This window comes from Podarcis bocagei, assembly GCF_964188305.1.
Source record: "Podarcis bocagei genome assembly, chromosome: 2".
In the NCBI taxonomy this organism is placed as follows: domain Eukaryota; kingdom Metazoa; phylum Chordata; class Lepidosauria; order Squamata; family Lacertidae; genus Podarcis; species Podarcis bocagei.
Window position 1 is genome coordinate 88,105,150 of NC_138126.1, and position 568,348 is coordinate 88,673,497.

The following is a 568,348-nucleotide window of genomic DNA, read 5'->3' on the forward strand; positions in this document are numbered from 1 at the left end:
TCTTCCTACCATGTGCCACATTAGAGCACGCCTTGGGGGTGAAGCTCCCCCAGGAATACCTGCATGTGACAAAAAAAACCCTCCAGAATGGATGATCAGGAGTTTAGATTACTCTGCCCATTGTTAATAGTTGTTCAGTGTGTAGAATCACCTTTTCAGTATAAGCTTCCTTTGTGGGGAGCAGTTGTCCTCTGTCAGTGGCCATAGGAAACAATCAGTTCTCTTCCCTCAGCAATCCTTTTTTTCCAAGTTATATTTGAGGAGCTAGGAAATGTTAATCAAGTCCTGGAGAGCCAACTTGAACCTAGATACCAGGTGGAGCCAAGGTCTGCACACTAGATGGATCTTGAAGTCTAGAGCTGACATCATTATTAACATTCCACTTATGCTGTTGATAATGAGATGCTGGTGTGTGCTTGCTAACCTGGCCCTATGTGTAATTTAAATTGGCTTCCAACATGGAAATATGTGAAGCTTAAGTGATTAGAAGCCGGCTAGAGTTTCAGCACTATTTGCCTCCGTGTGCCAATGCTGTGCTCAGCTTAGTTAATGAGCTGCCCATTTTGCCTACGGTGATAAAATCCTTTGCATGGCTTGTTGTTGTTTTCTCTGCAAGTGAATTTTGCCTGAAATCCTTCCTGTGCTGAATTCCATAAAGCAGGCAAAGTTTTGCAAATAGTGAAGTGCCTCTGGACATTACTCCATCAGACAGCTCTAAATCTCACTCTTAAGAATCTACAGCTGAACAAAGACACAGCTGGAACAGAAGTCAGAAAGATATGTTTAGTGCTGAAGGATGGCACAACTCATCTTGCATGCCAAGGTCCCGTGACCCGCAGTTCCCTAGTGGATAATAAACACAGAGACATGAGTATTTGGGTTTCTGGGTTCAAATAGGCCACAACTTTACTAGTTACAGATGTGAGTGGCTTGGCTTAGGCACTGGGTGAAGCCAGGCTATATCTCGCCTCCCACCCATCTGCAGGGAGTCCATCTAATGGTAAACCACCAATAGGGGAAGCCCTATGACTTACATGAAATAGGGGCACCCCGAGGGATCCCTGTTAGGGTTATGGCATGGCCCTAGCCCACATCCGGGCATCAGACAGGATCCACACCCCTGGATCCCTTTAACAGGATACCCTCAATGAGGAGGGGCAGGCGGGGGCTACAACATCCCCTCCATCCAAACAAAGGCTTACCCAATGCCTAACCCAGGCTTCCTCCAACTCTGCCCTCCAGATGTTTTTGGCCTACAACTCCCATGATCCCTAGCTAGCAGAACCAGTGGTCAGGGATGATGGGAATTGTAGTCTCAAAACATCTGGAGGGCCGAGTTTGAGGAAGCCTGGCCTAACCTCACCAAGTTGTGGTGGTTGCTACAAGGTAGGCAAAAACCAAACGGCTGGTGCCGATTTTCCAAGTGGAAAAAGTCCCTACCCGGCCCCAACAATATGGCAGCCTACGTTTGTCGATAGCAAGGTTGGGTCAACGCGGCCAGGATGGCAATGAGGGCAGCGTCAATCCCCGTACCCTACCAGATCACTTCAGAAGACCGGATGCCTGGCCGCAACACCACCCACCAGAAATGTGAGCAGATGTAGTCTCGACTCATGGGTTGTCTTTGCAGTGGAGGTGGGGATCAGAATATAAGGTCGATGCTATGCTCCTCAGCTCTCTGCTGGTGGCACACAATAATTTGGTTTGAACTAATTTTAGGGGTATATACGACTGCTTCCAATTCAGTTCATGATTCAGCCTTTTTTACTTTTCCATTTTTTGGTTCACTATTGCTTTTATCTTTTGTTATCTTTTTGTTTTTTACTATAAAATTGCTTCTGAGACTTTGAATAATGTGCTAATAATAAATCATGTCAATAGTTGCTAAGTTTGTGTTGTTAGTATTATTTTGGAAGAATGCAAAGGGATGGGCCATGAAAACCAAGGCTTTGTGTGTACATAGGAAAGGAATACAACAAGAGAAATGAAAAACACCAGTACAAGCATCAATGTTTTTCTCTTTTCCTTTCCTTTCATTTTTTAATATTTCCTGCTCTCTTCCTCTCAACATGGATGCTAGTAATGTTGAATTTCATTGGGTGCTCCATATGAATGCCAAATTCTTGCAGTGCTTTCTCCTCAAAAAAGGGAGGAAAGCTCATACAATAAGTGCACCCAATGGGGTACCTGAGTAATATGTAATATTATCTTTGTAATGGAGGTGAGGCATAAACACACATTTCCACCACCACATGGTCAGTCATTGTCACTGAAGGCATCTGAAGCAGGCCTGTTTCCTCACAAGCTGAACTCACTCTGATCTGCACTCTGAATGATTATGAACAATTGGCCTGGAGGGGTTTTTGTCACAGTGTAGGTTTTCCTCCATTGGGGAGCTGCTCTAATGTGCTTGTCCACATGGCAGGGAGCTACTGCTGCTGGTATTCCTGCCAGAGCAGGCAGAGGGAAACGCCAAAATGTTTCATAGGGGAAAGGGAGTTGGATTGGCACAGGATCTGCTAATAGCATTTGTAGCTATTTTGTCATAGGGAATAAACAGGGGCAATTGTGCTGGAAAGTAGACATTCACTCTTGCCTTCTTTGAAGAAAGTGGGTGGGAATGCCAGTGCTGGGGTATTTTTGCAACCTAGGCAAGGCAAACTACTTGCGTGCGTGCACACACACACACAAATTGCCATCTTCAATTTTCAAAATAAGATGTCTTGTAGAAATGGTGAAATTATTCAAGATATAAAATGATAGTTAAATATTATCAGAAATGTATCTGGTACAGTGGTGCCCCGCAAGACGAATGCCTCGCAAGATGAAAAACTCGCTAGACAAAAGGGTTTTGTGGTTTTTGAGCTGCTTCGCAAGACGAATTTCCCTATGGGCTTGCTTCGCAAGACGAAAACGTCTTGCGTTTTTTGCAAGTTTGTTTCCTTTTTCTTAACACCGTTAATACAGTTGCGACTTGACTTTGAGGAGCAACTCATAGAACGTGGTGTGGCAGCCTTTTTTGAGGTTTTTGGTGATTTTTGAAGCTTTTCCAAAACTTTTCCGACACCGTGCTTCGCAAGACGAAAAATTCGCTAGACGAAAAAACTCGCGGAACGAATTAATTTCTTCTTGCGAGGCACCACTGTATAACAAAAGCTAATCTGTATAAAATGGTGCTTCTCAAAGGTCAGTACAGTGCTCCTCTGAAGTCTGCACTGTAGGTGGTTGCTAGCTGGTCTCATGATAGCACTGGACCTGTGCAGTTAGCAGCTGAAAGTGCCGTTTCAGACTGCCTGGGAAAAGAAAATATATGATAAAATATCAAGTGGAAGAAGGAGATGGGAAACTTCTCTTGGAATTGTGAACTGTGTACTCTAGGGTTGGATGTGTGTTGGGGGAGAGTTCCCCTTGTCTTGCTCAAGAATATGTCAGATAAGTTTTATTTCCTTCTGTGGTAAAGCAAAGTTAACTTTTTTTCCCCCACCCACCAGTGTTCTGTCTTGATAGACAGGCTTCTGAGGAGCGAGCCAGTGCTTTCCAATACTAACAGTGCTTTTTTCAACAGAATTGTGAAGATTACAGCTACCCTGTTAGAACCATGTGAAAATAATTAACCCTAATATACGTGTGAAAAATGGCAATATGGACATGGTTGAGCGAAAATCACTTTGAAACCTTTTTGTTTTCAAATAAAAGGAGTTTTGAAATTCCATTTAAATATTGAATTTAGATATGCTGAAAACTGGAAATTGCAATTGCCCTCTACTGCCACCGTTATTATTTCCTCCCTAACTGTTTCTCCTTTGTCAGAGGTACTGATTTTATGAGCTCATTAATTTTGCTGTGCTAATGCACTTTCCTTATCTTCTAATTAGCCACGACTCTCCTTCTGGCATATTTATGATGTTCTCACCTCTTCACATTTTTGTCTTGCCATATTCAGAAAGATGCCCACCGCAGTAATCAGTACAGTTGGGCACCCTCATATTCCTTCAGCTGTCCCCACTGTGCCTCCTAACATTCACAATTCTTTTTATTTATCTTTTTTTAAAAAGATTGGGACTCTGGATCACGTAAAGTAAGTAATAGGTTTTCATATCTGGAATAAAGAGAGCAAAATTGAATCTGTGTTGTGGATTGTAATTCATTGCTTAAACACTAATTCTGGTTTGGTTACTGTGTGTGTGTGTGTGTGTGTGTGTGTGTGTGTGTGTGTGTAAAGCTTCACAAGTTTGCACAAGCCTGACCCTTAACATTCTCAGCACAAACTTGAGTGAAGGAAAATGAGGCTGGCTAGTGATGCACCCATCATTATGACAGCCTGTCTCTCCCACACAAATTATGAAGCAGTAACTGTTCTGGGTATAGTCAGGCAGCAACACAAACACCCCTCCTGCCCTGGGCTGGATTTAAGTATTTATGAGAGCCCCCAGGCTAAGCCAGCACACTGCAAGTCACAAGACACTCATTCTGCCTGGTGTATGTTACAAGGAATTTCCAAAATGCAAAGGCTGTTGGCAGTCACAAGGGAATGTTGACAGTCCTGCAACCGTTCTGGTGAATGTCCAGAATTATGACATTACATTTGTGAATGGCAACCACTGCTGACAACTGCAGTGCTCATTAGCCTACCTCCACATTTTCAAATATTCTCTGGACATGGGAGGGCTTGCCAACATTCTTCTGAAAGAACAATGGCCAATGCAAAAGATAGGATTTCTGGTGAGGAAGTGATTGAGGACTGCCATGATGAACATTCTTCATTACGTACTCACCAATTTCTTTTAGGAAACTTGTCCTTGCTCTATTTAATTTATTTACCTGTTCTCTTGATTGATCCAGCACATCAAGCCTGCGGGTTTGTTTTGCTTAAATTGGTTAAACAGGTGAAAGAAGCCAAGGGGTGAGAAACACTTTTAGCCCATGGCAACCTAGTGAGGAGGATCAGGGCACGGCTGCTGCCTGTGGTGAAGAAGCAAATAGGATCTCTGCTCCTCAGCCCATGTGCATGGTAATGTTATTCCCCTTCTGTTTGCTTGCTTGTTTATAAAAGTATTTATATACTGCCAACTCATGTACAATGTTAAGGCAGTGTACAACATACAGTAGAAAACTCCATAAAAACAATGCAAAATAATAATTACAATTACTGACATCTTTGGTGTCTGGGTCCAAAAATTCCCATTAGTGTCTCTCCCCCTCCCTGGGAGTAAAACACAACAAGAATTTATTAAATAACTAATTTGCTGCCCTTTATGGCACTTATAATCAGCTGCCTGAGGCAGCCTCCTCATTCTAACTAATGTTAGAACCAACCCTGCTATGAGCAGTATTTAAAAAGAATAAGCAGAAGGGAGAATTATGGTGGGTTGCAAGACAAAGAGGAAGCCATGGTTATGTATGTATGTATGTATGTATGTATGTATGTATTCATTCATTCATGGTTCTTATATCTTGTCTCTTCCTCCAATCTAGAGCTGAGGGTAGCTAACTATCAATACATTAACAAACATAACACATCGTTTAAACCAAAAGGCATAATAGCAACAATTCATCAGTAAATAATATCAATAAAACCACAACCCAAAAGTGTTTATCCCATTATAGGTAAAGGTAAAGGACCCCTGGATGGTGAAGTCCGGTCAAAGGTGACTATGGGGTTGCGGCGCTCATCTCGCTTTTCAGGCCAAGGTAGCTGGTGTTTGTCCACAGACAATTTTCCAGGTCATGTGGCCAGCATGACTAAACTGCTACTGGTGCACGGAAGACTGTGACAAGTGCCAGAGCACATGGAAATGCCGTTTACCTTTCCACCACAGCGGTACCTATTTATCTACTTGCACTGGCATGCTTTCGAACTGCTAGGTTGGCAGGAGCTGGGACAGAGCAATGGGAGCTCACCCCGTCGCGGGGATTCAAACCGTCAACCTTCCAATTAGCAAGCCCAAGAGGCTCATTGGTTTAGACCACAGCGCCACCCAAGTTATCCCATTATACAAATACCTGGCTGTGGTATAAAAAACATCTACAGCCTCCTCGTAAAAACAGTATTCCTTACCGCCATCTCCATCCCTCAGCCCAGACACATTGTCTCAAGCAAACAGCTGGGACTTCAAAGTGTAGTACTTGATAAACAACAGTTTAACTAATCTGTAATGCTAGACCAATGAGAATACAACAAATAGAATAATCAGCTAATGGTAGAGCAGTAAAAATGCAATAGATATAAAAATGATTGTCAACTAATAGAAAACAAAAATGAGCAACATTCCACTTTACCCTTCCCCTTCCATCTACCTCAGATGGTCATCTTTAAATACAGATAAGCCAAACACAGTACTAGCATCATAATTATTTTGATGGGTACCAACATAATAAAGATCTAATTATAGAATTATGGAATTGTTGAGTTGGGACCACAAGGATCATCTAGTCCAACCCACTGCAATCCTGGAATCTTTCACACAATGTGGCTCTCAAACCCACGACCCTGAGATTAAAAGTATTCTATTCTATTCTTTTCATAAAGTCAGCTTAAAATGGAACTTCTGCTGGATTTGTGGAAACTAAACCACTATGTCTACCCACTAGTGCACAATTTGGTTGTTCTGTAATGTGACTGGAATTTCAAAGTTGTAAATTCACACAATTCACTCTTAAATGGTAAAGGAACGTCTATTCAATAAAGACAACACATTATTTCTGCATCATTATGTATCACGCATGTGTGCTGGCAGTCACTAATGTGGCACCCACAGACGCCAGTGTGTCAGGCAGTATCTCCTTTGGCACCAATGAAAGGTCTCAGTAAATATACCCTCAAAAATCTAGGTGTGACCTAGATGAAAGTTGAGTTTCTTAAAAAGATACATTTTGCTCCTGCTCCTGCTTAGATTAAAACCATGTAGAGTTTTGCCATTGTAGATTGCATCCTGTGTCCTTTTATGAGCAGGTGAACTGGTAACATCTTTCTGTTACATACTTTCTATAGTTTGTCCTCTCTGGGATCTTATTTAATTCTTTATTATTATTATTTTCCCTTTTGTACTGAAGAACATGTAATTTTGAAGTTTAAAGAAAACTTGATTGTTGTTATTTCTGCCCCTGGAAATGTTAACAGTTAAAAACTTTCTCCCCAATGGATCCATACGAAGTTGCTTGTTTCAGACCGAACTCTTGCTGTCTCTAAGCCATTTTTATTTACCCAGCATTAATTCCAGTCATCTTTTAGGCCCTAATAGCATTTTCCAGAGCTCTGTTACCTGGGCAGGCAGGAATTGTATTTTAACAGGTTATAAATTGGAATCAATATGCTTCTGACTGGAGTTTATCTGAGTTGACTTTATTCTACAAGCAACTATAATTGCCTGCAAAGTAATTTCTAGCTTTCTTGTTCATTTATGTGTATTGGCTGGGCCATAAGGGCCAGGTAAGCATTCAGGCTGTGTGCGGAAGTCACATTAATCAGATACTTTACTGAGTTGTTCTTTATAGTCAGATGTTTTCACTTACAAATGTTACCTTCACAATAAGCTCCATACAATCACTAGGGATGCAATCATTTCATACAATCATCAAGGCTCAGAAAGGCAACTCAACACGGATCCTTTTGTGTGGAGGAAAAAGTAGGAAAGATAAGTATGGTTCCTGAAATAAAGCCATCTTCCATTATTAGAGTGGGTGGGTGTACACAAAGCAGAATTTGTTGTCTCTAGAGTGGGTTGTAGGTATAGATGTTGGCATCCCATCCTACACCAAAGCACTTTTCTTTCCCCTTTTCTAGACACTGAACATCCTGCCAAAATATTTATGAAACATTTCACACAGGGGGCCACCATGTGCTATTTGGACAGGTGGTTGTGTGGGAATAGAAGGTCAGCAATGAGCTGACATTGTGTGTTCTGTGCATGCATGTACACACGTGAGCATCAGAATCAAAATGCACCTGCCTACTCTCTGCCCTACGGAGAGCTTATTTCTGGAAACTGGAAGTCCCTGTGATGTGCATTTGGTCACATCCACACGATACATGTAAAGCATATTTCTACCAATTTAACAATCCTGGCTCCCTACCTGAGAGCCATGGGGACTGATGTTTATCCCCTCACAGAGCTACAATTCCCAGAACGCTTAACAAATTATAGTTCCCATGATTATTTGGAGGAAGGCATGTGCTTTAAACGCGTGAACGGTTTTAATTTCTGCAACAGATAATTTTATGTTGTTTTTTATTATTTTATGACAACTGCATTTTAACTATTTATTGCTGTAAGCCACACTGAAAACACCGTAAGCAAACAAGCAAGCAGCTAATTGATTGAGGATATGGCTGCAATAGCTACTAATATGGCTGCAATAGCTACTAGCCATGAAGGCTATGCACAGCCTCCTGTGACAGAGGCCATCTGAATTCCACAACATGAGCAGAGGAGTGTTATTGTGCCCATGTCCTGCTCTTGGGTTTCCTATAAGTTTATGGTTGACCCCTGTGAGAATGGGCCTTTGGTCTGAACTCGCAAAGCTCTTTTTATGTTATTCTAAAAAATTAAAAAAATTAGCTCACTGCTTTATGAAGCAGTGTTTGCTCTGGGACAAAAACTGACTCCTGCTGAAATTGGAAAAAAAATGCTAGCATAGCAGGGGAAGAAGACAAAGGGATGTATTTTAAAAGTATAAGCATGGTAGGATTTTTCTTTTAAAGAATTCTGAAGAAAGGGAGATGGAAACATATTGTCGCATGGAACCCCAGTCTCCAAGTGGTGTGAGATTCTAAGAGTTCCAGACACTTATCCAATGTCCATGTTTCCTTTTGGGAATGAGGCACAGCGGCGACCATGGTGTCTTTATGACATATAGTTTATTCACACATATATACAACCTGAGGCTACAGTGGAGGAGTCTTGTTCCTCCCATAGCTGCAGCCTTGGATTCAAACAGAATCTACCATCGTGCTTGACCCTCTCTCCAGCTTTCTGCCTTTAGCAGCCTGCAACCATTTTTCCTCTAAGTCACATCACAGGCAACCCAAAAACTCTCCCTCAGACTTTGCTTTTGTCTTCTAAATAACTCTGAGTTGAGGGAGGGGGCCCTCCCATTTGCCATCTAGCACAGAGCCCCCCCCCCCCTTTGGCTTTCCTAATGGCTCATCACCTTCCTTTTGTTGTCCTAATTTCCTCATCAGGAAACTGGCCTGGCTTATATTTTAACATTTGCTGAATCCAGAGGTTCAGTGTCTGGAACCCAGAAACCCCTACCACCACAGGGGACTCTGAAACTCACAAGGGAGATTGGCACCCACAAACTCAACCACAAATCAGGAGGCTGGGATTTTAAAGCCCACCAACGGAGTGCCAAATACGTTGCTGCAGGTCAAGCAGAGGAGCAAGGAGGAGAAGAGCTCATTTTGGGGTCGCTTGCTGCTCAGGGCTGGAAAGATGAGAGATGTAAAAACTTGGAAGCTGCAGCCTATTCATCTTCTCCCCAAGACAGCTCATGGGCACTCTGCCATTTATAGCATGTGTAGTAGCCCAGAACTTTGTGAAGCAGCAACAAACTGAAAAACAAACCGCTCAACCACTCTAGAAAATGTCAGAGCAGCTACATCATGGCTGCATTCCCAGTCTTTGTTTCCATCAGGTTTATTGTCACAATGGCCAAATTGGCAAATAGAAGATGTGGTCCTGTGTGGATAAATGTAGAATTTGGCACCAAGTGGACTGGTCTCTTCAGCATGGGGCTAGCTCACAATTGTGCCACTCAGGCTTTGTGAGCCATGTCAGAGTCACAACAGTAAATTGTCCTATAGCCAGGTTCCCCCAGCACACTGTGTATCCATTTTGCCTTCCCCATCCTCTAAATGTGGGCTGGCTTTCATAGAGAGAACACCGCATCAGGCAATGCAATAGTAACATAAGCTCCTCATGCCTCAAGCTTGGCTGCCTTTGGCTTCCACGTGTGTCAGCTGAGCCCAGCAGTTCTGAAATTCATGGGGCTGGCTAACTGCATTGTGTGAAATCGTGAAGCTGGCTTGTTGAACTGTGAGTTTATGGGGGCTTCCAGGTAGGGGCTCAGTACTGCAAACAGGTCATTCAGTGATCACAAATGGGTCATTGGCAACAGTTAAAAAGTAAATAAACCGTCCTGTCAGAATTGTTTCCAAAAAGGGTAAATTCAGCTACAATGAGGGTAGGGTGACAGAATATGGGCTGGCCTTCTGGTGCCAATGACATCACGTGGACTCTGTGGGAAATTTGCATGTTGGAGCAGCTCCTGCCCTACAAAAAGCCCCCTTCTGGAAGCACCCCAAGGCACATCCAGACAGCAGTCTTCTCACATTCCATTTTCTTTATCTGCTGTCTTCATACATTCCCTATGTACAAGTACTTCTTTCTTTAAGGCTTTTACTTTTTAATGAATGCTACATTTCTTCAATTCATGAAGAAATGAATATGCTACAGTTCAAACCCCAATACAGATCATGTGTGTGTGTGCTTAAAAATAAAGAAAGGGGGGTCGAGAACCTAGCTGGGATCATGAAATAGCTTTTGATAAAAGGACATTAGCTCAGCTCACACAACAGCTGTATGGACGAGGGCCAGGCTGCGCCAGGCTGTGCAATGTGGAGAAGTGGTAACCATTTCCTTGATCACAGCTGCATTTTGCCCACTTACTTAGAAGTCACTTGGTGGATCTGGAAATGTTCCATTTAGATATTCCTTTAACATATTCAAGCATTCACAAAGGCAAACATTCTTTATCTGTACCACAAAAATGTGATATTGCATTCCTATATGTAAAGCAAGTCTTTATCTCCTAACGTTCTTTTTAGCGTCAAGTTCCCTCCACTCTCAAGAAATGTGCCAAAGGACAGGGTGGGGCACATGGTCACTTTATCTCTCTGGCAATTCCAGTTTGTCCAGCTACTAGGGGAATAAACTCCATTACGTATCTTCTGACTTTGCCAATACACTGATTTTTTCCCCCCTTTGTCAATCAGTAAGCTGGGGCTTTGGTGCTGGAAGCCGGGCTGCCTGGTTCATATTCAACCTTTTGGAAAATCTATGTTGTGATCAACACAGAGATATGACACTGGGAAACTTCCGGTATATGAGATTGCCAGAGAAGAGATTGGTCAATTGGGTAAGTAATTCTTTTCCAGCTCTAGCCTCACAATTATAATAAACATATTTTTGTTCTTTTCTGTTTGGATTCTGAACTCTCCAGTACTTAGGTTCGAGTTAAACTCTTGTCTTTGCATGTAAAGTTCAGTAGATTGTCTTACATAGCTGTGGGCTATTGAGTCAAAGCCTGGGGTGGGGTGGGGTTGCTAATAGCCCAGAATGATTGATTCATGTTTTCTCAATGAAAGCTAATAATTAGGAGATATTTGGAAATTTTCTAAATGCTAGCCATTAGAGCATTGAGAAGGTGATCTTCCTTCCCTTTTACAACTGAGGGTAAGGGCTGATGTAAACTCTGTGTGTGTAGAAATGGCAGTTTTAAGACAGAGAGAGAAAGAGAAGCGAAAAAGAGAAGGAATAAGTAAAAAAAAATCTGGAAGAACCATGCCTCTCTGGGTTCGAGAAGCAGTGACTTGTGAAGAGTATGTCTCCTGCATGCCTCCTTTACCTGTGTCCTAGATGTGTTTGTGAATGGACTACAGAAACTTGTCACAGGAAGTTAGATCCCAAGTAGTGGTGACCCAAAGCTTCTCTCCACTTGGGGGAGTGCAGAGCATGTAACAATTTGTATTTTTCCACCTGTTGACTTTCATTGCGGATTGGAAGAACTTGACAGTTTGTGGAATTATTTAAAAAATAGATTCAGAAGACCATCTTGTATCCAAAATCATTGATTAATTGCTCCTAGAACATATCAGTTCTGTGACCCATGCTAAGGCTGTGAGAAGATTAAAGAAGTGTTTTGGTGTGGTACCATCGAAGAGAAAGTGATAGCAATATTGACTCATATACTTACTCTGTGATGTTTGCTTTTCTCATGGCTTTTCCCCACTTGCTGGCAAACTAGATGTGCCAGAGGCACCCCTGCCAGCCAGCAAAAGTAAAGGAGCACTGAGACAGACTGCAAAGCGGAGCATCTGTTTGTGTTGTTGTCCAGTACAGAGAGCACACTGTCCCTTTATACATACACAGGAAGTGATGTGCATTCAATTTCTCTTCCCCAATTAGTCCCTCTATGCTTTGGTCTCTGATCAAATTATATTCCTGGTTTCTTTTCTGGAAATCTGGATGGTGTGAAATGCAGAACCTTATGTCTCTTGGCCCCTGACATTTTCACAGACAAAGGCCACCAACGAGCATTTCTGCAAATTTAAGTTTTCATCACTCTTAGAAAGGAAGGCACCTTGCAGAACACACACAGTAGATGGAAAGAAACAGCCCCTTCAGCTTCTTATTCTGAGCATGCAATCCAGAAAGTTCAGAGAGGCCATATTGCTGCTTTCCTTTTATGAGGTTTGGGGAGACAATGCTCTTGGAGCCTTTCCCCTCCCTCCCCCCCCCCCTTCCCATAGCTTTCTTATACCCTTTCACACAATTGACCTTAAACTCTCTATGCCCATGGGTATCCTTGCCAAAAGTGAGAGACTAATACGAGAGAATATGAAGCCATTAATTGGGGTGGGGGTTAATAGGAACCCTCACTTTCCCTGCCTTCTCCCAATGGTCTCAATCAAATTTTCCATCTTTTGACCTTTAGGACTTGCTCCTTATTTGAGATTCCTGAATGTATTTAAAGGGAACTTTAGCAAATCCTCTGCACAGTCAAAACACCCAGTAGCTGTACTGCCTCTAACAGTGGAGGGTAGCCATCAGGGTTAAAATATCCTTATATCCTTCCTTGTCCTCCATGAATTTGTCTATCCCCTTTTAAAGCCATCTAAACATCCTTTGGCAGTGACTTGAATAAATTAACTATGCAGAAAAATTCCGCAACAGAATCCTAGCTCCTGGGGAGCAACAGCAGGAGACAGCTATTGCCTTCATGCCTGGCTTGTGGGTTTCCTGGATGCATCTGGCTGATTACTAAATTGCTCACATTTAACTACAGAAGGACAAACGGGAGCCTCTGCTAATGGGAGCCTTTTGTTTTTATTTATATTTTCACTTGTGCTTGCGCTCCTTGTCCAAGGTTGCCCACGCACTGACACTTAACAAGAAAAGACAATGAGGAACTGGGTCTTGAATCTTAATTCTGACCTTACTGATTGTGCAGCAGGATACAATTTGTTAAAAATATAAATTAGCTCTCACTGTGTAAATTTCACCACTTTCTAATCTTTCTCTCTAATTTCTGTATTGATTGGAATTAATTGCTATTCATGGAGTCACAAGCTCTTGCCTATGACCTTCTAATGATGCTCTCTACTACTTGATGTGAATTTTAACTGCGAGCTGCTTTTCAGCTTTAATTTGCAGCCTAGAAGTGAAGTTTCCATTATCAAAAGCAGTGCGGTTCAAAGCTTCGTTTTACATGGCTCAAAAATATAGCATGGCTTGTATTCATGTTTAAATCAATGGCAAAGCTTGCTAGGTTTTCCCTGTTCTGTGATATGGCAGGTTATGATGTACGAGATATAGTTCCTGGGGGGGGGGGGTCTTACTTTCCTGTATAGTCCACACTTAGCTATCATGGTTAGTAGCCACTGAAGCGTCAGGAGTACAATCCTATACTATCTGCCTTGCATGCAGAAGGTCCCTAGTTCAATCCCTGGCATTTCCAGGTAGGGCTAGGAATGCCCCTTGTCTGAAATCTTGGAAAGCCACTGCTAGGCAGTATATAATACAGTATATATACTAGGCAGTATATAATACTGAATCAGGAGAACCAATGGTCTGATTTGGCACCTGGGTTCCTGTGTATATTCACTGGGTATAGCATGGCAGCCTCATCCTCCATGAATTTATCGAGCCCTTTTTAAAGCTGTTTCAATGAGAGGCCCTCAACATATATTGCATCTAAGTTAACTACCACCCTCGATGACTTTAAAAGAGGCTTGGACAAATTCATGGAGGAGAAAACTATCAATGACCATGAGTCCTGATGGCTATTTTTACTTCCAGTGTTGCTGTGCTCATGTCTTGCTTGCAGGCTTCCCATAGGGATCTGGTTGGTCACTGTGAAAATAGGATGCTGGACTAGATGGGTTGTTCTTATGTTCTCAACAGTGCATTCCATATCCAGTATATATTGTGCAAAATCTTTCTTTTGTATATACCTCGCCATGCAGGGGCTAGCAAGATAAGAGAGAAAGCTCTGTCTGCTATCTCCACACCATTAGTAACTTCATCTGTCTTTATCATGTCACCACAAACTACCCTTCCTCCAAAAGGAGTATAGGAACCACCTAACCTGAAACGACAGGTTAGGTTTGCTTTCATTATGTGGAGTTGAAGTATTTTTAGCCAGCTGAATCCATATGGGTGAAATCCACTGCTGCCATTCCACAAGCCATCTGCTACCACCAGAGAAGGGGAGGTAACTTTTTATTATTTCCCCTACCCCTGGCAGCCTCCTGCACTTCCTCCCCAAAATCCACTTCTGCACGTTGAGGGAATGCTTCAAAAGAATGTGGAAGGTGGTAGAGGAGAAAGACAAAATCTACAACCTTCCTTTTATTTATTTTCTTTCTTCTGTTATGCAACCAAGGTGGCATATATGAGGTTCCCAGGGGGTCTCCACTTCAGGAGCTTACCACACTCAGACCTTCTTGCTTTCACCAAAGTGGTAGCCTCATTTGCCTTCAGACAATAGTCTAGGTCTAAGACAACTGTTTTCTTAGCACATGCCTCTGCTGAATCAACACTGGATTTCACCTTATGAGACTTTGCTGCGACACGTTTCTTAGTTAGTTTGACTTTTAATGTTCATTGAGGGATGCCTGTTAACTTTCTAGCCTTCGTTTCTTGGATGCATCCATTTTCATGAGTTATAGGAAATTAGCTGGTGAGATGATAACTATTTAAGCGGAGCAGCAGAACAAATCACACCTGGTTTTTTCTACTCATCTACTTTAACAGTAAATGCAAATGTATAGTTATGCATCATTCATTTCTCTACCCATCCATATCATTGGAATGGAAGCTCCTTTTTGTCAGCGTTGTTGATTTGTGCTTTTCTGCTGTGAACAGGTATATTAAGATCTTGCTGAAATAAAACCAAATTTTGCAAGTATGTGCATATTCTCATCTGCCCAGCTACTGAATCTTTGAAATAAATCAGAAAAAAGATAAAAGCATCAACAAGATTTCAAGAATTTTAATTTATAACACAGATATCTAAAAGATAATGAGTGCAATTCATGCAACACTTCCTTCTGGCAATGTTCATTAGCCAAGTGAAGTGAGAGTCTCGATTTAATTTGACCATGTGGCATTCTTTTTCTGCTTGTTAGTAGCATGTTAACATCATTGAACATTCAGAAACTGGGTGAAGTTTTGTGCATCTGAAGTTTGAATGTCAGCTCAACTCCTGCATCTGCCACAAGCCTCAAACACAGCAGAAGCTAGGAAGGAAAATCAGCATTCTGCCCAAAAGTTTTGTTCCTCCCTCCTTCTTTTTCATTCTTAAATCCTGTTGGGTATTAATAGAATAAACTCAACCTGTGCTCTAGTTAGCTGGAAAACAAGAAAACCCATCTCTCATATTTCCTTAGCGTGCTTTTCATAGCTAATTTTCTGTGTAAGGAAGCAAACAGCTGTGAAACCTAAGGGCATAGGGCAGCTTCACACGCTATGCATTAAGCACTATATTGCTAAGCCAGATGCATGAGAAATGGAAGGAGATGCCCATCAGGAAAGTCCCCTTGCTCTCCCCTGCCCTGTCCCCCTTTAAACACTGAAGCCAATTCTTCAGCCTATACTACAGTGGTACCTCGGGTTACAGACACTTCAGGTTACAGACGCTTCAGGTTACAGACTCTGCTAACCCAGAAATAGTACCTCGGGTTAAGAACTTTGCTTCAGGATGAGAACAGAAATTGGGCGGAGGCATTGGGAGGCCCTATTAGTTAAAGTGGTACCTCAGGTTAAGAACTGTTTCAGGTTAAGAACAGACCTCCAGAATGAATTAAGTTCTTAACCTGAGGTACCACTGTATTCCTGAATAATATCTAAAACAAGCCCTGTACTGAGATGCAATAGAAAAATTATTTCATTCCCATGGCAATATATCACCAGAGTTATTGCCTTGACATCTGCTGGGAGGGCATTCCACAGGGCAGGTGCCACTACCAAGAAGGCCCTCTGCCTGGTTGCCTGTAACTTGGCTTCTCACAGTGAGGGAACCGCCAGAAGACCCTCAGCTCAGGACCTCAGTGTCCCGGCTGGACAATGGGGGTGGAGATTCTGTTCAGGTATACAGGACCAAAGCCATTTAGGGCTTTAAAGCTCAGCACCAACACTTTGAATTGTGCTTGGAAGTGTACAGTCTAATATGCATCAGGTCCAGCAACCACAAACTCATAACAATACATTGCTGGAAACCACAGAAGTGGGAAGTGCAGTTGACCTCAGATCCTGCTTCTAGACTTCCCTTTAGGCATCTGGTTGACTACTGTGAGAAAAAGGTTCTGGGCTAGCTGAGTGCCTGGCCTGATCCAGCAGGGCTCTTCGTGGGTGCTTCCTGAGTAAAAACAGAAAACCAGAACTCCTCCTCTTCCCCCCTCCCCAACATTTGGTTTCATTTGCTAATATGAGCCAAACAACAGCCAGTGCTGACAAGCACAACAAACAGCAGACAAAGATATTTAATTAAAGGGATTCCAGATGCAATGAAACACTGAGTTGCTCCTTTGTTCTCTGAATACATTTTGAATGCCTGTGGTGATGTTCCCTATTCGACAAAACCTTCGCCCTGCCCAGTTCCACGGAATGCTTGCTTTTGGCATAGTAACCAGAGAGATTTTATGGGAGATAAATGTGTCTAAGTCCCTTTGCAACCTGCATTTGTCTACATGGTAGAGAACAGTGAGCAGACAAAGATAATGCTCAAGGTGTATTATTACGACGACAACAACAACAACAACAACACTTAGCCTTTTTATGGTGCTTTACATCACATTCATTATCTAGTTGTGATTTTCACAAGCTTGCAAAGTAAATGAGTATTTTTATCCCCCATATTGCAGAGGAGAGAACTGAGGCTGGGAAATTTCAGCCACTTGGTGAATTCATATCAGAAGCAAAATTTGAACCAGGGTCTTCTGTATTCCTAGCTCAAACTACAGTCCCACTTTCACTTACAGGGCCAACATCACACTTCATGGGCTCTGGGCATAGTGCCACTGATGTCCCCTCCAACCAGGGCAGGGCTCCTGCTTGCCACCATGCACAGGAGCAGAAGCAAGCCCCTCTCTCTAGGCCACCCCATCCGAAATGCACTCCAACCTGCTTACTACTGTGCAAAGGGACAGCATCACTGCCATTTCTCCTCCCCTTGGCCACCACTCATCACCCTGCCCACCAGAGTTCTTTCGGTGCTGGTTGGGTGATGCTGCCAATGGGAGCTTGGCTCCCATCCATGGTGGCTGCCCACCATATTTAGTTACTAGTAGGACCATAGAGCTAGTGAAACTGTAGCTGGGACCAGGATTATAGTGTGTGTGTGTGTGTGTGTGTGTACACACACACACACACACAGTGGTACCTCAGGTTAAGAACTTAATTCATTCCGTAGGTCTGTTCTTAACCTAAAGCACCACTTTAGCTAATGGGGCCTCCTGCTGCCACTGCGCTGCCGGAGCACAATTTCTGTTCTCATCCTGAAGCAAAGTTCTTAACCCGAGGTACTATTTCGAGGTTAGTGGAGTCTGTAACCTGAAGCGTATGTAACCTGAAGTGTATGTAACCACAGGTACCACTGTGGGTGGGTGGGTGTAAGTTTTACATTGCAAATTTAAATTCAAACATTAATCATCATCATCATCATTTAGCATTCCCTGAATCCTTTGACTCCCCTCCACCCTTCCATGGTTACCATTTTCAATCTTTTCCCACTGCTTCACTTATTTGCTATATTTTTCTTAAATAATCCAGTTTTACCTTAGTTTTTAATACACTACAAGTTCCTCTCTTCCTGGTTTCTGATTTTCCCAGTCAATTTTGCCATTTTGTCCATCATCTTCATCAGCCATTCGTCTCTGGTTGAGACTTTATCTTCTTTCCATCTCTGGGCCATTCTATAGAAGGTCTGTAGGCCAGGAAAGTGCATTTTGGATAATCAAGCAAGGTGAGTGGCCACCACAGATAGAATCTGAAAAGAAACAGGCTGGCAGGGGGAGTGGTTCTGAACCCCTGAGACCCTCTGCCAGTGCCTGAACTAGCCAAACACTGTTGCAAGGCCTGGCCACTTCAAGTATCCTCCGATTCAGAGGGACTTGCTTCTGACTGAGGAGGCATGAATAGGTTTGTACAGTCAGTTTGTCTGAGGGTGCCTTTAAATTTGCCTTCCAAAGTAGCAAACAAAGCATGGTGCTGAAAGTTTCATTGTTGAAGGATGTTTTACTTCTGCTTGGAAATGTTTGCTTGTTGCCACTGAAACTAACCCTTGCTAGTCATAAATATTAGCTCTTAAAGTTATGTGTTCTGCCTTGTGATGGGGGGGGAGGTCTGGAATTGTTGATGTAAGTTATTAAAAATGTCCACAGATGGAAGGCTTCATGAATAGATGGGATCTTAACCTTAAGACATTGAATTAATGCAGTCAGGTTTGCTATAAGATCCCTGATCATTAACAAATGAACTGTTCTATTACCTTTCTAATCAAGCAAGCCAGAGATTTTGTTTTCTCTGTAGATGTTAGTATAATTACCCTTAATGACATCTACTAAATTTTCATTAATTTGAATAGGCTTTTTCTTTTCCACCACAAATGCAGAAGTTCATGTGCATTTTCTCTGCCCTACTGTAAACTGTTTCTATCTAAATTTGGTGCATATTAGAATTGACAATTGCCTGGATCCAGCAATAAAGATCCAAGTCCAAGAAAGATCTTTCTTTCATTTCATTTCCTCCTTTCTTCCTTTCTTCCTTTCTTTCTGTCTGTCCGTCCTTCTGTCTTTCTTTCTTTCACATTCTCTGATCAACCATTTTATAGATGTCAGTGCTGTTGTTTATGTTCCACTGACAGCAATGCTGTTTATCTTTACTCAGAAGTGGAGTTTACACCATACAAAAATTATTTAGGATTACAGCCTAAACTGTCATCTTAGTGGCTGGAAACAAGGAGCAGTTCCCCTCAGATTCTTATAGACCAGCTGCTCAACTGTACTGAATCCCACTGATCTGTTTGGATTGAATCTTTTGATACAAATGAGGATGTTCATATAGGGCCACTGGCTGTTGTGCATGACTAGCTGCCCACAACAAAACTGGATCAAATGCCCCTTTCTCCTTTTTTAATTAAATACCAACGGTCTAGATGCCTCTTAAAAGGCATATTCTCATAAAATGACCCTCAGTTTTGTTTACTCCCCTTTACATTTAGATCTACACCATAGTTTTCACAGCACATGTGCAGTTTCTAAAGAACTCACCTCCAAATTTAGCAACAAGTGAAGAATTGTCCGTGATTCTTTGAGGAAAGGATTGTGCTTTGAATGTGCTTTGTAGGTATATTGTGTAAAGGTAAAGGGTAAAGGGACCCCTGACCATTATGTCCAGTCGTGGCCAACTCTGGGGTTGCGGTGCTCATCTCGCTTTATTGGCCGAGGGAGCCGGCGTACAGCTTCCAAGTCATGTGGCCAGGATGACTAAGCTGCTTCTGGAGAACCAGAGCACTGCACGGAAACACCGTTTACCTTGCAGCCAGAGCAGTACCTATTTATCTACTTGCACTGGTGTGCTTTCGAACTGCTAGGTTGGCAGGAGCTAGTTGATTAGACAGCCGTAAATTGAACTCAGCTTGGGTTGGATCCAGAGGAACTTCCTCCATCAAAGGATCCACACTGTTGCTAGTCTGATGAGATTTGCATAAGAATTTGCCATTTCATTCTCAATCCATTCTGGCCAGATTGAAAAGAGATCAGGGGAGACTGTGTTTCAAATTGGGGTTGTTGTTTTTTTAAGCCTGTTTAAAGTGGGTCTGAATGCATCTTGCTGTGTGACAACAATAGTTTTTAAAATGGTACCTTGCTCTCGCAGCCACTAGGCAAAAGAGCAAGTTCTGCCAGTTTGAATTAAGGCAATTGTACTTTAAGGAGTGGCAGGGACAGAGGCATCTGTGACTGACTGCCCCAGGAGTCCTTCAAAGAGAACAAGGGAAGTATATTGTTTGGACCAAGCACAGCAACATCCTAAAAGCAAAACCAAGCACAAAGCCCAACTTGGTAGCCAAATTAATCTCAAGAAGGAATCCCGAAAGCAAAATTGCCAGTGTGTCAATTCAAAAGGGTGTGTCAGACTAGTCTTGGGGGGGGGGGTTGCTGTCCAGCAGATGACTTTTTGTTTCATAGTCATTCTTTTGATCATGCATTTGTTATAACAGCTTCTGTCATCTGTGGTTCTGAATCCATCAGTGTAGCACAGGGAAATCTGTCTCTTGCCAAGTCCTATGAACACACCATGTTTCTTGGCTACCTTGAGGGTTGAGATGGGGAGGGCAAGGGGAACGGATCTTGCATTAAATCACTCTCTCTAGTCGTTAGCATCTGTCAACACTTGCCCATAGCTGGTAATAAATAACCTGCTAACATAGTGCTTCCTTTGTCAAGGATTTGTCTTAGTTAGCTTCTAGGCTGTGCTTATGCCAGCTGTCACTGAATTAAGAAGCAATAGCTTGGCCTAAATAGACTGGCAATTGGTACATGCCAGGGAAACAATATTTAGAAAGTTGCATTTATTTATTTTTCTTTTGCACAACTGCTAACCTCTTGTAACTTACTGGCAGTGCTTCTCAAAGTCACAAGAGGGCAAGGGCCGCAAGCCAAAGACCACCTTAGACTAGACAATCCAACAAGAGCAGAGCAGGTTACAGGCAGACTTCATGGGGCATAGTCCCACATTTTGGATTATTTTGAAGTGTAGTGCAAGCCATTTAAATCCAAGATTTATGAGAATAATCTGCACAGGAAGGTTGGGCAGTGAGGTTCTGCTCCATGCTTGGAAGAGAACAACAAATGTAGAGGCCTCTAGGCCAGGCATAGGCAAACTTGGCCCTCCAGATGTTTTGGGACTACAACTCCCATCATCCCTGACCACTGGTCCTGTTAGCTAGGGATGGTGGGAGTTGTAGTCCCAAAACATCTGGAGAGCCGAGTTTGCCTATGCCTGCTCTAGGCCATGTGGCATGCCTAATATATCTCAGCCTCCAGACTCATTCAAGTTAAGAATGTATATTGGGGAGGGGAGAGAGAGAGAGAGAGAGAGAGAGAGAGAGAGAGAGAGAGAGAAAGGTTGATAGGCCAATTTAATTCCAACTTTTACAGCAGGTTTGGGAAACCTTTGACCCTCCAGATGTTGCTGAACAACAGTTCCCATCATCTCTGGCCACTGGGCCATATTTGTTGGGGCTGAGAGAAGTTGTAGTTCAACAACCTCTGGAGGGGCAAAGGTCCCTTGCTTCAGGGACAGTCTACCTTCAGGTCATGTCAGAGCTGCTTCCTATCAATATGAGCTGGCCACTCCAGAAGGTTTTACCCTGGAAATTTTTGAGGGAGCCCAAAAGATATTCAGAAAAGGTTGAGAGAGTGTTGATTATTTTAGGTACTCCAGTAGCTGCTCCGATACCATAAATATTGCTTTCTCTGCATTAATGAAGTCCATATCTTGTCAAAAAGAGCATAACAGCTGCAAGTCATGAGTTCTATTAGTGAAGCTGGTCAAATAATATAGAAAAATCATTGGGTGTTTGTATATAGCATATGGCTGTTTTGAAAGGGAATAATGGGATTCTTGAAAATGTTATCAGGTTTTTATTAGTATAGTGCAAGCGCAAGAGAATATTTATTCATTCTCCATGTATTTATAAGTGACATTTAACTACTCCTTGGTGATTCCTTTCCTGAGGGAACAAAATACAGTTTCATGCATACTGTGGCTTTGTCTGTCCTTGCTGAAATACCAACACTCTAATGGCTCATTGTCAATAATGCTGTTGAGAGAATCGCACAATATATCTTCCTAGCAGCATATTTCCTGTATTGTTGGAGAATCCGGTGGTGACCCAGGTGTTGTTGCCTGCCCTCCTAAAATGTAAAACTGGAACTGAAAGAAATGGAAAGGCATAGACGTGTTGAAAAGGTCAATTCGAATTTGGAAACTGATGCATGCTTTGGGGGGTTTTCATGTTATTACATTCAGCTCAGGGGTAAATTCATTGCACTATAGTATAATCTTTCAAAGTTAGGACTGTGCTGTTTTTATTAAACAGTGTGTCACTTGAAAATTTCTGGAGGACTTATATTTGGTGCAGATAAATCCACCAGACAGTCTTGTTTAATCTTGCTCCTTTCTTGAACCGCTGGCATATTACTTTTATAGCATGTGAAAGACAGTTTGTCCTCTACTGTCAAGTGAGCTTGATATAATAACACAGAATTGTGAAAAAATTCAATAAAATATGGCACTTTCCTTTGAGAATATCTATGCTCGTGTGCAAACTGGTTTTTCTATCCTTCTTGAAAACAGTGTCGAGTTTTTAACCAGCTTCTCAGCATGAGCGTTACTCTAATTTTGTGAGATGGGATACTCAGCTGGCTGAACTACTTTTTAATTATAGCATTGTTTTACGTGGTGAAACTACCATTCTACCATGTTGTTTGCATTATATTCCATTGTAGCTATTTAAACATGGTTTTAGTGGTGGCAGGGTTGGGCTGTATAGCCAAAATGAGGCTGCTAACCTGTACCCACTTATATGGGAATAAGCTTATGGAATGCACTGGTGTCACTTGAGTAAATATGGATAATATTAATATGGATAATATAAATCAATAGGCACAGTTCTACAGATCTTTATTGCCATGCATTGCAAAATCTGTTTTTGTCTTTACAGCTTCCTAGCAGCTTCTGGCATTTGTGTGTATCCTTATCTACTATTAATATATCACTGATAAGAATATAAGATAAGAACTTGCTGAATCAGACCCAATGGCCCATCTCATACAGCAGGCATATCCAACTTTCAAGAGTCTGAGATCTACTCCCACTATAAAAAAACTGGCAGTGATCTAACAAAGTTCTTGAGCTTTTTTTGGAGGGGGTTGGGGGAGGGTCCCGCGATCTACCATGGACACCTCACCTAACAATAGATCACAATATACCTGTTGGACATCCTTTTCTCAATAGATGCCAAAAAAAACAGAATCTGAGCACAAAAGCTGGGAATCCCCATGTGATTCCAAGCAAGTGGAATATTGCCTTTGACAGCAGAAGTGGAACATAGCCTTCGTAGCTAGTAGCCATCAATAGCCTCCTTGGAAAGCCCTTTAGACTTGATGGGGATTATTTCTGTTGACAGCTGAGACCAGGCAAACTGTAGTAGGTTTGTCTGTTAATGCTTCTGTCACTCAAGATGAGATCTACCATCCATTGCTAACCATAATTCTAATCAGGTAAGTTGATTGAAAGGGAGCTGCAGAACCTACTCTTAAACCTGAAATACTGGAGGAAACTTTTAAAAAACCAGTTTCTTTTCTTTTTTCAAAAATAAGAATGTATTGGGGGAGAAATACTATTTAGAACCAGCATTCAAATACTGTTGTGGGTTTGCGGAGGGTGAGATCCCCCTAAATACCTGGCTGCCAGATCTTCTCCATAATTCCTTGATTTAGTAAAAGTTTGACTTAATCAAGGTTTGATTACAGTTTGATTACACTTTGCCAAACATGGAAACCCCCTGGATTTAACTATGCTAATGAGCCAACCCAGCTCAGCAGAGGACAAAGGCTGATGATGGCTCATCAAGGAAACCATCAGAGGGCAAGACTGCCAGGCTAGGGGGAGTGGCGACCCCAGAGGTGAAAGCCAGGTTTAGAGTTTCAACGTTGAATGACGTAGGCTAGTGGGAGGTCCTTGGAGTCGGTAAGCAGTGAGAACAAGAAGAAAGGGCAGAACTCCATGTGAATGGGGATGACAGGCTGGAACTAAGAGGCACAGAGGGTGGCTTTTTGCTGTCCACTGAATCCAATGCTGCCCTTAAGGGAGAAGCCAGACCCTCATAAGAGCTGAATGCAATCCCGCCGTCTAAGTGCAGGTTCTATATATGTGTAAATAAAGCCATATATCATAAAGACACCACAGTCTCCACTGTGCCTCATTGTCTCAAAAGGGAACATAGACCATGGCAAGTGTGCCTGCAGCTCCTGGAATCTCGCACCACCTGTGGAGATTGGGGAAGTCTGGAGCACTACCAATTGCCCTGCCAGCAGAAAGAGAACATGGAGAGAGTCCATCTAGCCTCTCTCAGGAGGGAGGGGATTCCTCAATATGGGAGCAGCCATAGAAAGGGCTCACACGCAAGCATCACATTTACAATAAACCAAAGGCTTTGCACAGATAAGTGTTTGAAGTGCTTGCCTGTTCAGAGTCATGTGTTCCTGCTGCTGCTGCTGCAGTATATTTGAAGCAGAGAAAACACAGACTTCCCCCTGCCCCGCAACAAACAAAAAATGCTTTTGAGAAATATTGAACTGAACTACCAGAGCAAAAGGACAGAAGAGTTTATTAAATTGTTAGCTTCCCTGGAGCATAAAAAACACATTTTTGGTCCCATTTTTAGGTGTTTCATTTTTAGTTTGGTACTGTTAGATATATTCTTCCTTCATATATATGTTTTAAGTACTTGATGCCATATTTTTAAATAAAAAGCAACCTGATAATTTTGTTTCATATTCTTTCAGTACTGCTTATCAGTATGTGACGTGAGAAAGTGTTACACTTTATAGTCACTATCCAATTTCTTATGTGTGTCCTTCATATACCGTATTTTTAGTGCCCCCCAAAAAGGATTTTTTCCCCCAAAATGTATTGGGCCTGGAATGAATTTCATTTCAAGCACCTGGAGTTGTTGGGTTTGGCAGGGAGGGAGCAGTCGCTTTCCCATATAAACCCTTTGAATATTGTAATGCTAAAAATGCTACATGTATCACACACACAAAAAGAGAACAGAGAGTTGCATCAAGTATGAATATGTGCTAGTTTTCATCTATAAATACCAGTAATTATTTTAATTTAAATAGGGGGGGGAGGAATCTCGCCGTAGTGGGGAAGGCTATTGACAGACAGCTTCAAGGCAACCAGGGTGCCAACTCATGAGAGCTGAGCCCTTTGGGGGGGGCAATTTTTGGGAGAGGGAACCCCCCCCCCCAAGTCCCAAAAATTCAGAGGGCAAAGGAGGTCGAGCATGGAGCTGAGTGTAGCTTGGCTTCAGTGGCCAGCTCCTTCTCCTCCTCCTCCTCCTGCCACAGAGGGGGTCAAAGCAGCCCCCTGCCAGTAGCAGTGGCAGGACAAGGAGCCACCGGTCATTGAAGCTGTGCAGCTGCTGCACTTGGCTCCATTCCAGCTCCTTCCAACGTCCTAACATCACACACAGCATCACACGTGCAAGTTGTCGTCATTGTCCCCATCACCATTACTAGATAACGCTTCTGAAGGCAGCTGATTTGCCCTCTTAGGACTGGACTGGAGCGTCTCCTCCCCCATCGTTCTGCCCGGACACTGAGGTCCAGCTCCGAGGGACTTCTGGCGGTTCCCTCACTGTGAGAGGCCAAGTTACAGGGAACCAGGCAGAGGGCCTTCTTGGTAGTGGCACCCGCCCTGTGGAACGCCCTCCCATCAGATGTCAAAGCGATAAACATCTACCTGACATTCAGAAGACATCTGAAGGCAGCCCTGTTCAGGGAAGTTTTTAATATGTGACATTTTAGTGTATCTTCATCTTTGTTGGAAGCCGCCCAGAGTGGCTGGGGAAACCCAGCCAGATGGGCGGGGTACAAATAATAAATTATTATTATTATAACTAGTCTGCAGTCTTTATTCAAAATGGCATCCAATTACATCTAAACACAGATGAAACCCTGCTCCTTGATCTCAAGAACCACTGTGCAAAATTTGGTTGTGATATTTTAAAAGGCATCTGAATGCATAGCAAACAGCTTTCCAAAATGCATATACAGTGGTACACTTCAGGTTACATACGCTCCAGATTACAGACTCCGCTAACCCAGAAATATTACCTTGGGTTAAGAACTTTGCTTCAGGATGAGAAGAGAAATCCTGTGGCGGTGGTGCAGCGGGAGCAGCAGGAGGCCCCATTAGCTCAAGTGGTGCTTCAGGTTAAGAACAGTTTCAGGTTAAGAATGGACCTCCGGAACGAATTAAGTACGTAACCAGAGGTACCACTGTATAGTGTGTGCAAACATTTTTGCTCATCTGTTTTGTTGCCTGTCATGTTACAAAATTGCATGTGGTTGGCATGGCTCCAACTCTTCATATATCTTAAGTAATTAATGTCCATTAAATTAAATTATATGGTTCCTACAGGTTAGCGTTCCAATCTCACACCTACAAAATTAAAAAGAAAACATATCTAGGTAGGAGGAAGCCCCACCCCCCACCCCCGTTATCTCAGGATCACTGATGTGGGCACAGCCTTTGGTGCTCTTATATTTGTGTTTTTGCTTTGCACTCACAACTGCAGTCTTCCTAAAGCAGTCTGCAGTTTAAATGCTGGATATTTGAAAATAATATTTGCTCAAATTCTGCTTCATAGATTCCTGCTTAAACTGAAGCCCAGTGCTAACCACAAGAGGACAGAGCAGTGGATAGCAAGGGTAAAGAAAATAGTTTTTTTAAAAAAATTAGACAGATTTTTGCTTGTCAGAAAAACTCTCTTAAAAAGGAGAGAAGCTGTAAGCAGTGTCCCAAAGGGGTAGCCCTTGGACATCAGAAATGTCTAATATATGTGCATGTCTGGCAGGAAGACCAAATTGGTTAGTTGCTGAAGAAACTACATCTGAGAATGCAGAGATCACAAAACAAACAAGAAAGGAGATGTGAAATGAAGAGTAGGTGAGATGTGGTATTCCCAGGGAATTTAAGGAAAACAATGTTGCATAGACAAAAAAGAGTTATCCAGTTAAAGTTAAATGGAATTGTGAGATGCCAGGCTGTGAGCATTACGGTTTAGCCACGTAAAGAAACAATGAACAGAAACGTCACATAGAAATCAGATTGATTGTTTTGTTTATTGTTTAGAAAAGGTTTTGTGTAATACCGTACCATAGAATATCAGGGTGGTATATTTATAAAGCATAAAGCACTGGGGGGGGGATTACAAATAATCATTAAGGGGCAGGAATACTAAGACTGTATATGGAACAGCAAAATGAACAGTGTTGTATAATGGTTAGAGTGTCAGAGTGGGACCTGAGAGACCAGGGGTCAAATCCCCACTCAGCTATGAAAGCTCACTGAGTGACCCTGGGCCAGTCACTGCCCCTAATCCCAATTTCTCTCATGGGGGTTGTAGCAGGGATTAATTTTGAGTGGGGGGTGGGGGAGACCAGTTATGCCACCTTGAGCTCCCTGTGGGAAAAGGTGGGGTATAAATGCAGGAAATAAATAAGAACTTAAGAGCGCCCTGCTATATCAAGCCAGTGTCCCACTGAGTTCAGCATCCTGTTACCACAATGGCCAGCCTTGGGATGTCCATGGGAAGCTTGCAAGCAGACCCTGAGCACTTCCCAGAAGCAATGCTGCCTCTGACTGGGGAGGCAAACGTGGAGGAAATTGTCCTTGAGGGTTCAAGTACAGAGGTTCACACCAAATTCCCAGTCACTCAGACTTTATTCAGTAATGCATGGTGGGGCAGAGCCCAAAGAGTCCATGAGCCAAATATTATAGAAGGGAAAGTGTTGTCTGTGCTGTTTCACTGAGCTCTTCTTTACACTGGGTCACCTCCAGCCAACATGCATTCCTGTCCAGTGTCATCTCAGGCTAGTTGCTTCCAAATGAAAAAATACGGCAGTCAGTGCACAGGAGGCTCCATTGCAGAGCCTACTATTACTCAGGGGCCTTGTTATGCTTCTCACAATCATAAAGCAGCACACTGCCAGGTGAGGACTCCCAGGAAATCATTCTTTGTTAAAAGCAAGTATTTTGTTTTCACTGTTAGTAAAGTTATGTTTCATTGCCCCACTGAGAAGCCAACTGTCTTGCAAAGCAGGCTTCTTGCTTTGGGATGTTTGGGTTGACTGGCCAATAATAATAATAAAGTCTTTTCTCCAGATTGAAACATTGTGTGTTGGACTGGGACATCCCCAGGGTCCTTTCCAACTTAGTCATTCTGGGTAAGTGTCTGCTAAAGTGGTAAACTAGTTGGGCAGGAACTTACCTTTAAAGCCCTGGGTCAAGACCTGGCCAGTCTTTTAAGATGTGAGAAAAGACCATTGAGTAACCCTGATGCTCTGGTGATATATTGCCATGGGAAAGAAATAATTTTTCTATTGCTTCTCAGTACAGGACTTGTTTTAGACATTACCCAGGAATACAGTGGTACCTCAGGTTAAGAACTTAATTCGTTCTGGAAGTCAGTTCTTAACCTGAAACTGTTCTTAACCTGAGGTACCACTTTAACTAATGGGGCCTCCTGCTGCCGCCGCACGATTTCTGTTCTCATCCTGAAGCAAAGTTCTTAACCCGAGGTACTATTTCTGGGACAGTGGAGTCTGTAACCTGAAGCGTCTGTAACCTGAAGCGTCTGTAACCCGAGGTACCACTGTACTGGCTGAATGATGCTGATGTCATGTGGCAACATGCCAATAAATCCTATAAAATCAGCAACTGTTCAACTGTAAATGCTCAGTGTGGAAAGCCTCAAAGGAGCCCAGCCTGTTCCTGCCATTTTCTACTCTGACAGCATGGTGGGGTGGACTCACCCCTCACTGGGGGCCACTGCAGTAGGCTCCTCTGGGTTTGAGGATGGCAATGTAACATTATCAGGCCGGAAGGCCACTGGCATTGTAGGCTTGTCTTGTGGGAACACTTCTGGGGCTGGCCTTGTGTTCCCTTCTCCCTCAGAGTTCTAGATCTCATCCTCTGAAGAAGAGGAATCTGACTTCAGGGTCATGGCACTGAGGTAGTAAATCTGTGTCATTTCAGACAGCAGCTTTTTTATGCTTTTCCATATGGAAAAGTTCCCTCCACATTCAAAATTATACCGTGAGGAGAAGAATTCTAGCCCAGACTTTACCCTAACCTGCTAGATTTCAAAATTGTTTTAACTGATGTTAACATTGCATTTTCACATGGTTGTAACCTGCCTTGGGACCTAATGTTGAAGGACAAGTAAGAAATTAACAACATATGCAGAGATTATTTATTTATTATTATTATTATTATTATTATTATTATTATTATTATTATTATTATTATTATTATTATTAAGAGGGTCCAATCATATATGTAGTGTGGAGCAGGTTAGCCAAATACAGGCTTATACCTCGGAGAGAAGAAGGCAGTGGTGGCTGCTGCTCAAGGCAACCAACCGGCAGAGCCAGGCTCAGTGACAGAGTTAGTCATTCTAGTTTTCTCCTCATCCTCCTCCCTGCTGAGTACTAGGATGGCAACACTGAGACTGAAGGAGGAGGAAGCTTTCAACCATTGCCAGTGCCTGGGTTGGTTGTAAGAAGGCAGGCAGTTGGGCCTGGCTAATGCTGGTGAGGCAGTGCTCCTAACAGGCTAGCCCAGGGGTCTGCAACCTTTAAGACAAAAAGAGCCACTTGGACCCGTTTCTGAAGGGAAAAAAACCTGGGAGCCGCAAAACCATTGTGACATTTAAAACAAATATATCTCCGGAGCCGCGATCTGACAGCGGGCGGGAAGGTGACGTCGGGACGGTGCGTGACTAACGCACGCACCACCCCCATGCGACGTCACAGCCAGTACAGCGCCCGCCACAGTGGGGAGTGTCGGGGCGCACAATGCGCCTCCTCCCCTCGCTAGTATCCGCCCCGGAGCCGCGGCAAAGGTGTAAAAGAGCCACATGCGGCTCCGGAGCCGCGGGTTGCAGACCCCTGGGCTAGCCTCTGCATGTCAACATGCAGACCTCCTAAAGGACAGCACTAGAGAAATCTCTTTCTTTCCCTCAGTACATCCAGTTACAATAAATATGATGAAAATGAATGTCCACAGGTACTCCCCAAATGGAAAGTGTTGTGTAAGTGGAGTAAAATGAAGCCCCATCCCCTAACCAGAGATAGAGAAAGCAAGAGAAAGGCTTAGATTTGAATATACATATATATAATTTGTAAATAGGCTATATGCCATGGAGGACAATGGGGATATATATGGGGAACATTGCATACAAAGTATGAATATAAAAGGGGTTAATAGGTTGTTTTTATTTTGATTGTGTATTTTGTGGTTTTATATTTTGATTTTATTCTGTGAACTGCCCTGAGACATCCAGGTATAGAGAGATATATAAATTCAAATAATAATAATAATCTTTGTAAGCAATCTGTTAATAACAAAAACTGAAGTAATTCTGTCAGAACCACTCTAGTCCATCAACCCATGAAGAAAAGATAATAATAAAACAGCCTTGCATTCCTTTTAGAGCTGAACAGAACACTTTGATCCCTGTAGTTCCCCCCCCCCTTTGAACTTTTCTTTTTTTTGAAAAAGCAGTGATTTTGTAATATTATTGATGTCTGGTTTGAAGAGAAACTTAAATGTGGCCTTTTTAGCATGACACAGCTAGAAATGGGGGTGGGTAGGGGAGTCCAAAGCAAAACACTACAAAAACACTTACAGGTAAGCCACAACCCCAAGCATGAAACCAAACTGCCCCCTACTGTACATTTCATACTCTGGCTCTTCACGTTGTCGAGAACAGTCTCTGAAGTGCAGTGAGAGAAAGACTAGCAAAGAGAAAACCTGAAGCCGCAATTCTGGAGCAAAGAATAAATGTGTAAGGTGCCTTATATAGCTGTGACTGCTGTCTTGAAGGAGGCACTTTAGAATAACCCCTATCTTACATTCAGGATAGCAAAAAGATTTAAATAAATACAGTCACTCTATTCCCCTCCCTATATGTTATGAACCCCAAAGAACAAAAAATATTTCCTTAAAGCAGTGATCTTTCTGCAGTTTGTCTATGGAGTGTCCCGGGTGCATATAAATGACTATTTTTGCTATTGCTCTGCAAGACTTTTTCTGTCATTGCTTCTTGAGGGACAGGTGTTCAGCTGGTCAAAATGGATGTACCTTGTTATAAAGGCTGTAGCAAAAGATATGGCTGTGGATTTACAGGTATCCTGTGTGTGTAGTCTGTGATCAGTTTAAACATTGACTGATGTCGGATGTGTAAGGTAGAGTGGAAGGAAAGTTCACAGTGAGAGAAAAATAAATTTGACAAAATATGATTCATCCCTATTCACTTTCTGGAGTAAATTCTCGTGGCCTTCAAGGTGAGAATTGGGCTCCCAGATCCATGTAATTAGTTAACGAAAAACAAGATACTGTCTGTTATGTATTTAAGCCCCGGTCTAGTTTGGTGTTTATATAACCTGGTGGAGTGCCATGATTGGCTGCAGCACTGATGGAAATGCTAATTTCCACTGAGGCTCCCTTTATTAATTAATTTGCCTTACAGCTAATGATATTGCTGAGTTTTGGAACAGGGAAAGGGGAGGTTTCACACCCTCCCACCTAACTTCAGAAATAAGCAGCTTTTTATGAACCGTCAAAATCATTTGAATTTTGGCTCAGCTCATGAATAAGCTCGTTATTCTAAACTATATCTTCCCCCAATTCTGTTTGCTTAGAATATATGCTCGAGAGGCAGGGGACATGAAGGGAAAGGCTGAGTTTGCATTAGACTAAAGGGATTACAGGAATATTACAGTAACTGATCCCTGAGAATTGTCATTGGCCAGCGTCTCTAGGTCCCTGATGAAGGTACAAGGAGTAGCCCAGAGAGAGAGAGAGAGAGAGAGAGAGAGAGAGAGAGAGAGAGAGAGAGAGAGCGCTACTGGAAGGTACCTTTGGCCAGAAGGAATGGGGGTTGGGTGAGAAGGCTTCCAGACTATGTTGAAAAAAGTGAAGGGAGGTCTTGCAAACAGGAGAGACTTCTGCACACCCAGCTTTTCTTCTCTCCCCATAAGTTTAGGAAAGAGGAAAACTTTTTCTGCAAGGAAGGCTAAGGACGCAGAGAATTGACAGGGAAGCATTTGCCCCAGGCCAGGTCATCCTGAGGTGTTGGAGAACTTTCAGCAAAAGTCCTTGAGATATTTCTACCTTGTACCAGGCAGTGTTGAAATGCATTTGCCTAAGGAAACTTATGAGGTTGCTTTCTCCTCTTGTAATGTTTTTGACAGCTCAGATGTATTTTCTTCCTTTACATTTAAATGCCATGTAAACTGTGATTTCCTTCTATATTCAATTCTATTTTTCCTTTGCATATTGTGCCTTGGGTTTTTTAAGCACTGCTTACCATAGCTGTGCATTTAAATCTAGATGCTTTGGCAGCTTCCTGCATTTTTTGTAGGCTTTTGAACCTTTAGTTTTGGGAACTGCTGAAGAAGCCGCCACCACATGCTACCCTACCCTGACCCCAAAGTATTCTGTTGATCACTGGAACTTACTTTGAAGGGCTCAATTTAATTCTGCGTGAGCAGCCTTCTCCTCACATATCCCTAGTTTGTATATTGGAGGGCAGGGGATTCATTTCAGCCCTTGATGCAGAGTGTTTTGTTTTTCTTTCCAGCAAGAGTTGGGTGAATTTAGTTTGTAACTTGCCAAAGTCTAATTAAATGAGGATGCTCATCCCTGTTTGGATGTTGCATCATTTGCCCTGGAAATCTTCAGATTAATCCCCTCCGTGTTCAAGGTTCACTCAGCTGTAAACAAAGGCCCCATGAGCTATATTCAGAAGCACTCTCATCTTTATGATTTCACATCTTCCAGAGCTGAGTCCAACAAGTTTTGGGGGACAGCCTTGAGATGCCCAGAATTAAATTAAGCCCTAAGGAAAACCACCACTGCATATATTAGAAGTTACTGTTTATCTTTCTCCTCCACGGTTCAGAAAAATTAGCCTTGATAACTGGATTGTTAGGGTCCTTAGAGAACAGTTCTCCATCTTAAAATTTTGGATCTTCACTACAGTGAAACTTATGGATGTAGGCAAAGCATTTAGATTTTGTCTGACTCTCAACTGGGGGGGAAATCACTTTGGATGGATCTGTGCCCTGCCTTTGAACTGTTTCCTTCTAATTATTTGTGAAATCAAAATTAAAATTTATTGTTTTGAATAAAAAAGGAACCCAATTAATAAAAATTACAATTAGGACTGTATCCAGTGCAAGGCCAGAGGATACCAATGAGATCAATAAACATCACTAACTTACATCCTTTAATTTTATTCTGAGTAGAAGTTTGTTGGATACAACCCACTGATAATTTACTGCGATATTCCTTGTGCCTGCAAGTGAGCATATGGGTCTGCCTCTCTCTTATATCTTTGGAAAGCTGATGCATGTGTTTTGGAAACCAGAAAACTGGAAGGGACCCACTCAAAAGCCCCTTCTTGTCATACACATCATAATCTAATGTATTTCATAATCTATTGTATCTTCATATATTTTAGTACACTCTTAGCAAAATGGTTATAGTTCAGTCACAGAGCGTATGCTTTTTGTGCAAAAGGTCCTGGGCTCAAACTCTGGTCTTTGCAGCCAGGACTGAGAGAGACCTTGTCTGAAGCCCTGGGGATTCACTGCCAAACAGTATAGACAATACTGAACTAGATGGACTGGCCCAGCTTACTATGTTCCTAATGCTTGACTTTCTTCAGTCTCCAAGAGAAGGTTACATCTATGTAAGATAGGTTCTAAAAGTGCCTAATTTTCCTTTGTAAATCCTTTGCTTCACTCTCTGTGTATGGTGTCATGAGTGGTGGCCAACCATACTAAAAGTTGGAGGAGGGGCCTGTGGAGCATTTAAGCACTCACTTTGACCAACTGGCAACATACATTGAGGATAAAGCCACTTGACTTTGGAGTGATATTGACTCTGCAGTTGTTGTGATTCCAGGTTAATTATCCAATGCTGGAGACATGGATGTGTTATGGGACAGGCTTCAGCTTGTACAGTCAGCTGATGTGGGCAAGGGGCTGGTAGTTATATACTTTTCCACGTGGCCACCTTGATCTGTATCTCTCCTGGCTTATTAAATTTAGCAGAGAGGGATTGACTGCTTCCTCACTGTGTGAGTGTGTGAGAGAGAGGGAGGAGTATTGGTCAGAAGTCATGACAAAAGACCCATCAAATAAGTGCATAATGTTAGCATTTCAGCATCCACGTCATTCAATTACCCACCTGTTATGAATGGGGGTGGTAATTTTGTAATGTTGGAAAGGATTTGTGTTTTCAAAACTCTTTCTCTTTTGATACTGCAGTTAGGGAAATGGCACTAAATTTGACTCATAATTGAGCTCTTGGAAAAAGGGTTTGCTGATGAATCTAGCAGAGGCATCTTTTTAAAAAGCCCATCTGCATTTGGTTTTAATAATGCAGTCATATTGCCGCTACTCTCTTTTTAACCGTACTGCCTAAAGTGGTTGCACAAGATAATTAGATTAACAGGCTGATGTTTGCATCCCTGTGGCTTTGAAAAGGCATCAGCACAGTTTCCCACAAGACAGGATTTGGTTAGTACATTTCGGTTAGAGAACATGAGACCTGTAATCAAGAGAGAGTGTTTGTCATAGGATTTTCACTAAATATTGTCCTACTTGTAGTGCTGGCAGAACCTTGAACTTTATCTTAATATTACACGGAGTCAAAACATAATGAGATTTGATGTCTTAAATTACCAAAGTTATCATTTCGTCATTTGTATCAAAGACCAAGACATTACTGTTTAAACAGCACCTTTCCACTGTAGCCACTGAACCAAAAAGTTGTAAATTAAAAGGCTTCTGTGCTGACAATCTAGAAGGACATAGGCTTCAACAATCTAAGGATTTGGCAACAAAGAGGCTGGCCCAAAGACTTATCCTTAACTTTAGAGCCCTTCCTGCAAGGACACTACATAACAGAGGGTATATAACAAAAGTAGCAGAAGAAGAAATAATCCTGATGAATAAATTGCTATACTAAAGTGGCCTTCTGTTGCACAACTCTAAATGATGCCACTTTGTTTCATGCATTATGTGGTACATTAAGAGAAGAAACCTGGGAGCAATTCTGAGGAGCTGTACCAAGAGAATGGAGCCCATCTGGCAGTCCTTCCTCTTGACCCCGACTCACTTGACTTTGACTGAGTACTGCCCCAGGAGTAGCAGTCTGCAACAGTTCAACAGAGCTGGGGCTACAAGCATACATCAATCACTGAGTCCAAATGGAAAAAAACCCCAATAAAATCCAAGTTTAAAACCATCAGATTTACCAAAAACATCCAAGTATCAATGGCTATTAACCACTATGGCTATGTTCTACCTCCTTCCACTGTCAGAGGCAGTATGAATACTGATTGTTGGGAATCACAGGTGAGGAAAGTGCTGCTGCACTCAGGTCTTGCCTGCAAGCTTCCCATGAGCATCAGGTTGGCCACTGTGAGGACAGAATGCTAGACTAGACTTTGGCCTGACCCAGCAGGGTTAATCTGATGTTCTTCTCCATAAGCCAATAAAATCACAATGACGGTATGTTTTGGGTAATAATAATCATGGGTTGTGGTTGCAGTTGTGAAACTTCTCAAAAGCTTTCACAGGCTTCCTAAATTTTGGAAGGGTTCTAAGTAGCTGCAGCCCCCCAGGAAGAGAATCGTAAAAGCATAGTGCCACAATAATAGCACTTCCTTGTCAGATGTTCGTCTGGGTAACGTGGCATTATCTGTGCCCACTTCTTCCCACAAGCTTTAGTTTCCAAACAATTTAAGAGCAGCTCCATTTTGAAATAACTGATCCAAGTGGTTACAAAGTACAAGTTACACTTAAGGTTCTCAGTCTGTCATTTAACTCTGAGCTGATAGTTGACCTATCTGTTGGGAGGGACAGAGCTGAGGATATCAAAAGTAGTTCCTACCAAAATGAAACGTCTAAGAAACATGTATACTGTGTCACTGGGAGAGGAAAATACTCCAAGCATCTGTTGAGGAGAAGATAGAAGCACTCTCCAGCAGTACAGAAGAAGGAAGAAACTGCAAGCCCAGTAACTTGAAGAACAGATAAACATCAAAAACAAACAAGTTTTCAAACAAGGGAGTTTCAAACAAGGAAGAGTATAAAGGGTATTTTTAAGAGCCAGAGAGATAATTTAAGAGTCAGTTTAGAATAAACAGGGAGAGAAGGAAGTGTAGTGATGGAAGGAGAGGGAAGACAGGCAAAAGCAAGTCAGCATTCATATCTGTTACTTGTAATGTAAATATGGGAGGAAGCCAGATTTTCCCCATAGTTGAAATATATGTTACAACTCCAGTCTTTTCACACCATGTTTGTGTGCAGCCATAAACAATTTGAATAACAAAAGACTATTGGACCATGGGGTATTTTAAAAAGTAGCTATCAAGATAATTACAGGTGTTGCTTAGGGCTTCCTCCACCCTTTGCTGGAACGGCCCGTGCTTTAAAGCTCCATGTCCATTTTTGTTTGTTTTGTTTTTGTTACAGAGCTTTCCCTGTGAAAACCTGCTCTTTAAAGCTGGATAGGAGCAAATAGCAGTCTGCAGAAAGCTTGAATTGCTGTTGGTTGCTCTTCAGCTTTAAAGAGTAGGTTTTTGTGGGGAAAGCTTGAGGGCAAAGAGAGAGAGAGAGCTTGGACTTAGAGCTTTAAATTGCAGACCTGTGCCTGGAAAAAGCAGGGAAACAGGTAAATGTGGTTGAGCCCTTAGTATCTCTGGCTCTCATTTTAAACAGTGGATTGGGTGCCCTGCATGTTGCACACAATATCTTTTAAGTGGAAGAAGAAGAGAGATTATACAGATTACCCTAACTCTCACACTCTCTAAATTAAAGCTTCATAGCAATGAATTGTCTTCATCTATTCCTGGTTTGTGCATTTGCTTCCATTTTGTTTCAGAACTTACATTGTTTCATACTTAGCATTCTACGGCAATCTGTAGAGAGCTGAAGAAATGTTGTGTAACATTTCAAAATCAGTATTCCAGCCAGGTATCCAGGAACACTGAAATATAATTTTCTGAATTCTGACCAGCTAGGAATTTCTGAGTGCAAAACTACTATCATAAGCATACAGATTACAAGCCTGTCTAGTCCTTTTATCCTGCATCAAATGATACTGAGAAAATGGCATGGGGACTCTTGAAAAGCATATAGCAAAGGGGAAACCATGTCAAAAGGTTGCAATAGAAAGAGCTTGCCATTTTAATTCATTTTAAATGGAACACTGAATAGACTTTGCTTTCTGATAGCCTATAGATCTGCCTCAAAGACTTTTCTTACTCCAAGGCATTGTATGCAGTACCTTTTAACACAGCATTGCAAGTATTTTTGCAAAGTCATTCCAATGTTTCTCTCCAACTTCCCATTCTCCTTTCTCCCCTTCCCCCTCCCATGTTTCAGAATTTGGAAGTTCCGGGAGCCTAGGCCTGATAAAAATTAGGTCCAGTCATGGCCAACTCTGGGGTTGCGGTGCTCATCTCACTTTATTGGCCAAGGGAGCCGGCATACAGCTTCCTAAGCCACTTCTGGCGAACCAGAGCAGTGCACGGAAACACTGTTTATCTTCCCGCCGGAGCGGTACCTATTTATCTACTTGCACTTTGACGTGCTTTCGAACTGCTAGGTTGGCATGAGCAGGGACCAAGCAACGGGAGCTCACCCCCGTCGCTGGGATTTGAACCACCGACCTTCTGATCGGCAAGTCCTAGGCTCTGTGGTTTAACCCACAGCGCCACCTGCGTCCCTAAAAATTACAGATATGCAAAATAAAGACTTTTCCTAACCAAATACCTATGATAAGCCCACACGCAGGACTGTAATCCAACTTGTTATTCCAGGCAACTGGTATTCAGAGACCTACAGTCTCCAACAGCGAGGGTAGAACATAGTCTTTGTGACTGGTAGCCACTGGTAGCCTTTTTCTCCACCAAAGTGAGCAGATGTGCAGCAACAGCTGCTCTCATTCTCCAACCCTACCCTCTTTTGACTCTTTAAAGCCAGCAGGGGCTGTTGGGATAGCCTGTGGGCGCTGCTTACAGCCATAATACACTCCATTTGTCTCTGTAGTGATGCTTTTAACGTTTGGTGATTCGTGACCTGTATGATTTTATACAGGAACTGTAGAATTAGAAAGTCAAATCAGCAGTGCATCTTAACGTTGCTTTTTTGCATTAGGGACATCGAAAGCAAAGTTTGCCATTTCAAGAAGAGTGTGTAATGATGTAAATTGTTGAGCGATCTGCATAATATACATTATGTTCAGGTTCACTGGCAAAAGGCAATATGTGGTTCTTTAGGACTGCATGCTATCTTGGAGATCCAGTTTTTGTACCATTTGTACACAGTTAGGTGACTTATCTATACCAAGACAAGACTAGACTAGGGCTGTTTCCGAGTTCACATCCACACCCACACCCGAACCAATTCAATTATTTTTCTTCACTAAGGGTTATCTACTGGCTAGCAAGCACTAAACCTCCCTTCTTCTGCCTGCCCTAGACTTTGATACATCCAACAAGCACCAGCAATTGGTGCACAGAATAAATATATGTTGTAGCCATTTTAGGACTGCCAGGGCTTAATTAAGTACAATTTGGGATTTGCAGAGCTCATACTGTCCAACATTTCTATGATTAAAATAGGGGCATCCCATTTCATAATGATAATTTTACTATTTGTACCCCACATATATTACTGGGTTGCCCCAGCCACTCTATATATATATATAATTTAAAAAAACTTCCCCATACAGGATTTCCTTCAGACGGCTCAGGAGTCGGATAACCCCCATACCCTCCAACATTTCTCCAATAAAAATAGGAAAGTCCTAAGGAAAAACAGGACATTCCAGGATCAAATCAGAAACCAGAACAGCATCTCTAAATCAGGTACATCCCTGGAAAATATGGACACTTGGAGGGTCTGAGAGCTCAGTGTTTCACCTGAAGTTTCACAGTCTCAGATTCTTCTTAGGAGAAGAAGTCTCAAAGTGAAGGGCAAGAATTAAGGGGGGCAGCTTTTTTGCCTTTCACTGTGCCAGGCAGTTTTTCATATTCATCAGGCTGCAGCCAGAGTTACCAGGCACAGCCATGCTCCCTCTCAGCCAGGTCTTGGATCAGCTCCATCCCAAGAGGTTCCACTCCTTTGGTTTCCAGGCATGAATCAGTAGCTCCCTGCTTCACACAGCATCCCCGGGTCTGAGCCTCAGGTGATGACCTGACAACCCTAATACTGCTGGAGGGTACAGGGATACGTTAACTTGTGTTGGCTTATAAAGCATTTCCACAACCCACTGAGCTTGTTGTCACACCAATGCCATTAGCTTGTTCAGCTTCAGTACAGTTATTTCCACTGGTAGGAGCAAATAAATAACTCTTCAGAGTGTCCCGTAGGAACTGCATGGATTTCTGCGGTGAGGCAGAGAAAATATTGCTGTGGGCATAAAGAACACAAGAGAGTCACTTACAGTAAAAGTGAAAGAGTATAATAAAGTTTTGCAGGCTGTGTTACAAGGCCAAAAGATAAAGAAAAGTAATAAACTTCAAATTAAACAATGAGCTGTAATGGTTACACACAGGAGTAGCTGCTCTGATGGAAAAGGAAGCTGCCTAGCAGACATCTTGCATGCAGCGGTGTTCCTGGTTCTCATTTCCTTCTCTATTAAATTAAGCCAACAAAAAAACTTCTGTACAGCTTGATGTGCAGTTGTAGTTCATCTTTTCACCATTAACAATATTGGCTAAGATACAATCAACAATGATTATGAGTAACTAGATTAGAGGTACCATTGATCTAATTCAGAATGCGGGACCTGCTTTAATTCTATTTGTGTTTACTGTTGGATAATTTCAAACTTATTTGATGCTGAAATGTTTTGTTTGAATGAGTTCTGAACCACAAGTGTGTGTGTGTGTGTGTGTGTGTGTGTGAGAGAGAGAGAGAGAGAGAGAGAGAGAGAGAGAGAGAGAGAGAGAGAGAGAGATGTGACCATCACCACAACACAGAATTAAAAGTGCATATTCATTTGTGATCATCCTAAATCAATTTATAGAAATGTGATACTGAAGGCAAACCACAAATCTGTGCCTAGTAAAGGACAGAGATGGACATAATGCATCAGATCTGGAATCTGAATATGAAGGCAATATCTGGTTATAATTTAATGAAAGTAAACACAAGCGTGTGTAGCTATACATTTATAAGCTTACCATGTAATTTTACCTTCCAAATGTTGGTTCCTGTTGTTTTATCTTCGGCTGAAGCACTTCTCCAGATACAACTCTAGGGGAAGCTGATTTGGTGTTGGTGACCTGCCTGTGCAATGCTATCTGTAAAGAGATGCACTCAGTTACCTACAGTTCCCAGACATTTGAATTTCTATAATGCCGAAGACTGCAATCCTAACTCCACTTACCTGAGAACAAGCCCCTTTGAATTTAACTGGACTTATTTCTGAATAAGTACCCAAGCCTGGACCTGGAAGTGTCTCCGGACAGCACTGGCCCCCGGCCTCTTAAGTGAGATGGGCGCACAACCCTAGAGTCAGACACGACTGGCCCATATGGGCAGGGGTACCTTTACCATATTTCTGAATAAACATGGTCAAGATTCCATTGTGAGACTACTGTGCATTTTTAGCTGGAGACTAATATATTTTTTAATACTATGGATTTATTGTGTATTTTAGTGTTATGTTGTTCATTCCTCTGGAATCTATTGGATGAAGGGCTGTATAAAAATGATTGATTGATGATAGAGATGATAGATAGATAGATAGATGATAGATAGATAGATAGATGATAGATAGATAGATAGATGATAGATAGATAGATAGATAGATAGATAGATAGATAGATAGATAGATAGATGATAGAGATAGATAGATGATAGATAGATAGATAGATAGATAGATAGATAGATAGATAGATATAGATAGATAGATAGATAGATAGACAGATATTAAGAGCAACCATCACCATTCCAACTGCAGTAGGGCGAGACGCAGGAGCTTATAAAGTAATAGCAGGTAAAGAGGAAAATAATGGTTGCATTGTTTATCAAATGTTTGTAAATGTAGGCAATGACTACATGGAGAAGCAGAAAGAAAGGAGGGGGGAATGTGGTCCAGAATAGTCCACTCCTTAACCCCCTTTTCTTCAGTGATCCACTGGTTCCACAGTGAATCTTCAGTTCCACAAATTCTCTCGATTGGAGGATTGTAATATAAACGCTACACACATTTTCAAGACAGGCACAGCCTATATTTAAACAAACTATAAAGCAGTGTAATTTTTGCAGCTAGTTTATCCCATCTTTGATGTAAAAATAATTAATTTCTCTTTTTATGGATCTTTTTAATGTATCTTTGCACTTGGAAAATAACTGCTTCCACTTTTGTGTACTTCAAAAAGTACCCATTCTTAGAATAACATTCTTTTTTTAAAAAACAAAAACCCTCCACAAATTTTTAATCTGATATTGACATCTGGCATAGCCTGACATGGTGCATTTCCTCATCTGTGGACTGTTTGGTGTAGATGTAGCCCATGGTATCTAGAGACTACTGCAGATGGAGTATGAAATCATTTAATTTCAGGTTCTGGTTCTGCAGAATTTGTCAAGGGTAAAACTACTGGAGAAATCTTAACACCATGCACATTTCCAGGTTTTTCAAGCTGTTCACTCTATAAATTACATTTCACCCCTTTTAAAGGTTCCAGTTAATTGACTTAAGAAAGATGGAGAAAACAAACTTGACAATATTATTTGAAGCTTTGAGTAGGCAGTTATGGAAAATTACATTAAAAGCATAATTGATTTTTTCCAGGAATATCCAGGGCTGCAATCCTATACACACCTGGGAGCACTGAATTGAAGTTGCACTGAATTCAGTGTGTCTTACAGTACTTCTGAATAGATATGCATAGGATTGTAGATTACTTTGAAGGGCTCCATTAGCATATCATAAGATGATCTAGTCTTTGCTAGAATATGATTTGTACATGAATCATGCATCTACCTAGTACTTTTGAGTAGGAGAAGACATTAATTGGATGTTCAGTCATTTGAATAACCTTGTTTACGTAGCCATTCCTTTGGTATTTTTCACTCTGTAATTTTAATAATGTTAGAAGCTGGTTTCCTTTCACACTTTCTCTTTCAATACAAGCAGCTCTGGCACAAAATTCTAAAGTTTTGTGTCAACTTGAACTTTAAAATTAGAAACTTTTCAAATGTTCTTTCTATGATTAAGGTATACACTGGTGATTATCAGATGAGGTTCTTTTCATTCCCTGTGAAATATGATACCTACATTGCACGGCACATAAATTTGAAATGTCTGTCTTTGCTTTTTTGACCATATTACTGGTAGGCAAAACTGCAAACAAGTACAGTGGTACCTTGGGTTAAGTACTTAATTCGTTCCGGATGTCCGTTCTTAACCTGAAACTGTTCTTAACCTGAAACTGTTCTTAACCTGAAGCACCACTTTAGAAAATGGGGCCTCCTGCTGCCGCCACACCGCCGGAGCCCAATTTCTGTTCTTATCCTGAAGCAAAGTTCTTAACCTGAAGCACTATTTCTGGGTTAGCGGAGTGTGTAACCTGAAGCGTATGTAACCTGAAGCGTATGTAACCTGAGGTACCACTGTAATATGAGTGGTTCAAAGATGTTTCCAGTGCCATGTGTGAAAATGCATGTAGGCTACAATTCTAAGGACACCTATCTGGAAGTAAAGTCCATTGAACACATTGGGATTTCAGAATAAACACTCTTAGTATTGCTTTGCAGATCTCATTAAGTAAGGGTGGTCACATGCCTATATTTTCAGGCCATTCTTAAGTGTGGTCAGATCTACTGAAATCCAGGCTTGGGTCCCATGAAAACAACAAAACACCCTTAAGCATGCTTGACTCTGTATTGGATTGTGGCCATACCTACGGTAGTCTGCCTTCTGCCCTCAAACCTCCCTCAAACTATGAGAGTTATAAGTGAGTCTTAGTGAAGTTTAAAGGGCAGAAGGTAGGAGGTAGGGCTCAGCGATATCTGGTTTTCAACATAGTGATATCAGCAGCTAAACGCCGTAATACTGTATGCCGATATATCCCGATGTCCAGAATGTATCTTGACTGCAAGACTTGGTGGCTATGTTAATTACCCAGGTTCAGAGGTAGAATGGCACTGAATACTAGCTTCTTGGAGCAACAAGAGAAGTGGACTGCTGCCATCACATCCTGTTTGTGGGCTTCACGGAGGAATCTGATTGGCCGCTGTAGGAAACGGGATGTTAGACTACTAGATGGACTGTTTCACTGATCCAGAAAAGCTCTTCTGAAAGTAGACACTGCATAGTCCTGGATCTATCTATCTGCAATGGAAGAGAAGTGCAGGTGTTAGAAATTGTTCTCAATTTCTTATTACACAAACCTGAACATCATTTTTAAGTGTTATGAAATAAAGATCTCTGGCCTTCTTTAGCACCTATAAATAAAACTGTATCAGAGGCCACCAGTCCAAGTCACCCTCATTTATCTTACAAATCCCAGAAGGTCTCCACAGCACAGTGTTAAAGTGAAGTGATAATTAATGCAAAGAAAAATGTCAGTTCCGTGGATTAGGCAATGAATGTGCAATTGTCAAAACATTATGTTGTGCAACGGAGGACAATCAGTTCCTCTGTTGCCTCAGGCTAGTCCAAGCTCAAGTAAACAGCACACTGTAACAAGCAGACATTAATAAATGATAAAATGCATGGGATCTCTCTTGAAAGTGCAGAGCACACATAGCAACTCAATGCAGTGCTCTCTTCCTCCGCCCTGGTTTTCACAGATTCTCTGTCTCTGTTGATACCAATGGTCAGTTCATTGAACTTTTTATCAACTATCTATTCAAGAGCCAGGAATGGCTAAAAGCATACAGAAAAGGGAAATTAGTCTGATTAGTCTGAGAAAATTCACAAGGAATATCTCAGAGAACTTAATGTTTTGATTGGTTGGCTTTGTTTCTGACCCTTCTTGACTTCCCTAAACAATTTTAAAACCACCCTATAAGTCACAGGACTGAGAATTGTTTTAAGATGTTACATTTCAGTTGAATTCCCAAACTAAAATACTAATACAGTGGTACCTTGGGTTACATATGCTTCAGGTTACATACACTTCAGGTTACAGACTCCGCTAACCTAGAAATATTACCTCGGGTTAAGAACTTTGCTTCAGGATGAGAACAGAAATTGTGCTCCGGTGGCACCACAGCAGCAGGAGGCCCCATTAGCTAAAGTAGTGCTTCAGGTTAAGAACAGTTTCAGGTTAAGAACGGACCTCCGGAACGAATTAAGTACTTAACCGGAGGTACCACTGTAGTTAAAATAAATGTATTTCAGGTATTAAATATCACTTTATTGCTCAAAAGTATATTGCAAAAAATATATGTGTAGACAAATTTTCCACGTCTCTGATAATAAAGAGCTGGATGCTAAAACAGAACACTAGGCAGAAATAAGAGGTGTGTACTATAGCCAAACAGACATATGGTATGCTGCAATGAATTGACATAGGCACGCTATCCAAGGCAAAAGGAAACACTGTGAAAGAGTGGAAGTGATAAACATAAAGTATCCAGCCACCTCCACTAATAGTCCAGTTCTTTGAACCTGGGGCAACATACAACATTAAAAACTTCTAATATAATGTAATCTAGTCTAAAATTACTAAAATCCAGTGAAATCTCATCTAAGGAGCTGCAGCAATCACAAGTGTACTATATAAGAAAGGACAATGCCCCAACAATAAAAAGTCATGGCCTATAAAACTGCTCAATAAAACAGTACACCAAATTCTCAGGTCCCTTAATACAGGGCCAGCTCTGCAGTGCAATAGCACAAAGCAATTTGCTTCAGGCAGCACCATGAAGAGGTGATAGATGAAGGAGGAATTTGTGTCAGGCACAGCAAGATGTTTTAATGTCCTGGTCCTAGCAGGGTTCCACTTCAGGCAGCAAAATGCCTTGGGCCAGGATTGCATTAATGTCACTGAATGCCCCCTCTCCCAGTTGCCAACCTGCCAACTAGTCTGCAGTAGTTACCAACTGGTGGCTAATACACTTTTTCTTGAGTTGTAGGGGAGCAGCGGCATCCATTCTTGGATGAAACTGGTTATCTAGACCCATTTCAGTCTGGACCCAAACTTGGCTTTGGGGCTGAATAATCCTTCGTCGCCCTGATACACCATTATCAGGTGAGGGCAAGGAGAGTGAGACCCTATTTCTCCTACTTGACTTCTATGTGGCTTTCAATACCATTGGCCATGGTATCATCCTTGACCAGCTCTGAGGGATGGGAACCAGGGACACTGCTTTACTGTAGTGCCAGTCCTGCCTGCAGAGTCAGTTCCAGAGCTTGGAATTAGGAGAATGTTCTTTGGGCCTCTGGCGATTGTGTTATGGGGTGCCACATGGAGGTGTTTGTTGCCAGTGCTATTTAAGATCTACATGAAGCAGTTGGGACCAGTTGTAAAGTGTCATCAGTCTGCTGCCTTCTTTGTTATAGTACATTGTTATAGTACATTTTGAGGAAAACAGTTGATTTTGGACCTAAATTGTGTAACATTTAGATATCTGTTGTAGTGGAGTTTTAGGTATTCAATGTTAGGTTTCTTTAACACTCCTACAGAATAGTAATGAATTCAGGAACTGCAGTCGTGGCTGATGTTGCTTAGCAGGAAAAAAAGAATGATGGATATAGGTTGTTCTAGGTCATACTGTAAAGCTTCCTATCTTTGTTCTTGTAAAGTGTATTAAATTGAAGTTAGAGCAAAGGTTGTTAGCCCCTTTCAGCACTAAATAAAAATTAAGAAAGACGTTATGTTTGTTAATCACCATTTAAGATTTGATTCTTGTTTTCTCTACAAATAATCAGCCGATAAATGATGTAATGTTGATATAATAATATGAACACCTTGATAAGTTACACTGCTCCCTTTTCTAATGAATTGAAAACGGATTGCATTATTTCATTGTGTGGGGAAATTAGTACTTCATAGAAAAGCTGTCTATAAATATTCCTTCCAGCAGCAGAACTTCCAGTAGTGATGAATTCAGGTAAAAGCTTAATGTAGATGAATGGTTTCCTTAGAATTAGCCAGGTGAGTCTGCATGAAAGCAGATGCACATCATTCATGCTAATTACTTGCCAGGGTTTCTTTCCTTTCACATCAGCATTCTCAGCCAGGCCTAGTGGCACCAGCTATGCATTTAAAAAAAGAAAGAAAGAAAGAAAGAAAAACCCTTATTGTACACTAATTCGATTTGCTAGGTAGAACTCTCGAAAAAGACAAAGGGTTTATCTCTACGAAAGATGAGCTAAGCAGTACCTGAACAAACTGCGGCATGTGTGCACATTTGTCTTTCTCACATCCAGGCCTGCTGCCTACTTCCTATCGTCCACACATACTCAGTGTGTTGCATCATGAGGTAAACTTCCAGAAAATGTTGTTCTAGAGAGGTTATGTGGCCTAGGTTTTTCCAGTGTAGGACTTTGTCTAACAGAAGTAAGGGCCAAACTTCACAGGAGGCTCTGTCGTATGCAGTACGTCTTTGTTTTACAAAAATGCAGCCTTGGGGCTTGCAAACTGGAGCAGCTCATTGGAGGCCAAAGATTTTGCAGCCCTTTCCCCCTTGTGCCATTATTCCGCTAACTTCACTGTTCAGCTGCTTTTTTTTGCCAGACAGTGGAAATTGCACAACTACCCATTGATTTTCCCTTTAAGGGGCGAAAAGCAACAGGGTGTCTGTGTAATTTTTAGCAGGAAAAAATAGCATGCAGGGAAGGGGTTAGACTTTCTTTGCCATCCTGGTTTTCTGTGCAGTCTTTGCAGCTGTATTTTGTGAGACCATCTCCAACAATAAGGGCAAATTTTGTACCACTTGAGTCTCACATATAGTTTGGCCATAAGTGCCTGTCAGCTCATTGTTCACATGCATGTTCCATGAATGGCACAGAGGGGAGGGGAGATGTGTTTCTATGAGGAGCTTTTCATCACCTAACAGCAGGTATCTGGGTGGCCTCTGCTGGTTGCAAAATTCTGGTACCTGGTTTGATCCATCAAAGCAGTTCCTGTCTTTTCTGTTTTCAAAACATTTAGGATACTTTTCCTTCCAAAAGCTTCCAAACATTAAAGGAAAAGTACTTTCCAAACAAAAAAGCAAAATTACTTGTGTGTGTGTACATTGGGTGAATAAGCTGTGTCATTTGCTGTTGCCATGGTGACAGGAATCATAGCTTTACCTATCTGATTCCATAACCATTAGTAAAGCACAAATTACTTCTGTCTTTGGATCCAATAGCAATGCATTTGCCATATTGGCCAAAAATCCATTTGAGATCTTAATGTTCTGTGATCCAGAACAAAACAAGCTGGGTGCTTAAACCAGAAATACACCACCTAACCAGCCTTCATTCAAATATGGAATTAAAAGTGTTATCTCCTAGTTGCTATTCAGATGAGAATCTGATTATATCCCAGATGCTCCTTTCATTAGAAATGATGTCAAGTGCTTCTATTTCAGAGCTATCGGAAGCATAAAAAATGGAGATCAGATTTAGATTTGTCAAACTCACGATGCCAAGATTCTTTCTTAACACTGTGAAAGTCACATTCAAAATTTGCAGGAGGCTGTGCCCCTTTTTCTTGCTTTTATGCTATGATTCCTGGTTCACATGCCATTTCTTATAATTTTTATACATTGTGGGGGGAGAGGGGAGAAAGAGAATCTTTTTTGCAGAAAACAAGGGGGGAGTATCTGTGAAAACTCCTGTGATTTGTATCTTTGGCCTCTGAAACAATTGTAAGGGCTGTTTGCTACCTTAGCATTTAGGAAAATGGATGAAAGAGGTAAAGGATCAGTTCAGACATAACAATCTGGCTCTAATAAGCAATAGTTTTTACTAGGGATGGCTGAATCTATTATTTTTCGGTTTCTCTGGGTCTCTTATTTTTCCTGGTTTGTGGTCAATATCTTAAATTAGTTTCCCAGTTTGAATGGCAAAGGGCGGTTTAAGAAACCCTTAGCAGGAGAGGAAGGGAGGAAGGAGCATACAAGCCCAACACTTGTTCTTATTTTATCAGACCAAAATCTTTATTTCTTGAACTGGGCCTAAGTAAAATTAAGTAGAATTGATGGAGCCATAAGAATACTTGCATGTGCTAGATGCCAACAGCTCTTGTAGCAAATTCTAACTCACATCGCTCTTACTAATGACTCTTACCACAGAGTTGGTTGGTTGTACTGCAGGAATATGATGGTCTCATTGTGTGCCCAGGTGGAGACCCCCCAACCCCGAGAGACCACCAGAAGGAATAACAACTCATGACAATGTGTTATGGGATTAAAACTGGCCACAACTTTATTAAACCTTTCAGATGTAGGAAGACCTTGGCTTAGGCATTGGGCATGTATCCCTCCCAGCCCCCCAGTCGGGGAACTGGGGCTCCTCAGGCTGAATGGGATAGGGGAGGGTGCACTGCAAGATGCTTGTGTACGCAGGCAGCCCACCTCATATCCCCGCAACGCAGGGGAGTTCACTGACAACCTTTCAGTGCATGGCCAGGGACTCCCTTTTCACCAACCCCTTTAAGAGGGAACCCTGGAATCGCCGCCACGGGGGGGGGGGGTGAGTCACCACTTCACACACACACCCATTTAGGGAAGATAGACTAAAGGATTCCACCCAAGGCCTAAAACCATCAAAGTTGTGACAATTGCTACGGGGAAGGTAAAACCTGCAGAGCAGGGAAATTCCTTCCCTACTCTTCAACAGCAACCATCAAAAGACTGCAACAATGCCCACTGAAAAGGAAGGAAAATGGTTAACCTGCAATGAAGCATTAGACAAAGGGAGGGTGGGTGGGTGAAGCTCCAGAGCCGACTGCATGCTTGCTGCCAGCTCCGCCTCCTATTTAAGCATCTCGAGCGGACCAATGGGAAGCCTGCCCATTCGCAGTCCACTTGGCTGGCCCCACCTCCAACAAGACACTGATAGATTAAACTGGGGTTTGGCGGGAACCCCAACAGCTGGTGACAGGGAGGTGGGCCAGCCCAACCAGCTGGTGAGTCCCACGTGGCCCAGGGGGGTGCTGCATGCAGTTCTGCAAAGGGCACCCACAATGGGAGGCATGAGAACTCATACTTACAGGAGCATCAAGGCATATCAAAATACTCATCAAAACTCATGCATCAAAACTCATGACATGGTTTCATTGTGCTTTGCATCCCTCCCACAAGAAGCAATGTATGAGATGGCAGAGTAGAGAAATGTGAATCTAAATGACTTCACAACACACTTTTTACTGCATACACATTGTGGGGAAGAGAAGGTTGCAGTAGGATGACAAAATCCTGTATCCCATGGCTTACAAGTTTTCAAGTTGCATCAAACTGACAGGTATGGTCATGGCAGATTGGAGCTGGTGAGCTTTCTGATAAAATCAAAGACTCTAGCAAGACAAGCCCTTTTAAATAAAGCTACCAGCCCCATGGGCAGCATTCAGCTATGTTTTACTCAGAGTAAACCTAATGAAATTAATGGACCTAACTTAATCGTGCTCATTAATTTTAGTTGGTCTGCCACCCAAAATTTCTAGAGACTAGTCTACAAATGAATGTTCTGTCCACAGTTTTGAAGGTAAACAAAGCATAAGCTCCTGAAAATATTTTCTGACAAATGTTCCTGAATGATATCCTGTTGAAATCTCAAACTGAACACAGCAAAGACAGAGTTCTTAAGCTTTCCTTTCAGACTGTTGTCTTTTTTCACATCTCTTGTCACTGCTGGAAATTCTGTTATCTCTCCAGGCTACCAGCATGGAGTCGATCATATTGACCACTCCCTTTCCCAAAAGGATAAGAAGGCAACTAGAAAACTTAAAAAAAACAAAACTTGCAAAGATACATACAAAATAGAGAATAAAAAGCTTAAGGAAACAAGAGTGACAGCAGAGAAGCTGAACTTTATTCCTGCATACCCATATATTTTCTCAGATGGAGGGCCATGTTCCTATCTGGGAAATCGTCAAGAGACCACACGTCAATAGTGGGTGGAGGAAGAATCAAAAGTGGCCAGAGCAACAAATATAAATTTTACCTTCGTTCATTAGCCTAGTTTCTACAGAGACTTACACACTTCTCTCTATCCTTCACCGAAGCAGTCAACAGCCATGATCAGAGTTCAAGAACACATCCTAGCAAGGCAAATCCATGTGAGAGGAGCAGGAGCAGGGAGGAGTATGGCCTGACAGAGCCTCAGTGACTGGATAAAAAGGCTCAGAGGACCACATTTGGCCCCCAGGTATTAATTTCCCCACCCATGAGATATACACTTAATCTAGGAGCTTCAGTGAACTCAGTGGGGCTTACTTCTGAGTAGGCATAGACTTGCACTGGCATTTTAAAAACTTTTATTGGCATTGTTGTTAGCTGCAGAAAATGGTTATGAATCCCAGTCTAAAGAGCTATTAGAAATCATCAGTAGAAGGTACTTCAGAGACAAATGGAAACTTAATGCTGATATATTGCTAAGACTGCATGGACACTTTGCTGAAACAATCAGAATGAAACAATCTACCTCGGGCAGCACCAGGTGGGTGGGGAGGTTAATGAAGACAGGAATTGGTGTCCGAATGGTGCCACTGGGCTTTTCAAAAGTGCCACTCCTAGATGGGTACAGAGGACAATTTGGCCTTCCCTGCAAACAGTATTCTCCTGAGAATTAACTTTCTCTGGCAACAATTGTACCTCTAACTACTGCAGCCAATTAGGCGTAAAGAAGAGTCCTGAGGCAGAAATGCCATATATGCTCACACCAATCTTAGGTGCATGACTCCTCTTGCTAAGGAAGCTAGCGTCTTCATACTAATCCAACAGGCAGTAACCCTCCAAGATCACAGGCAGAAGTCCATTCCATTTTTCTGATCTGAAGTCCTTTCACTGGAGATTAGACTTGGGACTTTGCATATATAAAGCCAATTCTTTACTACAAAGCTATGAAGAGTACTACACCTCCCCTTGCTGCTTCTCTTCCTCTGGCTTCCCCCTAAATAGAGATGGAGAAGACCTCAGTTCAGTTCACATTTAAATATGAATTTACCTAATATGTGAACCAAAACACAGCCATCCTTTGAAAGTTGCACTTCTCTGAATGTTGAGATGCAGTACTCCTGTAAAGTAATGTGTAAAAAAACTAGGGTAAAGTGCTCATAGGAGGACTTACCATAGTTGAATACAACCCTTGGGGCAGCAAGAAATCTGGCCTATCATTCTTTTAATTTCATACCACTGGAGTAACCAGGTATAGTGAGGTTCAACAAATCCTATAACTTTGAAATTCTGGCCTCTAATATCAAGTTTCTCCAAGCCCCAGACAAACCCAGTGCTGCTTTCAGACATAATAAAAAATGTCAGTTAACAATTCTCATTTTCAGTTACAAGGACTAAAAGAACAGAGTGTCTCTAGTTCATGATAGAAGTTGGTTTACAACACACAGTGAATTATCAAGTGACCCAAATTGTGACATCTTGATTGGAAAATGCTTCTATTTTAAGATATCTGTATGAAATGCTATGGAGTGGGGGGGAAGGACTCAGCCAGGGACTTTGAACAGGCATCTCCTACAACAAAGGAGACCCATAACACCCCCTCCCCATAGCAAGGTAGTCAGAGTATGCATCTCACTATAGACCATATATCTATTCCCTTCAGATGAGATCCAGAAAAGGGAACCCCCCCCAAAAAAATAATAATAATCATTTGTGCTTTCTTCTTTGTCCCTGATAGAATTTCTGAAGCCACATGCTTCTGGCAATTTCATAACTTCCTTCGGTGCTTCCCTATTAATAGTTCCATTTCATACATCATTAGTCTGAAGCCTTTAAAATAACAAAAAGTTATTTCCAAGGCTCCTCACTGTTCAGCTTTTTCTCACTGCCTGTATTTTCTCTGTAGATCTAAGCAGAGCTTTATTTCAGCCAATAAGCATTGCAGCCCATTTATTTAACCACGGTCAGCCTGGGATATGTAAAGAGACAATAAGCACCTGTAAAATATGCTTCCTTCACTGCTGAACAGCCTTCATTCATACATCTGAAATTAGAAGATGAGATGCCAAGATCTAAATATTTGTATTTACACTGTACTTAAGCTGCAACTAGATCTAAGCAGTGATTGTCCCCTAGACCAGCCTTCTTCAACCTTGGGTCTCTAGGTGTTGTTGGAATAAAAAATTCCTTCCAGTAGCACCTTAAAGACCAACTAAGTTAGTTCTTGGTATGAGCTTTCGTGTGCATGCACACTTCTTCAGATACACAGATACAAGTTGTTGGACTACAACTTCCATCATCTCTGCCCACTGGTAAGCTGGATGGATATTATAGGAGTTGTAGTCCAGCAACAATAGCTCTGCCCTGGGCTACCAGACAGTGGCAGTAGTAGTATAACCAGTTGTTGCTGCCGAGCAGCAACTGAAGAGGACCAATCCCATCCTGGTGGGTTTGGAAGCAGACCCTGGTGAGGTCAGCTCCATTCCATGCAAGCACACATCCTTGCCTTCAGTAGCTGCTAAACAGCAAAAGCCATTTATTGCAGTCACATCACCTTTCTAGCAGCTGTTGCGACTGCACAGTTCAAATCTCCTCCCCCCCCCCTTTAAAAAGGCTCAAAAACCAAAATTATTTCAAGGTTTTGGTCTCTGTCCCAAGTTCACAGCTCTTGGTTTTGCAATTAGCGTTTATTCATTATGAAATTCACTGCTTGCTGGCTGGTGTTCCCTTAACGTTAAGAATCGGCAGCGCATTGAGAAAGACTGCCATATCTTATTTGTTTTGACATCCTTGGCAGCCCAGGAAGTGCTGTGTGGGGCACATTCCTAGGAATGAAAAGGAGCTGCTGTTCTATTTCCATGGTGAAACATAACCATGAAACAGACGCACAGAGAGCTGAAGACACCGGGCTGATGCTTACAAGCTTACCTACGGTGACGAGGCCTCTTTGTAGCCAAGCCGCAAGAATTATGTTGCAGATCCTTGTTCTCTGCCCCTAATTTAAGCCAGGTTTGCAAGGCTTATGCAACTTTCCTTAATACCTTCCCACACAAAGCTCTCTTGTAAATAATGTATTTCAAGCAGAGATGCCCTGGAAATTAGTAAGTGGAGTGTTGAAGATTTGGAAATGGTGTTCTCTGGCAGGTAATCTCCTAGATGGGATTTACCAATGACCAGAGGGGAAAGGTTTCTGCCTGGAAAATGACAAACAGTGTGACTTGAATAATTCATTCCCGCAGTCCTGCAAAATAGTGTCTGTCCCTTGCTCACTGCCAGCCAAGCAGCGGCTATCTGTTTATACTGTTGCTATACCTACATGGACTTCTGTTGACATATAAACATTTTCTCCCTATTTCCCTCACCCTTCCTTGTGTTTACTAAAGGGATAGGTCCCTGAACAACAGGTGGTGGCCAGCACACACATGCAGCAACTCTGAAAGCAGAGCTCTGTGCTTTTATGTCAAATATTAGTGCTCTTGTAGAAACAGCTCAAGAGATCAAGAGTCATTAATCATTAGCAGAACCCGTCTCCATGGGGATGTATTGTAATTGGAACTGTGTCAGCTTCCAAAGCAGTTGTGTAACAACATATGGCCTGGCTTCACTGACATCTGTTGTTGCTAAGCCTCGTTTGTTGACAATCGAGGTCACACCATCCACCAGTTACCTGTCTTCAACAACACCTGACCACAGGTTGTGCTTTTATTTTCTTTCTTTCTTTCTTGGCCATAGAAGATGCACTAGCAGCTCTTAACCCCTGCTTACTTCTTTGCCCTGTTTCCTGGAGTGTGCTACTAGCAACAGGCAACAGAAGCAGACAAATTACAGCCAGCAGGAGGTATAGCAGTGACACAGCTCTGGTGTTAGACATGGGCATCAGATTACAGGATTCTGTGTCAACAGCAGAGGCAGCAAGCTTTGGGAATATAATCATGTTCTGAGGAGAAAGGTGACAGGATAGCAGGGTTTCACAGCAGCCAAGCAGATATGGGCCACTTAGCTAAACAGAAGCTTAAACTGAAAACCAGGCCTGGCCTCAGCAAACATATGCTCCCTTTACATCTTCCCAAGAAGCTCACTGTTGCAACGTTTCCTTGTCTCATTCCACTTTTTCAATAAGGAAGCAAACTCACCTATTTGGCCTTTGCACTTCTTGCAAAGTCTACCATTAACTCTAAGTGATGTAAGCATCAAGGCTACCAAGTGGCAAATCAAGGAAGCAGCATTCTCCCAGAGAAAGGGTGCTCCCATGCAAAAGAGGATAGGCCTCCCATGCCTTTAATGGTCTTCTAGATAAGGAAATTTCAGCAGCTATAACTTGACAAACTACACCTGCTGAAATTCCCACTTTGACACAGCTATTGAAGGTGCACCAGCCCTGTGCTTTTCAGCATCTGTCCGTCCTATCAGAGACTATACTTTTGTGTCTCTTATTCTCTTTCAGTTTTACTACAGATTATGCATGTAATTAGCACCTTAACATCTTTGTTTCTTAATAATCATTTTTTAATTAAACGTTTTCAGCATAAAATACAACAAAAGCCCATTTCTATAGACCCCAGATGACATCTGATTTCCAGACTTATTGCCATCACAAAATGCTTGTCCTGGAGACATGGGTGCTCATGAATTCACAGGCAATACTGTACAATGCAAAATATTGCCATTACTCTGACAATGCTGAGCTCTGTATGTCTTTCCCCATAAATCCTGACATCTCTGCAATTGCCCTGCTGAAATGTCTGAAGGTGCATCAGTAATATTCAGTAGGCCATTCCAGGATGTTTGACTTGATAAGGGTAAAGAACTGGCAAGAAGGAGGTCCACTTTATCCTTCCTTGTATCCCTGGAAGAAGAGGAGGTACAAGTGCAGGTAAAAGCCCAGGAAAGAACACAGGTCTAGTCTACAGCCATGTGTTAAAACCATCTAGGTAATGAACATGGTTTCAGGATGTGTTCTCCAGCTGCACAGTTTCCACGGTTTCCCAATGCCAAACCTGGTATAATCCATATATGGTACTTGATTCATTTATATGGCTATCTAAATAGGTCTCTCCATCTTTTGCAGCATGTTCATTATACAGCAGTGTGCTGAATAGAGCAGAAACAGTGGAGTGTCTAAGCAAACAGATTCAGATCTGGAAGAATGATCTACTTGGGGACTTGGTTTTTTTGCACACATAGTCTACTGTTACTAGACTGATGCAAATGAATTATAAAAAGATGCTAAGAACAGTTCCCTCCACACACACATTATCTTCTAAATAGTAATGAAAATGGAGTCCCCATCTCAACATAAACAGATAATTAAAAGAATGTTGTCAAGGCTGACAAGTTCAAAATGTGTGTAACCCTAAAACCCTGATAAAAGAAAGTAACATTTTCTGGGATGAAGGCTACAGCCATGTTAATACATTGTTCTCTTTTCCAGGCTAGCAGTATTGTTATTTTAGGGGGAAATCATGTACATGGGATATGATTATGCACGTACAAGAAGTCAGGATTCTGTTACCATACAGACATACAGAACAGATCCCTTTCCCCCTTCATACTATATGTTTTAATGCTTTCTTTATCAATTGTGTGTGTGTGTGTGTGTGTGTGTGTGTGTGTTTTTTCTAAACTATGGTGCCAGCAGTAATTCTCTACAAACTACCATAACCGTGGAAACCCAATGAACCAACTATTTGTGTCATATTTTCTGGTGCAAAAGTAAAAAATATATTAAAAAATCCTATGTGCTCCAGGTGCTGCAATAAAAACCCAAGTAACTAGGCTGATTACGTGTCTCTGCATTTCATCACTCTGTACAATGCGCCTCTGCCCTCTTTTGGTCAAATATTTTTTACATCCTCCTTCCCCAGCGTTCTCTCAACTAAATTTGTCAGGACAACAGAGTCGAAGTCATTTGCCACAGTGAACTCATCAAGCTTTTGAAAACATTATTGCAATATAATTGCCTTTATCTTACGTATATTGTTACAATTGCTATACCAAACACACTGCAAAACCGGAAAACGGAGGTTTTAAGTGATAAAACCATGAGTGATCTTCATTCCCTGTAATAGCAAAATGAGCAGCTCTAGTCCTGTGCTGGTTGCTTTGGGAGCAAAGCAGAGCCGTCCACAAACAGCATGAAAGATAATGAATATCTAGGAGACCCCGAGTTAGGCTGGAAAGATTTCGGTTCCTTTTGGAAAGGAAGAATTACAGTTCACAAGGTTTGGCACTCAATGGTATTCTTCTCTCTCTCTCTCTCTCTCTCTCTCCTCCACCAGCTGCATTCTTCCCCTGATGAATGCATATGATTCTTCATATGATGGGAAGAGTGGAGAGATGCTGTCTTTCTCTGCCTCCTCTGTCAACATCCCTGTCAGCCAGCCCCACCAGCCTCCACAAATTGGTAGGCAAATGTCTGCAGCAGGAAGCCTGTTGTACATTGAGAACCCACCGCAATGTGATTTACATAGAATCATGTGTGATCAGGAGCCTAAATTGCATAAAGCCTCCATTGCAGACATTAGCCCTTCAAGACAAGGGAGAGCTGGAAGGGGTGGGACTGGGCAGCACATCTGCACTCTTCCTCATGCTGGTCTAACCTCATGGGGAAATTGCATGTTACCTATTCATAGATGGACAGCATTTGAACCATATCCTTATACTGGAGGAAAGCATTCAGGTTCAAACAAGGAACAGAAGCCTCTGTCCCTGCAACGGCTTTCTCATTCATTTCGCTGGGGGTGGGAGATCTACAATAACATTGCTTTGCACCCATGGGTGAATCTGCTACCTCAACTGAAAGAATGAGGTGGCCTGCACATGCAACACCTCCACTTGTACGTGTCTTAGATTGAAAGTTTGCCACCTGGTTATCACAAATTATGCAGGATTATGATGTCTGGCTGGCACGCAGGCCATGAAGCTATCCAAACAGTAGAGAAGCCTGCCAGAAGTATAGCCACAAGCCAAGCATATAATTCAAGCATTAACACCACTTTGAAAGTTTGTGAATATGCCATTTGCAAAGAGCAAAACAGAAATGTATCGAGGAGGGGACAAAGTAAAACTGACCGCATTTAAACTCTCTTCCAAAAGCTGCCAGATTTGAATCCTGCCTGCAACATTTGGATGTTAAGAGTTTTCCTTGGTCATAATGTGCAGCAGTTACACAACCTGCCCCTAACCCTTAGTCCTGCCTCATTTCTGTTTATAGACACTTGGTTTCCCACCTTGCTGCTACTCTGGTGCCATTGCCTCCTACCCCTATTTCATTTCCAGCCAATCCAGGCCCACATGGTTGATGTGATGACAATACAGTGCCACATAGCCAATCAGATTTGGATGCAGAGTAACATCATGCAGAGGGAAATCATATGGGAGGGAGGGACGAGAAATGGCCCTGGCCCTGTTCTAAAAGGTCAGCCCTCTCTGTTTTGGAGCAGCTGACCCAAAGGTGCTTTGTGTCTTAGAGCGGCTCACTTGCACTCCCTTTTGCAATGGGACATAAAAGTTTTACACATTAGGAACTCTTCAAAACCAAAAGCACCCCCTCCATCCTCATTTCAGATCAACTCTAACTGAAATTGACTTTTCATCTGTAATGGAAACTGCTTTTCACTTTCAGAAGCTACCACTGTGTGTAATCTCAAGAACATCTCAATATAATGGAGTGAACTGAAGAAGAAGGAAAAACAATTCTGACCCCAGAGTTGATAGGAAAAGGTAATCATTTGGTTTACATTTTCTGCGGATTTCATGACTCCTGTCCCCCCTAAAGGTGACCAGGAAAAATTACCTTAGGTGGGAGCAGAGGCTTGGCTATGGCTTTATTTGATCCTTTTCTTACCCAGTTTGTAGCTGCAGCCTGCAAATTCTTTAGTCAGGAACCTTCCACTTAAGCTGGTTCCACAAGCAGCCTTTAGATCCAGTGTCAAACCAGCAGCAGCATCCCAAGGGACCAGGAGACAACTCAGGCTGACTTGCATCCTCATTTGGTCCTGGTCTGGTCACTCAAGTGGGGAGGATGCTTATTCCAGGCCAGGTAGACAGTTGCCAGATGACCCACACCTTCCATTCTCAAATTTTAGTGCTGTTTTACTATTGAATGTGCCCACAATACACCCCCCCCAAAAAAAATAACCCCAACTAAAGCAAGCAACAATATTTTTTAATCGAATTTTGTAGCATATCCTTAGAAGCAGGCTCTCTGGATATGCCAAAATATGCTTCTTGGATGAGCATGCATTATTTAATATAAGCCTGGCAAAGAGAACAGCCCATGGCTGCTTCTCCTCCTATATTATTGCCCGTGTTCTTGTTCTCCGTGAGCATGGGATGTGGTAGCTGCAGCGAAACAGCATGAGCAGAAGGTTTCAGATGGCCTGTGATGTGTGAAGAGTACTGATTCCAAGCGTCTCTGGTTGAAAGGTCTAATTCAGTTGGCACAAATGCTCATCTTTAGCTGTGTATCTGGAAGCAGAAGCCTGTCTATTAGCCAAAAGCACTGATGTGAATGCTGATGAGAAATGAGAGGGGAAAGTACTCTGTCAGCCTGCTGGAGCCCTTACAGCTGCATGAGCATCCCTCGGGGTCTTCTTACTGAGAGGCGTGTGCATGGGAGAATCATGGAAAGTCAACCTATTGGCATCTTTATTGTTGATGCTACGGGGCTTTTTGTATTTAGTGGTGGTAAAGGTTAGTGCCTTCCTTAATGAATAAACTTCAGCAGGAATATTGTTTAGAAATGCATATTTACATTTATCAAATCCAGGATTGAAAATAAAAGAAGAGCTATCAAGTCAGGTCAAGTCAAGGACCATTGGTTTGCCAACTGTAGACAGTCAGTGTGGAAACAGACTATCTCTTGTTGTGCGTTCCTTCCCACCATCTGTTACTCTGATCAGGGAGTTCACAGCTGATAGTCATTGACATGCACATCCTTCTTCTTTTATTCAGTTTTTTAAAATCTGAAGTATTTTTTTAAACAATACAATACAATAAAAAAAAACTCATGTTCTGAAACATTTTGTCAGGGGTGAATGCAAGTGTTCACTTCCTCTGCTCATCTAACCCTTCCCCACACAACTGCAGCTCCCACCCTTGAATATCTTTCCATTGTCCCAAGACCCCAAACTTCAAGATGCCCAAATCATATAAGACTTTCTTAACTACATTAACAAATAGATTAAAAGAGCATAACGAAATAAAAAGCAGTGAGGGGAGGGAGACAGGGAGGAGTTCTTTTCTTAAAGTCATTGACAACTTTCCCAGCTAATCAGATATTCCACATGCCTTTTCAATCCCCAGACAGGTCAAGAAAGCATTACCACATAGATTTTCTCTTTTTATATGTCACTTTCTCATTGGCTGCAGGGGTCAATAGGTCATGAGATCAGCAATCTCTATCTGGTTGCATCCAGGCCTTCCACTTTTGTGGGGTCATCCTCTTGACAACAGCACTCCATTTGAAACCAGGCTACTTTATTCTTGCTAAGTCCTTATATCTGAGGGATGATGTAGCTCATAATATTGCAGTAGAATTGAAGACTGCACATATATGAAGATAGACCTATCCTTGACTTTCTTTACTGTAGTTATGAGTGCGATCACTGATGCCTGAACCCACAACAGATGAGGCGAACCCAGGCACATACTGGGACTAAGGTCAGTTTGAGGCCATCATGCACCCATGACTAGTTGTACACCTCAGCTGCAGCCCTCTCTGGTCACCCCAGGTCTCCACAATTAGAGTTTACAATGAGTTCAAACTGAGTCCTGTTTAGAAGAATGAATTATGAACTTTATGATACTTGGAACAAGGATCCCACTGGCGTTCAAGAAACTGGTGAGACAGGGCAGATATAAAATCTTGGTCCCCGGATGTTGCTAGTGAAACACCCCCTTCAGTCCAGCTCCTAGTCTTGTGCTCTACTTCTGACTCCCTGGCTGGATAGTTCCCCTCCTCCTTCAATAACCCTGCCTTTGATCTTCTCATTGCTGTGCTGGACAGCTCCCAGGCCACACTGGCAAGACAGAAAATCTCAGGTTGCTTCCAGACAACCTGCTTTTGAGCATTCATCATGATTTGTTTGCACAATTCTGTGGACAGATTATCTGCAACACTAGTTGTTTACTGAACATCTATGCTGATTTCTTTTCAGGGAGGCTACACAATGTTGCATCAAGCAGTTGTTATCTCACATTTTCCAGTACATTTTCCCCATCATTTTCCTTACTGCAAAATGTCCAAGAGCGGTTGAAGTGATTGTGTTGCACAAATTTAATTGTGCAAACTGAATTTGCTGGAATATGATTCAATCTCACACACAAAATAGCAACAGTCGAGAAGCACCCTCGGTCAAGCAGCTCTGTGTTGGCAGGAATGAAACATCTGTCTTGGAAAAAACCATCTAGGTTAGTGGCCTACAGCATATGTCACATCACAGCATTTTTATAATTTCTTCTCTTGGGTGCTTCTTTTTCATACTCAGTTATGAAACTCAGAAACAGACTGGATGATAATGGCAAGATGTGTTCCCAATATTCAGTTCCAGCTGCTAGCCTATAAGCTATGATGTGAACTAATTACAATCTTCAAAGGAAGCTCCATGTGCAGTGCATTGCAGTAGTCTAACCTGGAGGTTAGCAGGACATGGATGACTGCAGTCTGGTTAACCATATTAATTGCTCCTTTCAGTTATTTATGAGGGTTAATCTACCCAACCATTTTTTGAAAAGCACCTTTTTGAAATGTCTGCAGTAACAGCCCTAGATCAGATCCCATAGAGTCATACATACCAATCTGTTGATATATATGCTTTGTCTCTTTCTTGAGGTTTGGGTAAGGGTTTTTTTTGGGGGGGATGTGAAAAGTAAAATAAAAAGCACACCCCTCATCTTTTGAAGGAGACAGAGATAAGAAGGGAAATGCAAGGGATATAGCAGGCCCTATCTATAGAGAATAGTCTTGATATCCCATGTGAAAAGCTTTTGCAATCCTTTGTAAAGTACATTATTTCATTATTTAATGGGAGTAAGTGCCATTAAACACTTCTGAATAATCATGGACAGGGTTGCTCTGCATTTTATGGAAAGTTACAGTGAATTAAAAATAGAAATTCATACACTCTTCAAACTAGGACAGCCTTACAACACCATAACAAAATGCACATAGTTGGATTCTTGAAGCATGTAAAAACAGAATGGAGGCCCATAGAATGAGTAGTGCATATGGTCCAACTAGATTGGCAGAATGACTATTTCACAATTTATTTAAATTCCAGCATCTGTGACCAAATATCCATATTGACTTTTATTCCAGTTACATGTAAAGCTTGTAGGCATGGATAAAAGGGGGCATAATTTGTATGTTGGGAAGGTTCTCTGTTGTCTAAGATGTCCTTTTTGGTATGGGTTGCTATGTTTTTTGGATCCAGAGCACCATCTTCCGTTATGTTACACACTGAAACAAGGAACACCCTGTAGCATCCCCTGCAGCGAACTTTGAAGTTCAGTGGTTTACAAACATGGAAATGCTTACCACAGCAAAAGCAGAAATATACAGAGGTGACTTTGGATTGGTATGAATTATTCTCACAACCTTATGGCCATGTTTTCTTTAGCCCTGCTATATCTGTCTGCAGTGAGGGAACTAGTTATTTCAACTGAGGCAAAATGGCCCCAAACAATGCTGTTTGCAGGCTGCAAGCCACCAACTTCTGTTATCTGTGGCAATTCTTTGGGGGCATTCTTGTGGTGGGGAAGTAGCAATATCTTGAGTAAGCTTCTTCATAACCCCAACCATGGTGCTTTCATTAAAAAAATCAAACCATCGGCCATATGTCCCCAACTTTTCAGAGCCATGGATACAGCTGGAATTTTCAAAAGTGCCATGAGCACTACCACAAAATGGCTGCCATGGGAGACACCCCCAGTCACAATTACTTGGGAGTATCCGCTGCTTACTTACACTCTGTGTATGTGTGTTTCTTGAACACTAAAAGGAAGGGAGGCAAGCCAGAAGGAAGAAAAACAAACACATAGGACTGGGAAAACAAATACTGACTCCCCAGGAAAAGTGGGAAAAGCCAACACCCCCAAGAGAAGGGGGGGAAACATTAGAGAAGGATGATGAACATAAACAGAAGAGAGTGGGGAACTGACCGATCCACCCCTTGAGAGCAGGGAAAAACAAAAACATATAAAGAAACCCAGAGAGAAGGGTAGGAAACAAAGCAAGCAAAGGCTTCACAGGGGCTGGGGGAGGCTTTCATATGAGTACTTCATTGGGGACATCAGCCCTAGGCCTTCTCTCTTCACCAGCCCACATGCTATAGGCCCAACCTGCACTATGTATTTAAAACAGTATCATAGCACTTGAAACAGAATCAGACCAGAATCCTGGGAACTGCAGTTTGTTAAGGATGCTGAGAGTTGTTAGGCAACTCCTATTCCCCTCACAGAGCTACGATTCTCAAAGTTCCCTGGAAAGAGGGATTGATTGTTAAGGCACTCTGGCACCTTCCATGCCGGCAAGACTGAGCTACTAAATGTGCTTTACTGTGTTAGGATACAGGTATAAAGAGAATAAAAGACACTTCTCCGCTTGACACGCTGCTCTCATAAGCATCTCACCAAGCTGATATCTGGCAATTTCTATCAGTACATTATATGACCGTGGGAGGCCCATTTGCATCTTCGTCTAAGGTGTGTGCAGCTGGCCCATCCTTGTTATGCTATTGACAGTCCGCCCTGCTCTGTTGTAATTACTGCAACAGTAACAATGGAAGTGGCATGGATTTTCCTTTTTGTCTTCATTTATCTGTATGAATTAAATGTATTACACAGTCTTGGAAAGCCCACCTTGCATTTCTATCTAGTTGTGTGCCCAACTGACCCAACCTAGTTCTGCTGATAACTTGCCCTACTCTGTTGTAATTTATGCGCTGTGGTCTAAACCACTGAGCCCAGGGCTTGCCGATCAGAAGGTTGGCGTTCCCTGGAAACGATGCCTTATGAGGAACGGCTAAGGGAGCTGGGCATGTTTAGCCTGGAGAAGAGGAGGTTAAGGCGTGATATGATAGCCATGTTCAAATATATAAAAGGATGTCATATAGAGGAGGGAGAAAGGTTGTTTTCTGCTGCTCCAGAGAAGCGGACACGGAGCAATGGATCCAAACTACAAGAAAGAAGATTCCACCTAAACATTAGGAAGAACTTCCTGACAGTAAGAGCTGTTCGACAGTGGAATTTGCTGCCAAGGAGTGTGGTGGAGTCTCCTTCTTTGGAGGTCTTTAAGCAGAGGCTTGACAACCATATGTCAGGAGTGCTCTGATGGTGTTTCCTGCTTGGCAGGGGGTTGGACTCGATGGCCCTTGTGGTCTCTTCCAACTCTAGGATTCTATGATTCTATGAATCCCCGCAACAAGGTGAGCTCCCATTGCTCGGTCCCTGCTCCTGCCAACCTAGCAGTTTGAAAGCATGTCAAAGTGCCAGTAGATAAATAGGTACCACTCCAGCGGGAAGGTAAAAAGCGTTTCCGTGCACTGCTCTGGTTCACCAGAAGCAGCTTAGTCATGCTGGCCACATGACCCAGAAGCTGTCTGCAGACAAACACCGGCTCCCTCGGCCTATAGAGCAAGATGAGCACCGCAACCCCAGAGTCGTCCGCAACTGGACCTAACGGTCGGGGTACCTTTACCTTTACCTTTAACTGTGAAAATGGGCATGGGTTTACATAATCATCCATTTATTCATGTGCCACTTTCTCCCCAGATTGTGCCCAAGGCAGCTTATAACATGCCAAACTTAAAACCACACACACACACACCTGGCAATAGTACTTTAAATCGAATCCTAGGGAAAATATGCAAGTTTGTTGTGCAGTGATGTACTGTGAGAAATGGGGAGAGGAATGTGTCCTATTTCTGACCTGAAAACAAGACTTGGGTGAATTTCAAGCCTTGGAGCCTTGGGGAAACTGTTTATGGATGTTTAGAATAAATAAAATCCCTCCTAGATCAGGATCTGTTTGCACCACAGCCTCACTGCCACAGTTTCTAAAGCTACCCCTGAGGGTACATTTTCTTTATGTCTGTCATCAAATAAAACTAGGGAAGTTATGTATTTAGGAACAAAGCTGGGGAGTCATTAATAAGGCTCTAGGTTACAAGGAACTCTTTATGGTTCTTTCTCTATTTGGATTGATGGGGACATTGCTTGAGAGCCATTTTTCTTCCGCATCAATTTCCTTCCCTTGGTGTGAATGATTGTTTGTCTGCTGACAGCTGGCAGTGTGATCAGCACACAAACTGTTCATAAATGTAACTGCTTTCAAGAGAGCTATTTGTACAGGCGGGAAAGCTTGATGTCTAATAGAAGAAACTAGTAGGCAGGGTATTTAGATTGTAAAATAAATCCGTAGCTGGTTAGAGATTGGCTGTAGCTTAGAATGGCTCACTCCCCTATTAGAAGCAGAAACTGCGTGTGTTGTTTTGGCTTGGTTTGATGGTGAAGAGCTTCTTCCTTGATACATTGGTAGTCTGTGCACCATCTCCCACTTCAGGTTCCAGATAATATTCCATGATAGTTATACTCAGAGAGGACCCATTGAAATTTATGGGCATTAATTTCAGTGGATCTATTTTTGTTAAGTTGTGGGTGAACATATCAGACGACACAGCAGTTCTTCAAATAGCTCTTGTTTATTGACAGGCCAGAACAGAACTGAACTGAAGGGTTCAGCCAGCCTGCTTATATAGAGCTCCACTAGAACGCAACAGTAACCATTTTCTGTAACTATCCAATCACTGAACGTCACTTTCAATCCCTTATTTGCATATGTGGACCTCAGTGAAAACTATCTACAGTATCCCCCTGCTGGCCCAGTGTGAGAACTTCAGTACATAACAATTTTGACTATGCTTAACACTGAAGATCAACATAGGAAAGCAAAACTCCAAATTCTGTTTCTGGGCAATCCATTTTCTGTGCATGCGCACATGTGTGTGCGCACACACAAAGTGAAATTCCATGGCTCACAATAATTATGCAAACTGAGCCTATAATGAACCCTTTTGTTTTCTTTAGCTGTTAGTGGGAAAGAGAAAGGGGCTGTATGGAGCAATAAAGTATTTTCTTCAGAGCCACACGCTGCATATAGACAAGCTACAGGTCTGTATAAGTGTTTGCAAGCAATATTCCCTGTTGAGTATGACTAGAATCGTAACACCTAAAAATGGCCCATTTAATAGGTGGCTACAATAATTCCCAATTGAGTGTTGTGTATGTTGGGCAGGCTATAATGAATAGGTGTGCGAGTTTCAGTCATGTGACAACAAGTGCAGCAAAAGTCATAAATGAAACACGATTGGTGAAACGCACCTTTGACTGCTGGAGAGGATGGGACATTTTAAAACTCTTTATTTGAGAAGCACGTTCTTACCGAGGCATGTTTGTTGAGGCAGTTTATCTCAGCCAAATATCATATAAAGGCAGCTTTGCACTTTATATGGTGTACGCTCAAGCTTTTAAAGTGTGCTCCTAAAATGTAAAAACATGTCCTTCCAAGGACATGTATCATAATGGCAGGCAATAGCACTGCTTTTCTTACCTCCCATGGTGAGGGTGGTGCTCTGACTGGAGAGTTACCTCAGCTTTGTGACAGGTGAGAGAAAGGTTAAGCCTCTCTTCCTCGTGTGCTGTGTTCCCAATGAAAATTGCCGCTACATCCTTAGTATTATGGCAGTTGGTTTAAGTTTTTCTATTGTGCTTGTAAGTCTCTTTGAGTGAATTGCCATAATAATGATAACAATCAGTGCTTTTCTTCTAGAAAAAGAACAGTGCAGTCAAACCTCAGTTCCCAAACACTTCCGTTATCATACGTTTCGGCTCCCGAACGCCAAAAACCCAGAAGTAAATGTTCCGGTTTTTGAACATTCTTCGGAAGCTGAACATCCGATGCAGCTTCTGCTTGAGTGAGGGAAGCTCTTGCCAGTGGCGTAGCGTGGTTGGTGCAGGGGGGGCCAGCCGCACCGGGCGCAACATCTGGGGTTAGGGTTAGGGGGCGCAAATCCACGGGTTAGGGGGCGCAAATCCACGGGTTAGGGGGCGCAAATTACTTGCCTTGCCCCGGGTGCTGACAACCCACGCTACGCCACTGGCTCTTGCAACCAATCAGAAGCTGTGCCTCAGTTGTTGAACATTTTGGAAGCCAAACGGGCTTCCGGAACAGATTACGTTTGACAACCAAGGTTTGACTATACATTGGGTACCCCCCAGAAAAAAGCACTGAGAATAATAACATTAAAGGGAACAAACACTTCCTGAGACACATTTAACATAACATACAGTTAGACCCCTAGCTGTATCAGAGACACCAATAATAGTTCACCAATGGTTTTGCAAATCCCAGTTTATATTTTACACACGGCAGACACAGGCAACTTAACAGCCTGGAAATCATACCTGTTACAATGGATGTGCCACCCACTTCTCCACACTAGTCTGCTTATTTCCACCCCATCTTATAACGCACCCTTCATTATAATTTGTGACCTAAATTAAAGCAGTTACTCTAACAGAGGCTTTTCCAGGGCCTTGGACCATTAATATTTCCTCAGGCCTCTGAAAATGCCTTGCATAAAACATTCTGATCTCAGTTGTCTCCTTTGCATCACTTTAGCTGGAAGCTTTGTGATGATACCTACCGTACTTGTGAAAGGTCTCTTCCGACTGAACACTTTGGGATGCAAGTAATTTTGTCAGGATGAAAATTCACTGAAAACAATTTCAGAACAAGGTGAGTTAAGACTGTAATAACATTATCTAATTGAAAATCCCTTTAAGGCCTTTGAGACCATATTATAATAACCTGGCTGATTAATTTATAGGCAGCAGAGATTTGGAACATAGAGCACAGCTGGACACTGGCCAGTCTGATGTGGTCAAAATCAACTAATGAGAGAGTTTCAGTCTGGTAACTGAGATACTTAATGAAAGTGGGATGTGAAAATGGAAATTAATTACTTCTTGTAGTTAAAAGGACGATCTTTGAAGCTAGTATACCTATGGCAGGCAACTTAGTGTGACACTTCACAAATCAAACAACCCAGAAGAGGAATTTTAGAAAACTAAAATTCATTAACACTTTAAACCAGCACTTTAAAAAAAAAAGTAAGTTTTTTAACTATTTTAAACTGTGTGCTAAATTACTGTCCTGGGACCTTAGGATGAAGGGCAGGTAATAAAACATCATCATCAACAACAACAACAACAACAACAACAACAACATAACGAACAAGTGTTTTTATTTTTCCTTGTGGTCTTCTTTTAGGTATATATAACATCCAACAAGGAGGTACTTCTTGAATCCTCTGAAGAGTTATTGTTCAGCTCTTGCTTTGCTTGTTTGCTATCTAAATAAAATTGTAGGGAATGTATATGAAGGCTGGCTAATTATTTCATTGGAATTTGACTCCAAGGTGCCAAGGTTAACTCCAGTGCCAAGGTTAACACCCTCTTCTTACAAAACCCGTTGCAAGTACCAGTGGCGTAGCGTGGGTTGTCAGCACCCGGGGCAAGGCAAGTAATTTGCGCCCCCTAACCCGTGGATTTGCGCCCCCTAACCCGTGGATATGCGCCCCCTAACCCTAACCCCCAGATGTTGCGCCCGGTGTGGCCGGCCCCCCCTGCACCCCCCACGCTACGCCACTGGCAAGTACTCCTGAGTACAGGTAGAGCTGGATTTCATCAGAGAAGCAGATTGGTATCTGGTCTTCAAAACTTGTCGACTATTTATAGCCCTTGTTTCCTTTGGGGCTCTTCTACAGCTCCATTGGCCCTGCCGCTTTTCCCTAGGGAAACTGGCAGTTTACCACTGAACATATCAAACAGCAATCGGGTTTTCTGTGCATTGCCGTTTGTTCCAATTTAGTGACCAAGAGCGTGCTTTTCGGGGGAAAGCTGTGCGGCAAATGCAATGCTACTCGGACTCATGACTAGAAAGCATAGGACAAGCAGAAAAGACCCCTACTTTCTAGCCATGGGAGAAGCGAAAGTATGGATGAACCAGGGCTGGATTTAGGTTTGATGAAGCCCTAAGCTACTGAAGGTAATGGGACCCGTTATATGTCCTTTGTCAACAACAAATTGTCACTGTTTTTGTGTTGAATATATGCCATATGGTAATTTATGGCCCAAATAGGTATCTAAAGCCATTTGCACATAAAAAAATAAGTATTTTATCAAAGTAATTGTTGAACTGAAATACAGTTAAGATGAAGTATATTGGGGGGGGGCAAGAGAGTGGGGCCCTAGGCTATAAGCTTGTTTAGCTTATACGTAAATCCAGCACTGGGATGACCCCTACGTCAGAGCTACCTCCAAAGTTGCAGTTCTTCCAGCCAGGGGTCTAGGAAGGGGGGTGCAGGGGATGCTGTCTGTCCCGGGTGTCATCCTTGAGGGAGGGTGACAAAATGGCACTTACTGCGGGGCTTGGCCTGTAGCGCGCCTGAGCCACGCATCTCTCCTGGGAGAGACATGGTGGCTCGGGCCCCCACACTACCCAAAACAGCAGGTTTCGGATTGCTCACTGGTTTGATTTTTTAATGATAAGTAATATACAGATTTGTATAAATAAATAATTTGTATGTATGAATGAATTTGTATAAGTAAATAAAAAAACGCAGTGCTCTGTTGAACATCTATCATGCCAATCATCCATCCTTGGTCAATACACATCTGCACAACCGTATTTGACAAGACTAGGTTTATCACATGATTATCTGAACTTGTTGCTGCTCTGTTTGTTTCAGGTGAACGAAAACCACAGAATTACAATTAGTCCATGCTTTCTCACTTTTTTGCTTAGGGACTTTTAACGAAGACACCAGGGCCTGGAGGCAGAAGTGGAAACAAATGGGAAGAATACAAATGTCATTAATAGGTCAAACCAAGAACCCATATAATCCAGAATTCTTATTTTCAACAGTGACCATTCACAAACAAGGATAGTTTGTTGTTGCTGTTTACTCATTTAGTCGTGTCCGACTCTTCATGAACCCATGGACCAGAACACGCCAGGCACTCTTGTCTTCCACTGCCTCCCGCAGTTTGGTCAAATTCATGTTGGTAGCTTCAAGAACACTGTCCCACCATCTCGTCCTCTGTCGTCCCCTTCTCCTTGTGCCCTCAATCTTTCCCAACATCAGGGTCTTTTCCAGGGAGTCTTCTCTTCTCATGAGGTGGCCAAAGTATTAGAGCCTCAGCTTCACGAGGGATGGTTGGTGCCTCTAAATTATAAGGACCAATCCACCCTTTTACCTCCTTACCAATTAATTTCTCCTTTAATTACATTTGCTTCAGAAGTTCATTCCTCCCCCTCCCTCTCCCCCTGGGAAAAAAAGCATAAATTCTCTCGAACTCTCAGCTACTTAATTACCATCTCAACAAGATGAGACAACAAGAGAGACAAGTCCAGGTTTTCATGATCATTTCAGCTTCCTCTCACTCCCCTTCTTTCAGTTTTATTTATTTAACTAGAAATATTTATTAAACACTTAATAAAAATTCTAACTTGTGTACAGAAAACAATATAATGCAATTATCAGTAAGACAGATAAAATCAACAAAAATTTAAAGACAAGCATAAATAACTATGACTGGGGAGGCTTGCTGAAGTAAAAAAGGAAGTCTTTAGCAAGATTCTAAAACAGTTTGATGAGAGGTCCTGCCTAATGTTATTATTCCACATAAATGAACCATCTCAATTTTTCACTCAGTTCAATGGCACGCCTAGCCAGCTTTTCCTGTCTTCCTTTGCCATTATTATTATTATTATTAGTAGTAGTAGTAGTAGTAGTAGTACACTGCTCATCTGACTGGGTTGCCCTTCAGTTCAGACACATCTCAGTATTTTTGGCCAGCTCTGCCTCCAGCTTAAGGAGGTGGGGAAACAAGAATGTGTAATTTAAAATGCAAAACACTGATTTATTTCGCTTGGATGTGCATCCTGATATTTTCACTGCTTTTATTGGTCTTTCTCAAGACAGCAGGCTGCCTGTGCTTTGTGCAGCCTGACTAAGCACCTCAAACTGCTCATAGGGAGAGCATGAAGGTGATGCCTATCCTCTCTGATTCAGTTTCCCACTTCCAGTACTACCTCCCCAAACATGAATGTTCCATTGGGTTATAATGAGTAGTAGCCACTCCTGGCAATAACATAATAGCAGGGAGCAATGAAACAGCACCACGTCTTCAGAATTGGTGGTACTGGTGATTTCAGACCCTTTCATTTCCACATTCAGCGTAGCAGTTTTTTAAGGAGCAGACTACAATTTCTCAGGGGAGAAAAACATAACCTCCGCCACCACTTTGTGACCAAGGGGGCAGTGTGTTGGGAGGCTCAGACACTTCACAGTGACCAGAGGAAGACCTCGAGCACACCACGGCCCCCATGGGCACCAGGTTGGCAACCTCTGGCTTACATGATGAAGAGGTTAAAGGACATGCATTTGCTTGCAGTTTCAATGCTTTTTTGGCACATAAGTCATTTTGTAAGTGACTTCAGTGCTTAAACTGAAGTAGATATTTAAATTATTATTTTAGAATTAGACCTAGCTGGATTCTAGAATTGCTTGCTGCGTTGCACTTTCTTCTAGGTTTTTTTCCATTCCACAAGTTGTGATCACTTCCAGTACTGAGGAAGCATGCAGTTTATTAGACTTTGATCTAATAAACAACTATATGCATATTTCATTCCACAGCATGCCAGATATCCTTTCCCCTGGTTTTCATATTGTAACATTTCGACATCTGCTGTGACTCAGTTTACTGTATGTTGGCATCACCTTCCCACTCTGTTTGTATGAAATGATCTCTGTATGAATACTGCAAAAACCCCTGTATGCATTTTAACAACAAAACTGTGGTTTATTCCAAACAGTTAAATAGTTTGTTCTTTCTCTTCTCAAAGTATTTTTATTGTACTTGTTAGCCTATGCAATTTGTTCTGGAAACACAATATTTGAAATTCAGGCAGCCAGTACATTAACTTGAGATGTTCATTTGCTGCCCTTAAGCTTCACTAGCAAGAAATGCATTTGCTCCCAAACTGGAATTGGTTTTCAGCCCTTGTTATGTGTTTTTCTTTCAGGCAATTCCATAGGTGAAAATGGCTCTGTCAGTAGACTCTGCTTGGTATCGCTGGCAGTCTCGGTGGTCCGTAGAAGAGGTCTCCCAGACTCAGTTGGAATCAGCACCTCTGTTGTCAGCTGACAAAGAGAGGCAGAAATACGTCTTGGACAAATGGAGAGTTGTATTTCCCAGTAATGAGAGATTTCAAAAGGAATCAGAGAAAGTCTGTCGTGTTTATTCTGGAAATGGGATACGGACCACCAAGTACACTTTGCTGACTTTTATACCTCGAAATCTCTTCGAGCAGTTTCACAGGTATTTCTATACACACCACAACTATATAGATAAAAAGAAAAAAATTCCTTCCAGTAGCACCTTAAAGACCAACTAAGTTAGTTCTTGGTATGAGCTTTCGTGTGCATGCACACTTCTTCAGATGCATGCACACGAAAGCTCATACCAAGAACTAACTTAGTTGGTCTTTAAGGTGCTACTGGAAGGAATTTTTTTATTTTGACTATGGCAGACCAACACGGCTACCTATCTGTAAATAGATAAAAAGGTTTTGCATATATTTTCAGGGATGGAAAGGCATTCAGAAGAAATGCTAGAACGGTAAAGCAAAGCAAAAAGTGTTAGATGGGGTAGTTTGATTTAAAAAGTCTAACCTACAGTAGTTAAATCTGAAAACTCAATCAGTGTAGTGTACTGTAGAATTTAACAGAAAACATTCCAATTTTCATAGGGTACAGCCAGGTTAGCTTGGGGAAAAATACACAAAATATACCATATTCGATACGGCCAAACACCTACAACATTAAAAACAATAGCGTCCCATGGCAACTTAAAACCCCATGTTTCATATGGGTAAAACCCCATATTTCATGGCTGCCATGATAACTAAGAGACTAACCCAATACATTAAGGTAAAGGGACCCCTGACTGTTAGGTCCAGTCGTGGACGACTCTGGGGTTGTGGCACTCATCTCGCTTTAGTGGCCGAGGGAGCTGGCGTATAGCTTTCAGGTCATGTGGCCAGGATGACTAAGCTGCTATTGGAAAACCAGAGCAGCGCACGGAAACGCTGTTTACCTTCCTGCCAGAGTAGTATCTATTTATCTACTTGCACTGTGTGCTTTCGAACTGCTAGGTTGGCAGGAGCAGGGACCGAGCAACGGGAGCTCACCCCATCATGGGGATTCAAACATCTGACCTTCTGATCGGCAAGCCCTAGGCTCTGTGGTTTAACCCACAGCACCACCTATACTAGCCCACATATACTTCAGATCATGGTCTCAACTTGATTTTCTATTTCGATTGAACAAGGAGTGGCCTCGTATGAGGCGATTAAGTATCTCCTTTGTCCTTGGCAGAGCATTCTTTAGTGAAGCCCAGCGGCTTGCAACCCTTGAGGGGGTGAGCATCTCAAGAAGCTGATTGATCCAAGTAGTGCAGGGGTCAACAAACTTTTTCAGCAGGGGGCTGGTCCACTGTCCCTCAAACCTTGTGGGGAGCTGGACAATTTTTTTTTGGGGGGGGGGGGAATGAACCAATTCCTATGCCCCACAAATAACCCAGAGATGCATTTTAAATAAAAGCACACATTCTACTCATGTAAAAACACCAGGCAGGCCCCACAAATAACTCAGAGATGCATTATAAATAAAAGGACACATTCTACTCATGTAAAAACACGCTGATTCCCAGACCATCTGTGGGCCGGAATTAGAAGGCAATTGGGCGAGATCCGTCCTCCAAGCCTTAGTTTGCCTACCCATGAATTAGGGTTTCATACTTTTCCTGTTGTTGTTAACTACCCAAAAAGAACCAAATTAAGAAGTGGAAATCAAGTGTAAAATTATCAATCTCTTTTAATAGGATACAATTTTTTTTAGGCTGGCCAATGTCTATTTCCTGTTCTTGGTGATCATCAACTGGTTCCCACAGCTAGAAGTCTTCCACAGGGAGATTACAATGCTACCTTTGGTTGCTGTGCTTTTAGTTATCGCAATTAAAGATGGTGCTGAAGATTTTAAGAGATACAGGTTTGATCAGCAAATCAATTCTTCCAAGACTAAAGCATACAATAGGTAAGCCTTCTTCTGCTTCATTAACTAATACTCCAGATCTCCATTCCAGTGCTCCGTTCCAGCCTTTTCAGTACTGGCCCTGACTTGGTGGAACGCTCTGTCACAAGAGACTAGGGACTTGACACAAGAGACAGGGTCTGCAAGACAAAGCTGTTCTGCCTGGCCTTTGGTTTGAACTCAGTCTGACCCTTATGTTTTCCCTCCCCTTACGGTTTTGATCCATGGGCTACTTTTAAAATGAGGCTGCATTTTAAATTGCATTTTAACCTGTATTTTAAATTGGTGTGGTTTTTTTCCTATTATGATTTTACTGTAATTTTACTGGTGTTAGTTGCCCTGAGCCCGGCTCTGGCTGGGGAGGGCAGGGTATAAATAAAAAATTTTATTATTATTATTAATATTATTATTATTACAATTAAATAACCGGCAATCATATTCTGTAGTAGGTGATTTCTGCTTTAAAATTCATGCTGAAATCCTCTTCTGGCTCTAGATGGCATCTTAAATATTTATTTTGGCAAACATATTAGAAAACCATTCTTGTGTTATGCTGGGATTACTTGAATTCCTGCCAGACTGCAACGACCAGTCTGCATGCTTCTGCAGGAGACACATATCTCTACATAGTTGTGTGTTTTTGTTGCTGTTGACAAAAGGGATATGTAACTTCCAACGCACCTAGTGCCCACCATGAATGTTCTTGTGCTCCTGCTTGCAGGAGGAATCTGCTTGGCCACTGTGAGAACAGGGGATGCTGGACTAGATGAACCACCATTCTGTTTGTTTGTTTTTAATAATCTTTTATTAGGTTTTATCAATAGAAAAGTTCAGAAAAATACAAAAACAGAAAAATACAAAATTACAAAATACAAAGATACAAACATTAAACACAAAAAAGAAAAAGAAAAAACACATATAAAAGAAAACAAAACTCCCTCTTTTTTTGATTTCTCATCTTTAGTTAACTTATTTTCCTGACTTCCTCACGCCTCCCTTTTTTGTATCCCTTTTAAAAATTGGTTCAGCAAATTCATATCCAATTTAGCTTATCTATTATCAATCCCATCTTACATTTTACCTTGTTGCTAGAACCCCTTCAGTTCATTTCAACGTCATCAACATTCAGAAATTTTACAATGTTTCTGTAAATAAATTTTAAATTTCCTCCAATCTTCTTCCACAAGCTCTTCTCCCTGGTCTCGGATTCTGCCAGTCATTTCCGCCATCTCCATATAGTCTATTAGTTGCATTTGGATGAACCATCATTCTGATCCAACAGGCTCTTCTTATGTTCTTATGGCCATACAAAACACTTAGGCACCAGGGAGGAATGCTATTTCCTAGGGTCTCTGATGCCTGTAACATCATCCCAACATTCCAGCAAGTGGCACTTTGCATTTTAATGAGACATTACCTAATTCGCACTTTGTGAACCAAAATGCAAACAGAAATGCTGCTATCCTTCAAAATTAATACTTTTTTCTGAATTTTGTGATGAAGTTATCCAGACAAAGAATGGGTGGTAGTCAACTATGTTTTACTCAGAATAAACCCACTGAAATTAATGGATGTAACGTAACCTTTCTCATTAATTTCAATGGATCTAATTCAAGTAAATCTGCACTGAGTACCACCCATTGTGCATCTGTTAGAAGAAAATGTGCATAAAAGCACACATATTAGTGAAAGTAGCACGCACAAAAATGCTTTTTATTAGGGGAAATGGCTTGCAAAACTGTATCTTAGGCAAAATTGCATATGGAAATCTGTTTATTAGGAGAAAATTGCAATGAAAGGCTGGTGAATTTTCATGAGGATCTCTTTTAAAACCACAAATTGCTATGGAAATGTGGTAAACTGAATTTAAGATTGGAAAAAATGAGAAACTTAACTGAGACCCAAACTTGACAGTTTCGTCCATCCCTCCTCACAGTGTGGGGTTAGAAGACTTTCAGGAGGGTATTTGGCTTTTGCTGCAATTACATACAAATATGTAATTGAGACTTGGGCTCAGAATTAACCAAGCTACTATATTTTGTTTTAAATGGATTTTCTGATCCCAATTCAAATCAAGCCATGTGGTATTTGCTTGTCACTAGATCTGTATATGTTTTTACAACTGCCAATGGGCACTGAGGAAGTGGAAACCTCTTTGTGGGGACTCCTTAAGAAGTTTTGGGCTGTAACTGGAACAGTCCTGTAACTGGAAGTGTGCCTCAATAACTAAGGAAGGAGGCATCAAGTTGCATTGTTCTATGTCTTGGGGGGGGGGGTTACAAGTGCTACAGTGCTTTGGTCCCTGCCCTCCTAACACCACACCACAGAAAGTTATTCACAAAATAAAGATGCAACCTGTTTTCAGCAGGTTTCTCCTTTCTACTTCCTGGTCCAGGCCCAACTGGACTATTTCATTTTTGGCTACAAGAAGGAAGCAGAATGCAAAGGAATAACATTTCCAGAGGCTGGGAATCCTCATGGTGACAAGAAATACAATATATTAAGAAAAGTAAACACAAATATGCAAATGTTCTTTTTTTGTGCAAATAATGCAGGCTGTGGAATTCATCTTTGGTCTGTGTGTAGTTTAGTTTTGTTGCATCGAATTTCTTTGTGCAGAAATTTGATTGATTTTGAGCCCTGTATGCATGTGCACACACACACACAGCATTTAATATATATTAAACCTGTGATATCAAGAATATGTCCCAAATATTCAAATAAGAGACAAATAGGCTGAAACATTGTCTGCTGTTCACAGTGAGATTCAGGAAGTTTCTATACAAGTGTATATCTGAGGAACAAAGTCCTCATTCATCACTACAAAGGGCAAGCACTAGGACCTAGGATCACTCACTTGGATGACTGGAAAACCGGTTTATAGGAGGCTGATACCTGTGTGCATTTGTGACGTAGGTGTTCCAGCAGGTGTTGACTAAAAGCAAGTGAAAGCAATCACTTTAGTTAAACTCAAACCGGCACTTTGCCGTACAGCGAACCTACTTAAAGACTGAAGCTTAAATTTTCAGAAACCTGTGCAAGAAAGTGTGGCTTTTAAGGGGCAGGAAGATGTCAAGGAAATGTGCCCTATAAAATTCCTGAGGGACATCTTTCGGTTCAGAAGACCATGCTGCCAGAATGCTGCTTCTGATTCTGAGAATGAGGAGCCTGAAGAGAGAAGGACGAGGAGAAAAAAGAAAGAAGAAGCAAAAAGAGTCGTCATTTCTAACTTGCCCTTTGAAGACACGTGGAAAGAAAACCCAAACAGACATTATGTGGGCAACAGGATCAAGACCACAAGATACACCCTTCTGTCCTTCATCCCTAAAAACCTGTATGAACAATTTCATCGATTTGCTAATTTATATTTTGTGGGCATTGCAGTACTCAATTTTGTGCCAGTGGTCAATGCATTTGAACCTGGCGTATCTGTGATCCCAGTCTGTGTTATCATGGCCATCACAGCTATCAAAGACGCTTGGGAGGACTTTCGGAGATTCAAACTGGACAGAGAGATCAATAGCATGGGCTGTCTGGTATACAAAAGGTAAATAAGTCATTGGATTCAATTTGGGGAATGCTTCAGAAACATGCATTGAAATATTAGATTAAAAGGCGGGTCCTTATTGTGGGTGGATTCTGTAACACAATAATAGTGTGTTAGTGATGTGTTTATTCTGCTTAATTAGTTCAACAATGCTTTACCAATAATATAGTAAAAGTGGGACAAAAAATGCCCAGAATGTTTGTGGTATCAAAAGTTATGGAATTTCAGCAGGAAGTTATAGGTTATGTACACTGACTGGAAATGAAGCAGTATGACCCAATACCTTTGCTGGTACAAACAGTATTGAAATTGGGACCACTCCAATAGCATGATCAGCATAATTTACCATGAATGCACAATAGAAACTATATCTGGAGGGGACTGAAATGTCCCCCTGCACACTCAGACTTTTGCCGGAGAATTGTTGGCTAAAAATTGACCTGTGATTCAGAAACACAAACACCATTTCTAGTTTCAAAATAACTTGGAAGGAAAGTGTTCTTCTTAAGTATTTCTAGTGTTAGTAAAAGCAGTGCATTCAGTGAAAGGGGGCAAATTCAGAGACTGCCTGACAACAACGTGTTTCCTGGTTTCTGTGCATGATTGCTTTGTAAAATTCTAGTAATCTCATCTCTTACTTTAGGTAAAAGGGGAGAATTGTTGTTTTCATAGGGTGCTACAACCTTACACCTCAACCTTTTGAAAAATAATATTGTTAATGGTGTAGGACGTATTGGCAAAATCTGAGTTGCTGAAATTGTTGTCAACCACATCAGAGCAGGGATTTTTTTGTAGTTCATTTCCTGGTTTCTTGGTCTCTTCATTTCTTTTATTGTACTATTCCAAAGATAACATGAGTGGAAGCTAAGCCATGCTTAGGCCAGGAAGGCCTTATGCTCAAATGTATGCTTCTCTACCTCCCCTTATGTGCTCCGGTTTTCTCCCTCACTTCCTGGTGCTTTATAACCATAGCAAGGGCAGTATCCAACCAATGCATTCTGTCATTGCAATGATTTCTGCATTGTAGCTTCCTTCCTTCTCCTTTCCTGCTCCAGGGATTTAGGGTACACACAATGGGAGGAGAGAGGGGAAAGTTCCATTGTACGAGTAGAAATCCTTGCAATGACGGAATGTGCTGCCTACCCTTAAATTGGATACAATCCTTTTTCAATACATCCAAATAGGGCAAATGATATTTAATGCCCAAAACAATTTGCCTCCATACAGAACTGGAAACCACACTGTGAACTGGGTTTCCCATTCTGGCTTTGAAGTGAACAATGGTTTACAGTAACCTAATTTGCCAACTTCAGACCAAATAACAAACCATGCTTATTGCAAATCAAGAAGTGAGTGAGAGAAGTGTCTCTTTTATGCCAGAGATCTACATTATCCATCACCACATTAGAACTCCATCAGAAATATGAAAACAGAACTGTCTTCCAATTTCTGTAAGAAATTCTGTTCTCTCGCATCTTCAAGTTACTAAAAGATTAAGGAAGATTGCATCTCAAATTTGTCCCACCTACAAGGATAGTACAACTTCAGTTTAGATTGGCTCAAAACAAGCATGAATGATCTCGAGCTATTTGCCCTGCAATAATTTTCTGCTGTGTATCCAGTGTCTGATTGTGGCACAGTGTGGTCAGGATTAAGTGGGAAGATCTGTCTTTAGAACTGGTCAGTCTGATATCTTGTGAATGGTAGGAGGCAATGCTCCCTGTCAAACATGAGGGCAAAAAGAAAACGATAAAATTAAACACTTTCCATGTGCATTAGAAATTTGAGCATAGTTTCTATGGTAAGGTATAAAACTTAAGGTAAAGGGACCCCTGACCATTAGGTCCAGTTGTGACCGACTCTGGGGTTGCGGCGCTCATCTTGCTTTATTAGCCAAGGGAGCCAGCGTACAGCTTCCGGGTCATGTGGCCAGCATGACTAAGCCACTTCTGGTGAACCAGAGCAGCGCATGGAAATGCCGTTTACCTTCCCGCCGGAGCGGTACCTATTTATCTACTTGCACTTTGACGTGCTTTCAAACTGCTAGGTTGGCAGGAGAAGGGACCAAGCAACGGGCGCTCACCCCGTTGCGGGGTTCCGAACCACCGCCCTTCTGATCAGCAAGTCCTAGGCTCTGTGGTTTAACCCACAGCACCACCCGCATCCCTCGTATGAAACTTAAGAGGCCTTTATTTGATGTGCTGTGTGATTCTTAGTGACTGAGGAGTATCATTCTCCTCTGGAAAACTCCACTGAAGCATTTATTGCACATGTCTGGATTGATTGCCCTGCAATTACCTCTTTTTTATAAAAAAAATATCTAGGCCTACCTGCATAACAATAGAAGAGGACTATAGTCTTCTATAGGGCTATGCACTGGGTTGAGGCAAGGGCTAATGCCTGGGCAGAATCGAGGTGATTCTAGGGAGTCTGGGCGTTGCTCAGGTTGGGTTGAGACACCCAGAGAAATGCAAAATTCCATCTTGTCCCCCTTGCTACTTAACATCTGTCTGAAGATGCTGGGAGCTGCCATCATGAGATTTGGAGTAAAGAGACATCAGTATGCAGGTGACCCCCAGCTCTGTCTCTCTGTTCCATTGGAATTGGGAAATGTGGTTGAGCTATTAGACCAGTACTCAGAGGCAGTGAAAAGACAGAAGTGTTATGCATCCCAAATTCTCATGTTCAGGAGGTGGGGAGATGGCCTTTTCTGAATGGGGTAGCAGTTCCCTGGAAGGAAGAAGATGCAGCTTGAATTCAACACTGTTACAGGAGACTCAGATTGCTTCAGGGGCTAGAAGTTCTTTTTCCCCCCACCTCTGGTTGGTTCACCACCTACAGCCCCATTTGGACAGAAATGACTTAACCACTGGACTCCATACTTGAGTAACTTCCACATTGGGTTGTTGCAGTGTCCACTATGTGGTGCTACCCTTCTTCACTATACAGTTTTCATTGAATGTTGAAGACACACCTTTTTATTCCGGATGTTCACACCTAAGATGTATATTTTAAGACCCACTCGATTTTTGTAATTGTAAACTGCTGTTAAACCATTTTTTAATATTGTATTTTATATTGTGGCAATCCACCTTGGGACCTCAGAGTGAAGCACAGCTAAATAACAAAAACACTATTTTGGAGGCAGAAACGGAGTCCCTTTAAAGTTAACCTAGCCACATGGGAGCCATTTTCCCGTTACTGTGGTTTGGGTAACATTTGAATAACTCATCCTGGGTGGACAAGGGCCAATAGTGTGCTTCTTCTACCCTAAATGAATTGATAGCTCCCCTCTCCTAGCACCGCACACAAATCTTATGTTTAGGACTCTGTTTTTGGCCCCTGCTGTGCATGTGGTTGGGTCATGGAGAGCAATTCCGCTCAGCTAGGGTAGCTTTTAGGGGGCCTGATAGCCATACAAAGGAAATGGGGGCTTATTGTGTGGTATATCAGCCTCAGCAATTTCAGTACATAAGAGGCGATTGGGCTTCTGTGTAACTAGTTAACACGCCTTCCTTCTATAACCCCTCTTCCTTTCATTCCCAATTTCTTTATTTGTATTCTACTCAAGAATTTTCTACTGACTCCCCCAATTTTTCAGACATAGCATTTCCCTTTTCTCTTCTAAACTCTTGTTCCTTTCAACCATTTCTTGCAAGGGGGAAATACAGTGGTACCTCGGGTTAAGTACTTAATTCGTTCCGCAGGTCCGTTCTTAACCTGAAACTGTTCTTAACCTGAAGCACCACTTTAGCTAATGGGGCCTCCTGCTGCCGCGGCACCACCGGAGCACGATTTCTGTTCTTATCCTGAAGCAAAGTTCTTAACCTGAAGCACTATTTCTGGGTTAGCGGAGTCTGTAACCTGAAGCGTATGTAACCTGAAGCATATGTAACCCGAGGTACCACTGTAAAGGTCTGGATCTTTCCCTTTGCGGAAATCACACCGCTTATTTTATAGCATAAATTGGTTTGCATTTTATTTGTTCTTCCTTATATCTATATTCCTTTTGTTTGAATAACAAAGAAGGCTAAGAAATATGCTGACCTTTGCTCACCGAACACCAAAGTGGCACTGGTGCTTGAAAAAGAAAGAAGGAACAGGGGAGGGCAACTTCCGTGTATGATCCTGACGGCACTTAGTGACCTTGCAGCTTCGGTAGGTCACTGTAGGATGCTTTTCTGCAAGACACCCTCTCCTTGAAGACCCTAGTGCATCAAAAGCCCACTCCACAGCAACTTGGGCCAGGGCTTTCAGTGTGGCTGCCCCTGTTTTTGTGGGACAGCGTTCCTGTTGAGATGCAGCAAGTGTTCACTGTTTTTAATTTCTGGAAATAATTAAAGGCATCTTTGGTTCAACAGCCTTTTTCTAGCTGGAGGACAGGGAGGGAGGGAGTAGGTCTCTGCCTTGGTTGTTTATATGTGTACGGTGGGATTTAGCATCACGCTATGACAAACACTTCGAATGTACAAGCATTTTAACTTGCCATGTGAAATGATACCACCTCTCTTTCTCCCACACACTGTTCCAGGGATTCTCCTGCCCCACCCAAGCCAATTTCAGGGTGTGCACGGGGGAAGGACAGGGAAGAAAGTCTCATTGCACAAGCAGCTGTTTTTCTGCAGGGTTTCTGCTAATGAGTCTCTCTGGTGAATCATAGAATCATAGAGTTGGAAGGGCCCTTGTGGATTATTTAGTCCCACCAATGCTTTTTAAATCTATCTTGATTTTTATGTTGCTTTAAAACCTATTTTAGTTGTTTTTATTGCATTGCTATAAATGCCTTGAGACTTCAGTGAAAGTTGGTTCATAGATTGATATTAATAAGAGAACAGGAGTATATCAGAAAGGCCTCTTTTGTCTTTCATCAGCTAACACGGCTCTACAAAATCCTCCCTCCCCCCAGAAAAAATAATAATATTGAGACTTTGTCCTCAAGAAAGCTATTTGCCTTCCCAGCTGAACTGTATCCTGGGATTATCGTTTAAGCAATAGTCATTTTTATGTGGTGCAGTTTTCCTGGTTTTCTTGAAAAACAGCTACTTCAGGGCTATGCCCCTGTACCACTTTTCAAACGAACTTAATATAAATTGCAGATTGAATGGTATCAATATATACTGAGGCAGTTTTATGAATGCACACTGTGTATCTTATGGGGCATATTTGTAATGCTGTGCGTTGTACCGATTTGCAGCTGTAGCCTGAGGATAAGTTGCTGCAAGTTGTCTGGACTTGCTTTTAAAATCTCTCAGTGCTTTAGGTTCTCTCTCTCTCTCTCTCTCTCTCTCTCTCTCTGTGTGTGTGTGTGTGTGTATCTGTGATCATAAATAGAGATGAGTGCTTTCTGTGCAGCACACTGACTTGGGTGAAGAAGTGATCTTTCATTGGGTTTTGTTTTTTTCTTTCCAACAGTGAGGTGAGTTAGGCTGACATGATGTGTTAACCTGAAGCCAATATGTGCAGTCAATGGAAGCAGGGAGTGATTGTGTGCTTGAGAGAAACAGAAATGAATGTGTACTTGAAGCTCATTTGGTGGTCTAGAGCAAGTCGCTGACCCAGCTCAGACATGGCATACTAATAAACCATCCTCTTTTAAACCAAAAATAAGTGATGTTTTGCACACTTCTTTCCTTCTTGTACACACCATAATAGAACACTTCTAGGCTGTGTTAAAGTACTGTATAGGGAACTACACAAATGTGGTTGTACTGTTTTATTGTTGTTAGCCGCCCTGAGCCCGGCTTCGGCTGGGGAGGGCGGGATATAAATAAAAATTATTATTATTAATATTATTATTAATTTCTGACTACAAACAAGGATATTAAGCAAGGTTCTGAGCCATGTTTTTTATCCTGGGGTAGCATGAGTTAGATTCTGGCTCAGGATTCCCCAAGGACATGCTCTACGGGGAGCTGGCTTCCAGCACCTGGCCAGTTGGCAAACCAACTCTGTGTTACAAAGATGTCGGCAAACATGACATGAAAGTTGGCAACATCATGTGGGAATCCCTTGCAGACAACCACAGTGCCTGGAGTCAGGCAGTCAAGTCATGTATCCATAACAGTGTCCAGAGGAGGAATGACTACTGGGAGGAGTGAAGAGAGAAGAAATGTCATGGTGCATCTGCAGCAACACATCTGGATGCTTTCATCTGCCCCAGATGCAACAAAACATGTCTCACCTGCATCAGTCTCTACAGCCACAGCAGGCACTGCAACCTTCCAACAGCTTGACCTCACCCACAAAGGTGCATTCCTCCATTGACTCCCAAGACGGATGCCAGCACCTATTCACAGAAAGTCAATTTACCCAGCTCCGTATTTGCATGCCTTTTAATCTCTTGGGAGGGCATGAGGCTCCCTCACAGCACCACCGAACGGTGGCTTCTGCGTCACAGAATGAAACAGCTGTGAGTCACCAAAGCCTCCACTCCTAACCCATTCCCAACAGATGCCCATCCGTTCTGGAAACATCTCATGAAGTTTCACCCTGTCAGACATTATGCTGGAGGCACAAGGCTATGCACCCCAACCCATCTGTTCCTGACTTCGCTGCATTAAATGGCAAGGTCTGAAGGGGCCTTGAAAGCACATTCACTTGAAACTGCTGACAAGCCTTGGTGAGCTCTGGAAAGCTCTGTGATCAGGGTTCCTGAACGCAGGAAGGAACCCTGTAAGCAAGTTCAGTGGTGGAGGGGCAGAGACAGAACGCACAGGCCCTTGCATCTGGCATGCTCTTGGACAAATGAACGGCTCGTCTGTTTCATTGCAGAGCTGCTCTGACGGGATTTATTCTAATGTTTAACCTCAAGCATTGGCTTGTCAGCAGGAAGCATCTCCAGCATGGTGAGCTATTTTGGCTCACGCTCCAAGCTTGTAGCTAGTTTTTACAGCACTGCCACTCCAAGTGTGAGGCAAGTCGTCACAGGGCACTAGGAGTTGCTTTGGAGAAGAGTGTCTCGCTCTCCTGATCTCTTGATCATCTTCACTGGTCTGAGCGACTTGCACAGCACGGCTTCCATTGAGCAATGGCTAACCAGAGCTGAGTCCTAAAGGGAGCAGGTACTTCACATAATGATAATAACAGACACGCTGTGACATTCAAATCACTCCAGGCGATGAATTAATTTAGCTGTTTTCATTTATCAGCAAGAGAGCCTCATACTTTTTCTTTCCCTGGCAGAAAAGCAGGTGGAAATAATGCACTGGTTCCCCAGACAGAGGCAGCAGGTGCCTCTTTCATCAAGAACTGTGACACACCCTCTGTTTCTATTGCTGTGCCTAAAGTGGGTCAGAGAAAATCCTCCCTCCCCACAACCAACTCTCGACAGACAATGTTTAAACATGCTTCTGTATAAGATATTCCCCTCCCTATTTTCATGATTAAAATACTTTTGAAAACCTCATTTTGAACGTCTGACATTGCTCTCAGCACAGCAGGAAAGAACCGTATTGGCACAACAGCACAATGTAGGAGTTGTGCATTGGTGCTGGCAGACGGGTGCAGCCAGTGTATGGAGTCCAGATCTCAAGGCAGCCTACTTGGCCCTGTAGTTTCCACCTATTGTGTTTATTACCCACCTGGAATAAGGTGACAGTGAGTTCAGGAGACCACATTCACATGCCCACAAGGTCTATTGTAATGGGCTGGAGCTTCTAAGGGATCCAACCTTTTTCTTTTTTTTTTTCTTTTTTTGAGAGAGAGAGAGAGGAGAGAGAGAGAGAGAGAGAGAGAGAGAGAGAGAGAGAGAGAGAGAGAGAGAGAGAGAGGTGAATACATGGCTCTGTGTTGTGAATCTAATTGGGTTCTGGAGCAAAATTGGAGTTCCCTTTATTCTTAAACCCAGGTTTATTTATTTATTATTTGTGGTGCGGTGTAGTGTTTAAGAGCGGTAGTCTCGTAATCTGGTGAACCGGGTTTGCGTCTCCGCTCCTCCACATGCAGCTGCTGGGTGACCTTGGGCTAGTCACACTTCTTTGAAGTCTCTCAGCCCCACCCACTTCACAGGGTGTCTGTTGTGGGGGGGGGGAGGGAAAGGAGAATGTTAGCCACTTAGAGACTCCTTAGGGTAGTGATAAAGCAGGATATCAAATCCAAACTCTTTTTCTTCTTCTTTATTTATTTATACGTACCCCGCCCATCTGGCTGGGTTTCCCCAGCCACTCTGGGCGGCTCCCAACAGAATATTAAAAACACAGTAAAACATCAAACATTAAAAACTTCCCTAAACAGGGCTGCCTTCAGATTTCTTCTAAAAGTCAGATAGTTGTTTATTTCCTTGACATCTGGCGGAAGGGCATTCCACAGGGCAGGCACCACTACCAAGAAGGCCCCCTGCCTGGATCCCTGTAACCTCGCAGTGAGGGAACCACCAGAAGGCCCTCAGAGCTGGTCTCTAGGATAAGATCTGAGAAATCCCTGCTGTGCAAAATTACTCACAGCCAGTGGAGACTAGAAGTGGAAGACAAGATCTGGCCAGCAGACCAGATGTGAAACTCCCCTGTGCTCTGCAGACCACTTTTTGATTGTTGTTAGCCGCCCTGAGCCCGGCTTTGGCTGGGGAGGGCGGGATATAAATAAATTTATTATTATTATTATTATTATTATTATTATTATTATTATTATTATTATTTTGCAGATGGGCACATCCACCCACTTGTCAGTTCCCTGATATCACCATGATCTCAGGTGCTGGAGATTCCTCACTTGTGTGAATTCAAGCTACATCTGTGAAGGAAGACACTGTACAGCTCAAGCCGTGGCTGTCAAAGAGCAGGGAGCACACTTAACAGTTCTTCCTTTTAGTCACAGATTGACATTTCAACCCATGGTTTGGACTTTCCCACACCAGGTGAAGGTGTGTGGGTTTGTTCCTTTGGTGGAGGGGAAGAGCAGGATAGAAATGTAATCATAAATAAAATGACAGTAAATAGATTGGGTCTGGCAAGTCTAATTAGGAGATTCCCCACCCCTGGTGTGGAGAGAACATTGAGTTAGATGGACCAATCATCTGACTTGATACAAGGCAGCTTCCTATATTCCTGTGTTCCTCTGCCTCTATGGGAGGAATTTAACACTACATAAGCAAACTCTCATTCAACAGGATGTCGCCTTCCTCTTCTCCTTGCTGCAGCCCCCATGCACCCCAAAAATCTGCCCTTGAACCAGATTTTGAGGGCACACGGGGAGGCTGCAGGGGGGAAGAAGGGAAAGTAGAGTCCCGTTCAGTCAGTTCCTTTGCACCCAGGCAACTTGCTTGGAATGCAACACTTTGCTGTCATTACTGTATCCAGGACTTTCAAGTAAGCCAAGCAAAGTGGAAACATTTTTCTTCCCGAAGTGCAATACTTCACATTTGTCTTCATTGTATCGATTGCAGGCTAACTCTCCTATTTATCAAGATCATTTGAGTCTCTAATCCTATCTTTTAAAGCATTTACGATCCTTCATCACAGTTCTGTTTTCCAAACAAATACGCATTTTGTTCTCTGTCCATGTTCTTGATGGAAATATTGATTCAGTGCAATCTATTCCCTTTTCAGCGGACGTCAGAGTCATAACCACTATGTCTGTGATCACCAACTTTAATTTATTTCCTGTTACAAATTCCCAGCTTAGGGACATAGATTGTGAACAAGTTCTGAACACAAAATGGAAGATTAAAGAAAGAGACCAGGCAGCGGAGAAAGATACCTGCCACAGTACCTCTAAAATACCTCAGAATTGTTTGAAAACTTGGTGGCTTTTAGGCAGTACTAAGTAGCTGTTCCAATCACCCCATAGCTGTTTGGGTAACCAAGGGAGAGGCTCTGCAGAAGCCTTTTTCACATGAATCAATTCCTAGCAGGTAGCAGATAACCTATCCATTCTTAAGGAAAGCAGCCCTGAGTGCTCACTGGAAGGACAGAGCCTGAAGCTGAGGCTCCAATACTTTGGCCACCTCATGAGAAGACAAGACTCCCTGGAAAAGACCTTGATGTTGGGAAAGATTGAGGGCACAAGGAGAAGGGGACAACAGAGGATGAGATAGTTGGACAGTGTTCTCGAAGCTACCAACATGAGTTTGACCAAACTGCAGGAGGCAGTAGAAGACAGGATGCTTGGCGTGCTCTGGTCCATGGGGTCACGAAGAGCTGGACACGACTAAACAATTAAACAACAACAATTGCGAATCTACAAAGACTTCTACAGTGCATCTTTGTTGGGGGTGCCTTTGAAGGCTACTCAGAAGCTTCACTTGCTTGAAAACACAACAGCCAAATAATTGACTAGGATTAAACATATGGAATCTACCGGTATCTTGTTGGTATTAAACATCATCCATGGTTTCTTATATGCTTCCAAGTACAATTGAAAGTGCTGGCATTGACCTGTAAAGTTATCTAAAGCTGAATATCAGAATATCCCAAAGGCTGGTGTACCCATACAAATCTGCCCATTCATTAAAATAATCATCAACGGCCCTTCAGGGATTAGTCAAGTAGTGACAGGAAAGAGAGATTTTTCTGTTGCACTTATGGAACAATTATGGAACACCCTCTTCAGAGGTGCTCATCTATCACCTGCTATCATGAATTTTGGCCAAATAATTCAAGAGTTTTAAAAACAAATATACATTATTGTACTTATTATATGTCTGTGATCAATAAGTAAAACATTTGGCTTCAGCTAGGGATGGGTGGATATGCCAATTTCAGTTTCCCTCAGTTTGTCATTTTCCTAATGTTAAATTCAGTTCTCATTTCTGCAGCAATTAAAAAAAAAATCTTAATGAAAATTCATCACCCTTCACCATAAAGTTCCAGGACAAAAAGGACATAAAATTACAGCAATTTTAAAACACAATATTAAAAGGTGTTCATAAAATCACAGTCACAAGGAGGTACACACAATTTTTTTGTATGTAATTTTAACTAACATGCACATTTTTGCACTCAATTTCCCCTAACAAAGTGAATTGTTGCATGTTAGTTTCACTAGTATATGTAAAGATATGCACACTTTCCCCTAGGAGGTGCGTTTTGGTACATACCGGAGGCCTGCATCATAAAATTCAGAGATATGCAAATTTCAAGGGATATTTATACTTCAGTTCACATACTGTTCTGAGAAATGTCAGTTACAAAATTTCTCATAAAAATGCAAATAAAAATAAAAATGAATTTGTTCCTCATCCCGTTTGAACCACTTCACCAGCCACTCCTGTGCCACAAAGAAAAGAGATGCTCTGTGACTTTGATGGACCTGTCACAGGCCATTCAGCTGTGGTGTCTTTTCTCATAACAGGAAGAAAAAAGCCTACATTGAGACGTGCTGGGAAGAGGTACGAGTGGGAGACTTTGTGCAGCTGCAATGTAATGAGACCGTCCCTGCGGACATCCTGCTGCTCCACACCTCTGATCAGAAGGGGATCTGTCACTTAGAGACATCAAATCTTGATGGCGAGACGAACCTTAAGCAAAGACAAGTTGTGAAAGGATTCTTTAATCAGGTATGCCTGGAAGCTACTTTTGCAACTTGTCTTCCCTCTGTTCTTTTAGTAGTACCTCGGTATGCAAAGAAATTTAAGACAGAAGCACACAACTGTCCAGCTGGAGGGAACCTTTAGCAGGATAACTTCTGGCAAACCCATTTGGCAAAATGTGCTTTGATTAGCTTGCACAAGACCATTTCCACAACTGCCACCATGTTGGCTTCAGGTGCAAGATCAAATGTGACTCGGAGCTCCTGTGTGGCAAAGTGGTCTGAAGAGATGTCGTGTGAACCAGCCTCAAGCCTTTGGTACTGAATTACTGTGTCTGGAAGGCAGGGCAGAGAGATGACACTATTCTAACACTATAGTAATCCTATATATAATATACACTGGTAGGTGCCTCTCCAAAACTATATAACTACAGCAGTGAGAGTGCCTTAATCCAGGCTGGCACAGCCAGTGGAATGCCAGCCATTTTGTGTGGCTTTTAACAAATCCCTCATTGATGCAGACAAGAAGCATGGCAGAGCAGTGAAACAAAGGTGGGCCAAGCAGATATAAAATCAGCAGGTTTACACTGTAATGCAAAAAGAAATGGTCTTCTATTTCGGGAGATCAGAATCACATAGTAACTCGAAGAGATAAAGGAAAGAGGCTTTCAAAATCTGAGAGGGGGACAACATTTGATTGTTCTGAAAATGAAATTTAGACATGCTGGGGAATGGAAACTCAAGCTGGTAAAGTTAAGGTGTCCAAATCTTAGAAATCTGGCCCAATTCAATGTGCTAGTAAAAAGGTAAAGGTAAAGGGACCCCTAACCATTAGGTCCAGTCGCGGACGACTCTGGGGTTGCAGCACTCATCTTGCTTTATTGGCCGAGGGAGCCGGTGTACAGCTTCCGGGTCATGTGGCCAGCATGACTAAGCCGCTTCTGGCGAACCAGAGCAGCGCATGGAAACGCCGTTTACCTTCCTGCCAGAGCGGTACCTATTTATCTACTTGCACTTTGACGTGCTTTCGAACTGCTAGGTTGGCAGGAGCAGGGACCGAGCAATGGGAGCTCACCCCGTCGCAGCGATTCGAACCGCCGACCTTCTGATCGGCAAGTCCTAGGCTCTGTGGTTTAACCCACAATGCCACCCACATCCCTAATGTGCTAGTACTAGCATATAAAGTGCTAAATAGTTTGGTGAGGCCTTGTTGGTGGTGTTCATGCATTCAGAATCACATTATTTTCTTTGCTACTCATTCTTTAAGGAAGATAGTTGTGTGTGCAGCCACAAATACATTTGATGCTACTTTTTACAACACTGTATAATTGATGTCTAAGCAATGTTTTTATATAGAAATACACACACTTAAATACATAGGCCTGAAAACACACATACATTATAACTGGGTTCAAAATTAGAACACATTTCAACCTGACAGGTTAATAACAAATATTGGGCTCACTGTAAATTACAGTGTTGAGTGGCAGTTGTTTCTGATGTAAATTTAAATGCTTGATGTTCCTTTTTCACTACGCAGCTTGTTATTCTTTCAGAAATAGTGCACTGATTTGCTCCTGACATAACAGGAACTCACTGTGGGCTTGGTTTTGTTGCAGAATGCTGAATTTGAACCAGAACTTTTCCAAAGCACAATTGTTTGCGAAAAACCCAACAACCATCTCAACCGATTTAAAGGCTATGTGTAAGTACTGCAATGTTTATCCCTACATTCATAGATGTCTCAGACAAACTTCATTTGTACCTACCTATCTATAACCCGGAAGTATCTGCGGACAGCGCTGGCTCCCGGCCTATAGAGTGAGATGAGCACACAACCCTAGAGTCTGGCAAGACTGGCCCGTACGGGCAGGGGTACCTTTACCTTTATCTATAACCTGCACAGCTGGCACTGTTGCACAACAGAAAGCAGAAGGAACCTCCCAAGATCTTCATACACTGAGCATAAAGAGTGCTCTGCAGAACCGCTCTTTGGTGACTCTGATGTGGACCTTGGGCAGAGTATCTGTAATGTAGATACTCTGCCCTTGGGCTCTGGTTTGAAGCCACAGCATGGCCTTGAAACAGGGTGGCTAACTTGAGGTCACATGTTTGGGGATTCTGTTAACCTTGACCAGCATACCAATGGTCCAGGAATGATGGGAGCTGGGGGTCCAGCAACATATGATGGGCCACAGGTTAGTCACCCCTGGTTTAGAAATGTGATATATTTGTGTGTAAGACTGAAGTCCAGTACATGGTTACCTAGAAATAAGTCTTGTTGAACTCACCAGGGCTTATTTTTTTAGTAGATATGTGTGGGATTGCACTGTAAGAGCCAAGAAATAAATGGAAAATCCTTTTCTTCCTTGTAGGGAACAGCCTGACCTCACACGAATTGGTTTTAACAATGAAAGTCTCCTTCTTCGTGGATGCACAGTGAGGAACACAGAGGTTACAATAGGAATTGTTGTCTATGCAGGTAATGTTTTTCCCCACGTAGTTGCTGAGAGAGTGCTTTTAAGTCTATTCAGCCCAGAAATATGATTTGTTCCTTTGTCCCAACAGTCATCCATGCAACCTGAAATTTGTTTTGCACTCGCAGAGTCTCATCTAATCAAGGTAGCAATGCTAGATAAACTAACTTAGGAGTAAGTCTGACTGCATTTCATGGAACTTGCTTCTGAGTAGACATGTAGGAATGCACTATAAGTATGCCCAACAACAACAACTGCGTATATAAACTGTTATAAACTTCATATTTGAAGGATCTACCTTTTTTAATCAGTGGGATTAATGATTTGATATGCCATGCAGTAGAGTCGTAGATTTGGCATTCCCAGTCCTCCCTTAGACCTATGTCTATATAGCATATTAGTGTTAACACTCATTTGTTTGCCATTGGGGTTTACCATTGTAAATGGTAGGGAGGTCAAGAGTGGCTTTGGCTAAACTTGTTGCTTTATGAAAGGTCAGTTTATGGGGATAAAATGTGCATCAGTGAAACCATTTGGCTGCCATACCCGTGAGTATGCTTAGATACAGATTTGTGCTCTAATTGTGTTTTGTATTTTCTTCTTACACAAAGACACCCTGGGAACTTTTATAAAAGAGAGGGGAATTAAATAAAAAAGTTATACAGTATTTGAGCAATACCTAACCAGGAACAGCCACAAACAGTCAGAAGGGAGACAAACATGTCTTGTCCCACTTGGTAATCCAGAATGCGTACCCAGAGAAGCTACTTACAAAGAGAACTGAATCCACTGTGAAGAAAGCACTTTTATAATAGAGAGCAAGAACCTGGTTCCCTCCAGATGTTGATGGACAACAACTGGTCATTGACTGTACTGGCTGCAGCTGTTGAGTGAGAGTTGGAATCAAACAACATCTGGAAGGCTTCAGGTTGCCTTTCCCTTTTTTAGGTTTTCCAGGGCTCCAAGACTTTTCAATCTACTGCTCTGTCCTGTGCCCTCTTGTCTGGAAGTATTGCTGAAAACAATGCAACTTGCTCTGAGTAAACATTTTCATGACTGGGAATGTCAGCATGTTACCCAACTGCATGCCCTTGGACATCCATGAAAAAAGAAAGTTGCAGCTGTGGTTGTGATCCTGATCAAGACTGTCATTCCAAAAAAGAGAGCATTTTGAACTAACTTCCTTCCCCTGCTATGCCTGTTTCAATGACAGCTCCTGACTTTAGGACTGTGCCTTTAGGAATACTGGGGAGGACCTAAAGGCACATTTTAGGAATATTCATTCCTAATAAATCCCTCTGCAAAACTGTCTATTTGCATCGGAGACCTTTGATGCTGGGACTGTCACTTGATATCTTGTTCACACACAGCTCCACAGTGGCCATGCTCAGAGCAAGGGAAAGCAGGGAACTCAGAAATCACCATGAGGGGTACAGAATAAAGTCTGGTTTCCCTTTCATGTTTCGTGGTTAGAACTTCAAATACCCGTCCACTGAAATTGGAGCGATTTGATTCTAATTTAGTACACATTTTCTTTTTGGGCCTGCTGTTTTGTTGGTACTTCAGATTCACTTCAAGAAGAGCTAAGTAACATTAAAATTACTCACTGCTGGATCTGACATATTGGGCTTTCTTTATGTTCACACAGAAAGTGCACTAGCAGCTTCTCATTAAGTCAATTTGGTTGCTGTGAAATAGTCAAACATACTTAAAAATCAGTCGGCCATCTAATTAGATTCTAACACTTTTAAGTACTTTGTCTCTTCTAACCTCAAGTAGCTGTTCATTGTGAATACAGTGTATGTTTCTACAGTGTTCAGACACTCACACAAAATCCCTTTCTTTGCTGACTTCAGTCATATTTTGGGTTACAGACGCTTCAGGTTGCGTTTTTTTGGGTTATGGACTGCCAAAACCTGGAAGTACCAGAATGGGTTACTTCCAGGTTTCAGTGGTCGCGCATGTGCAAAAGCACTGAATCGCAACCCGCATGTGCGCAGACACGCTGCTGCGGGTTGCGGACGCTGCGGGTTGCGAACATGCATCCCGCACAGATCACATTTGCAACCCGAGCGTCCACCATATAAGGAAGTGACTCAAAAGGAAATATCCTACACTAATAACGGTAATAGTTATAGCAGGTTATAGTAATAGTAATGGTTGCACAAGCTTACCACTCCCCCAAACAGTGTATTCAAGTAATACTTCCAGGAGGTGGATTGTTGTCAAATGTATTTCACTGAGTAACATGCTCAAGGGAGCTCTATATGAACACCCACATCATATTGTAGTATTAGGAAACTGTGCTGACTTTAAAGTAAGGTATCTCTAGACTTTAGTGTAGAACTGGGTAGAACATAACAGTTGTCTTGCTGGATCAGATCCCACAGCAACCAGATGGGCCTCAGGAGCTCACAAGCAGAGCATGATGGAGAAAAGCATCATCTGTGGCATGTTCCCTGCACCTGTTAAACAGAGATTTACTGCTTCAAAGTGCAGAGTTTCCTTTTAACTGTTATGGATAATAGCAATTGATAGATTGATCCTATATGTGTCTAATCCCTTACAGCTAGGTAAGGTGGTGAGCATCATAACATATTCTGGCAATGAATCGCATAAGTTAATGATATAATGTGTGAGGAGCGACTTCCTTTTAATGCACAGAACCTCTGGGAATGACAGTGGGGAGAAAGAGAATTCCTCTCTGTTCATTATAAAGGGTTGCTGGGATAAAGCTCTGCTTTCCCCTGGTGGATTCTTCCTCAGCAAGGCATCTACCCTAGAAACAATATTAGCCTTAGGTTGTGTACAAACATATTCATGCCCATCCCAGGGTTTTTTTCCTTCAGCTGTTCTACAGCAGCTTCTCCACACAGGTGGACATCTTACCCTTTTTTATTCTTAGATAGCTGAATGTACATTTATTCAATCAACAGCCCAGCCCTATGCATGTTTACTTGAAGATTAGTCCTGCTGTTTTCTATGGGACTGCTTCCCTGGTAAGTGGGTTTAGGACTACTGCCTAAATATTTTTAAAACATTGAAAAGGGGCTTCAGGGAGGAGTGTGTAGGTGAGTTTCTTGACACTGGTTTCCTCTGGCTTCTCTTGTAAATGGCAGAACTGGTCAACATGCAGTGTGTGCTTCAATGGTGAGAATGCCACTCAAACTATGTACAACTCAAAATACACTTAGTGATGTTTTACACCAATTTACCTAGGGCAGGCACTAGACTAAGATTCTTGTAAGTTCACCAAACCCCCTCAATCCTTTTTTAAAGATTTGTATTTTGTTGGTTACTTTCCAAGTACTAATTTGTTCTAATAAGGAGGACAGTTTTAATGGTAAGTGAATATATTGTTCCACGCCTCCCCAGCTGAGTAGCTGCACAAGATTCCAGGGGTTGCAGGCATGCTGCTCGGGGTTAATACTTCCTTTGGGAATGAGGCACAATAGATGCTACAGTGTCATTTTGTTATATGCTTTATTTACACATATATGCAACCTGAGCCTATGTGCCAGCTTATAGCAGCAACAATGAGCCCAGCGCCATGCTTTCTCTGATGCCTATTTTGCACTGCAGGGCACAACCCAGCTAATGCTTCCTGATTACACCATTCCCAACTCTAACCCCATAGCCTCTCAGTTTTCATTTTCTATCTGGGAGGAGAGGGAAGTCTCACATTTGCATTCTCACACCTATTTCCTTTGATCCTGTGTTGTGCCAACACCTAATCCTTTGATGCCTGAACTTTCTAAGTGTTTATGCCCACCAGGCAGTCACCTCACAAAGAGGTGACTTTATTACCTGTCTGACAATTTATTATTGTCTATCTTTATTAACCATTGTTCCTTTGGCTAAGATTACAATGTCCAATACACAATACAGGAAGTGTGCCTAGGTTCATTAACTCTTCACATATGCTCATTCCAGGGGATTAACAGTGGCTAACTCACATTTTAAATACACATGAGCCTGGTTATTACCAGTCCTAACATACCAGTTTTAATTAAATCATTAAACCCAAGCATTTAGCACCCACAGATCTATAGCAATATTGTTGCAGCACCTAGACAAGGTTTCCTTTTATTAGGTAGATTGCTGCTTTATTGCCCAGAATAGCGAGCTAATGGGAGCCAATGGCCGTTAGCATCCCCTCACTTGCTGTGCCTGCATGCAATATGCACCAGAAATTTGGGGAGGTAACACAGAGACCCCAGCTACAGGGAGGGGATGCTATAACCAAGTATGAATGTAAAGAATGTTATAAGAAAAAAAGCTGCTCCTTTATCCCTTATGGGTATCCAAGAGCCCATACAGAGTCCTTATGTAGGTTTCTATCGGTAGGAGAAAATAGCAGAGCCAACCAGAGAGTATTGAGAAGCAAAGCAGCTATCTTTATTAAACTGTTGCAACTCCCCCCACGCAGGGATGGAGGAGAGGAACCCAAAACCCAGAACACTGGTGTGCAAGCTCTTATATAGACTTTTGAAACTGCCTACCCTTTAGCTCTAAGGGACGCAGGTGGTGCTTTGGGTTAAACCACAGAGCCTAGAACTTGCTGATCAGAAGGTCAGCGATTCGAATCCCCGCGACGGGGTGAGCTCCCGTTGCTCGGTCCCAGCTCCTGCCAACCTAGCAGTTCGAAAGCACGTCAAAGTGCAAGTAGATAAACAGGTACCGCTCCAGCTAGAAGGTAAACAGCATTTCCGTGTGCTGCTCTGGTTTGCCAGAAGCAGCTTAGTCATGCCGGCACATGACCCGGAAGCTGTACGCCGGCTCCCTCGGCCAGTAAAGCGAGATGAGCGCTGCAACCCCAGAGTCAGCCACGACTGGACCTAATGGTCAGGGGTCCCTTTACCTTTCACCCTATAGCTCAAGACCACCCCCCAAAACATCATACATACATCACAGAAAGAGGTGGTCCCCAGCAGAAATTTAAGTGTGTTGCTTCTCTCCTGTCTGCCAGGATACCTGATAATGCCTTATCTGATTGCCTTTTCTGGGTAGCCTGGCCATTCCTTTGAGATGGTAAATATTTAGTTCCTGAATCTCTTACGCATATTGATAGTGTGCTCAGCTTAACAAATACTTGCCAGACTGTATTTACAGGGAGGTGTAAACCCTACAGTCCAAAGACAATTGGAAAGCTTTTCCCATTTCCTTCCTCCTTGCAGAGAAATATTTGAGGTCAATTTGGGAGAGTCAAAATGGCTTCAGGATTGTTACTATTTCAGACACGTGGTTTATATACTTATGTATGTGTTTGCCTTGTACATTTATGAACATTTATTTTTTATATATAAGACCTTAGAATTCCTATAACAAGAAAAAGAAGGTTTCAGTTTACAACTTCAGATCATAAAGTCCTTTTTACAGATCATTTATATTTGATGTGAGACTTAATGTTGTGTACATGAATTTATCTAAAGTCTAGCATTCAACCATTCTTAAGATAATAAAGTCATATGACTGTTCCTTCCTCCTCTTCTTTTTCTTGAAGGCCCTGAAACAAAAGCCATGTTAAACAACAGAGGTCCTCGTTATAAACGCAGCAAAATAGAACAACGTCTGAATATTGATATATTCTTTTGCGTGGGGCTGCTCTTCATCATGTGTCTCACTGGAGCGCTAGGTATGGAGTAATGATGGAAACTTTGTTCCTGCATTTCAAGAAGCCTTTGCAATAGGGATGTGCTTCACTGCTAAAATTAATAGCTTATTTTTGGTGGGCTTCCTAGATTGCTGCTGAGAGAACCAATTGCTTTCAATATGTAGCAGGGAAAAGGATTGCTTTGTAGCAATTTTACGATAATCCTGTCCTACTGCGACCACGATTTGCTGGGGTGTCAAACTCTGATGAAAACAAGACTATTGAGCCTTCCACAAATAAATATTTGGCAGGGCATGTAAAGGTTCCTGTAATTGTATCCTGGTTTCTAAGTGGCAATACACAAGTGAGTTGCAAAACACAGCACTATGCGTTGCAAGGTTTCATAGTGAGTTTCTTTTTCCCAGCATAGAGTGCCCTGGAGAAATCTGGCATGACATGGCAGTAAGCCAGTCAATTAACCAGACTACTACTGAAGGACCCAGAAGTGAAGAATCCTCTTCAGCTGAACAACAGCACAGATTTAATTATTATATTTTACTGTTGGTACTTCAGCTCAAAATGAGTTTCTTGACTTAACTGACATTGCAACTTGATCGGTTTTCCGGGTGGATGGTGGATGTTCATCAGAAAAAGGAAAGGGGTTCAGGCCAGGTGGGATGAAAACGCAGGTGTCTTACAGCACAAACCTTTACAAGCCTATTCAGAAACAGGGACAGCTCAAGTTATGCTGGAGCCCTAAGCTACGTTGAATTTAAGAGGCCCCATAGCATTACCAAAAGATGTGTATTATTCTAACAGAAAGGGAAATGAAAATAGAAATAATATTTTTTTTATATTTGCAAATATCCTGGTACCTAGTCAAGGATGCAGCTAAAAATTGACACTAACAAAAGCACTGATCTTGCAATAGGCCTGGTTTTTCAACCAATTGTGTGCAACGTGAAATAAAGTGACTCTTTCTATTTAGAGGCCCTTCATAAGATGAAGGCCCTAAACTGTAACTTTGTTAGCTTGCATATAAATAAATCCAGGCATGCTCAGAAGTACAATGCATTGCATGCAATGAGGCTCACTCCCAGTTAAATGGGCATTGGATTGCACCCTTGCTTGTCAAAGATATTAACATGAATTAGCATTGCTCTCTGAAGCTTCATCCCACCAGAAGTTCACCAGATCTTCTTGCTCAGCTTTGCTCAGCTTTTCAGACGTACCTTTTGGTTACCAGAGAACAAGAGCAGCTTTGCCTTCTTTTTTCATTTTTTTAAAATCAAAATGTTGATAATGTTCAATTTTGGGGGTTTTAATATTGCATTTTAATACAAAGATATTTACTACATTTTGACCTGTTATGAAGACTTTGGTCAAAAAGCAAGCTGTAGGTCTATTAAAAAAAGTAAACATATGAATCACCTATTAATTTCAGACAAAATCTAGTTTCCCAACATTTATTTTCTGAATATTTTAAAATCAGAAAGAATACCTTGTTCGATGCTGGCATTGGAAGGGACCTTAAAGGCTGACTAGTCCAGTCCCCTGCTCCATGCAGGAAATACACTGCTACATCATCCCTGATAGTTTGTCTGACAGCACTCATAATAATAATAATAATTTATTATTTATACCCCATCCATCTGGCTGGGTTTCCCCAGTAAAAATGTCAAAGTTCCCTAGAGTGTAAATCCTTGTTTGAGCCATGAAATAAAGATAGTATGAACGATTCTAGGGAGTGAACAATAGTTTCTATAATTATTGCAGAAAGTTACTTAGGGCAGAATATTTCCACCATAAGAGGAAGTAAGTGCCTTTTGTAGCAGAAGTTCTCCAACAGTTGGGACTGTAGGTTGTTAAGTTGTGTGGCAGTTCTATACCATCTATGTATTGCCTTAAGAGAAGTCTCACTAACTGGTACAGAGACAGATTTAAATTATTTCTGAGACCATAACCCAGACCACACAGAATCCACTATGATTATCCATAAGTCTTCCTCCCAGTTACTTTTCAAACCTGACAAAGACCCCAACTGTGTATTTAGAAGAATTGCAAATAGCCCAAGGTGGTATCTAGAGGATGATCTACAAAGCAATGCAAATCTCCACACACACAAAGCAACCCAGCCACACCCACATTAAACTACTGTACTGCAGATTTAAATGGTCCAGCTTCTTATATGCATTCTTATTTTACTTCTGTGTGATTGCTGCTAAAGTTTGTGTTCCTACTTAATAGGTAGTATGTGAATTGAGTAATCGCCGTTGTTCCCAGTGTGCACTTTTCCAGGTATATTCTTCTAAAGTAGTTTGTATTTTTATGCAGGTCATGGCATTTGGAATGGGCACTTCTTAGAATACCCCTTATTTGTCATTCCTGATATAAATGGCAGCTATCTCGCTCCAGCTCTTGCGGGTTTCTACATGTTCCTGACAATGATAATCCTCTTACAGGTGGGAAAATATTTATTGCTAATGAGGAAATAGGTTTAAGACTGAGGATTAAGTCTGATTGAAATTGGGTTGGAGGCAAGGGTGCTTTCTTCCAAGTAATTGATAAGCTTATGCTGTAAACTGTGTAAATTGAGCAATGATAGTGGCTATGAGTCTGAGTGTCATCTGTGAGTCAAAGTTCTCAGATGGGCGGGGTATAACTAATAAATTAATAAAAATTAATATATTTCCTCATCTCAGCCATGAACTCAACAGCCTTGGACAAACCTGTCCCTCTCTTTCTTTCTCTCTCTGTCTCTCACTCCCAGCCTCCCCCTCCCACCTTGGGGAGAGGGGAGTGAAATACCAGGGGTCAGCAGACTTTTCCAGCAGGGGGCCGGTCCACTGTCCCTCAGACCTTGTGGGGGACAGGACTATATTTTGAAAAAATAATAACCCAGAGATGGATTTTAAATAAAAGCACACATTCTACTCATGTAAAAACACCAGGCAGGCCCCACAAATAACCCAGAGATGCATATTAAATAAAAGGACACATTCTACTCATGTAAAAACACGTTGATTCCCAGACCGTCCGCGGGCCAGATTTAGAAGGCGATTGGGCCGGATCCAGCCCCCAGGCCTTAATTTGCCTACCCATGTACCAGCCCATCTCACTGTAAGCATCGCTGAAGTAATCATATGAAGCACGTTGAGCATGCAAAAGTACTATATACATTCTCTGTTACTTTTCCAGCGGACAGAACATTATTAGGGACTGAGAGGAATGTTTCGGTGTTAGGATTAATCCTCCCAGCCGCATCCTACAAAATTACTGCAGGATTTTAGAACATTGCTGTAGACTATTTGGCTTCTCCTTGTTTATAGGAAATATTCTTCCTGTCTCCCTTTATATACTAGAAACCTAATATATAAAACAAATGACCCAACCAGACATTGCTTTGGGAGCCCCATGATCAGGTATCCTGTGTTGCTACTTTTTCAAAAGGCTGAAGTAGTGTACGCGGGTGGGGAGAATCAGATCACAGCTGCCCCGCCAAAAGAGGAGGGTGTTGTTTTTACCTTTTCTACTATAGCCTTTTCTCCGTTCAGATCACACCATCACTGAGCTGCTGTTTGCTTTGTGGAGCAAAACATGCAGGTTTATGTGGGTAACGTTGTAAACAAAATCTGCCCTTTTTCTCTTATGAGGTATCCAAGAGCCCGTATAGAGTCCTTACATAGGTTTCCTATTGGTAGGAGAAAATAACAGAGGTCACCCAGAGAATATTGAGAAACAAAGAAGCTAGTAAGCCTGATCATTATTGATCTGCTGCAACAACGTGCTCCCCTCACACACAGGAAAGGAGGACGACCCAGAACCAAGGTGTGCCTGCCCTTATATAGACATTTTAAATTCCCTGCCCTGGAGCTCCAGACCACCCCTCCATACATCATACATACATCACAGAAGGGGTGTAACCCAAGACCACCCCCCACAAACATCATACCTACATCACAGAAAAGGTGGTCTACAACAGAAATTTGAATGTTGTTGCTTTTCCTGTCTGCCAGGTTTTCTGATAATGCCTTACCTGATTGCCTTTCCTGGTAGTCTGCCCATTCCTTTGAAAAGGTGATTACTAAATTCCTGTAACAAGGAAGGTTTTTTTCACCTCCTCCTTCCTTGCAGAGAAGCATTTGGTCAGCTTGGGAGTCGAAATGGTTTTAGGACTGTCTACCTGTGCTGCTTCAGACATGTGGTTTATATTTATTTGCTTGGTTTATTTATGAACATTTATTATATATCTAAGAACTTAAAATTCTTATTTCAGTAGCAGTAGCTTCTGCCCTTTGGAGAAGATACAGCTCCAGGGACCAAATCTGGACTGGAGAGAAAGCATAAAAGGAAAGGCCAGATGTCCCATTTACACTAGGACTTATCAGGTCTCTCACCACAGCTCCTCTCAGCCCATTTAAAGCTTTTAGATAAATACAACACTGGTCCTGAAGGTTGGAGGATTTTCCATAGTGGCATTTGATATGGTGCTGGGGCAGAAACCAGAAAGAGGAAATGTAGGGTTGCCATATTCCCCAAATGAAAATCAGGAAATATTCTTTTTTTAAAAAAAATAGCCCTACTTGCCATACGTCCAGGTTTCCCCAGACATTTTGTTGATTTAGCGAAAATCCGCCTGGATCCCATCCCGATTTCTAGGATGGCAGCCCTAAAGGTTAGGGTTAGGGTGCTCACACACAAATGTAGAGGAGCCCATTTAATCCATTATGCTAATAGTCTTCTTTTGGTTTTCAGTAGCAAGTTAACTCACCTCAGCTGTTAAAGGTGCAGGAGCCCTGTCCTCCATTTTATCTTTTCAACTAATTGATACTTCAACCAACAAAGTTCAACAAAACCGGCTAACAAAAAGAATAAATAATTCTCATGACACTAAATAATAACACTGAATATCAGTATTGGTGTAGGGATAAAAAGATAAATTGGGATTGAGATGTGTCCAGGTAGTGATATTTGAGGCCCATGTGAGAGATAAGAAAAAGACATTTATTTTCCATTTTATTGTAGTAGCTGATGGAATGTAAATAAATAAATAAATAAATATGGTTATGAATGACAAACAACCTTCTGAGCTGTTTTTAAAACTCCAAAGGGAAGTTATATTTTACATTAGAAATGTAACTGAGCCCATTCAGCAAGGGCGGGGAGGGAGAGAGGACATATTTTGTTTTTCATAACAAATACGAGCAATGTAAGCTTGTCCTTACAGACTGTATTTAAGATGATTATTAGCTTTCCAGAAGATACCTCTGGGAGTTTGACCTTATATACAGTTAATATGTCTGTGTATTATTACCACATGAATACTGCATGTCTATTTCCTATATTTATAGGTCACCCCATAGCAAAAAGCTCTCCAAATTAGAAAGATGTAAAGGCTGTAGCAAAATTTGAAACATCTAGAAAAACAAACATGTACTTTCCTGGTGTTCAAGGGCATGAAAGTAGGCACCAAGTAGGCACCAAGTAGGTTTCCCAGAGGAGGGCATTCTACCACTGGGTAGCCACTCCTGAAAAGCCTCTTTCACTCATTACCAGGTGCCACACCTCACATGTTCCTCTGACAAGTCAATAGGTTTATTGTTCTAGTTGACGGTCATGACACATTCCTCTCATGACAATCTCTGGGCACATGTCGAAAGAGGCAATCCTTCAGATGTTGTGGTCCCAAACTGTGAAGGGTTCTGAAGGCCGAAGCCAGGCTTTTGGAGTGGGCCTGGAAACAGACTGAAGACTAATCCACACTTCTTGTCCCGTACCTAGAAAGAACAAGTCTGAGCAGTTGTCTCCTTCTCCCACTCCTTTCCAAGGAAAAGCCAACTCCTTGTCCCACTCCTTTCCAAGGAAAAGCCAACTGCTACACTCTTGTATGAAAAAAAATTATGGCTGTGGCTGACTTCTGTTGCATAGTCATGCATCCTTGTCCTGTAGTATGAATCTCTTGGCAGTACATCACTCCTCTATAAAGGTGGAAAGTTATTTGGTTCTCAGTAGCAGTTCATTTCAATGTCCAAATCTCTTTTGTTCTGTTTAGCTAGCGTCTGGTGATCCAAATGCTTTAGGAGCACAACCAATGCATTCACTGTGGAGTCTAGACAGCAATGAGAAAATGTGCAGGCATTTTTGCTGTCAACTTTTATCTACTGGGTTTTTTAGTTAGTTCCCTCCAGGAAGTCTTGTTAGAGCAGCCAGCATGAAATCTTGCTTCCAACGAATTTCTAACATTCTGGGCAATGTTCTCTTTCAGATTTTGATCCCCATTTCCCTCTATGTATCCATTGAACTAGTCAAGCTAGGTCAAGTCTTCTTGATTCATAATGATATCGACCTGTACAATGAAGAGCTAGACTTACCCATACAGTGTCGAGCACTAAATATCACTGAAGACCTGGGGCAAATTCAGTACATATTCTCTGACAAAACAGGGACCCTGACGGAGAATAAGATGGTGTTTCGACGTTGTACAATTGATGGGAGAGAATTCTCACATCAGGAAAATGGTAAGACGTGTACTGTCTCTATAACCCTGGGCTACATTGAATGTGAAACATGGTCTTTCTGCCATATAATCTGGAAGTTGCTTTGGAAGACAGATGATCTTAGCTTCCTTCCCTCTTTAAAAGCCATGTTTAGCACACACAGATGTAAAGAAAGTTTATGAGATCCAGTGTGGTGTAGTGGTTAAGAGCAGTAGACTCGTAATCTGGTGAACCAGGTTTGCGTCTCCGCTCTTCCACATGCAGCTGCTGGGTGACCTTGGGCTAGTCACACTTCTCTGAAGTCTCTCAGCCCCGCTCACCTCACAGAGTGTTTGTTGTGGGGGAGGAAGGGAAAGGAGAATGTTAGCCGCTTTGAGATTCCTTCGGGTAGTGATAAAGCGGGATATCAAATCCAAACTCCTCCTCCTCCTGAGCAGCTTTACCTGTATCCCCCAGCAGTCACTGAGGAGGTGGGAGATGTAGACTGCACAACCAGGCCATTTGAAGGGGATTTGTGCCCCCCCTGTCTGCAGGTAGGGAGGCTGGGTCACATAGTACAGCCATCTGGCAGCAGAGGAGCCTCCGGCAATTGGAACCTTTGTGACCCATTTCTTCAACTCCCACCTTCCCCTTTGCCCACTCTCCAGCTATATGCAGGGCTATGTAGGGGTACGAGTACTAGATAGCCCTGTTCCCAACCTGAATTTTATGCATGAAATAAGTGGGTGAAGCAAGCCCAGGATGCCAGAGACAAAGGTGCTTAGGCTGTTGTGTGTCTCCTTGTTTCATTGAGATCCTTGCTTTATTTATTATATATCCTGCTTTTATTCCAAGCAGCTCAAGATGGCATACATTCTTCTCCCCCTCACCTTTTTCTCCTTTCAACAATCCTGTGAGGGAGGTGAGGCTTGGAGCTGGCGATGGGTCCAAGGTTCACATCTGAGTGGGGATTTGCATCCTCGTCTACCAGATCCAAGTCCAACTCTTCAACCACTACACTACATTGACCTGGGCTAAGAGCTCTGCTTGTGCACTGCTCCTACACATTATGCTCACGCACATGCTGAAACTCTGCACTTTGTCCTCCATTGGTGAGGACAGAATCATGGCCTTGCAACCTTCAGGGGGTCTGGTTTGAGGAGGTCTGCATGAAGTTGGACAGAAGTATTGTCTGAGAGTCCCTTCAAATAATGATGGTGGTAATGCAGCACATTTATTTTATCTCTTATAGCCAAGAGACTAGAAACGTACAAGGAGTTGGATTCAGATGCTGAAGAATGGGCGAAACATTTGAGTCTACCTCCAAACAATAGTGGAGAAATTCTCAGGCGGAACAGCACTGCTAAGCCCTTGAGGAGGTGGCAGAGTGCTCGGGCTCGGTTTCAGGGACACACAAGGCAGAGATCTCTGGGTGGCATCTCTCAGTCTCAAGTGGCATTTAGCAGTACCATTGTAAGTAAGACTTTTTGCTTCTTTTAATTATAAAGTCTTTAGGAATAGATCAGAACAAATGGCAATCTGGAGAAAACTGGTATTGCCTTTTGTTCCAATTGAGCGCCTAAAGAGCAGTTTCCCCAGCGGAGAAGCAGCAAGACAAAAGGAAGTGTGAATAAGCCCTAAGCTCCAGCTAAAATACACACACGACAACAACAGACTAAATATTTTTAAAGCATAACAGCAGTAACAAGTTTTCCTTTGTAGTGTGTGGTTCTTTTTTTTAAAAAAATGCACACTAGCAGGCTGCGTTCAAATGTTCGTCATGGTTTCTATAAATACTAAGCAAAACATTGATTCATGCTAAAAGACACCATGTTCATACCCCCCCCCCCAAAGGTTCGTGCAGTACAGTTTATGGGTTTTGCTTACGAAATGTCAGGTTTCCTAGCGCTATGTGCAAGGCATAAAAAGTGGTAGCCTCAGGTAGAATGACAATGGAAGAATTTAACACTGCTGAGAAGATTCAGTAGTTCCTGACTAAAGGTCAGTACAACATCTCCTGCAAACACCTGCCTCTTAAGCCTATTGCCAAGAAATCTGATAAGCGGCAAAAGAGCACATCTGATGTTGAGGTTTTAATAGAAAGCGTTTGCACTAGCAGCTGTCAAAGGAATCACCAAAATTAAATCCAGACTTTTTAAAAGAAAAACTTTGAGGCAACAGTCCTGATCCAGATGCTTGTGGGCAGATCTGCACAGGCAATTGTGGCCCCTTCTTTCTCACTTAGCCATAAGAGATTTTCAAAGCTCCCTTGTGTTGGGGATTGAAAAAGTGAGAGAAATTACCCTTGCATGCATTCAAACTGAACTCTCCCTTGCCTGCTCAAAGGAGCTTCCCAAATTGGCCACAATCCACAAGTCAAGTCCTGCTTATGTTCACCTTGGTTGACAGGGATGCCAGTCTCCACTGCTGTAGTTCCCCTTCTGGCCCTAGTACTTATAAGGTCTTCTGCCAGGCCAGGGGTCAGTGTCATCAGACATCTGCTAACGTTTTGGCACACCAAGGCTGACAGGACCTTCTAGCTGTCACAGCCAGATGAGTGGCAGTGAGGCACCAGTGATGCTGCCAGCAACCCTAACCAGAGGGAGGCACCAGCGTCAGGCAGCAAAGGCTGGGATACGGTAAAGAGAAGCAAATTTTTGACTTTATATGCTTCATTCAAGCCTGTGCTGCCCTCAGGTGTGGTGGAGGATGCCATGAGACTGAAAGCTGGTCTGGACATCCTCTGTAGGGAATTGGGGAGGGGGCATCTTATCCTTTGCCTCAGGTGGCAAAAAGCCTTGGGTGGGCCATGGGCCTAACTTCCTTCTCACAATCCCTGCCATTTCTCTGACTCTTTAGTACCCGCTGGTTTTGAAGCTGATAATAACACTGTGATTCTGTACGCGCAATGTTCTTTGAAACTCTAGAACACCCAGCAGAAGGTTGTTTTTCGCACAATCCTAACAATGTGAAGATTTTTTAAAAAACTGAGTAACATGTATTCCAGGAGAAGGACGTGACCCCAGATAACAGGCTGCTGATGAAAGTGAGAAATGCATCGTGCCAGATTGAACCTTTGACACCATTTATGTTTGCAAAGACCACCTCCTCCATCACAGACTTTTTTCTTGCTCTGACCCTCTGCAACACTGTTGTGGTCTCCACAGCAACCGATCCAAGACAAAGGGTAATCTCTCACTTTAACGTCTCTTTTAGGAAATGAGTTGAATTTAATAAAAGACTTGAGAGCTTTATGATGACAACTTACTTGGGGAGGTAAAAAAAAAGTCTGCTTTTGGGGGAAAGGTAAAAAAAAAAGTCTGCTTAAGGGTAGAGGGGTTTCCCCTTTAGTCTGCAATAATTCTGCAGAATCCTCACTCTGTCTCCCTTCGTATTTCCTGCCTAACAACTTATCCTCATGTCCCTAAGGAATATGCTAATTTGAAAGTGAAATAGTATTCCCCTATATTTCTTGATTATGGCTGCAAACATCAATTGATTAATTGGCATGATTAAATGATTAAAGCCTTAATTGCAGCTTCTAAATGCATTCCAGTTCATCAGGGTAGTTGCTTCCTTTGTAAAACAGATTTTATTTTTTGTTATGAGCTTCTGAAAAAAACACTCTTGCTTGAGCCAAGGCGTATGGAGCTCAACCTCCTCCTCCTCCATATGACCCCAGTGCCACCCACTTGTTTCCATGCCTTGCAAAAGGAGGTTCTGAATGTTATGAATAAGCCATAGATACCCATTAGAAGGGTATGTTATGTTTTAAATTATGCCTGAAAGGCACAGGGTGGGTGGGTGGATAAACATAACTCAGAAATCACTAGTTTAAACACACATCCCTAGGACTTTCAGCAGGGTCCCCTAAGCCTCAGTGTAGCCTTTGGAGACTGGGGGCTGCCATGAGGATAACAGGAAGGGAACGTCAGCTTCCTCCAGCCTCATCACACACCCCAAACTCAGAATCCAGCCCAATGAATGGGAGCCTTTTGCCTCTTTTCTTTTCTTAAATTCTTTGTGAACACATAATGGAAGAATAGCTGTCGCCTTCATTTAGGATCACCAGAAAAAGCACTATTAATATATGCAAATTGATTAATTAACTGAGTAACTAGTTAAAAGTGAGGCAAATGACTGATTTGAAATAGCTTGGTTGACAGCCTTGTTTTTGTATATGGCAGGGTTCTCAAAGGTACATGTTGCTGTTTAATTATCTCTGTACCTTTGCTCATTGTAAGTTGTTTCAATCTTCATCTCCTTCTCTGATACTAAGAATATAAACCAAACAAACAAACAAAACCCCTCTTAAATCTAGATGCTCCCTTAAGGAGCCCCTCATTGTACCTAGAGACATCACCTGATGCATACATCTTTGTCGTATGGTGATAGCAGTGTTCTACTGGTTAGAAAATGCCCCCCTTGTGTTGTAGTACATAATTTCAGCTATTATTAATCCTGATTCCCTCTTTTCTTTCAAGGTTACCATTCCATCACCGATGAAACCATCAGCACTATCCCTGGAGAAAATTCACCAGCTGTTCCAGCGTCTAAAGCTGGCAAGCCTCAGCCAGTCTCTTTCATCAGCTCAGTCAAATTCAGACTTAGGAGAGAGTTTGACTACAGAAACCACCAGAGTCTGTGCTGACTCCGAAACAAAAGATTATTTTTCTTCTCAGAGTTGTTCCACTTTAGCAGATGATTACAGTTTTAGAAGAGATTCAGTCACTGAGAAAGACACCTTTGGAGACAGCGATCCCATTCCAGCGGAGATCTGTGGGGCGGCTTACCAGGGAGCTTCCCAAGTAGAGTTTTGTTATGAGGCTGAAAGCCCAGATGAAGCTGCTCTTGTCCATGCAGCCCGGGCTTACCAGTTTACATTAGTGTCCAGGACTGCTGAACAAGTGACTGTGAGGCTGCCAGAGGGCACCCTCCTGACCTTTGACCTCTTGTTCACTTTGGGATTTGACTCCAACAGAAAAAGAATGTCAGTGGTGGTGAGGCATCCCCATACTGGCGAGATAATTGTCTACACCAAAGGGGCTGACTCTGTCATAATGGACTTATTGGAAGAACCTTCCAGAGGTAATTTTTTGCATTTGCCAAGAAACTATCTATTGAGAATGTGTAGCCTAGGTTGCATGAAATATAGTTCCTGTCTACAAAACTACAATGGAAGTAAAGGTGTTAACCATACAAGCCATAGTGCAGAGAGAGCATGAGTAGGCAAACTAAGGCCCGGGGACCGGATCTGGCCCAATCGCCTTCTAAATCTGGCCCGCAGACGGTCCGAGAATCAGCTTGTTTTTACACACGTAGAATGTGTCCTTTTATTTAAAATGCATCTCTGGGTTATTTGTGGGGCATAGGAATTCGTTCATTATTATTTTTTCAAAATACAGTCCAGCCCCCCTCAATGTCTGAGGGACAGTGGACTGGCCCCCTGCTGAAAAAGTTTGCTGACCCCTGTATAACATGTAGAGCAGCCTAATTGGGAAGCCAAAATGAATAGGCTTTATGAGATCTGCAATAATACCACAATTATCTTGCACACTGTGATGCTCTAACTATTGGGCCAGATAGGCAGTGACATCCAGACTTGCCGTTGCCTTGCAGCTCCCCCCTGGAGAAACCAGTTCTTTACTGCTGCACTGGAACAAATGTCAATCGGGTTTTCTTCAGATTGACTTTCACTCCAGATTGGGTTTTCTCCATATTGACTTATTAGTAAACAGCGGGTTTTCCTGGGGAAAGCAGTGGGGCAAGAGCAGAGCTGCTTGGATCCATGCCTAGAAAGCATGGACAAGTGGAAAACTACTCAGACCCATGCTTTCTAGTGATGGGACAAGCAGAAGTTTGGACAAGTCCTATGTAGCAGTGAGATGTCAACTATAGTGGTCCCAGGCTAGAGAAAAGCAAGTGCACTAAAGTCCCCCTACAATTAAGTGCTGAAAGGGTGATTTCAATAGGACTTAATGCTGCATTATATGGAATCATAGAATTGTAGTGTGGGAAGGATCCTGAGGGATCTCCCTGGAGCCTGCTCCAGCTCTTAGCCTTACCTTTCCCCCTATGATTCATGCGGGTTGTAAGATAGAAATTGGGTGCTTGGGTCCTCCAGGTTTTCGTGGACTACAACTCCCATCGTCCCTGACCATTGGCCATGCTGACTGGGGCTGATGGGATTTGGAGTCTGACAACATATGGAGTGTTACATCCCTGCTGTAATACTTGCTTATTTTAAAGTTTCACAAGTTCTGTGTACCTGCTTATCCAGTCATTCATTGCTTTTTTTATTTACAAAAACAGGAAAAGAGTTTTTGTTATATTGTTCCAGGAGTTGAGGTGAAAAAAGCTTCTTTTTAGCATTATGGATGCCAGCAAATCAGTGTCAATCAATGACCATTTCTGCTGTGATAGATAGATAGATGATAGATAGATGATAGATAGATAGATAGATAGATAGATAGATAGATAGATAGATAGATAGATGATAGATAGATAGATAGATAGATAGATAGATAGATGATAGATAGATAGATGATAGATAGATAGATAGATAGATAGATAGATAGATAGATAGATAGATGATAGATAGATGATAGATGATAGATAGATAGATATAGATAGATAGATGATGATAGATAGATAGATAGATAGATAGATAGATAGATGATAGATAGATGATAGATAGATAGATAGATGATAGATAGATGATAGATGATAGATGATAGATAGATAGATAGATAGATAGATAGATAGATAGATAGATGATAGATAGATAGATAGATAGATGATAGATAGATAGATAGATAGATAGATAGATAGATAGATAGATAGATAGAGAGATGATAGATAGATGATAGATGATAGATGATAGATAGATAGATAGATAGATAGATAGATAGATGATAGATAGATAGATAGATAGATAGATAGATAGATGATAGATAGATAGATAGATAGATAGATAGATAGATAGATAGATGTCTTCTAAGAACTCGGTCCTAAAAGGAAAGTGATATCTGGTTGAGCACAGTAGGGGGGCTTCTAAAGCAGCTCTGCTGCTCTGACAGTACATGACATTTATGCACCAGAGACAACACACTTCACATTTATGGGCTTGGAAGAGATCCTTGTAATATTAACATGCTTTTACAGGTGTGAGATGGTGATTTGGCATAATCTGTAACTGGAATAAGCATCAATCTGCTTGTGTTTCACAGCTAACCTAGCCATGGAAAAGAAAATAAGAAAAGTCAGAGATCAAACACAGAAACATTTAGATTTCTATGCACAAGATGGCCTGAGAACTCTATGCATCGCTAAGAAGGTAAGCAAAAGATTTTTTTTTTTATTTCCTTCGTCTGAACAATCTTACTAAAAGGGGCAATACTCTAAAGAACCAATGCTCTTCTTCTGCTCTTCTTATGACTCTTTCCAGACTGCTTTTAGAAATCCCTAATCAAATAAATATTCTCTTTCATGTAGCTTTCTGTACTCCTCCTATGCTGATTAATCATGATATAAATGGCCTGAAACCTGCAGCTTCTTTCTGCTTTATTAGAGTAGCAGTGAAGAATTCCCATCACCGCTTGTGTAAGCATTCCAAGGCTGCTCCAAAGATCATCATTTGTGGATTATGGTCTGGAGCCAATGAGCTGGAAGAAGGGAAGGGTTGTTTAGGTTTTAATGTTCCTATTAACATTTCACATTATCTTGAAATGGGTGTTTGGTGGGGGGAGGAGAAGCTGCTCATCATGACACAGAAGTCAGTTTGCATCTCATTCTTAGAATTATTTCAGGCATTGCGTTAAACCATGATTTGCAGTAACTATAGTTCAGACTTGAAACCATTATTTGCATTCCCAACATAGTCCCACAAGTCTGTACAGCTTCCTCTTTCTCCCACACTGTCTAGATGCCAGAACAACATCCCAAGCCACAGTGGCGTAGCGTGGGGGGTGCAGGGGGGCGGCCACACCAGGCGCAACATCTGGGGGTTAGGGGTAGGGGCGCAAATCCACGGGTTAGGGGGCACAAATTACTTGCCTTGCCCCGGGTGCTGACAACCCACGCTACGCCACTGCCAAGCCAAATAAGTCTCATTGTGTTCAGTGGGGCCAACATCCAGATGGATATAGGATTGCAATTTACTCACTGAGGCACACTTCTTAGTAAACATGCTGAGTTTAATGAGATTTACTCCCAAGGAAATGTGCTTGAACCTTAAACTGCAATCCTATATCATGTTGCTTGTGGTGCTTTGTGGCACTGCACCCTGGTTCAGCCAATCCAGAACACTCCGGTCTATTGACTAAGCTAAATGTCAGATAGAAACATTTGTGTTTGAAACATTTACTTCAAACAATCCAACACACTGCAGGAACCTAATGTCTTTGCCATCTGTAATTGTGAGCATGTGTTGTACTAGGTCCTGAGTGAAGATGACTTTCAGATATGGGCCAACTTTCGTCGTGAGGCAGAAACAGCTATTGACAACAGAGATGAGCTACTCATGCAGACAGCGCAACATCTGGAGACGAAACTCACATTACTAGGTAACTTTTAAGACAATTCATTACACAGTAAAGTGTAATGATATATCCTTGGCAACTTAAAGGGATGAATTGCCTGTATCCAATCATAAGCACATTTACTTGGAAGTGAGTCACAATTTAAAAACTAGCCTCAGCCTTTGAAATGATGTTAACATTGCAGTCTATGACAAATTTCATCTTTAATATCTTCCTGCATAGTTTTGCAAATTAAACAAGGCAGGTGTGGAAAACCTGTTGCCCTCACGATGTTACTGGATGCCAACTCCCATCAGCCCAACCAGTGTAGCCAATGGTACACTGATGATAGGAGTTATAACCAAGCAACACAGTGGTACCTCGGGTTACATACGCTTCAGGTTACATACGCTTCAGGTTACAGACTCCGCTAACCCAGAAATAGTGCCTCAGGTTAAGAACTTTGCTTCAGGATGAGAACAAAAATCGCACGGCGGCAGCAGCGGGAGGCCCCATTAGCTAAAGTAGTGCTTCGGGTTAAGAACAGTTTCAGGTTAAGAACAGATCTCTGGAACGAATTAAGTACGTAACCAGAGGTACCACTGTATCTGGAAGGCCACTGGTTCCCCAACCCAGATATAACAACATACAAAGCACACCTATACTTATGTATGTAGATAGAAACAGTATCTACAAGCTTAACAGTGAGTTCATGATGTGAAATATATGCTTGATCCATGAATACATTATCTTGCCTATAAGCAAAACCGCAATCATCTTCGGTGAAACTTCTGTCCTATTTCAATCACCGTTCTGCTGTTTTGAGCTAGAGTTTTGAAAGGATGCAATAGCATTTCCTACAAACTCAGTTAAGATCATCTTATCTGATCCATTTCCACTGTATATGTATGCATGTTGTATACATTTAAACACATACAGTTGCAGAGTCTTAACTTACATTGTAAGTTTTTTCCTCAGTTATGCATTGTAAAATTAGAACATTTTGTGTGCTTTGCAGAAGTAATTTATTACTTTAAGTGTAATGTACAAAGTGAGGTTCACAGAACTTACCTGCCTACAGTTCTAAGTGATGTTGCTGGTCAGAGCCAGCCCTATCATTAGGCAGAGCAAAGCAGCTACTTCAGGCAGCAGGGGATAGGGATGGGGAGCAGCAGCAATATGTTGGAGAACAGAGCAGTGTGAGCCATGTGGCCTGCACTACAACACACACCCCAGCCTGTTGTCCACAGGTGCAGTAGAGGATGTCGTCCCAACTACCAGTCCCATCAGTTTCTCTGCATAGGTTTGGAGAAAGGTGTCCACTTGTCATCTGCCTCAGGTAGCAAAATGTCTTGGACTGACCCTGCTGCTGGAGCTTCTTCCTTCTCCACTTCTATGCGATGTATGAACTACAAAATGTAGTCTATGTGCCACTGGAACAGAGAGTATTCTAAGCAGAGCTTTAGAGTTATAAATAACCACATCCTTTAGAAGTACAGTTAATGATGTAGTTTAACTACCAAAAATTTGTTAGTTTGCTTTAAGTCAGCAGTAGCCAGTCTTCTGGGTCATTGTGCCCCAAATGCCCACAGCATGAAACAGTGTCATTTGAGTGCATGCTACAGTGCATATGTGCTGCACACCATGCCTTGATGCCTTGAAGCCAGTGTGGTGTAGTGGTTAAGAGCGGTAGACTCGTAATCTGGGGAACCAGGTTCTATTCCCTGTTCCTCCACATGCAGCTGCTGGGTGAAGTCTCTCAGCCCCACTCACCTCACAGAGTGTTGTGGGGGAGGAAGGCAAAGGAGAATGTTAGCCGCTTTGAGACTCCTTTGGGTAGTGATAAAGCGGGATATCAAATCCAAACTCTTCTTTGTCTCTGTACTACAGAAACAAGAATTTAGGAAGCATTACATTATCAGAAAAACAAGTAGTAGTACAGACCAGACAATGCAAGGCCCTTGCGCCTGTATAAATCTCTACTGCCTCTGCCACCTTTTAGCCATCCATGCTCTAAGCAATAATTTGCTTTTTAATATTCAATATTTATTGTATTGATTTCCATTCCTGACCTCAGGCAAACATACAAATTGTGGCAATATTCACTCAGATTTCTATCTCCAGAAGAACTCTCAGATTTCCCTGGCTAGATGATGTCTTCAGGAAAGGGCAGCTTCATTTGGAGTTAAGTTAGTTGTAATAAAGCACATGAAAAAGTCAGACCTATCTCAGCTCTCATTTATCACTGCAAATAATCTAATACTGACCTCTGGCAGAAGAGATGCTATTACTCTCTCAGTCATTAATTACCTTTAGCATTCATTTGGCCTCTTACCTTAGTTTTTGAGCATCTCAAACAAAGAAATGTAATATAACTTCCCTACTTTCTTTAATGTGACAAGGAGCTGATCTGTTTAGTGAATTAAAAGGGTCAATGTTCAGTTCAGTTTTGTATCTTTCTTGTGATGCTATGGCATCTTTGAAGACATAGGTTATGATCTGGTGATTATGAGCAGGTGAAAAAACCAAAAAGATTACTACCTGCACAGTACTGTGCACTGATGCCTAAGTGCTGGCACAAATTATGAGTATAATGAGTGAATCTAAACTTAGTTCTGCACACAGAGAAGATTCTCTATTTTCCTCGCATGCAAAGGCTATTGTAGGAACAAATGAACTAACTCTGCATGCTAAAACCTGTTCCCAGAAACAGAGAAGGATCACTGCTCCCAATTGGCTCAACAATGCCAACCTCTTGAAGAAGGTCCTGGGAACCACTCAGTCCTGAGACCAGGGTTGCCCTGCTCTGGTCAGTTCCAATACCAACTGTTGTAGGCTACAGTCTTCTAGGGTTTCTCAAAATTTTACCTCTTTGTCATGGCTAGAACACATACGTTGACATTCTGTGTGAGGGTAGTTGATGTCCCCCATTTCTACAATGTCTCCTCTTTTGGATGCTTTCTTGATTTTGTTCTTCATCTCAAGATCTCCCTGAGCATTTTGATCAGGGGGGTGATAGCACATCCCCAGTACTGAATTACTCTTGGGGCCTGGTATCACCACCCACAGTGATTCTGTGACAGAGTCTGCCCCTTTGAGGATTTCTAGCCCTGAAGAACCTTTGAGGGAAAATGCAGCAGAAAAACTGCACAAACTTACTTTCCTACGTCTTTTCAGTTACTTTTCCTTTATCTTTTATAGCAACTGTTGCAATAGGTGAATAAACGGACAGGTTTGTAACAGTGCCATGTACAGTGGTACCTCGGGTTACATATGCTTCAGGTTACATACGCTTCAGGTTACAGACTCCACTAACCCAGAAATAGTGCTTCAGGTTAAGAACTTTGTTTCAGAATAAGAACAGAAATCGTGCTCCGGTGGCGCGGCAGCAGCAGGAGGCCCCATTAGCTAAAGTGGTGCTTCAGGTTAAGAACAGTTTCAGGTTAAGAACAGATCTCCAGAACAAATTAAGTACTTAACCCGAGGTACCACTGTAGTTTGTATGCAAAGTACACTCTGCACGCTCAGTCAAAGCTTGGTTCCCCATTCTTCCTTTTCGCCAGGAGCAACTGGTATTGAAGATCGGCTGCAAGATGGAGTGCCTGATACCATTGCTGCTTTCAGAGAGGCAGGGATCCAGACTTGGGTGCTGACTGGAGATAAGCAGGAAACAGCAGTCAACATTGCATATTCTTGCAAACTTCTGGACCAAAGAGACACAGTCTTTACCATTAATACTGAAAGTAAGGTGAGTCCAAATGGCCTGCAAGGGACTCTGTGACGACTTCTTTAATGATCTGCCATGCAAGCTTCCTTCATCTTCAGTGCAGCATTAAAGTGAAAAACATGGGTCAAACTGTTATTTGGGGAAAACATGATCCTTTTTGAAGCTGCACTATGCTGTGTTATCAGAATTCAGGAAGACAAACATTTGGCTTTAATATCTCACACTTATTTGGCAGTTTTCAAAAAGCCTTGTCTCCAAATAGCATTGAGGTTTTGCTAGCTAGAAGGCTTGCTGTCTGTCCCTTAATAGATTTGTATACAAAATAAGTAACTGTCCTATGAAATAAGAGCGTGTGGCAAGCCTACTTGCTAGATAACATTTCACTGGCAACAATTAAACTGGAAATGTTGCCTTTACCCTGTTCAAATCAATTCATTCCTGCAGGGGATGCGTATGGCAAGCCTGCACAACTAGGGACCCACCAAGTCACATGTAGCCCAGCAGCCAAATCTGATGGACCAACAACAACCCAGTAAACCACAGGTTTGTGCTGTCTGCCTTTTACTGCAGAAATCTGGGGATGGGGGTATCAAGCACCTCTGGGCTTGACATCCCCCATGTGACCGGCACCTGTTGCTTGGCTGGTCACATGTTGTATAGTTCAGGGGAGAGCTATCATTGGTCCTGAAAATTCAATTTCTGACTTGATCAAAGTTCCCAGACTAATTTGCAGACCAAAACATGCTTACCCTTCAGATTTTACTCTTATCCAGTAGGTGCAGTACACTTCTCAACTTTAAAAGCATACCAAATGTATTTAAAATGTAGTTTGTGATAAAATACATTTAGAAATGTGAGGTGAAATGTTTATTTAAATACCATGTAGGGATAAAATGCATATTGAAATGTGTGTTTACTAGCTTTTAGGGAGATTTAAAACACAGAGAAAGGCAGATGAATGTGGAAGCAGAACAGAGCAGACATGAATGAATGAATTCATCCAAAGTTAACCCAGACCAGAATTAGAGTGATCCATCTATTTCTAGTACTGGGATTGGGCCCCTAAACAAGGAATGTACTGATATGGGATCTTTATCACCTAATACTTGAGCACCAATTCCAGCGACTCAGTTTAATCATCAGACCGTAAAGCAGCTATGCTACTACATTTATATACAGTAGAATGGTCTATTCAGATACATGCAATGATATCGGTTTGAATGCATTTGCTATCAACTTACTAAAATTACTTCTATGTATTCCCTGAGGATAGCATATCCTATGAACAATAAATGAACAAGGCAATTCTCAAATTGTAAAACAAGGGCCTTTGCAGCTGTTTAATTTATATTTTTGATTAGAGAGTCACCTTAATGGAAATCTGTATTTTTCATTATTATTTTTAAATGGTGCTTTATGTTTTATGGAAGTAGATAAATATTTAAATAAATAAATAAGCTAATAATTTGTATAATACAAATTAGATACAAATTATGGTTGCATTGATAAGTCATGACTTAGTTAAGTTCAAAAAGGGAATTAGAAGTAAATTGAAATTATCATTACCAAATGTTTAATAAAGTGACGTTGGAAGGCTTTGGTAAGTCAACACTTGGTTTAGATTCACCAGTCTTTGGGATACGCAAACAAAATGAAAGGCTGTGGGCTTTTTTAAAAAAAAAAAAGGTTAGCACAAAACTTTCTAATAATGGAACAAGTCCTGCTTATAGTGCAATGGAGAATACAACTTAACACAACTCTCTTTTCATAGGAAACCTGTGAATCACTGTTGGATATTACATTGGAAGAAGTGAAGAAGGCACAAAGCATTGAAGGGATATCTTGGACTGTTTTTGGCATCAAGCTGCCATTTTCTATGTCCACCACTGTGACTGCAGATCCTGCAATTGGTCTGGTGGTTGATGGAAGAACTCTGAATACCATTTTCCAGGGACAACTTGAGCATAAGTTTCTGGAACTAGCCAAGTACAGCCGTTCAGTTTTATGCTGCCGGTGTACCCCCTTGCAGAAGAGCATGGTGGTCAAACTTGTACGGGGTCAGCTGAAAGTTATGACGTTGGCAATAGGTGAGTAGTTGCCATTTGAGCATCATGATCTCATGACTTGGCTGCTATTTAGCTTGAAATGTGAATGCTAAAGCCATCTCGTATCCTACACCAGAGGGGCAAATATGTCCATTTACTCAGAGGAACCAGTGGCACATTATGTACTAACTTGCATCCATCACAGATCTAACACCATTACAGATCTAACACCAACTGTTAAATATCGCCTCATCTACCATCATGCACATTTATTGTCAATAGCAGCTGTTTGCATGTCTAAGCGCAAGTTGTCAAGTGATGTGCATGTGTAAATCAGCCTTCAGCAATACCAGATTGTTTGAAATGTGATGTCAGGTGTGAGTGTAAAGTGGCTTACTCATAATATTTAACTGATCACAGCTCTGAGGTATTGCTGTAACACAACAACTTTATAGAGGCATTTTAGTCAAGTTCCAAAGAATTGAGGAACTCGACTCATGAGCTCAAGAGGCTTTATATGGTTAATTTACTCAGGCAGTAGACCCCAAGCCATTTGACAAGGTGCATTTGAAGCCAAACAGAGTTTTAAAAGCAGCTAGTGACATGCCTTTGCAGTGAGGGCGGCACCCAGCTGTTCAAAAGGGGATGAGTCAATAATTCCACCAGGCTGAAACAAGCCTCTTGCGTGAACCCAAGTTGCCTTCTTAACCATTTGACATCAAGGGTGGTATTCAACACAAGTATTACCACTTGTGCAATGGGGTGCCCTCCCCTTCTCCTCACCTTGAACCCAGAACAAATTTAGCAGAAGAACATGCATTTATGCAAGAATAAATCCTTGCAGATGGAACCTGCAACTCTATGCTATGTTGAATATAGCCCTTTGCATTAACTTACAATTTGTTTCAACTATTGCTGTTTCCCACTTTTTTAGGTGATGGTGCCAATGATGTAAGTATGATTCAGGCAGCTAATGTTGGAATCGGTATTTCAGGACAAGAAGGGATGCAGGTATACATAATAACTGAAGTGTATTCCTTTGTCTTTGGCAGCTACTGCTGGGGCATTTGTCATCAGCGTTCAGAATTTATAGACGGGTGTATTCTGTGTATAACATGAACGTAAGCTATCATTATGGCTATCTGACATAATATGCTAATAAACCAAGGTGAAATGTCCTGTCTTCACAATTAATCAAAGCGCTTATGTGCTTGCCTTGACTTAAAATATCACTGTTCTTCATGCTAATGTCCAGGGCTAGAAACAGTTCCCTGCCTCGCTTCTTATCCCAATAATGCAGAGAAGTGATGCTGAGTCACTGGAAACCCAGAGGCAGGTTGCGATTTAAACCTCACCATGTCCGGCAGCCTCCACACAGGATTCCACTGCCTGTAGAAAACTGCTGAATTAAATAGTAATCCTTGAGCACTTTCCCCAAGTGTCTAGTACTTCAGGCTATCTCATCCAAAATTGCTCCTATCCTCTTACTGGAATAGGATCATCTTCTATGTGATTACGTTCTTGTGACAGACTTGGAAAGGCAAGCGCTTGCAGTTTCATAATGAAACCATAGCCAGTTTTGAAATCAAGCCAAACTTGAAACATTTTGCACTTCCTCCCAGTCATTGCTTTTGCCCAGCTGGTTGGTGTTTGCCTGTCTTTGGTTTGTTTTGGGGTCAGATAAAGCAGAGGAAATAAATCTCTTCTTTTCATTTCTGTTTCAGGCTGTCATGGCCAGTGATTTTGCCATATCTCAATTCAAGCACTTGAAGAAGTTGCTTCTAGTTCACGGACATTGGTGCTATTCCCGCTTAGGCAAGCTGGTGATATACTTTTTCTATAAAAATGTGGTAAGTTTCAGACATCTTCCGTTGCCTCTGTGCCAGCTGCAAATGCTTTCTTCTCATAGCCACAGATGATGATGACAATGAAGGTTCATATTTGTACTGATTAAGGATCCATGCCAGGCAGCTTACAAGCTCCAAAAATACCATACAGAACATTCCATTTAAAAATCACATTCAGAGCCTGAAATGATGAATAACCATCCAATAAAAAGGCACAATAAAAACAGATTGGCCCTTAAGTTGACTACAGAGACTTGTTCCCATTTTTTCCTCAAAAGCTGAGAAGGAGACACTTCTAAGTCATAATCCCCTATCTTAAATAATAATGATTTAAGGAAAAAAATGTTCTTACAACCATAGGTATCATCCTGGCTGTGTTTCTGCATGCAGAATAGTAAATTATAACTACTCGGAATGGGACTTGGCTCTGTATTAGGCTGAAAAGCCTGCCAATACACTTAATTTGATGAGAGCCACATGCTAGCAATTAGCAACAACAGTAATCAGCTTTACCAACATAATGGGAAAGCACTGTTGAATACACATACACACACTACACACCTCCATTTTCAAGTCATGTATTTCCATTAGGGAGGTAACATGAAACATCACACTTTTTAGAGATTCAAAGCTCAGGTTTGAGAAGGAATGGAAGAGAAGCAAGTCTTCCATGGGAACTATCAGAGCTGTATCACCTTAATAAACTCCTTTCACGAGTTTTCCCTTCCCATCATTTTCTTTTCAAAAGCCCGCATTCCCCCTCCTCTCATCCACCGTGGATTCCATTTTCCCTTTTGATACTATTTTTCTATGTATTGTTTTTCTGTGCTGTCTTGAAGATACAGTGAAGATTGTGTCTAATGCAGTCCTACCCACCTTATTCAAATGACCTGGTGGTAGGTATTACATGAACTCACCCTTCTCTACTAGATATCCCATTCCTGTGAACAGGGATATGTCGGCTGGAACAGCAATATTTGGGTTGTAGTTTGCCTACTTTGCCAACAAGATCCATAAGGGTTGTTTCTTTTGCGCTGGGATCTTTCCACCTGCAGTTTGGTCTCTCACACACTATATATTCTCTCTTTTTTCCGTTTTCTCACTTCTGTATTCTATTCAAAAAGGTGTTGAACATGTTTAAACTGAAGAGCTGTTCCAAGAGCAGAGTTTAAATTTGTGAAAACAACCTTTGAATAGCAAATAAATGGTTCCTGGCCATCAGCACATAAGGCTAACTGCATACAGTGGTACCTGGGGTTAAGAACTTAATTTGTTCTGAAGGTCCATTCTTAACCTGAAACTGTTCTAAACCTGAGGTGCCACTTTGGCTAATGGGGCCCCCCGCTGCCACCACGCCGCTGCCGTGTGATTTCTGTTCTCACCCTGAAGCTAAGTTCTTAACCCAAGCTACTATTTCTGGGTTAGCGGAGTCTGTAACCTGAAGCATCTGTAACATGAGGTACCACTGTACAGATGTTTGCTACTAAGAAAACAACCCACCCCAAGACCCACTTGCTGGAGGCCGTTAGGTTGGTGCAGGGGGTGCATTGTCCCTGGAGCTTCAGGAGAAAGTGGGCGTGCTAGTGCAAAAGGTTCTCAAACCTTTTACCCACCAGCTGCTTCCCCGTTCTAAATTTCCCCAGCAGCAATTTCTGTCTATGGTAGTCCAAAACCTAGCGCAAACACACTTTTAGAAGTTCATGGTAGGAATAGCAACTTGGGGACGATTTAGAGAGAAGAAAAAGGAGGCAATAATATCATACAGAAATATCAGTCAAGCACCCTTTCCCTCACTTTTATTTAAATTCCCCACTCCCAATGCTGCATTTCTCTTTTAAAAATAATTTCAGAGCTCAGTTGTAGTTAGCTTCTCAGACTGATCAAAAACCTGATTAAGATCAAATACTTGGATTTTTTGAAGTCATTTGGACTGAATTGCCTTAAATCAAAGTACTTAAGCATTAACTGAGTCACAGCGCAGGCTGTAACGTGTTCTAGGAGCTTATCATCTGTACACATGTAAGAAAGTGTGCGTGGAAATATCTTGACTAACACAAACAGCTAATGTATTTTGCCTTTTAAACATTTTCCCACCAGACCTACGTCAACCTGCTGTTCTGGTACCAGTTCTTCTGTGCATTCTCTGGAGCCGCCATGATAGACTACTGGCAAATGATCTTCTTCAACTTGTTTTTCACTTCTGTGCCACCAATACTTTCCGGAGTCCTGGATAAAGATGTTTCCGCAGGAACTCTGCTGAGCTTGCCTGGTCTTTATAAGAGCGGACAAAACTCAGAGGTACACCTTTCTTGCTCAAGGAAGCCTCACAAGTCCCTGTAGTTTTTCACATATCCTTCAACACAGTGGGTGAAAAAGCAGTTTGGGGAGGGCAGTTTTAAGGTGGGGAGGGTTAAGCAGCCTCCCTCTGTGCAGTCTTACTCCGCCTAAACTGTAATGCACAACTGGAACTTTGGCTACAGTCTACAGTCACTTCAGGTGACTTCTCTTGCACTGGGAAAAGAAATGCAATGAGATCTAAATATGTGAAGAATAAGAATTTTCAGAAGCATTTTAGAAAACATAATGTTCTGTACCCTATTCTCTGGTTTTATAAAGTATCTCAATAGGATTCTGTTTTATTCTGAACCTTTAGGTTATTTATTATTTTTCATGTACATGGTACTATTTGTATTGAAAGTTATTTACCATCCATATCTCATTTATCCTCACAATTGCCCCTTTGTACATAAATTGGGGGATTGTGACTTGCTGAAGGCCATCCCACGCAGTTTATGCCTGAATGGGTGCTTTTACGGCCCAGTGCTGTAAAAGGAAAGCTTTCAGTTATTCTCCTCCATGATGGCTTCCCCAAGGAGGGGGAAACTGGAGAGTATTGACTCTCTCTTTTCACAGAGGACTCAACTGCCACATTAAATACAAAACAAACAACAACCTCTGACTGAAAATCAAGTGTTTCTCTTTGTGTTATGATTTGCTGCAGGTTTACAAGCCTCTGACGTTCTGGGTTGCCATTTTGGAATCTTTTTATCAGAGCCTTATCTGCTTCTTTGTCCCTTATCTGGTAAGTATTTAAGGCACTCTCTAAGCGGCTCTTAATGAAACAAAAATTGTGTCAGTCAATAAGCCTACAACTATTTCTGTTTTCCAGGCATATCTTGATTCCGATATTGACATTTTCCGCTTTGGAACAACAATCAATACAGTCGCTCTCCTTACTATTCTGTTTCACCAAGCTTTAGAAATTCAAACATGGGTATGTAGATAAACCCTTCAGTAACTATTATAGCTTCCTGATTGCCTGCTTTTAGAAATGATTATCATAACTTATGTACCCTGTGCTAGCTTGTTCTGCATCCCTTTTAAGATTTGGCTAGTCTCCAAAATAATAAACATGCTATTGTGATTAACAAAACAGAGAGCAGGATTCAGCTAAGGAGTCCCATCAATGGAACTTGCACAATGGAGTTGTCCACTTGCACAATGGAGTTGTCCTTGTTTTGGAAGCTGAAATGTTTTGCTGCCACATAAATGAAATGATAAATGAATGAAATAAATGAAATGAAATGAAAAATATTCTAGTTTGTTAATTATATATATATATATATATATATATATATATATATATATATATGCGCGCACATCTATACCTGGCTGCTTCTGCATGAACATCCTGTTTCTGCATGAACATCCTGCTGACCAAACTTGCTGCCATAATGGTTCCTTTCCTCACATCTTGTCCACAGACTCTGTCCCATGGAATTACAATCACTGTGAGCATTCTTCTGTACTTCATTTTCTCAACCATCTACAATGCCACATGTGTTGTCTGCAACCCTCCCACCAATCCCTACTGGATTATGGAGTCTGAGATGTCGCAGGCGAGCTTTTATTTCATATGCATCATTACTCCAGTCATAGCACTTCTTCCAAGGTTTGAACATATGCTTCTTTTTGTACCTGTTGGGTAGAATACCATGTCCTGGTCAGCAACAACCTAGTCCCTGGGTAATGGTGGGAAGGGGCTTTAAGAATGGATTCCAACAGACTTAGTGTGCTGTTTCTTGTCTCCCCATCACCTGCTGTGCCTCTGATCAGCTACTTTCTTCTGATTTCTGATGGTCTCTGGAAGGGAGGCTTAAAATCCTTGACAGCCTGTTACCTTTCATGCTGTCACAACCTCTTTCTGGAGTTCGGGAGGCATCAAGTCTGTGTACCTTGGCTGGAACATAAAGGCTTTGTGGTTGTGCTGTGTAATGGAGTTCTTTGAGAGGCAACCTTTGAGCATTTCAAAGCAGAGGGGGAAACTGCTTTTCTGGTGCTTTCCTCTTCAGCACTCGAATATGGATCTAGTTAACTGTCAGGTCTCAAAACTTTTTCCCAGCTGTCAACAAGGCCTTGGAACAACTACAAATTTACAGTGTTTGCTTCACCACCACTGCTATACAGAGAGAGAAAAGGAGACAGAGAAAGCAAAGCATGTAGAAGCAGAATCTTCTGCTCATTTGATTTGGAAATCTTGTTCTTCATCTATCCTACTTTATTCACTCACTATAAACACATATTGATTTGAGGGCAGATTCAGAAGGAGAACATTAAAGCTTGTTTCCATAGCATTCTGCTCCTTTGGTTTTGGTTTTCTCTTAAAAAAGAAATCGGCTCCTCTGTTGTGAAATAATTATTCAGGCTGGAGTTTCACAAGGGTCCCTGCAGTCTGAAGGTTAAAAAGCTGCCATACATTAACCGTGTGAGCCCTGCCACAGTTGTATGTCAGTGATGCACTCCCAAGTGCCACCTGTATGAGGATGGAATTTAGAGCAAGTGGCTGCATTCAGACATACATAATCATAAACATTGGTACATTCTTACTTGAATGAGCTTGAGCAAGCCTTGGACTGCCATACTCCAGCAGACCATGAGGAGATCGGAAGTTTTTAATTTTTAAAAAAACAACTAACCACAGTTTGTCATTATGTTTAAATCTGAACAAACAGTGGTTTATGGAATTGACTTATTTCAGTAAACTATATATAAATCTATGATTGACTGCAGTTTAGGGTTCACTAAGTCCAGGTCCCCATTTATGTTAGGAAGCTCTCTTTGTCCCTACCATAGGAGCAGGGGTGAAAACATGCTGGTAGCCACAGCAACAGAGGTTTCCTGGTGTGGTGCATGTCATCTTCTCTCTTGGGAGAGGAGCTAGATTCAGGCAGCCCATAGCACTAAACTGCAGTTAACAAAAATTGGAAGTGAAGACTTCTAACCTCCTCTTCACGGCTGCACCAAAGAGGGTAAGGACTGTGTCACTAAAGGACGAGGCTCATTAATGCAATAATGAACCATAGGTTATCACCAGATCCAACTTCAGTCAATGAATGTATACAAAGATCTTACCAGGGACTTTGGCATGATCCATCTTTGCAACCTGTCATGTCCCCATGTAATGAGGAAATGTGATGTTACCACATACCACCCTGATCTTGAGCAGGAACTAGATAGCAACCCCTGACCTGGGAGTCCCTCCTTTTATTTGATTCTCACTACAGCAGACTAGGGGTTGTAAGGGATCAGAACTCTATGATCACTTCCCGAGGGGAAAATAGGAGGAAGAAGGTCAGGCATGGTGGGCTTTTCTCACATTCAAATCTCCTATGAAGTGGAGCAGGGAGAGATGAGAACTGAACTCTAGTTCTCAGGAGCTTGGCAGGATGGAGTTATTCTACTCCCTCTGTGTAGAGCTGGACTGTGTCCCACTTTGGCTTTGAACTTTCTGTACCTAGTTATTCTTACACTAGTGGCTATCAGGCAAACCAAGAAGGGATTGCAATAAGGCTAGAAGCCATGTGAGCAGAGGGTGCTAAATTCTCTCCCATGGGGAGTTTACAATCTAAACAAGCCAAGTCAAGGCAGAATCTGAGAACTATTTTAGGAATTGATTTTTACACAGATCAGCCAGCCACATGCGTGTAAGCAAATAATGTTATATTCCTAAAAGGATTTAGCTCTGCCCACAGGCCTGGTCAATCTGTGCTGAAAACTAGTTCATAAGGCTGTTAGCACCATACGATGATTTACAAATATGACCCAGAGCTGCAAAACTAATAAGCATTGTCACTTTCTGCTTAGCTTGCTGGTGTTGAACGACGGTGCCAAAACAAGATACAACCTGTATTTTTTCCTGCTGCTCACTACACGGAAAGGAAAGAAAAAAGATATTCCCACTCAAATAATTACCTCTACCCAAAAATGGCCCCCTGGAATCAGTCACCAGTTTGTTTATTTCTTTTGACATATTTATAGCCCACTTGCTTCCTAAGATCTCATGGTAGGGAACCACAACACTTCATTTAAAACTAGAATCAATTAATCAAAAATAAAAATAACATCAAATAACATTTCAGTTACAGCCAATACTAAAGCAACAGAAATGTCTCTAAAAAGCCCAAGCTGGACCTCAATATTTTCTAAAGGCTTGAATGTTTTACGCTGGCACTGATTTTTTTTTTGGGGGGGGAGAGTAGATGTCAGCTGAATTTCAGAGGGGAAGGCGCCCCACAACCTGGGCACTACCACACAGAAGTCCCTTTCTCACATCCCCTTATACTGTGTGAGGTGAGACACTGTTGTAAAATTTTAACATCCAAGTGGGATTACATAGGGAGAGGTCTCCTTCAGATATTTAGGTTCAAAGCATAATCTTATTGGCAGCCAGTGCAGTTCTTTCAGAACCAATGGGATGTGCCTGGCTGTTCTGCTCATTTTGCTGCAGCCGCCATTTTGAGTCATTCAAAGAGTCAACCTACACAGAGCACAATTCAATATTCAGAATGGAAGGTTATCAGAGTATGAGTTTGTGCCCAGGCTGTCTCTGTCCCAACACAGCCACCGCAGGTGGCAAAAGCCGGCCTAAGGTACTTCACACCAATGAGGACACTTGAATCTCCCGTGACAAAGATGGATCTCAGAATATTCCCAGACTATGTACTTGTTCTTTCAAGGGGAGTGTAGCCCCATCAAAAGCAGTGGTTTACTGACACTCTTTGCCCTAAGAAACACCGCTTCCAGGAGGCTTTTGGATGAGGGGGAACTATAACTGCAGTATTTAATGAATAATTGGGTGTTGCCATTTTTATTGTGCATTGTACTGATATAATTGTTTCTTAATGTTTTGTGTTGCTTATGTTATTTTTATGTTGCAAACCACCCTGCGGCCTTTTGACAAAGGACAGTAGATCCATTTCTTAATGACTAATTAAATAAATTGTTTCCAAACCGTAGCACTCTGCCTTGTCAGGATTCAGTCTCAATTCCTGGGCCCTCATCCAGCCCATCAAAGCTACCTTAGTGCACACCATTTCTAGCTAGACCACAGAGACCCATAGAGAAATGCAGCAGGTGTACTAGCTCCTGAACCTTGCCCCACAGCCCTCTTCCATGCAATATGCACAGGGCAGCCCCACAGTATCCTTGCCCCCTTCTCTCCTTTGCAACCCCCTCCCTCCAACAAAAGGACTTTCCTATCTTCAAACTGTCTCTAACAACTCTCTATATATATATTATTTGTCACTCATATAGCCAGCCTTTCCTCCAAAGTCTATAAAGCAGTGTACATGGTTTCTCCTCCCCTGCAATCAAGTGAGATGGGTCAGGCTGAAAGAAAGTGACTGGCCTAAAAGCACATCATGGCTGATATGACCCTCCTACAAATTCCAAGCCCTCGGCTGGCCTATCAGTGTTATAAGGTCACTGTAACAAGCAGATTGTCTTCATAAATGATTACCCAAGAGCATTACAGTGGTACCTCAGGTTACATACGCTTCAGGTTACATACGCTTCAGGTTACACACTCCGCTAACCCAGAAATAGTGCTTCAGGTTAAGAACTTTGCTTCAGGATGAGAACAGAAATCGGGCTCTGGCGGCGCGGCGGCAGCAGAAGGCCCCATTAGCTAAAGTGGTGCTTCAGGTTAAGAACAGTTTCAGGTTAAGTACGGACCTCCAGAACAAATTAAGTACTTAACCTGAGGTACCACTATATACTACCTCATCAGATATCTACAGAATAGGAGAACCAGGAAGAGTGAAAGCTTGTTTTTATGAGGCTACAACTAAAGTTGCTTGTTTGTTTGTTTGTTTGTTTGTTTGTTTAGGTATCTTACCTTGGCTCTTCAGGGAACTTTTGAGGTATCGCCCATTGTGAAAGCACAACACTTGGATAAGCTCCCTAAAGAACAACAGGACTGGGAAATAAAGAAATGGAAATTGAGGGAACAAGGCCAAGGTGTCTGCAATGATGAGCCTGAAGGACCTATTGCAAACATGGGTGTGTCCTTGCCTGACATTGCAGCAGAGCGCACATTTCAAGGTCTCTGTCCTCCAGAACAAGAAGCCCTCAGGAACCAGGCATCGAACAGAGGAGGCAATGACTACACCAAATGGTGGGGTGGGGAAGAGGATGTGGCTGCCGGTTTCCTGTCAGCAGATGCATCACCTGGGCAAAGTATACCAGCAAAGCCCTTTTCTGGCCTCCTGACCAATGGCGCTGAAAATTCCAGTCAAAGGAGCCACCGGCGGTCTGTGAGTGCAGTGACTCTATGAAAGAGCTTGAGTTTTTGATTAAAAGAAATTGAAATTGCTTCTCTGCACATCCTCCACCTCCCACATGGTGAGCAAAGGTAGCAGAGGGAAGATAGAATTTCTATTTATATTAAATGGCAATGCCTTGTGGAAAGAGAGACCTAAAGTATAATTTCACCAGCCTGGCGGAACAGTGTGTTTTATCTTCACAATGTGCTGTTCCTCCGGTATGTGCAAGTGAACTTACTGTGAGGAAGAGAAGTTCCAAACAACTTGGAGAAATATTATGCAAGAATCCCTTCGTCAATGTGAAATGCACTATTTCCTTGGAAACGGACAGTATAACCTGAGGAGAACTATTTTGCTTTATCCAATAATGAGCCCCTTCTGACTTCTGAATCTGACCCTGAACATGTCACTCTGAGCCTCCTGCTGATTGGCAGCTACATGGCTGCAATACAGTTTTGATCCATTTTGCCACTACTATAGAATTGTTTCCTAGGAATTTCTCCAGATTACAGCACTTTATGGTAAAACAATCAGTTTTAAAGACCAGAAAGAGATAAGTCAACAGTGCTGAATTCATCAACCTGGGCATTTTGCAATTCAACATTTAAAACCATGTGTAAAAGTATTTTATAAAATGTTTTTATAAGTGTGTGTGTGTGGTGCATTACTAATTGAACAGATATATGTTTGGTTATTTGTGTAACCAACCCCCTAATCCCTAGCACACTTACTTTGATGTAAGCAGTGGCGTAGCGTGGGTTGTCAGCACCCGGGGCAAGGCAAGTAATTTGCGCCCCATAACCCATGGATTTTAGCACTCGAGTGCGAGCGCGCCCCCCCCAGATGTTGCGCCCGGCCCCCCTGCACCCCCCACGCTACGCCACTGGGGCTGCGGGCGAGCGAAGGAGCCAAGGACCCCCCCCAAAGGCTCAGCATGAATTTATTAAATTTATTATTTGCGGAGCCCCCGCGGGCCAAGGCAGCCGAAGCCCCCTCCCCTCGGGCGCCTCCCCGCCCCCTCCTCTCCTTGGGTTGTACGTGGAGCTCCAGATCCGGGCTTGGCGAGCGCCTCTCCTCCTCCCGGCCGGGTCCGGAAGCTTCCAGCCGTGCTCCGTCCTCGCCCCCCCCCTCGTGGCTGAGACTTGCGCTGAGAGCCGGAGCCAGCAGTGCCCCCTTCTGCCGGGAGACCCTTGCCCGCCCGCCGGCTTCCTCTCGGAGGGTTTTGGGGAGCGCAGGGCACGGCGAGGCCCCTCGGAGCTCTCCTCCCTCCCAGTCGGCAGAAGCAGCCGCCGCCTGTGGCTGGGCCGAGGGGATGGTGGAGGTGGCGGGGTGCGGAGGCTGCCCGTGCCCGGCCAGGCGTCGGTGGCAGCGTCGGCGCTGCTGCAGCGGCTGCTCCTCCTGCGAGCAGTGAGTGGAGCGCAGCCGCAGCGGTGGCGGGTGGCGCGCGCGCTAGGGCGCAAGGCTGGCGGTGGCGGCGGGGAGCCCGGCAGAGGAAGGAACTTGTCCCTTCCCTCTGGACTCGCGCCCCCCCCCCAGATGTTGCGCCCAGTGCGGCCGGCACCCCTGGCACCCCCCACGCTACGCCACTGGATGTAAGGTCCATTGGTTTCAAATGAATTATTTCCCAAAAGAGACCACATCAGACCACGTGAGGGTTGGCACTAGGAATGAGTGTGTTTATTCCACTCATCTTCAATTGCAGTTTTCAGTATCTTCCAAATATGGACACACCACATTTCTTGTCTTCAGATGTTGTAGGGAGGAGAGAGGATCCAATGAGGATATGTGTGCTAGCTCCACCCCCTTCTGCAGCCATTTTTCTCATCTTCCAACTTGAGAAAAGTACCGTACTTTTCCGTCTATAAGACGCCTCCATGTATAAGATGCCCCCTATTTTGGGGGACTCAGATTTAAGAGAATGTAGGGAGATGGCCCAGAGTTCTTGAGCTTTTTGGGGAGAGGCTTACCCAGGGTTATTGAGCTTTTTTTAGGGGGGATTGCCTAAAATTGCTCACCCACATGCATCGCTAAATCCACCTCCCATCTGTCCCATCGCTGGCAGAAGCTACCAATCGCCCGCCCAACTGCTGGAGTGTCAGCCAATCAACACCATCCATTGATGCAGCAACCAATAACACGCACAATAGCCACTGACAACCTCGGCAGCAACCAATCAAACATCCACCCTATGCACTGCCCATGTATAAGACAACTCCCACTTTTTGGCATGATTTTTAAAGAAAAGAACATAGTCATATACATGGAAAAGTACAGTAGCTACCTGCATCAGGGAGCCTTTTGTGTCTGTGTGGGCTCCCCATGCGTTTTAGAACCCTGGGAAATACAAGTTCTATAATGTGTGGGCAGCCTCTGCAGATACAAAAAGCTCCCTGCTACAGACAGGTACCTTCCATGCATTGGAAGGTGACAAAAATGGCAAAAGAAGGATTGGCGGTAGCATGCTTACCCTCCCATATTGATTGTCACCACTTTGGAATGCCTGAAGGAGAGCTAAGGCATTCTAAGGAGTGCCAACAAAACACTGCAACCTCCCCAGAAACTGACTGACATTATTGGGATAATGATTTCTAAAGCACTGCTTGCACTTAAAATGCTATGGAAATGTATTGTTTTCAACAGAGGCATCATCGGCGTCCAACTTGCCTGCATTCCTTTAGCATCTCCCTAATTCAGAAACTCAATTCATTCAATTAAGAGGCACAAAATAAACCCGTTGGCTTTATTTATTTACAAAGAGAAGATGCAAAAGTAAAATGGAGCCACAGCCTTTAAGTGCCCCCCTTTGTCACTGGTGTAAGATCTGTTTAGTTCAGGCACCGGCTATTCCGTAACTGGGCCACCCAATGAAATTGCTGCTCACCTTTTGCCTAGATTTTCTCAAAGCATAATGCCTTTAAAATTAACAGCGCATCGCACCACAGAGAGTTGAAAACCTGCAGGTTTGCTAAGCCGGAAAACATGAAGGCAACATCTCCTGAAAGAAGAGATGAGCTCAACAGCTCATTAACTCTCGGGACCAGAAGCAGTAGCTGTCCTAAGTTAAATAAGAAGACAAGAACCACCCAGCATCTTTGGAGGGGGATTTGAGATAAAGTTGGCCAAATATTAACATGGGAGCATATTACATATGGTAAATGAATGCATGTGTCACCTATTGCTGGACAGTTGTGCTAACCGATCTCCTGCATAGTTTGCATTTATTGGGTTATAGCACCAGATCACTCCACACAGTTTCGAGCTATGACGATAGCATGTAAGACACAATGTGACTAGATGCTTGCAAGCATGATAATGGTAACCGGTTTAAATGGAACAGCAACACCTTGCTTCAAACAGTGTGACAGGCAAGAACACCAAAATGCTGACCATTTGAGGTTACTTTCATACTGCTTAGGAATGGAATTCACTGCCTTTGTCAGCTTCTCAGCATCTCAAGTGTTACCTTAGAGTTCCTCAAGTAATGCTTGAGGAGGGAGGGATACAGGAAAATTCAGTTTGGTTCCTGTGTTGATTCAAACCAGCTAACTGGCAGGTCCCAAAACTGCAGATGATCAGAAATATAGGTGTGCTTTGCAATTCATGCTTCTCCAAATTTTGTGATGGACTTCTGCAAAAAATATTTAAAAAAACCCTAAACGTGCACAGAAATGCATATATTTTTAATAATGCATAATTTGTGAAAAGAGCAAACCAAAATGCATTATAATGAGGAAAACTGCTTTACATGCATAAATGTTAAAATCCAATTCATATATACATATTAGGAGAAAATAACATAAAATGCTAATTTTTCATGTTTTTTTTAATTTAAAAATTGTATCTGCTTCCCTTGGAGCAGAATTTGAGGGTGCATTGGGGGCCGGTATGTCCTAATCTGACACTCTAGTCCAGGGGTCAGGAACCTCGGATCAGAGGGGGTCAGATATGACCCTTCTTGTTTCTCTTGACACCGCACTGGCTTCTGCATAAATTATAGCATTTGCTTTGAATCTGCAGCTTTAGGAAGTCTTTTTTTTATTAAAAAAAACCACCACTAAGCATGTACAATACAGTCGTGGAAATACCCAGAAACTTGGCTATCAAGCATAAATATGTAATGCTGGCACTGAGCAATGCATACATATTTAATGCTAGCACGGAGCAATTTAGCTATTTTCTGTCCTGTATGGTCCTGAAAGCGAGAATAAAAGTTGGTGGTTTCTTATTAGTTGAAACATCTTTTTCAAGCTGTGATAACATGAATACGGGCATGAAATTTTTGGCTACTAATTTTTCACTTTTGTTAACAGGCTCAAAAGCAGAGACGTGAAATAATGCCGTAAACAGTAGCATACATTGAGGCTTCGATCCTAGACAGACATACCTGAGAATAAGTCACATTGGATTCAGTTGGACTAACTTTTGAGTAGACATATCTAAGACTCCAATGCCATTGTCAGTTTTCCAAGTCTAGCTACCTTTTGTAGTACTTAAGCAGAAAACAAACATCCCACTTGAAAAAGAAGCTTAGATGTTGGAGAGTTAAAATGTGCAGTTATGAGCGAGCAAAGTTTGGGCTTTGCCTAGCTTACAGTATGCTCCATCTTTTCACTTTCAAGTATGCAGCTTTCCCTAAAACTTAAAAGACTCCAGAATGATGGGGCTCAGCATTTTCCACAATGAAACGGGAGTGGGGAGTGCTTGCTTTTGTAGGAGCATTCCCTACTGTGCTGAATGAGCTCAAAGAAAAATGTTCTGTGCTGCCAGTAAGGGATATGGACCTGGCGTTTTGGGACATCGAGCAACTATCCACCTTTTTCCAGTCCATGTCTCCATCACATCCATTCTTCCATGTATCTAACAAAGGCAAAAAGCCCTGGTAATTCTGTTAGCAGTCATGCTAATTAATGAATCAACCTAATGACAACAGGAAAGGATCCAAGTAGCACTTTTGTGCTTCTAAAGGACCCTGTTTATTTAAAATAGAGCAATTGTGTCTGTGGTTGTAAAAGCTAGCAAGTCATCTTTGTTTAAACCTTTGCCACTAGTTCTTTTGAAGTTCCCTTTTAAAGCAAGGGGGGAGTGTATAATAGCAGACAATACTAAAGTATTCGCTGTTAGCCATGTTCCACCCCTAGGCCAAGTCCTGGACATTTAATCCACTTCTTGGGAAATGGACTCCTCACAAAGTTATACTTAGATTTGAAAAGATTTGAGGAAGAAAGAGCACTGGTCTCATTTAAGGCACTTCACAAATGTATGGGAAAGATAATCTCCACTTTGGCCTGATGTCAAATGTGGCATAGTGGTTGGACAGCATTCAGTAAAACAGTGCCCAGGAACCACAATTCCCCAAGACTACCTGGTCCAAATGTACCTTTTGTTTTCAGATAGTATAAGGTGGGCAGATGGGTACAAAAGTCCTAAAACTACTCCATGCTAATCTGAAGCCTGCAGTTCTATATGCATTTACATGGAGGTAAGCCACATTGAACCCAATCGACTTACTTCTGAGTAAACAATAGCAGTGTGCTGCACATTACTCCTCTCCTGACTTGCAGGAGATCCTGAAGGCAACATAAGTCATCTTGGGGGGGCAGAGGGGGTGAAGAGAACTGCACTGTGAAATTCAGAGAAGTGTGGATTTCAAAGGATAGCTGTGTTTTGGTTCTTGTATCATTTTGGTAAGTGGGAATTCTGTAGGTTTGCCTTTAAATGTCATCTGAATTGAATTTCTCCCCCATTCCTAGGGGGAGGGGTGAAAAAGAGGTCACTCCTGCACCTTTAACAGTTGGGCATAACATATAATTACAGCAGGCGTAGCTAGTCACATAAGCCACATCTGATGAAATCCCCTCTTCTACAGATATGGTGGCCTCTTTTTCACCTGGCCCTCCTGTTTCCCAGAGAGAACAGAGAAGGAAATAATAAAATTGTAGAGTTGGAGGGGACCCCAAGGGTCATCTAGTCCAACCACCTACAATGCAGGAATCTCTTCTCCCATCCAATTTGAAACCAGACCAGACCCTGCTTAGCTTTGCAGATGTGCTAGCAGTTTTATTGCTGCACCACTAGATCAAAGCCCGTGTCAGCAACTGGTCCATAACACAGCTTCGTTCGGACACCCTACGTTGACCACAGTGCTCATTTGCATTCCATATATCACAGGTCCTTAGCAAGTAACCTTTATCATGCCACACACCTCACTCCAGAGCACCCCCAGACGCAATCCAGTATTCATGTAGTTTGTGCATGGGCTGCACCACCAACATCAGCACCATGAGTACATCAAATCCATCTTGGGCTGCCCTCAAGAGATTGCTAGTCCAGGCCAATGGACACTGAGCTTCAGAAAACCACTTCTGCCCCTGGTAGATCAGCATATTGTCGGAATTAAAGACCAGGAAATACTATGCACACTATATTTTTTTATTAAAAAAAAAATACAACAGACACTTTCGATCATAATTTGATAATTCAGAGGAGGAGAAAATGTAGGTTTTGGAAATTTCTACCCAACAGAGAATAGTTCTGCCTCAAGAGCTGCCTATAATCAGACACCAAGACAGAAATCATAATGATTCACCTTCTGCCACATTGCTCCTCTTAAGAGATCTAATGAAACCTTCCTCCCCCCAAAAAACTAAAGATGAAGGTGGCTATATGTAACAGTGCCACCTAGTGGCATCACTATTTCTGAGAAGGCTCACACAGTGAACAAGATCAAATACCAGCAGCCGCTCTGGACAACTACCACAAAAACCTCACAACAAGGAGAATAGCAGCTCTCTTTTTTTCAGACTGGTATTCAAAATGTAATGTGCAGGCTTTTGAGTTATATTTTACTATTCCTCAGGCTGGATGCTCAGCAAAAGAACAACAAGGAGTAAACACAGATGTTTCTGAGAGCTAGGGCTTCTAAAAGCCGGTTTATCTAGTGAGCAGAGTTGCAAAGCCTTGGAGTGCAAGCCAAAGACTTGCAGTTTTGGGGTGCTTTCAGATGTGAGGCTTAAAGTGCTTCTTGCTTCAAACTGGTCTATAACACAACTTCGTTCACACACCCTACGTTGACCACAGTGCTCATTTGCATTCCATATATCACAGCTCCTTTCCTTCCACATTAATACTGATCAAGCATTCGCATAAATAACGTGAGCAAAGTCCAAAGGCAATTTACAGATACAAAACATAGCATTCTAAGCCCCCCTTTGCACATGCCTCTTGTATAGGAGCAGCTTGCCAATGGCCGCCTAGACACTGCTGGACTTAAAGCTCACATCTTCCCTGTCCACTGGCCCTGCTGGCTAGGTTGATGAGAACTATGGTCCAGCAACATTTAGAGGACCAGAGGAAAGCCACTGCTGCCCTAATAATATGGCTGTTGCCACGTCTAGAGCTGCTCCTAGCCAATGGTGTGCACACAAAGCCATCTACCTGTAGGCTATGCTTCCTGCAGCATTGTGATGGACCAGGCAATTGCAGATATGCAGCTTCTGGGAGCAGTAGGAATGACACACACCGGATAATACTGTGTTGAGTGAAATCAAGCTGCAGCTTCATTGATGATGATAATGATGATGATGATGATGATGATGATGATGATGATTTAATATTTATACCCCACCCATCTGGCTGGGTTTCCCCAGCCACTCTGGGCAGCTTCCAACAGAAGCTGTATCATTAAAATACAATAGTCTATTAAGCATTAAAAGCACTAAAATACAATAGTCTATTAAGCATTAAAAGCTTCCCTAAACAGGGCTGCCTTCAGATGTCTTCTAAAAGTCTGGTAGTTGTTTTTCTCTTTGAACATCTGGTGGGAGGACATTCCACAGGGCGGGTGCCACTACCAAGAAGGCCCTCTGCCTGGTTCCCTGTAATTTGGCTTCTAGCAGCAAGGGAACCTCCAGAAGGCCCTTGGCGCTGGACCTCAGTGTCCGGGCAAAACGATGGGGGTGGAGACACTCCTTCAGGTATACTGGAACAAGGCTGTTTAGGGCTTTAAAGGTCAGCACCAACACTTTGAATTGTGCTTGGAAACGTACTGGTAGCCAGTGTAGGTCTTTCAAGACCGGTGTTATGAGGTCTCAGCGGCCGCTCCCAGTCACCAGTCTAGCTGCTGCTAGTAAGTGGCTTTGGCATGGCAATAGGGTGGAAGACTTCTACGTGCACCTGTAGCAGCATGGGAGTTGCCATGGAGAAAGCCAGAAGTGAGGCATGCAGAGAGGAGGACTAAGACAGCATTGCTAAGCAGGCTTAACAGGATGCAATAATTCTGTAGGACATACTCCCAAGTAAACATCTTTCAGAATAAGCCGGTGGCAATTAGGTCCGTGCAAAGCCGTGTGCTCAGATTTCGAGCAGTTGAACAAAACAAAACCCCGACACAAAGCCATTGCGGAGAATCTCTTCCCTGTGAAAACACAAACAACAGCAGCAAGGCATGTCTAGAATACCCAATTTGCCTTTTGTCAATGTTTGCATTCTGCTTGTGCAGTCTCCTTCAAGAAAACAATTTGAATCTAAGGTGTTGCCACTTTCAACCCAATTAATACAAATGTGTTGCTCTCCGAGTAATGACATGGTTGTTGACCTCTGCCGCTGTATCCCCACCGTGGTTTCCCCCTTCTGCTCACATTTTGCACAGCCATCATTTACCATCTCATAGGTTTTCCTTCTGAGCCTCCTACTAACGGGGTTGTTTCTAAACCAGAACCGACAGCTGCCAGCCCACTTTGCAAGTGCTCAGTGCAAGGCTATAATCAAGATATCTTCAGCAAAGAGTTGTTTAAAGATGTTTATCATTGTTCTAAAGAGTGTTAAGACAATAAACCAGTCAATTCAGACTAATGGCCAGGTGTACTCTAAGCATTCAAAGGCTCATAAATATTGATTTGTAGATCCAAGTGTCATGGCTGCCAGCTGCTATGCCGACAGTAATTGAAACACTGTAAATATTTATGCTCAGACTTTTTCCTTTTTGAGATATTGGATAAATAGTAACATGAATAATTCTGTATTCCACTGTAAATGCTTCCTAACCTATTGATTTGGCAATCTGGTGATAGACAGCGAAATGTAGAGAACCAGTTCAAGAAAGCCACGTATGGTTTTTACAGCTTTTGCTAGCACCACTGCAAGAACCCACCACAAAGTCTGACAAATCCCCCTTAAATCCCACTACATCTGCTACCATATTCTGTTTTGCACGGAATCTGGCAGCAGCCCTTATGACGATTAGTAAAAGCTTGTGCACGAAATTACACAGCTGGATGCACCCTAATACATCAGTTACCAATAGCATGCTCAAGTTCTGTGAGCCTGACCCAAGCCATGGGTCAGATGTTGAGCATCCCAGCCACACAAAGGCATGATCCAAGACCAGGAAAATGTACTGGTTATTTCCCATTTAGTATTCAAAGCAGAGATGGTTTGTTTTCTTCATAGCTCAAATCTGCTTATCCCTTCTTCTTTTTCTTCCCCCTTAAATATCCCCATGGTAAGAAAGAACTTATTTGCTATTAGATTCTCTGTGCGAAATTTACTGTGAAATTGTCAGTGTCCAATTTCACATAAACATTTCCACTACAAAATGTCATGAAACTGTAAAGGAAGAGTTGTCACAGAACATGGCTTAGGGTGCCTCTAGGCACTGTAGTCTTTGCAGGATTGTCCTGCATGTTCCCATGCAAAGGCATGATGTTCAGTCCACACACAATGGAGATGGGGATAGCTTTGGTGTAAACGGGATAATCTGGTCTGCATGATCTGTGCTCCAGGCACAAACTGGAAGTTCTCAGCAGGGACGGACAAATTCATCCAATCCTTGCCCATGTCCCTTTTGCACATTTTTACTCCTATAATTCCATTCCAACATTCATTTGTGAAATAATTTTCATTCTCCCGAAACAACATATTTTAAAACGTGTATTTTGATACATATAAACTGCTGGGAATTGCATTGCAGCATTAGAAGTGCAAAAATCCAGTGGACAGCCAAGTTCTAATTTGCACTTTAACATGAGAAGTGCAACTCAGGTCATTTCTTATTGAGCATAAGAAGACGTGATGTTTTTGAAACAACAGATTTTAACCAATCTCTGGGGCAATTGAAACACTATCAATGCTACCTTTTGGAGGTAATAACCTACTTCATCAGATGCAAGTCATCAGTATTAGAAGAGCCCTGCTGGATCAGGCCCAAGGTCCATGTAGATCAGCATCCTGTTACCCACAGTGACTAACCAAGTAAGTGCCTAAGGGAAATTCAAAAGCAGGGCTAGAGAGCAGCAGCTGTCTCCCACAAGTTAAACATGAGAGAGAACTTTGCTAAGCGTTAGAATATTCAGTAGATGAAAGCTTCTTCCTTGAAAGTTTTCAAAAGCAAGTTGTCTAGCACCTTCTTTGAAGCACCTATGTCACTTGCTTCAAACCATAGGACCCCTTGCCCTAAGGGCGGGGAATTAATCATATGAGTGAATGGGAAGGTCACTTCCATTTCTATGATGCCCGTGTGAAATCTGATGCTGCATAAGGGTCCTAGGGTCATAGTGTGTGCATAGAAGAGAGGAAATTTGTTTGGAAGGCTAAAAAATGGTGAGTAAAGGGAGAAAGGACAGAAATGGATAGAGAGACTTTTTCTCCTCTTCTCAAAATTCCAAAACCCAGAGTCATCCATTGAAACCAAAGGTTGGAAAAGTCAAGACAGGACCACTTCACACAGCACATTGTTAAATATGGGATTTGCTGAAACAAGACGCAGTAATGGTCAGGTTTATAAGTATGTGAAGGATAAGGCTATCAGTGGCTATTCTCCATGTTGACTGTGGTTTGCCTGCACTGTGGTTGGAGGCCCAGTTGCTGGGAATCACCAGTGGCAATCACCAGGTTCTCGTTGCAAACTTCCCAAAGGCACCTGGTTGGCTACTGTGAATGCAGGAGGCTGAAGCAGATGGGCCTGTGGACCGATTCAGTTGGACTGTTTCTAGGTTTATGCATATGCATGTCTTGTGTTTATATTCATCAGTGATGCTGTGAGCAGTGCTCAGTAAGTGTCTCTGACACTCAAACAACCGTATTCCAGACAGCAGCCCACGTCACCGTGGCCCACCTGCACTTGTGCCAGGCCTAGATATGTGGATAAATAATAGGATTAACAATTATGTCTTGATGTTCAAATTGCTGAGAAGAGACTACATCCTAAACCAGAAAGGCTTCTCAAAGGTGCTGGATCTTGTGCAACTCATGTGCTACAGCAGCTGCACACCTGCCAGGCAGATAATATTTTTGAGTGGTGAACTTTGACCTGCTGAGTCTGTGTCTCTGTTACATCGTGTTGTGTTTTATTTGTTTGTTTGTTTGTTTTATTGAATTTATATACCACCCTATACCCAGAGGTCTCAGGGCCATTCACAGATGGTTGTTTTTATTGCAAGATTGTAAATTTCAACTATTGTAAACTTCCCTGAGTAATATATAGACATTAGAAGGACATGCTATAAGTATAGGAACAAATTAAAATACTTTCTCCTATAAACAGACCTCATGGAAATCACCCACTTTAGCTTTTATTAAAGCAAATGTATTAACTTCACTTTTTAAAAATTAGCACTGCTTCGTAATTAATAATTTGGGTAAGGATTTTAGCCAAGCACGCAGGTGCAATGTGTTGGAGAAAGCTCTGTTAAGAATAGACCACAGGTCACAGTGTCACTTCCCGCATGGAGCAGTATTCCCTCTGGGACTGTCTACCTAAATGATGCAGACCATTTATTAAAACAACTATCATAAGCCCTCAGCCCTTTGGAAGTGCTCCACTGCACCTGCTCCGAGGTTTACAAACTGTGTGTTTCTGGGAAGCTTGAAATGTATACTTTTGAAACTCCCACTCTTCCCGCCCTCCACCAACACACCCCATTAGAGTTGTCCCACATCTCACATTACAATGGCCTCTCACTGTGTGCTGATAATATATTGGTTTATGGGTACTTAAGGTGCTAAAGGGTTTTGCTATTAAGCCGCCAACCTCCTTAAGATGGATAAAATGTTTGCATTAGTAAATAACCTTGCTCTGTGTACTGCGGTAGAAGGAGCTGTCTTTCTGTTACATAATTTGCTGTCATTCAAAAAGCTTGCAGTCAGTGTCATCTGCAAAATTGGTCCCCTAAAAAGCATCACTTTCCACACTTTGGATCTCTTCCTATTTAGTCTAGCAATCCAGGAAATATAGCTTCTCCCTTCAAACTGTAAAACAAAGTATCTTGCCATCATTGAGTGACTTCATTTTCCTCCCCTTTCTTCCACAATAAACCACAGTTTACCACAGAGCTTTTTATCTGCACACCCAGAAGGATATGCCTCTGTTCAGATTGCAGATTTAGGCAGACAATCATTTTTGATAGGAAAGGAATTTGATTTACTCTGTAAATATGTTTTAGGAGGTTCTGAAACCTGGCTGGGGAGGGGTTTGCGTTTCAGCCTTTTGTTTTAATTCATGCAACGATATGATTTGATTTTTGTATTCCATGTGTTTGGGAAATCAAATGTAAGATGAGAGAATGGAAGGTGGATGAAATTTGCATGAATGCATTTAACTAATTGCTAAAATCAGGGGAACAAAAAGGGTACATGAAGATTTCCCCCCAGAGTTAGAGCATAATCTCATTTTTATCCACCTTATTACTCTGAAATACTGGGCTCTAAAGGGACACTCTCTAAGTCTGAAGTGATATTAAATCATTATGCAGTGTTGCTGCACTATGTATGAATTTTTAAACTGCATTTCTGATGCTAGGTGGCTGAAAGCTGGTGTACTTTACTAACCAATCAGTGCAGTGCAAATGTTGTGGTTATCAGATCAGCAGAAACCATGCACGTCTTGTCTATTTTTGAGGTTCTTCAGTCAACTGGGCCAGGCCAGGGGGAGAGGGCCATACCTGTTTCAGTAACGAATGAGTCATTCAGAACTATCAATGAGCCAAAGGCTTGGAAAAACCAACAATCTCTGGAAAATCACTAAGGAGGTTGCTTATGCATGCTTATGCATGCCAGCTGCTGGAAGCCACAGGAGGGGACAGGGCTCCTGTCCTCATGTCCTGCTTGCAAGTGTCCCACAGGCTGGCCAAAGTGAGAAGAGGATGCTGAACCAGATGGCATAACCACCGATTATTCAGGGCCAAAGAACAGGTTTGTGTCAAGGGAACTGTGCTGTATTTATCAAAGGCTGTAAGATGCATTGAGCACGTCTTTTGAGGCATGTAAAAAAATTAATAAATCCATAAATGCAGGTAACAAAATTCCAACAGTCACTTTAATTGACTGTTTCAGCAACAGGTGATTTGGAGAAGGGTGGTTGCTGCTTACTGCTTACTGCTTACCTCAGAAACTTTTTTTTTCCTCTTAAAGCCCCCATGCCACTCCAAGTTGCTCAGAGCTCCAACTGTGTGTTTGTGAGGGCCTATCTGAAGCATGACGGGGAGGGACAGGCTGAAACTATATTCTCTTTGCTAGTACACATTTGCCATCTCAGCTGCAAAATTGGGATTAAGCCAAGCTCAAACCACAACGGAGGGACTGCAGCAAGCCTCCTTTTTATATTACATCTTGACTTCCCTGGTAGACGAATATATGTCAGTCAAGATAGCTCCTATTTTCTCCCATTATATGACTGCTGCAGTGGTTAAGCGACAACTGGATAAACAGAAACCATCTCCAGGAACCAGAGAGATTGGGTTACATAACCTTTTTATTTATTTAGAATGATATCAAAGTTGTTTCTTATCATTCCTCAGGTACATTGTGCTCAGGAATAAATTAAACTGACAATCCAACAAAGAGGAATCGGGAGTTTTTTTCCTCCCTTGGCTAATTTTCTCCCTATATATTCTCACTCTATTATTAGGGAAAATAACAAGCTTAGGAAAGTCAGGATAATTCTGCATTCTGCAGCCGCTGTTGCTAGGAAGCACAGTCCAAGTGGTCCATCTATCGGTCTCTCAAGGCTATGACAAGACAAAGTCAAAAGTACAATTAGGCTTTCTTTACATAATCACTCGCTGATGTTGACAAATATAGTGACAGCTGTGCCCTTTTAGGGTAAGATTTGTGCAGAAATCAAAATCATGTAAATGAATTTCCCCGCTTCTGTTTCTCTGCTGTTGCATTACTAGGCATGAAGCACTGATGAGAAGACGGCAGCCCTAGGCCTGGGCAATTAGTATGTTCTGAGACTGACTGGTAAGCAGCTCTTGAGATTACAGCTGCAGATGGCCCTGCTGTAGCTGATGCATGGGCCATAAAATCTGCCAACATTTCTATCACTGGCCGCTCTCTACAGATTCCCAAACATGCAAATTGTGAATTGTGGCATGCCACAGTTTCACTCCTCTTCAATCAAGTGCATGTCAAACAAATATCAGTAAGGCTGATGGGTGCAAAGGGAAAGGAAGGTATTTCACCCAGTTCACACAGCACACTATGTCAATGAGATCTGTATTTGACATGGGGAGCCACTTAGATCCTGTTAAGTATAATTGTTTAATTGACACTGAAATGGGGAACGCCTAAATGTGTTAGTACTGAAGGCTTTAATGTGGGGAAATTCCACTGAAGTACTAAGTGGTCTCTGAACTTGATGGGTTGATAATTAACTATTGTTGTTCTGCTAGCTAACACATGAGTGTTTAACCTAATATCTGGTAACAAATGTATTTGGTTGCAAAACTCTTTGTTCCCAGGTCCACTACTTCCTTTTCTGGTTGTACTTGTAACTACTTCCAGTCCCCACACCCATTGTATGCACATAGCCTTGATGCGGAAGAAATCCCCAGCAATATTAGCAGTACTTACTTGCAAGTAAATGTGCTTAAGACTGGAATCAAGGACATTGAAAGCTGCAGAGTTAATTCTCATGGCAACTAAAAGGCACTAAGGCTGCCTTAACATTTAATGTTTATTATTATAAATTTCCCATTCCCTACACATTAATTGCCTAATGAAAAATTTAAAAGTGTGCCAATGTTTGTTCTGCATGTGTTAAGGTCCAGGAGTAAGACAAATGGAGCATTAAGACAATGCTGATGTAAAAGCAATATGGGAAATTGCTATTTCAAATAGCCTTTTTCCTCCCCAAGAGGGACATTAGATTCCTGGCTCTGAAGACAGTCCCATTGTATTTGCAATTAACAGTTTAACACAAAGTTATGTAGTGATTGGCTAAAGAAACGTATAGACCTGAGATGTTCAGTTGATTTCTCATGGACTTATTCAATTCGGGCTGTAAGCCAGAGGGAAGTGTGGTTTGTCGCCTTGTACAACGCTGGCTCACTTCCGTGTATCCCCTTGTGAGTTTGAGATGAACGAGCCCTTTCCCTCCAGTGATGTGTTTCTCTCACATGTGAACCATGGCTCCTTCTTTAACACCTCATAATGCATTTCTTTATCATGTGTTCAAGCTCTACAATACACGCACAAACCATAGCTGTCAACGTTTCCCTTTTTTTAAGGAAATTCCCTTATTCCAAATAGGATTCCTTCCAAGAAAAGGGGAAAGTTGACAGCTATGACACAAACATGGGACGCGGGTGGCGCTGTGGGTAAAACCTCAGCGCCTAGGGCTTGCCGATCGCATGGTCGGTGGTTCGAATCCCCGCGGCGGGGTGAGCTCCCGTCTTTCAGTCCCAGCTCCTGCCCACCTAGCAGTTCGAAAGCACCCCTAAGTGCAAGTAGATAAATAGGTACCGCTCCAGCGGGAAGGTAAACAGTGTTTCCGTGTGCTGCACTGGTGCTGGCTCGCCAGAGCAGCTTTGTCACGCTGGCCACGTGACCCAGAATTGTCTCCGGACAGCGCTGGCCCCCGGCCTCATAAGTGAGATGGGCGCACAACCCTAGAGTCGGACACGACTGGCCCGTACGGGCAGGGGTACCTTTACCTTTTTATGACACAAACACTCTCTCTTCCCTTGTGTCACTGCTTGTATAATGTATATTGGCTTTTTACTGTGACCTGAAGTAATTTCACTGCACTGAAGTTGCCTATAATAAGAGGGGAAAGTCAGGGCCAACCTAGGACAATTTACTGCCAAAGATGCATTCCACTGACAGAAGCCAACCAGATCAGCCATTGAATCTCACTTTAATGACTGTGGTGAGGCAGTACCCTCCAACACACCCAGCTTTGGGAGGTCCTGATGACACACAACGCCTTACCACTGTTCTCTGCCACCCCACCCCACCCCTCAGTAGCCACCTGACTCTGCCTAACGGTAGGACCGGCCCTATGAAGAATTCACAATTTTTGTAGGGTTTCAAGGTAATGCTCTCTGCCTGCTGCGCCTTCAACATCTCTCTACATTTTGGTGGATTTGTGCTCTCCTCAGAAGCTGCCTTGCTTTCCTTGTGTCTAACCATCCCCTTCTAAAGCGATCTATGGCAGCGGACAATCATTCCAACTTGAGGCAGTGAGCTCCTTTAGTGAATTCTGTGAAGTTCCTTCCTTCTTTTTTCTCCCCAGAATCTATGGCTGCCCAGTTTCAGCTAATGACCCAGAGTTCTTAATAAGATCAGAATCTGAAGTACTGGAAGCTAGCAACTTATTCAGGCATTATGTGCCAGAGATTGAACCTAAAGCCCAAATCGTGTGTAGTCAACCCAACATATTGGGTTCAATAGCAGGTGGGATTGCCAAAGCCATTTTCCCCGGAACCTCATACCTTTTCTGTCCCCTTTTTATTCATTAAAAAAAAAATACAAATGCCACTTGCCTAAAATTCACACAAATTAAATGTGTGTAAGTTGCAGATTTACAATACCACAAAAATATTAATGGTAATTTCAGGGGAAAAACAATGTGATCCACTTTCAGCTCTGCCTTCCCATGACTGAGGGAGAAAGTTTTAATTGCAGAACAGGATACACTTCTACGTTCATTATGTCCCCTACTCAGTGGAGCTTCATGCCTCTTTCAGGTGCTAAGCCTGTTCTACTAATGCAATAGATACTCCCATAGTAAACATATTTGTCTGGAAGGAAGCCCTGTCTTTCAGATCATTTTCTTTGGGTTTTTAATCCTTGTCTGCTTGTGGGGTTATTTTTTTCCCTTTCAGTTCAACTAACTGAGGAGAAATTTTAAATTTGCATGTATTTAAATGAAGACGTTTCAATTAATTCCCCTTTACAAATTTAAAACAGCCATCTTTTTGTCTCCTTGGGAAGAATGGCATCCTTAGGACAGCATCTTTCTCAGATTCCTACTTCATAAAATTTATTTGAGGCTTTAATTTCAAATGGGAAATACTTTTGTTCAACAAAATACTTGTTGAAAGTATAAATGTCAGATAAGAATCTATTCTCGTTATTCTTCATTAAGTGAAATACATGCTTATTTCTCTTCCTTTTGCTTACTGCCACATATTATAAGGATTAATAGTCCAGTGATATTTCTTTTGTGCCACAAATTAGTTAACTGGGTTCAGCAGAAGAAAAATAATGTTCAAATACTGGCAATGACATGCACTTCAGCTTTTGCATTCGTTCAATTATCTGAGCATGGAACAAAATGTCTATGAAAACACTCTTTTTTCTTTCAATATGTGCTTAGGAAATTGAGGAAAACAAAAGGGTAACTCATTAGACATGATTTGTGGTTCTAAGCAATTTTTCTTAGAAATGTTTCATTGATTTCAGTGAGACTTGCTCCTGAGTTCATGCACACAGGATCACAATTTTGGCATTCAAAATGACAAATGAAGAACATAGGATGTCTGGCCAAGCATGCTAAAGTTCAACTGAAACCAGAAGTGTTTAACAATCTGTAGCTTTGTACTTTACAGGAAGTGTTGAAAATAGGGGCACAAGTGACTTATACAACATCCCATAAGAGAATCATACAACTATGCCATGGGGAGATGTCAACTAGCTTGTCTCTAGCTGCCATACCAGATGTGTGAACTATGCGCACACTTAATTTGTGCAACTCCCCCCAGTGGAGATCCATAAGCTGCTGTTTCGGTTGTTTACCATTGCAAACACAGATAGAGGTACATGTCATAAAAACATAAAGGTAAAGGGACCGCTGACCATTAGGTCCAGTCGTGGCCGACTCCGGGGCTGCGGCGCTCATCTTGCTTTATTGGCCATGGGAGCCAGCGTACAGCTTCCAGGTCATGTGGCCAGCATGACTAAGCCGCTTCTGGCAAACCAGAGCAGCACATGGAAACACCATTTACCTTCCCACCAGAGTGGTACCTATTTATCTACTTGCACTTTGACGTGCTTTTGAACTGCTAGGTTGGCAAGAGCAGGGACCGAGCAATGGGAGCTCACCCTGTCGCAGGGATTCGAACCGCCGACCTTCTGATTGGCAAGCCCTAGGCTCTGTGGTTTAACCCACAGCACCACCTGTGTCCCCATAAAAACATAGGAAGAGCCTAACTCCAAAAGCCTATCTAGTCCAGTATTCTCTGACAACTGCAGTATGCAACTACATCTGGATAAAGCCATTACTCTATAAGCAAAATCCATCCACCATTTTCAAAGGAAAACATTTTAGCCCTCTAGGGTAGCACATATTCACACAATCCAGTAGCCCCTTCTCCAGTTGTTGACAACGAAGAGGCTTTAGAAGAAAAACAAAACAAAAATCTTTAGCAAAGAAGGGAGGGGCAGGAAAAGCTTCCTGACCCTGATGGATCATTACTGAGGACTAAGAGTAAAACTCATTATATTTTATCCTTCATAAAACTTATCCAGCTTGGTTGAAAATTAATTAAATTAGATTGCCTCTGGTGAGTTTACCTCAGCTAATATTACACTAATTCAAGAGAAGATATATTTAAGGAGAAAATATGAAGCAGTCATCCTAGGATTATTTTCATTTGCTTAAATTCCTATCAAATAGTAGTTTGCAGCCTGCACTGTGGAAATTAAATACTCTGTGTTGAATAAGTCTCTGAAACCAAATTGATGCTCCTTACTGCACTCCTGAAACAGGGTTCCTCCACTCCTCCCTTCCTTATTCTTACCTCTTAGTTACATGAATTCCACTGTCATCTCCAGGACAAAGAACTTGTACGGACACTTATAGCCCCCAAACTTCTCATGGATGAGTTAGAAATTCCTTAAGTAATGGTTTCTAGCGGAAGTGCTGACGCAGGCATGGATTACTCTGCAAAGGTAAAGTAAAGGGCCTTGAGAAAGCCTGGCTCTGCATGACTGATCAGTCTCTTTAGGGACCACCTGCCCACGTATCTGACAATACTCATCCAGGAAAGCACTTGGCTTGCCTTGGTGCTGTGCATGTCAATGAATTCAGAAGTAAACAAATCGGTGCCTCAAAGTAGCATCCTATTATGCATTGGCACATCATTTTGCATTGGAACAAGACCTGCATTTTATAATAGGTATCAATATCGCCTTTGGGCTTGCGCTGTGAGAGGGAAAGCTCCAGCAAAAATTAAAGAAACTGTCATTGTTTTTTAAGGATTTGAGCAAAAGGCCTTTCCTACTGTGCTATGCTACCAGAAAACATTTGCTGCTAAAACTAAATAATTATGACAGAAATCAATTTGTGGTGAGGGTAGAGTGAATAAAATATTAAGCCACAATTATTCACCACAGTTGCCGTAAAAGTACATCACTTTGTTATTTAATTTTGCAAAATATTTCTTACCCAAGCATCCTTAGAGCATTGCCAATATGCCTTTGAAGTCGCTGCAGTATCACAGAATAACAGGAAGCCTAGCAGGAAGGAGGAGAAATCATTTGCCCTCTGGGCAAGCTGAAGGAATGCTGAAGTGGACTGCACCACTTCAAACTGTTGAAGGGGCCTACATCTTTTTTATTGCTTCCCTACACTGAAAACTCCCTGCAAATAAAAGGTACGTCATCCTCCTTCTGAGGTTGTTTGTTGACCTCTGGTCCCCACCCTGCACTCAGCTCTTACCTGTGGCTCCTATAAGCTGTCAGCATGCAACAACAGCCACACCCTGAGAACAACTTCATTGGCCAGCTAAACCAGGTGAAGGTAGCCAATGGGTCTCAAACACTCAGTAAGAACTTGTCCAGCGTGTGAAGGCAAGCTCCAGTGGATTGTGCAGACGAGACCAATAGTGGAGCCAAAGGTCAATAAGGCGGTTTCTGCACGTGCTGTAGAGGGAAGTGAGGGGCAGATGAGATTTGTCAACCTGTGAAGGTAGCCCATCTAGGAGAATGAAAACTCTGGTCTTAAACCTCTACTACCTTGCAGGATATCTTATGGAGAATAAAAGGTTAAGGAGTAAACCCTTCACAAATCCAGAGTGGAGTCCCTCGGGCACCTTCTGGCAACTCCTGCAGCCAAGTTGGTGCTAAACATATTGCTCTGGTTTCCTTTGGACCATATCAGTGAGGCCAAGAGGGAGGTCTTGTCATCAGGGCAGCCTAGGACCTCCATACACACTGGCCAGGCTTACACTCCGGGGAGGTTACTTCAATGCTGCTAACATAGTGGTTTGACTTCTCCCCCAGAGGTAAACTCCATTATCTCTCAAGACAGATGGATGCCAACAAGAAGGCTTTGGGGGCCTTTGAAGGGTGTAGAAACTTTTTACATTTTTTTGGAAAAACTGCTCTGCAAGTCGGTGGATGCTTCTTTCCAGCAGCATTTTGTTGGGCAGCTGCGGTACAAAAACTTAAATTGAATGCTGGTCTGAAATGTACCAGGAGGAGGAGTGGTTTTACCAGAACTACAGCGTTCTACAGGCAACCTGCAACCAGAAAGGAAGGGCAACGGGACAACTTCAAAACATATGGAAGGCAGCACTGGCTGCCGTTTTTGAGAAGCAAACATATTGTAACAAGATTAATTGAGTCATGTATTCGGAAGCCAAAAGGGACAAATTTCATTATCTGACCTCCTGCAAAACACAAGCCAAAGAATTTAATCCTATACAAAGCAATATGTTCCTTTCCCCCAGGTGGATCATTTCCATTCCGTTGCCAAATTACACGGGTCTGAACTGTATACCTCTACAACCTCTCTTCCCCCACAACACTGGCGCTCACTGCGGCGCTAACAGCACACTAGTATTTGCAAAGGGAACTTGGGGGTCGAGGAAGGATGAACACTGCATTTCTTCCAGCTCTTAATTAAAATGGGGATATAGGAAACGGAGCAAGAAAATTGGGGTCAGAGGAGGTAGCAAGGATTGCAGGTGCAAGTAGAATGCAAAAGGGGATTTGAATGTAGAGCTGGAGGGAAGAGCCTGAGGCTGCAAAATTGGTGGTGAACAACGTATTTGAAAACATGCATAGCCTAATGTCAAATGTTTAACTGTTTGGTGAGAAATTCTATAGTACTGGCAGTACTAAGTATTGTAATACACTGAATAATTAAATTACTTTTATTTTAGAGAGGGAGAAGTATTTCATGTCAGCTCATTAATTATGGGTTTCATTTTACTTAACTGTCCAGCTGTGTTTTAATTGTTCATTCTGTTAACTTCAGCATTTTTCTCCATCCCTTCATCCTTCTAGCAAAATATATGAATTACTAGTTTTTTAGAGTAGTTGTAATATTGCTGGCATACATGTCCTATAGTGAATTTCCCCTCAGAAGGGCATGTGATCATAGAGAAGAGGAATTACTAACAACTATAGAAATGGCCACTGATATTGACCTCATCCTGCTTCATATCATAACCTGGTGCTGGTACCACCAACTGAAGGAATAGTGGGTCTTGTTGTCTAGTGTTGGCATTCCCTAGGGTTGAGTTGATGCAGAATGTGATGTCAGCCTTCCATCAAAGGCTTGTGCATCAACATGTGAACTATCTCCACTAAAATGTGTTTGGTGTAAGACAATGGGTTGCATCCAATTTTAGTCCTACCCAGAGGAGATTCATTGAAAATAATGGACATGAGTAACTTAGGTCCATTAATTTCAGTGGGGCTACTCTGAGTATAACTTAGTTGGCAACAACCCAATGTGACTGCGGCATTTCACACAGGCTGTCATTTGATGTTGTGGTTTTTAAAGGGTGGTTTTCCATGACAGCACCTTTTGATTCCAAAGAATCAATTCTTTCATTTCAAATCAAAACCTTTCCTTAATCAGCCCACACAACATGGCTAGAGACAGCTCTACAATCAAGGAATTCTTGTTTATCTGTTGCACCAAGTTCTCTATTTTCAGTTGGTTCCAGTTCAAAATCAGCCCCTTGGCACCCTCATTTATCTCCTGCGTTTGAGCATCATGTAGAAAGGCATCATGGTTACCTTTCTTTGCTTTTTGCCTTTTTCATTCAACATCATTGTTACACAATAACTGCTGTCACATTTCCTTAATAAAATCTGTATTAAAGATCAAAGATTTCCATGGGGCAAGTCTAAATCTAAGTATAATTTTATGGTCATATATTGCTCTAATTCAGCTCCAACATAAAAAGACTTTCCCTTTTGAACTTGGCAGGAAACAAGCAGCTAAACCAGTGAGTACTCTGCACTGAAAATATTAAAGAGATTATGAAACTGAACGGAGTGAAATCCAAATTGGGCCAATCTTTTAATCAAGATAAGACATTCAAAGTCCAGCAGTTGCCCTCATTCCATAATTTTATTGGGGTGCCACAGATGCCACAGATGACAGCAGCCCTGGAACATAAGAGGCACACAAAAATTATGAGAGTACAACCAATATCTACTAATTTCTTGGATCAAAAATGCCTGCGTATTACAGTCAGGCTGCCCATAATACCCATCATGGGAATGTTGACAAAAACAGCAAGGCCATGAGGAACTCTTCTACCCCTCTCTGCTGTAATATCTAGGATAGCCTTTCTCAAGCTTGGGTCCCCAGGTGTTGTTGGACTACAACTCCCATCATCCCTAGCTAGCAGGACCAGTGGTCAGGGATGATAGGAGTTGTAGTCCAACAACATCTATGGGCCCAAGGCTGAGAAAGGCTGGTCTAGGAGGAGCACCTGACATAGCATCATCACATGGCTATCTCAGTGAGGATGAAGCAGAGGCCGCAACATATGCTCCATGATGGGTATGGTATGTGTGGCCTGGCTCATAAAAGTTTATAATGATGAGAAGTGTGGCACTTATTCTACACAGGGCTTCTCAAAAGACTAAAATAAGCATGCCTGAATTTATTCTTTGTGAATTCTGGTACAAATGAACCCGATCAAGTTACAGTACTAGATATAACCCATGAAACATTAAATTACTTAGGAGATCTCTAAACAATGGGAGGAATTCAGCATAGTTCTATGGCAATCATTCTGTCATCACAAGCATTTCTGATCCTACTGAGTCCAACAATAACTATCCATCTTGTGTGTAACTTTTCATATTTAATATTTATGCTGCAATCTGAACCCCACTTACTTGGGAGTAAGCCCCAGTGAATTCAATTGCAATTCTTCTGGGTAGACATGGTGAAGACCACACTCAATATATATTTTTACATCATTGTATTCCTGCTTTTTAAATTTCTTTATCCCTTCCCTTCATTTCCATCCCTGCCTTTTTGTATTCCCTTCCTGCCTTCTGAATTTCTCTGGGTCTCCTTTCCTCTGTCTTTCTCTCATCCTACCCTTTTCCCCATCCCTCCTCTTCTTGCCCTCTCTCCTTCCTTCCCCCACTTGTCTCTGCTTCCTACAAGAATGATTATCGATGACCTTGACACTACTGCTGGAGACAACTTGTAATTAATTGCTTCTGACTGGGGATGAACTGTGGTGATTGCTATTGAATGACTGTGGAGATTCATCCGAATTAATCCTGACCAGAAATGAACTATCATGATTGGTCCAGACTTCCTGAAGAAGTAAATGTATTTGTTCTGAATTGCTGCTGATTGCGGATTTCATACCATGTGGGGATGCTGGAGGAAAATGTTATTTCCTTTACCTTCTTTTTCCTTCCCCCACCCTCAGCCCTACCTTCTTCTCCCTCTATCCTACACAAAAGGGCATAATCCAAAATTAAATACACAGTTTCACAAACGGAGTTGGCTATGACTGGTCCATACCTCTGTGAATTCAGCATCAATCCTTGAAGTTCTTACTTACCAAAGAATTGCTTTGCATGGGCATTCCAAAGGTCCAATGTAATTTGCCCTCTGTTTCTTTGCCCCACCTTCCCATCACTGGCATCCCTCCCCTCCATTGGAAATGAACATCACAGAACAGCCAGAGGAGCAGGGGACATGGATGGGGAGGAACTTTTAATTAAGTAGGAGAAGCAACCAGAAGGAGCACAATTGAGAATCAAGAGAGGATTGGTATTCCAGGCTCCTGCATATCAGAATTCACTCTTTGAAAGGCAAAGTGAGAGAGTGTCAGGAGCTGGAGTCAGGTTTAGGTCAGCAATAAAACAATAAAAACCCAATGTCAGTGAAGGCAATTTTTCATTCAAAGAAACAAAACAGCTTAGTCCTAGTGGTCACACCAACGCTTCCCAGTAGGTCTTGCCCCACTGAAGTAGTAGCAAGGACTATAAGTTCCTGTCTTCCCATCACTCTCTAAGGCTCTTCTCCTGGTTCCTTCCCCAGCAACCTAAGGTGTCATCTCCTGCCTCTTGTTGCTCCACCCTCTCCATTTCTCAGCATGTATGGAGAGATGCTTGTTGCAGTGGAGAGGGAAACTGCCTTGACTCTTCAGCAGCCTGCCTCATCCCTGCCTCTTGGCCTCCAGCCTCCTCTTTGGCCTCTGAGCCTGGACTGACTCTGCCCCAGCCTCTTTCTGCTCACTAAATCCAGTTCCCTCTTCAGCTTCTGACACATCCTTCTCCCAGTCTGATCCCTCTTCTCCCTCTGACCATTCATTGTCACCCCACCACCAGTCCCCTGGCTCTGAGTCTCCTTCCCCTGGGGGTTCTTTTGGGGGATCCCCAGCTGGTGCCTCCTCAGCATCCAGCCAGTCCATGACAGATGGTTGCTACTAATGTACGCCGTGTGGATGGTTCCCTGGAAAATTTGACTTGAACAGCCTCCAACTCACATTGAAGCTTGGTGTGGCGTGGATAAGGCCTCTCTCCCACTCTTTTCCTTTAAACTGAATAGTCTTATATGGGGTGGTATCCAATGGATGTCCCTTCACTGGCAGATGGGGGAGACACATTTCAGCTGTTCCCCTTCCCTCCCAAATCTCCTCCAAAAGATTGGGAGACCCAGCACGTCAGATTTGAGAGCATTGGGGACTGCAGGGTGTTGTTGTTTAGTCATTTAGTCATGTCTCTTCGTGACCCCATGGACCAGAGCACGCCAGGCACTCCAGGCACTCCTGTCTTCCACGGCCTCCCGCAGTTTGGTCAAAGACTGCAGGGTAGAAGAGGAATTGTCCAAAATTGCCTCTTTCCCTGTTCTACTGACAGATCCCTTTCATCACAGGATGGAACCAACTGGTAGCTACACACTAAATGTGTAACAAAATGTGGGGGCCGGGGTCACCTTAAAGTGCTACAGTACAATTCACTGGTACAGTTTAGAAGAAAATAAAACAAGTGAATATCAATATACTTCATGTAATCATATAACTAAACATTCATGCCTTCTACATCATTTATATCCAGTTACATTGTCAGTTATTTCTATATGATCTAGTAGTTGGGGACAAATATTCCCATTTCTAACCTCTTATTCTGCTTTCTCTGTATGTAATAATGGTTTTAAAGGACTTATAATTCCTTTCAATTTATTCTCTCAGATATGATTTATTACATACCTTTCTTTTTCCATTACTGAAGTACAAGGCTGTTTGCTCTGATTAATAAATGTGCTGTTATTTTCAGTTTCTGGCTTGGTACCAATAGTTATTGAATTATCTAAGAATCAATCATTTCAGATCCATTGATACTATGATGCCCTTTATCTCTGGGATTTTAACTGCAGCTTGTCTCCAGTACTGGGGAATCACCAGGAAAATTTCAACACCTACTTCATAGAAAATCAATCTTTTAAAAGTTAAAAAGGAACCATTTGTTATTGAGTACTTTAACCCATGCTGCAGAAAGCTCTTTGAAAGAAAGAGGCATGCAATATTCACAAAGCATCTCTTGCTGGAAGTGATTCTAAATCCAGAAAAAACCCAAATGGTAACTTTTTGATCATCATCAAAGAGCTTATTGTATTAACCAAAGGCCATAACAGTTTCATTACAATGTGCCAAACTGCAAACCATAACATACAGCATACAACAATTACATAATACAAAGCATCAACTGTTTAAAGAAAGGGCAGCAGAGTTCAAAAGTATCCACTGCTAACTCATATCCAGCATAATTTCCTCTGAATCTCCAGTGCAACTTGTTGCGATTTTGTCCATCTCTCTCTTTCTTATCGTTCTTGCAGCAAGACCATAAAGCCCCACTCTATGTGTTCTCTGTTAGCATCACTCTAAAGGAGTATTGGAGTTTTGAGAGCTTTGGGTGCGGCTCTTCGTGCCTCAGGTCCTGTGGTGACCATGTTGGAGCTGAAGGAATCTCTTACAAGTCTCAAAATATATTAGCATTTGGTCCTCGACTTGTAAGACCTGAAACCCTTGGTGCATAATGCAAAAGAAAGTAACTGACATCAAGTCTCCCAACTCCTGGACTCATTTTCTTCTGGCTGGGAGCTGTCTCAAAATAAAGATGAGAGGAAGAAAAACACAGGTCTTCCATCTTCACCATATTCTCTGGGTTGCCTCTTACAATTAATTCTCCTGTTGAACTTCAAGCAAGGGGGGGCAGTGAGACACTCCTTTCGGCTTGGCTCCAGGCAAAGCAGCAGCTGTCTCCCTTTAAAACTGATTAACGATTTTTGGCTCTGTGGAGAATAAAACAACACTAAAATGGTCCTTGCCCCCAATAAATTTGGTAGCTGCTGAGCCAGCAACAGTATTAAATATCAAGGGTCTAGACACTAAAAAAAAGAAAAACAAACAAACCTCAATTAAAACCATTAAAAGAGACTGCGGAGCTCAGCCAAGAAGAAGAAGAAGAAGAAGAAGAAGAAGAGTTTGGACTTGATATCCCGCCTTTCACTCCCCTTCAGGAGTCTCAAAGCGGCTAACATTCTCCTTTCCCTTCCTCCCCGCCATCTTAACAGGAAGTCACTTTTTACTCTTCTTCCTCCACTATTACTTGTTTTATCTATGCAAGTTTTTTTATCAGAGTATTTGTCAGAGTATTGTGAGGGATGATGGGAGTTGTAGTCCAAAACATTTGGAAGGTACGGTATTGGCTTCCCCAGGACTAAAGGGAATGGATTATTTCCTTACTGAACTTGTTTACTGAATCAGTTACCATGTTATGGAAAGCCACCACAAAGTCCTTCCCTCCTACACAAAATATTGCTAACAAATTAATACAGGTGTTCCAGTTGTTGATTACTGCCCTACTTACCACCTCATAGAACAGAAAAAAGTGTAGTTTTTCATTCATGTTACTGAGGCATCAGGCATAAGCCTGCATTTTATTAATGTTTGATCAGGACTTGTATATTAAAGAGGGCTTAATTTTCAAACGTTTCATGCCAGGCAGAGAAAACCTTGGCCATTCTCCTAAGACAAGGGGCCCCTTTTGATTTATAGCAGAAAACAATTCTCAAAGTCGTAAAAGCTGAAAATACAGACTAAGAGCAGGACATTGACCCTACATGTTACAGAAGATAACAAAGGCAGAGATAAATATAATTAGGAATGGGCAAATAGTAAAATGATACCATGGGCCTCTCTTAAACCTTGAGCTGTATTTTCTAAGGCCAGAGGCAAATGGGAGAAAAAACATCTAGCTGGCAGAAAGAGAGGCTTTTTGGGAAGTCTTTTTAAAGCATCTAGCTGGGAAGTCTTTTTAAAGCTGTTTCTTCCTTAAACAGATAATGGGAAAAGCAGCTTGCTGAAGGGGGGGGATGTAAACTGAAGAGCCTTCTTCTGAAACTGTTTTAAACTGAGTTCTTCTTTTTTTTTCTTTCTCTCTCTACTTTAAAAAGGCCTTATTCCTTTTAAAAGGTTACCTATGATAATGTATGAAATATATTAGCTTAAATATATTGGCTTAAATGTAACTATGCAAAGGATTTAGAAAGTAACAGATTTAGATGTTAGATTCTTATTTCATAGAATCATAGAGTCCTAGAGTTGGAATAGACTACAGGGGCCATTGAGCCCAGCCTCTTGCCAGACAAGAAGACGCCATCAAATGCTGTCCTGATATATGGCTGTCAGACATTTGTTTAGAAACCTTCAAATGAAGGATATCTTTCAATGTTGATGTGAAACTCAAGATCCTTGACATATGTTTAAGATAAAATTTAAGATTAACCATTTGTTTTAAAAGGCAATAGGGCAGGGAGGGCAAGAGGTGAGCTGGTAATTAAGATTCCTTGTTGAGACACATGTAAGATATATTACTACTTATTTGTCATTTATAGATGTAACAATATATAGCTCTTTGTGTTCCTTATAAGGACAGGAGGATGTGGGTGTATCTTTTAGGATTGGATATAGCAATCAGCCAATAGGAAATCCAACCAGGCTGATTGGACAGAGGCAGCCCAAGGAGGAGCAAAGGGGGCTGGATTAAGGGAATATAAGGGCTGGCCATAATGGCAGGAGCCAGGCCAGAGCTTGGTAACCATATACCACTGTGCCTCTCATTTATTTGTCTGACAAATAAATAATTATTTTAATTTCTCTATTGCTGCGTTGAATATTTCATTCCAGCTAAGCGTTAACCACAAGCAGGGTGCTACATTACGTGTGTGTGTGCATGTGCGTGTGTGCGCATAAAGGGGTCAAGACAGGTAATCGTCAATAAAAATAAAACAGCTTCAATTCAGAATAAATGAGAAGCCATACTGAGATCAAGTTTTGGCAAGATTAGATGCCTTTCTAAGCCGAAGGAGAAAAGGCCAAGTGTTTGATTTTCTCAAGCAAATCTGTTGATGCTGCATTGAGAAAGCACAGGCAAAAGCTTCAATTCATTGCCTGTCACTTCAACTTTTTATAGTGCTTCCAAGACAAATAAATGGATCAACTGGACCTTGAGAAATTCAAAAAGGTAAATAGACCATTTTAGAATGTGTTCATATAAATCACCAATTAAATTGAATCAGCTGAAACTTGCTGCATCTGTCAAGATTAAAAACGTGTTGGCAAGGGAAAGAAGAAACTCACTCATTCGTGAGAAGGGCATTATCTGTGATACAATTCAGAAGTACATACATAGCAATATGTGGCTTTCTTGTAGATGGTTTCCCCCCCCCCCCTCTGCAGAGGCCCCGCTTCAGTGAATATTGATGTGATCAACATGTTTCGTGGAGTGGGGCAAGTACATGGGGTGGGGCAGTGGAGATAGTAGGGTAATTTTAAAAAAAAATTATTTATCAAATTTGACTCCTCCCCTTTCTGCTAAAGGAACCCAGGCTGGTTACAGGTTAGTACTTTTGTCTTGAAATACAGTTCCTTTTCCTTATTAATTCAGCTTAATAAAATAGAAAAATGGAAATAAAGAAGGTGAAGGATTTGTACATCTGCTTTTTAAGGAAGGAGAACCGGAAGGCTACATCCGATTGAGGGAAAGAACCACCAACCAGCAGACTCTTTTCACCATAACAATTAGCCATTTTAGTTCAGCATCTCTACTTCTGACAAATAGCCTTTTAATTGTGTGTGGGCAGTTGTAGCTTTTATTTCCCCCAAATGTGTGCATGTAAAAAACAAACAAACCACTTATTGGTTTACAGTGGTACCTTGGGTTAAGTACTTAATTTGTTCCGGAGGTCCGTTCTTAATCTGAAACTGTTCTTAACCTGAAGCACCACTTTAGCTAATGGGGCCTCCTGCTGCCGCTGCACCGCTGGACACAATTTCTGTTCTCATCCTGAAGCAAAGTTGTTAACCTGAGGTACTATTTCAGGTCTGTAACCTGAAGCGTATGTAACCCGAGGTACCACTGTATTTAAAATACGACCAAAGTACTAGCTTGTTAGGTAGGTTTGTGACAGGGCTGTAGTCTTTGAGAGGGGGGAGTAACATGTCCTCCATGTACCAGGTAATGTTCTTGTTTGACTTCTAATGGCTCTTTTTACCTTGTACACTTTCTAAAATTAGCTTTGCTAATGAAAAGTGTTGCCCTTTATTTCTGCTCTCCACCTCACAAGAGGAGATGGTTATAAAAACAGCTAGATTTTATACCTTTCCAAATGTTGTTGGACTACATCTCCCAACATCCCTGACCATGCTGGCTGCGACATGGCCAACAACATACTGAGGGCCTCAGACTCCTCATCTGTGTTGCAGAACATTGAGGGGGAAGGGATAATCCCTGCTGACACTGTAGTACATCCCACATAAATCTTAGCCCTTAAATATTCTTCCCACACCATTCCTGAAGTGTCTCAGAGAAACAGATGACACCACAGGACTTTCACAACTCCAGACCAGAAACTGAGTCTATTCCACAGCTAGAGAGCAGATTTGTTTTTTTGAAACAGCAGGCATATTCCAATCCATTTTTTCAGGAACCTAAGGCCTGCTTCATGCAGGATGCTTTTCCTACCCAGGTGTGCACAGGTATAGGGGTTAAAAACCACCAAGTGCACCATTGCCATTTATAAGGATCACATGCATATATGCATGTGCTGAGAATCCACTGTCAGTTGTGGCTTTCCCATACATGATGAACCTATATCAAAATAAATAACTGACTTTTCTCTGTCCTTGGAGTGGGGTGGGGGGATCTTGTGTGCTGTAACTCCTACTGTTAACAACATGCTACAAAATATCTACATTTTGTAAGATAGTTCTATCCCAGGGCGGAAAAGCAGTGAATGATGTGATTCATTTTCAACTTGCTTAATAGACTCCTTGCCATGTGCGTCTCAGTATTCTCATCCTCCTCTATTATTCTCTTCCCCCCCCCCTTAAATTAATATTAAGGAACTGGACAGGCAGCCCTGAATACTAAAATGCTCTAATTATCTACTGACAGCAGAAAGGGAGAGAGAGATAGAGACAGAGAAAGAAACTACCACTTCTCTTCCATTTCCCTTCAGGAAAGAACCCCTCGGCATGTCCATCTTTCTCCGTATCTGTCCAGTGCGGCAGTAACATCGCTGCCAGAATTAAAATGGTTGCCTTTGTATGTTTTGTTTTGTTTCCTTGGGGTCAGTATCTAATCGCTACAGCTTCTGCTGCAAGCTCTCCAGCCACCAAATGATAATGAATTCCTGCTAATCCATCTCATGAGGGCTGCGCTGGCACCAGCACCCTAGAGGCAAGTGGTCCTGCATCTTATTACTGAGCTGAAAAGCCCCCCTATGTCTCTGGATAGATTGCTGCCAGTGACTTGCTTTTGCTTTTGCAATCTACCGCAGTATTCCTCCATTCCTTTCTGTTAAAGTGAAGCCCCGGCAACAGGGGCTGCTACAACCACAACAAAATGTGTGTGTGTGTGTGTGTGTGTGTGTGTGTGTGTGTGTGTGTGTTTCTGTATGGGGAGGGAAGGAGGAAATCCCATGACTGCTTCTTGTTTTTACAGCTTTGGTATTTGTTCTGTTATACCTGAATATCAGCAGTTCAAAAAGAGAGACGGAGGTTATGAATTTTAATTACCTCAGAATCCTGTGCTTGGCTACCTAGGTCATTTTACATTTAGGTGCAAGTAAGTGAGGGTCTCAGCCTCTCACACGACGGTCTCTGGTTAGGGCTTGAGGCATTCCAGAATAGAAATGTTCTTTCAGATTTGCAGCCGGGACAATTGGCTCTTTCCCCCGTCTCCACCCCCCCTCCCCTCAAAACATAATGTGAAGTTTGAGCTAAAAAGCTAGTCTGAGGGCTGGGTTTTCTAGGATCCTATAAGCAGTTAGGGCAGGCTTCCTCAAACTCGGCCCTCCAGATTTTTTTTGGCCTACAACTCCCATGATCCCTAGCCAGCAGCACCAGTGGTCAGGGATGATGGGAATTGTAGTCTCAAAACATCTAGAGGGCCGAGTTTGAGGAAGCCTGAGTTAGGGGGTTCCATCAGGCCAATTTCCTCCCAACTATTTTGACATTCCATGGTTCAACTGTGCTCACATTTGCTAGACTGACACAGTGTGCCCAAACCCCACTTCCATTTCTCACAGTCCAGCCTCTGACCATCAGTAACCAAGTGGATTATATTGCAAAGCTAATTGCAAGCCACCCTCTCAGTCTTCCCTGGCTGCAATATGGGGATAATGAACTGTATTGACTTTGGAGGGGGGAAATCACATGAAATAATACCAGAGTTAGAAAATGATGGATTGATGGTAATAAAATATTGGATTTCTCCATTGTTTTCTATGGGCATTTTCAAATAGGAAAAACCTATAGAAAAGTCCAAGAACATCCTTCTGGAATTCTTCAGCTCTCAGTTCCACACCAGGGAAGACTAAAAATTACAGTACTTGTGAATCCAGAATCTCCCTCTAAAGATAATGAAATGAGTTACTCTAGGGGTTTTTTTTCCCCTTGTGTATTCCATAGGTCCTGAAAAGCTTCAGAAATTCAGACAGTCAGGGGAGTGGGGACATATTTTTATTTGTACAAGTGCATTGTTCTGTGCACCTAGGGAATCCTAAGCATGTCTAAATCTTAGGTCAGTGTCCAAGAACGCCTGACATGCTTCCACATGGATGTAGACACTCGACTACCTGAGTTTGCTATTAAAGGGAATCACTATAATATTTTTGCACGTTTCTTTTGAAACGCAGTGCCAGAGGATTCAAAACTATAAATCAGTGACTCTTGGCACTGTTGTGATTTCACCCCCATTTATATTAAATCACATTAAGGTGTCAGGAAATCTTGCTGCCTCTGGCTCAGTCTACAATACTTGGTGCTTTGGGACCTCATCTAGAAAGATCCTTAGATTGTCCACTATCTAGAATTTAAAACAAGACTGGTGACAATCCAAGCAAATGAGCACATCTAGTGGCTATCACAACTGTATCTCTAGAAAGCAGCCCATCTTAACCTAAAAGACATAAAGCCAGAGAGTGGCAGCTTCTTAGAATATATATTTGTCAAAGCATTTACTTCACAGTAATGGCATTTACCTCTGAGTAGGCATGTTTAGGAGCCTATCCTACTAAGAAGCTCTCTGTCCCTGCCCCCCAACAGTGCTAGGCCTCTCTTTAAGCCCCTGCAGGGATGAGGCACATCTGCCAGGGCCAATAGCTCTGCTGCTTCTCATCTTGTACAGTGGGACCTCGGGCTAAAAACTTAATTCGTTCTGGAGGTCCATTCTTAACCTGAAACTGTTCTTAACCTGAAGCACCACTTTAGCTAATGGGTCCTCCCACTGCTGCCACACCACCACCACACGATTTCTGTTCTCATCCTGAAGCAAAGTTCTTAACCTGAGGTACTATTTCTGGGTTAGCAGAGTCTGTAACCTGAAGCATCTGTAACCTGAAGTGTCTGTAACCCGAGGTATCACTGTATTGGGATTGCAAGGACTTTGCGCTGTCCAAACCGCTCCTGAGGTTGGGACTTACTTTTGTGTAAACATACACTGACGAAGGCTGTAATCATAATCCCACTTATCTGGGAGTGACCCCCCATTATTTCGATGGGACTTTTCTCTGAGTATACAAGTTCAGGATTGTGCTGCACACATCATACACATTAATTAGACAATAGTTATTCATCGTGATCAGGGGCAGACCCACATTTGGGGGGCCTTGAAACTGGAACTGTCAAGGGGAGGGGAGGCTTTGCAACCAGCAATGAGGTCTGGGTAACCAGTGTTATCTTCTTCAACATTGGGGTTGTTCCATGACAGATCACCACACCCAAAGTTTGACAGCCAGTAGCACAGATGCTGTAAAGACCCCAAAATTTTCAGCAATTTTAAAGTCACTCAGCTATACAAAGATCTCAGTGCCAAAATCTCCAACTACATATAATTCTGCTCCAAAATGCATGTCCTCTTAATTCACTCTGGGTTGGTTGGTTGGTTGGTTGCTTGCTTGCTTGCTTGCTTGCTTGCTTGCTTGCTTGCTTGCTTCACAACTACTAAGCTCTGTGAGAGCCATATTTTAAAAACAGGTGCCTTCAATGAGGGTTTGTATCCAGGATATACAGTTTATGATTTTGAAGCACTGGCCTATATGATCTATTCTGAAAAGGCTGCTATCCGGCTTTCTGCCTGTCCATCATTACTTGTCTTTACTTGAAGTAGATCCCGGTGATAAACTGCAGGCTGTTTTCTGTTACATGTCTGCTCTCTAGAGCAGTGTTTCCCAACCACTGTTCCGCGGCACACTAGTGTGCCGCGAGATGTTGCCTGGTGTGCCGCGAGATGTTGCCTGGAGGGAGGCGGGCGAGTCGGGCGGCGAGAGGCGGGGCGGCGGCAGCAAGGAGAGGCCGCCCAGCGCGGGGCTCTCGCCGTCTGCCTGCCTGGCTGCCTGCGAGCTCGGCGGGCAGCGCCTCCGTCCGCAGCACCCGCCTCGCGGCTCTCATTCCCTGCCCCTGCCAAAGCTCACCCAGCCAAGCCGCGCTCTCCTTCCTGCCTCGCTTTGCTGCCTCCTCCCCCCCCCCACCCGCAAAGCTTGGAGGTTCCCCAGCAAGGGGGAGGGAAAAAAATTGAAACTTACACTTTCGTGCGTCCCTCCCGGCGTGACGCTGCGCGCTGACGTCACGGGGCTGTAATGGTGGTGTGCCTCGAGATTTTTTTCATCAAACAAGTGTGCCTTTGCCCAAAAAAGGTTGGGAAACACTGCTCTAGAGGATTAAAATGTCACTGCCTTCCACGGCAGTCAAAAAGCTATACAGTGGTACCTTGGGTTACATACACTTCAGGTTACATACGCTTCAGGTTACAGACTCCGCTAACCCAGAAATAGTGCTTCAGGTTAAGAACTTTGCTTCAGGATGAGAACAGAAATCGTGCTCTGGTGGCGCGGCAACAGCAGGAGGCCCCATTAGCTAAAGTGGTGCTTCAGGTTAAGAACAGTTTCAGGTTAAGAACAGACCTCCGGAACGAATTAAGTACTTAACCTGAGGTACCACTGTATTATGGAAAACATATGGTTACATATAACTTAGGAAATGCTTCAAAGATGGTATCATATAATGAAATCATTAACAAGATGCAACAACAACCATCCTCATCTTTTTTTCAATATTTGCAACTCAGTACTATTGTTTATCCCTTAATTATCAAATACAGTTCTTTAAGAGGACTTACCAAATTTGAACTGTCAATGTTGAAGGAATACCCAACACACATGTGAAGCAAAATTCATAACATTATTGTGAATCAAGAGAATTTGCCCAATTTCTATCAGTCCAAATGGGGAAAAGAACAAGGTCAGAAAGTATCAATAAATATACATAGATGGACATGGCTGAATGTACCACAGAATATGTCTAGTGTAAACCTTGATTTTTAAATGGTATCTAATGCCAAAACTTTTTAATCGTACTATACACAAAATGGCAAATACTTTTGTTGGAGATGTGAGGTGTCTAATGCCAGTCTCTAACATATATTTTAGAACTGTCCTAAAATAAGAAATCTTATTAAAAAAATTAAAAACATCACAGATCCTACTTTGCTAACATATTCATTGATCCTTTTATTGGTTGTAACAGATGCAGTGCCAACAGGAGATAAAGTGATAGTACTTAATAACTGCAGTCCATATAACCATCCTTTATAACTGGAATAAAAGTTGTCCTCCAACCATGGAAGACTCCCAAATTAATGTTTGGGACATGGCCTGTATGGGTAAGACAGATCTATGAATCTTTTACTGAAAAGCGGGTACTGGTGCAATAAGACTTGAGAAATCTCAGGTGCAAGTGTTTTGTTAGGAAGATTTACAATTTTTAATTTTGAACTATGGCTGGTGAAATATTAGGAATTCTTACCTCTTCAACTAGATGTATCAAATTTTTCAAGTTTCTTTTCTTCTTCTTTCCTTAAAATGGTTGGCATAAAACTAAATACAGTGGTGCCTCGGGTTAAGAACTTAATTCGTTCTGGAGGTCTGTTCTTAACCTGAAGCACCACTTTAGCTAATGGAGCCTCTCGCTGCCCCCACGCTGCCGGAGCACGATTTCTGTTCTCATCCTGAAGCAAAGTTCTTAACCTGAGGTACTATTTCTGGGTTAGCGGAGTCTGTAACCTGAAGCGTATGTAACCTGAAGCATATGTAACCCGAGGTACCACTGTAAATGCTTTGAAATAAATAAATAATCTTTTCTGAGCCCTTCAACAAGCTTCACCTTCACCAAGGATGAAAAGGACTGCAGGGTTGGAGAGGAGGGAGATCATTGATTTAATCAAGCAAGCACAACCTGAACACCAGAGCACTTCTCCTGGCATTCAGAAGCGTTACTTTGACTATGGAGGTAGAACATAGCCATCGTGACTAACAGCCATTGCTGGCCCTCTTGTCCATTAATTTGTCTAATCCTCTTTGGAAGCCATCTTCCAAAGTTGGTTGGCCATCCCTGCCTCCTGTGGGAGCAAATTTCATCGTTTAACCATGAAGAAGGGCTTTCTCCTACCTGTCCTGAATCTTCCAACATTCAGCTTCATTGAAAGACCATGAGTTCCAGTGTTAGGAGAGTGTGACAAACGTCTAGCGAAGACAAGCGCTTGCGTTGTTTGACTTTATAATTTAAGAAACTTGATTTGAGGGTTACTACTGTACAAGCTGAACCCTAACACAGCTTCAGTGATATTCGAAACAGCTTTTCTAATCACCCTTAAAATGTACGGGGGCCAAGACATTTCTTATTTTACTTGCGTTACAAATTGAAAATGCAGAATTCTGTTGCCACTTGCATTGTTTTCACAAAGAGCTCGGGGAACAGGCTAGGACAAAGTTTGAAACTTTTCAATCAAGTGATCGACAAATAACTTCAGGAGGACTATGAATGCATTTTTGAGAAAATAATAGTTTTTGCTGCTGAGCAATGACCCAGAATATGCTCTCACCGCACAACGACTAAGCAAAGAGAAGGCATTTGGTATTCATGAGACAGAAGGTAAAACCTCCATCTGCGGCAACTTATGAAAACTTCATTCTCTAAAATACGTTTCAGCATTCAAGGACACCCTTTGTCCTTGGCACTCTACCTCTTTAGTGTCTTATACAAATAGGCTTCCTATAACGGATCCAAAAATACCATAAGCACACTCCTTGTACTTGTCCTTGGGAATAGTTTTCTCCTCACTCCGACCCCCACTCTGCATGAGCAGAAAAAAGGGGGTGAATTAAGAAGCCTTGCTGTCTCCAGTCTAAATGTGCATCTAGAGTAGGATAGATGCTTGTTGATGTCTCTTCCACCTCTGAGCACATTCCTCTTCTCCTCTGTCCTTTCAATAGTTTCTTTACCAAAAGATTGTTCTGCTTCATTTGCTAACATGAAGAAAACCAATACAATACCACCTCGCTTTTACAGGAGTCTGGTGGCAGCACAGCTCACTCAACAGGGTGTGAAATTATAATCTACCTTCCTAAAGACATTTCCCTACCTGCCACACCATCCTATTTTCCACCAGTTATTTAGAATTTACAGCTTTGAGGTGTTATTGTACTGGAAATAAGAATCCCGGAGGGACAACTGCCTTCATAAGCAAATCATCATATACAATGGAATGGTTTTACATATCAATATATTAAAAGGAAAGCATTGCAGAGCAGGTAAGTCAAGGGTCTGGAGGCTGTTCATTCATCCTCAAGTTTTCTTTGATAATACATTGTATAGTAAGTTAACTTAATGGCCCCAAAGCTAAGTTAATGATGTGTTAAATTTTAAGCACTTTCTTTGTCATTGTACATCTGAACACTTAACAAAGTTATCATTATGAACTTAATTTCCAGATTTCCAAAGAAACTAACCCCACACTTCTAGTGAACACAGCATATGAGATGTTTTAATTGAAATTAATTTTAACTAATCAGCATTAAAATGGCTCTTTTATAACATCATTTGAAGTTCAGACACTATTCAATGAATTCAGATTTGGAGTCATCAGTTAGCAAATTACAGTGACCTTGAAATGGCGTCATGACAGTTAGTACAGAATAAGTTCTCGTTACAAAGGTATGCATTTTTTGCATAGGGCAATGCAATTCAGATTTTTTTGTATCATATCGGGACCGAAAGCCCAGGCTCAAGCCCATAATCTATTACAGTACCTGATACCTTCAAGTTCAAAGCAAAGCAGCATAATGTTGCAGAGCAAATCTCCTATCTCCTAGCCATACTTTATTTCACTTCTGTTCTATACTGTATGTATCCACATATCATTAACCCAAGCACTGAGACAAGTTAGGATACTTTAAAAAGCCTTTGCACCTGCAGTTAAAAACCTGTGGGTCAAAAGCACTCCATTAACACTGAGCATTATTACCATATTTTGTGCTATTAAAGTGACAGATTCCGGCTGCAATCCTACGCATGCCCACTTACCAAAGAGAAAGCCCTCCCCCCCCCCCGATAAACAGATGGAATTTGCTTCTTAGTAAACATGTTTAGGACTATACTGTTAGTGTGCCTCATAACATGCTCTCAAAAATGTACTTTGTCATCATGTTATAAACTGTCACGGCAATAATTACCTGTTTGGCTCTGTTCTAGAACCTAGAGATGAAACCTATAGAAAATTGTGGTTTAACTACCGGTACTTTGGGTAAGAAGTTTCAGGTATCTTCGCTCGATATCAGAATATGCTTTGGGGAAATGCACAAGGGTTTTTAAGGAAAAAACGAGTTCACTCTAACTAGCACATTATTGCCACCTGGCTGCACAGCTTAAAAGTTTATTACCTAGATCACGTTAAGTACATTCAATTATGGTGCACATTTCTGAATACAGTAACAGAAGTATGTGACCTTATAATAATAATAATTTATTATTTGTACCCCGCCCATCTGGCTGGGTTTCCCCAGCCACTCTGAGCGGCTTCCAACAAAGATGAAAAATACACTAAAATGTCACATATTAAAAACTTCCCTGATGTCTTCTGAATGTCAGGTGGTTGTTTATCGCTTTGACATCTGATGGGAGGGCGTTCCACAGCACGGGTGCCACCACCGAGAAGGCCCTCTGCCTGGTTCCCTGTAACTTGGCCTCTTGCAGTGAGGGAACCGCCAGAAGGCCCTCGGAGCTGGACCTCAGTGTCCGGGCAGAACGATGGGGGTGGAGACGCTCCTTCAGGTATACTGGACCGAGGCCGTTTAGGGCTCTAAAGGTCAGCACCAACACTTTGAATTGTGCTCGGAAACATACTGGGAGCCAATGTAGGTCTTTCAAGACCGGTGTTATATGGTCTCGGCGGCCGCTCCCAGTCACCAGTCTAGCTGCCGCTTGACTATTTGATAAGCTTTGCATAAGATTTGGATGTGTGCATGAGCTCTCAACCCAGGTGATGAATGTATTTGAAACCATCTTTTCTGTGATTCCTACAAGACCTGCTCCCTGCTTTGCAGGCCCAGGCCCTGACTCACACTACCAAAGCTGCTACTGTTTCAAGGAACAGAGACTATCTTACCTGCAGGACCAGCTGCCTAGAGACTACTGATGTGGGCGTTTAGTTTCTGTTGGGGTCAAGACTGAATTTTGGAGGTGATTAATTTTTGCTGTTATTGGTATTGTTTCTGTATCTTTATTGTTAGACTTTGCTATGATCATTTTCTGAATTATTTGAGGATAGTTTAATTTTTTGGTATATTTATTGAGATGTTTTCATTTATTGTTTATGACCACTTAACTTTTGTTATATTTTTGTAATTATCTACATCTGCACAGACAGCATGGTTTAACTATGGAAAGGGAGCATACAAATGAACAATGATGACATTAACTTATCCCATTTCCACAATACATATTTTTGATCACCATCAGAAACAGGCAGAACTGGGGTGCTTGTTTTACTCTGATGTTAGCTAAATGAAACCAGTGACCTCAAGTTTTCAGTACAGACAAGGAAAATAGCCCCTGTACAACCCAACTCAGCTAAGATTAACTTCATCCCATTAACATTAAAAACACACAGCCCTTTGAAATATGTGGTACATCAAGATAGCCACACGATGGTACTGTGTAGCTGTCAGAGGAGCTACTGAAACCATTTGTAAAACAGATTGCAGCTTGCTGTAAAAAATAATAAGTGACCTGAATTGCGAATGCTGGGAGTGCTTGTTCCAATTCTGCCTTCTGCGAATACTTCATTTGACATCTTGGCCAGCCACATATTCACAAAGTGAGATACCTGAGGAATGCTAAACCAGCGACAGGAAACCTGGGGCCCTCCAGACATCGGGCTCCGATTGCCATCAGCTCAGCCTACAATCAGAAATGCTAGCTTTGGTCTAGCAATATCTAGAAGGCCATAGATTCCCCAACATAAGCAGCCACCATTTTCCTGTCAAGACTGTGAGAGATTCCTTTTCCCAAGGCACTTGCAACAAAACTTCCCACCCATATCCTGAGGGGAAGTTACCATAATTGCTAGCTCTTTTATAGTTTAGCCACCCATTTTGCAGTGAAGCTGACCCAACAATTGCTCTGGGTGCAAGTGTCATCCCAGCCTTCTTAAGCCTATTCCTTTGCACTGTGGATGGAGTTGGGTTTGTGAGGAAATTCCTTTGCACCGACTATATGCTACAGAAAATGTTTGACCAAAGGAGAGAGCAGTGTAGAAGTCCCTATGTGAAATGGGGGCGGGGGGAGGAATAATTGTCATTAGCTCTGCTTGGCTAGTTCCAAGACTTAAAGAGGTCTCCTATGATAGCACTTCCATGCAAATAAATGAGCCAATGCTTTAACAAGCTTTCTTTAGGCAGAGAATCTTCCTGCGCCCCATCCTAGGGTGGGAGAGGGAAAGGACAACAAAGCAGAAGAGAAATAAGCCTGGTGCAGAAACCTACCCATACGTACTAGGAAGACCTATGGATTAAAATAGCTTACTTACAAGTAGACCCAGGATTGTAACTTGATAGAGCCTTTCTCAACCTTGGATCCCAAGATGATGTTGGACTACAACTCCTCTCATCTCTAGCAGGACCAGTGGTCAGGGATGGTGGGAACTATAGGCCAAGAACATTTGAGGAACAAAGGTTGAGAAAGGCTGCCCTAAAATTTTCAGCCTGTTAACCAGACTTGATTCAAGTGCACCAAGAACTTTCCTGAAACTAGCTTTCACTTAACATGCTACAAAGGTTATTCGACTGCCGTTCCTTATTTTAAAAAAGAGAAAACCTCTTCATCATTTCAATGGGTTGTTGAAGGAAGGTCATATTGCTATCCTTGAAAAGTTTCCTGGCTGAAATTTCCAGATGATAAGTGGTTAATTATTTAAACAGACATTTCCCAGGAGATGCTGGTTATGCTGTTCTATCCCCCTGCCTGAATGGAGATAAATATGGTGTTGGAAGGCTTCTGTAAAATCAAGGTAGGAGGATCCAAAATTGCTTTTGCTTCCCATAGCACCTGAGCACTTGTCAAATCACAGAAGTAGTGTGTACATGATTCAGTCATTCTACAGTGACCAACATCAACACTCCTTTAGAACGAAGTCTAGGCCACACCGCTGATCAGAATTGCAAGTCCCGCCTCATTGGCAGCCTCCTTCCAGTCTGGGTACATCACCATGTCTGAACTTCAGAGTTGTCCATTTCACTGAACTGGACTACCAAACTCAGATTCACAGATCCACATTCAGGTGAGCAAAAGGGATGAAGCAGACATAGCAACAAGCCACCAAATGACTGAGACTGCAAGACCAACCATGTTTAGGAGCCTCCTTCACAACCCTATTTGTAATTTTCTCCTTTTGTCAAGGAAAGCAGTCTGGAGTCCTAATCTTAACTGCATTGACGAGCTTTGCCCAATCTTCTGGTTTCTGGCAAGTTTTACTTTGTTTTGTTAAGTCAGTTCATTCAAAGTCATCTTGCGATTTTAATCCAAGTCCTTTATTATGAAAATTAATACAGCTTGCTCAAAATTCAGCTTAAAAAGAGATAAGCCTGTTTACATATTATAAGGGAGGGGGAAGATCAATTACTATTTCATCCAAAGTTGCCAGAAAGTCTTGAGTGGACTGCCGGGTATCTGAAAGATTTAAAAAGCCAGTTAACATCAAGTCAGATACATTCAAATTTTAATATTTTCATTTCTAATGTTCATGGTTACATTTCTAATCTCCATTTTTTTTTCAGTGCCCCTTTTACCCTAGTCACCCAAATGTTAGACAGTTGTTGCTGGACAACCACCAAGTTGCTTCTCAATTCTTTCTGTGTTTGCTCTGTTCCAACCAAGTATTGCCCCTTACAATGTAGCATTACAGCCACTCATTTTACTGGATGCAAATCACTTTTTTTTTTTTTTTACTTACCATAGCCCCATGAAATGGAAGGCTCTTTTGCAGGTACAGAGATTGTGCTTGCAAATCTGTCAGAGGCATTTTCAAATACCATCAGAGGAACTCCAGTCAGGGGCATGTGGCTCAACCTGTGCTCTTCAGGAACTTCAAAACTCTCAAAGTCTGTTTGGAAAGAACAACCGTGGTTAGCACTGCCCCTGAGCATCACTCTCCATTACTTGTTAGAGGAGTGGGGCAGTGACATAATTCACTCAGCTAGCAGGGCTTACACTGCTATTGAGTAGCACACAAAGAGCATAAATAAAATACAGTGGTGCCTCACAAGACGAAAGTAATCCGTTCCGCGAGTCTCTTCGTCTAGCGGTTTTTTCGTCTTGCGAAGCAACCCTATTAGCGGATTAGCGGATTAGCGCTATTAGCAGTTTAGCGGCTATTAAAGGCTTAGCGGCTTAGCGGCTAAAAGGCTATTAGCGGCTTAGCGGCTTAGAAAAAGGGGGGAAAGCGGGGGAAAATCGGAACACTCGCAAGACGTTTTCGTCTTGCGAAGCAAGCCCATAGGGAAATTCGTCTTGCGAAGCAGCTCAAAAACGGAAAACCCTTTCGTCTAGCGGGTTTTCCGTCTTGCGAGGCATTCGTCTTGCGGGGCACCACTGTACCTAAGACTGATTTTTCAATTCAGTTTTCCTCAACCTATTTATCCGTTATGCCTGGCAACTTCTAGAACAGTAATCCTGCAACTTACATGTATTTAATGTGTGACCATTCAGTTTAACATGCTTGACTGATGTTGATGATGATAATAATAATAATGATGATGATGATAGTTACAGATAGGTAGCCGTGTTGGTCTGCCATAGTCAAAATAAAAAAATTCCTTCCAGTAGCACCTTAAAGACCAACTAGGTTAGGTCTTTAACTTAGTTGGTCTTTAAGGTGCTACTGGAAGGAATTTTTTTATTTTAATGATGATGATGATGATGATGATGATGATGATGATATTAAAAATAATAATGATGATGATGATGATAGGACAGGCACCTGAGGGGAAAGTCTTTGGCAATCCCACCTACCAATGAACCCAATACATTTTGACATTACACAATTTTGCCTTTAGGTGCGATCCCCAGAACATAACCCCAGCATGCGTTGCAGCTTACGGTATAGAAGCTCAGTCAATCAATCACCCCCACTATCCCAAGGAAACCAAAATAATCCTTGGCCGGCATTACCTAAAGGATCATAGGAAAAGAGGTTCTCCTTTTCTGGATAGTCTTCAGTAACCATGCTGCTGCTTTCAACTCTGTTTGCAGTTTCAGTAGCCTTAAATGAGGATAACCAGAAAAAGTGGTTACAACAAAGTCATACAACAGCCAGACTAGAGATTTCTCCCGTTAATATGCTGAATCTTTGCTTCCCACTGGTGAACCATGGACCACAGCTTGGGAATCACCTAAATCATGTTTATTATAACACCATGACTTCTTGTTCCCAACTCCTTAACCAAGGAGGAATTAGAAAATAGGCTGCCTCCACATTTCTTCCCTTTCCCAGAGGCTTCCCTTATCTTCACTTAGAAATCCCCTTTAAGGTGCCACCCTGGTTTTTGTTGTGACCAGATTTTCCAGTGTTCTTAGCTTTAATCATCCTTGTGAATGGATTCTTCCTTCATGAGCTAGAGAGAAAACTGGTCTCTATGTACACACAACTCTCTTATTCCTGCTATGTGCCAGTCATCCCCCTATTTCATACCCACCAATGTACTACTTTTCTGGAATAAAAGTTTTACACAAGATGAAAGCTTTAGTTACTCAAGAGGCTAGTTTAAGGAGAGCTGATCATTATCACTTGCTGAAATTTTGACAGATTGGCACACATCTATGACCTTTTCTATTCAGCTTGCCTAAGCTGCAGCTCTGATTGTTTTGCTTATATCTGGGACAGTTCTCCAGCCTAGGAATAATTCTGTTTTGAGAATCAAATGTAGTCCTGTGGAGTATTAGCTCTACTAACCTTTTTCGTAGAAGACTTTTTTCCTTTTGGGAAGTTACTCTTTGTTGTTGTTAAAGGCCTATTCAAATTTCCTAGAACCTTCCTGACAGACTGGGATGTTGCTGGATTTACGTTAGCTGTCCTTCCAACAAGTGGAGTCTTGGGGCAAGACCTTTCAGCAAAACTCTTTGCTATGGAAGAAAATCAAGTCAGCCAACATGCTTGAGACCCAAAGTACCAAAACTTCTTCATTCAAGGGCACCACAGACAAAACAAGCCAGAACGTACATTTATCATGTTATATGAACCCAAGATTGTTGTTTGTCTCTCTCCAAACAAGCCAAGAGCAGTAAACCAAGGTTTGTTCTTAGCTTATAACTCTTGGTTCATTTGGAGATAAACAAGTGCAGGTTCAGGTGACATGACAAACCAGGCCCTCGTTTGTTTCATCCAAAATGCAGCAGGAATGCCCCAGGAGATTCTGAGTGTGCTGCTTGTTCACATTAAACCATGGTTAATGTGACAGGCAAGACAAGCAAATCAAGCCAGGGCAGCTAAGAATACTCCATGAGGCAGAATAAAGGAGAAGCCACTTAGTTCTCATTTTTCCTTCCTCCTGGCATCCTGTCCTTCCACAAAGATTCATCATCCGGTACCTCTAAGCTGAGCTGACCTGTTATCATTGCTGCCTCCAAAAAAAGGAGGAGAAAGCTATAAAAAGTTGATATTAAGCATTCTGAATTATTAATTCAAGTTCATCAGCATCTTTAATGTAGCTTTGGTTTAAAATAGGTATTTCCGTTCATTTATACCAGTTTAAATTCACATGGATACAAACTTACATGGTGCAGATACCAACTGCATCCGACCCTTAGAAGAAGCAACCGTGCCAATTTCATCATTCTCTTTTTCTATGTAAATTTGTGTCGCCATCACTTTGACATCCAAGGATTGCTAGAACAGATATATACATTATTATTTCGTGTTTTCTTGCATCCTTAGCCTTCTGTCATCATCATAGGAGTCCAAGTATGTCACTAGTAGTGCTTCAATCACTTGGGGAAACTCCTCCAGAACCTTCTGGAGCAAAGGCGGCCACTGGTTTAATGCACTTCTTTCAAGTGTTTGTCTTGACTAGGTACAGTGCACTGGGATGTGCAGATAACTGTTAAACACTAGACAGAACTCAAATTGCAAACAAAAACTACTCACTAAAGCAGTTTAGAAAAATACATGGTGGTGGTGACAAAACAGTCTTTTTTAAAAAAAAAACTTTTTCAAAGTGTCTATTTACAGAGGACTACATTCTGAAATTAAGAACAACAGCGAACTATTGCTGCCTACTCAGAAGTAGGTCCCACCGAGTTCAATTGGTCTTATTCTCAGATAAATGCTTAAAAGAATTGTAGCCTAAAATTGCAGGTTTTGACACATATACTAAAGCAATACTTTCCATGCTACCACATACTCTTGAGTGCCAGTGTTGAATGCCAGACATTAGCATTATAGCAGTGTAACCCAAAAAGTAACAGCAAAAAAGGGAGGGGGACCCTACAAAGTGTATTCCCACCCACATTGTTCTCCATCATTTTAATGCAGTCTCACTAACTTGCCTGACCATGTGCAGGAGTACTCAGCAATAAGGCACACAGAACTCCAGGAAACCTACTGACTGTCCATCTTAAGTACAGTCAGGACTGGAGTCTTAGGTTGCCCTAGACCTGATTGATTTAACTTGTGTTTCTAACTCTTAGGAAAAAAACACCAAAAAGCCAACTTCTCTTTTAGCATTACTTACCTGCCTATAGAATGGACCAAAGGAAACAAAGAACCTGACAGCAATAAGAAAAAAATTAATTTAGTCCAAGCAAAAAGGATACAGAATTTTAGAAAAGCAACACAACTTGTTACTAAACATAAAACCAGCACACTTGAATTAGAATCGATAGAGACGAGACATTAGGAAGCAATGACAAAAAAAGGAAACAAAATTTTAGGGCAAACAAGCTTTTAAACCTCGCATCCACCCATTGCCAAACAATTGATAACACGCACACTAACAGCGATACACCACTAACGAGCTCCGCTTTCCTCACGGGTCACTTTTAAATCATCACCCTCCTTCCCCATTGGTCGTTCCTCGCCGCGTGAGCCGCTGCTGATTGCTACCTCGGTAAACCAATGGCGGAGGAGAGGAGGCGGGGTTTCACGCTTTCCCGGCTCGTTAAAGAACCCACGACGAGGCAAAGGGACAGCAGATGAAGTGTGCTAGGTGAAGGTGCGCGTAACTGTATTTCCTATGGGAGCAGTGCACAGTGGGAGTTCATTCCCAGCTACGTATGCGTGGGATCAGACTGCAAAGCCCTAAAGTCACCCTTGCTCGCTGCACTCGGCGGAGTCAGACAGGAGGTCTCGGAGTGCAACACTTTCGGAGTATAAATAATAAATTGTTGTTGTTACTATCACCATTATTACTATTTATTATTATTATTATTATTGGCGGCGGAGAAGGCAGCCCTGTCGATCTGCTGCAACAAAAACAAAGAGGGCGTCCCCCGCCCGGGCTTCCAATGCTAGTCCTAATCCTTTTCCGGAGTCTCATTGTACTGGGATTTACTCACAAATCAGTGGGTAGCCATATAAAGATTGAAGCCAGCCACAATGCTTAAGGCATGAGTCCCATCTAGTGCAAGGAAGCTCATGCATACAGCCACTGAAACAGTCCTGCCCAGGAGGACTGCTTTGCTCTAGATGGGGTTCCTCCTTCTGCCCTTACAGGACGGCAGCCTTTAGCTCAGTGTTTACTAAGCTTGGTTCTGCAGCTGTTTTGGGACTACAATTCCCATCATCCCTAGCTAGCAAGACCAGTGGTCAGGTGTGATGGGAATTGGTAGTCCGAAAACAGGTTGAGCCCCAAGGTTGGGAAACACTGTATGATTTAGCTGCTCCAGAGGAGGTTGCCGGACCAAAACCCCTCGTTGGCTGGCTTTCGACCCTCGGGGCTCTAATTAAGACGCGCACCGAAAACAAAGCGCCCTGGAGTCATAGTGGGACTGAACCCCGAGTAAATGCACGTGGGAATCGGGCTGCCATGGTAGGACCGGGCGGGGGACGCCGAGAGGCCTTGGGAATCAGGGCGGTGCTCCTTTAAGAGGAAGGCGGGTGGAGCGGCGCGCTGCATTGTGGGAAGCGGAAGCAAAGCGGAAGTGAGGCCTGCTCGGTGCCGAGAATCCTGTGGCGTAGAAACGGCAGCTGTCGGGGCTGGCAGCTGTCGGTAAGGCTGGATTTTGTGGCTGCCCTGGGAGTGTTACCCGGCGGAGGAGACTTTACTTCCCCCATAGGACAGCAGAGACCGGCTCCACTTTCTTGACAGGAGTGCTTATTTATACGGAGCGCGTATTCGGGATACGGTGTCTCCCTGGGCGTTTAAAATCCCGGGAGCCTCCGTGGTGGCTGCTGTGTCTCCTCGTTCCTTTGGGTTTCGGTGCATTGTTTTCACACAGAGGAGTAAACGAAGGCCCGCTAAGGCCTCACGTCAGCACCTTCTCTGGAGGTTTATTTGGTTTACCTGTTTCAGCTACGTATTCGTCGCGGGAAACACAAGAGGGACTTTTTGTGCTTCTTTTCGGCTTCTTGAAGTCCTTGTGGTTGGGGGCGGGGGTTAAAACTGGGGCCGACCGTATAGCGAGCTCCTGCTCTAGCCTACCGCCCTTCTCCCCCACTTACAGCACCTCTCCGTTAAACGCACAATTCCAGTTGCCAGGCTGATTGATCAGTACATTAACTGTGCTTGAAATTATTTGCTTGCTTCCAGTTGCTTAGATCAGATAGATGTTCTTTTGCTATGATGCAGAGCTGTCAACTTTTCCCTTTTCTTGCGAGGAATCCTATTCGGAATAAGGGAATTTCCCTTTAAAAAAGGGGGAAACGTTGACAGCTGTGTATGATGGCTAAGCAGGTCATAGCTGAGGTGTTCTCATTAAACTGTTACTAATGAGAGGGAGGCGAACCCACATAAACATAGTTACGTACTGCTATGACTAATAATGCTAACTCGTTGAGAATGGTTCATAAAGAAATAAACATTGGTGGCTAAATCCTGTTAGAGGAGTCTTCTAGGGCAGTGTTTCCCTAACGTTTTTGGGCAACGGCACACCTGCTTACCGGAAAAAAATCTCGCGGCACACCACCATTAAAGCCCCGCCCCGTGACGTCAGCGCGCAGCGTCACGCCGGGAGGGACGCACAAAAGTGAACGTTTTTTCCCTCCCCCTTGCCGGGGTGGGAGGAGGCAGCAGAGCGAGGGCAGCTGAGGCGGCGGCGGCTGCGATAGCGGGCGGAGGAGGAGCCGTCGCCGGGAGTTGCTGCTGCTGCTGTTGCTGCTGCTGCCCGGACATGCCGGCCTCCTCCTCCTCCGCTGTCTCGCGCGCCTCCCTTTTGCGCGCGCTGCCCCGCCGCTCGGCACGACCACCGCGGAGCCGCCCCGGCTCGACGCGGATCCTCGCCGCCGCCGCCTCTCGCCGCCGCCTCTCGCCCGCCTCCCTCCCACGGCACACCAGCCGGTGTCTCACGGCACAGTAGTGTGCCGCGGAACACCGGTTGGGAAACACTGTTCTAGGGATCTATGCAGCCACAGAAGGAATGGAGAAAATAGCTGGGAGGCTTATAACTCACAAAACATCAGATAGGCTAGCTAGCTTTTGGTTTCACGTTCGCCTAATTTATAGGAGGTGGTAACTTATCTCTGCATGTTACGGTTTTTGAATCATTTCTTGGATTCATGGCGAGCTTGTTCATTATCCCACTAATCCCAGCTGCTTCTGTTTCTGTTATCATCTCTCAGAGAGAGAATGGTGTTATATTTCATATAGTAGCTACTTTTTCTGATGGCTGTGGCCTGGCTCCAAATGCTACAAGCACATCAGTGAAGGGTCAGTGGGAGAATTATTACATGCAAAATACTGATTATAGTTAACAGTTTGAGATTATTCATAAGGACATGTATTAAAACAGTGTTTGATCTGTTTCTGTGGCTGATAAACCTACATTCTTATTTGTAGGTAAAAGATCATGGAATCTGGTAGTATGGAAACGATAGCTGCTAACCCTCCTGGAGGGTCAAATGGCTTAGAAGAGCCTAAGAAGATGACCAGGGAGGACTGGAGGAAGAAAAAGGAATTGGAAGAACAGAGAAAACTGGGCAATGCACCAGCAGAAGTAGATGAAGAGGGAAAGTAAGTCTTGTGTATCCCTTCATATCTGCTAGCAGTTCCCTTGTATTTCCTTCAAAGTTGCACTTCTTTTATGACTTTTTGTTGTTTTATTTTTTTGAAGTTAGAAGGTATGTACCTTGAAGGAATTTCTTTCATCTTGCTTGAATTTCTATAGCCAGTGGGTAATGAAATGAATGAACTGAAATGTATGGTTTATTCCTGCCTTCAGCCTGTCTAGTCTTTTCCTAACCTTTCCAGAGTGGGGCAGGCAATTGGAAGGGATTGAAATCTTGAAATGTGAGGTTTTAAAAAGCTCAGTGCTCGGAATATTGATCTGGGAGGGGAAAAGACTCGTACTTCCTATATAACACGGTATCCTTTTACAGTACAGTGGTACCTCTGGATGCGAACGGGATCCATTCCGGAGCCCCGTTCACATCCTGAGTAGAATGTATGCTTGTGACGTCATTTTGAGTGTCTGCGCATGCATAAGTGGCAAAACCCAGAGGTAACACTGAGCATAACCTGAAAACGCTCAACCTGAAGCATATTTAACCCGAGGTATGACTGTATTGTTAAGACAATCGAACATGGTTTTGACCCTCCATTGACTCATGGACCCTTATGGAGAAACACTTTGATTGCCTTTATTGGAACATCTAAAACATGCTACCATCTGCCGCTATTTTCTCTCTTATCTGCACAGTGGCTAAGCTCTGTTTACCTTGTGTGGGTATGTTTTGATACAGTGGTACCTCGGGTTACAAACACTTCGGGTTACGGACTCCGCTAATCTGGAAGTAGTGCCTCGGGTTAAGAACTTTGCCCCCGGATGAGAACAGAAATCGTGCAGCGGCAGCAGCGGGAGGCTCCATTAGCTAAAGTGGTGACCTCCGGAATGAATTAAGTTTGTAACCAGAGGTACCACTGTACTTGAAATTAACAATCTATTTTTTGACTTAAGGTTATATTACGAAGCAGCAGCCTTCTGCTGGCTGAAAGATTGGTTTTTACTAGAGAATACAGATGTCCTAGACCTGGAAGGTTTTAATAACTCGTTAGGATGGCATGCGTATTTGTGGTACGGCAAGGCAAAAGCACATGGAATGTTTAAAAACCATATTGTCAGGAAAGCAATTTTTACGGTCTGGATGAAATACAAAGACTTACTGGAAAGTAAGACTCCGAGGTGGCTATCACCAATAGAGGCCAAGGCACGTAAAAAACCCAATATGGAGGCCGGCTGGCCGAAATATTGGGAAATAATAGAAAATATTGGAGATAATTGGAGGTTGCAGAGCTTTGAAAAATTAAAGGACAAGGTGCAAGATTGGTTTCATTATGCCCAAATTAATGAGGTTGTTAAGTTGGATAAAAAAATAGGATTCCAGGTGGAAAAATCGAAACTTGAGACAGAGTTGTTAGAACCAAAGACCAAGGTATTATCGAGAATGTATAACTTGCTGCTTAAATGGAATACACAGGATGAGACAGTTAAATCAGCCATGATAAAGTGGGCTCAAGACATTGGGTACAATATCATGTTTGAAGACTGGGAAAGGTTATGGACCACCGATATGAAATTTACGGCATGTAATGCCTTGAAAGAAAACATTATGAAAATGATATACAGGTGGTACATGACCCCAGTCAAGCTTGCTAAGATATACCATTTGTCTGATAACAAATGTTGGAAGTGTAAGGAGGCTGAAGGAACATTCTTTCACCTTTGGTGGACCTGTCCAAGAGTGAAGGCCTTCTGGGAAATGATTTACAATGAGTTAAAAAAGGTGTTTAAGTACACCTTTCCTAAGAAACCGGAGGCCTTCCTCTTGGGCATTATGGGCCAAAAGGTGTTAAAGAAGGACAGAACGTTTTTTATGTATGCAACTACAGCAGCAAGAATTCTTATCGCTAAATATTGGAAGAATCAAGATTTGCCCACACTGGAAGAGTGGCAAACGCAACTGATAGACTACATGGAGTTGGCCGAGATGACTGCCAGGATCCGAGATCTGGGAGAAGAAGCAATGGAGGAGGGCTGGAAGAAATTTAAGGACTATTTGCAAAAACATTATAAGTTATATGAACTATAGGATTTCGTACGATTTGGAAGGATAGCCCCAGCAATGAGAGTGGAATGTATATGAAATTAGATAATAATAATGAAAGAACCAATGTTTAAATGTTTAAAAAAGGACAATATATGTGTTTATTGAATAATTAGGACAATAAGTAATTTAAACCTAATATGTAACTGAAAGTACAAAAGAAACATATGAAACAAGGTTATAATTTGCTGAAAAAATTTATTATTTGAGAATGCACTGTGCGGGAGATGTGGGGAAGTCCGATGATGGATTGAAACAAGCTTTGGTAACAATCTGTCTTTTTTTCTTTTCTTTTCTTGTTTTCTTCGTTTTTCTGTGCTGTTCAAATTTATCTGGAAAAAATGTAATAAAAATATTTTTTTTTAAAATGAAGTATTTTTAAAAGCACTGAATTGGGGATTCTGTTGTCATCCCTTCTGTGGGTCTGATTCTATGTACTTGGAGGCATGTCTCAGTTGAGTTCAGCTGGGTGTCAGGTTCCATGGTAGGGAAAAGGCAGCATATAAATGTCAGAGCAGAATATAAATAAATAATGAAATGATCCTAACAGTTTCCACTTAGATGTCTTCTTGATCTCTATCTCTACATGGGAACCCTTATAGACTTAAGGTCCATCTTACCTGGTCACAAAGCATTCACAACATTATTTTGTGGATATCTGTAACATTTAGATGTTCAACAATGCAACCATAACACAACCATATTTATTCAGAAGTAATTCCAAGTATGTTCAATGGGGCTTACTCCCACTTCAATGTGTGTTTTTTCTATTTATTACAGAGACATCAACCCTCATATTCCTCAGTACATTTCCTCAGTCCCATGGTATATAGATCCTTCAAAAAGGCCTACACTAAAGCATCAGAGACCTCAGCCAGAGAAGCAACAAGAATTTACATTTCTAGGGGAATGGTATAAGCGAGGAGTCAAAGAGGTAGGTCGCCATGATGGGAATGCTGGCGCTCTAGAATGTGAATAAATCCAAATCAGTTTGCGGTCCTTTATTTCTTATTACTGGCATCCAAAAGATTGAGTTCAGTGATAGTTTGTCATCTTTCTGAGTATCAGATGTTGTGGGATAGTTTTACATTACTTGACTTGCAGGGGTACACTTCAAGCTAAGGATCAAGTTCTCTGCAATTATCATTACAGATAAAATTAATTGTATTGTAGATCTGTTTCTTTTGCAGTCAAATGGGGCCAACTATATTCTGATCAAGGCTGAGCGGAGGGAAGTAGGTGTGCTGTTGATAGGAAGTTTTCATTTGTTTTTGTTTTTTGCTCAGAATTCTCATGCAACCAAGTACCGCAAAGGAGCATGTGAGAACTGTGGTGCCCTTACACACAAGAAGAAAGATTGCTTAGAGGTAAGCACTATTATTATTTTTACATGAAATTGGATAAAATTAACTGTGAATCTTGCTAACATCCTGAAAAATTAATTTCCCCAAGCTCTCTGATACAAAAAAATGAATAATAATGTGGCCAGTTCCTTTCTGAAGAACAGGAGCAATGCTAAGGTTGTGATCTAATTCCTTCCCTGCAGAGACCTAGAAAGGTTGGAGCCAAATTCACAGGAACCAACATTGCACCAGATGAGCACATGCAACCACAGCTGATGTTTGACTATGATGGAAAAAGAGACCGTTGGAATGGCTATAATCCAGAGGAGCATATGAAGATTGTAGAAGAATACGCCAAGGTTGATTTAGTAAGTAGGGTGGTGTGTTTTTTTCTTTTTAAAAGATTCTGACAGTCTCTTGGGAAGTTGTGGCATATATCAATGTTAAAATAGGTCACTTTTTAATCTAGAGGAGAATTAACTTGCACACTAACTTAAATACCAGTAGAAATGTTTAAGGTAAGGTGCATGAAAAGCTGCCTTTTACTCAGCCAGACGATTGAGCCAAGAGTGACTTTCGAACAATGCATTTTGTCCAGTGCTGCTGTTTCGCTCATGCAGCGTATGTCAGCTTGTGCAAGAAAACGTCCACTTCCTCTTCTTCCTGCAGACCGCTGTAGCTCTTCAAAATCTTTCCAAATTGTTGGGGGGCTCTGTGGAACAGATTTTGGGGGTACACGAGGGGAAGAGGAAGTTCTGTTGAGCATGCAGAACACCACTCACAAAACAATGGATAATTCCCACTTGTCTAGTGAAAGTTGTCCTCTGGTGAGAAGAACTTCTGCTTCCTAAGGGTTAGTAAGGGGATTGTTCATACTGAATTTTAGTACCAAACTAGACAGATTTAATTTTAATTAAACAACATCGATGTTTGCATGATGAATGAAGTGGTTGTGGAAACTTTCAGACCAATGTGAGAAGTAATCCTGCTTTCATTTTAACAGGCTAAACGCTCACTGAAAGTGCAGAAGCTCCAGGAGGAGCTGGCTTCAGGAAAGCTGACGGAGCAAGTGGTAAGTGAACTGAAAACAGTTGTTGTTGTTGTTGTTGTTTAGTCGTGTCCAACTCTTTGTGACACCATGGACCAGAGCATGCCAGGCACTCCTGTCTTCCACTGCTTCCCGCAGTTTGGTCAAACTCATGCTGGTAGCAAAACATTAGTACCCTGGTGTTTTATCACAAGGGATGTGTGTCCCCCTTTCTCACATGTCACCTCTGCTATTAAAGTTAAAGGTATAGGATGATGCTGAGGGCACAAATAAGCACTAAGGATAAAGGGACCCCTGACCATTAGGTCCAGTCGTGGCCGACTCTGGGGTTGCGGCACTCATCTCGCTTTATTGGCCGAGGGAGCCAGCGTACAGCTTCCGGGTCATGTGGCCAGCATGACAGCTGCTTCTGTCGAACCAGAGCAGCGCATGGAAACGCCGTTTACCTTCCCCCCGGAGTGATACCTATTTATCTACTTGCACTTTTGACATGCTTTTGAACTGCTAGGTTGGCAGGAGCAGGGACCGAGCAACAGAAGCTCACCCGTCGCGCTAGATCAGGCTTAAATCTACCTTAAGTGTAAAGCTTTTGCTATGAACAAACCAACAGGAGTGCTTACTCATTTGGGCGTGCCCTTCATTTTGCAGAAGATACTGAATTTCTTCACTAGGTGGCAGTATAAACCCTACTTTTAATACTAAAGCTTCTTTTGAACTGGGAGGAAACCAGAGCCATTTCAGGGTATTTTCTTTCAACTTCCTCAATAAAGTTAATTTCAGTATTACACTTTTTTAAAAAATATTTTGACATTTAAAACTAAAATACAAAATTGAGCTTATATACTGTGCTAATGCTACTTTTCCTTGCCGCAGAACTCCCCGCGACATAGATGGGGAGAAGAGGAACCAAATTCACAAACGGTAAAGAATATTTCAAAAAACTCACAAGATACAGGAGAGAGAATTGTTTTTTCACAGAAAATGGCTTGGTGTACTATGAGATGGGCAACTGGATCACGCTAAAGGACCAAATCTAGAACTGAACCTGCCTCTGTGGGCCATTTTGATAGGTGCTTGGAACCACCCACCTATTAATCACCTTCTATCATATATGATGGACCAGAACCTATTACTGTTAAAAGGAAAAGTGAAAAATTGGGGGAGGGGTCTACCTCTTTTCTCACCCCAACCAGGTACCTCTAATAATCAGCATCACTTTATGAAAATAAGGGAGGTTGTTGTTTTATTTAAGCATTTTTGCATAGAGACAACAAAATTAATCAGCTGCCCTTTCAGCTCTGTGCTGCTTGAGTAGCATGGACCAACTAGAGGGATGTTTTGCATCTATTTCTGGATCTAAGTGACCTGTCCTGCAAGGATGAAATAGACTTTGGCAAATCTAACCTCACTTAGATCCTAATAAATTAAAACATATATGACTCTTATAAAATTGTTTTTTTTATTTTATTTACAGAGCACTAATAAAATTGTGTGAATTTTTTAAATAGTTTAAAGGTCTTTGCATTTCAGATTAATTGTGCAAATGAGTTCTACACCTATTGCTCTTTTGAATAATAGATCTTGCTATGTTTTCAGGAAAGAGATCATAACAGTGAAGATGAAGATGAAGACAAATATGCAGATGACATTGATATGCCTGGACAGAATTTTGACTCCAAAAGGCGTATTACAGTCCGAAACCTGCGTATTCGGGAGGATATCGCTAAAGTAAGCAGATTCACATTAAGCCTTGTCATTGTGTAGCTGCTGTCTGTGTTTTACTGGTGGATTAAGAAAAGTACACAACATTCTTCTTGCCTTCATCAAGCTTTATTAATTAATATATGCAACCAATAGTCTCTTTTCGATTTCTCATCCTTAACTGAAAATTAATTGCTTAGTGACATTAAGAAATCCATTTAACTTAAAATAAAATGAGGATTTGATTAGCTGCATAGATGAGTTGGCATTAAGAGTTCTTCAAGGGGTGGTTGGCTCTGTTACCTGCACTGAAGCTTCAAGTCTGTATTCTCGTGTCTTTTCAGTACTTGCGGAATCTTGATCCCAATTCTGCATACTATGATCCTAAAACCAGAGCAATGAGAGAGAATCCATATGCCAATGCTGGAAAGAATCCAGATGAGTAAGTTTGAAACTAACTTGCTTGGATAATTTACATGTCTTGTGCATCCTTTCAAACAATAATATTTGGGTACCGGTGAAACCCATACATGACAGTAGAAAAGCATTCATTAGTACTAATTTGATACTGGGGGTTTCGTGGGTGGCATCCAAAACCTCATGAATGGACCTCCCTTTTCCCTATCTGCCAGAAGCTTCCCAAACTAGGTTTTAGGGCATGCAAGTGGGGGGGGGGGTGGATCTGTTCTACCAACAATATCCATTCCACTGGTTAAGAAACACTTGGATTTCACCCATGGAAAGAAATTAGATTTGACATCTCCATTGCGCCTAATCATTTGGTTGAAATTAATTATTCTGTTGAAGAAAGATTAGTCCCCCTTTATTTAGTAGAATAACTAAATGCTGCACAGACATTCACATATCCATGTGCTATCCCACTAGGGGCAAGGGCTCTTGAGCTTCTGGGGGGACTGATACCCAAAAGCTTATCTCTCTTTCATCCAAGCTTTACTTTGTGCTGGAGTAAGGAGTAAATAAAAAATTATCTGAGTCTCTGAAGCTGCTTGTTATCGTAGCCAAGCTTGAGATGAGACCATGCTTTCCTTTCAAGCCTTCTGTATACAGCCAGAGGGTTCAGTGATAGACATGGTTTTCTCTTTTGAGTTGCAGTTTGGGGAAAGTAAAAGATCTGAAATCTCTTGTGTGGTTTGTTATCTACAGCTCAGGACTGGTGACAGAAACCCCTGCCTCTAAGACCCACAGCACAGTTGGGATGACTTTCATGGGGATGGGAGAGGTTTGGTGGTGAGCATAAATAGAGGCTGGCTTGTAAGTCACCAACAAATGTGGGCCCCAGATGCTGTGTAAGAAAGCTCTGTTGCAGGAGGGTAGCAGTACATTCCTTTCTTGTGTGTGGTTTTAATCTGAAAGCTGTTTCTCATACTGCATTTTGATAATGGATAATTGCTCTGATTACAAGCATATTGCCTGAAAAGCTGATGCATGCAGTTGAGTCTCCTCAGAGACGCAAGAAGCAGGCTGGATTTTACAGATCTATGGCAGAACTCATCACTTGTGTTGCTTTTGGGGGTGGTGCAGGGACTTGTGTTGCTTATTGAAGCACATCTTTGCAAACATGGGAATGGCTCCTTTCAATGAAAGTGTCCTAACAAAGAAGAAAGAACTCATATTGTAATGTAAAACCACTCATACTTCCTGTGCATCCTGGTTACTTACAAGGTCTTTCCTTCCAGGGTCAGTTACGCAGGTGACAACTTCGTTCGTTACACGGGGGCTACCATTTCTATGGCGCAAACTCAGCGTAAGTACTGAATCTGCCAGTCATGTTTTCTTCAGTTGTACCATCTACTACTACTTAATGAAACCTGCTTTTGGCAGTGGAAGGAACTATTCTCAGTTTAATCTTCAGGGGAGTTTCAATTTTGGGCAAATAGAGGGAAAGGGTCCTTATTCAGAGGAAACCGTCCCCCCCAAAAAAATTTTTAGAGAAATATTGGGGTTTTTCAATGTTCCCCCTTGCATACCTCCCCTTGCCCTCAAATAAAGGAAAACAAACTGCTACGGGGTGCATTTGTGCCTCCATACTGCCAAAGGAACACTGGCTGCAGAGAGCATCATGCAGTTGTGAGTTCTCTTAGGCTTCTGAGGCCAGGAGTTAGGCTGAAAGGAAGTAGGTGGTTGTTTGTTTGTTTGTTTGTTTGTTTGCTTGCTTGCTTGCTTGCTTGCTCACTCACTTCCCTTCAGCATGGGGTATAAAATGGGGGAGGGCCTGCAGTCCCCTTTGTATCCTTAGATAATTCTCCAAGGCAGCTCTCTTTCCTCTGCCCCTTGGAAACCATGAACCCTCTGCTCAAAGCAAGTGGGTTCCAGGCTAACTTAAGCAGATGGACAGTGATGTTGTGGGCTGTTCTTGAAGCTGGCTCAGTAGAGCCAAGTCTAGAGAGTTCATGGCAGCTGTTCCTAGAACTGGCTCTGTGAAGCTGAGAATAATTCATGGGAGTAGAAGGGAGTAAAAACAGAAAGAACCTTACCCTTTGCCTTGTCTTCCTTTACCCCCACTTCCTCAAATATGAACCAAAATTATTTGGTTCATATTGAGAGCAAAACCAGTTTATACCATGAAGTTAGTATGTATGTATGTATGTATGTATATATAAGCAAATATATATATATATATATATATATATATATATATATATATATATATATATGCAAATAGTTATTGCAAACATTCTCTCTCCTTAATTCCTTAAAAGTGTTTGCCTGGGAAGCCTATGAAAAAGGCTCTGAAGTTCATCTTCAGGCAGATCCTACAAAACTTGAACTCTTGTATAAGTCCTTCAAAGTGAAAAAAGAAGACTTCAAGGAGCAACAGAAAGAAACCATCCTGGAGAAGGTAAATCAGCCTCATATATAAGCACCAGACTAGTAGCTGTAGACAATCAGAAATGCAGCAAGCAAGATTTACTGAATTACATATTTTGAACAGAACCTTGGGCCAATTTGTAAGGTTTTATAAATTTGTAAGGTTTTATAAATAAAAAAACCCCTTCATTTAAGCCCCTTAAAAGAATACAACACACAACAAGGAGTAAATAGGTTCACAAACCAATTGATTTTTGAGGTGGAAATAGATTTATAGTCTAACCTTGCTGTGCATTTGCTTTAAAAAAATTACTGCTAGAATTTTATGCAGTTTTGCTTGTGTTGGTGTGTTCTATTCTACTGAAGAGAAATTTGAAAATGCTTTCAATACACATGCACCTGAACTCTTTTAAAAGAGCACAGTGGACAGGCGATGACCATTTTGCGCACGTACAATTGATGCACAACCGCCGACACGCGGGTCATTTTAATGGCAGGACAGGCTTCTGTGTGCTCTACTGACCAGAAACACAACCCCGTGCAAATTGGGTTGCCTGTATATAAGTATAGTGTTTCCTGTAATATCCAGATAGGGATTCTTGATTAGTAAAATACTGTATAGTTAAACTGTAGATAATCCTTTGCTAAAGATTTTTCCAAACTTTATTTCTTAACAGTACGGGGGAGAAGAACATCTGGATGCCCCACCGCCTGAGTTGCTGCTTGCTCAGACGGAAGATTACGTGGAATATTCTAGACATGGAACAGTTATTAAAGGCCAAGAGAAGGCTGTTGCTCGTTCTAAATATGAGGAAGATGTAACTATCAACAACCACACAGTAAGTAACCAAGAACAGGAAACCTTACTAAAAATAAGGCTACACTTTATATTTTTGAATAAGGGTTCTACTGCTCAGAATTAATTCTGAGCTGTGCTCCCCTTCAGCTGCAAGCAGCCAAATTCTGGCCTGCATGCAGTTCATAGGTATGAGTTGAGTTCTCCTGTGCTTACATAGTCACTACTCCACTGTAAAGCAGTTGGTTTTAAAAGTTACTTATTACAATGATTCCTTTGCAGGGAGAAGCAATAAAAGCTGCCTTCCCTCCTTCCGCTTATTGTGGGCAGAAGGAACCTTCCTTGAACATAGGGTGACATCTAGATCCAGCCCCATCGTTTCACTTTGCAAATATTTGACTTGGAAACTTAAAATATCAGTTTTCAAAATCTGCAGATACTGTACATCTGTTCAGGGCGCAGTTCAGCAAAAATGAAGCCCTTTATGTCCCATTTTGGCAGCAGAATTATGCATATGTTCAGAAACTCAGTCAAGTAAACTAAAACATCCAAAGGGCTGAACTCTGGGTTGCCCCAGATGTTGCAACCTTTCCTCATAGGGCAGTTGCTCTAACCCTTGGTCCAGCAGCCTTTTCTCACAGTGGCTAACCAGGTGCCTCTGGGAAGCCAACAAGCAGGACACGAGTACAACAAATCCTTCCTAAGTTGAAGATTTGACTTTAATAGACGTTTAATAAATCCTCTGTAAGTAGATTTCATGATTTCAGGGAAAGTAATATTTCTCAAAAGTTTAGTTGTATCCTGAACAACATTTATATAATTCTGTAACTTTACATCAGCACAAGCAATGGTGGTAAAAGTAACTGATTTTACTTTTCTTTTTATTCCCCCTGCAGTGCATTTGGGGTTCCTATTGGAAAGAAGGCAAATGGGGATACAAATGCTGCTACTCATTTGTAAAGTATTCATATTGCACCGGAGAAGCTGGAAGAGAAATTGCTGTAAGAACTGGCCTAAGAAATAAATTTTCCACTTCTAAGTTTTAAAAAACCAGGCTAATACATGCTTCTCCTGTTGAATTTTATTTTCTCTCCTATTTTCTCTCTCTACAGAACGCTGATGAGGAATTGCCCATTGAAGTGCCTGAGGAAGAGTACGTGACCAAACAAAGAACTCTAGTGGAGGTAGGTTGCCTTTTTCTCCTGCCTGCTTTCCTTTACAAAAGAAAAGAAAACCCTATTGGTGTGTCAAGAGGAAGAGAGATAATTTTAGTTTGTAGCACAGAAATGGGGAATTGCATCCAGCCAGCAGGCCAGATCTCCATGCCCACTGCAGGTCACCTGCCATCACTAGGTGAAGTTGTTTTTCTTTGCAGACAAACTTGAACTCAAGTCAGGCTGCAAAGAAAGGTCACTGCAGCCAATACCAGCTGGGGTTGTAGTCAATGCCAATCAGCCAAGTGACGCTGATTAAAACCTCTGCTTTTGGCAGGAATCAGTTGCGCTTGGGAGCTCAAATCAGGAGTTCTTTAATGACACTAATCTCAGCAGAGCTTGTATTTGGCATCAAATTTTAAAGGTGCCGAATGCAAGTCCTGCTTAGCAAGAAACAATTGGCAGCGCCCTAATCGTTCCTTTGCAGCTGTGTCTTTACTTGCTCCACACCTGGTGTTACATACATCTGGTGTGCAGCAGATGGATGTGGTTTAAGGGAAACTGCCCCATGGGCCCAATTAAACCCCCGCCAGGCCTAATTTGGCTTGTGGGCCGGAAGTTCCCCACTACTGATATAGAGGAATAGTTCTCTTTAACTGCAAGATCCGCCTAGTGGTTATTCAAAATAAGAAAGCACAGCCCATGTAACGTTTCATCCTTCAAAGTCTCAAAAAGTCCCTAGGTTCTTTTACTGCAAGTTGTTATACGTGGGGCTGCCTCCGAATACTATTGCTTTTTTCCACCCTCTGCAGATGCATCAGGAGAAACAAAAAGAGGAGAAGAAGAAAAAGAAGAAAAAGCACAAGAAGAGTACAGGTTCTGATAGTGAAGAAGATAGAAAGAAACAGGAAAAATTAAAGAAGGTATGCTTGAAATAAGAATAATCTGCCAGCTGCATTTTTCTTGCTTATTAGTAATTTTAAAACCGATGGATTCCTTTTGTTAGCAGATGTAAAGTGCTGAATACAACTTGGTGACTTTTAGGCATACTCTTTTGGGTGAATACTTGTGACGGTGTTTAGACCAGTAGCCAACAGCTGGAATCCCATGGGCTAAACCTACATTATGCCACATGACCATCTTAATGCTGCAGACAATTTCTCTCCATCCCTGCCTATCATTAAAGAAACCTCACTCCCTGTATTGGATCTTGCTGACTTCTGTAAACTCATATTGTCACACAGTTATGGATTGTGTTTTGTTTTCCTTTAGGCACTGAATGCTGAAGAAGCCCGTCTCCTTCACGTGAAAGAAATAATGCAGTTAGATGAGAGAAAGAGGCCGTATAACAGCATGTATGAAAGCCGAGAACCAACAGAGGAAGAAATGGAAGCTTATCGAATGAAGCGCCAGCGGCCAGATGATCCTATGGCCTCGTTTCTGGGGCAGTAACTTTTATGAAAGAACTTGCAAGCCCACAGGACTTGGGTGTTGTTTTTATATTTGATCACCAAGTAGAACACCTGCCAGTTTTCTGTATTGTATTGTGTATGTGTATATAAATATGGCATATAAATATGGCAATGTTACAACTGAAAAAAGAGAGTGTACAGTTTACATCTTGAGTTTCCTTTGTAAATGGAAATGTTTTGTCAGCCATAACCTCCTGGTTGCAGTTATGATGCCCAGCGGGTTTATTAATTCAAAAAGGCAACGTTCTTCTCTCTCAGAATGTGTCATATCCCCAAACCAAAAATAGCAGGAGTCACTTATTTCTTCTGTTTGAAGGGAACAAGAGTTTGGTACTTTCCGCTTGGCAAATACACAGTTGTAACCTACTTTTATGTATAAATTAACTCAGTAAAGTTGGGGGGGAGGGTATTCTTATCAGAAGTTAACAGAATTCTACTCTTGTGAAGCCATTTGTCTGGTTAAAATCTCAGACAGCTTCTCGGCAGAATTGGCTGAAATTTCCAAGTATCTCGTGTGTCTTAAAAGTGTTGCTCTGGGAGTTAGCTATCAGAACATCTTCCCCAATTGCTCTGCATTCATCATCTAAAGTACCAGATCCTTTTCTTTCCTCCCACTCTCTGTGCTTGCATGCTGGAAGCACTGGATTGTGCTCACAGTTGTCAGCAATAGCTGTGGCATATAATGTTAAATGCTCATTTTTTAGTACAGGTGAGTTGGATTCTAAGTGTAATAGATAATGAACCAGATATCTTCTTCCTTTTCTGGCATCCTTGGGAATACCCTATCCCAAACCATTAGGATAGAGGCATAACTTCATGAACCAGAGTCTGCTTCTTCAGATGCATGAAGTATTGCCCTCAGTTGGAAGATAAATGTACCCCTGTAGGCATGGAGGTAGACCATCTTGAAGGAGGGTGCAGTCTGTGTCTGTTCTTCATAGCACTCAGATTAAGAGAGTAGCAACTTCCCCTCACAATGTCACACATTAATGTAATAGTGGGACAGAAATCCCCAGTGAATAGAATCCCTAAATGAATAGAATCATATTTGCTGATAAACTAGAATTTAACATAGAACTGTAGTTTTGGAAGGGACCCAAACCCCTACAATGCAGGAATCTCAACTGAAGCATCCATGTCAGATGGCCATCCAACCTCTGCTTAAAAACCTGCTTCTATAACCTAAGGGGAACCATTCCATAACTTCATACTCAAGTATCCTCCTGAAGTTATTTGTTGTCCAATAATAGTTATTGTTCTGGTCAATAGTCGGGTGTCCTGGAAGATTTAAGTGTCCCCTAGTAACCTGGCATTTTAATGAGGCACTTAGACAATCTCTATGGTTTAGGCAGAAGAATGGCTATGTTTTTCCTATGATGATAGCAGAGGGGCATTGTTGGCAGGTGCTAGATACATTTCATTGGCAAATATGCCCTAGTGATGTAGTTGTTGGGTCTTGGAAAAGGGAAACAATTCAGTTTCCAACCTTGTGGTTTTGAAGTGCTCCTTTGCTTTTTCCATTTTGAATTGGCATTTCTAAGACTTGGTTCCTCCCAAGGCCTGAGAATACTGGACATACTTCCTAAAATGTCAGTAGTTTCTTTTATTGAAATTAGATGCGAATCACCCCTGATAACTCAGGGAGGAAAAAATTGAAGGAAAATTGTCATTTACATGAAAGCTAACAGCACTAATTCTCACGAGGTTTGAAGGGGAATCAAACTTTGATCTAGAGTTCTTTTGTATCCCAAAATGACAGCCGTTCACAATGAAAAGCAGGCTGGCCTTAATCATACTTGCTTAGTTTGTGCATTTCTGTGTCCAGTAGAATTTGCATTTTGATGCAGTTAATGTGCAACACTGTTATTGCCTTCATACTGCCAGTCTGCTCACTGGAGGGCCAGTCCCCCAACCACCAAAACCCCATCTCCAGTTCCTCCCGATGTTTCTGCCTTTCCCTTGCAGCTCAAGCAGCAGCCCTTTTCCATCTTTTCTGTACTCATTCTCTAGAACTGGACATCCAACCCGCTCTATCCCCAAACTCAGTCCCTTGTGCAATCATTCCTCATGGTTTGCCATGCTATTGAAGTCTGCTGTCATTTCCACTGCCACTGTCAAAACATTGACTCACATAGTATTATTTCATCTTCTGTTGCCCTTATTACTGTAAGCCCCCTTTAATGTCCCTGTCCAACAGGAGAATTACTTTAAGGTTCAGCTGTTTTGTGCAACCTTAAAGAAGACACAGTAGCCACAGGGCGAGAACCCATGTTGTCTTACGGGAAAACCCTCTCCCTCCTTTACACACAATTCTGCCTCTTGCAGTTCTGTTCATAAATGTAAATTTATTTAGTTAAAATTGCCTTGCCCGTTGTGCTCCAGTGAAGCTTGCTAAAATTTTGCAATGTCAAAATGAGACTGCAAGCTTTAAAAAGCAGATTCTATTTTTTTGGCTATGAAACAAGTGTCTGTGGAAGACTCACATTGCCTAAAGTGTTGTTTTAATACATACTAAATAGGTCACAATATAATTTCCTTCTCGTGATTCTATGGTTTTAGAACATCTTGTTCTAAATCTATGCACAACATCTTGGTGCATGATGTTATCTGCAAAAGTGAACTAGCATTAGGTAGAAAACGTGAGCCAAGCCTCTTCAAATGTTGGACTCTGCACAACCTGAATTATTTTGATAGGCTTGGTTGGTTGATGCTTCTTTTAGTTCCTGGTATTGCTGCTTTTCGTTTATTTGATGTCTGGGGGGAAATTTCTTTAAAAGGCTTTTGGCTGTACTAATAGGCAATCTCAATAGACCAGCTAAAATCTATCCTGATGAAAGCAAATGTAGTCTAAGCTTAGCATTTTGTTTTTCTAATAAGACATGGTTTATAGTATATTCTCTCTAGGGATGTTGCACAAACACTCCCAGACTTCACAAGAGGGATGGGCCAGCACAATATGTACAGTTTTCCAGTAACTAACAAATATAGCCTGGATTTTATGGACATTGGAGCAAAGGGGACTTTGAGACAGGGCCAGTTGGATCACACAAAAAAGGTGGAAACCTTATTCCCAGGATCAGAAAGGATCAATTCAATACCCTTTGCATCATCTGCACAAAGCAGTTGCTGGTACCTGGATAAAAGGCATCACTAGTCTAAGGTGGGAGAGGATGCAACTGCAACCAGGTTGCACAAACTACAAAGACGCATGCATGTGCAAAACCAAGGGTGGGACGATGTCATTCACATTCACCATTAGAATTTAAAACGTAACAGAAAAAGCAGGCAAGATAGCATGTGTGGATGGTACATGGAGTTCAATCTATTACCTACAGAAGAAAGTTCTGTCCCCAAGGGACATAAACTTCCTTTACCAAAGAATGTGTCTTATGCTGTTACTTTGCATACTACATGCAGCTGCTGGGTGACCTTGGGCCAGTCACACTTCTTTGAAGTCTCTCAGCCCCACTCACCTCACAGAGTGTTTGTTGTGGGGGAGGAAGGGAAAGGAGATTGTTAGCCGCTTTGAGACTCCTGAAGGGGAGTGAAAGACGGGATATCAAATCCAAACTCTTCTTCTTCTTCTTCTATTTCCAGACTGGTAGGTCAAATTTAAAGATGCAGTGAGCAAAGCACAACTTATTAAAAGCAACAGCTGCAAGAATCCTTTTAGCCCAAAAATGGAAACAGCAAGAAGTACCAACGAAAGAAGAGTGGCAGATGAAAATGATGGACTTTGCGGAATTGGCGAAGCTGACAGGAAAAATCCAAAACCAGCATGATCAAGTATTCCAAAAGGACTGAAGTAAATATATACGATATTTGAAAGATTACTGTAAGCAATTAACATCACTAGCAGGGTTGTCTGAAGACTTGTAATGAAAATTTTTCTCCCTTTTTATATTTACTTAAAGCTTTTCACAATTGGAAAACGCAGGAAATGCAATGATATATTATAAAGGTTAACTTTGAAAGCCATGAAGCAGTCACCGGGCTCTAAAGAGCCAAAGGGACATAAAGTGGATAACAATGATGTGTGTTAAAAGGTGGGTTGACATAGCAGCCGGCACAGCGATTTCTTCAAGTAGCTCTTTATTAAGATAAGCTGGAATAGAACTGACCGCGAACAGCTCAGCCGGCCTGTATTTATAGGCAGCCGGCTGTCACATTGTAACCATAACAGCTCAGAGTTCCCGCCTAAACTAACTGCCGCGGACCTGAGTGAAAACTATCTACAGACCTGAGTGAAAACTATATACAGTATCCCCCTGTTGGCCCAGGGTGAAACTACACTACATAACACCCCTCCCCACCGAGATAAGGCGTTAGTTACAATCGTAATGGTTTCCTTATATACAGCACTACGCGTAATGGTTCAATTAGGCACAAAAGCATATCGGTTACATTTCCCATACTTAGACCAACAGTGATACCTGTCCAACAACGTAGTCCTTTAAATGAGTTGGGCGCTTGGAAACTCTGCCAGACCGCCGGGGACTGGTAGCCAAGTCCGGAGGGCCACACAGTTCTCGCTGAGGCTGTGGTGCGACCCTAGGTGGCGTTGGAACCAACTCCCCTGGATCCGCTGCTGTGGGTGGAGCCTCCGCAAGTGGAGTGGTCTGAGTCTGTTCTGAGACGGCTTGGTTCGGCTCCACGCTGGCAGTTTGCGAGGGAGGTGTAGGTGGGGCCTTGCCATCTGCACGTGTCTCTTCTGGAGCCGCAAGCGCAGTTGGGGGCGCCTCGGTAGTGTCTAAGTCGCCAACCCTGCGCCTAAGCTGGTCTATGTGCCGTCGCCACAAACGTCCGTCTTCGAGTGCCACCTGGTACGAGCGAGGTCCAGTGACTCCCACTACTGTGGCTGGCACCCAAGGAATGTCCCCCACATAGTTCCGGGCAAAGACCTGGTTTCCTGGGACAAATGACCGTGGTGCGTTGGCACAGCCTGGGGGTTCAGCCACGGCAAAGTCTGGGTGTAGCCGGTCGAGCGGTGACCTGAGGCGGCGGCCCATAAGCAGTTCAGCAGGACTCCTCCCTGTGGCCGCATGAGGAGTGATGTGCTGCACGAACAAGTATTCGGCGACCCGCTCATGCCAGTCTCCCCGGTCCAGGCGCGCCAGTGCCTCTTTTGTCGAGCGCACCATTCTTTCCGCTTGCCCGTTGCTGGATGGATGAAAAGGTGCCGTTAGGGCATGGCGGATGCCCAGTCCCAAAAGATACCGCTCAAACATGCCTGACGTGAACTGCGGTCCGTTGTCAGAGACAAGGACATCAGGACACCCATGCGTTGCAAACAGGCCTCGCAGCACCCGGATGACAGCTTCGGTAGTGGTGGAGGGCATCAGGGCGACCTCCAGCCATTTGGAATAGGCGTCCACCACTACCATAAAGGTCCGGCCGTGAAAGGGGCCAGCCAGATCGATGTGCACCCTCGACCAGGGTGTCTTTGGCGTCTCCCAGGTGTGTCCCTTTGCTGCCGGTGGTGCAGGCCTCGACTCTTGGCACGCCTGACAGGCGGATACCCAGGCAGTGATGGCATCGTCCATATTAGGCCACCAGACGTAACACCGAGCCAACGCCTTCATTTTGACAATTCCCGGGTGGCCAGCGTGCAGAGCCTCCAGGACGCGCTGACGGAGTCCCTGGGGAATCACGACGCGGTCTCCCCACAGCAGACAGCCGCGATGAGCTGAGAGTTCATGTTGTCTGGTTGCGAAGGGCTGGAACTCCGATGCAAAAGGCCCTTGTGGCCACCCCCTCCACACCCAGTTGAGCACCCGGCTGATGGTGCGATCCTGGGCAGACGCGGAGGCCACAGTGGCAGCCGATACAGGCGCCGCCGGAAGATCCTCAATCAGAAGGAGCGATGAAGCTGGAGCCGGGTCTTCCACAAATGCTGGAAGAGGGCAACGGCTGAGGGCGTCGGCATGGCCCATCGATTTCCCCGGGCGATGGATGAGCCGGTAGTGGTAGGCAGCCAGGAAAACAGTCCATCGCAGCATGCGTGGTGAGAGGACCGGTGGAGTTGGACGATCACCGGCGAGGAGGCCCAGGAGTGGCTTGTGGTCAGTGATGAGGTCAAAAGTCCTGCCATAGAGGTATTCATGGAACCTCTTCACTCCAGCCACAAGTGCCAATGCCTCCTTGTCGAGCTGGCTGTAATTCCGTTCCGTCGGAGATAGTGTCCTGGAAAAGTAGGCGAGCGGTGCTTCTCTTCCATCTGGGAAACGGTGACTAAGGACAGCACCGATGCCAAAAGGTGAGGCGTCGCAGGCAAGGACCAGCGGCCTGGATTCACTGTACTGTACCAGCACACTGTCTGAAGAAAGGAGAGCCTTGACCGCGTTGAAGGCCACCGTCTCTCGATGACCCCAGGCCCAAGGCGTCTTAGTGCTAAGGAGTCGGTGAAGAGGCTCAGCCACAGTGGCTTTGTGGGGCAGGAACATGTTATAAAAGTTCAGCAGCCCCAGGAATGCCTGCAACTCCGTTTTGTCCTTTGGGGTGGGGGCCTGCTGGATAGCGCGGATCTTGGATGTGGTTGGATGAAGGCCGGAGGCATCGATAAGATAGCCCAGGAACTCTACCTGTGGAACGGCAATCAGGCACTTCTCCCTCTTTACCTTGAGCCCGGCCTCCTGGAACCTGGTCAGCACGGCACGGAGGCGCTCGAACAGCTGCTGGTGTGATTCTGCAGACACCAAGACGTCATCAAAATATGGTACCACGCCTGGAAGCCCTTGCAGGAGACGCTCCATGAAGCTTTGGAAGATGCCAGGAGCCACACTCACCCCGAACTGCAACCGGCGGCAACGGAATGCCCCCCGGTGGGTGACGATCGTCTGGGCTTCAGCAGTGGCATCATCGACTGGCAGTTGTTGATAGGCTTGGGCAAGGTCCAGCTTAGCGAAGACCTTACCCTCACCCAGGGAATGCAGCAGGTGTTGGACAACAGGAACCGGATAAGCGTGCTGCTGAAGTGCCTTGTTGATTGTGCACTTGTAGTCAGCGCAGATTCTCACCGACCCATCTGGCTTGACAGGCGTGACGATGGGGGTTTCCCACTTTGCGTGGTCAACGGGCTCCAAAACTCCTTGAGCGATCAGTTTGTCCAGTTCTTCATCCACCTTAGCCTTGAGAGCAAAGGGAACCCGGCGTGGCTTTAGCTTGATGGGGGCGACTTGTGGATCAAGGCTAAAGGAGATGGGCGTACCAGTATATTGTCCCAAGGTGCCGTCAAAAACCTCGGCAAAGTCTTTGACCAGACCCTCAGTCTCTGCGTTAGAGATGCAGTTGATGCCGGTGACTTCCAGGCCGAGGGCATCAAACCAGTCTAGCCCTAGGAGGCTTGGCCGCTGACCTTCGACCACCACCAACCGGAGCAGGCCTGAAAAATCCTTGAAGGCGATCCGGAACCGGCCAACGCCTACCACGGGAATGTCGTTTCCCTGGTAGTCTCTCAGGTGTACGCGGTGAGAGTCGAGTTGCCTTTTGGATACTCTGGGTACCAGTCTTTTGATGGTGCTCCATGACACGACGGACAGGGCAGACCCGGTGTCGATCTCCATGTCACATGGAGCTCCTTCAATGAGCACCGTGACGTTCAGCTTGCGTCGCGTAGACGAGTCGGTTTGGCCAATCGTGGTTCCAGACGAGCAGCGGCAGTTGGTGAGAGCGAAACAACTTTCCTTGGCAGACTGGAGTGAAGACTTGAACTTGCGAGTCGATGAAGGGGGGGTGTCAGACGGAGCCGATCGGCAGACCTTAGCGATGTGGCCCCTTCTGGAACACCTCCTACAGATGGCGTCTCTGAATCGACACTTGGCACGGGAATGGTCGCCTCCGCAGCCAGCACATTCCGGTTGGACCTTGGACTTCTGTTGGAGCTTCCTGCGCTCCCGCTTTGTCTGGTGCACGTCATCGTCTTCACTGGAGGATGCCTCATCACTGCTGGCCTCTTCATGATGCACCGGAACTGGCCCCCTAGCAAGACGCGGGCTGCTGGACTTGCGGATCTCCTGGGCGGAGCGTTCAGCAGCTTCTGAGGCCACAGCCTCCTCAATGGCTTTCTGTAGCGTGAGGTCTGGCTTGGCTAGGAGACGCCGTTGCAGATGGATGTCCCGGACCCCGCAGACGATTCGATCCATCAGGGCATCGTCTAAGTCTCGGAACTCACAGTGCATTGCAGCCTGTCGCAGGGCGGTGGCGTAGTTGTTGATTGACTCCCCCTCTGCCTGGTTCCGGTGGTAGAACGCATGGCGGGCAGCAATCTTGGACGGCTTTGGTGCATAGTGGTTGCGGAGCTTCTCTTGGATCGTGTCCCATGGTGTTGCCTGGACTGCTTCAGGCGCAACCAATGCTCGGGCCGTCTCAAACACCTCAGGCCCACAGAGGCTGAGGAATAGGCCCCGCTTCCGATCCACTGATACTGCTGTCAGCTCGTTGGCTTGGAGGTAGCAGTCGAACCGAGCGAGGTAGGAGTCCCATGACTCAGAGGCTGGCGCAAACGGCGGTAAGAGGCACAAATGAAGCCATGATCCCGATGCCGGCGTGAAGGGCGATGGATGGAACACAGTGCTCTAGCCAGAACAGTCAGCTCTGAGTTGGTTCTGCCCAGTGATTTCGCTCAGTGATTTCGCTCAGTGATTCAGCTCAGTTCAGAGGCTGGCCGCATCTGGCTGTGCTCTAATGTCCATCCAATCCCATCCTCGTCGCCAGTGTTAAAAGGTGGGTTGACATAGCAGCCGGCACAGCGATTTCTTCAAGTAGCTCTTTATTAAGATAAGCTGGAATAGAACTGACCGCGAACAGCTCAGCCGGCCTGTATTTATAGGCAGCCGGCTGTCACATTGTAACCATAACAGCTCAGAGTTCCCGCCTAAACTAACTGCCGCGGACCTGAGTGAAAACTATCTACAGACCTGAGTGAAAACTATATACAGTATCCCCCTGTTGGCCCAGGGTGAAACTACACTACATAACAATGTGATTGTATATTATTGTGTCCATATGGAGGATTTTTAGCAGCGCCCACTCATTGTTCTCCCACTGCCAGCTAAATCGCCTTGCCTGCTTCAGAAGGTGTATCATCGGTTAGGTCAATTTTCACTCACTTTTCACAGGAGGAAGAATGGGAATTCCATTTTAAAACTCCCTGTGTGGACGCACCCATGTACATGCCATATGAGAGGAACTGTAAGCAGACTCTTGGCCAAAGCCTGGCTGAGATTTGATTGGACTGCTGCCTGAAGCCAGATAAAATAGCTGTCGGCCGCCAGATTCTGCCTGCCAGCCAAGCATGTTCTGGAGAGTCTCGTGTTGCTTTTAGGTGACCTTACACAAGCCACTCTTGTGTCTGTAGGTGATAACACACAACTCCTGGCCTCCTTTAGAGTTTCTGAGCTTCCGCAGAGCAGAGCTTTTTCCTTTTTCCTTTCTTCTTCTCAAGTATCCGGAGCCTTCCAAGCATTTAGCCACATGTGTGCAACGTTTTCTCCCCTGTCTCACGTGACACGAGGCAGAAGCTCAAACATTACACAATAATCAAAATATGCCTCTGGCAAAGCTGAGCCAAAAAGCTGAAGCCGCTGCAAGAAAGTGGGAATGCAAATGAAAGAAACCCATTTTTCCTAAGTCGAGCAAGGCATTTGAGAATGTAAAATTGCGAGCCCTTCGTTTAAAGGAAAGGTTTTGCAAGAATAGCTAGGAATCCCACGAAGCTGGACAACTATGCTCTGTGGTGAAACATCTGTTTGAGATTCTTCAGCTTTCCTACTGGATGTCAGGATCTTTTTCTGGAAGACATTTGTGCTCGTGAGTACTATTTTTATTTATTAATATGTTTTCTAAAGAAGACATAACAGTTTGATCCAGGGCTGCAATCCTAATCCCAGTTTCCTGGGAGTAAACCACAATGAATTCAGTACGACTTACTTCTCAGTAGGTATGGTTAGGCTTGCACTGTGAATCCTACTTGCACACTTATTCTCAGGAAAGTGTGCACAGGATTGCAGCCCTGCAGCCCCCATACATGTTTACTCAAAAGTCAATCCCCTCGGGTTTCATGAGGGCACTGTCACAGGTTTAACAGTGCGTAGGATGGCAGTCTTCAAACGGTTAATTCCTTGCAGACTGGACGGAACTCCTTAATCGAGCCAATTGCAAGTTAAAAAGAAGAATGCACTGGGGAAAACGCTGTGTTTAATTTATGAGAGTTGTCTGTCTGTTCAACCCCTGTAAAACTTTCCTCTTTTGCACAGAAACTTTGCAATAGGACGAGTCCCAGGGAATCATTATGCTGGTTCAATAACAGTTAAGCTCCAACTTCTGAAACTGGGGGGGGGGGGGCAGAGAGAGGAGCCAAGTTCATTCCTGGTATCATTCTCTTCCTAATTGTTGAACTCCACACCAGACAATTACTACCCTTTTAGACTTGAAGACTCCACGCTACCTTAACGTGTTGTGTCAGGAGTGCCAACCTGAATAAAATATTGTAGGGGCCCAGGTAAGACCCGCCCCACATAACTGATCACATAATGTGGTGCATGCACACCATTTAAATGGCAATGCCCATCAACTTGGGGGGACAGCCCCCTAAAATAGTTTATTGGGGGGCCAAAGCCCCCGCAGCCGCTAGGATATGGCTCCTATGTGTCATGTCACTGGGTTCTGATCAGAGGATGTGCTGTTTTTATACTAACCTCCTAGCCCTGTTTCTCCTGGAGACCCCCCACTATTTTACCCCCCCCCCCAAATTCCAACAGTTTAGAAGCTGTAGCCTCACAGATTTGGCCTGAAGTGGCAATTGCCACGTAACCTTCAAGCATGACTTTGGGACATAGGCCTTTTGCCTTTGGAGGTCAAATTAAAGTTTCTAATGGGATCATACTGCTCCCCTTATCTACCAAACAAAAGCTCAGGTGAAGGCAAAAAAACCCCCCTCCCATCTTTCCAAATAGCTTCAAATCAATAATAGCAATTCAATTTCTTAGTACCCCTTCACCATTAGGTTCCGTTGTGGGTTACAACATTAGAAAGATACAAGATTAAAATGAGTTTAAACTATTTAATGTCAAGAAATAGCTGGATTCATATTCAGTTGTCAAAGGATAGAATAAAGATGGGCATCAAATCCTACAGTCTACAACGGAATCCAGCTTTTCCCCCCGAATACAGTATCGCAGGGTGAGATTTCACCAACACCTTCCTTTCAACAAACAGGACTTGAGAAAATCAAAATACAATAACAACAACAATAACTAATGGGACTTGTTACGTTTCACAAGTCAATTCCTGTTCTTAGATCCTGCAGATTACCCCTCCCTCAGACAACTCTCCATTGGCAAGCTAGCTGGAACCTAACAAAAATGTAGACTTGAGCCGCAGTGCCATACCTACTTGCTGCCACTTTTGGGGTTTTTTTTGTTGTTGTTGTTTTTTAATATATATTTTATTCAGAATTTTTTTTTGTTTTACAGAAGTGTAGTGCCTCGTATTTTTTTTTTCCATGTAACATTTTTACAAATCCGTTTCATTTGTTGAGGCATTAGGGGGAGAAGAAAAGAAAAAAGGAAAAAGGAAAAAGAGAGGGGGTGGAGGGAGGGAGGATGGATAGGGGTGGGGTCGGGTGGCGGTGTTTCTATTATGTTTAATTTGTTGAACTCAGGCTATTTACACATTAGTGGCTGAAAACACAGTGAGGTGGTTTCCCACTGCTGCGTTTCAAGTTTCATTTGCACATTGCAAATGGGGATGGAGATGGATGTCTCCACTCAACTCCCATTACCTGCTTGGTTTCCCCATGCCTGCAACCCCCCTGAAAGTGGCTTTGTGTTTTCAAATCAGATGGAAGGTGGTTTGAAGGAAAAACGACCTACATATAGCAGCATTTCTCAAGAAACATTTTGCCTCACAACAACCTGTAAAGTAGGCTAGGCTGAGAGATAGTGACTGGTGCAGAGGCTCATGCCTCAGTAGGATTCCCTGTGCCTTGTCCGGCACTCTAAGCACAACACTGATGAGTCAACAAATAAATTATATCTGCGCTACTTTTGTTTTCGTGGTTTTTATTTCTTTGGAGGGTGGCTTTTATGGTTCATGTCGCAAATGTAGTTGGACGGAGCTTTGTTTTCTTTTTATTGTCAGCTGCCTTGAGCAACTTTACATTGTAAAAGACAGGATATAAATATTTATAGGGCAACAGTGTCTGAAAAGGGAACTATAAAATAGCCCTTTTTAGTAAGAAAGATGGCAAATGTAGATGAATATCCCTATACAGGTTCCAGGGCTGAATCACCCCTGTCCCCTGCTGTTACCCAAATTCAGTCCTGGAGATCCTAGGCTGAAAATTAAACCTTGGGAAGTTATCCAAAGAGCTGCATAGTTTTTGTTGGGTGGTCTGTTATTGGAAGGGGTGTCTCAGATGTGGGTGAGTCTCTGTACAGTATTTAATTTCTTCAGCAATCAAGGATCCATTTTAGCTCTGCTGATTGTAAACACTCTACAGAGTAGAAGGAGTTATGGTCTCCACACAGATGATGGGAACCCACACAATGGGGGGAAAATACGACTCCCCCCCTCCCCATCCAATATGATTTATTCCCACCCCCTCAGTGACTTCCTGTATTTCTAGTTCTTTGCTTGAGGCATCATATGGATGTGATGTTAGCCTGTTCAAAGATTCAGCTGCCTTCTGCTGAGCCAGGACACTGGTTAAACTTCCTCTGTATTTCCCCCTCCCAAAAAAATAAAACCCTATTCAGTTAAGGGGATCCTTCTCAGGGGCCTAGCCTAGGTCCTGGGATCTTCATGATATGGTGCTAGTTTTGGCAACAAAAAAAGTTTATTACACGGTCCCTCAAAAAACTGCAGTTTTCAAGTGATCGATAGAGGGGCATGGGGAGGTTAGAAAGTTGTTGGATTACAGTGTTAGAGCTCAGATATATAAACTAGGTGTCAAATGGCTCCTTAAACCAAGGTTACAATTGCCAAAAGGGAATGTCTAGTTGCTATTTTGGGGCAAAGATTTTTAAAATGATTCTCAGTTAAACCTCTGGCTAATTCAGATAACAACCTTGAGCTCATTTAAGAGCCTTGAGAATTTAAAGAAGAAAAGTCACTTGATCCAGGGACAGTCCACAAATATACTGGCCTGTTCTGACCCCTTTTGCTTAATGGTGACTGCTCCTGCTTAGGCTGCACAGAAAAACCATTTGGGTTCCAGAAATTCATTTCAATTGTACAGATAAAACATAACTGATAGAATTCTACAGGGTGGGGTATTAGTGTGCGAAAACAGCCCAGATCCAACAATCCCCAGGCATTCACCTCCAGATGGTGGGGTTAACAGGCGCCATCCTAGCACCCAGGCATCTTCACTTGGTTGCAAGCAGTCAAAAGCCAGGTACAAAATGTGCCTGATGCCTGGCTAATTTCAAACACCACTGGATTAGACCCTTCTTGCTTTGGAAAGAAAGAGTGTCTTATATGTAAGCTGGAAATCACACTGTGCATGAGAATTAAACATCTTACAAGTCTGTATCTCAAAGGCTGATGAGCTCCAGAGGCGACTGGATCAAAAGCCAGTCCTTTTCTTGGACAGAACCCCTCTGCAGCAAAAAATAAAATAAAATAGGAAGGAAGAAGGAAGTGCATTCTTCCCACTGTTGTAAGAAAAAACTGCTCCCTTTCCCTTATGGGGTATTCCAGAGCCCGTATAGAGTCCTTAAGTAGGTTCCCTATCGGTAGGAGAAAATAACAGAGGCCAACCAGAGTATATTGAGAAGCAAAGCAGCTAGTAAGCCTGATCTTTATTCAAGGAACTGTTGCAACACGGTCCCCACTCCCCACACGCAGGAGGGAGGAGAACCCTGAACGATGGTCCGCAAGCCCTTATCTAGACTTTTGAAATTGCCCACCCTGTAGCCCAAGACCACCCCCTAAAACATCATACATACATCACATTTCTGTGTGCTCTGGTTTCCGTCACGCCAGAAGCGGTTTAGTCATGCTGGCCACATGACCCAGAAAGCTGTCTGTGGACAAACGCCGGCTCCCTCAGCCTGAAAGCGAGATGAGAGCCGCTACCCCATAGTCGCCTTTGATTGGACATTACCATCTGGAGTCCTTTACCTTTACCTTTTACCACATATATCAAAGAAGGAGGCGATCTACAGCACAAATCCTGCCTGCCAGGATACCTGATAAAGGTCACTGATTACATTACCTGGGCAGTCTGGCAATTCTTTTGCGATGGTTAATACTTTTGTTCCTGAATCCAGGTCACAGGCTCACCCTATGCATACACAAATATGCCCTTAAGGCAGGATTTGCAAGCAAAAAAGACAATGGGAAGGCTTTCCCCATTTGCCTCCCTTCCTGCAGGGGAATATTTGAGGTCGTTGGGAGAGTCAAAATGGTTTCAGGGTTGCTCTCCCATACTATTTCAGACACATGGCTCATATATTTAGATATGTGTGCATTTATGAATATTTATTCTATATTTGAGACCTTAATATTCTTATAACACCACCTTCCGTGCTTTCCATTCTATCCAGCAAAAGTGACTGGCCTTTAGATTCAGTGATGGCTCCTTGACTCCCTTCTGCTCTGCTGTTTCTCAACTGCTGGATTTCTCCGCCTAAGAAGCAAAGTTATAAATGCTGATATTGCCACTGGTGGAGTGGAAACAACATATATTTATTCTGGCTTCTCAGTGCTTTAAAAATTAAGTCTGCCTGGAGGCTACAGTCCTTGACCTGGAAATTCTGACTGTAAAACTCAGATGTGTGTGTGGATTGGCTGTCATTGCTTAATGCTGTCATTCCCCGTGACGGGGAAATACTTTGCAGATGTCCAGACCCATTCACTTCTCATTACTCTCCTTTTTTTTACGGATCGAGCTCTGGCAGGTTTTATGTCTGAGGCCCCGGTTGTGACCCCTCCATCCCTCTGGCTAACAAAAGGGGCATGAGAATTTGATGAAGTTTATACATCTGGTTTTGAAAAGGTACAAGGGGAGATGGTATTCAATAGGCACCAGCTTGTGTATTTCAGACATCAAGTATTACAGTACAGTGGTACCTAAGGTTAAGTACTTAATTCGTTCCGGAGGTCCATTCTTAACCTGAAACTGTTCTTAACCTGAGGCACCACTTTAGCTAATGGGGCCTCCTGCTGCTGCCGCGCCGCCGGAGCCCGATTTCTGTTCTCATCCTGAAGCAAAGTTCTTAACCTGAGGTAATATTTCTGGATTAGCGGAGTCTGTAACCTGAAGCGTATGTAACCTGAAGAGTATGTAACCTGAGGTACCACTGTATTACAATAATTGTGCAGTATTAATGGAGCAATATACCAGTAACTGCTCAGTATGTGCAAAGCAGTTGGAAAAAGAGGGAAATGGGGGGGGGCTTTTCAGAAATTAGCCCCACCCCCAGCCTGCTTTTGCATGCTCTTAATCCCTAAATAACATTAATTTGTAACACATTTCTCCAGCAAGTGATTTGAAATGAGAAGATCCATGGCAAAGGATTCAGTGTGTGTTTTATTCCCGCCCCCCCAATAAGCCACGCACACACAATTTCTTCCCTACCAACCCAGATCTAAGGATAGGCTTGGGAAGTGATGACAGTCTTATTTTTTATGTTCTGTTACTGGAATTTATACTCCTCCCATCTCTACAGCTCAGAGCAGGAAATGACACCGATTCATATACAGTGGTACCTCGGGTTAAGTACTTAATTCGTTCTGGAGGTCTATTCTTAACCTGAAACGGTTCTTAACCTGAAGCACCACTTTAGCTAATGGGGCCTCTTGCTGCTGCTGCGCCGCCGCAGCACTATTTCTGTTCTCATCCTGAAGCAAAGTTCTTAACCCGAGGTACTATTTCTGGGTTAGCGGAGTCTGTAACCTGAAGCGTATGTAACCTGAAGCGTACATAACCCGAGGTACCACTGTATATCACACAAATACTCTTACATACAGTCAGGATAAAAAGAAAGTACACCCTGTTTGAATTCTGTGGCTTTACATATCAGGACATAATAACAATCATCCATCTCTTAGCAGGTCTTAAAATTAGGTAAATGCAATCTCAGATAATTGACAACACATGGCATATTACACTGTGTCGTGGTTTATTTAACAGAAATAAAGCCAAAATCACATAGTACCCTGTTCCATGACTTAACCCCGTTTAAGAGCAGAGTTTTATTAATGAATTGCCTTTACCTTTCAAATGCATCTAAGATGCTGCAGAGTCATTGTTTTATCTTCATTCCCCGTGAAGGCAAGTCACTTATTTCTCCTATTTTGTAGTTTATGTCTGTTTCCTGAAGCTGAGATTATGATGATAGCAGTCTTAATGGTAATTTCAGTAATGCAATAATGCTTAGCGTTTACATCACAGTCAAGAGTCCTCAAAGGACTCCATATTAATTATCTCCAGTAATCCCCTTACAGCAAATGGGAACTGATGCTTGCCTAAAGCAACCTATGTAGTTCATATGTCTAAGGAGGACTTGACATAGCTGTCAACCTTCCCTTTTTTTGTGGGAAATTTCCTTATTCCAGCGCCGTTTCCTGCTGCTTCCCACTGCTATTCCCAGTCTGTCCCTGGGACTGGTGAGGCTGCTGATCCCTTATTTTTGAGGCTACTGATCCCTTATTTTCAAATCTGAAAGTTGACAGCTATGGGACTTGATTGGCAGTTAGCATCATGGCAGTAGTTAAGAGCTGCCCAGGAATTTGGCAGTGAAGGAAGGAAACAGATAAAAAGAGCTGAACGTCAGCTTCCTGGCTCGCACCAGCTTCCTCTACTTCAGGTGTGACCTGTTTAAAGCTATTTATTTTGCCCATGGCCGTGCTACAAATTCAAAAGGACGATCCCACACAAATTCAAAAGCGCTTCTAGTTAACTTCATCTTCCTCATGCTGCAAACTCTCAAAATCCAAACAGCATCGGAAGGGCAACGTGACACCAGAAAGAACTAGGCGGGGATTTTGGCAGTCTGGGGAGAGGATGAATAAAAAGCTAAATGACAAGTTTCTCATTAAACCAGAGAGAATTTGCACACAAGGCTTCACAAAGGCTTTGGCGTGTTAGGGCAGGCCACGTGTTGACTGGATATTGCTAACCCAGCCTTGGGTCTTTATTCCAGTGTGGCTGGCTCCCAGCACGACATCAGCCTCTGTGGCATTGCAGAAGATTCTAGAATCCTCTTGAGAGAGATCAGGTTCATGTGCTGTGCCTGGCAGAACTGTGGCACTCAAGCAACTCCGCCATCATCTGATTGCATGCTCAAGTCAGCCCTTTCCCATCAAGAGCTCTTTGGACATGGACCCTGGGATGCATATGGATTTGAACTCTGTCTGCTCTGAACCTTGTGTCGCTTACGTGTTCCTGCTGCAATACAAGCCCATAACTGTCTGCCTTTAATTTCTTACAGGCGTCACCATGATCTCCCTGGTTCTGTTTGTCTGGATTGTGCCCTGCGTGGCCAGTCAGCTCGTCAGCAGCTTTGTGAAAGCAGAAAGCCAGAAAGGTTCCAAGCAGGTCATCTGCAGCGTGCCAGGACCACAAGGCCCTCCTGGTGTGCCTGGAGCTCCAGGTTCCCCCGGGACGATGGGAAGGATGGGTTTCCCAGGAAAAGATGGACAAGATGGAAAGGACGGGGAGAAAGGGGAGACAGGGGAGGAAGGTAAGAGACTACTGCTCCCTTTTAAAGCTCAGTCTGTCGCAATAGGAAATGACACAAAGCAGGAGCATCCAAATGGGTCAGACCCAACGCAGTCCCAGTTGGGTGTCTACCTGCCCTTATTAATGGTGCACTGTTAAATTTTGAAGTGCAGGTACTTTTCATGACACTCCTAATAGCCACGTCCCTTCTAAACCAAATGGTGCAACAAACAAAACTGGGCTTTTTACCAGTGCAGCAGACATTACGCCTGCATGTTTGGATTTTGGGAGATGTTATTGTTTGAAAACTATGATGGGTCTCTTTTCTTTAGTCATGAGGCTTGAGTTTCTCACGAGACTCTTGGAGAAACCAGGCACCCAAATGACACAGGTGCTAATATCTCGCATAGTCTGAGCAAGGATGACGCTATAAGATGTGTCATTGTCTCTGAAAAATGGAACAACAGCATTATTATTATTATTATTATTATTATTATTATTATTAGCCAAGTGATTAGCCACAGTATTAAAACTGCGAAAGGGAATTGTGGGGCAAAGAATTACGGGAATTATGTTTCTGCCTTCAAACAGGAGTCAGCGCTCCATCTTTTTCTGTTAAAAATAGTGGCGTGTTTCCAACATTTCTGCTCAACTCACACAGCAGACTTCCACATATGCGACAGATTCCCCCTCCTCTCCCCTGTAGCCCCTCACCTGCCCTCAAAATCTGCTACAGAGGGTTGAAGGACACCCCCACACACACACACACAGCAGATTGGGGGTGGCACAGGGAGAGGAAGGAGAAATTGAACTTGGTGAGCATGAGCGGAACTTGTTTTGTGCAGGGTTGGATTCAAACCATGTTTTTAAAAGTCCAGAACCTATTTTGTGTGTGTGTGTTATCATGTATACTAATATTCCAGGCTCAGATACTGACACTTTAAAGCAGTGAAAGTAGCTAAATGCTGCCCTGCCCCCACACCCAATACAGACAGAATCTGTTATTGAAAGGAATTCCTATTGCACATCCTGGACCGCAGCTATTGCACCTGCACGTAGCAATATCTTGGAAACACCCTAAAACTCCAGTGGCAGCTAAGTGTCCAGTTACTTACGGAAGTCCATTTCTCTCCTAGGTCCACAAGGCAAGACAGGAAATCCCGGCAAGGCAGGGCCAAAGGGAAAGGTGGGAGCCATCGGCAAAGCTGGTCCTCGTGGTCCAAAGGGCCTGAAGGGGAACCCCGGGAAAAGCGGAGGTGTGGGGAAGAAAGGCCCCAAAGGAGCCCTCGGGGACCCTGGGATGCCAGGCCCCTGCAGCTGTGGGGCAAACAAAGCCAAATCCGCCTTCTCTGTTGCAGTGACCAAAAGCTACCCGAGAGAGAGGCTGCCCATCAAATTTGACAAGATCCTCATGAACGAAGGTGCAAACTACAACAGTTCCAGCGGGAAATTTGTGTGCAGCATCCCCGGCATCTACTACTTCACTTACGACATCACTTTGGCCAATAAACACTTGGCCATTGGGCTGGTGCACAACGGGCAGTACAGAATAAAAACGTTCGATGCCAATACCGGGAACCATGACATAGCTTCTGGATCGACTATCCTGTCCTTGAAGCAGGATGATGAGGTCTGGCTGCAGATATTCTACTCGGAACAGAACGGACTCTTTTATGACCCTTACTGGACAGACAGCCTTTTCACTGGCTTTCTGATCTATCCTGACCAGGAATATCTCAATGAAATATAAATGGAAGACTGTCGACAACAGCAACACCAGCCAACTCTAACAGGGAGTTGGACATGGAAAATGAGAGCTGCAATAATGTACATTCATCTTTGAAATAGTCCCATCTTTGCAGAAACAGTCTTAACCTGGACTGTGTCCCATAGGCACTGCTATCATGTTTATAGATGATAAGCCCAGGGTAGCCAACATGGTGAGCACATGTTGATGAACTACAACTCCACACATCTCTAAACATTGGCTAAATTGACCAGGGCTGATGGGAGTTGGAGTCCAACAGAGTCTGGTAGGCACCATGTTGCCTACCTCAATCTAAGCCTTGGTGTTTCTTTGTGTCAGTCTGTGGGTCCCCTTAAAGAATCAGCCTAGCTTATAAATTCTGAGCAGTCAGATTTTTCATCATTCGTGGCCAGTCGCCATTGCAATATAATTCCCCCCAAACCCAGTAAGGCAATCCAAGTACCGGTATATGTTGAAACATATCCATTTACAAAATGACAAATTATAAAAACTTTAAAATTGTAATGCCCCCTCCCCAAATCATTTAGATCAGTGTTTCCCAAACTTTTTCAAAAACAAAAGACCCAATTTTGCTTATCTGTCCCAATAATTTGCATGTATCCTGAAACCTGTCAGGCACAGCCCCTCCTTTGGCTAATCTAATCAAGTCTCTTGTTCTCCATCTTAAATCAATGCAAACTCAGATGATAACATCACTGGGTTTTTCTAAAACACCTTTTGTTTTGCTCAGAATCTATCCTGATGAAGTGTTCTGGAGAACTCCCAAAAGGTTGCCCACAACTGTGACATTTGAGAATGATCACAGTTCTCCGCCTAATGAGACACTAAGAAACCCCCAAAGGTAAAAGAAAAAGGAATAATTTATAAAGATATAGATGACCACATTATTTTAACAGCAGAAAAAAGATTATGATATTCAAAATCAGGAGCTCAACACTGAAGTGTCTTCAAGAGATCACAACACAGAATGATCAGAATATTATTTTCCCTGAATCTTTTTGTGTCCCATAATTTTGCCCTCACAGCTACTTCAAATCTCAGCTGAAGTTAGTTAGGTATGGTGGAGTGTTGGATTAAGGCCAAGGAAACTCGGGTTCAAATCCCCCCCTTAGCTCACTTGGTAACTTTGAGCCCATCACTATCCCTCAGCCAAACCTACCTCGCAGGGTTGTTGTGAGGATAAAATGGAGGAAGGGCAGAAGCATGTGTGCTGCTTTGAAATCCTTGGAGAGGAGGCAATGTTGTTAATGAATAATAAATAATTGGTAAAGGAAAGAAGATATAGAAACCGACATGTATCAGCCACTTGAGGCTTTAATGTTGTATGTATACTGCCACCTAGTGACTACCATCTTCATTGCAAAAGGTGCTGCATGGACAATACAATGTTGCAACCAAGCACTGGTGTTTTCACAAGTAAATAAAAGTGCCTTTTAACATGCTCACTGCACATACAAGCAAACGATGCCATGCAGTTTTAAATGTACAGAAATCCAGGTATGTTTTTTCCAATCAGCTGAGGGTGGGTGGCTTTCTATTTGCATTTTCAACCCTTAGGAACGTTTTGTCGGTGCTTCCCGATACGGACCTTACATAACAAATGAATAATAAAAATCCATTTTTTTTGGTGTGCACTTCAGGAGGTGAACAAGAAATGTTGCCATATGTTTTTCCAGTTGTCAATATTCACTGCTCTTCCACACCATTGATCAGTTTATCAGAATGTAGCAGAGCTACACCTCAGTCAATTTCCCCCCAACCTTTTCTGTACTGGGCATATTCATTTCTGTACCCGTACCTGCAAGTGCGCAAGAGAAAACATTTACCAGCCTTAGATACCATGTTTCACCATGGGCAAAATGGGGACTTATTTTCTTGACAGGAAGCAGTATCTATTTCCATTTGTTTTTTGGGTTGTGTTTTAATACTAAGCTCTTCTACAAGACTTGTTAGAGAACTGTGCAAGGAGAGGTTCTTGTGCTAGACTTCCACATTAGAATACTTCTTTAAAAAATCCATTGTATGCACTGATCCTACAACAGACTGCAAAAAGTGACACCCAATATTGTTTTTGTACTACTTCATTGGTGGTCTGTTCCACTGAATTGGGGAGGGACAGGGACATCCTCTTCCACACAGCTAGAGGGGTCGTGATTATCTTTACAATGGAAGAAATATCACATGCAATCAAGTGAGAATCAGCTTGAGCAGTGGTGACATTGTAGATATTTATGGGTGATAATGTGGCCTGGACTGCTTTAACAAATGCTTCTTCCAAACAGAACAGTGAATCTTCTTCAATGCACTGCTTCCAGTTTAGATTATGCACCACTGAATTCACTAGGATTCATTTCTGAGGACATACGGTTAGGATTGCAGCTTTACATCCCAAAATAAGGAATTCTGTGCTCATGATGCATATTCATATGCCCTGACTAAGCTTAGCAAGCGAGGAGCGCGTGTTAAATTTTATTCTCTTCCTCCTATATCCTTCAAGTATGTTGGACAGCCTTAACACTTGGGGAAAAGCTGAGTAGTCATAGCACATCCATACTTGGAGTGAAGACTCCGCTGCTGGTGCCATACCTTTAAGCTATGGTAAAGACTTCCACTGGGTATTCCGAGATTCTGATGTTTTGACAGTTGGGCAGCTGTTAAAGAGAGTTCTCAGAGATCCACTCAGAAGGAAGTTCATCCTTTTTTTACAGATCTCATATACCTGGTAATTATTTTAAGACTTTTATCTTCTCCAATAAATTCATGTGAGGTGGCTCTCTTACAATATAGTTACAACCAATGACTACGCTAAGAAAGATCACCTCTGTAAACTAGCTACTTCTAGGGACACCACTGGAGCTTGTTATGCCAGGAGTCAACCTTGCAGGTGAATTTGCCTCTGGGAGGGGGGTACCTTAGTGAGGCTCTAGAAATGGGGAAGGCAATCTGCAGCCCTTGGATTAATTTCACAAAGGTGGAGGAAACCCAGTAAGAAAGAAACTCTTTTAGGTCCTCCCCCCCCCAAAAAAATGCTGCTCTTCTGTCTATTTAAATCAGGGATGGGGAAACCTGTGGCCTTTCAGAGGTCACTATGCTCCAACTCCCATGAGTCCCAGGCAGCATAGCCAATGGTTAAGAATGATGGGTGTTGTAGTCTGGCAACATCTGGAAGGACACAGGTCCCCCACCCCTGACTTAAACTGTTTTAGGGTATTGCGATTTATAAAATTAATATTATTATATAGTAGTAAGGTTGAACACAAGGGACGCGGGTGGCACTGTGGGTTAAACCACAGAGCCTAGGACTTGCCGATCAGAAGGTCAGCAGTTTGAATCCCCCTGACAGGGTAAGCTGCCATTGCTCAGTCCCAGCTCCTGCCAACCTAGCAGTTTGAAAGCACATCAAAGTGCAAGTAGATAAATAGGTACCGCTCCAGCGGGAAGGTAAACGGCGTTTCCGTGTGCTGCTCTGGTTTGCCAGAAGCTACTTAGTCATGCTGGCCACATGACCCGGAAGCTGTACACCGGCTCCTTCAGCCAATAAAGCGAGATGAGCGCCGCAATCCCAGAGTCGGCCACGACTGGACCTAATGGTCAGGGGTCCCTTTACCTTTAAGGTTGAACACGCCTAGCAATATGCTGATTATTTCTTAAATTAAGCATCTGCTGGTAGGCGGTAAGAAAAAATAAGAATAGAAAGCTTTAATAAGAATAAAAAGTGAGTTTTTAAATGTTTTAATTTTGTAAACTGTTGCCTTTCCCATGTTGTGAGCCCCAAAATCAGATTTCCTGCAGCCAGGATACTTACTGCCAGTTCCTGCCCACATGTCTCAGAGTGACATAACATAGCCATTATGTGCCTTCCGCAGGTCAAAGAAATCAAAGTACTTTTAAATCTCCACTTCCATGTCACCAGATATGGGAGCTGAAGTTTGCAAGACTCTGGAACGTGTCTATAGCTGAATACGATAATAAACCAAGGGTGAGTGGCCATGGAGGTTTGTATCTCATTATCTTGCTGGGTTTGTAAACACGTTACAAGGATGCTTCACTTTTCAGCCTTTCCACCATTCATCTCAACTCTTGGTTCAGCATGACTCTACCCAAAGATGTGCCTTACACTCTGGAAACTAATAACGTGATTTCAGAAATAATTTGTTTTCATCTGTGTGTATATGGCATTGGAATTGTGGAAAGGCAGACATAAACTTCTAGCTCTGCATTTTATAAGTGACAAGCAATGCATTACTCCAGTTTCAGTATAAATGTAAAGTTTGATGTTGCTGTGAACACTAGAAGCACCACCAGATTCTGCGTTCCACTCAGCTGGCACTTTTGTTTACTTGGCAACGAGGTCTTGGATAAGTAAACGCTACTCTCCAGATTCTGATTCTAGAATTCTAGGATTACCATCGTGGCCTGTTCTCTAATTTGTTATATTTTCTTCTCAAGCATGACACCTAGGTAGGCTCTTAAGAAACATGAGAAATTCCCTAAGTGTTGATTGGTGTGCAGTTTTATTCCAAATTGCTCTAGCTTTTACGTGGCTAATCTGCCAGGAAGTAAACTAGAAGGCAAGGAAGTAAACTAGAAGGCTGGTCTCAAAATTTGTAATCCCCTGAGCTATTGCATCTCATCCTTCTTAACTCCCTAATCCCACCCACTTCTGTGAGCCAGGACAGCTATCAGTGCCCAAATCCTTCTAGTATTCCTCACCAAGAGAGATATCACACATTCGGTTTCATTCCTCTCAATCTTTCCCCATCCTTGCTTCAGCTATGCAATATCCCACCTGTTCAGGGTCCTCAGTTCCTCGGCAGCTGGAAAGCAGGTGGGAGTTTGCCACATGATGGCTGTCCCTTCAGGCAGAGAAGTACGGCATTATGATTCTTCCCTGCAGACTCTTATCCATCACCAGGATCAGCAAACATTCTTTCCCCCCTTTTACACCTTAAGTCTGGGTTACTTCCTCCCAGCAGGTACTCTCTTCACAAGTAACTTAATACTGGTCCTATTTACTATATCAGGAACTGTCTGCTCTGCCCTTGCTACAGCTGGCCTGGAAACAAGAATTTAGCAGCATTTGTATAATGGCATCCTCATTCTGGGGGAAAGCTTTCCTTTCTGCAACCTTTGCTGCTCACATTGAAAGCAAAACGAGGCCTGCCACCAAGAAAAGAAACGTTGGCAAAGGTTGATCAGGGCCAGTGTGTGTGTGCACGCACATTCATCACGACAGTTTTTTAAATAAAAAATGCAATTATTTCTCAAGTAACCATATTTCTGCCACTAAATATAATTAAATCAGAAAAGGTGTTGCTTTGGGCAAACGACCCCCCCCCACCTCATTTATTCCATATGTAAAGAAGCAAAAAAACTGATTTGCTGCACAAAATGTATGTGAGGGCAAATCAGTTTGCAAAACTCAGTGCTTTATAAACTAGGATAGGATTCACAGCAGAAACACTCTTTCTGTGCTTGGTTTTCAGACACCCAAAACAACCTTGTTACATCTTTAGGGGCAGTAAGGTCAAACAGTAATGAATTGAAAAGAGGTACCAGTCAATGAAGCAACTGCTCGCATCATTGTATCAATTGCTGATGAATTCCATCATCTGAGCATGCAAATTATGAATAGGACAGAGAACTTTTTGTTGTCCCTTGTGCCAGTGGCGTAGCTAGGGATTTTGCTGCCCAAGGCAGCCACTGAGTTTGCTGTCCCTCTTCTTTGCTTTACTTGCAATACCCCTTTAATGTTCTTTTTTCTCTTGTTTCAACCACAAACAAATACTACAAAAAGTCAAAACAGCGCGACATATAGGGAAATAAAACACTGTTTATTTTTTAAGTAAAACCTTAATTCCAACATTTCTAAAATGTTTAGTATGGCAAGATTTCTTAAATACAACATACTCATTGTAGATCTTAGGTAATTTTTAATCAATTTTAATTTAGAAAAACTCCTCTCACAACTAGCAACACTTACAGCAACAGTGAGGAAAATTTGCAACAGTATTACTCTATTTGGAACTAAATTCCCAAGACTGTATTTTAGAATAAACTGCAAAAGTTCAAGGGGTCCGTCACTGACCTTCCACATCTCTGTTTTGTCTCGTGAGGCAACAAGAGAAACAAAACTCTTAAGTCTTTTTCTCTCAGCGAGGAACTCTTCCCTATTAATGTCATAGTCATGATCATTATTTAGTTGACATTCATATCATTCAAAAAATTCAATGGAGTAAGAAAGGCATATTTTTCAGCAAGTTCATGAAGCTGTTGAGATCTTTTGATGACTTCTTAGATCACTCTGTTCAGTGAAAGAAACAGTTCTGTCTTCAACTCAGTTTCATATGACAATTTAGCATAATCTTGTGGCCAACAGTTTCTTCCTTCTACACTGACAATCCATGACTATCCCCAGATCATCACAAATTTATTTTGCATAAGCTACTGAATTGTTAACTAATTTGTCTCTATTTTTAGTTTAAAATGCTTTTAAAGCCTTGAGCTTCATGCCACGTTGTTGTACTGTATATTCAGTCCTTTGGTTTGGAGGTAGACCTGTGTGTTGTTAGGTTCTAGAAGGATGGATTCCCAAAGGCCAAGAAAGCACAGGAAGGAAAACAATTGAAAAGTATCAGGCAGCATGCCACCATCTGACCTGGTACTTTCTTCTTCACCAGTTGAATGCACTTCTACAGCATTTAATATTTGTGAGTAGTTCTTTTTTACAACACTCACAGCATCTCCCTGTGCACTCCACTGCGTTTCTACTACACGCATGACACTTTTGACCGGTGACTGAAGTCTTGGTGTGGCTTTGCCTTTTCCTATTTTTGTCTTAGAAGGAGGGGCCATCTCTCTATGGTAGAATATCTGCTTTACATGCAGAAGGACCAAATTTAAATCTGGCATTTTCTCTGGATACGGCTTGGAAGCCTCTCACCTAAAACCTGGCACAGCAGCTTTTAAAATGATAAGTGATTACATTGGGCTCAGTGCTTTCACATCCAAGTCCAGCTTTCCCAACATCTGATAACAGATAAATTGCTATTGTTATTACCTGCCCTTGGCCCTAAGGTCCTAGGATGGGTTTCGTGAATTAAAACACTATGTAAAAACAGTTTAAAAGGACCTGTTGCATGGATCGACAGTGCAAACTTAAACCGTGTCTACTCAGAAATAAGTCCTGTTGAATTAAAATGAGGACTAGAATTTGCTTTCTTAATACGGCAAGTAAATGTGTTGGGGCCAGCATTACATTCTCCTTTAAATGCATCTTATCATTATTACGTATTGGGGAAGGAAGGAATCGCGCAAGCCCAGCTGAGCTTTGAACTAGGCCAGTTTTGGAGGGTTGGGGCACGATCCCACTTACAGCGGTGGGAGACGAGCACCTATTACGGCAAGAGCCTCTTCCCTCGGACTACAACCGAGTCGGTCCTACACCCGTTAGTGCCTCCAATGTGATCGGACCCCTTGCCTGGATTAGTTCGCTTTGAATGAAGCTGCGGTTTGGGCGCCTCTTGAAATTGCCCCGCAGGAGAAGCGGAGCAGCAGCAGCAGCAGTGCCGAGAGGGCCGGGACAGGGGAGATGGGCTCGGGCGGCGGTAGCCTTGGCGTTGGTTTCAGAGGAAGTCCACGGGCGGACAGACGAATGAATGAATGAGCGAGCGAGCGGGTCTCCCCCGCGCGAAAAGGAGCGCGGGAAGGCTGCTATACGCAAAGAAGCGATAGGGCTCCGAGGTGTGCGCGCGCGTGCGCAGTGCGGCGCCGGCGTGTAATCTCCCCCTCCTCCTCCTCCTGGGATCTTCCATCCAGAGCAGGATCTGCGGGGGGAGGGAGGGAGGGAGGGAGGAGGAGAGAAGCGGCTAAAGGGCGGGGAGATCACCTTCTCGCCCTCCACCAGCTACACCGCGGGGAGCGAGAGGGGGGCGGATATGCATCTCACCTCCGCCCTTCCCGCCAGACTCTAAGTTCAACACTGGGGAACTGGCGGCGGGGCGGGGGGCGCGCAGAGAGATAAGTTTAAATGCTCCCCCTTCTGCCTGGGCTGCAGTATTTTTCCAGCAAGAAATAGCTGGATGCCGAGTAGGACAAAGGCTGGGGATCCCGGTTTGGAGGGCGAAGAGAGGCAAAAAGGTAAGCGCTGCGTGGGCGGGCGCCGTCTTCGCAGTTTGTGGGGAGTTGCGGACTGCGGGGGGGGGGGAGGAGTGTCGTGCAACTTGCAGTTATGGCTCTTTTTAATTAAAGGTAGCCTGCCTTTAAACAAAGAAGTTGTGCAGTTATGAGTGCTCTAGCAGACCGGGAGTGGGGGTGGCCGAGAGGGAAAAGAGAGAGAGGCTTGTTCCCAAATCTTCGGAGGTAGTCAAGGTAACAGCCTTGGCGAGATCTCTGCAAAGAAGTGATCGCGGCGAGGAGGTAGTAGATCTCTCAGGTACTCTGCCTTCCGATGGGCTGGTGCACATGGAAGCGTCCTTGGCGGCTTTTCTGCAAAAGGAAAGGGCGCGGGGAGGGGGAGGGACCCGTCTTGCAGGTAAGGCAGACCTGTGGCCGCCGAGATTTCTTGGGCGACTGTGGCCGCATGGAAATCTGCAGTTGTGGGGACGCTTTAATAAAGTGGGGAGAAAACCCGGGTGTTTGATAGAAGTTCGGTGGACAGAATTGGACACCGGTAGAAAACGTGGATGTAATTTCCCTTTCCCCTTGCCCTCTCTCTTTGGGCGGGGGGGGGGGGAGGCGAAGAAGGTGAAGGATGTTACAACTAAAAGGTCTCAGCCAAAAGAACTTAGTAACAGCCAGATCCCATGCAGGGACATGTGCCCTGAAGCCTGTTGATTTCCGTAGGATGGGGCTGTTGGGCTACAACGCATAAACAACTTGACTAGGTAGAAAATGTTGGTTAATCTGGTTCACTGTTTATTTCTCCCTACCTAGGTATTGCCTTTCCCCCCAGACCAGGTTTTGGATGGGAAGTCTAAAGATGGAAGAGCCATGGTGGAAAGGAGACCTTGCAGCAGAGATTCATCAGACTTTAAGGTTGAAGGTCAGTTAGCCTCCCTGGCTCTGCACGCTTACCTGCTCTGCCCTTGCTGTGTCTAAAACTTTTTTCCGTGGTGGTTGATTTTTACAGTGAAAGACTGCTGTCCTCAATGCACTTTGAATGGGAGCAAGTTAGAAGTACATTGCACCTTACACAGTGTAAGGAAATGTGTATAGGTTGCTTTGTATGGAAGAAATATACTGAATAGGTTCCCCACCCTCCCTTCTAGAGTCTAGAAGAAAGCAATATGTAATTACTCTGGACTCCATGATGGTGTTGATTCATATCCTGCTGCCATGTAGTGTGCTGTTGGAAAACAAAACAAAACAAATCTTAAATTGATACATTCAACCAAATTAATTATCAAGGTGGATGAGAGCCTGTATTGCATACTAAAAAAGTTGGCTCATTGTCTTCAACTCTCTTGCAAAAGCTGATAAGAAGTCACTGTAGATTGAAGAGGGAGTGAATAGATAGTTTAAAGCAGGAGACCAGTCCTAAAGGCAGTTATTTGGATGCAAATCTCGTTGGAGTCTATGGGAATTGTTTGCAAGAAAATGTGTGGTTAGGATCAGCAGCTTTTATGGAAAAGTTCATGCTAAGAGGGATATGTGTGAAAGGGATATTGCCTTGCAAATGGGTCAGGGAGTTGAGATAAAGCTGACAGTATAGGTTTGTCCTGAATGAACCCCTTCCCTGAGCGTATTCAGTGATGCACCTTTCTGAGCTCCTAGAGCATGAAATATATACATTTACAAGGAAATGTCTCTCAACTGTGTTAAATTCCTTATTAGTTCTGGTGAAAATCCTTGCTTTAATATTGCGGGTGCTGTGCACCTGTGCTGGTCTGAAGTGGTTACTGCGGTGCTGTTCCTTGCAAGCCTTCTCAGGTTCCTGTCCTCCACTATACCTAGCTTTTTGTCCTGTCCCTCCTCCATGAGAGATGTTTCCTCTGTCCGGGGGTTTGTTCCCATGTCTTGGCAAAGGCAGTGTTTTTGGAGGGAGGACCTTGAACAGGTGTCAAGCATGACTTGGGAGAAATGTGTCTTACTTAGGTTCATGTTCCTGCTATTTGCAAGTATGGAGGGGGTGTCTGCATGTCGAGTGTTGCATCTCAAATTAACCAAAAGCCTTGTGGCACTTGAAAGACTTAACAAAATTTATTATGGCGTTAGCTTTTGTCAGCTACAGCCTGCTTCACTAGATGTATGATGCATCATCCTGAGTTGACTGGTGTATATGCACATGGAAAGAAAGAAAGGGGGGGGGGAGAGAAAGGGGTTAGCCATGAAGTTAGAGGGAAATGGAGATGCTGGAAATACAGGTGGTGATAATTATGTTAAAGTGTGGACATATGTAATTTTTTTAGTGATCTTTCACAAAGCATGGTTGAGGATAACATACACATTCTGGTATGGGTAAGCCTTGAAGCATGAGAGTAATCTAAGAAATTGTCATGGACACAATGGAAGATCTTTTCACAAAATGAAAACTAGTAATTCTCAGAACCCTCCACCAGCCCACACAAAGCAGGCAATAGCAATAGGCTGCAGGGCATATATTTCTCACCCCCTCTTACACCTTTCTTTGGCTTGTATTTTTCCATTGTTCATTGTGTTCTTTGGTTACAATTGGAATATGTCAAAGTGAATATACTTGTTCAAGGTGAAATTTACACAGGAAAAGTAACTTGAATTGTTGTGTGTTTTCTTTGGAAAGAAAATTATGTATAGCTTTGTCTTTGTGTGTGATTTATATATATAGCTAAATGAAATGCCACAATAGATGGTTGCCCTGGGTCCTTTTAAATCCTGGGAAATAATGAGCAAATGTCACGATTTCATTATAATTTGATATTGTTATCATTTGGCACACCTGTCCCTTCTCAACAGTAGATAGTTTGGATGGTTTGCCAAGAGCAGGAGTCAGCAACCTTTTTCAGCCATGGGCAGGTCTTCCGTCCCTCAGACCATGTGGTGGGCTGGAGTATATTTTTTGGGGGGGAAATGAACGAATTCTTGTGCCTCACAAATAACCCAGAGATGCACTTTAAATAAAAGGACACATTCTACTCATGTAAAAACACGCTGCTTCCTGGACCGGATTGAGAAGGTGATTGGGCCATATCTGGCCCACAGGCCTTAGGTTGCCTACCCCTCTCCAGTAGCAACAAAAGCCCTTGAGTGTCTCAGCTAGCCAGAGAAAAATTCTTATCCAAGGGTTGGTTCACTTGTGTTTCCCACATGGTATACACACACGGCAGAGAGCTGCCAGCCCATCGAAAGAGAGTATCCTGCACTAGGAGTTGGTACTGTATGTGTATTTTAAGACACAAACACATTCTAATTTTTAACCTGTACACAACAAAAATACCACTTGTGAATTTGCCCCAAGGCTTGAAGGAGAGAGTTATGTAATACTTGATTGTCTTTAAGCTGCTACTTTTTATATATACCTTACTTTTCCATGTATGACGAGGTTTTTTTACTCTAAAATAATGTAAAAAACAACAAGTGGGGGTTGTCTTATACATGGATAGTGGGTAGGAGTGACGGGTGATTGGTTGCAGCCACGAGCTGCAGATTGTCTTTGGTGTGTGATTGGTTGTTGTTTCAAGGGCTGCTTTGGATTGGCTGCCGCCGCGGCACTTGTGCTTGCGATTTCCTTCCGCTGTTGGCGATCAGGCAGCCGCTTGTTGCAGATTTGAGCAATTGTCAGCGAGCGACATGAGCGATTGTAACCGTTGGGTTATTTACTGCACTCCCCCCCCCCAAAAAAACCCACAACAACTTTGTGCCATTTTCTTATACACGGGGGCGTGTTATACATGGAAAAATACGGTATATGAAGGATATATCATATTAGTTTTGTATATGTAACCCTTTCTGACACCAAACAAGAGGATGGAGGCATATGTTACTGGGGGAGAAATCTGTTTGTTTTTCAAAAAACAGTAACAACCACACACTTATTTACAATAATGAATGAGATACAGTAAAATAACGGAGTCCAGCAGCTCTTCTGGATTTTGAAAAAAGAATCCCATCTCCATTATTCTTCAACTCTAGCCTTGTTCAAGCATTAAGTTTCCGTCACATAAGGAGGGCAGTGGTTCTCTCCCCCCCCCCATGGACCACTTGAAAATTGCTGAAGGCCTCTCTTAATGATATTTCTGTTTGTTGTAGCAATTGTAATGAGCTTTGCTAGGTGCTGGAGGATTTCTAATGGTCTTTTTCTTGCCACTTGTGTTATATATCAATTGTATTCCATGGGTTCAAAATGCAATACGAAAATATACAGTGCAAGTAAGAAAAGAAGCAAGAAAACGGCATCAGTGACAGACTAGGGGTTGGAGACAGGCAACTCTTCCTCCTGTCATCGCAGGAGGGAGAGGGACTCCACGCCTGTTTCAGGGTCTATCAAGGCATGGCAACAGCCTGGGCTGAGTTTCACAAAACTTTGAAGCAAGTAGGGATTGGTAAGGTTGACATTGGAACTTAATCCTTCAAAAGCCACCAGGTAAGTGGACTGATGACTGGAGACATCAGAAGGCAAACAAAACAATGTTTTCAAGTGGCAGCAGTCTGGGGGATCAAAACTTGTTCATATACACATGCAATGCGTAGGGCATTCGGTTCATTTGTATGTGCTTTTAAGCCTGCTTTTGTGCCTTATGCTTTATTGTACAGTAAACACAAATCTTTTTCCAGTAACCCACAAGCAGCGTCGGCTTTAAATAACGCAATATATTTATGTAGGATGCCTTCTTTTACCATGCCCCACTACCGCCCAAGATTTTTCTGAAAAAAGTTGTACCCAACCCTACTCCACATCGTACAATTTGGAACAAATTGTAGGCCATACACCATTTGACATATGGCTCCTTGCTTGCATTTGCAAAATTAAGTTCACATCCTCAAATAGAAAGGAACACAAATGGATTGCTGGCTCCCCAAATGTACTGTGCTTCTGAATGTAACTTTAGAGAGGGATCGAGTCCTTGGAAATTTTGGAAGTGGGAAAGACAGTATTGTTGCTGTTGTTTAATATCCCAAGCAAACGTTCCAAGACACACTTCTGACTAGAAATATTGCTCTGAAATTGATTCTTAGGCATATTTCACTGTATTTGGCAAAGGATGATGTCCTTCCGTGTCAGCTTGTTGTGCAACAAACTTACTCTTGCGCTGCTGGGCTTTTCCTCCTCCCCTTCACTCAGCACCAGATCTCTTCTTGAAGATTTGGCAGCCCTTCAGAGCAGATGTGGGCAGCAGAGGGAGGGAAATCTGTGTTGTGTTCCCTGGCGCAGTCGGTGTTGGATAGTGCAGTGTTTCCCAACCTTTTTTGGGCAAAGGCACACTTGTTTGATGAAAAAAATCTCGAGGCACACCACCATTACAGCCCCGTGACGTCAGCGCGCAGCGGCACGCCGGGAGTGACGCACGAAAGTGTAAGTTTCAATTTTTTCCCCTCCCCCTTGCCGGGGAACCTCCAAGCTTTGGGGGTGGGGGGGGGAGGAGGCAGCAAAGCGAGGCATGAAGGAGAGCGCGGCTTGGCTGGGTGAGCTTTGGCAGGGGCAGGGAATGAGAGCCGCGAGGCGGGCGCCGCGGACGGAGGCGCTGCCCGCCGAGCTCGCAGGCAGCCAGGCAGGCAGACAGCGAGAGCCCCGCGCTGGGCGGCCTCTCCTCGCCGCCGCCGCCCCGCCTCTTGCCGCCCGACTCGCCCGCCTCCCTCCAGGCAACATCTCGCGGCACACCAGGCAACATCTCGCGGCACACTAGTGTGCCGCGGAACAGTGGTTGGGAAACACTGGGATAGTGCCTACAGTATTTATTGAGTGCCCAGCAGATGATGTGATGGTGTCCATTCTGCTGAGATGAGAAACCTGTGGCCCTCCTGATGTTGGACTACACATCCCATCATCAGCTCCCATCATCCCTGACTGCTAGTCATGCTGGCTGGGGCTGCTGGGAGTTGGTTGTCCAACATAATCTGGAGGACTTCCCCAACCCTGCCCTACTGGCTTCACATGACATTGGTTCTCATTTAGAAATTCCAAATGTGTGTGGAGGAGTGATGGCAGAATGATGCCCAGTCCTGTACCAAATGGCGTGTCAGTACAGGTGGTGGCCATTTTGTGTGCGTTCAGTTGATGTGTGATCTCGGATGCACAGGTCATTTTGGAAAGAGAATGTATGCACATGGCTTCTATGTTGTGGTGCATTGTCGGCCTACGTACCTAAGCTGCTTACAAAGCCATCAGGTGCAGCATGCCTCTTGTTGAATCTACTGTAATTATACTCTTATACGGTAAATATTTATTGTAAATGAAGAGTTGTGTCCATGGGGTGGGGTGTAAAGGTGGTGTTTTGAGCTGTACAGTGAGCATTGTAGAATTCCTTGCTAGCTAGAAGACAGGGTGTTTTGGTTTTAGGCAACTTTTCTGGAAAGCTGGTTCTCCATCCCTGCCTGGGATGTTTTTAAAACCTTCATCTGGAATCTGCTGAGGTCAAATGAGATGTTGCCTCTTGGAACAAGACATCTGATAATTGTTATGTTAGCTTGTGAATGGGCCTTGTGTCTAAACAGACAGATAAGCATGTTTGCCTGAGGAAATGGGTCCTCTTCACCTTCACATAAATATTTACAGTGCCGTACTTTTATGCAAGAGGTCTTATCTTGCAGTTGGTTAAGAAGTAATTCATGAACTGGCTTAACCTTTTAAAAACTAATTTCGTCCCATTTTCATACTTTTAATACAGTGGACCTGTAAGTGGGCTTCAACTTTAAATTTCTTGTCTGGGCTGCAATTTCATTTTATGCAGTTTGATTAAATAGTGCCCAAAAATGACTGTGTAAGTCATTGAAAAGTTACTGACTTGTTCTGAACCCGTAAATGGGTGATTTCTAAATTCTTTACTTGGGAGAGCCAACAATGGAAGATAAACTTTTCTTTTGAATTTGCCTTTGGATTCCAACCTTCTGCTGAATTTGCCTCTAGGCCAAACAAGACCTGAAGCCAACTCCTTGAGTGCCTAAATTAACATGTCTTAAGTTTTCTAGTGTAAGTAGCAGCTGTTGGGGCCCTTAGCAGGATTGATATGTTTAATCCAAAACACACACGGGGGGGGGGGGGGGAGATCGCTTTTCCCAGGTCTAATAGGTGTAACACAGTTGTTAATGAAAAATTAATTGTACACCTGTATGATTGGTTTTAACTATGCTTTGAATATTGTATTTTTTGTATTTTATCTTTGTATTGAACACTGCTTTGGTGACCTCAGGCTGTCAAGCAGTTTATACAGTTGTACAATAAATAAAATAATAGCTCCCCTTAAAAACTAACAATTATTGTGGCAGTCCATGAAAGGTTATACCATCATAAATGCGTTGGTCTTCAATGGGCGCAGCAGTCTGTTTGTTTCTTTATAAATAATGTTGGTTCCTGGTCTTGAACCCTGTGGGAGGGGATTGCTAGCTGATGGTGGATTGTTGTTGTTGTTGTTTAGTGTGGCTCTCCCCCTGCCCATTGCCTGATTCTCAGGAGTATGAATAGTTGTCGCAAGTTGCATTGTCTTTCAAAAACAGGTTGGATATTCATCCAGAACAAGAGCTGGGTTGCTTTTTATTGCGTTAGTTGCTAAGCACTTGCCAGAACAGGTGGTGGATGGTGATCTGTGGATTTTGGCTTCTGAAATGGATATTCATGTTAATACCCCTTCTCTCTCTCTGTCTCTCTTTCTTTCCTCCCCCTCCTTTGTGTTGCCGTAGGAGCTGAAGCTGCCTGTGTACAAGGCCCATTCTCCGCAAATCGGGATGCGGCGCTATTTTGCTGACCTCTTGGCCATCCTCAGCAGCCGCTGCCAGCTCTGCCCCACAGCCCGACACCTTGCTGTGTACTTGCTGGATCTCTTTATGGACCGCTATGATGTTGCTGTCAAACAGCTCTATGTCATCTCGATTGCCTGCCTCCTCCTTGCAAGTGAGTAAGCTTGCCTGTTAATGCACACATGCTATTGCGGTTATTACTTGTCCGTGGGGGGGAGGACAAGTAAGCTGTTTATCGGTTAAATGCCCTAAGCTGATGAAAACATTTTTATTTCAATTCATTAATTTTAGGTTGTTTATTTTGAGCAGGTACCATCTAAAGCATTTTTGAAACCATGGAACAGGAAAAGACTATTGGTCCCTTCCCAGAGGAGTATGATATAGTTGACTATTGCTCTTTGCAGTTTCTGTTGCTTTTAGAACAGAATATCAACAACTTTGCCTAGAATTTCCTGCAATGATGTACTTCCTTTTTGCTCGTATGGGGAGGAGCCTTAAGTTTCAAGCTGTGCTTAAGGGAAAAGGGATTCTCAGCTGTTACAGAGAGTAACAGGTTCATTTTTATGCCCTTTAAATGAGGCCGTGGGTGATGCTTTTCCTTCAGATCACCCCTTGCATTACTGTATTATTCAGAGCCTGTGGGGCCCATCACATTGACATTTAAACATTACTCGATAATTGTGGATTGAGCCCATGGAAAGGGGTTCCTGTTACATTTAGAGGGCACCTTTGACCCCTGCCATATTATATTCATGGAGAGCAGATACTGTGCAGGTTCATTCTCAAACTGCAGCCCTTTCTATGTACTTACCTAGTGATCCATCCTGAGCTATATCCTCCTAGAATCCCTTTAGTTTTTGGCCACTTTAGAAAAACATAGTTGTCAGCCTTGCAGAGAGACACGTGTCCTAATAACCCAAAGCTTTATACAAGGGAGGAAGTGCAGGTGGGTAACTTCGGAACCAACCCTTAGAGTAGCCTTCCACGATGTGGTGCCCTGTGCATGGTCCTCTCTGACTACTGGCCATGCTAGTTGAGGCTGATGGTGGATTGGTGTCCAACTTTGACAGAGGGTCCAAGAGCAAGTTAGAGAAGGCTTGTTTAGAGCCTCTCAAGTCTCTTTTTAAAGATAGACAGGATCTACTTTTTGCCAACCTCATGCTTGCATAGCTTGTCCTTTTAGCATGTTGTATATATGACCTTGAGCCAGACATCCTGGAGAGTGAAGTCAAATGGGCCTTAGAAAGCACTGCTAATAACAAGGCCAGTGGAAGTGATGATATTCCAGCTGAACTATTTAAAATTTTAAACGATGATGCTGTCAAGGTGCTACACTCAATATGCCAGCAAATTTGGAAAACTCAGCAGTGGCCAGAGGATTGGAGAAGATCAGTCTACATCCCAATCCCAAAGAAGGGCAGTGCCAAAGAATGCTTCAACTACCACACAATTGCACTCATTTCACACACTAGCAAGGTTATGCTTAAAATTCTACAAGGCAGGCTTAAGCAGTATGTGGACCGAGAACTCCCAGAAGTGCAAGCTGGATTTCGAAGGGGCTGAGGAACCAGAGACCAAATTGCAAACATGCGCTGGATTATGGAGAAAGCTAGAGAGTTCCAGAAAGACATCTATTTCTGCTTCATTGACTATGCAAAAGCCTTTGACTGTGTCGATCACAGCAAACTGTGGCAAGTTCTTAAAGAAATGGGAGTGCCTGATCACCTCATCTGTCTCCTGAGAAATCTCTATGTGGGACAAGAAGCTACAGTTAGAACTAGATATGGAACAACTGATTGGTTCAAAAATGGGAAAGGAGTACGGCAAGGCTGTATATTGTCTCCCTGCTTATTTAACTTATATGCAGAATTCATCATGCGAAAGGCTGGGCTGGATGAATCCCAAGCCGGAATTAAGATCACCGGAAGAAATATCAACCACCTCAGATATGCAGATGACACAACCTTGATGGCAGAAAGTGAAGAGGAATTAAAGAACCTTTTAATGAGGGTGAAAGAGGAGAGCGCAAAATATGGTCTGAAGCTCAACATCAAAAAAACGAAGATCATGGCCACTGGGCCCATCACCTCCTGGCAAATAGAAGGGGAAGAAATGGAGGCAGTGAGAGATTTTACTTTCTTGGGCTCCATGATCACTGCAGATGGTGACAGCAGTCACAAAATTAAAAGACGCCTGCTCCTTGGGAGAAAGGCAATGGCAAACCTAGACAGTATCTTAAAAAGCAGAGACATCACCTTGCCAACAAAGCTTCGTATAGTTAAAGCCATGGTTTTCCCAGTAGTGATGTATGGAAGTGAGAGCTGGACCATAAAGAAGGCTGATCGCCGAAGAATTGATGCTTTTGAATTATGGTGCTGGAGGAGACTCTTGAGAGTCCCATGGACTGCAAGAAGATCAAACGCATCCATTCTTAAGGAAATCAGCCCTGAGTGCTCACTGGAAGGACAGATCGTAAAGCTAAGGCTCCAATACTTTGGCCACCTCATGAGAAGAGAAGACTTGACATGAGCCAACAGTGTGACGCGGCAGCTAAAAAAGCCAATGCAATTCTGGGCTGCACTCGATGGCCCTTGTGGTCTCTTCCAACTCTATGATTCTATGACTCCCTGGAAAAGACCCTGATGTTGGGAAAGATTGAGGGCACAAGGAGAAGGGGATGACAGAGGACAAGATGGTTGGACAGTGTTCTCAAAGCTACAAACATGAGTCTGACCAAACTGCGGGAGTCAGTGGAAGACAGGAGTGCCTGGCGTGCTCTGGTCCATGGGGTCACAAAGAGTCTGACACGACTAAACAACAACAACAATATATTCCTGTCTAAAGCTGCTATACAGTGGTGCCTCGCAAGACGAAAAGAATCTGTTCTGTGATTCTCTTCGTCTAGTGGTTTTGACGCAAGCCATTGAAGGATTAGCGGATTAGCGCTATTAGCGGCTTTTAGCAGCTTATCTGCTGATCGGATCAGCTGATTAGCAGCTTAGGAAAAAAAACCAGCAGGAACTCGCAAGACATTGTCGTCTTGCGAAGCAAGCCCATAGGAAATTTGTTTTGCGAAGCACCTCCAAAACGGAAAACTCTTTCGTCTAGCGAGTTTTCTGTCTTGCGAGGCATTCGTCTTGCGGGGCACCACTGTACTGACATAATATTTTGTCTGTTTAATGATAATAATAATTGTTCCTCGGCCAGAGCCAGGCTCAGGGCAGCTAACATCATAAAAGTAACACAGTATACAAAGAACATAAAAACAGGCAATCAATTAATTAAAATACATCTTAAAATTAGTTCAGAACAAATTAAAATCTGGACAGATGGCAGTCCACAGGTAAAATTGAGAGTGGTTAATATTCTCCAGGGCCAAATGTTACCACTAGTCTTATAAAGGACCTGTGAGCAGGCTAGGAGGCCTCTTTAATGCTTGTTCTTATACAGAAAGAAAAGAATCACACTGAACCCTGACCAAAGGCCTGGCGGAACAGCTCCATCTTGCAGGCCCTGCGGAAAGATGTCAAATCCCGCAGGGTCCTGGTCTCTTGTGAGAGAGTGTTCCACCAGGCCGGGGCCACAGCTAAAAAGGCCCTGGCTCTGGTCGAGGCCAGTCTAATCTCCCTGGGGCCTGGGATCTTCAGAGTGTTATTATTTGCAGACCTTAAGGTCCTCCGTGGGGCATACCAGGAGAGGCGGTCCCGTAGGTACGAGGGTCCTAGGCCATATAGGCCTTTGTGTTACAGTAGTTTGTGTTTTTTTTTAAAAAAAAAAAAGTTAGGCCAGTCCTTGATGAGGGTGGCCACAGTGTTTTCAGAAGCATCCAGATTCCAAGGGAGCAATCTAGAAAGGAGATAAGGAAGTGGTTGTAAAACTACAAAAGCAGCAGAAGCTGTTCAGTGTCTTACGGCTGCTACCCTTCCTCAGTCCATTGTCTGGCCTTTGTATTCCACTCTGGCAAAAAGGCGGGGCAGGGGAGAAAACTTTTCTACTGCATGTTATCTTAAATCCTGCTAGGCTGGGATTGATGGCAAATAAAAGAAACTAGTCAAACTGGAGGAAAAAGGATTCTTGGAATTTGTTAAAGTAGAGACTGGACTGGGTTCTTCCAAGGCCTATAAATTTAAATATTGAGCGGCGCCTGTTGGAAGGGTTGGGATAGTTGTTTAAATCGCACTTTCCTATTAGTAATAGTTGACATAAGATAAAAGTGTATAATCAGATAACCGGATTGAACATAATGTGTATTTTCCTCCTTTTTCTTTGAAGTGTGGGCCAACATTTTTCCATATGTGCTGGTCTTGGTTATGTACTATATTTCATCTTTATGTAAAATAATACATTGCTTTCACACATTGTGAGCAGCTCTAGTTGACTCATCAGTGAAAGTGGACTGCATGCTTTTCCAAGGCTCCCATAATTTTATACTCTGTACTATTTGTGTTTGACTAGAGCAGGCATAGGCAAACTTGTCCCTCCAGATGTTTTTGGACTACAGTTCCCATCATCCCTAGCTAACAGGACCAGTGGTCAGGGATGATGGGAGTTGTAGTCCCAAAACATCTGGAGGGACAAGTTTGCCTATGCCTGGACTAGGGTTTATCTCATGTGGTGGCAACGGCTGGCTGGTGAATCCCTGAATTCTGGGTTTTTCAGCATTGGCTTCTAGCTGAGTTCAGGAGAATCTAGATGGAGAGAATGCCTTGATCTCAAGTGGCTTGTTCTTTATTTTCCAATAGGCAAGTTTGAAGAGAAGGAGGACAAGGTGCCCAAACTGGACCAGCTGAACAGCTTTGCTTACATGTGTAGCCTTAACCTGGCGCTAACCAAGAAAGACCTGCTGAAGATGGAACTTCTGCTCCTGGAAACTTTTAACTGGAATCTCTGTCTGCCAACCCCGGCGCATTACATCGATTACTACCTCTTTGCCTCCGTTAGCGAGAGCGATCTGCACAATGGCTGGCCTATCACGTCCGTGACCAAAGTCAGAGCTTTCATGGAGAAATATTCTCACTATTTCCTAGAAGTCTCGCTGCAAGGTAATTTCTTGGTCCAGAAGCCCAAAACTCATGTCTGCCTTGCAGTAGCCTTTATCAGGATTATAGCAGTCCTCGGATATGGAGAAACATTGTGTTTAATGCAAATGCCACCAAAATATTTGCCTCACCTTAGAAAAGGCATGAAATCAAAGCTCAGGCTTTGGCAAAGGGAATTCTTGCTCCTTGAGGCCTTGTTTTGGGGTTAGGCATACTCTGGACCAAGCTAACCCACAACTTGTTTTAATATATGGGGGCTGGGTAGAGGCTGTCACAAGTAGAATTCCACTCTCAGGATTCTCCTGTTGAAGGAAAGGTGGAAATGTGATTTTCATCCATTTTCCCTTTACCCCGCAGCTCCATAGGAGTTGGTTGTTTTCTTTTTGTGGAAGAAGTGTGACTTCAACCCTATGTTTGCCACTGCTTACCTCAGAGCAAAGACGCCAACCTTTGCTTCTTGAACTTGGGATGGTAAGCTTTTGCCACCCCACGAGGAAGAAGCAAGTTTGAGAACCAGTAAATGCCACATTTCCTCAATTTTGCCCCTAAGCCAATGCAAAATATAAAAACGAAATATGCAATATTTGGATCTTAAAGCCAGGCAGTACTTGGCATGTAGTACTGCATGTTTGTCTGGAAGTAAAGCCCACAGAGTTTAATGGCGTTTTCTTTCCAGTATGATTGCAGTCTTAAACGGTCTATAAAGTCTGAGATCAGATGGCAACGATCTGTCAGATGCTGGGTTAAGAGCGCCCTTCGAAGCCTGAGTTACTGCCCATAATAAAAGTTGCACTGTGCACACAAAGAGACTACAGTAGATTTAGTGGCATTGCTTGCAAGAAATGCTGACCTAAGTTGACTTGCTCTCTCTTGAGCCAAAGCCGTCATTGTGGTGTCTTAGTCTCCAGCCAGAAGGCTTATACATCACATTAGCCTGCTGCCAGACTTGCTGGAAGAAGTTGACAAAGTCTTGCCATTTATGGATGGAGGGGCTTGGGCCTAATTTTGAAATTCCTTTTCTTCCAGATCATGCTTTTCTCTCATTTCGGCCTTCTCTGGTTGCTGCTGCTTGTGTGGGAGCCTCGCGCATCTGTCTTGAGGTTTCTCCTTCTTGGACTGCACAGCTCCAGCTGTTAACTTGTTATTCCTGGGAGCATCTTGCTCCATGTATCGAACTCATGCTTATGTAAGTTTTGAATAAAAACAGCCACCTGATGAACATTGTTTTATTTATGTGTTAGTTTTTTCAGGCAACTAATACGTCAAATTATCTATGCGGACAGAATTTCAAACATTAACATCTACCTGGTGTGACTCTTGACACCATGTTGATTGCAAACATGTAGCGTCCCCAGTGCCCTAGCTATTTACAGTTGACATAGCTGCCTGCCTTATTAATAATACTCAGGCAAAGATCCAAAAAGCCTCAGTGGTAGAGCTGGTAAGCCCACTGGGAAACCTTGTTCCCTTTCTGTACAGATGAGCGCAGTTATTTATGACATGGCTAAATTTGGTGGCCCATTCCTTTTCTTTAAAAGGTCTGGTACACACATCCAGACCCTGGTCTACAAATTTCTCATTGCTGGTCTAGGACATAAGATGGCAAATGGTATTTTGGTGTCTGTAACTTTATTGTAAATACTATAATTTTCAGTGCGGCTTTTGTAAACATGATTCTAAAACATTCCATGCCTGCCAAATGGCCTGGAGCATTCCCAGACATAGGTGTAGAGCAGTGTTTCCCAAACTTGGGTCTCCAGCTGTTTTTGAACTACAACTCCCATCATTCCTGACAACTGGTCCTGCTAGCTAGGGATGATGAGAGTTGTAGTCCCCAAAAAACCCCAGCAATTGCTAGTTACTTACCTGTCACATTTTATTTTTCTGTTTCAAAACCCTGTCCTTTAAGCTTGTGTGTGATTTTATTTTTATCTAACAGAGCTCATGATAAGGACATCAAAGAAGCCAACAAGGAAAAGGATCGTGTGAAGCTGTTGCAGCAGCAGCAGCAGCAAGTTGTGGAAAGCCTCACCCTTCAAACCCCGACTCAAGTTCTCTTTCAGCAATCGCGTTATCATCCCCTGGCTCAGCATTCGGCTGTCGTTCCGCAGTTCCACTCCCCAATACAGGATCTGTGCTCGGCTTACCGGGACTCTTTACAAGCTCCTCGACTGAGTGGCCTTGCCTCGGGCCACCATAGCGATTCCCTGCATTCCTACTCCACCCTGCAGGCCAGCTTTCAGCCTGTTTTGCAAACAGTGTCCATTCAAGGGCCTATCACCATGCAGGTAGCCATTTCAACGGAGCCCAGGCACTGCCTCGCGCTGACCTATGGCAGTAGCTATTTTAGCGGGCATCATTCTTACACAGCAGGTTGTTTTGATGGATGAGCACCTGCAAAGGAAGGGGGTGAGACAGGACCAGTACATCTTGGAAGGAAAACATTGGTGATATGTAAACTGAATTGCACCTGCCACCATAGAAAGGAGCTCAATGGAGCAACTACTTGCCAATAGCTTGGACAAAAACAAATCCCTCATTGATTTTTCTTTTTTCTTTTTAACATTTAAAACATGGGTGCCTTTCCTGCAGAAGCAAGATTTTTCTGAGAAGAAATGCAAAAATATACCTCGAAATTCATGATGCTACTTTTGCAAGAGTGACTTACTGAAATTGGGGTGCCTCCATAGAAGGGGTGCCAACGAACTTGAAATAAATAACACTGTAATTAAAAACAGTACTCTGAAAAGCAGAAACCTGGAGAAACTTCTGGCCATCAGATATACTTGTATGATGGCTCTCCCGTGAACACAGTTTGTAGTGGCAGCTCATAACACTGGAGCCTTTTGTTGACACTAACAAGGCTTATATTTCCTTGATACATCTGAAACTGTCACTGGAATTTTTTTAATGAATGTTCCTTGCTGTGCTTTGACTGGAATTTTCACAGAACAAGACTTTAAACTTGGAACACAAGTCAAATCACTTTTGCCTTAATTTGTCTGGTGAGGCATCAGTAGACAAAACACCACTTGGGCCTCAAGTTTATCGTATTTTTCTTAAAATGTAATCTTAACTTTACCTCTAAAATATTTAAGATGCTGCTGCCTTAAGTAACTAAAAGATCATTTTGTGGGAAAACATGGTTTACAACTTATGTCAGGGATTAATGTTTACTTGAAAACAATTCATTGTCAAAATGTTCTTAATATTGCAGGAATCGCTGCCTTTTAGTGTGGTATGTTTGGTCTTGCCGTTTGAGTTAATTATCTAAATATGGACAAATGTGTGTGGAAGGAGTTGATTTTCTTTTTAAAGGGATCCATGAGTAAGGGAACCTGAGGTAACCTTGGAAACTGGTCAGTCTTAAAAGCTGCAGTCCTTGAACCAGAGTTGAGGCTGTTCCTTTACAGCCTGCGAAGACATTAGGCTACCGTTTACTTTAAGCAAAGGCCTACTGATAATTTTTTAAAAATCACAATGTCACTTAATAGAGACACCATTTTAGCTCTTGTACATCCAAAGGCTTATTCTCTCTCCCCCTCCCTTCCCCCATTACTTGAGAGTGGAGCCACACGTGGTGGAGAAAGCAAAGGATTCTGAAGCCTGTGTTTTACTGTGTAAACCAAATCCTGAGCTGTAAGTGAGGCACTTGCGGGGACATAAAACAGCGAGCTGCTGCATACCCCACCTACCAGTTCCCCCATGCAAATGCTACTCCAAAGCCATTTAAATTTCTTCCCCATTTCCTAAGAGGTACCAAAATCAAAAGTGAAGCCTGTCTGATGGGAAAACAGCTGATGTCGAGGCAGGTGTAGAGGGAAAACTCAATTGATATGTGACAAGTACTCAACCCAGCCACTTAAATTTTATTCCTGTTCCCACACTCCACATTTGCAGTACCTCTGCAAATGCAGATTTGGGAACGGAGGGTTTGCCAGATTAACATGATGTTTTGCCTTAAGTCCCATTGATTCATTGCAGTTTAGTTCCACTTAGCTGTACTTCAGGATCATGAACTTAACTATACTGGTGCGATTAAGCTTCCCGCAGGATTTCTGTGGGTTTGGTTTTTCGAAGATTCCTGGTAGAATATGAAGTGCTCACTTGATATTCAGCTGTTTGTCCTGTTAGTCACTGAAAGCCAGTATTGTTTGTGAAAAGGGTTCTCAGGATTGCAATACAGACTATGTGCAATATATTGCTTTTATTCTGTCTAGAGTCCAGTATGTGTGTGTGTGTGTGCTATGGTAGGATGTTCGTCATTCTGCTTTTTAAGTTATATAATTTTTAGAAAAATAGTTCGTGAGAGGGTTGAGTTGGATTTTAGAGTGCAAAATTGTGTTTCCCCTTTTCAGAGGAAGTATGTTGGTTGGGGACTGATGTCTCTAAAGTATACTGTAGTCTGGGCATGTCACACTTTAAGCAAAATGAAAGTAGATGTTGTGTTCCCTTTTTGTTACAGATTTAAATGAAAAGGGTTTATGCAAAAAATTAGAATAGTATCCGGAAGTTTTCTTTTTGTATTTATATACGACTTGGTATCTACAATATTTTGTGTGTTGTAAGCAAATTTTAACCACCTAATTGTGTAAATACTACTGAGGGAGCTCTGGTTGTAGAATCCAATGTGTTCATTTTATTAGCCTTGCAGAGAAGCCTCCCCCGCCCCCATTTGACATTTGTAAGTATCTCCATCTTACAGTAGGTTATTCAATAAACACAGTGCGAAATACTGATGTGCATGTCCGCTTCTTGTATACTCCTACGAAGAAGGGTCTACCCACACTATTTGTGCCCTCGGGTCATTCGTTTTACTAATGGAACTGTGAAATACTTCAATAATCATTAAAGTTCTTCTCAGTATTTGCAGGTGAACGTGATGTTTTCCTAGTATATGATGCTTTACTATTTCATTGGCTCTTAATATGCTTAGAACTGCAGCAGTGGATCACACACATTTATCCTAACTCGTTTCAGCCTCCCGTTAGCTCAGCATTGCAGTTAGATCTAGAGTTGCCGGATTTCATTCAAGTCATTTATGAAAGAAGTAACAAGGAAATGGGACTTGCTGCAATATGGTACAAGGCTTTGGAAGAAAAACCTTGGGAAACCATGTCTGCCGCTGCTTCCCTTTCGGACGTGTACATTTCCCGCCCCCCTTGTAAAAACCCATCATGCTGCTATTGGCATGATGATTATCGTATGATAAACTCATTTCTTGGTTCGCTGCAATTTGTGATGGCAAACCTAAATTCATGATAGCATAGTGGTTTCATTTAACTATAGTTGCACATGGCAGTTACGTATGACTTGAGAAACCTGTTTGTGGAATGATTGCTCTGAGTTCTGCATACATCCTTTGCATAGACTGATGGCAGCAGGATTCCTCAAGGGCCTCTTCCGATGAAGCTCCCGCCTATTAATTGTTGAAGTGTGTGAGAGCCTTGGATCTGTGTGCATGTTCCTAGCCCCTGTCAACTCTACTGCCAATGTTAACCAAATGGTTGGCAAGGTACCGTAATGTAGAATTTCACACTGGGCAGCCAACTCATTACAGAAGGTGATTATATATGTAGTGTTAGGGGAGACTGTTCAAATATTGGTGGGATCAGCTGGCATAGGTCTTGCGGTCTATATGCAATGTGCCCTTTGTCATGACAGGAAGTCAGAACAGCCTATATTTTTTACGACAGCTTAAGACACTTAAAGTGGAGCTCAGCTCAGCAACTTGGGAAACATGAATGGGAAGGGCAATGTGTCTCATTTACTGACTACTTTTAGCTTGCCACATGTGCAGAAGGCACTTGGAGTGGCACTTGTTGATCATCCCCTCTGTGTCCCTGAAAATGTAACTCCAGAGGATTTGGGGTTCCCCAAAGTGGGCTTGTGGCAGAGCAGGAAGCAGGGAATACACTACTCTTCTCTTGCCTTCCATTTGCAAGCTGTTTGGCTCTAAGCCCTCTTCTGTGCTATGTCTAAAAAGAGCCCCTGAATGAGCAACTGCTTTCTCGGTGGCTTGTGACAAACTAAATTCAAAGCTGTGTGACTTCTAGAGCGATGGACACTTGGAAGTTGAACATAATTCAGTATCTTGGGACACTCGGCTGTCATGGATTTTAAAATCAGTTACTCTTAATATTGCAATTGTCTACCTTGCAAAGTTGCAAATGCGATTTGAAAGTGTGATGATACATGATGAATTATCACATGCTGGCCATCTTTTATTGCATGCACACAAATATAAAATGCACTGTTTAAAGACTCAGAAATGGGACTCTGAGATATTTTTAACTGAATGAATAGCTACACATAAGAAAATCTAGTGATGTGAAGTATTTATTTTTAAACCACCCATTCTAAAATTAATGCTGAAGTGAGTTGCGAATACCATTGTTTGGGGAAGTTTTTAATGTTTAATGCTGTATTGCGTTTTTAATATTCAGTTGGGAGCCACCCAGAGTGGCTGGGGAAATCCAGCTGATGAGCGGGGTATAAATAAATAAATTATTATCATCATCAGAGTGGATACTTGATGTAAAAAGATGGGACCTTCTTTCCAATAGAGAAAATATCACTGCTGACTTTTTCTGGCATAGAAGTTGAAGGCTTCTAGGCAAATGCTAACCAAACTCCTTTTTGGCTTTCAAGTTACTCGTATTGAATTGGTGAAGTCCTAGGAAAAGAAGTTCAAATAATATTTTCATCCTCGGTTTCTTTATAATGCCAGGCAGTAGAGATAGTAGATCCAAATTAAATAAAGTGTGCCTTAAACCTTAGTCTTTTTGGCTCAGTTGGCCTCAAATTCTGAATAAATTTGTCTCGGTGCCCTTCTGCAGACTGTTTTTCTATTGTACTCATTAGGAAGCTTCCCTTTGGCTGGATGGTGTCTAGACAGTGAGAGCCAGACAAAGGTACTTATTTCTTGTCTGAAATTCAGTGCCATTTCCAAGGAAGGGTAAATTGGTGTGGGTGGGAGGAGGGGTAGCAGCTGTGTAAAGGTGCAGCAGAGCAAACATCTGTGCTTAAGTTTGGGGGGGATGAAAGTTCAACCCTTGATTTCAGATGGAAATGTGGCATCATCTCCCATCAGTCAGCAAGCAGGAGCCTTAAAGGATTTGTGCATTGTGAGCTCTGACTTTGGAACACATGCTCGGGCCTGGTTGCTAAGTGACTGGGCAAGATCGAGCCCCAACACATGGCTTCCCTGTAATGGAGAGCGCAGCATTTGAACATGTGTTCTCTTGTTTTTTCCTCCCTGAGAGCTTAAAGAACAGTAGAATATTGTTGCCTGATCCTTCTAACTAATGAGCTTATCTCTTGTTCAAGGAATTGTGTTTGCCATTTGGGAAGAAACAAGCCAAATAAATTCAGCACATGCAAAATGCAAACATTTGTGAGTGCTCCAAGGAGCCAGGAGCCCAGTAACAAAAATATGTAGTTGTCCTTGCAATAATTGAGGGAGGTTTTGCATCACATGGAAGGCTGGATCATAGGGTATCAACATACTACTTTTTTCTTGAGGTTGCAACCATTACCCAGTGTGGAAATGTGCCCTGTTTGGTGGTGTTGCCCTGGATAGCAACACTGAGAGTTGCTTTGCATGTCATAGAATTATAAATAATATCTTCTTTAACACATTATAAAAAATAAGACACGTAATGCTATCAGGTGAAAGTGGCAATTGGCCCTACGCTATGCACTGTTGGAAAGTTTAAAATTCTAGCAAAGTAGGAACATAGGAAGTTGCTGTATATTTAGACCCATTCTGCCTATTGCACTTGTTTCCAATCAATAAACAAATGCAGAAATAAACAAAGTTCTTAAGTTCGTTACTTTATATTGGGGTTTTTTATTGCTCACTTTTCAATTATCAGTAAGGCCACAATTATTCCTCCTCCAACGGCTTCTTAGACCAGTCTCTTGCTGATTCTTTTGAAAGTTTCATCGCCAATTGTAGAAATCTGCAGTAAAGGATAAAGCAAACATTGCTAATGAAGCTGGAAGCTGGGATTGAAAATATAGCTGTTAACATCCTGGAATGCTTTGTGAATTCCCTTCTATACAGTTGCTAATGATTCAGGAGTACTGTGCCATGAATTTAAGGGAGGAGGGGAGACACAAAAGAGGAAACTTCCAATTCACAATTTAAAAAAATCATTAATGTAGCCCAAAGAGTTTTTTTTTTCTTCTAGAGGACACTATTGAACAACAATTTCAACCTAGTGTGTCTCTGCAACACTGCTTGCAAAGTATTGTGTTTCCTCCTCCCCTGTTATACTTTCAAATGCTTCATAGTAGTGAGTTAGTTTTAGAATTATTTTGTATTTTGAATTGATCAATTCACGTACCCAGTACGTACGTGGGTATTGGTGGCCATTAAAATCATCATGCCTTCCGTCCATTCTTCGGCTAACATTTTGCTTTAAGGCTGTAAACACCATTTTACAAAATTGGGGGGGAGGGCATCACACATTTGATCTTCAAGGAAAGTTTTTAGGAAATTACCTCAACTAGTTTGCCCCCAGCAATCTCTGCAGTATGATGATAATTGGGGAAGTCAGCAACCACTTTTCCACCTTCCATTTTAACAGTTGTCTGCAACAGATTTACATACATTAGTTGCCGCCTTGGCTGAATACAATTAAGGATTTCATTTCAATAAAGTGTTGCTGGTGTGCCAATGCAGCCACACCACTTTGAATCCCGGCTAGTCCTTTGAAAGCAGTAGCTACAATCATTTACCTTGAATTTTTTACCACCCATTGTCTCCATTTCGGATTCCTTGCCAATAACAAACTTATTAGTCATGGAATGCCCGCTTGGGTAAATCTGGGACCAGGTGAATTCATCTCCATTCTGTACCACTTCAGTAACAATCTTGAAATTTTTCCCTTTTTCAATTGTGTCGGCAGGAAAACCTAGCCCAATGAAAAGACAACGTTAATGTAAACCACCTCCAATGTATTTGTTTAAAAGCATTTCTAAATTGCTGTGGTATACAGATTTTCTAAGAGGCGTACAAAAATACAAACACAAAAAGAGTGATATAAAAACCAAAAGATTAATAAAAGAATGCAGGAATCTGAGTTGCAATGTCATTCTATCAAGCAGAATACCACTGCACGGCAATCTGCCATAATGCAGTGGTTTTTATTCTGCTTGCCAAATAATGCTGTGTAACTCTGAAAGACTGCAGAGTTTCACCAGGAGATCCCAACTGAAGATGCCATCATTGAGGCTCTCTTTTCTGAAACCAGCAGCTGACAATCCAAGCAATTCTCTATGTCAGCTTTCCATAACCTCCAAATGATTTGGATTGCATCTCCCATTGCCTCTGACTACTGGCTGTGCCACCAGGAGAACTGATGGAAGCTAAAATCCAAAACAACTGCAGGGCAGCCAGTTGGGGAATACTGATCTGAGTGCAGCAAACGAAAAGTCTTAATAGATACATACCCATGCGCTTCATAAAACTCTCATAGTTTTCCTCACTTTCCACTTCGTATTTGCCGGAGAAAGCCATGCTGTAGTCTGTGGCACAGGAAGGAGGCTTGCAGAGGAGGGTGTTTGTGGTTTGGCTTGGTAGGTTCGGGGACTGAAAACCCCTGCCTTATAAAGCTTTCTTAGCTCAGGTTATCCACCCTAAATGCAGTGCACTTCTCCATCATACCATCTAATGAGGAAGTTTGTTTTTTTACAACAGGAGGGTAATTTTGTATGAATCACTTAACACTGGTGTCATTGACCCTTACGAAAGGCCCTATTCCAATTCTGGCATGTCTCTCTTTACCAAAGACTTTTTCCAAAGTAAGTTCAGGGTGATAGATAGATGAAATAGATATAGATATAGATTAGATAGATATATAGATATAGATATAGATATAGATATATTGTTACCCTACAAAGGGGGTCTGGTTAATATACCGGTCCACTTTAGCCAAATAAAGACAGCCGAGTCGTGGAAAAGGTTCATATTTGTTGCAGGCTGCAGCAAGAATAAATGATCCAGAGGAGTTTTCCAAATTCTGGACCCCAAAGACAACATTCAAGACACTTGTATAACAATTACGTGCGTGATCACCTCATACACGATCCTTTCCAGTAATATGATGGGATAACTGAATGCATGGACAGCTTGTGGGCCCCTGAAACCTATTTCATTGGTCAGAACAACCTGCTCCTAATTGCTATGGCAACAGGTATCTTTAAGCAAAGTTCATACAAAATGTTGCTATTTTTGCTATCTGCTACATGAAGACTTGTCTGGGTCAGGAAAATTTATTGTTCTCCTGGCTTTGATGCCAGCCCTCCGTCTGCTGCTGAAGGCCAGCGAGCTCTTGGCATGCTTTACTAACCTGATAAGATGAAGCGAGAGGCCCATAGTGGGTGCTATCCCAACAAAAGACAAGAATGCAGCTTCTTTCATAGGTGTGGGGGTGTGTCTCTATAGGCCTCTATAGGAAGGTGGGAAACAATCTCCCCTCCCCGCCATAGCTGAATTCCTTTTAGTGAAAGTGGTTGAGGCCCAAGATGCCCAATGAAGAGGACCAAAACACACCCACACACAAATGCATTACACACATACTCATTTTCAATATCAATCTCTCCCCTTGCACTTCTCAATTTGGCTTTTTCACTGTGGAAAAGGACACAAAGTGAGCTGGCCATGTAGGAAGATTAAACTCCCACTTCCAAGAGCTGACAGAGGAGGTGAATGAACTCGAAGCGTGCTCTTTCCCGGTTTGTGCTGAACTTGCAACCTTGCTTTTCTAGCAATAATGCCAACGGCCTTGAAAAACTTCATCTCATCCAGCAGGTGAAGAAAAGCTACAGAACTGCAGGGAACCAGGTGGCGGTGCATCTGGGCTCTCATGTTTATGTATGGCTCGACTCGCTCTGCAGAAATCGTATTACAGCATTCCACTTCTCCATCATTCCATGTACAGAAGCCATGGCAACTGAATCTTATTTCAATGCAGGCACTGGGAAAGTATCCTGTACCGCACCTGAAGGCAAGAGATTAGTTAGGAGGCTGCAGGTCAGTTTGTATTACACAACTCTGCTTTTCCACCAAACAGTACAGTCAAGAGCTGCTGCTTCTACAGTTGCTGCCCAAGATGGCGGCTTCCTTCTGACTAATGGTAGGGTTGGCCTTTTCTACCAGCACTGGTCTTCACACTGAGAAGCCTCTGATAATTTCAAACCTAGGAACCCCAGTGTTCCTCAGGTCGCAGTCTGAAAGCCACTGCCTCGTAGCGCCATTTGCCTGACTTCTAAATTTCAGTTCAGATGTGTGAAAGACTTGTGCAACTAGCTACCAGCTCAAAATAGTCAGAAGGAGTCTTCAAAATATGCTGTTAAAACTCCATGAGAAAAGAATGTAGACTTCTTTGGGTTTCATTAATCATCCTTAATGAGAACATGGAACATTTCATATACAGTGGTACCTCGGGTTAAGAACTTAATTCATTCTTAACCTGAAATTGTTCTTAACCTGAAGCACCACTTTAGCTAATGGGGCCTCCTGCTGCCACTACGCAGCCGCTGCACAATTTCTGTTCTCATCCTGAAGCAAAGTTCTTAACCCGAGGTAATATTTCTGGGTTAGCGGAGTCTGTAACCTGAAGCGTATGTAACCTGAGGTACCACTGTAATTGTTAAAGATTAACAGAAGTGGAAAAGGCTTGAGTAAGGTTCTTTTCACTAAAGGGCTGTACATTCTTGTTCTGTCATAAATAAGAAATGGCAGTTATCTCTCCTCCTCTTTGTTATCAAGGTTATTATTTTATGACTTGATTATCTCTTTACACTTTTATTTTCTCATGCATATAGATGGGAATTTAATCTCCACTGTAATCTTACCCATATTCAACTATTTATGAGAGAAGGCTTTAGGATTCTCAGGGAGTTTTTGCCATCTTTAGAAGGACAGATAATTTATGGCAAGAAAATAGTCTATTATTATATATAGCTGGGTAACATCTGCTAATTGAAGCGGCCTTGAAAGGTAGGGGGACTAGGCAAAAGAATTGTGTGTGAAACTTAAACGCCTTGATAGATGGTATTGGAAAGACACTCTGGAGTCTTTTTGAAGACACTGATTCCTTCTGCTTCAACTTTCAAGGCTGCCTAGCTGGCTCAGTCTTTTCCCTGCGGCCTTCGAGTGCAGGCATGGATGTTTTCATGTGGCTTATGTTTTCAAATTGAATCAAAGCTGTTTTGGGGAAAAACACATCAAAATGCAGTACTTCTTAAGATTAATGTGGCTAACGCGGCTTACGGCTAATGCCATGTCTGCACAGAGTCACAAACTGGCAGTGGAAGTGCACTCGGCGCAGAGCAAATGGGTGTACCTCTGTAAAACTGTTTTCCACCACTGTGCTCATATAGATTTTTAGGTCGCTCAATACTTTTCAATATGAGCAATACTGTGCTCATATAGATTTTTAGGTCGCTCAATACGCTCAATACCGTACCACAGTAGCATTTTAAGAACTACTGTACAAGACTCTGCCATTTTATTCTATCTTTAGAGGGCCTTACTTCTTTGCAGTTTGTGCCCCCAGCCCCCTAACCACTGGTGTGCACAGACAGCAGGTGACTTAGATACACATCCAACTCTATTGGTATGCAAATGCCTTTCTAGGCCTGGCTCAGAATATTCCACACAGTGTTTTGCTTTCCACTTGTCCACTGTAGACCTGGCTGATGGGAGATGTAGCAGGCTGATCTCAGTCACTCTGACACTCGCACCCAGGAGCTCCCTCTTGCACAGAGCCTGGCCGCTTACTGACCTATCTCTAACCTACTACAGTGGTACCTCGGGTTAAGTACTTAATTTGTTCCGGAGGTCTGTACTTAACCTGAAACTGTTCTTAACCTGAAGCACCACTTTAGCTAATGGGGCCTCCTCCTGCTGCCGCGCCGCCGGAGCACGATTTCTGTTCTCATCCTGAAGCAAAGTTCTTAACCTGAAGCACTATTTCTGGGTTAGCGGAGTCTGTAACCTGAAGCGTATGTGTTAAGTTGCAGGTGAACATATCAGACGACACAGCGATTCTTCAAACAGCTCTTGTTTATTCACAGGCCAGGACAGAACTGAACTGAAGGGTTCAGTCAGCTTGCTTATATAGAGCTCCAGTACAATGTAACTGTAACAATTTTCTAAAACTATCCAATCACTGAACGTCACTTTTGATCCCTTATTTGCATAACTATCGACAGTATCCCCCTGCTGACCCAGGGTGAGAACTTCAGTACATAACAGCATGTAACCTGAAGCGTCTGTAACCCAAGGTACCACTGTATTTCTAGAAAAGGTTGTTGAATGAGCACTCACTCTGCATCTTCAGGCGCATCTGGATTCTGTCAGCTTTCTAAGCCCTGTCCAGGCATTTTCAATTTAGAGTAAACCAAACACATGAAAGGGGCAGGGGAGCAAGTGCACTAGCTCTGTTGCCATTCCTGTCACCATCCAACACTTAAATTGTAATGCCTGAAGAAGACTGAAGTCCTTTCCAATCAGGCTTTCACTCAGTGTACGGCACTGACATTGCAATTGGCCTCAGTCGCTGCTCTTTGCCAAGAAGTTGACAAAGGAAGTTGTACTCTGTTGTCCCTACTAGATTTTGCAGGAGTCATTGACAGCATTGACCATAAAGCGCTAGCGTCACATGTGTAGCGACTGATGTTCCTGGGTTAGCCTTTGAGAAGTTTTTACAGGGTATCCCAGGAGATAGCTAATGTGAGTTTGCTCAGTGTTCTCCCTCCACAATCACCCTGGCAAGGACTTCTCTGTGGTATTTTGCAGGATTCCACCACCATTCCTCTCTTGATAACTTATAATTCCTGTAAGGCAAAACAGTACTAATGGAGGAACCAATGATCCTTCCACTTGGCCTCTTATGGTGGGCTCTTAGTGCTGTACATGCACACAAGTTTTGCTCAGCATATGCACAACGTCAACCTCATCAAAATATTATTTTTCCTTTCAATTTGGATTTGGTGTTTCTGCAGAAAGCGTGATACGTTAGAAAAGCAAACATTCAAATGGTAAATCCAGATTGGGGGTGGGAGGGAGATGTCAAGTGGACACTGCAAAACCTGCATGTGTGAGCGGTATTGAATCCACCAGGAGATGCTTTGTGGAAGCACTCCAAGACGCAGAGCTAGCAGAGACAACAGCTGAAAGCTGCTTATTCATCCTGCTTCATCCTGAGATTACCAAAGTGTCCAGATGTTTTCCATATGGCTTTCTGCAAATGGCATTCAACATCCTTCTGATGAGGCAAAGATACGTCACAGAAAGCTAATATGAATCCTAAAAGAAACAGTTTTGTAGAGCTTAAAAGTGCTACCACATAAATGACATGGATGCTCTATTCCACAACAATACTGCGCTCAGGATGCAATCTTAGCTACACATACCTGCGAGTAAGTCCCATTGAACTTAAAGGGGCTAGCTTGTGAGTAACATATACAGTGGTACCTCGGGTTAAGTACGTAATTCGTTCCGGAGGTCCGTTCTTAACCTGAAACTGTTCTTAACCTGAAGCACCACTTTAGCTAATGGGGCCTCCTGCTGCCGCTGTGCCGCCGGAGCCCGATTTCTGTTCTTATCCCGAAGCAAAGTTCTTAACCTGAAGCACTATTTCTGGGTTAGCGGAGTGTGTAACCTGAAGCGTCTGTAACCCGAGGTACCACTGTATAGGAGTGTGCTATTAATAGAATAACAGAGCAGTACTCTAAGTACTGAGTTGTTATTGTTGTTGTATCTTGTCTACCCTGTTTCATCTTATGAGCAAGCAGGAGAAACAGGAACACAACTCAGAAACCCAAGTCACAGGTACTTGCTGTTCTAACCCCACAGGTGTTTTTATTTCATAGATACAGCTCCATGTCCATTTCAAGTCCATTGTATGGTTTAGTATCTTTCAGAAGTGAAATGTCACTTCCAACTATGATGCAATGCAGGTTTTGAGGATGCTGTCTCCCCCAGCCCACTTTATTGCACCATCTTTAAGGATGGCAATTACATGTAGATAGCGAAGCCTTTCTAAGACAAACCTTGATTGCTGCTTTGGGGTTAGTTACTCTGCCTATAAAAGCTTCTGTTGTTCCCCCTCTAGTTTGGATTGCACTTCCCAAAGACACTTCCTCTCCTCCCTTCTGAATGGTTCACTACCCTTAACCCCTGTAATTCACTCGAAGGAGGGGTCATCCAGGGCAGACAACTGTCTTAATGGAGCAGACTGGTCTTTTTCTGCCAAGAAAAGTCAGGATAAAAGGAGAACTGTGTCAAAACAACAGCAGTTTGCACAGCAGAATAAATATGTGCTTACAGACCTAAATACAATGTGCCAAGTGCTAAAACACTCAGGTGAATTATTACTCTCAGTAGGTCAAAATGTATTTTTACAAAGCCCATGTTGCTTTTTCTTCCTCTAGTTGAACAATGCTTGTTTTCCCTCCTGCTAATGGATATCTATCTGTTTCAAGGAACTGTGTGTTTGCACATATGTTACAAGCATGGATGCATGTCATAAATCCCTATGCAATGATGCCATTTCATGTTCCTTTCTCTGTTACCAGTTCTTATTTTATGTAGCTCTACTGCCCAACCTACTCTTTACAGTGACATCTGTTTGAGAAAAGGAAATGCTTCTTCACACTACATGGTGACAGCAGTGTTTGGTGCATTAACATGCAAGGATGCTGTTGCAGTGAATCAGCATTCGTTGCTCTTTGATGTCGTAGTTTATTTGTTAGAGCAGCTCCTGATGGAACTTTGTTTAGACTGGCAAGAACCCCAAGAGAAAAGTATGGCTCCCTTTAACATTAGTTCAGTATATGTTGATTGATCATAGAATCATAAAATTGCAGTGCTGGAAGGGAACTCAAGATTCAACCCCCTGCAATGTGGTGTTATCAATTGTGGGAGGAAAAAAGAAGAAGTAGTAGTAGAAGTGGAAGGAAGGACTGCCCTAAATCCTAAAAATTAATAAATGCTACGTTTTAGTCCAGTTCTCCTATATGTTAAGGTCCCATTGAATCATGATTCTATCTTTGGTGGTATTAGCTGCCCCTCCCAGCTTGGTGTCATCTGCAAATCTGTCCAGCAGACCCTCAATTCCTTCATCCGAGATATTTATAAAGATGTTGAACAACACAAGGCCCAGGACAGAACCCCCCCAGGTCCCACTTGTAACTATTTTCCAGGATGACAGGGAACCGTTTGTAAGCACTGTTTGGGTTTTTTCAGCAAGTGAACCCAAAGCAGCCTGCTGTGTAAATAAAAGGGTGTAGTATTAGAGCATTTCTGCATGATCTTTTTTGAAAAGAAAGAATTTTTAATTGATGGCCTGCATGTGTTTTGCCCAGATAGTGCCCCTCTCATGGGCCTACTGTATTTTCTGGAAAGTCAAAGCACTATGCTTTGTACTGTGGAAATGCAAAATTTATTTTTAAAAATTCATTTATAGCCTTTATAACAGCTTGTGACACTGGGGAGAAGTTAACCTTTCTGCAAAATCCCAGTCAGACATATATTTGCTCCAACAGCTGTGCCATTTTGAGAATTTAAATGAGACATGGATGGTGGGAACTGGGAAACCTTACTTGGAAAGTTAGATTTTGTGTTGTAGCTGTTCAGTCTACAAATCACTAATATAAATGACAACAGCTATACTGTATCTCTATTTCCAGCAGAGGGCATAGTGGTATACCGTATTTACTAGAGTCTAATGCGCCATCAAATCTAATGCACACATCAGTTTTCAGAACCTTGAAACCAAAAAAAGTATTTGCTGGCAAATGTAAACGTGCCATCAAATCTAACACCTTAATTTTCGCAACGTAATTTGGCCAAAAAAAGGTGAGCATTAGAGTTGAGTAAATACGGTTATAGACGAAGTTTTTCTTTTTCTTTTTTGGGATTTTAAAAAAAGTTTAATTACTCTCATTTATTAAGTTAAAAAACACCAATTGAAACCAATGATCAGACATTTCATCAAGGATGACGCATTTCCTCCATCACAAACTCAAATTTGGTAGCAATTTTTTAAAAGGATCTTGACTTTCTTTTTTTAAAAAGGGATCTGGCAGTTAGGGAATTGCAAGACGTGGAAGAAAGACACTGTTATAAGAATTCAAAGGTCTCAAAAATAAATTAAATGTTCATAAATGTACAAAGCAAACACATACATAAGTAAGGTATATAAACCAGGAGTCTGAAATAGTGTGGGAGAGCAATCCTGAAACCATTTTGACTCTCGCAAATTGACCTCAAATATTTCTCTGCAAAGAAGAAGGAAATGGGAAAGCCTTCCCATTGCCTTGTTGCTTGCAAATCCTGTCTTAAGGACATATTTGTGTATGAATAGGGTGACCCTGCAACCTGGATTCAGGAACTAAAGTATTAACCAACACCCACACCCACACCCAAAATGCCCAGACTGCCCAGGTAATGAAATCAGTGACCATTGTCAGGTATCCTGGCAGGCAGGATTTCTGCTCAAGACCGCCTCCTTCTGTGATGTATGTATGATGTTTTAAGGAGTGGTCTTGGGCTACAGGGTGGGCAATTTCAAAAGTCTAGATGAGGGCTTGCGGACCATTGTTCAGGGTTCTCCTCCCTCCTGTGTGGGGGGAGTGGGAACCCTGTTGCAACAGTTCCTTGAATAAAGATCAGGCTTACTAGCTGCTTTGCTTCTCAATATACTCTGGTTGGCCTGTTTTCTCCTACCGATAGGGAACCCACTTAAGGACTCTATATGGGCTCCGGAATACCCCATAAAGGGAAAGGGAGCAGTTTTTCTTATAACAATATATAAGTACAGTATATAGTGGTGGCCGGTGCCCATTGGGACTGGTGGGGCAGTGGGCAGCAAGTCTAACGGTAGGTGGAGCCAGAGCCAATGACAAGCAGAGCCAAGCGATTCTGGATTTTGGCTCCATCTTCCTGCCTGCTGAGGACTAAGGAGGAAAGTGAGAAGCAGTGCCATCCCCTTGACTGGTTGTAAGTAGGAAATAATGTAGGCAGACAGATGCTGGCTGAGGGCACACTGAGGTTGGTGGGGCAGCAGCCCATCAATATTCTCTGGTTGGCTTATGTTATATTCTCCTACCGATAGGAGACCCACTTAAGGACTCTTGGGTAAGGGGAAAGGAGCAGTTTTTTCTTATAACAACACATTCAGAGTGGGCCAAAGACCCCCAAGAGATCCCACTCTGACATTTGGTAGATCTGCTCTCTCTCCTAGGGTTTCTTGCTAGCCTAAGAGGGGGAATGAGGTGCAGGGGTGGCAGCCCCAGCACAGGGAGAGAAGGTGCAACTGAGGATGGGCTGGGCGTGTCAGGGGATCCAGCCGAGGATGAGGAGGGAACCACCGTAGGGCACTGCCCTGTTCAGGACCGGGTCCCCTGTCACCGCGGGGTAATACAGGGTGCCAGAGATCAGCCACAGGGACAGGTTGCTGCCAGCCATCATGGGATAGCGCCAGTGGGGCACAGCCAAGAGTGCCAGTCTGTGGAGGAAGTGGTATTTGTTGGCCATCTCATTAAGAAATCATCTCAGTCACTTTGACAGAAACCATGAGGCCATGGCGCTGTGGTCTAAACCACTGAGCCTCTCGGGCTTGCCAATCAGGAGGTCGGCGGTTCGAATCCCCACGAGGGGGTGAGTTCCCGTTGCTTGGTCCTAGCTCCTGCCCACCTAGCAGTTCGAAAGCATGTCAAAGTGCACGTAGATAAATAGGTACCGCTCCGGCGGGAAGGTAAACGGCATTTCCGTGCGCTGCTCTGGTTTCACCAGAAGCAGCATAGTCTTGCTGGCCACATGACCCGGAAGCTGTCTGCGGACAAATGCCGGCTCCCTCGGCCTGTAGAGCGAGATGAGTGCCGCAACCCCAGAGTTGTCCGCAACTGGACCTAATAGTCAGGAGTACCTTTACTTTTACCTATGAGGCCAGTAGGTGGTTGCCCCGACTCAGAGCCATTGGAAAAAGACCCTGGCACCCGCTGGGTCCAGCTGCTGCTTGGGAACTGAGGCTCACTGCTGGGTCCAGAAGAACCTTCAAACTGTGAGCCTGATCTTTGCAGTGAAGCGCAACCCCAGCAAGATTTCTCCAGCTAACTGGCCCAACAAGTACCCTGCTAATATCAGCTTTCTTATCAAGATTAATTTTCTGTTTATTTGCCACCATCCAGTGCATTGTTATGGCTGCCACTTAGGGACATCCGCGTTTCGCCCAGATTTAAAGAAGATAGGGATGATGCTGTAAGAAATATGTCACGACTACTGTACCAGTGATTTCATGCAGAGGTTAAAAACAGCAATAACAAACATGTGGAAGGCAAAATGGAACCCTGAGATAGCTCCCAGGGCAGACTCTGTGAGGAGGAAGAGAACCCTCTCAGCACTGTACCATAGAGCAGAGGACCATAGAGCCTTACACTGAGTCAAACATCTAGCTCACTATGGTCTAGACTAGCAGTGGCTTTCCAGGGTTTCAGGGAGGGAGTCTCCCCCATACCTGCCTGGAGATGCCATGAATTTGAAGCTTTGGGCACTTTCAAAGCTCATGTATGCATTCAGCAATTAAAATAAGTGTGTGCTATGTGAAATGGTGCCACCTGGTGGGAAAGCACAAAAACTGAATGGCAAGCTTTAAAAGCAGGCTTTCTTTCCCCCATTCTATCTAAATTTCGAAGTAACTGTTTGGGATCACTGCTTCAGTGTGATTACTCTGGCTTCCTGTGCATGCTCTTGGCTCTGAGAACCAATAGTGAACTACAAAGCTGAAGGCCTTTATGTGCATTTTCATACAATTTAGAAGCTTAGGCTGCAGTTCTCCACATAGTAAACCCTACACATAAATGCACTTTAATCAATGACACACACTTGTTATGTGGTGCAGGATTTCAGATGAGACTCAGTCCACACAACAGGCAATTTTAAGAGTACCATGCATAGGGTGGTAGGAGCCTGCATGTCTAGATTGCCATTTTGGCCATGGTTAATGCCCTTTGGTAGATCCCTTGCCTCCAGTCCTAACTAAAAATAGGACACACTTTACTAATTTCTTTTTATGCTTGCTTCATGTCCCCATCTCTCTGATGAAATTAAGTAAATGGTTAGCTAGGATTGGACGGTTCTTTACCCCTGGCCTCAGTTTGGCTCTTGAGACAAATGTCCAGCTTTCTAACTACATTGATCCAGATTGATAAGGACTTAGGAAGATAGATAAGGGCTTATGAAGACAGGTGGTGGGGAACTTTTGGCCCTCCAGTTGTTGTTGAATTACAGCTCCCACCATCCCCGGCCATCGGCCCTACTTGCTAGGGCTGATAGGCTGTAGCTCAGAAACATCTGGAGGGTCAAATGTTCCCCACACCTGCCTTAAGAGATATATGAGCACAGATCTGTGTGCCGCAATCTGCCTTTATTTTATTCTTTTTTTAAAAAAAGGAAGGAAGGAAGGAAGGAAGGAAGGAAGGAAGGAAGGAAGGAAGGAAGGAAGGAAGGAAGGAAGGTCTGAATAAACCACAAGAGTTGCAAGTACTGGCTCCTGCTCTCTTGTTATAGGAGCCAGAGAGGATGGCTTCTCCGTGGTATCCAGAGTCGAATAGAAGATGGGTAATTAAATAATAAAAAGGAATGGATGATAATGATGGCGCTATAATGAGTGCCTGGTGAAATGAACAGCTGAAGCTGGCTCTGAGATGAGTTCTTTCTACCCACACAGAGAGGAGTCTGAGCTGGGGTTTGGTAGTGTGGAGGGCAGCCAACGCTGGGAAGCCAGGAAGAGGAGCCTTTTGTGTACAACGTCAGGCTCCCTCTGCATTTGATGAATGAGGGTATTTTGTGATGTAGGCGGCTGGGCTGAGCCAGAAACTGCAAAGTCCTGAGGACTAACCCGTCTTCCTGAAATCCACAACAAAGAACTTCCAGCAGTCATGATTTCATCATCAATCTTCCAACCGTTTTCAGTTGCTAACCAAACTCATTCTCCTCTCTCACACAGGGCGGTGGACTGTTTTACTATTGTACGCCGCAAGTGGGGCTGGATAATGGGTTTGGCTTTTTGAGACTGAAGAAAAATGTTTGCAAGGGCAAAGCGGGCACATGTTTGTAGAGATTCACTGGCTATTTCTTTCTTGACCATTTTGTTTCCTGTGACTGGCATATAGGAAAAGGAATGCATTGTTTCCGGCACTAAGTTTGCCCGTCTCTTTACGTTAAAACAAACACCTGCACTTTGTACCTGGCCTGTTTCAAAAGGTTTACTTTTGCTTGGGCATTGCCAGTGCTGCATTGCTTTGAGTCACTGTGACCTACATACAGAGATAATCCAAGCTAACCTCTCCCTCTCTCTCTCTCTCCCTCTCTCTCTCTCTCTCTTTTGCTCTTACTTTTTCATACCAGCACTGGTGCTTAAGCTAATTTCAGCCCTTTGGTGGCCTCCATTTTAGCTCTTCCTGTGGGGATTCAGGAGATTATATTTGGGTTTTTAACCTGAGGAAATAAAATGAGAACAATTTTTAAAAATCAGTTGATGCTTTGCTTGGAAAATTAGAATACGGGATTTTTTTTGTGAGCTGCTGTTGCTCTCATACAAACAGAGAAAAATGAAGAGCACACTTTTTCCCCGTCATAAAAATACAACATACAGGGACTGAAAAGACTCAGGTGGAAAAGGAGATTATTTACAAAATCATTTTTCAATAAGGGCCAACATGTTCTTTTGACTTGACTTTTATGGAACAGCAAAAGGAGATGCAATAAGAAATAGCATCAGAGGACTCAAAGCTTTGGGGGAAATGGGCTCTACCTTCCCCTTCCTCTTCGCAGCTGTACAAAAAGTCAGCTTGAAAACTAGGGCCACATGATGCATGTTTGGTGGCCTGGCCTGGCTGGAACTACAACGAAAGATCAGTTTGAGAACTATAAAGAGTTTCAGCACTTATTGGGCGGAATTCAGTATTGCTCTATGTTGAACATCCCACCAGCACAAGGACGATCCCCCCTCTCCTCACCTGTATGCTGTTCTGGGAGATTCTTCCAAACCCACACAAAATCATTTTGGGGGGACCAGAGAGAAAGTCATGATGCACTGGCAGAAGTCTTTGTGAGGGCTTCTGCTGATGGGACTTATTGGTTAAAATCCCTCCCACTGTCCATAGGGATTTCACTTTGCAATTTTCTCAATTGGGAAGGGCCATATTATTATTGGAAAGGGCCATATTATTTCAGCTCTGGTTCCAATATAATAGGCCACTCAGGTACAATCAGATCCTGATTTGTAGGTAGCCCTTGAACCAGTTTCCAGACTTGGATGGCACTGGAAACTGATTAAAAAGTCATAAAGTCTCATCCACAACCAAGCATGTACGAGGAGGAAGAGACAGGGAGAAGTAGAGTAAACTGGACTTTCTCATTCAATCATGGGGAGGGGGGACCTGTGGTTTGTTGAAATGGTCCTGCTGTACCTGAATGAGGCCTTTGTCTGCTTTGTGTTCATTTTACGAGGGATATAATCTGCTGTATTGTATCTGCTATATTTACCTTTCTGCTATATTCAACTTTGAAAGAGAAAAGGCAGGATATGTGTTCTCAGTAAAATGAATTACACTTGGGTCTAGGTAATGCATTAATTAATTTTGATTAAATTGACCATCCATTTGCCTAGACCAGCCATAACCTGTTGAACAAGAGGATCCTCATTAAAACTGGCAATTCCTCTAATATTCTTTGACATCTTCATTCCCATACACTTAAGCTACACTGACTGCAATTTAAATGACCAATTCGAAACCTGCTGCTGAGAGATCAATTGGTCTAATCCCAGGAATTCTAGTTTTGACCAACTGATCCTGTTTTTTAGCAGCATGTATACCCCAAAAGCTTTAATTACTATGAGCTTTGAGATGGATTGTATACTATGAAGAAGACACTGCCCACACACAACTGAATTTTACATTCTTAGACTTTTGTCTTTATACCCAAAATCTCAGGATCCTGCATAGGTATACAAATACAGGGCTCCAAAATGATGCCAGTCAAAACTGGGAATAACAGACAACCTTGCCTGTACCTCTTTGTATGTTAAGCACTGAGTTTTTGCAGATCAAGCAGTCGTGAAAGGCAAAGCACCTGCACCAAGAAGAAACAAAAGTTTTGTCTTTCTGGCCCTTCAACTCAGACCCCAATGCAGGAGATGAATCCGCAAACAAGGTGCAAGAAGGCTCCGAGAGGCACTGCTGGCATATAGAACTGTTCCATAATAGGATCATAGGACTGTAGAGTTGGAAGGGACCACAAGGGTCATCTAGTCTGTTATGTATTGAAGTTCTCACCCTGGCCACCAGGGGGTATTGTGTATATAGTTTTCACTCAGGTCCACCGTCAGTTAATTTAGGCGGGAAACCCTGGGTTGTTGTTTTTACAATGTTGACAGCCGGCTGCCTATAAAAGCAGGCCGGCTGAGCTGTTCAGTTCAGTTCAGTTCCAGCTTACTATAAAGAACCACTTGGAGAAATATCTGTGTAGTCTGCTATGTCCACTCACAACTTAATATGGTGCAACCACCCGCCATGCAGGAATCTATTGCCCAACATGACCCTGAGATTCAGAGTCTCATGCTTTAGCAATCCCAGGTCCAGTATGGACTGGCTATGAGAGAGTGGAAGAAAAGTCTCTTGAAGAAGCTTTGTGTACATCCAACAGGTTCTAGAAATTACGGTGGTGCGTGGTTGCCTGCCGTTTAAAAAGAAGTGATGGGGAAACTGTTGCCTTCCAGATGTTGTTGGACTACAGCTCCCACTGTCCTCAATAATTTGCCACTCTGGATGGGGTTGAGGGAAATACGAGGCCTACAATATCTTCTGGAGCATCACCAGTTCCCCATCTCTGACTTATGGTTGCCAGGTGGTAAGCTCAACCCTGAGTATCAAAGGGGGTTGGGTTCCAGTTTAAAAAAACTTCCTGTGTGTCTGACTCTTGCTTATGCAGTGGTACCTCCGGTTAAGTACTTAATTCGTTCCGGAGGTCCGTTCTTAACCTGAAACTGTTCTTAAACTGAAGCACTTTAGCTAATGGGGCCTCCCGCTGCCGCCTGAGCACGATTTCTGTTCTCATCCTGAAGCAAAGTTCTTAACCTGAGGTAATATTTCTGGGTTAGCAGAGTCTGTAACCTGAAGCGTATGTAACTTGAAGCGTATGTAACCCCAGGTACCACTGTAGTGGCTTGTCACCTTTTCTCAATACAACATCTTACACAGAAGTATACTCCACACCCCCACATTCAAAAGTGGTCCCTGAAGTTGTGGAGGGGGAGAGACTTGCTGAAGCTGCCATGTGCTCATAGGGCTCTGAGGCTTCCTCTCTGCTTGCTTTGTGAATTTAACTAGAGAGGCTCCTTTCCCACTGTCAGTCTGACACCTCTTGCCAACAATACATTACTCAGCAATTAGCAGAGAGGAAACAGCAAACATTTCAGCACTACAACTGAGAAGCGGATATTTGCAAAATAAAAGGGAAGGCCAGGGAGTGGTTAACATCACTATGGTAACCATGCTGGCTCACATCCTTCTTTTTTTGTGCTGGGGGAAAGCTGTATCCCTGTATCCTTTTGCAAATGATCACGCTTTGTGCCCTTCAGAATTGTTCCTCTATCAGAAAATTCCCCTAAACTGTAATATGATTGTGCTTTATTATTTTCTCTCTTATTTTTTTAGCCCTGAACAGGATGTCCTCTACGTCAGAAATGAAAATGTAAGCTGGCAGCAGTGTTTCTTCAAACTGCAGCACCTAGAAAAAGAGGGGGTGACTGAAGTACCATAAAGTAAAACAGATATCAAAAGCATGTTTGTTTGTTTGTTTGTTTGTTTGTTTGTTTGTTTGTTTTAAGGAAAACAACTCTTCGCACTTCATTTTTTACCACACAAAAATCAAGAGTTTAAAATGACTGAAATCCTGCTGGGAAGGATAAGAGCTGCCTTGTTGTATCTGACTCATCCCAGTACTTGTGTAGAAAGATGTTTCAAAGTACACAGTGTAACATGAAAGACAGCCCGCCAGTCTACTGCTTGACAAGTACAGGACGTGAACTCATATTTCTCCGTGAGGCACAGACCAGAATGAGGCATCCTCTAAACAATCTGATCTCCTGCCAACCCCTCCCCTTAGCACCCACAATTCAGGTTTCAGCTCTGTATCGGGGCTGCACATTGACTCTGCTGTACTTTGCACTCATCTCTCAAACGTGGCAGCTGTTTACACATTGTACTTATTAAAACGCAAAACTTCCAATCCAGGGAAGGCACTAGACTAAGTCATCTCTAATCCTTCACTGCTGTACAGCCGCTTTGACATTTTTATGAAGTCAATAGTTCTTGAAATACTGTTTTGTTGGCACGTGTAAGGCATAGGAAAATGCCTTGCGCTGAGTTAGGCCATTGGTCCATTGAGCTCAGTATTGTCTACACTGAGTGGCAGCAGCTGGACAGACTTCCAAGCAAGGGACTTTCACAGTCCTACCTGGAGATGCCAAAGATTGAACCTGGAGCCTTTTGCATGCACAGAACATGTTCTGCCACTGCTACAGCCATCCAGATGCAGAGGCAAAAGGCAAGTGAAATTTCCTTAAATGTTGGTATGGGAGGTACCAACATTCTGACATTCAATTATCATGGTGAACATATACACGGGAGGTTTGCCTCTCTTTTTTTTGCAAATCTGCTTTGCCTTTAACAGCTGTGTGGTTTGCAAAACAGAAAGAACAAGTGAACTTTTTTTCTGTTGTTTTTTATTGGTTTTCAGAACACAGAACAGGTCCCCTTCCCAAATGCAGATGAAGTATTTTTTACTACTGCATCTCCATGCTATTGAAATCTCCACCTGTTGAACTTCTTTGCCCCTGGCGCGTGGTTAGAGGCACACAGCTCTGCTTAAAAACTTCAGATACACTTCTTCAGGCTCTGCCTGTCATTGCCTATGGCTCCATCTACCATTGGGCTTGCTGCCTATTGCCCCACCAGTCCCAATGGGCACAAGCCACCACTATATACTGTACTTATATATTGTTATAAGAAAAACTGCTCCCTTTCCCTTATGGGGTATTCCAGAGCCCGTATAGAGTCCTTAAGTGGGTTCCCTATCGGTAGGAGAAAATAACAGAGGCCAACCAGAGTATAATGAGAAGCAAAGCACCTAGTAAGCCTGATCTTTATTCAAGGAACTGTTGCAACACAGTCCCCACTCCCCACACGCAGGAGGGAGGAGAACCCTGAACAATGGTCCACAAGCCCTCATCTAGACTTTTGAAATTGCCCACCCTGTAGCCCAAAACCACCCCCCTAAAACATACATACATCACAGAAGGAGGCAGTCTTGAGTAGAAATCCTGCCTGCCAGGATACCTGACAATGGTCACTGATTGCATTACCTGGGCAGTCTGGGCATTGTGTCTGTCTGTGTGTGTGTGTGTGTGTGTGTGTGTGTGTGTGTGTGTGTGTGTTGGGTAATACTTTAGTTCCTGAATCCAGGTTACAGGCTCATCCTATTCATATACAAATACGCCCTTAAGGCAGAATTTGCAAACAAAAAGACAATAGGAAGGCTTTCCCCATTTACCTCCCTTCCTGCAGGGGAATATTTGACATTATTGGGAGTGTCAAAATGGCTTCAGAATTGCTCTCCCATACTATTTCAGACACATGGTTCATATATTTAGATATGTGTGCATTTATTCTATATATGAGATCTTAACATTCTTATAACAATATATATTGTAACCAATTTTAATCTATGACTAAAATATATGCTCCTGAAATAGAGAGATGCATGGTGAGCTCCCAACAGACATTGGAGGAGGTATCCAATGCACTCATTCTGTCAGCAGAATGGAATAGAATTCCTGCCTCTTCTTCCCGAATCTGCTACGGAAGTTTGGGGGATTCTAAGAGGCATGTGGAGAGAGAGGAGGGGACGTTTCATTGCCCAGCCTTGTCCTGACAGAACAAATATGTTGTATACTGCACAAGGATTCTAATGCCCACTTTCCAGAAACAGCACCCCCTCTGCCGCAATCTTGAGACAGAAGAATAGTGTCAACGCATGAGCCTCTGAAGATGCATAAAGGACTCTTTGGCTCACACCTGTGGCTGTAATCTTATCTTGAACAGAATATTAGCCAAGTTTTTTCTTCTTATTTAACTCAAATGCAGTGATCTAAAATTTGTATCAGAAAACCTTGGGTCCAACAATATCTTTGAGCTATAACTCACATCTTCCCTGACCAAAGGCTAAACTGGCGGGGGATTATGGGAGCTGTAGTAATCTGCACACCCAGTAAGGATGCTGATTGGGAAAAATAAGCCTAAACAGACATGTTGTGCATATATAACATTCCCCTCCGTTAAAACACTTAGTGGAAGAAATGGAGAAACTTTGCAGTACATCTTACAACCCATCAACCTGAGTTCAGCTCCATAGGTGTGTGAGACCCTATTTTCCGCCAGTCACAGACAGGCAGCAAAAGCAGGGGACAAATTGAGTCCCCAGTGGTGAACTACCTCACATAGCTGGCAATGTGTGTCTAGGACTACATTAAAAGAATTGGTGTTCTATGGGGTCTCTGGTACTGGTATCCTAGATGTGTTATTTTGTATGGATCAATGTGATCATTTTTGCGCTTATAACTGACATGTTCTCTGCCTTCTTGGTTTACAGAATGTTCTCACTCCCACGTTAAGAGAGTTTTTCCAGATTTTTAATGTGGATCAGTTGTTCTGCCCCATACTGCTATCAGCTGACAAAGGTGGGTGGTGGGGATAGCCCCCTAATCAAACCTGGCCAACTCTTTTACAGAAATGTGCAAGGGAAACTCTTCACTGCATGGAGATAATAAACATCACCTGCCAACATGTGCACATCAAGCTTCTGTTAAAAGCACAGCTATGTTGGCTGCCTAGGTGAAAAGTTGGCCTGTGCCGTTTGCATCCTATTAGGCCGGAGAAGCATCCAATGCCATCAGGCATTCAGGTAATTTACATGTCTGAAAGTACTTGTCAGCCATTAGCTGCAAAATTACACCAGAGACAGGAGGGCGCATTCCATTTGTTATCCTTCTTGAATGATCAATGAGGCCTTTCTAGGTAAAGTATAAGAGGGATATGGCTCCAGGCTCTGTCACTGTCATACAGCAGAGTAAAGGTCTTTTGAAAAGAGGAGTCAGACTACATAACACACTCCATCTCTCATTCTCTGTCTGTCAGCCATCTGGCTGCCCACCCACCTACTCCTGAATCCTTACAGTGCAAAGCAGGGTTCTCATTAAGCTGTGTAAATACGATGTACATTAAGATATGCAAATATATACTAACAACACTTTGAGACTGTGTGCCCACCCTCCTGCAAATGATACATGACTAGCTTCTCCACACTGAACAAAAATACCTCTGGAGATGCTGAGAGATTATGGTGTGAGTGAATTAGCTTTGCTAGCCACACAGTATCTTTTGCACAGCAAAATTGGTTGGGCTTTCAGTGATATATGAGTGGATCTATAGAGCTGTCAATGAAAATTCACAGAACATTCTGGAATGCTGACAGATAAAATGTTTGGGTAATAGCATTGGAGGGCTGAAGGTGCTATACCAGGCATAGGCAAACTCGGCCCTCCAGATGTTTTGGGACTACAACTCCCATGATCCCTAGCTAACAGGACCAGTGGTCAGGGATGATGGGAATTGTAGTCCCAAAACATCTGGAGGGCCGAGTTTGCCTATGCCTGTGCTATACAGTCAAACAGTGAGATACTAACTAAGGCAGTCTTCGCCAACATGGTGATGTTCTGATGTTCTTGGACTCCATCAGCTCTAATTGGAGATATTTTAGGTGACCAGAGGTATGGAAATATGCCTACAGTCTCTGCTCCTGTTTACTATCTGACACTTTATTATGTTACAAGTGAGGCTGAGAAACATTGGTCCCATTTATATGCCACATTCTAGGGCTTTTCCCCTTTCTCTTCCCTGCCATGAACCTCCTGAAATTGGTTTGGAGGGTTTCAGGAGAACCCCCAGAACAGTGTGAGGGTGGGGGGAGACATGGAGGTGTCATTCCATTAGCACAAGCTGAAATGTTTGAGCTGATGGAACTGGAAGAGCACGATGTTGAATTTCTCCCTACCCAATCTAGTCTGAGTAGAACTTAGTTGGATACAACCCTTTATTTCTAATTTTGCATATAAACTAGCCTATACAAATTGTATGTAATTCTATCCCTGCTTCCTCTTTTTGGGCAATGTAGAAGTGGCCAGCCTGTGTGAAGCCCACATCACAGCACCCTTTCATGCACTACAGGAATATAGGTCAGAATCCAAAGAACACTTTTAGGCAAGGCCGTGTTTTTGGCATACTCAGTAGGATTGCTGACCTTTTCTCTTCTTCTCTGAACCACAAGCCCATATCCATATGGCTATGCTATATGTCAAGATGCTTTTGAATCAGCTTCAAAAACATGGCTTGCCATATGGCATGGAGGGCTGTGGTTTGAGAAACGGGAACTCAAAGCTGCCTTGAATGTGTGGAGCCAATTGCAGACTTTGTTACAACCTGGCCATCACACATCCGTTTAACCTTACAATTTTTCAAATTCATTTAGAGATTCTGGCATATGTGAGGCTAAATTTTACAGATAGTTTCATGAATAACGTGCAACCTTAGCAAAACAACGAAGGGAAACTGAACGCAACACAGGCCTGGGGTTATCAGCAGGTGCCATGGCACACTTGAAGACTTTGCCTGGCACCCGTGAAGCCTCTGAGCCTTTTCCCCTCACCTTGCCCGCTTATTATCAGGTGGAAAGAGCCATTCCCTTCCCCAACTCCTGAAAAGCTCATAAAGGTGAAAGAGGAAGTGGAAAAAGCATCTCTCTCTCTCTCCACCACTTCCTCTTTCAGCTCGGTGTGCTATTCAAGACACATCAGCACCTGAGAAGCTAAACAGAAAATGGAGCAACAGTAGGAAGGAAAGAGGGGAGGAAGGGAAAGGGGGAGGAGGGAAAGGCAAGTGGTCTCAGTGAGTGGAGGGAGGGAAACAGAATTGCCAGAGGAGAACCAGTGGGATGCCACAAAGCTCAGGGGGGAGGGAGAGAGAGAGAGAGAGAGAGAGAGAGAGAATGGACTAATTCAGGCTTCCTCAAACTCGGCCAGATGTTTTGAGACTACAATTTCCATCATACCTGACCACTGGTCCTGCTAGCTAGAGACCATGGGAGTTGTAGGCCAAAAACATCTGGAGGGCCAAGGTTGAGGAAGCCTGTACTAACTCCATCAGGTGTATCTCTGTGAATGCAATAAATATTACTGTAAAGGGCAGCCACACTGCTTATTCATCTGATTTTTGTAAATAAGAGAAGGTGTTCAAGAGAGGGAAAGAGATAATAACAGATTACTAAATTAAAAAAAACCTCTGTGTGTGTGAGAGAGAGAGAGAGAAAGAGAAAGAGAGAGAACTAGAGGGAAGAGAAACAGCCTTGCAGATGTTTGCCACTTTAAAAAATAAGTGTGACTTCATCAGTCCCACAGGTGCACCTTAGTGGGGGATCACTCAGGCTACAAAGATGAAAAAGATGTGAGGCACCTTGAGCAAACAAAGAAGCGGGATAAAAGGACTTAAATAAATATAATTTTATAAAATGTAACATTTTTTGAAAGTTTTTAACATAATGGCACAATCATGAAATGGGAAGGATTTGTGTCGTTCATCAACAGTGGTGAGAAAGGCATTGTCCAGTAAATGCCTTCCACTCGCACAGTCACATTCCAAAGTGCACTCAGGCTTGCTATAAACTCACACCTTAACAGGGAGGAAAGCATTTTGCCAGCGATAAAATTAGTGATGTCCTCATAACTGAAGTACAGCCTTGGGGAAAGGCATTGAGAGCCCATGTAAAGCTGATTAACAACTGCATAGTTATTAAACAAGGGAACGAGATACATTGCAGGGGGTTGAACTAGACTAGATGAACCTTGGGGTCCCTTCCAATTCTACAATTCTATGATTCTAACTCCATCGTCTGGAAGAACTTTAGTATGTATTGACCCCTGCTCTGTCATGGCACTACAATCTTGTTTTTCTTTGGCTTTCAAATTACACAGATACTCTTTCCTGAACACAAAAACATCTTGCCTGCCTTAAACTACCAAAATGTAGAATATAATCCCTTAATTCCTCAATGAAGAACAGCAAAAGAGGCTTGAGCCCAGGAGTCAGCCTCTTTTCTTTTGGCCTTAGGCCCACCCCCCCACCCCGGCCGGCCGGCCATTGTCCTCCCTGGCCGAGGGCGGGTCAAAGACCAGCTCAAGCAGGTGGGTGGCACCCGCCCAGGTGAGCCCCGCTCCATGCTGCAAACCCTGCCCACCTGTGCTGAAGGGAGGGTGGATATTGTTATGCTAAACACAAGTGTTACATCTGGGTCTATGGGCCATTGACAGTCAATTAGGATCTTTTGATTATAACAGTCAGCATTCTGAAAAGAATTAGTCCTTTATCAATCATGATTTAAAGGACCACAGGCAAAGTATAATCTGAAATTTTTGAAAAGCTTGCAATACTTTTTTGACAAAATGTAAACAAAATAAATACGATCCCTTAATAGTCATAGGAAAGCAAAAGCTTTATAAACTTTGTAGAGATTAATAGTTTTGTTTTAATAGTTGTCTATTGCAAATAAGTAAAGATTAAAAGAAAGGGAGCCACAGGAATGCCACATCCAGTAGCCAGTGGAGTGCAGTGGCTCTTTCTACTCAGACAGCTTCTTGTATACTCAAAATGAATGGTCTTCCCTGGCAAGCTATGAGAGCAATCCACCAAGCACTACTGCCATGAACCCCACCTTCATGTCTGTGGTACTAAAAACAGCATTTTATGGATATATACAATAAGGCCTTGTCTACACAAAGATGAATTTTAATACCAGTGAAATATCTCCAAGGCACTGTTATACAGTACCTACTTGGCACTGGTCCACAACAACACACTTGTGATCAGATTTGTGACCAGAAGGAACCCAACAGGAAACAGTTATTATAGAACAACAGACTTATCACCTTTGTGTTGCAGTATGCTTATATCTTCCACATTTCTAACACTTATGGAGAAGCAAAAGAAAATGGGGGAAAGGGCGTTATGAAACATGCAAATTAATGTCCACCAAGGAGTGGACAAAACAGTCTGCAATCCAGTAAATGCTGTTAGACCAAGACACATCACTGCAGCTGAAAATTTAAAATCGCTCACTGAACAAATCTGTCTCCTAAAACAATTTAAATCAAAAATCCCAACTACTTATCCCATGGCCAAGATAACAGCATATCTTCCCCATATATATGGTCCAAAACAAGGAAGGGTATATTTCTTAGTATACAAAAGTGGTCTTAAATTCAGTCTGCAGTTCAGTCAGGAATCTCACATAAGGTGATATATACCTACCATATGGTTCCTAGCCAAAGGGCAGAACAGTTGGATAAATAAGGGTACAGCAGCTGCAAAAAAAGACAGGTACTCCATTGGAAATATTTAATCACTCCTTTGCTCCATGTATCAAATAGCTGATCTGATGATTTAAAAAAAAATACAAGCAAAAATTATGATAGTCATTAGAGGCACATATCTTGACATCTAGTACTTATTTCTTGATTGACCCAGAGATTAAGCAATGTAACAAATGTTCTCTCTGATGTTTGTTTGTTTACTTTTGTCATGAAAGATGCATCAGTGATGCATATATAAGCTCTTGCAGGTGCTGTCTTCAAGGGGGATGGGATAATAGCAAAAACTTTGCAGGTTGGAAGCTATGAGACTGTTATTGTATTGTAGCTCTATTACAACTGGAGTACTTAGATAGTATTAAGAAATATGGCATTGAGTTGATATTATGCTTCCTGAACATTTTAATATGTTATATTAAACTGTCACCAACCATTACATGGCAACAACCATTCCATCAGGCTGTCGCAGACGAGAGAAGATAAGAAATGCAGTCAGAGCCACCATCTGCTCTGCTGAGAAGCCAGGCTCTTCCCCTCCATTAACTGTCATCTAGTAGCAACCATTACAGAAGGCTGCAGTTGGGAGAGGGAAGAGAAGGGATAAATGAGCCCTCCATGGAGACACAGCTGAGAGACCAGCAACATTTGGTGCCTCCTCTCCTTGAACCTTTCCACTGCAACTGGTCATTTGAAGAATTTGTAACTCAGAAGTATCCAAGTTTGTTCCCCGACTTCCTGCCTCCTGAGCCCTCCCACCCCCATCATAATCTTCCAAGCAAGTCTTATAAAGTGTATCCACCATCTGATTAGCTTGCCATTATGTAGGGTGGTGTTGGTAGCTGCTTGTCCATCTTATCTATGCAATGTCATCAGGTAATGCTGTTTTGCAAATGCCATGATGTGTAAGAACAATAATCTTAAAGGGCAACATCTCTGATGTCTTCATCTATTTCTAGACAGCTAAGTAACCTGGATCAGCAGGGGCTCCTTATAGGCTGAACACAGTGAGACCACAGTATTCTCTCCCTCTGTTTAACACACAAGCCTATGTCATTTTGATTCCAGTTGTCTGAATTCATTTTCTTTGGTTCATACAAGTTCTTTCAGTGAAACTTGTGAAAGCATTTCATGTGTTAATTTTGTTGTGGGTTAGTGAGGGCCCTTTGATGTGTGCTATTGGGGGTACAGTATATGTGCCTTTTATTTCATACTTGTGTCCCCCTAGAAGTTACTGTTGCTGTTTTATGTAGCACAACTAGCATATACAGGTGCTGTCGAAAGGAGCATAAATAAAACATAAAAGGGCAAAGGAAGTTCTGTTGGTCCAAAATAAAATTAAAAAGCCCAGGTTCCCATTTATTAGGCTGACCAAAATGTCATAAAATAGTGTGCACATATAGCTAGATCACGAGTAGCCAGGATGGTGCCCTCCAGACATTGTTGGACTACAACTCTCATCGGCCTCAGCCTAGCATGGCCCTTTGTGAGGGCCAATGGGTGTTATAGATTGGGACACATTGGCTGCCCCAACCTAGATGTTAAAAAGGATGGGGAGACTGTTGGTGTTAAAGTCTGTATATTGTTGTAAGCTGAAGCATGTGAGGAGCTAGCAGACACCTAAAAAGGAATCTTTTGGATAGCTTACTATCTACGTTTCTCCTTAGTGGGTGAGGGGAAACAAAAGGGAAAGAGGAAGGGAAGAGGAGGAGCTGATAAAACAATTACATAAGAGTGATCAGAGTAACAAAGGAAGAATGTAAGCAAATGCAGCATCAAAATGCCATGCTGCTACAAGAGGATTAGCAGGAACAGTTTGGTTTCTAGTATATCACATGGAGATTCTTTTAGAAATGGAGAATCAGGGCATTGTTGTGCAAAGTATCCTCATCATCTTCAGCTTCTTTCAGACAGAAGGGGGACATGTTATGAGCAAATTGCTCCCAAAATTTTGGTAGTAGGGCAGGAATATTTGTGTTAACTTTTCCCTCATCTGTCTCACTCCACCTCTTTAAACATTTTTATGAACATGAACAGACAACCCACTTACTGTACCTACCTGCAAATACTGATGTGACCTAAAAGGCTTTTATTTTAACTAACCCCCATCCCACCCCAGTTCCTGTAGCCAAACTTTCACAATGCAGATTCTAGGAAAAGCTTGAAAGCTGGCCCCTACCAAATGACATTTTGAAGGGGGCAAGAAAAGGAACACTGCTTGCGTTTTATGCTTAAAACTTAAAATTTTAGAACATGATTTTTTTAAAAAAAGGATTTTATTATTGACAGGTTGCCTTCTTTCTGCATAAATACCACAGAATTTAGAGTAAGATCTTTCCGTTTCCACCTTCTCCCAGAACCAGCTTTCCCCAGTTCCAGGCAGCCTTCCTCGAGGAGGCATGGGCAATTTCTGAAGTCCCAAGATTTTATCTCACTTTTCTTTCTTTTGCTATACTGGTTGCTGGGAAGCTGACGCTACATAGCAAGCCCCTTTCCAATTAACTGGTTGGTTTTTGCCAGCACCGAGGATAGATAAGATAGCACAAATTCCTGATTTTTTTTTTATGGTTTCGGGGTTTCTCTGCTCCCCTTTCAGTCTCAAGTCACGTTGCGTGTTCCCTTTCCCTATTGCGCTGTACTTTTGTTAAAAATAAAAAATAAAAAAGACCAGAAAAATCCTGCCTGCTCCAGGGACAAAAATAGGCACCGTCAACTGAGCGAGTGGATGGGAGACTCACCTCTATTACCTCCCCCGAGCTCCTTAAGAAGCCCCACCAAACCCCTAAACCCACGGCTTCTGCCTTGCTCCTAAACAGCATTTCACCAGACATTCTCCAGGACCAATGAGCAACTTCAGCGAAGTGGGAGGGCCTATATTCTACCCCCCGCCCCCACGAATAGGCGAAGAGCTGCTTATTAACCTGCCCCTTTTGATCTTTGTCGACACAGATACCACCCCTAATTCCTCTTCCTGCCCTCGAGATCAACGTCCCCTTCTCGCGGCCAATGGGAAGTTCCTCCTGCCCTTGATTGACACCCCCTGCTTCCAATAAGCGCTTTCGAGCGGCAAGGTCCTCGCCCCCCGGTAGGCGGCGTCCCCCTCCCTTGCCAGGCGGGCGAAGAAGGCCGCGGTTATCGATCCCGCTGCTGACTAGAGGGAGGAGGAAGCATCAGCAGAGAAAATGGCGGCCGTGGCTGCGACTGCGGCGGTGCCGGGTGATGGTGGAGCCGGCGAGGCCGAGCCCATCCCGGGCAGCGAGGCCGGCGCAGACCCGCTCCCGGCTGGCACTCAGGCCGCCGTGGAGTCGGCGGTGCTCGACGCCCGGGAGGAGCCCGAGCCAGCCCCGGGGGGAGAGGCCGAGGAGCCGCCGCCGCCGCCGCCGCCCGGGAGCCCAGCGGGGACCCGAGACCTGCCGCAGGCCCAGCCCAGCCCGGAGCCCGTCGGAGGGTCGCCTCAGCCGCCCTGCCCGCTCACCGCGGAGCTCTCCGAGCTCCCCCCCGGCGAGGAGGCGGAGGGACAAGGCGGAGGGGAGCAGCCGCCCTGCTTGCCCCTGTCGCCGCCGCCGCCGCCTGCAGCTGGGGGCCCCGCGGGGCCGGAGCCCGGAGAGGAACCGCCCCGGCCGGAGGAGGAGGAGCCGGATGCTGCCGCCACCGCCGTTGCGAAGCAGCCGGAGCTCTCTGCGCCCGCGGAGCAGGCGGTGGCCGCTGGAGGAGAGGAAGATGAGGAGGAGGAAGCGGCGGCGGCGGTGCTGCTGCCCGGCTCGGAGGTGCTGGTCACCCTGGATCACATCATCGAGGACGCGCTGGTGGTGTCTTTCCGATTCGGGAAGAAGCTTTTTTCCGGGGTCCTCATGGATCTTTCCAAGAGGTGAGAGAGAGCCTGCCCCGTGTTTTACAGGAGGGAGACCCACCCTCCGCCGCCCTTCTCACTCTCTCCTCCCAACTTTCTTTCTGGAGGTGCTGCCCTCTCGGCATCTGGGGGGTGGCTGCGTTAGATGAGGTGGGTGAGCCACGAGGTGTTTGGTTTTATGGCTCCGCCAAGAGGGCGAAAGTGCCCTGTTGCAAATGGCCTCGTGGTCTGCTTCAGAGCCCTGCCTTCCTCCCTCTGATCCATGCAAGCAGGGAAGCTGTTTTCCCTCGCCCTCGTATTCCAACGTGATCTATAGCCTACCACTACAATATTCTTTGTCTTTATTTAGGTGGTCCCCCCCCCCCATTTTGATTCCTCACGAAGTTTAGAAGGTGGGTTGGGAGGGGAACAGGCTGACCCGTCTGGACAGGGATCAGAAATTGGGGAGACTTCTTGGTAGCAAAAAGTTGGACCATAGTTCCTACTAGTTTGCTACTGATGCATAAATATGCAGTGATTTTATTTATACAGTAATGTATTATGAAAATTTCAAGACAATGTGGTCCTATCCATAATGCTTGGGGGTCATATTTGTTTTCCAGTGACTTAAGATATTTGAATTCACCTTCACCTTATTCTTCTAACTTCAGAAGCAGTCAGCCTTCGTGCTGGAAAAAAAGTTGTGTGACAAGGTTGTATCTTGCTACAGCTTCACATATTGGGAAGTCACAGTGAGAATTGGCTAAATGCTGCATGGTCCAAGGCTGAAAAATAGTCACCCTATTCATAAGTTAAAAGGCACACTGTTTTCCACTACATACTGTGTATTGATTTTCCTTCTGGGCATGGAGGGAGGCCATGTCGAACAGGCTTTATGTAGAGGTTGTATTATAGTTTACAATCTTTTAGTGAATTTCTAGACACATCTTCATTATGGCTTTCCTGAGGGTGAATTAGGACAGGGGAAATGAATGTCCAGCCTATAGATGGTGTACATGCTTGTAGAGAATGTGCTAAAAGTAAACCTAAGTAAACCTCAGCATACAAAGGGGGGGGGGTTTGTAATTCTTCATATTCTACTTCTGTGAGAGGCTATTTGGGTGTGGCCTGGCCAGGGTATTCTGTGGGCTGACCTGCTGAACTGGGACTTTAACTTGGTTCCAAATCTAGCTTTGCCCATTCAAATGCGTGTCCTTAACTTAAAACAGAAACTCTTGAACTGCCTTACCCAACATTATGCTCCTCAGGTGTTCTGAACTACAAGTCCCATCAACTCCAGCCATCATGTTTAATGGTCAGAGATAATAGCAGTTGTAGACCAAAGCATTTGGAGAGTAGGTTGCAGGAGGCTGTTCTAGAGCAGTGTTCCTAACCTTGGGTCTCCAGCTATTTTTGGACTACAACTCCCATCATCCCTAGCTAGCAAGACCAGTGGCCAGGAATGATGGGAATTGTAGCCTGAAAACAGCTGGAGACCCAAGGTTGGGAAACACTGTTCTAGAGTGTATGTTTTAAAGTAAGGATAAGCATATGAAAACGTTGTGAAACATGAAGTAACTAACTACCTGTACAGAATTTCATATATAGGCTAGATAAAACTTTCTTTGATTTCATAGAATTTTTTGCTGCTGGTTAGTAGGCTGTTTTGGTGTAGAACATACCCGTTTTTATCATCTTCGTATAAATAATGATACAGTGTGTGCACTTAACTGCTTCTTGAGTAGATAAAGGAGGCAGTTTACAGTAGCTGTAGCTCAAAACATGAGGAGGGCACCATTTGGCAAAGGCATGGTGGCTGCTTGTACACCAGTTATGTGATACATGCAGCCATATGGAGGACTAGTTGCACGTAGTGTTTGGCTGTTGGGTATAATCTCCTCTCCACTGTGCACCTTGCCAATAGTTTACAGGGTGTCTTTAAAAACATATTTGCTATGGAAAATGTGCCATGCCTTGCTACAGATAACCAGGTTGCCATATGGCTTTATGTGTTTCATGATGAATTTGCTGCATGGTGTTTGCTTGTAAACAGTCTGTTTTATCCAGTCTACCTTGGTAGAGGTGATGCATTTGCTCATAGTGAATAAGCTAAAGGTATCAGTTCTCTAATGCTTTAATTTGTTTATTCTTGGACTTTGAATATGTGGTTGGGTGTCTTACCATACATTTTCTTTTTCAGGTATGGAGTCCTGATATGCTGAAAGAGTCAAGTAGGGGTGGAAAACAAAGCAACATCTATGTTGGCTTAGTTTAGATGGAAAGAGCAAAACACAAACCTATAAAAGCAAGAAGCTGAAATTGTCAGCAGGTTATTTCACAGTAATTGTATATTGTTTACGTAGTATTTTGATTGCCAGCTTGTTTACTCTGGTATATTTCTTCAAGTACTATTGACATTTTGTTTATTATTTTAACAACGAAATAGAATAGTCTGCTCTTTGTTGTGGAGAGCAAACAAAAGTGCTATGTTGGGTGGGTTATAATAAAGAGTAGAGGTTCAGAATAGATTTGGCAGGGGTGATTAGTTCATTCGGCCCTTTCTAAAATTTATTCTCTTACAAGTTAAAAAGACCTATAATAGTTAGAATTGTAATGAAACTTTGACCCAGTTTGCATGTGACACTAGAACAAAGTTGTAACAGTACTGTACATTAGTGTTACATAAGAAGCAGGGGTCCTGGGTTATTATTTTTTACAAACAATGGTTAGTTTCTAAACAAGCAAACTTCAAACCATAGGTTAAGAATATAGTTTGTTAGTTTGTTTAATTAACTATCCATTTTTTGTTGTAAACTAGCATCCCTGGTTCTTTGAAAGAGTATTTGAAAGTAAAACTAAACTTAGCAGATGCCTGCCAACCATATCCCAGGCTTCATCAGTGGAATATATGAGTACTGCACTCACTTGGTTTAGCGTTATCTGTGAATGCAGCCATTAACTCTGCATACAGTTATGGAAGATGGTGTAATGAAACTCAAGCTTTATTCATAGTACATCTTTCAAAGCTAACATACATCACTTATCGGTACATTTATTTATTTTTATTCCACTTTTTGACTGTTGTCTTCTAAAACCACTCACATGGTTATTTAAAAAAAAAAATGGGTTCATCTATCAGGCTTATAAACTAAAAACACAAGATACAGAAGGAAAGGGGAGTAGAAGAAAAAGGTAAAGGAGAGATCAGTCTTCAAGGCCAGAACAAAGTGCAGAGCTATGAGCATTTATATGTAATCCAGGGCAGGCTGATCTTCTCTTGCTGGTGTTCTTGCTTGAAAGCAGCTGGTGGATCTTGTTCCTTTGACCAGAGGATGGGAGAGAGTCCTTTTCCCTTACTCTGCATTCCATTAACAGCAGGCAGTTGAAGCAAAGTGTTCTTTCTGAGAGGAGGAAGCAAGCAAGCAAGCTCCCTGCAGCTGCTCCTTCTCTGGTTAATGGATGAGGCCATACTGCCTAAGAATTGACGAGGTATATTTGGTTATCTTGATCTGGCACTTTACTGTTTTTGTGGGTTTGAGATACAAAAAACAAAACAAAAACTGCCCAGCAACTAAAACAGTTGAATATTCTGGACTTATTCAAATCTCTCTGTATTTAGTGTTGCCTCCTAGAATTAATAGATTTAGAGTTGCCCTCCCTTCTTTCCTATGTATGGTTCAGCAGTTTAGAATAATGCAGATAAATCATTTTCCATCATAACTTTGTTAAGGGTGCATAAAACCATTGTGTGGGGGAATCAAAATGGGTAATAAGAGACAACCTTGCCCTCAAAAAATACTGTGGTATCTACTTGATCAGGGTGAGACCTGAACATAATTTGAATTTAAGAAATAATGTTCCAAAGTACAATTAACTCAGAATTTACATGTGTTTGTTGAAATCACACAAATTAAATGCATGGAAGGTTAAAAGTTCTTTTTGTACAGGATTTTTCTGGCACAGAAAGAGCTTTTAAGCTGTCTGCCTTGGTTACCAGGCTCTGCGAGGCTCTTTCGAGATCTCAGACAGTCCAGCAAGATCTGTGCAGGGGGTAGCAGCCGAGTACACTTGCACCGAGCCTCAGAGAGCTAAGCTGGCTAATGTGCCCCGCCAGGGTCCAGCTGCCTTTTTGTTTATAACTTCATTCTAACAAGACTCCCACCCCAGGCCTCAAACAAGCTCTGCACAGGTCTGGGGGTAAGACCTGTTTGGCATGCTGACTTTGGAAGGTAAGATTGCTCGCGCAGTGGCGGTTTCAAGGGATGGTTCAAGTATAAAAGTCTCTGCGTATTCACACCATCCCTGAAACATAACCTCCACGAAAGATGGGAGTTACTTGTATATAATTTACATATAATCATGCAGATTAAATAATTCTGATTTGCAGGGAACGCGGGTGGCGCTGTGGTCTAAACCATAGAGCCTAGGGCTTGCTGATCGGAAGGTTGGTGGTTTGAATCCCTGCGACGGGGTGAGCTCCTGTTGCTCAGTCCCAGCTCCTGCCAACCTAGCAGTTCGAAAGCACATCAAAGTGCAAGTAGATAAATAGGTACCGTTCTGGCAGGAAGGTAAACGGCATTTTCGTGCGCTGCTCTGATTTCACCAGAAGCGACTTAGTCATGCTGGCCACATGACCCGGAAAAACTGTCTCCAGACCAACATCGGCTCCCTCGGCCAATAAGGCAAGATGAGCGCCGCAGCCCCAGAGTCGTTCGTGACTAGACTTAACTGTCAGGGGTCCTTTACCTTTACCTTTTTTTAGCTGCATGCAGAGTTAGCTTGTGATGGGCATTCTCAATTTTAATGGTGTATCTATTGCTTTATAATCATAGATGACATCAAACGGATTAGGTAAAGGTAAAGGGGCCCCTGACCATTAGGTCCAGTCGTGTCCGACTCTGGGGTTGCGGCGCTCATCTCGCTTTATTGGCCAAGGGAGCCGGCGTACAGCTTCCAGGTCATGTGGCCAGCATGACTAAGCCGCTTCTGGCGAACCAGAGCAGCGCACGGAAACGCCGTTTACCTTCCCGCCGGAGCGGTACCTATTTATCTACTTGCACTTTGATGTGCTTTCAAACTGCTAGGTTGGCAGGAGCTCACCCCGTCGCGGGGATTCAAACCGCTGACCTTCTGATCAGCAAGTCCTAGGCTCTGTGGATCAGACCTTCTGATCAGCAAGTCCTAGGCTCTGTGGCCCAAATATGTTGTTAGTCACCATCCATGGTCATTAGTCATGCTGGCTGAAGCTGATGGGAGCTGTACTCTCAGCAACATCTGGAGGGCCACAGGTTCACCTTTCGTGCTGCACTTCATAATTTTCTTCAACAATAACTTATCTAGATACACCATTCATAAGCTTACACTTAGCTGTGTTCATTATGTCTGAACAAAGAATCACAGCACAAGTGGGGAGCATGGGGCATTGCTTCATTCCCTCCCACTTCAGTCCCAATCTGACTTCTTTTTGAGTGGGAAAGCTTAAAGGGGAATTTTAAGCATGTTTGGTTGAAAGTGTTTAGAAACTTCTTGGCTACTGGGAACCCTAAGGGGGTTCAGGATGCCTCGACTGAAAGCTTTCAGAGCTCCCTTCAGACCCAGCTGCTCAGTGGGGCAGCATAGAGACTGGAGCAGGGAGTCTGGTATATGTAGGAGCATTAGGGTGTGGGGCTGTCATGCACAACTCCATTTTCTGTGTTTATGGTGTTTTCCTTTTCAAGAGTAATGCCTCGATGGTACTAAAATGGATGCACCTTGTGACAGCAATATGGAGCTGTTCCAATATTGCTATCTCCTTGAGCTATTACGAAACTAAGGGATTCGTGTTGGCGCTTATCTCTCAATAGTGATTAATACCTGCTTGACCGCCCCTGGTCTTTAGCACCCTTCACTTTTACTTCTTCCTTTCTTTCATATGTTGCTTCTTTGCGGTTGTCTGAGGCTTTTAAGCTGGGGTGGTCAATTTGTGACGTTCCACATGTTGGCCTACACTCCCACCCGCATGGCCTGTAGTCAGGGCTGATATCTGCATGGCCATAGGTTAGCCCACCCCATCTTTAAGCCTTAAGTAGAGCAACTAGGGCATGAGATTTACATAGGACGGGAACTGAAAGCAGGCTACAGATTAGCAACAACCCTACAAGCTTATGGCTTACTTTCCTGTGTGTTATATTTCCTAAAGCATCCAGTTTCTAGCATTGCTGGAACATTGGTTCTGGTTGTCATGGCTCCTAGCTTGAGAAGCTTAATTCATTTTACGTAAATTGAAGGATAGAGGAAAAGATTGGATATTTAAAAAAACCAGACTGCATTTGACAAAGTTTGCTTCTGTCAAAGCACAGAACTGCATAGTAAAGCTGAAAGGTATGTCAAATATAATTTAGTCTGGTTGCTGGCAACCAATGTTTCCCATAACTAAATCATTGCAAATGGATGCTTATTGTTTCCCATATTTATTAACCAAAAATAAAAATCAACTTGCTAAACAGCCTGTTCAGATCCTCTTAATTTGGAGTGGCTTCCATTGTATCTGGCTTAAGTCTGCTATGATACAGCTGAAGTGCTGCTTCCTGCCTTTTGGTGATCCTGGTGAAGGGTTATTTATTAAAACAAAAAGCTGACATTTAGATGCTTCCTTATTCTCAGACCTTTCTGCTAGGCCAAAATGTTAACTTCCTTTAGTTATATATGTGTATTTCAAATACATTTATTAGATCTCTGAAACCTTTCTTTAAAAGTATGTTTGCCCTTCAAACATGATGAGACACATAATACAATTCAGGAAGTTGTAAAAATCAAGAGTTAGAATTTAACCCACATTCAGTCTTTGGCTAGTGATTTCCAGGCATCAGGTCCTGCTGCTGCTGCTAACCCTGCCCTGTGCAACAAATGTGCTGGTGCCTAGTGTAAGCCATTATCCTTAGCTTCTCTTATTGGAGAAGTTGGGAGTTCCCTACTAGATTTTTACAGTATGCATTCCTGTCAGAAGCTGTGGAGGAGAAATAGTCATGTCGGAATTGGCTGACAAGTACAAATCTGATTAAAGGTTGGGTGTGTACATTTTACCTTCCTGAACTTAAAAAACCTGCATATCTGCTGAAGGGGCTGTTGGCACCATTACACTTATGTGGCCATACAAGAATGCCACCAGGGCCACATGGGACCAATAGAGAATTCTACAAGGAAAAAACTGAGTTCTTCTGCATCATTTGGTCCAGCAAACCTGTGTTCTGCAGTGGCAGGTAGATTCTTCTGAGAAGTCCATGAGTAGAGCGTAAAGGCAGTGATAGCCATCAGTAGACTTGTTTCTTCAGAGCTTCTCTCGGTTCCCTTTAAAAGCTATCAGTCATCATCACATATTATACAGTGAATTTATAAGCTAAGAATATGAAGTAATTTTTGGTCTAAACAGTATTGACAGCCACCCTGGATTGGTTACTTGCTGGAAAGAGAGGAAAAACTTCCCTCCATACGATCCATAATTTTATAAACATTAATCACCATCACCATTTATTACTTAAAAAGACTAAAATATAATTACCGTATTTTTTGCTCTATAGGACGCACTTTTTCCCCTTCAAAAATGAAGGGGAAATGTGTGTGCGTCCTATGGAGCGAAGACGCCGTAGCCCCGCGACCCTCTCCCGGCTGGAGAGGAGAAGCGCGGCTATGGCAGGAGCCTCTACAGCCCCATGTCACCTCTCCAGCCGGGAGAGCGCGCGCGGGGCTAAAGAAGCACCCCGTGACCCTGTCCTGGCTGGAGAGGTGACGCGCAGCTTTAGAGGCTCCTGCCATAGCCGCGCGTCACCTCTCCAGCCGGGAGAGCGCTCGCAGGGCTAAAGCAACCCCCGCGACCCTCTCCTGGCTGGAGAGGTGACGTGTGGCTATGGCAGGAGCCTCTCCGCTGCGCCTTTCCACTGCTCCCTGACCTGCTCTTTGGGGCTGGTGGTGGGCTTCCCCCCGCCAGCCCCAAAGAGCAGGTCGAAAGGAACCTGAAGCCTGGAGAGCGAGAGGGGTCAGTGCACACCGACCCCTCTCGCTCTCCAGGCTTCCAAGGTAGCCGCCTGAACGCACCTTAAACGACACCTTGTTTTAGAGCAGGAAAACAAGAGGGGGAAAGTTCTCCCCCTCTCTGTGCAGCGCCTCCTGGCGCTTCACTGAAGGGGCGCTGGGCAGAGAGGGGGAGATTTTTTTCCCCTTGTTCTCCCCCCTCTAAAACAAAGTGCGTCCTATTGTCCGGTGCGTCCAATGGTGCGAAAAATACGGTACTCTCACCCTGTTGAGGTAAAGTGCTGCAATCCTTGGATTTTGTAAATGTAGCTCCATTTCTGCACCTATTATTGTATGTTGGTAAATGGAGGCCTCAAGGCCACTGTTTGAATATTCAGGGGAAATGTGTTGCTTCCTCCCCCCCCCCAATAGAAAGCCACAAGGGTTCACTGTACTGCAGACCAGTATGATGCAATCTGTCAAATCACAGTGTGTTATATGTGGTTGAGAACTGATGTGTCGGCCTTGAACAAGTCGTTCTCAGGTAGTTGCTTCTGTACCCTAGAACAGTGTTCCCTGAGACGGTATATAGTAGGGTATTGTGTGTTTGTGTAGGCTTAACTGTAGGGAGGTTATGAAGCCAAAATGTCTGTCTTGAACTCCTAGGTGACAGTTGAAGGACATGACTAGAGTGAATTCTCTTAATATGTTCGTGAAATTTGGATTTGCCCTGGGCTTTTCGTTAATGGTGCTTAACAACCAGTTTGCGTTGCAGCCAACAAAGTTGTCCTGTTAGTACAAAGACTTCTTCCTGTGCAACAGGACTTCCTCTCCCTCATGCCTCCCAAATCCATTATGGGGGTTCCCTCAACCTTCTGGAGCATACCACTCATTCTTAAAACCGTGTTTATACAAGACAATCTTTCTCGGCTACGAGTGATCGCCAAAGAAGAAGAAGATGGAAAAGGAAGAACCTTTGCACAAAAATAAGACATTGTGTTGATTGGACGACTTTGTTGGATACAACCATCTGTCTGTTTGCAACATACTCTTTGACTTGTAGCATGCATGTACAAGAATCTTGTTTTTGGTCCTTGCATGACCCACTGGTGGTCCTGATCCACAGTCTCAAGATCTGTGACATAAGCCACAGATACCCAGGATATGCCTTAAGAGTAGATTTGGTACCTTCATGGTGATTTTGCAGAAGTGGCCACTTAAATAGCACACATGCCACGATTTTTAGTTTTCTTACTGAATACCATATTGGTGTACAGTGGTGCCTCGGGTTACAGACGCTTCAGGTTACAGACTCTGCTAACCCAGAAACAGTACCTCGGGTTAAGAACTTTTCTTCAGGAGAACAGAAATCACACGGCGGCAGTGGGAGGCCCCATTAGGTTAAGAACAGACCTCCAGAACGAATTACCGTATTTTTTGCTCTATAAGACTCACTTTTTCCCTCCTAAAAAGTAAGGGGGAATGTGTGTGCGTCTTATGGAGTGAATGCAGGCTGCACAGCTATCCCAGAAGCCAGAACAGCAAGAGGGATCGCTGCTTTCACTGCGCAGCGATCCCTCTTGCTGTTCTGGCTTCTGAGATTCAGAATATTTTTTTTCTTGTTTTCCTCCTCCAAAAACTAGGTGCGTCTTGTGGTCTGGTGCGTCTTATAGAGCGAAAAATACGGTAAGTTCTTAACCCGAGGTACCACATTGCTGTTAAATAGAAAGTAAGTAAGGTATGCCCATTTTGTGTTTAGCTTCTCTGAAACAGACCTTGGTCAGAGCTAGATCATTCCTGTTTTGACTGCAAGAGTAGGACTCCCAAGGAAATGGAGTCTATTGAAAGTCTGTTCTTAAACCGAAACTGTTCTTAAACTGAGGGGCACTCCGTTCTTAGACCGAGGTAAAGTTCTAAAACCAAGAGACTATTTCTGGTTTTGCGGAGTTTGTAAACCAAATCGTTCTTAAACTGGACTGTTCTTAAACCGAGGTACCACTGTACTATGTTTGTTGCATAATCTCTCCAGGTATATAATAAATTGTAAAGTCTGTGAAGATGTTCTAAATAAAGCACTGCTGAGGGTTCAGAGCTCAGTAAGGCACATCTAGTATATTGATTTAAGTTTTTATATATTTCTGTTGCAGGTTAAAATTTCAATGGTCTGGTTAGCATAAAGTCATGTCAGAAGTGGGTGTTACACATAGGCTTCCATTTTACCTTCATATTTTGTTTCATTTAAGATAAGAGTTGAGCTAATATTACTGCTTTCTTGCTAGTCGCATTGTGTAGGTGTGCCTCATGAACGCTCCCCAAGCTCCTCCCTAGGTTGGAAAAGGGTTAGTTTAACCCCCGGTTTGCTAGTAAAACTGATTTACTGTGTCACGAAATGATACATATCTAAAAAGTGTGTCACCGAAATGAAAAGTTTGGAAAGCTCTGGTATAATATCTTTACTTTGTTTGAGTCATCTTTCGTGCAACACAGTGGTCCACCATTGGGAATTGTGCAGCTGTTCATAAGCTAAAATTCAATACTCTTGTAAATATGGTGAGATCATACTGAAGCACGTGAATGTAAGCCGGTACTTGCTTGGCGTTAAATAAGGATCAGGCAGACGCAGCAATGGAGAATTAGAAGGTGAAGTTTATTGCCAGGCAATAAGGACCCAGTTTGGAACTGGGACCTGTTGTTCCTTTTTATGCTGTTCAGTTAAGCCCAAACCTTCCTCCAAACTCACAGTGAATTATGGCTTGAGTGCATTGCATATTTTATCTTGCCCAAACTAACATGGCAGTATTGCAAATGTAACATTGTTTTATAGAAACCACTGTAGCCAGTTTATATTTACCGTATTTTTCGCACCATAGGACGCACTTTTCCCGTCTTAAAAACTAAGGGGAAAAGTCTGTGCGTCCTATGGAGCGAATGCAGGGGGGGAGGCAGGCAGGAAAAGCCCTCAAGAGCCCCACACAAGCGTCGCGCGGCTCTTGCGGGCTTTTCCCCGAGAGGGAGAAGGGACTGACATCGCCAGTCAGTCCCTTCTCCCTCCTCTAGAAAAGCCTTGCACAACCTCTCCAGCGGGGGGGGGGGGGAGGCTTCGCAACGCTAAAGAGGAAGCCAGCGCAGCGAACGGGATGGATCCCGTTCGCTGCCCCGGCTTCCTCTTTAGACTTGCGCGCCTCGGGGGGGGGGGGGAGGCTTCGCAAGGCTAAAGAGGAAGCCAGCGCAGCGAACGGGATCCATCCCGTTCGCTGCCCCGGCTTCCTCGTTAGACTTGCGCGCCTGGGGGGGGGGAGGGAGGCTTCGCAAGGCTAAAGAGGAAGCCAGCGCAGCGAACGGGATCCATCCCGTTCGCTGCCCCGGCTTCCTCTTTAGACTTGCGCGCCTCTGGGGGGGGGAGGCTTCGCAAGGCTAAAGAGGAAGCCAGCGCAGCGAACGGGATCCATCCCGTTCGCTGCCCCCGGCTTCCTCTTTAGACTTGCGCGCCTGGGGGGGGGGAGGGAGGCTTCGCAAAGCCTCCTTCGCAAATCCTTTGCCTCACCTGGGAGCTTCTCTGGGCAGGAATTCCCTCAGCTTAAGTGAGGTGGGGGAAGTGTGGCAGGTAGGGGGGTACCTGCCTAGACACTGAAGCCACATGTCTCTCAGATGAAAATTGGGAGTGGGCATTGTGTGAAGTGCTCTGATGGTGTGGGCATTGTGTGAAGTGCTCTGATGGTGTTTCCTGCTTGGCAGGGGGTTGGACTCGATGGCCCTTGTGGTCTATTCCAACTCTATGATTCTATGATTCTAAGTGGCTGTGGATCTCCTGCTGCAGAACTGTAGGACTGTATAGAGTTGGGAGGGCCACCCGAGGGTCATCTAGCCCAGCCCCCTCACAATGTAGGAATCACAGCTAAAAAACGCCAGGCAGATGGTCCCCCAACCGCTGCTTAAAAGCCTCCAGTGGTGGAGACCCCAAACACCTTCCGAGGTCATAGAATTGCAGGGTTGGAAGGGAACCCCAGGAGTCATCTAGTCCAGCCCCGGTGGACAGCGGGCGCAATCCATCCCATTGCGCAAGACTAAAGATGCTGCTCAAGGCTAAAGAGGAAGCCAGGGCAGTGAGTGCCTGCCCTGGACTGCCTTGTCTTCTTCTTTAAACCTGGAGAGGTTTAGCTCCTGGCTGGAGAGGTTGCGCGGCTATGGATCCCGTGCGCTGTCTTGGCTTCTTTGCTCTTTGGGGCTGGTAGGGGAACCCGGGCTTCCCCCGCAGCCCCGAGAAGCTCTGGGAGAAGCAGACAGGCTGTGCGCAGCCTGTCCGTTGCTCTTTGGGGCTGGGGGGAGGGATAATATTTTTTTCCTTGATTTCCCCCTGTAAAAACTAGGTGCGTCCTGTGGTCCGGTGCGTCCAATAGAGCGAAAAATACGGTGCTGGATGAGCATTGTTTATATGTGAAGTCTGAGTCAGTACTTAATTGTTGGCAAATGTGATTATAGTTCAGTCTGATTTATGAAAAACATGATTAAATTTGCAAAGTGAATTTAAGACTATTAGGGATATGGGGGATAAGTTGCTGGAATTTAAATATTAAATTGGTGGGGTATGTCATCTAGAAATCTGAATTTCTACCCTTGGAAGGCTGCTGAGTTTCTGATTTTAGATGGCACAAAGCTAAGCAAAATGAAGCACTGCTAAGTGGTTCACTTCAGTGGGAGTGGGAAGCACATACCTGCATATCTTTCCTTTGAATCATTGGGACTTGATGTGCTGAACTTTGTTTGGATTGTTTCCAGAGTTTTTGGTGTAATTTCTAAAGATTAGTTTTGAGATACTCTCTGTCAGCAGAACAGTGTTATTGTTGAAGGAAGTATACTTTGTTAAAATAAAAAAAGATAAAAGTTGGGCCTGGTTTATTGTGCTTTGGGCTAAGGATTTGATAGTAGGTATAAACTTTGATAGTGTTTTGGAGTTGTTAAAATCAGGAACTGGGGAGTATTGGAAGCAAGAGTCCATGAACAGTGTCAGTAGAAACATTTGCCAGGAGGCAAAGCTGTGCTAAATACTTTTAAGTAGCCATAACCAGGCTGCCTAAAATTTTGCAAAATTGCAACAAAATCCCCTACTGAATAGGGAGTTTAAAAGGGAAAGCTGTGCAAGTTGTGTGGAGCTCAGGAACTGGAAGGTGTCTTGATCTCTCATTGTGCAGTTAGAAAGCTCCAGAATCTGAAACCCCAGGACTTGACAATAATTCACATTATGCATAATGAAGTTATTTGGAGGTCCGTGCAAGCTAGAATGGAACAAGCTGGCTCACTGTAGAACAATAACATGTTTCTGTAGATGCTTGGTGAAGCAAGAGGTGCTGCTAAGTGTACAGCCATCCTTTAAGTATTTCATTCATTCATGCCCACGATTGTATGCCTAAGTAGGCAGTAAATAAGCTTGCCTACTCATCCTTAATAATGTGATCCTCATCTTTGTTTAATTCTAAGGACTTACTGTACAGATTAAGAAAAATAGATCAGCCTACGTTCATTTTATTTGCAAAACAACACCCACCCACACCCCATGTCTTATAGTTGAGGGTAGCCAGAAAAATGCGGGGGCAGGGTGGATCTGGTGGACTCTTTCCTTACCTTACCCCCAGCAGTAGAAGCATACAGTTTACCCTGATCCATGGGCACCTTCAGGCAGAAGTTTAAAGTCTGTTTAATGAAGTGGAAGGGATTGGGGAGGAGGAATGATTTGGTGTATGTTCCATTTCTTACACATACAGTGGTACATCGGGTTAAGTACTTAATTCATTCCGGAGGTCCGTTCTTAACCTGAAACTGTTCTTAACCTGAAGCACCACTTTAGCTAATGGGGCTCCGCGCCACCAGAGCACAATTTCTGTTCTTATCCTGAAGCAAAGTTCTTAACCCGAGGTAATATTTCTGGGTTAGCGGAGTCTGTAACCTGAAGCGTATGTAACCCGAGGTACCACTGTAACTGATGTCTGTGTAGAAAAACACCTTTATATGTGGCATGAAGTTACTCTATAGGAAACAGGAGGAATGACAACAGTGTGAATCCAAGCTTTTTGAATTGAGCACCCTGGTCCCACACTTAGACTTATGTTTGTAATATATAGTGGGGTATATTTAGTGTAGAAGCACGTAACATGCCACCCATTTGAGCCCTTGCTTTCACCTAGTTGCAGCCATGCTGAATGATGCAAGGCCTATGATTCAGGGCATCATGGGCAGTACTTACTTATGCTGAAATGCTGGCTGCTGAATGTGTACAATTTGTGTAAGATTGCCCACTCTAGGCAATAAGGCCCTCTCACATTACCTCTTCAGACTGTTTAAATAGGAAATGCTAGCCAAAGACTGCACTGACTGTTAATCACATGTATCTTCAGCGATACAGTTAACAGAATTGACTGTGATAAAGATGTTTGTACTCTGGACCTGAGCTAGCTAGCTGGGAGGATTTGAAAGTTCTAAAGGTGACCTGTTCATACAAGGTCTTGATTTCCCTGACTAGTTGGAGCTAGCCAATACTTAAAAGATTATAAGATTAACCCAGTCTAAACATTATGGGGACATGCACAGATGAAGGGTGGCCTGCACAATTTGGCTGGCTGTGCACTCTTTTTGGTCACCTCGGCCATCTGGCACGCCAGAAAATTTTGCAGAGGGGAAGGCAACGGGCCTTTCAATTTGGACAAAGCCTTGTTCAGATGCAGCTGAGTCTTTCTCATACCTTCTGACTTGGCCTGGGAGACTGACTCCTCCTCTGTACATGTCAGGTGATGGGTGGGTATGCTTGGTCTCTTCTCCCCAAATGGCGAGGCCCTTCCAAGTTCTCTGTGCAGAGAGCTCCAGGAGAAGGGGGGGTTAATGTGTCATGCTGGAATTAGGAAGACAGTTGCCAGGGAGAGATTCATGGTTGCAATTCATGAAACCCTGGCACCAAGCTCCCCTAAAACCAGAACAGCTAGGCGATTACAGTTCTCTACCTTCCGATAGTCAGGCATGCACTGTACCTTCTACAAGATTAGCCTCCCTAGACCATTTGTTTCTAGAACATTTCTGGAGAAACATGGGGTTCCTCAAGGGAAAGAGGGGTAATAGGAGGCACGACAGCCTGCCCATTTCCAGTGCACTGTCAGCTTACATGGCTATAATAAAGCCCAACAGACTTATGAAGTATCCTCTGCCAACTGAGTATTTGCCTCCAGAATCTTTTAGGAATTCCATGGTCACTGTGGACAAAGTCTTGAAACCACTCCACTGCCATAGAGGAGATTCTAAATGTGAGAACAGCAATGAAAGGGAAAGAAACCATTTTGCTGCTGGCACACAATTCTTGTGACCCTTGGTAGATTGCTTTTCTAGTCAGTGCTGAAATTTTCTAATTCACATGATTGTGTATTCTGAAATGATAAGCTTGTTTTCTTGTGGTGTGAAATGCTAGCTACTTATGATACTGAGAAATGTCCATTAAGTAAAGATTTGCAGTTAACTCTGTGTTTTTCTCTCTCATTAAGGTTTGGACCGCACGGAATCCCTGTGACCATATTTCCCAAAAGGGAGTACAAGGATAATCCTGAAGCGATGGAGCTCCAAAGTAAATCATTCCAAGATGAGACCCAAGTGAAGTGTGAAGCTAATGGTGTAGTCACAGACTCTTCTCCCATCCCGCCATCAGAGCCTAGCCTGGCTAAAAGCCTATGGACTTCCAAGCCACCTCCCCTTTTTCACGAGGGAGCACCATATCCTCCTCCTTTGTTTATCAGGGACACATATAACCAGTCAATACCTCAGCCTCCGCCTCGGAAAATTAAACGGCCCAAGCGGAAAATGTACAGGGAGGAACCCACTTCTATTATGAATGCTATCAAACTACGACCCAGACAGGTCTTGTGTGACAAGTGTAAGAACAGTATTGTTGCAGAAAAGAAAGAAATTAAGAAGGGCAGCAGTACAAGTGATTCCTCAAGGTATGAGGATAATAGAAAACGACGACATGAGAGCGTAACTACTGTGAATAAAAAAATTAAAACTGATCATAAAGTTGATGGGAAAAGCCAAAATGAAAGCCAGAAAAGGAATTCCGTGGTCAAAGTTGCAAATATTGCTCATAGCAGAAGTAGAGTAGTCAAAGTTACCACTCAAGCAAATACTTCAAAAACGCAGTTAAATACTAAAAAGGTTCTCCAGAGCAAAAACATGGATCATGCAAAAGCTCGGGAAGTTTTGAAAATAGCCAAAGAGAAGGCACAAAAGAAACAGAGTGCAACCTCTACTTCCAAAAATGCACATTCAAAGGTCCACTTCACACGGCGTCTTCAAAACACCAGCTCAGGTTCCCTGCCCCCACGATTGCGTCTCAAGCCACAAAGGTACCGAAATGAAGAAAACGACTCCTCTCTCAAGACAGGGCTTGAGAAATTGCAGAGTGGTAAGATGGCAGCTAAGCCTCAGTCTCGCTGCTCCTCTACCCGCTCAGCAGGTGAGGCCCCTTCAGAAAACCAGAGCCCCTCAGAAGGCCCTGAAGAGGCCAGCAGTGAGGCTCAGGACACAAATGAAGTGCATGTACCTGTTGATCAGGATGAACAGCAGACACTGGGCAAGAGAGGCAGCAAAAGCAATATAACGGTTTACATGACCCTTAATAAAAAGAAATCTGACTCTTCCAGTGCATCAGTGTGTAGTAGTGATAGCACAGATGACTTGAAGTCCACCAACTCTGAGTGTAGCACTACTGAAAGCTTTGATTTTCCTCCAGGCAGCATGCATGCACCTTCCTCCTCCTCCTCCTCGTCCTCTTCAAAGGAAGAGAAAAAGCTCAGTAATTCCTTGAAAATGAAAGTCTTTTCAAAAAATGTCACTAAATGTGTCACACCAGATGGCAGGACCATATGTGTAGGAGACATTGTTTGGGCCAAGATATATGGCTTCCCATGGTGGCCAGCCCGTATTCTTTCTATAACTGTGAGCCGAAAAGATAACGGCCTCTTAGTCCGACAGGAAGCTCGTATTTCATGGTTTGGGTCCCCAACAACATCTTTCCTTGCTCTTTCACAGCTCTCCCCTTTTTTAGAAAACTTTCAGTCGCGATTTAATAAGAAGAGAAAAGGTCTTTACCGCAAGGCCATTACAGAAGCAGCCAAGGCTGCTAAGCAGCTAACTCCTGAAGTTCGGGCCCTGCTGACACAGTTTGAAACATGAACATGAGAAGTAAGGTAGGCAAGAAATGTGGAGGCTCCTTGAAATGTCTAGCCTAGTTAAATGCTATGAAGGACTTAGCCAATTAAACACAAAAATTGCACTCAGTTGGCTGCTTTTTTATATACTGAAATTTCCATTTGTAGCAATGTCTTGACTGAAAGTTATACTTAACAAATTGTACATGCAATCAAATTAACCTAAAGCGAGATCTCAGTATTTTTCAAGAGGACTCTTACATTTTTTTGGTAAAAGTAAAAAATTCCTCTGACCACCCCATGCACAGGAGCCATAACCTCAGCTGAAGAGCAGTTTATTTGCAGGGAATTTTTACTAGTTTCTACCCACTATATATACCATTTCAGTGTCTGTGGGGGGAGGGGGGAGGGAACAAATGAAATGGAAGTTTTAAACATGACTTGTATGGTCCAACTTAAATGCAGAACCCTAGGCCCTCTCTGAGCCTCAAACTTTATTTCAGTGTTTCCCCTTCCCCGTCCCCTGCCCAGAAAACCTAATTTACAATAGTGTGATGGGCCCAAAGAGTTCAGCCTTTGCCTAAAAACACTTTCTCACTGGCCACTTTAAATCCTTTTAGAAACCAATTTTAATCTGAATTCAGTTAGAAAGGTTTTATCATTTGTTAGATAGGTCTTGTTGGTCACCTTTTCCCAAATGCTTAGTTATGCTATGTACACCCAGGGACAGCAGCATGAACTTCAGGTTTTGGCAAGTTAAGAGGAAGCCAGTTGCTCACAGGCGGGTCTGGATAGTACCCCAGCATTTGGGATCAGAGGCTGTTAATGCTACATAGGTGTGAATCATAACTTCTAAGGAGGGTGGGGTGGGATGCTCCTAGGACAATTGTCTTGAGGGTTTAGCTTGAGAGAGTTTGTGTTGTATAAATAATTGGTCAGATTTCTCCCCCCTGACTACTTGTTCTTAAATTCTTAGGCTACGTCCTAGTAAATTACACTTTGTGAACTGTCAGATGTGTAATTATTGCATTTGGATGTACTGAGCGGCATATTTTTTTTAAACTATTTCCATTTAAGGTATCTGTTTGCAGGTCAGAAAATATGGAAAATGTAATTGTGTAATGCTCTGAAATGTACAAAAAAACTGTAAATAAAATTGACTAAATCTAATTATTTGTGTGTGTTTCTCAAAAAGCTTTGAAATAAAATCAGGAAACAGGACTGTTTTCTGTTTACACAATATTTAGGGAATAATTTTCTCGCTCTCGACACACTCTAAATTAGTATCACTAACTGCGTATCAAAATAACATTGGTGTTGAAAATATAAATAAGGTTCTAATTTTGGTAAATTATTCAGCTATTTATTTCCCCATAGCAAATCCTTATCAGTGCTTTAAAAAACCACACGCCTTTCCAGTGTAATTATTCCCCCCCACCATTTTATGTTACTTTATCCCTGATGTCCATTTGCTCCTAGATCTTCTGCAAGTCTGATGCTCTGCATTGGACTTTTGTATGCAGTTGATTCGCTTAGACATTACACTTTCTAATGGACTCATATAATTTGTACTTGGTTTAAGTTTGCAATGTCGTAAAAGGTGCCTAATTTCATTCTCCCCCAAAACACATTACAATTTTAGGAGTAGGCATTTAGGAAAAAGGGAAAAAAGCTAAATTAATTGTGTGTATCAAATCTCAAAGAATTAATGGCCAAAGGCTCTGTTGTGACAGTTTGATTCTAAGGTATGCTTTTTCATAAAACTCAAACTTCATTTTATTTCCAAACATTTTACTTTAAATCTGGTATCTCTGATGCTGTGTACATGGGCTTGAAATCGGCTCCAAATAGTTTTCATCCTTCCTTGATGTAACACTAGATAAGCATAAATTTCTAAACGTGTAGAGAAATAAACTTGCATTCAGTCTGTCAATGCTTTTTGAAATTACAAAACACACAACATTAATAGCATGCAATTTTGTTTCACTCCTGTGCTGTGTACAGTATTCTCTTTCCTGCAAACAGAAACAAATGCAGTGTTGAACTATTTTGTTTTGTTTTTTTCAGGCAGGCTGTGCCTAAGGTTTTTAAAAACAAAAATTTGCAATGAAACAGACAATTTTTAGTGCTTTCAGCAAAGTTAAAAATGCAGCTCAGCTTGGGGCCAGTGTACACATTATGAGATTGATAGGTATACCGGAGCGTACCTGCTGATTTCCTAATTCATGACCCTATCTTCAAGGGAGCCTGTGATGAGTGCTTGATTGGGCACGTCTTCTAGGGTTTTGCCATTTTGAATAGATAGTCTTCTACATTTGAATTCTACCAAGAGTATAATTTGATTCTGGAGCCTTTGTTCCAGTTTGAAATAAATATAATTGAGTCTGGTCTTCAAAATCATGCTTTTTACAACACCGTGGAACAGTTCTGTTCCCTGCTCAGGCCATAGTTTGCAATCGGGCATGCCATACATGACATTCATAGTGTTGAGTAGAAATTACTCTCACTTTAAATTTAATTACTGCTTTTCTCTGCTTGCCTTGATAAGAAATTTCTTTGCTTCCCTTTTGAAAATACTTGTTTGATTTTTTTTTTAATCTCTTTAATTTTGGAGTTCCTTAGTGACATTTTGATGTCACAGGCAATGACTTAATGTCGTTCATTTCTGTGTAGAGCCTTGCTGCAGTTTGATTTTTCAGTTCAAAGCATGGAGATGTCATGATATAATCCATTTGCTGCAAGGCATTCAAGAGACTTTGGATGTTGTATCCAGGCCTGTAGGCAAAAGCGGCTGTTCAAGAGGCACTAAACTACAAAGCAAATATTGGCTTAGATTCCAGGCTCCTGCTGCCTGAGCAGGAAGCACGTCTAGTGCTGTGGGAGTGCATTTGCTGACTCATCCATCTGGACTTTCCTGTGTCCTCCTCCAAAATAAATGACTTGGGATTACTGAACCCACCGGTATAGGTTTTTTGGGGGAAGGTGAGGGGTGGATGATGAGGGTTTGATGGAAATGAGTGACACACCCAGCCTACGTGAGCAGGATGTTTGTATCCAAGCTGTTGAATTTTGGACAGGATACACAAATTGTTTGTCAAACTTTAGGCAAAGGTTTTCACCAAACACCTAGGTCTCGTATATTTTCTTTCAAGTAGTTTATTATTCCACTTCAACCAGCTGTCTCTTCAGTGAAAGACACTGAGAATGCCCTGGTGCATGTAGCTAACCCTGAGTTGCCTTAAAACTAAACAGAATACTTTGTTTAAAATCATCATGAATTGCATCCAATTAAAGAATTGCATGCACAGAACTTCTGCAAGCATAACAAAACTCTCCCCTCCAGGTGGTCTCTGAAGGGTTGAGTGGAACTCCAGAGCAAATTTGGTAGATGCACAGGAGTAGTCCTAGGGAGGTAAGGGAAATTAGGTAAGCACAATAATTTAGTTGAAGACATCCCTGTTGGTTAATAATAATATACCCCCCTATACCCAGGGGTCTCGGGGTGTTACTTTCAATGCTTCATACCTCAAAGCAAAACGATGGTATAAATTTTATCCTGCCATGGAATGAAATTGGTGAAAGAACAGATGACTTCTTTCCACAAGCAAAACAATTGCAAATAATAAGCTAGTAAACCATCATGCCTTACTAACATGTTCTACCTAATCTGTTTCCATTGTTAATAGCCCTGCACATGTTGTGTGCTCTCATTTCCATGGTAATCAAATACACCGACCTGTGTTGAACTGCAGTTAGGATTTCAGAATGGCTGTCGTGATAATTTTGCTTTAGAAAATGCATTCTTTGTAGCAAGAGTAGTCTTAGAAAAGCCATGACCCTCTTTCTTGCATAAAAGGAAATGCCTCTTTAAGATAGGACTTGCCACTTGTAATTTTTAATAAGTGCAGTGTTAGTCTGTCGTTGCAAAAACAGCAGTCTTGAAGGTGCAACAAATGCATTATGACAAAAGCTTTCCTGGGCAAAAGTTCCAAGTTCACAAAGGCTTTTGCTATAATGAAATTTTAGTCTTAATTGCTGGCACCTTTTTCAGTCTTATCTATGTTGTGTTGTGTTGCTGCAGCACATCTTAGCTCTATTCAGATCTAGCACTATTAGTAGCATGTGCTAAGGTCTAAGTAAATGATTCTTGCTGCATGACCAGCACAGGAAATTCAGAATGAACAGTTAAAATGAGAGGCATACATGGAACATAGGTACATGCCCCAATGGATTGCAGCCAGTGAATCTGCCCACAGAAACATTTTAACAAGGACCGAGTAGCATGTTATTTTATCATCCTTCTAGTATGCGTTAATCTGTTCTGAGACAAGTCCCCCTACAGTCTGGTAATGAGCCAAGTGCATGTGTTTGAGAGAGATGGGCAGTACTTTAAATGATATACCATAGTTTCAAGGAAGTGAGAAATCTCTGCTACTTCCAAGCTCAAGGCAGTGAAAAGAACATTATGTATTGCAAAATAATCTACATAAGCCTTGGCTGTGTTGTCTGGGGCTAATGGGAGTTGTAGTCCAAAACATCTTGTGGGGGGAGGTAGCAGGTTGGGGAAGGCTAGGCTAGGCTACAGGCGGGTGGGCAAGAAGCCACTAGGCAGAAAATATTTATGTAGCACAGGAAGGGTTGCTGCAGCTGTTTGAGCTGAATTCACACATGCTCCTCCACTGGTGACTTAGGGCAGAATCTAACCTCACAACAGGACTCTTCCTCTCTTGTACCGGAAGGGTCCTTGGCCCTCCTGCACACATTTCAGCTTGTCAATATCCTTAAATTGTGGTGCCCAGAACTGGACACAGTACTCCAGGTATGATATGATCTGGCCAAGGCAGAATAGGGTGACACTATAACTTCCCTGATTGGGACACTTCACTCCTGTTGACAGCCTACAATGGCATAAACTTCTTTCTTTCTTTCTTTTGCATCTTGTGCACTACTAAGATCCCTAGATCCTTTTCTACATGTACTACTGGCAATCCAGGTATTCCCCATCTTCTATTTGTTCAGGTGGTTCTTCTAGCCTAAGTGTAGAACCTTACATTTGTCCCTATTGAAATTCATTTTATTAGCTTTGGCTCAGCTCTGCAATCTGTTTAGGTCATCTTGAATCCCAATTCTGTCATCAGTGGCACTGGCTACTTCTGCCAGTTTGATGTCACCTACAAACTTCTCCCTAATCTCCATCCTTGAGACTGGGTGCTCTGTCCATCACATAGAGGGATCCTGCAGGAAGGTGTGTTTGTTGCACAGGGCACTGCATCCCTCAGGGGTCTTGAAGAATACATCATTCCCTCTGCCCATACATCACATCCATCACTGGTCCATGGTAAGAAATTCCAAAGATAGATGCTGATAGTATATTTTGCTAGTGTTCACGTCTTGCATATTGATTTCATGGGCTGGTTCATACCTCAGCTTTTATTCAGTGTAGTTAAATATTACCATATCAGAATTGATATGGCTTATTTGCTCACAAAGACTCTTCAGGTGATACATTTACTGAATTGCAAAGCAGGCGCTGCATAATATGAAAACATCCATTTTGCTTGGTTTCAGTTTATAACTTTATACGTAGAGATTACAGAGATGATGAAAAAAACAATGTCCTTCAAATCCAACAATAATAAGGAGGACTAGACTTGCAACACTAGTTAGAAAAATTAAAATTAAATATCTTTTCCCTATGTGGTTTTTGGTTTTCAAGTTTCATGGTGCTTTGACATCAGACTTGAAAAACGTTTCCTTTTATATTCAAGGGTATTGTGTACAGCAGTGATAAGAGTAACATGGAAAGCAATTGTAATAAATATATTTTAAGATTTAAATTTGCAGCTTTAAAAGAAATTAATAAACGTATTAAAAATACATTAAAATGTATTTTCTAAAAATAGATAAAAACCACTGTTCAAAAGAAGAAAGCACCAGAGATTTACATACATTTTCATAGCTGCTTTCAATGCAAACGTTTATAAGAAAGTAGTTATAAGTGTCTTGCCTGTGTGTCCTTCTAGGCATCCTCAATGTATAGCTAGCTATGCAGGGTGGAAGCTAACCTCACTTTGCAGCAGGGATGGGAAACATAGCCTTCCCAGTGCTGTAGGACTCCCATTGACCATTGGCTATGCTGACCAGAGCTGATGGGAGTTGAGAGGACCACAACCGTTGGAGGGCCACAGGTTCCCCATCTCTGTTCTGCAGCTTATTTTCTCAAACCCATCAACTTTGTATTATCAGAGAATTACAAACCTAATGGATTCCGTTTGGTTCATCCTTCCCTTTTTGTTCTGGAACTCAAGTTCTGGTGACTTTGATATGCTTTTAGCCTGTGGGTTCTTTTATTAATTCCCACTAATCACATGTCCACACCCATCCTCTAGTTTTCCATTTTTCTTTTCCACCTGACACTTAACATTCCTTGGCTACTGAGCATGCTCAAACCTCATTAGGTTGTTCGTTTTTACACCGTGTGTGCATTTAAAAGATTTTCTGTACTTTTGGAAACCTCTGCATTTCCCCCAAGCACGTCAATCAATACCTCATTTGTCAGTGGTCCTGTTTTGGCTGCAGCTCTGTCAGCACTCATCACATGAGTTGGCTGTTAGAGGGAGTGATAAACAAATGGAGAAATAAGTGGTCAATAAATTGCTAGGATTCAAAGAGCTACCTGGTAGGATTTTGAAAGAGCACATGCCCAGTGGGATTTTCAGCTTTCATTGGTTCAACAGTAGCTTCCCATGCCATATTAAATTGCTCTGCAAGGTAAGTTGAAGTGCTGTTTGGCCATGCGACATGGGATGACAGGGAGCTGCTTTTCAAGAGAAAGCATTCTCACCTGCCCTTGATCTGCTGAAACAGCAGAAATATGTTGCACGGCCAAGTCCTATTGAAAACAATTAATTACAGTTAATGCCACATAGATTTCAATAAGATTAAGTTGTGACTAACATTTGCTGGGTTGTGCCAGGCATTACAATTAAGCTATGTTTTTTCTGTCTTCACGAACTGGATCTTCTGACATCTTTCTTCTTACTTTTCACCAAATAAAAATGTCTAAAGATCCAGTCACTGAGCTGGATCTTGTTAGCTCTGTTTCTTACCAAAGGACTGTTAGCTGATATTCTTGATGTTTTCCTGTTGCTTTTTGGATATTTGTGGGTCTGTTTTGTATCGTGAACAAGAAAATCCCAAGTAGGGGAAGTGAGTAATTGGTTGTACATTTGTTTCTTGTAAGGGAAGTTTGCTGCCAGGATTATAAATACGTTCCGTGTGACTTCTTAAACTAAGGCAGCAGTCCTGTACCCACTTTCCTCGGAACAAGCCCCAATTGAATTCAGTGGAATATACTTATGAATAGACCTGCATGCTGTTAAACGTACACAAGAACAAGAAAGTTTTAGCTCCTGCTGTCTTTTGAAAATATTCCCAGTTTGGGAGCTTCGTGGGTGAACTATAGTTTGAGGCTGGGAAATTTAAACTGTCAAATGGGATTCCTTTCAGTCAGTCAAAACTGAGCTCCCCAGAAAGTTCCTTAAAAAGATAGCGTTAGTATCCATGAATAGAATGGTAGATAGATAGTATCAGTACAAGAAACCCCAAAGGTGGGTACTAAAAATTGTGATTGGATGCCCCAAACTGTCTACTCATTGCTCATCAGCATCCTGTCATTTCACCACTATTTGCTGTGGAGGGTATCTTGCTGGATTCTTAGGTATATTGTCTTATGGGCTGGTCTTCTAACACCCTCTGTGTTTGCAGCCTAGGTTTTCCTCATTTTCATGGCTTCAGTCCCTTGGAGCTGTGGTGCTTCCAGAAGGTACGAAGAACCTCTGCCTGAATTTGTGATACTTCATGTCATTCGGAGCTCTACTCTTGGTTCCACACCTGATCCCTGAGCCTGGCCTCCTTCTGCAGGGGGCAATGCAGAGTGTATTCAAAGTGTAGGAGTCCTTGAGTCTGTGGCTAATGGGGAGCAAAGTAAACATAGCTCTTCTTCCCACATTGAGCAGCATGGTGGTGGCATGCATGCATTGATAACAGCTGCTGAAAGATCCCTAGAATATACTGTCTTTGCTCTTGACAGTTCCCTGCATGGAGTGCTCATGCCCATTGCCCCCCCCCCCAAGATAAGATTCTCAGGAACCTGCCTTACAGTTGTTTGTTTCCAGTCCACCCTTCCTTGGCTGCTAGTGGTGTAGCTTGGTAGCTCACTGAATGCAGCGTGTTATGGGAATCTTCTCTTTATGTTGCACAAGTCCAAGGCACAGGTCTCCGTGGTTGTTCTAGAATTATTATTATTATTATTATTATTATTATTATTATTATTATTATACTGTCATATACTTGCAGATCTAAGGCTGGTTCACAGAATAAAATCAGAATATAAAACCACAAAATACATAATCAAAATGAAAACAACCACCCAATAACCCGCCCCAACACATTTTAAAAGAGCAAAGGGCTACTAATAGCCCTGTTCCAAGACTTAGGATGGGACACCTCAGGAGTGATAGTGTTATAGGGACAACATGGAAACATTCCAAGCAGTTTCTGGCGCAAGTAATTAAAAAGATAAGTCTGTTAGAGATGGTGCTTTCCTAGCACGTTTGTGGTCTGCAGTAGCTTTCCTCTTTTCTGAGCTCTTCATTTGAGCAGTTTGATACTGGGAATACTGGATTTGGTCCCAAGACTCACAAATGGGAGTTCTGCTCAAGCAGCAGAGCTTCCCAGCTCCATTCTCCACAAATCCTCCTCAAAAATCTGTTTCTGAGTGGTAGAAGGATGGTAGATGGAGAGCATGTGCATGTAACAGAAAGTGCAAGTCTCAAATACAGGGGAAATGGAAATGCCTTTCCATCACACAAGCCTCCTGTGGGACCCAACCCAGTTTGGCTAACACTTTCTCCCATCCATGTTGCCCTTGCCCTGCTTTCTCTGCCGTTAGAAATGATTGGGTGGGGGTGTCTCTATATAACATGATTGTGCTTACCTGTCTTGTGCTAAAGTCTGATTCTTCCCATAGAGATGGGTTAGTGGAAGAGGCCTCTGCTGAGTAAGAAAATGCTGCTGTGCATTTAATCTCAGCTTCTATCTTTGTCCACCCCACCAGCATTTTGTCCTCTATCCTGCCTGGAGCAATATTCTCCAAAAGCACTGTATTTTCAAGTCATTGAGTTGTATCCAGCTAAGGCTAAGCTATATGCACAGTAGACCCACTGAACTCAATAGACATGAGTCCTATGCAGAGAACACCCACTGAGATGAATGAATGCAACCCTTTGTCTTCCTTTCCCCTACCTCCTGCTTCTGTCATTTGAAGATATTAGCTCTACTCACTACTTGTGGCCTTTAGGTAGAGAGAGTTGGAGTAGGTGGCATTTGGGTATACTTTTAAACTGTGGCAGTAATAAACCTGAGAGACATCAGCTGGTGTAGCATATGATTAAGAGACTGTTGTGTATGCATGAGGAAGTCAGATGTGCCATGAATTCACAAGGTGGTCTTGGATAAGGCAGACCCTAGTATGCATTATGGGGATAATAGTAACCAACATTACAAGGTTCTTGGAAGGATGATGTTGAAAATAATTGATATACTGTTTAGGGCTTGCTGCGTGTTAACCATAACATTTATCTGTATGGGCTTGCTAAGACTTTCTCCTCAACTACTTATTTTCCCCATTAAAGATTATGTCTGATTAAAAAAACAACCCACATATTAACTGTTCTAAAGTCTTTTAAGGGCAATTATGCATTCACTGCTAACTCAGAATTTTTCCCCTCTCCTTTTCAGCACAGAGACATTAATCGCCTGCTGTATTTATGGAACCTCCCTACACTGCCATGAAGAAGGTCAGCTGGCCAGGCATGATATACAACTGAAATCTAGATTGCAGTGTATACTGGGAGAGAACTTTTTACAAAAAACACCACACCCCTTTTCCAGGGCATCTGTACTTACTGTAAATTTACTTTGGAATTTGAAGTGTTAGAAATATTTTATAAACTTTTTTTGCAATAAATAAGGCATGAGCCAAGGAGCCTGTTCAAGATGAACTTGCAAGGAACCACTTGAATTACTAGTATGAAGAATCACAAAGTGTACTCTTACTCTTCAAATGTGATAGTCTGAATAGGCCCTAGCAGTGGAGTCAAGACCTCTGGAAAGTTGGCTGTAAACTTCTGAACATTTACTTTTGTTCTTACTGTGTGTTATTTCACATCTTAACAAACTTTAGTATTTGGTGCAGGTGTTAGCAGAGCTGTAACCTATTTCTGGAAGCACGTCCACATTCAGCTGTGGTGTTAAGTACTGACAGTCCTGTTTGGAGACAAAGGTTTCCCCTAGAGATGGTGGTAAGGGCAGCGACAGTGAACTCCATGTAATTCTTGAGTAACTATGGCAAATCTTTGCTGTTGTGGGAAATGTTTCTTTGATAGCCACGAAGATCATTCTGTAAAATGCAGGAATCACTGACAATACACAAATGTCTGTGTGTTTGTGATTCTCTAGCAGTAGTCACCCTAAAGGACAGCTACTGCTAAGATAGGGTAGTAACTGGTATCCAAAGTCATGTTTCCTTTCAAGTGAAGGAACATATTGCACATTAAATTAGTCCTGACTTGGTTGTGACTAACTTATTCATAACAGCCCGCTGTTAGATTGGGGTTTTAGCATTTCTAAAGTTAGTTGGTTTACAAGCCCTCTCCAATAAAACAAGTCTTAACTCTTATCTGCAGGACTTGAGTATTTAACTGCCAGATGGTTCCACATTTCAATGGAATTCAACCTAGTTTTCCACAGGATTGCACTCACTATTAAAATCTGCTTTTCATATTACCCAGGTATAAAACCTTAACTTGCATTTAGTTTATTAACAGATCAGGATTCCCAGGAAGCTTGATGGGTTGATAAACACAAGTAAAAATGAATGCACAATCTGATGAAGTACATATAAACTATGACAATGCCATCTACACAAGAGTTAAGTCTTGTATGGCATTAAGGTAACCATGTACAGATTAACAAAATAGCTCTCTTTTCCAAAGTTACCCACCAGCAAATACAAGCTGAAGTCTTGGCTTCATAATTTCCATGCATGTTGTAATTATACAAGATTTTCCCTTGGCTTTGACAGATTTATATTTTTAAATAGCATTCTAAACATGGGAAAGATGTATGAGTTAGTATATTACAATGCAATTCTATATTAAATATTTACTAAAAATGTCTGTGAAAACATTTAAAATTTTATTTATAAAAACAGTTCATAGCACCTTTTTAAGAGGTTCAGCTGTACCAGTTTTCTAAAGAAATTAGAGAGGATGTTTAAAGGACAACAAGCAATTGCTTTGCAGTAGTCTTTCTACAATAGTCAAAGCAAAAGAGAAATAAAGTATACTCTACAATTTTCCAGCAAGATTAGAAGCTTATTTGGGCAAGGTAAAAAGGTACTGCAGCGAGTCAGTGCAGTGTAGTTAGACAAAAATAAGCATCCTTTTTATTTAAAAGCAGGGTTGGGTGACTTCACTGGAGAAGGTGCACATACCTTAGGAGGTAACCATGGCACAAAATGATAGTTTTGACTCAGGAAAATGGTGTTGGCTGTACAAATAAGGGTACATATCTGGATTGATAATGGGTGGAGCCAGTAGTGCCTGCATAGACATCTTACTTTTAGCCTGTGCTCCTATTCCTTCTCCTTCAAGAGCACAACCGCTGCCCATTTACATCCATAACACTGTACGAAGTGGTAGAACTACAGGTTTATGGGCAAAATGAAGACAGCAAGGTTGGAAAATGGACAAAATGGCTAGTTGGTACTTACTCATGAAGAATTGAGAAACTACAGCCACCTTGTTTTTCACTTTGAAATGATTGTCAGGGAAAAATTGTAGCGGTAGAAGTAATGTATTGCTTTTCACCCTTTTGCTTTAGTTGCTTAATATTTAAGCTTTGCTCCATGTTACCTTTTTTGTCTGTTTGCTATGTCACTATGCCTCCTTCATTTGGTAGACTTGAATGAGGAAAAATGATTCAACTTTTAAGGGTCACTTGAAATTAATTGTTCAAGAATGTTGTGTACCATCTATTCAATAAAGCCTTGATTTTTTTCCTGCACTTTTAAAAAAGATAAAAAAGCAGTCAGTTTCTGCCTCTTCATCTGGTTGCTTATTTGACAGTAAAAGGCTGCAATCCTAGACATACTCACCTGGACATAACTATGCCTTCTGTGTAATCCCACATAGGATTGCAGGTTGATAAACGGCTAACACTGCAATCCTATGTGTGATTACAATGTTTCTGTTGCTAGCACAAAGGATTGGGCCTTCATTTTGGTGTCCCCTGCTTCTGGAATGTTCCTCTATAGCCAGCACTAACTTTTCAGCACTAAACGAAGAATTTATAAGTGTTTTTTAAATTGTCGTCTTCGTCCCCCGTCCCCCCCATCCCCCGTTTTTTAGTATCATGGTGTTTATATCTGCTTTATTTCAAATATAGATTTTTAATATGTTTAGTTAACTGCCTTGAAAGCTCTTGTGAAAGGTGGGTGGAACATTCTGAAATAAAAACAGAACACACACTTGTGCTGCAGGATATTACCAACCAAATAGGCTACGCGGTTTCTTGCTCCCCCTTGCAGCAGGCTCATTCTGTACCAGGTTTGCAAATCTGCTACTTCATTAGCAGCTGTAATACTGCCAACAGCTGAACTGTTGTTTATGTTATGGAGAATTAAGTATAGAGCTTCTTTGCCTGCCTTAGGAGCTCGGACATGATTATCTCAAAGTGGTGCTGGGATACGAACAAGCTGTAGAAAATGGTATTGCAAGTACAGCAGATGCACAGTCCAGAACTTGTACCAGCTTTTTTTGTATTGATATGCCACAGGTTGTTATAGTTTGCCAACTGCCTCTGTCACTGCCCCCTCAACCCCCCCCCCAAAAAAAAAACAACAACCCCAAGCACTAAATGGATAGAATTATCAAGTCCTTGATTCATTTACAGAAATAAACACCAACACAATTGCAGCTTTTGATAGCTGCAATTACACCCAGGCTATTTTATACAGTATACTACATTTATAGGAAAAGCATTCATATGTTCCTTTGAATAAGAAGGCAACAAAATGCAGACCACAATACCATCAATGTTTTATTACACTTAGCAAAAGTGTCCTCTCTGAATAGAAAGGGATCAGCCCTCTCATTCACGCACATAGGCTGCAAACTCCATGAACACACAAAATGGTTGTACTTTAGTTACAGGTATGGGAACACTGGATTCTTCTATTTAGCAAAGCCAAACACTCCTCCCCCTTCATCACAAGGGAGGATAAAGAGTGCCCAAATAAAGTGCATCTAAGATGGCAGCGGAAGTCAGACCACTTCACTCTATTCACCCACACCTGTAAAAAGTACCTCATAGAAGAGAAATGCATAAGACTATGTTCAAATCTTCATATTTAGATAAAGATGTTAGGCCTTAAAAGTTTTAATTCACCCTCTTTCTGCATTCACTGAAACGCCACAATTCCAATGCCACACTTTTTACCAGGAGTGGGTTGGGCTTCTGTTATCGGTTGTTGTTATTTGGATTTTGAACAAAGTTGATAGAGTATGAGCCAGTTGAGGAATCCTGTTTCACCTGGAAGTTCTCTGTTGATAGGCCAAAAGGGCGCAGAACCAAGTTGCCAAGATCTTTCAGTTTGCCTGCAATACACACACAAAAAGAAATGTACTTCCCAACATGTACAAGAAACTACACAAGGTCAGTAATGAAGCAATGTTCCTTGTTGCTTGAACACTGTCCACAAGGAGGAGTTCCAAATGAATTGGCTGCAAGCATTCCATTGTTCAAGAGTGCTAACACAGGAATGATTATGTTCTGTACAGCACCTGCCTCATGACACTTAAGCAACAGTAGATGATTTGGAAAGATGGGCTCCACATGCTTGAAACCTTGTTTAGTCCTCTGTCACAAGTTACCTACATTAGTGTTAAGCACTGTGCCTATTCAAAGCTTATCTAGTTTGCATGTATGATCATTTTGTCTCCAAAAGTAATTAATCTTTGAGAACAGTGTTTTACTTATAGCTAATAAAGTAACTTCCAAACTTGCTAAGAAGTTGTAGTAACCCTAAAAAAAGTGCTGAAACCAAATGGTTCTTAGGCAGAAGTTACAGAGCAAGTAAAAAAACCCCAAAACCTAAATAAAGCCTGCCTGAAGACCATGAACTATCAACATGAAACAAAACACATGGGTAAGAGATAAGAAGGCACATAAAAGTTTGTATAAACTGAACACACTGGCCCGGGACCAGAGGCTTAAGAATTGGTTCGAATGAACAACTCTTGTAGATGCAACTTTTGAAGAAGCAGCATAAAACATTTTCCTTTTGTCATATTCAAATGCCTAAAACTGAAAGAGTAGATGTATGGCATTTTGGGGTTCAATATTATTTTCAGAAACTTGCTGCCTTTCAACTGCTGTGCTACAGATAGTGAAGCAAACGTTAGCCTCGGCAGTTGAAATGTAGGACAGACTAATTCATATTTCTGTTTGCTTTGCCTTTCATTCTAATAAGCATTATCATCTACACCCTACTGCCTCTGATCAGAATTTTAGATTATAAATCCACATAATTTCAAACTGAGCATGCAGCATAGTGTGTAAACATTGGTGTTGAGGCACAGCATCTTACTAAAAAGGAGATTGTGACCAGAACCACATGACCAAACAGGTCAGACTCCTGGGGGCAGGTATGCTTCACTGACTGCCCTTTCTTCTCACCAGCACAAGAGGGAGGAGAGATTCTGCACTCAGTATCCTGCTCAGCTACGAGTGTCTGGCAGAAATGAACCTGTCAACTGTTTCTCTGATTCTGGATGGTGGTCACTGTACAATCCAGAGGGGTACTCTCTAATATGAATCTATTGGGAGTTTGCCTCTCAGAATGTGTCTCCCACACACACCCATTACTCACAACCTGCATACCTACTGCGACATTCATGAGCAGCTGCCACTGCTTCCCCTGTTGGGCTCAAGAAGGCCCAGTGCAAACACTCCCATCCCAAAAATCGGGGGTGGGGGTGGTAAAAAGATGATCCACACATACTACAACACCCGTAGTCTAGATCAGAACAAATATATCTGATTGTCCATTTTCAACAACAGTTTCAAATCAGCAGCTTAAACGTAACATTCAATAAGCTTTGATGTTTGTGGAGTTGGGATGGTCTGAGATGGGGCATCAGTGTTGTGAAAAATGAGGATCTCTGAAACCCAGAGATTTCAGGGGTAAGTCTGTCCTAGAGTAGTAAGAGAAGTCATTAATTTGTCTGCAGGGATGGTTGTGTAAGAAATTCATGTTTTATACCAATGCATGGAAGCTACCACACAAGCAAGGTGGATACCAGTGCCACTTACCCAACATCTCTTCCTTAAGTTTCTCATTGCGTTCTTCTATTTGTCTTGGCAATCGCTAAGAAAAACAAACAAGAGAATCAATTCTTCAAAGCTGGCTTTGACAACCTGTTTATTTACCCATGACACATACTATGCATGGTTTGATGCATGACTTAGCACAAAAAAACACAGGGGCACACTCATGGCCAGAACTCACTGGAGCACTGCAATGCTACTGCAATACTACTTTATAAGTGCAGAACTACTTTGTAAGTCATTTTATGGTATGGAAGTGTTTGGTTGAGTAAAAGCTGCCAAACTGGAAACCATCCAAAATTTATTTTTGAGATCACTCTTGAACTTCCCACATGGCACTCCCATTGTCATTGTGACATTTGTATACTGGCCACAGTTCACCATGCCTTGCTTCTGTACTGGCTGAAATTACAGCACATGCCAGACAAAAGGTTGCCCCTAAAAACATTGCTTTGGAGCAAATTTCTGATAGATCAACGTTGTGTCAATACATGTGAAACCCTTATTACTGCATGGTCTGATTGTTGATGTCTTCAGGGTTACAAAGTAGTGTACTGAAAGTTGCAAAGTAGTGTACTAAAATAAAGTCAAAGAGCAGTACCTTCTGTTAGAAGGTGTCACCTCTGAACTAGACAATTTTCATTGTTTTATTACTCCCTGAAATGTTGTTATGGTCTTCTAGATTACTCTCCTGAATAATCTGTTGAAGCAATGAGGAAGGGGTTTACAGCTTTGAGATTTTAAACTATGATCAGACTATGGTTCCAACTCAAAAAGCTTACTGTAGGTCAGTTCTTCCTTATTAGAAATGAAGCTTCATTTTGGACTTAAATACGGGAATAAAGTAATCTGATCACACTTTTTCCAAGTTTAAAAGTATGGTAGGCTGTTGTCCTGGTAATGCATGCCTTTACCTTTAAGATTTAATACTTATGTCCAACAGTCACCAGGAGCCATCCACTCCATTACAGTATTTGGGGAGGGAAAGAAACTTACCTTACAAGCTTCTCTTGCTTGATGGATTGATGGGTCTTTTTCCAACAAGTTTTTGTAGTCTTCTAAAGCTTCATCCAGCTTTTCTGTTTTTTCATACAGTTCTGCTCTCCTGAGCAGTGCCTTGATATAGTTTGGATTTAACTCCAGGGCTATAAAACAGAATTAAATAGCAGAAAAACTGAGGTAGGAAACTTTTTACTTCAAAGCCTAGGGCATATGCAGCATGTTCTAGATGAGCTAGCCTCAGGCTATAGGATAGTGCTGGGAGTAGAAGCTATGATCTAGTGTGAACCATACGCAAATGGATTAATAATTAGTCATTTTATTGTTTGCTTTAATGTACAGTTATAGCAAATATAAGTGATCAAAACCCTTTGTGGACCATCTTGAACTTGATTTAGTTGCTAAGTGCAAGATCAAGCCATATACACAGCATGTTTTCATGCTACACATGCATGTCCATGTGGATCTTAAAGGAAAACAAGCAGCTCTGCTCTAGCAGGAGTGAGGCTAGCTGGATACTCCATCACTCAGGACAATACCTGATGACCAGCTAATCGTTGGCACTTTGCAGGCTGTGCCTTTGCCTGTATGGTCTGATTTCAAACCATGCTGGCAAAAATGGGTCACCTGCCATCTTAAGACACCAGTTAATTAACAGGTGGGCAGCACCCACCCACCTATCAAATTTGGCCTGCAGGGGTCAGCCAAATGCAGCTCCCCAACCCCACTTTAAATAAATGTTTCTCATTCCATGGGCCAGGAACCACCTGTGGGTCTCAATCTGCTTTCAAGTGGGTCTCAGTTCCACAAGCTACCCAATCTCTCTGCCTCACATCTCTGTCCATGTGATAGCTCTTTGGCTAGACTAATGCTAGCGTCAGCTGAATAAAGGTGGTTGGAAGACCACTGAAGACCCCTCCAGTGGCGGGGGGGGGGGTCTCCTTCCAAGAGGAAAGGGCTAGAGGAGATGTTGAAGAAAACTAGAAAAACATAAAAGGTGAATAATTTAAGAGAGAGAAAAATTTGGAATGAGAAGACAGAGGGTAAGAGAGGAATGTTGTTCTAGGAGGGAGAAGGACACGTAAAAGTAGCAGGGAGGAGGAATGAAAGAAACCGACCATTTTAGGGGTGATAAAGTACAAGTGTGAAAGGAGGACAGAAGAAATCACACGACATGAATAAAAACATTCTGAGAGACATGTGGGCAGGGAGGCTGGATATAATATACAGTAAAAGCTTCACATAAAAAGCCTCCAGATAATAAAATTTTACCTAAAATAAAAGTGGGAATGCTGAATCACAATAGTTCCAGAAGCAAAAATATGTATTTAGCTAGTGGAAAACTGAATTATGGAACTCCACAGAAAATTGCTATGACAAAGAACACAGCAACTTCCAAAGAGATATTAGATCTCAATAAAAGAATGTCAGTAACTGCCAGCTGGTTAAAGCAAATTCCACCTCCATCACCATTTTTAACTGGGTTCATCTCTATACCTCCGCTGGTGGGGTGCTTCTCAAGTAGATAACAGTTTAGATAACAGTCTTACCAAGACAACATGCTTTTGACAGAGCACAAGAACAGGAAAACAGTACCTTTGCTGCAGTCACTTATGGCAATTTCCCTCTTGTCCTGTAAAAGAAGAGGTGGCATTAATATTAACACCAAACAGTATTTTTATAGAAATGCTAAATACTTATTCTTTGTGATGCTTATTCACATATTTTAATGTTTACAGTGTAGTGTAACAGAATATTCTGGATGACTTATTCTAAAGCTGTGAGGGGACTAATTTGCCTAAACTACTAAAGGCTAATAAAAGTATGATCAGCATTTGTTGGCAAGCTCTTCCACAAGGGGACTTACGGCATGCAAATGTACCAAACTGCTGTACATTCTGCTGTACATTCAGCAATAAGTAAAATAAAAGAATACTAGGAATACAATCAAAATCATTGATGCAATAGACCGTGTTAACATTGATTTACTCTCTTGACTTAAATAGTTGGTATGGTAGAGTTTTTGGCTGGCCTTGCTGGTCAAGCCAAATATTGCAGTCTCCAGTGAACATCCTTGCCTAGCAAGCCCCACCACCCCACACCAATCTTTCCCAAGGACAGCACACCCGGTTTGCCTGAACGTGCCTTCCAGCATCAGCATCCAACACCCCCTTCTCAACAGAAGGACCAAGGAGGAACGCATCAGGTTGTTCACTGCTGCTTGAGAGCATCCCAAACACCTTCAAGCAGCAGCATGGAGCACCTCCCTGCCCACCTCACTCAAGAGAAGAGCCATTAGGAAGCACGCCCAGTTGAGCAGCGGCATTCAAGCATCCTTGCCTGCCTTTCTTGCCCTGGGGGTTGCAGGGTTGGCCCAGCTTGGATGAGGATCTCCAGGCAACTTCAACTGCTGTGCAACTGCCCAAGCCCCGTCCATCTCTACCGCTTCCCCAAGAGAGGAAAAGACTGGTCATTCATGAGTCATGACATGTGCCAAAGGTCAGAGGGAACTTCTTAAGTCTGGAAGTAAGACTGTGCTGACCTGCCTGCTTAACAGAGGTCCCAGTTTTACTTTTTCTACTCAGCACTGTTCCCGTGTTCTCCCACAGTGAGAAAAAAGTCTAAGAGAACAAAATGCCTTCAGATGTCAAGTTTATAGCTGAAAAAGAAGATGAAAACAGTAATCACATTCATTCTTGCTACTTCACTGTCTTGGGAATTACCTGTTTCATTCTTGCTGCAGCTCTGTTTGAATACAAAATGGATCTGTCTGTGTTACAGCAGGCTGGACAAACCTGCAGAGCTCTTGCATAAGCGTCTTCAGCTTCTTTATATTCTGCAGTTTAAATGAAATGTCAAGATCGAAGACAGTAAGTGCACACACAAGAACTGATGCCTTGAAGGCATGCCTAGCATCACATCCCGCCCCCCCCAATTTAATTTTTCAGAAAAAATACACTGCTAAAACAAACAAAAAAGCGATGTATCCCAGTCCGAGCAACAGTCATCAAGGATAACTAGAAGGATTAACTAGAAGCATTACCAAATGTTCAGAATCTCATACCAACCCTTTCGAGGGCTTAGGGGCCAGTCATAGCACATTACAACATCTTTAACATAGTTGAGGAGCTGCTCATGGTAGATAGGACTACCCCAAGGCAATTAGGAGACATCATTAAGGAAGAGGAGTTAAGAGTAGGGCAAGGCTCCACACTTCGTTTTAGTTGCTAAGGCAACTAAAATATAATTCTGGCAACCTGGAATACAGATACTGGTAGCCAAGGTCTATTCTCCTGACACCGAGCCTTGGAGATACTGGAGAGGCAAGAAGACCTTTCTACTTTTGGACAAGCTCTGTGATTCAGCACAAGTAGTATGGCTCCTTACCCTGCTTCCCAGCACTGAGCCAGGGAAGAGTGCAAGGGATTCCCCGCCCACCATCAAGTCACTGGGCCTAGGGCATGGTGTGATGTATTTCTTCAGAATAAAACAGAGTGATGGCAAGCCCATCTATTAAGGTCAAACAAAATGTGAAGACCCTTGCTGAAAGTGCACTCATTCTCTGAGTGCCAACCTTTATGCGCCCCAAAATGGCACCATCCAAAGACAAGAAGAAGGCTTTCAGCAGGATATGGGGAATCCTGAGGTTTGCAGAAGTACTAAACACACTTAAGAAAATGGCAACAAGTCGCTCAGAGCTGTTTTCCCCAAGACTGATTGAAGGGGGGAAAACCATCAATGGCACAGTTGCCTCAAAATCCACAATGGATTTAATCCCAAGTAAGCACAAGTATGACTGCAGTTCTGGGATCTTAACTCCCAGAACCCTTAAAAGAGAATTCCCAAATACAATGGTAAGGTATAAAATGAAGTCCTCTCCAGGGGTATATATTCCAAATATGGCTGGTCATAAGAAGACTACATAAACACCTATAAGGACCACATCAATCACCTGCACAGATGACAAATTCTACATAGCATTTATCTTTAGACTGACCACAATTTGGGTATTACATAGTTGTAATTCACCCACCTCCTTTCTTGAACTGTTCATTTCCTTCTTCTTTTAATTTTGTGCTCTCATTTCTTCTCTTCTGCAATACAAAGAAGACCACATAATAAATATCTGAAGCAAGTAAGCAAAATAGCTTATTATTTGATATCACAATGGAAACTGTAACCTGAAATATGGAAATAGCTATCCAAAAACCCATCTATTATTTAGTATTTTGCCTAGCTATTTTGTACATACTTTTTAATGTTCTGATTTCTAAAAAGGAGACATGTTTCAAAATTTGAGTGAAGTCTTCTCCCCGCCAAAAAGGCCCAAGAGTTCTTGAGGCTTGGCTATCCACAAATGCAAACAGTAGGCAAACCATAACCATAGCAAATTTCATTTTCCTAGCTTAAATGGTAGGAGGCTCTTCCTTAAGCAAGGAGAACCTACCAAGTGCTTGTTTATGACAAATCCTTTACATTAAAAATAAAATAAAATAATTTCTTGATCTCTGAATCCTGTGAAACAGAGGACACTTTGCATTTTACAGATGAGGCACTAAGGCCAATAGAGACTTCCCCAAACCAAGGCTGGAGTTGTTTGACCTCAGTCTTGTAGTTCCAAGAACCACAATAACTTTTCACCCACTTGGGAGGAAAAGAAAGTGAATGAAGAATTGACCTAAGGTACATAGAAATTGTTTATGATTATTTCTGCTATATGTTCTTTGGTAAAACAAGGACAGTCAACTTTTGTGGAAAAATAAGCTTTCAAGAATTACAGCCCTCCACCTCTTTTCACTATCTACCACATGCTCTTCTGTTCCCAAATCCCATTTAAGACTTCCCACCCTGGACTACCCTGTGACATAGGAGCTCAACCAATGTCTTGTGGAGGCAGGAAGATGTCTAGCCACCAACACCTTCTACCTCTTTTACTAATTTCTCAACTTTTTCAAACCTCTGCCTCTCTAGCCATTCCTTCCCTTGCCCCCCCCCCATCCTCTTTTCACTGGTCTCTAGTTCCTCATCTTTTCTGCCCTCTCCCCATTCCCTAAGTTCCCCCCCCCACAATAGTTCTTTCATCCTCACATCCATGACAGCCAGCTTACTACTTTCCTGCCCGCTGAGCCAATTTCTGCTTCCCTAGTTCAGGTCCTGTGACATCATAAGAGCTCAGCCAATAAACAGAGGGCTTGAAAGGCAACAGACCCTGAATTTAACTTGAAATCAAGTGTATCAACACACACACCTACCTCTTTTTGTTCATTCTCTGCTTTAATGCACACTACTTAACACTGATTGCCCAACACACTCAGGATTTAGCTTGCTACCACAGTACAGAAAGGAACTGTCGTAAGATAAATTTCATTTTATTCTCTGGATTTTTTGAAGTGCCTTACCATGGAGGTTTTCCATTATTTTACTGTGGGGAAAAAACTTCCTTTTTAAAGAAAGGAAAGTTATAATCTTTCAAATATATACAGCCAAAAAATGCCTATTCAATTAGAGAAAAGTTAACAGAGCATATATATGTGTGTGTGTGTGTGTGTGTGCGCGCGCGCGCACGCGCGCGCATTAATGATAACATTTTCTACTACCCAACCCAGCCATACACCTCCAAATTTTAGTAAGCATTCATTGGATGAAAATAAAATTTAGTTTTGTGGTTTTGCTGGTAATTGATGGGAACTAAAAAATTGAATGTAAGGGAAAATATTACAGGTTAGGAAACATACATTTGAAAAGGAATGCACTTCCTTGATAATATTTTTCTGTCATTAACCATGGCTGAAAGCTAAAAAGATACAGTACATGGAGCAAGCAGTCCAGCAGTAAGCGTGTAAGTACAAGCAACCTTGCTCATCTAATGACTAGCAGAAAGATAACTCTGCCAAGTAAATATTTACACAATTTTAATATAATAGAGAGTTTAGCTTTACTAGACACGAGTTGTATGTTACCCAGTGAAGAATCTGATTTTGTTTTTAAATGCAAACAGAGGCCTCGTTGTTTATATACTGCTGAGTCACTGTTGCACATCTTTCTTGATATAAAAGGAGAAATGACTGTGTCTGAACCCTAAAAAGCAGCCTTGCTTGAGGAATGCATTTTAATCCCTTCATTAACCTTAGTTATCCAGTCTCAGAATTCCCCAACCTACCCTTTGTTCATTGCACATAAACTGATTGACAAAACCACTGCTGCTTTTGTTGAATGATAAACATAACAAAATAATTAAAAGATTAACTTTTATTTTGGATGAATATTCTTGCTACTGAATAAGCATTGCTTGCAAAGGTGAAAAGCCCAAATCCAGACAATCATGTCACAAACAAGCAAGATCATATGTGTCTTCTAGCAGTTCTGACATTAGGAATAATCTCACCCACCACCAACAAGCACAGTTTTTTAAACTTTTAACAGTTGCCTTTTCTAAATCCTGAAATGAATCAGACAACTCAGATAAGTCAAACGACACTTAAATATCTAGAAGAGTCTAACACAAGAATTTTTCTTAAAGTACAGCCTGCACACAATTGTCTGGCAGGCACACACTGACCATTTCTGTTTTAGGATGACAGAGAGCAAGTGGAACAGAATAATCAGAAGACAAACAGAAACACAACAAAGGAGTGGTAAGGGAAAAGTCGGTGTCTCTGGCAAATATGGATAACACAGACAAAAATGAGCAAATAATGAGTTTGCTTGCAATCACATGTAGCAACATTCCCTGACTTGGTGCTGTGGTGGCTAGGGCTGATGGGAGTAGTAGTCCAAAATATCTGGAGGGCATCAGGTTGGGGAAGGCTGACATATAGGAAAACAAGAAATGTCTCTGTGGATTCCTTTATCTTGACAAATAACAATTACGCTGTGGCTGGGAAGAATCACATTGCTGGAATTTAATCACAAACCCTCCAAACCTAATCCATAAAACGGGGGGGGGGGGGGATGCGTAAACCTGTGCCCTGAAAAGACTGCAATCCAACTAAATCATTGTGTGCATGGAATGACTTCCAAGAGCACAATGGATTCATTTACATAGTTCTGCATGCACAATAATTTCATTGCACACTTGCCAATAAGCCCCACTAAGCTGAAAAGGATTTACTTCCAAAAAAGCATGAACAGGAATTGGCTGCTGTAGGTGGGAGTAAATTTGACTGAAATCAACAAATGCTATTTCCAATTAAAAAAAGAGCAGGACTATGTTGAAAGATTTCATTTTTTTAAACATACAGTGAATACTAGAAAAGTTAAAATTCAAAACATACTCCTTGGAACTTTGTTGTACTGAAATCAATGGGACATACTTCCAAAGAAATATCATTAAAATCAGAGTGCTAATCAACACAATGTTAAAGAAACATTTGTAGTTTCATTAAAGCATACCTGTTTTTCTTCCTCAGACATATTTTTCTCTAGTTCTAATAAGTCCTTTTCATCTAGCTCTATTTCATTTTCTAAAGGATCTGCCTTATTGTTGTGATTCTCTTCTGCCACTCCTGCTTCAAAAGAGTCATTACAGTCATGGAAGAGGTCTTCGTCTTCTCTGGACTCAGAGTGAGGCAGCTGAGTCACTCCTTCTTTGGCGACTTTGGGGACATGCACATTATTACAATCTGGCTGTGAAGGACTGCTTTGTTCCTCTGAGAGTTTCAAACCCTCAACTAATTTTTCAGGAGAAATTGAATCTTCAGATTCCATGTTGAGCCTACAAAGTTGATTTTCTGCCTTCAACAAACAAACACAGAAAGAAAAATTACACATGGCAACAGATATGAAATCTTTATACAATGCTGGCAAAATCTTAACACATCTAATAGTCACAGAATCAGCTATAAACTGATAGTTGGATCTAGAGATACTTCCCCTCCACCATTTTAGCTTCATCATTCTCAAAGCAGTACTCTTCCAAAGCAAGCTAAACTCTAAAATGGGATTTGGTACAAATTTATGCTATTGTAGTTTGAACAAGATTATAATGTATTTCAACAGTAATCCAGTGCCTTTAGTAGCAGCATGATGAGAAACTGTTCCCAGATGCAACTCCACCAGTTATTGAACCTACTAAAATATTGACACATGAAACTGCCTTATTATTTAAAGTCAGATCATGAGCCTACATAGTCCACCACTGTCTTCTCTGACTCCCCCAGGGTGAGCCTTGCTACCTCAATTTTGTATTTTGACTGGAGACACGAGGGATTAAACCCTGGACTTCAATGTGCAAAAAATGTGCCCTCCCAATCAATTATGGCTCTTACCCCAATATTCCCATTTCTTTGTTTCACAGGTTTATGTCATGCCTTTAAAATAATAATAATAAAGCAACTGAAAGAAATTACAAAAAACCGTGTAACCTCCCCCTCCCTTCCTCTTCTCCCACCCGCGAGAACAGGCTTGGCTTTTGAACTAACCCCGGCAACTCCTCACATTCAAATCATGCCCGCAGACACCCAACCCTGGCATCACAGCAGCGGGTACAGCAACTGAACCCACAACCGCCCCACCAGGAACAGCAGCCATGGGCTGCCAGACCAGACCAGTGAAGCCATAGAGACATTTTGCAAATTCCTCCTCGCAGAGCTGCTAAAGCCGCACACCAAAACACACCACGTCCTTATTTCACGAATTCGAGGCGTTCCCCCCTCGGTCCTCTTCACCCTTAGTGCTGACAGGAGCCAGTGATCAAGAATTGGGGGCCCTTGGACAAGCAAGCTCGCTCCCCGTAGCTCCCCCGCCCCTGAAGCATATCCTAAGGCAAGTAACCCAGGAGCTACACCCCCCGCCCCCCAAGCCCCACTTCGCCCACTGCCCTGTTTCTCTCCCTCAGAGGCCCGTACCTATCACGTCTCTACCCGCAACTCCACTACTTCCTGACGCCGCGTCGTTCACGCGCCGCGCTCCCCTTACGTCACTTCCTGTTTCCTTTGCAGGGGCGAAGCCAAGACGCTTGAAGAAAGGAGCGTCGGTGACGTCACGCCTTCGTCTCGGAGGGGTGGACGTCGAGCCTCCCAGGCCAATCAGCGTGGCCGTGGCGCCAAGGGAGGCGGGCGGGGAGGCATTGGCGCTGTAGGGTTGGGGTTTGCGTAGAGCGGTTTTAAGGCGAAGGGGTTCGGTGTGTTTGTTGGCGGGGGAGAGGGATCCCTTACGTTGCCATGTAAGGCAGTCTTATGGCTGATGGCTTAGAAGTCATTGTCACTGTTTGCTCCCTAGCAAGTGGCTGCAGGCGAAGAGCCCCGCAGGGATGGAGCGTGGCGCTTCTACTGCAGCGCGTAGACTAGGGCAGTTCCCGGTGAAATAAAGGGGGACAGAAGTTGCCACCGTAAACTTTTACTTTCCTGTTAAGTGATTGAGGAACTCGAATACAGTAATTACAGAGCAGGCAGAAATTCAGAGCACCATCTTTTTTTTAAAAAAAAATAATAATCTGGATTGCATGTCCTCGAATATGGGCAAAGTTTCTCTCCATGGACAAGAACAAAAATAAAAATAAACTTCCTGTAGTGTGTGCTTTCATTCAGGATGGAAATGTTCTGGTTGGCTAAAGCTGGTCCTGCATACATTAGAACCAGGATCTCCCAGCTTCCTTCTATATTGCCTATAGGGCTGCAATAGCCCCATAAGTAGAGTACTGATCTACAGGCCGACGAGGCCGCCATTTTTAAATAAATCTTTAAAAAATACAATTTTATACTGCAGCAAGTTGAGAGGAAGTCAGGAATATGCCCAGTATCGGTTTTTGCAATTCCAGAAAGTAAAGCTCAAAATAGATTCCACTAGAGGGCCCAAAATGCTTACTGATAGGCCCACTCATCAGTTCCCAAACTACCTTAAAAAGACTTAAAGCTGCTTAGAATTATGTCAACACACATGAATAAGCTTTAAAAAATCTGAAATGCAAGAAATAAATTTGATAAGACATACAGAAAGGAAGCTTGCTATTTATTTGTGTACCTAGGAAAAATTACTACTTACAGGATAACTGGTATTCTGAGCAGAAGCACTTTTAGAAAATCCTTTTGATTTAAATCCCTTTGATTGAAATAAAACTCTTCAAATAAGTGACCCTAAGCATGCTTATTAGGAAGGAAGTTCCACTGAACTACATGGGATATGTTTAAATTCAAGCTGAAAACTAGTAAAGGTATGCAAAATAAATAGGGTGCCTTTAAGCCACAGCTATATGGGATGCAGGTGACACTGTGGGTTAAACCACAGAGCCTAGGACTTGCTGATCAGAAGGTCCCCGTGATGGGGTGAGCTCCCGTTGCTTGGCCCAGCTCCTGCCAACCTAGCAGTTCGAAAGCACATCAAAGTGCAAGTAGATAAATAGGTACCGCTCCGGCGGGAAGGTAAACGGCGTTTCCATGCGCTGCTCTGGTTCGTCAGAAGTGGCTTAGTCATGCTGGCCACATGATCCGGAAGCTGTACGCCGGCCCCCTCGGCCAATAAAGCAAGATGAGTGCCGCAACCCCAGAGTTGGCCACGACTGGACCTAATGGTCAGGGGTCCCTTTACCTTTACCTATATGCTATATATCAGTTGGAGTGTGAACTTTAGTAAAAGATCCCTCGGTAAACTTTCAGGGCACAGGAGCTCTCACAAAGCAGTGTATAAAAATAAAGATAAACATAATAACATTAAAAACAACAGTATAAATAAATTCAAGCAATTAAGAAAATTTAGTTTGAAATGAAAAACAAGTAGTTGCTGGAACCATGTCCTGAAAGCAGTGCTAAAGAGAAGCTAGTTTTAGCTGAGATTCCTAAGGGCCCAGTCTTCAGTGCCTTCTCTTGATAAGCAAAGGGGGGGGGGGGGAATCAAATGGAACTAATTTCTCATAAGCAATAAGTCCTTTGTTGCTGCACTTTTCACTTTTGAAAAGGTATAATGACAAACAAAGCCATACAAGCTTGCATATGTTCCAGACAATGCCTAGAGACTTGCAGAAGTATGGCCACAGAGTTCCATTTTCAGCCCCCTGTATTTGAAGATACTCATTGGTGCCCTTTCGTTAAGGCACTTGTTCGCCTTTTTTACTGGGGGGGAAAGGACATGAATGGCACCAGTGTCTAAACTTCAGATTCAAAATCATAAGACAGGAGAGCATCGTTGGAACAGATACAAATGCCTTCACCTGAATCAAATACAGGCAGCTTTTGTTGTCAGCTGTACTACCAATGTCCTAGGCTCAGGCTAGGACTGTGAAGCAAGTTGCTTAAATCAGATTAGGATTTACAGCCTGAGCAATACCTTTGCTACGTGCTGCCTAAGACTGCTCTGTGAAGTCATAGGTCAGGAAATTTTCAACTGAGGACATTGAGATTCCTGCATTGCAGGGGGTTGGGCTAGATGACCCTCAGGGGTCCTTCCAACTCTACAGTTCTATGCTTCTATGACTTTGCAAGTCATACACTTAACAGTGATACTATGCCAGCTCTCATTTAAGGACATTTACTTTACAATTTCAGCACAATTGGAGGCTAGCCTCAGCTAGCAGCTGGCAAAGTTAAGGCAGGGATGGGCAACCTCAGGTGCAGGCCTCTAGGCATCTCTGTCTGGGCCTCAGGATTCTCCACAGGCCAGAGTTGGCAGGGACCACAAGGGTCATCTACATAGCTGTCGTTTCCCTTTTTTTAAGGGAAATTTCCTTATTCTGAATAGGATTCCTCGCAAGAAAAGAGAAAGGTTGACAGCTATGGTCATCTAGCCCAACCCCCTGCAATGCAGGAATCTTTTGCCTAACGTGGGGCTCAAACCCACAACCCTGAAATATGCAGTCCATGGTTGAAAATGGTTCCCACTTCTGATTTAAGGCATGGATAGTGCCAAAGAAAAAAAGAGTATGCATTTCCACTATTCTGATCCCAGTTCTCCCAGAAAGGGGGTCCATTTTTTCCAGGTGCTTCTCACACCTGCAGGGGTGCCCACTTGAATAAAATATTGGGGGGGGGAGCATTCCCCACCCCACCTATTCAATCACAAGACACAGCACACACATTATTTGAGTGGCAATACCCATCGACTTTGGGGGGCAGCCCCCTCCAATATTTTATTTGGGGGCCCAAGGGACCTGAGCCCCTAGGAGTTGGCTCCTGTGAAGGGAAGGTAGGTGAAAGAGAGGCCAGCGTAACTGACATCGTGAGGATTAGCCAGGACTGCAGTTTAGCTAACAAGCTTGTCTCTTCCCCAGCCTGTTTAGCTATTTAAAGCATTGTAAACAAAATAATCAATGTGACAGGGGAGAGTCTGAATCAGACACTTTCTGCTCTGATATCCCAAATATAGAAAAGCTGCTTTCTCGGGCTATCAAGTAGCACGCAAAACATTAACATGTCAAATAGCAAGGAAGATAAATAATGTTTCATCTTTGGAGGAGGGAGAGGGAGAACATTGCCCTACAGTGCAGCTTGTCAAAAGGCATAGGTGGCACAAACACCCAAACCAGGAGCTTCCCCCTACCTGCGTCTCCCCATTGCTGGATTCCTGTCATTAAAATAGATTGTTATTTTTCTTTCAGGGAGCTTAATACGTGGGACACACCTCACCCACATAGAAGTATACTCTGCCCCTTCTGTGCCCCCCTCCAATCTGGTCAAAAGATAAGGAAGGAACTTCCTTCTAAGCTACCTGGTGGGCACAGAATACTAAGCACAAGTCTCTAGTGCAAAATTTCTAGCTAAACCTGCAAAATCTACATTGCTATGTCACCACTGCATGTCCTGCCTACAACGTATCACTGAGCAGCTCCCTACATGAAGGAGTCTCACATGCGTCTTCACTAATTATGTACTTAAGAGGTACATAACAGGCCCATCATGCCATTGGCTGGATTATGGAGCAAATCCTTTATTCCAAGCTAATTCTAGTGCTCTGCGAACTCCCTGGCCCCAATAGTGGCCTCTCACCCTCTTGGCACATTGACACCAACCTAGATTCTGTCACCTGTTTGTACCTTCTAAGCAACACTCAAGCCAGCCTGTGCTTATGAAAGGCAGTGGGAAAACATTTGGCATCCACACACAAAATGGGCAACACAACTGCACACTCATTTCAATGTAGATTAATTGTCCGGAAAGGCTCTTTGCATGTACATAAGCCCAATGACCTTGGATGCTTGAGCTTAATGGAATAAAGTCAGAGAGAACACTAAACAGACTTTACCAAAAAGGAAAGGAAAGGAAAAAAGTAATAGTAATACTACAGAAGCTGAAATGCAAGGGTGTCATAAACTAGCTGACTTAAGAATCTGAAGAAGTGACAAACAAATCAGGACTGGTTTCAGACCCCTTTTTCCAAACTCTCTTCAAAATAATACCTTCCATCATGATTGAATGAGGTCATGCGTCCAGAAAGCCCAGGTACTAAGACTGGCTCAAGTTCTCACCAATTCAACCTTCTTCAGTTGCACATTATAACCACCTCCCTTTTCTTGCCTCTGAAGGACTGAAAGGATGAAAACAGAACATGGTCCTTGCTTCCTGCTCATCGCTTCTGCATTTTCTAAAGACATGCAGTCCTTGCTGTTTTTCACAGCTCAACAATGCAATAAGAAACTACTGCACTTTATGCAATGGTTATTTTTAGAAGACTGCTTGGTTTGGCTTAAGGCAGGTTTTGCACATGGAGTAGAGGAGGGAAGGGTCAGTTTGCATCTTTATGTCTTTTGTTTGAGGAACGTTGTTGTTGTTTTATCATTGTTGATTCCTTGGCCCCAGGAACAAACACTCTTTGCAAATCAGACTCAGAAGCAGTCAGATGCCATCACCTCTCTGGCACCGAGGAGGAAGCAGTACAGTGGACTTTCTCTAAAGATGGAGCGAGAGAGAGCAGGGATGGCTTCACTCCATAATAGATTGCAAAGAGAGGAAGCAAATTTAAGGACGGTCACTCCATTAGGAGCCTCAGAATAGAACAGAACCAGGCCTCCAGTGTGGCCAATCAATAGAATTTGATAGTTTAAAAATATCCTTACTATTTATATTACACTAGCAGCCTCATACGCAGTACAGTACTGCTCAGGAATTCTAAGGAAAGTCAGAAATCAGTGCAGTTTTGAAAACAGCAGTTAAAATTAGTGCAGTTTTGAAAGGTTCAGTCTGGCATCTTGATTCAAAAATGGCATCCAATTTTATCAAAAAATAGATGAGAACCTGCTCTTTGACCTCAGGAACTGTCATGCAAAATGTGGTTACAGTATTTTAAGAGGGGGTCCAAATGTGCACAAACAACTTTCCAAGCTATATAGTAAAGGTAAAGGGACCCCTGACCATTAGGTCCAGGCATGGACAACTCTGGGATTGCGGCGCTCATCTCACTTTACTGGCCGAGGCAGCTGGCGTACAGTTTCCGGGTCATGTGGCCAGCATGACTAAGTCACTTCTGGCGAACCAGAGCAGCACACGGAAATGCCGTTTACCTTCCCGCTGGAGTGGTACCTATTTATCTACTTGCACTTTGACATGCTTTCAAACTGCTAGGTTGGCAGGAGCAGGGACCGAGCAACACAGGGATTCGAACCGCCGACCTTCTGATTGGCAAGCCCTAGGCTCTGTGGTTTAGATCACAGCGCCACCCACGTCCCTTTGACCTCAGGAACTGTCATGCAAAATGTGGTTCCAATATCTTAAGAGGGCTCCAAATGTGCACAAACAACTTTCCAAACTATATAGTAGAGTTTAAAAAATATTTTCCATCTTTATTGTGTTTCACATCAACTCTGTGAGGCAGACCACCGTTGCTAACATTTTATAGAAGGATAAATGAAACAAAACAAATATCGGTGTCCAAGGCCACACAATAAGCCTTGTTGGAGGTGGGACTTTCACTGCCCATCGCCTTATGTCTTTTTAAAAAACACTATGTCGTGTTTTGTTACTACTAGTTTCTTCTGCCAGACTTCAGCTCCCACTGCCAGCAGCTAAAAAACACAACTCATCCACATAAAATTCCAAGGATCCATGAGTCCTTACACAGCTCAGAATCACCACCCTAGAGTTCATAGTAGACACATCCTGAGAATTTGAATATAAGAGCCCTACTGGATCAGGTTAATGCTTCATGTAGTCCAGCACTGTGCTTTCTACAGAGAGCCCCAGGTTTAGTCTTTGGCACCTTCAGATAGGACTGAGAGAGACTCTTGCCTGAAACCCCAGAGAGCTGTTGCTGGTCAGTGTAGACCAGGGATAGGCAAACTAAGGCCAGGGGGGCCAGATGCGGCCCAATCGCCTTCTCAATCCGGCCCGTGGACGGTCCAGGAATCAGTGTGTTTTTACATGAGTGTGCCCTTTTATTTAAAATGCATCTCTGGGTTATTTGTGGGACATCTCGCTTTCAGGCCGAGGGAGGGGGCGTTTGTCCACAGACAGCTTTCCAGGTCATGTGGCCAGCATAACTAAACCATTTCTGGCACAACGGGACACTGTGATGGAAGCCAGAGCGCATGGAAACGGTGTTTACCTTCCTGCCACAGCAGTACCTATTTTTCTACTTGCACTGGTATGCTTTCGAACTGCTAGGTTGGCAGAAGCTTGGACAGAGCAACAGGAGCTCACTCCATCAGGCTGATTTGAACTGCCGATCTTCTGACCAGCAAGCCCAAGAGGCTCAGTGGTTTAGACCACAGCGCCATCCACGTCCCTGCTGAGTAACCAGGGACTAGGTTACTCAGGGCATACATATTTGTGACTCGGAAAGGTAGCTTCCTAGCCTTAGGGCAGGGCAGGATTTCCTTGTAGGCTTGAGCTGTGTGTCACTCCTTTTAGAAATCAATCACATAGTGAAGGCTTATTATTTTCAATAAATATACTGCGGATTGAGCAAGTGGGTTTACTTTGACCCACTTTCATGCATTTCTCACTTTCCAATAACTGAATTTATGTCCCAAAGCTGAGAAAAAACTGAGTCTGAGAATCTCCACTGTGGAGAGGAGTGTCTTGTAGAGTAGCAAAGCCCTTCCTTCCTTCCTCTCTCTCTCCAGTAATCCAGTGGAACTGAATGGCAGTAAATACAGATGAATGGGAACCTGAAATACTTCCACACTACATAATTAGCACTCCTGTGGAACGCATTTCCAGGACATGTTCTGATGACCGAAACAAAACAGTATTAGACAAATTTATAGAACGCAATTCTCAGTCTCTAAACTGAGCCTCTGTATTCAGGAATAGTATACGGCGAGCGGAAGCTGGAAGCAAATCACAAGGACCGGTTATCTCTTCCCTGGCCTGTTTGTGAGCGTGTTGGGGACAAGGCACGAACTGTGGGTCTTCTAAGCATCCCACAGGGAAAGTCACCATCAGTTTGCCCTGCCCCGTGCCTAGCCGCTCAGTGCGGCTAGACGGCCGGTCGCTTTCCCCGTACAGCGCCTTGCACCTTCCTCTGATGCGCTGCAAATGCGACCTAAGCCTCTGCAGCAGTGGCCGGGAGAGCAGGCGACCCCCTTGCCCGGCTGGCCCCGCTCTCCTCCCGCATCTCCCTCTGGGCGGTCCCGCTCTTTCCCCCCCCCCAGCAGACCCGAGGGCTGGCTGGCTGGCGTCCTGCGCACCTTGGGGAGGGGTGGGGGAAGAGAGCGAGCGAGAGGACCCGCGTTATTTGCTGCAGCGGCAAGAGGCGGCAGCGACTCCTCAGCTCCATTCCTCCGGAGCAGCGCGTGGTGGAGACAGCGACTGCGCCGGCAGCTCGACCCAGAGTCCTCTCGATCCGGGATCGGGACACGCTTGCCTGAAGCCGCCAGACTAGCCGATCCGGACAGCCCTCGTCCTGCAACGCCTCTGCCGACTGCAGCCTCGCCGCTTGCAGGTAGGCGTCTTCCCCGGCCGTGCACAGCAATGTTGCTGCGGCTGCAGCCTGTCTGCAGGCGGGATGCTCGGAGGCGCGGGGTGAAAAGCGGGTCAGAGTCAGTGGCCCCGGTCACGCGTCTTCTTGCAGACAAAACAAGGTGATCGTTGGTGGGCGCCTTGGGACACCCTCGGGGCAATAAAGAATCGCTTCTATCTCGGAGTAAGGAACCTCCCGACGCGCTTCAGCCTTATACTGTACTCCCCTTGCAATCCGGGTGAATTAAATTGATTTCACTACCGCGCCTTTAATACTGTTTGTGATTGCAACGCGGCGGAGGGGAGAGGGTTAGTTGGTGTTTGGGGGTTGTGAGGATGGAAACGGGTGCATCTTCTTCCGCGGTCATTATTCCGGAGTAGAAGGACGGGATATTTCCTCCGTTAGCCTCAGGAGACGTGAGGGATTTCAGGGAACAGAAAACGAGAAGCTCTTGTTTTTGGTTTTCGTCGTTGCGTACCAGGCGTCTTGTTTTTAAGTCTACCGAGCTCCGGTTCAACTTGTTCGCATTTTGGGTAGCGGGACTGGGGGAAAGAACGGCGTCCCAGAGTCCACGGTTTTCCTTTATGGCAATAGTAGCCAAGGTTAGGAGGGGTGCTCATGGGTGTAATAGTCCTTCAATAGGAAAAGACACACAGAAAGAGATTCGCTAGTATTTGCAACGTGTGAATGCTGTTGTGCAGTAGTTCCACCATTTGGCATATAGAGTACTACTAAAGTGGGGTATTTGCAGCTTTTAGTGAATTGATTAGCTTAACTGAGTAGACACCTCTTGAGCAACCAATTAATTGAAAAGAATCACCTTGCTATTGTAAATTGAGGTCTGCACCTTTTTAAGCCTAGCTTTGTATTAGCTTTACCCCTCAAAACTCTCCTTTATTGCTCTTGTGGAAATATACTAGGGTTGGATAAAAGAGGATGCTTCTGCAATTATGTGAATTGAGAAGAGAGGTTCTGGAGGGGTTGGGGCATACGTAAAAATTAACTCTTTGGTGACCTGGCCCCTCCTTCAACACACTGGGTGCCTGCTGTCACTCTGATACCTAGCCACCTGAAGACAGACTCTTGGAATGTGCTCAGTATTTGAACCATTTCGTTGAACTGCATAATCACAAGATACAGATGGACAGGTGTCTCCCTGTTTTTAGTTGCAAAGAATAAGAGTAACAAGGAGAATTCTGCAATACATATTTGGAGAGTACCTTTATTTAGCCAACCAAAATGCCAGAAAATAGTGTGCAAACTTTCAAGTTCTGCAGAATTTCTCATCGGGCTAGAAGATGGTAAGCAAAGCAAATGAGGGGAAGAGGGAGAAGAAATGGCTGTTGGTCAAGTGTCTTAAGCTAGATGCAAATCCATGGCTTCTTCTCCACTAGTCATTTTTCACTCCCTTCTGTATTTATCATCAAGCCTGATTAGGAGTTCTGGAGAATTCAAGAGTTTGCATACTATTCTGCCATACCTTGCTTGACCTAATAAAGGCATTGCCCTAATATGGATTGTGGAATTTTCTTTGTGGGACATCTTGCTTTCTGTTAGAATCAGCACAATTTCATTTTATTGGATCAACTTCTGATCATGTCAGTAGTGTGCAAGCTTTTTCAAGTAGCATTGAGTTCTGAATTCATTCTGCATATTCACATATTCTTACAAACAGTTGGTTCACTCACAAGGCAAGCCATTATTTGTCTACACAGAAGTATGTCCCTTTGAGTTATTTTCTATGTACCACACACAAATATTTACCAGTACATATACAGGAACAGAGCTGTGGTTTCCTGATGCATTGATACATACAATTTGAAAGGGTATGTACTGCAGTCACATTTTGTATAGTTTTACTGAGTATACACATGTGAAGCTGTCTTGAGTGAGAATAAAACATCATACCCTTATAAAAATACTGGGTTTTATGCTGGGATGAAGGCAGTTGAGAGTCAAGTCTGAAAGCCTGCTCCATAATCCTAAATATATATGGAATTGTTCTGGTTACCCAATATGCAGGAAAGCCAGGGCTGTATTCTGATACTAAAAATGGATTCTGGAGTTGAGTCTCAGCTGAAGTTAAGCCCTGTCTGCTACTTTCCAAAGCTGTGGATAGAACTCACTGAGGTCCAGTTAATTTTGTTTTGTTTTGTAAAAGGCTAGTGGTAATTTGTTCCCAGGACACTCCATAAAGAGAAGAATTTTAGACTCATAGGATTGTAGAGTTGGAAGAGACCCTGAGGATCATCTCGACCTAGTGCCGGATTTACATATAAGCTAAACAAGCTATAGCTTGGAACCCCACTCTCTTGGGGGGGGATTTAAAGGGAAAAAACTGGATGTACATTTCCAAAATATAAGATAAATTCAACAATTACTTTGATAAAATACATATTTTGTTATGTGCAAATGGCTTTAGATACCTATTAGGTCGATAAATTTCCATATAGCATGTATTCAACACAAAAAGCAGCAACTATTTATTGTTGATAAAGGACAGCTGGACATATAAAGGGCCCCGTTACCTTCAGTAGCTTAGGGCCTCACCAAACCTGAATTCGGCCCTGTCTAGACCAACCTTCTGCAATGCAGGAATATGCAACTGTCCCATATGGGGATCGAACCTGCAACTCTGGCGTAATCAGCACCACCAACTAAGAGTCTCATTCTATTATTCTTGAGATGTGTGTACTGGGTGATTTTATACATAGCAGTTGCATTCTTCTGCTCTACAGACTAGAACTAATTATGGCAGGGAGGGAAGAACAGGAAGCCACTTTCTTTGGGGCTTGTCCCTAATCTGCTGGGATTGAGGCCACCAGTATTTTCCAGGCAGCTAGCCAGAGAATCACAAGGATAAAACAGAGTGAGCCCATCTGAAAGGCATCGTTCAATGTCAGTCAATTAACACCGGGTGAGACCTTTATGTTGAAGGATTCACTAAGTCAGTGTTTCCCAACCGGTGTTCCGCGGCACACTAGTGTGCCGCGAGACGTTGCCTGGTGTGCCGTGGGAGGGAGGCGGGCGAGTCGGGCGGCGAGAGGCGGGGCGGCGGCGGCGAGGAGAGGCCGCCCAGCGCGGGGCTCTCGCTGTCTGCCTGCCTGGCTGCCTGCGTGGCGCTGACGTCACGGGGCTGTAACGTGCCCCACATAGGCACACGCGGGGCGGCGAGCGAGCTCCCTCCCACATCCCATCGCCGCTCGCTTCGGCCGGCCTATTGGGCTGTCGCAGGCGGAAGGCCTGCGCATGCGCGAGGTTTTCGCGCTTTCGGGATTCCCTTCACGCCTTCCTCCTCCCGGGTCCTTGAGAGCGCGGGAAGCGGCAGCGCGAGACCGGCGTTGAGCCTGGTAGGTATTGCGCTTGCCAAGGCAGTCATTTGGGAAATGAAAACTTGCAAAGCAAGCAACCAGTTCAATCTGAAGTACGTGTATGCTTAATATCCTGTATCTGAAACCTGTTCTGCCCCCTCCCCCACACTTGGTGCCATTTTCATCTACACATGCAGCAGAGTAAGTTGACCCAGAATAGTACCAATTCAGATGGCAGATGGGAGAATGACAGTGCTGAATGCTTTCCCATGTAGAACAGTCCCTGCAAATAAAAACCTAGCATATTTGGAAGAGGGATGCTAGCCTAACCATTACCTTCTATGCTGTTACTATTTTTTTATTTTTTTTTACATAAGTAAAAAGTGACCTTTCCCCATCTGGCATGGTGGTGTGCCTCGAGATTTTTTTCATGAAACAAGTGTGCCTTTGCCCAAAAAAGGTTGGGAAACACTGCACTAAGTGTTCAGGAGTCTAACGCAAAATTGGGCTGGGGTTTCTAGAATGGAGCTTGAGAAAGGCAGAGACTTTGAGCCAATGGACACAATGTTGACATAGACCTGAAATAACTACCTTCAAATCAATGACTTGCTAAACAAAATAAATATTGCGCATTATAGGTGTTGTTAATTTATATTTTATGGAGCGAGGCTCATCGGGCAGGCTCTGAGCAGGCAGATGAATGGGCAATATAAATACAATCTGCAAGGGATGAGCAAAGCTCTCTTTGAAGCTACCAAGTTCATCTGAGGTGGTTCCATACTAAAGCATTTTCTCTGAAATTGACATCACTTATTTTCATAGTTATTACACAGAATCCAGATGACATTGCTGCCAGACTGTTGTGTTCCAGGACTTCTCCCATCTTCTTTGTGTTATTGCCCCCCCCCCCAGGTGCACCCCACTCCTAACAAATTCCAATGCAATTTCAGCTCCAGACTTTCAAATGTAAACTTGCAAGATATTATGGTGCAAGATATTAGAACCTTGTGGAAGCTGTAGTCAGCGATGAGACCGCTGGTGAAACCTTCCTACGTTACTTGCCTTGCATACCCAGAAGAACCACCACCATTACTAGTCTTGCCCCCACAGAGCACTTTTGCAAAAGTTAACATTCCACAGTTATCTGCTTGGGAAAGAGAACAGATAATGCAATTTGCCCTCCTCCCACACTCCTCTCCCATCCCTGCCAAACAGCTTATCAGTGGTGTATTTTGCTTAAACAGAGATATTAATCTGCCACCGTTTCATATTTTGCAATACAATTTCTTCTTCCCATTCCTTTTCCACAGCTTGCATTTGAGTTTTTCTTCATTTTTTAAAAAGCGTCTTTTTTGTGCTAAAGTGTCAGTGTACTAATAAAACTTAAAACACATTATTGAGAAAATGTTCACACTTTCTTGTTCAATTTTTGCTTGATTTTTCCAATGGTTGGTGCAGTAACACGCTGCCCACTTTTGCCTTTGTTATGGGAATGGGCATTGCAGGATGAGGGGTGATATGGCGCTTGATTATGAGTGCTGTGTGGAACCCTGAGGTGGATCTGCTTCCAGCTGATCCGAAATGCTTCATTAACACTAATTAGCCTTTGTAGTGTAGCACTAAGGAGTATACGTAGCTTCTTTTATTTTGCCACTGCAAAATAACATTAACTCGGTTCCAATGAGTTCCGTCTGAAATCTGAGTGAAATATTAGAACTACAGCTGAACCGTTCCAGGTGAACAAGATTTTAAATTCTGCTTGATTGGCACTTTGTGGGGGTTTTTAGGGCAGGGACGGGGTATGTGTTACCCTCTAGATAATGTTGGACTCTAATTCCTATCAGTTCCAGCCAGCATGGCCAACAGTCAGGGATGATGGGAGTTGTAGTCCAACATTATCCGGAGGGTAATCCGGAGGGGCTTGAAGGAATATGTGCAGAGTTTAATACAACACTGTTTTGACTAGTTTTTTCCCCTGGGAATATGACCTTTGCATGTCAGGAATTCTCCCCCATAAAAAAGAAAATGGAAAAATTGCACACATGCTCACCACATTTGGACACAGGTGAGACTTCTTCCTACACTGATGGAGCCACTCTGTTGGGGGAAATATTGACTGTGAGAACTGGGGCAACGGTTTATCTGATCTGCAAGCAAGGAGAAGAGAATACACCCTGCAGCCTCCAGCTATTTGGACAGGCCTGCTAGGATAACATAAAATGGGAATATTGATTCACCTGACTGTTTTGTGCAGAAGAAAATACAAAAAAGACACTTACCTGGGGAGTAGGGTTCTGTGTTCATTTTGTTTACTTATTAATATTTCTTATTATTTGTTTTGCATTACTGTGAGTTTTTGAAACTAACCAGCTAACTAAATATAAACATTTTAAAAACAAAAAAGGTTAAGTAAAACAGCAGAGCAGAGCAAAATCGTATGAGTTTGAAGAATATTGGGTGATAACTAAGATTTGATATGAGAGAATAAAGTGAATTTAGTCCTAGAGACCGTGTTACATAATGACTGGGCCATTTCTCTTTACCCTTCTATATAAACGTGATTTTCTCACCGCTCAGAAACCTCCAACATGCATGAGAGAAGACTTTACCTGGCCCAGACTAGAGGCATTAAGGAGCATAGCTCCATTGATTGGTCCCAAACTGATTTTGAGAGGAAGGTCTACTGTCAAATTTCACTTGGCTACCTGCCTCCCAGGACACAAGGTGACTCCCTCCTCAAGGGACCAAATGATTTAGTCCTGCATCTTGCTTCATATTGTTGCAAATGAGGCCACCTCACTGAAATTAGACACAGCAAAGGAAAAGGAGGGGTGTCACCTTGCCCTGAAAGTACGTTCTATGGTGAGATTTTGCCCTCTGGTACATTTTGCTCAAAGGCACAGCAATGAAGGCAGCTGTGTGCCTGGATCGAATGTATTTCACTCTACAGCATTTCCTTCTCTAATAGAAATCCAATATCTTCCCTTGCACTGCCAGGATTCTTTGCACCCACAATTTACAATAAAAAAATAAGGCCCTCCATTCATATTGTTTAGAGGGGATTAAACCCCCCTCTTAGTGGCTGCAATGCTGGGACTGTAGGAAGCACGAGAGAGATTTGAGGGAGGGGTCTGGAAGGTTTGTTTTTTAAGCCAAATCTGAAGGACAACAACAACAACGACTTTTTATTTATACCCCGCCCATCTGGCTGGGTTGCCCCAGCAACTCTGGCCAGCTTACTAAATACACACCCACCCACCCTAGACTATGCAGGGAGTTAGAAGCCAGGACTGATGTGCTCATTCTACCAACCATTAAAGCATCTTCCATTCAATCTCGTCACTTTTTCTTAGTCTGTAATACAGCCTTCCCCCAACCTGGTAACCTCCAGATTTTTTTTGGACTCCAACTCCCATAATCTCCAGCCAGCATGGTCAATGGACAGGGATGATGGGGATTGTCGTCCAACATCAACTGGAGGACACCAGATGGGGTAAGGCTGGACTAGCCTATAAAGCAATCTGACCTAGCTTCTATAAGCTTCCATATACTTATCTACCCACCTACCCTTTGTCTAGATTACTGTACCAAATCCAGGCAGCCAGCCAAGCATGGTTCCACAGTGGTGATGTAGGGTAGCCAGGCCTCACTGATGCTCACAATTAGTGCCAAGCTTATTGAGTTACCCTAGTTCTTTCCAACCTTCCCTCTCTCTCTCTCTGCTGAGCTGCTAATGACCTTTTTGTTCTTGCTGGTGTAGGAGCATTCAAGCTTCTGAGCTGCACAGAGTCCTTCATGGGAATGGAAAGGTCCAGTGCATTCTGGAGGAGGTGGAATAGCCAAAGTGCAAGAGATGTCGTGTGAAAAGCTAGGGTTGCCCACTCTCGTTCTGAATAAAAAAGCAACTGTGGAGTCCTGATCTGGAATGTGCTCTCTGATCCAGGTTGGGGCCTCCTAGCGCATTTCTGCTGAAAATGAGTCAAGAGGGCTTGGGGTTTTTTTTTTTTTGTGTGTGTGTGTGTGTGTGTGTGTGCGCACACACACACACACACACAATAATAATAATAATATTTTATTTATATCCCACCCTCCCCAGCCAAAGCCGGGCTCAGGGCGGCTAACAACAATAAAATAATGCAACATTCTAAAATAATTTCATTATAAAATTAATTCAAATCAAATTGGGCTAGAGTTCTGTGAAGATTGCCAAAGGAGGGAGTCCCTGACCAAAGGCCTGGTGGAACAGCTCTGTCTTGCAGACCCTGCGGAAAGATGTCAAGTCCCGCAGGGCCCCAGTCTCTTGTGGCAGAGCGTTCCACCAGATCGGAGCCACAGCCGAAAAAGCCCTGGCTCTGGTTGAGGCCAGCTTAACCTCTCTGTGGCCTGGGACCTCCAAGATGTTTTTGTTTGAAGATCGTAAGTTCCTCTGTGGGGCATACCAGGAAAGGCGGTCCCATAGGTACGAGGGTCCTAGGCCGTATAGGGCTTTAAAGGTTAAAACCAGCATCTTAAACCTGATCCTGTACTCCACCGGGGGCCAGTGCAGCTGGTATAGCACCGGGTGAATGGAGGGACCATATCCTGATTGGAATAATATCCTGGATCAGGGCCCCAAGGCTGCTTTTTCTCCAAACTAACAGTATATTCACATTAGCAGCTTAAAATGCAGCAAGGTCACCCCCCTGCTGAATTTCCCAGCTGCATTTACACAGTTCTGCTCACCTCCAAAAGGGGACGGAGATGTCTTAACTCAGCACGCATGGCCTTGTTGGTTTCCCTGCCCCTGCAACTCCCCAGGAAACTCCAAATCGTGAAATTCAACTGCACATTTGTTATGGCTATTAGGGTATATTCTCATTACTGTTTACCATTTTCTACTTGGATTAAAGTTTGTTTGAGGAAAACGTATCAAACGGCAGTGTTTGTGAAGCAACTACAGGATCGATATGGATTGTGGCTATCGTCATGTGAAAACAGCTTCGGGAAACTAGGGGTAGGAGTCAGTGGTAATGTGAACATACCCTCAAAGTGGCCAGTTTAAGCTTGTTTAAACAAATGACATTCCTGTGAGGCTTGGTTCTTAAATACTGGCTTGGTGTGCAGCAATTAAGTATGGAGATTTGTCATCTACTAATTGCTGCAGACTGAGCCACTGAGAAAGGCTGGCTGAGAACTTTTGACACCCTTATAATACAAATCTTACCTGTCTGCAGGTGCATTCTAACTCCCCCCCCCCCTCGGTACTCTTCTTGGTTATAAATAGGAAAATTGGTATACAGATTTGCAAATTGTTACATAATTGACATGGATCAATCAATTCCTGTTTCATGTAGAGGGGGGAGGTTTCAGCCGGAACTCGCCGGAACTCAGTTCCAGCACCTCTCAGGTGGGCACCTTTGCATTATAAGAGAACAAAGGAGGCATTCATGGTGAGTTCCGGCACCTCTTTTTCTAGAAAAATAGCACTGGTTTCATGAATGAAGCCCTAAGTTTAATCAGGGATCGTACGAGCTGCTTGTGTTTCCCAGGCTAGAGTTGGCCCTAAATCGAGGTGTTGGAAGAGCTGCCTGCAGCTGGCTTGCCTTGAATTACCTGTGGTGATGGGGAGATAACAGCAGCTGCTGGACATTTCCCCCTCACTCTGGAGTCAAACAATGAACCAAGGGAAGGGTCCAACTCTACAGTGGATTATCAAAGCAGACGGGGGGAAATAAGGACGTTGTTGGAGTGGAACAGAGATGAAAGCATGCTGTGCATAGGAACACACTGGGGAGCTAAGACTAGGTGGGAGTCTATTTTGTGTAATCTAGCTGGCATGCTTCAAGGCAGCAGTGAAGCTATGCTATACTATCCAAACTGATTTAGTAATCCTTTCCTTTCCTCTTTTTTCAGGTAGTCACAATGAGCAGCGGTGGTGGCACTGTCTGGATAATGGGTATAGCTTGGGCACTGGTCGTGTCATGGACCAGTGCTACAGGCATGGAGGATCGCTGCTTGCCTGGAGGGAAACACAAAGCCAGCCCAAGCCCAGAAGGACAGCTTGGCATTTGCCAGATCTATGCAGAAAGTGAGTATTGGTTAAGGGCACGAAGGCAGCAGGAGGGAGAAGCTACAAGGCTTGAAGAGATTTGGGCAAGCAGGAAGTGGAGCTCTGAAGCCAAGGTTCCTCTCAGCATTTCCCCACAGGTTTGAGGAGAGATGAGCAAACCTCCTTATGGTTGATGAAATAAATGAGATGATTGGATGCAAAGTAGACCTGTACCTTTAACAAGAGTTGGCATAGAAGAGTTGTCTAGAAGCTGGTGATACTTATCTCTACCTTATATTCTGGGCGCTAACCTGTAGCCCTCCTCCAGCTCCCATCAGCCTCTGCCAGCATGGCCAATGGTCAGGGAAGGTGGGAGATGAAGTCCAGCAGCATCTAGAGGGCCTGGGCTTCCCCACACCTGACACAGTGTCACCACTTCCTCTAACAGTGAATGAGTGGTCTAGTTAGCCTTGCCCCTAGCCCTATACTAATAGCTGCATCTAAACATGTAATGGGAAAGTTTGACCCATTGATTCAGTGGCATTTTATTCCACATGGGATTGTTTTATTTTTCTTTTAAAAAACACACAATCTCAGACAAGGGAAATTGAGTTAACCTTTATATTGTCCTATAAAGGGTGGTCTTGCTTTGATTTAGTATAGGAATTTACCAGCTTGATATTTTGTCTTGTACTAATAAGGTCATATTTTGCATAATATAGTGCTATCGATCAATCACAAAAATACATGAAGAAAGCTGAAACAGCAGCCCCCAGCTAACTATGTTCAAGGAAATCAATGTTGTATGATTATTTTACTATATAACAAAAATGTCCATGCAAACACATTTGATATGGACCATCAATTTTTTACCTCAGAAATCTTGGGAATGCTGCTACTGGGCAGGACTTACACATGACTCTGCTGAACAAAAGAGCCATATGATGGCCCTTCAATTTCATGTTCCTCAAATCTTTCACTGCAGAGTCCAGGAACTGGACTTTCTCTTGGTTCAGGACTATATCTCAGGAGGGCAACGCTCCAGACAAACAGATCAAAAGATTCACTTTTTAAAAGTTAACAGATCTTTCTTCTACATTTTCAGCCTCGGTTGTTTTTCAAGAAAAGAGGAAGGCTAGTGAGAATAATATGTACTGTGTTTCATTTTGAGGCTGCAATGATCTCATAGCCCTGGCTGATCACAATTTAATGTGTGCAAAGGAACTCAGCAGAGGCAACCCCTGGTGCCTGGGTGAAACTTTGTAGGGTTGTACACAGAGGCCACAGAGACTGTAGGGAGCGGGTGGGGAATGGGACATGGGTATAGGAGTATAGGGTTCTTATCATGCCCAGAATACCTGCTAGGGAGTTTATGTATGCATTGGCTCGTCACATGGTAACTGGTGGCAATTTGCATACATCCAGCTTGTTAGGCAATACCTGCAGCTGTTGCAATCAGACTGTAACATGCAGGTTTGCTGGAATAACAACTGGTTCATCTCAGCACAAAGGAAAGGGGCTGCTGACAGAAGTTTTCTTTCCCCACAGATGCCTGTTGCTCACCGGAGGTCACCCAGGACCTTTCCAAAGCCAATGACATCTACTGGAACCGCTGTGGGAGCCTTAGCAGCAGGTCAGACAGAGAGGCAGCCATGCCTACTCCAGTCGTGTGTGTGTATGTGTGTGTGTGTTTCCTTTCCTACAAGCTGGGCCTACCAATAGGTGGGAGTTCCTTCTAAAACTAGTCTTGGAAGTTACCAGACAACTGGGATGGGGAGGATCTGCTCCTTGGCACGACCTTTCTTCACATTTTTTTTATTAATCCCGCCCCCGTGGGTAGTAGCCCTTTGCTTGCCATTTTAGGCCTGCTCCGCCATCTTTATGCCCTGGTGCTTCTTTCTCCTATGCAGATGTGAGGGCTATCTACAGCAGCTGGAATGTTTTTACCGTTGCTCCCCCATCGCTGCCCACTGGCCTCATCCTCAGCGCCCCACAGCTGTGCTGGCTGTGCCCCTCTGCCAGAGTTTCTGTTACCAATGGTGAGTGAAGTCTCCTTGTCCCGACTGGGGAGGGAGGGGACCCTGTGGGGGATGAAGAAACAGGGAAAGAGCATCGTCTCCTGGAGATAGCAGAAGAGGAGAATGTCATCACATTGCTGGTGTCCTGTTTAAATGAAATGCCCTGCCATTTTAAGACAGAGAAGCAGTGAAAGGCATACTGGGTTGTTGTTGTTTTACACTTAAAAGGCCCTTTATAAGTCATTTTCCCCACAGAAGTTCAACAAGCTCGGGGACACTGTATCTATGACACCTGTATCTCGCTTTCGGCACACCCAGCTCAATTTTGGAATAAATCAGCTGGATGTGGGGAAGCTGAGTCAAGTGCAGGAGCTAACCTGGATACTGAGGGAAATCCATAAGCTTTTTAAAGGGCATCTCCACCCAACACAAACATACTTCCATTTTGGGGGCCTCAGGCAGTGGACTGGTGGAAATAAATGTATGCAATTCTACTGGCAAAAAATGTTGAATTGGGTAAAGGTGGGGTAAAGGAGGAAGTGCTTAGTGAGTACTGACCATCCATTGGGACTGAAAAAGATAGAGAAACTTGGGTTCATATCTCCATTAAACTTAGTCATAAAACTAACAGAGTGACCTTGAACTGGGGATTGTTATTCAGCCTAATATACTTCACAGGGTTGTCTGTCATAAGGATCAAAATGGTGTGTGGACTTTGTGCACCAACATGAGCTCCTTGGAGGTCTGATATAACAAAAATAAAAGGTCTGGTCTGATATAATAAAAATGGTCTGATATAATAACAATTAAAGTTCAACTGCTTTCCTTATTGCCACACCTTCTTGTCACCTCAGGTATGACGCTTGCAAGGAAGACCTGACGTGTGCTCGCAACTGGCTCACTGACTGGCATTGGGGCCCTGAGGGAAACAACTGCAGCCAGGACTGCCTGTCGTATGGCCAGGTGAGGACACTAAAAGCCCCGAGATGGATGCAGCCCTCTGCCCCAGAAATCACATGAGTCATGAAGAGATGCCTGTACTGAGTCATGTTTGGGAAAAGCAATTGCTGAAGGAGAAAGGAATTACACCATTCCCAGGAGGCCTCAGCTTCAGCACAAACCAAGCCAAGTCTTTCAGTATTCCTGAAATCACATAAATTATGTGAAAGGGCTTTGTCAACAACTTAAGGTCTTTATCTCAACTTGTGATGCCTTTTTAGAATAAGGTTCCCACTCTTCAAGGGGGAAAAGCTTAAAAGTGAATGTGCCTCCAACTTTAGGTAGAAGTTGTTGGGGTTTGTATTCTTCTCTTAAAACAAATAGACCTAGCTTATGTGACTACTCACTCGTGGTTTATCCTTTCAAGGAGCACTGTTCCACAGAGGAATGGTCATCTGAATTGATGTTAGGCTGGGAAATTTTCAGAACTATTGTAGGAGCCATGAGTAAAAATGCTGACATAATGATATGCTCTTTGGCATTTTTAAAAACTGTTGTGCCACCAGCATTCTCTGTCAGAAACTGCAAGTCAAAGACAAAGAAAATGCCTGAAGAGATCAGTGGTTTTAATATTTCTTTCTAGCTACCTCTGTATTGCCAGTTACACAATGAGGAATTGTTTACCACAAGCTTAGCGAATAGGCAAGGGGTTTCCTCCCATCTCTTAAAACCAGGTGGCAGACATCAAGAGAGCACACTGCTTCCCAAATACCCAACTTTATCTCTCATCATGAGGACTAAAAGCCTAATTGTTGGAGGAGGGAATTGTTTGTACTCTCAATGTTAGCAAGAGGCCAGAGACTTCAAACGTCTTAAGGTCAATCCGATAGTAAATGCTCCAACATCTTCAAGGTTTAACAAAACAGAAACATCTCCAAGGTTTTCCTTGGATGTACAGGGCACCCAAGGGGCGATCTTGGTCAATGAAGCCTCTTTTGTGTCTTGCTTTAAAAAAACCACACACACACACACACACACACACACACACACACACAATCCCAGCTGCAGTTCAAAAGGCAGGTGCTACACTACCCTGAAGGTCGGCAGAAATTGAAACCCCTCATATTCTAACTCTACATGACATGCTTCAGCCTTTCCACTGGAGGTGAAGCTAATTTCTGCTGACTGCTGGTCGTCTTGCACTGAAACAGTCAGTTGAACCTTCGGGCAGCTAGCAGAGTTTGTGTCCAGTGACAGGCAGGCAGGCAGGCAGGCAGAGAGCAACAGCTTGGCAGGATGCCTGTCAGAAGAAATGGGCAGTATATGACTGACAGTGTAATAACGTCAGCACCATACAGCTCGTCCCTTCTTCCGATGCAGTGTTTGCCCAACAAGGATGACAGACAGGATTGCTAGTAATGTGTGGTGGCTGCTGCCCTTTTGAATTGGTGGAGCTGTCATTTGTGGCCCACTCTCTCCTCAAACTGAGTTTTTTACAGTATTTTAGAAAGCAAAATAGTGCATCTAACCATGCACAGAACGCAATTGTATCCCCACAGAAGAATATCAACCATTATCTCAAAGCATCAAAGGATAGGGGGAATGGTGTACAAGGCCTTCAGCATGATATCCTGACGAAGTTCTTGTTTAGAAATCAAGCCACATCAAATGGCATAAGCAAGCAGCAGGCCCAGTTAGTCTGCCTTTCTGCCATGTGGTAGCAATTGTGTTGGTCTTTGGGGAGAGGCAGGAGCTAACAGGCAGCCGGAATTCTATGAAGCAAGCCCCTCTCACCCCATGTGGGAGGGCTGTGCTGGTGACACAGCTCAAGTCATCAAGAAACTCACTCTGCTGCAGGCTCCTCAAAATGTTGTCTGTCTTCGGCTTCCTCCAGCCCTAGCCAGCATGGCCAATGGTCAGGGTTCATTGGCGCTGGAAGTTCCAACAACAGTCTCTCACCTACTTTGGGTATCTTGAGTCTGCTGAGTGACAGATTAGTTTGGAAAACTAAAGCAAAACAAGGTAATGCATTTGTCTTTCAAATTGTGCTGCTCCTTCTTCTCTTCCCACCCACCCCCTTGCCCAGTGGCGGACCTACATTTGGAGGGCCACTGTCGCCCCCCCTTTACAACCAGCAATGAGGTTTGGGTAACCAGTATTCTGTTTTTCAATGGGGTTGTTCCACAACAGATCACCACACCTTTACAATGTCTTTGTGGGATGGTTGAAATATAGGCAACAAAAAACTAATCAATTTGAGTCATGTGACTCAAATTGGGTCTACTAGACCTAAAATGTTTAAGCAGTGTGGACTGAAGTTGCTTCTGGGGTCCCTCCAAGATGAAGGGTCCTTAAGCTTCATTGGTTTCCTAGTAGATCTGCCCCTGCCCTCACCCCAGATTGGTTTGTTTGGATGGTACTCTACCCTTCTTCTCATAAAGACACAGCCACCCCTGCTAAAAGTCTCTTGGCATCCCTCTGCCTCGGCCCAGTATACCTGAAGGAGCATCTCCACCCCCATCGTCCGGCCCGGAAACTGAGGTCCAGCTCCAAGGGCTTTATGGCGGTTCCCTCACTGCGAGAAGTGAAGCTACAGTGAACCAGACAAAGGGCCTTCTTGGTAGTGGCGCCCGCCCTGTGAAACACCCTCCCTTCAGATGTCAAGGAAATACAGTGGTACCTCAGGTTACAAATGCTTTGGGTTTCAAACTCCGCTAACCCGGAAGTAGTTACCTCGGGTTGTGAACTTTGCCCCAGGATGAGAACGGAAATTGCGTGGCAGCGGCATGGCGGCAGCGGGAGGCCCCATTAGCGAAAGTGCACCTCAGGTTAAGAATGGTTTCGGGTTAAGAATGGACCTCCGGAATGAATTAAGTTCATAACCCGAGGTACCGCTGTACAGTAAACAACTATATGACTTTTAGAAGACATCTGAAGGCAGCCCTGTTTAGGGAAGTTTTTAATGTTTGATGTTGTTTTTTTATTATTGTTATTGGTGTTCTGTTGGGAGCTGCCCAGAGTGGCTGGGGACACCCAGCCAGATGGGCGGGGTATAAATAATAAATTATTACTATGATGATGATGATGGAGTGTTGTTCAAGCCTTAATTTCAGCACTGAGGCTGTGCAGAGCAAGAGCGCTTCACATTCACAGCTCCCCACCTCTCTCTTCCCCTCAGATGTACAAGGATGGCAAAGAGCTCTGCGAAACCATCTGGGATGATTCCTTCGTAGCCAGCACTGATCCTTGCGAGTGCCTGACGCTGACAGCCTCCGACTCAGCCCTCTCTGCCTCTTATTTGCGTCTTGAAGACAGCGACAGCATCGAGGAGCCAGACACCACCAAGGAAGGCATTGAAAGAGGCCGCGCCAGCCCTGGAGGGCCCTGCCCAGGCAACCCCCTGCTCCGTCGCCTGCGGAGGAACATGCAGAAGCGCTCGGTCTTCATGGAAGACGTGGAGGGTAGTGGGAGCGGGTTCTGATTGGAGACAGCCAGCCTCCCAGGGGAAAATAACCCCCTCCCCTGTGATTTTCTGAGGCTTGGGGGGGATCGCTTGTGATCTATGCAAATCCTTCATGTCCCATGTCACCAGCTTCTTGCCATCTTGTATAGCTCTGTGCAACCTGGGTGTGGCCGTGGCAGAGGAAGCAGGTGTGGCAATTTAGCCGAGCACTCTGATTCCCCATGCCCTAGAAGCAGAGTTTACCCCACCAGAGCACCACCTTCTACCCCCGGTATGCTTGCCTGTGGCCGCTGCTTCCCCTACACACGTCTTGTACATCGAATCATAGAATTGTAGTGTTGGAAGGGACCACGAGGGTCATCTAGTCCAACCCCCTGCAATGCAAGAATCATTTTGCCCAACATGGGGCTTGAACCCACAACCATCTAGAACAGCAGGGTTGGAGAGCAGTCAATGGTGGTTTCTTCACTCTCAACACCCTGCCTTCCCTTCCAATGACTAAAACACCCATTCCCACCCCCCACCCCCCAGTGGTCCTCAAATCAGTCTCCTCTAGCACTATGGGGGAGCAAGCGATGTCTGTGTTTCAAAGGCTCTGGCCTGAGAGAGTGAGAGGTTGCATAGACTAAGAATAAATAAGTTAATGAGATCATTCTGCACTATTAACCCCAGCTACTAATAATAAGGCTTTAGGGATGTTTGCCTGTAGAACTGAGCCAAAATGAAACAGCTTTCACTGTTTACGCTTGACACAGGCAGCAGAAAAAAATCACTACCTAGGAAGTAGGATCTGAGAGTTAAAAGGCTGGTTACAGTTCTGTAGCAAGGAAACTGCAGATCTTTGTAAACCAGTAGCTGCTGCAGTATTAAAATGGCCAGTGCTTCATAGTTAGCTTAAATTTGTATACAACCAAATACAGAATGGGGAGGAGAAAGAGATTGTGCCACTGATGCGGCTAGATTTAGATTGGTTATCATTGTAATAATTCAATGTGTGTATCATGGAAAAGTTTAAAACATCCATTTAAAAAAATATACAGAGCCTCCAGTCTGAACTGGTCAGTGCCATGTACCGGTAGTTTGTCCTAGGCAGAAAAGTAGTTTGTGAACCAAAAAAAGAAAACGGCATATCATCTTGAGTGGACAGAATAGTAAGATCCCTGGAATTAGAATCTTAGAATTCAGTGCAGGAATCCCGGGGGGGGGGGGGGGCTCAAACCACCAACCTTCTGGTTAATAGCCGGTTCTTACCCGTGTCCTCCATATCTTATGCAGAACTCCTTGAATTTCACCACATCAAGCCCTGTATTACCACGTGCAAACTTCCTTTATAATATTGTCCACCTTCTGTCCAAAACAGATCTCGTGTCACGAACATGCGCTGCTTTATCAGCTGCCTTGTCATGCTCTTGCTTGTTCACCCTTGTCCATCTTCGTTGCAAATTGCACACTATGTATTGGTTCAAACCTATTACTTGTGGAGAAATTAAACAACAAAAACGACTTGCGTGGGTCAGTATTTGTGGAAAGAATCGGGGTGGGGATCAGTAGGTATCTCTGCAAAGAACAGTCCCTTTCTTAGCTTTTGACACGTCTGGCTGAATGGCAAAATGAACTTGGATGAAAAGGGAGAGAGTCCACTTAGACAGAAATTTTCTGTTAATGGTTTGAGCTGCCTGATTTACTTGTTTGGTTTGTGTTTAGAGTATTGTGTATATGGTATTATGGGTGTTAGTTGCCAAATCGCAAGACAATACTTGTGATCAGTGAGGACCGCTAGCTTGCTTTCTCCAAACTGGAGAGCCAGTGTGGTGTAGTGGTAAAGAGCGGTAGTCTCGTAATCTGATGAACCGGGTTCGCGTCTCCGCTCCTCCACATGCAGCTGCTGGGTGACCTTGGGCCAGTCACACTTCTCTGAAGTCTCTCAGCCCCAATCACCTCACAGAGTGTTTGTTGTGGGGGAGGAAGGGAAAGGAGAATGTTAGCCGCTTTGAGACTCCTTTGGGTAGTGATATCAAAGCGGGATATCAAATCAAAATTCTTCAAAACAAGAGACCTCTTTAGGCACCATTCCATTTGAACCGTTCCTTGGTTCAGGATTGTATTATAAAAGTACCCATTAGCCTTATTGAGTGCCGCTTACCAAACAACCATCTAACACTGTTAAACAGTGCTGAAGCAAAAGTGACCTGGCCCAAAGGACAGGTGTGGTGGGGAGTCTGTTAGATGAGGATGGGATAGTGGAAAAGCAGGTAAGGTAATGCTGAGCTGGTTCAGGAGAGGGATTGGTAAAGAAGCATTTCTTGAGGAAGCTCTTGAAGGAAAAGGAAATTGGCTTGATAGAGTGGAGAGGCTCTTCTTAAGAGAGCAAGCTACATTAGGCAGGAAGATGGGAGAGAGAGAGAGATGGATGGAGTTGGAGCGGACTATAAAGCAGCATGAGGAAATGAGAAGGGGCATGAGAGCCAGAGGAGGGGCACAGCTGAGAGAGAGAGAGCTAACTTTGTTAAAAGGATTTGCTAAAATAAATAAGACTCTCCTCCACAGTGGCCGCTTCATCCCTCTGTCAAGCAACAGCAACTGCAAAGTTTTACATTTATTATTATCCCTTTGATTATTCCAAATGTGTCACACGTATTCTCTCAGTAATCTTTGCATCAATGCAGAAAGTAGGTAAATATAATTCCCACAGTACAGTGGTACCTCGGGTTAAGTACTTAATTCGTTCCGGAGGTCCGTTCTTAACTTTAAACTGTTCTTAACCTGAAGCACCACTTTAGCTAATGGGGCCTCCTGCTAACGCCGCAGCATGATTTGTGTTCTCATCCTGAAGCAAAGTTCTTAAGCTGAAGCACTATTCCTGGGTTAGCGGAGTCTGTAACCTGAAGTGTATGTAACCCAGGTACCACTGAATAGATAAAGGACTGGCTGATAGGCCAACTGAAAAGTTAATGACTGAAGAGAGATTTCAGTCAGGGATTTTCCAGGACCCTCACTCTCTCAGCCACTATATTTGTGCACCAGATTGCTATTTAACCACCTAGTCCTGCCCTAAAGGTGAAGAAATTCTCCCACCCCCATTTCTTCCCGACACATGAGAAACACTTGCAGCTAAAGGTGGAACACTGAGGGCACTAGGCAGAATGGACTGAAGTGAATGGAAACAATAGAAAATCCTGATGTGTGGACGCATTACTTGACAGCACCTTAATGAAAGCTCCAGACCAGTCTGAAATGTGCAGACACACATGTGGACAGGACTAGAGCCCATTCCATGGCAACAGCACAGAACTGCTTCCCTGCCTGGCTTGATTTCTCCAGCTACTGAAATTGACTAGGATTGCCACACTGGAGTAGATAAGTTCTCTGGCTCACCCAGGAGCTCAGGTTGGTGTGGGGGAGATTTTGCCTGGCTCTGTGTGGCCCCATTCATTACTCAAGCTGCCAACTCACTAAAAAAAATGTAACCCTTCACTTGCAGACACTATCCCTTTTTGGCCTGCTTTTATGATGCCCCATCAGTCACTTCACACACCACAGAATTGTTGGTTGTTGTTGTTTTAAATTTATTAGGAAGAAGAAGAAAAAGGAATATACAAATGCTTCCAGAAAGAGAGGCACTGGATCAGACCCTTTCTCTTGACAGATCCCGCACCTGCTTCTGCTCCAATGTTCCCTTTGCAGCTGGGACTCCAAAGGATTTACAACCTCCGACTAAAAAACAAGCTTGACAAAATTAGAAAAGTTTCTTGTGTAGATAAAGCAAGATAATCCCACCGAGAAGGGAATAATCTGCTGCCCCCCTACAGGCTGGTCACGGTCTTAAGCTTTCGTTCATGAAAGAAACGGTGGGGAGGGCGCTTGCTGGTAGTTTCCTTCCTGGCAAAGTAGCTCAGCAAGGACTGAGCGTTTTTCTGGGCTGCGTCGTCTTCCGTGTCATCCCTGTAGAGAGGAAGGTAAAAGATAGGGGGAAATGAGGGCTCTGGGTACAGCATTGTTCCTCCGCTGGCAAGCTATGCTCGACTTCTACTTCTCCTTGAGAGTTGCGCCCACTTATCTTGGATTCAGACTTCTTCTACCTGCTACAACCACTGACCTTCGCTGCCTTCCAAGAGCCGAGATAGAAAACAGGTGCCCTGGCAAGCCGCCCTTCTTCCCTCAACAGAGACAGTACCGGATTCCTGCCCCATCTATCCAGGGGAAAGTTAACTGGCTGCCTCTCAAGCTCCTCCTGCGGCATTTGGCATGACTGCCAAGGTCAGCCTGAGATGGGAGGCAGCGGAGATTCAGCCAACTCCCTGGACTCAAGCGGAGGAGCTGCTCCCTGGATTGAGCTGGGTTCCAGAAAGCTGTGGATATCAGGGAAGGCAGTCACAAGCATCTTTGAGCATCAGCAATTCAGCAACTCTGTGCAGTACTCTGCATGGCCCACATAAGCACAGAGCAAGGCACAGGGGAGTTAGCAGAGCAAGCCAGCCACAAAAGGGGGGACCTTCCTTGCTCACAGCTTATAAATGAATTTAAGGGAAAGAATCCCACAAACACTCAGCAGGCCCATTCAGCTCCAACGATTGCCCTCCCCAGTGCCACTATTTAAAAAGCATCCTGGACTGCCAATCCACTACAGTGGTGCCTCGCAAGACGAAATTAATTCGTTCCGCAAGTCTCTTCGTCTTGCGAGTTTTTTGTCTTGCGATGCACGGTTTCCCATAGGAATGCATTGAAAATCAATTAATGCGTTCCTAGGGAAACCACCTTCAGACCAGGTCCGGGGACAGTCTGTCCCTGGACCTCTTCTGAAGGCTGGGGGGGGGGAACAAGGGCTTTTCTTCCCACCCCCAGCATTTTAAAAAACCCCAGGACAGCGGAGGACTTCTCCGCTGTCCGGGCGATCTTAAAATGCTGGCGGGCGGCATTTTAAAATCGCCCCGGGACAGCGGAGGACTTCTCCGCTGTCCGGGGCGATTTAAAAGCCCCAGGGAAGGCAGGCAGGGGGGACAAAGACTTTCGCCCCCCACCCGCCTTCAGAAGGTGTTCCCTCCCCGCCGCCCGGCTTCGGAGCATCGTTCCGAAGCCCGGCGGCGGCGGGAGGAAACGTTCCCGCCCCACCGCCCGGCTTCGGAGGAGGTCCGAGGACAGTGGGGAAGACGCGCTGCGCTTCCCCGCTGTCCCGGATATTTCCCTATGGGCTGTCGTTTTGCGAAGCAAGCCCATAGGGAAATTCGTCTTGCGAAGCGCCTCCAAAACTGAAAACCCTTTCGTCTAGCGGGTTTTCCGTCTTGCGAGGCGTTCGTCTTGCGAGGTACCACTGTATCTTCCTATATAATATTTGTGTAGGGAAGTCATTATGCTACATCGTATGTGCAAAACCATCTGAAGGAATCTCTCACATGCCCTTATCTGCAGCAGCAGGTGTTTCCTCCTATGCTCCAGTTTCCTCAATCTCCCTTCTGAAGATACATCTACCAGTCCAAGATCCATCCAACAGTTCTTCCGTCCTCACTTACCAGCAAACGGGCACAGCTTTGCTCTCCAAGATGACCTGAGCTGTACTCCAGCTGAACCGTACAAACTGTGGGTAGCCAAAGACAGGGTCCAGATTTTGGGTGAGCCACTCTTTAGTCTTGGGATCTGGGCCGGGGAAGGCGGTAGAGAGATTAGAGGATGGATGGCCAATTATCCTGGCATATTAGTGCTCAGTATTATCCCTATTTCTAAGACTGAGCCGTAGCCTGGAGAACAGTGGATGGGAAACATGACACAATAGGGGTTTGCAAACCTCCTAAGTATGGTACTGTCTCCAACAACTCTGCTGCTTTCTCAGTGTGTAATATCTTAGAGGTCATTTTACACGTACACACACACAGACACCCCCCTTTCATTTCAACTTAATGCAAGGACATGGCATTCTGTCCTAGTGGTCAACCCAAGAACAAGAGCCAATAAGGTCCTACTCACCCTAAGAGAGGGGAGATGGGAGGTATAGACTCTATACTATGCTATAGGGGATCTAGGACAGCTAATGGCATCTAGTGAGGGCCGGGAAAAGCCCACATTGTTGCCAAGTAAACTAAATATGTAATTCAAAGATGAGAGTGGGGAAGAACATTGACAAATAATAAATGTGGGTCTTAGTCACTGCCAAAGTAATGACTTGGCTTATTCATTTGAACGAAGCACTGCACTCTTTGTGTGCCTCCACAGAAACGCAAGAGCCCAAGGTCCATCTTGCCTACCCTTTTGTTTCCCACATTAAGGCAACAGCCCTCTTCCAGTGTTATCCTCAGCAGCTGACATATTGCCTTACAACCTGGAGTTTGCCTATTTCCATCCTATATGCTAATAGTTAAGACGTTATCAAGGTGCGACACCTTATTCAGAAAAACAGCACCGTCCATGTGCAAGAAAGAATGGAAGAAGGCGGCTTGGGGGCACTCCCAAGTACAAACAATATCTAAGGGGCGGGGGAAGAAACCTAACTGGGGGTGAGGGGAACCAGAAACAGATCCGTGAGAACTGAAAATGATCAATGGACACAAAATGCCGGCTGTTGTGGGAGGAAACCAGAAAACCAGGGAGGAAAAAGGGCGAATGGGAGTATCCTGCCAAAGGGCCTGGCAGGATGGCACCCTTGACATTTTGTTGCAGATCCCTCTGATTTTGACTACCCTCTCATCCATGTGTTCATTTTCTTTTAAATCCACCTAAGCTAGAAGAAGAAAAAGAGGAGTTTGGATTTGATATCCCGCTTTATCACTACCCGAAAGAGTCTCAAAGCGGCTTACATTCTTGGCCACCACATCTTGTGGTGGAAATTCATGTGGCTGGTTCTGTGCCCAAGCTGAGGAGAAATACTGGGATTACCATTAGGATAGCCAGAGCCATAATCCAAGTCCGCATCTTCCAGATCCTCCAAGAACCTCCAGTTCTTTACCACCCGATCCCTCGCCACCTGCGGAAAATGAGAGATAACCAGCAATGGAATTGCCTTCCTGCATCATTCCCATCCTGATCCATCTAGTCTAGTGGTCTCGAATAGTAGCCAGCCCCTGTCCTAATGAATGATGGCAATAGTCACCCCCCCATTGTTTGGCCCCAGCACCCAGTATTCTGTTCCAGCACATGAAAGCTTATTTAGCTGTTTCACGGTGGAAGCGGTTAGAGCTTCACAGTTTAACCGTACATCTCTCCAGATACCAGAGAGCATAGTGAGCCAGGAAACAAAGAGATCCTATGTCTCACATTCACCTTGGCACAGATGCTGGCTGCACTGACAACAGGGAAGAGGGAGTCTGCTTTTGGTTTCACTGTAACCTCCAAGTCTGGGAAGTGCTGCTTGAGTTTTTCCTGGTACTTCTCTGCTGGTCCCACAGTATCCACAAAGACCTGAAGGAGGGAGGAACCACAAAGCACTGAAGAGGTGGAATTTCTTGCCACTTCCTATAGGTGTGGGATGCTGAGCTGGCTCACCTTTGCAACCTGCACTCCAGAGTCCAACGCCCTCTGGATTAATCCAATGGCCGTATCATGCGAAAGTGCATTCAGGTTGTACTTAGCTCTGCAAGGGAAAGGAAGCTATGTTGTTCGCTCGCAAATAAAAACCTTGGCTCTGAGGCCCAAATGTCAGAAAAGGGCTGGTTGGGAAAGTTGTTGTGGAGACTGCACCCTGGACCAGCTTATGTCTCTACCAGCCAGAACAGAAAGATGTCTCCGCCAGTACATTATCAATAGAACAGCTGCCCTGTCCACACAGCAAATAGGAGGTCAAATCTCACATAGTGTTAAGAGTGCAGTGGGCTGTTTGTGCCACAGCCAGTTAACACAGCAAACAACATAACAGCAGTAAGCATGGTTCTCAAGGATGAGCTGGCATGAAGGACGAAAGCAGCTCAGGGGGAGAGACACGGCCTCCCTTCTCTGAAAGAGGTCTGTCCAACTTTTCTGATAAACTCCAAGGTGAGAGGCCTCGTGTTTCCAATCCCCTTCCCCTTCCTCTGTCCTCTTTAGCCTGAAGCCACTACACAACACATCCAATGTCAGCGGCACTTTTTCATTTGCCAGGTCAAAGTGATTTTATTGAAAACTGTGTTTTTTCTGCCATGTCAGTCTCTGTTACGATTTTATCACAGCAGTTGTGTTTGGCTATTGTGGCTTTAATTATAGTTAGCTACCTTTGGAAACACGTATGCATTAGAAAGGCAGGGTATTAATCTTTATAACAAGTACACGAATAAACAAAACACAACGATTCCAGGCAGAGAAGCGATCTTGGGAGAAAAACCGCCACCCATTCAAAGCTGTGGTTCTAGCACAGGGGTGGAGAACCTGCGGCCTTCCAGACATGGCTAAACTACAACTCCCACCACCCCTGACCACTGTTGCTGGGACTGATGGGAGCTGGAGCCCAGCAACATCTCGGGGGGGGGGGGGGGAGAGGTTTCCCAACCCTGCTGCAGCGGCTTCTTCATCTAATATTGTCCCCAGTCTGCTTACCGTCTCTGCATACTGGTGGAGATGTAATTGGGTGAGAGGATGTGCAGGACCCACCCAACAAAATCCTTCGCTGCACCCAGTTTCTCAAAGAGCTGTTCCCGCTGGGCCTCTGTCAGAGTCTTGGAATCTGTGACGGGAAAGCAAGCAGGGAGGGGAGGACACAAACTCAAAAAAGACCTGACCTAGGATGAATACAAGCTGGGCAGTGCTTTGACAGCTGTTAGGGGAAACGCTCCAAGAGGCACAGCATTGCCCCTTTTAGTCCAGATCCCATCTCCTGCCCCACCAGCATTACATCGCAGTCCCAGCTAGGCACGCCTTTCTTTTCTTTTTACCTGCTACCTTCAGTGCCTCTAGGTCTCCCTGCCGATCCACAGGACAGTAACAGATTCCATAAACCATGGGACCTGGGAAGAAAGCAGAAGCCAATGCAAGCTACTCTTTCAAGACTCAGAGCTCCATCTACGGATGCAAAACTGCAGGTGTTTTTATAACAACATTGTCATGTGAGAAACGCTCTGAACTAGCAACACTAAGTATAGTTATAATTACAGCCCCAGGACACAACTGGACCTGCAATCAGGAATCCTCCACAAAAGACTCCTCTCCAGCCACCATCACAGGACATTATTCTATTTTAAGGGTGGGGAAGTTCTGCTCAGCAGCAGGGGTGAGGTAGGGGAAGTAAAAAGCAGTCATGGGACTGAACAAACTTATTGGCACAGAACTAGAACGACGTTATTTGCAAATCAGGACTGGATTAATTGTCAATTCTACAAGAGAGTCATTGTGGTGTAGCGTCCGACTAGGGCTTGGAAGACCAAGGTTGAAATGCCCACTCAGTCAACATCTCTCAGCCTATCCTACCTCACAGGGTTATTGTGAGGATAAATTGGGAAGAGGGTCATGTACGCCACTTTGAGCTCCTTGGAGGAAAGGTGGCATACAAATGAAATACTATTACTACAAAACTGCTCTATATCTTCACAATTTATCCTCATAATCACCCCTCCTGGCGTTATTAAAGTAGGTTGGCAGATAGCAATAGGAATCCTCTAGCGTCTAGGCCACCTGGCAAGTCCACGTATCACTCCAAGGCACGCGAGTATTAAGGATCAGCCCGTGATTCGGCCCTGACGTTCTGATGCTTTTAGGCAGTGCTTTTTTCTGGGGGGACGCAGGGGAGTGCATACCCCTAAATATTTTGTGAATCTGAGTTTGACCTCATTAAGGGACAGTATTTCAATATGAGTAAGAAAATGAGAGTACCCCTAAACATTTTTTTTAAAGAAAAAAGCACTGCTTTTAGAACTCGATTCCGCGCTGGGGCAAAAAGCACCCCAGGGATTCCTCGCTCCCGCCGGTATCACCCTCAGGCACGTACCCAGCACCGGACCCCGGCCTGCTTCATCGATGCCCAGGCTGCAGGGTTCGCTCCGGCAAGCGGCGGGCACCGCGGAGTCCAGCAAACAATTCACGGCGTTGTCCCGTTCGAAAGCGCTCAGGTCCATTTTCGCGCCGCAAGCGCCGTAAAAACTCGGTACAGGAAACGAAAGGGAAGGGAAATCCCAGAGAGTGCGCGGCTTGCTGGGTATTGTAGTTCGCAGAACAGATCGGACTTGCGCACCAACTTCTCTAACAGCATCGTGGGGGGTCCCATCTGGTTGTAAATCAGGACAGTAAAAGTAGCGGGGAGGAATAGTGAAGACTCCTGGTTTCTGTCCTCTGTTTCGAAAGGGCTTCATTGCACTTTAGGCACAACATCTGTCCCTGTTGGATCACGTCTGGTGAATGTATGGGACTGCTAAACAGAGCCAGGAATTACCATGCTCTGGCTAGCTAGCACCCAGCTGATGCTACAGTGTTCCCTGAGCTCCTTATACAACTTGGGATCTTCTTCATACAGTACTAGAAAGCATTTGTTCGGCCGCTCATCTATGTCCGCTCTATGAGCATATTTTACACACTAACAGCGTAAAGCTATAATGGGTGGACTTCAGGTGGATTGCATATAACACTGCCCTTTCCCCCCCCAGCAAAGCTCCTGCGCATTTAACATGTGTGCAAAAGGCAGGCATCGAGCAGGCGATTCACCAGCTGGATGCCTACCTGTGTCTTGCAGCTGATAAACGGGAGCGTGTGTACGCAGCAACTGTGAATGAAGACCGCGAGTGGGCTTGCCATCTTTCGTCTTTGGCAGGAGTCGGGACGTGACGGACAAACATCCAGCAAGGGGTGATAAAAAGATTGACCTGTTGAACGTTTGCCTGCCGTGCAGTTGTTTTAAAAAAACACAGGAGAAGAAAGAAAGAAAGCCAGCAAGCGTCCTTTGGTGGAGTTGTTCGCCGCATTACAATCAGAATCACATTTTGGAGCGGAATGTCTCTGGTTCCCAATTCAATTCCCTTTTTCTGAGCCGCGCGCACATGTTCCCATTGTGAGTCGAATCCTGATTACACCGCCCCCTCCTGCACCTTTGCCCCGCCCTCTCCCAGCACGCTGCACATAAAACCCGGCAGCCGCTGCGGCTTGTTCTGCTGGTGTCACGCCTCCTCCTCGCTTCGAGAACCGCTCGGCTTAGCTTTGGGACGGCAGCGCGCGGACCAGGAGGTACGGAGGGAGCGAGGGGTGGGCGCCTCGAGGGCATTTCCGGAGCTTTTGCGGCGCTTGGGCATGAAGGCAAATGCGGGCGCGTTGCTCGAGGTTTGCAATTTGAGCCTGGCGAGGCCTGCTTTGGGGTGGGGGCCTGCAGCGCTTTCTCTCCCCTCCAGCCTAGCAGGTTCGAAGGGTCGTCATTTTATGGGGTCTATATGTGGAGGCGAAGGGCTTCTGGAAGGTTTCGAGGCTTGCAATCCGTGCATCTCCTCGTGTCTTCCAAAGGCGTGATTTTGGGGAGGGGGCACCTGCATTGGAATAAAGGGGGATGGAAGCTGCGCTGCTCCCCGGTTCTCCTCTGGTCCTTTTCCCCCCAAAGCGGAGAGGAGGCGGTGTGAATGCTGCCCATTGTGTCCTCGGCAAGCGAGTCATAGGGATCTCCTTTGTGCTCTGAGCGGTACAGGGAGGGGGCTGGAAGCAGTGCGGGCTGCCTTGCATTGTCACTGGAATTCAACTCCAGGGGTCGATCTTGGCTTCCTCTAACTCTCCTCCTCCTGCTTCCCCCGCCCCCAACCCTGGAAAGCGGTGAGGCTTTCCAGTCTCTTCTCAGCTTGCATAGCGCTCCTAGCCTTGCTCGGGGTCTACTCGAGTGAAAATTCGTGAAATGGAGCCAGTGACTAAGTGCTCTTGCCTTAAAAATTGGGTCATGGAAACTGCTTTTTAAACAGGCCTTTAGTATGGATAGAAGAGGTGACGACAGTGCAATAAGTTTAAGCTCTAATTCTTACTAGAGGGGGGAACTAGACATGGAGTAAGATCTGTGCGCTTTTGTTTCAAGTAGCAGGGGGAAGATGTATTGTTTGCAGAACTTGCACAGAAGTAAACCTACAACGTAGTGCTTCTGGGATGATCTTACCTGTGCCTTTTTCAGTCGGTTACCATTTTAAGCTTTCATTCTGTAAACCAAAAATTGTCCAGGTTAATAAAGTCCCTCCTAAAAAGTGCACTTTTGACATGCGGCATATGGCTTTATGCTGGGACATTTTATCATCAAACAGACACCTGTATTCAGCTTGGGGTGGAAAAATACCTCCCCCAACTGTCAGGTTTTTTTTTAAAGAATTAAAGAATAAAATATATGGTAATATAATTCCCACATAACTTTTAGCCGTTTTCTTCAGTTTTTGCTTGAACTGTAACCTTCTCCTGTCACGTGTCTTTTGGACATTCCATCACCCCAAGTTACGGTACTTTGGAAGTCAGCCTGGTGTAGAAAACTATCCCAACTGCCTGCACCAGTAGCAACAGATCCTTATTAAGCAAACAATGGCTTAGCATTGTCCTTGTACACAACGCCACTCATTCTAAGCCAAAGACACTAATCACCAAATTCAAGGCTGGGTACCCATACTGTAACATCTCATGCTTGGCCCAGGAAACTCTGATAAAGCCTTTTAGCTTCTGCAAAAACTCTTGTTTAGTCTTGCTGCCGCCGCCACCACATGCTGGACCTCTGGAGCTGGAGTAAGACAAGACTGTAGCAGAGGTCACATTTCTAGGGCTCAAACTTGCCTAGGTAGTGTAACTTTTTTTCATATGTGGTGGACATGTAAAAAAGTTAAAGAATATTGGGAAATGATTTATATTAAGTTGAAAAGATTGTTTAAAACAACATTCCCAAAAAGACCAGAGGCCTTTCTGTCAGGAATAGTTCAGACTGAAGTTCCCAGGTGTCAGAAAAAATGATTTATGTATGCAACAATGGCTGCTTGAGTTTTGTTAGCTCAAAGATGGAAAGTGAGGGAGGTCCCAAGTAAGGAGGACTGGCAATTTAAGATGATAGAATTTGCAGAACTAGAGGTTTAACATATAGAATAAGAGAGCATCTATTTAAAGAGGAGTAGAAAATATTTGATGAGTACAGTGGTACCTCGGTTTAAGAACAGCCCTGTTTACGAACTATTCAGTTTACGAACTCTGCAAAACCGGAAGTAGCGTCCCGGTTTGCAAACTTTACCTTGGTCTAAGAATGGAAGCCAAACGGTGGAAGGGCACCGGCGGCGGGAGACCGGAAGCCAAACGGTGGAAGGGCACTGGCGGTGGGAGGCCTCATTAGGGAAAAAAGAAGAAGAAGAAGAAGAAGAAGAGTTTGGATTTGATATCCCGCTTTATCACTACCCTAAGGAGTCTCAAAGCGGCTAACATTCTCCTTTTCCCTTCCTCCCGTGTGCCTTGGTTTAAGAACAGACCTACAGAACGGATTAAGTTCGTAAACCGAGGTACCACTGTATTTGGAAAATAACTGTACAGCTGAATACACCTGCAGCATTAAGATAAATTCAGCAGTTTGCTTAATATTTGAATGATGTAAATTGGAGAATGACTGAAATGGTTACAGTAAAATAGGCAGGAATGATAGACAAGTAAAATGAACCATGGAAGGAGGGGGAGGGAAGTCATTGGATATATGGTACTGTGTAAAATGCTTATTTTGAGACATATAACTGGAAAAGTTAATAAAAACCATTCAAAACAAAACAGACTTGCCCGAGAAGGCAGAGGGCCTTCTCAGTAGTGGCTCCCACCCTGTGGAATGCCCTTCCATCAGATGTCAAGGAAATAAATATCTGACTTTTAAAAGATATCTCAAGGGGGCCCTGTATAGGGAAGTTTTTAATGTTTAATGCCTTACTGTGTTTTTAAATATTTTGTTGGGAGCCACCCAGAGTGACAGGGACAACCCAGTCAGATGGGTGGCATATAAATAATAAAATAATAATAATAATAATAATAATAATAATAATAATTCAGGGTTTGGTGGATCACTAAAGTTGGTGCTGTCAGTATTGGGGTTGATGGAGGAAAGTATCTAGTCATTGATTTTGGCTTCCCCAAGCAGGCTTTTTCTCTCTCTTCTGGTTCATTATAAGCAGTGTGCATCTCAAAGCCTTCACTGCAGTAACCCATGAGTGACCGTTCCATTCTCCTCTGTCACATACCACCAGAACAATGGCAAATGTATGCACTAGTTCAAAATGCACTGTATTCTGCTGGCTTCACTCCAGAAACTAGCAATCAGTGTTTGTGATGTCAGGGGCAGCAGACCATCATCACATAGTTAATTCACTGTCGTTAACTGCTCATGTTTGCCAAAGCATATTGTAATAGGGCTATCTTCCTGAACATGGAGCGTACTGCTAAGTGTCCCACCCAACAGCTACCAGCTCCTTATCAGGAAGGTATCATGTCGCCCAGTTTGTGTTTGGGACACACTTCTGGAAGGGAAGTATTTGTCAGCTAGAGCTGCCATAGGGCCCATCGGCTACCAAGTGGAACATGGTGGGTGAGAGTCATGGGCTAGCGTAGCAGATGCATCTCTCCTCCACCCCATATCTCCAGCAACAGATGGCGCCAGCTTTTCTGTGCTTGACGAGGCCCTGGCAGATGCCTCAATATCTGAAGAGCCTTTCAGTGGATGAACATTACTTTAATAGCTCTGTTCAGACACCATGATAAACCCAGGGCTAGGGAACTTGTGACTCCAGTGCTTCCCATCATCCCCTGAGTATTGGTTGTGTTGGGTGACGTTTATCTTTCTGAAGTCAGAATACCAATTGTGGCCTTTTTGAAGATTCAGCAGTTGGCTTTATTAAATTGTGCAGAAGGAGTAAGTAGCCAAGCAGGCTCTAGCAGGAACAATATGAAGCTGGAATAGTAAAATGCAAACATACCATCTCCTCTCTGCCATGCATTCAGCATAATAAAAGGGCACTTGTCTTCTGATGAATTTGAATTGTAAACTACTTTGGGAGCCAGTCTTGGCTGGCAAGTGGGATATAAGTATGTTCAGCTTCAGCTTCTATTGGTTGCAGAGACGGCACCAAGAATATATTGAGCTGACCCAATTTACAGTGCTAGGAAGAATGAGCTATTTATCTGCTCCTGAAGCCTTTGCCCTTTCTTTCTCTGCTAGAGTTGGTTTTAGATAGTTTTCCACAGCGGTGGCAGCTTGCTTCTACCTGAGCCAGAGAAAACTACTTAATTAAGTACTACTGTACTTAATTAATAGATTAGTGCCTATCCTTATCTGTCACCATTGTAGTTATGAATGGCAGAGACTTAATCTCCTGGTTATGTTGTCAAGTATCTGTTGCGTTTGCTTCCAGATTTGGCCTTTCATAACCTAGTATTAAACTTCGTGTTCATACATGCAGCTTCTTGAAAGGAACTCAGGTTTGAATTCTATACATGCTACATCTAAATCCCAGGGTTGTTGTTTTTTTTAATGCCAAAAAGCAGCCAGAGCTTTGAAGTAGTTATGAAATATTGAGGCTTCGCTTATGCAAAAAGGAGCCAAACCCAAATTGGCAAGGTTTAACATGAAGGGGTGTAATGGGGCAAATTCTTTATAAAGAGATCCTCTTAGGGGATGGGGGTGGAGACAGGGCTGGCCCCACACAGGAGGCAAGGTGAAGCAGCCATCTTGGGTGGTGGAAGCACCTGAGGGGTGCCTTGGTGGGTGCCCCACTGGCAGAGAATCAGAGCTGATTTCCAGCAGGATTTTTGCCAGAACCTGCTGCTGCTTCATGCTGCCACCATGCAGCCTAGGGATGCTTTGGCGGCAGTGGCAGGGTGGGGAAGCACTTCCCACTTAGCCTCAAGCAACACAATGGGATGCGCCGCCCCTGGTTGGATAGGAGGAGGCACATCAGACCTCCAAATCACCTAAAAAGATATATATTTCTACAACTGCTAGAGCCAAGCAATAAGCAGTGTTCAAAAGTACTGTACACAGCATACTACCACCTCATGTTTTTATGTAATGGATTAGTGAAACTGCTTGTCAAGCTCCAAGGCAATAGTGCACATGGTAACTGAAATGCATTGAAGGTGGTAAAATTTCAATTAGCCAGAAAGTTGTCTGGGAGCACTTGCTCACGCCTAGCTAAAATGGAATGAGGCTAATAAAATATCCTGCTGAACCAAGAGGCCACTGACTCAAACCCTCTGCAGTCTTCCTCAAAGGAATGAGGGTGCAAGACTCCCTGATCTTGCATTCCTCAGGGATTGCGTTGAGTCACTCTCCACAGTTGTAATCCTTTACAACTCATGTGACTGGGGCTCTGTACAGCACTATGCAGAATTGGAAGAGGCTTATTGTTTCCTCTGAAGTGCACCTTAATTGTTTGGGCACTACAAAAGTTGCGCTTGACGTTGGGGAAGAGTTGTAAGCCAAAACAGAGCTGCCTTGTTTACAGTCCTTCAGAAGGTAAGAAAATGCCTCTCCTGGGATATGTACCCAGTAGCAGACCTCTTGGTTCAAAGAGGCTCAACTTGGTTGTCTACCTAAGCCTTTACACTGTTTGATATTTCAGAAAGAAATGGCTTCCGGTAAAGCTCATATTGGTAAGCCAGTTCCAGACTTCAAGGCCACAGCAGTGGTGGATGGAGCCATTAAGGAAATAAAGTTGTCGGACTACAAAGGTAAGGGAGAGTACCACTTTCAGTTGTTTAAACAACATATTCAGTCAGTCTTAATGTCGTAAGGTGCCTTGAGCTCATGAATATGCAGGACATAAATACCCTAATTAAAGAGTTTCCCAGACCCACCTTGATAAGAGAGGCTGGGTATGGATCACTTAAGAACTATTTTCCTGCTATGCAGCATTGGAGCACGTAAGCGCCAAGAAAGAGGATCTTGCATTATCCGTCTGTTTATCAAGAGGTAATCAGTCCCCAGGCACTGAATCAGATTGCTGTGGGGATCATGGTTGTAGTGCAAATACTATATTTTGTTAGCAGGTGCACATAATGGACCTTGGGTTTGCCATATCCCAAAGGAAGGATGAATGTTATCGTGGTCAAGGCATGACATTTGTTTTGAGTACATTGTGCTGGTGCCTTCAGGTGTTGTCTCCTTCCCTAAACTTCAGATAGTTGCCAGGCAAGGTTTCTGGCTCAAAGTATTCTGCTGCTGATGGGCTTTCCTCCTCTCTCTACACAGGTAAATATGTGGTTCTCTTCTTCTACCCCCTGGATTTTACCTTCGTCTGTCCCACAGAGATCATAGCTTTCAGTGATCGAGTTGAGGAGTTCCGCAAGATCAACTGTGAGGTTATTGCTGCCTCTGTTGACTCTCAGTTCACCCATTTGGCCTGGTGAGTCTCCTGGTGTTCAAGATCTAGCACAAGGTCTCTGTCCATGCTAGAAAGCAAGTACTGTGAAGACTTATGGTTGTGTTGTTGTTTCTTAAGGCCGGCTTAGCTGTAGGAAACTGAGTGACAGGAATAACAGCACATCCCTATTTTGTGTGTTGCTTAGGAAGAGGGTTAGAATTGACGCATCATTAAGAATGTTCTAGGGATCTGACACTGGGAGGGAGCCAAGCAGAAGTTAACTGACAGAAGGGTGTGGAGGTTCCCCACCAGCCTTATCTAGCCAAACCTAGCTGCTGTTAGTTTTATCAGCCACCTCAGTAGACTAACTGCAGTTGTGTTCAGAGTTGATTTGAGCTCCTAAATGGGTGTAAAGAACATTTCACTCTTCTGTGGGTCAGAGAATCCGACTTGTATCTAATTGGTCTTCAGAATTAGGTTTCTGATGAGGAAGAAGATGCTTGTCCAGTTTTTAGACCTAGCTTTGGTCTGGGAGCCCCATGTCAAGTTTGGAACAAAAAGTTAGGGACAATCTATTCCATGTGAAATATTTGGTTCAACCATTTCTAAATAGTAAATGGCTAGAGTAGTAGTTTGCAGATGTTCAAGATGGAAGGGTGGGAGATATGAGGCCCTCCAGTTGTTGGACTTCCAACTCCCATCAGCCCTTGCCCAACATAGCCAATGATTAGGGTTGAGGTGGGCATCGGTTCACAGGTTCTCTACCTCTGCTCTAAATGAACATTGCAGATGTTAACGGCCATTTCCCTGCAGGATCAATACAGCAAGAAAGGAAGGGGGCTTGGGATCTGCAAATATTCCACTTGTGGCAGACATCAACCACAATATTTGCAAGGACTATGGAGTGCTCAAGGAGGAGGATGGCATTGCATACAGGTATGGAGATCTTGAGGTCTAACCTTAATTCTAGATGACAGTTCAAAGGGCTGTGGCTGGTGGCATCTTGGCAAATGCCAGTCCTCTTGCGTTCACTAGCAAAGCCTCAACATGGCTGACTCAAGTACCACTTACCTCCTCTCTCCAGTTCTGCGACACAGGGGTAGCTAACTTGGGAGTCTCCAGGTGTTCTTGAACCAGAGCTGCCAGCTGCAGCCAGCATGGCCAATGGTCAGGAATGATGGAAACTGCAAAATTTGGCAGCATCTGGAGAACAATAGATTAGTCCTGCCTGCTCTTAAGTCCTGTGATCTGTTGAAGAGGTTAGTTATCCTTGATGCTGCTGGACTGTTCAATCCTCTATTCATCAGCTTGGTCCCACCCATCAAGTCCATGTACGTAATCCAAACGGTAATAACCTGGCTGGGATATTAAAAGCTATTAACACTAGCTAGGTCCTAGAACCTTGGTCTTTGGATGTATGGATTTGGACTTCAGAGAATAAGTAGCTGTAGGTGGAACTTAATTGAGTCTGTCTCTGCTTTTGCCCCAACCTCTTTTAGTTGATCTGTCAGTAAGGTTTCTGCATAGGCATAGATTCAGAATTCCCCCACTCTTAACTTTGACCCTGGTACTACCGATAAAGGCAGTAAAAGCGCCACGTAGATTCCAGAAGGTTCCAATACTGGGTAGAATTCCCCTTGTCTGCTCTTGTCTTGTCTCTCTACTAAGGCTGCATACACACCATACCTTTTAAAGCGCCTTCTCCAAAGAACCCAGGCAATTGTAGCTTGCCCCTCACCGAACTACAGTTCCTTGTACCATTATACTATAGTTCCCAGGATTCTTTGGGGGGAAGGCATGTGCTTTAAATGCATCTTAGACTTGGGGGACTTCCGGGTTGGCGCCATCGCCGAATGGCGGACTCCCTCCGAGCTCCGGAGGGAGTCTGCTCGGCAGGGGCTGGGTCCTACCGCGCCGGCGACGCGGGGACCCTTAAAAACCACGGGCACGGAGCCCGTGGACATGGGGACTCGGCTGGCACCGCTAGCGCCCTCCCGACTCGTGAAGGAGCCTTTTTAAAGGCTTCGGATCGGGTGCCGGGGAGTGGCGTGGTGCTTTGAGTCCACTGCTTCCCCTGCCGAGCGCAGCCGCATGCCATTCGACGGAGAGCGCTGACTTCTTCCATTGGAAATTCGGACTATCAACAACAACCCGTGAGTAATTGGGAAACCGGGTACAAAAGGAGGAAAAAAAGATTTTTTTCGGATTCGGCACGAGCGGGGGTGATCTAAAAAGGAAGTCAGTCCCCCCCCCCCGATTGTAAACATTCTAAAACAAGGACTGGGTAACCAAGATCGAAAGAGAAGTTTATTGCTGACAAAAATCATTAATTCCACGATGGGAAATTACAAGAACTGTGCTGGAGGAGAAGAGTGGAGGGTGAGAGGGAAAATGCAACCCCCCCTGGGAACCGGGGCGATTCGTAGAGCCTGGCGAAGAGAGACGGAGACTTTGACAGCTGTCAAAGTAGCTGTCAAAGCTGGAGAATCTAAAGAGGACTTTGTTACAAGGATTTTGCTGGCTAATTCTGTTACAATTTGACACAATATGGATATAAACTGTCGGAAAATAAGGAACAACAATTTGACTTTTGGATTAGAGGATACAAAGTTACTACAATCCCCCTAGAGGGGTTTCGGGACATTACAAGTGGCCGTACGTGGAAAATCACTCTGGGATTCGCACAGGACTTATCTTCTGGGAAAGCTGCAAAACTGAAATAGTATTTTGTCTACAGAGGTGTTTACATTAAAAGGAGATAATAGAATTTTCTATTGAAGAAAGGAAGGGACTGGACGTAAGTTTTTGTTCCTGAACAACAAACCTCTCTAGAGATACCAGATCTCTGAATAAGAACGTTTTAGCAGCTGAACAAGACAAGAAACCTGAGAAAGTAAGGAATAAAAAGAACAAAGGACTAACTACGACACGGAAAGAACAATGGGAGGAGCAGCAAAGACCAAGGAAATTAAAGGCCTCTATTAGACTGGATTTTTGAAGTTAAACATCATTAAAATAAATAAATTAAAAGAAAACCGGCAAGGTGGAATGGGAAAAAATCTGGCCATGGACTTGAGACCTCCAGGCTGACAACATATAGACTGATGGACATGGGGAATTCAAACCGGGGAAGGGAGGGGGGAGTTTTGGAATCCAAAGGCTATGTAACCATCTTTTTGAACTTTCTTATATTTTTTATCTTCTATTTCTTTATATAACTTTTGTATATCATGGTATTTTGATTTGACATGTTTAAAAAAAGGGAATTCGTGGAAGGAAATTGGGGTAGATCTTGGGGAAAAATCTTTTTTCTTTTTCTGTTAACGATGAGGGATGATGATAAGATTGTATAATTTAAATTGGTTAATGGGTTAAACATATTAAGTTTTAAACTGGGAGTGAGAGCTTGTGGAACCAAATTAATGAAAGGGGAATATAGTCGGGAAGGGGAGGAGGGAGTCCTAGAAAGAAGGTAACGAAAGTAAGGCTTTAAATATATTCTATCTTTTCTTTTCTGTTATATTTCTATATTATTGGAAACTCTAATAAAAATGATTTAAAAAAATAAATGCATCTTAGACTTGAATGTATACAAGCTTGAATCCTCTTTTTTAAATAATAATAATAAATGCTCTTAATTGCCCTTCTTTCTCCCCCCTCCCCACAACTATCCAGAGGCCTGTTCATAATTGATGACAAAGGCATCCTGCGTCAGATCACAGTGAATGACTTACCTGTGGGGCGTTCTGTGGATGAGACACTTCGCCTGGTACAGGCTTTCCAGTTCACAGACCAGCATGGTGAAGGTAAGGGGTGGGGATTGGGATAACAGAGCTAACACAGAAGGGTGAGGTCAGTATTGCTTTAGAAATTGTGGCTGTTACCTCTTCATGGGGCACATAAGGGCCTATCTCTGCCTGTGGACAGTGCATAACAGCTGCCCAACCACCTTTGTAGCAAATGGTACCATATATGAAGTTGCCATGATGTACTGCTAGCAACATTTCATAGAGCCTTCCATAGCGCAGTTCATGCCATATCCTGTCTTGCCCATCTTCAGTATCACAGAAGTGTGGTGTGGTACAAAGTAGACCCAAGACAACCTTATGCAACTCTTAATAGCGCAAGAGCCCTGCTGGTTCCGTCCATTTGCCTATCTAGTCCGACATCCTGTTCCCACAGTGGCCAACCAAATGCCCATGGGAAGCCTGCAAGTACACTCTTCACTTGTGAGTCCCAGAAAGTGGTATGCGGAGATATACTGCCTCCAGCCTAGCCATTGTGGCTATTAGCCAGCTGTCCTCCTGAACATATGCAAATACACTAGTCTCCTGTTATGGACCATGAAACCCCAAAAGGAGCATACTGGGATGAGAAAGGCTGTGGCATTTTGCCCCTCTCCAGTGCTTGTTATTTTTTAAAGAAAAAAGGCGTGTGTGTTCACTTACAGTAAGTGCCATACTTTTAACATTTGGAAGAAAATGGTACTGCATACCCTTGAGTATCCCCAGAAAAAAAGGCACCGCTCCAATCTAGATTGTTGATGGAGTAAGTTCTGACTTTTTAATATGTGATGTCTCCAAAGCTTCCTTCTGCTTCTGGGGGTACCTTGTTGCCCTAAGCTTGCTCCATGTGGACCTATGTGCTTTGAGTGCCGTTTGACATATTCTAACTCCACACTTCTGTACATTTTGCTACAGTGTGCCCAGCTGGCTGGCAACCTGGCGGTGACACCATCAAGCCCACAGTGAAGGACAGCAAGGCCTTCTTCGCCAAGCAGCAGTAGAGGTGTCTTGCTGAACAAATCTGGCCTAATGTGAAGGGATTATTCATACTGAATCTTTCCCGTTGAGATCTCTAGAAGTAACTCTCTGGGGAGAGCTGGGCTACGAAAGCCTCTCCCATGAGTAGTAGTTCATAGAAGTAGCTTGAATGTAATTTTTTGAGTAGGGCATCTTTATGTTCATGCTTCAATAAAAGTGGAGATTAAAATAAGCTTGGTGGTGATGTCTGGTGCTGCTGAAGGTCATTCGGAACGAGCAAATGACAAAGAGAATCAAAAGTGGAGAATGTGATCCTGGACTTGCTCCTCAGATGCAAAGAGAAGAGTTCTTTCCTGCCTTTGGAAGGATATACTTTTACCAAATGGGTTTGCATTGGGGTATAATTACTATGCCCACCCTTTGGTTTTATGTGCAAAGTAAGAACACACACCCCCAGTCCCTGTAGAGGTAACATGCCATGGACACCTTGACGTTAAGAGATGTAGACATGGTGTTATAAATGGCTTGTCCAAGAAAACAGGAAAGCAAGCATGCAGTTCTAGTGTGTCCATGCTGTCAGTGAGTACATAAGAGCCTGAGATCATGCACTTTTGAAACTTATGTCCTTGGCTGGGACCTTTTCTGAAGGCAAGCTGAGATTTGATACAGCTGTTGCATGAAGTAATTAAGGTTCTGATGATGATATTCAAAGCAAGCAGCATTAGCTTGCTGTAGGTTTTTCGTAGCTGGAATGAAAAGCAGGGAGTATCAAAGGCCTGGTGTGAGCTGGAATTATGTAGGCTTTAGATAGCTAGGAACAGAATCTCCTAGGTATTAGCTGAGACCTTTTGCAAGGAATGCAGTGGCCTTCCTAAGAAGCTGAACAAACCTCTGGCATAACAAAGTAGCTTCAACAAAGTGTCCGCCTGGATCAGCACTTGGTTCCTGAATCATTACCCAGATTCAAAATTATGGATTTACTCTGATGACACGTTGAATGGATAAAATCTTGCTGCAGAAGAAAAAGGACTGATTAGCAAGTATAATCAGGATCATTATCTTCCTATATTGTAGTGATATCAAGGCCTAAACAAAGCTCCCCCCCCCCAACTCCTTCACACTGCTAATTTTGTGCTTCTGAAGAGTTAGTCCTAAAGCACCTAAAGAATTCCAGGGTTGCAATGGTGAAGCTGGTTATGCAGATTGCATGAGTGAGACTAGTCTCAACAAATACGATTCATTCACATATTTACACCTGAACTTAGATGGAGGGTGTCCCAATGACCCAGCATGGTCATCTCAAGTGGGGCTTGTTCCCCACAGCAGTGCAGCACTGGAGTCCAAGGCATCTCCAGCAGCTTCCCGCCGGCTAGCCAAAACATTTCTGCCTCTCTCATTCCAAGCCACCTCCAAAGGCCACAAACTTCCTGTGCCATCGCACTCAGTTACCCTGGCAGCCTTCCTCTCAATGGATGTCATTTAGGTGAATAGGTCGAGGAATTAAAACAGACCTGGCTGTTGGGTGCAATGGACACTGCTAGTTCTCAATCACTCTGAGATCTTAATTTCTCTTAAAGCCCATAATGGGCAGTTTTATCGCCAAACAATTTTGCAACATGAGATGTTGCAAAGGTGTTTGTGGAAAATGTTTGCATGCTGCTTTGGAATAGGGAAGATTGTTGGGTTGCTCCAGACTGCCTGTTCATAATTTTCCATCTATTGTCCTCCAAATGTTGTTACCCCCCTCCACATCAAGCCTGACTACCAGTAATTCTGGCTGGGGTGATGGTATTGGGAGTCCAGCATCATTTGAAGAGCCCCATGTTTCTTATCCCTCACATAAGATGCTGGCTGCACTTTAAGGATTATATGGAAATTGTTGTTCTTGTATGAGAGACATCGCTGCCTTTGTAGGCACTGGTAAGTTTAGACTTCAGACGGCAGTTTCCAGGCTTAATTCATGGGACAGCATTTGTTTCTAATACTGAACTGCCATACATTTGCCAGTAGAGGATGCTGTAACTTCATGGAACGCTCTGATTCCAAACATGCGAGTGCCCAAGGCTTGAATACAACATTGGAAGGCATGGCGTCCAACTGTGCTGAAGGATATTCCGCCACCGTTATCCAATTCTGTTTTCTGCTAGACTTCATATGAAAAGGGGCCTCTAGACAGTGCTTTGTAATATGTCTTTCCATATGAGTATTAAGCACAAAAAGCAATCTCAAAACAATACCACAGGCAGGGCTCTTTTGCACAGCAAGGTATAATTTATACCTTATAAGTATACCTCTGACTTCTGTCAAACTTCCTGCTACTCTTAACTAGGTGGGTGTGCTGTTTGCCGTTTAACTAGTGCTCTCCACTTTGTAATATTGAAACTGGCACCAAGAAGAACTTAATCTTCACGCTGTTGAAGCTCTTTCACCCTTGCCAGAGCATAAACCACGGGAATATTCATGTTTTAAGTGCCTGTTTTGAGATTAGGGTAGAAAAGATGCATTAGATACGTGACGATACGACCATTTGATATGCTATAATGCATTTGTTACCCAGCCCTGATTTAATTTTGGGTCCTTGGGTTTAGGAAAAATGTCACTTAGAGCAGGACTGTAGCATAATCTGGACAGGAGCGTGTGAAATGGAGGAGTGTGCATCAGGAGAAATGACGAGCTACCATCCTCTGTGCAAACATGGTCTCTCTGTGGATTTTCTCCCCTTGAATGTGATGGTAGAGCACAAAAATCTGAATATCAGATCCACAGTATGGGGGACTCTTACTGGCTGCTATATTTATTAACCCTGCATCTCTTCCTTACTCTGAGTACTTTCCAAATTGTTGGGTGCCCTCCATCTAGTCTCACCTACGCTTCCAACTCTCCATTGTTCTCTCAGTAAAGCAGGAGCAATCATTTTATTACCGTATTTTTTGCACCATAACACTCACTTTTTTCCTCCTAAAAAGTAAGGGGAAATGTCTGTGCGTGTTATGGAGGGAATGCCTACGGTGGCATGCCTGCGGATTTTCCTCCTCTAAAAACTATGTGCGTGTTATGGTCAGGTGCGTGTTATAGAGCGAAAAATACGGTATTTATACCCTGTCCATATGACTGGGTTTTCCCAGCCACCCTGGGTGGCTTACAGAATACATAAAATATAAGCAACAGACATAAAGAAACTTGCTAATTATCAGTTGAAGGACACATTCAAGCCAGGGAAAAACACTTGGAAAGAGGGCCAGGGGCTAAACAGAATAGCCTGGAGGGCTGCATTGGGTCCCCCAACTTGAGTGGCTTCTTTGCTGCTCTAGGAGTTCAGGTAGGAGTCCTTCCTAGCCCTACCTGAAGACGCCAGGGGTTAGACTAGGGATTTTCAGAATGCAAAGCAGATGTGCCAAAACTCAGCCCATCCCTAAAATACTTGCAATAGTCAGCATTGATGGTTTCTAATAAGAGGTATTGTCTTGCTGTCCTTGTGGGTTTTACTCTGTGTGGATATGGTTACCTGTTTTTGATCCACGAAGGAGAACAAGCTGGCAGACTCATGGGTGGGGAAGAATGAATATGACTGCAGTTGTGTGGTTTTGGTGTTGGACCTACCTAGGAGTGAGGAGACCAGAGTTCAACTCCCAACTCAGTCATACTGTCGGAGGTATTTGCAGATGGGGAGAGTACTATTGCACTCAGGTTCTGCTTTCAGGCATCTGGCTGGCCTATGTGAGGAAAAAGACGCTGGATTAGGTGGGCCAGTGGCAGAATCCAGCAGATGGTTCTTATGTTTATGATGTTTGTTGGGCGGCCGGCCAGCCAGCCTCTCAGTCTACCTAACCTAGCTCACATGGTGGCTGTAAGAATTAAATGGAGAGCTGGAGACTTGTGTATACCACCTTAAGCTCCTTGCAGGAAAGGTGAGATATAAATAAATCTGACAGAGGCAGAACACTATGAAGGATGAGTTGCCATAGTGAAGGCAAAAGTAGGCTAATGGTTGTGCCAGCAGAGAGCGCCACTGGGCGCCTCAGGAGCACCGAGGCTGTTTTAGACAGAAAGACGTAACAGCTCAGATATTTGTACTGCAGGACAAGGCTGAACAGCTCCCCTGGGCGAACCTGACACAGCTCTGCAAATTCTCAGACAGTCTTGGCACATACTAGGTTCAGCCAGGAGAGGGTTTGGTTTGCATACATCACTTCATCTGTACTATTGTGGATGGGGCTTGAAAAACAGCTCTCTTTCTCGTCCAAAACCTGTGCATTGTACTCATCCTGGTTGGAACAGTTTTCCGCTTCACACATCCCACTGCTTAGGCTTTACAAGATAGCACAAATGTGCCCCTGCTGAAGCTAGAATGAGAAGTCACAACTCTTTCCTTCTCACACCCACCTACACAACATGAAAGACTCTGAAACTTAGAGTGGGCCAGATAGATGGTTTACTGAAATTGCTACCCTCTAGGCAGGCTACCCTATTCCTAAGAAAATTCCCAACAGTTATCTGTCTAAAATACTTATTGGAAGCCCTTAGAGGAGGAAAATTCATCATCTTTCTATGCAACTTTATCTTTCATTATTGAAAAGCTTTCCCTTTTGAATACCCCCTCCCAACAAAACACAATGTTTATTGTGCACGTACTTACTTGTGGTTTAAACCCATTGGTCACCTTATCTACGGTAATCCTTGGAGCACAGAGTGAATAATTGTCCACATGTATAACAGTTGAGATTTCTCCTTGCTGAATTTCATCTGCCTGCCTGATTTGTCAATTATTGGGTGGCGTGTTTTTAAAATGTTTTAGCTTATCCTTTGAATGCTATGTATTTCCTGCCAATTCTTTTATCATCTGCAAATTTGGCAAGCGTAACTGACCGCTCACTCATCCAAATAATTAATGAATATATTAAATGCTGGCTTCCAACCAAGCAAATGCTGATTTTACATTATTTTCTTCAGTCCTTATTCCAAAAGCCTTCTTAGGAGGATATAATGTTAAATAGCGGATTTGGTGAAAAGCCTTGGAAGTCCCTATTACCAACTGAGGTCTCGCTACTAAACTATCATATCAAAAACAGAAAATAAACTGGTGCTGTAGTTGTCTTTTACAAAGGCAAGTTGATTATGAAATTTTCTCTCTAATTTTGTAAATGAATGGTTTTGTTTGTTCCAATATTCCCCCAAGTAAATAAATCAGATTCTATGCATCCTTGGATCTTTTTCAGTGGCTGTCTGGACACAGTTCAAGGAAGCTGCTGACCTTATAAAGCCCTTAATGCGGAGGTGGGAAACAGTGGCGTAGCGTGGGTTGTCAGTACCCGGGGCAAGGCAAGTAATTTGCGCCCCCTAATCCATGGATTTGCGCCCCCTAACCCGTGGATTTGCACACCCTAACCCTAACCCCCAGATGTTGCGCCCGGTGCGGCCGGCCCCCCCTGCACCCCCCACGCTTCGCCACTGGTGGGGAAAATTTTTCGGCTCAAGGCTCACACATCTTTTGGGTGGAGCAAAATATGCAACTCTTTTCTTTGTACAGTCCAGTCCCACAGTCAGGTCTCTACACCTGCATCTCTCTAGCCCAAGCAGGCAAGAGACATTATCACAGTTGAACGACATTCCAACCAGCAAAAACGATGAAGGTGTGGAGTGTGGCCAAGGGAGAATCCTAAGGGCCAGTTAGAGAGATCTAGAGGGCCACATTTGGCCCCCAAACATAAGACTTCCTAAGGTAAAGGGTAAAGGGACCCCTGACCATTAGGTCCAGTTGTGACTGACTCTTGGGTTGTGGCGCTCATCTCGCTTTATTGGCCGAAGGAGCCGGCGTACAGCTTCCAGGTCATGTGGCCAGCATGACTAAGCCGCTTCTGGTGAACCACAGCAGCGCACGGAAACGCCGTTTACCTTCCCGCCGGAGCGGTACCTATTTATCTACTTGCACTTTGACATGCTTTCGAACTGCTAGGTTGGCAGGAGCAGGGACTGAGCAATGGGAGCTCACCCCGTCGCGGGGATTCGAACCACCGACCTTCTGACCAGCAAGTCCTAGGCTCTGTGGTTTAACCCACAGCGCCACCCGCTGATTCCAACCCCTACCTTAATGCCTTAGTCCAAGGGTAGTCAATGTGATGTTCTCCAGATTGGAGAATCATAGAGTTGGAAGTGACCCCCCCCCCCGGGTCATCTAGTTCAACCCCCTGTTGCTGGGCTGCAAGTCCCATAAGCTCTCTTGGCCCTACTGGCTGAGGCTGATGGAACTTGGAGCCCACCAACTTCTGGAGGTCACCTTGTTGGCTACCCCTGGCTTAGATGCTACATATATCAGAGGCTTCTTTCTCGTCAGTTTTGCCATGAAAGAGCACTTTCTTGCATTGGGCATGAACAGGAAAGGAACACAGAGGCATTCACAGTGGAATTCCTGTCCAGTAGAAGGCTTTGCAAAAGAGTGGTCAAAACCTTCCTCTTTGAGCTGGACTGGCATTTGACAGCCAGGGGTCAAGCAGGCATGGGTATTTATAACTAGCCAGGTTTTGAAAGGGAAAAAAAGTTATTTTTCACTGTTGTTACCTGCACTTAGCCCTTCCTGGAAAAGGGCAGGATAAATAATGCTGCAATAAATAAATTTTCTGAGACTATGCCAGTTTTCAGCAATTAGGGCAGCTGGCTGTTCAGAGGTTTGCCCCACTAGCTCCTTCCGTAAATGCCACCAACATCAATTCAGATTGCCCAAGTGAACTGTTTTCCTAGCCTTTGGCCTTTCCCCATCCTTGTTTTTGTCAGCACTGAATGTCTCATCACCATTTCCTTCTTGGTGAAGCAGAAATACATATTGAGCAATTCTGCCTTAAAAGCACAAACAAGCAACACTCCACCTTTCTTGTTTGGAGCTGAGCCACAAATCCACTGTACCTCCCTCTGTTGCTTTGGCTACTAGTATCGATCCACACTTCTCCCCGACCCCATAACTATAGCTTGGTCTATGCCCGTCCTTTTCTGATTTTCTCCCATTATCTTTATGCTACACAGGTCCTGGCAAACCTGTTTTCCCTTCTGCTATAATTTCATCTTGCGACGTTAGACTGCTAAAACATATCCTTAGCACATTACTTTACCTTCACATCCCATTTCAACAAGCTGGATGTGAGCTGGAAGGTGACACAGCACCCTTCTACCCCTCCCCCTCTTTTGCCCAGAGGGATGACATGAGGCCAGAGTGCCTCTTGCTTCTTACACATGCCCTTCTGGGAGGCCTTCAGCTCTGGCATGCACTGTGGCCACATTCCATTCCGCGTCAGCTTCTCGTGCTTCCGGGGACATCAGGTTGTTGTTGATGATAACCCCAGGCTGGTTCTGCAAGGAACTTGCCCCACCCCCTGGATGACAGCAACAAGTCATGTCATTCTCACTAAGCCCACGAGAAGGCAACGGATAGAAAGAGGATGGTATGGAATACAATGAGTGTGGTAGTAGCTCTCTGGTTCCCAACTTTCCCTTTAATGCCATGCTATGCCATGCCACACACACACACACACACACACACACAGTCGGACTGCACTCCCCTCCCATGTCTGGAAATAGAACCCAGGAAGCTTGAATGCTGCTCCCCATCGCCCAGCTAGACGTCTCGGCTCCCTGACTCACAGACCCATTTAGAGCTCCTTCCACCTGCTGTTTTCCTGGCTCCCTGTCCCTATCATCACTGGGCTCTGCCTTGGCTTCCTGATATGGGATGGGAGCTTATTGCCTGCATCCCAGTCTCATTCATCCCCAACTAAGCAAACGTTAGACTATGAAATGAAAAAGTCTCCTTTTTCTCCCAGTCCCTGACTATTCACCTGTCTTAAAATACACCTGCCCCATTCCCGCGATGATACGCCATCTGCAATGATACAGGACAATTTATCACTTCTTTTTTAGGAACATGAGAAGTATAAAACTAAAACTGACCTTTTAATATTTTAAATGAATGTATTTGAGATGCAACAACTGAAACGGACAGGGCAAATCTTTCTTCACGTCTTAATCCTTTATGCACACAGCCATACGCCACAGCATCTGGACTTTTTCTTTTGCCAATGCATTTTACTAGTTTGCATAAAGAACTTGATTTCCCCGCTTTAAGTCTCTCTTTCACTGAAACGCCTTTGAAGAAGCTACATGCGAAAATCAAGAATGCCAGCCAGCAATTCTACTTTCTTCACCAGACCCTTGATGATAAGAGAAAAAAATCCCCCTGTTCAAAACCCATTTCTCTGTGCCACCTCTTATATTGCATCTCAGTCCACAGGGCTGATACAGAGATTCTGTTGGTCATTTGAGTTCAATTGTGACCATTTGCACATGGTCCCATTCTAATCCAAACACTCCCTTTCTTCCTTATAATCACTCCTACTGACCAGGGCAGGAAATAAGGGCTCTCTATGGCCCACTTTCTTCTGAGTCACCTTGACCTTTTCAACTGTGGCTGAATGGTTGAGGGCCAGCATTCTTTCGAGAAAAAGCTGAATCCCACATCCTGCTCCCATGAGCTCCCTTGTTTGGCTTGCCTACAGTTTTACTCTTGTTATGTCCCGTCTGAGGCATCCACTAGAACCCCAGCAAGGCCAGAACCCACATACAGAATGCTTGGAGTTTCACAGCCCACATAGTGATGGCTGTATTGTGAGCAGCTGGCAACAGCAGCAATGTTCAGTGGTCTGGGCCCTTCTACTGGCTCTTGCTTGGTAGACCATCCTATTTTTTCCCTTATTCACACTCCGGTATGCCATATCAGCTTGATGCCTCCAGGAGAAAAAGTCAAAACACACACACACACAAGCTAACAAAATTGTTTTTTCTGTATCACAGATCTGGGGCAGCCAAAGATGTCAACAGACTCTTAATTTATTGACAGGTCCCTGGGACTGTAGAGCTCAAGGGAGGCAAACTATGGCTCCTGCTAAGAGACCCAGGGCCAATGCACTCTTGCCTCCCATGAAGAACATCATGGCAAGGAGACCAGCCTGGCCCCATCCACTGACCTGCAAAGGAACAGCTGCTCCGTTGCTTGCTTTCCTCTTCCCTTCCCATTCCTTTTTCCTTTCGCATCATGACATTGTGAGTCTACAGGCAGGGACTGTAATATTCTTACAGATACACAGGCACACATACGCATAGTGCTTAGAAAAATCTTAAGCATTATGGTTTAATTATTCAGAACAACTAAACCAAGTGAGCAAGAATTTTTCCACATTTTTAGAGTCACTAAAATAGTAGCCGCTTATAGATTAGGATTTAAATCCAAGCAGCAGAGCAGAGGGATAAAGAGACGACAACAGCACTATGATTTGTTGGCTATGGGAGGTTATTGCTTGTAACTCACACAGCTTTCTCCCTTCAATTTCCCCACAAATTAACATATATGCAAAGGGGGAAAACCCTCTTAAAAACTCCCGAAAGAAAAAATGTTCATCCACACAGATTTTTATATCTGTCAGTATCACCTTAATGACCTCAAATCTATGTTCTCTCGAGAATGGTGCATTTCATTAAGCACCCTCCTGTTACAGAAGCTGCATGTGGGACTAATTCAAATTCTGTCAGGGGAGGTTAATACGAGATTTGTTGTTTTTTATCTAACAGCTTTCTTCATCTCCCCCCTTTACACTTGTTTCCAGTGCGAAATCCCTTTTCTCAAATTAAGGCGAGGGACTTGGGGCTTTCCAGGTGTTGTTTGACACTAACTCCCATCAGCTATAGCAGTGGCGTAGCGTGGGGGGTGCAGGGGGGGCCGGACGCACCGGGCGCAACACCTGGGGGTTAGGGTTAGGGGGCGCAAATCACTTGCCTTGCCCCGGGTGCTGACAACCCACGCTACGCCAGTGAGCTATAGACAGTGTGGCCAGTGGCCACAAATGATGGTAGTTGCAGTCCAGCAACAGTGCTGAAGTGACTTGCATTGGCATTGAGAAAGGGAAGCCTACGTTGGTCCCCTATTCAGCTATGGGGCACACTAGGAGGCCACGGACAAGGCACTATCGCTCAGCTGCTTCAAACATTTCACAGGACTGTTGTCCTGTGAAAGGAAAAATCAGTTGTATAGCAGCAGCCAACAGTTGCTGTACATAAGCTTATCCATCCTTTGTACAAAACTCTGTAACAAAAGGAACCTTTGAAAAACAGGATAATAAATTATCCTTTCAACACTAGACAACGGGAACATGGAGGTGTTGAGGTTGGAAAACAAGCCAAAAAATAGTTTAATTGCGACTGGCAGAGCTGCGTCTGCAACAGTTTCAGTTACCGGCAGCGATAACCGTTGTGGGAAAGTTAACCTTATTTTTTTTATCAAACCCCAGAGTCCTGTAACATGTTATGTGTCTCACATTCCCCCGCAGGACATGTGGGTTGCTCTCACGGGCCAATCCCGTCCGACCTCGGCCCGCTGGGTTTTGCGGATCTGCTGCACCCTGGGACATTCCCAGCCCCAAAGCATCACCCCCTTCCTTCTTTGGCTGGAAATCGACACCGTCCAAGGCTCTTTGCCTGGTAACGTGGGCGGGGGTTCCCGGAATGGAGCCCTACCAGAAACGCGTCACTAGGCAGAAACTGACCATATATGGCCATCTTCCTCTGCGTCAGCGCGAAAAGCCCCCTCCTTTTTACCCCGGAGGCTCCACCCACTGGAGCTGAAGTCAGAACTTGTGAGATCAAGGAAATGAAGCTCGGCGTGTGGGAGGCCGCCCCTCGGGGCTTTTGGGCGCACGCCCTCCCCTTCCCGTCCCTCGCTATAGGGAAAGGGAAAGAGGCTCAAGCTGGTTTTCTGAGCACCAGCGCTTTCGCATCTAGGCTCCGAGTCTGACATCAAAGGAAAGTGGGGCGCGGCGCGGGAGGGGAGGGAGAACAGTCCCCCAAACCCGGGAAATGACGTGAAGCGGAGAGGGGAACAAGGCACAACAGTATCGCAGCACATTCAAAAGGCCTAGATCCGATTGGTTAGGAAAAACATCGGAGGGGGAAGAGGGAGGGAGGAGGGGGGTCGCAGTTAGAGACAACAGAGATGACGTGCCTAAATTATCGTAGGCTTATAGGGAAATAACCCAGTAAGGAGTTAAAGACACACGCAGGGAAGGCGAAGGGCCAGCTACCGGTAGGAGGGCTATTAGGTTTAGTTACATCTTGGCAACAACTTTTCTCCCCCATCCTTCTAAACTTTAGCTTCAAGAGAAGAAGAGCAGGCGAGTTAAAACTGCCCCTAAATACACTGAGAGGCTGTTAAAAAAACACCAGCTACAAAATAAAAGTCTGATTTTTCCGATATAACCCCCCCCAAACAACTTGTAAAATAATCTCTAGGAGAGGAGACAGCAGATTAAGAGGCACACAACGGAAATTAGTTAGAACATGTTTACTTAAATAGCTTCAATAAAAAGTCAAAAACACAAATACAATCTTTTGAAGAAAAAAAAACTGAATTTGAGGACTCAAAAGAAATTAAGAGCACAAGTAGTAAACAATCCTCTCCCGCTCCCCTTTCCCCCAGTGACCCCTTTTGTCCGTACAGTGGCCTCCTGGGAGGGAGAGAGGTGCTGAGGTTTCATCCCTTCCCTGCCATCCTCTGTTCTGGTCCCTTTTGTTTCAATTATAAATTAAGCGATCATCTCCTTTTTCTACTGGCACAAGGAAGAGATCGGAAGGCCAGTTTCTGGCTCTGTCCAGAGTACCTCCAGTTCCACTGCACCAGCCAGCGACGCAGCAGAAGGGGTGGAAAAAAGGCTTTTGTTTTTTCTTTTAAATACACTCACGCACGAAACCACTCTCACATACAGATATATATAAAAAAAACCTCTTACACACACTCAGCACAGACCGGAGTTCTGGATCCACCAGACTGAGAGTCACAGACATAACAACTTGGAAAACAGGGCTTCAGGAACAGAAGAGTTGGGAACTGGGCTCGTCAGTCCGGTTCCGTGTAAACTTTTGCATTACAAGTCCCCTCTTTCTCTTCTCCCCACCCCACCCGCCAAAAAGGTCTTTGAGACGGCAGGGATCGCCGCCCATCAGAAGGACTGTTGCATCTTGGCCGTCAAGAGGAGCTGGCAGCCGTTGTTCACGTGGTTCATGACTTTCTGCTTGAGCTGCGCTACCTGGTCCCGCAGCGCGCTGGCCGTGTTGGACAGTCCCGCGTTCTCGCTCTTCAAGGTCTTCACCTTGTCCTCCAGCCGAGCGATGCGCTCCAGCTTCCTCTTCCTGCACTTGGTGGCGGCCAGGCGGTTGCGCAGCCGCTTCCGCTCCACCTTGATGCGCTCCTGATCTTCCATGTTGATGGGCGACACGGGCGGGCTCTGCATATCCGGCACCGTCTGGGGCTCCTCTTTGAAGCCTCGCGAAGGGTGCGGCAAGGCCAGGCCGTGCGGCTGCGGCATGTAGCTGAGGTTGGCGCTGGGGTAGCTGGACGTGGTGCTCAGCGTGGCCGAGGGGTTGTAGCTGGTCAGGTTGGTGTAGACGGGAGGCGGCTCCTGCGGGAGGGAGGCCGCGTAGCCGCTGCTGGCCGACGAGGCCGCTGCCGCCGCTGCTGCCGCCGCCGCCACCGCTCCGATGGAGACATTGGGCGGCGGCATGTGGTTCATCTTGTGCAGGTCGTCCAGCGCCTTGACGAAGCCGTCGGCGAAGCCTTCCTGCTCCTCGGTGGCCCCGCGCGGGTAGTAGTACTGGCCCGGCGGCGTCGGGGTGGTGGTGATCACCCCGTTGCTGTTCTGGACGATCAGGCGCTCCAACTCCGGGGCGGCTAGTTTGAGCGACGAGCTCCCGGTGTCGGCCTGTTGCTGCGGCGGCAACGAGCCCGGGAAGTACCCGGCGGGGCCGTCCTCTGGGGCGCGGAGGTGGTGCGGCAGCTGGGACTTCAGGCCGCGGAAGGGCTCCGCGGACAGGTTCAGAGCCATGCCCGACTTCAGCGTCTTGTAGTCCTGCCCGTAGCCGGAGAGAAAGGAGTCAGGGTAGAAAGGCTGCTCCATCTTCGTGCACATCAGCCGCGCGCTGGGAAGGGGTCGCCAACCCGGGCTGGGACCGTCCGGGATCGAGCCTTCTCCCTAGCTGCCTCTGCCTAGGGGGCGCCGCGGGTCGAGTCTCTCGCTCCCCGAAACGAGGGCAGCAGCGCGCTTCCTTCCGCCTCCCTCCCTGAGCTTCACTTCCAGATTTCGGAGAGACACTCACAAGGAAGGAAGGGAGCTCGTCTTTCCGGCGGCTTCTCCAACCACCCGCCCTGACTAAGCTCTGCTAGCGGGGATGGTTCACGCGTTGTCTGTCCCCCACCAGAAGGCGCGCCGGCTTCGAGCCCTCCCCGAGAAGCAAAAAGGAGCAGGTACCGTACCGGCGAAGGGAGAGAGAGAGAGCCTCCGGCGCGCGCGCTGGCGATTGCAGGTTTGCGAGTTATCTCAGCTGCAGCGTGCGCTTCCCGGAGCCTTTTATTGCGGGCAGGCGCTCGGCGGCGGCGGAAGCGAGCCGCCATTGGCTGAGGAGCCCAGTGCGCCTCCGCCCACCGCGGCGCACGCGAAGGGGGAACTGAGCTCATTGCTCGGCAGCTCGTGCTCCAGTAAACAGCCCCGGGGAGGGGGGAGTTGTAAAGGCGCCCGCGTCAGAAGCTGGGCGGGAGGGAGCCCGGGAGCGAGAGAGAGAGGAGGACGCACGCGGGCCCCGGGGGAAGAGAGGGGGGAAGAGCGCGCCACGCATCAAGCCCTCGAGCGCCACAGCCCCCCCCACACACACAGGGGCAAGGTTAACATTCAGCCACCGGAAAGGTGGTAAAACAGGCCATGGGCATACAGACGAGCGGTTTCTGACAGCTGGAAGGGTTGGAGGCGGGAGTCGCCGCTCCAGATTCCCTCCCGCAGGTTAAACTCGCTGGGCGGTCTTTGTCCCAGGGTTGTTGTGGGGAGGTGAAATTCACCTAAAACCCCAGAAGTCAAGCGCAGCTCCCTGGAAGATACGTGCCAGATAAATACGCCACATTCAGCTGGGATGTCAGCTTCACCTTCCAGGTGAGAGAAGCCCCATCTGATGGTGAGGCAATAGGAGGGCTTTCTTCATTACCAAATCACAGGGAAGGGCATTTCTTTGGAAGAATTTGTATTATGTTGTATGTATGTCAGTCACACACATGTAGAAAGGTAATTCTTTGAAATGCCTTCCACGTAGAAGTTTTTAAACCCAGAACAGCAGCGTCTGACTAGACATACAGTGTTACCTTGGGTTAAGTACTTAATTTGTTCTTAACCTGAAGCACCACTTTAGCTAATGGGGCCTCCTGCTGCTGCCGCGCCGCCAGAGCACGATTTCTGTTCTTATCCTGAAGCAAAGTTCTTAACCTGAAGCACTATTTCTGGGTTAGCGGAGTCTGTAACCTGAAGCGTATGTAACCCGAGGTACCACTGTATGTACAATAAACATACAACCTCTGGACACAGAGTGTTCTTTCTTAATAGGTCTAACTGCACACATAACATTCACTCAATGTCAGTAACTAAATAAATGTGCAGCCTGAGATGGATTCATGCATAAGTACACAAATACTATAGAAATATGTACAGAAGAATCTCATTCCAAATGCAGAAGCTGTATTCACAAACTGCAAACACTTAAATGCCACATTAAGACTTAACCCAAACATAAATAAACATTCTTCAAAATATTCTTCAAAATAAACATACATACAATCTTAAAGAGACTTGTTTACTACATTCAAATTCCAGAGGAGAAAAACACCAAAGGCCAGATGTACACCCAAAGTTCAGAACTGTAAAATTACTTTTATATAAAATCATTAATTACAAGACAACACATCACTTATGTTCATGGCACTTAGCAGAGTTTCAGAAACAGTTTCCTGCCCCCAATAATCTTCCAGTCTAAATTTTGACAGCGTGGAAGAAAAGAAGATAGGGGAAGAAAGGCAGGAGGGAGAGGCACCGGTAGCCAAAGATGTATGTAAGCAAATGAAGTTACACCTGGTTACAGTTGTTGGGCATGAGAATTAAGGGGTTAAAGACTTAATGGAAAAGGTGAGTTCTGAGGAGGGGCCCCACAAATACATACACCTAAAGACTCTGATTTGCACAGGTATACCAATCCTGACCCAACCCATTCACCCACAGAAGTACAAGGTGCAAAGTGATAATCAAGCCCAGTGGCCATGCTTTGGGTGGGTCTCGCTTCTTCTACAAACATGAGTATGTATTACATACAGTTCTCTAGCTTCATCTCCTTGCACGTATACACAATCACCCAGACATCTGGGAGAAGCTTCATCACATTCTTCTCCCAGGGTTTAATATATTTAACAAACGATCCACCTCCCTGCAAATATCAGGTATTAGCTTTAGCTGATCTTTATATATTTTCAAGGGGATGCGAATTGTAAAGAGAGAGAGGTTTATAAATAAGTTCTGAGTTGTTTCAGCAACCATAAGGGTGTAAGGGGAGGAGAGAGAACTTCAGGCATGGGGGCCAAATGCAGCTCTCCAGGCCTCCCTATCTGGCCCTCAGGACTCTCCGCAGACCATGCACCCTCCACACCTACATCTCTTCTCCCCAGACCATTCTCTCACTGGCACTGCTTCACACCCTTCTGGAGCATTTTTGCTTGGCTGCCTCTGGTCATTATTGGCATGTGCCCCCCATAACATTGCCCAGAAGGGATTGTGGCCCTTGGTGACTGCAACTTGACATTCTGGTAGTCCTAATACATTTCATTTTTGGGACAGTTGCCTTCAATGGAATTTACTTTCAAATAAGGATGTAGAAGATTGCACTTCCTCTCAGTAATAGTAATGGTAGAGGGCTAATTATTTTGTCTGATAATTAAACAGCTGTTTCCAATAAACGAAACCTCTCTCCCTTCCCCCCGTATACAGAGTAAGGAATTCAGCATTACACTATGGCAATGATTTCCCCTCTTCTTCCCAGGCACACTATTCGGGGTGCGGGGAGACCTGATCCACTGGCAGATATCCTTGCATGGGCTTCTGCTAATGGGACTCATTAGTTGAATCCCACCCACATATTAATATAAGTTCCTCTCTCTTGTCTCTAAAAACTATGAGTCATTTGCCCGATTCTCATACACAGTAAAATAAAATATTCTAGCATGAAGTAAAAAACGTATGGGGCTCTTCAAATATAACTTGGACAAAACAAAGAGTAGAAACAATGGTACTGTCAGGCAGTGTTAGAAATCAAAATATGAAAGTTAGGAGCTAAATGGCACCTTAAACCGAGGTTATGGGCACAACAACAGAATGCCTAGGTGCACTTTTTTATAACAAAAATAAAAGCTAAAAATGAATGAACAACAGCTAAAACATTATGTTCATTTTTCACAGGGTCTAGTCCTTCCCCTGCCCACCCCCCTAATATTCTTAAGAGGGTCTCTCTCCAGTCTTCAGAGAGTAGCTGGAAGTAGGGAGGCAGAAAAAGGTCCTCCTTTCCTTCCACACTGCAGTTTTAATCTGAAATCTTAGGCGCAGTACTGCGCCCAGAGCTCAGAAACTGCTCGTGCTAATGAAATTCCCTGTTGCAAAATTCACCCAGAACAACGGGAGTTTCGAACACTGCTGTTGAGGCAAGAATTTGTAGCAGAAGAGTAAGGTCATGCTCAGTAAAAGAACAGCAGGACCTCCAAATGCAATTATGGCCAGCTTGCCACATTTTGAAATAGGTGAGATAATATACATTGTCATCCGTCGAGCTCCCCCACATACAACTATTAAGTCCAGAGTCTAAAATTACCTAATTGCACCACTGCCTAGAAATGTCCACTGTTCTGCCTGGTCCATGATCTTTCAAGCGGTACAAAGAAAAAGGCTAGAGTGAGGGTCACAGAGGACTGTGGCATGTATTAAGCAGCACCTATTTCTTAAAATTAGAGGTGATGGGGCCCAGGCTCTCCTGGAAGTCCTTCCTCCTAGCCCATGATGTGTAACGGCTGGTAATTATTACTTAGTAGTAAAGGAAAACTCTTTCCACGTGATCACGTCTTTACTTATATTTCACATGGCCCAAAGCTTGCTGGCCCTGGTATTAGGTAAAGGCTTGTGAGCTAAACACCTGGTGAGTTTTGCTCAAATGAAATCAAACTTTAAGATGCCTAAAGAAGAACCACGGAGAAGCAAAAAGATAATGAAAATAGGGAGTACCATTTTTGCTTTGCCCAGGAACACTGTTAACAAATGGGCAAAATCTAAGACTCGGAGGTAGGCTGGGCATAGCAGATTTCCCTTCCTGGCTCAATGTATACAACAGAGTGTTGTCTAGGAGGGCTTTGCGGCCTGTCCGCTTGACCTATGGGTCCTCGGTTTAGCTTGTCTCATGTTTTGATAGCCTTATACAGTGGTACCTCAGATTACATACACTTCAGGCTACAGACGCTTCAGGTTACAGACTCCGCTAACCCAGAAATAGTACCTCGGGTTAAGAACTTTACTTCAGGAAGAGAACAGAAATCACACGGCGGTGGCGCGGCAGCAGTAGGAGGCCCCATTAGCTAAAGTGGTGCTTCAGGTTAAGAACAGTTTCCGGTTAAGAACGGACCTCCGGATCGAATTAAGATCGTAACCAGAGGTACCACTGTACTAGAGTGTGGCAGCACATTCTCCCTAGACAAATACAACTCTGGGTTTTCCTGAAAGTCCCAGAACTTTCTATCTGCCATCTTGATGTAAATCGAAACTCTACCATATTTGCAGGGACTAATGAAATGAGGAGTGGGAAGCTGCATGAAACTAAATAATGGTGAAATTGCACAAAGGGGGAAGCATACATCTGGGGAACAGTCAGAAGCTACAGTGCCACAGGTGAGTAGCTAATACAGAAATCATATGTGATGAAGGAGGTGATCCAGGAGTCCTTTGCCACAGTGGGGAAATGTAGCAGATTCCATCTGGCTGGGATGAAGGTCAGCCCTGGATCCTGCTCTCCTCCTTCCAGGCACCACAGGAGGAAGTGCCAGCCCCTGGCATTGCCCATTAATCGCTGCCTTTGTTTGCCTGCTTAACTCGGGCATCATGCGGGAGGGTGAAGGTTAGGGTGCGGCAGGCAACACACCCTTGCATAGCAAGCGTTTAAAAGGTTCCCGGCCTTGGAGAGCTTGCATAACGAGGGCAGGGAGAAAGAGACAGGCAGCACAGCATGCAAAGGAACTCTTCTGCCGCTTACCAATAAAAGTCAGAAATATCCAACTAGTGACGCCACATCAGGTCCTTTGCAGTTCTAAAATACATTGCTATTTTTCTCATAATTTGGAACCATTTTTAATTATGACCCCATTCAGCAGAAACCCCAGGATAGTGGTTCGTGACATAGAATCATAGATTCGTAGTTTGAAGGGACCCCGAGGGTCATCCATGCAGAAGTATAATTTAACTTTTCTGCATTTCTAATAAAACAAAAGCATTCAAAAAGCCCTATTCAAAGGGTCAATAGGGACAAATGTGGTAATTTCCTTAGAACCACATATAAACTGAGTACAAATAAAAGGTAAGGACTATGCATTTTCTATATGACTAAGATTGTACTCTCTGGGTTTTGTTTTGAGCTGTTCTTTATCTTGTAAAGCACAGGAATAAAAGATTACTGATCCACAGTGTGATACAATTGTAAAAAAGTGTTACAGGGCATCAAATAGTGCTTTGCGGAGGGGGGGGGTCGGGGGGGGAAGAGGAGTGGTTTGAGGCAGAGGGAGAAATTAGGGGCCAAAAGGGAGACTGGATGAAGCACTGATATAGTCTTTATAATGTGTAGGGTTCACACGCTTTGGGATTTCAGGCTCCACTTGTCAAGGCTGTATTGGTTTGGAGGTACATTTCTATAAATCAAGGCTAGCGCAACAGTCCAGGCTGAGGAAAACACTCCAAGAAACCCAGAGTGGAGTCTGAGTTTAAGGCCAAAACACAGATCATAACCAATAATACAGTCCAAAGTACATGAAGAACTGGAACAAAGAAGGTGGGGCAAAGGAAATCAGGAACAGGAAAAGAGGCTGGAACAGCTCAAGGTAAGGATCCAGGAAGAGCTGCAATACCTACTAAAAAAGTTGGAGTCATTGAAATACTGCACTGTTGACCCAAGGATTCTGCTTTTTTTTATAGTGTGCATAGCTATTTCACTCCTGAAGAGTCCTATGAGTGGGAATGATGTTTAGAATTCCTTTTTCCTGAAAGGGTCTCCCAACATCCTGGGCAAATCTAACCTTGGACAGCTCCTCATGCTAGATCCCAGCCTTAGCTTTTGGGACCTTTCGTGCACCCTTGAATCCCCTGAAACCTCTTTTCCACACAAGGGGCAAGCTGGACCTGCGCAGATTATGCAGCCGCACAACTGGTTGCTTGGTATTGTTGGCATGGAGATATTTGGGGGCGGGGGGGGAAGGTGGATGAATGAAGTGGCATCATCATTTAACTGCATTTTATATTTGTGCACTTTTGGAGATTACATCAGGTTTGGTAAAAATGTCTATCTGAACTTACCACATGAATGTGCTAGAGCTGTCTGTCTGAATGCACAATCAATAAGGGCAGGAGGGAGCACAATTAAAATGATGAAATGTGGGTGGCTGAGTAGCAGTGCGGATCTGAGGAGGTTTGGTTAGTGGCAGTTTTCCAAGCAGTATGGGTTTCTCTTCTGTTTTCCTCTCAGGTTTTTAATAATGAGATTCTCAGAAGCAACCTATTTCAAATACTGCAATGAATGCTTGAATCAAATGTCAACCCAGCACTTTTGTACCATCACACCCAAGTTACAGATTCCGTCTTCTCCCTGAGCTCTCCAAAGGAAAGGCACAATTCCTCTCCCATTGCAGTCAGTGGCCAAACACCCGCTGCTTTCAGAGGAGCTGGACTCAAGCCAATGCATGCAAGACAAAACCGCAGTTGAACTTTTTCTGCGTTAGTGACCGAGTATAGGTTAACTTGTCAACTTCATTTGTGTGCTAATCTGGCATTCAGTACATTAATTACATTGCTAAATTGCTCTTCATTAGGGCTTCAAGCCTTTTAAAATTACAATCGATAGGAATGGCTCTACAATGCACTTAAGACGACAGCCTAAAAACTAACTATGCATTATATATTTTGTGATTGATTATGTTTCACCAGTAAGTCATTCCACAGCTTTTCAAAGAATTGGAATTTGGTTCTTTATTTTGCCATTTGTACTCTGCTACATGGCTCCATTTAACCTATGGCCACCAAGATAAGGGTACAGGTGGTACATTTGTACCAGGAGCAGAGCCAGAGGGTGCGGCCTGAAGCCGAGTTTTCTTTTCTTTTTAAAAGTTAGCCTCTCAGCATTTTGGAACAAACACTGTGAAGCAAAATTTACAGGCGCCATTCAAAACGACTGCACTATGAGGAAAAAGCCTGCTCTCATCTCTCAGTGTTTTTAGCCAATGGGTGAAGTCAGAGATGTGATTGACTAGTGATAGAGAGAAATTTAGACTAATACAAGCTTGAAGAAAGTCCAAAAATGACTTCAAAAATGACCCAGGACATCCATTATCCAGACAATGGAGAAGACACTTCCTGGTTCATTCTGAAACTGTATTTTTCCATCTTCCCTGGTAGAGAAGCGACTGTTGCCCAGAAAAAAATAATTGAGAAATCCAAGAGTTAAATATAGCTGTGCATGTCCATCCAAAAACAAAAAAGCAGCAAAGCTTTTTCACTCTTAAAAACTATTTATGTGTGTGTGCGTGCGCTTTCTGAGTAAATATTATTTTAAAATTACTCTCCTAGTGCAAATAAAAATAAAACCCATCATTAGTATATCTGTATGGCAGGATTGTGGCTATTATGGCTGAGAAAACATGGGTTATATCAGCCCTGCAGAGTAACCCAGTGCTGCTGTATTAATATTGCTGGGGTGGGGGTGATGAGAAAGACAGCAGGATATGGCAACCCTGCAGTGTAGTCTAGTGTTGTTATCCTGTCTCTTGATATAATGGGTTTGTTTTCAATTCTAGGAAATGCAGGGGTTTTGTGGGGGGATAAGGTGATTGTAGGAACAACATGTTGGGTAGGGGTAGTTTGTTACTTTACAGCCATGGAGGGATTCTATGATTCCTCATGGAGCCATGAGGAACGGCTAAGGGAGCTGGGCATGTTTAGCCTGGAGAAGAGGAGGTTAAGGGGTGATATGATAGCCATGTTCAAATATATAAAAGGATGTCACATAGAGGAGGGAGAAAGGTTGTTTTCTGCTGCTCCAGAGAAGCGGACACGGTGCAATGGATTCAAACTACAAGAAAGAAGATTCCACCTAAACATTAGGAAGAACTTCCTGACAGTAAGAGCTGTTCAACAGTGGAATTTGCTGCCAAGGAGTGTGGTGGAGTCTCCTTCTTTGGAGGTCTTTAAGCAGAGGCTTGACAACCATATGTCAGGAGTGCTCTGATGGTGTTTCCTGCTTGGCAGGGGGTTGGACTCGATGGCCCTTGTGGTCTCTTCCAACTCTATGATTCTATGATTCTATGATTCCTGGGGATGGATTATTGATGCTGGTATAACACTAAAATACAGTGGTACCTCGGGTTACAGACGCTTCAGGTTACAGACTCCGCTAACCCAGAAATAGTACCTCGGGTTAAGAACTTTGCTTCAGGATGAAAACAGAAATCGCGCAGGGGCGGCAGTGGGAGGCCCCATTAGCTAAAGTGGTACCTCAGGTTAAGAACAGTTTCAGGTTAAGAACGGACCTCCAGAACGAATTAAGTTCTTAACCCGAGGTACCACTGTGGATATTTCATGTTAAAAACTTAAATCCTTTTTACTTAAAGGAAAAAGGGAGAGAGAAAAGAGTGGCTGTTTGACCTGTGCTGTAATCTCAAGTGTAGTGATTATGAGGTATAAAAAATAATCACAACAAATGCTCTTAGAATACACTACATGCTTTTTGACAATTTAATCTGGAATTTATAGAAGCATGGGCACCTGAACTTTTGATTACTGTAAATGTTAAATCTCTTTTAACCTCCTCTTGGCCCCTCCTAACTGCCATCAGAAGTATACCTGGTTTTGGACTGAATGTGGTATTGCCAGCCCAGTAACAATTGGTGGAAAAAAGATACAGTAACATAGCTGGTGTACAACTCATCAAACTTGAATTGTTTGTACGCTTTAGGGTTCGCACTAGGGGAGCGCAGGGCTCTTCTGCATTTTAGAGCTGTGTGGCAGGCAGGAATCCAACAGGTTGTTTTTTTCCAGTATCAAAATAAAATGATGGGGAAAGTTTCACCTGATTACATTCTGTCTATCAGACATCTTTTCAGTTCCACATGGCCCCTTTTTCATTTTTGAGCTCTCCACCCCACTTGGAAAGGAGGATGCAAGCTGCCATACACAGGAAGCATGTGAAAATGTTATGCAAATTTGTATCCTCTTTCACAACTGGGCCAGAGGTCTCAATCAGTGCCGGATTTACGTATAGACTAAACAAGCTATAGCTTAGGGCCTTACTCTCTTGGGGGCCCCCAAAAAAATTAAAGGAAAAACACTGGATTTACATTTCCAAAATATAAGATAAAAAACAAATAAAATAAAACCTACATACAGCAACAGTGTTTTGTTTTGTGTTATGTAGGCTCCTATGATGTAAGTAATGGGCCCTGCCTGCTAGCCTGCTCCCTAAAGTATCACTGGTTTGCTATTAATATACTTCTTCTTAATTGTATTTCAGTTCAACAATTACTTTGATAAAATACATATTTTGTTATGTGCAAATGGCTTTAGATACCTATTAGGTCCATAAATTACCATATAGCATATATTCAACATAAAAAACAGTGACAATTTGTTGTTGACAAAGGGCAGCTGAACATATAAAGGGCCCAATTACCTTCAGTAGCTTAGGGGCTCATCAAACCTACCGTAAATCTGGCCCTGGTCTGAATCCTCATCTAGTGTGCTTGGCCTAGAACAGTGTTTCCCAACCGGTGTTCCGCGGCACACTACTGTGCCGTGAGACACCGGCTGGTGTGCCGTGGGAGGGAGGCGGGTGAGAGGCGGCGGCGAGAGGCGGCGGCGGCGAGGATCCGCGTCGAGCCGGGGCGGCTCCGCGGTGGTGGTGCCGAGCCTTTTGCGCGAGACAGCGGAGGAGGAGGAGGCCGGCATGTCCAGGCAGCAGCAGCAACAGCAGCAGCAGCAACTCCCGGCGACGGCTCCTCCTCCGCCCGCTATCGCAGCCGCCGCCGCCTCAGCTGCCGCCGCCGCCTCAGCTGCCCTCGCTCTGCTGCCTCCTCCCACCCCGGCAAGGGGGAGGGAAAAAACGTTCACTTTTGTGCGTCCCTCCCGGCGTGACGCTGCGCGCTGACGTCACGGGGCGGGGCTTTAATGGTGGTGTGCCGCGAGATTTTTTTCCGGTAAGCAGGTGTGCCGTTGCCCAAAAACGTTTGGGAAACACTGGCCTAGAAAATCCTATTGGCATCCCTGACTGAGCCATTGGGATGGCTTATCATTACTCACTCAAACCTTTTTTCTATCGAAAAGTAGTGGTTCTTGGTATAATAGTCCACAATTATCCAAGGCACAATTGAAAGGGATGACTCTGAACTTGAAAGCTGTAAAGTGGCTGGGCCTGAGTTAACTCAAGAACTCTTTATCCCTATAGGAACCATGCATATCTACTCAGAAGACAGACCCATTGAGTTCCATTGGCTTTACTATCAGGTAAACATTTAAGGGCTCTATTCCAGTCTGGTCCTACCCATTGAAATTAATGGGCGTGACTAACTTCAAAAGCTGCAATGGATCTCCTCTAAGCAGAACTCAGTTGGATACAACCCTAAGAATAGGACCACTCCTTTAGTTTGGCCCTAAATGTGTTTGCTCAGAAGTAGGTCCTATTAAGTTCAATGTATGGTTGTCTCCCAGTCCTTAATGAGTTGGTATAATAACTCTATGGTTGTGTCCACACATTTAAAGAGCCCACCCCCGCCCCAGAATCCTGAGAACTGTAGTTTATACCAAGAGAGCTACAATTCCCAGGATTCATTGGGGAAAGTTGTGCGCTTTAAATGTATGGTATGCAGGATATCTACAGGAGAAGAAAAGGATGAGTAAACCCTGCATAAATCTGGAGAGGAGTCCTTAAGACAGTTGGATGGCACCTTGTATACTTCCTTCCAGCAACTCCTGCAGCCAAGCTGGTGCAAAATGGATTGCTCTGCTTTCCTTCGGATCACATCAGTGAGGCCAAGACTGGGGTTCTGTTATCTGGGCAGTCCAGGACCTCCATACACACTGCCCAGGTTTGTACCCTGGGGAGGTCACTTCAGTGCTTCTAATGCAATGGTTTGACTTCTCTTCCAGTGGTGCAGTCCCAGGACAGACAGATGCCTACAATACAGCCTAAGAGACCCCAACCCCCATTTAAATCTGTAGGATTCAAAGCATGCATCATAAAAACCAAATTCAGCTAGACTTTAATGTATGCTTGCATGCAGTTCAATGCTATGTTTGTTTACTCAGTAAGCTCCACTTTGTATAGTTGGAGCTACTACAAGGTAAGCAGACAGAGGAACACAGCCTTAAGCAATCTCATGCAGGCTTACTTGTGAGCGAGCCCCATTTGAGACTTCCTTCTGAAAACGGAAAACCACACTTAGGAACAGATTAAAACATTTGCAATCTCTGATAAAGGAATGAGACCGTCCAGATTTTGGGAGGAGTTTGGTGTCAGGACTCTTGGGTTCTATTCCTGGGCCTATTACTGATTCAGCATCTGAAGCTGAGTGACTCACTTCCCCACTGTGGCCTCAGCTTCCCCATCTGTGGAAAGCCCTTTGGGATCATTGGATAGGAAGCACTAAATATAACACCCACCTCCGCCCCCGCTGAATTATCCAAAGAGGAAGGGGAAATAATCAGGACTGGGACAGCTCTGCCATCCAGAGAGGCACAGCAGGTGCCAATGAACAGCCATAGCAGAACCCTCAAAATCCTTCTACACAAAGAACAAAATCCAGAAGAAACTTTAAGTGACTACTGGAAATACCCATGTAGCTTTTTGATCCTGAAATAGCTTTCCTTTAACTTTACTGTAAGAAAGCATATATTGTGAATATACTTCCCCCGTCGTTTTTTTATATCTATATCTTGTCCCAAGTGACATTTTACCTCAGCTAGGATGAATCCCCAAGCGAGGATAGAACATTCCCTGATGATAACTGGAATATAACGCCAGCACCAGAACACAGAAAGGAACCTGAGCACTTTGATAGCGCTTTCCAGCCTAGGACTCAACAGGCAGGTCACTTTGGAACTCCAGACACACCCAGCAGCAACCCATGCTCCACGCCAACCACAAGGGGGGCCAGGCACCCCACACATGTAAACTAGAGAAGGGGGCAACAATGCTATACAGTTGAAATGCTGTGACTCACCCTTGGCTCTCACTCCTGCCCCCCTCCCAGCCTTTGTTACATGTGGATGCTGTGTCCTGTCTGAACCGAATTGCCCTAACACACTGTTCTTTGGACAGCAGGGAGTGGTGTCTCCCAAACACAAGGCAAGCACTCGCCTCCAGCTAAGCTCTCTGTTCAAAAAGGCCAGGTACTCCACTTCAGTCATTGTTGCTGCTGGCCGAACACTAATCTTGTTGGGACCTGAGCCAAAAGCAGGCCAAGTTCTCCTTCTCTCCCCCCCCCCCCCCGCTTTCCTTCCTTGTTACTCATGTAAAATTAAGCTAAGGCTGCAGGTAACCCTTCACTGCCATATACACTTAACCTGGGAGTAAATCCCATTGAATATAATGCATAAGACTGCACAGTTAATCAGACACTGTGTAGTAAAATGGTGGTTTTTCCAGTATGACCTTATGAGTGATGTAGGGATTTGAATCCACTTTTAGAAAGAAAATAAAAAACACAGAGATCAACTGAAGACTTATGTTGCTGGCAAACAGCTGCAAAACAGCAGGGTGTGTGTTTTTACCCACAATGCAACTAACACATGCCTGCAACCCCAGCTTGGAAGACTGAAAGTTCAGAACTGGAGAGAGAGGAGTTTTTATTCCACAATTACTGTAACAGAGCAGCCTCTACACAGATGCTCATGTGCTGTCAGAGGGAGAGAGGAATGTAGCAGCCTCTTCTGCCTTTGGGGAGTGTCTGAAATGGGGAAGGTTATGGCTGGCACCTGTACATGGATGAATGCACTACAAAAGGATCAACTGTGCTCACGCACGGGCTCCAGCACAGCCAGCAGCCCTTAGCTGCCCTCTCCAAATGGGACATGCATATGGAGACTCCCACTTGAACGGTCTCTGACAGAAATAAACAAACCTGGTCTGGACTAAACGCCAGACAGTCATAAAAACAGAGACAGAGGTAGGGCTCTTATCAGGGGAGAGGCTGTAACAGAGCCAGGCCTGGCCACAGGGCACAGAGTCCCAGAAGAATGTACTCGCGGCACTGGGTGTAGCCAGCAGCATGCTACCTTGACGTTGCCAGCCAGCTGGAAATCTGAAAGATGGATATTAAGCTGGTTCCAATTTGCTCAAAACCAGACCCAACTCACTCCACAGGATCCTAGTTCTCAATTTTCAACCAGGCTCAGAAATCCGAAGCCAAATGTAAGAAATGTTCCTTTGTTCTCTAGCTCTCTCTAATCAGTAGACCCCACTGCTCATCCAGTGCTGGTTTCTGCACCTCCTTTCTATGTCCCTCTCCATCAGCCAGATACAGCTTTTCCAACCCAATCTCAGCCTGGTTCTTTTTGGCTCTGTTTGACTCCAACCACCTCAAGCCATTTCTTTACAGATCTGCATATGCCCCTCCCCACATAACATACAAAAAAAACCCAAACCACTGTGTCCAGAGACTCAGGGTAGGAGGAGGGTGGGTGGGTGGGTGGTTGAAGAAGGGGCTTGGCCAAGCTATGGCTTCTCTGAACAGTTAGGGATTAGTGCCAAGGGCAGGGAGTTTCTAATCCTGGCATTTCGTGTCTCTGCCCATCCCAGGGCTGTGCCCGTCTGCCTCCTACTCAGCCTGTGCAGCAATGCATGCCTCTGCCCTTCCCCCTAAAAAAGCAAGTGGGATACTTTCGAGGCAGAGAAAAATGAAAACCTGTTTGTGGGAAGCCCTCCACCCAAAGTCTATATGAGAATGCATGCTTGTTTTTCTTCCTGCTGAGGAGTTTTTAAGTGGTTTCAGTGGGATGCTGTATATGAGATAGATAGATCCCAAGTGTTAACAGTATAGTCCCATTGCCAGAATGTAAGCTTTCCTCACCCGTCTCTTTCATTCATGGCACTTCTCTTCTGATTAAATAGATAGGACACCTGGGGTTTTATTTTATTTTTAAAGCATCTAGGTTTCTAGAACTTAGTGTTGTCAGGAAAATACTCTTCCATGATTAAACTGTGTATTGCGCTCTTAGAAGATAACAGTTGCAGCTGCAGCTCCATAGCTTCCAACACTCCTCCTTTCCCTGGCACAAAGATTTCAATGGGGAATCTGCAAATGGCCAAACTTGAGTGTGAGACTCCAGGATCAAGATCTCGTCCTCCAAGATTGGCTCATTATTTCTGCGGCCGCCTTCAAATCCACAAATGTGTTGATATGAAAATTGCCTGCTGAACCTGAACAATGCAATCCAGCTCTGCCATCTCCAACATGTCCTGCCAAATTCTATCTGATCCCCTTCGACAGCTGTCAGTGGCAACAAAAGCTGAAGCGACTGAACATATATTTACAAAAAGGAGGGGGGGACATACCAAATACAAGTCAGCCATACAAAATATATGTATCATCTATCATCAAGATGATTTCCAAGCCAGTCAATAAATGGGATATTTGGAATTATCCCAAGAAAGTCCTGAGAAGCAGGGTGAGCCAAGCAACAGTGTCTTTGCAGGAGAGAAAGAAGAACAGCCACTCACACAGACTCATGCTGCTAAGGACTCTAGGCTCGTATCAATAATGCAATACTTCTCGGAGATAAAAACTTCTTCCCACTATTATTAAATAGCTGAGAGTAACTGGCATAGAAGGATTTAGTATTTCACCCGGGATCTGGAAACCTCATATTGCTTGGATCATGCCATGCAATCATAGTGCAGAGGACATTTGGTGGTGCTTCCCCCACCCCTCTCAGCCACTTGACACAGCCACCTTACTATGGCTTACAATAGGTCTGGCCCTGCCTGTGCTTGACTCACACAGCAATGAGGCATGGGTTCATGTTGCAAGAGCCATTCCCACCAGCCCTTCAAACTGGGCGGTAGGCAGAACGGAACCTACCCCCCCAACATCCTCCTGTGATTTATCCAGAATTTTAAAAGCACATTTTAGGTGGAGGGGGCAGTACTGAAGGGGGCGTAGAACAGGGTTTCCCTAACTTGGGTCTCTAGCTGTTTTTGGACTACAATACCCACCATCCTTGACCAATGGTTCTGCTAGCTAGGGATGATGGGAGTTGTAGTCCAACAACAGCTGGAGACCCAAGTTTAGGAAACCATGATGTAGAAACTGGAGTGGAGGATCTCTAGGGTCCTACCACATTCTCATGAGGTTCCAAGTCTTCACTGGAAGACAATAATTTCTATCTGCCATGCATCTATTAAAGGCATAGGAGCTCTGTCCCGGGGGCGGGGTGGGATTGGCAAACCCACACATGCACGAGCAAACAATGTAGTAAGGCAGTTGTTTGAACATACAAGGCTACTGTCATTCTTTTCTTTTTTGTAAACATTCTTTAATTCCTGTATTGTTCATACTGCCTGTTTAACGCCTACATTTGTACATGGTAGCTTTGGCGCTATCAGTAGGTTGCAGGTAAGTCCAATGCAGTAAATCAGGGAAGAAGGAGTCATCCCTAAAGCAGAGGGGGGAAACATTGCGCACATGCAATGCAGAAAAGGTACAATATGACAGCCAGTGTGTTGCAGTGATAAGAGTGTGGGATTGGGATCTATAATGCTAGGATTCAAATCCACCACCCCACCCCACCCAGCCATGAAACTCACCAGGCGACCCCAGGACAGTCACTATGTCTTGGCTTAACCTTCCTCTCAGGGCTGTTGTGACAACAAAAAATGGGCAAGGGGAAGGATCACGTATGCTCTTTGGAGGCAAGGTGGGCTATTCATTCATTCATTATTACATTTGTATCTCACCTTTCCTCCAAGGAACTCAAGGTGGTGTCCACAGTACTGCTACTCCCCATTCTATTCTCACTACAACCCTATGAGGTAGGCCAGGCCAAGAATGAAAACTGGCCCCAAATCACTTGGCGAGCCACCCAACTCCACTAACCGTGGCCCCCTCCACCTCTTTCCCCCTCTTCTTTCTAATGTAACACTAACGTCTCAGCAAATGAAACTGATCTGTAGAAAATGTAGCTTGAAAAAAGAGACATTGCACATACTTTTGTAAACCAAGAAATCTTTAATAAAAAATACAGTTTAAAAAAATTATAGTTAGATGTAATTAATCATAAATTATATTGTGGTTTCATAATCAAAGATATTTCTTATGTCACAATCACAAATGTTTGTTTACTGTCATTCTTTTTAACAGGACCCTGTGCCTTTAACAGCTTCCGGAGGTGCGGCTTCACCTAGCAATGTGATCCAACAGTGGGGAAGCTTCCCTTGCTGAATGTTTGCCTGTAGCCTCTGTTGTTAAAGGCGTGAGATCTCAGCACAGGCAGACTGCAGAGCAGAATGAAGACCTGCTGACAGATGTGAGCATAAGCTCACTGACAAAGCCGTTTAGGGATGCTGGTCAGGTCCAAAGGGAATGGGCCTTCACAGCTTGTTCACTGGGAGGCAACTCACACTACCAAGGTGCTGAGAGAAGCCGGTGGGTATGCTAAATACTTCCCTAGAGGAGGATCCATCTCGCCAGGTCTCCAGCCCAGCCTCACTCCACACAGGCACGTTCCACCCTGGAGAAACCTGCCCCTGCAGGAGCATCTGGGACAGGGCTAGCCAGGGCTGGGCAGAGCACGGCGCCAGGTTGGCGTCGTCTCCAAGCTTTGCTACAATAGGAGGCCTGGCACCCAGACTGGCCAGACCAGTGCATCTCGGGGACAGAAAGGGGGAGGGGGTGGCAAAGCCTGAGTCAGCACTTAAAGCCCTTTAACTGGCCACACCTGGAGCTTTCTCAATGCACAAGAACAGTTGGCTAATTATAGGGGAAACAAACACTATAAAAGGTAAACCCTCAAGCCTGAACTGAGTCCCATGCAGTCCTACCACCATCCCCTACACCAGTGGTTCCCCACTGTTTTGCACTGCGGCTTCCTATAATCTGCTTAGCCACCAAATTCTTTATCCTCATTTTGTTATGCACCCCACACCTGCCAACTCCTTCCCCAAGACACAAGGAGTCTGCCCCCCCCCAAGATGAACATTTACAGTATGTACCTAGGTTGCTGTCGTTTAGAACTGCATAGCCGTGTCTGAATTGCAGTGATGTCACAAAAGCAAGGATGTCAAAGCATTTAGCCCCCTTTGCTATTGGCTGAGTTAACGGAAGTGTCACAGAATAGTCAAGAACACTCCAACTGCTAAGGAGTTGAACTATCAGCAGAAAGGGTCAGAAATAGCTTGTGTGAGCTTCTGGGTGCAGATAAGTTCTCATCATTCTTATCACTTTTAAGTCTGAGTACAGTGGTAACTCTGGTTATGAAAATTCATTCTGAAGGTCCATTCTTAACCTGAAACCATTCTTAACCTGAAATACCACTTTAGCTAATCAGGCCTCCTGCTGCCGCTGCATGATTTCTGTTCTCATTCTGGGGCAAAGTTCTTAACCCGAGGTACTACTTCCAGGTTAGCGGAGTTTGTAACTTGAGGTACCAGTGTATGTGAATGGTGTGTTTGAATGTGAGGCTCATTAATTGGCATAGCCCAGAAATTGACAATAAAATTTTAAAATCTTGTATTTCCAACCTCGTCTCTACTTCTTACTATTGCTTTGAAGCACCAACCACAACCCAGTTCTTTTAATATTTGTATGCCTCTCCACCCCAAACCTCTATTTTATCTCAAGTTTTGACTTCCATGCTTGAGAGCCCAGTGTCCTGGGCTTGCCATGTCCATCTGTTCTGCTCTGCATGTTTAAAAAATGGTTTTTATTAAAGATTTTCTGCTCTGCATTTTTAAGGCAGGGTGCCAATTCCTCCCAACCCCCAGGAACTGAGGACTTCCCTTCCTGTTGCTTTGTTGCTTCTACAAGCCTCCCTTTTCTTTTACAGCACAATCCTGACCATGTTTACTTGGAAATGTCCCATTGTGTTGAATGGGGGTTACTCCTTGAAGGTGTTAAATGGAGAACTTTTCCAAGTGCACGTAACACCAAAGCTTTAACCAAAAGAAGGAGTGAAAGGATAACAAGATTTATTAGGGCTTAGCTTGGGAACCTGTTTCCAGTGCCAAAGCCCTGGCTTTGTTTGGAGCACATAGCTATAGAATATCTCATTGCAGCATTTGTAAGCACAACCAGATGTTGGGTATCTGTGATAAAGAGTACAGGGGTGGGGGTAGGAAGACTTCCAGATAGGCATGAATGCCATCACCTCCTTTTAGAAATTTAAAACCAGATAGATGAAAACTGTAGCACTGGTTTTTTGCTAGGCTATGGCAAGAATCCAAGGGTGGATCGACAACTCTCATGTTCAAGATCAGATTTAATACACATTATTTCCCCTTGGGTGTCCCATATTTGCAGTAAATTAATTATGAATTATTAGTGAACTTTGTCAGCTGCTCTGGGAACCCTTTTGGCTGAAGAGCTGGCTGAAAAATGTGTTTTTAAGAGAGAGATAGGCAGATAGATATAGAATAGCTGTAATACAACTTTTAGAGCATTTCTCTCTCTCTCTCTCTCTCTCTCTCTCTCTCTCTCTCTCTGTGTGTGTGTGTGTGTGTACAATTCATATTTTTAATTGTGACGTTCCAGGAGAACAGTAGTTACTCCAGAATTTTTTTTAAATTGGGGTTAATTAATTAATTAGGAGGCAAGGGCTGCTGCAAGTCATTTTATTCTGTTGCGAGGATCCCTGGTTCTGAATGTTCTTTTCTTCCTCCTGTTTTTTCTCTTCCTCTGCTTGACCGACACCCATGAATTTTAGGGACTTTAAGGCCTGCTCAACTTCTCCTTCCTATAAATATACTCCTTTACACAGCTGGGAGACAGCTGCGTGGGATGGCACAGGCTGGGATGGAAAGAGCAATTGGGCTTTCTTTCTTTTTTTTGAAAATCTCCTCCTCCCATGAGTGAACTGAACCCTAAATGTTTACAAAATACTGCTAAACATCACAACTCTCTCCAAAGAATCACACCTATTGTCTCCCAGTGTTTTGATCTCCGGGTTCAGAAGATTCACATGGCCCAGTAAACTGAAGCTGGCTCTAATTCAGGGATGCTGTGGCCCTCCAGATGTTGTTGGACTCTTAACTCCCATTAGCCCAAGACAACAGGAATGCTGGGAGTTATAGCACAACAACATATGAAGAGGCAAAGGCTCCCCATTTCTTCTCTCATCCATCCCTTCCCACACTGTATTACCCCAAAGGGAGAGGTTCACCCAAACCCAGCTGGGAAACATATTCTAGACAAAGTCAGTTCCCCTCACTTCTATTGATCCTCAGTTCTAGATGTCTTCCCCAGGCACAAAGTCGTGATTCAGATAACCTGTATCAGAAGGCCCTAGAGAGCAGGGATGACATTTACAAGTGAGTCACTGTAAAATTGGAACTGCTTTTGGAAAAACTAGGGGGACACAGGTATTTGAGAGAACGTGTTAGATTTTTCTAACAATCACAATCCTGCCTAGAAATATAGGGAACCTACAATGTCTGAAGGAGTTTCGCTGGTAGTTTCTGTGGTTGCTACCACAACAGTCTCCAGCAGCCTGATAAACATGCTGGTAGAGAAATGGAGAAGAACATAAACACATGGTGAGAATCTCAGTCAGAAAAAGGGATGCGCTTCAGTCAGGGTAGGACACTTGAAAGGGATGGCATAGCCTTGTTAGAACATGACAAACCACAAGCCCAGACAGGTTATGTGAGGACAGGTTGACAGTTCAGACAATCCAGAAGGGGTATTCTAGTCAGGTCAGCTTTGCAGAGTAGCTTCTAGCCCAGGTATGAGTCAGAGCCAGCCTTGAACCACAAAGAATGGGTTCCCCTCAGCAATCCCCCGCCCCACCTTGAGAATCAAGAGCCTCTGCCAATGTTTTCCTGCGCCTCTTCCAGACAGTTCTAGGAGGCAAGCACTGAACACCTGGGTACCCAAGAGCTATAGGGCTAAAGGGTCTGGCAGTTGTCCCTAGTACATCACCTCCGCTTCAAAACCTAGAATCCTGCCATGTTCATTAAGGATCCTAATGATAAAATCATTAAAACCTCCCTGCCCTAAACGTGTCAGAGATCAAATGGGTGGTTCCAAGCATTTTTTTTATTGTTATTCTTATTGAGCTAATGGGGAAAAGAGCTAGGGAGTGTCAGGGACTTTCCCAAGGAACCTAAGGGAGTCGGTAGCAGAGCCGAGAGAGAACTCCAGCTTCCAGACTTCCTGCTGCTGAGGGGGAGGGAGGCTGGGACTGCGAGCACTGGAGTGCAAGTGAACTCTTATTTCCAAGTTCTACATTTCAGGGTAGAAAATCAGGAGAGGTTATGCAGCAAAACCAACCCTCCATTCCCTTGCCATGTGCTTGCAAGCATGTATTCCCTCCCCCCATGCCCGGTCTCTGCTTTGCAGTCGACCAGCAGAAAATAATGCGCTGCTGCTCAGGAAGTGGTTGAGAGTGAGAGGAAGTGTCTGATGTCAGAGACAGAGGCTGTTGCTCCAGAAGATCCTTCAACTCCCCTCCTCCACTGACTCTCCCAGTGCTCTTGCCCCCAGAGAAAGGGGCAGAGAGAAGAGGTTAGAGGTGCTAGGTGTCTTATGATTTGAGGGAATACCCCTTATTGTAAAGTTCTTTCATTCTGAAATACCCAGTTTCAGAGGCTACAGAGACCAAACCACCCAAGTATCCCTTATATATTTTTTCATCTCTAGCAATGGACCATCAAAGCCCTGCTCCTCCTGATCTCACAAGTTCCCCCCTAGACCCAAGTTCATGGTGTTCGTCATAAACTGGACACCAACACTAGTAGATAGAATGATGAACCTGAAGGAGCAGGAATCCTAGCCATGGATTAAGAGTGGAGTACAAATAAAATGTACTCCAGTCTTGAAGCTACCAGCATGAGTTTGACCAAACTACGGGAGGCAGTGGGAGACAGGCGTGCCTGGTGTGCTCTGGTCCGTGGGGTCACGAAGAGTTGGACACGACTAAACAACAACACAAATAAAATACTTTAAGTGTTTGTTTGTTTGTTTAAAAAATACAAGGCATGTTTGCAACAAGCTTTGTATGCAAAAGCATATATTATAGGGGTACTATTGCCAGGGAAGTGAAGCTGACTGTGGCTCCCTACTTCTCACAGCAGATGAGATAGTAAACTGGTGTCAGGATGGTGCCATGTCACATGACTGAATTACACCTACACACAGCAAATTCCCTGTACAGAGAAAGGAAGGGATCTTGCCAACACACTAGCTTTCAACACTTAGTAGCGTGTGAGCATTCCATCATGTGAGCCCCTTCTTGAAACCTGAAAAGTACTATCTGGAAACAGGTTTACATCTCATCTGTTCTTGAGAACTAGGCCCCACGTCAAAGAAGGGGTTTGCTGTGCGGCGCAATGCGTGACGGAGCCTTGCGTGAGTCATGATTTCTCAGCCTCAGTTTCTCCTCCTGTAAAGTGGGAGCGTGGCGATGGCAAAATAAGAAGGTAAAGCACGGGAGTTCCTGAAGAAACGGGCGAGACCCCAGAAGCTTTAACAAGCCAAGTTATCATGAAGCATAAACGAGCTGTTTGGTCAATTAGAAAGTGTGTGTGTGTGTGTGTGTGTGTGTGTGTGTGTGTGTGTGAAATGGCACACAGCAGCCCCTTCAAAGTTCCCTGCCTGGAGCTGCCCATCTTTCCCACCCAACGAAGCCCGGGACAAGGAGCCGCTGGGTCTGGCACCGGGCCAGCCCGTTGGGAAGAGGTTGTGGCTCCCGGGTCCGGCCTGCTCAGCGCCAGGGAATGAGGTTCCGGGGCCTCCAGGCGGGGACCGGCCCAACGGGTTCAACTTCATTCCTGGAACCCTGCTCACATCCTGGAGGGGAGAGGGCAGGGCGAGGCGCGCGCACGCAGCCCGGGTGAACCCGCTGCCCTTTTGCGGGGGCAGAGCCAGTGCCGACGCATTCGCCGGGGAGCGGCGGCAGGGATCCCCGAAAGCCCCAAGTCAGCAGCACAGAAAGTGCCGAGTCAGGGGCGGGGAGCTGCCCTTGTCCCCTCCTCCGCTCAGGTTCCACGTCCCTTGCGGTCGGGCACTCCGGGGTTAACAATACGGCCGGAAGGAGGGGCAGCAAAGCGGGCCGTTCCCTTCTCCTCCCCGGTCCTAGTTTTCAGACTGAGTTGCGGATCCAACGCGGAGCGGAGCCCCCCTCCAATGTCCCCCCCCCCAGCGCGGAAGCGACCCTAACCACGTTGCCTGGCTGCTAAGAGTCAACACACACAAACACACCCTCGCCTTGCGACTGGCCGAGCTTCCAGAACAAGCTTTTCAGAGCGTAACCCCGGAACCCGCGAGCAATTCCGACGTGCACGTGCACAGTGCCTCTCGCACCGGAGAGTAACGCCGCGCGCTCCTGGGCTAAAGACTTCCGCGGGGGGGGGGAGCAACCCCCGTGGGCTCCTAAGGAGGAAAATCTGCGGGCGCGTCCCCGACTCCCTCCTCCTCACTGTCAATGTTTTGTGTGTACATGAACATAAGGGAAAGATGACATGACTTGGAGACCGCATTGACTCGTATCGGGAAACGGGGAGGAAGGTGCGCTTGCAGTCTATACATACAGCGAGGAGCAGCAGGAGTGAGGTTAGGGTTTCCTTTGCTAAGAATCAAAACGAACTTTTATGTCCCCGTCCCCCGTCCCCCAATTTACAGAAATTCCAATGCAAAACGAGAACAAGAGGCGTGTGTAGTACCAAAACCTCACAGGGCTTCCCCACACCATGATGGACAGAGCCAGAGGACAAGGCCAGTCTGGGCCTTCTGACGCAGGATCTGCCTATGAATGTGCACTATATACAGCCGGGCGTACAGGAGGGTGTTCCCACTGGTTGGTTTCCAGTGCATTTGGAACAGTACAGTAAGCCCACAACTTATGTGGGGGTTACGTGTTGGGGATTGCTTCTAAAGCCAAAATCGTGTATAGTAAAAAACAAAAAAACCATTGAGTTCAATGGCAGGGGGGATTGCCAAAGTCATTTCCCCCCAGATCCCTACCTACTTTATTTTTTCGTATCCTCCCCGTGTAAAACTGAACGTGCACAAGTTGAATGTGCATAAGTTGTGAGCTTGCTACAACACAAATACTTGACACTTGCATTGGGATTTCAAGTCCTCAAAGTGCTTCACATGCAGTTAAGGTGCTTCCACAGAGTGGTTTACTGTGGTCTGGGGCTGCTCATGCGTGGATTTTTTATTTTTTTACAGTTTCATTTATTATTATTATTTTATCAGCTGTTCCATTACTTTAGTGTTTGCCACCCTAGACTCCTTTGGAAGGAATGGATGGATATAAACTTAATAAATACAAATTGTCAAAAGTCCTCATATAAATGCCATCCTGCATTATTTTCCCATTTAAACTGGATTTACAGTTTATGCAGCAAATCCAGTAAGTAAATAAAATCCCACAGAAATGGTAAATGTGGTTTAATGGGGGGGATATTGGATGGCATTTTGATGAGGATGTTGTGTGGACTGTACCAAAAAAGAGAGACCTTTGCATGGATGAGCAGCACTGAGTCCACAATAAACTGCTGTATGGAAATACAGTAGCTGTAATCCATTAAAAAAAATATCAGTGTCATTATCCCCCATTCTGCAAATGGGAAGGGAGAGACAAGCTAAGAAATAACAGCTTGTGTAAGACCACCTAGTGATCATAGGTCATATTCATATTTGTGCACAGAGACAACACATAATTTAATTCCCCTATCTCACATCCACAAATGATTTATATAGCCCTGTACTGGAGCCCTGTGTCCAACAGCTAGGCACTCAGCCTCACATAAAGTGTGCTTCAATAATCCTACCTAGATGTGATTAAGGCATGTGCTGCTGTAGCAGGTCTGACCTCAGGATGCAACTGGCACAGCAGCCTCAGCTGACCAAAGGCACTTCTGGCCGCAGCTGCCACTTCAAAACATTTTGAATTCCTATTCCTGAATTCATCTCCTTTCTAACTAGGAGCACCACTGTCTTGTCTGGGTTAAGCTTCAGTTACTGAAAGCCCTCATCCACTCATTGATTTTAGAACATCAACAGATTTCATTTTGTTAGATGAAAAGGAGAAGTGAGGTTGCGAGTAATCTAAATATTGGTAGCAGTGCACCCTGAATTCATGTACGATCTCTATCAGTGGCCTCATGTAGATTTATATAATCAGGAGGACAAGATCTAACCCTACATGTCACCATAACCCAGTGGCCAAGGCACCAAGTCCTCCAACTCTACCTTTTGGAATTGACTTTCAAGGAAAGACTGAAACTGTTACAAAATAGCTCCTCCTAAACTCAAGACTTCACCAGTCAGTCCAGAAGGATACTATGGTCCATGGAGCTGAACATCATTGAGAGGTCCAGCAGAACCAATGGGGACATACTATGCCTGTCAAATTCTTGACAAATATTGCCTACCAATGCAACCCAAGCTGTCTCAGTCCCCAAACCAGGCCTGAAATCGGATAGAAAAGGGTCTAAATAATCAATTTCATCAAAAACAAACAACCCCTTACCAAAACTGAGGTGCCACTTGGAAATTTGCCCAATAATGGCAAATCTGAAACTGGTGGGGAGTTATCCAATACAGTGGGATCTAAAGAATGTGTTTGTTTTTTCAGTTGTAGTCTCGTCACAGTGATCCTTAGGTTAGATGTAACTATGTCTTCCTCTAAGGAGGCATTTACCACTCTCCTCACCCATTCCCCTGGCTGCTTTAATCAGCCTAAATGGACAAGGATCAAGTGAGCACATGGCTGGTCTCACACTGCCAATAATCTTGAACCATGGAGTCATTGTTCATCTATACTTTCCTACAGGATACTGATTCTGGCTCAGGGCACACAGAGCAAAGAGAGGAAGAACACACTGAAGTTTCATTCCACAGACCGTTTATTCTGGAGTGGCCCTATTAAAAGCAACTGGATGGTCTAGAATAACTGGATTGCGGCCTGAGTCACTGACAGAGTTAGGAAACCCAGAACCCCTTCCTTTCCCGAACAGGACATACAGAACCCAGACATTCTGGTTCTCCCTGCTTCCTCCTGCTCTAGGAATCAGATCTCAATCCCAGAAATGGAGTTCAAGGGATTTCACACTCCAGGTCCTATTCCTGAATAAGCACAAGAGGCCAAATACTTTTCTGATACTCTGCGCTTTGACATGACGAAGCACATTTGAGCCACTTTTTGTGTATGCATGTGTGGATGCTGTTGGTACAAGAGAGAAAGTGGAAGTGAGCAGGGACGCGGACTTATAAAAAATATTGGGGGGGGGGCGGGAAAGCTCATGAATAATAAATAAGCTCATGAATATGCAAATAAAGTGGCTCCGGCCCTAAATAGGGCAAGCCACGCCCCCCAGCCAGCCGATTGGCTGGCTGGGAGGTGTGGCCAGTCGGGATTCCCCTGTTCTCGCGGGATTTCCGGCAGTGCCTTGGCAGTGGCGGTGGTGCTGCGAAGCAGCGAGGCAGGAGCCCCCGCCCCCGGGGATTCCCTAATCTCGCGGGGGACGGCCGGGGCTCTCCGATTAGGGCGCGCGGCTGGCTGGCTGGCTGGCGAAGGAGCAGGTGGGGAGGAGGCGGGGGACGGCGGCGGCGCTCTGCTGGAAGGGCGCCCGAGATTATTGGGGGGGCTGAGCCCCCCCAAAAAATTTTTTGAGGGGGCTCGAGCCCCCTCAGGCCCCATGGAGTCGGCGCCTATGGAAGTGAGATGCTTTAAAACTCAATGAATGCTCCAGCTCAGGGTGGGGCTCATGGGGTCCAACTGCAGCTCTCCAGGACTCTCTTTCTAGCCTTCAGGACTTTCCCCAGGCCACACACCCCTCTGCCCAGGTCATATGTCCCCCGCTGCCCTCTTATGCTTCTGGCACAGCCCGCCACTGGCATGTGGTCTCTGGAAGTTTGCCCATACAGGAATGTAGCCCCTGGGCTGAAATGGTTCCTCATCCCTGGCTCCAGCTGGCCTGAATATATTACAATTGAATTACAGAATGTGAGAACACCCTTTCTTGGCATGGCATAACATAAAAATGTTACCAATGTACATGGGAAGGAGAGTCCCCAAGGACCCTAATAGGAGAATGAGGAATGGGTGGAGGTGAGAATTAGTGTGTCTAAAGGAGGCCTACCAGCGCTATGATTCAGGTCTGTACCCCTTTTGTCCAAGACAAGAAAACCTGGTTCCCATTGATTCCTACATTATTCTGTGGGAAACGGATGGTAAAACCCACGTTTCCAGATCTGTGTGCAATGAAATCCTTGAGGATACTGAACTCCCTCCCATCAGATGTCAAGGAGATAAAGAACTACACAACTTTAAGAAGAGATCTGAAGGCAGCGCTGTATTGGGAAGTTTTTAATGTTTGATGTTTTATTATGTAGCCACCCAGAGTGGCTGGGGCAACCCAGACAGATGGGCGGGGTATAATAATAATAATAATAATAATAATAATAATAATAATAATAATAATAATAATAATAATAGAGGCGATGGTTGGCAATAATCTCCAAAGAGACAAAAACAGAGACTGGGGATAGATATGAGATGGAAAGAAAATAATTTAGGACAATTCTGGCTTGCCCCAGAGAGGACAGAGTGAAGTTCTGTGTGTGCAAGCAGGAACCAGGCAACAATGTCCGGTATCATTTCTGCCAGAAGACATTAAAGAGCTTTACTGAGTTAAACACTGATGCCTTCCTTGCCCAGAGCTGAGTTTACAGTTCTCTCTAGGGCATGAGCAGCTGTTTATAAAGGGATCTCTGCGATGCAGCTGCCTCTGGGGCGGAGAGCAGCTTGCTCTTTAATTGCCACACAACAATCCTGCTGGGCAATTTAGGAGAGGAAGTGAAGGAGGTGGCTGGAATTACTCAAACTGAATGGCTGCGAATGCCTGCGTTTCAGTGCTGTCTGGAGCAGGCACCTCTCTCCAGAGCGCTACACCCTGCTGCCGCCTTAAGTCAACTGGGGGCGCACTGCTTGCAAAAGGGAAAGCTTGGATTGAGCCAGCTATTACAAAAGGCATAGCCTCGTGACCCCAATAATTACAGTGCTTCCTGGCACTGGAATAGCACGGCTATGGAGGCTTTGACGCTGAAGGGAGTGCCCTTGCAGCACCCTACTTTTCCCCCAGGGCTGTCGCTTCCACATTTTCTCCTGGCCTGACCTTGCTTAGTTTGCAAAATCCAAATGGCTCCAAGCCGGAGGCGACACAGCTGCAAAGGGCGGGGAGGGGGCCCTGCAGGGAGGCGCAGACGGAGCCAGATGGAGCTGGATAGGGCACAAGAAGCTGGATCGACTCAGTGGGAGGCTTCCCCATCCCCACACCCACCCCGTGCTATCCAAAAAGTTATGCCTCTCATTCCCTGCCGCTGCCCTGCCACAAAATCTACATCCATTCTCAATTGCCTCTTCCCGTTTGGGCCGCTTCACACATTATGTTTCTTCCACGTACATGTAAAGACACAGAGTTTGCATGCGTGTGACAAATAGCTTGGCTGGTAGAGCATGAGACTCTTAATTTCAGAGCCGTGGGTTGAAGTCCCACGTTGGGCAAAAGATTCCTGCATTGCAGGGAGTTGGACTAGATGACCCTTGCGGTCTCTTCCCACTCTCCAAATCTAGGATTCTATGACAAATGCATGTATTACACAGGCACATGCTTTAGGATTGCCTGTGGCTTTCCACTACCTATGCACCCAACGGCAAACAAATACAGTGGTACCTCGGGCTACATACGCTTCAGGTTACAGACTCCACTAACCCAGAAATATTACCTCGGGTTAAGAACTTTGCTTCAGGATGAGAACAGAAATCGTGCTCCGGCGGCGTGGCAGCAGCAGGAGGCCCCATTTGCTAAAGTGGTGCTTCAGGTTAAGAACAGTTTCAGGTTAAGAACGGACCTCCGGAACGAATTAAGTATTTAACCCGAGGTACCAGCTGGGCAAAAAAGTCTCTGCCTTAGATGTTCATTTTGCATTGTTTTTACACCTATATCCGGGGTGTAGGTGTACCGTGTGTACTGTTTTTAAAACTATTTATAGCATGTGTGTGTGAGTGAGTGAGTGTGTGTGTGTTTGTAAATCACTTTGACAGGCATTAAAAACATGATTCATGAATTAATAAATAATAAAAATAACATTCAGCCGGGAAACTGAAGAGGATTCTGGGGGCCTTGTGGCTTCCTCTTTCTAGCCTCTTGTTTGGAATACACAAGGAAAGAGTAGGATCACACACACAAGGCCTGCCCCCCCCCAACGGCCTCTGAATTTGCAAAAACACACAACTGTTGCTATTTTCCACGTAAGGCAACACCACAGGTTTCCAAATTCCTGCACAGAAGGTGTGCAGCAGAGTACATGCTTTAAGATCCTCTCAGATGACTGTCTACATGCGGAGTTCACCTTTCTTCGCTTATGTGTAGGAATCTGGTTTGCCAACTCTTGAAATAATATTTTTAAGAAATCTGGCATCCAGAACTCCATAATGATTCCAGGACTGAATACATGGGGCAGGGCAGGGCAGGGGGCAGCATCTTTGGGTGAGGGCTGAGGCAGAGCCTAGTGTGTTTTTGCAGCTTCAGGACAAAATCTGTTGAAATTCATTTTCAATTATTTAAAATATTTTGAGGAGTGTGAGTGAAACCCTCCCAATGTTGTTTACAGAAGAGAAGGTACAGAAACCTGCTCAGTTCATTAATAAAACCAGTGATTGTAATAAACCAACTATCCAGCCACCAGCCCTCCAATACAGCAACAGCTCCAAAGAAAGCCAAAGAGAACAAATAGGTCTTTAAGGCTTTCCCAAGGCCTGTTATGACAGGATCTGATAAACCCCAGATGGTATTCTTCTTTTCTTTAAGAGCCAAGAGGAAAATAAGCTAGTCTTGGCCCTTGGTTCTTAGGCAAGAGGTCTGAAAGCAAAAAATTCTCTCAGGATGATTTTTGTTTCTTTATCTCTCTTGTCCCCTGATTGGACGACCACCCAACAAACTGCTATGCTTGTCCACCTTGCATTTTTTAAATAACAATATTTTATGATGATTTGTTGGTTTTAATTGTTGCATGCTTCCTTGTTGCATGCAGTTGCTTTAGAATACCATGGTAGAAATGTCTATATAGGAATAAGCCTTAGTATGAATTTGGTAACATGAAAAAGCCCTTAGCTGATTTGAGCATCATTGGGGGGAGGGGGTGTTTGTAGGTGGCACCATCTGATCATTCTCAGACTAATGGGGCTAGGAGATTACTTCATCATTAATTTAATTAATTTGTTAGTTGTCTAATTCTTGATGACTTATCAGAAATATGAAGCGACGTTAAAAAGCACATCAATCTCCAAAAACAAAAAGATTATCAACAACTCAGGATATGCCCAACAAATAAGCCAAGGCAACTGTCTCATCGTATTCTATCACATGCTCAGGAGAAGAAGAAAGCCAGGCGCAAAAAGAATACAGTACAGTAATCATAAGTGTTGGTGCTAGGGGGGCCTTTCTGGGAAGAGCATTCCATAGAGTGGGATGGGGGACACAACTACCTGCCTTGTTGCCACCCGCCAAATCTCTCTTGAAGGGAGGCATAAGGAGAAAGGCCATGGATGATTATCTAAGGGCCCAGGTAGTTTCATGCCAGGAGAAGCGTTCTTTTAGGTATTGAGGTCTCAAACTGTATAAAGCTTTATAGGTTTAAAATAGCACTTTTTAAATGGGCTCAAAATTGTATGCAGTGGTACTTCTGGATGTGAACGGGATCCGTTCCCGAGCCCCGTTTGCATCCTGAGTAGAACGTAATATGCGACTGTGCACGTCGCGTTTTGCTGCTTTCGCGCATGACGTCATTTTGAGCATCTGCGCATGCGCAAGCAGCGAAACCCGGAAGTAACATGCTCTGTTACTTCCGGGTTGCCGCGGAGCGTAACTTGAAAACGCTCAACCTGAAGCATATTTAACCCGAGGTATGGCTGTATAGGCAGCCACTGCAGTTGTACTAAGACAGGTGCTATGCCAAACTGCAGACTCTCAGACAGCAATATGACCTGGGCATTCTGCATATGCTGCAGTTTCCAAACCATCTTCAGAGGCACCTTCATGTACAGGCCTTTTTGTTCTCTAATCTGTAGGTTCCTAAAGTCAAATTATTCCTGGCCAGAAAAGGGTATAGCTAGGCTACCAGCTGTAGCTGGAGGGGGGGAAGCATTCTGCACAACTGAGGCCACCTCAGTGTTCCTCAAGTGTCAGTAATAGATTCAGGAGAACCCTGAAGTATGACCCCATCTAGAACAGGCCAGAGACTGTTCCTTTGCTCAGAGGAACCACGCAATAATAGCATTTTGGTCATGTCTGGACTGAGCTTAGGTTTATTGACCTTCATCCAGTCTATTGCTATGACCAGACACCAGTTCAGCAGATCCACCACCTCACCAGCCGAAGATGAAAAGGAGAATTCAGAGCTGCACATTCTCAGTGTACCGATGATAATGAGCTACAGAGCTCAGAATGACCACACCCAGTGGCTTCATGTTAAATACATGGGAGAGAACACCTGAGAAACTCTATACAGGACCATCCACAGAACTGAGCTATATCCCCCAAGCAACTCCCAATTCAGACAGTTACCCCAGAAAGCCACTATATGGCCAATGAAACTGAAAGCTACTGAGACCTCAAGGAAAACCGACAGGGCCACGCTCCCTCTCTCTCCCGATACATGTCAACCAAAGTAGTTTTTGTACCAAACCTGGGGCAGATATGGATCCAAGAAATCAGTTTCCTCCCACTGAGCAGACTTACTCTCAGGTAATCGGGTACAGGATTTTAGCACTAGTGTTATATTTGCACTAGCATGCATTAGGCGTCAGTATCACAATACAGTATTCTGCTCCTACCTAAGAGAAAGGAGGGGATACCTGTAGCAGCGAAGGCAGTTATATTCCTGTTTGTGATGTTAAAGAAAAACAGGGGAAATTCATGCTCTGGGGCTGAAAATAAAGTCCACAGACTTCCAAGCACTAAATAAAAACATTCATGAAATGACAGGGCTATGACAGGGAATCCTTGCTAGTATTTTATTTTAAAACCTCGGTTCACATGCGTGCTCTATTCTTTAGTGGTACAGCGAAGAAAAAAACAGACAATTTTGTAAAGATTCAGGCACGATCCATTTGGTACCTGCCACACTTAATGATATCCCACACACCACTTACAATCACAATGGGTGGGCTGGAATAATATTTCCCAAGTGGCAAAATATTGCAGGTTGACTGCTGGGAAAATCATGCTCCTGCAACAGAAATGCTACTTTGAGAGATAATAGATAATAGCTTATGGCAGCACTAAATTAAAATAATAAAAATACAAATACTGGGGGAGCGAGGAAAATCTCTGTGTGGATGGGTTTGTCTTGCATGTGTGAACTATTAGGAAACTACTAGTCTGAAGCATTTCCTTTTGTTGAAATGCCATTTATGCCTGGATCTTGTGCAACACATGAACAATAGCTGTGCATAAACAGGCCCTTAGTTGCTGAACTACAAGCCCCATCAATTAGGGTCAGTGGCTATGCTTGCTAATTGCTGATGGGAGTTGTAGTTCAGCAACATCTGGAGGTCAAAGGTTCCCCAGACCTGATTTAAGGAGCATTTGTTCTGATTTGTTCATAGGGAGGTTACATGATGTTGCATCAAGGCAAGTGTCATCCTACACTTCCAAGAGCATTTCCCCATTACTTTCTTTATCGCAAAAAATATGATCTTTTGGGAAAGTGGGTGAGTTGCGCAAGACAACCCCCTGCTCAATCAACTATAATTACTCAACCTGAATAATTACCAGAATGTGGTCAAATCCCACCTAAAACAGCAACAACTTGGAAGTGCCCTGTGTACATATTGATTCAATTCTGGACCACAGCTAGGAGAGCTGGCTGATGTGGGAGAAGGTGGGATATGAGGGCTTGAAAACTGGATAGAACATTTATTTCCCCTCTAAATCATCTTAGATCCATGTCAAATATGTGCCTAGTAAGTAAGCAAAGAGATGGGGAAGTCTTCTCTCTTTAGGAAGTGCCAGTAACATACTATGCTTCTCATTCAGTTTCTATTTACTTGCCTTTGCCCCATTCTTTTGCCCCCTTGGTGGCTTACTCCTTGCTCCCCATTACGATGGCACACAGCTGGGGATCCTGGACGGTGGGTGGGTGGATCCCATGGTGAATCACTGCCATTTGCCCACAGAGCTGGAAGCAAGTGCTGCCTCCCCCACAGATTGGCACATCCTGCATTGGTGCTCAGGGAAGGGTTAACTCAAACTGGGCTGCACTCCAAGGCCTGGGAGCTGCTCCCCACACACTATCCCTGCGTTCCCAGCAGCTGTGCTAGACCAAGCCCAGTTAAGAGAGTGAAGCTGGGAGTGGGGGGTATGTTCTCGAATATCAAGCTCCACACTGGCACCAGGCCTGTCCCCTGCAGGGAGGCAACCTATAAAGACATAAGGGTCTGGACTTTGGGGCTATCCAAAACAACAAGGAACACCACAGTGAGGATAAGCCATGTACATGTTGTGTTATTGGCAGAAGAAAAGTGATTGGGGGTGGGAAACAGCTATAATTTGGAGAGTGGATCTTGTGCTGGCAGTGGATCTTGTTTGGTACGTGGTTTATGCAGCTGGCTGAACCCAAAGCCCTCTAGGTAGAAAGGCCTCAGGTCCTAGCAGTCACCTTTGCCCCTTCCCTTTCCACCCCCAGCTGGGAAGCTCCTTCCCTCCCATGACAGGAAGTTCATTGTTGAGGTCCCGGGATCTGCCAGACAATAAAGGAAGCAGCTGCTACCATGGCAATGGTGTGTGACATAAGCAAAACTTGCGCCATAATGGGTGTGGGGATATGTCCCAATTCACGGTCTCCTTGCTGTCATGGGAACAGGGAGCTGTGCTAGCCGGGCTCCTCTCTCTGTTCTCCTCCCACTGCAAGTCCCGACTGCTTCCCTTCGCATGCCACAGCAAGGGGTGAAGGAAACAAGGTCACTGGGTACACCACCTGCCTTTACCTGTAGCGAAGCCTCAGATGCACTTAGCCCGACAGCCACAGAGGCACAACCACACAAAACAACACTTCCCAGAAAGACACACGGTCACGGAACATACGTGACACACTGCACTGGAGGTAATGCACAGCCAATTAACAAAACCATGGAAATAGTTATCCTAAATGATGTACAGGGCAAAATGGACAGAAGTTTGTGGTACTACATACAGCAAAACTCTTAAATCCAAGCGGTTGCAGAGTTTTCAGAAATGTATACCCGTGTACACAGCCTGAGAACTTGGGGATCCAAGTTCACAAGCACAAAACATAGGGCTGCAGTAACAGAGCACCATTCACAAATCCAAGGTGTGTGTGCGTACACCCAGAGACACACTATATGCAACCCAGCCAGACATAACACACACACTACTTGCCATGTTACAGAAAAAGGATGCATTAAAAAATAAAACACAACAGATTTGTATGCCACTCCTCTTCTGTAACACATACACACCACATATGCATTCAAGGCCAGATGCTCTATATACATGCACACATGCGCACACAGCACTAAACAAACATTTGTATGTGCACATTAGAAAGTAGTGTACAGCTCTTATGGCAAACACACTGCCTGCAACACATGGGGATTCTAGGGGAGCCATCCAAGTATACAGAGAGAAGGAGGGAAGGATTGAGTTGAGCTCTCTTGTGTGTGCGTGCGTGCATGCGTGCTGTGTTTCACCTCCCTCCTCCCCGCTGCTATCTGGACTACAGCCTGGTGGTGGCTGCGGTCACGAAGGGAGGGGGGATTGCCTCGCCCAGTGCATGAGTCACAGAGAGCAGACTTCCCTTCCCAGCAGGGCCCTGGGCTCAGCCACTTGCCTGCCGGGAAAGGCTCTGTATGCTAGCCGGGGTCAGAGCCGTGGCTGCTCTGAAGTGGGCATTGGCAAGGGTGGGAGAGGGGTCTCTGGTGAGAACATCTGCTGGGGGAGGAGGAGGAGGAGGAGAGAGATGCGTGGATGAGTTTTGATCCCAGTCCAAGCACTCTTGTTTTTTGGACAGCCCAAAGACATATTTTACTGTCTCTTGGCTGCAACTAATTTCACTGCGAATGCTCTCCCACTTCACAGCGGCCAAGCAGTTATGGATTTCTTGGCTCTAAGGAAGGAGCAATTCGGGAAGACATCTCCATCTCATCCTCACCCATGTGCAGTATAGTGGTTGGAGCCAGTGTCGGACTAGGACTTGGGAGACCAGGGTACAAATCCCCTCAGCCATGAAGCTCAAAGGGGGACCTTGGGTCAGTCCCTGCCTCTTAGCCTAAGCTACCTCACAGGATTGTTGTGAGGTGTAAATGAGGCAAGGGAGAACCATGTACGTCACCTTCAGCTCCTCAGGGGGAGGAAAAACAGTGGGATATAAATGCAATAAACAGATAAAAGTGCATCCTAGATGTGCTCCAAAAGTAGGTATGACAGACTGACAGAATAACAACCCTGTTCAAAATAAGGGAAAGTAGTCCATGCCTCATTGCCACAATCCTCTTCTCCTTCTCCCAACACCTGCTAATCTCAGACTACAAGATCCTGCCCTATGCAAATCCCAACCTAAACAGGGGCATCAAATGGTCCAGAAATGGGGGGGGGGTGTGTGACTTTATTGCTGGATCATTTATGTAGTTCCCTGTTCTGACCTTAGGGACAGCCCCAAATTGACTCTCTCTGCCCCTCACTGCCAGCTGGGAAATCCCAACTGGAGACTAAAGCAAGGGCCTCGCTGTGGTAGGTTCATTCAGCTGTGTCCTCCTGGGACGGCTGCCTCCAAAGTCAGTCCACCAAGGGACATAAAAAGATAGGAAGCTGCCTCATACCAGGTTAGACCATTGCTCCATCCAGCTCAATACTATGCTGACAGGCAGCTTTCCAGGCCTTCAGAGAGGGACTTCTCCCTGCCCTACCTGGAGATGATGGGGATTGAAACTGGGACCTTCTACCACTGAGGTACAGCCCTTCCCCAACTCACACATTCTCCACCTCTCTCTTTCTCCTTTGGGTCTGCTTCTTCCCTTCCCACCCTCTCTGGCCCTACAGCATCCCTCGCCCCTAAACATGCTCTGGATCTCTCTGATCTGGACACTGGCACCTGGCTGTGTCCCTCCCTTGCCCAGGCTGTAATTAGCAGCTATTAAAGGTCATTAGCAAACTGGGAGTTAATGACCAGGTAGGAGCAACTTGGCTTCAGCACTGGGGTGTTGGCTTGTCTACCTGCCTGTTTACAGCTTTGCCAGCTGCTGGAATACCACCACTAAGCAGAGACCAGACGGAACAGATGACGCCTTGAGTTGGTTGGGAGAGAGGGAGGGATGCTTGAGAGGCAGTTTTGTAAGGAGCCAGGGCTGGCTGCAGACTTCTGAGACTCAAGCAGTGGGCACAGAAAAGAGAGTGGATTTGGGGGGATCTTGTGCTGTGGGTGCCTATGTCCACTTAGAACCAGCCCTCACCCTAGCATCCTACTGTGGCACAAAGAGAGTGGAGTATCCTGCTTCTCAAAAGTCATGTAACCCCCAAGCCCAAACACATTGGCTGGGAGCTGGGGTACAAGCCCCAGAATTCTGGCTCACTGCCCAGCCAGCCGTTTCTGCTCTTCCTGCTCCCTAAAATTCCCTGGCTGCTCTTCATGGAATTAATCACTTCCTGTTCCAGAGCTGGGTGTTGTTCCGTTCTGTCCGAATGGGTAATGCACCACACTTCAGAGGCAATTGTACACCAGTTCTAAGCAATGAATTGCTATATAAATATATTCTAAGACATCCAACCTCTTCTCTTGTTTTCCCATTCCCCACAACCAGAGAGATTGCTTCAAAGCAGCCAAAGTATCTAAACAATGACAGCTAAGGACCCTTTTCCTGACCTCTGACTCCCATTCCTAAATATTCTTCCTCCCCTGTTGTGCCTCCCCTGTTTGCTTTTCTGTGAAATCATCTGTTTTTAAGTGTGGGCGGCTTCTCCAACTAGGACGTGCCTAGAGCAGAACAGCTGCCAAGGAACCGCACGCCAGAGACAGGGTGTGTGTATATGTGCACAGAGAGGGTGATATACGTGGTGTGGGGTTTGTGATAGGGTGAATTGTCAAAGCCTGCAGAGGGTAGGTGGGAGTATGTAGGGGTATACTAACTACATCCTGTGGGTGTGTTTGGAACACCCAGTGTAAAGCATGGCACAGCGTATGTTTAGCACAGTGCATGTTTGGCTGAAAACAGTGTTGCTTTTATGTTCTGCAAATGTGCAAAGAGTGGTGGTGCATTGCGAGCAACTGATGCAGAATGTGGAAGGTCTTGTCTTTGGGTAGTATGTGGGAAAGTGCATCTGTGTATGTACTGTCTATAACATGCTATAAAGCATGAGCATCCTCAGAGCTGTAACAAAGCATGTTTGTTTACATGGTGTCTGAAGAAAGATGAGAGCAAAAGTGTGTGCGCAAGTGAACATGCACAGAAGGTGTGTGAGAATGTCTGAGGAGGGGCAGTAATAATACGATTCTGTGCTCGCTTGTAAATACTCATTCACCTGGTTGCTTGCGGTAAAAAATGCTTCCAGGCAACTAGCAAGGGATGTTTATAGCACTTGTTTCTTTTACACCACAAATCACTAATCCAGTAACTCTCTGGTCAGGTGGGCAAGTAAAAAAAAATAATGTTATGGATTAATAATTTTAGTTGACTAGAATTTGCAAGGCTGAATAAGGCATGCTGTGCAAGTTTCATCTCCCTTGCGTACAAGGAAATCCCTGCCAGAAAGTCCCACTCTAGACACTCCATTTGTGGATTTGGGCAGATTTCCTTGTCAACATAAAGCCCTGAAGGATGCCAAGACTTGCCTGAACAGTAAGGAGTATTACAGTGTGGTTAGGAAAGGGAGGGAGGAAGACAGAGAATTGCCAGTTCTACAGGGGGGTGGGGAAAGGCCCAAAGATAAATGCCATATTAAAAATGCCATATAAAAACAAATTAAACTTAGAATTAAAAAAACAACTAAATGTCATATAAAAACAAATTAGACTGAGAATTAAAAAAAAAAAAAGCTGGTGGCAATCCTGTTGGGGTTGAATGCTGTAAAGAAATACAAAGAATGGGGTTGAGGAATGGGATCAAGAATCCACTGAGGCCCTGGTTTGTGACTGAGGAGGGATTCGAACTGGGGATTAATTAATTTATTACATTTCATTCCCACATTTTTTTCCTCTGAGGAGCTCAACGTGGAGTAAGTACATGGTTCTCCCACTCCATTTTATCCTCACAACAACCCTGTGAGGTAGGTTAAGCTGAGGATCCATGATTGATCCAAGCTCACCCAGTGAGCTTCATGGCTGAGTGGGGATTTGAAGAACCTCGGTCTACTAGGTCTCAGTCCAACACACTAACCACCACACAGGCTCTGGGTCACAGTTCACACTCCTCCTCACCAGTCTACTACATCAACTCTCAGATAGCAGTGGTGGTGCTCAAGACTGAAAGCCACCCCAAACCAGCCGAAGCACGACATGGACAAAAACAGCCCATGTTCCTTCCTTACAGCCTCAGGGCAAGCTTGTTGAAGCAGAACTGACCTCCTGCTAGCCCTGGATGGGTTAATACCAGGCCATCCCAGGAAGGGAAGCTGGGAGCAGACGGTGTCTGAGTTGCTCCTGAGTCACATAGGCCGATAACACGTTTCCACCCAAGGCAGCCAAAATAACCCGGCTGGGAACTTTCCCACATGGAGTTTGTTTTTCATCTCCGCGGTTGCATGAGGCGGGGGATGTGAGAGAATAAAACACAAGGCTCCTGTTGAGGAGGCATACATTTGCCAAATGCTCCACGGCAGCTAGTGTGGCACAATAGGCAGGAGTGTTGGGCTGGGGTGTGAGAAGCAAAAAGTCTCATTGCTACTTAATGATGAAGCAAACTGGGTGGCCATAAGAGAACGGCAATCTTTCAGCCTATCCTACCTCACAGGGCTGCTTTAGGATAAAAACAGAGTGCTATGCGCCTTGGAAAGGTGATATGCCCATGTAACAAATAAATGTTTCACGCACCCAAGATGGTTTCCCTTAAATAAGAACTTAAAACACCAAACAAGCTCCAAACCCAGGACTTCCCTAAAATGTGAGGATTTCCTGATAGCTGGCAAGTCTGTCTGGGTCAGGTGGGAGAACCTTAGGCCTGGAGGTCAAATGTGGCCCTTTATCCGTCTTCTGAACTGTCCCCAAGCCATGCCCCCCTCCACACTCTCTTCAAAAGGTTTTGCCTGGCTGGAAAGTGCTCTTGAACTGTAAAAATGGCCCTTGCTTGCCTAGATGGAGAGAGATATGTGTATATAAATCTCTGCCTTTGGCATGCCTAGAATGTGGCTTACTGTACAAAGGCAAAGAATCACACCCATAACCCTACCTACGTGCCTCTGGCCCCTCTCAGCAATGCAAGTGGTCCCAAGAAATTTGTCCGTGAGAGAATGTGGCCCCCAGGCTGATAAAAGTCCCCCGACCCCGACCCATTTGGTTAGTTTTTGTTCTGCGGTACTTTGTGGTGTTTGATGGGCTGTGTTGGCTAATCCTATGCAGGAATTAGTCCAACCCAGTTCAATGGGACTTAGTAAAGGGGCCCCTGACCATTAGGTCCAGTCGTGACCGACTCTGAGGTTGCGGCACTCATCTCGCTTTATTGGCCAAGGGAGCCGGTGTACAGCTTCCGGGTCATGTGGCCAGCATGACTAAGCCACTTCTGGCGAACCAGAGCAGCGCATGAAAACGCCGTTTACCTTCCCGCCGGAGCGGTACCTATTTATCTATTTGCACTTTGACGTGCTTTCGAACTGCTAGGTTGGCAGGAGCAGGGACCGAGCAACGGGAGCTCACCCCGTCGTGGGGATTCGAACCGCCAACCTTCTGATCGGCAAATCCTAGGCTCTGTGGTTTAACCCACAGCGCCACCCGTGCCCCTTTCAATGGGACTTACTCTCCAGTAAAACAGTAGCCCTGTGCTCTCTGTACACCACAGTTGTGGGTCGTGACTGAGTAGATCAGCAAATAAGTTTGGATGTCAAAGAGGGAATCTTTAAAAACAAAACTATACAGCAGAAAGAGTGTGGCTTTTGGAACCACAGGTAAATAAATGCTACCTAGCAGCATTGTGTGGCCCACCAGGGGCTAAGAAATAGACGAGGCAAGGAGTGTGAATAAAGAGTAAGATAGGATTTGAGTCCTTTTCCTTAGACTGCAACACTCTCGATTCAGCCTCAGCAGCTGGGATATGAAACAGGCAATGTTCTTCCGCCTTCTTCTTGCCCATATAAAATGAAACTCCTTGGCAGCAGTAGGCATGAAAGTTATTCCTTCGAATCACAGACACACACACACACACACAAACATACACAAGATTTGCATAGCTGGCATCGCCCATGTCGTTTCCTCTACGCTAGCAGCCTCAAATGAAGGCACACTGCTGTCCCCCGGCGGGGGCTTGTGGTCCTGCAGCGCCGGGTGCTGAAACATCTGTTCCCTCATAGCGCCCCCTTTCATTTCGCATCAATCCAGATTAAAAAATCTTCTTCCCGTTAATAAAGTCGGCTGTTTGTTGTCACACACATTATTACAGAGCCTTCGGCATGTATGCTGCGTCTCGCTGTGGAGCTGGAACGGCCCGGAAAACTGAGAATTCCTGGAATACCTTTTCAACACGTGTAGGATAAGTCATTGAGAAACGTGACCATGAGCATGTGCAGAGTTCATTTCCACCGAGCGGCCCACACGCTTAGAAAACAAGGCAGCTGGCATGCCTCCCAGGTGGCCCTGAACCTCCTCGGTTTCTGTTCCCCCCGCCGCCCCAGGAGTGAAGCACCGACCCCACCCACGAGCGATCCCCTTCGCCATATACAGTCATAAGCGCTCGCCTGACGCCCCCTCGCTCGTCCTAGAGCGTCTCGGTGCCTCGCGGGCGGGGCTGAGCCTCTCCGGTTCCGCCCCAGCTGCCAACGGCGGGGCGCGGGCGGCTGACGTCACGCGCGGGCTGCGCAAGGGGCCGCTCTAGGCCAGCAGGGGGCGTGGCGCTCGGAGTACCGCGGCTTGCAGCGCCGGAGCCATGAGCGAGACGGGCCCGGCCGGGCGCTGCGGGGCGCTTCTCACTTGGGTAAGCCCGGGAGCTGGAGCGCGGGGGGTCGCCCGCTGCAGCCGCTCGGCTGATTCCCGCCACCACCTCCATAGGGCGCCCCCCCCGAGTTAGCCCCGCTGCCACTGCCGCCCCCCCCCCCGGTCTTCAACAGGTGCCTTCCCGCCCGGCTTCCTCGCCCAGCCGCCTGGGATAATCCTTCCTTGGGGAAGGGGAAGAATGGCCGACAAGGCCACACGCGCCCCTCTTTTTTATTATTCCGGGTTAGTTTAACCCGGAATTGCCGCTCACGTTTCTGCATTCTCACGGACGTGCTTTACACCCGCTGTTCCACCCATAAGCATTATGCACCGACAGAGGATGCGTGTGGCGGGGGTGTATGAATGTATCGTGTGCATGGACACCTGTAATAACCACTTGGTTTGGTGAACACGGGCGGGAGGGACGTCGGTTAAAGTCCGCGGCGGAGGCCTGAACTTAGCAGCACCGGTTGCTCAGCCCCTGGAGTTCCTTCCAGGAAAGTCTTGAGGCCTCCCGGCTACCTCCCAACTCCGCTCCTCAACTCCCAAATCCTCTTAAAAACCTCCCGGTGCCGCAAGTCTGCCTTAAAGCCTCGGGCTATTTTTGTAGGCTCCACTCGACACATAATGACTCTGCATTTGCGCTCTTTGCCCCCTGGCGCTGTGGATTTTCTCCGTTCCCTCCACCCGCTCCCTTAAACTAGCTTTTTCTTTCGTGTCCAAATGGAATGATTAGGGCTTCCAACTGTTGGCTGCTGTTGCTTGAGATTCTCTTTCTCTGTCCTTCCCTTGGAAGAATCTTTCCCCACCACCTGCTGTGCCCAGCACCAAATGCTGAACAATGAAGGGTATCTGATTAATTCCCATCTTGCCAAACTCCCCAAGGAGTAACATAATGAGAGTGAGATCGAGAATCTAGTTCAGCCTGCTTAAAAATGTGTAGAACAAGACATAGAGGTTTGTAGTTCATCAGAGGAACAAACTTAAAACAACTTGGAATGTTAAAAAAAGAAAGAAGGCAACACTTGCTCAATCTATAGTTCAGACCAGTCTAATTGGTGAGGTTAAATATATGAGAGAGCCAGAGACTGGATTATTAGAAATATATTTATATGCTACTCAACTGGGGCCCAGTTCCAAACTGGACCATTTCATCCCAATCCTGAAATAAGGAAAAAGCATTTATTTTTGTTGATTTGCTTATTCTTGAGAGAACCCTTGTGGAAGCTGCTACTTGTCCATTAATTTGATTCAGTGTTTTGAGTAGAAGATTCAGGGGTCTGACAAATGTCCATGCTTTTGGGCCACATGTGTAATAAAGTCTACAATCTGAAAACTACTGAATTGTTAAGTTCAGTTGTGTCACCTGTGAGCCAAATCAAGCTAACAGGGTTTTGTCCTATTGCGTGTGTTGAAGTAGCTTACGAATGTCAGGATGCTTTCATGATAATCAACCATGCTTTGTGAATTGTTACTGTGACAACTTTAAGCATTACTGTAATTGCCACAGTCTGTACCCTTTGCAGTGCATTTCTTTCTACCCCTGCTGCTTACCTCATTGCTGACTTTCTCCTTCACTCACTCCCCCCACACCGTGTGTATCTCCTAACTTGGGTTAACAATTCATGCATCTGATGTAGTAGTTCACAAAAGCTTATGCCATAGTAAATTTGTTAGGGTTGTATTCAGAGCACTCCTATGTGTGAGAAGAACAACTTCTGTTTGTGCAATGATACTCCCCCCCCAATGTACTCCCCAAATCTGTTCTAGGGGTTCTCTCAACTCTCTAGAGCAGATCTGGGGATAGCGTGGGAGAGGTGCAGGGGGGCAGAGGAGGGAAATATTTTTACACAAGTGGAAGTCATTCCCCTCTCACAATTATTTAATTGAATACCATCCTCCTACTTTAAAGTACCACAAGACTTTTTGTTTTTTGCATTAAGATGGTGAAGAATAAGTGGATTTTGACTCAGAAACTTCACCAACTTGCTCAAGGAAAATATTTCTGGAAAACTTTTTCTTTTGCAATTAGAGCCAACCGGAGGGTTCTTTGAAGTATTATATTTGTGTGATATTTATATTTGCATACTTCATTGTTGTCATATTTTAGATTTAAATGATTTTTAGTTTTTGCTGGAAAAACTAGTGTTTGAACAACTAGAGCAGCACATACCTTTGTGCCTAACTTAAAGAATGGCTGCTTGGCTTATTAAGAGTGGCTGCTGCTGCTCTGCCTTCCCAAGAGCTTCCTGGTTAGATTGCCCTATGTCCTGTTTATCACTAATAGCTGTAATGAGAAAACTTTGTTCTTCCATTGCTAATCACCTTCTCCCTAACCCACCATGCCAAAGATGCCGGATGCTTCTATCTTTGCCCAGGGCAGAAAATACTGGAGTTGTTGTTTCTAGATTCTATTTGCAACAGCTGTCATACAAGGAAGGATTTTGGTATGATCAGCCTTTCATAGCACTGCAGCAGTAAGAGAGGAGGAGCTGAACCTGTCAAGCTTGTCTCTCCTGCACAAGTATTAAAAACACAGGAGTCTTTGTTTACGCTGAATTGAGCAGCCCTAACACTGTTTTTCCTCAATACCTCTGTGCCTGAGTCCACAGATGCTGTTGGGGGTTCTTGGCTAACAAGGAAGGGTCTTTTGTTTATGGGACCTGGATATTTAGGAAATAATTTACTAATGCAAGATGGCTGGTATTTCTTCCAGATTCAGAATGGAATGCTGATTTCTGCAGTAAGAATCAGGCATCTGTCAGCCTTGTGTGAGAAGGCTGGAGTTGGTACCCAAGCGAGATCTGATGGGAAGGTGGATGCTCATGTGCTGTAATGTTATTAGCCAGAGCTCTAAGATGGACCACTTTAGGATGCTTTCACATGGCAAGACCTGTAAAAACTGCCCCCAGCAGGAGAGACCCTTCTACTCTTAGGCATGCTGAGGTCCAATGTCAGTCGCTGATACTTGTGTTTATATGGGATGCAGTATCTCAGGAAAAACATCAGTACTTTAGCTCATGCAGGTAGTTGATGGGACTTCTATTAAGAGGGGTAAACAATTTGGAGAAGGTAGGCACACATGGTTTCCTAAAATGTAAGTTTGGTCTAAACATGTTGATTCCAGGGAATAAGAGAGCTATGGGATCTGATTTCTGCACGACTGAGAGTTCAGTTTAACTTGAGAGGCTGATAATTTGACACAAATAGGACCTAATCCAATTTAAGGTATTGCCACTTACTGGTAGCTGTTTCAGTTGAGAACCATAAGAATTAGGACATCAACCAAATGAAATTTTAAGGGGGAGGTACCCAAAATACAGAGGAAGGTGGAGTGTTTGTAGCATTCACTGGATGTAGTGCAACCACCATCTTCCAAACAGGGCACATTAACAATCAAAAGGAGAGTGTTGTTTAATAGCGAGGTAGGTAAGAGAAATATCTGACCCTGTAGAAAACTCCAAATTGGACTAGATAATTCAAAGACAGAAAGCTTACTTGTTTTGGTAATCTTTTTGGTTAATATGAAAACCTTAATGTGTTGTTTCAGCCTGTTAGTTGCAATTGAGGAAGCAAGGTTAAAATCATGGGAAAACAAGCAGGGATGACTGTGTGCATGTTGGAGGAGAGGACCAAGGCCACTCCTAAATCTCCTAGGTGTAAATCCTGTAGCTGCTCTCGAGGCAGGAGGTAGCTTGGAAGACTTCTATTTCATTATACTCAAGGATGCCCTGACTGTGAGCGTGACAGCTGGGCTGCCTCTGCTTAGTGATTCATTGTGTATATCAGCGCCTTGCAGGCATGTGGGAGTACTCGTGCCGAGCTCATTGTGTGGGGGGTGCATGTGTGTGGCAGGCACTGTTGTCTTGCAGCAGCAGACTTATCTATTGGTATAGATTTTCAAGTTTGGTTTTAAAGATCTCAGTGTCTAATCATGAAGCCTAAGTGCACCTAAACCTACATAGGGTTGCCACCTTCAGCCAAGAGTCTTTGTAACTCCACACTTTTCATTCTTATGGATATATTCCCATTAGATGAGTTATCCAGAAAAAGTGTGTTTTTCTTCTTTGATATAGACACTGTCACTAGCAGCCCTAGCAGATTTCAGGTTGTGTCCCCCTGTAGGCTGGTTCAGAATGGGCTTTCTCTGTTCCCAGATCTAAGAATTCACTATTTTTGCACCTAAAGTGTTCACTTGCTGATTTGATTTGTTTCCTCCAGCTGCAGACGTTTCATGTTCCATCGCCATGTGCCAAAGAACAGGATTTGGCCAGCGGGGTCACGATTGCCCAGGTGCTGCACAAAATGTGAGTGTCGTGGTGGTTATCTTCATGAGTGTTCACAAGAGTTATCCTGGTCAGCATGGCCAAATTCTCCCCTCACTCCCTCACAAATCTCTCTTTGATGCTTCCCTGGTTAGCAAGTTGACCATTTAAGTTTGTGCTGCCAGAAATCAGAATTCCCTCCCTAATGAGTTAATTTGACAGTTTGATACTAGAGAAGGACAGACAACAGCTTAGCAGGAGGAAAGCTCCTGTGGTTGCCTTCTTTGTAACATTGGGACAATGTGAATGAAGCTGTTTGTGAGACAGAAGACAGCAGAGCTTGACTCTAGACTGGTGAAAAGCCACTATGGAATCTGTTTCGCAAAGCATATGTGCAAGGTCACAAAGTTGCTCAGTTTGCTTTCCACCCCCGAACCAAAGGCAACAGCTTTATGGTTTTCATTTCCAGAGACCCATCTTGGTTCAATGAAACCTGGCTCCTGAGGATTAAAGATGATGCTGGTGACAACTGGAGGCTGAAGGTATGAAGTGAGAATGGGGTGAGTGGTGGTCTCTAAGACCTAGATGCTTAGCAATCCCAAATACTGCCAAGAAATGAACTCCAGAAGTCATGAGACTCTGACCTAGCAATACCTGGAAAGCAGAGTTGTTCAATTTTCAGGGTTTCTTAGCTGGCTTAGGTTGATCAGCCAGCTTTGTGATTTGAAGATGAGGGTGGGATTTGGTAGGAAGGGCTCTTCACCCCAATTGGATGCCTGTCCTGCATCAACCCTGGACTCTTCTCTCCCATCAGAGTAGTTCTGAAGACGACTGAGCATGACCAGCTTTCCCCCCCCCCCTTTCCGTACCAGCACGGGAAATAGCAGAGTCTTGCTCGTTGGCTGTATGGCCTTTGGAAAGGGGAAATATAGTGGGAATGACAGGTCTCCGTACTCTGACAAACCAGCACATTTATGTTCATTCATCCTCTATCTTGCCTCCAGGTGAGCAACTTGAAGAAGGTCCTGCAGAGTGTGGTTGAATACTCCCAGGATGTGAGTACCTGTTCTGGTTTGGCTTTGCTGGCATGGTGGTGATGTATTTCAGGGCATGGCCCAAGCCTCCAATGAAAGTTAAGGGTCTCTGCTTGGGCAGTAGAGCAGCAGGTGAATGCCAAGGGACAAAACTCTGATAATCACTCAGCCTGGCTGTATTGAAGCCATCACTGAAAGACGGAGCTCATGGTTCCAGCCTAACATTCTTTTTTCCCAGGACCCACCTATCCCTTTGATGGTAATTAGTTTTAGCTGGTTTTAATACTGAATTTTAGATTGTTGTAGTCTGCCCAGGGACCTGCTGGTGAAGGGTAGGTAATAAATTGAATAATGATAATAAATAATAATAGAAATAGCTCTGCTCTAGAAAAGCTGGGTAAATGTTATTGGTTTTCTATGGATGTGCCTTTCTCTATGTACAGAACTCCCAAGATAGCCAGTGGAGTGGAGTGGCAAGTGAGACTTAGACTGGGGAGATTTTGTTTCAAATCCCTGATTTTGTTTCAAATCCCTGATTAACTCCAACCTTCCTGGGTGGTGATTTTGGGTCTACCTCTTAGCCTAATCTATACACTCACAGGGATAAAACAGTGGGAAAACTATATATGCTATCCTGAGCTGTTTGGAGGAAGAATGGGATTGCAGTGTAGTAGTAGTAGTAGTAGTAGTAGTAGTAAATGCTCCTTAGTACAGGCAGTCTTGCTAACAAGTCCACCCAAGTTACTAGCCCAAAACTTAAAAAAAAAAAAATTCACCTTTCCAGACATGCCTGTGTAGTCACTTATTGCCCACTGAAAGAGGCTGTTGCAGTTTCAAAAGCTTCATTGTTTGGTCACTTGGAAGCTTGCCACAGACTAGTGCTGGACAAGTGGCAGATTTCAAACCTAAGATAAAGATACTGAAAAGTAACCTGTCCTCTCCCAGGCAAATTGCTGTCACAGACGCAGTGAGATAGGTGGAATAGGTAGGTGGCAGCAACAGTGAAAGGTCTGCTGGCTGTCCGAAGCTATATCCACTGTTGTCTTCTCAGGTCCTGGGCCACCAAGTCCCGGAGCAGCTGCTGCCTGATGTAGCTCTGGTTGGAGAGCTGTCTGACACAGCTGAGCTGGGCAAGCTACTGCAGCTGGTGCTGGGCTGTGCCATCAGCTGTGAGAGGAAGCAAGGTATATGTATGCAAATGACAATTACAATGGGGGGATGTCACAGTGGGGCTTTATGGGCATCTGCGCCATGAGGATGACTCTGCAATGGCTGCTTTAAATACCTGCCGTGGGTGGGTGGGGTCTAGGAAGCAGGTGCTCTATTTGTTGTGGCATTGCTGTCCTGCTTACAGGGACTTACAGTTTCCCTTCATTAGTCCTCTCTCTTCAGGTGGCTCTTGCCTCATTCATATAACGCCAGGATCTCCTGAAGCTGGAGCTTCCAATCTTTCTCCTTGGGTTTTCTCCTCTCACTTTTCTTCACCCCTGATACTAGTTGGGATATCGGCTTCTTAAATCAGCTTGAGACAGAAGGAGGGTGCAGTGAGAGACAGACAGAGATCTGACAGTCTGCCACACCCACAAAAATACTTTATCGAACTTTGGGCCCCTCTCCTGGAGGCTGTACCAACCCTCATGGCCGCATGATTTGGGGCAGGGGAGGGAATCTGGCCAGAGGGAGGAAGGAACTAGTTGGAGAGTAATTTGAGTGCCCAGCCTCATCTGTTTGCAGATCACATCCAGCAGATCATGACCCTGGAGGAATCTGTGCAGCATGTTGTTATGACAGCAATACAAGAGGTGAGTGCGACTGTGTCCTTCAGCCTAGTGTGAAGCCATTAGGCTCCGGAACTGGATGCTTGCTTTGTGTTGCTAATGATCTCCCTGGTCAGGAAGTGCCCCTCATTCTCAACCTACAATCTTGCGTCTTCCCAGGTAATGATGCTACTTTTGCGCTAGTCCCTGCCCCCGCCCCCCGCCAAGTCCTGCCCACTCCCTGCTGCCAGGCCTGGTGCTCATTAGATGAGAGTTCCGAAAGATGTTCTAGTTCACCTATGCCTGCTTCCTGAAATACAGGGCTTAGAAAGTTCTGTGAGTCACCTCTATGTGACCAGTTACCAAACCTCTTTGTCTTTTGCAGCTCTTAAACAAAGATTCATCGGACACGCTGAGCTCAGAGACTTATGGGAACTTTGACAGCCAGGTACTTGTGATATATATTAAGAGTGGGTGGGTGGCATGAGCCCTAACGGTGCAAATTCAATAGATGTAGGCTGAGCAGGAATGGAGAAAGAGGTCCTTTTTTGGGGGGTGGGGCCAGATGAGGTAATGCGAAGGAAGAAGGCTAGGCTTGGGCTACTATGAGTGGCTTGCCTTGCTCAGTGTCTGTGGTAGTATATAGACTTTTATTGACTGACTAACTGACTCCTTGTACCTTTCCGGTTTTCCCTTGTAGTCCAGGAAGTATTACTTCCTCAGCGATGACCTAGAGGAGACGGATGACATGCGCCAGCGCTGCCATGACCTAGAGCAGCAGGTGAGTGCCTCTTGGGAGCCAAGAATATTGGAGGTGGAAACCAGCTCTGTTTGCTGTGGACTTAAAAGAATGTGCATCAGATGATGGAAGCCAGGAGACTCTTCATAGGAACAATGGAAAAATACTGAGCACCATCAGGTCTCCAATGGGTTCTGCCCTTCCTCGGAAGTTATGGGGAAGTATATATCGGGGTAGGACACCTGTTGTCTTGTAACGTTTGGTTGACTGCATTGTCTGTCACCTCTGAGCATTAGCCATGCTGGCTGGGGCTGATGAGAGATAGGATTCCCAATAACATCTGGAGGGCCACAGGTTCCCCGCCCCTGGTATATATTCTGTGCTGGAATTTTCCAGGAGTCCTGACATGCCATTTTCTGAACTGCTATCTTGATTACCATCCTTTCTCTCCCCTTCCCTCCCTGCCTGCCTCTCCATATTGCACAACTCTATGTGCACTGAGTTGGTGGTGTTTGGGGACCAGGCCTATTCTGGGCATTTGGATATTCTGTCTTTCCTTATATGAAGGCAAGGTGAGGGCCTGCCTTCCGTTCCTCCCTCATGCAGTCCAGTTTCTGGGGTGGGGTGGGAAGTGCAGTTCTTTGTGGATGGTGTGAGCTTGCTGGGCTGCATGGAGACAGCTGGGCTTGGCTGCAGTGTGGTGTGTGAGTCTGTGTCCCTCCTAATGCACAGCTGTCCTTTCCCTCATTGTTTTTGAGATTGCTGTGGACAAAGAACAAGACCGGCTTGGTAGTTCTGGGGCTGACCTTGGATTCAGTGGTCCTGGGCTTTATGCCTCTTTTTACCTGTTAAAGCCATATGAACAAGACTGGTGTCCGGCAGAGGGGCTAAATTTAAAGAGCAGACAGTGCAACTGTGGAGATTTTGGATATTTCAGGAAGGGTGGGTTGTGGGGGACCTGAGAAAGGATAGGCTGATCTCACTCCCTTTACAAAAACAAACCCTTTACTCCTCCAAGGTGCTAAAGTGCCCCTGGAGATGCAGCCCCCTTCAAGAAGGTGAGTGTCTTCCCTCTTCCCATGCTCTTGCCTATGATAACAGACCTGCTCACCCAGCAGTGGAGCCCCATGCCTGGTGGGGCCAGCCTAACCTCCTTGCATGAGCATGTGCCATGTTGACAAGTTAACAACTGCTTGAGAGTGTTGGAGGAGTTGTTTGCACCCAGTACAGAAGCAGGGTTGGGCCTGGCCTGAGTTAAAAGTGCTTTCAGACTCTGTACTAATTCAGCTACAAATCCACATTTCCGCATTATAGGTTCTAAACTGCCTATGAAGATTCTGGAATCACTTAGGTTTAGGGGATGTCTATACAGGCTGAGTGGTTTTTTGTGGCCTCTTCATTTGGCAGCATTTAAGCTTCGTAGCAATTCTGTTTTTTATAAATTTTTTATTGGTTTTTCACAATTTTTATAAACACAAACATAACACAATACAAAACAAACAAACACATAAACAAACATGTATAATTTCAGATCCTTTTTTCTTAAACCTTACTTCAGCGACTACCCCGTACCATCCCTTTCTGCATCCCAGTTTCCAAATTTGTTCAGCAAATCCTCACCCTTATATTTATCTAGTTTTCACCTTGTTTTTTTCTTTTACTTAATCTTCTACAGCCATAATCCCCATATTTTTAAAACCTCAACATTTTAGCATTCATTAATTTTATAATAAGCTTCGTAGCAATTCTGGATCCCTGCAGCAGGTCGGTAGGTGCCTGTAATGAAGTTTTCACTTCCATTCAGGGAGCATAGGTCTTTGGCAAAAAGTCTGCCAGATTTGCAGAGAGAGGAAGTGAACTTGCTTGCTAGCAGTTCCTTTCAGTAGCTCACACGTGCTTTAGTAGTACCAGTGTGGATGATAAAAATTCCTTCCCGCCAAATGAGCTGGTGCAGGAGGAGTCCTGATGAGGCTAATTTCAACGGCTGCTGTGCGTGTTGGGGCAGGAGGCCAGCTGTAGACATTATTTTGCACATGCATGCAAATTTCTGTTAAGCCTACTCTGTTACCCACTGTATGGTTACATAGTTTTGCAAAATATGGGGACAGGTCTGCTAGAGCAGCAAAAGGAACCGATTGCTTGTGGCTACATGTAGCAATTTGATAGAGAATGGGAGAGCAGGATTCACTTCAGCCTGCTTAAAGCCAAGGGAAAGAAGTGAACAGCCAAGACTTAAGGAGCTATGCTTCTCCCCCCTTTTTCTAGGGCACTAGTAGAATGAGGTTGAATGTCACAGGCTGGTTGGGCTTATGAAGGACCTGGTAGAATCCACAAAGTTCTTAGCTGGACTTAGAGCTCCATTACTTAGCCATCTCCCAGAAACTGGTCTTCCTCCCCCCTTCTCTCAGATCTCCATCCTGGTGGAAGAAAAGAATACTTTGTCGCTGGAGAACAAGAGTCTCCGGGAGCAGAAAAGCTCGCTTGAGTCCGATGCTGCTGGGCTCACTGGCAAGAAGTTGCTGCTGCTTCAAACCCAGATAGAGCAGCTGCAAGAGGAGAACTTCCGGTAAGGCAGATACTGGGGTGGGGAGATGATATTGCCCTCAGGACAATGTGCCCAAAGGCAGTGGAGTCCAGAGAAAAATGAGAAGAAAAGTCTAGCTAACTAGATGTATTTTGGCCAGGCTGGAAAGCAGCAGAGATGACTTCCGAGTGCGCTGTGACGATCTCGAAAAGGAAGTGCTGGAGCTTCAACACCGCAATGAGGAGCTGACCAGCCTGGCTGAGGAAGCCCAGGCACTGAAAGACGAGATGGATGTGCTGCGGTGAGTGTGCCTCAATGCCTCGGCTGCAAGAACTGTGAATATACCCTTGTATTTTTTTGGGTTATGTGTTACGGCTTGTGAAGCAGCCCATGGTCCAGCCTGGGCCTGCTGTGTGTCAAAACTCCAAATTTGTGAATCTTGGGCCTCAGGTGTGCTGTGTTGCCATATAGGCAAACCTCCCACTGCAGCTGCTGACTAACAGAGGTCTGCTTCTCTGCATATTTGGACACTCTTAGGTAGACAGTCCATTTTTGCACACATCCTTAAGTTTAACACGGTGATCTTTGCCACTGAAAAGGCAGAGCAACAGATTCCCAAACAGCCGCTGATGGTTGAATGCAGCTATGGAGAAGAGTTGACAGTCCCACTAGAGGGTTTGTGGGTGGCTCATGCCTATACACTGGAGCCCTGATGAATGCTGTCTCTCTTCCAATGCTTGAAGTTCTGGAAAAGCAGAAGCAAATTAGTCCAGGAGTTTTGAGTGAATATGTGGAATGTGGCTTCTTACTTGGAATCCAATTAGTACTGCTGAATAATCAAAATCTCTGCTATCTGGAATTTGGTGGAAGTGGGGCAGCTTGTGTGTAAAGAATTTGGTTTAATTGAGAATGTTAGTTGTTCTTGGGGGATGGGTTTCTGTGCTGGAACAGCATTCATTGCAGCCTCTCACTATTACCAGTCTTCCTTTTCCTGTGTTTGTGAGTTTTGTACAAAGCATGCTGTTAGGTAACTTCACACAGATTTCTTTTTTTGCTATTCATTAAAGCAAACTCAAGTTTTGTTGTAACTTGTCAATTTTTGGACTGTTTCACACAGAAATGTAGACATAGTGCTTCAGTTCTAAAATAGATGCACTAACCCATAACTTCATGTGATGTAAAAGAGCATCAGCAAGCCTTGGGCTTTCATGCGCCCTCTTCTATCATCACATCCCAGTGGCTGGAAGGAGAAGTGGGGAATTGAATGCTTTACTATTTGTTTGTTGTGTCCAAACCAGCAAAGGACAGTTACCATTTAACTATACAGCAATTTGTTTGCAACAGTCCAACTTAGAATGTTTGCCTTAAAATGCATGGGATACTTGTTGCTTATCCATTATTGTTTCAGTTTTTGGCACCCTTTGACCTTGCTGCAGCAATTCCTGCTTACACAGTAGTTTTCTATAGCTAGTAGAGTTACTTTCTGTCCCTCCACTTTTTATCCAATAAAGTCAGAGTTACCTGACATTAAAAGCTGTAAAAGATACCTATACTTATATCTATATCCTGTTGCTCTGCAGTCACTCCTCAGACAAGGTGGGACGGCTGGAGGCTATGGTGGACTCCTACAAGAAGAAGCTGGAAGACCTGGGTGACCTGCGGCGGCAGGTTCGGCTGCTTGAGGAAAGAAACACCGTCTACATGCAGCGCACTTGTGAGCTGGAGGAGGAGCTTCGGCGTGCGAATGCTGTCCGTGTGCAGCTGGAGGCACATAAGAGACAGGTGAGTTGGTGTTAATAAGAGAATGCATTTGAGCAGACTGCAGCCTTCAGAATGCACTTGCAATAATACTCTGTCCTGAAGGAATCCTAAAGACAGATTGGAGCACCATTGGAGCCAGAAAGGCAAAACCCATTTGACCAGAATTGACCTGGTAGCTGTAGCTGTGCTGTGGCTTTGCAGGACTTTGCAAGACTGTTGTCTCAAACAGTCTTGTACTCTTGGTGTTTGGCAGGACTTCAATACTAAACATAGATTCAAGACAACCTGTAATGAAAAGTAGCGTTGCTGATTGCTTTGCAGCAGGAGAGGAGGGCAAAGATCATAAGCACAGCAAACCCCTACTCTTCCCTCTTCCAGGTGCAAGAGCTCCACAGCAAACATGCAGATGAGGCTTTGAAGGCGGAGAAATGGCAGTTTGAGTTCAAGAACCTCAAGGAGAAGTTTGAGGCCCTGGTAAAAGAAAAAGAGGTAACGCAGAACTTGTACCACAAGATGATGATGAGCGTTTCCTTTGGCTTGCAGGTGAAGGCCTAGTCCAGGAGTGAGGGAGCTTTTTCAGCTTGAGGGCCACATCCTCTCATGGGCAGCCTTATGGAGGTTGCATGCAAGTGTGGGTGGGGCCAGAGGGGAAAGTGGGTGAAGCAATGGATATGACTTCTCTCTTCATTGAAAGGGCTGCATTCTGGCTGCGCAAAAGCTCGAGCTTGGTGGTCGGTGGGTGTGTATAGATACAGGTATGTCCATACAGATTTTTTATATATGCACACAAATGCACCACCTATCTATCCATCCATTATCACATTTCATTGGCTCATTCTAGCCTGGTAAAGGAGGGCACAGAGCAGGCCTGGAGAGCATGTGGGGCGAGTCCCAAATGTCAGAGAGCCTTGATGGCTGCATTTGGCTTGAGATTCTCTACTCCTAGTCTTGTGGCAAGAATAGGGAAATCAGGCAGGAGTAGCATCTAGTTTCTGTTACTTGGACAATGTACAATAAGGCATCAGCCCACCATAGCTTAAGTGGTCCTTTTCCTGGGGTGATTCCTGACCCTTTTTCCTTAGAGGCTGATTGAAGAGCGGGATGCCTTACGGGAAGCCAATGAAGAACTGCGATGTGCTCAGGTGCAGCAGAAATTCCTAAATCAAGCAGGTGAGTATCAGAAGTCTTCCCCACCCCAATGAAATCCAATAAAGTCTGCCTCAGAACAATGATTGGAAGTTAAGGAGAAAAGGGACTTGTCTTTGTGTTGACAGGGCCAAGTGCACTCAAGTTACAGTAAACTAGCAGCCAACTACTTTTAACATTTGTTAATACCCGAAAAGCCACAGTGAGAGATGGGGACATTGCCTACATGCTGCAATCATTAGGGGAAATTTGTTCCATCTGAAATGCACAGCGGGGTGGGCCCAGGGGCTAGGGCAGGAAATCCAGCTAGACCCTTCTTTGTGCATTTAGGTGTTGATGTAAGAGCATATTGTTTGGACATTTATTTTATTGAAATGTCCTATAATTTGATTTAGTTGCTGATTGAGTGTTGTGCTTCCGTTTTTGCGATTCCTTTTTGGTTGTTACGGCTGCTTTTTGCGAATGTATTTTATATTTTTTACTATGCTTATTTACACCTGAAGATTCCATTTGGGATGGAAGGGTGCAGTAAAAATAAATGAATTAAATGCTGTCATTTTCATTTTTAAGAACTTTCTACAGGCACGGGCAGGGGGATTCCCTTATCTGTTAGCTTCCTTGGAAGCCACAGGAGGGCTGAGAGGGTAGGATTTTAATGGCTTGGACTGTTTTTATAAGCTGGACGGATAGCTCAGTCGGTAGAGCATGAGACTCTTCATCTCAGGGTCATGAGTTCGAGCCGTACGTTGGGCAAAAGATTCCTGCATTGCTGGGGGTTGAACTGCATGGCCCTTGTGGTCCCTTCCAACTCTACAATTCTATGAGCAGCTATACGGAACAACTTTTTTACTGTTTCATTTTAATTAATGTTTATTATGTGATTTGTGATCTTAATTGTTCTGATATGTAAATCACCCTAGGATCTCTTTTAATGAAGGGTGGTAAAGAAATTATATAAATTAAATTTTAGGCTAAGCCTGATAGGATCTCACACACCTGTCTCCAAGAGCTTTGCCTACAGCCTGTGTGTGTGCTTGGTCTGCCATGCGTTTGCCTGAACCAGCTTGTAGGGGAAGACCTTGTATTATAGTTGGCTGCTGCCTGAAGTGAGGTTTCACCTCCCATCTCTGTGTGGCTTTTCTCAGCCTTCATTCTTCTCCTGTTTAAATGTATTTCTCTTGATGCCAGTGTGGACCATGTTTTGCTTAATACTACTGGGAGCCATAACTGCACTTTTATTGCTCCAACTCAGGGTAGATGAGTTGTCCAGCCCTGGCTAGGTCAAGTGACATGGAAAGCTTGAGTGATACCATCTTAGAGGGTTGTGCTTTATAGCAAGGTAGTATTTGGGAACAATCGGCTCCTTCCCTCCAACAACACCTGTACCTTTGGATAGAAAGCCAGAGGAAAAATAAATGTATCTTCTGTTTCTCTCTCCCCCCCCCCCCCGCCTTGCAGATACCATCCTAGAAGAAATTGCTTCTCCTGTGGATAACTTAGCAGCTGAGATCATGCCAGCAGAACTCAAGTAAATTTTGCCCCCTTGGGGATCCTGTCTTGGAGGCAGAAGGGCAAAAGCCTATGGGGCCTATTTGAAATTGGGGACTTGCTGTTATTCATAATTATACTTGATTACTTCCATCAGCCAGAGGTTGGAGTCAATCTTACCCTGGTGTCCTTTTGGTGATAAAGAGAAAGTGGTGTGGGTGGGTGGGGGTGCTATCCTGGATTTATTTTTCTGATATTGTAGATGAAACAGGTATCATCCCAAGATCACCTTTAGCTTGTTCACTTAAGCTTAAGAAAACTGGGGTGCAGTTTTCTGCTTCATACAGTTATGAGATAAATTCTTTAAAAGGTCAGGCTCTAAGTGAACGCTCCTAATGTATATGCTAGATAATACAGCATGGTAATCTCTATGAATACTGTCTATCCCAATATGCGTTGCTCTGCTTTGGCCCCCAGTTCTAGAGATTGCATCCTCTCTATGAGCTGTTCTGACTTTTAGTACAGCTTTTAGGGTTGGGAGTGGGGGAAAGAGTCAAGAATGGGCCCACATGAAGCAGGGGCTGGGGCTGGGAAGTGGTGGTGGTCCACAACATTGGATAATGCCCCAGCTAATAATCGTAACATTCTGTGTTTCTTGCGGCCAGGGAGACCATTGTGCGGCTGCAGCATGAGAACAAGATGCTATGTGCACAAGAGCTGTCCTATCGGCTGCAGCAGACTGAATTGCAAGGGCTGCTGGAGGAATCTAACCGTACTAAGAACCAGCTAGAGGCACAGCAAAGGTATCCAATAAGCTGGAAAGTTTGCAGTTTGTCCCCACTGGTCTTAGGAGATCCAACCTGCCTTCTCCAGTCCCTCGTAACCTTTGACCAGCTATTAAATTTGCAATTCTAATTTAGAATTATTTTTATTCACTGTTCTTCCTCTTATCTGGTAGGCAATATTCTACCTTCTGTTCTAAAAACCAGTGGGGAAACTCTTACTGTTGGCCCATCAAGTGAAACCATGTTTGCCTGGTCAGCTGGGGAGTGTCCTTGAGCCGAAGCACTGTTTGCATGATCTACTAGGAATGTTAAACTAACATATTTTAAAAAATAGAATTTTGTCCTAGCTTATCTTTGTTAACTAGTGAGGGGCAAGCTCCCTTCTCCTCTCATTGCTCTGGCTCAGAAATAAACAGAGCCATTTGAAAGTGTACTACTTATCACAGTAGCTTTTTTGCTAGGCGCCATCTATACTGACAGTCAAGTGGGCTTTGTTGCTGCTTGCAGCTGGCTTTTCTCTTGCCTGTTTTAATTTGATTTGCCCTTCTCTCTATCCAGACTGAGCCAGCAACAGATCACTGAGCTCAAGGTGCAAGTAGAGGAGCTGCAACGGGCCCTCCAGGAGCAAGGAAGCAAAGCAGAAGATGTGAGTTTGCTTGAGAAAAGAGGGTTTTGTGAGGCCTTGTCAGAGTCAGGCTCACAGGGAGGTTTTGAAGGAGATTTTCACAGAGGCTGGTGGTCTCTACTCTCAGCCTGAATCTAGACCTTCTTACAGGGTGGCAGTAATGGGAACTGGTGGCATAAACCCACCTGTCAGTTTCTCAATGGAGACTTAAAACCAAGACAAAACAAAGGAGCAGGGCTGTATGAGATCTTTGTTGCAACATCTAGGATTGTGTGCTCTCTGTGTACCAAGTGGGGGAACTCTACCTGTATATTGGCAGTTTTTAGCCTCCCAAATTACCTTGGGGCTCGAAACAATGAAAAAGGACTGGGGCTAATCCTCAGATACTGACTACTGCTTACAGGATTGCTATAAGGCAGGTGGTAGAGATTCCTTGAACATACAAATTCCATGATAAGGCTACACTTGTGGGTTTTAGGAGCTGCTAAATTGCAGTTTATTGTAGCTACTCTGGACAAAGGTGTGCTATTTGGCTAAGAACCTTTTTTCTCGGGTTTATGGGCTTGTTGCCTATGGGGGGGAGGGCAAGAACTCGCAGGCTGTAAGTGTAGTTTTGCCCCAGTTTGAGAGCCCTGTGTCCCCTCGCCTGTGGCCTGTTCTAATGTTCACCATTACCTTCTGCCCAGACCTCTTTTCCTCCTCACTTCCCTAATCTCACTATGCTAACAGCCCTCTCTTTCTCCCTTCTGACTTGCTGGCTGTCCTGCCCAGGCCATTGTAAGTACTTTCACATTCTGTGTTGCTTCCACCATCTAACCTACTCCGCTGCAAACTCACTGTTGCTTCTCTTCTGTCTTTGCTTGGTTCTTGGTGCGTCAAAGACAAGGGGCTTGCTCTGGGTTCACCTGCCAAGAGCTGCTAAGGGGCCTGTGTATTCTGAAGGTTTAGAGGAGCACAAGTTCAGTTTTCTTAGTGCAGAAGGGAAGCTGGGAATCATAGGTGCTGTTTTGAATTGGTAATTTCTGTTCCAAACGGCATTCTGATAATCTGAAAAGGTAGGAGCAGTCTAGATTTGTTTCTGAATTGGTGCAAAGTAGTTAACTGTACCAGGTGGCGCTGTGGGTAAAACCTCAGTGCCTAGGACTTGCCAATCGTATGGTCGGCGGTTCTAATCCCCGCGGCGGGGTGAGCTCCCATCTTTCGGTCCCAGCTCCTGCCCACCTAGCAGTTCGAAAGCACCCCTAAGTGCAAGTAGATAAATAGGTACCGCTTTATAGCGGGAAGGTAAACGGTGTGTGCTGCGCTGGTGCTGGCTCGCCAGAGCAGCTTCGTCACGCTGGCCACGTGACCCGGAAGTGTCTGCGGACAGCGCTGGCTCCCGGCCTCTTAAGTGAGATGAGCGCACAACCCTAGAGTCTGTCAAGACTGGCCCGTACGGGCAGGGGTAACTTTACCTTTAAAGGGTACCTTTTAGTTAACTGTACCAACATCTCTTAGGAGATGTGCTGTCTCCTACAAAATCAGTAACTCTTCATGTTACTGCCCTGTGAGTCTCGTATATTAATAAGTCTGTAAACAATTACAGTTCAGCATTTTCCAAAGGGAGGTTGCTTCCCTACTGGGATAATTGAAAAGGAAGTAGAGGAAAAACTTCCTAATGGTTGAGAGCCTTTAGGCTAGAGGTGAAAGAGAAATGCTGTTGATGTGACATTGAGCAATGTAAACCAACATTTGCACACCTAGTAAAAGCTGTAGTAAATCTTGAAAAGTAAATGCTTTTGCATTGCCCACATCTATTGATGCTACTTGAGTGACAGACCCTGAATGGTCTCAGGTGGAGGGAGGGGACTTTGGCTTTTACTTCCAAAGATGGGAGTGAGGTTTTAATGCATGAATGGATTAGTAACTAGTATAGAAAGACCTTTTGTTTTTCAGACTGCAGCCTTGTTAATTGACAGTAGGATTGACTGTAGAGTTGAGCCACTGGCTGTGTTTAGTTCACTTACTGTATACTGGATATTTTTATCCCCCCTGTCATGCCAGCATAGACAACCATGTTTGCAGAGCTGAATGGAATTCTCTGTTCCATTTTAAGAGTGCTTCTGAGTCAGCAGCATCCCAGTTTCACTTTCCTAGCTCATGAAGACAAATCTGAACTGAAACCTTGAACTCCTAGTGCCCCCAGAATGAATCCTTCAAAGCCAGCAAATTTATGCATAACCTGAGTGCAAGGAGGTCTTCAGGAGTACAGGGTACACTACAGCTACACAGGTTTTAGTATTCTGTGTAAGATATACTGAACATAGCACCAGCTCACTCTAGTGGTCAGATGATGACAACAACAGCAACTTAGCTAATTGATCTGCAAACAAAATAAAAATCCTAAACAGTCATTTCTCTCTCTTTTTAGTCTTCTCTCCTACAAAAGAAGCTGGAGGAGCATCTGTAAGTGATTCAATTCAGTTTGAGGGACAGGGTTGGAAAGGGCTAAAGCTCACTTGGTTTTCTTTGTTGCATTTGATGAATGCTCTGCTGCCCAGGAAGACTCTCCTGCGTGAGTGCCTGAGGGCCCTGCTCTTGCCACTTACCATCTGGCTTGGGGCGGGGCCTGGGGCCTCACAAGGACTGCTCTGCTGCCCAGGAAGACTCCCCTGTGGTGAGTGCCTGAGGGCCCTGCTCTTGCCACTTACCATCTGGCCTGGGGCGGGGCCTGGGGCCTCACAAGGACTGCTCTGCTGCCCAGGAAGACTCTCCTGCGTGAGTGCCTGAGGGCCCTGCTCCTTCTTGCCACTTACCATCTGGCCTGGGGCGGGGCCTGGGGCCTCACAAGGACTGCTCTGCTGCCCAGGAAGACTCCCCTGTGGTGAGTGCCTGAGGGCCCTGCTCTTGCCACTTACCATCTGGCTTGGGGCGGGGCCTGGGGCCTCACAAGGACTGCTCTGCTGCCCAGGAAGACTCTCCTGCGTGAGTGCCGAGGGCCCTGCTCTTGCCACTTACCATCTGGCTTGGGGCGGGGCCTGGGGCCTCACAAGGACTGCTCTGCTGCCCAGGAAGACTCCCCTGTGGTGAGTGCCTGAGGGCCCTGCTCTTGCCACTTACCATCTGGCTTGGGGCGGGGCCTGGGGCCTCACAAGGACTGCTCTGCTGCCCAGGAAGACTCTCCTGCGTGAGTGCCTGAGGGCCCTGCTCCTTCTTGCCACTTACCACCTGGCCTAGGGAGGGCCTGACAGGCCTCACAAGGACTGCTCCTGCCACTTACTATCCGGCCCAGGGTGGGGCCTCACAAGGATGGTTGTTGCCATTGATGCTGCTACTGCCCAGGAGGACCCGGAGGAGTGCAGAGCTCTTTTTAACATGTTTTGTTTTGTTTTTGTTTTTTAATATTTCCCTTTCCCTTTCGATTCTATATATGGGGGTGGGATGGATGTTTGGGTGGGCTGGGGAATCTGTTAGATTTTGATGAATTTGTAATTTTTGCAGTTTTTGTTTGTATTGTTTTACTGTTTTCTGGGTTGTTTTTGTTTTTTGTTTTTATTGTTTTAAGGTTTTATTGTTCTAGGCTGCGAAAGAATACTATTAATTGCCATCAATGGAGGCCACTATGAGGCCTGGGATTGCTACCGTGGAGGGGCGAGGGAGGTATGGCGGTGGGGGCAGATGTTACAGGCGAAGGGGATCGAGATATGGATACGCTCGTACCCTTTCCAATCTGCGCCCCATCCCGAGGGACGAGGGTAGGGTGAGCAAGGATTACTCACCTCCGTCACTGGTGCTGTGCAATGCCAGGTCTATAGGCAATAAAACCGCCACCCTGCGAGATTTCTTTATCTCGCAGGGGGTCGACCTGGCTTGTGTGACGGAGACCTGGGTGCGCAAAGGGGCAACAGTTACCTTACGAGAGATGGCGCCCCTGGGTTTCTCTGTCCTCCACCAGTCGCGGACTGTGGGCCGGGGGGGAGGGGTGGCATTATTAATCCGGGAAGATTGCCCTTTCAGGGCTCTACCATCGCCATCGATCCCCGGCATCGAATGTGTTGGCCTAGTGTGGGGCTCCGAGGAGAGCTTGGCTGTCTGGCTGGTGTACCGGCCACCTAGCGCACCAGCAGCCACCCTGTCAGGCCTATTGGAGGCGGTGGCCGGCTGGGCCTTGGAGTTCCCTAACCTATTGGTATTGGGGGACTTCAACATCCATGCTGATGCCACTCCCTCCTCACAGGCTCTGGACCTGGTGTCTTCCATGGCGACACTAGGGCTCTCCCAGTTTGTTTCGGGCCCCACACATCAAGCAGGCCACACGCTGGATTTGATCTTTGGCGTCGGTATAGATGTGATCATGTCTCCTTCGATTAAGGTGCCATGGTCTGATCACTACGCTCTGAAAGCCAGGATTGACTTTCCACCCCCACCCTGCTTAGGTGGCGAGCCAATTTGGGCTCGCCCGCAGAGGCTGATGGACCCTGAGAGATTCCGCCAAGCCTTGCGGGACTTTGCTCCCCCTGGCGACTCATTGACTGAGCTTGTTGAGGGCTGGAATGCCCAGCTCCTGGCAGCCATCGATGAGATCGCACCTAAGCGCCCTCTGCGACCCCGCAGAAACCGGGCTCCCTGGTTTACCGAGGAGCTCCGGAAAATGAAGCGGGACCTCAGACGGCTAGAGCGAGTATGGCGGGGTGCCCGTGACGGAGCCTCAAGAACATCTTATAGGGCTTTTATGAAAACCTACGAGATGGCGGTGAAGGCTGCTAAGAAGTTATACTTCTCGGCCTCCATTGCATCCGCTAGCTCTCGCCCAGCGCAATTATTTAGTATAATCAGGTCTTTAACGTCCCTTGAGGGACAGCCAAATTTAAATAACAAATTGACACACGGCTGTGAGGCATTTGCGAGCTTTTTTGCAGAGAAGGTCTTGTCGCTCCGCCATGACCTCCCTGCCAATTTAGATACAATAAAGGAACTGGAGGCCCCTCGACTGTCCTCAGGTCCAGTATTGGACCACTTCGACCAGATATCCCCAGCCGATGTGGACAGACTCCTCCGAGCTGGAAAGCCCACCACCTGTCCTCTCGACCCGTGCCCGTCTTGGCTGATTAGAGCGTGTCCAGACGAGGTGCGGGCCCTCCTGGGGGATATCATCAATTTGTCCCTTGGCACGGGGACATTCCCAGGGGAACTGAAGGAGGCAGTGGTGCGCCCGCTCTTAAAGAAAACATCATTAGATCCTTTAGATCTATCCAATTACCGCCCGGTTTCGAATCTTCCGTTCCTGGGTAAGGTGATTGAGAGAGCGGTTGCTGAACAGCTTGGTGGGTTTCTGGATGAAACATCGGCTCTGGATCCATTCCAGTCCGGCTTCCGCGCTGGTCATGGGACCGAGACGGCTCTGGTCGCCCTAACAGATGACCTTCGTAGACAGCTGGATCGAGGCGGGTCGGGGCTGCTGATTCTTCTAGATCTATCAGCAGCTTTCGACATGGTCGATCACGAACTTCTGGACCACCGCCTTGCCGACGTGGGGATCCAGGGCACAGTCCTTCAATGGCTGCGCTCGTTTCTCTCTGGTCGGGGACAGAGGGTGGCGCTTGGGGGGGAATTGTCATCGCGCCACTCCTTGGTGTGTGGAGTACCTCAGGGTGCGATACTCTCCCCGATGCTTTTCAACATCTTTATGCGCCCCCTCGCCCAGCTTGTTCGGAGTTTTGGGCTGGGTTGTCATCAGTATGCCGATGACACCCAACTCTATCTGTTGATGGATGGCCATCCTGACTCGGCCCCAGACACACTGACCAGATGTTTGGAAGCTGTGGCTGGATGGTTACGTGGGAGCCGGTTGAAGCTAAATCCTTCGAAGACAGAGGTCCTGTGGCTGGGACGGGGCGATATGGGATTGGGGGGGCAACTCCCATCTCTTGCGGGGGCGCAATTAGTGCCAGCACCGTCCGTTAAGAGTTTGGGTGTAATCTTCGACACCTCCCTTTCCATGGAGGCGCAGATTGCAGCTATAACAAAGGCGGCATTTTTCCATCTCCGCCAAGCTAAGCAGTTGGCTCCTTACCTCTCTCGCCCTGACCTAGCCACTGTGATCCACGCGACGGTCACCTCCAGACTGGATTATTGTAACTCGCTCTACGTGGGGCTGCCCTTGAGACTGACCCAGAAACTCCAGCGGGTGCAGAATGCTGCAGCGAGACTCCTTACGAGGTCTTCGCTGCGAGATCACATTCACCCGGTGCTATACCAGCTGCACTGGCTCCCGGTGGAGTACAGGATCAGGTTTAAGGTGCTGGTTTTAACCTTTAAAGCCCTATACGGCCTAGGACCCTCGTACCTACGGGACCGCCTCTCCTGGTATGCCCCACAGAGAAACCTACGGTCTTCAAATAAAAACATCTTGAAGGTCCCAGGCCTCAGAGAGGTTAGGCTGGCCTCAACTAGAGCCAGGGCTTTTTCGGCTGTGGCTCCGATCTGGTGGAACGCTCTGTCACAAGAGACCAGGGCCTTGCGGGACTTGACATCTTTCCGCAGGGCCTGCAAGACAGAGCTGTTCCACCAGGCCTTTGGCTAGGGCACAGCCTGACTCCCTCCCTCGGCAATCTTCGCAGAGCTCTGGCCCAATGGTCGCCAGTGGCTTGAATTAATTAATTTTTATAATGAATGATTTTAGAATGTTGTTTATGTTGTATTTTTGTACTGTTTTATTGTTGTTAGCCGCCCTGAGCCCGGCTTCGGCTGGGGAGGGCGGGATATAAATAAAATTTATTATTATTATTATTATTATTATGCATATCTGGGGTTGTTATGGGTCCAGCTGTGCTACTTAGCAACATATTGATGCTGTCAAACAATACACAGCAGGGCTTTGGTTGCACACTCTTCAGGTTTCTGGTCCTTATTCTTCAAGACACCTGCATGCCTAGCTTCTGTTTCTCTTTCTGTTTCCTGATCAGAGAGAAATTGCATGAGGCCCATGCAGAGCTTCAGAAGAAGAAGGAATGCCTTGATGAACTGGAGCCAAAAGTGGACAGCAACAGTAAGTGGGTGGATGACAGATCCATTGCTTTAGGAGTCTCAACTAAGCCCAACCTTTGCTGGGTACCACATTGGGCTGGGCTGGGCTGGGCTACCCAGAAATCAGAAGACCTTGTAGAGCATAGAGTGAAGATTCTTGCTACTCCATTTGTCCCCTGTCCACATTTTGGGGTCAAGGACAGCATTGATGTCCCCGCCTTTCTCAACAGCTGCCAAGAAGATTGATGAACTGCAGCAGTCTTTGAAGAAGAAAGATGAAGATATGAGAGCCATGGAGGAACGATACAAGCGTTATATGGACAAAGCCTGCACAGTAAGTCAAGTCTTTCCAGTGCCTTGTGCACAGGCATACATTGGTGAAGCTTTGTAGATCATACACACTTTCCTGCGGTCAATGTGATTCAGTCAGCAATGTTGCTTCAGGGCCTTTCTAGTAGCTAAATGGTCTTGGCCTCCCAAAGCTAAGTGATTATGGAAGATCTCTCTTTATCCTTTCACAGGTCATCAAGAAGCTGGATCCCAAGCAGCAGCCTCATGGAGTTCCACCAGAGATCCAGGCTTTGAAAAACCAGCTGCAGGAAAAGGATAAGAAAATCAACCACCTGGAGGTGAGCTCCTCTTCCGAGAATGAGGGTTGCAGCTTCTCTTACATAAGAGCCTGCCTGATTAGGCCAAAGGCCCCTCTAGTTAAACAATGGAATTTGCTCCCTTGAGAGGCAGTAATGGCCACCAAACATTGATGGCTTTAAATGAGGACTAGGCTATCAGCGGTTACTAACTATGATGGCTATGTATTACTTCCATTGTTGGAAGGAATGGGCTTCTGAATACCAGTTGCTGGAAACTGCAGGAAGGGACACTGCTGTTCTGCTCTGGTCCTGCTCACAGGCTTCCCCAGGGCATCTGGTGGGCCACTGGCCTGATCCAACAGGGCTATTCTTATTATAACAAGTTTCCAAAATTAACAAGGACGTGCGCACTGCAGCCCTCTTACCCATAAGCTACAGGTGTCTTGGGTATAATGCATTAATTCCTTATCTTCCCAAAGTCAATATAAGTTATTTCAGATGAGTGGTTTGCCATGCGTTGCCTGCTTTGACCACCCTGTTAGCAGCTCAGGTAGTTTCCTGTTGTCCTTACTTTGCTTTCACTTGGGATCAAATTGGTAGACTGAGGTCCTGCACATCTATAAAAGAAAGAGGTACACTCCTCATCTCCCCTCTGTTTTGGTTGGCCTTGGCAGCATAAGCTTGGGGTTTTCCACAATCCCCCCCAACACACACACACACACACACACACACACACACACACAGCCTTGGGGTTTAGCAGCATGACCACTTACCTTCTTTTTCCTCTCTGTGCTTCATCTCATTAGTCGGATTTTGAGAAGACAAAATCTCAACAGGAACAAGAAGAGAAACTCATCATCACTGCTTGGTATAACATGGTGAGTTTGAATTGGACTAGGCATAAATAGAGGTGCATGTACTGATGCAGGGGTGTGAGAGAAGGTTGGCACATTGCTTTGCAGGAGAACAGTATGCATAACTGCTGTGGAGCTTAACATCCTGAGAATCTCTTACTTTTTCTAACTATTTTGGTTCCAGACACGTTTTGCAGCTGCTAAACACTGCTGAGTAAAATGTCTGAAGTTGGGCTCTTTACAGTAGATCATTTTGGTGATCCTGTATATATCTGGATCACAGAACATGGCCTTTTCGTGTCTTCTGACACATACTGTCCTGGTCAGAGCCCTATGGAGGAAGAACAGTGAAGAACCCTCCATCTCCATCCAAGAGTCTGCTGGCACAAGCCAAATGTTTCTTTTCCCCCCACTGCAGGGCCTGGCGCTGCACCAGCGGGCTACAGAGGAGCGGTCATCCACCTCTACACCAGTCCAGTCCTTCTTGGCCCAGCAAAGATTGGCCACCAATACTCGACGGGGCCACCTGAGCCGAGCTCAACCCTTGCTGCTTCGATACGTTGGTACAGACAAACCTCAGTTGTCCTGATCTGGAAAAGCTGTCCTGTGGATCTTCTAGAGAATGCTCACTTCCCGGGGGAAGTGAAATCGGAATACCTGTTATGCAGTGGTACTTCCTCTGGAAACCCCCGTTTTATCCCTATTGTTGAAATTCATTCTCTGATACTAAAGATTATTCCTATGCCCAACTGTACTGCTTGTTTTTTAAAAAAATGAGGAATCTTGAGCAGCAAGGAGCTGGATCTTCCCCATTCATTGCAGACCTACATGTTCCCTCTTCCACCGCAGTTGGGAGCTGTTGCATGGCAGTACCCTGGGTGATGGAGAGGTATCCTTCAACCATGTTCCTTACCCACCTTTCCTCTTAAAATTCTGCTTTTGTACATAGTTTCTGTATAGCCCTGTTCCCCACCAATTAAAAATGTTCTTTACCTAATGACGTCATCTGCAGATGGTATGGAGGGAATATTTTTACTGTCATTCACATCTCCCCTTATGGTATCGGCCTCAGTCTTGGGTATTTTTTGTCGTGATGAATGCATAAGGATGAGATGGCTGCTTTGATAGCGGCCCTGCATTTGGAGTTTGACTCCTTTAAAAAGCTAGCATCGGTTCCTCAGGAGCCAGATTGCATTGCCTGAGGCACATTATGGCACAGCTTTTCTTAGTGACTTCAAAATCCCTTCTAAGAAGGGGCAGGGCCTTGGTACAAAAAAGCCCCATTTGAAAACGTATGAACACTAAATTGACTTTAGACCCTAGGGGTGAAGAGAGCCTGCAGTCCTGCCCAACAGTAATTTGTGTGCACATCTGTAACTGTGTTGTCTTCACAGCAATATTTAGTGCCTGGTGTGTTTTTTTTGAAAAGTGCTACTCTTTTTCTCCCCTCCCTGTTAGTATCATATTCAGAGACATTGCAAGATGCAGTATCCTTTTAAAAATATGTTCTCCAAATTTTGATTCTTTTTTTTAAAGTAAAGTTCATAGTTTTAATGCTGTAAATTATACATTTTGTAAAGCTATCTTGTATCTCTGCCTCTTTATTTTTCTATTGGACAGAAGCCTGACATGCAATGTGGGAGGATGGGATATGTCTATAGAATCTTTACACTACAAATAAAATGTTATAAAATCTTTTCTGTATCCTCATTCCTCTAGTAGCAACAACTATTACTGTTGGGCAATGGCCTTCATCTGGGAGGACCAGCTGTAGCTGTTAGTAGTTCTTTGCAGTACCTTTGTGATGGGCCAGCTGTAGTTCAGGCTTCCCATTAATTCTGAGATGGGATTTTCCTCTCTTGGGAGTTTAGTAGACCAATCAACTGCAGTTCCCTATTGGGCCTTGGAAGAACCAGCATGGTCATAGTTGGCTGGGGTTCCCCAATCTAGTCTCTAGAAGCTATTGGAATACAGTTCCTATCTCCTCTTGCCTTGTACAGTTTGTTGGCTGGGTGAGTATTTTGGGTGGAGTGGCTGAGGAAGGATGCTGGGTTCACATGTAACAGCAAAACATACATATAATCAGCCAGATAGAACATTGGTCTGATCCAGGCAAGTTAATTTGTGCCTCTTGGAATTCACTTCTAGACCTATAGAACTCTTAATAGTATTCGGTATGACTGGACATATATATTGGAGGTTTAAAGGGCAGGCCACAAAACATTACTCTAAACTAAATACCATTTAATAAAATACTATAAAAGCATGGATTTTAAAACATAGTAGATCCACACAGAGGCGTTTGGGTAGTAAGCACAGAAGTGATTACCTCCTTTCATGTTCACCATCTGATGATTACAGAAAGGAATGAGATGCAATAACCAGCTGCAGCTTTGGGTAAATATAGGACAGAATAGTACCTTTAGGAGTAGCTCAGTGTCCATGATTGCCCCTGCACGTTCAGTTAGGGGCTGCAGATGCAAGTCAAGAACACATGGGGGGCAGGGGGGGACAGAAATAGAGGCCTGATTAACAGAATCCTCCTGACTCCTTATAAAGTGGCCCCACATTACAATGTCATTAAAAACCAGGTGTCTAGCAGGGGCCACGAATTCAAATTTTCCTTTAGCAGCTGCAAGGACTATCAGTCTTCACTGATTTCCTGTCCTGAGGCCTCAGATTGAACTGTGCCATGGGCCACCCTTCGTAATGGCTCCACTCAACCCTGTGGAGGCTGAAGTAATAGCTTATGCCACATTCTCCTCCTCGATAGGGCTCTGAAGCCAGTGGGGGTAATTGGCTGGCGGAAGACCCTTGCTGGAGGCCTCCTTTGAGCTGTGAAAGAAGGGGGCATCTGAAGAGCCGTGGTCTAGGAGAGGCTGAGACGAGTCGGTATCTGTTGCTGCAGGGATAGACATGTCCACAAGGGGCACTGGATCCTGGGGGTTGGCCACAGCACTGTCATGGCCTAGCGAGGTCTGAGCTGGGCCACTGGGCTCGCCTGCGGGATCCTCAGAGAGGTCCTTGTGTGTCTCAGTGCCCAGGCCAGTGACATCAGACCCAAGGTCTCCCTCCCCCTCAGAGTTGAAGTGAATGCTGTTGATGGGCACAGACTGCCCAGAAGGCCCACAGGTACAGTCCGTGGTCTGCGTATCCTGGCAGAGGCAGCTGTAGGTAGTGGATGCTTCGGAAACACAGCTGTTCTTGCGCCTCAGCAGAGACAGCCGGCGTCCAAAGCCGCCAGGCGCAGGGGCTGTGGATAGCAGGCGGTTCAAGAGGTGCGCAGGGACATGGCGGCTGTGTTCATAGCCTTCTGCGATGTCCTCTAGGGGCTGGAACTGCATGTCTTCCTTGGCTAGGCTGGAAATCGAGGAGGGGAGTAGTTAAAGGGAGTAGCTTCACCACCACAAGTTGCAGAAGAGCTTGCTTTGTGGTGCAGAGATCTTCTCTATTGCCCTCAGACACCTCACTAGTGCTCTGGAATGAGAGGGGATATCTATGGCGTAGTATAAATGGGGATCTGAATTTGTGCAACCAGCAGGGGCTCCATGTGTGCTGGAAGAAGAGCCCTCGCCCTACCCCAAATGAGCAGGGAGGAATGGCCAAAAGGAGAAAGCAAGCTCCAGTTTCACAGACTGAAAACTGCTCCCACCGACGGAATCCCTCCTTCTCTCCCCAACCCTCTACCCAACCAGGACCACCGTCATTCCCTTTCCTTACCACAGAATGAGAAGTTTGGCTTACGTCATATCAAAAGTGGAACCCTGGAACGACGGCTGTTGCAAGAGGAAAACGGTGGCTGCAGTATATGGGGCGCGGGGGTTGGAGGCATCCCAGTACCGATCCTTCTCCAGAAGAGGCAGGTCCCCATACATCTCGTCCACTGCCATCATGGAGACCTGCAAAGGAAGGGAGGACTTCAGGAGTCACCACCAAAGTAAGTGAATACCAGCCTAGGTGTATGCATGCTTGTTGGTTAGTCGTTTAGTCATGTCCGACTCTTCATGACCCCATGGACCAGAGCACACCAGGCACTTCTGTCTTCCACTGCCTCCCGCAGTTTTGTCAAACTCATGCTGGTAGCTTCGAGAACACTGTCCAACCATCTCGTCCTCTGTCGTCCCCTTCTCCTTGTGCCTTCCATCTTTCCCAACATCAGGGTCTTTTCCAGGGAGTCTTCTCTTCTCATGAGGTGGCCAAAATATTGGAGCCTCAGCTTCACGATCTGTCCTTCCAGTGAGCACTCAGGGCTGATTTCCTTAAGAATGGTTTGATTTTCTTGCAGTCCATGGGACTCTCAAGAGTCTCCTCCAGCACCAGTATGGAAATCTGACATTTAGGGCCTAGTTTTAGATTTCCAACTGGAAGGTAATCCTTCACATGATTGGGAGTTCAGTGAGGGCAAGGGAATGTTTAACCAATAATAAAAAATATTGTTCCAACATCTGAATCCATGAGGAAGGCAGAATGCCCACGTACTAGGTGTCTAAATGCTGATTTGCTATTCAATTCCCACTGTTAACTACAAAAGCAATAATCGGGTGCTGCTAAGTTGCCCAAGTCTGGAAGCATCCTTGATCTGTTTTACAAGTGTTGCTTTATTCAGCAGAAAAGAGGAGAGCAGAGTTACCTGGAAATTCCTGTCAATCAGCAGGTTGGTTTCAAAGTCATCATCGTCCTCCCCAAAAGGGTTGATGAGCTGCTCAGCCACCTGTAAGATATTTGGAGGCACAGTAAAAAGAGGGGCACACATGTGCCCAGCCTCCTTATTTGTTGCCATCAATATGGTAACAGACATGGCAAAGGTGTGCAGTATTAAACATCCTTCCTTCCTTCCTTCCTTCCTTCCTTCCTTCCTTCCTTCCTTCCTTCCTTCCTTCCTTCCTTCCTTCCTGACACTTGTTAAATCACCCAGCAGCTGATTCATGGACCATCCCTCTGCCCCTGATTTATTTTCCAATCTGTAGGAAGGTGTCCCATAATGACAGTCCTTACACATCTTAAACTACCTCCTGTCTGCCATACCTTTAGCCACCCAACATAGAAGAAGAATTGCAGCAGGGTGAAAACAGGGACCCACAGATCCAGGTCATGTCCTTTGTAGCCCTGGCCTGGGTCAAGGAACTGCCGCCCAATCAGACAAGAAACGAAGAAGCTGTACACAGCAATGGTAACCACCTGTCAGAGCAGAGCAAGAAAAAGCAGGTAGAGAGGCTGAAGGGGGGGGGGGAGTTGCAGAATTTAGGAGCCCTGTTTTTTAGCCCTAGTTCAGTCTTATAGGCTGTTTACTGAGGACCAAACAATTCATCTGTGATTTAATCCCTAATAATTTATCCTCTGTGCGTGGAATCAGGGATGCTAAGCAGCAGTAATATAAGAGGTTCAACCTTGTCCTAATGTATGTTTGTATTAAATAGGGTAGTTTCTAATTTTCAGCAGCTTTTTATTCTTGAATAGATATGAATGAGTTAAGATCCTTCACACCATACTCAGTTGCTAGTGTGACTTAGTACCACTACTTCCCATATAAACATACTGAAGGAGAAGAAACACGTTATTCCTCTTTAATCACCCTAAATGTGACTATAGAAAGGCGTTTAGCGTGCGTAAAAGCCAGATAACTGGGTTTTTGTTTTTGTTTTAATGATCCTGAGTACATTCCTTGAAATAGTGATTGTAAGCACACAACTAGAGGCTGCTCTGGATTAATCTAGCATGAGATCCTCAAAATGTGCTTTAGAATAGCCAAACCTCAGCTGTCCTCATATAACATTAGGATCTGTGCGTTACTGCTCTACATATAAGGCTTGCTCCATGGTGTGATGAATTTTCTGGGGTGGGGCTGGGCTAACCGCTGGGCTAGACATGCCATGTTGGGCTGTGTGAAACTTAGCTGGGATGCAAATTCCCTGATATATGATGTGCTTGTTCAGTGGCTTCAGTGCTTTTGACACTATGCATGCCTTTGGGTGAAATAACTACCAACGTTTGGAAGCAGGTGGTTCATCATATGAGCTCAAATGGATGTAGTTGGGCTTGCTGACTGCTTTGGGTCCTTAACTCACCTGAGTGTAGACTAGTGGTACACTGATCCAATCATAGTGGTAGAGCATGCTGCAGTTTCCACGAAAAAGGTTCAGTTCCTGAAAGAATAAAACAGCCATCTCTAAGGGCTAAGCACTGAAACTTCTGCCTAACTAGAACTTTTCAGTCCATCTTCAGACCTGGTTTCAGCTCAGAAACGGCTTTGGTTGTCCTGATGGATGATCTATGCTAGGAGAAGAACAGAAGGAATGCGACCCTGCTAATTTCTCCTGGACCTTTGATACCATTGACTATGGTATCCTTCTGAATATGGTATTAGGGTTGGGGACTGGAAATATGATGTCCCAGTGGTTCCACTCCTGCTTGGAAGGCCACTTCCAGAAAGTGATGCCGGGAGACCCCATGGCATTTATGTTGTAAGGTCCCCAAGAATTCCACCTTGTATACCATGCTTTTCACCATCTGTATGAAGCTATTGGGAGAGGTCGTATGAAGATTATGGGTGAGGTGTCATCAATATGCAGATGACACCCAACTCTAGTCTAATTTTCACCTGAGTCACATGAAGCAGTGAAAGTGCTGAACTGGTGTCTTGAATTGGTAATGGGCTGAGTGAAGGCCAATAAACTGAAATTTAGGCTGCAGTCACAAGAGAGTTTATTATGCAATTGGTACTGCTCATGCACATATGTTTTTCACTGGGTCCACAAGATGTCCACCATCATCAAAATGCAAGCCCATCCTTTTTTAAAAATTTAATCTGGATTTTCCCTTCATGCAGAAAATCCTTTAGGCAATAATAACCAATTATATATCCACAGTCACCCCTGGTGAGAAAACTCATTAATTATTAGGGTGGTGTGGGGCATAGTTTGTCACATGAGTGATGTTGTTTCAGTAGGTGGCCTCTATCACAACACCCACATATTATCCTGCTCCTCAACTGAACACAACCTAGCCATTTTTTCCCTGGCAGCAGAAATGACATGTGTGTGCTTATTTCCAGTTGCCACATAATGAAGGCATATTCCAAATTCAGCAATGGTAGCTGTTCTCAAGATCTCCACCCAGTACATATGGGGGATTACCTTGGAGACTAATCACAGTACACATACCAAGCTTCTTTTAAATATATACACACACATATGCAACACCTACTATATCTTGCGTAAGTTTTATAAATTCAAGTAAATATTACTCTTGCACAATAGCCTAGTATTAAACATTAGAACAAAATGATTCAATATTGCCACATACACAATGCAAGCCTCCATTTTGCCTGTTGCGAAACATGATAGCTAAAACTGGTAATGTTTGCTCTTGAACACTTATTGGAATTTTTTTTTTTTTTAGGTGACTGAGCTCACCAGTATAGAAATCCATTTGTAAATTTTCATAAAACAATTAGAGGAACCAGGCTTGACAGGAAGGGTAAGATTTTTATGTAAGCTAACAGGGAGCATGGGTCACAAAAGAAACCTTGCACTAAAGGATCTTGTTCTGGAGGTGCTCCTATCATCATCATCAAATTTATATGTTCACCTTGACTCGCAGGTGAACAGCTTAAAATTAAAAACAGTTAAAGCATATTATGATCACAGGAATAGGATGGGCCCTGAAAACACACACCTCAGGTGTGAAAGGTATACCGTATTTTTCGCCCTATAGGACGCACTTTTTCCCCTCCAAAAATGAAGGGGAAATGTGTGTGCGTCCTATGGGGCGAATGCAGGCTTTCGCTGAAGCCTGGAGAGCGAGAGCGGTTGGTGCACACCGACCCCTCTCGCTCTCCAGGCTTCACGGACCTCTCCTCAAGCAGCGGGAACGCTCCCGCTGCTTGGGGAGAGTTGCCGGCATCCCGAAGCCTGCGCGCGCTGAGATCAGCGCGTCCAGGCTTCGCGGACCTCTCCGCAAGCAGCGGGAGCCAGCGCTGGGCTCCCACAGCTTGCAGAGAGCTGCCTGTTTGGGGGCTGGGGTCGGGGGAAGCTCGGGCCGCCCCAGCCCCGCGCCTGGGGGGAAAATAATTTTTTTCCCTTTATTTCCCCCCAAAAAAACTAGGTGCGCCTTATGGGATGGTGCGTCCTATAGGGCGAAAAATACGGTAAATGCAGAATAACTATTACATCTATAGTCTGGAGGACAAGGATTTTCCACCTCACCTCCATGAGTAACTTGAGAGCACAGTTATCACGTATGCGGCCTTCTTTGCGTGCCTGTGCAGCTAAGTTGGTAAACCAGACACAGGGGACCCAGTATCTGTTGTAGGAAGTGTTCAGATTCTCGTATTTCTTGCGCTCCTCACGAGTCATGAACCCTGTTAGATGCAATAGAGGTTATGCAGCCAATGCCATAATACTCTATTTAGAAGGTCCATAGTGCAATCTTATACTGAAGAACTGCACTCTGAAAGGCTATAGGCTTTTGAAGAAGCCTTGAAGAAGGACACAAGATATGTAGTAAAACTCACACTAAATGCAATATGCTCTGCTTACAGGCGGTCCACTTTATATGCTGCATAATCGTGGCATTCCGAAATGACATATTCTAGATTAAAAGTTATGCCTAGCATTGCTTAAAAAAAAACCCCACAACTTTAAAATTTCCCAATTTCATTCTAACAAATGGGCAAGGGCAGGGGCACACCTACCTCTTGCAGGCTTTCCCACATGCTCTCATCCTTATAAGCTTTATAAGCTTAGTGCAGAGCAGAGGCTTTCAACTTTTTTGAGTCCACAGCTCCCTTGACCAACTACATTCTTTCTGCGGCTCCCCTGTGGGGCTCAGGAGCCCAGTTATGTCACCCCTTGCCTGCAGAGCTGGCAGCCTCTCATCCTTTTTCAAACACCTTCTCTTGTGGAGTGTTCCCTCAGCCTCCTCTCCCGTCTCCTTGGGAGTCCTCTGGGCAGCTGCTGCTGCCATCCCTGGTCTCTGAGCTGCCCCCTCTGCCCCAAAGAGAGGTGCCTCCTCCCACTGCCCCACAGGGGCCTGGAGAGCACCCCCTGGCCAGCCCCAGAGGCACCATGCGCCTGAGGAGATTATAACCAGGGCTGCTGCAATAAACAGCTGTGCAAGCCTTTGGGATGCAGAAACGCAAGAGGGCATGAGAAGAGGGAGGGAAGGAAAGAGGGAGGGAGGGAGGCCAGTGTTGCCCACGGCACCCTTGACCATCATTCAAGGCACCCCAGGGTGCCACGGCACACTGGTTGAAAACCACTGGCTTAGTGGGAAGGAAGGTCTCCCTTCTGCACTCACCTGCCTCCACCACATGGTCTATGGTGGGGAAACGCTTGAACACAGCGATGCTGACTGAGCGAAGAATCAAGACGGCAGAAAGGCTGCAGTACCGCATGAGAGTTCGCCGGTAAAGGCGCCCCTTCTCGTCAGTGCCGTGCACGTTCCCAGAGATGGCACACATCAGGCGGTCTGGCATAGGCATGCAGGTGTACTGACTCCACCAGCGGTTCACCACCAGTGTCACATAGAACCCTAAATGAACCCAGGAGATGGGGAGGGATTGCATTAGAATTCTAACCCATGACATGCTGCTAAGTCAGGCAGCCTCACTCTGAGATAAAACAGGAATGCTTCACTTGAACCAGGATTGAGGACGCCCCCTGCCCACACATTATGAAAGACAGAGCTCGGTTCTGGTAACATTAAACAGTAAATGCAAGAGAAACTGGCCACAAAACATTGCAGCATGGAATGCCTCTGTTCAGCTTTCCAGTCCCTCCATTCTATTCTCCCCACTGATTTTCTTACATCCCCACCCAAAAAAAATACCCCACAACAGGCAGACAGCATTCCATGCCCACTGTGCTGCTTTTAGATGCCCCTCAGCATTCAGTACCCACTGGGCATGCTCAATCTTCACTGGGCCATTTTGGGATGTCCCCTCCTCTGAGATTTTCTTTCTATACTTCCGCATGCCTGCTTGATACCTCCCCTTTTCTGTGTATGGGTGGTGCCATTTTGGCTACATATAAGGACTACTGCTCAGAGAAGGGAGTTTGCTTGCTGCCAGTACACATGACATTACTCTGAGCACGTGCAGAGTTCCTTTCTCTCATTGCCAATATGTTCAGGATCAAGGACATGGAGTGTCTTGGGCAGCTCTTCCTGGCTTCCAAAGAGCTCTGAGCTCCACCAGGCCTAATTGTGGAAGTTAGCTGCTGAGTATAACATACACAAGTCACCCATACTCTACCCAGTTTCCAGATGAAGTAATTAAAGTCCATAATACCCTATTATCACCATACTGTTGATTTGATAGACTGGGGGGGGGGGTCCTATCACACCCAACTCTAAACCAGAAGCATTTCTAATGCTTAAAAAATGAGCCTGTATTATAGTCTGACACCCTTGCAGTACGCAAAGGGCAAGCAGTAAATTGGATTAGGCATGGATGAAGTTTGTGCCCTGGAAGCCAGCGTTGTGATGGGCATATGGATAAGGAAAGAGCATGTGCTCCTTTAGGAAAGGAGCTGGTGTTCAAGCATCTCACCCAGGACAAAGGAGACAGGGATGAGATTGGCATAGTTGTCACAGTAAATCACCACCTTTTCGAAGTCCCTTTTCTGATTCTCACTTAAGACGAAGCTAGAGGTGGGAATAAGAATGAGAGAAGGATTAAGAAGGATGCATATTTCCCAAAGGGGTTGGCAGCACATTTGCTGAGAGCCACCTGCTTGCACTCTTGTAAGGGGAGAATCTAAATGCATTCTGAAGGGCAAGTGAGGGCTGTTTTAAAAAACAGGACATAAATCCTGCGGCAACTTTATACATCAGAGCAACCTTTGCCAACCTGGTTGTCTCCAAAACATTTGGAGTATGCAACTTCCATCAGCTCCACCTGGTCTCAAACATATGTGGACAACCAGGTTGGCAAAGACTGCACTAGAGTGCTAGAATCACACAACTGCTGTGAGCTGAGGACTTCTGTATCATACATAATATATGCAAAGAGCTAGGCTGACTCACAAAAATGGGTGGTTGTATATCATACACACACACACATATATATATACAAACACACTTCTGCTATAAGTGAGTGGTGTGTGTGATAAGGTGACTGCCCAAACTGCAAGTTGAATTGGTGCCACTCCAGATCTGCTGCTCACAGGAGGTCCTCTCTAGTCGTCAGCAGGATAGCAAAATGCCCAAAACTAAGCAAGGGTTTCAAAAGTAGCAAAATCAGTCACCCTGATCTGGGGTTGAGAAGTGGAGAAGTGCAATTTGAACTTGGAGAGGAGGAAGCGTGCAGCCAGCAGAACCCAGAAAGAGTGGGTTCTACTGCATAATTACAGTTGTGAAAGGGGGTGAGGCTGGGCAATGCAATATTTATATATGTCCTGCCCATCCCACTCCAGTGTGTTAAGTTTCAACTATGGCTGGTTAGACCAAGTTTGTTACAAGGGCTGTGCAAAATTAAAAAAAAAAACCACCAAAACAGGTTGCCGATCAAAATGCCAAACATTGTCCTCCATCCTGCCAAATAAAGGCATGCTCCTGAACAAACAATTCTTATATGAGGTTTCTAATTTAAAGACACCACTAAGGGAAAACTATGCCTTCTCTTGGGAAATTAGTGTATTTCCAGAGAGTGGATCCAAGTGATAACTATTTGAAGAGCCCTGAATTTTGGTGGCGCGAGTTTGACACACCAAAGGTCATCTAGGGTAGATATGAGACTGTTCTTCCATCTTCTGACTTACCGATATGTAACACTAAGTCCCAGGTACGAAAGAGAGAAGACCAAGAACTCCTTGTAGAGCAACTTGTAGATGCTTCCACGCCAGAGGGTCAGTAGTTTGTAGAAGCCACCGAAGCGAGCGTTGGCCACGCGGGCTGTGTAGGTGACAGTCATGGTACAGCCAGGCAGAGAGACACAGTGGGTCTGCAGTGTGGGGAGGAGCAGAATCAGAGTTTCAATCATTTCAAATATCTACATCAGCAGCACCATCTCTGGCTGCGAACACACCATATATTTAAAGCAATACCCCCCCAAAGAATCCTGGGAACCGTAGTTTGATAAGGGTGCCAAGAATTGTAGCTCTGTGGGTGATAAGCTACAGTTCCCAGGATTCTTGGGGGGATGTCGTGTGCTTTAAATGCATTGTACATATGTAGCCTCACAGCTTGCCTTGTAGAAAGCTTATGGGTGCTTCAACAACCCCAGGAGTGAGATCATGCATGAACTCCCTCTTCATCCAGCACTCCTTCCCACAGATAAGGGGGTCATCAATCTTGTATGTTCTTCACAAAAGGTAGTGGTGCAGTTGGGTAATCTTAGACTTTGGCCTTAATGTTCTTGTGTGTGTGCATGGGGCTTTTAGATGATAATGTGTACTACTTGATTTACTTCAAAACGTGGTAAACTGGACGTGCTGCACTAGGGCAGGGGGAGCTCCCCTTCATTCTGCTGTGTGAAGCTCTAGACATCCACCTCAATGTGCTGCCTTGACAGCAGTGGCGTAGCGTGGGGGGTGCAGGGGGGGGGCCGGCCGCACCAGGCGCAACATCTGGGGGTTAGGGTTAGGGGGCGCAAATCTACGGGTTAGGGGGCGCAAATCCACGGGTTAGGGGGCGCAAATTACTTGCCTTGCCCCGGGTGCTGACAACCCACGATACGCCACTGCTTGACAGCACTACTGACAAAAGGGAACTCGTATCTCCTGTGGATTCTCTCTCTCTCTCTCTCTCTCTCTCTGTGTGTGTGTGTGTGTATGTGTGTGTGTAGAAAGCTTCTATTCCATGGTTGGGTGACCGTGGTAGGGGCCAGGTGCTGCCTCAAAATTTGCACAAAAAACAACAACAAAACATACTGCATGTAGCATAAAGTATAGGTAAAGGGACCCCTGTCCATTAGGTCCAGTCGTGGCCGACTCTGGCGCTCATCTCGCTTTATTGGCCAAGGGAGCCGGCATACAGCTTCCGGGTCATGTGGCCAGCATGACTAGCATACCTACCCTCTAAACCAGGCATAGGCAAACTCAGCCCTCCAGATGTTTTGTGACTACAACTCCTACCACCCCTGACCACTGGTCCTGTTATCTATGGATGATGGGAGTTGTAGTCCCAAAACATCTGGAGGGCCAAGTTTGCCTATGCCTGCTATCAACTGACTCTCAAACGTTTTGTATTATTCCAGCCCTCCTGCACAACAGTGTAAATACTGGAATGATCTCAATTTTAGAGTTTGATAACTTTCACAGTCAAAATATAACTGTAATTGCTGTAATGCATTGCTACAACACTAAACATTCCCTTCAAAGAGCAGATTACCAAGTTACAAAGTAGTTATTATATTAAACGTTATCATATTGAATGTCCCAAGATCCATATTAGCCAACTGATATGCCACAACATAGTGGCCAGCCTTTGAGTTCTCTGGCTAAATGGTAAAGTTTGCACAATGCTCTGTGACATTTTGGTTCGCCTAAGAAAACTACTGCCCTAACATAGATTTTTTATTTCTTTCTTACGGGTCAACAAAGCTACCTTCACTTTTTGTGGGACTTTGAGAATACTGAAACTTTAGGAGTGTTTGATGAAAAGTTTCCCACACTCCTGGTTGTATGATTAGGACTCGGCTGAATGAACGGAAAGCAGTACGGCTATACACACAAAAAGTGTATAACTGTGGAGTCTTCCATAACAGACCCTTGTTTTGACTGTGGGGACCCTGCCAATTTTTCAGCTTCTGCTTCAGATCAGAGGGATCAAGTGTGCAGGTAGCTGGTAGTGGGTCAGCATGCTTCTAAGAAATCCTCTAAATTGATTTAAGTATCTTGCATGGCTTATTGTAGTATGAGTTTTTGCCAGTAACAGTGTTACATCTCATAAAATAAGCTGCAGTCAAGCAAATCTTATGCAAAAGCTTTGAGTCGTAGTATCTCTCAAAGGCGTTTGCTGTAGTTTCCACAGATATAAGGAAAGGGCTGTTGTTCAGTGACAGAGCATGTGTGGAAGATCCCAGATTCAATCCCGGGTATCTTCATGTAAGGCTGGGAAAGACTGCTGGTTAGAAATATTGGGGAGTCATTCCCCAGTCAATAGTGTAGACACTATTAAGCTAGATGGGCCAGTGGGTTTGACTCAGTACAGTGGTACCTCGGGTTAAGTATTTAATTCGTTCTGGAAGTCTGTCTTAACCTGAAACTATTCTTAACCTGAAGCACCACTTTAGCTAATGGGGCCTCCTGCTGCTGCCGCGCCGCCGGAGCACGATTTCTGTTCTCATCCTGAAGCAAAGTTCTTAACCCAAGGTACTATTTCTGGGTTAGCGGAGACTGTAACCTGAAGCGTATGTAACCTGAAGCGTATGTAACCTGAAGCGTATGTAACCTGAGGTACCACTGTATAAGGAAACTTCATATGTTCCTAACTACCAACCCATTTTGAATGGTAACTGAGACTTCAGAAGAATGTTATTGTTTTGACATGTTCTTGTTTTTTTTTTGGGGGGGGGGGTAGTCTGTATGCCTGAATCCCTTCTAATTCTTGAATCCAACAAGGATCTAAATGCTGGAATAGCCGGACAAGTTTATGGGTAATGACCCTTGGTAATGGGTCCTAAAGGGACACGGGTGGCGCTGTGGTCTAAACCACAGAGCCTAGGACTTGCCAATCAGAAGGTCAGAGGTTCGAATCCCCACGACTGGGTGAGCGCCCATTGCTAGGTCCCTGCTCCTGCCAACCTAGCAGTTTGAAAGCACGTCAAAGTGCAAGTAGATAAATAGGTACCGCTCTGGCAGGAAGGTAAACTGCGTTTCCGTGCGCTGCTCTGGTTCGCCAGAACCGGCTTAGTCATGCTGACCACATGACTCAGAAAAACTGTCTGCAGACAAACGCCGGCTCCCTCGGCCTATACAGCGAGATGAACACGCAACCCCAGAGTCGTCCACAACTGGACCTAATGGTCAGGGGTACCTTTACCTTTTTAATGGGTCCTAAAGGCAGCAAAGGAAATGGCTCTGTGCCAGATAGAAGATGGGCGAGGCCCCCTCCCTTAACTGTATGTTAGTTAGAAAGACAAAAGTCAGAGCTGTGTGTGTGAGCTAGAAGCTAGAAGGAGGAAGCAGGCTGGGCAGCTGAGAGACAGAGCCATGCCTGATTTCTGCTGGGATCCAAGGCAGTGGCTATGGGAAAAGCATGACCCTCTTGGGGTATTAATACTATGAGCTCCTCCAACATAGGCTCAGGTTGTATATATGAGTAAAAAACCATATATCATAAAGACAACAAAATCTTTGCTATCCCTCATTCCAAGGAAACTGAACTCTGGGTAAGTGCCTGGGATGTTGCACTGCTTGGAGACTGGGGTGGTGGGCAACATTAGATTAGAGGTATTGCCTCTTTGCTTTATTTCCTGGGGAAACTAGTGACTCCTTGGAGATTGCACAACAGTCCACTCGACCATGAAGGGCTTGCCAAAATGTACTTTGATGGAGGCCAATCATTCCCAAACACCCACCCACACCGTAATCCAGTTAGTGGCATATCCTCACCAGGCATGGCCTAGTAACAATTTTTAATCTGGTGCATTCCATTGAGAGATTCTTTGCTGCTGCTTATTTTTCCAAGGTGAATTGAGAAATCAAATCCCCCTCTGTGCAAACTGCAATCAAACTCTCCTGGCTTAACAAAGCTAGGCAAGGTCTTTGAAAGAGACCCACTTCCCAGGCTATCTAAATGAGCTCTTTCATTAATGAGTAATGCTGGGAGCTCCTCCCCCCCCTCCAAGATCTAAGGCTGGCTGTGACCACTGACAGAGGTTCGGCTGACAACAAATGCCCAAATATTTTGTTTGACTTTCCGTGCAAGCAGAGCAACTACCAGGGGGAAGAAGAAGAAAATTAAGGAGGGGTGTGTGAAGGAGAATACAGTATAACTATGTGTGGGAGAAAAGTGTCTTCGAGCCAAAACACTACTTTTAGAAGATGAGATGGCCCTTAAGTACTTAGAGCTGGAACTGAGGTAGCACTTCAGCCAACAGGCTTGCTTGTCAAGCAATCATGTTGGAGTCCCAAAACCTTCTCAGGAGAAGAGACTCCAGATGATTCTAGGACTCGAATCAGAGTGAAAACAGCATCCTAGCTGCAGGTAAGAGTTCTGTATAGAGCATCAGAGAATGGGAGATCCAAATTGATATGCAATGCACATATTTTTTAAAAAGTGATCACACATTGTTGTTTAGTTGTGACCCCATGAATCAGAGCATGCCTTGGAAACTCTCACTTTCTTCTCAAAGCTTCTCCTTTTTTATGTCCATGGAGTTTTCTTGGCAAAATACTGGAGTGGTTTGCCAGTTCCTTCTCTAGGTGGGTCACATTTAGTCTAATCACACATACATAGCGTTAAAAAAAGACCCACATTTGTGGGAAGTCATTTTTTTTTAAGACATGTTCCTGCTAAGGAACTATTAGTCTCTCTTTGCTTCCCTGAAAGTCTCCTGGCAAAGCCAGTAGCAGAGCCTCGACCCTCTATCCACCCTAGTAACCATCTTTTAAAAAGTTCAGATTCCCACACCCAGTTTCAACACATTCAGGTTTTAAATAAAAAGTTTAGTTTATTAACCAGTTTGCTGTTACATAACATGAAAAGCAACTGTTAAAGGATTACAGCTGTTAATGCCTGGCTTCTGTTACAAAGGTCTGTCCACCTGGGACAAAGTTTATACATGTTCCCATATTGTTACAAAAGAGTCATAATTTACTGAACAAAGCCCTGTGGGGTACCTGTGCTAAGTCTGTTATAGCACGAACAACAGGGGGCTATGTGAGAGACTCCAAGATGCCGCAGAACTGATTAATTAATTACTTATTAAATAACAAGTTATAAGGCAGTAATCCTATATACATTTAACAAGGATTTTCTGTATAGGCATGTTTAAGATTGCACTGTAAATATATGATTGCACTGCTCATGTATAGAGTTGGGTTGCAAATCATCATTTACACCCCTACCAGTCCAGGGTAGTTATTCTATCTACTTTCATATTTTTAAATTTTTAAAAAAAGATTACAGTACAATCTTGATTAAATTATGCATGCCCATTTATAGGGTGGCTTTTATTATTTCATTCATCACAACATCCCAGAGGTGGCTATAAATATTTCATTGTCTGACTAGCCAGCTAAGGGCGGAGAGAGGATGACACTCATGGTTATCTAGCAAGTCCATTGATGAGATAGGATTTCGGACCAGATTTCTGTTTGGTGGACTGCAATGACAGAGAAAGCCTACACCTCCAAGCAATTCATTGGGGCGAAACACCTCTGGTTTTCTGTCACCTTGATCACATACTAGTCTTTAAGAAGGAGAAAGCAAGTTCCGCTTCTCCTTTCCAGACCTTCATGCAGGCAAACTACACCACAAAGCAGATCTCACTGTAAGCAAAACATTTCTGATTGTCTGTTTTCATAGGAAAGAATAGTTAAAGAAGACACAGTTTTGCAACATCCATGAAACCAAAATTTCACAAGCTGAACGGAAAGTGGATGCAGGAGCAGGGCACAATTTAACCGGTTTTAACACTAACCTGTGCAAAAGGTTATCAGCTGATTTGGCTTCGCCCTCAGTGAGGGCAATTGCAGGGGAGAAGCAATCCAAAGAGCACAGACTCCCTTAGCAATTATCCCCAAATTCCACCTGGGAAGCAGCTCTTAGGCAAGGTGAAGAGAAGAGAAGAGAAGGCTGCTCTGACAGCCCCCACAGGTTTCTAAATACCTAAGTGCCTCTGTGCTGACCTTTTACATCTCTCCTAAAGGTAGACTCTTCTTTGATTGCTTGGCATCAGAAGCTAGAGGGAGGGGTGAGATGGGAGGGGTGAGAGGCTGGGCTGGCTGAAGGGTGCTTGCAGTTGCATTCCCTCCTAATTGTCAGGGGAAAGGAAGTAAATGTAACATGCAGCATGGCAACTCAAAGGACCTGAGATAGAACAGTCCGGGAAAGTGATTGAAATAATGTAGAAGCAGAAGAAGTGCAGATGAACGGTAAAATGTGAAAGGTTGGGAAACAAAAAGGGAAGGTTTGGAAGCCCTTGCAGCATAACCCTACATGTGCCTGCTCAGAAATGAGTCCAAATGAGTTAAATTAAATTTACCGTATTCCCATATAAGCTTGTATATAGGCATTGCAGCATTAGCAAGAGCATTGGAGCATCACTCAAGCTTGTAAGAAGAAAAAGGGTTTATTTCAGTAGGGAATTTGTAGAGAGGTGGGCAGAAAGTGTCCTACACAAAAATGAGAGGGGTGTCCTGGAGGAGGGAGCTCTAAAGCCTGGGTGCTGCGCTAAGGCCTCCCCAAAAGGCCTTGCCCTATGTTATCCACCCATCCAACCTGCCCCCCCCCCCGGATGGTGGCAGGGCATGGTGCAGCGTCTCTGCTGAGGATCTCACTGGTTGAACAAATTCAAGCGGGTGATGCTTTAAATTCCCTGGTCCAATGACTAGCACTTACCACTGAGCACAGAAACAAACCAAACACAATGCTGTAACCAGGAATGGCCAAACTTGGCCCTCCAGATGTTTTGGGACTACATTTCCCATCATCTCTGACAACTGGTCCTGTTAGCTAGGGATGATGGGAGTTGTAGTCCCAAAACATCTGGAAGGCCAAGTTTGGCCAAAGGAACCTAAAGATAAGAGCTCATGTACAGAAAGTGGGGGCTCCTTGTCAGGACAGGAGTCAGGAGTCTGATTAGTCATCATTTGTTTTTCTAGCCTACCCACCCCAAGGGCTCAATGCAGGTTACAATTTTAAAATGCACACCACACCAAATATCCAAAACTAATGTGTGACTTCAAGGCTTGGCTTGGGAACTGCAGCCTAATTATGAATTTGGTACATGAATTTGTGATATTCAGGACCTGCTCCCTTCTGTGCAGCTTCTTACTTTGCTAGCTCTTCCACCTCTTCAAGAAATCCTGTGCTGAATCCAAATCCTTAAAAACGCACACACTAAAAAACAAACAAAACAGCCCTTCTTCTCTGGAAACCTGATGGAACCACTCTCCTCACTGGGCCTAGTTCTCTTCCAGTGTTTGACAAGTCAACACCCACAGGGTTTGCCTTCTGGAACAGGGATGAACCAAGCAAACAGCCTTGATGCAGAAGAAACTAGTTGAGCGGGGAGAGAGAGAGAAAGGGAAGGATAACTTTTCTTTCCCCCACCCGTCTCAAACTGAGGAACTGCCAGGGTCTACACACATGAAAGGCTGAGTTCTTTCCTCAGCTCTAAAATGGAGGGTGTGCGTACCTTGTGATTAGAAAGGGATGATCGAGGAAACCACAATTTCCGCCTTCTCCCTGACCAGCTGCTGGATACAGAGCTGCAACCAACCACGCTCCTTGGTGGTAATCAATCCACCATATTAAATCGTATTTCTACCCAGCTCGTACTGATGACAAACACGCCACATTATACAAGTAAGGAGCTGGCACCCACCCATGCTGCCCACAAATAGCCCCTTTGAGAAGCAAGATGCCATGGGTGAGAGCCTGGAAAGAGGGACAAAGCAAGAAAAGCATGGCTGCCTGCATGAAGCCACACTTTGGACGTGGCTCCCTGTTGCCTAAGTTCTCTGTTGGCAAGAGGGCAGAAGGCCACTGCACACCAGGCTGAGGAGGAGGAGGATCACAGCAATCCTTTCCCTGAGATTCTAGTGACTAACTAAGGGTAGTTAACATGGTGCCTCCAGAAGTTGTTCACTTTCATAATCCCTGACCACTAGGATTTGGAGTCTACAACACCTGTAGAACACCACATTAGTTTCCACTGGCCTATAGGGAAGTGTAATTCACAGTATCTGAAATCCTTATTTATTCTTCTCTACCGTTAGTGATAAATCACTGTTATTCCCGTTTTGAAAACAAGGAACTGAGGCATAGAGGGAGTGGTTGGCTTGGTCAGGAGGATGCAAAATTCCCCTACAGGTGAGTTAGAGCTTGCATTTGCAGCACTCTAAAGTGAACTCTCTTTTCCTTGCATCTCACCATCAGTCCATTACTTTCTAGACATGATTGTGACACTCCCAGCTGCACCTCCTATTTAATCAAGACCTACCACTTAAGTGCCACAATTCAGCATCCATATCTATCTAGGCAACAGTAAGCAGCAGCCCAGACCCTTCCTACTACCCTGCAGCCCCCCTTGAACCCAATGCAAACCCCAGAGTCCATTCCAAACCTTGCAGAAACTCCTAGAGATGCCTCTGCATGCAGCGACTCCTGCTTTCCGTCTGCTGTGAGAACCTATGCTGCTTAAGCTGGGTGTACTATAAATTGGGCAGATACCTGCTAGAGCCCAACCCTAGCTGCTAAGTGGATGCAAACTCCAGATAAGTACTCTTTTAAGTGATCAAGCCAGCATGACAACCTTTCATTTTTGAGGCTGGGCACTAGGATTTGACCTTAAAAAAATGCATGCAAGATTCTAAAGATGCTTATAACGATTCCATTGCATGTATTTCTAACCCACAGTAAGAAAGAACTGTGCCAGGAGAGAACCAATAAAAGGAGAACTATCTGGCAAGAATTACAAAGAAAATTAGGAGAGAAGGACAAGGGTAAAATCCACTTATATTGTTTAGGACATGTTCATGTTACCGGCTTAAAATGCAGCTAGGTCACCCTCTTTTCTGAATTGAGATAAAAGCTGGTTTGCAGGGAGATACATCAAAATGCACTGTTTCCTAAGTAACATCATGATAGATAAAGGATAGATACGGATTGTGACTAATGTTGTGTGTACAATGCTTCACAAACCCATGGTAGGAGCACACTGGATGCAGAGTAAACATGAGTGTGTACACAGCCCAAGTCTTGGTGGGTTACACAAGGGGTGGGCAGACTTCAAGCTTGCAGAATCTACTGGTTTCTCCAGGAACCCTGAAGCCCACCAATCTGGGTGCTTCCAGACTGTCACTTTTTCATGGGAATGATTCATATCCATGCTGCAACTTTAGATTTATGTGGTTAGTGGGTTAAAGGACTCTGTTGCCTTAGTGCAATATATCAACTTTAAAAAGGAACATAACTTATTAAGTTTTGTAAAATTGACAAGAAAATGCATTGGAAAGTGTGGGATGAACAAATGACTAACAGGAAGATGTATAAACACTCCATAAGCAAGTCAGAATAAATGCAAGACAAATGCTCATTATCGTATAACTGTGCTTCCTGACAAACAAATCAGAAGGAACACTAGGTAAAGCTAGGATGCGGTTTCACCTGTGTCAGCTTGCACAAGCAAATTGGGATAAATATTCAATAAACAGGTAATATGGAGGGGCACTCAGAGGCAAGTGCAAACTTAATACTTTGTGATCAGTACTGGAATCAAGCTCAAATGCCTTCAAACAAAAATCCACTCCTGATGTTCCCCCATTCTTACAGGAAACCTAATTTGAAGCACAACAGCTTTTTAATGGTTGCTATTGTTAGACAATTGAGAGTCAGAGAGACTTGCTGAAATCTGCCTTCTGCCTGGCCCTGGCTTAGTTCTGCTAGGCACTCAACTGTACAGGCTTTTCCTGGCAAGTCAGAAGTCATATCAAGAACAGTACAGAGTGAGTGAGTGAGTGAGTGAGTGAGTGAGTGGAAGTAGAAAGTAGTGGGTGGGTTTTTACACAGCACCTGCAGTTACAACCACTAGGACAATATAAGATTTTGCTTGACATCATCCATTACTAGGCTCCTATACCTTGATCTGTGTAAACTTTGGGGTTAGAGTTCAGCCAGTGTACTACCTAAATGATGGCAACATAGGAAACTGCTTTATCCTGAATCAGACCATTGGTCCACCCAGCTCAGTATCGTCTACACTTACTGGTGGTAGTTGTCCAGGGTTTCAAACGTGGTTCTCTCCCAGCCCTATGTGGAGGTCCCAGGCATCTTCTGCATTCAAGGCAGGTGCTCTACCACTGATTTTTTTTCTCAGCCAAAGTTTGCCATCTAAGTCAGCAGTTTTGGCTTTGGGCTGCCTGTTCTAGCTTGTTAGCCCACTCTCCTCCTGCAGCAAAACATTGCTTGGAGTCAATCTCAGGTTAAGTGCCAAGGTTTTCCATTTCACAATAAGATGCTCTCTTCTGTCATCACCAGATCTGTTTGAATCCTCACGTGACTTGTCCTTGATGAGCCTGAAACTAGGCAACATCACAACCTATCAACAGTGTGTGTTTGTGTGAACATATGTACAATTATGTGTGTGGAAATGCCTATGGGTGTGTGTGCTTATGTGTTGTGGCACTGTCTGTTCAGTTATTGAATCTGCATTATCCAGATAGCAGCCCAATACAGATTTCTGTGCTGGAAGGACCATTGTTGAAGCCCAGTTCTGATACTCTCAATGACACGTCCATATTAGCAGAGTGTACATCTGGATAAAGAATGCATTGCCTATTCAATTATAGCATGGTTTCAGGGTCCAAGACAAATAGGTTTAGAATATGAAACTTTAACACAGATACGGGATATTACAAACCATTTTTTTCTACAGAACACGAATGAAATAACTTACGGTACTCTCTTCTCCTGTTCAAATATTTTTCACTCCCTTTTGTAGATTAATGAACTAGTGATCAATTTTAGCCTGCCTTTGATATATTGTGGTGTTTTTTTCTACACTTTGTGACTATCTGTAATTGCTTCTTGCTTTGCATTTTATATTAGAACTATTGCTTTACCCCAAACTGCCCCAACTTCCAGCCTGTGTCCCGTACTTTCAAACTTTTTACATCAGAGGCTAACCTGAGGCCATCCACCTGTTGCTGGTTGTTGACCACTGGCTGCAGCCAATGCGAGTTGGAGTCTAACAACATTTGGAGAGCCACAGGTTTGTCACTTCTGATTTAAAGTAAACTGTTGAGTGAAATTATTTGGAGCTTTGGACAAAGGTGTCACTGAATGCAGACCACAAATGCAGACCACTGCTTGTTTCCATCAATTAATTCCAGGGATGCAGTGGAAATGATGAGCATATACCTGGGAACAGTTCCAGGATGAATGAGAGGATACAAGTGGAAACTTAATCCTGGTATGACCAAAGTAAAGTTGCTTGGGAAGATTGCTTCTTTGGATGGAGGTTTGCAACTGCTTTTAGAGAGGGCTGAAGAATCAGATGCATATTGGAGTATTCCCTGACTCAGTATTATCAGTGGAATTGCAGGCGACAACAGTCACTAGGAGTGCCTTTTAGCAGTTTAGACAAATTATATACATATACTGTATGTATATGTGCAAAATCCCAGTTGCTGAAATACTTCTGGGGCCTAGCAGCAATTCTGCATCAGCTACAATGGCCACCCATTTGTACAGTGGTACCTTGGTTTAAGAACAGTCCTGTTTATGAATGATTCAGTTTATGAACTCCGCAAAACCTGAAGTAGTGTCACGGTTTGCGAACTTTACCTTGGTCTAAGAATGGAATCCGAATGGTGGAAGGGCACCGGCGGCAGGAGGCCTCATTAGGGAAAGCACGCATGGGTTTAAGAACGAATTTGGTTTAAGAACGGACTTCAGTAATGGATTAAGTTCATAAACCAAGGTACCACTATATCTCTAAAGTTTAAACTTATGAACAGTTTAAGACAAGGTTACTTGAATGACCACTTACACCCCAATGAACCTGCACCAGCTCAATAATTGCCTTCAAAGTATCACTCTCTGGCTTGGCACTAACTTCAACCAGGTTTCTAGGTAGCAGAATAGGATGGCTGACTGGTGCCTATGCATAAAATTTGCTTTTCTTTCTGTGTTTAACAAAATACCCCAGCTATAAATTCTAAGAAAGCTGCCATGTGCATTTCATGTTCAAAATTCCAGTCATGAATGCTGGGAGTTACACCACTTTTAAGTGTCCTCAGCAGAATTCCTTCAAGACTTGTGGTCTGTACTTACCATATATTTGTCACTGATTAAATTCTAAAGCAACTGTGGGAAGAAGCCTGATGGCCTCCAGCTGTTGCTGGACTACAACTCCCACCATCCCTGACCTGGCCTGGCTGGAGCCAACAGGAATTGAGGCTTCAGTAACAGGAGGGCAACAGGCTTCTCACTCTGTTTTAAAGGCTACCACGCCAGACGACCAGAAAACATGTTTCAGAGAAAAGTAATAAAGGAGTCTCTAAATAATGAACTCAGGCCAATTATTCTGATAAAATCTTACATCTTTGCATATTATTTTGAGACAAGGCTTCAAGACCTGCCTGTTTAAAATTTCTGCAGATGGAAGTTAAAGATCCTCACCTGCTGTTTTTACAAGGTGTGGGACACATCACTTGGTGTATCCAAAATCAAATTTTGTTTGAAGAAAGACAACATGAGGGACAGGAGCTACTGATTATATTATACGTTTATCATCACACATGTAATCCTAGACTTCTTCCAAAAATCTGAGGAGATGGAATTATTCCCATTTCATCGTCAGAACAAACACTTTGAGGGAGGTTTGGCAGAGATACAGTGATTTGCCCAACACCACATGCTCAAGCAGGAATCCAAAACGGAGGTCTTCACAATTCAACCCTGGCTTTTTATGGAAAAGAAACAGCTCTAATTTTTTTGTTGGTTGTATTGTTCTGCATATTTTTGGGTGGGGGAAGGATGAAGGAAATTAACAATAAATAATGGGAAAGTCACTCATTTTCCCACAGTGGTGGTGGTGGTGGGGAGTTTGAATGATGCTATCAGTATAGTTACATAACATATATAACCATCTTATTTAACAATTAAAACCACAGTTGGCTCCAATTATGAAGATGCTCAAGAATGTTGAGCCTCAGGTTTAGGAGTCAACATGTTTGTTCACCTAAGCCATACACACAGAGACAGAGACAGACAGGCAGGCAGGCAGGCAGACACACACACACACACACACACACACACACACACACACAAACACACACACACCCCTGCAGTGTGGTCATTGACAAATCTGTAGTGTTTTTGCTTGATGGAAGGCAGCATTTCCCTCTCAGAGTACAGCTGTGGCCATGCTGGGATGTTTTGGGTTGCTTGGCTAAGCAGCTGGTGCTAATGAGCTCCCCAACCTCTTGCTGGGGCAGACGCAGAGTTCTAGACAGGACCAAAGGAGCAGCTTACATAATGCTGCTGCTGCCACCACCACCACCCCGGGCATCCGTCTGAGCTGAACAACACACATATAAAGCCGTTGCACACACCTACAAGACGCTATGTTTCATAATGTGGTTCACATACTAATGGCAGCCAGTTCCGGGAGAGGGTGGGGAAGGAACAGGGCTAAGCTGGCACGCAGTACTGAAGGGGGAAAGAAATGAATCTGCAGCCGCTGCCAAACATTATGGTTACCCAAGAAGGGAGGGAGGGAGGGAGGCTTACCCCCTGGGCTTTGAGGTTTAAAAACAACCCTTTAAAAAAATTGTCCTTGTTCACCTGCCGATGCATATTAGCATTATCTAGCATTTGCCAGATTAAAAATAGGAACAGCTGCTTTTACTTATGCAAGAGAGCAAGAAGATAAAAGCAATTCCAAAGGAATCCACTTCCTTAGTCTCCCATTCCAGAAATACTTTTTTCTACACTTTGGGACCCACACAAATTTGTACATTCTTCAATGTGTCATAAAGGAATACTTCTAAGTCCACTTTTATAAAGTTTCAGATCCTGCTGTATAACTAGCAAATTTGTTAGTTTCATAAGAAGAAGAGTTTGGATTTGATATCCCGCTTTATCACTACCCGAAGGAGTCTCAAAGCGGCTAACATTCTCCTTTCCCTTCCTCCCTCACAACAAACACTCTGTGAGGTGAGTGAGGCTGAGAGACTTCAGAGGAGTGTGACTAGCCCAAGGTCACCCAGCAGCTGCATGTGGAGGAGCGGAGACACGAACCCGGTTCACCAGATTATGAGTCCACTGCTCTTAACCACACCACACTGGCTTAAGTGGGTTTTAAAAAAGCAACCCAATCTGACAGGTGATTCTGGAGAATATGCAAGGTATGATTGGAACACATTTTTAGAAGATGAAATATAGATGCAAGGGCAGGGGAGTGGGTGCTATGTATCTAGATTTTGAGCCCTTCTGTTGTTGCCAGAAGCCCAGCACTTTTTCCAGTGTTGGGGTAGAATGTTTCATCCCCTAGGTTCTACCCTTTTGGGGGAGGGGGATATTTCTGGACTCAGTATGCCTTGACTGCTTTAAAGTGAGCTTGAGAACCAGGAGGTTTTAAGAGCCAGCTCCCTATCCAGATGTGGAAACTAGAAGGCTACAGAAAAGGAGTATCAGCCTCAAGACTTCAAGCAGGACAGTTCCGTCCGTAAGCATTCTACAGAACAGACAGACTAATATATCTTACCCCACAAATGCTACAGTGGCTGGTGCTATTTTACCTACATTTTCACCCAAACTGAAACTTGAATACTCCAGCCTCCTGGAAGTTTTATGGGGAAGGGCTGTAGCGCAGTGGGGGAGCATCTGCTTTGACACAGAAGGTCTCAGATTCGGCACCTCCAGATAGGACTGGAAAAGATTCACAGCCTAAAAATCCTGGAGAGCTGCTGCCATTCAGTGTGGACAATACTAGGCTAGAGTTTGACCAAAGGTATAAGGCAGCCCCCTGGATTCACTGACGCCTCCAAGCCTTTCTCCAGCACCTATTTCAACAGTGTAGGGAAGTGGAATACTTAGTAGTTTATGGAAAACACACAAGGCTTTCTAAACATCTGGACTTCCCAGTTAGATCCAAAGCAGGAAAACAAACAAAAGGTATATCTCAGTGACATCCACTTTTTAACTTAATACCACACTCTAGAACAAGGACTTGCATCCCACTCCTGCTTAGCTGGTATCCTTGGCTGGGGCTCCCAGTGAGATCCTGTTGGCAGAAGCAAAAGCTGGCTGGCTGTCATTTTAAAATATATTACTGGTGTCCTTGCTATAAATGATGATCCCATTTCAGTCCTCTGGCAAGAATGGGGCAGGAGCAAAAAAGGGCAGGTCGTTAATGCGTTATTGGGACATTAGTAAACGAAAGTCAGTTAGCCAGGATGTTATGAAAACACAAGTCAACTGAATTACCTCATGCTTGAAATGTTTACATTACTAAAACATTTGAGAAACGTTTCTACTTTGGATAGGATGTATGATTTATGGAAGACTGGCTAGAGTATCCTGCCCCAGAGACATACTAGCTTGCATGCCAAAATGGCATGCCTTTAATATCCAATATCAAGCTACTCCTCCTTTTGTAGTTTTCTGCCTCGTTGTTGGACAGTGTTCTCGAAGCTACTAACATGAGTTTGTTCAAACTGCGGGAGGCAGTGGAAGACAGGAGTGCCTGGCATGCTCTGGTCCATGGGGTCACAAAGTGTCGGACACGACTAAACGACTAAACAGCAAACAACAACAAATCATGACAGCATTGGGTGACATTGTAGGTTCCCCACCTCCCTATTCTGTCTTAAACTCAGGAAAAATATAGCCCTGAAATATCAAACATAAGAAGACTCTAACAGTCCAAACTCTGGCCAGCTACCTTTCAAGGTATGGAAACCTGAGAGTTTATGTACATCGTCTGCCTGCTCACTTTAACATCCTACTGTTTTAAGAATGTGCAGTTGTGGAAGGGTCCATATACCTTCTTGGAGATGCAACTTCACATTAGTTCTTAGTATATATATGGAGGAAAACATGTAAACTGTGCCTTGGTAGAACAGTAAACTAGACACACTTATGCTAATATGCAATTGACATTATAGCCAACATATTCCACCAAGGAAGCTGCCTTGAACCAGGTCAGACTATTTGCTCACCTAGCCAAATATTGCCCACTCTGACTCTTCAGGGTCTTTAGGCAAGAAGTCTTTCCCATTATCCGCTGCCTGATCCTTCTAAATGGGCATGCCAGGTTTAACTAGGGACCTTATGCAAGCAAGCTAATCATGCAGTCTACCTCTGAGCTATGGTACAACCCTACTTTTCAAAGTTTTATTTCCCAGAAGATTAAAGTTGTTTCCACTCACCAGACAAAGTTCTGTACTCGGTAAATTACATGCTTCTAGGATCCCGCCTTCATACAAACTGTTAATCTCTCCAGGCTGCATGTGATGCAGCCCTCAAGTACTGCGCAGAATTGCGAATTCATTCATGCCTTGGTTTACAGTAGGACTGAAAGACCTGCAAGGATTTCGGCGGTGTTTTTGACATGCTCTTCCAGCTGTTCTGTCTGCACAAGCATTGCAGTTTGCCAGATGGAACAGTCTCCTCTCTGCCCCCCATGGGCTGTTCTGTAGGTTATGCCAACCCTCCTCCCAATAGCCAATTGCGAGGGGCACATGGGGGGAGCAAAGGAAGCCCTGTGGCACAATCTGAAGTGCAGGGCTGCTCTGACTGGGCTGGTTAGGCAGATCCTGCCATCCAGAGAGACTTTGGGTTTATTCAGTAACCGTAACTCTCATTCTACAAGCTATTTTTTTCATGTATTAGCTGTGCAACAAGCATTTGTTCCACAATTCCTACAATGAAAAGTGCTTCTATGCTTATCCCTCCCACAGGCAAAGAAATAAAGGCAAAGAGAACCAGATGCTGCTGCTGAGGTTCTGTGGGAAAACTGGGACTCTCTCTAGACCTTCCAATTTCACTGTCATACCCTGATTAATAAAAAAGGGAGCCAGAAAATGAATAATAGGCCTAATTAAAATAGGTATCCTTTTTTATAATACTGGTTTACACACTTTTAATGTTGGATTTTTGTATACTGCTTAGAGATTTTTAAAATATTTAATTGGTTTAGAAATGCTTTTACATAAATTAAAACAAAAAAATTCTAAACACCTGCACCAGGTTCCTAATTCCCTGGCATTTTGAAAACCACACAAAATACAAAGTCGGTGCAGCACAGTCGATGTACCCACATATGCCATTTCCCACGAAAGACTCAGAGTACCAAAGAATTCAGCTGCCTCTACATGTTGTGATTTTTTAAGATTCCTAGAATGTTGAGATGCAGAGTTGAAAAGCTTTTACTTATCTGGTAATCAATTTACTCTGAATTCAGCCATGCTAAGGAAGGCCTAAGCTTCGAGGGTGCAATGGGAGCCTGCCACCCCAAGCACCAAAGTAGTTATGGTGGATCATGCCCATGCTTTGCTAGCTCACCCACCTCATTGCCCATGGTCATAGAATACTCCCATTAAATGGTCCATTGCATTTTTAAGTCAAGTTTATTTTCCAGTTTCCTCTAAAATGAGAACAGGCAGTCAAGCTTGCTCCCATCCATTTGATCATACAATGGGATACAGTTTTACCTTGGTTTTCAAACAGCTTAGTTCTCACAACGTTTCGGCTCCCTGGAAGCGAGTGTTCTGGTTTGCGAACTATTTTTGGAAGCCGAACATCCAACAGGGCTTCTGATTGGCTGCAGGAAGCTCCTGCAGCCAATCAGAAGCCGCACTTTGGTTTCTGAATATTTTGGAAGTCGAACAGACTTCCGGAACGGATTCTGTTCAACTTCCAAGGTACGCTTGTACTTTTGAAAAAAGAAAACCCAACAACAGTTCAATGAGAAGCAGTTGGAACACAGGAAGCTGCCTTATACTGAGTCAGACTATTGGCCCATCTAGCTCAGGACTGTCTACACTGACAGCCAGTGGCTCTCTAGGATTTCAGAGAGATCTTCCAACCCAACCTGGGGATACTGGGGAACGAACCTAGTACTTTCTCCATGCAAAAATGATGCTCTACTATTGAGTCACAGTCCTTCCCTTAGGAGAATTTTGTCTCTGCCATAGACTGCTCTATATACACACATACACACACTTTGGACCATATATGCTATGATAATACTGACACTCCAGGGGACTAGAATGTATATATATGCTCAGAAAGCATAGAGGGGCATATTTTTCAACCGCCACATCTCTATTCCAATCCCTGTTTGTGAGACAGTATCTTCATCCTGGACCCATTTCACAACCTTAAGCAGGAGATTTTCAAGATGCTTCTGAGTCTCCCTTGCAGAACTTGAAACTGTCCCCTGCTGAAAATTCCCCAGCATAAATTGAAGTGGCAGCCTGATAGACGAAAAACAGCAAACTACTTTCCCTTACAGTTTATTTACATACTTCCCATTAGCACGGGTGGCCTTAGTGCTGCAAGAATGTCAGTCTCTGTGTCATCATAGCACCTGACTTAGGACTCCAGCCAGAATGGCTGGAGACATGATCCAAGGAGAAGTCAGTGTGGAAGAGAAACAAAAAGTGACTCAAGTTTAAATTAGCTAGCTGGTCAAGTGAGGAGAAGGGATGTAAGGTGTAGATCACTTTGGGATGTTCCAAGATGTTAAGTAACAGGATTAGGGCAGAAACAAATTTTGCCTCTTCCAACCCCACCACAAGCCTCTCAACCACACAATTTCTATAGAAGAGAGGCTGCTGGAAGGGGAGGAGTTCCAGCAGATAAGGAGTGGGAAAGGGCAAGCACGGAATGATACAGAGGGGATATCAGTGGGAGCCAGTCCATAGGGGTTTCATTTTGCACTGGGTGGCTTGTAGGGCTCCAGTAGCAGACTTGAAAAGGTGTTGACTTTATCAGCCCCTCGCACTTCATGGGGCAAGAGTGGCAGCTTTACAATGTGAAAGTCTTCATAGAGGTCTTCCATCTGGAGGAGGAAAAGAAAGACAAATCAAAAGGAGCATCTAACAATTACAAACTTCTCATTGGGAATCAAGATGGAAGGATCTCAGCAGCAGTTCCCTGCTTGGTTGGAAAGTGTGCTCTGTTGACTTTGGAGGACCCTCTTCGCAACAGCAGTATGAAAAGTAATCCTCTTGCAGTCTAATGGCAATCTTAAACTAATTTTGAACAGCTTTACAGCTGGGCCCTTGGAAGACCTGGTACAAATTAACCAACCCTTGGTTTACTGAGTGAAGAAAGGAAGGACACATGGAAAAGGCACAAGTGGCAGAAAGAAAATCAGAGTACAGAGTACTGAAGAGGCAATGGGACAACTGGAGTGGGAAATGGAGGTTTTGGCCCAAGAAAAATGTGTAAAACATCCCCACAGCTTTTCAGGCTGAGTAATGAATGAAGAGATGGCAAGGGTGGAAGTCACAGAAAAAGGATACCATGATTAGAAAGAGGTGGATGGATACAAAGGCTGCAAAGATCATTCAAAGGGAAAGAAAAGGAGAGTGTAGAAAAAGCAAAATGGAATACAGAAGAAGCAGAAGCAACAAAATGGCAGAGAAAAGTGAAGCCTGTCTGTCGAGGCATTGGGGAAGGTCTGCATATTTTCCCTTTATAAAAACTACTCAAAACTACTATTAAAACATTCCCTTTCATTTTCAAAGAATAATAATAGTGAGGTTGGACTGAACAGAGATAAAAGTTATAGAAGAGAAAAATTCCACATTTCCACCTGAAGGCCAGATTCCACAAAGAGCAGCACATATGGAGGAGACCCGCTTCCTGCCTTCTTCAGCAGCCCAGTTGCCGGACCCATTTCTTAAACTGCCAGTGGCTACTGTTCACCTGGATATTTGCACCCCTCTAGAAAAGCTAAACACTTGCCGTGGCAATGGTAAGGGGAATGCTGGGAGACAGGAATTCTGAAGCTGAAGGTAAAAGTAGAATAGCAACCTTCAACCATTCAGAAGTTTAAAATAATATTGACCAAAGGGCTGGGGGTTATAAAGTTAGGTATGCAACTCAGAGTACATGGGGCAGGGCCGTAGCTCAGTGGCAGAGCATATGCTTCATATATGCCGTATCTCTCAGGTTCAATCTCCAGCACCTTCAGTTAAAAGGATCAGGTACCAGGTCATGAGAAAAGACCCCTCCCAGAGACCTTAACAGTCCATGTAGACAATATTAGGACCAGAAAAGATGGACCAGGGGGCTAAATCAATATAAAGCAGATCCATAGGCTTAGATTGGTGCCTGACTGCTGCCACTTCCCCAAAACGGACACTGAAAAATCTGAACAGTCTCTAGCCATACCTGGTCAAGGTATTTGGACTGGATTTTGTGCCGGGCCTCACACATCTTGCAGGGCTTCTCTGGGTCAGGGAAGACTAACTGATTGACTATGATATTGTGGGTGTCGATCTTGCACTTGGCCAACTCCTGGATGAGCCGCTCTGTTTCATACAGGGACAGGAACTCAGCAATACAAACACAGATGAATGTTGTTTGTTCCTGGGGAGGGGATAAAGTGCCATTAGTTAAAAAATGCAAATAAAATTGTAGGAGCTGGTCTCCCATCCCTGGGAGTTACCTGTGTGCTGCTGTCTCCCCCACAGTCCCTGTTTCCACCTTAAATTCTCAGCTTCTACATTCCTTCCACCACCATGATTTTTTTTTAGAGGAATAAGGCCAGAGGGCAAAGCAACAAAAGCTGTTGCCCCTCAGGAAGCAATATGGCCACTTGTCCTCAGGTTAGCTGCCACCTGAACACCTGTTCACATAGTCCACACCATATGTCACATCTATCTCTGGGTAAAGGGGATCAGCCACTGCAATCCCATCTTTTCCAGTTAAGTTCAGAAGGCACACAGATCACGTCTACAGAATCTGGAACTATCCTTTCACCAGCATGGTTGAGAAGAATGGCTGCAGTGTCTACTGTAGGGCACATGGGCAGCTGGTAACTTCCTTGCTCATCTAGGATAGGGACAGAAAAAGGAGACACAGCACTTATGCACCCTGCCTTGTTTCTTAGCTCATATAATAAAAAATAATAGTAATAATAATAATAAATTTTTATTTGTACCCTGCCCTCCCCAGCCGGAGCTGAGCTCAGAGCGGCTAACATCATATAAATAATACAATACGCATAAAAACAAGCAATCAATTGATTAAAATGCATCCCAAAATTAATTCAAATAAATTAAAATTAAAACTGGACAAATGACAATCCTCAGGTTAAAATTGAAAGCGGTTAATACTCGCCAGGACCAACTGTTTCCAGTGATATTATAAGGACCTGTGAGTGGGCTGGGAAACCTCCTTCGTGCTTGGTCTTATACAAGGAGAAAATGAGTCAGACTGAACCCTGACCAAAGGCCTGGTGGAACAGCTCCATCTTGCAGGCCCTGTGGAAGGATGTCAAATCTCGCAGGAACCTAGTCTCTTGTGAGAGCGTCCCACCAGGCCGGGGCCACAGCCAAAAAGGCCCTGGCTCTGGTCGAGACCAGTCTAATCTCCCTGGGGACGGAATCTTCAGGGTGTTGCTATGTGGGACATACCAGGAGAGATGGTCCCGTAGGTACGAGGGTCCTAGGCTGTATAGGGCTTTAAGGGTTAAAACCAGCACCTTAAACCTGATTCTGCACTCCACTGGGAGCCAGTGCAGTTCCACCAGGAGCCAGAGAAAGGGGGAAAGCACCCAAAGAGGCTGCTAGCCCCCATATTCTTTCAGTTCCTCCACCTGCTAGAAGGACAGAAAGGAACGAAGAGTGACTAGAATATGTTTATAAGGCTGCCTCTTCTTCCAGCCTTAAGAGTTTTAGCTTAAAGGCAGGAGCAACCCATAGCACACAGGGAGGAATTCAACGCAGCTCTATGACAAATGTTTTGCCAGCTCAAGCATTTCAGCCTGCCAGACAGAACAATCCCCTCTCTCTCCACCCCATGTGCAATTCTGAGGCTGCAAAGCAGTGGGGGGGAGCCCTGTTGAATTAGGGCAAATATTTGTTAGGGCTTCCACTTGTGCGACTTATTAGCTGAATCCTGCCCCCAGTCTCCAGTAGAAGACTCGAAATTTACCTGGCTATTTAAGGCAATTGCTGACTTGAGGTGACCAGCGAAGTGGCTAGCTGCAGGGTTAAATTATTTGTCTCTGCCCACCGATTGCTGCTAGACATGATCGCAATGCTTTGCCTAAGGAACACCCACACTTGCATAATTAACAGCAAAATGGACAATTAAATGCAGAACACCCAGCCTTTAACTACTCTAACATGCAAACATTACAAAGGACAAGGCTGACATGCCCACCTCAGTGCCCTACAAATAGCTCCCTAAAGTCATGTCACATCCCGTTTCCTTCAAAACCCTTCCCCATCTTTACAAGATATATTCCAAGCAATTAGGAACAGGGTGGGTGGCAGGCAAAAGTCCTGACAATTATAGCCACACCTGGATTTGCAAATGTTTTTAAAAGTTAAGGAACACTTCTATTACTAGAGATGCCTGCTGGCCTATTCTATCCTTAAGTCAAAACATGAAGATCCAATGCAGCATTCCTGCATCAAATAACTCATCTGTTGTCGACAACTCCCTACTTGCCCATATGGCCAATGGTGAAAGTTTGTTCAGCTAACAGTTGGGAGACAAAGCTTTATTATTATTATTATTCCTCTAAGGTAGAAAAAATGTGAGCTGATGGGACCCCGCTACCCCTGCTTCTCATTTTGTCACGATTTTTACTTCACTTCCTTTGTTAAATGCTATAAAGTTTACTTTTTTAAAAAATTACTCTGAGCAAGAGTCTAGTAAGAAAGTGTAATGTTCACAGGGGTATAACTAGAGCAGTTTACAACACAATGAGATTTGCAACATTTTGCAAGGGAAACACAATGTTCTTCTATGCCTTTGGGGCGAAAGGAGAGCCAGGAGGCATGCAATCCCTTCATTCCTGCTCCTTTACCATATCAGCTGTTATAGCAGCCGTGGAGCACATTGGTCACATAAGAATGCACAAGAACCCGTGTAGTAATACTATGCAATAGCTTCCACTAGCTGAGATTCACAAGTTGAACAACTGTTTAAGATTTATGTTTCTATCTTTTTAGGTTTCCTTCTGAAACTACAGCCAATACTCAGCAACCCAAAGCCAGAAAATAAAGCACAAACCCTGCAAAAAAAAAAATACCACCAGAGTGACTGACTGGCTTAGACATATTAGTTGGTCTCCCAGGATCTGAATGAAGCAGACTGTGGGCTTAATAAAGAATAAGCTAATATGCTAATACAGTTGTACCTTGGAAGTCAAACGGAATCTGTTCTGGAAGTATGTTTGACTTTCAAAATGTTCTGGAATCAAGGTACAGCTTCTGATTGGCTGCAGGAAGCTCCTGTAGCCAATCAGAAGCCGTGACGGACGTTTGGGTTCCAAAGAACGTTCGCAAACTGAAACAATCACTTCTGGGTTTGCAGAGTTCGGGAGCCAAAACGTTCATCTTGCAAGGCATTCGACCTCCAAGATACGACTATACCAAAGTTGAACTCCTCACCCCCACCAATTCCAAAAATCACTCCAGCCAGTACCAGCTGTTTCCTGTCAGTGTAACTGTACATTAGCAGAGGAGCTGCCATGAATGGAAAACACGTGCAAAATGTAGACTTGTCAGTGCTATGGAGGATTGTGTATGTGACATGCTCCTCCCCCCTCAGGTGGTCTTCCTGATCCAGCCCCAATCCAAGTTGGGTCAGAAAATCCCCATTTCAGGTCTCATTCTTTTTGTCACATAGCCACTTCACTCTAACTGGAAGTTTCTATTTTCAAATTGATTGCTGCTACAGTTGGAAAGATCAGGAAAAGTATCTGGATGCCCTGGCCTGGTTTGAACATTATATTAGAACAAACTATGGTTTAATCAAAATATGCATGTTTATTGCTCCACACCTTCCCTGCTCCTGCTGCAAAATAAGCCAGAACCTAGGTTATTGTGACATCTGAACTTTGGAGGCAAGCAAACTACACGCCAAATAGACAATGACAGTAAATAAGGATTACCGAGCGATAACCCTGCTCTACAAATAAAACTTAAGTTTCCTACATTTGCTTGCAGTCATGCACGGACTCCCCCTACTGTCAAAATTGTATTATAAGCTCCTTGTAGGAAGAGCCAAGATTTGTGAGCTTGAGTGCTCGGTCGTAAAGAGAGGGCATATGTGTTGTTGGCATAATGGAAACCTGGTTGAATGGAGACAACCAGTGAGATGTGGTTATCTTAGAATTCAAATTCTATAAGGAGGACAGGAAAGGGTATACTGGAAGTGGTCATGCTCTGCACATTAAAGAGGGCATAGAGTCCAAAAAGCCGGAAATCGCCAAAGGAGCAAACTCTCCCACAGAATAGTTGTGGGTGGCAACACAGAGGCCCCTAGATTAATTTAGCACCAGAGACATACTGCCATATATCATAATATCATTTACATCTTCAAATATGTAAAAGGCTGTCACATGGAAGATGGAGCAATGGATTCAAGTTACAAGAAAGGAGATTCTGACTAAACATCAGGAAGAACTTTCCATTGGAAGGTGGTGGACTCTCTTTCACTGGAGGTTTTAAAACAGAGGCTGGACAGTCATCTGTCGGATGCTTTAGCAGAAATTCCTGCATTGCAGGACGTTGGACTGGATGACTCGGGATCCCTTCCAGCTCTACAATTCTATGATTCTATAAATACAAAGGATGAGATTCTGTAGTAATGGGTGAATTCTGTTTGTTTGTTTCCTTCTTGTCATGAATCATAGAATCATAGAGTTGGAAGAGACCACAAGGGCCATCGAGTCCAACCCCCTGCCAAGCAGGAAACACCATCAGAGCACTCCTGACATATGGTTGTCAAGCCTCTGCTTAAAGACCTCCAAAGTAGGAGACTCCACCACACTCCTTGGCAGCAAATTCCACTGTCGAACAGCTCTTACTGTCAGGAAGTTCTTCCTAAAGTTTAGGTGGAATCTTCTTTCTTGTAGTTTGGATCCATTGCTCCGTGTCCGCTTCTCTGGAGCAGCAGAAAACAACCTTTCTCCCTCCTCTATGTGACATCCTTTTATATATTTGAACATGGCTATCATATCACCCCTTAACCTCCTCTTCTCCAGGCTAAACATGCCCAGCTCCCTTAGCCGTTCCTCATAAGGCATCGTTTCCAGGCCTTTGACCATTTTGGTTGCCCTCCTCTGGACACGTTCCAGTTTGTCAGTGTCCTTCTTGAAATGTGGTGCCCAGAACTGGACACAGTACTCCAGGTGAGGTCTGACCAGAGCAGAATACAGTGGCACTATTACTTCCCTTGATCTAGATGCTATACTCCTATTGATGCAGCCCAGAATTCCATTGGCTTTTTTAGCTGCCGCGTCACACTGTTGGCTCATGTCAAGTTTGTGGTCAACCAAGACTCCTAGATCCTTTTCACATGTACTGCTCTCAAGCCAGGTGTCACCCATCTTGTATTTGTGCCTCTCATTTTTTTTTGCCCAAGTGCATTGTATTGTTTGTTTTGACTGGAACACAAATATGCCCAGCCTGTGCGAGAGAAACTGAAGTCACCCTATCAGGGAACATGGTTTGTTGCTGACTTGCTGATCATGACTTATTAGAGAGCAACAAACCATGATTCCTGGTTCAGATGTAAGAAGGAAGCAAAGTCTTCATTCTGTTTACCATGTGCACAGAATGGAAGGAAGTCTGGCTTATCATTACATGCAAACATGGCCCCTGTCTAGATTTAAACAACATTCATTTTGACCTGACCTGACCTTGTTGCTGTTTCATGGAATGAACTAAGCAGAAATTGATCTCTGGCTACTTCCAAACATTAACCAGCTACATTTCAGTGTTCTTTTTCATTACTTGATAGAATATTATGCTATGAGAGAAGTCATCTTTAGCCTGATCATTCTAATGAACTAATATCATCTGGAAGACTGCAACTATTGAATGGACTGAAAATTAATATTACATTTGAGAAGGCAATTTAAAAAGTTTTGCAAAATTATAAAAAAACAAGTATATAAAAATAGCTAACTGAATTAATTAATGTTAAATCTAATGAAGCAGTCACAAATGTAAGCATGTTTCATCTTACTATACATTCCAAATTCACCTTTGCCAAGGGTGAAGCATCACCCCCCAACCCCTCATCTTTACAGAATACTTGCCGGATCCTTGAACTGCTCACTGACTGAGCGGATGACAGGGAGGGTTTCCTCCAGCTTGGAGGCCAGCTGGTCAGCATTCATGTCTCCCAGGCCAAGCATGTTGCACATCTAGTGAACAACAGAGAGGGAGTTGCAATGAGAGATTTCTATTAACAGACAACAAGTCACCCCTACATGTCCTGCAAGCAACAGAGGAGGGGATAAGCAAAACCTGCTTATCAGCTCAACTCAGAGTGACAAAGCCCAATACTCCAAGAGCAATAAGTGCTACTGTGTCCTGCAAGCAACCCAACAAATCAAATCGATTATTTCATGTTGCTCCTGAGTGTTGCAAGAATAATACTGGGGTCCATGCAAAAGCTTGCAAAGTGCCACATGGTGGAAATTTTTAAAAAGTTGTCTGGCACGGTCTTTTTTCCAGGAACGCCTCATTTTTCTGGCTCCTCTCCCATTTTACCTGTGATATGAAGGGACTGATCTGGTTCTTTATCTGCATCAAGCGGCCTAGCCCCCGCTCCACGATGGTGGGGAAATTGAGCAACCGTAGTGTGTGCCCAGTGGGTGCTGTGTCAAACACTACCACGGAGAAATTCATCCCTTTCACCAACCTGTGCAGGCCAGAGAAAGAACCATCAGCTGGAGCAGTTATAAATAGTCACCTCTTTCTTTATACTGACCTTCCCCAGCATACATATACACTCTAAGGTTCACTTAATGCTAGTGCTTTCTTTGCTCTGTGAATGAAAACTTTGTATGTGGAATCCATATTGTGCAACAACGGATGTTATGGAACTTTGGTGCACAAATTTGTCCAGTGCAAAAAATGATGCATAAATCACAAAAGGTTGAATCCAACATTAGCCATACTCATGATTAGAGTCATTGAAATTAATGGTCATGGCTAACTTAGGTGAGCCTACTTATTTGAACAACAACTGAAGTCAGCCCCTTACAGTGTTCAAAATTCCCATTGTTCTAGGCACATTTTGTGACAGGGAATTTCATTAGGGTGAGCAGTTTCTGAGCTCTGGGCACAATACTACGCCTAAGATTTCAGATTAAAACTACAGAGTAGAAGGAAAGGAGGACCTTTTTCTGCCTCCCCACTTCCAGCTACTCTTTGAAGACTGGAGAAGAGACCCTCTTAAGAATATTAGAGGGATGGGCAGGGGAAGGACTAGATTATGTGAAAAATGAACACAATACTTTAGCTGCAGTTCATTCATTTTCAGCTTTGTATTTCTGTTATTTAAAAAGTGCATTATTATTATTTATTTAATTTCTATACCGCCCTATACCTGAAGGTATCACACATTCCATTGTTGCGCCCATAACCTATGTTTAAGGTGCCATTTAGCTCCTATTTTCCGTATCTCAGTTTCTAACACTGGCCCTGTATGTATAGGAAAGTATTTAATGTTTTATTGTGCTTTCATATTTGTTGGAAGCCGCCCAGAGTGGCTGGGGTAACCAAAGTCAGATGAGCAGTGTATATATGCTGCGTGTGTGTGTGTGTGTGTGTGTGTGTCTATATATATATATATATATATGTAGGTTTTGGTGTCTTCGGGTGTCTTCCCGTGTAAGAGTTGGGGTGTCTAGGCGACGTTTCGACGAGGTCTCACTCGTCATCTTCAGGCTGGTGCTTTCGGCTTCTTGTTACTAGTAACAAGAAGCCGAAAGCACCAGCCTGAAGATGACGAGTGAGACCTCGTCGAAACGTCGCCTAGACACCCCAACTCTTACACGGGAAGACACCCGAAGACACCAAAACCTACATTCCTGTACCCGTGAAAATCTACGAAAGCATATATATATATATATATAGACACACACACACACCTAATTAGTACTACTACTATTATTACAGGAAGCCTACTTAGTTGGATACAAACCACAAATAATATAACAACTCTGTCCTTGTGCAAAGCATACTCAGTTACTATGCTGGACTATCCTAATGGCTAAACCATTAGGATTGGGATACCTCTGGCTAACCCAAACTTCATAATGGTGAACACAGTAAAATACCTTTGAAGTCTGGTCTTCTGCTTCTCAACCCAAAAACCGCTTTGAGGTTTGTTTGTTTTTTAACCCACAATCAAGCGGTGTATAAATTTTATGAAATAATAAATAAATAAATAAATAAATAAGCCTCCCACAGGCTAGAAAAGGTTAGAAGGCTTGATGATCCAGGCCACAGTTCTTACCGCATAACTTCTGCGTAGCTCATGGCCTCATCAATGCCAGGAAAGGCACTCATAGCCTCTTGCATCATCTTCTTGCCCATACTCAGCATGTTATCCTCCTCAAAGAACTCATCTGGAAGTTCAGCCACACCTAGGCTGGGATCAATCTCCTGAGAAACAAATAGAAGGATCAGCACCACTTTTCATAAAGCAAAAACAAAGTCATTCAGCCATTCTAAAAGAAGCATGTTTAGAACAGAGCTAAAACCGCAGATTTGTAGAACAATTCTTTCAATGTCTAGTCAAAGAGGCTTTCAAGCTAATGTTCATTATGTCGACTCAAAGTTAAAAGTAACACCACAAATAACTGATTTCTTTGTAATTTGAAGCTATTTTTATGCTTGTCACTGTGGATAACACGGAGGAAAAAGAAAGTGTAAATCCAGTAAAAGGCATACAATCAGCACTATGTCCAACATTGTCCAACATTGGACAATTTAGGGTATGCCTTTATCAAAACAGAGGAGATGATGCCCATATGGGAAGTGTGATTACTCTGAAAGAAAGCACAGTAGCAGAAAGCAAATCTTTTTAAAAATTGTTACAGCTCTCCAACACAAATAATAATGGGTGGCATTCAATACATTATTACAAATTTTCTATCTGTGCAAGCACATCAGCATCGCAGAATGAACAATCCCCCTCCTCTTCCCTGGTGTTCTGTTTGGGGGGTTTGTTTGACCCCTTCCCTCAGCCAGTTTCAAGGGGAAGAAGGAAAGCCCTGTTGCACAAACAGAAGCCCTTTTGCAAAGCTTCTGCTGATGGGGATTCTTAGGTGAATCCCACTCAAATGTTTTCTCCACCAAGACATAATATACAATTTGAGGATTGGGAAAAACTGTGGAAAGTGAATTTGAAATTTACAGATTGTTCTCTTTTGAAAGAAAATTACATGAAAATGGTGTATAGATGGTTTATCACACCAGTACAAATAGCAAAAATGTACAAAACTGGGTCAAATATATGTTGGAAATGTAAAGAAAAAGAAGGTACTATGTTTCATATGTGGTGGGAATGTAGAGAAGTTAAAAAAAAATGGGAAATGATATATAATGAATTGAAAAAAAAATGTTTAGAATGCAAGTCTAAGTTACAGATAAATTATCGAGGTTACAAACCACTACATTAGTCACATCTCTTAAAATGCAACGAAGAGAAACCAGTTAAACAAAATACACCATCATCTCCACACAGCCCAAGACACAGACATTTTGGTATGATAATCATGGGAGACATGAATGGTGTGGTCTCCACCAACATGGACAAGGCACAAAGACTAATAGTTACCAAAGAAGGGAGACTTCCTAGGACCTTTTTTGAAATGACTGAAAACATGGACTTGATAGATATATGGAGAACAAGGAACCCTCTGGAGAGAGAGGGAACCTTTTTCTCCCAAGCAATGATGACCTGGACCAGAATTGATCAAATCTGGATTACTAGTGGCATGGCTCCAAAGATCAAGAAGGTAGAAATCTGCCCAAAAACTTGCTCCGACCATAACGCCGTGAAGATGGAAATGAAACTTACAACAACTGGTCAATTTAGATGGAGAATGAATGACACCCTCTTTCGAGACAAGGAGATCCTTATGAAGGCCCAAAAAACTTTAAAAGACTATTTTGAAATAAATTTGAGGGCTGACGTGGAGAAAAGAGTGATCTGGGACGCAAGCAAAGCGGTGATGCGAGGCTTCTTGATTCAACAAAACTCAATAAAGAGGAAAAAACAAAATGAGAAAAAAGAAAAGATTTTGGAAAAGATAAAGGAAGGAGAGAAAAAATTAAGAGCAAAACCAAAGTCCCAGGAGATTTTAAGAGAGATTAAGTTATATCAAACACAATATATGGAACTGATGAACCAAGAGATTGAATGGAAGATAAAGCAGATGAAGCAAAAGACATTTGAATCAGCAAATAAATGTGGCAAACTTCTGGCATGGCAACTGAAGAAAAGGCAGAAACTAAATACAGTTACAAGCCTAGAAGTGGATGGAAAGAATATATCTAAACCTAATGAAATTAGAAATTGCTTCTTGAGTTATTTCAAAAAACTTTACACTCAAGGCCCGCAAAATGAAGAAGATATAGACAAATTCCTTGATAAATATGGATTACAAAAAATCTCTCATCAAAGTAAGATGGATCTGAACCAGAGAATAACAGAACAAGAGATAGAGGCTGCCATTCAGAATATGCAACTGGGCAAATCTCCAGGACCAGATGGACTGACTTCAAGATACTACAAATCGCTGAAGGAATGGTTGATTCAGCCGCTAAAAGAAGTCTGTAATGAGATCCTTGAGGGAAAAAAGGCACCTGAATCGTGGAAAGAAGCATATATTTCACTCATACCAAAGACAGAGACTGAAAAGACTCAACTGAAGAACTACCGCCCAATATCACTACTTAATGTGGATTACAAAATTTTTGCAGACATTTTGGCAAAAAGATTTAAAAAAGTGCTGATGGAGAAGATTCATATGAACCAAGCAGGCTTTCTCCCAAAAAGACACCTAGCAGACAATGTAAGGAATATAATAGACATTTTGGAAAAGCTAGAGGTGAATATAAATACTAAAGCAGTACTGATTTTTGTGGACGCGGAGAAAGCCTTCAACAATATTTCTTGGAGCTTTATGATAAAGAATCTTCATGGGATGGGGGTAGGCCAAGGTTTTGAGAATGGTATGGCTGCAATATATTCTGAACAAAAAGCTAAATTGATTGTAAATAATGTAGTAACTGAGGAACTTAAGATAGAAAAAGGAACACGACAGGGGTGCCCAATTTCCCCATTACTCTTCATTTCAGTTCTGGAGGTGTTGCTGAATATGATTAGGAATGACCAGCAGGTTAAAGGAGTGCAGGTCGGAGCTAAACAGTATAAGTTAAGAGCATTTGCAGATGACCTAGTACTGACTTTGCAAGAGCCAAACACTAGTACAAAAAAGGTCTTGGAAATAATCCAACAGTTTGGCCAGGTAGCTGGATTCAAGTTGAATAAGCAAAAAACCAAAGTTCTAGGGAAAAATTTAACAGATATGGAAAAAGAGAAATTCCAAGAGGAGACAGGGTTGACGGTCGTCAAGAAGGTGAAATACCTAGGGGTCTATCTGACATCCAAAAATGCGAATTTGTATAAGGATAACTATGAAAAATGTTGGTCAGAGATTAAAAAAGATCTAGAAATATGGTCAAATTTGAAATTGTCAATGTTAGGCCGAATTGCAGTGATTAAAATGAATGTATTGCCTAGAATGTTATTTTTGTTTCAGACCTTGCAGATTCTTGATAAGATGGAATGTTTCAAGAGGTGGCAGAAAGATATTTCGAAATTTGTCTGGCAGGGCAAAAAGCCCAGGATTAAATTTAAAATATTGACAGACGCTAAAGAAAGAGGGGGTTTTGCCCTGCCGGACTTAAAATTGTACTACGAGGCAGCAGCTTTCTGCTGGCTGAAAGAATGGATGCTCCTCGAGAACACAGACATTTTAGATCTGGAAGGTTTTAACAATGCTTTTGGTTGGCATGCATATCTATGGTATGACAAAATCAAGCTGCATAGTGCCTTTAAAAATCACATTGTTAGAAAAGCATTGTTCAATGTTTGGATAAGATATAAAGATCTGTTGGAAAATAAAACCCCTAGATGGGTGTCACCAGTGGAGGCCAAGGCAGTGAAGAAACTCAATATGGAGGTCGGATGGTTATCTTAAGGACTATTATAAACTTAATGAATGTTAGAGTGTTGTGGTTTTCAGGAACAAAGGGATACAGTGATATAAGGTCAGAATATAGAGATGACAAAGATGACAGAGGTTGGAAAGTAACAAATGGGAGTTGCTATAAAATTATGGACATTGGGATGCAGAAAGGGGGGGTATGGGGAAGTCCCAGAAAAGAGGTTTATGAAAACATGATATGAAATTATACGTGTATGTTTGTCTTTTTAAGTGTTTGTTTGTTCTATAAAATTTTGTAAAACCAATAAAAATTTTATAAAAAAAAAAAAAGACACAGACATTTTGGAGGAAAACTTCAGTTGGTTTACTTGCCTTATTGCTACATATCATAATCTATTCAGTGTGAAAGAGCAAGAACAGAAAAAAGAATGTTTTCACCCCCTGCCTGATCTTTTCTTATATGTAGTAAGAACCATATTTTTTTGCTCAATACTACCCAGTCCCTTCAGAGGAACACTCACCATGGCAAAAAGGTTATCATATCCCTTTACTTTGGTGGGGACTTTTGAAAATTTCTGGTCGAAAGCATCTGATATGTTATGAGCAGGATCGGTGGAGATGATGAGGACACTCTCCCGCACTTTGGACAGCTGCACAGCCAGGCTGCAGCTAGATTCAGGAAGTAAAGCAATGTGCAGTTATTAACATCACAAAAGAAAATACATACAAACATAGAACATAAGCTCTTCAGCTATCACAGTCTTAGTAGGTCTGTTTGGATTTGTCCACCCTAAGAGATTATGATCCAAAGACTTCCAACTTTGCTTCTCTACGGAGGTGCTTACTTGTCACAGACAAGTAGCTACTCAGAAGCAGCCAAATCATATGCACATTGGCTTAGCAAAACAGCTCACTCCTGAGTAAGTGTGCAGAGAATGACAGCTTCAGCTATTTAACTTGTGATACCCCTCTCTTTCAAGACAGGTTACCTCCTCCCCCCCCCCACAAAAAACCAGGCCAAATAATATATTAATGAGTTTATTATGAGTCACCACAAAGTAAATCTAAAATATATTGAAAGCCCACACTTTAAAAGGTTTAACCCTAGACATCAAAATCCAACACACACACGCACCAGCCAAAATTTAATAGCCTCTAATACTTGTGTTCTAAGTTCTGATCTACAATTTTAAAAATCTTTATGAAGAAAAGGCATTGCACAATGGGAAACCTACCACTACAAGGTTATTCCACAACAGCAAGGCTAATATAATCAAGAAGGTATTGTTGGCAGAGTTGCACAAGGAAGTAGGCAAGCTACAAATTAAGTTAATCCAAGCCATTTGGGGGTTTACAAGATAAAGCTATGCCTGGAAGGCAGTGAGGATTCAGTCCAAGTACCAGAACAATTACATTCTTCAGAATTTGTCTGAAAATGCATTCTACTCTAAATGAAGCTTTCAGTCATCAAGGACAACCACACATAAAAGCAGCTTCAAATACTTAGCCTTGAGATTAAGAAAGCATAAATGACTGTCAAAATATGAATCTGAAAAAGGAAGGCACCCAACCCCTATGCTTCTACTCAGTTTCATCCAGTCTCGCATCTAAAGCAGGGTGCCCCAAATCCCATGATATTTACGTACAGTGGCATGAAGGTGCATACAATTCGCTTGCCTAATAAGACACTATTCTCCATAGCTTAATGAGATGCGGACGTTCAACAGGTAGAGCTTTTGCCAGCAGAGGTTCAGCGATATGAAAGCTGCGCTTGCTGGGTTTCTGCCTGTCACACAGCTCCTGAAAAGGCACAGCAGCAGCTGCCAAGGAGAGAGAAAGGCGGAGGCAGCAATGTCTGCCATCCCTCCCAACGACATCTCCCCGACCAACTCACCTGCAGGTGGTCTTGCCAACGCCACCCTTCCCTCCGACGAAAATCCATTTCAGGCTCCGCTGCTCGATGATGTTGCTCAGTGTCGGCTCCAGCGGCTCCACGTCTGGTGCGTCCTCGAACTCATCCGCCTCAGTCGCCAACCCAGATGCCGCCGCCGCCATCTTGAAACCAAAATCACGTGACAAGATGCAGAGCTACACCATCTTGTAGGGAGATTCAGATTGGTTGTCCCCGCTCAGCGCCTTCGCTCATTAACAGGAAGCAAGGCGCGCAAGTACCCTTCCCGACCTCGGCCTGCTCTTCAGATCCTTCAATCACACAAGGTGCTCAAACCGGTGCGTCACAAAAAGGTTGAGTAAGACAGTAATAGCACCCCTTCCTAGCCGGCTGATATGGTCTTGCCCACACTTGTCTTATCTCAGCCTATTGGCCGGCAGCTTCCTTTCTTGATTGGCTCCTGAACCCCTTTCTGAAGGAGCTCCCACCCACCCCACACGCCCGCCTCTCGCTGTTTCTGATTGGTAAAGTGCTCACTCCATCATCGATTTCCTCCAGGCTGCGGCCCGTTATCTTTTTTGATTGGCTCATAAGGCCTGTCAGTATCCCGCAGGGCGGACGCGCCGGGTCGGTCTGCGATACTTCTCCTTTTTTTTTGACGTGCGTGGGCAGCCTAGCAACGTCGCCTCTCCCGTCGTGCTTTGCGGCGCCGGCCTCGTCACCGCTCCCCACCGTGCTCCAGGGCGCGTACGCTCAAGGCAGGGAGGGCGGCGCAAGATGGCGGCGGCGCAAGGCAGGGGCCCAGGCTCCGAGGCGGCCGGGCCAGGCGGAGTGAACGTGTTCGCCAACGACGGCTCCTTCCTAGAGCTCTTCAAGCGGCGCATGGAAGAGGCCGCCGCCGCGGGAGGGAGGAGCGGACCGGGAGCGGGGAAAGCGGGGGCCGAAAAGCAGAGAGAGACCGAGTCTCGGCCGGAGCCGCCCGGGGAACAGGAGCCGCCGGAAAAGAAGCGGAGCGGGAGCGCCCTCAGCTTCGTAAGGGATCCGGGCCCTGACACCCCCTCCTCCCCTTTCCCTTGGCTTACTCTTCTTCGCTTTCTGCCTCCGCCCTCCCCAGACCCCAAAGGACCGAGGCGCTGGCTGGCGCCTTCTGCCTGCCAGTTTTCATCTCCTTTCCTGACATGGTCGCGTGTGTCCTTAATAGGTGCTTGGCAGGCAGAAGTTCAACGGGTGAAGCACTTCCTCACCCCTGTAAAACGTTATCTCTTCTCCTCCCCCCAGTATTTCTGTTACGGTAGCGGAATAATATTACTAGGAGCACTGTTAAATTCTCTTCTTCCTCCGAGCTCTCGACAAAGGTTTTCAAAGCTCACTTTAATTCACGTTATAAATTTAAGTCCGATGGACATGGATATTTAGTGCTGATCCCCCTCGCCCGGTAATATATAGCATAGGTGTATGCAGCAAGCAATTTTTAAAATGTCTGTTGACAGTGGTTGCATACTATAGTGGACATATGTCATTGCTGTGCAAGTTAATGTTTTACTGGGTTTGTTCATATTGATTGTGGACTTGAAAGTAGGCAGTTCTAGAATACTTCTGTAAGTGCTGTCCCCAATAAATGTTGGGAGGCTATTTTTACTTAACTAGTCCTAATCTCAGTCTATAAAGTAAACATCAAAATCCTTTTTATTCTCTGACCATAAACATATTTGCTCAAAAACTCATTCATTTCAGTGTGCCTTATTTCCAAGTGGGTGAACTTCAAGTTCCAAGCTTGCATTTTGGGGTTCTTAATAATCCTGCCCCATGACAGAACTACCTGCTGCTGTGCATTTCTAAAAATCAAAGCCATTCAGTAGCCACAGCCAAAATAATCCAACAAAATTATGACTTTTTTAAAAAAAAATCTACTGAATCTTAACTTGGGACAGGTAAAAGTGCAAGGTGCAAAGTAAATATTTGGATAAACATTCTCTTTTCTGCCTCCTTCTGAGAAATTAAAAGTGTCAATCCTGATGTGTGTAATATAGATTCAAATTGGAAGTAGTAGATCTAGAAGGCCATCCTGTGAACTGCAAGTAAAATACCACAACATAATGCTTTGATTTAGCTGTGTTTTGGAGAACCATCTGATAGAGACTGATATAGGCATTATATGAAAACAAAGGAACTGAGGTGTATTAAGATAAACTAGGCCCTTTTTCTTAAAGCAAACCAGGAGTTTCCCCTGCTTTAAACAGCTGTTGCAAGTAAATGGGGCTTTTGTCTAGCATATGGAAGTTTTTCTGCATAGATAGTATCATGCTTACAACAGAATGAAATCCGTTAAACATCCGTATTGGTGTGATAATTCTGAAGTAAGCTGCTATTTGGTTCGCAGCTGGATAGAGAAGAATGCAAATGTAACTGTATTCTCTATTGGTTTAGCATTAATAACATAGCCTGTTATAGAAAAGGGGAGGCTACTCAGAATAGAATAACAACAAGGTGCTCTGTGTTTACTAAAAAATAAGCTGTTGAGTTCAGTGGGAATTAATACCAGGTTATTGTGTATGGAATTGCAGCCTAAGAGTAACAAAATTAGTATTTTTTCCCTTTCAGTCTTATGAAACCTGGAGTCTCTAGATAGAGGATTCTTGGAGATGGAGCATACGTTTGGTCATATGGCATTACTGGCGCTATGAATAGGAAGAGCATAAGGGGCATTTACTGCAGGAATTTCATGATGTGAGCAGGGTGCTGATAGTGGACATTGAAACCCTGCTCTCGTTCCTTAGTTTTTAGCAGAAGGACCCCATCTGTTTTCATGCTTGTTTTTTTCAAAATGAAAGCTGACATTTCATATCTTAAGCCTCGAGCTGCTCTTAGAAATCCATTTTTTGTTTTATGGAGATTTTACAGATTTATAGAATGACAGTAGCACACAGCCCCTCCCTAGACAGGAATAAGACTGACTCTGCCAACTTGATTGTCCTTGTAATTATTAGGAAATCAAACAGTTTCATGTATGTTGTGACGTTTTAGGGGAATGTGAGTGGAAGTTCAGTGTTGATCCTATTTTCTAATGGACATTGAGCCTGGAAAGCATTCAGAATACTTCATTTTTTTATAAAATGTGTCTTTTAATGTTTGGGCTAATCTGTACAGATGTATTGGTGAACACTGCTAAGGTGCCCTTTTACCCTCCTAGCACAACGGTGTAGGTAACGCTCGGCAGCTCTGTACTGACTGACAGGTGTGATGGCGAGCTAAGATGATCTAATTGAAGGACTCCCTATACCGTTATATAGTGGGCAACATTCCCCTTGCAGCTCCCAGGCTCGTATAACGGTTGCAGTCTTCTGTCCCTTCACCCAGGTGGGCAAGCGGAGAGGGGGCAGCAAGCTAGCCCTGAAGACAGGAGTGGTAGCCAAGAAACAAAAGACAGAGGATGAGGTAAGTTAGCATGAACCTCATTTATGTCAGCTTGACAGCCCATGGGGCAGCAATGCTTTTGTTTCCATTTCAGCAGGAATGGAAGTTGAAGCTAATATTCTTCTCCCTCATGCTATCTTAAGTTTGGCACTGGTGTTGACCTTCCATCTTTAGGGAAATGGCCATCTTTGGAGTGTGAGAAAATTTGTAGAAGAATGATTTTTGGCCTCTTCTAGAATCTCAGGGGCAGGTTGCTTTAATTTGTGTATGTGAGGGGAGGGAGAGAGAAAGAGACAACCCACAGAAAGAATATGAACTCTGCAATAATGGCAGTGGCAGCCCTTCAATGAAAAACTGCTATATAGGTCTGCAGGAGCAGCAGAAGAGTACTTTATTTCTTGTTCCTGCTTCAGTTGTGATAATAGCAATGAAGCTGGAAGCTTGTGTTCTTCCTTAGTAGGAAAGGTGCTTGTCAAGTGAACTGAAGAACTGATATTTCCTAGTTAAGTGTTACGCTTCCCTGTCTATTTCATTTTTGTAAACAGGGTTGTTTCAAATGCTGCATGTACAGAGTTCCTCTTGCATAATAGGACTCCCATCCTTCTCGCATGCACCTTCAAAATCTGCTGCAGAGGGTCCTTGTGAGGACTAGAAAGGAGAAGATGGGAACGTCTGTTACAGCAGCACTGACTATGACCCAGTGCTTTTAATTCCAATGAGATAATGGGAGATCAAGTACCTTTGTCTTCACAATATTATGTGGTAGGTTAGACTAAAGAGATGTTGACTACCCCAGTGTCATACTGTGAGGTTTATAGCTGAGCAAGAATTTGAACCTGGGGCTCCCTAGTACAATACAACCCACAGACTCCTAGTTAGATGGTTAGGTTTATGCCATTGTTTTTTGAGAGTTAATGTTTTCTGTATATGGTATGCTTCTGAATAAAATAATATGAGATATGTAACATTTCATTTTTGCCTCTCCTGTTTTGTTTGTAGGTTTTGACAAGTAAAGGTGATGCGTGGGCCAAATATATGGCTGAAGTGAAAAAATACAAAGCCCACCAGTGCAGTGATGATGATAAAACCCGACCTTTGGTGAAATAACTCTCATCTCCAGCTTGGACTTTCTCTGATGTACATAATTATTTAAAACGTCAAAGGAGAGTAGCTCTGCCCCACAGACTGAATGCTGCCACGGCAGCAGGTGACTTGCCATGCTTTTATATCTGGGAATTTAGAGCCTCCTTCATTGGTTCATTTATTGTTATCTTCTTTCTTCTGAGAACTAAGAACTTTGACTTAGTTGCAGGATTTTTTAATTTGTAATCCCCAAAATAGTGGAATTGGTTTGATATGTCTTTCCCTGAATCACCAGGCAACATACCATGCCCACAAAATCTTTAGCATTAAACCTTTGCTTAACACTTCCAGTACTCCTCAAGTTTCCACAATGGGATAAGCTAAATGGATCCGTTTTGCCAAATGCATTATCTGTTTCTGTTGAAGATGAACTTAACATGTGGTCACAATTTCCAAATCCGCATTGCAGACAACAGTAATTCCAGAACACTTTGATGAAAAGGTGACCAGTGCTGAGTTCCTTGGTATGCTTAGTATCTGACAATTCTGTGGGTGCATTTCTGCTTCTGTTTTTTCCTCTCCATTTCACTGTACAATACAGTGCGTTATGTGGTTTTATTCTGAATTCCAGTTGCTGCTGCTTAAGCTCATTCCTTGCCTTCTGCTATGCATGCTCCAATTTAGCACTGCGGATTATGTTGTGCCTATCTCTTAGCTAAGAAGGTAGAAACTTGGTCTGCACTTAAACCCAATATTAGGAGAAAAATTGGCTAAAATTACAACAAACGTGCTCTGGGTCAAATGGAATTTCCAGATATCATGATTCTAGCCTTTGACTAGCCCCTCTGTTCCAGTCCTGGGCTTTGTGGCCAGAGTTCTTTGAGAAAGGCTGTTTGTCTAGCAGTTGTTTGCTGTGTGCATGGGAGCCTATGTTTCTCTTTTTTTATTCTCCATTTAGACTCCTTATACTTTCAGTGTAGTGTACTAAAGCTGAAACTCAGATAGTTTCTGCAGTGATGTGAGTTCTGTCACTGAGAGTAACTGGGGATGACAACTTCATAGAAAGGCCTCAGGTACATTCTTAGCAGTTGGAATGTCAAGAAATGAGAATACAAACAAGACCTTTTCTAGGATAATTTATAGCCCCAAATTTTTGTGTTGAGGGTGCAGTTGGGCTTATGTTTGAATCTTACTCCATTTGTGCCATTTCCTTTTCATGGAACAGGCGCTTTGTGTCAGAGAACAGATATGAAATACCCAACTTCTGCTCAATGCAAAACATACTTGCAGAAGATTTTTAAGCTGAAGGAAAACCAGCTGAAGTTTTATATTCTCATCTAGGAGAGGCCTAAAGGGTGTGTGTTATGTTATTGAACAGCCTTTAGGCCAAATGTTTTATATATAAATGCCCTCTCTGCGGAAAAGGTCACTGCTTTCTACCAATCAGAGCACTCTGATGGTTGTGTAGGACATGGGAAGTGGAGGAAATACTGGATTGAATCCTGTCTGCAACCCCCAAATCTGCTTTGGATGTTTGGGGGAAATCTCAAAGCAGATTTTGGGAGGGAGGTAGAGGCAGGAAAGGGAGTGGAAGTTCCATGGTGTGAGCAGAAGTCATTCTGCTAATACAATGATTCTGTTGGGTACAACCTAACACTCTTGTTTAATTAGTTATGTACACTTGCTGGAATCTCAGCTGACTTGAGTCCTGTTCAGACCTTTATTCAGCAGAAGATCTAGATGGGGTGTGTACATCTATATGTGTGTAGGCTCTTCAGTGTGATTAGGAAACCTAATCATGTGGCAGAAACTTTCATACATACGACCGTATGCATGTCAAACACTATTTCAGACCTGAATAGGTAGAGATTTGGGAAAGGGCTGGAAGACATCACCACCTGCTATATTCAGTTTGAGGTAGTGTCTGAAAGGGGCTCGGGGTGGTCATATATGAGACTTTACTGTTTAAAGCCTGAAGCAACTTGGAAGGGTTAAATATTTTACTGGTATCTGGTTACACACCTGTTATAAAGTGGTGGCAGTTTGCTTCCTTGTTCTACACTAGATCAGACTCCTTTATTGCTTTTGACCACAACCTGGCTTAGAGCACTGATAATCATTCTTACTACTAGCTTTTTAAAATAAAATTCTGTTGTGGATATTGATTCGCTAGCTTTGTCTTGTTTCCTTTCTATTTCTTTTTTATGATAAAAGGTATTTTTACTTATACAGGTAAGTGACCTGTTTGCGTGTAGTCACTTGAAAAGTGACGGCCAGCAGATGGGTTGTTTTGGACCCAGTAGAGGGTGGAATGGGGACAGGGTGGGCTTATGCGCACTTCTCTGAAGAGTGCAAATGCCAAGAACGCAACCCCTGTGCAAATGGGGAGTTGCCTGTATAACCTATGGCTGTGTAAGTACCTTTCAGAGGTAATCATGCTACTCTGTTGCAGCAAAAACAGTAAATATGTGGCACCTTGAAGACTTAACAAATATATTAGTGGTATGTACATTTGTGGACTAAAGTACATGATCATATGCAAGAAGTGTTATGTTTTTAATTTTATACACAGACATTGGTAGTGGAGTTAGGAGGATATAAAATGCAAGAGACATTAAAATTTTTGTTAAAAATTAATGTATGTAAAATCAATAGTGACTCATCACTGCTTTGTGAATATTCACTAATGATTTTTATGTATTTAAGTTTTAACATAGGAAATTCTAAAAGGCACAAACTAGACTAACTACACTGCTAATAGTTCTCCCTCTCCTATCACATGCATGTGGAATCCAATGTGATATAGTGGTTGAGAGTGCTGGACCTGGGGCTTGGAAGATGAACATTCAAATCCCCATTTGACCATGAAGTTCATTGGATGACCATGGGCCAATCACTTTCTTTCAGCTTAACAGGCTACAAGGATAAAATGGGGGAAAGGCAAACTATGTACACTCCTTGAACTCTTCATAGTAAGTAGAGGATATAAACTTTTTTTTTAGCTTAGGATAACTTTATGCATCTGGTGATGGTGTAATTGCACTTTGCTAGGGAACATTTCCAGAGGTCAAGATTCATAGACTGTTCATTCACTATTCTGGAAAAATATGTGGTTAAAGAATGAGCTAATAATAGCTGGGGTATGAAAATATAGCTTCACATTCATTGCGGTTACAACAGTTGCATGATATATTCATCTTTATTTCTAGGTGTTGCTGCTTGTTCTTTTCAAAACACAATGATAGATAACCCATACTGTATATTTTTGTGCACTGTGAAATTTATTTGAAAGTATAATTTCTGCTAGATGTTGTACTGACCTGGTTATATTGCCCCAGCCAGAACTTTGATCACTTACCTCTTTTCAGTTGCTTGAGGCCCTATACCCAGTTGCCAGCAGAACAACTTTGTTTCCACTCCAGCCAGTCTTCAGGTGTGCATTAGACATCCCTTTGATTGATGCTAGTGGGTGTATCAGGCCAAATGGAACTCAGGGTGCTCACTCCACAGTGAACCATCTTTACATACGAAGCTGCCTTATACAGTCAGGCTAGTAGCATGTCTTGTTCAGTACTGTCTGACTGATGGTGGCTCCTCAGAGCTTTGGGCAGAGGGCTTCACCAGTACTTGATACTTTTCATTAGTGTAGTGGTGCTTCCCCAGGAGGATTTTGGGGCAGGAATCTTGGGGCCTATTCAGCAGGAGAGCCCCCAAAGGTAGTACAGCTGGCTTGCCACATTTTTGAATAGGTAAGTAATGTGCTTTACCATCTAAAGAGTGGAGCCCCCATAAGACCATTAAGTTCAGAATCTAAAATTACTTAACTGTCTCACTGGACGCGGGTGGCGCTGTGGTCTAAACCACAGAGCCTAGGGCCTGCCAATCAGAAGGTCGGCGGTTTGAATCCCCACGATGGGATGAGCTTCCATTGCTTGGTCCCAGCTCCTGCCAACCTAGCAGTTCGAAAGCACGTCAAAGTGCAAGTAGATAAATAGGTACTGCTCCAGTGGGAAGGTAAACGGCGTTTCTGTGTGCTGCTCTAGTTTGCCAGAAGCAGCTTAGTCATGCTGGCCACATGACCCAGAAGCTGTCTGCGGACAAATGCCAGCTCCCTCAGCCAGTAAAGCGAGATGAGCGCCGCAACCCCAGAGTCGTTCGTGACTGGACTTTACGGTCGGGGTCCCTTTACCTTTACCATTGAATTAGAGATGCCTCTCCAATTTTGGGGAGACAATGAGTTTTTAAAAATGTCATCCCTGCCATTATTATTTTTTCTACTCCTACATTCCTCTCTCCCCTGCTATTTGGTGCAAGCATGTGTTGAAAGTATTTCTCACTTTATACTTCAGATGACAGTTGCAACGGTAAACATGAAACTTGTAGCAAACCAGCTACAAATCAGGCCCTGATGTGACTGCAGGAGAAGCAGCCTTCAGGAACATAGTTTGAATTTTATCTGCTGCTCTACTCCATTTCCCATCTCCTGTCATCCCTTTAAGACAACAACTACACTGCTCCTTATTAGTTGTTGCTGTTCCTTCAAGGCAAGAAAGCTCTCTAGGGAACTGGGCTGCAGCTGCTGCTCTGCTCACCACCTTTGGGATCCTGCTATTGAAAAGTGGTTTGTGATGTAGCTTAGAAATCAGCTGCTGCTATTCCTTTCCTGGGACAATAAGGAAAGAGGAAGGGCCCAAGTCTCAGCATGGACCTTGCAACTCTAAAATTATGCCTGATCAAAAATGGACTAACCACCAAGTCCATCTTTTGCAAAAGACATAAGGTAGTACAGAAAAGAAACACTGATGATTGACCAGTAGAAGAAGTCTCCTTGTCAAGTGCTGCTGACATTCATTTTAGCTGGAAAGAGTGATGGGAGAAAAGGGATATGAGCAGTCCGCTTTGCCCAAATACTTATTTCTACAAGGGATTATATGCAATCTATTTTATTTCCATTTGAATGCAACACACATCAGTTTTACTTTCAAGTGCTAGATCCTTGTTAAGGACAATGCATAATCAGAAAAGCACTTTCACGCCTCTCCACTTGCAAGGCAATAAACAGCATGACTAAGGGAAGCCTTTCCAAATAGTGGGCTTGCTGCATGGCATTAATCGCTAGCAGTTTCTTAAGGGACAAGAGTCTTCATTTTGTGTAAGGCAAACAGAGTAAACATTGGGCAAACAAACAGTTTCTTTACCTTTACAATAGCGCACTTGAATGCCTTAACCCACCATCTGTAGAGGAGGCTTTTGTACTTCATCACTAACTTACTAAAAAGCTGTTATTTAACAACTCTTCTGTCTCCACCTTAAAAGCATCTTAAAATCTTTACAAGCAGAAGAGAGGAAGTGAAAAGTATGTAGCGTTCACTCTTAGTTGAAACATGAACCTTTAAACAGAAGCACTCTGACTCCCAACTACAGAAATCAAGCTCAAATCTCCCTGCCAAGGTCACTGCTCCAAATTGCCCCCACAAAGAACTGAGACAAACCCCTTAGACTTGTTTTGTGCATTGTAGCACAAGTGCTACCGGGTAAGATTTCAATAGTGGCCAAGCTTTAAAGACGCTTGTTTCCCACCTGGTTAAAAGAAGCATTTGTGGGGTAACGGAGAAATGCTTTAAAAAAAAACAACACTTCTCAAAACATCCAGACTCTGCCACATACCAACCAGAGTTGATGTGACAATGCTAAAACTCCTTTTCTGGATTTGAAATTAGAAGATCTTTGCAACCAGTGTTAGCTTTAAACAACTCTCTCTTTTTGGTCAAAGAGTTGCAGTCCCCTCCCATGTAACACCCCAGACCTGTACTTGATAACTCAGTGGGGATTTAAACAGGTATGTGGGTAAGAATAGTCCTGAAGAACAATCTTGATCATCTTGAAAAGAAAAGAAAAAAACAGCATTTGTGGGTGGAGTGAAAGGACAATTCTTGCTTTGCCATTTCGCCCCCAGTCTCCACCTACTCTGGTTACAATTCTCAAATATGGCACAAGTCAGCCTTTAGCACAGCCAGCCAAGCTAGAATGGTTCTGTGTTGTCCTCAAGGCCTGGGATCAGATTCTCTGCCATAGGATCTTTGGTGTATCCCAGAAGTGTGCAAATAAAAGTGTGTGCCACATCCCAGCCCCCCACACAGCCAGAGCCTGGAAGCATTAACAAGAGCAGGGCACCCAGCCACCTCAGTTAGTCTCGTAGGAGGACAGAAGAGCAGCGTCAACTGGCTCCATGCAAGAAGGGCAGGTGAATGATCGCATCAGCCAGTCATCAATGCAGTGAACGTGGTAGATGTGCAGGCAGGGCAAGAACCGGATGGGGTCTCCGTATACAAAATCCAGCATGCAGATCACACACCTGAAATGGGCAGAGAGAAAAGGAAATGTTATTAAAGACACTAAGATGGCTTCTAAAACTTCTCTCTCGCATTCCCCGCCCAATTTGCCACCACGTGGTAAGTTCAGGTATCCCAGTAAAGAACCACTTGCTGGCAAGTCACCTAGTCTCGCCATTCCATTCTTAACAGTGTCCAATACTGGTTGTGGTGCTGGAAAGCATGCAAGCCTGTTACACACAGAGCGCTCTATCTTAAATAGTTTGCTTCTGACTTCCAAGGTTCAAGGATGACCCTCCACCTACATCTATTCCAAAACATGGACATTACCCCAGCTGAAAGTTGCTGCTGTATATTCACATTTTATTGGATGTTTTTAAATACATGCTGTCTTCATAGCAAAGAGCTCTTTAAGGTTAGATGGATGCAGAGGCTGAAGAGAACAGTATTTCACTTTAAATATGATGCATGTTAATTTCACCTTGTGTTATATAGTTGGGGAAAATATTGCTCTGTTGGAAAAATGATGGTGGGGAAGTAACTTTTGCCTAAATTAACTTTTGTATGAAGTCTGAGGAATTGAGGCAAATTGGGGTCTGAATCTACTCAAGAGATCTCAACTCAAATATGAAGTTTCTGACTTAATAAAAATATGTACAGTGGTACCTCTGGTTAAGAACTTAATTCGTTCCAGAGGTCCGTTCTTAACCTGAAACTGTTCTTAACCTGAGGTGCCACTTTAGCTAATTGGGTCTCCCGCCACCACGCAATTTCTCTTCTCATCCTGAAGCAAAGTTCTTAACCCAAGGTATTATTTCTGGGTTAGCGGAGTCTGTAACCTGAAGCATCTGTAACCTGAAGCGTCTGTAACCTGAGGTACCACTGTATATTGTCCCAAAGATCAACCTCCACACCTGAAGACGAAAGTAGCCAATGTGACACTAACTTTTAAAATGGGATCCAGGGGGAATCCTAGAAATTACAGGCTGGTTAGCTTAACACCTGTCCTGAAAAAACTGGTAGAGAGTATTAAGGATAAAATGACCAAGCATATAGAAGAACAAACCTTACTAAAGCAGACAGAAAGTGGAGTCCCACAAGAATTAGTATTGGGACCTGTACTTTTTTTTTATTAAAAAGAAACCAAGCTAGACCAGTTAGGTGGCCAAGTTTGCTCATGACACTAAGTTGTTCAGGGTGGTTAAATCATAAAGGGATTGTGAAAAGCTCTAAAAGAACTTCTCCAAAACTGAGGGAACGAGCAAATAAATGTAAAGTAATGTGGTCTGAACTGGTAGTGATTGACCAGGAATCAGACCAGGGATAGTCAACCTTTTTATGCCTAAAGTCATCATTTTTAAAAACCAAGAATTGGACAGTACAATATACCCATATTCCATTTTGGAAAGGGAATTGCTACACACTGTCAGTGGGATATAAAGGCTATATATGCATCTACTAGCAAATAGTCTCAGTGAACTGGATAAACACAAAGCATTGCACATGGAAAACATACTCTTTGATTTTCTTTTCCGATGGCTCTGTGCCTGGATCAAATATTCCTTTGGGAAGATGTTGAATCAGCCCAATCCTCTGAGCTATACGGATCTGCTCCTCTTCTGTTAGTTGTGTGGCAAGACGTGCCTGGCTGGGCGTTGGGTGATATACTGGAATTGGTGCATGTTCCTAGAAATGCAGAAGACAGAGTGGCTGAGTGATTGCTACTCTTGTAACCAGCCAGTAATCAAATGGAGATAAACCCACACTCAACATACAGCAATTCAGCCATCAACTATTCTTTCTTCACAGACCCCTATATCACTCCAGTAGAGCTAGTTATTCAACATATTTCCACAAATGTGGCAAAACTAAATAACCCTGCAGGCTCCTACAGTTACATACTTAACTTTTTGGCATATGCAAGCTGAAACTGTCAGATAATATCTACTCTGTAGTACACCAGATGGGCTAAATCATGGTGCTATCATGTTTCTGATTGGCATTTTAAGTTTTTACAGGGGAGTGAGCCAGCAATTGCTAACTAACTAAACAGCAAGCGCATCATTTGCAGATGCATAAGAAGCCCTTCTGTCTGCTCTGGACTCTGGTGTTGGGATCCTTGCAGAACTAATTAACTCACCATAAAACAATCAGATCCATCTCTTGCTCCTCTATTTTGGGATGTATCTAGACAAACATTTATTGTGAGACAGTGGTCCAATAATATACTGTTAGCTTGGAATGCCCATGCCCCCAATTGCTTTCATGCAGCAGAATGCCCTTGCTCCCAAGCCACTGCATTTAAAATGAAGACATTTTAGCAAATTGCAAGTTGCCCCCATAGACATGCATTAAATTACTGGTCTCTAAAGCAGATGATAATTGTTAGGAACACTGCCCCAATCAAGATTTGGGACACAAGAATTGCAGTGCTGGTTGAAATCAATAGTCTACCTAATTCAGCATTTTGTCTAAAAGTGGCCAGTCAAAAGCTAAAGAAGTTCAGAAGCAGAACATGATGGTAGCATCCATTCTGTGTTGTTAGTAAACATTATCCAATCATCTGTGGTACACTCTTCTTAAATATGGAAATTCCTCAGTGTATTTATCATTTATTTCCTTTACAAAGCAATCTATAATATAATAGTGTAGGGATTTTTGTGTGTGTGAAGCAGGTTTTTCATTTGTCTAATCTGCTGCCTATATGTTTCAGGAGGTAGCCCAAAGAGTTTCTGAAATTAATGTGAATAAATTCCCCACACATTCTAACAGCCATCTTCCCAAGATCCACTCTGGTACTTTGAGATATGGAATCCTGATGTTTTGTTCTAGCCACCCTTTTAAACTAAGTTTGTGCTGCCTTTACCTTCCCCAGGTTTCAAACAGGATGAAACCACCAGAATTTCCCTCAGTCTTTCCTAATTCTTCTTCCATAGACTGTCTGTCCCCACATTGGAGAATGCTACTCTGCAGGTATGGCAGCTTGCAAAAATGCCAGAGAAACATGCAGCTGATCCACAATAAACCTCAGACATGGGAAAGTTAATATCAAAGGCACACAGGACAACTGTTGAAATGGACAAGACAAAACAATCATGAGTGTTCTATGTCATTTTTCTGCAGAAAGAGATAGTGGTGTTATGAAATCTGACTCTGCATTCCTGGTTACCACAGCCTGGAACTCAACATCTTCTAAAGATTTGTCAGGATGGTTGAATGCACACCTAGCATAAGATAGCCTGGAGTCTAAACATTTATTTTCAACCAAGCCTATTTAGTAATTGATTGGTTATGTTCAGTACTGTACTGCTCATTGATAGCCATTTCCCACATTAACCCAGGTTTGCCACCAAACATACAATTTGTGGGGCTGCAGTCAATCTTGGCCCACCGACAAACATACCTGTATGGTGCCTGTACTTCAAAGCAGGTCCTGTCACATTTACATTCTACATTATATGTTGTATACTTCATCATGTGGAGCAGTTCACAGCTCAGCATGAATTTGGGTCTCCTCACTTCAGATCCACTGTTCAGTTCTTATAAATCACACTGCACTATTTCTGTTCCCCAGTTCTTATCTTCTATAGCTGACTTGTGACTTTGAGTTCTTCACCCTGAATGCCCACCACGACCACAGCCCTAGTCACACAACTCACGCTTCCATAGCTTTTTGAGAGAACCTTGACCCATGACCTCAGACTCACACACCACAGTCCAAAGGTTAAAGGGCAATACTAATGCCAATGCAAAAATATTGATTATCTTTCTGTGCTTGACACTGTTCTGTCTCCTGCTCAACATTGTACATCCATTCCCAAGTCAATACTGGGCTTAACTCACCCCAGTAACATCCACTCTCCAAGTGACTGTAGGGCGAGAGGGCATCAAGCCCCATTCTTGTCTCCTTAGCATACCTGGATGAGGTCGGGGGTCTCCACCCTAATCTGTTATCCCAGTTTCTTTCTATAGCTACTGTTTCAGCTCACCCCGCCCTATTTACCCCAAGAACCCGAAGCCAATACCCGACCCCTGCCCACCCCCTAAAATGCCACCCGAATTTCCTCGCCCCATATGTCGGCTTCCTACTCCCTTGCGTAGCAGAACCCCGTAGGCTACCCAGGGCTGGCCCCGACGCCCAGCACCGCAGTCGGCGAGGCCTGGGGGAACCCGCCCCACAGCCCCCCTTTCGCCCTCCGCCCCGCAACCCCCGACCCGCTACCTGGTAGGGGGGCGGCGGGACAGGGATGGGCGGTGGAGACGGATCCCCAGGCCCAAGGCTCGCCCCATCGCCGGTAGAGTCGTTGAGCAGCGACAGGTCATCGGCCGCCTGCGAGGAAAGGCAGCCCCCCATGCTCGCCCGAGCCCGCCCGCTCGGGGCCGCTGCCGGGTCCGGCCCGGGCAACCTCCCTCCCCCAGCTCCGGAATGGGAGGGGGCACAGGGGAGGAGCGGCGTGTCGCAAGTCTTATCGGGAAATGTAGTCCTAAACACTGGATCTCCGCGCTTGCGCAGTGTGAAGCAACCCGACCGCGGAGGGATAGGGCGTAGCAGCGGCAAATAGACGGAAAGGTAAACTGACATTCCGATAGGCACGGTCGTTTCCGAGCTCCTTCGAGCGATAAACAAAAGAAGCACATTCAAACGGTATTACTGCTTAGCTTTAATTAAATCTGAACATTTCTAGTCCATAACTATTCATCTAATTACTAATTTTCATGTTTCGGTTGTGATCTACATTATGTCGGAAGTAAATAGCATAAAAAGGTAGACCAACCAACCGAATTGTTCTTGAATGCTCGGGCTGAGAATCACATCTGAACCAGGAGAATCTTACTTCAATATTACGTGTAAAGTTTAAACTGTCTAAATCCTGCTCGATGCATTGATTTGTTCCGGATTAGGAGACCAGGGTTCAACACCCCCTCCCCCGCGAAGCCCACTGGGTGATTTTGGACAGCACACTGCCTTGCTGCCTCCTCTACCATACAGGATTGCTGGGAGGATTAAATGCGGGAGGTAGAGAACCATATCTATCACCTTGAGTGCTTGGGAGGAAAAGTGGGATATGAATATGCTACTTATATGACAGTGAATTTTTACTATGAGCCCTTGAGTTTTCTGTAATGTTCATCATAAGTTGTATCCAACACAGCTGTTCATTCATATAGACTTCCCATCCACTCCAACTCTTCCCCCACCTTGCCATGTGCTCTCAAAATCTGCTCTGGTGGGTTTTCCAGAGCAGACTATGGGAGTAGCATGACCTTTGGCCTTTAACCATCTGTGGCCTTTTAAAAGTAGGTGGGAAGTATTTAATGTATTTTTCTTCTTGGTTTTAATGTGTGTGTGTGTGTGTGTGTGTGTGTGTGTATATATATAAAGGTAAAGGGACCCCTGACCATTAGGTCCAGTCGCGGACGACTCTAGGGTTGTGGCGCTCATCTCAGTTTACTGGCCAAGGGAGCCAGTGTACAGCTTCCGGGTCATGTGGCCAGCAATACTAAGCTGCTTCTGGCGAACCAGAACAGCACACAGAAACACCATTTACCTTCCCACTGGAGCAGTACCTATTTGTCTACTTGCACTTTTTGGCATACTTTCAAACTGCTAGGTTAGCAGGAGCAGGGACCAAGTAACGGGAGCTCACCCTGTTGCGGGGATTCAAACCGCCTCTGATCAGCAAGCCCTAGGCTCTGTGGTTTAACCCACAGCGCCACCCATACCTCGAGTTGCGAACGTGATCCATGCAGGAGGCACGTTCGCAACCTGCAGCATTTGCAACCTGCAGCGCCGCATCTGCGCACACACGTGACGTGATTCAGTGCTTCTGCACATGTCATTTTGTGTTTCTGCGCATGTGCGAGCACCAAAACCCGGAAGTAACCCGTTCCGATACTTCCGGGTTCGGCGCAGTCCGCAACCCAAAAACGCGCAACCTGCAGCGTTCGTAACCCGAGGTATGACTGTAGTCACTTTGGGTTGCCCTGGGAGATAGGGAGACTAACAAATATAATAAAAAAAAAATTCCTTCCAGTAGCACCTTAAAGACCAACTAAGTTAGTTCTTGGTATGAGCTTTCGTGTGCATGCACACTTCTTCAGATACACACAAGGTGCTACTGGAAGGAATTTTTTTATTTTGACTATGGCAGACCAACACGGCTACCTATCTGTAAATATAATAATAATAATCCCATAACACAGAATCATCAGCCTGATATATCTCTCCGTAGCAGCCCATGCATGGACAGTTACCAGGTATTGTCATGTACTGTACAAGAAACATATATGCAATAAAAGAGCACCATACATGTGGCAATCGAACAGCCTAGCCCTAAGCATTGTCATATCTTATACAAACAAGATTAGTTTATAATGAAGCTGTTGGCAAATGTGACAGCCCGGTAGCCTATTTGGAAGCAAGGATTTGCCCCTGAAGCATGGGTGTAGCCGGGGGGGGGCAGGGGGGAGCAGCTGCCCCCACAAATGAATAAAAATACATAGCTAACTGAGGTTCCCCCCGCTAACAAAAATCCTGGCTACGCGGGTGCCCTGAAGCCCCCTACCACGGGGTTTGTCCATCTTTGAGCAGGCGGCCATGATCTGTTGCTTGCACGGGGTTGCTCCCCGTGTGGTTTGTTTGTTTGATCGCTCCCAACTCTGTAATCTTTTTACGTTTCTCTGCCAACATTATTTGAAGATAGCACTGCATATGCTCCGTAGAACGTAATGGGCACGCCTCCGCCCCCTCCTCCAGAAATATGCATCCACAAGACTCCAGAAGCGCCCCGCTCTCTTATTTCTTGTACCGACAAAACGCGGCGCCTCCCCGCCCGGCTCGGAGTCCGGGTCAGGCTAGAGGCGCCAGCCCGGCCACGGGGGCGGGGACAGCCTCCCGCGCCCAGCGGCCGCTTGAACTCCTTTTTCCCTTCAGTGACACCGCCTGCTACACTGAGCACGGAAAGGCGCCCGGTGGCTCTTTGAAAAAGACCTGTTTGCTTGCGTTTTTAGGTAGAAGCTCTTAGTTTTCTCTCAGCCAACGGAAGTTTGCGCCGGGAGAAAAAACAAGCGAAACGAAATCTGTTCGGGGTGACAACGTGCAGCTGGGCGACATAATCAAGCCTCCCGCCGTCTGGCTTTGCAGCGCTTCATCAGCGGCCAAGTTAGGTTGCGCGACGTGACGTCAGCCGCCTGCCTCAAGGCGCCGCGCTTCCATCCGGACTAGCGGACGGAGGGAGGAGAGGGCGTGGCTACCGCCCTTTCTCCTGAGCCACGTGACGTGCTTGCTTTGCCCTCGTCTATAGACGTGCGCGAGCGGGTCCTCTGCTCCTCCCCTTTTTCTTTCTTTTTTTTTGTTGGTCATAGTCACGTGAGTGGCAGAGACGGCGGCCGGCCCGGCTCATCGCCCGCGTGTCGCGTTCGTCTTGCCGCCCCCACCTCCTTCTTCCCTCCTTCGGCGCCGAAGCCGCGGCCTGAACCTGGGCACGCGGGAACCGGGCAGGTACAGCGCCGGGGTTCCCTGGGCGCGCGTGGGAAGCTCGGTGGTTGGGGCGCGCCGTGAGCGGGCGTGTGAGGGGATGGCGCGAGGCTCCCCCGGCTTCGGCCTAGGCAGGGATTTCGCGAAGGCGAAGCCTTCAAGGAGCCGGGCTTGGGCGGCTGGCTGGCTGGCTGGCGGGGGTTAGGTCGCCCAGCGGTTGAGGAGGCAGGGCGGGAGAGGGGCGGAATCTGAAATGGCCCGGTCGTGGGCGGCGAGGCGGGCGGGGGGAACCGAGTTGGCCGGGCCTGATCTGATTGGGGCGAGACGTTGCCGGCTAAGCTGCTGGGCTGCTCCGGCCCAACATGGCTTTGAGGGAGGGGCGTGAGGGCTTCCGCGGTGGTCAGCGGGGCCCTGGGCAGCTGCGCTTACGCTTCCTCTGTGTGGGAGGTGGTGCTGCAGAGCCCAAGGCGGGAGCCGGGAGAGCCTCGCCGAAGAACTGGTCGCCCGGCACGCGCTTAAACAGAAAGAGCCCAGGCGGACCAGACCAAAGGTCCCTCCAGCCCAGCGCCTTGTTCTTAAAAGCGACTAGAAAGCTCAAGCAGGGCATCAACCAACCATCTCCCATTATACGTTTCGTCCCCACCCAGGAGGCAGCTGGTACTTAAAAGCACACAGCCTCTTAAGCATGGGCGGGGGGTGGGAAGGCCTTCGGTTTGGTGATTAGAAACTGTTGGTTTATCTGTCACCTCTAATATTTACATCTCTGAGATGACGGAAGATAAGGTTACAATCTGGAATTGGAATAGATGTGCTGGAGAGTCCCGCATTTTGGCTCGGCTCTTTTTGGCTCTCACCTGATACCTTGTACAGTACTCCATTTCCTTGCTGTAAGCACGTGTCTCCCCAACTGTGTGGAGTCGTTGCACGGTCCTATTTCATGCCCTCATTCTGAAGTATTAAGAGGATGTCCAGTCCCAATGTAATGGAAGCAAAATAGCCCTGCTTGTTGATCATAACTGTTCACTCCCTCAAAAATCAAAATTGGAATAGATGTGCTGGAGATAGGGGAGTGAAAAGCTTTCAAAATGATTTGTATGGATGGGCGGGTAGTTTCTGGGTATCGACTGGATTTTTAAAAAGAGGTGAGTACTCTCACACTTGAGTGTAATAGTTGTGGCGCACTCAACCTCTAATACATTTTGAAGAGTCACAAAGGCACAGTTATAGGTATTGGATTGTGGAGTGTTGTGTCAAAGGCCTTATTAAGTGGATGCTTGTGGAAGTTGTGCAGTTACATTTCATGTGGAAATCAAAACAATAATAGGTGATCTATATGAGGAAAAACATTTTGCTTGATACAAAATAGCATATTTAGACCTTAGAAAATATGTCTTAGAAGCAGAGCATTGCCGGAAGTTGTCAGAATTGCATGCCACAAATGGGTAACAACTAGGCATTATATACTGTAGTATGATACATGTGTGATTACTAGTATCAAACAAAGTCATCCCTCACATCAACGTCCTTTGCTATCTTTAGGTATATATTTCATTCATTTTAGTGCAACCTTTCTACTATATATTGCCATAGGGCTGAGCCTTGAGCAAGTTCCTCCCAAGTTCTATGGATGCTCTCTGATGAGTCATACATAGATCTTGACTATGCTGCCAAAAATGGGTTTTCTAGCACTTTCTAAGGACCTTGCTCTGTTGCATATCTTTTTTGGTAAAACTTATTTTTAAATGTTTTCATTTATATTGTCTTAAGCACAGTGTTCAAAACTCCCATTGTTCTAGGCGCCTTTTGCGACAGGAAATTTCATTAGTGTAAGCAGTTTCTAAGCTCTGGGTGCTGTACTGTGCCTAAGGTTTCAGATTAAAACTGTAGAGTGGAAGGAAAGGAAGACCTTTTTCTGCCTCCCCACTTCCAGCTACTCTCTGAAGACTGGAGGACCAGACCATGAGAAATATTTTAGCTGCAGTTCATTTATTTTCAGCTTTGTATTGTTATAAAAAGTGTGCCCAGACATTCCGTTTTTGTGCCCATAGCCTAGGTTTAAGCTGCCATTTAGCTCCTAGCTATAACATATCAGTTTCTAACACTGCTTAAGTGGTCACATTTGTGCTTGTGGAGAAGTATAGCAACTTATGCATGTGAAGTCCATGTGCAATATTGGATAGTGGACAAGTGTTTCTGGTACATGGGAAATCACTCCATCTATGATGTTTGTGCAAATCACTGTCTCTCCATCTTGCCCACCTCACAGTTATGGATCTAAATGAATCCTGTCTTTTGTGGGCCTCAAATACCAGTTTGCCATCTGGCTTGTACAAATATAAGCAAGCATTGGCTGATTACCTAGGTTACCTGAATTTTGATTACAAGTGAAGATGCTCTCAGATGTGTACAACATGCAATTTTCTTCTTAGTTTGGTGATGTTTGCAGTCATAAGACAATGAGTTGAAATGTAGCTCTGCTGTCATGCTAATATACTATATTATTCTTTATCATTCTACAGATAGGCAGCTTCCCATCATGGACTGGCAGCCAGATGAACAGGGCCTCCAGCAAGTACTTCAGTTACTCAAAGACTCCCAGTCTCCAAACACAGCAACACAGCGTATTGTTCAAGATGTATCCTTGAATAATCAAAGTTGCCATAGAAAGTGGCATAAGAGAAAACATTTCTCATGAACTGCAAAGGGAGCAGGAAACAATAAGCTGTGTTATATCTAGTAAAACAGTCAGAAGTAAATTGTGAGATAAACAAATGTTATAGAATAGTCTATCCTTAAATTAAATGATATGTTTGGGAATGTGAGCAGGAACAGGTGCATTAGTCTTGGAAACTATATTGGATCAGTATTGTATGAGAAGAGAAAAGTCCAACATTTTTAGCATAAGAACATTTGAAAAATCAGTAAAATCATTATGTGTAGAGTCTTGAAAATCCTTTATTAGTAGAAAATTTTAAGAATTGATTCTTTAACAAATGTTACAGAAACTGAAGCAGCTGAACCAGTTTCCTGATTTCAATAACTACTTGATATTTGTATTGACACGACTGAAATCTGAGGGTATGTCCATTACATCTGTCACAATGAAAGTTTGAGAAAAATGTGGTGGTATCTTGCCTTTATTGTATAATATCAAGGATTTAACTGCTAATTTAGAATTATGGCAGAATAATGTATTTGCTTGATTGATACCTGTTTTGCTTCAGAAAGTACTATCTGGTGTAAAGGTTGAAAAGGGTTCCCTTTGGTGCTGAACTAGTAATTGTTTTTGTTCTCTGTTCTGCCTTGCTATGAAAAGTGAGTCAAATTCTAGCAAGGAATTCAACTGTCAGAATTTTGCCAGCTACTGCTTATCAGACATTGATAATCTTTGTCTTTTTTTACAATGATTATACTGCTTTCTTTTGGTGGGAGGGGGTGCAGAAAGAATGTAAGGATTAATATGTAAGTTTGGTTTTGGGTGTCTGTGTGTGTGTGTGTGTGTGTGTGTGTGTGTGTATTGAAAGGGTCTGCACAGGAGGGTAGGAATGCAAGCCCATTGTAAACACACAGATGACCAGTGAGGGACCTTGTAGATAAAGATAAAGGTGCTCTGTTTCTATGATGACCAGAGGTGTCCAGTTTTTAACTGCTTTTTAGCCATGCCCAAAGAAATGAAATTATTTGGATCAGGTGTCAACAAATGAGGATCATAAAAATTTGATTGCAACAAAGTGGAACATTATTTGTATTCATATACAGTTCTAAAAATGCTAAGGAACTACAGTATGTAGGATGAAAAAAATGCATAACGCTTGTTGAGTTCATGAGTAAAATCCTATCGAATGACTGCATTACTGTTTCAGTTCATGATAATCAAGGAATATCTAGTGATCCTCATTTCCCCCCTGCATCTCTTCTTAGGTCACCATTATTACTGTGGGGTTGTTGGTTCCTTCCTGTGTACAGTATATTGGGTCTTAGAGAATTAATTTCTTTTCTCCAAAATCTTTCTAAACAGATGAGCCAACTCGTTCTCTGAGTGGTCTGATCCTGAAAAATAATGTGAAGGCTCATTACCAGAGCTTCCCCCAACCTGTTGCTGAGTTCATTAAGCAGGAATGTCTTAACAACATAGGGGATGCTTCCTCTCTTATTAGAGCTACCATTGGTGAGTACTGGAGAAAGGGTGGCAGGGATTGGGGGAAGCATGTGTTTGTGTTTTTTCAAGGAAGTCGAAAAAACATTCTTGAGTGTTCTTGAGTAGTGTTTGTACTCTTACACTGGGCAAAGCATTTGCAGGGTGGGAAGAGAGTTACATTAGTGTTTTCAGTGCTGTTTATATTTTCAATGAGAGATAAGTTTCTTAATAGCAGGTGCTGCTCTTACTTGCAGTTAATTCAAGTAAGTGAATGGGAATTTTACTAACTTTTGTGTAGGTGCATATGTAAATAGTAGATGATGCTCATGAACATGGTGAAGCGAGCTGAGTGTAGTGGTGGGAAGGTTGACATAGGACTATGATATTAAGGTCGTGTGTGGGTGAAGGGATGTCTGTCTCGTGGCAAATATGCTTGTGTAAGCTGCAAAATATTCTCTTTTCCCCTGTTTCTTGGCTTCCTCAAACCAAATAAGCAAAATATACATGCTTGTGGGAAGGATATGCATAATTAACGTTTGAATTACTTGGAGATACCAACTGTTGCTGGCTTTCTAAGATTGATAGGTGTCAGTGAGTTCAGCACTCCTGGCAACTTCCCTACTGCCCATGCATGGGGTAAGGAGGGCAAGCCAAATGCTTTCATTCTACTGCAGGAGACCTCAGAGCAGTTCACGGATCAGCTCAAAGTATTCTAGAGGCAGCTTTCAATTTGAAGGCCAAATACTGTAGATGACTGGTAGAAGCATGTCGAAGAGCCTTGATTTGGGTCAGAAGTATTAAATTCTGTTGCTTTTGAAAGTTCAAGGGAGAGTTGTTGGGTACAAGAAGTTAAACTGGGCTTGTGATGTGATGTTGAACTGCAGCCTGTTCTTTCTCTTGGTAGGTATTCTTATTACCACCATTGCTTCCAAAGGGGAGCTGCAGATGTGGCCAGAACTTCTGCCCCAGCTTTGCAACCTGCTCAACTCTGAGGACTACAATACATGTGAAGTGAGTTTAATTGCAATAGGTTAATAATTGATAACAGGCAACAAGATTGTGTAAGTAACTGTGCTAGAATTTACAGTCTTGGGAGTCTCATGTGGGAAAAGACTCTATAGAGTATGTGCTCTATATAAGAGTGTGTTCCAATTTTATTTTATTTTTAGCATGACTGGCTGTAGCACAGCAATCTTGTACCCCAACTTACTAATGTAATTTGCATCCCAATCCTATGCATGTCTACTCTGATGTAAGTCTTGTAGAATCACAGGTAAGGGAATGCTACTCTGTTGATTCTCCTGAATCTCTCAGCAGCTTTCAGTACTGTTGACCATGGTATCCTTCTGGACCATTTCTCAGGGTTAGGCTTAAGAGACAGTTTTACAGTGGTTCTCATCCTTTCTGGAGGTATAGTTCCAGAAGGTGGTCTTGGAGAACTTCTGCTGTACCCCATGGCTGTTGGTTTAAGGGTCCATTTTGTCCTACTTCTGTTTGACACCTACATGAAATTGTTGGGTGAGGTCATCTGGGGGTTTGGGCTACAGTGTCATCGGTATGCAAATTATGTCCAGTTCTACCTCTTATTTCCATCTTCTGATCCTAGGGAGGCTGTTGAAATTCTGAACTGGTGTTTGGAGGTGATTCTGGGGTGGCTGAGGGTGAACAAAGCTCAGGCTAAAACCAGATAAGACAGAGGTACCATAGGTAGGGTGGTTCTCCAGAAGGTGATTCACAACTGGTTCTTGATGGAGTTGCATTGCTGAGTGCACAGGTTGAGCACTGTCGTGGCCTTAGCCCTGGCTGGGAAAGCTCAGGTGGCAGTGGTGTCCAGGAATATGCTTTACCAGCTAGACTGGTATGCCAGCTTGCAGTCCTAGCTGGACAGACTGGGCCATGGCTGAGTTATTCATGCTCTAGTCATATCTGGCTTGGACTGCTGCAATATGTTCTTTGTGAAGATGTCCTTAAAGCCTATTCAGAAACTTCAGCTGGTCCAGAATGTGACTGACTGAGTTCTGCTAAGAGCTGGGCGATTGGCTCACAAAACACCATTACTGTACCAGTCTCAGTCAGTTTTATTGCACATAGCCAAAGGCTGCCGCAATGTACACAGAATTATTTGACAATTAAAAGAAAATATACTGAATTGGTAAAAAAACTTAAAACATTTATATTATTAAAACATTACGTACTCTAAACAGAGCTATAAAAGTACCCCAATGTACAAATAAAAACATTAAACAATAAAATTAATAAGCTAAAATCATCACATGGTCACTAATGTTAAAAACAATATCAATTAATACAGTGTGCAATTTATACACAGAGTTTGGTGACAAAGATAGAGCATAGCCTGAGGTAGATAGATAGGATCAAATAAATTCATCTCCTTTACAGTTAATGGCTACCTTGGCTATATAATTTGCTCTAATTTTCCTAGCAGCAGTTGCAAAAAGTGCTACCTGCCAGGTCATATACTTATCTGTGTCTGCAAGGAGATATAACATCATATCAAGGGGGTTCTGGCCAGGGGACCCTGTCATTATAGGTACCAAAAATCTTTTTCTTGCATCATTATATAACGGACAGTGCTTTATGTTGATTGCAACCATTAAACAGAAGTACAAAATATAAAGTAGTACAAAATTAGTATAGTAGAACAAATTATACGTTATTAAAACTGACAAGCTAAGAACTAACCATCTTTACAAATCTAAGAAATATTACATTCAGATATATTGCCAGCTGTTTAGTAATTGATTTATTAGACCATTTAAAGAAGATTCTTAAAAGGGTCCATAAGATCGACTAGGAAACTGTCTCTTAAGGAGCTAAATTATGCTTTCGATAACTCCTTGATAACATCTATAGTAGAAGAACCCATGATAGACTGTTTCCAAAGGACTGAACCTATCCTTCAAGGGACCATTGCCTAGGATCTTAAGAGGGTAAACAGTGCCAACAAAACTGTTCTTCTGTATTTTGATAGTTAGAAAGTTTAGATAAGGGGTTGTGATCGGTGTTCGAAATTCACCGGGTCTCAGGGACGTTTTGTACCTCGCTATTGGCCACTTGCATCCGAGTGAAGATGCCCAAGTGCCAGGATGGCACTTGATGTTTCCACCATCTGGAGGTGCATGTCTGGGGATCCTTGGATCTTGACTGTTTTCACACACTAGCAACACGTTCTGTAGAATTCTATTTGTTTTATTACATCTGCACAATCAGAATGAATTTCAGGAACTAAAAAGTGATATTGAAAAATACGACTTTGAAGCTGTCTGACCCCCCAAATGGCAACTAACCCTGGTTTAAGGAGCCATTTGACACCTAGCTTAAATATCTGAGTTTCTAACACTGGTTGTGATCTTTAAAACCTTAAATGGTTTGGATCCCATATATTTGAAAGTCTGCCTACACCTGTACCAACCTTCTCACTATTTGAGTTCAACAGTGGAGGCCCTTCTTGTTTGCCCCACACCAAGAATAATTACATTGGTTAGTATGAGGGAGCGACAGAGAGCACATTTTCCATTGTAGCCCCACAGCTTTGGATTTTTTTGCCAGTTGGGTTCCACCAGACTATTAACACTGTGCAGACCTTTTGGAAAGATCTGAAAACCTGCCCTTTTTCAGTGGCTTTTATTTGAAAGAGTTTTATTGAGTTTTGCCACTGTGTTGGCTGTTGGTTTTGTTGGTTACTGGTTTGTTTTAATATATAATTATATATTAGTATTTTTGTTAATGTTTCTATTGGAAGCCTCCTTCCAATAGAAGGAGTGTTTACTCTTTTTTGAGAGAGAGAGTTTACTCTTGAAGAAGGTATGTTAATATAGTAATACAATGAAATTGTGTGTGTGTGTGTGTGTGTAGGAGCATATCCTTAAAAGGTTAAATGTGAATTTTAAGACTGTTTTTTATTAAATAAAACTGTTTATTACTAGGTGGCTATTCACCTAGCCTGAATTTTCATATGACATAAGTGTTCTTGCTGTGCGCAATGGCATCCAAATAGCACTGCTACTCCACTGTTAGTGTCATGGACCAATTTTTCATTAACCAAGGAAGAACCCTGAATTAATCTGGGTGGATAAGGTAGGGTGTATGAAAAGGGAGCAATTTTGAGCTGTGTTCTAAGGGTGAGGTCAGAGATTATTAATCTAAAGCCATTTTCCTTTTCAACTTGAAATTGAAACTTGAAGTTCCCCACCCTGTTCCAGGAATATTCTAGCCCCCAGCCAAACCTGCCACCATCATTTTTTCTTCAGATAGGCTTTTTCTCTTTAAAAACAATCCTATTGCTACATCTCTTGTAGCATCCTTAGCTATTTAGGCAATTAGTTGGCATATATTAGACCGTTGCGTAGGAAGTCTGGCTGAGGGTAGGAGGACAACACGTTCTTTCAAATTGGCAGTCTGTCACTTAGATGGTTTTCCTTTGGCATAGACCTCAAAATGAATTTAGCTCATGCCAGAAGAGCAATTTGAGCATTGAAAGTCTAGCTATCATTGTTGGATTTAGATGCTCAGATGCACTTTGCCTGTTTCCTAACCTCACATATTTGGTGGCGACTATTTCTATGTTCTCTAGGGAGCTTTTGGTGCCTTACAGAAGATCTGTGAAGATTCTGCTGAGCTCCTGGACAGTGATGCTCTCAACCGCCCTCTTAATGTTATGATTCCAAAGTTCCTCCAGTTTTTCAAGCACTGCAGCCCCAAGATTAGGTATGTAGCTGCTATGCTACTTATTCTTGTTCTGTGTTCCAAAACTTGAGAAGGATGTGCTCTTGTTGAATATTGTACATGTGGTGGAGTTGCCCTCCTTATGCAGGCAGTAAAGAATGGTTTGACAGACTTGGCCAAATTGCAAAATTGTCATGTAAAGGAAGGTTTATTGTAAAGTGGCATCCTTTACTTTTGGAAGTGTGATTGTTACACTGATAGCTGTATACTGTATATAATGTATTTGTTATTGTAAATACATTTTATATTTGTATGCAGTCCTTATAGTAGTAATCACCTTCTTCTTCTTCTTCTTCTTCTTCTTCTTCTTCTTCTTCTTCTTCTTCTTTGGCGATCACTCGTAGCTGAGTAAGATGGTAATAATAAAACATAACTGACCAAAACCCCCACAAATCATTGACTAAGCAGCATAATGGCTTGGTTCAGACATGTGTCAAATAGGCCATGATTTATTAGACTTTGGGACCCAGTGCTTCTGCCCACATCCTCCTTCCTCTATTGCACCTTCTTTCTTTCTTGCATCAGAATATTTGCAGGGTTAATTAAACCACAGTTTCCAGTTATAACTGAATCTCTGCCTGTAAACCAAAATATGAAGGCTTAATCTGATGCTGGTTTCATGTCCTGATTTGTAATTGATTAAACTGCACTTTTCATGTTCAGATGTAATTGGAAACTGTCTTAATAAACCCTGAGAGTATTGAATTCCAGAGAGATGGGGAGGAAGCATGTGGGCACAAGGCTCATTCTTGGCCAGATAGATAGATAAATCTGTCTTAACCAATCCTATGTCTCCAGTAATTCAGTTCCAATTAGAGATGGAAATGTAAAAGGCAATAAAATGTTGCCTATTCTGCCAACCCATTATTTGAGGTCTGTGGGAAAAACCCTGTTGCTGGTCCCACCAGTGAATCTGGCCAATGGAATGGCGACTTGTGAAAGGACCTTTTTCATAGCAGTGCACCAATTGTGTAACTACCTCTATGGACAAGTGCATCTGTCCCATGCATTGTTGGCATTTAAATGCAGACTAAAGTTATATATATTGCTCAGGTCCTTGGCACATGAATGCCTATTGCAATCTCTGTTGCTGGCTTCTGCATTTGATTTTTAATGAGGTGTTGTATATGTTGTTTTAAGTCAGAAATTAAAATTGACATAAATGTTGATTTTTGGCTTGTTTACACTGCAAAACTGTTCCTTGGAAAAAACTGCAATTAAGCTAACAGAATGCATTGATGTTCACTTATTGGAAGTAAGTAGTAATTGCTTGGTCAAGTGGTTTCAGCTGTCTTTACTGTCTCTTTAGGTCCCATGCCATTGCATGTGTTAACCAGTTCATCATGGAAAGGGCCCAAGCCTTGATGGATAACATAGACACCTTCATTGAGGTGAGATGGATTTCTCTTGTCCAGTTGTGGTTATTGAAAGCTGAAGCATCACAGTCCATGATTGACTATTTATTATTAGGCACAAAGTTCTGGGACTTGATACCTGTAAGGGATGCTCTTGATGTTAGCTGGTCTATCAAGAAATTCTTGAATGTTTGTCACTGACCTCTGTGCATTTATAGATCCTGCATAATGTTCTAGGGTATACACAAGTTCACCCATTGCCCTTGCCAGACCCCTTTGGCCTCATTGTTGCCCTATGCAAACAAAGTGATTTACTGAAAGTGCTCCCCTGTAGCTGCATAGTGGCAGAGAAAGTTAACAGGAGCAGTTGAGCAGTTTTTCAGAGAAATGTATCCATAATTTGTTGATCTACCTCCTTGAGGAAACACCTAATATGGTCCTAGAAATTCCTGAATTCCCCAGATCACCGTTTGTGTTAGCCTAGCACAATGACTTTGAATCTTCTCAACTGTTTGTTCATTTTTATTTTTTTAAGGCCAGTTTTTCCTCTCAGTCCTCATAATATCTGCATTTTGCCTCCTTTTGTAAATGTAGGGAGTGCCAGATCTTAAAGCTTTTGTCCAGTTCTTAATAAGATCTTTTTTTAAAAGGGAAGATAGGGATTTTTAACACTTTCATCCTAAGCTTTCTCTGTCTCAGTGACTTCTTTCTACTGCAGTAACATATCCATGGCCAGAGGCAGCCTTAGGAAATACAGGCTCCAGTACAGAGAGAAAGGTATTTGGTTCTTAACACCAACATACTCCTTCGCTTCAGGCCTAGTCAAACATAGTATGGCCCTAGCTATGCTTCCTGAGACCAATGTTTCTGTTGTATTGTGCTACCTCTGCACTTGCAAATGTGCAGGCAGTGTCTGTAAAAGTCTCAAAATGTTTATAGGCTAGAACACATAGTTGGTGCTCTCTATTTTGTATGCTTTTCGGTTGTGTTCCTCTTATATACACCAATTGTCTACTGTGTGTCATTTTGTTACCACACCTCCACTTGCCAAAAATACTAAGCTTGCAGAGAACTTAAGAGTTCACATGCAAAATAAGCACATTAGTGTATTTATTGGCACAAGAGCCCCGAGCATAATGCTTCTCTGCTGTCTGGCCAAGTTGCAGCAAGTCTAGAAGAACCATCTCTGTGTTGGAAGGCACAGGTTTGGGCCAGTTGAAGGGGATGGTGTTTGATTCTTAGCCAAATTCTTTTGAATGTGTGAATGTTAACTCTGCCTGCTCTTGGCAGCACCTGTTTGCTCTGGCAGTAGATGAAGATCCTGAGGTTCGAAAGAATGTTTGCCGAGCATTGGTGATGCTGCTAGAGGTGCGGATTGATCGACTGATCCCTCACATGCATAGTATCATCCAGGTAAGTCCTTTTTTTCTACGGAGCAAGTCCTCTTAAAATGCTGCCTTGCCTTTGTTTGTTTCAGCCACTAGGACTCTAAATGATATATCTAGAAGTGCCACCAAGTCTGCCTGAAGGTGATGGAAGCTGATTTGGGATTTCATGTTTAACATTCCATGTTAGTGGATCAATACTGTGACTGAGTAGGCATAATTATGCCACTTGTTCGGTGGCGGGTTTACTTCATTGATTGATGCCGCTGACCTGGCATGTCACAGCAAAATGCTGCTGTATTTTGATGGTAAACGTCATCATTCTATGAGACAGATGCAGCAAAGGCAGTAGCTGTCTCTGAGCCAAAGTTATATGTTGGTCCTCTTGTTTCCTTCCAGTACATGTTGCAGAGGACCCAGGATAGTGATGAGAATGTGGCGCTGGAAGCGTGTGAATTCTGGTTGACCCTGGCTGAACAACCCATCTGCAAGGAGGTGCTCTCTTCACACCTGGTGCAGTGAGTAGCTTTGCCTCCGCAGTACTAGCATTCTAAGTTGCATGTTATGAAGCCCAGTTTTACTTTGCTTCCTGGTTGACTTAAGTCATGGTTAGGGGCTGCCACCCCTGCTTGCTCCATTCACCAACCCTTTTGTTGATCCTCCACCAATCCAATTCCTCCTTCCTTTACACCTGACCAGTCTCCATCCCTTTAGAACTCACCCATCCCCTGAGCCACACCCCCTTTTAAGGGAAGGGGAGGTGCTTTAGCAAACTATTCTGAAGCACCTTCCCCACTTCGTTAAATAGCTCGCCTGGGCCACCTGCCACCCATGCTGCTTGCCTGCTTGATGTTCTTTCGCCATGCTGGCTGCCATGCAAAATGCAGCATGACAGCAGCATTACATTTTTATGTATATTGTACCTTTGTACGTGTATAGTGTACATTTTTATGTACAGTAGGGCAGTGAGACTCCTGGATATCTTAGACTTACTAGATTTGAAGGGGCTTGGGCATCTGCATGTCCATTCTCCCTGCACATAGTATTATTGCATGTTTCTTCGGCTGTAGCTTTGTGCAAAAACAAATTAAGGCAAAAGCTGGCATGTTGCTCAGCTTAGCTTTATCTTTACTTTCATATTTTAAGCATATATGCTTATAGTCTATCTAGTGAATCTAGTACAGGGCTCTTCCAAGTTAGAGGTGTGGAGCCCTTCAACATTGCTTCAATTCTGTTTTTTCTGCAGTTCATCATTACTGCAAAGTTGGGGAGAATTGCCAGATACGTGCAGTATGACTGAGCGTTCGGAGCTGGGACAGAAAGGGATTTTTAAAATGGAAGAGTTAAAGGGAAAGGTGGCTGCTATGGAGTTGCTGTGCATTCTTGTTGCATGCCCAGAGTACCTGTTTCTCTTTCCAACTTGGCAGCAGAGAATAGCATTTTGTGCTAGCCACAACCTTGTGAGCGTGGGATTGCATGGATTATATAAATTACTGTTGGGCTTTTCTGTCTGGCAGTAGTGGCACTTACACTAAGCAGTGTGTAAACGCTTGCTTGCTGCAAGGAAATCTGCATTGTAGGGGGCATTATCTGAACAGTCAGTAGTTACTGAAATGCCCCCCCCCCCATGTGCACAAAGACATTACTGCTCCTATTTGGCAATGATTAACTTCAGCACCTACTGTGGTCTATGTCATTCTTGCCCCAGGACCCAGTTGGTGAATCACTTTTTCTACTCCTTCTCCTTAACAGATTGATTCCAATTTTGGTGAATGGAATGAAGTATTCTGAAATTGACATCATATTGTTAAAGGTATTTGTTTCCAACTTAGGATTTAATACAATATGTATTTCCACCTTCTTCTGGGTTTTACATTCCTCAGTCGCAACTTGTTTACTGAGCATAACAAATGAAAAGGATTCTGTGTTGTAACGTCTAGAATCTCATTCATCCTTACCCCACTCTTGCTGCTGACCATCCTTACATGCACAGTGCATGGCAGTATGGTTGGCAAATCTTCCGCAACAATGAAACTTGCCCTTTCAGTTCTGATAGTTGAGGAGCCTCATTCCATAAGGCTGTAAATTATTCCTTGTCCTATTCCTAAAATTGAGCATACCGAGTGACTGGCGATCCCCTTCTTATATAGTTGGCATTTTAAATGTACTAGTTCTGTTCTACTGAAGCTGGGTCTGTGGTGCTGGGAGATTTCACTGGAACTCCTGCAAGTTCCATCATGAGCCGCACCTATATGCTGACTGAATAACCATGTCTTTATAAGAAAAGTTCTTCCTAAGATTACAGACTAGGGTTATGGGCTTGATCAGCTGAGTTAAAACACTTTTTCTGCGTTTCTTGGCTGCAAACCCCCCCCCCCCCGGTGACTTTAACTATGTTTTGCCCCATTTAGTATAAGTCTAACTTTTCAAGTGAAATTCATACATGCTTGCACCCTCCCAAGTCAGTGGCCAAGCATATGCATTCTTGGAAATGATGCATAACCTTCAGCCTGACAACTGTGATGGGTTGTTGTATTCGTCCTGTCTGATCCATGGATGCATGATGTGAAGAGTCCCAAGAGGACTGGAGGGTTACCATTCTTTGCCAGGGTTTATTTTGGCATTAAGTAACTATCCCACCAAGAACAAGAAATATTGTACTGTTTTGCAAGAGCTCATTTCCCTGGCAGACGAGACTCAGTATTAAATGGGCTTCCATGTGCTCCCCCTACTCAATTTCAGGGTGATGTGGAAGAGGATGAAGCCATCCCTGACAGTGAGCAGGATATCAAGCCTCGTTTTCACAAATCACGCACGGTTACCCTGCAACATGAGGAGGAACGGCTACAGGATGATGAAGATGGAGAGGATGAGGATGACGACGATGACACGCTATCTGACTGGAATCTGAGTGAGTAGGGGAAGAGTTGTGCAGTGCTTTTGAGATGGGAAAGTGCCAACTATGAGGGTGCCAGGAGCTAGTAGAATGGAGCACTGGGCACATAACTGACTTGATACCATTCCTTTTCATTTGGGATGGTATGGGGCAAATGCCTCTGAATACCAATTGCTGGGAATCACAGGTGGGCAAAATGTTGTGCTTATGTCCTGCTTGTAGACTGTCCTCAAGCATCTGGTTGGCCACTGTGAGAACAGGCTGTTGGACAAGATGGGCCATTGGCCTGATTCTTTAGACTTTTATGTGGGAAGAAGATACACACCCAAGGAGCTTATTCAATGGTCCAATTTTATTTCTTGTTAAAAAGATAGTTCTTGTTTAATAGAGTTGCTGGAATTGCACAGCTTGGGGTTTTCTTACCCCTAAAAGATACTTTCTGCCTTGCATGTTTATCCTAAAGCAAGTGCTTTTTTCCTGCTTGTCTCTTCCCTAAAAGACTCTTTGTTCCCACAGAGCTTACTCTGTGCAATGCATAGGGAGTCACTTTATGCTGGAGAGTGCAATCAAATAGCAGCCAAGGCTCCACACACCAGATTTGTCAGTCACCTCTGCCTTATGACCATCTGAGGCATAAGGAGGAATGAAATCCAGCTGGGAGCTCCTGGGTGGAGCCAGTTGTGCCCCAAAGCAGTGAGGCTCATATTCAGCCCCAAACATAAACAGCGCAAGTTCAGGAATGCAAAGGAACAATAAGGCACAAATTGGGAGACCTTATGGGCCTAATTTGGCTCATGGACCAGAGCTTTCCCACTGGTGCTCTGTGCAGATTCTACCACATAGCCCCATGTCTCCTACAGGAAAATGCTCTGCTGCCGCCCTCGATGTCTTGGCCAATGTCTTCAGAGATGAGCTCCTCCCACACCTGCTCCCGCTGCTCAAGGGGCTACTCTTCCACCCCGAGTGGGTCATCAAGGAGTCCGGAATCCTCGTTCTAGGGGCCATTGCTGAAGGTGAGTTCTATAATTGTATCACTTAAACTAGGGGTTTGCATTTGCAAAAAGGGGAAGGCATTGGCAGCAGCTTCATGTGAACAAGTTGGCAGCCCTCTGATATGCCTAAAAAGTATGCTGAACGTATTTTCTTGCATTTCTAGGCTGCATGCAGGGCATGGTTCCCTACCTCCCTGAATTGATTCCCCACTTGATCCAATGTCTCTCTGACAAGAAGGCCCTAGTGCGCTCCATTGCCTGCTGGACCCTGAGCCGTTATGCCCACTGGGTTGTGAGCCAACCCCCAGACATGTATCTCAAGCCTCTGATGACAGAGCTGCTCAAGCGGATTCTTGACAGCAACAAGAGAGTACAGGAGGCTGCTTGCAGGTAACCCGTTCATGGCATCACTTCACTTGATGCACATTTGAACAAGTGTGTTTATCAAAACAGTGTAAGCTCAAAGGGCCTGAATATACTTCTTTTCTGATGGTTCCTTGCAATCTATAGCCATTTCTGTTTGAATGTAGAAGTGTTTCCCAGGATGCCTTCGCAGAGTCTTGGTCCGTTATGGTTAAGCATTTGAGTTGGGCAAAACCAAACACAGAAGCTATGACTATCTAGATCAGGTATAATGTGCAAAAATTAAAGAGTACCTTAAAATTGATACACATCTTGAGGCCTTGTTCCTAACTTAGAACCAGACTAGATTCTAGAGTATCTCTGAGCCACAGATCTACTCTTCTTATATTCATCGTTTCTCTTGCACCCTTCAGATTTTCTCTGGATGTGATGAAGAACTTGAAATTTGAGCACTGCTGTGATAGTTCATATATTCGTACTGTCTGACCCAGAGAAATTCCCTTATACTTCAGATCAAAGAGTGGCATAGGCTTATAGTTGATTCTTGTGCAGTGAAACTGATCTCTTAAGTGCCCAGGATAGAAATTATCCAGGCATCTGTGGATTTCAATCTTTCCAGCTTCTGGTGCTGCTTTCACTTTGGTCATGCCCACCACTTTTTTTCTTCTTGTAACCTTAATTTTAGTGCATTTGCCACCCTTGAAGAAGAGGCCTGCACAGAGCTGGTCCCATACCTCAGCTTCATTCTGGATACTTTGGTTTTTGCATTTGGGAAATACCAGCACAAGAACCTGCTGATCCTGTATGATGCGATTGGCACCTTGGCTGATTCTGTTGGGCACCACCTCAACCAGCCGGTATGTGCATTCTTCTTTTTGGCATTAACAGTGGAAACTGCTAGCATTTGATCACCATGGCTGGTTGTGTCCTCTTACCTCTTCTCATTGGGGTGAAATACTGTCAGCATAAACTAATTATTGAATGCAGGTCAGTCCAAATACGTGAATGTTTTTCCTTCATTAGTGTGATGAACAAAACCCACTGTAGTTTAACTACATGTACACCACATTAATCCCCCTCCTTGATAAACCTTGATTGGTGGTACATTCAGAGACCGGAAGCAAAAAAGGTCTCCTATTCCAAGAGATAGTATAAGAATCTAATTGACTGTCAAACCTGTTTCCTTGGTGCTAGGATACAGTGGTGCCCCGCAAGACGAATGCCTCGCAAGACGAAAAACTCGCTAGACGAAAGGGTTTTTCGGTTTTGCGTTGCTTCGCTAGACAAATTTCCCTATGGGCTTGCTTCGCAAGACGAAAACGTCTTGCGCTTTTTTTTTAAAGCCGCTTGAAGAGGCGCAGTTGTGACGGACCGTGCTTCGCAAGACGAAAAACATCGTAAGACGAAAAGACTCGCGGAACGAATTATTTTCGTCTTGCGAGGCACCACTGTATTGCAGGTGAAAGGTCTAGAGAAGGGAAGCCCAGAAATGTTTATTTCACTGTTATTGAGGCTGTGTGTATGCTACTTTATATTTAAAGTTTGTTTGTTTTTACAATCAATCAGTATATAAATTGGGTCATTTTATAAATTAAAATTACTACTGACAGGAAGAGCATAATGAAAGGACAGTGTGCTGCAGTTGATAAAGTGAGGGACTAGGGTTCATATCCTCACTCAGCCACAAAGCTCACTGGATGAACCTGGCCACTCTTTGAGAGTTTTTGTGAAAATAAAATGGAGAGGGAGGAACCATATAGGCTGCCTTTTGCCCCTTGGAGGAAAGTCAGGAATACAGCTCAGCAGAAGAGCATTATTTCTATGCAGACAATCCCACACTCAATCTTGGAAATCTCAAATTAAAGGATCTCTGGTGGCGAGGCCAATTAAAACAAAGTTGGTAGCTCTCCGGGGTCTTGGGAAGAGCAGACAGTATTTGGTTAGGTGAACCCAGTGGTCTGACTTCATACAAGGCAGCATCGTAGTTCCATATATGATTAGGGAGAACTGCTACTTGGTGGAACTGTTACGAGACAGATTTCCCATTTTTTCTACTTTGTATTATTGACTACAGAATAAAGTAGTATTGTGTGTGAGCCTTAACTTAAAATAAGGTGCAGCACTGATTTCTGTTATGCTGTGGCACTACAAAAAGTTACTTTAGTGTCATGCAGGTAGAAGTGGTTACGAGTTCCTTTGCTATTATGCAACTGTAAGTCCGCAAATGCCAGTGAGGTAAAATAGTAGTCTTGTGCTGCTTGTGCACAAATAATTATTCTTAAAAGGCAAAGAAACGTCAAGCACACATACTTAATAGTCTTACTTGTCAAGCATGTTGTTTTTCCTACTGATGCTGTTTCTACTTTTTCTTATTTGGTATAAATGCTGCTAGTTATGTCTGCTTCTCCAGACAAAATTATTTTTCTCTGAAATAATACCCTGGTCAGAGTGGTTGGGAAACACTTAGAAGTCTGGTTCTATGGAATTATAGTAGTAGTCTTGGTCTGACAGTATCTGCACACTGAGCCCAGAAACAGTGATGACCAATGAAAATACAAGACATTCGAATCCTGAAGTTTCATGTTGAGTGTTTTTCAGTTCTGAAGGATTCTGGGCTCACTTTATGATACTGGCAGTGGCTGGGACTGCAGCATGATCATAACTGGTCATAACTGATCTTCTCTTACCCAGGAATATATCCAAAAACTGATGCCACCGCTGATACAGAAGTGGAATGAGCTAAAGGATGAGGACAAAGATCTTTTCCCTCTCTTAGAAGTAAGTGACCAGCCACTTTGGTGGGCTCTAATGCTTCAGTTGAAAGAACTAAGCTCTGTTGTGCATAATGGCCATGCTACTCAAAGGCAATGGTTTCCCCACCCACTCTGTCTAGCAAGAAATGTATTTAATATAGTGTATTGGAAATCAGCAAAAAATGTACTGTTGCATGTTGAGAAATATAGACATTTTGGTTCCTGGGCAGACTCCTTGTCCTTAATGCACAATTCTAGCTGCTTGAAATAAACACATGAAAGGGGCAAGTTGTTTCTTGTCCCTTTCATGACTGAGCTAAGTGGTTTTATGTTAAATGGTTTCAGTGATAATAAGGGCAAGACAATGTGCATGCCAGGTGGTCCTCCATGCATGTCTTTTGAGTTGCTATCTGTTATTTCTACAGTGTTTGTCATCTGTAGCAACTGCACTCCAAAGTGGCTTCCTCCCATACTGTGAACCTGTCTACCAGCGCTGTGTGACACTTGTGCAGAAGACCCTTGCCCAAGCCATGGTAGGATAGGCTGTTGTTTCTTGGTTTTGGTTTTTTTTTTTTAAAAAAAGTATGCTGTTTATAATACTTAAGTGTTGGAAAACTGAGTCCCTGTTGATCAGAGAAGGAGGATCACATGTGGGCAGATTAACCATAACTGGCAGTAACAAAAGCTAGCATTAACCATCGACTAGGCAACTGAAACTTACCCTGTGCTTTAACAGCACAAGTGTTCCTGTTCAAACTGTTGCTCAGTGAAGCTTGTCATGGCCTTGTTGAGGCTTTGTGTTTTCTTTGAGGTAAATGGTTCTCTGTTCTCAAATTTGTAGATGTATAGTCAACACCCAGACCAATACGAGGCTCCTGATAAAGATTTCATGATCGTTGCTCTTGACTTGCTGAGTGGATTGGCTGAAGGTCTGGGATGTCATGTGGAGCAGCTTGTGGCCCGGAGCAATATCATGACTCTCCTGTTCCAGTGCATGCAGGTGGGTGAGAGAGTCCTGCGTTCAATGTGTAATGACTGCTTTAGGCCAGTTCATAGCTTCTGGGACCCTGGGATTTCTCAGCCCCAGCCAAGAACTTGAATTCAGAGGTACTTGAGATTAGGCTCACCATTTGTTTTCCAAAATTTAGACTAATGTTAATAAAGCTTACTTTACAAGTAAGTTAGAGAAGTCAATGCTAGAAAACAATAAGATGAGAATTAGCAGACAAAAGCACTGTATCATCAATGCCTCTATGTCAATGGGAAGAAATCAGGTTTTGAGGGTGGTGTGGGTGATGTGTTCTACATCATGTGCTGTTCTACACTTGAGAATTATAGGCTGAGTAAATTATTGAATATGATAGGGGACTGGATAGATGGTGAGAAACTAAGTGGGGAAAATAATTTAGAAATAATTGTAGCAGAAGCTGCAAGAATAATTGGGTGAATCCAAAGGTTAAAAAAAGAAACAAGCAGGGAGCAAGTGTCCCAGAGTGTCTGCCTTTCAAAAGGATGTTATACTAGGTTGTTAATGCATTGTGAGTTGTATGAAGAGGTGGGGAGAAAGCATCAGTTGTAAGGTTTCCCTGACTTAAGAGCCTCCTACTGTCCCGGGAAGCAGAGCTAGACAGAACCAGCAATGGATAGTCCTGTTCTGGTATTTCTGAGAGGGTCTGTGCCTATTAACAGCCAAATTCCTTCCATCTGCACAAGGCTCCTTCGTAATAATTTTAACAGGGAAGGAGAGTTTATCACTGTCTTTTATGAGAGACCTGTTGAGTGCAGACCCAGAAAAAGTAATGATTAGTGAATAAATAAGTTTGCATCCAAATTTAATCTCATATCCTGGATCTTGCACATCTACTTTGTTTTCCCTCTATCACTTACAAGTGAGCACTCACCATTATGTCAGACTGAGAGACACTGCAGTAGGCCTGGATGATATATATTGATATATCGCCCAGGACCAGTATGTGGGGACAGACCACAATACTTCACTCAGTGGTATATTGCTGGTGAAACTGTCACTGCTCTTGAGTCCCTTTGCTTCCAGCGCCCAGCACGCTGAGGGAGAAGCAAACTGGCTGGGAGCTGAAGGCGGAGGGACACAAGCGGCAATGGTTTCACCAGCAATATACCACTGTTGAAAGCACCATTGCACTCTGCCCGGGCAGAATCAAGCTGAATCTGTGAGGTGCCACTACGGCTTGCTCCTTCCTCCACTGCTTTAAACTGCTTGGCTGAGGAGCACACTGCTGGCCTCGCCTCAGCCAAGCAGTTTTACAGAGCCCCCGATGGGCCACGGGCTCACATGAGCCAGCGGTGGGATGAGGGCCCATTGAAGTGCTCCCCCTCCTCAGTTGAGAGAGCCCCAGCCCTGCTTCGCCCTTCCCAGCTTAGAGAGCCCCAACCCCACCTGACTGCCTTTTCCGGGAGGGTGTGCTGCGCCTTTCCTCCCAGAAAGACAGAGCCCACCCTTTCGGTGGAAGGCAGCCAGGCGGTTTAGGGCCTCTTTGATGCTGCTGGCGGGCCCAACGCTCACCAGCAGCCCCTCTCTGCAAGGCACGAATAGGGTGGCTTTGTACCCTGTGCCTTGCAGACTTCGCCTGGGCGGGTGAGCTGCATCATTCCTCCTGGGGTGAACAACCCCCCACCGGAGGAAAGAGACAGCGCACCTGCATGGGCGAAGGCAGTCAAACACACAGAGCCTGATAGGTTCCGTGTGCTTGACTACTGCCACTTGGTCCATCTTCGGAGAGTGGAGAGCAAACGGGCAAGGTAGCTTGCCTGCCCCGCCCCCATGCCAGCGAAGGCAGAAGGAGCTTGGCCAAGGAGCCCCAATGTCCTTGCTGCTCCAGCACAAGTAGCAGAGGACTCGGGGTTGGCTCCGCTGGGGACAGGAGCCTTTCCGTCCCCTGTGTATTGGCCACAGCCCATGAGGCGCTGGGGTGAAAGTGCCTCAGCTCCCCCGATGAGAGCTGTGGCAGTTTCACCCAGCATCTCGCTGGTTGGGGCCAATGCAGCTTTTTTCAACATCGCGGTATATCTCCAAACCATGTTTGGCTGGTGATACACTGCGATGTTGAAAACCCAACATCGCCCAGCCCTACACTGCAGTCTAGATGGTACACACAACACTGTCCCTTCTAAACTTCCTTGCTCTCCCTGTAGGACACCATGCCAGAGGTTCGGCAGAGCTCATTTGCACTCCTAGGAGACCTTACCAAAGCCTGTTTCATGCATGTCAAGCCATGCATTGGTAGGTACCTGTTGAGTTCTTGTTGTGTGACCTTATGTTTCTTGGCATGATAGTAGTGATCTTTGTGTTAGTACTGTTTTTAATCCCAAGGTCTGAGAGGGACCAAGATAGCTGCTAGCAGTTATAATAGCTCTCAAGTGGTAACAGATTTTGGTATATCTTGTATCTGGAGGAAGAAACATATCTGCCTTGGTTTACTTTTATGAAAAACAGGTTTTTGCCATAATGCTGTTAGGGTCTTGTGTAGTAGTTTAGAGGGGGCATAGCTAAGTTGTAGAGCTCATGCTTTACATGCAGAAAGTCCCAGTTTTAATCATTGGTGCACAAAACAAAGAAAGAGATTAACCAGCAGGTATTTTCCTGGCAGATTAGCCATACAGACGCTGCTGGGTTTAAGTCTGTCTTGCAGCCCACGCAGGAAACCTCATTGATTACTTTGAATCCTCTTCCTTCCTGTCTTGGCATCTTGTTTTAACTGCCAGTCCACACAGACATTCTTTCTCCTTCTCTGTCCTCTGTGCTTGCTGATTGCTTTCATCTTTTTTGTCAACCCCCTTTCAGTGTTTTCTTAGGGAATCTTCATAAGGCTCTCTCCACCTTGACTACTCAAACCCCTGGCCTCTGTTCCCATATGATTGCTTATGTTCAAAGTAGCTGCTGCACATTAGTCAGAAAGGTGACGGATTTAAGTACCTTGTCAGTTCAGGGCAATCTCTGCATTTTTCAGAAAGACAAAGTAAACCTCAGAATAGATCTGTCCTACATTCCTAAGGTGAGCTCCACCTTCCATACGACACAAGAACTGAACCTCCCCTCTTTTTGCCATCTCAAAAGGTACATAGAAGCACTAGATGAAATACAAAGAGTGAGAGAGAAAAATCAGTAAGTGGTCCTAAACAACAGCTGTCAGCCATAGAGACAATTCAGGGCTAGATGATCCAATGGTATGATTATAGCCAGAAATTTGCTACCAGAACTAAGAAAGAAAATATGCAGAGGTTCTGTAGTAGCCGTGTGCTTTATTTAGAAAAAGACCAGTGCTTAATGTTTTACAACTCTTTTCAAGGGTACTTTCCATTTTCAGCTCCTTTCAGAGAAAACCAGTTCTTTTTCTTCACCCTCCTAGATTTATTGCTGCTATTGAGACATGTTGACAATGATACTTAACACTGAACGTTTCCCTACTTTTAAAATTGTTTCAGTACTATCACTGTTAGCTCTGGATAGGGAATGAGTGCAACTTACAAGACTACTTAGTCAAAAGCTAGTGTCTATGACAGGATGTGTGCAAGGAGCCACCTGGCTTCTACATCTAATGCAGATTCAGGTATTGCCAATATATGAGTGCAGAAAATTGATGGATCAGAGTCTAAATACTGTGGACATGTACCCTTTCTCATTTTGGTTTTGAATGCAGCATAGATTCAAGACTCCGTATTCTTATACAGCACCTTGCAGCTAAGGGCTATGGGTACATTATTTTCTCAGATGTTTCTGGGTGAAAACATATTCCCTCTTGTCCAATATGACTGCAGTGCATTTAAATTTTATTTTCTGTTTACATGCAACAAAATGTTATGTAACTGTCCTTGTATATTTTGGATTAATAGAAAACCAATAAAATTGATATTTTTTTTTTTAAAAAGTGCAACGCACCCTGGAAGTTGGGCAGAGTTAGGGAAGAATGCAGCATAGTGCTATGGCAGTTGTTTTAACTTTGTATTTTGTGTATTGTCTTCCATTTATTTTGTGCGTCCCCCTTGATATTTTTGAATGGGTGATTTATGCATTATTCAAATAAATAAAACAATGTGTCATTTTAGCTGTGCCAAAGGCCAAAACTGGGGCTGTCACACAAACCTGAGTTAGAGCATTGATCTTGTTTGGAAACTGGTTTGGAGGAGTAAGGACCTCACCTTTGCCTTGGTGCTAGTCAGTGCTGACTAAATTGCTAGTGTTTTATCTGCCCTATTCTGATAATGTAGTTGTTTGCTTTTGGTTGGATTTCTGTGTATCTTGTACTTAGATCAAAATACAGTGGTACCTCATGTTACGTACTGTCCCCCTCACAAATGCTGCGGGTTACGCGCTCCGCTAACCCGGAAGTAGATGCCTCTTGTTGCAACCTTTGCCCCTGGATGCAAGCGGAAGTTGCGCTCCAGTGGCGCAGCAGCAGCAGGAGGCACCAAGAAAGCGCGCCTCATGTTACGAGCAGTTTCCTGTTACGAATGGACCTCCGGAACGGATTAAGTATGTAACACAAGGTACCACTGTAGTGTAGGGAATGCTATAAATACTTCAGTTAAACCAATACATGTCTCGTCTCTTCTCTTCAGCTGAATTCATGCCCATCCTAGGGACCAACCTGAATCCAGAATTCATTTCTGTTTGCAATAATGCCACCTGGGCTATTGGAGAGATCTGCATGCAGATGGGTAAGTGTACCAGGAACCCACAGTAACTTTAAGCAGCTAGCTTTGTACTGCCATGCCGTTCAGCAGTGGTACCCTCTTCTAGCTCCTTATAGGAGGAAAATGCAACTTCCGACTGTTAGGATGGGTAGGTGTTTGGCTGTTAAGTTGACTTATTTTCCTACATGTTAGCGGTGTAACAGCAGAAGTTCCTGAGTTTCAGCAAAGTGTAACTAAATTCGTTTCTACTATTGACATAATAAGGTCCTTGGCCCTACATTATGGATAGCTCATGAGAGTCTCGAGTTACAGCTACAATACTGTGTCTGTCTCTAATTTTGGGCCATCTGGAAGCATGCGATTTCCTCCTGTATGTCAAATGGAGCCGGGTATTGTGTAGCAATTCAAGGTTGATAACCTGATTCTTCGAGCTATATATGACTCAGCTGACCATTTCTCCTTACCAGGGGCTGAAATGCAACCATATGTTCAGATGGTCCTGAATAACCTTGTGGAGATAATCAACAGGCCAAACACCCCAAAAACACTTCTAGAGAACACAGGTGAGGGTGGACTCCTAATTCTGTCTTAATTGCATTTCCTTTTGGTACTCTTGTGCCTATTGTCAAACTGGTGATAAAGGGTTTGTATGTACCTTTTCACTCATCTGCTTTGGAAATGGGATCTGACTTTTTTATGCTGGAGCACATGACCAGTCGTGGAAAAATCCAATTAAATCTTGGAGTTCTGTGACTATTCCTCCACTAACACTGCGCTAATTCTAAGAAGTCTTCTTGTTTCTGTTGCCTGCTAAGGGTCCCATGGGGGACATGATCCTATATCAAAGAGCTAATTTCCTTTTCTAGAAGTCTCTTCTGGCCTTTTCTGCACACAGCATTTGCAAATGGCTCTTGAACACCATATTTCCCCCCTAATACTTTTTACAACTGCACTATGCACTTATTATGGTCTAGGTCCTGTGATGCCATGTGCCCCCTTATAAATCCCACCTTCCAAACTCATGATGCTACAGAACAGACAAGGCTGCTGCTTTGAGCAGTTGTGACAGGCTTGTTTCTCTCCCCTTTCTAGCCATCACGATTGGACGCTTGGGTTACGTCTGCCCTCAGGAGGTGGCACCGATGCTGCAGCAGTTTATCAGACCTTGGTTAGTGTTTATACTCAGACAGGAGATGTGGCTTTTTGGCCTCACTTTGCAGGGGGTGAGATCCACAGGGGCCACCCTCTCAATCTGTCAGCTTCATTCTGGAACAAGTTGATGTGCATTCAGAGGCATTTTGCTCAATCAGTTTTTGTCCAGCTCATATTTGTCTCAATTGGTACATCATCCATCAAGTTTGTGTTTCTTTTAGAGGGATATCTCCATTTTTCTGAGCGCCGGTTGGGATCCAGTGTTGCATGAGTGTACTTCTGGCGGTGAATTGAGACTTTAACTTTATTTTTTACACCCTGTAGCCAGTTGTGCACCTCCCAAATCTCTGGAGGGTCCCCCATCCCTTGAAAGCAGATTTTGTGTACAGGGGGCTGCAGGGTGGATGGCAGAAAGGTTAAGTCCTGTTCAAGTAGAAATCCACACTGTGCAGTACAAACTATTTAGACAATATATATAATACAAAGAGAGTGATACAGATAGTGCATCTATTAGTATTGTACTCATGCCAAGGATATTGGACAACTGCTAGATATTCCCTGCGATGCTGTCTAGTGACAAGCTGCAGAACTCTCCTTGTACATCCTGCTCACCTCTCTTGTCTCTTTTCCCCTCCTGCCACTACGTAGCAACTCTTTGGATGACACCATCTTCACACTCTAGTTGCACAGTAGTCATCCATCAGTATTTCTGAGAATGTAAAACACACGTGGAGCACACTTTTTTCTTCTGTGGGAAATTACTAAAATGTAATTAGTCACATTTAAATATGTTCAACTTTCTGCCACCTTCAGTTGGGAGAGGGATTTGCAGCCTTATCCCAGCTATTGATCTGACTTTACATGGAATCCCCAAATACCCAGAAAGGAGTATTCTAATTGAATACTGGTATTAAAAAGCATGGCCAATAGAAGAGCACACCCTGGACAGGAGAATTAATCTAATACTTGATCTTCAGTAAGTCCTGATCCATATGTTTGTAACTTTTTCCCCGATTAAAAAATGCCAAGCCAGCTGTTCTACCTTAGCATTATTGCATGGATTTGTGGGGAAGGAGCTATTTTTTCTCTTCTCTGCCTCTCCAGTGTGCAAAGTGTTTGCTTTGGCTCCTAGGTGTACATCCCTCAGGAACATACGTGATAATGAGGAGAAGGACTCGGCCTTCCGTGGCATCTGTATGATGATTGGGGTAAACCCGGGTGGAGTTGTGCAGGTAATTATGTTGAGAGATTTTTCAGGTGTTTGTGGGATACCTTTGATCACTAGAAAGGTCCCTGTGACAAATATATAGCAAATGGTTGAACCCCAAACAGCACAATTGCTTCTTAAGGGCAAAGTACCCTGGCCTTCGACAGTTCTAGTTATTTTGTTTTGTGGGACCCACCTCTTTTGCTGAGTTTATATTATGTGTTCTGGTTGCTAAAAGTTTGCCTGCCTTTATAATTATAACTGTTTTACTGATTTTACTTTATGTTGCTCTAACCTGCCTTGGGACCTTATGGGAAAGGCGGGTAAACAATCTTCATAAATAAGTATATCCAAAGTCACATATATCTTACAGAATTATGCAATTTATTTTGATGCATCTGCAGTTGGAGTACTGTGTGCTGCTTAGTGTCTTTTTCTTTGTGTCCCTGAGTTGCAGTACATTTTCCAAAACCTGTGCTGGTTTAGAATGGTAGGAAATCTCTAGTGATTCTAGTGACCTGGGATCTGTATTGAGTTTTCTCATTCTTCTGTAGGATTTTATTTTCTTCTGTGACGCTGTTGCTTCCTGGGTGAGCCCCAAGGATGATCTGAGGGACATGTTTTATAAGGTATGTCACTGCAGTGGAGAAAGGCTTCTTTGGCCATATACTAAAAGAATGGGCTTTTGCTCATAAGGTATGTTTGTTTGTCATGCTGGCATTGGGGGGGGGGGATACACCTAGATTTCCCCTTGACACAGATTGCTGTGTGTGAATATTTATTGAAACCGCTAGCCACATTTTGTAGTAGGCAGTGTAGTTGACCCAATAGTTTCTGCCTTGATAGCAAACTCATACTAAGCCTTGGCTTTCATTTTTAGCATTCCCAGCACCAGTAACTAGATAAAAGCTTGGAAATGTGGTGGCAGTATACTGATACTTAGCAAGCCCTCCCTGGACTCAGAAGTGTGTGGCGGCTATCACTCAGTTGCAAATAAGCTACTTTGTAACACCAGGCCACACCATGGCTTACTGCAAACATGTGGGTTCCTGGAGCAAAGATTGTGGCTGCTGCAGTACTCCTCCCCCCAGTATTGCTGCTACGACGTTACCTAGGACTAGCCATGATTTAACTTAATGTTATATCCAGATTTGGGGTCAGAGACAAATAAGCCTGAGTTCGGACATAATGCCAAACCATAGCTTGGCAGCAGATACAGGGTACAGATTCCATTTATTATCAAGTGAATCAATCATAGAGTGGGATTATAATCACAGAGGGATTATAATCTGCTCCAGTCCTGTGGAGGATGCAACTACAGCATTCTTGAGAGATGGTCATCCAGAGTTCTTAAATACCTCGAACAAAGGAGAACCCTCTTCCCTGCACTTTCCTAAGGCAGTTTGTTTCCACTGCCAAACAGCTCTTCCCGCAGGAAGTTCCTTCTACCATTTAGCCAAAAATTATTTTCCTGATATTTCCACTTCTGGGTTCTAGCCTTCCTCTCATGTCTCATAACTACAGATTGGAGTTCCTGTGTGTATACACTTGATATGCAACTGCTAAATCCAGCTGAGCTCTGCAAAACAAACTTGGGGCCACTTGTGTATGTTTCAGTTAAGGTTTTAAGCAAGGTTAACAAGTTTCCCACTCTTGACACAGAGTGTAAATACCAGGTCTCCTAGTTCTCTCTGAGCCCATGGGAGGCTAGAGTTGGGGGACAGAGTGTGATAGCTATTTTCCACTTGTGATGATCTCTTCTTCTTTCTCAGATTCTTCATGGCTTCAAAGATCAAGTTGGGGAGGAGAACTGGCAGCAGTTTTCAGAGCAGTTTCCTCCACTGCTGAAGGAGAGGTTAGCTGCATTCTATGGGGTCTAGGCAAACAGTGAAACCGTACTCGGTAAGTCCCATATTCGGTGAGATGGGAGAGGGAGAAAAGCCCTAAGAAGGGAATGGAGTGACCAAAGTAGGAAGAATGAATTGAATGTTGGAGCTAATTGAGATGGAAAGATGTAGGCCAGCTTGTAGTCAGTTGTCCTCTCAGTGATGCAGAATCTGTGCTTCAGTGATACTGAGCAGAGGCTCTTGAGAATGTGAATGTGGAGATCAAATATCCCATATAGGAAGCAATCTACTACCCTTGTGGGATGTGTCAGGAGATGGCAGTGCAGGAAAGCCCACATTCCCCAGCCACAATTCCTCTTATCCTGATATTTGAGGTTCCGGCCTTCCGTATTAATATTTGCTTATGAATTAATGTAGCGGAAGAGTTCACCCTACTCCGGCTTTGACCCCAATTTGCCAGTGCAGCAATCAGTCTGCCCAAGTTAGTTGTGGCTGTGTATCCTGCAGACATACTAGTAGATGGCATGAGCAACATGCTGTGAAAGGGGGAGTCAGGCTGTAATGTGCTCTGCTGGTTACTTTTATTTAATACTGACTGTCTTTTTTTCTCAGGTTCCTGTGTGCGCTGGGAGGAATACTGGGAACTCGTCCACAACCCAGTGTTACAAATCCCTGTTAATGGGGGGTTAGGGAGGACGGGAAGAGCATTGTGGGACATAAAATGACTTCACTCCCCATCTCCTGAAATTTACAAAGTTGGGGGGGAGGGTGGGCCTCCGTGACCAATTTAAACAAAAACCAGGGTATCTCACTAGCGGAAGGAAAAGGTCTCTACTCAGAGGCCATCGTTGGTGGAATGGGGTGGGGTGGGACTCGGACCTGGGCTGAGAAAGGGGAGCAATCTTAAACTGCAACACTCTTGAGAAGGGGATCTAACTAGGGGCCATCATAAAGGACTAGCTAATAATAAATAATAATAATAAATAAAGGATCGGGTTTAAGATGTTAAAATGGGATTAAAAGATACAATGGTTTAAAACCAGCTGATGAAGAGGGAAGAGTTAAAACTCAATCCAAGGGGGTTATACTGCTGTATATTTCCAGTCACCGGTGTTCAAGAGATCAGCTATTCACCTTTTCAAGACTGCATGGTGACCAAGAAGTAGACTAGTGAACCTGTGAGTAGCCCATAATGACTAAGTGTAAGCATTTTCATCTAGGAATCTTAAGGAAACCCACAAACCCCTTTTGCCATAGTTGCCATGGCACTGTGTGCTGGATGTGATGCTTGGAGCAAAGGCAGCCTCTGACTTTGTGGGGACCTGCCAGCCATCTAGGGAGCAGTCCCTATCATAAGAAATACTGTTGGAGAAGCATGTCTTTATTTTTTAAGAAGATGCCGCAGTGCAATGAATCTGTTACCCTGTTGTTCAGCTGTTACTTTGTGACACTGCTATTGCATTACTTCAGCTGCAGGAGGCAGGAGAGAGCAAGGAAGGAAACTGAATTCCATCTGTCCATAGGCCAAAGGCTGGCGGAGACCAGTGTGCACTCGGTCATTTTTATATGGCACACGTTATGTTGTATCCTGCGCTATTGGGGGTCAGAATGGCATTTGTACATACATAATGGTGATTTAAACTTTCTGTCTTAAGGGAGTTCTATGCCGCATCCACCACTTTGGTTTACAAAAGGAGCAGTAAACATAGCAAAGCATAGAGGAAATAATAAAATAGAGCCCTCCATGCATGGCCAGTGGAAGCTCGTAGCTTTTGCTGCATGCTTAGTGGAGTTGCTGTCTTAAATAATTCTCATTAGACCCAAATCTGTTCGGTCCCTGGAAATAGAATCTGGGGTTTGCTGAATGAATTTGAGTTAGTGAAGCCATAGCTTTTTAATTGTAAGTGAAGAGGATGTGAAGTGGAAGCAAGCCTGTTTTCCCAAAGGCAGCTAGGTTGTGGGGAAAAGGGGATACTGCTTCACCTGATGAGAGCAACTTCTGGAAAAGTGGGAAGTGCTGGGGATGAAAAAATAGTCACCAGGAATATTCTGCAGAGTCAACATGAATAGAGTTTGCCCAAGGAAATGATTGCCAGCAGGCAACGTGCTGAGGAAGAAGAGACAAGTGAACTGAGCCCCAGCCCCAGCTTTCTTCAGAGCAGATCCCAACGGAACTTAAGCAGCATCAGGATTGGTAGCCAGACAACTGGGTTGAACTGTGCCTCATATCCTGTATTGCTTTGGTGATGGTAGATACAGTGGTGGGATGACTGAAGAAGATATATGTGACAGAGGATGGACACCCGCGTTCTGGGATAAGGAGATGCTTTCTTTGACAGCAATTGACAGTGACACTGAGTATAGTGGGGTGAATTTCTGAAAGTGTATTTGTGAGATTGCTCAGTAACTTAAACTTCACTGATATCCCCTCCCATCTCCTTTTTCTTTCTATCCCTGGCCTCTGTTTCACATGTTGTAGTGCTTGCAGTTCTTGGAGATTTGTCATAGAACTTGCTGGGGCATTATTGTGCAGGCTTTTTTTTTAACTTGGAGACAGCACATACCTAAGTGAAAGCTGCTCTCCTAATCCTTGAATCCAGTTGCTAGGGACAGCCCTGCACTCTTCTAGGATAGCTAGTTCAAAAAAAAAAAATGATAGTAAACTTGCAAATGCATTCCTCAATTCGTCTTTTTAATAGTGTGGAACTCGAGCAGGTCTCTGGAAGCAATCAGCTAGTTCTTTGCATTTTAATGATTTTATTACAAGCGTTCCCTCTCGTGCCTCAGTTTCAACTTTCCCTATCCTGCAATGGGGAAAGCCAGAGGGTTCTATTTGGGAAGCAATTGGTTTTTTAAATGGGCAAGAAATGTGCACAGATGGCAGGCAGAGTCCTGGCTTGTGCTTCTCAACTGAAGGCTTGTGAACTCTTCATTCATCCAGTGAAGTTTAAGCTACTTGACCTGACTGCCTCTTGAAATGAAATTTGTCTTTTGTACAAGTGCTTCTAGTATTGCCTCCTGTTCGTTAATCCTGGATTTGTATATTTGTAAATGTGCCGTAATGTTTCCAATGGTGGAACTGCAGTGTACCTAGTGTTGAAGCAGCTGCTTGCACCTTGCTCAAATGAGATTTTTCTCATTTTATGTATAATTTTTTTGTCAACTAAAAATTCTTGTGACTCCAGTTTCCATGTTTCTGCCCAGTTTTTCACCCCATAACTGAATGTTTTGTAAATTTCTGGCACAGGTCTGAGTGGCCAGAAAATTCAACCAGGCTGAAGAGCCTCTCTTACTGTAGAATTCAAAAAAAACCCCAATCAACTCACAATTTAAACACATTTAACTTTTGTGAATTCAGCTTTACATGCTTACCCAGAAAGAAATTAAAAGGGGGTGGGTGTCTGAGGGGCAGGGGGAATCTTGGCAATCTCACCTGCCACTGCACTCACCTTGGGAAAGGGTGTTTTGACTATACAGTACACAAATTTGGCTTTATGCACTAGGTCCATGATATAACCCGTATAAGTTGAAACTTAATTTTATTAAGTCTTTACTAACTCTTCTATTGGCCTGCTCTATTATGAGTGTAGTACTTCTGACATTACGTGGGAAGCTGCAAACCCTCTTCTAGTTGGATTTAATAGAATTTTCAAATTGTCACAATGCCAACTTTTATATTGGTAGAATGATTATACACCCATTAGCTCAGAAGTGCACCAGTGTTATGTGGGATGATGTAATTGTATTTCCACCACATATAAATATCCCAAAGTGACATCATTAATTCGTGATTTACCTTGGAGTGCTACCTCTAATCCTTAGTTGTATGTCTTTGCCAATAAAGGCTGAAGCTGCTTAAATCCCTTTGGCTTTATTGGCCAGCACCTTGAATTGAGTCCAGGTCAACAGGAAATCAATGCAGATTCTCAACAAACTTTTCAGAAAAGGGCAGGTTAGAAAGGCAGTTTCCTGAGAAATCCATATCTACATTGAATTCTAGGGGCGAGACTGACTTGCAGTCCTTTTGAAACAGCATAAGGTATTACCGTATTTTTTGCACCATAACACTCACTTTTTTCCTCCTAGAAAGAAGGGGAAATGTCTGTGCGTGTTATGGAGTGAATGCCTGCAGGTGGCGGGGGGGATCTGCTGCAGTCGTGAGCAGAGGATCCATGGTTCCCCTTCCTTCCCTCCTCCATGGTTACAAAGCATGGATCCACATGGATCCTCAGGATTTTTGCATTGGGCTACTCCAAACTCACTGTCAGATCACATGTGTGTGGCCACAGCATGAACCACAAAAATCATATATCCACTATTTCGTTTAGAATATATTTTTTCTTGTTTTCCTCCTCTAAAAACTATGTGCGTGTTATGGTCTGGTGTGTGTTATAGAGAGAAAAATACGGTAACTATTCCTGGCAAGCCTAGTGGGCTTCAGTAGGAGAGAATGGTAAAATACCTGTTCCCATTCTAAATATACAGTAACTGTCATTAAAAAAGGGACATGGGTGCACCAGAAGCAGCTTAGTCATGCTGGCCACATGACCCGGAAAAACTGTGGAGTGGACAAACGCCGGCTCCCTCAGCCTGTAAAGCGAGATGAGCGCCACAACCCCAGAGTCGTTCACGACTCGACTTAACTGTCATGGGTCCCTTTACCTATCATTAAAAAGCTTGTGTTGTTAATTAATATACTACTATTGAGTTATTAGTATGGCTAACAGTAGTAATTCACTTTTCTGAACAAGTTCTTCCTCACTGGCGACTAACATGTTCAGAAAATTAGACCTTGATGCTTAAGGGCTTTTGGTAAGTTCTGTTGACATAAGCTGTTACATTTTTATTTACCAGTGTGAAGGTTATGTGTGTACATTATCCAATTCCCATTTTCTTGGGTAAAAAAATCTGACACCAGCATATTGGGCATGTTCACACATTGCACTGAACACTGGTGCAAGCTGTCTGTACATACAGAAGTGTTATGTGTGGAAGAGTGCACATTTTTTCCTTTGTCCAGCTCAACACATGGACTGTACCTGTTCCCATTCTAAATATACAGTAACTGTCATTAAAAAAGGACATGGGTGCACCAGAAGCAGCTTAGTCATGCTGGCCACATGACCCGGATTGCGAACGTCCCTATTGGCTCATACTAAAATTTACTGATTAGAACATGTCACTCAAATGCATGTCAGTTTGTAGTTTTAAAATACATTGCCCCACGTTGGGCAAGAGATTCCTGCATTGCAGAGGGTTGGACTCATACCCTAGTGGTCCCTTCCAACTCTACAGTTCTATGATGAAAACAACTACTGTATTCCAAAACTTTATGAATGGCTGCAGTTGCCTTATTCTTTAAAGCCTAGTCTGAAGACATGTTCTTAATCTTGTCTTTTGAGCTGTCCATGTTTGTCTTACTAACCATTAGCAAATCGCAGCCAGTTACGGCAAAGGAATAAACTAAGCTTACAAGATAGTACTAGAACTACTCGGACAATACTGAAATGGCGATCCTGTGCTCTTACGTGCCTACTAAGAGGGAAGCCAGGCCTTCCTTTGACACGCCTAAGCGGCCTCGACCTGATCCTGTTGACCGGAGGCAGCTGCCGCTGCGCGAAAACGCCGCTTTAGCAGCCCTGGGTTGCTCCACGGCCCCCGACACGCAACACGCCGCAGTGGTCCCGAAGGCAGCGCGGAGCCGCCTGGCCTGAAACGGTCGGACTCGGCAGAGAGACGGGCTTCTGACGTCACTACGCCGCGCCGGAAGTGTTTTCTCCTTGGAGACAAGACGCGAGAAGGCGGCGGCTCAGCCCTGTCAGGATCCTGGAGAGGCTGCCCTGACTCCATGATACTCGCCGCTCCGCTTTGGGAGAAAGGTCGAGGCAGCTCGGCCCACGGGTGAGAGGGGCCATGGGGCAGAAAGGAGGCAGGAAAGCACCGCGGGATGGAAGGAGGGCGGGCGGGCGTCGGTCTCCGCCAGCCTTTTCCATGGCTTCCGGGGCGGGTGTGACTCCTGCGCTGCTTATGGGATTACCTGCGAGTTGGATTTGGCATTTCTCTTTGCACCTACCTGCAACGTCCTCTTGCTTTGCCTCCCGGACTTCTGCAGGATGATTCTTGGATTGGGAAGCGGAAGTAATAATTCCTCCTCCACTCGCTTATCATCTCTATTACTTAGGAAAGAGAACATGGCTCCTTTCCGACTTATCAGTGCGAAAAAGGGGCGATAGTGTGCTCTGCCCCCAATTTCCTTATCCACATGCAGGTTCTGCTGTATAAAACAATACAACTACGTAAGAACATGAATCATTCCCAAAATGTAATTGTAAACGAGCCTCTTGCATATTTTATAATGCCATCCTTCATCCATAGATCTCAGGGCGATTCACAAAGTATATACCTCAATGAGAGGGGCGTGAGTTTGCCTTTGCTGGGTAATCTCGTTTATATTAGGTCTAATTTGAAACAAACACATCTCATCAACACAAAGAAACCTTTCTCTTTTCTGATCTTTCAAATTTGTCAGAGTTGAAAATCCCTGTTCACTTCAATTTGTCGTGGAGAACTGCAGAAAAATAGTCAATGCTCTTGAAGAGTGGCATAGATACTGTTTCTGATTGTATATCCGTATATACTACACTACACTGAAATTTTAAAATGTTTCTTTGATAGTCCTTGAATCTTTCTGCCACACTTGCCATCGTCTCCTGCCACACCTTTGAGAACCACTAAGCATAGATGTGGTGTAGTGGTCAGTGTATTGGACTAGGACCTTGGAGTCCAAGGTTAAAATCCCGACTCTGCCATGAAGCTCACTGGGAACTTTGGACCAGCCATTGTCTCAAAGCATAGCCTTCCTCACAGGGTTGTTGTGAGGATAAAATGGGGAGCAGGAGAGCCAACTTGAGCTCATTGGATTAAATGTACTAATAAAATAAGATCTGATTCTTCCAGTTGTCCATTTAGTTGTTTATTTTTTTAAGAAGTTACACCTGTGGTTTTGTGGATAAAAGCACAGGCCCCATGTAAAAATATATATTTTTGCTTACACTTCATAGAACATCTGTTGTCCATTAAAAATAGTTGTACCCTTACTGAAAAATTACAGTGATAGTAGTAAAATACAGTCATACCTTGGATCCCAAAAGCCCTGGAACTCTGACGTTTTGACTCCCGAACACTGCAAACCTGGAAGTGATTGTTCTGGTTTGCAAACGTTCCTTTGGAACCTGAGCATCTAATGGTGCTTCCGCAGCTTTTGATTGGCTGCAAGAGCTTCCTGCAGCCAATCAGAAGCTGCGATTTGGTTTTCAAACATTTTGGAAGTCAAATGGACTTCTGGAACAGTTTCTATTCGACTTCTGAGGTACAACTGTAGTATATGATTATAGATTTACATTTTACCGTAGCTCTCACTTTTTGTTCTTGATCCAGGTATGGATGCTCCTCCTGATTCTTCTACTGAACACCAAGACTCTGATAATGATTCTGACACAGAGAGCAAAGCGGATCCAGATACCCAGGCCCAGGAATACATTGAACGTGTTCTTGGATCTTCAAGCCAGTCTAGTCAGGCACCCCAGTGCCTTCCTCCCACATCTCTCTCAGTAAGTGATAAGGCCCAAGTATCAGATCACAGGTCTCCTCCTCTGGAACTGAAAAAGTCTCCTGTTAGTGATGATACAGCTTCAGGGCTGTTATCTCTTCCTCTGGAGCTGATCTTGGAGATCTGTTCCTACCTGCAGCCCAGATTTGTCCTGGGTGTCCTTCCTTTGGTCTGCAAGACACTGAGGGACATTCTGCAGGATGAAGTCACTTGGAGAATTCGTCTGCTGAAGAGGATCGGCAGCAGCTATCCAGTTGTGGAAGGTGGGTTCCCTTTCTGCCTACCATGTTTTATTCTCTTGTTAACTCAAGTATGAACTAACCTTTCCAGATCAGCTTTGTCAATAATAAGATAATCACTGTTCTCAGACCTGCGTTCTAAAAGACACAGCACAAAAGGAAATGGGATTGGGCATGGAGGAGGAATAAAGCGAACTCATGTGTTCTTAGATGCCAAAGTTCTTACGGGGTTTTTTTCTGGCAGGGAGTAAACTCCTTGCAGCTGCTCCTTCTTTGGACAGTGGGTGGGGTCTGTTGGTCTCACTGGCTGTGTCCAATAGCAGAATCCAGAATATGCTGCCCTTCAGCTCTGCTGTTCCAGGGCGACTGGCAGCTGAAATCACTGTTATTTCAGATAGGGAGGCTGAAATGGATGGAAGTTAGTACAGTGGTACCTCGGGTTACAGACGATTCTGGTTACAGGTGCTTCTGGTTACAGACTCCGCTAACCCAGAAATAGTACCTCGGATTAAGAACTTTACTTCAGGATGAGAACAGAAATCGCACGGTGGCGGCGGGAGGCCCCATTACCTAAAGTGGTACCTCAGGTTAAGAACAGTTTCAGGTTAAGAACGGACCTCCAGAATTAAGTTCTTAACCCGAGGTACCACTGTATTCCTGTGGGTTTTTAAACATTATTCTATAAACATTTGTGGCTAAGTGTCTTCCTGCCCATTCTTGCTCTTTAGATTCCATGCCTCTTTTGTTTCAAATTGAAAACCTGCCTTTAATTTTTAGAGAGTTACAGTTGAGCCCAGAATTGGGTGTAATGTTGACACCAAACTGATAGTGCTGAGTGCTGGCTCTGCAATTAAAGATAATGTCCTTTCAGTCTCCAAAGTTTTCCGAATTGATAAAACCCACTTTTATGGTTATATAACTACTGTTTTCTCTCTTTGAGGACACTTGTATGGAAAAGCAATGAATAATGTTGTAAATAAGATACAGTACAGTGGTACCTCGGGTTAAGAACTTAATTCGTTCTGGAGGTCCATTCTTAACGTGAAACTGTTCTTAACCTGAAGCACCACTTTAGCTAATGGGGCCTCCCACTGCTGCTGCGCCACTGCAGCGCAATTTCTGTTTGTATCCTGAAGCAAAGTTCTTAACCCAAGGTATTATTTCTGGGTTAACGCAGTCTGTAACCTGAAGTGTCTGTAACCGGAAGCGTCTGTAACCCAAGGTACCACTGTATATACATTTGCTTGCCTTGCCTGAGTTTGTTCTGCAAAGCCCAAAGGAAGAATAGCATCTCTTTATGCCTTTTTCACGTCTCAGCAGATGATGCCTTTAACTGGCCAGCTGCCTGCATTGAACTAGAGGAGCACCTCCAACAATGGGCAGAAAATGGCAGGAACACAGAGCACTTTTCCCTTGCTGAGGGACACTTTGCATCAGTTGACTCTGTGCTGCTGCTCCAGGTAAAAGTCACATTTTCTGTGCCGCTTTTATTTGTACAATATTAAGGATTGATAGAGTCTGTGAACAAGCAGTCATGAAGTTAGGAGTGTGTTCTGAAATATTATTTTGTCATAACCTCTCTGTGATTACTCATCTGAGAAATCAGTCTTACAAAATTCATTCATCTAAATTGTCAGCAGAAGTTCCATTTCTTACACATTGCATTCCATTCCCTAGAAGAGAGGGCTGACTCTGAATTTAAACCTCTAAGACTGACAGTGGACATGGCATGAGTGGAACAATTTTAGCTCACTCAACAAAACTTTGCATCCTCCCCCAGTGCGCACCCCTAAATCTGCTTTGGAGGGTTGGGAGACCCCCAGAGCTAGAGGAGAAGGAGAGAGAATTTGTTCCACTGCTCATGCATTAATTTTGTTGGTTACAACCCAGAATATTTTAGCTGGGAGGATTCCCAGCTAAAGTGGAGTACCAGCAATGGCATGCACCTTAACTACTTTTTTTTTCAAGTTAACATTTATGATTACAGTGTTCAGTTTGAAAATTATATAGTCAGTGGGTTGTGTCCAGTTCTGTTCTTCCACATAGGGAAGGTATGTGATCCAGCCGAGGCTTCCATGAATGGAGGGTAGGAAGAATTATCCTGGTCTCCTCCCTCCATACGCTGTTCTGGGGGTTGTCCTGCCCCGGCAACCCTGAGCCAATTTCAGTGGATGTGTGGGGTGAAGGGAGAAGCCCTGATGTGGAAGTCCTTGTGCATATCCTTCATGCAGAGGTGGTTTTTTGTTTTTTTTAGTGCCTGCCTCTCAAGAAGGAAGGCCAGCAAATAGAAGGCTACATAGCCTCTTTCTGGTCTTCTTATGGAATAAATGCACAGAGGGACAGATTTGTCTAAACTATTGATTGTATATTGTCTAGACTACATTATACAGCTCGATGATTAAGCCTCTTATGGGAAGAAACACTGGTTGTACCGGAACAGCGTCTTTAAGTTGATTTACGAGTTGATGTTGCTTCTACTAATACACGATTGACTGAAAGAAAAAGACTTCTTCTGTGATTTATTTGTTTGCTTGTTCACACTCCTTACTCTGGAATAGTTGCTTTGGTGATACATTTTTGTATGACTTTGCAGTGTGCTGGAATATCACTACCCTGTATATTGTTTGTTGAAGTATCTTAAGAAGGAGGGACAGTGGCTCCGCTTTTACAGTAATCAGTTGTTTTTCATTGTATCCAGGGTGGGAAGCTCTGTGTCTCAGGTTCTCGGGACCGAAATGTCAATTTGTGGGACCTGAGAGAGCTAGGCAAAGCACCAGAAAAAGTGCTGGTGAAGGCACTGGGGACAGAGCACAATGGCACACACAAGGTAACCAGAGTCTGGAGTCTGTGGCCCCTAGGTCATGTAGTGGTAGTACTTTAATTCTATAATTATCCTATCCTGTAAATGTTTAATCCAGAAGCACTACTGTTGCTAACCTCTAGAACACTTAAATACACAGAAGATTAATGAGTAGCAGAAATAGCATATCAGCTCAAAATTTCCACACATACATCCCCCTCTGAAAGATTCAAGGCCAGTTCTCCCAGATCAATCTGTTTCTTACCTGGCACTGCCTTGCAGTGAGTGGCAGTTCTCCCACCGTATAACTGCTTCCCGTTCTCACTCTTCTTAATATCAACACCACCTCCTTTACACTACTAATTGTCCCAGCATTCTTTTACCTTTCCTGTCCCTTCAGAAAACACAGCATGTTAGTCTAAAATAGACTGGTCGTCTGTTAGAAGTGTAAAAAGTTTTAAGTTGCCTCTCCAAATGGCCAACACCCTTTTGCATCTGGCCACACAGTAAATAGTTGTTATGAGAGGGAAGGGGGCTGGATAGTTGTTGCCTATCCTGGAGGAAAAATTGCCTATCCTGTCCAGGAAGGAGATGATATCTGAAGGCTGCACTTCTTCCCTGTCCTTCTGATTAGAGAGAATCAAGCCCTTATGAGAGGGTGAAGATATTGAGGCACTTCTGTTCAGTGTATTCCACGCTCAAAAATTCTGTAATGCAGAGCTGGACCAGTTGCTCCATTCTGAACTGCTGTCTGTTTCCTGACTTAGCAAAACCCAGTTTCTCACACCCAAGCCGAGTTGTATTAGAAATGTCTGTCTTTTGAAAAGGGAAATCCCACAATTGTCCCCTATCCATGCTAGTCTGCTTTGCTGCATTCACCAGTTCAGGAGGATAGTAGAAAGATGAACTATTCCTTTTTCATCTTCTGGAGAGAGTTAATTATTTGGGTCTGTCCATACCTTCTTGGGCTATCCTCTGCAGTAGGGCAAGATCACATGTTCTTTACATGTCACCAGAATGATAATCACAGTGTTACTAAACATATGACTGAAGCGCAGCGATGGCTCTTGGTTTTTCTTTTCACTGCATAGGGATGGGTTTGGTCACTGGCTGCAAGAGATGACCATGTGTGCTCTGGCTCCTGGGACAGCACAGTGAAGCTGTGGGACATAGCTGCTAATGGACAACAGTGCGGAGAAATCAAGTAAGGTTGCCTCTGTGCTCTCCCCTGTGAATGGAGTAGCACTTGGGAGTGGCAGAACCTGGAGTTTTGCTACATGTTCAGCTGAGTATGATGCCTCATCGCAGTGTTCTGTGTTGAATCTGTGGGGGCATTATTTGGCAAAGCTGATGCATGAGAGGTTTGTCTTGGCTGAAGGCCTTGTGCTGTTTAGGCAAAACAGAATGTTGCTAAGGAGGATTAGAGGCAAGGGTGTGGGGTACAAAAACTTGCCTCTAAATAAAATGAGCAAAAAGTGGAATCATTCAGGATCGCTTTGCCCCTGTAGTAAAGGATTTAAGGTGTTGGTGACAGCACTGGGTACTCTAGACCTTCATTGATTTTGTTGTTGTTGTTTATTCATTATAGCCCAAGAGCTCACTAAAAAGCCAGATGAAGGAATTAAGGAGAGGGCAGAAACGGGGGAAAGTTGTGTATTGCATATAGGAAAGAATTAGTTCTTCTGATTTGTGAGGTCAGGGGAGGCAGAAGTCTCAGCTAATGTGTGGCAGGCATTAAGAGGATGGTTGCTTCATCCTACAGGACGGCATAGAAGGCAGCAAAACGAGAACTAGCAAATCCCACTTCTAAATCCTATTGGTCTAGGTCTAAGGCTAAGCAGAGGTTGACTTTCATATATTATTTGAAGTGTGTGCTCTGGCCCTTCACCTGATTCTTCCCTTCTTGTCTTGTTCTAGAGGAAAAGCAGCTGTGCTGTGCCTTTCATATCTGCCTGACATTCTAGTCACGGGAACCTATGACAAGAAGGTGTCAGTATATGACCCTCGAGGTTAGTGTCAGTTGTTTCCTGTGGATACTGGTGCTTTGAGCTGCAACTGCCATGCTCACTTGCAAGCAGTCAGTGCCTATTGGGTGGCAGGCGTATAGATAAGTTTGCTATCTCCTCTGAGGGAAGGAGAAGGGCTGGGGCAGGCAGCCAGGAAACCCAGCCAGATACCTCCATTCAGTTCACATAAGTGGCTAGCACGTAGCTGCTTCTGGCAGCCATCTTATCTAGAAAGCTCTGCGCAATGAAATAGTGTTTTTTAACGCTACTTGCTCAGGCTAGAAAAATATGACCTGCTTAAAGGAAATCCTTGCTGCTGTTCTACATCTAATCACTGCAATGGTTAGCTTTGCCTCCTGCCCCAATATTTGCCAGGAGTAGGGAAGAGCTGGCTAGAGAGCACCCAGAAGCTCTGCTACTTAGTTATTGCCCAATGAAAGTGACTTCAGCTGGAAGACTATGGCCTACAAGGGAGAGAGAATATCTGTGAGGTGCTTGCTGAATGGGGCATTTCTTTTGTGAGAACTTGGGTAAGTGCCTGGGCTCTGTTAATGCATCTCTTGGTCCTCTCTCACAGCTGCACTAGCCCCAGTGAAGAGCCGCAAGCTTCATTCCAGTGCAGTCCTATCACTTGCAGCTGATGAGCACTTCATTCTCTCTGGCAGTGAGGACCGAACACTGGTGTGTTTTGACAGGAGGGCCAACAGTGTCCTCCAGAGGCTACAGGTGAGCTACAGACTTTGACTCTCCTTTTTGTGCTGAGGATGGCCAAGAATTCCTTAGAAAGCAACTTAGAAAACCAGGATCTGTGGGTGTTCTCTCCAGAGTTTGTCAGGAGAATCCTTAATCCTGTGAGCTTGAGTGCTAGTTATTTCTGTATTAGTTGAAGGTCTGGGACTACAAACCAAATCCCAGGCTTTTACTTGTGTTCAGATTAGGTATGTTCTTGTGCTCAATAAAACTCAGAGGCTATATGGCTCAGGAAGCTACACATTCCAAGTTGAGGGACTTCAGTTTAGTGGGACCTTGATCTGGCCTCGCCCAAGTATTCTTTAACTTGGCATTGCTCTTGCCTGACCTTTACTCTCCTAAGTTTATACGGCAAGGCCATGTGGGAGACATTCCAGAGGGCGGTTTTTGCTTTACAGTCAGGCTGCATTCAGGCATTACATGAAACCACAGTTGCTTTAGCTGAACCATGGTTTCACATTATGAGCTTGCTCCCAGTTGGTTTGGGACTGGCAAACCAGGCTTTGAAAGCACAGACAGAAGCTCTGTGCTGACTGAATTCACAGAGTGGTTTGTCGGGGTCATTGTTCTGCCTGATGAGGCTGCTATACCATGAAAATGGGAGTAGCTCTACCTCAAGCAAATACTCTAGGGTGAACTTTTGAAGCTTAGTGCTGAGCCAGATGGGAAACTAAAGGCAGAAAAGCAGCTCTAAACCATGGTTTGCTTGTTCATGTGTAAGCTCATGGTTAGCACAAACCATAGTTTTGCACTATGTTTGAACCTAGCCTCAGTTCTGCTAATTTTCCTTATTTAGGTTCAAGAATTTCGCCCCATATTTTATATTGGCAAGTAACTTGGGGCATCTTTTTGTTTTCTACTTTAGCATACACAATCTATTTCACTTAGTTGAGCTATCTGCTTTACTTTAGTACAATACCTTGATTAATGCCAGTGACATTAGTTCCATTCTTTCCCTAGCTGGACTCTTACCTCCTCACCATGTCATACCATGGTGCTCAGCTATGGGCTGGAGACAACAATGGGCAGCTGTATGTCTTTGAAAACAAAGGAGGGTGTTTCCAGCACATCCGGGTACGCTGAGAAGTTGAATCGCGGAGAAATATGGTACTTCTCTAATCTCCACCCACGAAATTACTTGTGCTTTGCAAAGCATAGCCTAGCATAAGGTCTTGCTTTACAGTAGATTGTAGAGATATTTATAACACTGCTGGGATTCACCTTAGAAATCTCATGAGCTTTGACCATTTGGAGCCATTTTTCTTCTGCCAGTGTCGCTTCTGAACCCAAATAAGCATGTTTTGCTGATAGTATAGAAATCACTAGTGCCTAAAGGTAAAGGGGCCCCTGACCATTAGGTCCAGTTGTGTCCGACTCTGGGGTTGCGGCACTCATCTCACTTTATTGGCCAAGGGAGCCGGCGTACAGCTTCCAGGTCATGTGGCCAGCATGACTAAGCCGCTTCTGGTGAACCAGAGCAGCGCACGGAAATGCCGTTTACCTTCCCGCAGGAGCGGTACCTATTTATCTACTTGCACTTTGAGGTGCTTTCGAACTGCTAGTGCCTAACCAGTTGTAAAATAAGCAGCAGCAGCATACTAGCATTTGTCTCTCATTCAAAGCATCACTCTGTTTTTGTTTTGTTCCACAGTATTTCGATGTGGGTCACCGCTCTCAGATCACGGGAATCCAACATTCACTGGGTGCACTTTACACAACTTCCACTGACAAGACACTGCGTGTAAGAATTGTGGTAGTGTTTAAGTTACAGGTCTGAACCACAGACAGGCCTAGGAAACAGGGCTTCCCAATCCCATCCTTCACCTGTGGGGGCAAAGCAAAACCTGCCCTTTTTTCAGGCTGAAAGACAGAGCATGAAAAATGAGTCTTCCTAGCTAAAGCAGCCAAACCCCTTGGAGTCTCCCACCAGCTGAGGGAGAACTAATAGCTTGGCATAGCCATGATAAAGGAAGGCCAGAGCCCGCACAAAGCTGTTTTCATACCAGGTTTCCATGTCCCTGATTGCAGACCAGTTGCTTCACAGTGCACTCCTGGTCTTTCTCAGTCACACAGGTCATTCTTTTGGAGGTTTTCTTACCAAATAGTTGCCTTGGTACAATACCCTTGTGACTCTGAACCAATCTGCTCTGTCCCATACACTATTTTCTCTACTTAGCCATTGTTTGTGTGGTACCGAAATGTAACTTTCCATTTCATTAGATTTTAAGCTTCTACACCGTAACCTCTTGGATTTCTCTTCCAGATCCATGTTCCCACAGATCCGCCCAAGGTCATCTGTTCACACACACACAGCTGTGTGCTAAATGGGGTAAGGATTGTGGGGGTGCTCGTCAACCTAGTTACAGACTTTTTATATTGGCCCCGACCTGAGAAAGGGAGCAGGGGAGATTGTGGGAGAAAGCATCCATAGCTGTCTTTGTTATGTGGGGTTATGTGCTGGGGCGTGTGTGTTTTGGCTTCTGTGACTTTTGCTCACTGTACTTCGATTTCCTCCACCACCCACCCTTTCCTTTCTCCTCTTTTTCAGATCAGTGTTGAAGGAAACATGGCCGTCGCTGCCTCTGGTGGCGTCTCTGTAGAAGTCTGGAAGCTCAGCGTGTGATCCACACTTGCAAACACAAGTGCCAAGTATCAGACAACCTGCCCCCAGGTTCCCAGTGCCCACTGAGTTGTTAGGTTTTTGTTTTGTCTGCTCTTTGGAGCTGTGAGGTTAGGGATGGAGGTTCAGCCTTTACTTGTCCCTGGTAGCTTGTAACCAAGAGTCATGCTCCTAAATTAGTGGACCTCTACATGTCCAAACCCTGTCAGCTGCTCAGTCCCATTTCTCTTGTGCGTATGCGCATGTACACATACTCCTCGTCCACTTGAGCTGTCACTGCCACACTCAGCCTTAAGGAGAGCAGCACCCCTGAGTGGCATGGTCAATGAAGAGAACTAGCTGGCCCTTTAGGTGAAAGGATATTATCCTAGAGGCACAGCTCCGAGCCTGAGGAATGTCAGCTCGAGGGGAAAGAGTTACAGGAACAAGGGAGGTTAAAAGCACCCTCTAGTGACCCAGTTCTGATCCATGTTTACAATTTTAAATTAAAGATGGCTGATCAGGAGTGATGGTGCCTTGTTTTGTTTCTCATGCGAGCAGCATTTTTTTAAAAGCCTGCTTATCTTTATACAACAGGCTACATTCCAGCAGCGCAAAAGTCAACGGTTTGTGCGCACACACACACACAGAGGCCTGAGTTTCCCACATCCCAAGGCAGCAGGAAAAGTTGTAGGATTTGATAAAGAATCTAGTTTTCAGAATGCAAGCAGTAATTATAATACAGTTGTTATGGGAAGCAGCTCTTGCCTTCAGTTTGTTTCCATTTCTGACTTGGCTGGGTAATAGCTGTTTAAAACTACCCCAATGCAATAAAATACCTATTAAAGCAGGGAAGCAAACACAATACAGTGGTACGTTGAGTTACAAAAGCCTCAGGTTACGAACTCCGCTAATGTGGAAGAGTTACCTCGAGTTGAGAACTTTGCCCCAGGATGAGAACGGAAATCGTGTACCGGCGGCGCTGTGGCAGCAAGAGGCCCCATTAGCGAAAGCACGCCTTTAGTTAAGAACAGTCTCAGGTTAAGAATGGACCTCCAGAATGAATTAAGTTCATAACTAGCGGTACCACTGTAAAACAATAGAGCTGTGACTTCAGAAATATCTGGTCACTACTCCACCATGTACCTCTTATGTGATCTCCTTACATGTTGTGCAGTTTGGGCGTTTTGTGAAAGTAAATAGCTTGATCACATGAAACACAAAAATTATCAGGTAAGGAAACATCAGGAAAGGGGAAGGAAGTGCTGCCTAACTCCTAGACACCTAAGCACTCTTAGAGCAACAGTGTGTCAAGCAGGGCTCCAACCACTAGATCTGCCTGCTGTCTGTAGTAAGCTCTTTAAAATGTCTCTGTTTGGCACTTAGGCCTACTCTCGTGTCCCAGCATGCTTTGTTTTTCTCATTGATATTAGACATCAACACAGCTACAGGCAATTTTTGTTTCCCAGACCGGTAAAGCCAGTTTAAACAATGTCGCTAAACTTGCGCCAGGAGGCTCCTACCAGGATGTGGTGTGATGCAGTGCACTGAGCTGTCCAGTTGTGTGGCTGGTGACTACTGCATTCCAGTCTGGCCTCCTTATATAGTATTTATGCTGAAGTACACAAGAGCCAATGTAGAGCAGTGACTTCTATTATGGGGCTGAATGTGAGCAACCCGGGCTTAGATCCCTACCTGCAAGGCCATGAAGCCCACTAAGAGAGCCAGTGTGGTGTAGTGGTTAAGAGCAGTAGTCACGTAATCTGGGGAACCGGGTTCACGTCTCCGCTCCTCCACATGCAGCTGCTGGGTGACCTTGGGCCAGTCACACTTCTTTCAAGTCTCTCAGCCCCACTCACCTCACAGAGTGTTTGTTGTGGGGGAGGAAGGGAAAGGAGTATGTTAGCCGCTTTGAGACTCCTGAAGGGGAGTGAAAGGTGGGATATCAAATCCAAACTCTTCTTCTTCTTCTTCTAAGTGGCCTTAGGCAAATGACCATTCTGAAAAACAACTTAATTTTACTTAGTTTTCAGTAAAACAATACAGTCGTTTGGGGGGCGGGGAAGGAGAACAATCAACTCTGGTATTAATGTTGAAAGATGAGAGTACTTATAAAACAGAAACCTGCTGATGGTTGAGGAAGAGAGACTAACATGACCATCCCCCTGGAAACTGGTATGGAACTGAGAGATTGTAATTAAGTGTCACAAGCACCAGTTGCAAAGTGTGATTCCAAAGAGCAGGGGAGTCCAGTGTTGCACACCCTCCCGAAGGCATGAAGAGAAGTATGGCTGAGAGTTCCATCTCCTTGCAGCTTCGGTCCTCCACTCAAGCCAGGACAGGGACCATCAGGCTGGTTCCCCTTCCTCGGCCACGTATGACTCCTCCCTCCAAAACTGCACACGGCCCTCTGCAGCAGTGAGCAAGCAAGACTCAGTTGGGTGGAAGGACAGAGACTGAACTGCAGTCTTGCTCACAGGCAAGCTCAGGGCAAGGGACCCCTGTGAAGAGGAGAGAGAAGAATAACGAAGATAAGGGTAGAGATAACATGTACTCCTAACACTTGGGCAGCTAGACATGGGCTGGAGTTCAGAATTGCATCTGCTTTTCAAGCACCACCTCTTGTGCTGAATGATCAATATGAGAAAGAGACAGTCCAAGTTCAAGAGAGGAAAGAGAAGAAATGCCTTGCAGTGGAAAGCATGCAAACTCTACCTGATCCTCAGTGATCATGAGGAAGCAAATGTTATTTACACCAAAGATTTAAAATCTTGCATTTAGCTTAGAACCAATACAGTTGCATCAAAAGCGCTTCCTCCCTTAAACTTCAGATAAGTGATACTGGTCTATGTAACACTTTAACTCAGATATTTTCAATCTTTTTGAGTCCATGGCTCCCTTGACCAACTACATTCTTTCTGCGGCTCCCCTGTGGGGCTCAGGAGCCCAGTTATGTCACCCCTTGCCTGCCAAGCTGGCAGCTTTTCACCCTTTTTCAAACACCCTTGTGGAGTGTTCCCTCAGCCTCCTTTCCAATCCACTCTCCTTGGGAGTCCTCTGGGCAGCCGCAGCTGCTTCCCCTGGTCTCTGAGCGGCCCCCTTGATCCTCCCTGACCAGCCCCAGAGGCAACATTCACCTAGGGAGCTTGTAGCCAGGGCCGCTGCAATAAATAACTCTGCAAGCCTTTGGAAGGCAGAGATGCAAGAGGGCACCGGAGGGAGGGAGGGAAGGAAAGAAAGAGGGACAGAGGCCACTGTTGCCCACGGCACCCCTGACCATCATTCAAAGCACCCCAGGGTGCCACAGCACACTGGCTGAAAACCACTGCTTTAACTGTTCGTTTAACAGTTCGTTTAACATAGATTGGAAAATTCTATGTATTAATTTCTCTGCCTATGTTCTTAGTGGTCATATTCAGGCAACTAGGTCATACAAAAAAAGCTACGATTACTGTCAGCAGTTAAGGCACTGAGTTAAAGTCTCTGCTGACCACCAACAATTTGGAGAGGTTTCATGCTTTGTTGTCCAAGATTAAATGCTGCCTTATCCAACCAAACGGAATTCAAGCCCCCCAAACTGCACCCCCGCACACACACAAACACAGTATCTGTGGCTCAACTCCCATGAAGCACTGGTAAGTCACAGGACCGCCCAAGAAAAAATCTCTCCATTTCCCCAGGTCATTCTGCTCACCTCCACCAGGTCCCAGAAGTACACCTTCCCATCCTCAGAGCAGCTCCCGACATGAGTGTCCCTCTCGCTCATGCAGCAGTCCATCTTATAGGTTACATTCTTGTGGCCTGTATATCTAGGGGTGTCATTGGGGGAGGAAATGGGATGAGAAAGAGTAGAATATTTCTGCTTTTCTCAGTCAGGCTTTCCCCCATAAGTCCACCTATGGTTGTTACTAGTCCCTGGCAAGGCAGATGGAGGATAACAAAAGCCCAGCATCAGCAGAGTTCAAGGCAGACTGACTGTGGCTCTAATTCAATGTACAGTGGTACCTCGCAAGACGAATGCCTCGCAAGACGAAAAACTCGCAAGACGAAAGAGTTTTTCGTTTATTGAGTTGCTTCGCAAGACAAATTTCCCTATGGGCTTGCTTCGCAAGATGAAAACGTCTTGCAAGTTTGTTTCCTTTTCCCTATGGGAAACCATTTCAATGCATTCCTATGGGAAACCGTGCTTCGCAAGACGAAAAATTCGCAAGATGAAAAAACTCACAGAACGAATTAATTTCGTCTTGCGAGGCACCACTGTATAAAGATCTGTATTGCACAAATTTCTCTAGTCCTCTAGGTTCTTTTACATGGAAACACTCATACACTTAAACACTGAATTGGCTGCACCCAAATGCTGAAGAACAGCCACTCTTTAGAGCTGCTATTGTCTGTCGACAACAGGGTGGGGTAGGGCAAGCTTTAATGACAGGACTAAATAACTGCATTGCTTACTCTCCTAGTAGTTCACCCGTATCCTTGTCCAGCAAACGCAGAGTAGAATCCAAGCTAGCAGCCAGGGTACATTGCCCATCTTTGCTGAAACACACGCAGGTGATGGGACCTATAATGAAAATATGGTAGTGTTGGGTTTGATTGCATCAAAAAACAAAAAAGTGCAAGATTCTGGGCAATCCCCATCAGAACTTGTTCTTAGGAGCTTCTTCAGGAAGGAAGGAAGGAATAGTAGCTTGCAGAGATCAAGTCTACCCACTGCCTAGAATGAGTCAGTGTCGGACATGATACAAGATGTGGCAGGTCCCTTCGGTTTGGACCTGAGGGGCATCTGCTAAAGAGAAGAGGCAGGGGAATACAGGTGAGGGAGGCAAAGGAAATGCAACAGGAACCATCACCCTGAAAATTGTCTCTCATCATACCAAATTGTCAATAAGTCTGTAAGCAACACTCACTTCCAATGTAATCTGAGTAGAGCTCCCCAGCACGGAGGTCATAGCGACGGACACGCCCATCCACAGAACTGGAAAATAAAAAAGGGGCAGTGGAAATTAGCTGGCAGCAGGAGGGTGGCACTCAGCAGGCACATTGGCAGACGACCGTGAGGTCACAAAGGGTGCCCTTTCAACATTCCTGGTTTTCAAACCATGGAACTCAAGTTGTGGGACAGGATTCCCTATACACCTGCATTCTTTTGAAACTAACTTTCTCCCTTTTGGAGCAAACACTGAAAATATTTCTTCGTTTCTGATGAAAGTTTAGAAATGAGAGGATACTACACAGTATGGATCTACACAGCTGTATGACTTTAGGATTGGGCTTTTTATTAGTCCAAAAAGAATCTGATCAATTGGTCAGACAAGTATGTCAAATGCTGGTAATGCAAAACACCAGCTTTATAAGAACAGCATAGAATATAATGTTAAAAAGTTTTATATTTATAATAATTAAGGTAAAGGTACCCCTGCCCGTACGGGCAAGTCTTGACAGACTCTAGGGTTGTGCGCTCATCTCACTCTAGAGGCCGGGAGCCAGCGCTGTCCACAGACACATCCGGGTCACGTAGCCAGCGTGACGAAGCTGCTCTGGCGAACCAGCACCAGAGCAGCACACGGAACGCCGTTTACCTTCCCGCTATAAAGCGGTACCTATCTACTTGCACTTAAGGGTGCTTTCGAACTGCTAGGTGGGCAGGAGCTGGGACCGAACGATGGGAGCTCACCCCGCCGCAGGGATTCGAACCGCCTACCATGCGATCGGCAAGTCCTAATAATTATAAATAACAAAACAATGTCAGTGGCCATACACTGTATTTTGGAATGTGATTGCGGCCATCGGGCTTCCTGAGTCTGCTTCCTTCAATCCATTGCAGATGAGTAGAGGGGTGAAACACACCTGGATGGGTCGGGAAGCCCTTAACAGGTCCCAAGGTCCAGCATGGACTTCGCTTGGCAGGGAATTTGCCCTCTCCAGCTCTAACTTCACTCCACCTTTCCTTACCCTGTAAGGATTTCATGGTCTGACACCTTCAGACTGGAAATGCCATCCTTGGCCTCATCAAGGATTTGGATGGGATCTGGTCTGCGTGACCGGCAATCCCAGCAGCGGACACTAGAGTCAATAGCACCTGCAAGAGAGCAAAGATGTATATTGAGTAGAGCCTAAAATGAGTTCTCTGGGATTAACAGTGAAGCAGAGTGAGAAGGAAAGTATTCCTTACCTGAAAGGATCACAGTTGCCTCTTCATTGAACTGGACACAGTTTACTTTCTGCCAGGTGAGGATAGAGAGAAGAGAATGAGATAAGCGATGACTATTGTCTGACTGGTTTAACAGATTCAAGCATAGAAGGATTACATTCTCTGTTCCCATTCCTGCCACATTTCTACACAAAGTACCTCAACTCTTTGAACTTCTACAGAGCTCTCTCTTCGTTACTATTTCCACCCCACAAGCCAAACATCCAATGTAGTTTTGTAGCCAGCATGCAATATTTTGACACTTCTCATAAACTTCCTCCTACTGTAGTATCTAATGTGTCAATAGTATTTTCTACTGCACAGGTTTTTAGATGCCAAATAGACAAAACTGCAGACATTATCCAGTCACTGTGAGGCAGGACACATTTCTACCGTCATCCTCCAGTGGAAGCTCAAAAGAATTCACCTTCTTATGTGCATAAAGCTGGATATTTGAATCATGTGCAGAAAAGGGCAAGCAAAATGGATCAGGTGGGTGAAGAAACTCGCCTATGCAGAAAGATTGCAGTATTTGGTGCTTTTTAGTTTAGGAAAAAAGGTGAGTAAGTAGGATACACAGACATGATAGAAGTATATAAAATTATACAGGGTACAGAAAAAGTGGACACAGACCTTTTCTCCCTGTCATATAGCATTATAACCTGGGGTGATCCAATGAAACTCGTGGAAGATTCAGGACAGTCAAAAGGAAGGATTTCTTAACACAGCACATAGTTAAACTATGGAATTCACTGCCACAAGATGTGGCAATGACAACCAACATAAATGGCTTAGAAAGGGAATTGAACAAAGTAATGGAGGATAAAGCTATCAATGGCTACTAGTCATGATAGCTATACATTACAGTCTTCCAAAATCAGAGGCAGCACGATTTTGAGTACCGGCCACTGAGAAACAAAAGCTCTCATACCCAGCTTGTGAGATTTGAGATTGGTCACTGTGGCGAAAAGGATGCTAGAATAGATTGGTCTGATCCAGGGAAGTTACTCTGTTCCATTTTCTTGCAAGCGACAAAGGACAGAAGAGGTCTTACCCCTGCATGGCCACGGAACTTGCGAATCACTTGACCTGTGGCAACATCCCACAACACTACTGTCTTGTCCGCACCACATGAACAAAGCTGGCTGTTATCAAATGATCTGCAGAGTGGATGGAGACAGATAATGATGGGGAAAGCATCCTGATTGCTTCCTGTATGTGCAACTCCCTGAATTATTGTATTCTTACTGTATTAAGAATGTCAGATATAATTTTTCAAAAGCTAAGTTTCAAACCTTAGGACATTAAAGATGGGTTCAAATGTATGGAGCAGGGACTGAATAGGATATCCTATTATCACTGGCTGGGTAGTAGGACAGTATTACTATGCTATTCACAGGTTTTCTCCCAACAGCTAGCAAGTTCAAGTTTTGCAAATTAAGACAATTCATTTAAATTGGTTTAATATACAACTGATAGCTTCATGGAGAAATTGATTTTTCTTTCTTTCTGGAATATAAAAAATTTATTCATCCATCTTTTTCTTTTGATCATGAATTTTATAAATAATTTGTTTTCCAGCTCTATTGTATAACATTAAAAGTTAAATTTATGCAACACAGGCAGGTCAGAGGATTTAATTTGTTTACCAAGCAATTTTTAAAACTCTACTTTGCCCTGCTCACAACTCCAGTAGAAAAGTAGACGAGGCATAGACCACAAAAGTTCTGACCAGTGACCCACCTGCTTTCCAGCCAGTTTTTATTATTACTGATTGATTGATTGATTTTATATACAGTGGTACCTTGGTTTACAACCATAATCTGTTCCAGAGGTCCGTTTGTAAACCAAAACAGGTTGTAACCTAAGGCGCGCTTTCGCCAATGGGGCCTCCCAAAAAAAAATTTGTTCATAATCCAAAAGAAATGGGTTGTAATCCAAAAAAAGGATGCAAACTGGGACACGCACTTCTGGGTTTGACGTGTTTGTAATCCAAAACGTATGCAAACCAAGGTACTACTGTACTACCCTATACCATCTTAGGGTGGTTCACAGAACAAAGTCAAAATATAAAACCACAATATATATAATCAAAATAAAAACAACAACCCAATAACCCCCCCCCCCAAAAAAGAGCCACATTTTAAAAGGGCATACCATCTCAAAATTACTGGTGGTATTTCACCACAAAATCTCTTTTTCCAAAAGAGTGGCTCCCTCTCCCCAGTTCTTACCCTGCTGCATCCAGAACCTCATAGCCATGGCCACTGTAAGTCTTAAGGAGAGTGCCTTTGAGGGGGTTCCAGAGCTTAAGTGATTTGTCACTGCCACAGGTGAGACAATAATTTCCATCCACTGCAGGGGGGGTGGGAGAGGAAAAACTCATTGAACAATATCCAATGCAACACTCTTCAGCAGTGTTCCTGACAGATTTGCCTTTCCTATTTTCTGCCTGTGCTATACAGGTTCCACTATTCCTGCTGCAGTCACAAATTTTCTCCCTGAGCAAGAAACCTATAACCACGGTATAGACACCTTCCCCCAATCATTATTTTCTTTAGCTTGTGAATCACTAAGGATCATATTCAACATAGCACTAAGCTGAATGTTCCATCAGTGCAAGGATTTCCTCCTGAGCAATGGAACATTCTCTCTCTCCCTTCTCCCCATCCCCCACTCTAAATCTGTTCTGGGTTTCCCCCCCCCCAACCCTCCAGAGCGGATTTGGGGATGGCACAGGGCATACAGTGTAGAAGAAGGGAAAATCCCACTGTGCTAGTGTTAATCCTTGCACTAGCACAAACCCTTAGTTGAATACTGCCCTAATACTTTATACATTGCATTGCTATTCAGCTCCAACTTTTGGATTTTCCCCCTTTGCACTTTTCTATGTATATGTACCAGGTAACTGAGGATTGCACTTCATGCATCTGATGAATGTTGTTTTCAAAGACTTATACCGTAATAAAATTTGTTGTTCTTTAAGGCAAAAGAGAAGCTGTGACCCTCCAGCTGTTACTGAATTCCAACTCCCACCAGCCCCAGCCAACAATCAGGGATGATGGGAGTTGTAGTCCAGGAACATCCAGAAGGTCACAGCATTCCCACACCTGCATTAACTAAGGCGTCACAAGACTCCTTGCTGGTTTAACTGCAACAGGCTACCGCAACTTCACCTCTAAAAATTGTAAATCACACACTAGACTCTGCTTTGTTTCTCTGGTTCTAAAAATTCAACACCATGTTATATGATCAAGGATATACTCACCATTGAACCTCACTGCCCTGACAGCTCCCTGTTTACATTCCAGTGTGCCCAGAAGTTTCTTTGGCAACTCAGGCTTCTTCAGTTTTGGCTCTGGAAAGGCCATGATGAAGACAAGCAGGCGTGCTATATGGGGATTCTTCTATACTGGATGCAACAGCTGTAACTTGACAGCAAATTCTCAAGTACTACAAAAACCCCAAAGTGAATTGATGTAATGTGTTAGGATTGCCCTGCGTCTGGGATTTTTCTTCCATTTGGAATACCACCCTATTACAAAACGACATAGGCATAGGGAGAAATCAGGTCCCAGCTGCAACAGCTACTCAAGCTACCAGTTTCCTCACAATGGTAAAGACCATTTTTTTCTCCAGAAAGGAAAATTGGCAAAGGCAAATCACCTATGTCATGTAGCCTTGCTTATCTTATTTTACAAGTTTCTATCAACCCTCTAGAAATCCGTCTCTTTCCAAACCAGTTAAATGTTATCTTTACATAGCAAACCCTGTAGCACATATACAGTTCTTTAAACTTGCAGAGAACCACCAGACAACTCTCTCTACTACTCCCTGAAGCTCTTCTCAATCTAACTTTCCTCCTATGGTAGCCATTTTTGAGAAATGCTGTATTATCCTTTACAGTGCCTTGCCTATATAGCTTGATTTACTTATTTTCTTAAATTTATATGCCGCCTTTCTTCTACATGTGGTTCCGGGGCAGTCACTGAACAGACCCAAACCTGCTTCGTTTCAGCCATGTCCCTTCAGACCCCAACCAGGAATCAAACATGCGCAGACTTCCCATTCGGAAGGATACTCAACATGACTGAAAAACGACTTAGCACCTCTTATAGCTTCCCCCAAACGTTTAACTGCCAATTGAAAACCAGATTTTATTATGGGAAGGAGGAAGATTGAATGAGGGACACGGCGCAGCCCTCCAATTCGCTCCCCTTGGTGCACAGCTACCTCATCTTTAGTTCCGCCCATTCGCAGCGTGGATTTCCCCACTCTGGCAGGAAAAAAAACCCCGAAGGTTCTCTATTCCTTCCCTCAGTTGAACAACCCATAGCATCTCCCCACAGAAGATTAATCTGCTAAAGCCTCTTCAGTACCGCGGCCTCGGGAATGACCGGAACGAGAAGGCTTGAACTCTCAGGTGTTACACTCTTAGTTGTCCCCCTTGCGCCACTGAAAGGAAGCGGAAGTTGGTGTGGCGGCGGCGGCGACCGGGGGGGGGGCGCCGCTTGGAGTTAGCCAAAGGCGGTGCACGATGGCCGGTAACAACGTAATGGACCCGCGGCGGCCAAATCGCGTTCTCAGGTCAGCGGCGGGAGGCCGTGGGCGGGGGGGCGGGTGAGCTGCCCGGGCAAAGCCACGGAGAGGGCGCGAGTTGGGCGACCTTTGGCACGGAAAGATTGAGCCGAGGGAGTGGCGTGTGATGCGGAAGGGGGCGCTGAGACGTCACCCCTCGCTATAGCGCGGGACGGGCATGGGGTCGCCATGGCAACGCAAGGCGGAGGGCGAGAGAGAGAGGCGGCCTTTCCTAATAGCCACCAGACTGGGCAATAGGGGAAACTTTTCATGGGGGAAACTGCAGCAGAGGGAGACTCAGGGACAGAGATGGCTAGCGGTGGTTGACTGGTGATGATCAAAATGTGCCCCAACTGCAAGTCCTGGTTCAAAGAGAATAGTGTGGACTGGCGTGTGCTGTCACTTAGCTAGAAAACTTCCCCATCACATATCCATCACTTTTTTAAAAAGGGACACATGAACATGCCAGAAACACAGGGCAGTTACACCTTTTTTTTATAAAACAAAGTTTTTAAAAGTTTACAAAATAGTATTAGCAGCTTGTGATGCTGGTCACTAATGATTTCATGGATATATAGAAAGCACTCATCCTTGCAACATACAGAAGAAGTACAATATATAATTTTCACAACAAATTCATGTAATATGAGTGCTTGGAAAATCCAGAAAGATGTGACTGAGTAACCTTTAGGAGAGATGTTTTTCCTGAACTGTGAGAGAACAATTTTGGAGACTGGCACCATTTCTTTTTCCACAGACACTAGAGCAGGTTCAGAGAATGTCTGGCCTCCAGATGTCACTTAAATATGACTCCCTTTATCCCTGGCCATTGGCCATGTTTGCTGGAGCTGATAGGAGCTGTACTTCAGCAACATGTGGAGGACTAAAGGTTCCCCACACCTAAACAACTTTAGGCATATTGGCTTGAAGCTGCACAAAGCCTTATTAGCAGCAGAGAAACTCCCATTGATGTCTTACTCCTTATTTTGATATGGTGGTGGATAAAGCAAATGTTTTATTTTCAAGCATAATTTAAAATGTTTTCTTTCCACCATAATCGGAATTTTTACTTTATAGATACAAACCTCCATCGACAGAGAATAACCCTACCCTGGAAGACCCCACACCAGACTACATGAATCTACTGGGAATGATTTTCAGTATGTGTGGCTTGATGCTGAAGGTGAGTATTGCAGTGCTTGGCCTTTTGACTTCAGGACATGCAGAACACTAGCTGAGCAAATTAAGCACAAGATTCTACCAGCTGCTTGTTATCTTGTAATTATTACACTGCTGTTGGATTGTATAATTTTGAAAATCATATAATCTCTGGAAGGTAATCTGTCATCAACAACCCCAGGTTAGTTTAATGTGCCTAGCAGATCTTATTCTAGTAGTTAATGACACAGCCTCTTTCCCTTCTTTCTGTCGGATTAACTGCATAATATTCCTGTGCTTAAACCTTCCCTATTTCCCTGCTATTTTAGTCTCTCCAAGGAATGCTACCCAACTGCTAAACAATTATTCGCAATAGTCAGATAAGAGAATAGTGCACAGATGATGAACATTTATTGTGCCCCAAAAGCTGATCAATCAGTTGAATGTTGAGAGTAAATAATGATTTCATGATGCTTCAATTCATGTTAGCTATGGAGTCTAATTTGCAATTACTTATAAAGATCTCTGAGTCAGAGTGCTTCACTTTTCTTCTAGATAAGAGAGGTAATAACACCTGTCAATTGTAGTAGGAGTCTGAAATGATATCAAGTGATTGAACAATGGCATTAGTTAATAATTGTAATAAGTATTACAATAATACAGTTGTAATAATTGTAACAATTACAATGTGATTCAACCATAAACTCCAAATTACAGCATCCATTTAAGTATATGATATGTCAAATCTATGCTAATATTAACAGATGCTTATAGTTCATCCAGAAAAGGATGAAATCTTATGACAATGTATATACATATTATATTAATTTAAAGAGCATTTTATTTTTCATTAAGACTTTTACGAATGATAGCATTTAATGAAAAAAATACAGAAAGACTTACTATGTAACAATATATTGAGATCTGTATGGTAGTATCTGTGTCTTTGAACCTTAAAAATGGCCAGTAAATGAGTTAAATTTCCATTTGATTGTGTTTACTAACAAAACGTTGAACTAAAGCAGGGGTAGGCCGGATGCGGCCCTGTCGTCTTCTCAATCCAGCCCATGGACGGTCCAGGAATCAGCATGTTTTTACATGAGTAGAATGTGTGCTTTTATTTAAAATGCATCTCTGGGTTATTTGTGGGGCATAGGAATTCTTTCGTTTTTGTGTTGTTGTTTTCAAAATATAGTCCAGCCCACCACATGGTCTGAGGGATGGTGGAACAGCCCATGGCTGAAAAAGGTTACTTATCCCTTTCTTGTATTTTGCACAGTTCCAATTCACAACTAACTGGCTGTTCTGACACAAAATTACAAAAGCTGGCTCTTTCATAGTTAGTTTTGAGTTTATATTATATAGGTGAACACTCTAGATATTTGAAATGCCCATGGACAATTTGCTATCATTTGAGAGGTCTGAATTCGTTAATATGACTTCCATAGTTCCCTGGAAATCAAATATATTTTATTATTTGTGTGTCCATTTACTTTGAATGAGCTTCATCTAGCAAAATGTATCCATCTTTAAAACTGAAGACAACTCCACAAGGGCAAGGGTCATAAGCTCAGTAACAGAACTTCTACTTTGCTCCCAAATTCCATCCCTGGCATCCCTGAGGTAAGGATTGGAGTGTCCCCTACCTGAAACCCTGGAGAGCCATTGTCAATCATTGTAGACAATACTGAGCTAGATGGAGCAATAGTCTGACTCACCGTAAGGAAGTTTCCTGTGAATTGAGTAAAGAAACAAAGCAGAGTGCTTACCATGGTTTTACACTTTTACTAAGGAATAAATAGTATTGCTTAATCCTTGAGACTTCATTAAATAATAATAATAATAATAATAATAATAAATTTTATTTATATCCCGCCCTCCCCAGCCAAAGCCGGGCTCAGGGCGGCTAACAACAATCAATAATCAGTCAAATAATCACACAATCTAAAAATATTTCATTATAAAAATTAATTAAATCAAATTGATGGCAACCAATTAAGCAGAATTATGTGCAGGTTGCCAGAGGAGGGAGTCAGGCTGCGCCCTGACCAAAGGCCTGGCGGAACAACTCTGTCTTGCAGGCCCTGCGGAAAGATGTCAGGTCCCGCAGGGCCCTAGTCTCTTTTGACAGAGCATTCCACCAGTTTGGAGCTGCAGCCGAGAAGGCCCTGGCTCTAGTTGAGGCCAGCCTAACCTCTCTGAGGCCTGGGACCTTGAGGATGTTATTATTTGCAGACCGTAGGTTTCTCTGTGGGGCATACCAGGAGAGGCGGTCCCGTAGGTACAAGGGTCCTAGGCCGTATAGGGCTTTAAAGGTTAAAACCAGCACCTTAAACCTGATCCTGTACTCCACCGGGAGCCAGTGCAGCTGGTATAATACCGGATGAATGTGCTCTCGCAGCGAAGACCCCATAAGGAGTCTCGCCGCGGCATTCTGCACCCGCTGGAGTTTCTGGGTCAGTCTCAAGGGCAGCCCCACGTAGAGCGAGTTACAATAATCCAGTCTGGAGGTGACCGTCGTATGGATCACAGTGGCTAGGTCAGGACGAGAGAGATAAGGGGCCAACTGCTTAGCTTGGCGGAGATGAAAAAATGCCGCCTTTGTTATAGCTGTAATCTGCGACTCCATAGAGAGGGAGGTATCGAAGATTACACCCAAACTCTTAACGGACGGTGCTGGCACTAATTGCACCCCCGCAAGAGATGGGAGTTGCCCCCTCGATCCCATATCGTCCCGCCCCAGCCAGAGGACCTCTGTCTTCGAAGGATTTAACTTCAACCGGCTCCCACGTAACCATCCAGCCACAGCTTCCAGACATCTGGTCAGTGTGTCTGGGGCCGAGTCAGGATGGCCATCCATCAACAGATAGAGTTGGGTGTCATCAGCATACTGATGGCAACCCAGCCCAAAACTCCGGACAAGCTGGGCGAGGGGGCGCATAAAGATGTTAAAAAGCATCGGGGAGAGAATTGCACCCTGAGGCACTCCACACACCAAGGAGTGGCGTGATGACAATTCCCCCCCAAGCGCCACCCTCTGTCCCCGACCAGAGAGAAATGAGCGCAGCCATTGAAGGACTGTGCCCTGGATCCCCACGTCGGCAAGGCGGTGGTCCAGGAGTTCGTGATCGACCATGTCAAAGGCTGCTGACAGATCTAGAAGAATCAGCAGCCCTGACCCGCCTCGATCCAGCTGCCTGCGGAGATCATCTGTTAGGGCGACCAGAGCCGTCTCGGTCCCATGACCAGCGCGGAAGCCGGACTGGAATGGGTCCAGAGCAGATGTTTCATCCAGAAACCTACCAAGCTGTTCAGCAACCGCTCTCTCAATCACCTTACCCAGGAATGGAAGATTCGAGACCGGGCAGTAATTGGATAGATCTGAGGGATCTAATGATGTTTTCTTTAAGAGCGGGCGCACCACCGCCTCCTTCAGTTCCCCTGGGAATATCCCGGTGCCAAGGGACAAATTGATGATATCCCCCAGGGGGCCCCGCACCTCGTCTGGACACGCTCTAATCAGCCATGACGGGCACGGGTCAAGAGGACAGGTGGTGGGCTTTCCAGCTTGGAGGAATCTGTCCACATCGGCTGGAGATATCCGGTCAAAGTGGTCCAATACTGGACCCGAGGACAGTCGAGGGGCCTCCAGTTCCTTTATTGTATCCAAATTGGCAGGGAGGTCATGGCGGAGCAACAGGACCTTCTCCGCAAAAAAGCTCGCAAATGCCTCACAGCTGTGTGTCAGATTGTTATTTAAATTTGGCTGTCCTTCAAGGGACGTTAAAGACCGAATTATACTAAATAATTGCGCCGGGCGAGAGCTAGCGGATGCAATGGAGGCCGAGAAGTAAGACTTCTTAGCAGCCTTCACTGCCATCTCATAGGTTTTCATAAAAACCCTATAAGATGTTCTTGAGGCTCCGTCACGGGCACCCCGCCATACTCGCTCTAGCCGTCTGAGGTCCCGCTTCATTTCCCGAAGCTCCTCGGTAAACCAGGGAGCCCGGTTTCTGCGGGGTCGCAGAGGGCGCTTAGGTGCGATCTCATCGATGGCTGCCAGGAGCTGGGTATTCCAGCCCTCAACAAGCTCAGTCAATGAGTCGCCAGGGGGAGCAAGGTCCCGCAAGGCTTGACGGAACCTATCCGGGTCCATCAGCCTCCGCGGGCGAGCCCAAATCGGCTCGCCACCTAAGCAGGGTGGGGGTGGAAAGTCAATCCTGGCTTTCAGAGCGTAGTGATCAGACCATGGCACCTTCATCGAAGGAGACATGATCACATCTATACCAGCGCCAAAGATCAAATCCAGCGTGTGGCCTGCTTGATGTGTGGGGCCCGAAACAAACTGGGAGAGCCCTAGTGTCGCCATGGAAGACACCAGGTCCAGAGCCTGTGAGGAGGGAGTGGCATCAGCGTGGAAGTTGAAGTCTCCCAATACCAATAGGTTAGGGAACTCCAAGGCCCAGCCGGCCACCGCCTCCAGCAGGCCTGACAGGGTGGCTGCTGGTGCGCTAGGTGGCCGGTACACCAGCCAGACAGCCAAGCTCTCCTCGGAGCCCCACACTAGGCCAACACATTCAATGCCGGGGATCGATGGCGATGGTAGAGCCCTGAAAGAACAATCTTCCCGGATTAATACTGCCACCCCTCCCCCCCGGCCCACAGTCCGTGACTGGTGGAGGACGGAGAAACCCGGGGGCGCCATCTCTCGTAAGGTAACAGTTACCCCTTCGCGCACCCAGGTCTCCGTCACACAAGCCAGGTCGACTCCCTGCGAGATAAAGAAATCTCGCAGGGTAGCGGTTTTGTTGCCTATAGACCTGGCATTGCACAACACCAGTGAAGGAGGTGAGTAATCCTTGCTCACCCTACCCTCGTCTCTCGGGATGGGGCGCAGATTGGAAGGGGTACGAGCATATCCATATCTCGATCCCCTTCGCCTATAACATCTGCCCCCACCGCCATACCTCCCTCGCCCCTCCACGGTCGCAATCCCAAGCCTCATACTAACCTCCATTTACAAATAGAAAACAAAACAACCAAAACAATTATGCCCAAACAAAACCAATCCCCGCCCCACTCAGTGTCCAACCCCAAAAACAAAACAAAATGGAACAACAAAAATACATAAATAAAAACCACCATTCATGGTGGTACAACAAAGTAAACAATAAAAGCACCTTTAAAACACCTTAAAATATATAAAAACATCTTTAACATTTGCAGCAGATAATGAAATAATATAATATTATAAAAAACAACAACCCCCATTTAGGGTGCTGCAAATTAAAAGCAATTAAAACATTTAAAACTATTCTGTCCATTGCTGCCGGTAGCTGCTCTGTCCTCTAAACTGTGATGGTAGTGCAGGCCCCGCCCCCTAGGCCGGATGGAGTTGGCAGGAGAGGGAGCGGTCTTCCCAGCACTCACGAAGCAGCACCAGCAGTCGTGTCCCGGAGGCCTCTCCCAGACCTCTTATGCTGTGGCGATGAGTGCAGGCCCCGCCCCCTAGGCCAGATGGAGTTGGCAGAAAGGGAGCGGTCCTCCCAACACTCACGCGAGCAGCAGCACCAGCAGTCGTGTCCCGGAGGCCTCTCCCAGACCTCTTATGCTGTGGCGATGAGTGCAGGCCCCGCCCCCTAGGCCAGATGGAGTTGGCAGAAAGGGAGCGGTCCTCCCAACACTCACGCAAGCAGCAGCACCAGCAGTCGTGTCCCGGAGGCCTCTCCCAGGCCTCTTATGCTGTGGCGATGAATGCAGGCCCCGCCCCCTAGGCCAGATGGGGTTGGCAGAAAGGGAGCGGTCCTCCCAACACTCACGCAAGCAGCAGCACCAGCAGTCGTGTCCCGGAGGCCTCTCCCAGGCCTCTTATGCTGTGGCGATGAATGCAGGCCCCGCCCCCTAGGCCAGATGGGGTTGGCAGAAAGGGAGCGGTCCTCCCAACACTCACGCAAGCAGCAGCACCAGCAGTCGTGTCCCGAAGGCCTCTCCCAGGCCTCTTATGCTGTGGCGATGAGTGCAGGCCCCGCCCCCTAGGCCAGATGGAGTTGGCAGAAAGGGAGCGGTCCTCCCAACACTCACGCAAGCAGCAGCACCAGCAGTCGTGTCCCGGAGGCCTCTCCCAGGCCTCTTATGCTGTGGCGATGAATGCAGGCCCCGCCCCCTAGGCCAGATGGGGTTGGCAGAAAGGGAGCGGTCCTCCCAACACTCACGCAAGCAGCAGCACCAGCAGTCGTGTCCCGGAGGCCTCTCCCAGGCCTCTTATGCTGTGGCGATGAATGCAGGCCCCGCCCCCTAGGCCAGATGGAGTTGGCAGAAAGGGAGCGGTCCTCCCAACACTCACGCGAGCAGCAGCACCAGCAGTCGTGTCCCGGAGGCCTCTCCCAGACCTCTTATGCTGTGGCGATGAGTGCAGGCCCCGCCCCCTAGGCCAGATGGAGTTGGCAGAAAGGGAGCGGTCCTCCCAACACTCACGCAAGCAGCAGCACCAGCAGCTTTCACTACATTACTCTGTGTTGTTTGCAGCTAAAGTGGTGTGCCTGGATTGCTGTCTACTGTTCATTCATCAGCTTTGCCAATTCTCGGAGTTCAGAAGATACCAAACAGATGATGAGCAGCTTCATGTGAGTCAGGTTCTTTTACTTCTTTCAGCCTTTCATTGAGTCCTGTGTTAATTTCTTACTGCTGCCAAGTCTACTTTGAGACAAGAGGCACACAGCTGCTTTCCCTTTGCCACAAACAGTATGCAGTTGCACATGGAAAGTTAAGGGTACAGCACTTGTGTGGAAACGTCAACCAGCATCTCTTGCCAAGAAACTATTGCTCTGAAAGATTATAAAGCTCAAGGCAAGCCCCACCCTGAGGATCCCTCCATTGGAATGGAAATGAGTGGCCTGGCACCTTGATGCACCCACGATGCAGCTCTTGGATGTCACTAATCCAATCTTCCCCATGCCCAAATCCAGTGTGGGCTAATTTCTCTATTTATATTTAATCTACCACACTGATAATTTCTCTTTTTCTGCTTGTCTCAGCAGATTAATCATTGGTAACAATACTTCTTCCTTTTCCTCCTAATCTATTCAACCTCATTTTGGGGTAGCCTTAATCATTCAGACCTTGGAATAACGTATTCACAGATAAATGTTTATTCTGCCTTTTTCTTAATAAGTTCCATTCTTTCTGATTAAGTCATTTACTTCCCAGAAACCTTGAAGTGTTGCTTCATTAGCCAGACTAGGGCTGTGGGGCTGGGGCTCTCCAGATGTTGGGTTCTAAGCCACATCAGCCCCAGCCAGCATGGCTAGTAGTCAGGGATGTTTATAAAGTTGTAGCCCTCCAGATATTGATAGACTAGGGGCTCCACATCCCTGATCCCAAGGATCCTAATGTACATGCTAGCTCACTTTAATATGGCTATGGTGCTAATTTTCTGAGCCAGCTCTATCTGTGGCTAGCTGTTCGTTCTTTGGGGATTGGGCTAGCAGCTGCAGCAGAAAGAGGTTCCCCTTGTATCAGACTCATTCCCCAATCCTCCATTGTCTCTGAGGGATGCACACACAGGACACACAATCAAGTTCAAACCCAAGTCAAATACACAGTTCCCAAGCAAGCTTAGTAACACATCCCATATAAGCTTTTTAATTTGAATACACTGAACACACTCAGATTCTTTGGTCACATTTGTAATTCATTCTGTTGACATTACTATTTGCATTGCTATTATTAGTGTAATATTAACGTTCCTGCCCTGATTATAACTCCTGTCTTCTTTCCAGGTTGTCTATCTCGGCTGTAGTGATGTCCTATCTGCAAAACCCACAACCCATGTCTCCTCCTTGGTGAAAGGTTATTGCCTCTCTTCAGAGCTCCTCTTGCAAAGCAGAGGTGCACGCCCTCAACAGAGAGGACTATTTTCTCCGGCAATGCAGATCCATTTGCACATGTCTTGGGAGTACTCATTTTGCTGCATTAATAAAGTGATGGTTATTAGAGATGCTTTGGCTACATTGCCAACTTGGCTTAGTGTGTTAATACGTGTCAGGGCTGCCACTCAGTCCCAGCTCACATAGGACCACGTTAGCCAGCGTTCAGGTTAAAAGAGTCTTTATTGGATTACAGGTTCCATTTCCAAACTGCAACGTGCAGCCCTACTTCTTCTAGGTCAGACCGGCGAAGACCCGTCTGAGTCTCCGCCTCTAGCACACCAGCTTAATACCCTAGCCTTGCTCCACCTCCTGCGCCTTTCCTTCCGTCTCTGGGTCCTTCTGCCCCCCGGGGTCTCTTCTTTCCTACTCTCTTCTGACGCGGACCCCCCTGACCCTTCCGCCTCCTTGCGGCGGGCTTTGGGACCTGGCTCACTCTCTGGGCTGCTTACTGCGCCAGCTTCCGCTACATTTGAACTTGGCGCGCGCGCCCAACTCTCAACCTTCCTCTTGATCGTTTCGTCGCTCCCCGAGGTGGGCGTGACTACTCCTGACTCATGCCCTCCCTCCTTCTGAAAGCCTCCGAAACCCGATATCTGGTCCCCTTTCTCCCCGCTGCTCCCGGCTGGGTACGTGGGTCCCGATCTCCAACTGCTGCTCTCTGATTCCTCTCTGGACCCTTCTTCCTGGGGTGTCCCCCTGCTTTCCCCCCTTGCTCTGACCGCTGGCGCTCCCTTCTGGGAATCCTCGGACTCACTGGATAAGCTCGGCGATCTCGGTTCGTCATCCCCACTCATCTTTCCTTCGTATTCCTCCCCCTCGCTCTCTGTCTCCTCCCTTCTCTGCGTCTCTGCTCCTGAACCCCTGACATCCATCCCCCCCTCGAAGCCCCCCCTTCCCCCCTCCCCACTTTCAAGGGTGGTTGCTGGGTGCTCCATCATCACAGGAGTGAATGCCGGATACAGTTCGCTCCTCGTCGCTGGCCGCCAACTGAAGACCTCCGAGTCTTCCTCCTCGCGTTCGTCAACGTTGAGCTGCTCCGCCTCCATTTCAGTGCCGCCGTGCTCGAAACCGAGATCCTCCCCGCACACTTCCATGTCAGTCTCTGCGTCAGTCGCTGGACCTGGCATCCCCAGCCACCTCCGGCGCCACTGCTCCTCTGGCCGATCGTCCCACCAATACGAGGTGTCGGACGCCGAACCCTCCGGTGACCCCTCTGGGGAACGTGCGCGCTGTGTGGGCTCCCCGTCCGAGTCGAAGCCATGGAACGTGCTGGAAGAAAGTGTGGGCGTGAACAACCAGTCGTCGAAGAAGCCTGCTGGCATGGGTCTGTGTGGGAAAAGGGCATGAAACTCGTCCTTGAGCAGGGGTTCCTCCAAAGCGTAGTCTGGCACCCAGCTATTAGCACTAGCCCGGGTGCCCTCTCTGGCTAGGAGGTATTCCACTCCGTCTTCCCCCCATCTGGAGTCCAAAATCTCCGTGACTTCGTTGATGGGGTCCTGCTGTGGCAATCTTCCCGCCTCCGTCCGCTCCTGAGACGGACTCGGTGCTGTTCCTGGTTCCTGGAACCTGTGAGGTGTCCTGTAGGGAGTGAGCACCGACCTGTGGAACACCGGATGCATCCTGGAACCCTCCGGTAGCACCAGCCTGAAGGCTACTGGGTTGATCTGCGCTTCGACTTGGTATGGACCGAGTTGCTTGTGCCCCAACTTCTTTTTGGCTAACGATCTGGTTGGCACTGCGTGGGCTGCCAACCAGACCCAGTCTCCCACTCGGATCTCTTCGCCAACCCGCCTGTGCTTGTCCGCTTGCACCTTGTATGCGTGCTTCGCTAGCTCCAGCTGCCGTCGGAGTTGATCGTGGACCTCCTGCAACTCAGACGCGAAAGCGTCCGCCGTCTGCGGTTCCCCTTCCCCCACTCTGTCCAGTCCCGGGAAGGTTCTGGGATTCCTCCCATTGTTGGCGAAGAACGGCGTCACCCCTGTGGACACGTGCTTCGTGTTGTTGTAGGCGAACTCGGCGAGCGGCAGGTAATCCACCCACGTCGCCGGCTGTTGATTGGCATAGCATCTCAGGTACTGCTGCATGATGGCATTGACCCTCTCCGCTTGCCCGTTGGTCTGTGGGTGTCTCGCTGATGTCAGGTTGATCTTGACGTTCAGGAAGCCCATCAGCTTCTGCCAGAAATTCGAGATGAACTGGCGACCGCGGTCGGACAGTATAGACCGCGGCAGCCCGTGCACTTTGAACACGTGATCTATGAACAGTTTGGCTGTTTGTTCTGCCGTGGCCACCTTCGCACACGGTATGAAGTGTGCCATCTTGGTGAACAAGTCCACCACCACTAGTACAGCTGTCTTGCCTCTCGAGCTGGGTAGATCCATGACAAAGTCCAGGGCCACCCTCTCCCACGGTTCAAACGGCGTTTGCAGCGGTTCCAGCAGTCCCGCCGGTGGTTTGTGCACCGGCTTGGCCCTCTGGCAGGTGTCGCACCTCGCGACGTAGTCCGCGACTTCCCCTCTCAGTCTGGGCCACCAAAAGTCCCTTGCGACTAATTCCACCGTTTTTTCCGTGCCAAAGTGCCCGGCCGTGGGTGCGTCGTGCAACTGCTGCAGTACCTTGGTGCGAAGTTCATCTCCCGGCACGTAGATGGCCCCTTTACGTAAGAGCAAGCCGTCCCGTATCTGGAACTCGTCGCTCTTCGCCGTGCCCTTGTGCACCTCGGCCATCTTCGCCTGCGCGAATGAGTCGTCCTGCAACGCCCGCCGCACCGCATCCAGGTCTACTGTGGCTGAAGCGCACGCCCACGCTGTTGGCGCGAAGATGTGCATGGCTGCCGCTGGCGTCGCCTCTTCGAGGTATTGCGGTTTTCGGGACAGTGCATCCGCCATGATGTTGGTGTCGCCTGGGACGTACTCTATTCGGAAATCGAAGTCAGCAAAGAACTCCGCCCAACGTATCTGCCTCTGGTTCAGGAACTTCGCCGTGCGCCAGTGTTCCAGATTCTTGTGGTCCGTGCAGACCTGCACCGTGTGCTTGGCGCCGATCAGGAAGTGTCTCCACGCCTTGAAGGCTGCATGAATGGCAAGCAACTCCCTGTCCCAGATGGTGTAGTTCTGCTCCGACTTGCTGAGCTTTCTGGAGTAGAACGCTCCCGGCCTCCAGACCCCCTGTGGGTCCCTCTGCAGCAGGACAGCTCCCACTGCTCTATCGGACGCGTCCGTCTCTACCCGCATCGGTCTGCTGGGGTCGATATGCAGCAGTTGCTCTTCCGACGCGAAGAGACGCTTGAGTGCCTGAAAGGACTGCTCCGCCTGCTCCGTCCAGATGAATTTCTTTTTCTTGGAGCTTAGCGTGTCCGTAATAGCCGCCGTCTGCATCGCGAACCCTTTGATAAACTTGCGATAGAAGTTGGCGAAGCCGACAAACCGCTGGACCTCCTTCCGGTTGCGCGGGCTCTTCCAATCCAACACCGCCCGAACCTTGGCGCTGTCCATGGCTAGCCCCTTGTCCGACAACTTGTAACCCAAGAAATCCACCTCCGTCGTGTCGAACTGGCACTTCTCCAGTTTGGCGTACAGTCTATGCTGCTGCAACCTCTCCAGCACCTCCCGAACGTCTTGGTCATGCGCTTGCTGCGACTCGGAGAATATCAGGATGTCATCCAGAAAGCAGACGCACTTCTTGTAGAGGAGTCCCGCCAACACATGATGCATGAAAGCTTGAAAACAGTGAGAACCGTTTTGCAATCCAAACGGCATCACTCTGTACTCGTAGGTGCCCAGAGGCGTGAACATGGCTGTCTTCCACTCATCGCCCTCCCTCATGCGGATGAGATTGTACGCCCCTCGCAGGTCCAACTTGGTAAACACGCGTCCCTTGCGCACCGTCGCCAGTAGGTCGTCAATCCTGGGCATGGGGAAGTCAGAGGGCTTGGTCATCTTGTTCAAGAGGCGAAAATCCACCACCAGCCTTTTTTGGGGCGTGTCCTTCTTCTTCACAAAGAAAACAGGACTGCCCCCTACTGCTCTGGACTCCCGGATGAAACCGCGCTCCAAATTGTGATCTATGAACTGTTTGAGTTCCTGTAGTTCATCCTCAGACATGGAATACAACTTCCCCTTCGGTAGCGTCGCCCCTGGTAGGAGGTCAATCTTGCAGTCATATTGCCTGTGCGGTGGTAACTTGTCTGCCTCCTTCTCGCAGAAGACCTCCAGAAAGTCTGCGTATTTGTGGGGGACTGCTTGCAACGTTCCCAACTGCAGTTGTGATTCCTCCTCCTCTCCCTCCTGTCCGGGCAGGATGCAGTGTTCTGCGCAGTAAGAGGAGCCGAAGATCAGCTGTCGCTGGTACCAAGCCAGTGTCGGACTGTGCCTGTCCAGCCAACTCATGCCCAACACAATGGGTGTGTCCGACAGTCGGGTGACGTTAAAACTGATGACTTCCCTGTGGTTGCCAAGGCGCATCACCATTGGCGGCGTTTGCTTCACCACCTGCCCCCCCAGCAACTCCCTGCCATCCACTGTGACGACTTGCAGGGGCAGAGTGGCCGGTAATAGCTGTATAGCGTGCTGCTCCACAAAATCCTGTGCTATAAAGTCTGCGTTGCTTCCAGAATCCACAGAAAGCGGCACTTCGATAGTGACGCCATCGGGCAGCTGGAGAGATGCTGTGAGTTGCACTACTGGTTTGGGTGGGAGGGGGTCCGTGGGTTGCAAGATCGCTGGGGACTGCTTCAGTGATGCGTCTGGCTGGGCCCCAGTGCCTCTGTCTCCAGCCAGACATCGTCGTTTCCCTGCTGGTGTTCGCTGTGTTGCGTGGCCGCTTTCACCGTTGCGGAGGCTGCAGTGTGCTTGGAGCTCCTCTGGGGACACTCTTTCGCCAAGTGTTGAGAGCTGTCGCATATATAACACTTCCTGGTCCCTCTAGGAGGTTTAGTCTTGACTGCCGCCGGTGCAGGGGCTCTGGTAGCTGACTGAGCCCTGGCGCCTCCCACCTCCATAGGTTCCACTCCCCCTCCTGGCGGAGGTGTGGATTGCGCACGCGCAGCTTCCCTGGGAACGAAAGAGAAACTTCTCGCTGCTTCGCGCCCTCCACGTCCTTCGTCTCTGCACCATGGACGTTCTTCCAGCCTCACCCCCACAGTCAGCGCCCTTTGGACCACCTCCTGCGTGCTCCGGGGCCTCTCCCCCCTCGCAATTTCGTCTTTAACAGCACTGCTCAAACCCTCCCAGAATAGGTCTCTGACTGGGGGCGAATCCCGGTCCCATTCCAAGGCACTGACCAGCGCAAAAAAGCGGGCGTGATACTGGCGTACGCTCGCCCTCCCTTGTTTCAGTCCATGAATCTCCCGTCGGGCAAGATCCACGTCAATGGTAGATAAAAAGCACGCATCCATCGCTTTGATAAAGGCATCTGCATTCTGAAGCGCCGGATCTTTATCCCTCCACAAATTGCGTAGCCACGCTTTAGCATCCCCATGCAAATGGGATAGTATAAACCCCACTTTCTCTTCCTCATCCCTAAAGTCTTTCGCCAGCAGTTGCAGTGCGCACATTACGTCTGCTCGAAAATTGGGGTACTGTTGTAAATTCCCATCGAAGTGAGCCACAAGCCCTCCTGCTCTCCGTGCCAACCCAACCCCCTCCGGTCTGGGTCCTGGCTGTCCATGCTTAACCAATGCTTCAAACCTGGCGTGGAGATCTCTGTAGGCGGCTGCCGCATCCTCCTCCCTTTTCTTGGATGCCTGTACCTCCGCGTTCAATTGGGTCACTGCCTGTTGCAGCGCTGAAATTTTCTCTGCTTCCGTCATCTCTGCCAACCGTTGTGAGCTCGCTCCCAAACACCAATTTCCTCCTCTCGCTGCTTCTGCCTCCGCTGCGAGGTATCAGGTGTCCGAAGCTTGAAAGAGACGGGTCTTACTGTCAGGGCTGCCACTCAGTCCCAGCTCACATAGGACCACGTTAGCCAGCGTTCAGGTTAAAAGAGTCTTTATTGGATTACAGGTTCCATTTCCAAACTGCAACGTGCAGCCCTACTTCTTCTAGGTCAGACCGGCGAAGACCCGTCTGAGTCTCCGCCTCTAGCACACCAGCTTAATACCCTAGCCTTGCTCCACCTCCTGCGCCTTTCCTTCCGTCTCTGGGTCCTTCTGCCCCCCGGGGTCTCTTCTTTCCTACTCTCTTCTGACGCGGACCCCCCTGACCCTTCCGCCTCCTTGCGGCGGGCTTTGGGACCTGGCTCACTCTCTGGGCTGCTTACTGCGCCAGCTTCCGCTACATTTGAACTTGGCGCGCACGCCCAACTCTCAACCTTCCTCTTGATCGTTTCGTCGCTCCCCGAGGTGGGCGTGACTACTCCTGACTCATGCCCTCCCTCCTTCTGAAAGCCTCCGAAACCCGATATCTGGTCCCCTTTCTCCCCGCTGCTCCCGGCTGGGTACGTGGGTCCCGATCTCCAACTGCTGCTCTCTGATTCCTCTCTGGACCCTTCTTCCTGGGGTGTCCCCCTGCTTTCCCCCCTTGCTCTGACCGCTGGCGCTCCCTTCTGGGAATCCTCGGACTCACTGGATAAGCTCGGCGATCTCGGTTCGTCATCCCCACTCATCTTTCCTTCGTATTCCTCCCCCTCGCTCTCTGTCTCCTCCCTTCTCTGCGTCTCTGCTCCTGAACCCCTGACAATACGTAATGCATTTCACTTGAGCTGTAGTTTAGTTCTTAGCCAACCAAACATCTACAGTGTGCTCTGACTGTACTTCCTGTACTGTTCGGGTTTTCTGCCCAGTTAAAAAAGGAAATACTCCTATTCAGAATAACAACGTCCTCAACTTTTACAAACCAATTAAAAGAAGCACCTGCTTTTAGAATCAAGTACTGAAGCCAATTAGCGTACCACAGAAACCATCTCTTGGGAAACTCATTTGTGCACATATCTCTGTACTGCTAGGTAACTTCCCACTGTTGGCTGTAATCAGAGCAGGAGTGCTGTACAGTAAAGGCATTTCATCAGACAACTTCCCACATCCAGCCCTGTATTCTGAAGGGGTCCGAGGCAGCAACCTTGCTCAATATTGATTTTATGTTAAAATCTTTGGATTTATTTGCAGCAGTTTTACCATGCTGAAAAAAGTGCATTGAGCAGCTTGCACCTGTTTGTATATGTGTATTTTTGCACATACAATGAATGTGATTCAACAAAGGATTTAA

General features: G+C 44.1%; 21 protein-coding genes and 8 long non-coding RNA genes across 53 annotated transcripts; 15 read left to right on the forward strand and 14 right to left on the reverse strand.

Moving 5' to 3' along the window:
• Positions 1 to 8,750: 8,750 nt before the first annotated feature.
• Positions 8,751 to 73,459, forward strand: LOC308581965. The gene is made up of 5 exons (XR_014005416.1): positions 8,751 to 11,139; positions 57,861 to 57,958; positions 66,918 to 67,034; positions 71,388 to 71,683; positions 73,264 to 73,459. It is a non-coding gene; the product is annotated as an uncharacterized lncRNA (long non-coding RNA).
• On the reverse strand, positions 17,897 to 48,013 carry LOC308581957. 2 transcript variants are annotated; one of them, XR_014005405.1, is made up of 3 exons: positions 43,305 to 48,013; positions 40,354 to 40,473; positions 17,897 to 18,207 (listed from the first exon to the last, which is right to left on the reverse strand). It is a non-coding gene; the product is annotated as an uncharacterized lncRNA (long non-coding RNA). The 2 variants fall into 2 exon arrangements; XR_014005406.1 differs by lacking the exon at positions 17,897 to 18,207 and adding an exon at positions 39,201 to 39,577.
• A 2,916-nt stretch (positions 73,460 to 76,375) lies between the features above and the next one.
• ATP10B (ATPase phospholipid transporting 10B (putative)) lies at positions 76,376 to 128,401 on the forward strand. The gene is made up of 21 exons (XM_081184727.1): positions 76,376 to 77,002; positions 88,289 to 88,493; positions 90,085 to 90,170; positions 90,841 to 90,947; positions 96,446 to 96,577; positions 98,870 to 98,997; positions 102,801 to 103,053; positions 104,264 to 104,484; positions 106,019 to 106,198; positions 107,496 to 108,099; positions 110,241 to 110,347; positions 111,449 to 111,575; positions 115,094 to 115,278; positions 117,029 to 117,344; positions 118,237 to 118,313; positions 119,027 to 119,152; positions 121,247 to 121,447; positions 122,151 to 122,231; positions 122,319 to 122,423; positions 122,914 to 123,101; positions 127,317 to 128,401. The coding sequence occupies exons 1-21, from the start codon at positions 76,536 to 76,538 to the stop codon at positions 127,762 to 127,764; spliced, it is 4,344 nt and encodes a 1,447-aa protein (XP_081040853.1). The 5' UTR covers positions 76,376 to 76,535; the 3' UTR covers positions 127,765 to 128,401.
• Positions 128,402 to 169,653: 41,252 nt separating this feature from the next.
• Positions 169,654 to 183,867, reverse strand: PTTG1 (PTTG1 regulator of sister chromatid separation, securin). The gene is made up of 7 exons (XM_081184764.1): positions 183,793 to 183,867; positions 173,873 to 173,906; positions 172,917 to 173,028; positions 172,096 to 172,265; positions 171,315 to 171,405; positions 170,098 to 170,247; positions 169,654 to 169,814 (listed from the first exon to the last, which is right to left on the reverse strand). Exons 3-7 carry the CDS (start codon positions 173,005 to 173,007, stop codon positions 169,741 to 169,743), a joined length of 576 nt encoding a protein of 191 aa, XP_081040890.1. The 5' UTR covers positions 173,008 to 173,028; positions 173,873 to 173,906; positions 183,793 to 183,867; the 3' UTR covers positions 169,654 to 169,740.
• SLU7 (SLU7 homolog, splicing factor) lies at positions 177,107 to 190,228 on the forward strand. The gene is made up of 15 exons (XM_081184747.1): positions 177,107 to 177,307; positions 180,178 to 180,331; positions 180,684 to 180,764; positions 180,944 to 181,108; positions 181,744 to 181,812; positions 182,662 to 182,709; positions 183,385 to 183,516; positions 183,834 to 183,931; positions 185,187 to 185,254; positions 186,210 to 186,349; positions 186,996 to 187,157; positions 188,011 to 188,115; positions 188,227 to 188,298; positions 189,081 to 189,191; positions 189,541 to 190,228. The coding sequence occupies exons 1-15, from the start codon at positions 177,144 to 177,146 to the stop codon at positions 189,718 to 189,720; spliced, it is 1,749 nt and encodes a 582-aa protein (XP_081040873.1). The 5' UTR covers positions 177,107 to 177,143; the 3' UTR covers positions 189,721 to 190,228.
• An 8,949-nt stretch (positions 190,229 to 199,177) lies between these two features.
• Positions 199,178 to 210,617, forward strand: C1QTNF2 (C1q and TNF related 2). Of its 2 annotated transcripts, none has more exons than XM_081184762.1 (3): positions 199,178 to 199,547; positions 207,179 to 207,430; positions 208,545 to 210,617. In XM_081184762.1, exons 2-3 carry the CDS (start codon positions 207,187 to 207,189, stop codon positions 209,156 to 209,158), a joined length of 858 nt encoding a protein of 285 aa, XP_081040888.1. In that variant the 5' UTR covers positions 199,178 to 199,547; positions 207,179 to 207,186; the 3' UTR covers positions 209,159 to 210,617. The 2 variants fall into 2 exon arrangements, with proteins under 2 accessions (XP_081040888.1, XP_081040889.1); XM_081184763.1 differs by lacking the exon at positions 199,178 to 199,547 and adding an exon at positions 204,620 to 204,741.
• A 1,189-nt stretch (positions 210,618 to 211,806) lies between these two features.
• On the forward strand, positions 211,807 to 234,817 carry CCNJL (cyclin J like). The gene is given in 8 exon segments (XM_081184756.1): positions 211,807 to 212,060; positions 213,043 to 213,155; positions 218,111 to 218,122; positions 218,124 to 218,219; positions 224,987 to 225,197; positions 229,786 to 230,085; positions 231,109 to 231,268; positions 232,022 to 234,817. Coding segments are annotated over 8 exon segments (1,365 nt in total). The 5' UTR covers positions 211,807 to 212,038; the 3' UTR covers positions 232,473 to 234,817.
• A 3,092-nt stretch (positions 234,818 to 237,909) lies between these two features.
• On the reverse strand, positions 237,910 to 239,885 carry FABP6 (fatty acid binding protein 6). The gene is made up of 4 exons (XM_081184765.1): positions 239,542 to 239,885; positions 238,828 to 239,003; positions 238,591 to 238,680; positions 237,910 to 238,046 (listed from the first exon to the last, which is right to left on the reverse strand). The coding sequence occupies exons 1-4, from the start codon at positions 239,606 to 239,608 to the stop codon at positions 237,993 to 237,995; spliced, it is 387 nt and encodes a 128-aa protein (XP_081040891.1). The 5' UTR covers positions 239,609 to 239,885; the 3' UTR covers positions 237,910 to 237,992.
• An 11,464-nt stretch (positions 239,886 to 251,349) lies between these two features.
• LOC308581962 lies at positions 251,350 to 265,551 on the reverse strand. 2 transcript variants are annotated; one of them, XR_014005412.1, is made up of 3 exons: positions 265,376 to 265,551; positions 262,582 to 262,705; positions 251,350 to 251,599 (listed from the first exon to the last, which is right to left on the reverse strand). It is a non-coding gene; the product is annotated as an uncharacterized lncRNA (long non-coding RNA). The 2 variants fall into 2 exon arrangements; XR_014005413.1 differs by lacking the exons at positions 262,582 to 262,705; positions 265,376 to 265,551 and adding an exon at positions 252,121 to 252,533.
• A 120-nt stretch (positions 265,552 to 265,671) lies between these two features.
• Positions 265,672 to 295,783, forward strand: PWWP2A (PWWP domain containing 2A). Of its 5 annotated transcripts, none has more exons than XR_014005389.1 (4): positions 265,672 to 266,505; positions 281,973 to 283,670; positions 291,399 to 291,456; positions 293,433 to 295,783. XR_014005389.1 is itself a non-coding variant. In XM_081184734.1 (3 exons), the coding sequence occupies exons 1-2, from the start codon at positions 265,820 to 265,822 to the stop codon at positions 283,654 to 283,656; spliced, it is 2,370 nt and encodes a 789-aa protein (XP_081040860.1). In that variant the 5' UTR covers positions 265,672 to 265,819; the 3' UTR covers positions 283,657 to 283,670; positions 293,433 to 295,783. The 5 variants fall into 5 exon arrangements, 3 of the variants coding, with proteins under 3 accessions (XP_081040860.1, XP_081040861.1, XP_081040859.1); XR_014005390.1 differs by having other exon boundaries at positions 281,973 to 282,937; XM_081184734.1 differs by lacking the exon at positions 291,399 to 291,456.
• A 999-nt stretch (positions 295,784 to 296,782) lies between these two features.
• TTC1 (tetratricopeptide repeat domain 1) lies at positions 296,783 to 309,052 on the reverse strand. Of its 2 annotated transcripts, none has more exons than XM_081184760.1 (8): positions 308,930 to 309,052; positions 307,476 to 307,817; positions 304,117 to 304,177; positions 302,807 to 302,919; positions 301,680 to 301,716; positions 300,081 to 300,229; positions 299,070 to 299,124; positions 296,783 to 297,352 (listed from the first exon to the last, which is right to left on the reverse strand). In XM_081184760.1, the coding sequence occupies exons 2-8, from the start codon at positions 307,788 to 307,790 to the stop codon at positions 297,216 to 297,218; spliced, it is 867 nt and encodes a 288-aa protein (XP_081040886.1). In that variant the 5' UTR covers positions 307,791 to 307,817; positions 308,930 to 309,052; the 3' UTR covers positions 296,783 to 297,215. The 2 variants fall into 2 exon arrangements, with proteins under 2 accessions (XP_081040886.1, XP_081040887.1); XM_081184761.1 differs by lacking the exon at positions 308,930 to 309,052 and adding an exon at positions 308,750 to 308,854.
• A 5,709-nt stretch (positions 309,053 to 314,761) lies between these two features.
• LOC308582016 lies at positions 314,762 to 316,771 on the reverse strand. The gene is made up of 2 exons (XR_014005450.1): positions 316,636 to 316,771; positions 314,762 to 315,080 (listed from the first exon to the last, which is right to left on the reverse strand). It is a non-coding gene; the product is annotated as an uncharacterized lncRNA (long non-coding RNA).
• RTBDN (retbindin) lies at positions 316,704 to 334,169 on the forward strand. Its single transcript, XM_081184814.1, has 6 exons — positions 316,704 to 316,889; positions 326,111 to 326,285; positions 327,795 to 327,879; positions 328,157 to 328,285; positions 329,119 to 329,227; positions 332,382 to 334,169. Exons 2-6 carry the CDS (start codon positions 326,120 to 326,122, stop codon positions 332,682 to 332,684), a joined length of 792 nt encoding a protein of 263 aa, XP_081040940.1. The 5' UTR covers positions 316,704 to 316,889; positions 326,111 to 326,119; the 3' UTR covers positions 332,685 to 334,169.
• A 2,039-nt stretch (positions 334,170 to 336,208) lies between these two features.
• Positions 336,209 to 343,073, reverse strand: RNASEH2A (ribonuclease H2 subunit A). 2 transcript variants are annotated; one of them, XM_081180454.1, is made up of 8 exons: positions 342,544 to 342,882; positions 341,495 to 341,566; positions 341,160 to 341,286; positions 340,137 to 340,224; positions 339,915 to 340,052; positions 339,531 to 339,618; positions 338,174 to 338,297; positions 336,209 to 336,608 (listed from the first exon to the last, which is right to left on the reverse strand). In XM_081180454.1, the coding sequence occupies exons 1-8, from the start codon at positions 342,668 to 342,670 to the stop codon at positions 336,470 to 336,472; spliced, it is 903 nt and encodes a 300-aa protein (XP_081036580.1). In that variant the 5' UTR covers positions 342,671 to 342,882; the 3' UTR covers positions 336,209 to 336,469. The 2 variants fall into 2 exon arrangements, with proteins under 2 accessions (XP_081036580.1, XP_081036581.1); XM_081180455.1 differs by lacking the exons at positions 336,209 to 336,608; positions 338,174 to 338,297 and adding an exon at positions 338,304 to 339,375 and having other exon boundaries at positions 339,452 to 339,618; positions 342,544 to 343,073.
• A 551-nt stretch (positions 343,074 to 343,624) lies between these two features.
• Positions 343,625 to 354,865, forward strand: PRDX2 (peroxiredoxin 2). Its single transcript, XM_081180565.1, has 6 exons — positions 343,625 to 343,769; positions 349,130 to 349,238; positions 349,759 to 349,912; positions 350,684 to 350,806; positions 353,546 to 353,676; positions 354,571 to 354,865. Exons 2-6 carry the CDS (start codon positions 349,136 to 349,138, stop codon positions 354,654 to 354,656), a joined length of 597 nt encoding a protein of 198 aa, XP_081036691.1. The 5' UTR covers positions 343,625 to 343,769; positions 349,130 to 349,135; the 3' UTR covers positions 354,657 to 354,865.
• A 148-nt stretch (positions 354,866 to 355,013) lies between these two features.
• On the reverse strand, positions 355,014 to 407,999 carry LOC308579476. The gene is made up of 3 exons (XR_014004494.1): positions 407,407 to 407,999; positions 406,132 to 406,329; positions 355,014 to 355,641 (listed from the first exon to the last, which is right to left on the reverse strand). It is a non-coding gene; the product is annotated as an uncharacterized lncRNA (long non-coding RNA).
• LOC308579483 lies at positions 357,723 to 360,335 on the reverse strand. The gene is made up of 2 exons (XR_014004496.1): positions 360,073 to 360,335; positions 357,723 to 359,895 (listed from the first exon to the last, which is right to left on the reverse strand). It is a non-coding gene; the product is annotated as an uncharacterized lncRNA (long non-coding RNA).
• Positions 365,993 to 368,125, reverse strand: JUNB (JunB proto-oncogene, AP-1 transcription factor subunit). The gene is made up of 2 exons (XM_081180479.1): positions 367,973 to 368,125; positions 365,993 to 367,568 (listed from the first exon to the last, which is right to left on the reverse strand). Exons 1-2 carry the CDS (start codon positions 368,108 to 368,110, stop codon positions 366,663 to 366,665), a joined length of 1,044 nt encoding a protein of 347 aa, XP_081036605.1. The 5' UTR covers positions 368,111 to 368,125; the 3' UTR covers positions 365,993 to 366,662.
• Positions 373,244 to 388,799, forward strand: LOC308579480. The gene is made up of 3 exons (XR_014004495.1): positions 373,244 to 373,648; positions 378,256 to 378,314; positions 384,167 to 388,799. It is a non-coding gene; the product is annotated as an uncharacterized lncRNA (long non-coding RNA).
• A 47-nt stretch (positions 408,000 to 408,046) lies between the features above and the next one.
• HOOK2 (hook microtubule tethering protein 2) lies at positions 408,047 to 434,429 on the forward strand. The gene is made up of 22 exons (XM_081180310.1): positions 408,047 to 408,161; positions 412,382 to 412,467; positions 412,895 to 412,967; positions 413,430 to 413,480; positions 414,511 to 414,643; positions 415,194 to 415,261; positions 415,602 to 415,664; positions 415,917 to 415,997; positions 418,364 to 418,521; positions 418,640 to 418,780; positions 420,060 to 420,261; positions 420,619 to 420,729; positions 421,323 to 421,410; positions 422,845 to 422,914; positions 423,540 to 423,677; positions 424,218 to 424,305; positions 426,695 to 426,729; positions 431,229 to 431,311; positions 431,520 to 431,623; positions 431,811 to 431,918; positions 432,686 to 432,757; positions 433,152 to 434,429. The coding sequence occupies exons 1-22, from the start codon at positions 408,114 to 408,116 to the stop codon at positions 433,320 to 433,322; spliced, it is 2,172 nt and encodes a 723-aa protein (XP_081036436.1). The 5' UTR covers positions 408,047 to 408,113; the 3' UTR covers positions 433,323 to 434,429.
• Positions 434,430 to 434,956: 527 nt separating this feature from the next.
• BEST2 (bestrophin 2) lies at positions 434,957 to 461,270 on the reverse strand. Of its 6 annotated transcripts, none has more exons than XM_081180361.1 (10): positions 460,783 to 461,270; positions 444,493 to 444,674; positions 443,283 to 443,377; positions 442,031 to 442,264; positions 440,938 to 441,092; positions 438,799 to 438,876; positions 437,759 to 437,911; positions 437,364 to 437,444; positions 436,478 to 436,632; positions 434,957 to 436,093 (listed from the first exon to the last, which is right to left on the reverse strand). In XM_081180361.1, the coding sequence occupies exons 1-10, from the start codon at positions 460,861 to 460,863 to the stop codon at positions 435,481 to 435,483; spliced, it is 1,827 nt and encodes a 608-aa protein (XP_081036487.1). In that variant the 5' UTR covers positions 460,864 to 461,270; the 3' UTR covers positions 434,957 to 435,480. The 6 variants fall into 6 exon arrangements, with proteins under 6 accessions (XP_081036487.1, XP_081036492.1, XP_081036490.1 ...); XM_081180366.1 differs by lacking the exon at positions 460,783 to 461,270 and adding an exon at positions 460,737 to 460,756; XM_081180364.1 differs by lacking the exon at positions 460,783 to 461,270 and adding an exon at positions 454,611 to 454,866.
• Positions 436,599 to 461,861, forward strand: LOC308579484. The gene is made up of 2 exons (XR_014004497.1): positions 436,599 to 436,670; positions 461,314 to 461,861. It is a non-coding gene; the product is annotated as an uncharacterized lncRNA (long non-coding RNA).
• Positions 461,862 to 462,854: 993 nt separating this feature from the next.
• Positions 462,855 to 478,874, reverse strand: GET3 (guided entry of tail-anchored proteins factor 3, ATPase). Its single transcript, XM_081180503.1, has 7 exons — positions 478,480 to 478,874; positions 477,107 to 477,254; positions 472,862 to 473,010; positions 471,109 to 471,259; positions 470,652 to 470,759; positions 464,759 to 464,956; positions 462,855 to 463,418 (listed from the first exon to the last, which is right to left on the reverse strand). Exons 1-7 carry the CDS (start codon positions 478,638 to 478,640, stop codon positions 463,287 to 463,289), a joined length of 1,047 nt encoding a protein of 348 aa, XP_081036629.1. The 5' UTR covers positions 478,641 to 478,874; the 3' UTR covers positions 462,855 to 463,286.
• Positions 478,875 to 479,025: 151 nt separating this feature from the next.
• On the forward strand, positions 479,026 to 485,138 carry TRIR (telomerase RNA component interacting RNase). 2 transcript variants are annotated; one of them, XM_081180567.1, is made up of 3 exons: positions 479,026 to 479,508; positions 481,788 to 481,911; positions 482,890 to 485,138. In XM_081180567.1, exons 1-2 carry the CDS (start codon positions 479,254 to 479,256, stop codon positions 481,908 to 481,910), a joined length of 378 nt encoding a protein of 125 aa, XP_081036693.1. In that variant the 5' UTR covers positions 479,026 to 479,253; the 3' UTR covers position 481,911; positions 482,890 to 485,138. The 2 variants fall into 2 exon arrangements, with proteins under 2 accessions (XP_081036693.1, XP_081036692.1); XM_081180566.1 differs by having other exon boundaries at positions 479,184 to 479,508; positions 481,834 to 481,911.
• Positions 485,139 to 487,900: 2,762 nt separating this feature from the next.
• On the reverse strand, positions 487,901 to 493,902 carry LOC308579430 (RING finger protein 11-like). The gene is made up of 3 exons (XM_081180560.1): positions 493,528 to 493,902; positions 490,822 to 490,991; positions 487,901 to 489,328 (listed from the first exon to the last, which is right to left on the reverse strand). Exons 1-3 carry the CDS (start codon positions 493,885 to 493,887, stop codon positions 489,157 to 489,159), a joined length of 702 nt encoding a protein of 233 aa, XP_081036686.1. The 5' UTR covers positions 493,888 to 493,902; the 3' UTR covers positions 487,901 to 489,156.
• Positions 493,903 to 496,649: 2,747 nt separating this feature from the next.
• Positions 496,650 to 528,470, forward strand: TNPO2 (transportin 2). 2 transcript variants are annotated; one of them, XM_081180293.1, is made up of 25 exons: positions 496,650 to 496,806; positions 499,302 to 499,417; positions 499,785 to 499,860; positions 500,801 to 500,950; positions 501,825 to 501,931; positions 505,515 to 505,648; positions 506,976 to 507,057; positions 508,312 to 508,434; positions 508,806 to 508,924; positions 510,159 to 510,219; positions 511,149 to 511,317; positions 512,163 to 512,315; positions 512,459 to 512,684; positions 513,343 to 513,514; positions 515,349 to 515,435; positions 515,836 to 515,943; positions 516,252 to 516,410; positions 518,582 to 518,669; positions 521,006 to 521,104; positions 521,548 to 521,643; positions 522,173 to 522,248; positions 523,365 to 523,464; positions 523,994 to 524,068; positions 525,212 to 525,341; positions 525,899 to 528,470. In XM_081180293.1, the coding sequence occupies exons 2-24, from the start codon at positions 499,319 to 499,321 to the stop codon at positions 525,317 to 525,319; spliced, it is 2,667 nt and encodes an 888-aa protein (XP_081036419.1). In that variant the 5' UTR covers positions 496,650 to 496,806; positions 499,302 to 499,318; the 3' UTR covers positions 525,320 to 525,341; positions 525,899 to 528,470. The 2 variants fall into 2 exon arrangements, with proteins under 2 accessions (XP_081036419.1, XP_081036420.1); XM_081180294.1 differs by lacking the exon at positions 496,650 to 496,806 and adding an exon at positions 497,155 to 497,332.
• Positions 528,471 to 531,035: 2,565 nt separating this feature from the next.
• Positions 531,036 to 541,815, forward strand: FBXW9 (F-box and WD repeat domain containing 9). Of its 4 annotated transcripts, none has more exons than XM_081180424.1 (11): positions 531,036 to 531,187; positions 532,724 to 533,158; positions 534,452 to 534,594; positions 535,833 to 535,961; positions 537,026 to 537,138; positions 537,852 to 537,943; positions 538,518 to 538,666; positions 539,651 to 539,764; positions 540,342 to 540,431; positions 540,954 to 541,019; positions 541,239 to 541,815. In XM_081180424.1, exons 2-11 carry the CDS (start codon positions 532,726 to 532,728, stop codon positions 541,311 to 541,313), a joined length of 1,404 nt encoding a protein of 467 aa, XP_081036550.1. In that variant the 5' UTR covers positions 531,036 to 531,187; positions 532,724 to 532,725; the 3' UTR covers positions 541,314 to 541,815. The 4 variants fall into 4 exon arrangements, 2 of the variants coding, with proteins under 2 accessions (XP_081036550.1, XP_081036551.1); XM_081180425.1 differs by having other exon boundaries at positions 531,037 to 531,187; positions 534,455 to 534,594; XR_014004456.1 differs by lacking the exon at positions 540,342 to 540,431 and having other exon boundaries at positions 539,651 to 539,797; positions 541,239 to 541,257.
• Positions 541,816 to 543,287: 1,472 nt separating this feature from the next.
• Positions 543,288 to 551,958, reverse strand: WDR83 (WD repeat domain 83). 6 transcript variants are annotated; one of them, XM_081180511.1, is made up of 10 exons: positions 551,862 to 551,958; positions 550,751 to 551,017; positions 549,717 to 549,837; positions 548,537 to 548,642; positions 547,465 to 547,513; positions 547,245 to 547,371; positions 546,200 to 546,267; positions 545,745 to 545,853; positions 544,984 to 545,098; positions 543,288 to 543,790 (listed from the first exon to the last, which is right to left on the reverse strand). In XM_081180511.1, exons 2-10 carry the CDS (start codon positions 550,851 to 550,853, stop codon positions 543,638 to 543,640), a joined length of 951 nt encoding a protein of 316 aa, XP_081036637.1. In that variant the 5' UTR covers positions 550,854 to 551,017; positions 551,862 to 551,958; the 3' UTR covers positions 543,288 to 543,637. The 6 variants fall into 6 exon arrangements, with proteins under 6 accessions (XP_081036637.1, XP_081036638.1, XP_081036636.1 ...); XM_081180512.1 differs by lacking the exon at positions 551,862 to 551,958 and adding an exon at positions 551,716 to 551,852; XM_081180510.1 differs by lacking the exon at positions 551,862 to 551,958 and adding an exon at positions 551,592 to 551,702.
• WDR83OS (WD repeat domain 83 opposite strand) lies at positions 551,925 to 561,212 on the forward strand. The gene is made up of 4 exons (XM_081180568.1): positions 551,925 to 552,069; positions 553,138 to 553,243; positions 559,744 to 559,841; positions 560,997 to 561,212. The coding sequence occupies exons 1-4, from the start codon at positions 552,020 to 552,022 to the stop codon at positions 561,061 to 561,063; spliced, it is 321 nt and encodes a 106-aa protein (XP_081036694.1). The 5' UTR covers positions 551,925 to 552,019; the 3' UTR covers positions 561,064 to 561,212.
• The last annotated feature ends 7,136 nt before the right edge of the window (positions 561,213 to 568,348 follow it).

What these genes read in the sequence shown, in the direction of transcription:
- HOOK2 (XM_081180310.1), top strand. Translation starts at nt 408,114, where the DNA reads ATGAGCGAGACGGGCCCGGCCGGGCGCTGCGGGGCGCTTCTCACTTGG. An exon ending in GTGACAACTGGAGGCTGAAG is followed by an intron (nt 412,968 to 413,429) that starts GTATGAAGTGAG and finishes TCTTGCCTCCAG; the next exon opens with GTGAGCAACTTGAAGAAGGT. An exon ending in CAGCTAGAGGCACAGCAAAG is followed by an intron (nt 423,678 to 424,217) that starts GTATCCAATAAG and finishes CTCTCTATCCAG; the next exon opens with ACTGAGCCAGCAACAGATCA.
- C1QTNF2 (XM_081184762.1), top strand. Translation starts at nt 207,187, where the DNA reads ATGATCTCCCTGGTTCTGTTTGTCTGGATTGTGCCCTGCGTGGCCAGT. An exon ending in AGGGGAGACAGGGGAGGAAG is followed by an intron (nt 207,431 to 208,544) that starts GTAAGAGACTAC and finishes TTTCTCTCCTAG; the next exon opens with GTCCACAAGGCAAGACAGGA.
- TRIR (XM_081180566.1), top strand. Translation starts at nt 479,254, where the DNA reads ATGGCGGCGGCGCAAGGCAGGGGCCCAGGCTCCGAGGCGGCCGGGCCA. An exon ending in GCGGGAGCGCCCTCAGCTTC is followed by an intron (nt 479,509 to 481,833) that starts GTAAGGGATCCG and finishes CCCTTCACCCAG; the next exon opens with GTGGGCAAGCGGAGAGGGGG. An exon ending in AACAAAAGACAGAGGATGAG is followed by an intron (nt 481,912 to 482,889) that starts GTAAGTTAGCAT and finishes TTTTGTTTGTAG; the next exon opens with GTTTTGACAAGTAAAGGTGA.
- PTTG1 (XM_081184764.1), bottom strand. Translation starts at nt 173,007, where the DNA reads ATGGCGACACAAATTTACATAGAAAAAGAGAATGATGAAATTGGCACG. An exon ending in AAAAGTCTTCTACGAAAAAG is followed by an intron (nt 171,406 to 172,095) that starts GTTAGTAGAGCT and finishes TCCTCATTTAAG; the next exon opens with GCTACTGAAACTGCAAACAG. An exon ending in TTCCATTTCATGGGGCTATG is followed by an intron (nt 169,815 to 170,097) that starts GTAAGTAAAAAA and finishes TAAATCTTTCAG; the next exon opens with ATACCCGGCAGTCCACTCAA.
- SLU7 (XM_081184747.1), top strand. Translation starts at nt 177,144, where the DNA reads ATGGAATCTGGTAGTATGGAAACGATAGCTGCTAACCCTCCTGGAGGG. An exon ending in GCTGGAAAGAATCCAGATGA is followed by an intron (nt 183,932 to 185,186) that starts GTAAGTTTGAAA and finishes CTTTCCTTCCAG; the next exon opens with GGTCAGTTACGCAGGTGACA. An exon ending in AAGAAACCATCCTGGAGAAG is followed by an intron (nt 186,350 to 186,995) that starts GTAAATCAGCCT and finishes ATTTCTTAACAG; the next exon opens with TACGGGGGAGAAGAACATCT.
- BEST2 (XM_081180361.1), bottom strand. Translation starts at nt 460,863, where the DNA reads ATGCAGCCTGGAGAGATTAACAGTTTGTATGAAGGCGGGATCCTAGAA. An exon ending in CCCTGTCTCCTTTGTCCTGG is followed by an intron (nt 442,265 to 443,282) that starts GTGAGATGCTTG and finishes GGGTTCATTTAG; the next exon opens with GGTTCTATGTGACACTGGTG. An exon ending in AGACCATGTGGTGGAGGCAG is followed by an intron (nt 441,093 to 442,030) that starts GTGAGTGCAGAA and finishes TGCATCTAACAG; the next exon opens with GGTTCATGACTCGTGAGGAG.
- PWWP2A (XM_081184734.1), top strand. Translation starts at nt 265,820, where the DNA reads ATGGCGGCCGTGGCTGCGACTGCGGCGGTGCCGGGTGATGGTGGAGCC. An exon ending in CTCATGGATCTTTCCAAGAG is followed by an intron (nt 266,506 to 281,972) that starts GTGAGAGAGAGC and finishes TCTCTCATTAAG; the next exon opens with GTTTGGACCGCACGGAATCC.
- FBXW9 (XM_081180424.1), top strand. Translation starts at nt 532,726, where the DNA reads ATGGATGCTCCTCCTGATTCTTCTACTGAACACCAAGACTCTGATAAT. An exon ending in CAACAGTGCGGAGAAATCAA is followed by an intron (nt 537,139 to 537,851) that starts GTAAGGTTGCCT and finishes GTCTTGTTCTAG; the next exon opens with AGGAAAAGCAGCTGTGCTGT. An exon ending in ACAGCTGTGTGCTAAATGGG is followed by an intron (nt 541,020 to 541,238) that starts GTAAGGATTGTG and finishes CCTCTTTTTCAG; the next exon opens with ATCAGTGTTGAAGGAAACAT.
- WDR83OS (XM_081180568.1), top strand. Translation starts at nt 552,020, where the DNA reads ATGGCCGGTAACAACGTAATGGACCCGCGGCGGCCAAATCGCGTTCTC. An exon ending in CGGCCAAATCGCGTTCTCAG is followed by an intron (nt 552,070 to 553,137) that starts GTCAGCGGCGGG and finishes TTTACTTTATAG; the next exon opens with ATACAAACCTCCATCGACAG. An exon ending in TGTGTGGCTTGATGCTGAAG is followed by an intron (nt 553,244 to 559,743) that starts GTGAGTATTGCA and finishes TGTTGTTTGCAG; the next exon opens with CTAAAGTGGTGTGCCTGGAT.
- JUNB (XM_081180479.1), bottom strand. Translation starts at nt 368,110, where the DNA reads ATGGCGGCTCGCTTCCGCCGCCGCCGAGCGCCTGCCCGCAATAAAAGG. An exon ending in CTCTCTCTCTCCCTTCGCCG is followed by an intron (nt 367,569 to 367,972) that starts GTACGGTACCTG and finishes GGCTACGGGCAG; the next exon opens with GACTACAAGACGCTGAAGTC.
- GET3 (XM_081180503.1), bottom strand. Translation starts at nt 478,640, where the DNA reads ATGGCGGCGGCGGCATCTGGGTTGGCGACTGAGGCGGATGAGTTCGAG. An exon ending in AGCTACGCAGAAGTTATGCG is followed by an intron (nt 471,260 to 472,861) that starts GTAAGAACTGTG and finishes TGGCCTGCACAG; the next exon opens with GTTGGTGAAAGGGATGAATT. An exon ending in TCAGTCCCTTCATATCACAG is followed by an intron (nt 470,760 to 471,108) that starts GTAAAATGGGAG and finishes GTTGTTCACTAG; the next exon opens with ATGTGCAACATGCTTGGCCT.
- RTBDN (XM_081184814.1), top strand. Translation starts at nt 326,120, where the DNA reads ATGAGCAGCGGTGGTGGCACTGTCTGGATAATGGGTATAGCTTGGGCA. An exon ending in TGTGGGAGCCTTAGCAGCAG is followed by an intron (nt 327,880 to 328,156) that starts GTCAGACAGAGA and finishes TCTCCTATGCAG; the next exon opens with ATGTGAGGGCTATCTACAGC. An exon ending in ACTGCCTGTCGTATGGCCAG is followed by an intron (nt 329,228 to 332,381) that starts GTGAGGACACTA and finishes TCTTCCCCTCAG; the next exon opens with ATGTACAAGGATGGCAAAGA.
- RNASEH2A (XM_081180455.1), bottom strand. Translation starts at nt 342,904, where the DNA reads ATGAAGCCCTTTCGAAACAGAGGACAGAAACCAGGAGTCTTCACTATT. An exon ending in AGGCCGGGGTCCGGTGCTGG is followed by an intron (nt 341,567 to 342,543) that starts GTACGTGCCTGA and finishes CTTTCTTCCCAG; the next exon opens with GTCCCATGGTTTATGGAATC. An exon ending in TCCACCAGTATGCAGAGACG is followed by an intron (nt 340,225 to 341,159) that starts GTAAGCAGACTG and finishes TTTCCCTTGCAG; the next exon opens with AGCTAAGTACAACCTGAATG.
- TNPO2 (XM_081180293.1), top strand. Translation starts at nt 499,319, where the DNA reads ATGGACTGGCAGCCAGATGAACAGGGCCTCCAGCAAGTACTTCAGTTA. An exon ending in TCTTATTAGAGCTACCATTG is followed by an intron (nt 500,951 to 501,824) that starts GTGAGTACTGGA and finishes TTCTCTTGGTAG; the next exon opens with GTATTCTTATTACCACCATT. An exon ending in AGGACTACAATACATGTGAA is followed by an intron (nt 501,932 to 505,514) that starts GTGAGTTTAATT and finishes TATGTTCTCTAG; the next exon opens with GGAGCTTTTGGTGCCTTACA.
- FABP6 (XM_081184765.1), bottom strand. Translation starts at nt 239,608, where the DNA reads ATGGCTTTCTCCGGCAAATACGAAGTGGAAAGTGAGGAAAACTATGAG. An exon ending in GAGTTTTATGAAGCGCATGG is followed by an intron (nt 239,004 to 239,541) that starts GTATGTATCTAT and finishes TCATTGGGCTAG; the next exon opens with GTTTTCCTGCCGACACAATT. An exon ending in CTGGGGGCAAACTAGTTGAG is followed by an intron (nt 238,047 to 238,590) that starts GTAATTTCCTAA and finishes CCTTTACTGCAG; the next exon opens with ATTTCTACAATTGGCGATGA.
- TTC1 (XM_081184760.1), bottom strand. Translation starts at nt 307,790, where the DNA reads ATGGAATCTGAAGATTCAATTTCTCCTGAAAAATTAGTTGAGGGTTTG. An exon ending in TGAACAGTTCAAGAAAGGAG is followed by an intron (nt 302,920 to 304,116) that starts GTGGGTGAATTA and finishes TTTAAACTGCAG; the next exon opens with AATATAAAGAAGCTGAAGAC. An exon ending in CTGCAGCAAGAATGAAACAG is followed by an intron (nt 301,717 to 302,806) that starts GTAATTCCCAAG and finishes CTTCTTTTACAG; the next exon opens with GACAAGAGGGAAATTGCCAT.
- PRDX2 (XM_081180565.1), top strand. Translation starts at nt 349,136, where the DNA reads ATGGCTTCCGGTAAAGCTCATATTGGTAAGCCAGTTCCAGACTTCAAG. An exon ending in AAAGTTGTCGGACTACAAAG is followed by an intron (nt 349,239 to 349,758) that starts GTAAGGGAGAGT and finishes CTCTCTACACAG; the next exon opens with GTAAATATGTGGTTCTCTTC. An exon ending in CACAGACCAGCATGGTGAAG is followed by an intron (nt 353,677 to 354,570) that starts GTAAGGGGTGGG and finishes ATTTTGCTACAG; the next exon opens with TGTGCCCAGCTGGCTGGCAA.
- ATP10B (XM_081184727.1), top strand. Translation starts at nt 76,536, where the DNA reads ATGTGCCCTATAAAATTCCTGAGGGACATCTTTCGGTTCAGAAGACCA. An exon ending in ATTCTCACATCAGGAAAATG is followed by an intron (nt 103,054 to 104,263) that starts GTAAGACGTGTA and finishes TATCTCTTATAG; the next exon opens with CCAAGAGACTAGAAACGTAC. An exon ending in CAACCGATCCAAGACAAAGG is followed by an intron (nt 106,199 to 107,495) that starts GTAATCTCTCAC and finishes TTTTCTTTCAAG; the next exon opens with GTTACCATTCCATCACCGAT.
- WDR83 (XM_081180511.1), bottom strand. Translation starts at nt 550,853, where the DNA reads ATGGCCTTTCCAGAGCCAAAACTGAAGAAGCCTGAGTTGCCAAAGAAA. An exon ending in CAGGGCAGTGAGGTTCAATG is followed by an intron (nt 549,838 to 550,750) that starts GTGAGTATATCC and finishes CCCCCCCTGCAG; the next exon opens with TGGATGGAAATTATTGTCTC. An exon ending in GAGGTTCTGGATGCAGCAGG is followed by an intron (nt 548,643 to 549,716) that starts GTAAGAACTGGG and finishes TCCACTCTGCAG; the next exon opens with ATCATTTGATAACAGCCAGC.
- LOC308579430 (XM_081180560.1), bottom strand. Translation starts at nt 493,887, where the DNA reads ATGTCAGTTTACCTTTCCGTCTATTTGCCGCTGCTACGCCCTATCCCT. An exon ending in TCCCGCCGCCCCCCTACCAG is followed by an intron (nt 490,992 to 493,527) that starts GTAGCGGGTCGG and finishes CTGCATTTCTAG; the next exon opens with GAACATGCACCAATTCCAGT. An exon ending in TCGGAAAAGAAAATCAAAGA is followed by an intron (nt 489,329 to 490,821) that starts GTATGTTTTCCA and finishes TGCCCATTTCAG; the next exon opens with GTGTGTGATCTGCATGCTGG.